At 36.5% G+C, this 576716-nt stretch overlaps 12 protein-coding genes and 3 long non-coding RNA genes across 34 annotated transcripts in view; 7 read left to right on the forward strand and 8 right to left on the reverse strand.

Annotated features, from left to right (window-relative positions):
- LOC131435278 (uncharacterized) overlaps positions 1-3407 on the forward strand; it is an 11064-nt gene extending 7657 nt beyond the window's left edge. The window contains exons 1-2 of one of the 2 annotated variants that reach the window (XM_058602974.1): positions 866-1148; positions 2109-3407. In XM_058602974.1, the coding sequence (XP_058458957.1) occupies positions 1093-1148; positions 2109-3369 (1317 nt within the window). In that variant the 5' untranslated portion in view covers positions 866-1092 and the 3' untranslated portion in view covers positions 3370-3407. Of the gene's footprint in view, positions 1-865; positions 1149-2108 lie in introns of those variants that run through there. The other variant, XM_058602975.1, reaches the window with a different exon arrangement.
- LOC131435283 (uncharacterized) lies at positions 3148-10303 on the reverse strand. The gene is made up of 4 exons (XR_009230476.1): positions 10228-10303; positions 9970-10140; positions 9762-9917; positions 3148-3283 (listed from the first exon to the last, which is right to left on the reverse strand). It is a non-coding gene; the product is annotated as an uncharacterized LOC131435283 (long non-coding RNA).
- Positions 10304-14259: 3956 nt separating this feature from the next.
- LOC131435274 (origin recognition complex subunit 3) lies at positions 14260-16934 on the reverse strand. 2 transcript variants are annotated; one of them, XM_058602970.1, is made up of 6 exons: positions 16793-16934; positions 16029-16633; positions 15696-15969; positions 14795-15640; positions 14547-14734; positions 14260-14488 (listed from the first exon to the last, which is right to left on the reverse strand). In XM_058602970.1, exons 1-6 carry the CDS (start codon positions 16817-16819, stop codon positions 14392-14394), a joined length of 2037 nt encoding a protein of 678 aa, XP_058458953.1. In that variant the 5' UTR covers positions 16820-16934; the 3' UTR covers positions 14260-14391. The 2 variants fall into 2 exon arrangements, with proteins under 2 accessions (XP_058458953.1, XP_058458952.1); XM_058602969.1 differs by having other exon boundaries at positions 14547-15640.
- Positions 16935-29377: 12443 nt separating this feature from the next.
- LOC131439369 (uncharacterized) lies at positions 29378-31242 on the reverse strand. Its single transcript, XM_058610293.1, has 6 exons — positions 31048-31242; positions 30747-30944; positions 30194-30535; positions 29971-30130; positions 29884-29908; positions 29378-29502 (listed from the first exon to the last, which is right to left on the reverse strand). Exons 1-6 carry the CDS (start codon positions 31240-31242, stop codon positions 29430-29432), a joined length of 993 nt encoding a protein of 330 aa, XP_058466276.1. The 3' UTR covers positions 29378-29429.
- Positions 31243-31312: 70 nt separating this feature from the next.
- On the forward strand, positions 31313-32277 carry LOC131435281 (uncharacterized). Its single transcript, XR_009230474.1, has 3 exons — positions 31313-31481; positions 31547-32046; positions 32099-32277. It is a non-coding gene; the product is annotated as an uncharacterized LOC131435281 (long non-coding RNA).
- Positions 32278-33043: 766 nt separating this feature from the next.
- On the reverse strand, positions 33044-33844 carry LOC131435280 (uncharacterized). Its single transcript, XR_009230473.1, has 3 exons — positions 33756-33844; positions 33386-33555; positions 33044-33326 (listed from the first exon to the last, which is right to left on the reverse strand). It is a non-coding gene; the product is annotated as an uncharacterized LOC131435280 (long non-coding RNA).
- Positions 33845-41658: 7814 nt separating this feature from the next.
- On the reverse strand, positions 41659-44830 carry LOC131435273 (uncharacterized). The gene is made up of 4 exons (XM_058602968.1): positions 44737-44830; positions 44549-44679; positions 43121-44490; positions 41659-43047 (listed from the first exon to the last, which is right to left on the reverse strand). Exons 2-4 carry the CDS (start codon positions 44612-44614, stop codon positions 41748-41750), a joined length of 2736 nt encoding a protein of 911 aa, XP_058458951.1. The 5' UTR covers positions 44615-44679; positions 44737-44830; the 3' UTR covers positions 41659-41747.
- A 2585-nt stretch (positions 44831-47415) lies between these two features.
- Positions 47416-103598, forward strand: LOC131435271 (WD repeat-containing protein 19). 3 transcript variants are annotated; one of them, XM_058602964.1, is made up of 13 exons: positions 47416-47851; positions 92481-92536; positions 96815-97441; positions 97517-97674; positions 97743-98465; positions 98518-98998; positions 99050-99184; positions 99244-99817; positions 99873-100155; positions 100296-101536; positions 101598-101884; positions 102009-102085; positions 103370-103598. In XM_058602964.1, the coding sequence occupies exons 3-13, from the start codon at positions 97427-97429 to the stop codon at positions 103476-103478; spliced, it is 4083 nt and encodes a 1360-aa protein (XP_058458947.1). In that variant the 5' UTR covers positions 47416-47851; positions 92481-92536; positions 96815-97426; the 3' UTR covers positions 103479-103598. The 3 variants fall into 3 exon arrangements, with proteins under 3 accessions (XP_058458947.1, XP_058458946.1, XP_058458948.1); XM_058602963.1 differs by lacking the exon at positions 92481-92536; XM_058602965.1 differs by lacking the exon at positions 92481-92536 and having other exon boundaries at positions 99056-99184.
- Positions 86994-89164, forward strand: LOC131435275 (rab proteins geranylgeranyltransferase component A). Its single transcript, XM_058602971.1, has 3 exons — positions 86994-87151; positions 87227-88411; positions 88476-89164. Exons 1-3 carry the CDS (start codon positions 87103-87105, stop codon positions 89057-89059), a joined length of 1818 nt encoding a protein of 605 aa, XP_058458954.1. The 5' UTR covers positions 86994-87102; the 3' UTR covers positions 89060-89164.
- LOC131435272 (valine--tRNA ligase) lies at positions 89101-92938 on the reverse strand. The gene is made up of 5 exons (XM_058602967.1): positions 92781-92938; positions 92554-92721; positions 92247-92414; positions 90241-92181; positions 89101-90140 (listed from the first exon to the last, which is right to left on the reverse strand). The coding sequence occupies exons 2-5, from the start codon at positions 92710-92712 to the stop codon at positions 89283-89285; spliced, it is 3126 nt and encodes a 1041-aa protein (XP_058458950.1). The 5' UTR covers positions 92713-92721; positions 92781-92938; the 3' UTR covers positions 89101-89282.
- A 2956-nt stretch (positions 103599-106554) lies between the features above and the next one.
- On the forward strand, positions 106555-141416 carry LOC131435276 (tetratricopeptide repeat protein 39B-like). Of its 2 annotated transcripts, none has more exons than XM_058602972.1 (9): positions 106555-107659; positions 133828-133859; positions 139133-139240; positions 139318-139659; positions 139716-139881; positions 139939-140267; positions 140337-140843; positions 140907-141047; positions 141103-141415. In XM_058602972.1, the coding sequence occupies exons 1-9, from the start codon at positions 107609-107611 to the stop codon at positions 141212-141214; spliced, it is 1788 nt and encodes a 595-aa protein (XP_058458955.1). In that variant the 5' UTR covers positions 106555-107608; the 3' UTR covers positions 141215-141415. The 2 variants fall into 2 exon arrangements, with proteins under 2 accessions (XP_058458955.1, XP_058458956.1); XM_058602973.1 differs by lacking the exon at positions 106555-107659 and adding an exon at positions 109806-109918 and having other exon boundaries at positions 141103-141416.
- A 5623-nt stretch (positions 141417-147039) lies between these two features.
- On the forward strand, positions 147040-162312 carry LOC131435270 (cholesterol transporter ABCA5-like). Its single transcript, XM_058602962.1, has 12 exons — positions 147040-148196; positions 148666-149052; positions 154056-154442; positions 154500-154729; positions 154789-154975; positions 155037-157997; positions 158065-158251; positions 160067-160341; positions 160400-160537; positions 160591-161267; positions 161326-161666; positions 161727-162312. The coding sequence occupies exons 2-12, from the start codon at positions 148768-148770 to the stop codon at positions 161831-161833; spliced, it is 5775 nt and encodes a 1924-aa protein (XP_058458945.1). The 5' UTR covers positions 147040-148196; positions 148666-148767; the 3' UTR covers positions 161834-162312.
- A 7442-nt stretch (positions 162313-169754) lies between these two features.
- Positions 169755-470238, reverse strand: LOC131435596 (SH3 and multiple ankyrin repeat domains protein 1). 6 transcript variants are annotated; one of them, XM_058603647.1, is made up of 15 exons: positions 470069-470238; positions 468232-468874; positions 370520-371012; positions 342998-343015; positions 221197-221322; positions 210876-211207; positions 201322-201490; positions 200626-200820; positions 194682-194748; positions 177884-178078; positions 174337-174769; positions 174074-174284; positions 172779-174014; positions 172294-172715; positions 169755-172228 (listed from the first exon to the last, which is right to left on the reverse strand). In XM_058603647.1, exons 3-15 carry the CDS (start codon positions 370685-370687, stop codon positions 171460-171462), a joined length of 4341 nt encoding a protein of 1446 aa, XP_058459630.1. In that variant the 5' UTR covers positions 370688-371012; positions 468232-468874; positions 470069-470238; the 3' UTR covers positions 169755-171459. The 6 variants fall into 6 exon arrangements, with proteins under 6 accessions (XP_058459630.1, XP_058459629.1, XP_058459631.1 ...); XM_058603646.1 differs by lacking the exon at positions 470069-470238 and adding an exon at positions 469298-469956; XM_058603648.1 differs by lacking the exon at positions 470069-470238 and having other exon boundaries at positions 174074-174275; positions 468232-469956.
- Positions 470239-477205: 6967 nt separating this feature from the next.
- On the forward strand, positions 477206-487288 carry LOC131439376 (uncharacterized). The gene is made up of 4 exons (XM_058610299.1): positions 477206-478046; positions 479540-480808; positions 480882-482839; positions 487208-487288. The coding sequence occupies exons 1-4, from the start codon at positions 477206-477208 to the stop codon at positions 487286-487288; spliced, it is 4149 nt and encodes a 1382-aa protein (XP_058466282.1).
- A 79690-nt stretch (positions 487289-566978) lies between these two features.
- LOC131437501 (neurogenic protein mastermind) overlaps positions 566979-576716 on the reverse strand; it is a 256373-nt gene continuing 246635 nt past the window's right edge. For all 10 annotated transcript variants that reach the window (XM_058606888.1, XM_058606889.1, XM_058606891.1 and 7 more), the window contains 2 exons: positions 571583-572542; positions 566979-571519 (listed from right to left, as the gene is read on the reverse strand). In XM_058606888.1, coding sequence (XP_058462871.1) covers positions 570873-571519; positions 571583-572542 — 1607 coding nt within the window. In that variant the 3' untranslated portion in view covers positions 566979-570872. The remainder of the gene's footprint in view (positions 571520-571582; positions 572543-576716) is intronic.

Consider the following 576716-nt stretch of genomic DNA (forward strand, 5'->3'; position numbering starts at 1 on the left):
ATAATCTAACTACCAATAGAATCGAAATTTTTCAACTTAAACTTGTATAGCAAAAGCATTGAAGTATTTCAATAGTACACTATTGAAAAACCTGTCTCATTTGACCCATGTTAACACCAGCCAATCAGAACGCGTTCTGAGGAAGAGAACAAAATATCTGCTGCAGTACAACAAATCGTTCGAGAAAATTGTTCTGAAAAGTGTTGAATATCGTAGTGAGTTCCTCAATTTGGTCCTCCTGAAATTCACAGTAATCTAGATCAAGTAAAGCCTTCTTTGTTTTTGCGAAAAATGTGGAAAAGGAGAATGCTTGCATAGTTCATACAATTGATCAACTAATTGATATTCGGAAGTGTTAAGGAACATGTCAGTTGTTTTCGTATTCACGACATCCAGTTATGTCTCTGACATTACCCACCCGCCTTTTTACCTGGCATCTCTGGTGATAGTAATCCAAACATTCTGGGGTGGAATCATGTAAGGTGATAATCACCAAGTTCTGTCACCACTGCTGAAAGGCTAACATCACTATCAAATGTTGGCATTACGTAAGGTGATAGTCACCACGATTTAATCACCTTCATGTCAAAATGGAGGTGATAGCAATTCAGTTATCACTTTTAGTAGTGATTTGATTTTTTAAGAAGCGGCTTTATAAATTATTGTCCGTTAGGCGAATTTTAAGCCACTGATGTAAACATAACCTGCCAAAATTGGTCGGAGAGCATAGTTTTTTAAGTAAATTCGTACTGATTTTGTTTCAAAATTAAATACTGTAGACATAAGAACTGATGGAATTAATAATGCAATTAAAACCGAATGATACATGAACAATCAAAAAAACAAAATAAAAGAAGAAACGGATCATAACTCAATCTAGGAAGGCATGAAAATTTGAAAATTTCTAACCATTCAATTGATTCAATCTAGGAAGGCACGAAAATTTGAAAATTTCTAACCATTCAATTGATTCAATCTAGGTAGGCATGGAAATTTTGAAATTTTCTGAACAACGGTTTTGCGAGTCAGTTTCTTAGTTAAAGTTGAAAGAAGTGGTTGTGTATTTGCAATTTGGTATTGCAATAAAAAAAAATGGAGGATTCCGACAATGGCGCAGTTCAGGAGTTGATAAGTCCTCGTATCAAAAAGTATGTATTGTAAAGGAGTTTTGATCATTTAAATCACATGTTTATAAGAGATTAAAAAAAAATATATATGTATATAAATAAATTTATAATGTAGTTAAAAAAAAAGGGAATTTGACCACGTGTTGATGAGAAATTTAAAAAAAAAATCACTATTATCACGCTAAATTCAACTCTCTCAAGAGTTAATGTGTTTTGTAAGAAACGAGGTTCGTGTGAACCAGGGTTACCTTTTAGATCCAACTTTCGCGCGAGTTGGTGTGTCATTGTATAACATTTGGTCCGGGTGGACCAGAGTTCTAACGGAATCCAATTCTTGAGCGAGTTGGTGTGTCTTTGTAAGACATTTGGTCCGGGTGGACCTGAGTTACATTCAAATCCAATTCTCGAGCGAGTTGGTGTGTCACTGCGTGACATCTGGTCCGGGTGGGCCTAAATTCTAATTTAAATCCAATTCTTGAGCGAGTTGGTGTGTCTTTGTAAGACATTTGGTCCGGGTGGACCTGAGTTACATTCAAATCCAATTCTCGAGCGAGTTGGTGTGTCACTGTGTGACATCTGGTCCGGGTGGGCCTAAATTCTAATTTAAATCCAATTCTTGAGTGAGTTGGTGTGTCTTTGTAAGACATTTGGTCCGGGTGGACATGAGTTACATTCAAATCCAATTCTTGAGCGAGTTGGTGTGTCACTGCGTGACATTCGGTCCGGGTGGGCCTGAATTACCATTTCAATCTAACTCTAATTCTTGAGCAAGTTGACATGTCTGTGACAATTGCAATTCTTATCAAATCCAATTCGCAAGCGAGTGTCCTTGTAAGACATTAGTTCGTGCAAAATTTTGTGCCAAAAATAAATAAATAATGAGATATTGTTGAGTGAGTTTAACGAGAGTATTTCTTTATTCTGAATGAATAATGCTTATTCATGGTAATGTGATGATTCGATTATTATATACTATTACAGGAAAATTACAAGATCAACCAACAAGGACTTAGTTTTGACAAAGGAATTGGAAGGGGAAAGGAAGCGAAATGCATCATTACTTACTAAATTAAAAAAAGCCAGAGCAGATAACAAACGCTTGGAAAAATCTATACGCGATGGGAGCGTTGTTCAAATGCATTCTACGATGAGGGAAGACAAAGACGACAACCAGCATAGTTCAGTTCTTATATCATCCATGAGCAATTTATCATTTGCATCCCTCAACGTTCCCGAGTGCAAGCCTGTAGACGGAGAAGAAGAAATTGATCGTAAATCTTACGATCAATGGAGACACATGTTAGAAGCCTCAATGCACTTGGCAGGAGTAATTGATGAGATAACAAAAATGAACATATTTACGATAAAAGCGGGTCCGAAACTGTTAGACGTTCTTGAAGGAACAGTTTCTCATTTAGAAGATCCAGATATTGAAAGATTTCCATACGCAAATGCCATTCAACGTTTGAACGCATTTTTTGGATCACGAGATTACATTTTCATGCAGAGACAGAAATTAAGATCGTTAACTCAAAATTCGACAGAAACAGACGTTAAATATCTCAAACGTGTTATTGCCGTAGCCAAATTGTGCGATTTTAAAGATGACAATTTGGTGGAACAAGTAGCCGATTCGATTCAATTGCATGCGCGCAATCGTAAAGTTCGAGAAACAGCTAGAAAAATTCTACGTAAAGGTGGATCCCTAGCGGATCTTCTGGACAAGGTACGTGTTCATGAAATGGAACAAATGAACGAAGATTTGTTCGCAAGAAATCACTCTCAAGCTTTGCAATTGGCCGCATCAATAGTCGCAGCAGGTGGACAAAGAAATCAGGGTGATAAGAATACTTGGTCTGGTCGTAGTTTTCCAAACATGAAACCAAGATTCATGAATAATGGGAAACCTGCAAGAGGAGGAAGAGTTTTGAACCGCGGAAGCTTTGTCAGAAATACAATTCCACGCATACCTTGTTGGAGATGTTCGAGCCGGCAACATCAGCCATCCGAATGTTATGCTATTGATCAGAATTGTCGAAATTGTGGTATTAAAGGGCATTTTGAACGCGCATGTCATCAGAAGGAATTTAAGGCGTCGTCATCTGAACCAGTTAAGCGTCGTTACAGCACTGACGAGCATGAATTACTAACAAGGTCTAAAAAGATTGCAACGGTTGAAACAGTGGAAAACAATTTAACAGATGAATCAGTAAGTGTACCTTCTCCATTACACACTGTATAATCGAATGAACAGAGATATATTAATTTCATACTACTCATAAACACGGAATGAATTCATTATAAAAGAATAAAAAAAAAATAATAATAAACATAAAAAAAAATTAATATTGATCTGTTTATGTATGTAATTTCAGAAATTTTCAAGTTCCATTATGATTGAAACAGAAAATACAGGAAAAATAACTCAGAGCATCACCTGATGTAATTATGTGTCATGAACTCAATAGATTTGAAAATCATTTTGAAACGGTCAATAATTCAGAAGTGATTTTCAAAGTTGATGGGATCCCGCACAATAACTTTAATCGTGGAGTTATTAAGGTATATGTGGCAAGAACAGAAATACTGTTTTTGATTGACTCTGGGGCAGAAGTTAATACTGTCGGAAGCGAAATATTTGAGTCGCTTATGCGTGACAAAAAACTAGTTGTGAATTATATTGCATAACTGAAGGTACTGATAAGCCACTAAAAGCTTATGCAATGACAGAAGAGATTCAGGTAGTAGCAACATTCATTGCTGAGTTGGTCATAAGCGATGACCGTCCTCGAGGAATGGAAAAATTTTATGCTGTAAAAAATGGACGAGCTTTATTAAGTAGAGATACTGCATTGCGATACAGTGTACTGCAGCTTGGACTTGATGTTCCGATTTGTTCGAAGTCTGATTTTTTTGATCGGGAAGTAATTCAAACGCTGACTGTAAAAAAGGAATTTCCCAAGTTTAATATGCCCCCTGTGATTATAAGCTATGACGAATGTATGCCACCATCCAGAAAAATATACACTAATATTCCTCCAGCATTCAAAGCAGATACTGAACGTCGAATCAATGATTTCTTAGAATTAGGAATCATTGAGCGTGTCACGGATGATATGAATAAAACCTATTGTTCTTCACTCTTAGTCGTACCAAAAGGGAAGAATGATGTGCGACTTGTAGTTGATCTTCGAGGTCCGAATAAAGCAATTATTCGCAGTCCTTTTAGGATGCCAACTTTGGAATCTATTCTGATTGATCTTCTTGATTGCAAGTGGTTCTCAAAAATTGATATGACTAGCGCTTTCTTTCACATAGAACTGGATTCAAAATGTAGACACCTGACGAATTTTTTTGCGGGTAATGGAATGTTTCGTTTCAAAAGACTTCCATTCGGCCTCACTAATGCACCCGACGTATTCCAAGAAACCTTACAAACAATAGTGTTGGCTGATTGTAATGGAGTACGCAACTACTTGGATGACATACTTGTGTTTGGAAAAACTAAAGAAGAGCATGATACAAATCTGAATGCGGTTTTAAAGAGGTTGCAAGAGCACAATGTGTGCATCAACGAAAAAAAAAGCGTTTTTGCTCAACAGTCGGTGAAATTTTTAGGTTTCGAGGTGTCAGGAGACGGTCTGAAGATAGAAGAGGATAAATTTAAATCCATTCGCGAATTTCGACATCCGGAAAATCAACAGGAAGTGAAGAGTTTTCTGGGACTAATGAACTTTGCAGAGCGTTTTATTATTTCTAGAGCAGAGAAGACCAAATATTTGCGAGAACTTGCCAAATCTGATTGTTTTTTCTGGAACGGCGAGCTGGAAAATGAATTTAAATATTTAAAAGATGAATCACTGAAAACTATATCAAAGTTAGGCTACTTCGATCCTAAAGCATATACCGAATTATATGTTGATGCTTCACCAGTTGGATTAGGAGCAGTCCTGGTACAATTTAACGAAGAAAGAATTCCTAGAATAATTTCCTGTGCATCAAAAGCTTTAACAGATACTGAGCGAAAGTATCCTCAAACACAAAAAGAGGCTCTCGCAATAGTTTGGGGGATTGAACGATTTACATTCTATCTAACTGGTACAAGGTTCGTAGTTCGTACAGATTCCTTATAGTTTCCTTATCCTTATATTACATTTTGGTGGGGAAAGGGTTCCAATCAGCTTTTTAAAGCCCTGTCCAAAATGTATTGCCCTCCCCGTTAATTTGTATCAGGCCGAATTAGCGCATGCGCGCCATATAAACGCCTCTTTCAATATGAGGAAATTATATTATTACCCAACAGTTTCTATTATTTATTCATGTTGGTTTTCTTACCTTTGGTCATAGTTTATGTTCTGTTTTACCTTAATTCCAGTGTTCTATTCAATTGACACTTACGAAAGTCTTTTGTTGTCCTTCTATTTTATTTCCATTCCGTACTTTTGCTGATGTTATTTTATTCCCTGAAATGTAAAAGTTAGTTGTATGCAATGGTCTTTTTATTCTTACCGATGTTCCATTTTGTATCTAAGATTTCCTAAGAGTATTAATTAAATTATTTTCCAATTTTTCAGCTCCACATTTATCACCTTTGTTCCTGCTTTTCTTGAGTATCTTATTCTTTATTCCGAATTTCTTGGTTATGCTCAGTCATCCATTTCCGAAAAAAAAACAAAAAGAGAGACAAAAAAGGATTAGTGTTTTTTTAATGACATCTTTGTACGACCGGTCATGATGGTTTGACGGGAAAAAAACTGAGAACATGCATTTTCATTTAAATTATATTGACCCTTGGGTCCCATAAGTATCCCATAAGTATTGCTACAGCATGTTCACATTTAGTTGTCTTCAGTTGATCCTTGACAATGGCAAGGCACAAATCTCCAAATATCAAGGGGAACGTGCCATTTGAGCCAATTTGTTCTGATTCCTGATTCCTGACCCACAATCGAAATGCATCACTACCAATTTGGTACAACGCACTCAAAGGCACGGTAAAATGTATATTGTATATACACACAAAAACACATACATACACACACAGTCACACACATACACGCATGCATACATACCCACATGTATTTCACACGCAAGCATTACAACATTGAGTTACTATTTCTACTCTGATAGATCCTAACTAAAACTAGTGTGCCAATAGTCATCTCATTAGTAGAGTCACCATGTTATTTTAGCGATCACTCGACTTTTAATAATTGATTTGTGATAAATACAAAGTCTTTGCATCGTCTCTAAGAAGCAATAACGCATAGCAGTAGTTCGGAAGTGGTTCAATACTGCTGTTTTAGCGAAGCAAAATTTCATGTTACTTCTGAAATTAATATATCAAACAGAGATAACAGAGCTCACTATAACTAATGGTTCTCGTATATGAAATGACTAATGGATTTGAGATGAATGGAGGTTACCGTTACCCAATTTCTATCTCTTCTAATGATCGATCGTTAGTCCTGAGCTGAAACGGTGGCCTTTATTACCATTCTTGCATGCACTTACTCTTACATTTCACTCACACATCATCTCACCCATCAGGTCCCAAACAATACATCCTCACAATACAAACTGGATGAACATCGTTTGACAGCTATCAGTGGTTTGCCCATTGGTTAAGTCATTATTATTCCGTTCTATTTTACAATATTCTATCTCATACCACAGTAATCCATTGTACACAAACCACCAATAAACGTCAAATATGGACTCGATTCACCGTTCACCTGTTGTCATCGTGTGAAACCCAATTGGGATACGTTCACTCCACTTAACTTCTACTTCTATAACACTGGTTATAGGAACCGGTAGTATGAAAATAAAACATAAAAAGAGCTCAGTTAAGCCCTACCGGCCTCTCCAACCCCGGATGTTGGAGCGTAATGCAATCAACATTTCACTCACAATCGAAAGGTATCATAATATACGGTTTGATACAACGCATACATACATACATGTATAAATATATACAGGCACCAAGGCATACTGACGTACACACATATATACATACATATACACACATGTGTACATACATATACATATTTACAAATATGTATTTCACACGCAAATATTGTAACATTGATTAAATAGTAAATTCTAATAGATAAATTCGAATAGATTTTAACTAAATTCATTGTGCCAATAGTCATTTCATTAATAGAGTCACCATATTATTCTACCGATTACTCGACTTTCAATAACTGAATTGGGATGAAATCAAATACAAAATCTTTGCTTCATCTCTGATAAGCAATACCGCATAAAAGTAGTTCAGAAAATGTACGATATCGCTGTTATAGCGACGCGAAATACTCCTAACCTCATCTCACTCTCGAAGTCAATCTATCGAACAGACACAACAGATCTCGCTCTAACCAATGGTTTTCATATATGAAATGACTAATGGATTTGAGATGAATAGGGGTGCCGTCACCCATTTTCTATCTCTTTTATTGGTCGATCGTTAGTCCTGAGCTGAAACGGTGGCCTTTATTACCGTTCTTGCATTCCACTTCACTTATACTTCACTCACATATCACCTCATCCATCAGATCCCACACGAGCACGACACAACCTCACAGAATAAACGTCAAAGATGAACTTAATTCATAATTCAACTATTCCGTTATCGTGTGAAAACTGAGTGGGGTACGTTCATTTCGCTTAATTTCCACTTCACATCGGTAATAAGGGCCGGTAGTATGAAAATGAAACATAAAAAAGAGCTCAGTTAAGCCCTACCGGCCTCTCCAACCCCGGATGTTGGAGCGTATTGCAATCAACATCTTATTCAAATCGTTTCATGCCTCACTCAATAATTAAACTAAAAGTTATAACACATATTTATATTAAATTGTAACAATAATTAATCGTATCTGATGATGTTTGCAATACCGTCAAGCCCATCAACCACGGAGGGGTTCGTAGTTCGTACAGATTCAGAAGCAAATGAATTCATTTTCGGAGATGGGCTCAAACTTGGTAAACGTTCTATTTCGAGGGCGGAATCGTGGGCTTTAAGATTACAAGCTTACGATTTCACAATGAAGCGAGTTCCAGGGAATTTGAATATAGCGGATGCTCTATCCCGACTTATTTCCAAATCTCAGGTAGATGAACCATTTGATGAAGACGACGGTAAAAATCTACTTTATGCATTGAATGTTAGTTCTATGAAAATAACTTGGGAAGAGATACAGTTTGAATCCGAGATCGATGAGGAATTACTCAATGTCAAAGCAGCAATTGAAACAAACGCATGGCCGAAAGGATATGTACACTTCGAGTCGCAATCCAGGCTTCTCCGAGTATTGGGATCGCTGGTGTTTAAAGAAGATAAAATTATACTTCCAATAAAGCTACGCAAAAAAGCATTACAAGAAGCTCATCTCGGACATATTGGTTGTCCAGCAATGAAAAGAATAATGAGAGATTATTTTTGGTGGCCAGGAATGAGTTCTGATGTCGCTAAATTTGTAAAATGCTGCGAAACTTGCTTAAAAATTTCAAAAAAAAATCCGCCTGTTCCATTATCTAGCCGTCAACTACCGGAAGGTCCACGGGAAATTTTACAAGTAGACTTTCTAAATGTTCAAGGATGCGGTTATAGTGAATTTATGGTACTTGTGGACACATACTCTCGTTTCATTTCGGTGATTGAAATGAAATCAATCGATGCTGTTAGCACAATAAGCGCTTTGCAGAAAGTATTCTTCATCTGGGGCCTTCCTTTAATTTTACAAAGTGACAATGGACCACCCTTTCAAAGTGCAGAATTTATCGAGTTTTGGGAAGCAAAAGGCGTTAAAGTGCGAAAATCAATACCACTGTGTCCACAAACCAATGGAGCAGTAGAACGTCAAAACCAGGGTATTTTGAAAGCGATGATGGCAGCCAAAATAGATGGAGTCAGTTGGCGAATAGCACTGCAAGATTATGTGCATTTTCACAACACAATGAAACCTCATGCTAGACTTGGCATTACACCATTTGAGCTGATGGTAGGACGAAAATACAGGGGAATGTTTCCAGCACTCTGGGAATCTACTCTCAAAACGGTGGATCGTGAAGATATTCAAGAAAGAGATGCAACAACGAAACTTCAAAGTAAGAAGTATGCAGACGTTCGAAGAGGAGCAAAGCCGTCAGATATAAAGTCGGGAGATGTTGTACTTATGGCGGTTCCTAAAAAAAATAAAATAGATCCTAACTTCTCCACTGAACGATTTACTGTTCTAGTGAGAGATGGAGCTAAAGTTGTCATTAGGAGCGAACGCGGTGTTCAATATGCTCGTAACGTGCAAGATATTAAACGAGCTCCGAAACTAAATGATTCCCTATACATTGCACAAGACAGTAAGAGTTTAACAAATAGCAATACAATAGAAGAAACAACTGAAACAAGACCTCATCGTAATATTAAGACACCAGAGAGATACAAAGATATGTTTATGTACAACATATTTCAATAGTGTAGTTTTGATGCTTCAAATATGACATAAAAATAAGTTACACCATGGGAAGATACACGGTAACTTATTGTAAAATATAAACAACTTTAGTTTACCAACAGTTTTTACCTAATGTCGATTCACTAATATCATTAATAATATGAATAATACTTACCAAACTTCCAGCAAAGAATATGTCAATTAAGTAATGAGTTTGCTTTGTACGGTGTTCGTGTTCTCTAGACGTGAATCTGTAACTGATTGTCCCATTTGGCAATTTGCCGTTTTAATTCCATCTATTCGTGAATAGAAAATAATTATCGGATTTCGCCTAGAAATAAATTTTTTTGAAATAAGGTAACAACAGATGTTTTTAACAATACTTGTGGCATGAAGTTATTATCGTATTACAAAACGTGCAAATTATAGCATCCAGCTTGAAGATTAGATTCTACAAACGACTTTAAAGCACTGTCGAATAATCTTCCAGTGCCCATTGTTGTGTAAACGAAATATGTTCCGTCCTAGGTTCTATAGTAAATAAAATCATCATACTATGATGAAATAAAAAAAAAAAAAAGATCATAAACAGACAAGAATGTTAAAACTTGAAATTAATTGTTTTTTTTTTTACTGCTAACCTTTATTTTTACCAATCCAGTTGTGCTGTGAAACTTCTTGGTTCCGTGGATGCCTGGTCATTTTTTTCAACAATCTGTTTCCACTGACAGTGGACCAGAGATGCCAGGTAAAAATTTCAAATATCTTCAGACAGGGTTGTAAAAGTCAGCAAGTATATGTCTTGCTGGCAGCAATTTCTCTATAAAGTATGGTACGCTAAAATGACTTGGCGAGCCAGCGAAAAAAAAAATGTCTGCAGCACTTTGTGCGAAATCTGCAGATTTACAGAAATATCTGCAGATCTGACATCTCTGCAGTGGACCACTGTGTTTTGTCTTGAAATTTAAAGACTAGTATTTTACAGACTCCTTCCAGCGTTGCCAGGTCATTTTTCCAAAAAATCTGTATTCGGTGCAAAAAGCTATATGTACCATATCGATATCAGAATCTCGTCAACATAAGTTCACGGAAATGTCACCAATGCTCATTTTGGTGAACAAAACTGTACAATCTGTACGATCCGTGAATTATCGGTATTTTGAAAGTACATATCTGTATTGCGGTATTGAGGTTAAATATCTGATAAATACCGATAAATCGATATACCTGGCAACGTTGCTCCTTACCTGTCAGTGACAGTGTTACCATATGCACAGATTTCTCTGTTAAACTACACATATTATTCAATAATTCTTGCTAAACAGATTCTGTGTCACAGATTTTCTTATACATTTAGGTTTTCACAGAATTTGATGTTCGTCCGTCACAAAGGGTGAGAAGATTTGTATTTCAGAAGACAGATTTTGTATGGCGGTTCTGGTCTGTAATCGCTTTCGAAAATCTGTATAATTTCAAAATATGTGCTACATTGAAAATCTGTGAACCTGACATCTCTGCTTGGCTTAACACAAGACTGACATCGTCCAATCCACTCGTGAATAGGTAAAGTGATTAATACTAGTGCAAATGTGTTGTAGCTACCCAGTGAATTTTTCCGAGCCGCATAGGGCCAATGATTTAAGGAATATTGAAACGAAAAATTATACATTAGCTAGAGAGCATTTGAAATGATTATAAAACTATTTAAACTGAGAAAAAATGTGATAGAAATGATTTTTGCTTGATTCATAAATTCTAAACTTTATGTTATTTATAATTTCAATAATAATGTTATAGGATAGGAGCAATGCATGTAAACATCAGAGCAAAACATGACTCGGAATATTTACCATATTTTATTTTCACACTGTGAATTGTTTTCTTTGAAATCGAACTAGTGGTCATTGTTTCTGGATATATAATTTCCTTTTGCAAAAAAAAAATCAAGAGTAGAGGTAGAGGCATATGTAGACATAAGAACTGATGGAATTAATAATGCAATTAAAACCGAATGATACATGAACAATCAAAAAAACAAAATAAAAGAAGAAACGGATCATAACTCAATCTAGGAAGGCCTAACCTAGGAATTTCTAACCATTCAATTGATTCAATCTAGGAAGGCACGAAAATTTGAAAATTTCTAACCATTCAATTGATTCAATCTAGGTAGGCATGGAAATTTTGAAATTTTCTGAACAACGGTTTTGCGAGTCAGTTTCTTAGTTAAAGTTGAAAGAAGTGGTTGTGTATTTGCAATTTGGTATTGCAATAAAAAAAAAAATGGAGGATTCCGACAAATACCAAAATGAAAAGTAACTTAGTTTGTATTGTTTGAAGAATTCATATAATGAATAGTAGTATTTATCAATTAAATCAATTCATTTATGTTGTAATTATTATTTGAAAGAATATCGATGGGGTATTCGTAGAGTCAAAGATAAATTACTTTCTGGAAAAGTGATAGGTTTATGAATGTAGACTTCTCCTGTTGCACATAACGTAACAACATGAAAAATCTATGCTAACATTTTCAGTAAAATTAGATGGTCGTTACTTAGTGAGCGACATATCAGTCTCGTTCAATTGAACGAGTAAAAAGAAAAAAACTGCGTTCTTAATTCTCTTCTTGTTAGTTGAACTAAATAAGGCAATATTTTTGGACAATTATTTGCTAATCATAGTGGATATTCGTAGTACCGGTGGGTAATATTTCCAAAATGGAACTAACATTCGAAAGCTCTGTGAAATGCCATAATCGTAAAGTGAATGAAAACTATACACAAAATTATTTAACGGATCTTTCTCTTTCGAGAGGAATGCCATCCGTTGTGAAACATCAAGAAGATCTAACAATTCGTGTTATTTCAAAGCTAGCAAATTTATCCCAAAGAACTGACTGTGACATTGATTGCCATTGAAAAATAAAAATCGACACTAAATTAAACCAACTAGTTCGCAGTTTGCCATACTCGCGAGGCAATTTTCATCAACGTTACTCTTCGATCCATACAAATCATCGTTGATAAACATGACTCGAATTAATGAAAGGGATTGAAAACCATAGAAATAAAAATTTAGATTTTTAAATATTATATGGGTATACGCCACTTTCATATGTCACTCCTCCTAATATCAACGGTATACGCCACATTCATATTTTACTCCTGAAAAATTGACGTTTCTTGACAGGTGATAAATGGAGTGAAGTTAGCTCAATCACCTGTGATGGTGATCAGGGATGTCAGGTTCACAGATTAATCTGTGTTTCACAGATTTTGAGTTTTCTGCACATATTTTCACTGAATTTTTAAAATGATCACAGATTTTCCCAGATTCTTGAATAAATCACAGATTTGCACAGATTTTGAAAATCGAGTACAGTTAAGCACCAAAAAAGTTACAGCGTGTTTATAGTGAGTCCTTTTTTTTTGTTGCTCACCTAATTTGATTTTGAACTGCTGTAGGGGTACGGAGAACGGTCACAGATTTTCACAGACAGATTTTGGGTTCGATCACAGATTTTTGAGAAAATGACCTGGCATATCTGATAGTAAAAGTGATCTTTATCACCAGGAGGTGGTAGTCACTAATCACCTAACATGATTCCACCCCTGACTTGGGTACGTTCATTTCGCTTAATTCCCACTTCATACTGGTAATAATGACCCACGATGTAAAATACCCTGGTGATCACGTTTTCCTATGTGTTAGTGCGGTTGTCATTTTATTTTGGAATAACAGAGAGACGTGAAGAAGAAAAAACATAAACAAATGACGTTCCGGGAGTTGCTTTTATGTAAATATTTAGTGTTGGTTCTGCTTGCGAAAATATTGACAGTGAAATGCGATGTTTTGTTCCGGGATGATTCAATCGTTTTCATCACCTGCATTTGAAATGCCACCCACAGCACAATCACTCCATTATCCATAATAACTGTAATAGATACCACAGTGCGATCCGCTAAATGCTTCCTCCAACGAAATGAACAGAATCGGATGTGTATACAATTTTCTATATTTCGACGTTACCTTGCAAGCCCTTGAAGAAAAAATGTCCAGATTTTCAATTAGTGCCAAAGATTCGCCAGGCTGCGCGAAAACTGGAGTAACTTAGAAGTGAAATCCCGATCTGAAATGGTCGTTTGTTTATGTTTACATGCTTGAATCCCGGCGCGCCATACTTATTTTCGTGAGAAAATTACCAACACAACCAAAACTGTCTTATCACGCCACCAGTGTATTTTACGTCGTGATAATGACCGGTAGCATAAAAACGAAACGAAAAAGAGCTCAGTTAAGCCCTACCGGCCTCTCCAACCCCGGATGTTGGAACGTAATGCAATCAACAACTTATCCAAGTCGTTTCATAATAAACTCAATAATAAAACTAAAAGTTTTAACACTTGTTTATATTTAATTGAAACGATAATTAATCGTATCTGATTATGTTTGCAATACCGTCAACCATGGAAGGGAAGTTTTTTACCAATTACGCTACAAATTTGATTGCTTTAAAATGGATACGAGTGAATGGGAATGGTGATTCCCAAAATGGTCCTATAACCCACCAGTGCGCCACAACACATGGTAAGGTGAAAGACGTTTCACTGCACTGCCGCACAGGCAAGGAGAGTTTCGGAAACATTGGGATAGACAAAAAGATTGCTTTTCAAAGAGAACATCTATCATTCACAATACCAAACGCAGCTCAATCAAAATTTCCACTCCGTCGGTTTTGAACTGCAAAATAGAGTCCATCACAAGGAAGCATAACAAGGACGGTTACGAAATCGATTTCCGATTCACCAGGTCAATCTTGTAACATGATCAGTCTTCTTCTTGGACGTTTTTATGAAACCTAGAAACTGCAACTCTGCAACAGCTCGTGTGAAGCGGGCCCTATAAAACATGCACCATGTTAAGCAATAGAAAAATACCACTTTATTTTAAATCTTACTGTATCTTGGGATCCACTTGGCGTTCTTGTTCGTCTATGTTACTGCCGTCTAGAACAGTTCGAAATGCCTGCAACCAGTCAAAAAGATTGATCATCCTACCGCACTCGAGGTGCAGTTTATATGCAACAGAAAGATCCGGAATAGTGGAGATAAGACTGCAGTCATCTGCAAGTTCGCAACAGTCGCACTGTAAATAGTAGTGAGGATTGTTGAGTGCTGTGTGGACAGCAGCGCGAGGGACACCTACAATATGCCTCCGAATAGCCGCCGCGTCGTTAAACACAAACAGTTCGATTAAAGCAGGTCCTCGACTGAAAGGACGAAGAAACTTGCGAAAAATATCATTTGTGATGTAAATCACCAGTTTGTTAACAGATTTAGTATAAGCAGATTCAAACTTGGGTTGGCGAGCTGCGGTTAAAAGCTTTTTCTGCAACTCATGGCGTCCCATTTTGGGAGATGTTAAACTAATATTTTTTTCACTGTCATCTTCGGTTATTAAATTCATACCTGCTTGAGCAATGTCGGTAGCAATTCCTTCTAAATCATTATTCATATGTTCCAACGGCTCAACTTCGAAAAAAGTTTGCCCTCGTATGCTGGCTTCATCGTTATATTCAATGTATTTATTGATAATTTCCAGCATTTTAAAAAGTTTCTCGAGGATCTCATCTTTAGACGTGAGCAGGACCAGTTGCATGCATTCTTTAAACTCATCCGTCTGAGTAACATCTGTTGAAATACAAAGAGCATACAATTCCCTCAATTGTTTGCCAAGTGGATCCTTTGGTAAATCCAAAATCAAAACCTGGAGCATTTCTAGAGAACAATTGAATGTAAACCAAAAGTTATGCACCTCAATTAACATTTGAGGTAATAATCGTCGCAAATAATCATCCTTTGTCAGGAAATCAATCACTTCTTGAGGATTATGCAATGACTCGATCAAAGCTCGGAATGATAGTAGTTGTCGGATATTTTCAAGATCGTTTGAATCCAACTGTGCCACTGCTTCTTCCAACTCATCACGATCATTCGTCACACTACATAGGGCATATATATTACCCTGAAAATAGTGCTCCATGAGAGCGTACTGGAAAAATGATCGTTATTATAAAATTCGATATATACAAATAAAGGAGTTATACTTTAAATCCTTCGATAAAACCCTTAACGGAAAAATCGTAGAACAGAAATATGTCAACCAGTAGTTTGAACGTTTTTCCGGAAAGATGGAATGGACAGTGGGTTGTCAGAAGAACATTATTTATAATTTTGTTTAAATTTACGACTGATGGTTCTGATTGAAAGATGCTCAATTTGATTTTACTTGTCACGTGATAAGGTAGCACCCCATGTACATTAGCAATTGATGTGGCCACGCCAAAAATTAGTACAAATGGTAGTTCTGACGAAAAGGAGCTAAAACATAAATAAGGTAAAAATTATCATGAATTATTAATATCATGAAATATACTAACTTTAAAACTAAAATCAAATCCTGCAGTACATCAGGGCTGAAAACCTCAAAATCAGGCATAATAATACTCAAGTTGGGCTTCCGATCCAGGTGTTGATGCTTTTCCAGGTACCAGGCTTTTAGCACTCCAAAGTTTAACTGATTTCGTCTTAGCTGCTTGCTCTCACTGTCATCGGTATCGCGATGTTCTTCCACATAACCGGAAACAATAGCCTCCACAGCTGCTTTTATACTTGGACATTCTCTGGATTGCAAAAGCACCACCAACGAAAAAGTGTTGTTCTTGATATTTCTGGCCAACGTTTCGAATTGAGACAAATGGTCGATCTGATTAATACCAGTCAGCAAAGCTGCCGTTGGCAGTATACCATTGTACTCCACAGATTGATAGCAACCTTCTACAAATGCTAATAGATCGTCAAGAATTTTTTCATAGCTGCTAGATTGCAGTTTGTCGATCTGCTCACTAACACGGAACCAAAGTCTCTGATAACTGCGATACCAAAATGACTCCATCGTAGTCTGATCTAGCAGGCTGCGACACTTCTGATGCTTGCGACGAGTTAGACTGGCTTTGGTGGCACCATTTTTAAAAACAAACACTCCCTAAAACGATTTTATATCTATTATTGATTTAAAATAGCGCGTTATGTTGTTCTCAATGCCGACATCTGCGATTTAAATTATTGGAAACAAAAATGGTTATAGCATGTCCGTATAAAAAAACGAAAGTAATATACTTTTTTTTTGAATCTCAGTCCGTACCTTTGAAACCGAAATAGTTGAATCCATTTAAGGTATTTTCTTTATTTTCAAATCGAAAAACTGAAACAAAAGCTATGAACGGTGAGCAGAATACTGCAATCGTAGCGAAAATGTAAATAAAACATTTCCCGCGCTTTCAACCGTTTTAGTCAGACACAGCGATGCCAGATAGTAGTAGTGTCATTTCCGTAGATTGGCATTTTCCTCGGAAGCTCTCACAGTGAAGTTTTTTTTTGCTCTCCAGACAAAACTAGTTTCCGTAGTTCTCCGTTGATAAATTGTAATTTCCGTAGATTTCCGTAGAAAAAATTCAATTTCCGTAGATTTTGTCTACGGATCCGTAGATCCGTAGAAAATGTTCGAATCCGTAGATCTACGGAGATTTCCGTAGATCTGACATCGCTGGTCAGACAGCAGGCAAGCAGCGTTGCCAGGTTTCCAGATTTATCTGACAAATGAAAGATTTTTCTCAACCTCCTGGCGAGCTGTCGTTTTGCTGTGACTATCTAAGACAAGACCTGACATCTGGGGGGGCTGCTTTTGTTCCAAAATGGACCAGTTTCTGATTGGCTGATTTTGATGTTGCCACCTGCACATTGTGAAAAGAAAAAATTTTTGCAGGGTACGTGAGCAATGATGCCAAGTATAAAGAAAATCAGAAAACAAATTTATTAAAATGTATAATTTTAGCTCACCAATGAAAATGAAAATTTTCAGAGAACGTTTCACTTTTTTTCAATCTCATTTGTAATAAATGTATATAGTGGCAGCACTGTGTAATTAAAATCAGCATCAAGCCGTTTTTCTTTTTAGTGAATTAAAGTGTAACCACAAAAGATTTGTTAAACTAGTGTAAACTCGAAAGTGTGTTTAGTTTTACGAGAAGAATGAACTGTTGTGTTCCACACTGTGGTCGCATTAAGCATTTCTATCCAAACCTGACTTTTTCCGGTTTCCAAAAGATCCGGTAATACGTCAACAATGGATTCGATTTTTCGTTCAACATGAGATGTTTCGTGTTTTGTCATCAAAGCTCAATTAATTGTTTTTAAGCATTAATATATAATAAAGAAATGCATTCACCAAAACATGTTTTATGTTTATTTCAAATCAAAAGCCTAAAGTCTAAAAATTTAAATGTAATATTTTTTCCTAGCATAGTTATTAGAAAAATCTGTCAATATGGCTACACTGTAGCCAGTACGTTGGTATTTATTCCACAGGGCGAAAATGACGAGAAGGATGATTCGGAAGGAAGAATAAGAAGCCAGTTGTCAGGTCTTGTCTTAGGTGACTATCATCTATTTTACTAAAGCTACACTCAAAAAAATATACAAGTTGTTGATATGTGTCAACATACATGAATTGCTGCAATAGAAGAAAGTAATTAATATTCATAAGCTCCACACATATTATCGATTTGGTCTACATAATACTTGTTGTATGATTTCAAAATTTACTTTCTATGCAAAGGTATATTCAAAATAATGTCACAAACCTTTATCTTTCAATTGTACCGTTATATAAAATTTATTATAATTAATAAATACATGATATTTACTGTCTCAATATCGTATTTGAGGTAAAATAGGTGAAATCGACAGCAATAAAAATACTGCGCATGTTGTTTTCATCATACATTTGAAATGGCGTTTTTTGAATTCTTTGGCTACATGCAATACTTTCAAAAGTTGAATCTGTTACAAGATAAGCACTGTTGAACATATAGGTTTTTACCTATGATTAATGGAAAATGTGTATGATACCGCAATGGAGCGTAATGGAAGATGTAAGTTTAGTTTGAACGGATGATTCAGTTGGATGACAATAAGTAAACAGTTGTTATGTATTTCATCAAGAATATATTGAAATCAATACAAAAACTACAGTTTCGTGTTCTTAAATATAAATAGTGATTTATAACAAGTGTCGATGTTTTACAGACAAGTTGAACTAAAATCTACATTTTTTCTAAAATAATAACTACCGTTCACAAAGCACAAATTTGTGGGAGGACCGTCAAATCGGTTAATATTAATAATCTTAAAATCTTCAATTTTAGTCAGTGCCTCGTATGCTAGTAAATGTTCCGAAAACCTACCTACTTTCCATATTTGACACGCTATAAATATCTCTTTCAGTACATCAATTATCTGTACATCAATTATCTGATACAAATGTATGGTACGAATTTCAGTAATTGTAAGGAAAAAGTTGGTTTTGTATAACGTGCCTCTATAATTTATCCAATCTGATACAAGAATATTGGCATTGACAAAAAATGGATATGGAATAGGTAAATTTTTGAAATACGGTTGTTGAATAAGATTGGAATGTTTGAAATTTTTATCAAGATCTGCGCGGAAAAATAGTTTGTTATTTATTTATTTATTTATTTATTTATTATTAAATTTATTCATCTGACAATAAAATGGTCTTAATGAATTTGTTTAGTCAAGTCATAAAATTGTAGATCGCTGTACTTTCTGCACGAATTTGTGTGATGGTTCATCAAATTCAAAAAGGTGTTCAACGGTGCCAAATGTCCTCAAGCATGATGTTATCAGTTCGTAATACCCGAACGTCGTTCGATGAAATCTCGGCTGAAATAAATTGGAAGAGCGCAGTGATCGTTGTGAAGCACGAAAATCGAGTTGAGACAAAATCTTCGGTGAGTCGATATCCCCGTTGATCAGTTTTGCCACGAAAGTAGTTTGCTGAATTTTCCTGCGTCGTTCCAATGAGTCGAGTCCGATTAGTCGACAGCGATCGTGGTATGGTGGAAGATCAAGCGGGTTCTGCCAGGGAAGGTTTCTTAGAGCAAGACGAACAAATCGTTTCTGAACGCGCTCAATCCGTAAGTTCCATGTAAGTTGATAAGGACTCCAAATTACGCTAGCATTTTCCAGTATTGGACGAACCAAAGAACAATATAACGCCTTCAAACAATACGGATCTTTGAAGTCCCGCCCGATCTTTGCAATAAAACCTAGTTGCCTGGTCGCTTTTGAAATTACAGATGAACGATGCAGATTGAAGGTAAGTTTGGCATCTAACAAAACACCAAGGTCATTAACATGGTCAACTCTCTGGAGCGTTTGTCCATCAATTGCATAGTCGAATCGAATTGGGTTCAGTATTCGGTGAAACGTTATGACCTGCCATTTTGAAATGCTGACAATCAACCAGTTTCTACGACACCAGGCGACAAATGTATCTAGAAGTTTTTGAAGCCGGATGCAGTCGTCAATAGAGCGAACTTCAAGATATAATTTCAAATCATCGGCATATACTAATCTGCAGCCAACTCCGAGCACCGAAACAGCATCGTTGAAGAACAGCAAAAACAAAAGTGGACCCATATTGCTGCCTTGAGGAACTCCTGATAAATTTGAGAACGAAGATGATACACAAGAGCCGAGCTTAATTCGCAGGACTCTACCACATAAGTAAGAGCGTAGCCAGTCAGTAAACTTTTGTGTGGCGCCCAGCCGCAACATCTTGCACAAGAGTATTCGGTGGTCAATTCGGTCGAAAGCTGCTTTCAGATCAGTGTATACTGCATCAATTTGTACTTTATTCTCCAAACTAGAAAAACAACTTGAAGTGAAATCTAAGAGATTCGTGCTGACTGAACGACCTGGCATAAATCCATGCTGATCAGTAGAGATGTAATTTTTAGTACGAAAAAGTACCTCAGTGCTCACAATTATTTCGAACAGTTTAGATGCAGCTGATAAATTGGTTATGCCTCGATAATTTCTAACATTTGTACGATCACCGCTCTTGTATACAGGAAACATGAAAGACTGCTTCCAAGTCATCGGAAAAATACCTTGCTCAAATGATTTGTTAAATATAGTGCACAAAGGATCGGCTAAAGCAGAAGCGCAATGACTGTACACCGCTGCAGGTATGCCATCTGGTCCGGCCGAGAACGATCGTTTCAACTTCTTCGCTGCGGCAACAATCATATCGGAAGTAACCAAAAATGTGTCAATGTGCACTAAATTCTCAGGAACATCCACCGCGGCGGTCTCCGCATCGATACCGGAGGCTGTTTTTTCTGCAAACACCGAAGCAAAGAACTTTGCAAACAGATCACATGACTCCAAGGATGACCTGGATTCAACACCATCGAGACAAACTTTTGAAGGAATTGATGAGCATTTACGTTTCGAGTTTACAAAAGTCCAGAAATGTTTGGGATTCCGACGAAGATCAGTTTGAACCCGCATAACGTAGGATTTGTACAACCCCGCGTTTAATTTGCGATAGTTATCACTGGAACTTTTGAACATTCGTTTTATTTCAAAGCTCTTCCAGCGACGATGTTTGCGCTGCCAAGCATTTCGAATTCGTTTCAATTTACGAAGCAAAGCTGTGCTCCAAGGGGGACTTATTGGCCGTTTTACAAAAGGCAAATTTGAACTTAACCACTGAGTTATTTTGTTACAGAAAAAATATGCCATTTCATTTGCGTTGTCGATATCTTGCAAAGCACTCCAGTTAACGTTTTGCAAGAATTCAAGTAAAGCACCAAAATCAATTTTTCTATAATTCAATGGCCTTGATTCATTCGTGAAGTCCATGTTCCGAAAATTGTTTTCGCAGTCAGCAGCCAACGAGAAAACTAAAGGCGGATGATGCGGGTCGACAGGTAGCAGTGGAATAACACTACAATCAACTATTAATTGATGCTCCGAAGAACAAAAGACCAAATCGAGCAATCGCCCAAGATGATTTCTGCACTGGTTTGCTTGATGTAGATTTAAAAAATCCATACCGTCGATCAGCGCTGTACCAGCAGCGGATGGCAACAAAGAACAAGCGGGTTGTGTTTCTTCATGCCGTTGATTCCACACAATGCGGGGCTGGTTGAAATCACCACACACCAGAACAATATCATTCACAGAACCTTTACTGCACAGCAGCGCTGCCAACTATACCGATTTATCGGTATTTATACCGATTTTTGTACTCGATACAGTAATACAGATATGCTCTCTCAAAATACCGATTTTTCATTTTTCGTACAGATAAATACCGATTTTCGGTTTAAGGTTTCATTTTGTCGTGAATACGACTTACTTTACTATGGGGCGCCTTTTCAAAATTTACCCTCTGAGAGAGTGATAAGTTTTTGATCGTGAATATCTCCTGTTATATCTAACGAATCAACATAATTCTTGCTACATGCCATCGGAAATATGATCACAATTTTATGATAAAACTTTCAGTTGTGTGACATATTCTTAAATAGTTCACAATTAAACTTTTCTGAAATGTTTGGTATAAACGAGTATCAAAGAGGATAATTCATATGGCGCGTTTGCCTTTCTCGTATTTTGAAAGCTCATAGCTCAGTGATCTGTAGAAGGATTTATATAATCTAACTACCAATAGAATCGAAAATATTCAACTTGAACGTGTATTACAACAATATTGAAGTTTTTCAATAGTACACTATTGAAAAACCTGTTTGATTTAACCCATGACAGCACCAGCCAATCAGAACGCGAGATGTCTGTATCTATACAAGAGCATCCATATAAAAGTTGAATGGTTCACTTTTCCTATCATTTGCTGAGCAACTCTCCCCGAAACAAGACACACGACAGCAACATCGAGGACCTGTCGTCTCATTGTTTCCCGATATGAATGCACGAGACACCGTCAGCACAATGAAACCGAAAAAGGCAGCCAAAAAGTCCAGCAAGGCCCATTACCGAAACAAGACACACACGAGAACCATCTCAGATCTCAATATTTCCTACCAAAAGATTCATCAAGATGGGAGTTAAAATAATTTGCACCGTCACTAACACATTCAATTACGAACGGCAATGCGAAAGCGAAAGTGATGATTTTGAACACATCTTTATACTAGTTTACAAATATGCCGTGCGAAAGAGTTGCCACAGATCAATATGTATTTTTGTCGCGAGTACTTTAGTATGCGGCCGAAAACAAAAATTGTTAGAACAAATGTTTCCACTTGATTTGCGCATTCTACTTTCCAGGCGTATCAGAACTGGCTAAACTTAAAGCAATTCTAAATATTTCTTTATCACAGTGATGTGGTCATCCTGAAAAGGACGGGGTTTTCAACGGATGGCCAGCTGCAGATGACGAGGGATGATTTTCGTTTTCGTTGTCATGGGCAGCGTTACCGGTCAACTCCAACACTTCGGCAACCAAGTACTCCATCACTGCCGCCAGATAGACCGATGCACCAGCACTGACTCGCTCGGCGTAGTTCCCCTTCCGAGGCAAACGATGGATTCTGCCGCCAACTGGGCACTTCAGACCAGCACGGTTTGAGCGGGACTTTGCCTTGCCCTTAATTGTTCCTCCACAGCTCGACGACCCATTCAGTATTACTGGCTGCCGCTCTGCTAACTCTCTCTTTTATATCGTTTCACTGTTTCCCGTTCTGCGTATAGGAAAGGAATTCTAACAAAGGGGACGTCCTACCGTGCTACCACTAGCACGTATAAAAGGAAATGTGATGTGAGAAATAGCGTCATTTAAGTTAAAGCAGCTACTCTGTACGTACGAGACACCGTCAGAACGATGGCTCCGAAGACAGGTAGAAAAGCAGATTTGTACCGTCACTAACACATTCAATAACGAACGGCAATGCGAAAGCGAAAATGATGATGTTGAACACATCTTTATACTAGTATGGGGTCGTGTGAAAATATGCCATGCGAAACAGGGTTGCCATATATACAGGTTAATCTGTATTATTATTATTACTATCATTATTATTATTAGAATCACTCTTGCATACCGAAGATCGTAGATACATTTCAGACCAGGCCATTGCAATTGTCTCGTACTGAAATTTCGAGAAGAATCAGATATCTTCGAACTTCATAGCTTCAATAAAAATAAACTACAAATTTGTCGTACCTAGCTTCCTATATTAGCAAATTAAAAAGGAATTGTTTCAAGTTTGGAATATATAGTTGTAGAATAGTAGCTGTTTAATGTAACTAAACTGTACTTTAATGTAGGTGTATCGCTTCAAATTCTATTAGTGAAAAAGAGGAAAGCTTGCACAATTCATACAATCAATCAACTAACTGATATTCGGAAAAGTGATGGGAGCGTGTCAGTTTTTTCGTATTCACGACATCCAGTTATGTCTCTGACATTACTCACCCGCCTTTTTTTTGTATTACATCACAAATGACACATTTGATTTAAGAGTGCACCTTTCTCACGTATGTTGTTCTATCCAGTCTATCGAGCGTGAAGGATGCGACAGCCCTGTTTACACTTCTGCTGGATGCCAGCATGCTGGTGCCAGTGTGCTGCTCTCTTAGGAAAAAACGTTCAACGGTGGTCCAATGATGCAACGTATTGGACCAACGAAGGACCACCGTTGAACGTTTTTTCCTAAGAAGGCAGCGCACTGGCACCAGCATGCTGGCAGCCAGCAGAAGTGTAAACGCTACATAACCACCAACATAATTTCAACTAGGATTCTTGCTCAATTCACTTGTTTTGTCAAGCTGGAGTCGGTGACTACACGAACGCCACAATTCTTTCAGTGTTTTTAGTACATTCTCGGAGAATTTCGTGTTGATTTTTTTTGCATTCCAGTCAAACAAAACCGGAAAGCTTTTCAAATTGTGTGCTATTTTCGAAAAAACAAGCCTGAAAATGATCCGAAATCGAAAAAACTTTGGCATTAAAAAGACGAGTGACCAAATCGAGCATTATTTTTACCGAGTTGGTAAGTGATAGCTCATAATAACAAGAATTTAATTATTAAAGCATATTGTTTATTCTAGGTAAACAAAGTCAGGAAACTCATCAGGAAAATGAATTGGAAAACACCTCAATTGTTGAGGAGAGCAGTCTTCTTCTTGAGTCCCCGCTGCAACCCTCAGATTTATGTAAGTTACGAAACTGTACAGTTCAACAAGTTTTCAAATAAATACTTTCAGGTTCAGTTAACGCTAATGTCCAAGAAATTGAACATTCTTTCGGGGAATCAGAACCTTCATCTTCGTTAGGTTTGTAAATTTTATAATTTTTAGTTTTCTGGCATGTAGTATTTCTTTTTCACAATCTCAGTGAAATAAGCTTGAATAGAGAAAAAGTAATTTATTATAAAAACGGTTATACAATGTTGTGATACAATGTTTATGGTTTCTTCAATTCAGTTTCGATAAAAATCAAACCAAAAAAGACAAAGAAGTCAACTCAACATTACGCGAAGGACTGGGAGAAAAAGCTTCAATGGATTACTGAAAGTTTGAAGGGAGACTTATATGCTTATTGCACGGTTTGTGAGCAAAATATAAAGGTGTCAGGTGGTTTTGTAGATTTGGAAAGACACGGAAGAACAACCAAACATATTTTTAATGGTAAAAAATCTAAAATTATCACCAGTAGTCATTCTATGAACAGCTTTTTGTCTCAACGTGATGCCTCTATCGAAGCTGAACTCAGACTTTGTGCTTGGGGAGTTCAATACAATACTTCAGCTAGCATGATTGAGAATTTTGCTAAAATAGCAAAGGATATATTTCATGATTCCAAAATAGCTCAGAATTTGAAACTTGGTCGTACGAAAATTACTTCTATACAAAATAATGTTTTTGGTAAATGTCAAACGGATGAGCTTGTTGACCTAATGAAAACCAATAAATGGAGCCTTTTGGTGGATGAATCGACTGATCTCCTAGGACAAAAATCTCTGGCAATGATAGTTCGCACATATAAGTGGAATGATGCACTAGTCATTCAGGATTACTTTTATAAAATTGTAACTGCTACGGATACTAGTGCCACTGCACTATTTGAACTCATTACTACACAGTTTGAAAAAGATGATGTACCCTACAAAACAAACTTGATAGGATTAGGTACAGATGGTGCCAACGTAATGATGGGTAAAAATCATTCAGTTGCGACGTTATTTCGTCGTGACTGTCCGGATATCTTTCTAATGAAATGCATCTGCCATTCGTTCGCATTATGTTCGTCGTATGCATGCAAGAACATTCCGAGTGAGGTTGAGCAAGTATGTCGAGATGTATATAATTTTTTGAAATATGGCGGTCAACGGCAAGCTAGATTCAGAGAATTGCAAAGTCTTTTAGAGATGCAACCATTAAAGATGCTTCATCCCTCAGCAACACGCTGGCTCTCATTAGAGGCAGTAGTTACGCGAATGTTAGATAGGTACGATGCTCTGATGATGTACTTTAACTTCATAGATGATAAGGCTGACAAATCTACTCGTGAGAAACAGACAGCTATTCGGAAAGAATTACAAAATCCGCTAACAAAAACGTACCTAATGTTTCTTTGTTACATTTTACCAGAAATCAATAAATTAAACAGGCTGTTTCAGTCCGAAACACCTGAGCTTTGTAGGCTTCATACAGAAGTTTCACAGCTTTATCGAACCATTTTGGATAATTTCTTGAATGCCGATTACATGTTAACTTGTGAAGACCTTGCAAAAGTCACTTTTATTCAACAAAACTACAAAGAATTGGAATTAATGTACATCGGAACATCGGCAAAAACACACCTTGTTGATCTATTGTCGAATAATGTAATTCAGCGCAAAGAAGCAGAACATTTTTTAACGAATATAATGAACTTCTACATCTCGCTTGCAAATCAAATCCAGATTCGTATACATCTCGAAGAACCTGTGCTCATCAATATGATTATAATTGACCCCAAAAATATAATTGGACGAGTTCATGAATCTATTTTACCGTTGATCAAGACGTTCCCTAATTTGGTTGCAAGTGAAAATATTCAGAAAATGGACTCGGAATTTCGTGAAATTCGGAATATTAACTTTCGAGCGTTTACTGAAGAGGAACGTGAAAATAGCTGTGCGTTTTGGTCAAGGGTCCTCTCTACAAAGCGAGCAAATGGAGAATTCTCTTTTCCCCACTTGAAAAAATTTATTGTGGAACTTTTGATACTTCCACATTCTTCTGCCAGCGTAGAACGTTTATTTTCACAATATAATTTGAATAAAACGAAATTGAGAAATTCCCTATCTGTTGATGCTATGCAAGGATTACTCGCAACCAAGGATTATGTCAAAACGCATTACGTGCATGGAAAGTTAGTGTTAACCAGTAGTGTTAAGCGAAACTTCAATCAAAATATGTACAGTTTCAAATGTAAGTATACACAACTATCATTGCAAGATAATATTTTAAACCATTAATATTCCAGAAGAATCAGTTGTCATGGAAAATCCGTTAAAAAAATCTCAATACCTAAGATAAAAAATATACATCAATTCCATCAATTTGATTACAATCGATTAATTTGACCATATGATTTGGAACGAACAAATACCAATCGAATATTGGATTTGACCTGGAATAACTTTTGAAAAGTGTGTTGATTTATCCATGTTAAATATAATTTTAAACATTACATTTTGCTTGCTAAATACACCAGATCTGAAGATTTGAAACGCACATCATTAAACTTCAAACGCAAGGTTGATTTATTTCCGAATATATATATATATATATATATATATATATATATATATATATATATATATATATATATATATATATATATATATATATATATATATATATATATATATATATATATATATATATATATGTGTGTGTGTGTGTGTAGACATACCGATAAATACCGATTTTTTATTAATAACTATACAGATATTGTACAAAATCAGTTGACAGCACTGCTGCACAGTTCCGAAACAGTTGAAATGTGCGCATCGATCACATCAACGTTTTGGCTTTTATCAGGGGGAATGTACACACCGCATAACAGTAACTTTCTACCCCGCACTGTAGCACTTGAACACACTTGTTCAAGACACTGACCATTCACCGTTTCAATGATAGAGCTGACGTGTTTTCGTGAAATGGCAATCAAAACTCCACCAAATGATGCTTTGTCACTATTAGCTGAGCTGCGGTCACAGCGAAAAACATTGAAGGAATTATTATGAAGATTGTACGCAAATTCTAAACAAGCTTTTAATCCAAGAGAGTAACAAATATTTTTCCTTGAAGTTATAACATGTGAATATTCCTTGAACTGCTTATGTTTCATTTTACATGGTGGGCCACTCTGCTCTATGACAGTTCCATAGTGTAACGTGAAATGATGCTTTGGTTTGAGTTTCTGATTGAAGTTATATGTAAAGAGTTTATTATGTTCTGCAGCTAAATATTTAATCTCTTCTACATCGTTTGCATTGAACGAAGAACTAAGTATTTTGTCTGTTAATTTAATGAGTATTTTGCAATAATTCCATATGGAATCATTTTCAGGAAAATAAGGTCCACAAATTAAAGTGAAATAATGTGCAAAACTTTTCATTTCACCAGCTGTTGCCTTGATATGAACAGATTTACATTTATTTTTGGTTAAATAAATCTCTCTAATATCTGGCATTCTGTTCAAACTTGCATCGTGTATTGATTTTGAAAATTCATATTTTCGCGTATTCAATTGTTTTAGAGTAATCCATTTGTTTTTGTAAATACAATAGTTTAGAATATTTGTTAGTCCGTAATTAGCTATCCTTCCACTGAAAATGTCATGCATAGCGTCGACTGAAACGTTTTTCACAACGTGAAATGTTGGAAGTTTATTGAAAACAGAATCGTTTTTTAATCCAGTTTGAGATGAATCATTTAGCTCTATATCTGACATATAGTTACGAACATTCCGAGAATAATTAATATATTCCTTGCAATCACATTGCATCGCATCTTTCGACCTTTTGCAGAAGCGGCAGTAATAGTTAGAGTAGAAGTATTGAAATTGTAACGTAGTGTGTATGCCTAAGTTGTCACCTTGGAACATGCAGAGCACGAATCGAACTTTTGTAATCTTCCCATTTACATGAAAAACCATAGGATTTTCTTCGATATTTTTAAATTTTTCTATCAAGTATTCGAAAAGAACATTCATACCAATAATTTATCACTGTATTTTTCCTTACCAATGCTGTCACAAAAATATTACAAAGCTTTGAAGCATACATGTCGGGTATACAAAGAAATGTATAATATATACCCAACACCGAATGTCTTTTGTTGTGAGAGCTTTGTGTGTCATTGATCTCATATTCATCACCATACATTGTTATTGGTATAACAGTTTCTTGGTTGTACTTTTGTTTCATCTCTTTATACAATTTACCGTTTATAAAACTTGTAGTTGAATCTGATTTTTTCAAAATACTTATATAATCGATGACTTTAACCAAAACATCATTGTCAGTGAAGAAACTCCTAATTTGAAACTCGACTGGCATTATTACAAGATAGTTTACGCTATCATTTAAGTTTGGCTGATGCAAACAATTATTCTCTAAGGCTTGATTTTTGTCGATGGTTACAACGGTAGGCTGACGAAAAATATTCATATTGTCATATTGTCGAAAGTATATACAACTGATTTGTAGCGTAACTCAAACTGCCCAAACAAAGATTTGTGATCGTATCCACGGAAGATTAATTTTGGGATAATAGTGAATCCTAAACTCTCGTACATTTCACGAATATTATTTAGTTTTGAAACATCATCATCATCCGTTGTTGCGAATATAATTATCTCTTCTTGTGCTACAAGTACCGAAGGTTTATAATGCAGCGTCACCTTGGTTGGTTTCAATAAACTGTTCAGCAGAATTAAAACAGACGTGATCTGAGAATCTGAAAAAGGAGATTTTTTACTGACATTAATTTTCATTCGACACGTCAGTTGACATTTCGGTACAAAATAAAGTGTTCTGCAAATAGCAGAACCTTTACGTCTGCTTAGCAATTTATGATGAACTGCTAGGCGGTATAGCAGTTCAAAATAAACTGGTAAGCACTGACAAGTAGAAGATGAAATGCAAGAAAAATTAAAATCAATGATTCGTTCAAGCATCTGTTTCGGAAACATTCTGATCCTTTAGGCGGGGTGAAAATCGAGCTAAGACAATATTTTATATAACATTTCGAAACTTTTTTTGGTGCGATTTGATAATTCAAATTTTGCTATATTTCAACCTATCACTTGAGAATGAAACAGTGACCATTTCTACTTACCTGGTGATAAAAATACCACAACTATCTAGACCAGAAGACAAAAGCTCAAAATTTTTAAATCATATACAAATATAAATATTTGCATACCTATATTGATGTTCGGTGTTTGTATGTATTCAAGCAACTCTTTTGAGTATTCATCAGTGTATGTCCTGTTCAAAACTTTTGTGATCTTCGGAAGATCGTATTGCAATTTTTTAAGACCATCAATGTTCCCTGCATGCAACAGTTGGAAATCGATATCTACCTGTGAAATAATATCATCGATCTTATGTATAAACTTCAATTCAATTAGGTTTTGTGAACTCACTAGTTGATATCCAAATGTTTCAGTATAATGTGGATATTTTTCAAATAAAAGAGCTTCTTGGTTAGGCTTCAATAACAATTTTTTCCGTGTGACATGTGTTCCTCGCCATTTCTCCAGAACAATATTCCACGGTTTGCTATTCAAACAAAGCCAGCTATTCGCATCATCTAGGTCTGGAGTTTCACAAAATGCATCAATCTGTATAACTTTGGAACGCTTATCGGGAAGTTCTCCTTCTGCTTTCTCTCGATTTCGTCTTTTTTGTTTGAGGTTAGTAATTTTATTATATAATTTTCTGCTGGGATTTTTCTTGTCTCCTTTACGTGGTATGAAATAATCTTCCTGAAAAATCAAAAATATTTGTGAAGTGGGCATCCATTGAATATAAAAATAAATCATCAGTTTTGTCTCTAAATTACATCATAACGCGCAGAAAGGACAAACAAAACATTTTTTTTCTATTTGCTGTATCTTTTTGACAGCTGAGACGGCTTATGGTCCATCTCGCTACAAACAAAACTTTAATTAAACTTCACATAACTAGTGTGCATACCTTAATTTCGTAATCCAAAAGACAAATTATTGCTTCAGCATATACATTAAGAAAATGCTCAGTCGTAACACGTCCCAAGTTCAGATGGTACTCAGCTACTATATTACATAGCTCATTTTGGCTTGTGTTTGATAGTGGTGTTAGTTTTGCTCTTTGAAGAATTTTTTGCCCTGTTAGCGTACGGTTTAACAATGTTGTCTGAATGTTGATTGAATTTTTTGGAACTTTCCAAAACCCGCGGGTATTGCGGTTTTCTCGAATTGCACGCTACTGTTCTCCAGGACTCAATATCATCACCAACTTTTTGTGATTCTAGCAGAGATCGATTAAGGTTAAGATTATCGCTTGGTTTACACAAATAGGAATAATCCAGATTAGTGTCAATATGGCTTGAGACTTGCGAAATTGAAATACTTTTCCGCGATGCTGGAAGATTTTCTTGTTCTATGTCTAGTAGCTGAGTTCTAACGGAAACGGAAGGTGATTCGTGTTCCATACTTGCACTTGCGGTTCTGCCAAATACAAATAATAATACCCCTAAGTCCCATACAAACGAACCACCAATGTTTGGTTCACAGCATGAACAAGTAAGCCTAGCAAATATCTCCCTTTCGTTGCGATAGTGTGAAAATGTGAAAGGAGATCGTTTCTGGCAACGCTTTATGCTAGTTGCTACGGTGCAAAACAAACTTGTTTGTTTATGTTTATCGTTGCTGTATTGCAACAAATTCAAAGGTATACTCCAGCTAATCGATGGATGAAGAATTGCGTTATAAGAAAATTTGTTTGCTCTGTCATAGCAAATTTGTGGACACCATGCTTAATGCACTGATAAAAGGACAAGTTACGAAAATTCAGTCCAAAACCGAAAAAAAACAACGCGCAACAGGATATTTCCGTCAATGTGGAAAGGCCAGAAGAATGAACGTATCGGGAAATAAACTAGTTCCCGTTAACGTGCAGAAAAATACTAAAATTACAAAACCTGACGATACGCAAATTGTTTTAAAGTAATCTAATGTGATTAAACCACATTGTATTATCCTGATCATACATACCGTTATAGAGATTTGAAGCATATACCAATAAAAGAAATTTTGCAAAAGTATTCTAGATACGAAACAGAGATGAAGAACATTTTCAACAAGTATAAAAAATTTAGCGAAAGGCAATGGCCAAATTACAAAACGAGAAATTTGTGCTCTGGTCAGATGTGGTCATGATTATGACTGACGACCAAATGTATGAAATGGCACGCTTCTTAGAGCAAAAATTATGTTCCCAAGAAGAGCTTGGAATGGTAATGATATTCATATTTTTATTCTACTTAAATTTAGTATTATGTATTTCAGTATACAGAATTTATAGATGCTGTTCTATTAGGGGAGTGGGCCCTTCGTATTTTCATGGACCAGTTCAAATTCCATCATAAGGACGATATTTACAACATATCAAACTGCAGGAACAGGAATTCAGTAAATAAAACTCAACTCCGTCTGCAAATATATAAGCCCATAAGCCACACACACATGTACACCAAATATATATATATATATATATATATATATATATATATATATATATATATATATATATATATATATATATATATATATATATATATATATATATATATATATATATATATATATATATATATATATATATATATATATATATATATATATATATATATATATATATTTATATGTATATATATATATATATATATATATATATATATATATATATATATATATATATATATATAATATATATATATATATATATATATATATATATATATATATATATATATATATATATATATATATATATATATATATAATATATATATATATATATATATATATATATATATATATATATATATATATATATATATATATATATATATATATATATATATATATATATGTGTGTGTGTGTGTGTGTGTACATATAGCTTCCAAGATAATCAGAAATAGATTTTTCGCTACTACTGATCTATGGATTTCGAGCTTGCTTTTTGAATTATTAAGGTAGATTATTATTAGAACTTAATTTATAATAATACATGCATGCATTTTAGAAAATCAAGTTAAACAACGCAAATTGTCGGATACTTGAAAAAGACCGCGAACAAACGAGATTTATCAGCCCGCATGTATGACTAATTTAAATAACATTCCAAAGTACTTATTTTTGTTTTATTAGTTGCTGTAAGCGTTAGAAATTATCTGAGGAAAGCTTTCGGTTAGCATTGTAAATAAATGGTAATTGCAGTTGATGGAATGTATTTTTATTCTGTAACCTCACTTTAATAATAAACTGTCTTATTAATGAACCGACCTTCGTACCATTTCTTTTACTTGTTTGACCATCGCCAGAAGAAACACCCAAATCAGTTGCAAACATCTTCCACTTTGTTGTTGTTGTTGTATTTTCTTGTTTTTGGCTTGAGGATCGTAGCCTCATATCTGCCACTGTCTTCTCTTCCACTTTGATATGCCATCGTGATCGTTGTCAATTTTTACAAAGGATTTTTGAAATTTGGTCTAACCGGGAATCATCTAGAATCTGCTGAAAAACATACGAGATTGTTTATCATAATTTAAAATGTTTTTTTTAAACCTTACTTTTCTTATAACCGACATCAGTTCATCGATTCGCACCAATTCCTCGCTAACAACGCCTGTTGGCCCATCATCATCAGTAGTACGTTTTTTGACGGCGATCACTCCAGTATTACAATATCTCGGTTAATATTATAGTTCTCCTGACTTCGCTTGTGTTTACATATTTTTCACTACAATAAACAGTAACTATGGTGAACTTGTTCTTACCCTTCAGTGTTGCTAGTTTTCTAGGAAATTCGTTAAAGTACATTGTCACTCTGACAGTGTATCATGACAATGTACCGCACGATGCCAAATGTGTCCTTGAAAATTTGTCGGAGTACTCCGTATTATAATTTGTATTTGGTTCTGCTTCTGCCGATATGGTTACCTTCAGTTTCGCAGGAATCGGTTTCCTCGATAATTACGTCTTCGAAGTCAATAATATCCAAATCCTCGTTAGACATGTTTACTTTTTTATCTCACATTAGAAAATACCAGAGAAGCCAGATCATATTCTCTAAATACATGTTAGAAAATACCTGCGAATGCAACAATGAAAATCCAAATTTTAATCCATATGCATGATATAAAGTAAGTCAAATGAAAGTTAGGTTACCTTTACTAAATAAATATCCTATATCTGCTTAACATCTACAGAAAACGGATATAAACACAGATTTTCCTAAAGGAATTCATCTGCAATATTAGAATCCTGTAAAACTGGCATCCCTGATCCTCACTTGTGTTTGTCATTAACCCAATGTAAAATATATTAGAATGCTTCATGGCTATATAAGTAAGGTGTGAAAAAACGATTTATAATTGCTTTACAACTATATTCAAAAAGCTGTACACATAAGTTGCATTTTCAATAGGGCAATAGGAGTAAATTATGGCTGCATGCACTTTATGACTATTTGTTTCAACTTGAATTATGCAGCGTATATTGTATAACAAAGATAAGTAAAATTTCTTGAAATATATTTATTCTGGGATACACGAGACAAGTTTTATAATATCAAATATCAATGGAATTTTCTTATATTCTCAATATATTTTCCAATTGCAAAGCATTTGACAACCAAACTTTTTAATGTTTGTTTGTGTTCACTATATTAAGCAGACTTTAATATATGGAAAATGTTCGAACACATATTAGATATACCTTGTAAGTATATACTTTGTTTTCGTGACATTCACTTTCATTTTATTTTTTTATATATGTCATGAGGTCTATTCATTGGAGTTATCTAATCGATGGAAACATAGCGTACATGAGGTGTTTCAGGGAATTGTATGTATGTTATAATTGTATTCGATTAGGAGAAGGAAATAGAAGATATTGTATATATTTTCATGGAGTATACTCGAGAAGTCATTTATAAAAAACGTATGATTTTTATTCAGTGTAGGTAGCGACTGGTAAGAACTACACTGAAATAATTTGCACGCTAGCATCATATGCAAAGCATTTGATCTATCACTGCTTGTAGAACTTAACTCATAGAATGGGTGTAAAACTGTTGATATTCAGTGGAAATTATGCTTCGTTTATATGAAATCAAAGACATTATATTAACAAGATATCCAGCTCTCACATTTCCCGAACAAATCATTGGCAACATCCTTTTTTGCGAGCATGTCGCCCTCTGGTGAGTCCGCATCGAATCTCATCCATAGAAGTAGGGGAGAGAAATGTCAAATTCGTGCGCGCCAAAATAGCAGGGCTGCGCACGCATACAATTGACATGATATGTTGAATGTGATGCCGTGCGATGGTGTTGTTGAACTGAAGATTGATTTCGCTCCAAGCTGACAGGGTCTGATGAAATGCACATAAAAATGATAAGATATATCGTTACCTCTAGATTCTATATGCATTACATGTGAGTGTCACATTGTGTTACACATAGATTTCAATTGAAACAGAGTTGACCGATTCAAGTGTTTTGCACATGCGTTTGTGCTGTACTCATTCCCACTAGAAAATGAAGTGTTTAACACTTGCAGTTCGATTCAATAGCAAAATACATCACATTCAAAGGAAAAACACATCAAAGCTAAGTGAAAAATAATCTAATCTTGATTGAATTTAGACATGAAATCTTGAAACAAATCGTTTCGGTTATATATTGAAAAGAAAAAGTAATACATTGAAACGAAAAAGCATATTATCTAATCTCACAATTGATGTTTACATATGAATCAATCGTGCAAAATTTTATCAGTGTAATTGATTAAATTTCAATCGATTTTCAGAGTTATTTATCGATTACTCAATCGATATTACGACCAACGTTGCCAGGTATACCGATTTCTCGGTATTTACACCAATATTTGACCTGTATAACTAAGACAAGACCTGACAAGTGGCGGCTGCTTTTGTTCCAAAATGGAACAGTTTCTGATTGGCTGATTTTGATGTTACTACTTGCACATTGTGAAAAGAAAAAAACATTTGCTGGGTACACGAGCAATGATGCCAAGTATAAAGAAAATCAGAAAACAAGTTTATTAAAATGTACAATTTTAACTCACCAAAAAAATTTCAGAGAATGTTTAACTTTTTTCAATCTTATTTGTAATAAATGTTTATAGAGGCAGCACTATGTAATTAAAATCAGCATCAAGCCGTTTTAATTTAAAGTGAATTAAATTGTAACCAAAAACGATTAGTTAGATTAGTGCAGACCCTGTCAGCTTGGAGCGAAGTCAATCTTCAGTTCAGCAACGCCATCGCACGGCATCACATTCAACAAATCATGTCAATTGTATAGGTGCGCAACCCTACTATTTTGGCGCGCACGAATTTGACATTTTTCTCCCCCACTTCTATGTATAGGATTCGATGCAGTCTCGTCTGGGGGCGACATGCTCGCAAAAAAGGATGTTGCCAATGATTCGTTCGGGAAATGTGAGAGCTGGATATCTTGTTAATATGATGTCTTTGATTAGTGTAAACTCGAAAGTGCGTTTAGTTTACCGAGAAGAATGAACTGTTGTGTTCCACACTGTGGTCACACTATCAGGGCTTGTATTGTGAATCCTCAAACGAACGAAGCAACAAAAAAGCATCTGCTGTGAACACTTTGCTTGACATAGCTGAATGAGAGACCTATATTAGAGAAAAACTGAATGCGTGAGAGTATATGCTACTGAGCAGATCAATTCCCTTGCCTATAGTAAATTGCCTGTGCTCTCAGTCTCAGTTAACACATGAACTAAGCAATCCATGGCAATGTAATGAAATGAAGGATTCGCTCTCGTTAGTATTGTATGAGAAAGAAGGCCTTGCTTCACGGCGTGCTACATGACGCGAAGCAAAATCAAATAGGCAATGTTTATGGTGTTTTCACAGTGTAGGTTTACAGAAATCATTTTTGAACATAATGTTCGCATTCTAAGACCAAATTTGATCACATTTCAAACATACTTTAAACATTTTGTAGCAGAAATTTTGCATTTGAGCCCATTTTCAGAACGATCAATTTGTTTCTTGGGAGTTTACATTGTGTACATATCCTAGATACATTAAAAGCAATGTTCTTTAAATTAATATTCATCGAAACTAAAGTTATGAATCGAGTTTCTTCATAGGCATCTTCAATATGAGAACCATTCATCAAATGCTAACCTCGTGAAGCATAGGTCTCAGATAGCGGGCATATTCATGAACTAATGAACGAACGAAGCAGCTTTCCTTGCTTGGGTTGCGCTGTGAATTCTACCTGACATACGAATGTGTGTGAATGGCACAGATGGTGAGACCCTTGTGTTAATATTCGTTGCTTCAATTTGCAAGCCCTGCACACTAAGCACTTCTATTTAAACTTGACTTCTTCCGGTTTCCAAAAGATCCGGTAATACGTCAACAATGGATTCGATTACGCGTTCAACATGAGATATTTCGTGTTTTGTCATCAAAGCTCAATTAATTGTTTTAAACATGAATATATAATAAAAAATGCATTCACCAAAACATTTTTCATGTTTATTTCAAATCAAAAATCGAGTCTAAAAATCTAAATTAAAGTTTTTTTTTCTTAGCACAAAGTTATCAAAAGATTTGTAAATATGGCTACACTGTAGCCGATACGTTGGTTTTATTCCACAGGGCGAAAATGACGAGAAGGATGATTCAGAAGGAAGAATAAGAAGCCAGTTGTCAGGTCTTGTCTTAGATGCCAGAGATGCCAGATCTGCAAATTTGCATCTGCAGATATCGGGTATAGTGCTGCAGACATTTTTTGTTGTGCAGACTTTTGAGAATCGAGTTTTTCGCAGACATTTACAGACTTTTGAAATTTCCGCGACTTTTTTTTTTTGCTCGACAATTTTTCGTGTATTGAGAAATTGCAGCCAGCTTGCTGACTGCAGATTTTTACAGACTTTTGAAACCCTGTCTGTAGATATTTGAAATTTTTACCTGGCATCTCTGGATGTAGCAGATATTCTAATACCGACATGGTACAGATCTACACTGCTAAAAATCCGCACTTTTTAAAAAAGTGTTTCTCTAAATAAATTTCATGTTTTAGTCGCACTGACATATTAAGTACGACCCATTTGTACTTTAAAAGCTTAGCACATAAATATAAAGTGAATCGTCATATAGCAAGTGCGAGAGTCATCACGTTTGATTCTTAAGTGTGGACATCTTGTTATCGAACGCTTTGAACATAAGACTAAAGTGTGTAACTTTATGCCATAAACCAATATCAAAACATGCCAGTTTAAAGTGTCACCCTTTTGATGTATATGTGTATTCTCAATAATCTTTATATTCTCTGACAATTGCGGTAATATTAAGTGTCAAGCATATGTATAAAATGTTTTGAATAAAATGGCTGCATGAATATTCGTGATCTGATTGCTACCGAATTGATCTGGATTTCAACTATAAATTTTTAGAGATTGTGAAGCGTATGTATATTCTAATAAATTCCCGGAATTTTTTAAAGCAGTATCAGCAAGTGATTGTTTCTTCCGTTTACTTATTTTTGTAGTTATTACGAAACATTTTCCACGATCACCTCTCAACTCTTTGTAAGTGAAATGAAACGTGGAATTATCGAAAACCGGTTATTACTTAGAAACAAATGATAAATATTTGTGATCGCATTAGAACGCAAAGGAAAATAAACTTGCTTGCTAATGCAGTTTTTTGATTTTTTTGTACGACTCATAAAATGTGTTTGTTGGTATTTTTCAGATAAAGGAAATGTGGCCAAACAACATCATTCAATTCGTGTATATGATAAGCACGACGCAAACGAAAAATAATATATTCACATTAAATGTACGAAATATGTATCTCATAGAATAGAACATATTTATTAAATTATTATTAGCTTATTATTCACCTGATGACATTTCAATGACAAAATCTCATTCATTCAATATAAAAATGTCATTAACATGAGAACTAAGTGTGGAATCTGTTCAAACCAAAGTATTTTTATAGGTATTTGTCCAACTTTTAATTTGTAAGTGACTGGTCAATTGAATATGAGGTTTAATACATTTGAAATATATCTACAGTTTCGTTGATAAAATTCAAGTTTTATAACTATAGATTTCAATATGATTTCATTTAAATTTAATTTGAAGTGATTTGCACTTGGAATTTAAGTGTCGAGTCATATGCGGCAAAATTAAGTGTAAAACACTTCTGTATAACGTGTAGATTTTTATCAGTGTAGAAACAAATGATAAATATTTGTGATCGCATTAGAACGCAAAGGAAAATAAACTTGCTTGCTAATGCAGTTTTTTGATTTTTTTGTACGACTCATAAAATGTGTTTGTTGGTATTTTTCAGATAAAGGAAATGTGGCCAAACAACATCATTCAATTCGTGTATATGATAAGCACGACGCAAACGAAAAATAATATATTCACATTAAATGTACGAAATATGTATCTCATAGAATAGAACATATTTATCAAATTATTATTAGCTTATTATTCACCTGATGACATTTCAATGACAAAATCTCATTCATTCAATATAAAAATGTCATTAACATGAGAACTAAGTGTGGAATCTGTTCAAACCAAAGTATTTTTATAGGTATTTGTCCAACTTTTAATTTGTAAGTGACTGGTCAATTGAATATGAGGTTTAATACATTTGAAATATATCTACAGTTTCGTTGATAAAATTCAAGTTTTATGACTATAGATTTCAATATGATTTCATTTAAATTTAATTTGAAGTGATTTGCACTTGGAATTTAAGTCACAGACTAACAGACAGGACACTCAAATTAGATTCTTCAATCATTTTAACGGTCATTTCGAATATTCCTTTATTTGGGACAGTACTCACATGTGTCATGATGGCGCCACGTTACCCTATCAAAAACATCCTGTCTGTCATCTAGACTGTGTTTATTTTTTTCATTTACCAACAGAGTTGCCATTTATACAGAATTACCTGTAATGTATTGGTTTGTGTACGTCCATGCGAATTTCATGCAGGATACAGATTTAATACATATTGCCAAAACTATATACATAATTGTGCCTACTTCTGCCTATCCTCCAACGCAATACAAAATCGAACCCGTTTTGTTACAATATTTACTTGATTCTGGTCTGCCGCCACTTAATTTCGGGTGAAAACTACCAACACAATAAAAAATAGTCTAGATGAACAACGTTGAGTCAAATAAATGGTTACCTTCCAACATCGCGAAAAAGTTGAATATATTATCAACGTAATTTATTGTGACGATTCATTTTCTAATATTTTGATGAAATCAGGCATCCCTGCAAGCAGCTGATCGATGTTGACAAACGAGGGAAAACCAACTAGTAGTAAAACTTGTACATAACACAAGGGGTGTACAGATAGTAAATAGTTCGCGCAGTGCAATATAGGTGGAACTAGTGCATCACGAAAAATTATTTTTATATGAATTTACTCATACTGTCATGTCTGTTAGTCTGTGTTTAAGTGTCGAGTCATATGCGGCAAAATTAAGTGTAAAACACTTCTGTATAACGTGTAGATTTTTATCAGTGTAAGGTACAGATAAGCGGCCCTTACACGAGAATTATTTTTTTCATTATTAATGACTAAGTAAAGATATTTCAAATTTGCATAGAAAACACGTCATTAGGGCATATTCAACACGTCATTAGGGCATATAGTAGTGTTCTAGTTCTAGATGCATAATTTATGCCAGTTACAAAATTTAAATCTGAATTTTATAACAAGAAAAACTGGCAGCCCCAGCAGTGTTTTACTCGTGTTTCAAATATACAAAAAATAGAACGGCATCGTAGACCAGTTTAAAATTTGACAGAAGAACTGGTCGAATAAATAAAACTAGAACGGCTTGCTGGGGATACGTTTGTTTCAGTTTCTGCTCTATTATAGATCTTCCATATAGAACTTCTAGCTGCTGAATTTGCTCTTACTGCACCATAAGCGGACCTTACACGGTCATTAAAAGTGTCATTACTGAAACATATCATTTTAATAAACGTGTATGGTGCAGTAATAACGAGTGTTCTATGCAAATTTGAAATCTCATTAGCGGCCCTTACACGAGCATTATTTTTGTCATTTTTAATGATGACTAAGTAATGATGTATTTCAAATTTGATAGAAATCTCGGCATTACTGCACCATTACACGTTCATTAAAATGATATTATTTTTTAGTAATGACATTTTTAATGACTCGTGTAAGGGCCGCTATTACTTAGTCATCATTAAAAATGACAAAAATAATTCCCGTGTAAGGGCCGCTATACACGTTCATTAAAATATTTTTTTAAATTATGACACTTTTAATGATCGTATAGATTTTCTGCACCAAATACAGATTTTGGGAAAAATTACCTGGTAACGCTGATTACGGCATCGCTACACGCTACTTTTTGTCACTTTAGTTCGATTTACTAAAAAAATAATGCAAAAAGGGCCAAAAGAGGTAAGTAGCATAAATAAACAGTAAATAAACTACTGATTTCATCAATCGATCAGAGCTCTACGAAAAACAGAACTAAAATTATTGCTCTCCGTAAAGAGCTTAATCAGCTTCGATCTGAATGGCTGAAACTAGAAGAGAAGCGCATCCAGATGGCGGTTCAGCAAACGGATTTAATGAGCTATTGGAACTCAGTTTCCGCTACTTTTAGAGCATCGATGCGTGAACGAGATGAAACAATCCAACAATTGTTGAAATCGTCAATATCACCGATTGATGTGAATCTGTCCAACGAGGAACAACTTCGAGCAGTTGCGTTACGAAGAAGGGAAAGATCGGTACAAACTGAGCTATGGTAAAAACCATCGGTACTTTATTTTCGTAACATTAAATAAATATAAAATATGTTGATTGTTCACAATATGCGTTGATTTCCTATCAATTTGTTCCATTCGCAATCCTCATTCCAGTCAGTGAGTATTTTTTCTTTTTCCTTTTCCTTGTTAGATAAACTGTCGTTTCGACCTCATTGTCGAATTCGATCCTGTATTCGCTATATCGACTTGAACAGATGAATGAATTCTCTTGTAACGGCCGTTGATGCTGTTCCTTAAGATTAGAATCAATACATTTTGGATTAGTATGTTTGTCCAAAGGATAATTCGTGTTGGCCATCGATTTTTCCAAATCGGTTATTTTCTCCTCATTTGTAGCTATTCCTTTGCAAGCCGTGTTTAATGATGGTAGTTTTGGTTGTTCTTGGGTTTCATCCTGCAAAACATTGGCACTCGCTTCTTTTACGTTCGCAATTGGAACTCGTTCAATTATACTTTCGCGTTCCATACACTGCACAGCAGTTTCCTGTTCTTCGGTAGATGACTTAGCTATTGCAATTATCGATTCATTCAAATCAGTTCTTGTCTTCTCATTCGTAGCAGTTTTTAAGCAAACTGTGGCAAGTGATAATTTTTGTTCTTGATTATCATCTTGTAAAATTTCGACACTTGTTTCCTGCACGATCGTAACTGAAACTCGTTCAATTATGCTTTTGCTAGTTTCCATAGACTGCACAGCAGTCTCGTGGTCGTCAGTAGATGACTGAGCTAATGCGACTAGCGATTCATTTGTGTCTGATGTATTTTTAGACAGGCTTTCGTTATTCGAAGTTTCTATTATCTCCGGTTCAATTGCAGTTTTGAATTCGTTCAAAATCGATTTATTTGACAGCCGCTCTAAAACTACAATTTCTCGATCATTAATTTCATTTGCATCCGATTTTTTTCGCTTTTTTGTATCGCAAGTACTTTCTTTTCGTTCTGGTTTAAACTTTCGTTTTCGCTCTATAATAGGCGAACCACAGACAGAGTTCTCCTCATCTGTTCCAAAAAGCTTCTTAAGAGATTTACTACTTTTATGATAATGTGATTTCTTCCGATTCTTTGAATGAGACAGCTCTGACTGTCTTTTAATCGATGTAAACAACTCCATTGGCGAAGGATCAGATTCTTTAACCGCACTGAGCAAGTTTCTTTTATGTTTAGTACCATTTTCTTGTTCGAGTTCTGGTTGTAGTAACGCTGGCAGTTTTATTGGATCTTTCCGGGGAGTCAAATCATACCGTCCAACAGTTTTTGACATGTCGATTATTTTAGAAACATGCGCTAACCTGACTTTCACATTATTAGTAAGTACATGAGGCTGGTCCGCATTAGTGTCATTCGTGACAGTTTTCGCCGATCTGCAGCAAATTAAAAAAAACGCAATTTGTCCCTGGTCATATGGGCCATGTTATTGAATTGCATTTTACTTACCGTTCTACTAGACCACAACCCTCATCGTCTGAGGAAGGCAATTCACCTTCTTCTAATTCTGCTATGAGTGGGATGAGATTTTGAATCACAGTCTCAGCTGTCGAGTTCTTCTCATCCTCATGCTCTTGGTCCATGGTCAACAGTTCGTCTGATTCAATTATTTTAAGCTCCCTGCTATCATTTAGTTTCGGATCGTCATCAATAGGAATTTCCGGCACCTGCTCAATTATAGGCGGTTCTGGGGGTGGTATAACTAATGTTGGAGGAGGTAACGCGCACAGATGGCTGGTGCTGTCTTCGTTGTTCAAATCCTGAAGTAGCTCAGTTGAGGTTTGAGCAAATTCATATTTGGCTGGTGTTTTGGGCATTGATTCTCCGTGTAGCATGGTCATTTTTTGTTCTAGATCTTCACTAGTGAACATAGTCGAATTTGCAGTGGGAGCAGTCGTTCCAATTTCATCAGATTGAATTATATCAAATTGTTTTTTCAACTTTGGAGACATTTCAATGCGTTTATAAGTTCGAGGCTTCAGAGCACGAGATTTGGTTCTATCAATATTTGAGTGTTTTTTATGTTCTTCTTGGAACGATTTTGAAGCATCTTTCTCACTAGGATTACTTTCACGAAAGAATGCTATTGGTGACACACTTTTATTTCGATCGATTTCCTTAACATATCGATCTAATTCTTTCTTATTCATTGGAATGAACGTACTGGAAATGTCCCCAGAAGCACAAATTTCAGATTTTACCCTAACAGGACTTTTAAATCGTACACTAGAATGTTTGATTTCCGTCTTGGGGGAGCGATTTTCTCTACGAGCTCTCCGTTCACGCTCCCGTCTTCGTTCTCTACTTCTATCACGTGGTTTGTGAATTTTCTTGCGTTCTTCGTGAAGTGCGACTCGCCTGTCAAGATTAAATTTCATTCTTTCCCTCGATTTTGCTCTCATTCGATCTCTGTTGCTTTTGCATAGCATCTCTCTACTGCCACGAATCATTTCTAACGATCTGCTACGCTCACGATAATCATTTTTCTTTGTGATCAGTTCCGAACGCATAGCTTCTCGTTCTGTTTGAATTCCCTGATCCAACAACTGAATCAACGTTGTTTGAGTCCCACAATCAAATTTGCGTACATGAACAGAACCTTTTCTTCTAAAAACCGTGTTGTCTTTCTCCCTTCGTATATCAGCTATCAGAACATCTTTCCGTTTCAATTCAGCTTTCGCAGTCAATAGCAGTGAAGAAATATTTTCCAGCAGCACGGCATTTTTATTTGCAATCTCTTGCTTCTCCTTATCTTTCTCTGCAATTTTGGCTTTGAGTTCTTCAATCTGCGTGTGTAATTCTTGAATAATTTTATTTTCCTATAAAGTTGAAAGCAAAACAATTGAGCACTTCTAACATATATTGATATTATCATACCTTCTTCGTTTCAGCCTCTAGACCATCTAAGTCGCCGTAAATGTCGTAATCATCATTAAAGTCCATGACGCCAGTTATATTCTATATACAAGTTTAAATAAACACGCATGGATACATCAGGAACAACAGAACTGCAAATATAACAATTTTATACGCATATTTGAGCATTAAATTTCAATCATCTCAACTAGTAAAATAAAGCGCGTTATATGCTGCAGAGTTGCCAGGTAATTTACCAAAAATCTATATCAGACGCGAAAGTTTATCTGTGTTAGGTTTTACGCGAACATGACATAACCTTACAAAATGAACAGAATGAACTTATTTTGACAGCCGCCGGGTTTGTTTACAGTTTAAAAGTTAATCAGAAATTTATCACTTGAATTTAAAAATTGTAAGTCGACTCACACTAAACAGATATATACAAATATCGCTCCTTGATGCTGGAAACGCATACAGGGCAATCTTTTTAGTTCTTTTCACTGTGTAACACGAGGGGGACGACACTTCAGAATTGCAGCGACTTTTCACAACAAATCTGCTTGAAAGCTTCTCATTCCGTCGAGTTTTTCGTCATTCTTGAGAGTTTTCCAAAAACCTAAGACAATCCTCAATAATTCCATCAAATCCAGATTTTTCAATCTATCTTTGTTCAAAGTCTTATAATTCCTATGCTAATTTCGAGCGATTTGGCAACCATTAACATAACAATCATTGTTAATTTCCATTTGGCAACAATGCTTGCGTGTTGTTTTGATTAGAGCAAAGATGCCAGATATTTTCATATGAAATCTGTATTACTCTCTATAAAAAATCTGTATTTATCTGTATTCACTAACAAAATAAAATTTCAACAATAAAATGATGTTAAAAGATGTTATTCCAACACATTACGGCTGTAGAATGGTAGATTCAATGAGACCAAGACTTTGCTTCTCGTCACTGCAATCAAATACTAATAGATTGCTCATACGAAAAAGTTTTTATTTTGCTTCTTGAGAGATTCGTATTAAATTTTGGAAATCTGTATCAAATCTGTATTCTGTAGAGTGCCTATAACCAGAGTGACGACATCTCATCCGTAATGTTGGCAACAATTCAAAACATTCCAATAGCTTTACATTGAATTGACAGGTCTTTTGCTCGTTTGGAACTGGTAGCTGTCGCCACTCTGATTATAGTCACTCTAGTATTATGTATGCGTATGTAAAAATCTGTATAATACATATAAATCTGTATAAATGGCATCTCTGGATTAGAGTGCCTCAAGAGCACGATGTAAAATACACTGGTGGTGTGATAAGACATTTTTGGTTGTGTTGGTAATTTTCTCACGAAATTAAGTATGGCGCGCCGGGATTCAAGCATGTAAACATAAACAAACAACCATTTCAGATCGGGATTTTACTTCAAAGTTACTCCGGTTGTCGAGCTGCCTGGCGAATCTTAGGCACTAATTGAAAATCTGGACATTTTTTCTTCAAGGGCTTGCAAGTTAACGTCGAAATATAGAAAATTGTACACACATCCGATTCTGTTCATTTCGTTGTAGGAAGGATTTGGCAGATGGCACTGTGGAATCTATTACAGCTATCATAGACAATGGAGTGATTGTGCTGTGACTGGCATTTCAAATGAAGGGGATGCTCTAGATGATTCCGAACTGGATGAGTATAGTGTTGCACTTATCAATAATTTTAATTGATGAACAATGGAGATCACACATTGATTGTCGATTAACCGATCGATCTTGGTTTCACAGTTTCTCATCGATCAAACAATATCTGCCTGTAGTTCTTCAGACTCTTAAGTATGGTTTCATTTGACATATATTTTTCTGACACAATTTATTGTCATCGTTTCAGTGTTCTCACTAAATAAGTATTTGGCGAAAATGATGGAGACATAAATCCATCTGTAACGACCGTGATCGTTACAGTTAATTAACGCACTTTAATTTCATTCATTACGCGCGCATTTCTTCAAACTTGTCTACAAAAACGCGCATGAGCATCTTTAGTTCAAAATTCAGAACTGTACAACATATAAAATAATACACAATAGACGAAGAGTAAACATAACTCCAAACATAATTTTTCCAAACATTGAAAAAGATGCCAGTTGTCAGGTCTGGTCCTACACGCTTAGAAAAAGTTACTCAAAGTTTGAGTACTAGTTACTCATTTTCAAATGATACATGGAAACGTCAAAAATTGAGTAGTTATCATCAATGATATTGAGTAACTCCTACTCTAAATTTGAGTTTAACGCAAAATCTCTTTTTATAGTTACTATTCGCATTCGCGATAAGTCTAAAAGTTGTAATAACCATTTGAAGCAACAGGTTGTATTTTTTGTTAGTGAGACGCGTATTTCGAAAGTGAGTCGATCAACACAAACGGTGTTGTGTCTGCAAAAACCGGAATGATCAGCTTCGTGTTGTGCTTTAGAAAGGAAACGAATATGCTCAAATGTCATTTATGAGGAATAAGTGTATGATTGGTGCCTGAGCATAACACACTACTACAAGCGACCACCACTTGATATAGTATTGAGTTCAATTATTTAACATTTTAATACAATACACTCAGAAAAGGAGCAACTTTTTTGCAAATTTGGTATATGTGAAATAAAATTTCACACAAAATTTGAGTGATAGTTACTCTATTTTTGGTACATGTACAAATAAAGTATTACTCAGTAAATGAGTAGATTTTACCCAAATATCGTTTCCAGTGGAAGAACTCAAGTTTGAGTAACTTCGGAGTTACTCTAAATTAGAGTTGTTCCACTTTTTCTGTAGATGAGTGAGATCTTACTCATTTTTGAGTAACTATTTTTAAGCGTGTAGGTTCTAGAATGTCAAAACCCTTTGAATCAAATTGTTTATTTTTCGGAAGAACTGTTTTGCAATAAAAAACTCTCGTCTACGTGTAAACATATTTATGTGAAATACAAATGGTCGGGTAATCGAACAGAAAAAAAATTACCCGTACCCGAGTGAGCAGTAAATTTTTTTTTGCTTGAGATGGTCGGATATAGAAGTTCTTATACCCGTACCCGAGTGATTAGCAAAAAAATTTACCCGTACCCGATTAAAAATTAGAAAAATTATCCGTACCCGATTTATTATTGATAAATAAAAAATACCCGTACCCGATAAAAAATAAAAAAATTTTATCCGTGCCCGACCCGTACCCGATTAAAAATTACCTGTACCCGAATGAGTAGTGAAAATTTAACCAAAATTCAGGATGGAAACATAAAATGTTTTAGATAGCGAGCCGTATCAGGCTCTAGTTGGTAAGTAAAATACATTAAAATGCTTGTTTACATTTAAACATATAAATACACTGTGAAACAGGAATAGATTTCCAATGTCTTTGGTACTCTATACTCATTTACAAATGTCAACAAAAGGGAGTATTATCTACTCAAATTTTTCGAGAAGCATATTTACCCAAAATGTAATACCCGTTGTATTCAATTTTGGGTAGGTATGGTTTTTACGAAACAGTGCGACTTTTGATCCAATTCTTTAGAACCACAAGTAAGTAAGCGTGCTCATTATCTTGACACACAAATAAAAATTCACATTCGAATCACTTGAAAATCACGTAAAATGGTTCCAAATACCGAATTGAATATTATACGTGACGAAAATGAATGTTATGCGAACATCCCCTAAAATGAATAGAGTATCATCAGTTTGTTTACGTAAATTGACCAAACATCAAATAATGTACGTGTATTCCCGGTGTGAAAAATTCAATTTTGAAAATGATTAACAGTGAGTCCTTCAAGTGTAAGTAGTTTGTATATGCGAGAGAATTTTTTTTTTTAGAATGGATGATTATGATTTTGATTAAAATTAATCTGTCAAATATGCCCGTTTTGTAAGCCTCACAAACCCACACCCACGATGTTAACGGTGGCTGGTGGTTTTTACAGCCATTGAACTTCTGTGCATCCTCCGGTGGAACCCTCAACGAGTAAACACGGTGGAAATTTGAGTATTTCGCTAGAAAAGATTTTCACCCGTACTTTTGCGACTCCACGTTGTCACGCATCGAGATTTTCACTTGTAGTCCAGTGGAAAGAAACGAAAATTAACTGGTAATATAGCCCAACTTGCTGTGCCATCAATCGGTGTCATTTCAAGTGCAACGCCCTTAGCAAATTTTCCTTTGAATTTACTAGTACTGTAAAAAAATGGAAGTTGTGAAGAAAACTCTCATATCAGCGTAGCCGCAACCTTCATGTATAAACTTTGTTATAGAAGCATGCACATTTTCGAGCATTAGTCATCGCCACGATGTTGAAGAAACTTTGTTATAAAACCATAGACCGTTCCGGGCATTAATTAGCGCAGTACTGTTGTAAAAAACAAAGTTATTTTCACGGACACTGGTCACTGCCTCTGGCATAGTGACAGTGATCTCGGCTTTCGGTAGAAAGTCGGATGAACTTTCTACTTAAAATCACAAGAAAATGTTAGGATCTTAATAACCCATAGTTGGGAAGAGTTAGAAGTTAGTCAGTCTCAGAGTGTTCGCGGAAAATATCCGTTAGCCTCGGGCCTACAGCTTCTGCTGTAGGTATAGATTAAGGTAAAAGCAGAACGAGAAGTTTAAAAGTTCCGGTATTAAATTGATCCAAAAATTTATTCAAGAGTGCAGCCAGTTAATTGAGAATAAATAGAAATAAATAACCGTTCTAAAGAAGAAAAAATGATTATTTTCAATTAATTGTGGAAAAGAAACACTCCTTTCACGCTTTCCTCCCGCCGCTGCTCGGACTTTCTACGTACAAGTGAGGTGACACCACCCAGAAGTGAAGAATAAGAAGAACTTTTATGCAGATTTTCTGAAATAAATGCTCATGTTTTTATGGTTAGAATCCTTATGATTTTGAAAAAAATTTAGAAAATCTCCAACCAATATTTAAAATAACAGTTTTCTGGTATCTGAATGAGATATGAGTACTACACTACAGTTTATATATGAATCAAATAATTTTTACTGGATTGTGCATTAAACAGCTTTAAAATGGCAGTCAATTAAAACCTACACTCAGAAAAATATTATGGTAACAGTTACTATATAGAGGGCCAACCTGACCATGCGAGTATAGTGGTTTTCAGCCGACTATTAAATCAGATGATTTCAACAATAGTCAAGTTCATGTTTACTATAAATGGTATCGGCTCTAGAATAGTAATATTGAACAGTATATTGTATGAATAACTAATACGATTGAGATTGTTAGGCTAACCATGACCGAATCTTTATTTACATTGTGGTTTTCGCTATAACCAGAGCCATGGTATTTTTGACATTTCACTTCTAGTTATTTCGAAACTAAAGGCAGTGGTTGATTCAACAATGCTGAAGATCAGCAAAACATGAGCTAATGTTAAAAAGTTTTATGAATTTGAATTCTAGAACAAGAACAACAAAATAGTTTCATTGAATTCTATTTTATTTTTGCAATTATTACAATTTTATTATGATGATGTGCCTGGTGAAATATTGATTATCAACGTAGACACGGAGCAGCATTGCTTGGTTGCAACTGTTGATCCCAGGCTCTGTTCGTTGAAGTTTTTCCTGAAGAAGAAATGGAAGAAATTAATAGCCAAGTCCAGAAACAAACCTCAATACCCACCTGCCATATATTGTTATTTTTCCGTCGGATTCGAGCGATTTGAATCCGGGAATCGGATGATGTTCGTCGTTTTTAATCAATCGCTTGATGTTGTTTCTACAGCGACCGATAACGAATAATAAAAATTATACAGGACGTCGATTTCACTAGAAAACAGCCATTACCGGCAAAATTGTTGAAAAATTTAATTTCAACGACGGAAACTAGTAAGGCTACAAAATTTACTCACCTGCAAGATCTTCCAAATTGCACAATATAAGTCACAATATACATTTTTTTTTTTCAAATCAATCACTGATGTGTTACGAAATTGTCTTCTGTATTGTAACTTTATGTGACAATAACAAAGTATATCCGTTTATTGACAATTTGTATAGTCAGCACAAATGAAAAACATAGTCGGTTAAAAAACACTATACGATAATGTGCTTACTACATAAATTCTGTTGATATGGACTACATGAATAGTGTTTTCAAACTTCATAATTTCATTTAAACCATGTATCTATTTATGGTAACATTATTATACTGTGTACATATTTACATGGTAGCGATAACTATTTAGCTCCTCATATATATCAAGGCTCGAGAGCAATTTCACCTTACTAGAAATTGTGATTTTAACTATTTGTTCTTATATTTGAGATGACTACCATTGTCAGGATAACCATGCCAGAAAAGTCATAAATACAAATAGTTTAGTTAAGTCGTAGTCTTTGTTGTCTAGTAATTTATACAATACAGATGGTGAATAGTCATATATCATGATTGTTGCTACTATTTAAGCGTATAGTTGAAACGACAATGGAAAACAGGCTACGGTTACTATGATATTTTGCTCAGTGTACGTGAAAAGTAGGATCTGACCGCAACATCTTAAAGCTAAGGCAGTGTCTTATTAAATATGTTATAAAAAAAAGTAGGGTGGAAAATATTTACATAACTTTTCACGTAACTATGATTGATGGAAAAAGATGCCAGTTGTTAGGTCTGATCCTAGGCGCGAATGTCAAAACCTCTTGAATCAAATTGTTTATTTTTCGGAAGAACTGTTTTGCAATAAAAAAATTCTCGTCAACGTGTAAACATATTTATGTGAAGTACAAATGGTCGGGTAATCGATCAGAAAAAAATTACCCGTACCCGAGTGAGCAGTAATTTTTTTTACCCGAACCCGATTGAAAATAAAAATTTCTACCCGTACCCGACCGAAAACCGGTCGGATACGGGTCGGGTTTCGGTTAAAATGCCCGAGACCCGACCATTTCTAGTGAGAATGTCGAAATAATCCAGTGAATTTTGTCGAGCCGCATCGTGCCAATTATTGAAGACATATATGCAATGAAAAATACTGCAATTCCAAGAGAACAGTTGATAAAGGCATTAAACCGTTTTTGAAACTCTATTACACGTAATGGAACTGTCTTTCACTTGGTTCATAAGTTCATAGATTACGAAACTCTATATGCATTTTCCGCAGTGTACACTGAAATGAAAATCTTTTTTCTATTCATTAAATGTGTCATATGAATCAATTTTTTTCATTTATTATAGAAGTCATATGGAAACATATAACTGTAATTGATAGTGTATATGAAATTTATATAATATACAATAACTTTCAAATATCCATAGTCATAGTGAAAATATTGGGAATATCATATATGAGCTGTATGAATGTTCGATGACATGTATATAACAAAATTTAACAGTGTAAGATTCAATTTTGGGCATGACGTCATGACGGGAAATACGGAAAAAATAATGATGGCTATCCGAGAACAACGCGTTTTATTCGAGTTGGGATTTCCGCAACATTTTCTAGACGTTTTGAGTGGTATGTATTTTACTTCGTATATATTTTGTACTCAATAATACTTTTTCACTTCAATCAGGTTGTGATATCGGTTTATTTGAGTTGGCGAACAACGGAAAGGATTATAATAAAAATGATATATGATTAGGTGATATGATAATAAAACGGTAATATATAATGTTTATATAAATAAATATTTTTATTTGTTATGAACAGAACGTTGACTTTGTTTTATTTTATATGGCATATAAAATGGACTACATTAACCTGTATAAATACGTTTCAATATAATACCAAATGCATTTCAAAAGGTTTTCCGATATTTCTTATATGATTTGCCTATTTGCAGGGTTGTTACGAAAAATTTCAAAATCAAAACGCGCGAAATCCGCGCGAAGTTGAAAACTAAAACGCGCGAAATCCGCGCGATGTTGAAAACTAAAACGCGCGATATTCGAGTGAAGCGTTAGACAACTATTTTTGGGCAGATGATACTTTACGCAGCACTTGAAAATTCACTTATATATAATTTAAAAATCTGCATAAGTTTGTCATATGAACACAATAAATAAGTCTGCATACAATACGTCACTTCGAGAAACCCCATGAAAACGGTTTCATTTTTATTCTCCATCATTTTCGACATCCTTAGTTAAGGAGCAAGACTCTTTGCAAGCGTATGAAAAATGTCAACAATATGTGCGTAAAAACAATTCCGGCGCTTCTTTTCTGATTTAAATCAATAAATCTTCCTTATGGTTGAAAAATAAACCAATCAGGTAATTCTGCTTAAAATTGCAATTCAAGAAAAGCGAAAATCTTGTCTAAAACTCTTCCGTTTTCCTTAAAACTGCTCGAGAAAAATTATTTCAGTTTCAGCTTACTTCCACTAACACATTTGATTAGCAACAAACACATTCTCATATGGAATTCCTCTTGCAGAAATTATTGCGATATAAAGATTTACGTACCTTCTATAAGTAAACCCGAAAAAAGGAACCTTTAATTTAACACGCGAAAGTCAATGGATATGGAATGTTGTCGTGAAACTATTTATTTTTCCGGAAAACTGCTTTTGTAACAAAAAATATTTAGTTCTGTTTATTTTGTGTAGCGCAATCTAATACAAATGCATTGAAGCAGTGTTGCTAACTTTTTTATCATGAAAAAATAAAATCTACATTCATAAAATGTAAGCGATTTTCCATCGAACGTTGTTGAAAAATTGTTCAAAACTGATATTTCATACAAAATGTCAGGCTAAACATTCATTTGAGAATAAATTATTGTCAAAAGAGATTGTTTGACACTCAATCCTGCAAGTCACTTTGATAAAGTCGTTGCACTGCATATATGAATACATAGATCTATGACATACGTACCAAACAAAATGTACGTAATACACAAATTACCAAAATCTAGTGCTTCCATAGTAACTAAATCTAATGAGACAGTAATATAAGAAACGAATTCTTAATAATATTACGTGATAAATGAAAGTCGAAAGAATTGAAACATTTGTTAAATATGCGGCACATGCTAGCAATGGGCTCGTTATATACATAATTAGTTCTAACATAGGAAATCCGAAGAAAAAAATAGAAAAACTACGACGTCGAATGTCAAATTCTAACAATTGCAAACTCTATGTGCTCTTTAAAATTCAACTTGATTTCCAGAACACCCAAGTCCTTAACAGACGATGCGCGTTGGAGAACAGTTTATGGAATATTATAGTCGAACTTGAATACAGACTTTTTGCTACTAAAAGAGATGACGGAGCATTTAGTGGCCATTTAAACCATTTTGAAATATGAAATATGAAAGTCATCGGCGAACGATAGTTTCATGCACTTGATCGAAAAATTTAGATCATTGAGATACAGTAAAATTATGAACGGTCCAAGGTGACTTCCTTGAGGAACTCCAGATGTAACAACACATGGTGAGGTTGTACAGGCTCCTATTTTCACTATCATTTCATTACCAGTTAGATATGATCGAAGCCAATTAAAAAATGATCCGTTTAATCCCAGTCTATTTACTTGGAGATCGTTATGTGATGATTGATTTCGTCGAACGCAACAGGGGAAGTTGAAAGCTTTGGCATGGATCCAAGCTGAGTTTCAGATATGTAGTCAGAGCAACTATGTGTTATAAAATCCAGAACTCTAATTTCAAACATCTTCGATACAGCATACAAAGCAGCAATTCCACGGTAGTTGGATACTATACCCTTGTTCACATTGGATTTATTCCATATTTCAGGAAAAATTCCAGAACGCAAAGAACAATTGAAAATGTTGGATAGTGGAACCAACAAACTAATAGAACACTTTCACCACGGATGGAATCCCAGAACTTCTTCGTTTCTTTTATTGTCAGACTTCGCTTCGTAAGCATGTCGTGCAAATTTTGCCATTTTTATCATACACAAAATTTGTTACCATATTATTGACGAATCGCATTCCATTTATTACGTTCTTTCCATTATTGAATGTATTTTCACTGAGAGGATATCTTCCATCAGACATCAATATCCTTGAATAAAAATCCTTGGAATAGGAAAACGCAATCACATATATCGAAAAGTTTTTGTAATTCCTGGTAACAGCTCTGTTGAAATAGTAACTTGTATCACTCGAGATCGAAAAGCATAAAATCGAAATTTTGTCCAGTGAAAAAAACATTTGCTAGAACCGCCTTCTAGTAAATTTTAGTTTTATTAAGGTGAAAATTCACCAATTCCGCCAGCTCAACCAATTGTTGAAACGTTCGCCCTTCTTCAATTTTTTACGGTTTCATAAGACTCACAAGCTTCAAAAATTTGTAAAAAAATTTTTTTATTCGAAAAAATGATTCACAAATGTGGAATGATGTTTTTTGAAATTCGCGCGAAATCCGCGCCATAGCATCAAAATCTTAACAGAAACCGCGCTAAATCCGCGGAAATCGCGAAATCCGCGAAAACCGCGAAATCCGCGCGACCGTAACAACCCTGTATTTGTGACTATAGAACACGCTAATAGATTCGATACAGACAAGAATTTTCATTTGTTATATTGAAATCATATGAGAATAACTTCCAGAAGAATGTTATGCTTCATAGCATTAACATATATACTTGACATGATGTTGAATACACCATATAGCTATCATTGAGAATTCCAATAGTGCAAAATCATTACAATATCATATAATGTGAAAGTGATAATTTGGCTCAGTGTATGATTATGAGTCAAAATTATTTTTACCTCAGTGTAAAATTGAACCCACAACAAACTTTGACTTCGGTTCGCACACATTCTAATTTCGTATATGAATAGATCTGTGCACTCTGCATCGGTGTGAGTAACAGAGACGTCAAATTGCTCAATAGCAAGAATCCTACAGAAACAGAACCGATAATAACCGCTAGGCGAAATTCTCTGCCGGAAACGGTTGTTGCTTTGTTGCCGGATTTTTGCCGGAATTCTGGACAATATGCCGCAAAAATGGGTGGCAGACATAGCCTGCCGTCTGGAGGAAAAGCTGCCCGCCGCGTACAAGTGGGGCCCGCCTTTTTTGTCATTTGAGAAATTGACCTGGCATCATTGGACATTCCCACTTGTACGCAACAACCGCTTCCGGCAGAGAATTTAGCCTAGCGGTTATTAACGGTTATTTTCTGTCGGATTCTTGCCATACAAGATTGGCAGAACCGTTTTGAATCGGTTCTACATTTTAAGCATCTTGGTTTTATTTTTTCAAAAGATACATATGAAAGGCAATAATTTATATATATATATATATATATATATATATATATATATATATATATATATATATATATATATATATATATATATATATATATATATATATATATATATATATATATATATATATATATATATATATATATATATATATATATATATATATACAGGGTGATTTTTTAAGAGCTTGAGAACTTTTTTAAACAATAAAACGCATAAAATTTGCAAAATCTCATCGGTTCTTTATTTTAAACGTTAGATTGATACATGACATTTACTTTTTGAAGATAATTTCATTTAAATGTTGACCGCGGCTGCGTCTTAGGTGGTCCATTCGGAAAGTCCAATTTTGGGCAACTTTTTCGAGCATTTCGGCCGGAATAGCCCGAATTTCTTCGGAAATGTTGTCTTCCAAAGCTGGAATAGTTACTGGCTTATTTCTGTAGACTTTAGACTTGACGTAGCCCCACAAAAAATAGTCTAAAGGCGTCAAATCGCATGATCTTGGTGGCCAACTTACCGGTCCATTTCTTGAGATGAATTGTTCTCCGAAGTTTTCCCTCAAAATGGCCATAGAATCGCGAGCTGTGTGGCATGTAGCGCCATCTTGTTGAAACCACATGTCAACCAAGTTCAGTTCTTCCATTTTTGGCAACAAAAAGTTTGTTAGCATCGAACGATAGCGATCGCCATTCACTGTAACGTTGCGTCCAACAGCATCTTTGAAAAAATACGGTCCAATGATTCCACCAGCGTACAAACCACACCAAACAGTGCATTTTTCGGGATGCATGGGCAGTTCTTGAACGGCTTCTGGTTGCTCTTCACTCCAAATGCGGCAATTTTGCTTATTTACGTAGCCATTCAACCAGAAATGAGCCTCATCGCTGAACAAAATTTGTCGATAAAAAAGCGGATTTTCTGCCAACTTTTCTAGGGCCCATTCACTGATTTGCAAGCGTTGCTCGTTAGTAAGTCTATTCATGATGAAATGTCAGAGCATACTGAGCAAATAATAATGCATGAAAATCATAACCTCAAAAAATCTGAGCAAATACTAATGCATGAAAATCCTAACCTCAAAAAAATCACTTTTTATATATATATATATATATATATATATATATATATATATATATATATATATATATATATATATATATATATATATATATATATATATATATATATATATATATATATATAAATGCAGAGATCATTCTTTGTAATCGCATCACGTAAGAACGGATGGACGGATTGAGATGATTTTTTTTTTGTTCGATCAGTTTTTACCCCCACCGGGTTCGTACATCAAAAAAATTAGGAAAACTTACCGGAAAAGTGGGAAAAACCAATAAAGTTATTTTGTATGGACAATGGAATTTTCCACTGAAAAAGTCGCCAATGATTGCTAGATTTACGATCGATGTTTGGCGCGCAACAAATTGCATAAGTGCTTGGTCGTGGAAGGAAAGAATACTAGATCGTTGAAAAAATTGTTTGGCGCGCAACGAGATATTTAGTGTCGAGATTTCACATGCATACTTGATGGATGTGATTCGTCATTTCGAACCACGTGCTCAAATGGATATCAAAATTATTGCTTACTAATGTCGTTTTCGCTTGAAAAATCTGAAACTGACCCAAGGTAGTTTCATCAAACAAACACTTTTCACGAAACTGTGTTGATTTCGCACTTAGCAATGGGGGTTTGAGAAAAACTGATTTAAAAACCAGGTTCGAAACTGACTCGATTTTCAGTTCAACAACGTTGAAACAAGGTTCGAAACTGACTTCAAACAAACGGTTTGACAGCGGTTAGAGTGGAATCTGGGTTAGGTTTGGCATCAAACGAAAACGACATGAATGACTCAATGACTGTTCTAGAAAACCGTTGTAGGCAGGAGAAGAAGTTTTGATATCATTTATCAGTTGATGAATTGTGTTCAATGGAGTCAGATGAATAGTATTGATCATTGCGGGGACAAGATTAACAAATCAGAAATTTTTTTCATGAATCAATGTAAAGATTACGCTTTAGAAGCGCTAAGGTCAAACTAAGAGATTTTCCTTGCATTTTTTTTTTCTAATGATTTAGATTAGACTAAGCGCACACACGAGACGAGACGAAGTTCGACGGGTCAGCATATATATATATATATATATATATATATATATATATATATATATATATATATATATATATATATATATATATATATATATATATATATATATATATATATATATATATATATAAAAGGTGATTTTTTTTTAGGTTAGGATTTTCATGCATTAGTATTTGCTCAGATTTTTTGAGGTTATGATTTTCATGCATTATTATTTGCTCAGTATGCTCTGACATTTCATCATGAATAGACTTACTAACGAGCAACGCTTGCAAATCATTGAATTTTATTACCAAAATCAGTGTTCGGTTCGAAATGTGTTTCGCGCTTTACGCCCGATTTATGGTCTACATAATTCTGGTTGAATGGCTACGTAAATAAGCAAAATTGCCGCATTTGGAGTGAAGAGCAACCAGAAGCCGTTCAAGAACTGCCCATGCATCCCGAAAAATGCACTGTTTGGTGTGGTTTGTACGCTGGTGGAATCATTGGACCGTATTTTTTCAAAGATGCTGTTGGACGCAACGTTACAGTGAATGGCGATCGCTATCGTTCGATGCTAACAAACTTTTTGTTGCCAAAAATGGAAGAACTGAACTTGGTTGACATGTGGTTTCAACAAGATGGCGCTACATGCCACACAGCTCGCGATTCTATGGCCATTTTGAGGGAAAACTTCGGAGAACAATTCATCTCAAGAAATGGACCGGTAAGTTGGCCACCAAGATCATGCGATTTGACGCCTTTAGACTATTTTTTGTGGGGCTACGTCAAGTCTAAAGTCTACAGAAATAAGCCAGTAACTATTCCAGCTTTGGAAGACAACATTTCCGAAGAAATTCGGGCTATTCCGGCCGAAATGCTCGAAAAAGTTGCCCAAAATTGGACTTTCCGAATGGACCATCTAAGACGCAGCCGCGGTCAACATTTAAATGAAATTATCTTCTAAAAGTAAATGTCATGTACCAATCTAACGTTTAAAATAAAGAACCGATGAGATTTTGCAAATTTTATGCGTTTTATTGTTTAAAAAAGTTCTCAAGCTCTTAAAAAATCACCCTGTATATATATATATATATATATATATATATATATATATATATATATATATATATATATATATATATATATATATATATATATATATATATATATATATATATATATATATATATTATATATATATATATTATATATATATATATATATATATATATATATATATATATATATATATATATATATATATATATATATATATATATATATATATATATATATATATATATATATATTGTACGTACATGCGGGATTAACGAATATCAAATGAAGTCGAATAAAAAAAAGAGGCGGGTGGGTAATGTCAGAGACATAACTGAATGTCGTGAATACGAAAACAACTGACATGTTCCTAAACACTTCCGAATATCAATTAGTTGATCAATTGTATGAATTATGCAAGCATACCCCTTTTCCACATTTTTCGCAAAAACAAAGAAGGCTTCACTTGGTCTAGATTACTGTGAATTTCACACAGCGAGAAGTGCAAAAATCAAATCAAACAGTTCTAGATTTGCACTAAACTGAGGATATTTCCCTTCGATTTGCGAGCAAGAAATCCTAATAGTGCTTTAGAAAACTTTTAGAGCCATTAGAACGGCTGATTTTGTGTAATGCTCTCCACCGTTGCTTTTTCACCAATGCAAATGACTGGCAGCTGTAACGTAATCGTTCTTGTCGGAAGCGAAACTAGCTTTGCAAACGACACAAAATAAATCTGCTCGCAGTGGCGATAGAATCCAAACTGATCCAATTTTTGTTGAGAGGTTTGTTTTTACCTGATTTCGTTTGAAGCTTTTTCACAAATGGGCGGTCCTAACGGCTATCAAAACAGCCGCATACAGAATTTTAATGTCGAATATTTCATTTCAGATTTGCATAATTTATTGAAAGAAACTATCAATATGCTGTAGGGATTCGTTTCTAGCATTCTGAAGGAGCAAATTGAGGAACTCACTACGATATTCAACACTTTTCGGAACATTTGTCTCGAACGATTTGTTGTTCAGCAGCAGATATTTTGTCTCTTCCTCAGAACGCGTTGACATTGGCTGGTGTTAACATGGGTCAAACGAGACAGGTTTTTCAATAGTGTACTATTAAAATACCTCAATGCTTTTGCTATACACGTTTATGTTGGAAAATTTCGATTCTATTGGTAGTTAAATTATATAAATCCTTTCACAGATCACTGAGCTATAAGCTTTAAAAATACGAGCAAGGCAAACGCGCCTTATGGCCCTTTGATACTCGTTTATACCAAACATTTCAGAAAAGTTTAATTTTGAATTATTTGAGATTATGTCACACAACTGATAATTTTATCATAAAATTGTGATCATATTTCCGATGGCGTGTAGCAAAAATTATGTTGATTCGTTAGATACAACAAAAGTAGAGTGCCTATAACCAGAGTGACGACATCTCATCCGTAATTTTGGCAACAATTCAAAACATTCTATTAGCTTTACATTGAATTGACAGGTCGTTTGCTCGTTTGGAACTGGGAGCTGTCATTCCAAACGAACAGCTGTCGCCACTCTGATTATAGTCACTCTAAACAAAAGATATTCACGATCAAAAACTTATCACTCTCTCAGAGGATAAATTTTGAAAAGGCATACAAGTTCACCATTGAGCAATTTGACGTCTCTGTTACTCACACCGATGCAGAGTGCGCAGATCTATTCATATACGAAATTGGAATGTGTGCGAGCCGAAGTCAAAGTTTGTTGTGGGTTCAATTTTACACTGAGGAAAAACATTTTTGACTCATAATCATACACTGCGAAAAATGCATATAGAATTTCGTAAGCTATGGACTAATGAACCAAGTAGAAGACAGTACCATTACGTGATATAGAGTTTCATGAACGATTTTATGTCTTTCTCAATTGTTCTCTTGGCATTGCAGTGTTTTTTATTGCATATATGTCTTCAATAATTGGCACCAATCCACGTGCGAATGTGTTGGTGTGGCTATTCTCAGCAGTTGAAAGGTTAATGCTAGTGTGAGTGTGTCGAAATAACCCAGTGAATTTTATCGAGCCGCATCGTGCCAATTATTGAAGACATATATGCAATAAAAAACACTGCAATGCCAAGAGAACAGTTGAGAAAGACATAAAATCGTTCGTGAAACTCTATACCACGTAATGGTACTGTCTTCTACTTGGTTCATTAGTCCATAGCTTACGAAATTCTATATGCATTTTTCGCAGTGTATGATTATGAGTCAAAAATGTTTTTCCTCAGTGTAAAATTGAACCCACAACAAACTTTGACTTCGACTCGCACACATTCCAATTTCGTATATGAATAGATCTGCGCACTCTGCATCGGTGTGAGTAACTGAGACGTCAAATTGCTCAATTGGCGGTTTGTTTGTATGGGACTTAGGGGTATTATTATTTGTATTTGGTTTTACCTCAGTGTAAAACCCACACTGAACTTAAAAAGCACATAGAAGCTATCTGAATAAACATATAATATTTTTCCATATACCTTTTCATATAACTTTTATGTGCGAATCACATAGATTTACGAAAGATGAATCTGATTAGATTCATTAAGAATATCATATACATGTTATGTGAAATACCAATAAGATTAATAGTTTCTCTCAATATTGTTTAAGTGAAATGTCAATGAGAGTTATCAAGATTAGTCATACATTTTATATATAATACCAATGAATATGATTAATGCTGACAATAAATTTTACGATACATTTTAATAATTTAACAATTAAGTTAGTATTTTATAAATTTGTTATTGAATTCGTTGGAATCAAACAAAAGCTTGAATTTTCTTTTGTCGTGAATACGACTTACTTTACTATGGGGTGCCTTTTCAAAATTAGCCATATGGAAGAATGGGCAGAACTTAATCGTGAATATCTCGACTTGTATTAATGGTAGCAACATAATTCTTTCACCATTTCATCAAAAATATGATCAGGAATTTAGGATAATATTTTGAACAGTGTGAGATAACCACAAACAACTCAAAAATTAGGTTTTCTCAAAATTTCAAAATAATGGGGAAAACTCTTTACTTTCGCTTGGGTTTTTCGCGCAAGGACGACGATTTTGAGGTAGTCAGGCACATATCTTCAACTGAATGCGTATAAAAGGGGAACCGTGGTGAAAATCGATCATTTCTTTTCGTGCGTTCGATGGAAGCAGACGTCGTGGGAGTTAAACCTTCAACCAGCAGCGACGGAGAGAGCGCCTTCTGCGTGGTTAAAACCTCAAACGCTCAGGTAGCAACTTTCATTCGCTTGCTGGCCTTCAAGGCGAGCAGACTGCCATCGCGAGAGTTAAACCATCAACCAGCAGCGACGGAGAGAGCGCCTTCTGCGTGGTTAAAACCTCAAACGCTCAGGTAGCAACTTTCATTCGCTTGCTGGCCTTCAAGGCGAGCAGGCTGCCATCGCGAGAGTTAAACCATCAACCAGCAGCGCCGAAGGGAGCGCCTTCTGCGTGGTTAAAATCTCAAACGCTCAGGTAGCAACTTTCATTCGCTTGCTGGCCTTCAAGGCGAGCAGACTGCCATCGCGAGAGTTAAACCATCAACCAGCAGCGACGAAGAAGCGCCTTCTGCGTGGTTAAAACCTCAAACGCTCAGGTAGCAACTTTCATTCGCTTGCTGGCCTTCAAGGCGAGCAGACTGCCATCGCGAGAGTTAAACCATCAAACATCAGCGACGGAGAGAGCGCCTTCTGCGTGGTTAAAACTTCAATCGCTCAGATAGCAACTTTCATTCGCTTGCTGGCCTTCAAGGCGAGCAGACTGCCATCGCGAGAGTTAAACCAAAGATAAACTCAAGATTACAATGTCCCATACGATCCATCGAAAAATATCGGATCAGTAATCGTGAACCAGTGAACTTAGTAATAGTGTAATTTTGTTGACCCTTCGTAAATAAGCGTCGATAAGCATTTGAAAGTGACGGTAAAATTCCATAGCAACAATAAAAGTTTGGAAAGAAGTAAACATATGTAAACATACCGCACAAAATATGTTGTAACATCCATTCACTTTAATGCATCGTAAGATAAGAATATTTCAAATTGAACAGCAATCTTAGCAATAATTCTTATTAATTTTTGTTTTCCTGTTTCAAAAACCACTCGATATGCAGCAAAAAACTACGATTTCTATCACATTGCAATTTAAGATTAATTCTACATAAACAAAAATTGTCATAGTTACGACGCATGTAGCGGTTCGACGCTTGTTGTTTTGTTTTAAATGAGAATTGTATACTGCAACTGACGGTGAACCGATTTCATCGAGGGGTCCTATTTGAATGGTATATGAAAAATCATAGAGTATTCCATCTTGAGTTTATCTTTGGTTAAACCATCAACCAGCAGCGACGGAGAGAGCGCCTTCTGCGTGGTTAAAACCTCAAACGCTCAGGTAGCAACTTTCATTCGCTTGCTGGCCTTTAAGGCGAGCAGACTGCCATCGCGAGAGTTAAACCATCAACCAGCAGCGACGGAGAGAGCGCCTTCTGCGTGGTTAAAACCTCAAACGCTTAGGTAGCAACTTTCATTCGCTTGCTGGCCTTTAAGGCGAGCAGACTGCCATCGCGAGAGTTAAACCATCAACCAGCAGCGACGGAGAGAGCGCCTTCTGCGTGGTTAAAACCTCAAACGCTTAGGTAGCAACTTTCATTCGCTTGCTGGTCTTCAAGGCGAGCAGACTGCCATCGCGAGAGTTAAACCATCAACCAGCAGCGACGGAGAGAGCGCCTTCTGCGTGGTTAAAACCTCAAACGCTCAGATAGCAACTTTCATTCGCTTGCTGGCCTTCAAGGCGAGCAGACTGCCATCGCGAGAGTTAAACCATCAACCAGCAGCGACGGAGAGAGCGCCTTCTGCGTGGTTAAAACTTCAATCGCTCAGATAGCAACTTTCATTCGCTTGCTGGCCTTCAAGGCGAGCAGACTGCCATCGCGAGAGTTAAACCATCAACCAGCAGCGACGGAGAGAGCGCCTTCTGCGTGGTTAAAACCTCAAACGCTCAGGTAGCAACTTTCATTCGCTTGCTGGCCTTCAAGGCGAGCAGACTGCCATCGCGAGAGTTAAACCATCAACCAGCAGCGACGAAGAGAGCGCCTTCTGCGTGGTTAAAACCTCAAACGCTCAGGTAGCAACTTTCATTCGCTTGCTGGCCTTCAAGGCGAGGTAGCAACTTTCATTCGCTTGCTGGCCATCAAGGCGAGAAGACTGCTATCGCGTGAGTCAAACCAGCAGCGACGGAGAGAGCACCTGCCATCATTTGGTTTTCGGTAGTCGTAACGAGAAGTTCAATTTTCAGATTTTAGTTCCGCAATATAGGTTTAGAATTCAGAGCCTGCGTGCTGAAACTGGATTCTGGAACTGTATTCCGGAACTAATTTGAGTTTCGAAATTGCAATTCTAGAATTGAAACTGGATTCTGAGTCTGTTATTGGTTTAAATTTAGTTCTTGAACTCAGGATCCAGTTCTTTATTCCAGACTTCTTCTATTCGGTTCTTTTTAGAACCATAATAATACTCCTAAAGAATTATGCGGAAATTTACTTTACTGTACTCTATAAAACCCATTCTGGTAGTCATGGCGAAAAATCGTCTTCATGTTTTAGAGCTTAGTTCTGGAATATGGGTTTAGAATTTAGTCTGCGTGCTGAACTAACTCAAATCGTCACTATTTTTTTATTATGAAGAACTATACTGCTTATTTCATCATAGGGTAAGGGCTCCCTATTTCATCTCATTTGTAAGGACGTCGCCTTCAAACCCCGATTTAGCCACTAAAATCACTATTTCATATTACTGCTTCAATCGCCTTGCTCCACGTTGAAAATTGATTCACATTTCTTCAAAATTCAACTAATATTTATAAAACAGCTAAAAACACTAATGATGTTTTCACTACTCTGCTCCTAATTTCATCTCAATGGATTTTTATCCATCCTATCGTTGATCTTTTATTCATCCTATAAATTAGCAATGGCGACTGCAATCAAAACAAAATATTCCTCTATTACACTCTCACCCGCATTCGCATGGCTGCCAGATGGCTGACTAAACGCTGCCAGCTGGAAAAATATGGCTTGCAGACATTCTGGTGACCGACTGCCTTACCGCTGCCAGATATACAACTCAAACGATACAACCGTACCCACCAGGATTTTTCCACATTATTATTATTGGTAAAAAATTTACTCGTTGAATTATCTAATTAATGGGGCAATGACTTACGGAGATCTAAAGAACTATCTTTTAACATCATTTTATTAGTGAAAACAGAACAGATATAGACTTTCTATGCAAAGTAATACATATTTTCTATGAAAATACCTGGCATCTCTGTGCACAGCCGATGAAACACACACACACTTCACAGCGTTATGTTGGCGTATAGCGGAATGAAACCAGTGCTACTAGATTTGCCAGAATGGTTATTTCATTAGTATTTAACATGCTCTTCCTGGTAATATTCGAAGCCAAAACAGTTTTATTGAAATCTTAATATCAATAATATAATTAAACTAATGTCACGGATACCAAAAAACATACTTTTTGATGAGATTTTAAAGAAGAAAAACAATTTTTGTTTTGTAACATTATGAGATAACTTGGCAACTTTGCGGAACCAAATAAGATGAAAACAAAGCGCAATTAAGTGAACGAAGTGAAAAACTTTCATCTCATATTTTTGAAGACTTTTATTGCTTGTCGGGTAAATTTTTAAGTTTTTAATCGTTAACTAAACAAGTGGCAAGTGAACATAACTAATTATGAAGTCATCCAGCATTCAATGGTAGTGTAATTGTGCGAAATACTGATCATGTTTTGAGACGAATCGATTAGTAAATGTTCAGAAACATGACGAACTGTAAATCTTGAGACGAAAGTGTGTCCAAAATTGAAAAGTGAGTTTATTTTATATGAAAAAAACGATCACCGAAGAATTTAAAACCATTTCTTTCAATAGGAAAGTGTGACAATAGCTTTTCAAATCATTTTAAAACATTTCACAGTTTGCTTCCGGTAGGTTGTAAAATATTATTCATGTTCAAAGTTATGAGGTGAAGGGATGAGATGGAAATAGGAGCTCAGATGAAATAGGGAGCCGTTGCCCTATTTAATTGCGTTTCAGAATGTTGAATGTAACTAATCCGTAATTTAGTCTAGGCGCATCGTTTAAATTTCTAGTAATGAAAGAGGGGAAAGTTGCACAATTCAAACAATCGATGAACTACCAATTCAAATTCGGAAGCATAAATAAAGCGTGTCATATTCGTATTCACGACATCCAGTTATGTCTCTGACATTACACACCCGTACTTTTCTTTTAATAAAGTTGGTTCTTATAGACTAATCATAATTTAATGAATTAAAACTAGGTTTTAAGCGAAAATATAAATTATTACCTATTCTATGTAACATTATCGGAGTGCTATTGAAAGCATTTATTGCAATAATTTCAATTTGGGCTGCTGTTTCGTGTGCAGTGAAGGCCATATAATGGTTATCAAAATTTCCTACATTCCGAATCTTTACCACTAAAAAAAAATTCATTTTCTTTAATGATGTCCAATATTTGGTACAAAAGCAATTGAGAATTTGCAAGCAGAGTTATGAAACTTCCATTTTTATAACAGGTACCTTTATATGTTAATTTAGGCGATATAACAGCATCAGATATGTTTTTTATTAAAATAGGTTTCATAATATTCTCGTAGTAGCAAAGCAAACGCATGTCGCTAGAAACAAACTCTCCGTATACTTCGTCTTTTAAAAACACATCATTCATTAAATTGTAAGCGAATTGTAAAGAAGCTTTTACGCATAAAGTATAACAAATATTTTTCCGTGATGTTATGATGTGCGCATACTGTTTGAAATTTTTGTGCATAGCTTCATTTCTGAAGCACATCATCTTTTCAATTGGCCCAGAAGTTCGTATTAGAGTTGGGTAGTGCACGACGAAATGATGCTTTGGTTTCAATTCCTTATTGAATAATGTTTTAAACAGTTCATGATGAACGGTTATAGCTTCCTTGAGACTATCGATTTCAGTTTCAGAGAAAGATCGTTTAAGGCACATGTCAACAAGCGTTATCAAAGCTTTACAATAATTCCATATTTCATATCCTCTTGGCACAAAGTTTCCAATGATGAACGGAAAATAATGAATCAATGCACGCATTTCACTGGACCTCAAATTCATCGCTGTATAACCAAATTGGAACAATTATATCTGAGGTATATTTTTGAGATATTGATTTCCATTAAGATCCATTTACAAAGCTCGAAATTTTCCCTGATCTTTGAAGACAGGCTGTGTTCTCTAAAATTTTATACAATGCGCCATTTGATTCCAAAAACGATTTTATCTGAAACTCAATAGGCATCATTATCATGTGTGTTTTAGTACTTTCAGTTTCTTTATTATTATCAATACGTATTTCTTCAGACAAAAAAGGCGGGTGGGTAATGTCAGAGACATAACTGGATGTCGTGAATACGAAAACAATTGACATGTTCCTTAACACTTCCGAATATCAATTGTATGAATTATGCACGCATTCCCCTTTTTCACATTTTTCGCAAAAACAAAGAAAGCTTCACTTGATCTCGATTACTGTGAATTTCACACAGCGAAAAGTGCACAAATCTAACCAAACTGTTATAGATTTGCACTAAACTGAGGATATTTACCTCCGATTTGCGAACAACAAATCCTAATAGTTCTTTAGAAAACTTTTAGAGCCATTACAACGGCTGATATTGTGCAATGCTCTTCACTGTTGTTTTTTCCCAATGCTAATGACTGGCAGCTGTGACGTAATCGCTCTTGTCGAAAGCTTGCAGACAACACAAAACACATCTGCTCGCAGTGGCGATAGAATCCAAACTGATTCAATTTTTGTTAAGAGATTTCCTTTTATGTGATTTCGTTTGTAGCTTTTTAACTAATGGGCGGTCCTAACGGCTATAAAAATAGCCGCATTCAGAATTTTAATGTTGATTATTTCATTTCGGATTTGCATAATTTATTGAAAGAAACTATCAATATGCTGAAGGGACTCGTTTCTAGCATTCAGAAAGGTCAAATTGCGTAATTCTCTACGACATTAAACTCTGGAACATTTTTCGCAAAAAATGGCTTCACTTGATCTCGATTACTGTGAATTTCACACAGCGTAAAGTGCACAAATCTAATAAAATTGTTCTTGATTTGCACTAAACTGAGGATAATTACCTGCGATATGCGAAAAACACATCCTAATAGTTCTTTAGAAAAATTTTAGAGCCATTAGAACGGCTGATATTGTGTAATGCTCTCCACCGTTGTTTTTTCCCCAATGCTAATGACTGGCAGCTGTGACGTAATCACTCTTGTCGAAAGCGAAACTAGTTGTGCAGACGACACAAAACACATCTGCTCGCAGTGGCGATACAATCCAAACTGATTCAAGTTTTGTTGAGAGGCTTGTTTCTACCTTATTTCGTTTGTAGCTTTTTCACTAATGGGCGGTCCTAACGGCTATAAAAATAGCCGCATACAGAATTTTAATGTCGATTATTTCATTTCGGATTTTCATATTTTATTGAAAGAAACAATCAATATGCTGTAGGGATTCGTTTCCAGCATTCAGAAGAGTCAAATTGCGTAATTCTCTACGACATTAAACTCTGGAACATTTTTTGCAAAAAAAGGCTTCACTTGAGCTCGATTGCTGTGAATTTCACAAACTATTCTTGATTTGCAGTAAACTGAGGATATTTCCCTACGATTTGCGAACAACAAATCCTAATAGTTCTTTAGAAAACTTTTAGAGCCATTAGAACGGCTGATATTGTGCAATGCTCTCCACTGTTGTTTTTTTCCCAATGCTAATGACTGGCAGCTGTGACGTAATCGCTCTTGTCGAAAGCTTGCAGACGACACAAAACACATCTGCTAGGGATGGGTATCGATACTGCGATACTTAAGCCTAAAGTATCGATTTTTTAGGATCGATACCGTGCAAAGTGGTATCGCGTGGTATCGATATTTTCATGGTCGATACCTGTCGATACTAGCTTAAAGTAAACATTATCTAGATCCCACTCTAATAGTCAATCAAAGAGCAACCAGCGACACCAAAAGCGCCCATTCTGTCTGGCAACCAAAGAAATGTCCAAAGAAAAGTATACAACTCTTAGTAAGATCATTCCCATTGTTCGAATGATTTCTGATGTAAGTATGTATCGAAGTTCTGTAAGAGCATATAATTCAAAATAATCGACCTAACTATTAAAACATATAATTTGAATGAAGGTTTTTTTTATCAGAAACCCGGTACCAAGAACTTGCAACACTCTGCATACATGGGAATTTCCTCATTAATATCAATTAGCAAAAAAAAAACTTCAGTATTGGGGACCTCAGTACCATCCGAACGCCTATTTTCATTAGCCAGTAGGATAATGTGCGACAAAAGTTGTCGTTTGACGTCTTTCACTTTCACTTTCAATGAGTGTTCTTATCCAGCTTGGATAACGAATTTTGATTTTCATAGAAGAAACAGACTGAATCAACTAAGAAATGAGATGATACAGTTTTTAATAACTCCGCAAGCGCGAACTTGTTTGATAAAACTCATCTATATCATGTTGGAAAGGTATTCTCGCGAGGTATTGAAATATAAAAAAAAGTTCTTGATCAATTGCAAAAGATATTCTCAAATAACTGAAATTATCTGTAACTCAAAAGGTGAACAAAGGATCTCAAAACCAATCAACAGCGTTTTGGTTCTTTGGAAAGGTCATTATTTGAAGACTAGTTTAATCAAAATCGGCCTAGCTTGCATTTTCGAACGATACCGATAATAAGTAACGATACTTTTTCCTATAGTATCGATACCGATACCTGAAATTACAGAACGGTATCGCGATACCAAGTATCGATACTTTACCTCTCGATACCCATCCCTAACATCTGCTCGCAGTGGCGATTGAATCCAAACTGATTGAATTTTTGTTAAGAGATTTCCTTTAATGTGATTTCGTTTGTAGCTTTTTCACTAATGGGCGGTCCTAACGGCTATAAAAATAGCCGCATATAGAATTTTAATGTCGATTATTTCATTTCGGATTTGCATAATTTATTGAAAGAAACTATCAATATGCTGTAGGGATTCGTTTCTAGCATTCAGAAGGACCAAATTGAGGAACTGCAATATTCACCACTTTTCGGAACATTTTTCCCGGACGATTTGTTGTACAGCAGCAGCTATTTTGTTCTCTTCCTCAGAACGCGTTCTGATTGGCTGGTGTTGACATGGGTCAAATGAAATAGGTTTTTCAATAGTGTACTATTGAAATACTTCAATGCTTTTGCTATACACGTTTAAGTTGAAAAATTTCGATTCTATTGGTAGTTAGATTATATAAATCCTTCCACAGATCACTGAGCTATGAGCTTTCAAAATACGAGAAAGGCAAACGCGCCATATGAATTATCCTCTTTGATAGTCGTTTATACCAAACATTTCAGAAAAGTTGAATTTTGAACTATTTGAGATTATGCCAAACAACTGAAAATTTTATCATGAAATTGTGATCATATTTCCGATGGCATGTAGCAAAAATTATGTTGATTCGTTAGATACAACAAGAGATATTGACGATCAAAAACTTATCACTCTCTCAGAGGGTAAATTTTGAAAAGGCACCCCATAGTAAAGTAAGTCGTATTCACGACAAAATCATCGTTTTCATCGATGATTATTAAAGATGGCAGTTTTAGTCCGGCATTTTTCATTAATTCATTGAACAGTTTATAATCAGAACTAATAAATGAGAAAACATTCTTCATTTTTATAATATAACTATCATAAAAGAACTGAGATTCAGCATTAGGTGCAACCATTTGGAGATCGTTGAGTTGATTAGCCATTTCAGTGAGCATTAAACTGACTCCTTCCTGAATAGTATATACATCTTTCCGAGAAACATTTGTTTTTACGTGTAAACTAAGTGTAAATGCTGTAGCTGATTTGTCCATTTGATTTAACATGTTTAAAGATTCTCTTTCTTCACTGTTAATTTCCTCATTGATTCTATGACGTTTAATATGATGATTTTCCTCAAACTCGACATGATAGATCAACTCTCGGGGTGAATCAAGTTCAATAATATTCATTTGATTGTTTGTGTGTGTATGACCAACAATATGTTTTGTCGTGAATACGACTTACTTTACTATGGGGCGCCTTTTCAAAATTTACCCTCTGAGAGAGTGATAAGTTTTTGATCGTGAATATCTCCTGTTATATCTAACGAATCAACATAATTATTGCTACATGCCATCGGAAATATGATCACAATTTTATGATAAAAGTTTCAGTTGTGTGACATATTCTTAAATAGTTCACAATTAAACTTTTCTGAAATGTTTGGTATAAACGAGTATCAAAGAGGATAATTCATATGGCGCGTTTGCCTTTCTCGTATTTTGAAAGCTCATAGCTCAGTGATCTGTAGAAGGATTTATATAATCTAACTACCAATAGAATCGAAAATATTCAACTTGAACGTGTATTACAACAATATTGAAGTTTTTCAATAGTACACTATTGAAAAACCTGTTTGATTTAACCCATGACAGCACCAGCCAATCAGAACGCGAGATGTCTGTATCTATACAAGAGCATCCATATAAAAGTTGAATGGTTCACTTTTCCTATCATTTGCTGAGCAACTCTTCCCGAAACAAGACACACGACAGCAACATCGAGGACCTGTCGTCTCATTGTTTCCCGATATGAATGCACGAGACACCGTCAGCACAATGCCACCGAAAAAGGCAGCCAAAAAGTCCAGCAAGGCCCATTACCGAAACAAGACACACACGAGAACCATCTCAGATCTCAATATTTCCTACCAAAAGATTCATCAAGATGGGAGTTAAAATAATTTGCACCGTCACTAACACATTCAATTACGAACGGCAATGCGAAAGCGAAAGTGATGATTTTGAACACATCGTTATACTAGTTTACAAATATGCCGTGCGAAACAGAGTTGCCACAGATCAATATGTATTTTTGTCGCGAGTACTTTAGTATGCGGCCGAAAACAAAAATTGTTAGAACAAATGTTTCCACTTGATTTGCGCATTCTACTTTCCAGGCGTATCAGAACTGGCTAAACTTAAAGCAATTCTAAATATTTCTTTATCACAGTGATGTGGTCATCCTGAAAAGGACGGGGTTTTCAACGGATGGCCAGCTGCAGATGGCGAGGGATGATTCTCGTTTTCGTTGTCATGGGCAGCGTTACCGGTCAACTCCAACACTTCGGCAACCAAGTACTCCATCACTGCCGCCAGATAGACCGATGCACCAGCACTGACACGCTCGGCGTAGTTCCCCTTCCGAGGCAAACGATGGATTCTGCCGCCAACTGGGCACTTCAGACCAGCACGGTTTGAGCGGGACTTTGCCTTGCCCTTAATTGTTCCTCCACAGCTCGACGACCCATTCAGTATTACTGGCTGCCGCTCTGCTAACTCTCTCTTTTATATCGTTTCACTGTTTCCCGTTCTGCGTATAGTAAAGGAATTCTAACAAAGGGGACGTCCTACCGTGCTACCACTAGCACGTATAAAAGGAAATGTGATGTGAGAAATAGCGTCATTTAAGTTAAAGCAGCTACTCTGTACGTACGAGACACCGTCAGAACGATGGCTCCGAAGACAGGTAGAAAAGCAGATTTGTACCGTCACTAACACATTCAATTACGAACGGCAATGCGAAAGCGAAAATGATGATGTTGAACACATCTTTATACTAGTATGGGGTCGTGTGAAAATATGCCTTGCGAAACAGGGTTGCCATATATACAGATTAATCTGTATTATCATTATTATTATTATTATAATTATTATTATTATCATTATTATTATTATTATTATTATCATTATTATTATTATCATTATTATTATTATTATTAGAATCACTCTTGCATACCGAAGATCGTAGATACATTTCAGACCAGGCCATTGCAATTGTCTCGTACTGAAATTTCGAGAAGAATCAGATATCTTCGAACTTCAAAGCTTCAATAAAAATAAACTACAAATTTGTCGTACCTAGCTTCCTATATTAGCAAATTAAAAAGGAATTGTTTCAAGTTTGGAATATATAGTTGTAGAATAGTAGCTGTTTAATGTAACTAAACTGTACTTTAATGTAGGTGTATCGCTTCAAATTCTATTAGTGAAAAAGAGGAAAGCTTGCACAATTCATACAATCAATCAACTAACTGATATTCGGAAAAGTGATGGGAGCGTGTCAGTTTTTTCGTATTCACGACATCCAGTTATGTCTCTGACATTACTCACCCGCCTTTTTTAAAAAGGGTAGAATTTGGAAAACACTTGCTTACAAGACGGAAAGGTGCAGACATAGCGATAGTTCACTGGGACTCTGTGATGACTTTTCAAATGTTCAAGATAATTAACAGCAGTTTGGAAATTTATGTTGCAATGCTGTAACATACAGCTAAACATTATGAACTGGCAAAATCTTGCGTTTGATTCAAGTAGCTTTGAAGGCGATTTACGCTTGCATACGACTCACGATGCTCAATTTTATATATACAGCAACCGATGAAGTGCCAAATTAGTTTTGATATCTTGGAGTAAGGCAATCCAAATGAATGAGTGGTTTTAATGAGTACGTCTATTGCTCTTGCAGATAATGTGAATGCGTATGAAAAATCCGGATAGTAGACGTGAAACTTTCCCGTCAAATTATCCAATCCTGTTCCAACGGCAACTAGCTTTGGAGAAATCGGGAGCTTCTTCTCAATAGAAGATGCGTAAATCGTCTGAACTTTCAGAGCCACTTGATCATCACTTTCAACAAATATTATCGTATCTTCTTGAGCCCCGAAAATGGTTGGTTTGAATCTGGAGCTTACAACGTTGGGAGGAAGAATAGTATTCAATCCAAGCAAAAGCGCACACAATTTAGTGTCTATAAAAAATAACATGTAAGGTACGATTTGTTGCATTATTTTTATCAATTCAAATACCTTGACTAACGTTTCAATAATTTCACAGCTGAAGGATCGTTGGCTTTCTTGGCGATGTATGAAGTTATAGCAGTAGCTGCGATTTCCAACTTCGCAAGTCCCTCGAAGGAACCAATTTTTAACAATTTATAGTCAATATCCACCTTTTAGGAATAAAATATTTATTAGGTATCGTACATATTTAACTGTATCAATCAAGATTTTTTTTGGTAACATGAATTGTCACATTCAATTCCGAAATCATTCAACCACCAAACAAGATTACACGCGGATAAAAAATCAGTGAAAATAATGAAAGAAATGAACACGAACATTTCAAAACGTCCTAGTTTTCTAATAATATATTTTGTTTATAATTTCTTTCGATTTTTGCGATACTATCGCAAATCATTCTCTCTAGCAACCATAGAATAATTACTAAACCCATTAACAATAGAATAATTACTAAAACCATTAACTTTCGAAACATTCAGTAATAGCCGTTCAACCGAGAAGGTTGTGTATAGAAGCGTACAGTTTAATAACGCTGGTTAGTTTACACGCGTTAAATACGACAATGGTTGAACTACAGGTAGAGACCTGTTGGCAGCAGCCGTTAAAACGTAAAATCGTGCTGCATAAGAGAGCCCTAGTGCTGGGCCAAGCTGGTGAAGGAAACAACAAAGGGCGTTTCCCAAGCTCTACCCAGGCCACAATATACAGCCACAAGTGCTGAGCAGGAGAGTGCAAAGGCACATTGAAGAAGAAGAGTGCAAAGGCACACAGAAGCAGGAGAGTGCAAAAGCACACCGGTGCGAAGGCACTTCAGTGCAGAAGCATATCGGTGCGGAGCACAAGGAAGAAGGAGACAAGACAACTCGGTCTTTCCACTGCCATACAACACGCAGGTATGCACCGGTGACCTGCGCTGGTTGCAGCTGGCGAAGACAAAAGTAAATCGGAAATCGAGTGGTGCTGGATGTCAGGTAGCAGTAGCATCACATCCAACAATCAGCATCCAACAAGAACATCTAGAGCAACGAGGATCTACACGGCAGTGCAACGGAGATAGACAACAATTTCAAGGTAGAATTTTTTTCTTTTCCTTTTGACTGAGTACTGTGTAGTGTTGGTTTCATTTTTTATTTTAAAGTTTGATTAAAAATTTTAATGTGATGGATGAATCCATGGACGTAAATCCTAGCATGAATCCTATACCCCCACGAACGAAAAAATATCAGGAGAGCTCTTCTGGGCCTTGGATACTCTTTTTTAGACGTATATCAAAGCCATTAAACATTTACCAAATTTCTAAAGGTTTGACATCACGATACTCTTCAATCAAAGAGATCATAAAAGTAAATAACGATAAAATTCGTGTTGTGGTAAATAATTTGAAACACGCGAATGATATTGTCTCTTCGGAACATTTCATTAAAGAGTATAAAGTTTACATACCCTCCAAAGATGTCGAAATTGACGGTGTTGTTACCGAAGCGAGTCTTTCGGTAGATGATTTACTCAAGCATGGTGTTGGTCGTTTCAAGAACTCTATGCTTGAGGGTGTGAAAATAGTGGAGTGCAAACAACTGTACTCAGTAGTTTATGAAGAGGGAAAAAAAGTTTATCGCCCATCAGACTCGTTTCGAGTGACATTTGCCGGATCTGCGTTGCCGTCCCATGTCTATGTCGATAAAATTCGCCTCCCTGTTCGGCTTTTTGTTCCAAATGTAATGAATTGTACGAACTGCAAAAAATTCGGACACACAGCTACTTACTGTAGCAATAAACCAAAATGTATTAAGTGTGAAGGACCTCATAAAGATAATGATTGCAACAAGGAAATTGAAAAATGTATTCATTGTGGGGAAAGTCCTCATGAGGATATTTCAGTATGCACTGCATTTAAAGTGCACAAAGACAAAATTAAGCTTTCTTTAAAAGCACGGTCTAAGCGCACATATGCAGAAATGCTTAAAACGGTCATTGATGTCCCCTCTTTGGAAACCGAAAACGGGTTTTCAAATCTAGAGGAAACAGAGGACTCTGACTCTGACGAAAATAGTGAAGGTAATTCGTTTATCACTACCCAAGGGTCAGTTAAGAGAAAGAAGTCTTCTTCCAAATTACCAAAAAAGACACCTAAAGTTTCATCTTCAAAAAAAGATCCCCGTGTTAAACAAAAAAAGTCAAAACCAAAGACTGTGCCTCCTGGTTTGTAAAATTCACAAACCAATCCAGGATCTAGCACAGAAAAAGGTAATAATCCTGTGGGCTCCATTTCACAGCCACCAACAGGAATACTGAAGTTTTCGGAAATTGTTGAATGGATTTTCTCAGCATTCAATATATCTGAACCCTTAAAGACCCTCATAATGGCATTCCTTCCAATAGCTAGAAATTTTTTGAAGCAGTTATCAGCTCAATGGCCAATTGTCTCAGGTTTTGTGTCTTTTGATGGATAATTTATCACCCGCCGCAAATGATACAATCACTGTCCTGCAGTGGAATTGTCGAAGCATCATGCCAAAACTTGATTCATTTAAAATTTTATTGCATAGTCAAAAATGTGATGTATTTGCTTTATGCGAAACATGGCTTACTTCAAACATAGCTTTAAATTTTAATGATTTTAACATTATACGTCTCGATAGAGACTCTCCGTATGGTGGAGTGCTTTTGGGAATTAAGAAATGCTGTTCCTTTTATAGATTAAACATCCCTTCAACTTCTAGTATAGAAGTTGTTGCTTGCCAAATAAACATTAAAGGCAAAGATATTTGCATAGCTTCGGTTTATATTCCTCCAAAAGCACAAGTTGGACAGCGACAGCTTAATGAAATGGTTGAAGCCCTTCCTGCTCCACGATTGATTCTGGGGGATTTAAATTCGCACGGAATGATGTGGGGTTCCGTTTACAATGATAGCAGATCATCTTTAATACAAAACATTTGTGACAATTTTAGCGTGACGGTATTAAATATGGGTAGCATGACACGGATCCCAAGACCTCCTGCACGCCCAAGTGCATTAGATCTATCTCTTTGCTCAACATCAATTCGACTAGATTGCACCTGGAAAATATTGCCTGATTTACACGGTAGCGATCATTTACCAATCATCATCTCAATTAGCTGTAACAAATGTATTGCTAATTCAGCTAGTATTCCATATGATTTGACAAAAAATATCGACTGGATTAAATACCAAAGTAGAATCTCTAGTATTTTGAATTCAATGGAAGAGCTCCCTCCACTTGAAGAATATGACTTCCTCGTTTGTTCGATTCTGGAGGCCGCAGAACAATCCCAAACTAAACGCTTTCCTGGGCCAACGACTAACAGAAGGCCTCCCAACCCCTGGTGGGACAAAGAGTGCTCAGAGGCTAAACTCGCAAAACAAAATGCTTGCAAGTCGTTTCTAAAACGGGGAGGAGGAACTCCTCAGAATTTTGAAAAACTTATGGTTTTAGAAACCAAGTACAAGAGCATACTTCGAGCCAAAAAATGTAGCTATTGGAGACATTTTGTCGAAGGTTTGTCAAGAGAAACCTCAATGAGCACTCTTTGGAATACGGCCAGACGAATGAGGAATCGTAACGTGGGCAATGAGAGTGATGAATACTCGAACCGATGGATATTTGACTTTGCTAGGAAAGTTTGCCCAGATTCTGTTCCTACGCAAAGCATTATACGGGAATCTCCTCCAAATAATGGTTTTATTAATAACCCATTTTCAATGATGGAATTTTCTATAGCACTCTTGTCTTGTAACAATAACGCCCCTGGGTTGGACAGAATTAAATTCAACTTGGTGAAGAATCTGCCCGACCTCGCAAAAAGACGTTTGTTGGAATTGTTCAACAAGTTTCTTGAGCAAAATATTGTTCCGCCTGACTGGAGACAAGTGAAAGTTATCGCCATTCAAAAGCCGGGGAAACCAGCTTCCAATCACAACTCATATAGACCCATTGCGATGTTGTCCTGCATCAGAAAATTGTTCGAAAAAATTATTCTACGACGTCTCGACACTTGGGTCGAGACGAACGGTTTGTTGTCAGATACTCAGTTTGGCTTCCGTAGAAATAAAGGGACGAATGATTGCCTTGCATTGCTTTCGTCTGACATCCAAATTGCCTTCGCTCAAAAGCAACAAATGGCATCTGTATTTTTAGACATAAAAGGAGCATTTGATTCAGTTTCCATTGATGTTCTTTCAGACAAGCTCCACCAACATGGACTTCCAGCGGTTATAAATAATTATTTGCACAACCTTTTGTCAGAGAAGTGCATGTATTTTTCACATGGCGATTTGGCAACATTCAGAATTAGCTACATGGGTCTCCCGCAAGGCTCATGCCTCAGTCCGCTCCTTTATAATTTTTACGTGAATGACATTGACAGCTGTCTAGTAACCCCATGTACACTAAGACAATTGGCAGATGATGGCGTGGTTTCAGTTACTGGGCCCAAAGCTATTGATCTGCATAAACCATTGCAAGATACCTTAGATAACTTGTCCGATTGGGCTGTTCATCTTGGTATCGAATTCTCTGCGGAGAAAACAGAGTTAGTCGTCTTTTCAAGAAAGCATGATCCCGCGCAGCTTCAGCTCCATATGATGGGGAGAATGATCCAACAGGTTTTAACTTTTAAATACCTCGGGGTGTGGTTCGATTCCAAATGCACGTGGGGAGGACACATTAGGTATCTGATAACGAAATGCCAACAAAGAGTAAATTTTCTTCGAACAATAACAGGATCTTGGTGGGGTTCTCATCCGCAAGATCTAATAAAATTGTATCAAACAACGATACTTTCAGTGATGGAATATGGATGCGTTTGTTTTCGTTCCGCTGCAAACTCTCATTTTATCAAACTTGAGCGAATTCAGTACCGTTGTTTGCGAATTGCCTTAGGCTGCATGCACTCGACACATACAATGAGTCTTGAAGTTCTGGCGGGAGTTCTTCCATTAAAAGATCGATTTTGGGAGCTTTCATCACGCCTGCTAATAAGATGTGAGGTGCTGAATCCCATGGTAATTAATAATTTCGAACGACTAGTCGAGCTTCGATCTCAAACAAAATTTATGACAGTATATTTTAACCATATGTCACAGGAAATCAACCCTTCAAGATATATTCCTATCCGTGTCAGCATCCTAAGTGCCCCTGACTCAACTTTATTTTTCGATACATCCATGCAGCGTGAAGTGCGTGGAATCCCGGATCATCTACGCTCGACGGAAATCCCAAAAATATTTTCAAGTAAGTTCAGGCATATTGACTCTGAGAAAATGTTTTACACGGACGGATCGCGAATTGAAGAAGCGACAGGATATTGATCATTATCGGGATATTGATCATGTCGTTTGGACATGCGTGGAGTATCGTGATGTCAGATCTCAACTAATAAATTCTTTGCGTACCCAAGGTAAACTATCCAATATCCCAGTTCGAGACATTCTTGCTTGTCGTGATCTTTCATACATGAAACTTATTTATCATTTCATAAAGAAAATTGGAGTTTCAATTTAATAAAGGCCCCTTTTAAGACTTAGTTCTGATCCCAGCTGCGTCCATGAGTTCAACCAATAGCTACATTAGAATAAAAATTATGTAATGATACAAACAAACTCGAAACAGTTTATGAAATTATCAACAAAATGTCTGAAAATAACAGCTTATTTTATAATTTATAGAAGTTAATCGTTTGGTTCAAATAATATTTTCGAGTAGATTTCATAATTAATGACGAGTTACCTAAGATGATATTTAAGCTATAAGAGAATATGTTTTAATAAATTCAAAACGTTGTGACTATGTTAGAATTAAATTAGGATAAGAATATTATGTAAAAGTGATGCTACGGCGAAGAAAAACTTATGTAAACTGCCTTAAGAAATAAACGTATTTATGGAAAAAAAAATTAACTTTCGAAATGAACTGAAAAAAACTGTCGTAACAGTTAAAAGACGAAGTAAACAAACAGCAATTTTTTGGGTGGATAGAATAATTTCTAATGTTAATCGAGACTTATGCTTAATCATCTGGCATATCTATAAATAGATTACTAAAGACACGTTGAGCAATTGGTTGGCGTGTACGTTAAATCTGCTCCAAATATTTTGAAATCGAATCTATTTTCAAGATATCACAGTTAGCAGTTAATGTAATTTAATAAATGATTTTCTATGGTATATGAAACCATAATGTAGAACGAGTATGTGATAACCGTGGAAAAAAGAAAAATCATTACCAGTTGATATCCATGATATAGTTTGTAATGCGAGAAAAAAGAAATGCTTCTATGCTATTTCTATGCTGTAGGGATTCGTTTCTAGCATTCACAAGGACCAAATTGAGGAACTCACTGCAATATTCACCACTTTTCGGAACATTTTTCCCGGACGATTTGTTGTACAGCAGCAGATATTTTGTTCTCTTCCTTAGAACACGTTCTGATTGGCTGGTGTTGACATGGAGCAAATGAGACAGGTTTTTCAATAGTGTACTATTGAAATACTTCAATGCTTTTGCTATACACGTTTAAGTTGCAAAATTTCGATTCTATTGGTAGTTAGATTATATAAATCCTTTCACAGATCACTGAGCTATGAGCTTTAAAAATACGAGAAAGGCAAACGCGCCTTATGAATTATCCTTTTTGATACTCGTTTATACCAAACATTTCAGAAAAGTTTAATTTTGAATTATTTGAGACTATGTCACAAAACTGAAAATTTTATCATAAAATTGTGATCATATTTCCATGTCGGCATGTCGCAAGAATTATGTTGATTCATTAGATACAACAATAGATATTCACGATCAAAAACTTATCACTCTCTCAGAGGGTAAATTTTGAAAAGGCACCCCTTAGTAAAGTAAGTCGTATTCACGACAAAAATTGGTTGTATAGAGGTACAGTAAAGTAAATTCCGCATAATTCTTTAGGAGTATAATTATGGTTTTAAGAAGAACCGAATAGAAGTCTGGAATAGAGAACTGGACCCTGAGTTCAAGACCTAAATTTAGATCTAATAACAGACTCAGAATCCAGTTTCAGTCGCTGCTGGTTCTCGCCTTGATGGCCAGCAAGCGAATGCGAGATGCGACCTGAGCGCCCTCTCAGCAGGCCGTTCAATTTTGTTGATTTTTGATCGCTTGTTGAACGATATATTGCACGAAATATTCGTTCAATTTGCTGGAACGGTTTGTTGTTGTTTTTTCTCTTGCAAAAATAGTGTGAAAATTAAGTTTTACCTTTACATAGAAAGAAAATTTGTTGTTATTCTACGTGAAGTAGAAGTATTGTGCAGGTATGTATTGTTAGTTTAAACAAATGAGTGGAGAAAACTTCAGAAATTCTGCAGTAAAACTAGTCCAACGGGGCTCCAACTCCTCATGTTAAAAATGGCTCAACAATGGACCTCTGTCTGCCGGGTTTGTTGAACGAAAAAAATGGCATTCGGTTCAACGGTCTGTTTCAAAATCGGCAAACGAAGGACCCGTGTTGGCCTCCCGTTGAACGATTGATTGGACTTTCATTGGACCAATGATACAACGTATTGGACCAATGAAGGACCACCGTTGAACGTTTTTTTCTAAGTGGGCGTTTGAGGTTTTTATTAACCACGCAGAAGATGCATTCTCTCTCGCTGCTGCTGCTGGCTGGTCCTCGCGCCTCGATGGCCAGCAAGCGAATGAGAGATGCGACCTGAGCGTTTGAGGTTTTTATTAACCACGCAGAAGGTGCATTCTCTCTCGCTGCTGCTGCTGGCTGGTCCTCGCGCCTCGATGGCCAGCAAGCGAATGAGAGATGCGACCTGAGCGTTTGAGGTTTTTATTAACCACGCAGAAGGTGCATTCTCTCTCGCTGCTGCTGCTGGCTGGTCCTCTCGCCTCGATGGCCAGCAAGCGAATGAGAGATGCGACCTGAGCGTTTGAGGTTTTTATTAACCACGCAGAAGATGCATTCTCTCTCGCTGCTGCTGCTGGCTGGTCCTCGCGCCTCGATGGCCAGCAAGCGAATGAGAGATGCGACCTGAGCGTTTGAGGTTTTTATTAACCACGCAGAAGATGCATTCTCTCTCGCTGCTGGTTAACTCTCGCTGCTGCTGCTGGCTGGTCCTGTCGCCTCGATGGCCAGCAAGCGAATGAGAGATGCGACCTGAACGTTTGAGGTTTTTATTAACCACGCAGAAGGTGCATTCTCTCTCGCTGCTGCTGCTGGCTGGTCCTCGCGCCTCGATGGCCAGCAAGCGAATGAGAGATGCGACCTGAGCGTTTGAGGTTTTTATTAACCACGCAGAAGGTGCATTCTCTCTCGCTGCTGCTGCTGGCTGGTCCTCGCGCCTCGATGGCCAGCAAGCGAATGAGAGATGCGACCTGAGCGTTTGAGGTTTTTATTAACCACGCAGAAGGTGCATTCTCTCTCGCTGCTGCTGCTGGCTGGTCCTCGCGCCTCGATGGCCAGCAAGCGAATGAGAGATGCGACCTGAGCGTTTGAGGTTTTTATTAACCACGCAGAAGATGCATTCTCTCTCGCTGCTGGTTAACTCCCGCTGCTGCTGCTGGCTGGTCCTCGCGCCTCGATGGCCAGCAAGCGAATGAGAGATGCGACCTGAGCGTTTGAGGTTTTTATTAACCACGCAGAAGGTGCATTCTCTCTCGCTGCTGGTTAACTCCCGCTGCTGCTGCTGGCTGGTCCTCGCGCCTCGATGGCCAGCAAGCGAATGAGAGATGCGACCTGAGCGTTTGAGGTTTTTATTAACCACGCAGAAGGTGCATTCTCTCTCGCTGCTGCTGCTGGCTGGTCCTCGCGCCTCGATGGCCAGCAAGCGAATGAGAGATGCGACCTGAGCGTTTGAGGTTTTTATTAACCACGCAGAAGATGCATTCTCTCTCGCTGCTGGTTAACTCCCGCTGCTGCTGCTGGCTGGTCCTCGCGCCTCGATGGCCAGCAAGCGAATGAGAGATGCGACCTGAGCGTTTGAGGTTTTTATTAACCCCGCAGAAGGTGCATTCTCTGTCGCTGCTGGTTGATGATTCCACTCCCAGTATGTGTATGTATTGGTCATATCAAATTAGTTGATAAATATTAGCGTCGTATTATGATGAGTATTATGTGTTTTGCACTTAACGTTTATCGGGTACACATAACTTGAATAGGTTTGTTACCACGTCGGGCTTATGTGATTTTTTCAATGATTTTAAAGGGATTTCTGTTTTCAGTGCACAACAAACTTTGATTTCGGTTCGCACACATTCTAATTTCGTATATGAATAGATCTGCGCACTCTGCATCGGTGTGAGTAACAGAGACGTCAAATTGCTCAATAGTCCAATCCACGACGTATAATACACTGGTGGCGTGATAAGACAGTTTTGGTTGTGTTGGTAACTTTCTCACGAAATTAAGTATGGCGCGCTGGGATTCAAGCATGTAAACACAACGACCAGTTTAGATCGGGATTCTAGTTGTCGCGCAGCCTGGCAGCCTTATTCTAGTTGTCGCGCAGCCTGGCGAATCTTTGGCACTATTTGAAAATTGAGCCAATTGAGCAATTTCACGTCTTTGTTACTCACACCGATGCAGAGTGCGCAGATCTATTCATATACGAAATTAGAATGTGTGCGAGCCGAAGTCATATGTTGTGGGTTCAATTTTACACTGAGGTAAAACATTTTTGACTCATAATCATACACTGCGAAAAATGCATACAGAATTTCGAAAGCTATGTACTCATGAGCCAAGTAGAAGACAGTTCCATTACGTGATATAGAGTTTCATGAACGATTTTGTGTTTTTCTCAACTGTTCTCTTGGCATTGCAGTGTTTTTTATTGCATATATGCCTTCAATAATTGGCACGATGCGGCTCGACAAAATTCACTGGATTATTTCGACATACACTGAGCAAAATACCATAGTAATCGTGGCCTGTTTTCCATTGTCATTTCAACTATACGCTTAAATAGTAGCAACAATCATGATATATGACTATTCACCATCTGTATTGTATAAATTACTAGACAACAAAGACAAATAGTTAAAATCACAATTTCTAGTAAGGTGAAATTGCTCTCGAGCCTTGATATATATGAGGAGCTAAATAGTTATCGCTACCATGTAAATATGTCCACAGTATAATAATGTTACCATAAATAGATACATGGTTTAAAAGAAATTATGAAATTTGAAAACACTATTCATGTGGTCCATATCAACAGAATTTATGTAGTAAGCACATTATCGTATAGTGTTTTTTAACCGACTATGTTTTTCATTTGTGCTGACTATACAAATTGTCAATAAAAGGATGTACTTTGTTATTGTCACATAAAGTTACAATACAGCAGACAATTTCGTAACACATCAGTGATTGATTTAAAAAAAAAATTATATTGTGCAGTTTGGAAGGTCTTGCAGGTGAGTAAATTTTGTAGCCTTACTGGAAATTAAATTTTTCAACAATTTTGCCGGTAACGGCTGTTTTCTAGTGAAATCGACGTCCTGTATAATTTTTATTATTCGTTATCGGTCGCTGTAGAAACAACATCAAGCGATTGATGAAAACGACGAACATCATCCGATTCCCGGATTCAAATCGCTCGAATCCGACAGAAAAAATAACAATATATGGCAGGTGGGTATTGAGGTTTGATTCTGGACTTGGCTATTAATTTCTTCCATGCTGCCCATTCCTGCTTCAGGAAAAACTTCACCGAACAGAGCCTGGGATCAACAGTTGCAACCAAGCAATACTGCTCCGTGTCTACGTTGATAATCAATATTTCCCCAGGCACATCATCATTTGATTTGATGCAAAAATAAAATAGAATTCAATGAAACTATTTTGTTGTTCTTGTTCTAGAATTCAAGTTCATAAAACTTTTTAACATTAGCTCATGTTCTGCTGATCTTCAGCATTGTTGAATCAACCACTGCCTTTAGTTTCGAAATAACTAGAAGTGAAATGTCAAAAATACCATGGCTCTGGTTATAGCGAAAACTACAATGTAAATAAAGATTCGGTCATGGTTAGCCTAACCGACGACACGACCTGCCACTCGTCTATCAAAACTGTATCGTAAATTTAACTACCCCTCAGTAACTGGAAATGTCAAATCGAAAACGCTAGTGAATTTTTTTAAACTGGCAGCACAAGTTTATATATTTATTGATTTTGAATAACAGTCACCATAACCTTGGTTACTGCATATCGAAGGCAAGATGAATGTAAACAAAATTTCAGATCGGTTATTATATTACGGAACATTTTAATGGATTTACCTGACTCGAGCGGAATATAAAAATTGAGGAGTATGAGTTATGTCTTTTATAAAGCCAAATTCAAAATTCAGGTCTTGACTTGGAACCGTTGTGTGAGAAGGAAGACATGGAAATGACCGACAACGAGCTGAGCGAAGCTAGTGCTCTGCGGTACCTGCATAACGTACGGTAAAATGATTTCTTCGTGGAATTCCACTAGTAATCCTCGAATAGTGGCCAACAAAGTGAAATACTGTTTCCACTGCTGCGCAATCAATCAACCGACACAAAACAATTTTGACACCGGCATATTACACCGAATCCTACTGCCCAGAAAAGCTAGCAGTTGAAGTGTACGGATGAATCGCTGGAAGCAGATCATTGTCCTCGTTCGTTGGTTTCATCCATAGTTTCGATTAACTTCCGAAAATCGAGTCCATTTAAATGCATTTCTGCTTAATTTGGACAAAGTTTAACACTAATAGAACTATTCCACCGCTTTCAAAACATGTTTATTTGTTTTGGGGTTCCTTGGTAACTAGTCCATAGCAACTTAAACAGTGTTGCTCGAGAAGATTATTCTTATCATTTACAGGGGGTCGCTAGATTTGTGGTAACTGACGGTGAATCGTTAGCGAACAGTTTTAATGCTGATTTTTCTTCGGAGTGCCTGGTCGTGTCGTCGGCCTAACCATCTCAATCGTATTAGTTATTCATACAATATACTGTTCAGTATTACTATTCTAGAGCCGATACCATTTATAGTAAACATGAACTTGACTATTGTTGAAATCATCTGATTTAATAGTCGGCTGAAAACCACTATACTCGCATGGTCAGGTTGGCCCTCTATATAGTAACTGTTACCATAATATTTTTCTGAGTGTACTCACACTAGCATCAACCTTTCAACTGCTGAGAATAGCCACACTAACACATTCGCACGTGGATTGGACTATTGAGGTTTCTATGCCCGGTGAAAAATGAACGGCGGCCCTGCTTAAAAATGGGTGGCCTACACGTTTCCTGATGAAAACAAAACAATATGTAAAAGCGATTCACACGCAGCATCAAGCGACTATCGCCTGCATGGAACGATTACGGAACAACAACATTAATTGTAAGCAATTCATATGAAAGGACACTACGTCAAGTTCACGGAAAATTTCAACGTCGGATACGTGAGCAATGTTCGGCTAAAAAAATTAATAAAAATAATCTGGACGTCGACGGCAGTTGATTGATCGTCTGAATAGTGTTTAATGCATGCGTTTCCTGATGAAAACAAACCAATCTCATTTGCATTTGTGGTTGTAAGTGAGCTGTCAGAGAGCCTAATGGCGAGATAATGACGCAATTTCGCCTGGACAGTTTTGACAGCAGCCGGAATGCAGCCACCCTTCTGACGGTTGCCAGAATTCCTCAAGAGCGGGTTATTGCAGCCTTGCAGAGTTGCCATGTTATTTTTTCAAAAATCTGTCTTACTCAAAAATTTATCTGGATTTGTCTGGGTCTAACTATATACGAGGAAATTTGGACCGGGCTACATTTCCAGTGAGCAAAATAAGGTCCCACAATCTATCGTATATAGGCCTAATCCGTAATGATCTGGTTACTTAGAGTTTCTTGCAAAGCGATAAAATCTGTCATTTGCCAGATAAATTTGGCAGCCTGGCAACGCTGCAGCCTTGTGAAAAAATTGCTCAACAACGATGTTTACAACTGAAACAGATGTGTAAATTTTTGGACAATCTTCAATTGTTATTGATACTATAGTATGGAGGAAGATATTCCGACAGAGTTTGACCTCATAGTACTCGGGACTGGTAAGTTAATATTCATTGCACACCACAACTCTCGTAAAAAGAACAAAGTTATTCGAATTGCGATGCACCTTTAAGGTCTCCCGGAATCGATCTTAGCTGCCGCCGCTAGTCGGATAGGAAAAAGCGTACTACATTTGGATTGTAACGAATATTACGGTGGCTTTTGGTCGTCGTTCAATTTTGAAAGTTTATTGAAGTATGCCGATATTTGCATGAATAGGAACTGTGCTAAAAGTGAAATACACGATAAAAGGCATAATTTTGTTCCACTGCAACAGTCCACCTATGTTGAAAATGTTAGCGAAGAATGGTTTAAATTTGAAGAATTCGGAGACGTCAGTGGCTGGAATAAGGATAACATTATGAAAGAATTTAGACGTTTTAATGTAGATTTAATACCTAAATTGTTGTATTCTCGAGGAGCTATGGTAGAGTTACTCATATCATCGAACATTTGTCGTTACGCAGAATTTCGCGCTGTGGATCGCGTGGCCACGATTTGGAACAATCGCATAATGACGGTACCGTGTTCCCGATCTGATGTGTTCACCAGCCGTGATGTGAATGTAGTCGAGAAACGACTATTGATGAAATTTTTACAAAGTTGTGCTAGCTACGAAAACGAAGGTGGTGATCATAAGGACGAAGATATTGAGGGTAAAACGTTCCTACAGTATTTAACGAGCCACAAGCTGACACCGAATTTAATCCATTATTTACTGTACACCATCGCTATGGGAAATGACACGATGAATTGCCGTTTAGGTTTAGAAGGCGTGAAAAAATTTTTACTTAGCTTAGGACGATACGGTAACAGTCCGTTTCTTTTTCCTATGTATGGATGTGGAGAGATTCCGCAATGTTTTTGCCGACTATGTGCGGTTTTTGGTGGAATTTACTGTCTTAATAAGAGAGTAGATGGTATCAATTTGACGCAAGCAACCGAAGGCAATTGTCTTCGGTTTCAATCACTTAACTGCAACCAGCAGAAGCTGAAAGCGCTGAATCTAGTCATTGGACAAGGATATGTAGAAGAAGGAACGTTCATCGTGGAAGGTCAGCTGAAATCAGACAACAAGAGGCATTGTGGGAAGATAGCTCGTGCAATTTTCCTTACCAATGTTCCTCTCGGTGGAGTACACGATAATACGGGCGGTGGTGGTGTATCTTTGCTCAAACTTCCCCCAGTGGAAGGCCACGAAGATGGGGCTACTATAATACAGTTGGCACATTACAGTGGTACGTGCCCAACAGATATATGTAAGTATTCTTGTAATTAAAATGAGTCGATTGCATTTAAAACTATGTTTGTATTTTACTTCAGATCTCATACATATTACTACCAGATCTGTTAGTGGTGACCCACGAGCAGATTTAGAGCCTTACGTGACGCAAATACTTCGAAAAGATTGTCCTAAACTGCTATCGAGGCAGAACAAGGAAAAAGAAATTTGTGAAAATAGCGAAGAAAACAACGTATCTACTATTCTCTACGAACTTTACTTTAACATTCCATCGTGTGCTGCTTGTCGGAAAGGGTTTTCAATTGATTCTGTTCCGAAAGGAATTTATTTAGCATGCGGTCCCTTTGTTGAGTTGGACTTTGACGAAAGTATAGCGCGTGCGAAAGCGTTGTTCAAAGAAATTTACCCAGAGGAAGAGTTTCTCCCTCGTGCTCCTGATTCTGAAGAAATAATTATAGGAGAAGAGACTGACGAAGGTCAGGAAATCACTTCCGGTGAAGAAGATCATCATGAACCAATGAAAATAGAAAGCGGTTTTGAGTGTCAGGAGGGTGATGCGGCTTCTGTTACACCAGGAGCACTTGTAGCAACCAGGATTTCAGATGCACAGGAAGCAAAAGAGGACGTTGTGGAGAACGCCGAAGAATGTGTCGAGCAAAAATAATAAAATTTCTTTCACATCATAAGCTTATTACATTAGTAGTGTCTTGCTTACTTCATATATATTTGTGATAGTCGTAAAAAAATAAACTCAGCGTTATCGTTTAAATGTATTGCAATAAATTATTACGTCAGCTTGAAATTACATTCACGTAAGGTGCCATTGATCGCCATTAGTTTAACAAAATGCTGGAATTGAAAAATGCTTCGTCAACAATACCTTATTGTTACATTGTTTTTAAAGTTTCAATTGCCGCGACAATTCGATCGATTTCGATTTTTGTTTGTTCCAGTTTATCTTGATTATTGGTTCGCACATCTTCTGGAACCTTCGTACAATAATCGGAAGCAGACATCGCTTGTTCCAATTTCCCCAATGTGGACGATAAGTTTTCCCGTTTCTTTGAGAGCTTCTCAATTTCCTTGTCAACCTCGATCAGTCCCTTTAGTAGGAGATGAACAATGCAAGCTCCAGAAACGGTAAGAATCGCACAGCCAGAAGGAAGTTCATCACCGGTAATATTGATCTGTGAGTAACTCATAGTAGCCAAATCAGCGGCAAAGTTCGTCAATACACCCTTTACAGTGTCTTCACTGCATACTATATATGCTTTGGTTTTTATTTTGTTAGGAAGATTGTAGTCACTTCGAGCAGATCGTATAACCTTGGCTGTACGTTGAACAAGTTCAAAATTTTTTTCTAGTGTCTCATTCTGCCAATTGGAAGTGTCCAGCTCTGGGTACGGTGCTACACAGATACTGGCAAACTGATCGGTATCAGCGCGAGGCAAACGCTGGTACAGTTCTTCCGTGATGAACGGCATAAATGGGGATAACAGCTTTAGACCTAGGTTCAGGCAGGTGTACAACGTTCTTCTAGCAGAAGATTTCAACTCTTCCGAACCAAACTGAAATACGGGTTTGAGACATTCCAGATAAACATCGCACAGATCGTATAGCCAGAAATTGTAGCATGCGTTGGTCACCTGAGCAAATTCATATTTTTCAAAGCTCTTATTCGCGGTGTCGATACAGTTGGAGAGCCGCGAAAGAATCCAGAGGTCGATGTTGCTCTCCGAACCAGTCTGCGGAAAAAACAGGAAAATTTATTGTTTATCTTCGCATAGTTCAATTTTTTTAAGCATGCAATACACCGAAATCAGTTCATGAAAGAGAATCACTCACCAACTGTTGTATAACATCATATTTCTCAGCACCGGTGAAGTAGAGTAGGGCAAACTTAGTCGCATTCCACAACTTATTGCAGAAGAACCTGTAGCCCTGCACACGCAAAATGTCCAAGTTGATGTCCCGCGTTTGGGTCATATAGGCACACAACGCAAAACGCATCGCATCCGTACCACATTCAGGAATCCCGTTAGGATAGTCCTGCTTCTGGCCAACTTTTGCCCTGTCGATCTCCCGCGGATCTAAATTAGAATCAAGTAGTTGCTGATGCAAACCTTCCAAACTAATACCCGTTATCACATCCATAGGATCGATGACATTTCCGAGAGATTTAGACATTTTTCGTCCATGAGCATCGCGAACCATTGGATGTAGGAAAACCTCTTTGAAGGGCAGTTTGCCAAGTAGGGTTTGTCCGAAAAACACCATTCGGGCCACCCAGAAAAACAAGATGTCATGACCAGTTTCAAGTAACGTTGTCGGATAGTACAGTTTCAAATCATCGGTATTATCCGGCCAACCGAAAACGGAGAAAGGGAACAACCCAGAACTGAACCATGTATCTAAAACATCCTCATCTTGCTTTAGGATTAACTCTGACGGATCCACATTCAGTTGTTTGGAAGCCTTTTGAGATGCTTCTTCTTCACTACGACCAACGAACCACGAGTTCGCCTCATCCAATTGAGTGCATACTTTGCTTGATTCCTTAATCGAAACGCGATAGGCTGGAATCCGATGTCCCCACCAAAGTTGACGGGACACACACCAATCTCGGATGCCCTCCATCCAATGATGCCATATTTTCGTATGCACCTCGGGTATGATTTTTAGTTCTCCCGAACGAACCGCTTCGGTTGCATTTCTGGCCATGTCGTCGCACTTGACATACCACTGGGGCTTGATCAATGGTTCAACAATGTCTTTAGATCGAGAACAGATTGGTACAACCATTGGATTTTCTACAGTAGTCTTATACAATCCCTTCGCTTGAAGGGCAGCTAAAACGGATTTCCTAGCATCAAATCGCTTCATTCCGGTGAATTCTCCGTAATCGTCAGAAATAAAACCGTCATCAGTGAAAATTGTTATGAACGGCAGATTGTGACGCTTGCCAACTTCGTAGTCGTTTGGATCATGTGCTGGTGTTATTTTTACGGCTCCTGTTCCAAATTCCATTTCCACAAACTCATCACAGATTATTGGTAACTTACGACTGCAAAATGGATGCTGTACAAACTTGCCGTGTAGATGTTTATATCTTTCGTCTTTGGGATGTACGGCAACAGCCGTATCCCCAAGCATTGTTTCAATACGAGTAGTTGCAACAACGATTTCTTCGCCAGTTTCCTCTACTTTGTAGGCAAACGATACCAGCACTCCGAATTCAACCTTTTCATTGTAGCCTGGAATCGAAAGCATTGTACGGCCAGGAATTTCTACCTTATCTACTTCAATGTCGGATATGGCTGATCGCAGTGTGCAAGACCAGTTCACTAATCGATTGCTTCGGTATATCAATCCTTGTTCGTGCATACGCACGAACGCTTCCGTGACAGCTTTGCAAAGTTTGGGATCCATCGTGAAGCAGGCTCGATCCCAATCATAAGACGAGCCTAGTTTCTTTAGCTGGTGGTAAATTCGGTCACCTTTCTCACTACGCCACTTCCAAATTTCTTCGATAAATTTCTCCCGTCCCAGATCGTGTCTAGTAAGCTTTCGCTCGCGCCAAATTTTCTTTTCGACAACCACCTGGGTAGCAATACCAGCGTGATCACAACCAGGAACCCACAATGTGACACGTCTCTTCATCCGATTCCAGCGAGTGATGGCATCTTCAATTGCATTTGTTAGTGCGTGACCTAGATGTAGGGAACCGGTAACATTGGGTGGTGGAATCACCATGACGAATCGGTCACCCAAGTTATTATGCTTGCGCTATGGATATATTATGTATTGTATAAACAAATATTGATTATTCTTTATTTTTCGATGAAACCTACCACATACTCTGGTTTGAAGAAACCTTCCTTTTCCCACCAGCTGTACCATGCGGCTTCCACATATTGAGGACTATATGAATCTGGAAACGGGCCAGTCAAATCCTTTTTCTCACCCTCTTCACTACTGCCTGTATAGACAATAATTTCTTTGCTATCTTTGGTCTTTTTCTGATCCGTTATTAATACAAAAATTATAGATTTAGTAATCTCAATATAACATAATTGATCTTCTAGCTCATGAATACATCAAACGATGAACAAATTCTGATGCAACTATTTATGAAACAAACGTAAGTAAATAACTCACCTCGACCTTCGGCTTGGCAGCGGCCTGCAGCTCCTGGGCCTGTTTTTTGTTTAATTTATCCTGAAGTTTTGCCAACTTGGCAGCTTTTTCCGCTTCTTTTTTGAGTTGCTTTTCAGTTTTCACTGGAGCTTCGGTACCGTTCTCGGCTGGATCAGGCATTTCACAAAGCTAGCTCAAAAAAATTCTATGTAAGCGAGTAACAATCGAATGCACTAGTTGGTACCTACCTATCGTTTCTAGCAGTAAGAATATTGAAAGTTGCTGTTAGGGCAAAATACACGAGACTAGCAAAAATGTGCTGCTTATATCAGATCCAGAGATGCCAGGTAAAAATTTCAAATATCTGCAGACAGGATTGGCACATTGTCGCAAAGTTGATTTACCGGTAGCGACACCTGCCAATGAAAAATTGAAACCAAGAAAAGGAGGATTCTTTCGGAAATTTTCGGTAAGGTTAGGTTTTTTCGGATAAATATTGTTTTAAGCAGAAACCAGTATAATGTTGATTTCTCGAGTACTAGAATATGTAGCGATCGAGTATTATTTATTTTGGATACTTTATTTGTTATTCCCAGGCATTTGAAAAATGCTATCATACCAAGTTTAATGCTCTATTATGAATAACCGGTAGATTTCGCACAATGAACTAAGATCAACATTACCACCTCAGAGTAAAAACTTTTTCTTCAACTTCTACTATGATTTTTCAAATGAATTTGGCAGTTTTCATAAGAAATCGTTGAAAAGGTGGAGTAATTAGAAATTTTCCTACCGATTTGACAGCTCTTGTTGAAAGTATCATCTTTAAACAAGCAGCGCCTCTACATTTCAGTTTTGCGACAATATGCCAATTGCAAAAGTAAATCCGAAAAAACTGCAGTCGACACGGTCAACACTAGAGTGCCAAACGATTCCAAACGAACAGCTGTCGCCACTCTGATTATAGTCACTCTAGTCAACACGAAATCTGCAGTTTTACAGACAAATCTGCAGATCTGGCATCTCTGATCAGACCATTGAGCAACGGTAGTAACATGTTATTAGGGCATATCGCACGATAGGCCCTTGCAAATGTTACAAAATATAATGCTCATTGTTCGGCTCTACAACCTTCATTTACACAATAATCGATATAATCTCGTAGATAGAAGCCCAATCTACGAAACTGTGCGCAATATGCTTCAATTCCATGTTTAAAGCTTGAGTAATGAGCATTATTTTTCGTAACTTTCAAAAGGGCATATCGCACGATATGCCCTAATCACATGTTAGTACCGAATTGAGCAATTTGACGTCTCTGTTACTCACACCGATGCAGAGTGCGCAGATCTATTCATATACGAAATTAGAATGTGTGCGAGCCGAAGTCAAAGTTTCCCACATTATCAGATCCGAATGGATTCCGAATCAATTCCGAATCGGCGAGAAATTTTCATTCGGAATTTCATGTGGAAATCATACCCACTTAGAAAAAAACGTTCAACGGTGGTCCTTCATTGGTCCAATACGTTGAATCATTGGTCCAATGAAAGTCCAATCAATCGTTCAACGGGAGGCCAACACGGGACCTTCGTTTGCCGATTTTGAAACAGACCGTTGAACCGAATGCCATTTTTTTCGTTCAACAAACCCGGCAGACAGAGGTCCATTGTTGAGCCATTTTAACATGAAGTTTTTTCCACTTATTTGTTTAAACTAACAATACATACCTGCACAATACTTCTACTTCACGTAGAATAACAACAAATTTTCTTTCTATGGAAAGCTAACACTTAATTTTCACGCTATTTTTGCAAGAGAAAAAACAACAACAAACCGTTCCAGCAAATTGAACGAATATTTCGTGCAATATATCGTTCAACAAGCGCTCAAAAATCAACAAAATTGAACGGCCTGCTGAGAGGGCGATCGAGCACTAAAAAATCATGCAGTCGAGTAAGAATTCATTGCTCATTCCCTCTCAGCAGGCCGTTCAATTTTGATGGTTTTTGAGCGCTTGTTGAACGATATATTGCACGAAATATTCGTTCAATTTGCTGGAACGGTTTGTTGTTGTTTTTTTTTCTTGCAAAAATAGTGTGAAAATTAAGTGTTACCTTTCCATAGAAAGAAAATTTCTTGTTATTCTACGTGAAGTAGAAGTATTGTGCAGGTATGTATTGTTAGTTTAAACAAATAAGTGGAAAAAACTCCAGAAATTCTGCAGTAAAACAAGTCCAACGGGGCTACAAATCCTCATGTTAAAAATGGCTCAACAATGGACCTCTGTCTGCCGGGTTTGTTGAACGAAAAATGTGGCATTCGGTTCAACGGTCTGTTTCAAAATCGGCAAACGAAGGTCCCGTGTTGGCCTCCCGTTGAACGATTGATTGGACTTTCATTGGACCAATGATCCAACGTATTGGACCAATGAAGGACCACCGTTGAACGTTTTTTTTAAGTGGGTTCCGTCATTTCGATAATGTGGGTTGTTGCGGGTTCAATTTTACACTGAGGTAAAACATTTTTGACTCATAATCATACACTGCGAAAAATGCATATAGCGACCCTTACACGAGACAATATTATTGTCAATACAAGAAGTATTGACAATACTTTTGATCGTGTAATGGAAACTTCATTGGATTGACGAAAATATTGTCAAAAAATCAAAACTGCCCATCAATCCGACAATACTTTCTCTCCAGAGAGAAACTGTTAAATATGTGCAATGGCCTCTTCTCTCAATATTTTAATATTCATTTGCAATATTTAAAGCACCAAACACTTGAATTTCTCGAAAAACTTGGACTCTAGTTATCAAACCAATTGGATTGATGGTATTGACAATACTTTGGATTGACAATAATATTGTTACGTGTAAGGGCAGCTTATAGAATTTCGTAAGCTATGAACTAATGAACCAAGTAGAAGACAGTTCCATTACGTGATATAGGGTTTATGAACGATTTTATGTCTTTCTCAACTGTTCTCTTGGCATTGCAGTGTTTTTTATTGCATATATGTATTCAATAATTGGCACGATGCGGCTCGACAAAATTCACTGGGTTATTTCGACATACTCACACTAGCATTAACCTTTCAACTGCTGAGAATAGTCACACCAACACATTCGCACGTGGATTGGACTAGAGTGACTATAATCAGAGTGGCGACAGCTGTTCGTTTGGAATGACAGCTACCAGTTCCAAACGAGCAAACGACCTGTTAATTCAATGTAAAGCTAATGGAATGTTTTGAATTGTTGCCAACATTACGGATGAGATGTCGTCACTCTGGTTATAGGCACTCTAGATTGGACTATTCCTCAATCTATCTAGCATCACTGCTGCTAGTGGTGGTAATCAGGGTTGCCACATATAAAGATTAATCTGCATTTTACAGATTTTTTCAGTTAAATTTGTGACCAAGATTCTGCATATGCAGATTACAGATTTTTCTGAAAAAAATACAGATTTGTAGCATGAATTAAAAAATTGAATAATGATCGAGTTAAAATCTATTAAATAATGATATTGATTGTTTTTTCTAAATGAAAATATTATCCTGATTGTGTGTTAATTCTAAAAAGAGGATAGAACTTATATAAAAGAGTATGTTAAGGACAGTAAGCACAGATGTTCTATCTGCTAATAAAGATTTGTTTATGCTTACTTTCATTTACAACTAGTGTAGCGAAATTGCTTATGCTTTCAAAAATTGCTTCTGATAAGGTGGAAAGATGATGGCCTCGGCCATAACGTAAGGTAGTAAAGAAGAAAGATTGCCAATTGCATTATACCTAATAAGTGAAAATAATCACATTAAGTTCTCACTTTCAGATTGGATTTTAAAAGTTTTTCGTCATCATTATTTCGAGAGGCTCAAACGCAAAAATAACTTCTAGCGTTTTTTCAACTACAACATCATAAAATTCAGACTAAGAAAAGTTTTGGTTTCTTCAAATTTGGATTCTAAAGACTTTTTCATTCCGTTGTGCTTCGATTTCTTATCACTTCTATATACAGATTTTCAATACAGGTTTTTGAGCTCCCGATACAGATTTACAGATATTTCTTCCGAAAAATGCAGATTTAAATGTGGCAACCCTGGTGGTAATATGATTTTACTTTCTTTTATTATGCTGTAACTGTTGATCAGAGTTGTTTGATGTCTTAACGATAGTTACTCAGCTTAGAATGAAGAGTCTTTTTAAGTGACAAACCATGCTCCAAACCTTACTGTAAAGACACAAATATTTATGTAAATTATGTTTTCAAAGGTCTTATGGAGAATTTCCCAGAGAAAATGTGATATACAAACAAGCAACTGAACGGAGAAGAAATAAGACTTCTAAATAGAGTTATGTTAGGACACGATTTCTCAAAATATTGGCTAGCTAAGTTACGAATCAATGAATCTGATGATTGTTACCTATGTGATGAGCCAGATACAACTGAGCATTCTCTTCTGTGGTGTATAAAATACACACATATATGAAACCATTTCGATTGGGAAACATACTGAAGTCTACAAGATGTAATAGAAAACTTTAAGGAAAACAATTTAACAAGCATACTGAAATTCATTAAAATGCAAAATTTAACACCATATTGAAGCTGCATACCGACAGCATGGGCGAAAATTACCAGAGGGAAGACAGTGGCGGATATGAGGCTACGATCCTCTAAGCAATGCAAGAAAATACAACAACAACAACAACAACAACAACAGTATCAAACGATTAAAACTTCGTTTCTATGGAAACGATGTTGTGTGTAAATCGGTAAACGAATCATTTTCACAATTCAGTAGAACAAATTTTTATCAAATTTTGTGAACAATGTTGGCCTTACAATAAATTACCAAATCCAAAATTACCGTTAATCGTGCGATGAGCAGTGAAAAGGTAACTGGATTTTCCGTTATTATGATAAACAAAAAGCATTAATGTGTAAATTTTGAAATGTTACGCAATTTCAAGGTTATTTATCGAAACGAAGATCCGCATGGACAGGGAGATGTATATTTCTTGTGGCAAACTGGTGGATCGGCTCAACTTATGGCCACTACCGGGAGCGATGGCACGGTAGCTATTTTCAACAGACGAGGTCAGCTGGTAGAGCGAATAGTACTGCAAGGGTAAATGATTGTTTAAAAACATGTTTGTGTTCCAAATGACGAATATATATTTTTTTGGTTATTTTTAGTTTATGTGCTGGTTTCGCATGGGACAAAGATGGAGATATACTGGGGATAGTCACGCAAAACTCTCAACAGCTGATCGTGTGGGACGCAAATTCGCGCAAGAAACAAAGTGTTGACATTGGCCTGCGAGATCCTCCAAGTTGTATCGTTTGGTCTAAACGAGCCAGTTTGTTAGCCGTGGCTACTTCTAGAGGAAATCTATCTATTTATAATCACCTAACAACAAAGCGAATTCCAATACTCGGCAAACATACGAAAAGAATAACGTGTGGAGCGTGGTCAACGGAGAACATTCTGGCACTGGGGAGCGAGGATAAGTTTCTGTCATTGAGTAATGAGGAGGGAGACACTTTGAGATCGGTTCAGCTTCGAGATATTCCAAGTGATATGCACTTTGCTGAAATGAAGACAGATGAACGGGTCCCGGGAGAGAATACAATAAGTATGATATTGGGTAAACGGACGCTTTTTCTGTACCACTTGCCCGAACCTGATTCACCGACAGAACTGGGCTTTCAGCAAAGATACGGATCACTAATTCAGCACAAATGGTTCGGTGATGGTTATGTGCTGCTTGGATTTAGTCAGGGCCATGTAGTATCCATTTCTACTCATCCGAAGGAAGTCGGCCAGGAATTGTGGCAAGTGAAAAATCATCGTGATTCACTTAATAGTATTGCAGTTTGTAAGGAACTGGAGCTAGTTGCGTCATGTGGCGATAATAAGTATGTAATGGCAGCAAGTAAAAGTATCTTATATTAATCTATCTATTTTTAGTATTAAAATTCATTCGATGGCTAATTTACAAGAAACTGTAAAAATCTTAACTCTTCACGATCAGGCGGCCATGAAAAACATCGAGTGGAGCCCTGACGGGCAACTTCTGGGTGTGTCTACTTCCCAGGGTGCCATTTGTGTATTTGTCACAAAACTCCACTCTTTATATGCGATTTCACCCCCGCGTATCGCACTTCTGTCTAGTTTGGCAGAAGTGACGATCCATTATTGCGCTCCGGAAAAGTTGAAGTCTGCTGCGATAACGATAGCATTGGAGATTGAGCCATCCTTTCTAGCGATTGGGCCGTATCACTTTGCCTGCGGGATGAATAATCATGTCTGGTTCTACGATTTAGGTCGATCATTAAATGACAGTCCACTGTTGCTCGGTGACCGTGAGTATATGTCGGAAATCAAAGAAGTTGTGCTTAGTTCGGAATATTGTGCGGTACTTTGTGGCGGCCAAATCATGTTGCATTTGGTAAACTGGTAAAGTGTGGGTTAGAATGAAAACAAAACTAAATATTTGTAGTTTCAGATTGAGTCTGCAAGTGAAACGGCAATGAATCGAGAACCAAAAGTATTTCCAGATGAGATTCGTGGTATGAGTGAATCGATCATTACATGCCTGATATTAACCAATGATTTTCTTTGTTTCGCAACTGATGTAAGTAATTATAAGTCATTGTTTTTCCTGTTTCCATTTTTTTTTCATGTTCCAAACAGCTTGGTGATATTGTCCATTTCTCACTGGAACGATGGTCTATAGTTATTCAATTTCGCCACCAAGTTGGAATCAAAGCGATATTTTCCGATCTGGATGGAACACGATTAGTGTTTCTAGACGATCACGGTCATGGTTATATTTATATTACCGCCATAAATGAGACTATCCGAATACCAGAAATGCCGAAGCACACAGTAGGTTTTATGTGGGACCACTCTTATTCGAATGCGTTCATTGCATTTGATCGGATCAGCTGTATTACATACGCTTTTGTACGAGCCTCGGTACAAGGGAGAAAAGTGGAAAAAGTTGGTGTAACCAATTTAATCAGTGAGCAGATTCCTCTCATGTTGTATGACGGAGATTTGTGTTTACACAGCAGTGGCAGGCTGACGACGATTGTGCTTGATACGCACGTGAACAAGCCTGGAAAAGATGCCAAAGAACAGCTGCAGGCGGTAATGACTATGCGAAAGTACAACGAAGCCTGGGAATTGTGCAATCTATTAAATGATACGGAAGAATGGATCCGATTGGGGCAGTCAGCATTGACGGACATGAATATATCTTTTGGTGCTACATCACTCAAGCTATGATCATTACGATTGATAACATTTCGATTTTACAGCTATCAAGGTGTATCGCAATATCGGAGACGTCGCTATGGTTCATGCACTAGAAGAATTAATACAAATAGAGGATCTCAACACGTTGGCTGGATTCTGTGCGTTATTACTGAACAAAATTGATGAGGCAAAAACGTTATTTGCGAAAAGTGGAAACCCTCTGGAAGCACTTGAATTGTGTCGTGATTTGTTACAGTGGGAACAAGCAATGGCGCTTGCAGAATCACTTGCTCCTGAGCAACTTCCATTTTTAGCACGAGAATATGCTCAACAGCTGGAATTTACGTAAGTTTGTTACTTGAGTGATCTATTTTGCAGAATAATTTATGTGGGACCTATAATTTGTTACATGACGCCTTTTGGAAATCGAACCGAGCTAGGTTGCGTGTACTTCTACAAGGCTGACAATTGTTTTGATTTTCTAGCGGCAACCAAACGGAAGCGTTAATGAACTACGAACGTGGCTTAAAAAATTACTTAGCCGATGGGTTAATAGCCCAGGAAGTATTCAAACAGCATATAAAACATTGCAAGTCAGGAATTTCTCGCACGAGCATAAAATGTGGTGATTACAGGCGCGGTGTTCAATTGGCTCTCGAGTTGGACGACAAGCAGTTGTTCAATGATTGTGGTAACGCGCTCATGGCTAGCGGCAATTTTAATGAAGCTGCTATATTACTTGAGCGAGGGGAAAGCTGGGACAAATGTTGTGAACTGTATATTCATCTTAAGTCATGGAAGAAGGTAGATAGTGTTTTACCTAACATTACGAGTCTTAAACTTCATGCGGCCTACGCCAAAGCAAAGGAAGCGGAAGGGCGTTATGCGGAAGCAATCAACAGTTATCAGGTGGCAGGTGACATGGATAGCGTGGTTAGGATTTATCTGGAATATCTCTCTGATCCACACAGTGCTTCTGAAATACTGATGGAAACGCGCTCGATAGACGGTTCCAAACTATTATCCAAATATTTCGAACGCCACGGAGATTTCGAATCGGCAATCCAATTTTTGGTACTTTGTGGTTCGATTGGCGACGCTTTCGCAATTGCTGAAAAACAAAACAAAATGCGACACTATGGTGAACAGTTGGAGCAAAGCTCTTGCGCTAAATCTTGTGATTTCCTAGTACTAGCTTCACATTTCGAAAACGAGAAATATACTCTTCTGGCGGGAAAGTACTATTTTCTCGGGAAAGAATACTACAAAGCTTTGAAGCATCTTCTTAAAGCAGCCTCATTTAGCAACGAGGAAGATATGGCTCTCTCATTAGCAATCGATTGTGTCGCTACAGCCAATGAGGAAAAATTATCCAATCAGCTAATTGAATACCTTCTCGGTGAAGTAGATGGAGTTCCGAAAGACCCCAAACTTTTGTTTCGATTATACATGGCTAAAATGCAGTTTAAAGAGGCAGCTAAGGCGGCTATGATTATAGCCAATCAAGAACAGATTGCTGGAAATTATCGCAGCGCTCATGATTTACTTTTGTCCATGTATCAAGAGCTCAACCGAAACAACCTTGTCATAGCATCCGATATGAAGTCATCTATCGTAGTGTTACATCGGTATACGTTAGTAAGGACACATGTAAAACGAGGGAATCATTTGTTGGCGGCTCGGCTGCTACTGGAAGTGGCGAAAAATATTTCCCAATTCCCAGCACGTAAAATATTTACTAACAGAAACTGGACCCTAAAATAAACAAATCTTGAACTATTTTGTAGATGTCGTGCCCATCCTAACGTCCACAGTAATTGAATGTCATCGAACTGGTTTGCGCAAGTCTGCCTTTGAGTATGCGGTGATGTTGATGCGATCAGAGTATCGTCATCAGATCGATGCGAAGTACGTCAAGAAGATTGAGTCGATTGTTCGCAAAGCACCCCGTGGTCAATTGGAGGATGCAGGAGGATATGATACAAGTCCCTGCCCGATATGCGATGCCTCCTTGCCCAGCATGGATTTTATTTGCGGTCAATGCAAGACAACGCTACCGTTCTGTATTGCTACGGTGAGTAAACATGAAGTTTAGTTATTAGTGCGTCAAAGGCTGTGGTTCGCTCCAATCGTTTCGAAAAAAAAAATGCGGAACAAATTTCCATAGACGACCTAATAAGTATACACACTTTTTATAGGGTCAACATATTGTGAAGGAAAACGTTGTGGCGTGTCCGGAATGTGATTTTCCAGCGATCAAGGAAGAATTGTTAAAGTAAGTAATATTTCAATGGGTTAAGAAATAAAATATTGTGTAACTGTATTCGAGGGTTGCTCGGAATGTTTTCAGTCTAAGCATAAATTATTTCTGTATATAAAATCTGGAATTTGTATCGGTTATTGCGTGATTTAAATGGTATACAAGCTCAGGACACTTTTTCATTCGGGTTTACTTATGCTATTTATAGTGAGTTGCGATATTCGGTTCGTCGGAAAATGAAATCTCGAGAAATGTTTAGTGCCATGATTTATTATGACTTCCATCGTGGTTCATCCTAACATCAGTGTTCCGATCCACTCAGACATTTGATGATGCACCATCGCGGGTTTCCAAATTCAATGGAGCTCGGTGAGTGCCCTATCACGAATATGTTGATGAACATCCAAAATCAGCTGTTGTACGTGACAATTTTGATGCTGTGCGTGACCCATGACTTACCGAGAGATTCGAGTATTCCTGGCTATTAAAACCTGACTAAAAGTAATTGGTATTGGACCCAAAAGCTTCAGCAGCGAAGCAAGATGTGAAAACTCAAACAGTACGTCAATCGATTTTAAGCAGCTTCCCGGTTGTGGTATCATGAGTTATGTGATAGTTAAGGTGTTTGATGAAGCGATAAGCGTGTAGGTTGTGTGGACACGTGATGAACAAAAGTGTAGTGAATGAGGGCCGCATACGGGTGTTTAGTTGGTAGAGGATATTTTCAAGTAGAATATCACCGTTGAAAAGCTTTACGTCGCGAGTGGACATTTCCGCCAGGAAGATCGACAAGTTCGAGAAGAAGGTCATGATTTTACAAGCGATTTTCTGTTATGGCTCGATAATGGAACTATTTGTCACATCCTCGACGATGACATCCCAAGTTTACATTGAAGAATGCATGAAAACCCGCAAGCATAGGAGCAAAGCAAATTTTTGGCCTGAAACTGCAAGTTTCTACTAACCCAAGGCGGTTCTGGAGTGGTATACTGCCAACAAGATTCGCTGATTTCGTGTTCATGGAGTATACTTTGAAAAACGAAAAAAACATTAATGTTATTAGTTGTTTATCTCAAAACTTCTCAAGCAGCCCTCGTAAAAATGTGTTCTATTTCGTCTTGATTTGTCTTAATTTCTTCAAAACAAATTTATTTTATTGTGTCGATTGGTAGTTTTTGTATGTTTGATTTATTTATTTTTTCGAATTGTTGTTTTTCGAGTAAAAATTTTGCTCATATATACAAGCAACATACGCAAACTTGTGTGTTTAGATCCTTTAGCTAACATTGTTCTTTAAAGAATTTTAGATTCAACCGAAAATAAATGCCCGATGTGTGGGGAGGAAATCGATACTTTGCGACTTGTTGATGTAACTGACATTCAACCGTATATCATTGCGGGAACGTGATCTCATGAATCTTCTGAACTTCAACGCAGTGATATTGGTAGCATTTCCTAAAAGTAATTCGATTTACTTTGATGTGAGTATCTCAGTTTTTCTACATATTATATATGTGCTCGAAATGAAGATTTTTTTACACTCGAAATATATCACAGTCATTGATTTCCCTGCTCTTTTGCTCAGAAAGTTGAAATGGGTGTGCTGTATCAATTTGGTCGGTATACAATTCGATTAGGAGTAATTGCGTAGTATAATATCACTAGACGCTATTGTCATGTTCACAATTTTTATCCGTTGAACCATTCTGAGTCGCAAGCTTCGCATGATTAGAAATTTGGTTCACTAATTCTTGACTATCATAACGCTTATTTTCGTAACACAACAATAATAATAGAAACAATTTACAACAAAGCAGAACCACGTTAGAGATCAAGAATAAAAGAAAGATAAATGTGAGAATCATTATTTGGAACAAAGTAGATGTAGCTTTATAAATCAAAAAAGAAAATCTTATTATCTTTATGATAACAGTGTGGGTAAGTTATACCTGAAATCAAGAAAAAGCTACAGAAGCCATCAGCCATATTTTGTAAGTATAAGTTATAATTAATATTTTCTTTAAAAATTTCAGCAACTCATTTGCACATAGTGAAAGTACAATATACAATTCTTGGTCAATGCCAGTGTTAGACTCGTTCGTCTGGTGAGGAAATTACAGTGTGAATTTCGGATTCAAATATCAGCCTGGCATAAAATTTGCGCTATTTAGCTGCCCGACCGGTAAACCCAGAACAAAAATATGGAACAGTTATTGATTTATACAGCTTTTTATGTAAAATCAAGATAAGATTAGGTGGAAGGGTATAGCGTGATGGGTAAATCGATGTCCTTCGCACATTTTTTGACATAAAGGTTCAATCTATAATAGAAACAAAAAAGATAATCTCGCTTACGTGTTGTGCAGAATCGTGCTTTAGTTTGTTTAATCTGCGGAAACAGACTACTATCTGTTGTTTTGTCTATTGTACTTGTAATTTAGAAGGGATATCGGATTTGCTGCAAAAACCAACTTTTAATCGTAATCCTTTCCATTCGACTCAGTTTTTACGATATTGAATATTTCTGTGTGTGTATGTGTATGCGCCATTCAACAACAATTTCAACAGTATGAAAGCAACTATTAGATCATTAATTAGGTTCGTAAGACAAATGACGAACATTCTCTGCTCCGAAGAAATAATCGTATAATCGTGTATCAAAATTTATTTCCATCCCCTCAATTTTCTCGGAGAACACTGAACCGATTTCGGAAATCTTAAACTCGTTTGAATTCTACTATTGGATCATTGATCAAGTTCGAATGATGAATGGTGGACATTTCCGATTTTAGAAACATGATAGCTTTAATAGTCTTTATGCGAAACGCAGTAGAAAGATGCTGCCGAAAGCGCGAGCTAGTTTTAAGCATTACAACAGCTGGCTAAATCTGGCTAGTGTAACGATTGAATTAGATGTTTCTTTCTGAAAAACAAAAAATAACTTTTTGATTCAATTTTGCCGATAAATATCATAAATATTGGTGGTACAAGCTTTAGCGAAAATCAGAGATTTCAACCTTAGTAAAACTTAGTTGCTCTGGTCAGATTAAGCAAGCTGACATGCAAAAATACGACTGCGTGGTATGAAATGACCTATATTGATTATGAACGCCCCCGAGAATTGCATTCCACCAAATTATTCATAAATCTGTTCACTTGAAATGGAGAAGTGTTAACGATTCAAGAGTTTTCCCTGTGGGTTATTACCATCAGTAGAGATGGTCGGGTGAGCAATTTCTTGAACCCGAACCCGATCGGAAATGTAAAAAAAATACCTGTACCCGACCCAAATCCGAGAAAAACATTTCTAACAAAACCGAACCCGACCCGTATCCGCTAACAAATAATAATCTTCACCCGCACTCGACCCGAACCCGTGAAAATATTCAAATACACTGAAGTCTTTTTTTTATGCGATTTACGTACCGCATAAAAAACCGGACAACTTTGAAAATTCGCATAAAAAAACCGCATAACTCTGAAAATTCGCATAAAAAACCGCATAACTCTGAAACTTCGCAAAAAAAACGCATAGAAAAAAAAACGCATAACTCTGAAAATTCACATTAAAAAAACGCATAACTCTGAAACTTCGCATAAAAAAAACGCATAACTCTGAAAGTTCGCATAAAAAAGTCGCATAAAAAGAACCGCATAAAAAAACCCATAAAAAACCTTAGTGTACTCGAAAACCGTTCAAATTTTTATACCCGACCATACCCGTTTAAAAAGAAAGAACCCGTACCCGAACCCGACAAACAATTTCTTTTGCTGTACCCGAACCCAACTACGGGTACGGGTCGAGTTTCGGGTAAAAATACCTCAGCGAATTTCTTCGGGTAAAAATACCACAGCGAAAAAAGTTAGGTTCGTTTCAAACCCAATAGAAAAAGTTATTATGAAGTTTTATAATTTTCATTGAATTTGTATAATTTGATACGAAATTGTGCTGAGTATTACAATAGAATAAATAAATAGCTTTAATCAAAAACATTGAAATGTTTTCCCAGAAGAACTTTTGTTTATCCTGACTATAGTGTGAGCGGCCTTTACAAACCAATCATGTGATTTCTAACACAGTCAACGAATTGCTTGCAACTTCACATCTTCATTGGCACCCACACACTTGTCGAAAGAAGCGTAAACAACATGTGTGATTCCGGGAGTAACTTTACTGAATGAGAGAGCAGAAATAAGGTAACACTTCCGGCTTGCAGTAGTCGGTAGGAAGTCATTCTGAATTGAAAAAGAAAGAAAATCTTAAAAACACTTCAAACAATCAAACAAGTGAGATGTACCTATGTATCGAATTGCTTTTTTGAAAACAGAACAACCGAGGATTATGTTCAAGTGCTCATGTACCTATCAGGAGCAGCTGTTCCTTATATATTATGTATGCTCCGATCATCATCGCTCTCAGTAACTTTTGTGTGTACAGGAGAGAACGCTCCCAGCAATATGAGTTGGCTTTGACCAGCATGACCATTTTTCCCTCAATCAGAAAGTGTCGGTTCCGCTTACCAGACAGACAACTTATTCATTCTGAGTTTTGTTATTCAAGTTCAAAATGTTTATAACTTTGTGCGTCCAATGATCGGTTAGACGAGTGATATTCATGTCGGTAGAACTGAAAACCTTGACGGAAATAGAAACGCGGAGGAGGAAAACTAATAATTCTCACTAAAATATTACAGTGAGTTACGGTAAACACGGTGTAAATTTTGTTTGACCACAAAGCGAAGAACAGAAAATGAACACTTAGATAACTATTTATCGATTTACTGGATCAATAATACAGTCTGACTGTATACTATCGTGCAATGTTTAGTGTACTTTTCAAACCTTTCTTCGGAATGAAGCGAATTGAAGCGGGATTTGCTTTTCTACGTTTGCTAAGAATGGAAATTGCACGCGATGCCTGATGTTGAAGAAAATTTGAAGGGAATTCAATAAAAAAAACTAATCAAATCTAAGGTGTCGCAATTAAATTCGATCTCATCTCTGAACACCTTAACCATGAAATACTTCTTCGAAGAGCACTTTTCGCCTAATAGAGAAGTTCAGGAATGAAAGTGCATAAAATCGATCGGTCGCGTTGCAAATGTGTCGTGGTAATAAGTAGACTAATATGCTATAAATAGTTTCGAACAGTGACATAATTTGGGTACATTTAAAACCATGGGGTATCCATGGGGCAATTGGATAACAGTAGAAAGCTGCTAAATATCACAGAATTGTTTCGAATGCGACAACGTTCCACAGTAAAGAAATGAAGCGAGCGAGGATTGCGATGCATCAGCAGAAAACGGCGCTCAATAATAACACCTGATTAAAGCAGAAAAACCAAACCCTACACCGCTTATCGTTCAAAACAAATTCGTGCATTTTGTCGGCTCTAAATCAGTTTGCATGAGTCGGCGAACGCGGAAATCGTTGATAATTGCAATCAATCTAGAGGCAAGGATTTGAAGTGACGGGATAGACGTCAATCCCAAGAGGCATTTCGAAGCACAGAAGAGCGGCAACTGTGATACACCCATGGCTCTCAGCAACTCACAGTTCCAAAATATTGAGGACGATGACGACGACGTAAGTGATGTACTTTTTCATACGCGATAAAAATCACACTCGTGCCAAGCGGCCGGGTTCATTGAGATAACCGGTTGTAAACGTATTTTAGGTGAAATTTCGAATGGTGATACAGAGTGATTCTCGCATTCTGATTCGTGATTTCGTTCAGTTAGTAGGGATGGTACTCGGAAGGCAAAGTATCGATACCAAAATTTGGGTATCGATACAAGGTATCAAAAGGCAATAAAGTATCGATACCTGTAAGTATCAATTGATACTTGCGCAGAAATCATTTCAAAATAAAATAAAATTGTCGACTGTGGCATTATTTTATGATGTACAGAAAGCAAAAAAGAATTGTAACAATCAAAATTTGATTATCAATCAATGTGAATAAAAATTAGACGTACTGAACATCAAATGCAATAATTTTCCGTTTTCAAGAAATATTGCAGATAAATCACACGATATCACATCAAAACAACGTAGTATGTAGTTTACATCAGCTAAACTAAAAGCCAATTCCTGTTGCTATTATTCCATCGTTATTAGACGCACTGAAAGAGAGTGGAATAAATGTGAAAAATTGAAATGATTGAATTCTCTGAGATTATGATTATTATGTGCGTGTTTATTTTACGGTTTTCTCTCATTGCCCTCTCTTCAAGCGCACCAGTGGGACGAAGCGAGATTGTCGAGAACGAATTTTAACGACAGCTAGTCCACGTCATACCAATACATTTCACGCAGCCCATCTGGGTTCGATTCCCAACGACGCACATAGGGTTATGTTTATTGGGCTCGAAGAGGAGAATGAAATGGTTAAAGCCTCTATAATTGAAACAAAAAAATGTTCCGTCGCAATAAGAATTGATTTCAACCTGTTGCGATACTGTAAGTATCGAGACGAAAAGTATCGATACTAACAGTATCGATCTGATGCGATATCGATACCAAAAATACCCGATACTTGAAAGAAAGTATCGATACCTTAAAGTATCGACTCGGTATCGGACATCCCTATCAGTTAGTTTATAACAATAGGTTGCACACTTTGGTTAGTTATAATTGTATCAATCACAAAATTGATTCATCACATTGTGTTGATGATTTTTCGGCCTACAGTCTCCAGATTCTTATGTAATCGGAGCCGTAATTTTCGTTTCGACACTTAGAAGCAACCTAATTAATGTAGAAACATGTTATATTTCATTTAGTGGTGTACTATTTTATCATAACTGCGAGAATCACAAAAAAACTATCTTCTACTTTTTACGTTTGAAATTTTAAACAATCACTCTATAACTCCGGAACCTGAAGCCGCATCAGGATATAATCCAATAGCAATCTATTAAAGCCCTTCAATTGAATCTTAGTTTGTGAAAATCAGTTCTATTATTTATGACAAACGGTATTAGTTTCATTTCACAGCTTCTGGATCCGGAAAGGTGTAATCAAAGTCAGTTTATTTAGTCATCAACTAATAAGACCTACAAATCGAAATAGTTTTGCACCCAGTTTGAAGATTCATTTTACGATTTTCGTATCGTAGTTGTCATATGATGGATTGAAATTTTCTTACGTATCACCGTGTAGTCTTGGAATCGGAAGTCAGGTCCAGATATCGTTCAATGACACCCAATGAGGTCATATGAATCCAAATCTAAATATAGGTTTGTGAAAATCGATGCAGCCATCGTTGCTAAATTTTAGAAACATCATTTTCCACATACCAAGGCCGCTTCCACATAGGGACAGTGGGGGCAAGTGCCCCGGGCCGACGATCTTAGAGGACCTCGGACAAGACCAACAGAGCAAAAAAAAAATTACATTCAGTCAGCTAGAGACACAAAACAAAATCTTGCCCACGGGCTTCGATTTTACAATAAACTTTGAACGCGTTTTTCCCGAAAGCAGATTTTGAAATTTTGCACACACTTCCTACATGTAAATTACTAGACCCCAACGTTTTCCTTTTCATTCAGTAAAAACCATTCAAGCGAAGAGGTTGTGTTTCGATTATACTGCTCGTGAGTTAACTGCTGCGGGTAGTTAAAACTGCTGGTGCTAATAGCCAAGGCATTATTCGGGTCGTACTGTACTGTAGCACTGTACCTGGGGACAGGTACAGGCAGCACACCAAGCTCAGTGGTGATCACAACGACGGTAGAGCAACTGAGATAGTAGTAAACGATACCAAAAGACTACCATTTGGAAATCGTTGGATGAGCTTCACGTCGTTCTTTACGATAGCGGAACAGAGACAACACCAACAAGGTAGCTTTAATTTATTTTAATTTTTTTATTTCTCTTATAACTGAAATTTTGCTATACATAAGTTTTCATTTTGATATTATTAATATACAAAAAAAAAACAGGTAATGTAATGGATGATCTCATGGAAGATCATCCAATTCCGGATACTAGTAAGATCTTAAATACTCCAAGGGCTAAACATTATCCAGAGGGTACCACTGGGCCATGGATAGTCTATTTTCGAAAAAAAGAAAAGGTATTAAATTTGAGGCATATTACAAAGGAATTGATATCACATTTTTCAAAAGTTGAAGACATCTCTAAAATTAATAGAGACGCGCGTTGCCTAGCCATGTCTATATCGATAAAATTCGTCTTCCTGTTCGGTTTTTCGTACGGCATGTTATGAATTGCACGAACTGTAAAAAATTCGGACATACATCTACTTATTGTTGTAATAAATCTAAATGTATAAAATGTCAAGGGCCTCATAAGGACAATCTTTGCGATAAAGATATTGAAATATGTGTTTATTGTGGGGAGAGTCCTCATGATCTTTCAGTATGCGCTGCATTTAAGTTACGTAAAGACAAAATGGAGCTTTATTTAAAGGCACGGCCTAAGCGCACATATGCAGAAAAATAAAACGATCATTGATGTCCCACCTTTGGAAACCGAAAACGGTTTTTCAAATCTTTCGGAGCCAGAGGAATCTGACTGTACGGAAATGGTGAAGATACCTCGTTTGTCACTCCTCAAGGGTCTGTTAACAGGAGATTACCAAACCACAAATTACCAAAAAGTTAGGTGCCTTACACACCTTCAAAAAAGATCCCCGTGTTAAATCTAAAAAGCCAAATTTAAAACCAAAAACTGTGCCTCCTGGTTTGTCAAATTCACAATCCAATCCAGGACCTAATACAAGAAAGGACAATAATCCAGTGGGCTCCGTTTCACAGCCACCATCAGCATTACTGAAGTTTTCGGAAATTGTAGAATGGATTTTCACAGCATTCAATATTTTATATTGGTAGCATGACATAGAGCCCAAGACCTCCTGCACGTCCAAGTGCATTAGATTTATCTCTTTGCTCGACTTCAATTCGACTAGTTTGCACCTGGAAAGTATTTCCTGATTTACACGGTAGCGATCATTTACCAATAATCATCTCAATTAGCAGTAACAAAGGCATTGCTAAGCAAAGCAAAGTCTTGACATTACATTCCTTTTGTGGAATTTGGCCTTTCTGTTTCAACAGACTTCGCAGCCGATTCTTAGTGTACAGAATCATTGCATGGCCAGTACTATGGATCCTACTGACACTAAGAATCCTTCCAGGTCGGGGCTAGAACATACGACAACTGGCTTGTAAGACCAGTGTCCTATGCATTGAACCACCAATCTGGGACGGGCAGGCATTGCTAGTTCAGTTAATATTCCATATGATTTGACAAAAAATGTTAACTGGATTAAATACCAAAGTAGTATCTCAAGTACTTTGAACTCAATAGAAGAGCTTCCCCCACTCGAATAATATGACTTCCTCGTTTGTTCGATTCTGGAGGCCGCAGAACAAGCCCAAACCAAACGATTTCTTGGTCCATCGTCTAACAGAAGGCCTCCAAACCCTTGGTGGGACAAAGAGTGTTAAGGAATTTTCCATAGCACTCATGTCTTGTAACAATAACGCTCCTGGGTTGGATAGAATTCAACTTGGTGAAGAATCTGCCCGACCTTGCAAAAAGACGTTTGTTGGAATTGTTCAACAAGTTTCTTGATCAAAATATTGTCCCACCTGACTGGAGGCAAGTGAAAGTTATCGTCATTCAAAAGCCGGGGAAACCAGTTTTCAATCTCAACTCATATAGACCCATTGCAATATTGTCCTGCATCAGAAAATTATTCGAAAAAATTATTCTTCGACGAACACGAACGGTTTGTTGTCAAATACTCAGTTTGGCTACCGTAGAAATAAAGGGACGAATGATTGCCTTGCATTACTTTCGTCTGACATCCAAATTGCCTTCGCTCAAAAACAACAAATGGCATCTGTATTTTTAGATATAAAAGGAGCATTCGATTCAGTTTCAATTGATGTTCTTTCAGACAAGTTCCACCATTTCAAGATACCTTAGATAACTTGTCCGTTTGGACTGTTCATCTGGGTATCGAATTGATGGGAAGAATGATCCAACAGGTTTTGACTTTCAAATACCTCGGTGTGGTTTGATTCCAAATGCACGTGGGGAGGACACATTAGGTATTTGATAACAAAATGCCAACAAAGAGTAAATTTTCTTCGAACAATAACAGGATTTTGGAGAGGCGCTCATCCGGAAGATCTAATAAAATTATATCAGACAACGATACTTTCAGTGATGGAATATGGATGCGTTTGCTGTCGTTCCGCTGCAAACTCTCATATTATCAAACTGGAGCGAATTCAGTATCGTTGTTTGCGAATTCCCAAGTAGCACGTTAAGTTGCTGTCCTGTATTTTTCTACTGATTGTGCAATTTATCAATTTAGTTTATATTACTATTCTGATGACTGTTCTTCCGTAGTTACGAACATTTATTCACAATTATTGTTAAACTAATACAAAAACTCATGCATCGATCCCATCACAAATGCAGCAATTAAATCAGCGAAAAAACAATTGTGAAACTCATGGAAACTACTTCGTAATGTAAACAAGAATTGAATTTATGTTTACAAAAACATAGCAAACATAATTTCTAATGAATATGTTTCACATTTGATTTTTTATACAACTGCTCGTAAAACAAACATGGAACTTTAAAAATATTCTGCACATAAATAATTGGTAATACTACATATTGTACAATTGATCTTTTATTTTTTAGTAAATATAAAATCGACAACGAACTGCATTTTTATGGTGAAACATGTCTTCGTACGCATGAAATTTTCAAGCGCCTTTGAATGTACGTGTTTTGATGATTGCACATCAATTTCTATGGGAATAACAGTCTATTCTTTTCAAAGAATATGATCGGAATAGTGCTCAAAATATGTATAAGAAAGCTATCAAACATTCATACACCTTTTCAGGAGATTTTAATCATATTGATGTTTCAATCATTTTGAAATATCTTGGAATAAATTTTTCTTCAATATTTTCCACTATGGCATCGAGGGTAACAGTGTGTTGAAAAGAAAATGGTTCACCCAACGTAATGATTTATTTTACCTAAATAAATGGAAATATAAACATGTAAATATTGAAAAGAGGAATTTTCGTTTTTATTTTTATCAAAATAGTTGTTTTTATTTTTATCAAACTAGTTGACTTAAACAACAATACAGTTTAGTCATTCATCTTAGTGAACCCGACATTTGTGCTACGCACTGTAGGTATTAGTTTGGTGAGCCCATGTGCTTTAGTTGCAAAAACAAGTTGCTCAAGCGGTAATATATAACTATGAGAGTAACTATGATGAACTTAACTTTTCGTTCAATATCTTTAAAAAGTGATGTCAGGTCTGTTCATTTTTTCGCGAGATGAAAACCGAATACAAATTATCTGATTTGATTTTTGTTTTCATTGCGTATGTAATGCTGTATTTCTGAAATTTTTATGATAATATTCTTATGTCGGCAAGTTTTGCGCTCATTTCAAGCAGATAAATCTGGTACAACTTATTTGCAAGTTTCGAATTGTTTTTCTCAAAATGAAGAAAACTGCACACACTTACCTAAAATTTCATGAGGCAGCCGAGACTATACGGACTCGGCAGCAAAATAGATTTTAGTGTGAGGTTTTCAATTCGGCCTATCATTTTTTGCCTTGCGGACAGCATACATTCACTATTTTTTTTCTTCACTCGAAATATAGAGGCATTTCGGCACATATTGTACCCAATGCCAATTATGACAGCCATTTGGAAAATGTTTGATAAGTTGAACAATTGTTTTAGTTACTTCGTATTTACATGACGAAGTACATCTTTACATATTTTTTTAGAGCTTCTATAACTGCTAGGCAAGTTGGTGATTTGCTGCACAATTGTTTTAGATGTACCTTAAATTGTTCTGTAGTGAATTTTTCGGTAGTATTGTAAAACTTAACAGTGATAAGTTGCACAACCGATTTTAATATATTTAAAAATCTTCCTGAATTTATCTAACATAAAAAACAGTTCTAAAACAATTGTAGAACATCTTGAAATTTCAATAAGTTACATTTGCTACTTGGGTTGCTTTATGCTGCATGCATTCGACACATACAATGAGTCTTGAAGTTCTGGCGGGAGTTCTTCCATTGAAAGATCGGTTTTGGAAGCTTTCATCGCGACTGCTAATAAGATGTGAGGTACTGAATCCCATGGTTATTAATAACTTTGAAAGGCTAGTTGAGCTTCAATCTCAAACAAGATTTTTGACAGCATATTTTAACCATATGTCACAGGAAATCGAACCTTCAGGATATATTCCTATCCGTGATACCCTCCTAAATGTCCCTGACACAACTTTATTTTTCGACACATCCATGCAGCGCGAAGTGCGTGGAAAATATTTTACACGGACGGATCACGAATTGAATATTTTACACGGACGGATCCCGAAATCGATTATTTCATTTCGGATTTGCATATTTCATTGGAAGAAACTATCAAGATGCTGCTGTACAGGATTCATTTCTGCCTTTTAGAAGGACCAAATTGTGGAATTCTCTACGATATTTAGCACAGTTCGGAACATTTTTCTCGAACGATTTTCCCACAGCGAAAAGTGTACGAAGCAAATCAAATTATTTTGGATTTTCACTAAACTGATGATTTTTACCTTCAATTTGCAAAGAAGTAATCTTAATAGTTCTTTAGATAACATTTAGAGCCATTAGAACGACTAATTTTATATAATGCTGTCCACTTTTCGTTTTCTTTCTCTCCAATGGAAACGACCAGAAGCTCTGTTGTATGATGCAATTGCTCTTGTTTGAGTTGAAACTAGCTTTGCGTACAAACCGCAACACATCCGCTCGCAGTGCCAAATGATGCGAAACTGGTTTAATGCGTCTTCTCGCCTTGACGACCGGAAGACAACCTTTTCGTACTTTGCAACTTGAATACAGTCCGCCTTGGTATTGCTTAGGGAGTAGGGTCTAAATGATGAAAAAAATCGTCATTTTTGCGAGTTTTTTTTCAGAATTGTCGTTCAACAAAATGAATTCAAATGTTTTGGAAAATAAAAAGCATCATTCGAACAACATTTTGTAATTTTTTCGGGGAAAAATATCGAGAAATAAGTCGGTAAAGAGGTATTTTTAAGGACGCTTATTAAAAATCATGATTGGCGGTGTCCTCTGTATCTCAGTGCAGACTAATCAGAAGTGAACAAATTAAAGTAGCATAGTTAAAGTAGATATTTTTCTAGACCCCAACGTTTCTGTTGTTTGTTTTTTTTAATTTCGTGAATTTTTGGTAGTTGTTCAAAGTGAAAACTACGATTTTTCACGAAAAAACGCCATTTTGTAGCTGTAAAACCTCCCCAAAATAACAAATAACGAAAAGGAAAACGTTGGGGTCTGGTTTTGTATATGTAGAAAGTATGCGCATAATTTAAAAAAAAATGGGGAAGTAGTTTTTGAATGACGATGGACACGGACTTTCAAAACCTGATTTGCAAGGTTTTTATCTATAAAATCGAAAGAAACAATTTATTACTCTGGGAGCCTGTAACGTCTAACATTTTCAAAAAATCTTAATTTTTCTTTTACAATCTGTTTTAATGAAACATTTCAAGAATGTTATGTCAAGTTTTTTTTTCATAAATACGTTTATTTCATAGGCAATATATATAAGTTTTTCTTCGCCGTGGCATCCGCAATGCATAGTACTTTAAATCTAATACAATTCGAATATCATATTAGTATGTTGGTATTTATTAGTTAATCTAAACACTGTTTTTATCAAGCGAGTTGCTATTATAAATTACATTAAATGAAATACATTTATTTTCTACATGATCTTATAACTATTTCAGATTTGTTTGTATCAGTTCATCACTTTCATTTAATATAAGATAGCTGGCTATTGGTTGAACTCATGGAAGAGAAAACAGTCTAACATAAAATAAAATTTAAATTGGAACTCCAATGGACTTAATGAAATAATTAAAGAAGTTTCATGTAAGGAACGTCACGACAAGCAAGAATGTCGCGAACTGGGACATTGGATAGTCTACCTTGGGTACGCAAGGAATTTATTAGTTGAGATCTGACATCACGATACTCCACGCATGTCCAAACGACATGGTCAATATCGCGGTAACCTTCGCCACAAGCACAATGATTAGTATCGGAAAGTCCAATTCGAAAGAGATGTGCATCTAACGTGTAGTGATTGGACATGAGTCTGGACGTCACACGAATGAAATCTCTACTCACATCCAATCCCCTGAACCATGCCTTTGTCGATATTTTAGGAATAATAGTGCATCCACCGACCCAGATCATCTTTATCTCAAGAAGCTTGCCAGCTGGCAAGTGTTCTTTGGCGGGACGCGCTATAGAATTCGTTGAACGCAATCGGTCTTTCAAACATTTCACTCACAATAGCACCACGTTTGGCTAAACTATCGGCTCTTTCATTCCCAGGAATGGAGCAATGAGCCGGGACCCAAACTATTGTGATTTGATAATTATTATTCAATATGACGTTCAGGCACTGTTTTATTTTGCCCAAGAAAAACGGTTCATTTTTGCCAGCAGCATTTGAGCGAATGGAAAAGAAGAAAAAATAATGGTTTGAAGATAATGTGACGATTACACTCAAACTATAATGAACTGCTGCTAACTCTGCTATATAATCAGATGCAAGTTCTTGAAGCCTAAATGAAGCCGAAACATTATTGTTGAATATACCGAACCCAGTAGCCTCTTCAATTCGTGATCCGTCCGTGTAAAATATTTTCCACGCACTTCGCGTTGCATGGATGTGTCGAAAAATAAAGTTGAGTCAGGGACATTTAGGAGGCTGACACGGATAGGAATATATCTTGAAGAGTTGATTTCCTGTGACATATGGTTAAAATATACTGTCTTGAATTTTGTTTGAGATCGAAGCTCGACTAGTCGTTCGAAATTATTAATTACCATGGTATTCAGCACCTCACATATTATTAGCAGGCGTGATGAAAGCTCCCAAAATCGATCTTTTAATGGAAGAACTCCCGCCAGAACTTCAAGACTCATTGTATGTGTCGAATGCATGCAGCCTAAAGCAATTCGCAAACAACGATATTGAATTCGCTCTAATTTGATAATATGAGATTTTGCAGCGGAACGAAAGCAAACGCATCCATATTCCATCACTGAAAGTATCGTTGTCTGATATAATTTTATTAGATCTTCCGGATGAGCACCCCTCCGAGATCCTGTTATTGTTCGAAGAAAATTTACTCTTTGTTGGCATTTTGTTATCAGATACCTGATGTGTCCTCCCCACGTGCATTTGGAATCAAACCACACCCCGAGGTATTTGAAAGTCAAAACCTGTTGGATCATTCTTCCCATCATATGAAGCTGAAGCTGCGCGGGAAAACCAAACTGAGTATCTGACAACAAACCGTTCGTCTCGACCCAAGTGTCGAGACGTTGTAGAATAATATTTTCGAACAATTTTCTGATGCAGGACAATATTGCAATGGGTCTATATGAGTTGTGATTGGAAGCTGGTTTCCCCGGCTTTTGAATGGCGATAACTTTCACTTGCCTCCAGTCAGGTGGAACAATATTTTGCTCAAGAAACTTGTTGAACAATTCCAACAAACGTTTTTTTGCGAGGTCGGGCAGATTCTTCATCAAGTTGAATTTAATATTGTCCAACCCAGGAGCGTTATTGTTACAAGACATTAGTGCTATGAAAAATTCCATCATTGAAAAGGGGCTATCAATGGAATCATCATTTGGAGAAGACTCCCTAAAAATGCTATGCGTAGGAACAGTATCTGGACAAACTTTCCTCGCAAAATCAAATATCCATCGATTCGAGTATTCCTCACTCTCATTTCCTACGTTACGATTCCTCATTCGTCTGGCCGTATTCCAAAGAGTGCTCATTGAGGTTTCTCTTGACAAACCTTAGACAAAATGTCTCCAATAGCTACATTTCTTGGCCCGAAGTATGCTCTTATACTTGGTTTCTAAAGTCAAGAATTTTTCAAAATTCTGAGGAGTTCCTCCTCCTCGTTTTAAAAACGTCTTGAAAGCATTTTGTTTCGCGTGCTTAGCATCTGAGCACTCTTTGTCCCACCAAGGGTTTGGAGGCCTTCTGTTAGACGATGGACCAAGAAATTCTTTGGTTTGGGCTTGTTCTGCGGCCTCCAGAATCGAACAAACGAGGAAGTCATATTCTTCAACTGGGGGGAGCTCTTCCATTGAAGTTAAGACACTTGAAATATTACTTTGGTATTGAATCCAGTCAATATTTTTTGTCAAATCATATGGAATATTAACTGAATTAGCAATGCCTTTGTTACTGTCAATTGAGATGATGATTGGTAAATGATCGCTACCGTGTAAATCAGGAAATACTTTCCAGGTGCAATCTAGTCGAATTGAAGTCGAGCAAAGAGATAAATCTAATGCACTTGGACGTGCAAGAGGTCTTGGAATCCGTGTCATGCTACCCATATTTAATACCGTCATGCTAAAATTGTCGCAAATATTATATATTAGAGATGATCTGCTATCATTGTAAACGGAACCCCACATCATTCCGTGCGCATTGAAATCTCCCAGAATCAATCGTGGAGCAGGAAGGGCTTCGACAATTTCATTAAGCTGTCGTTGTCCAACTTGAGCTCTTGGAGGAATATAAACCGAAGCAATGCAAATGTCCTTTCCTTTAATGTTTATTTGACAAGCAGCAACTTCTATACTAGAAGTCGAAGGAATGTTTAATCTATAAAAGGTATAACATTTCCTCATTCCTAAAAGCACTCCACCATACGGGGAGTCTCTATCGAGACGTATAATGTTAAAGTCATTAAAATTTAAGGCTATGTTTGATGTAAGCCATGTTTCGCACAAAGCAAATACATCACATTTTTGACTATGCAACAAAACTTTAAATGAATCAAGTTTTGGCATGATGCTTCGACAATTCCACTGCAGAACAGTGATTGGATCATTTTCGGCGGAAGAAAAACTATCCATCAAATGATACAAAACCTGAGAGAACTGGCGATTGAGCTGATAACTGTTTCAAAAAAGTTCTAGCTATTGAGAGGTTCAGATATATTAAATGCTGCGAAAATCCATTCTACAATTTCCGAAAACTTCAGTAATCCTGATGGTGGCTGTGGAACGGAGCCCACTGGATTATTGTCTTTTCTTGTGCTAGTTCCTGGATTGGTTTGTGAATTTGACAAACCAGGAGGCACAGTTTTTGGTTTTAAATTTGGCTTTTTAGCTTTAACACGGGTATCTTTTTTTGATGGTGTAATTTTAGGTGTCTTTTTTGGTATTTTGTGGTTTGTTAAACTCCTCTTAACAGACCCTTGAGGAGTGACAAACGAGGTATCTTCACTATTTCCGTCAGAGTCAGATTCCTCTGGCTCCGCAAGATTTGAAAACCTGTTTTCGGTTTCCAAAGGTGGGACATAAATGATCGTTTTGAGCATTTCTGCATATGTGCGCTTAGACCGCGCTTTTAAAGAAAGCTTCAATTTGTCCTTACGCAACTTAAATGCAGCGCATACTGAAAGATCACCATGAGGGCTCTCCCCACAATAAACACATTTTTCAATGTCTTTATCGCAAAGATTGTCCTTATGAGGCCCTTGACATTTTTTACATTTCGACTTATTACTACAGTAAGTAGCTGTGTGGCCAAAATTTTTGCAGTTCGTGCAATTCATAACATTTGGTATGAAAAGCCGAACAGGAAGGCGAACTCTATCGATGTGGACATGGCTAGGCAAGGCAGATCCAGCGAATGTTACTCGATACGAATCTGAAGGTCGATAAGTTTTGTTTCCTTCTTCGAAAGATGCTGAGTACAATTGCTTGCACTCGAGTATCCTTACTCCCTCAAGCATAGAGTTTTCAAAACGTCCAACTCCATGCTCAAGCAACTCTTTAACCGAAAGATCCGCTTCGGTGATAACACCGTCTATTTCAACGTCTTTCGAAGGAATATATACGCGATATTCGCGGGTAAATAATTCACAAACGACAATCTCGTTAGCCTGCTTTAAGGAATCGACTACAACGCGGATCTTGTATTTATGAACTCTTACGATCTCTTCGGTAGCGGGAAATCGTGATGTCAATTCTTTAGATATATTAAATAAATTTAATGCCTTCATTTTACGCCGAAAATAGACTATCCATGGGCCCGCAGAAGTTTCATTGTAAAACTTCGTTCTCTGCGAGTTAGGAACCGTTAAATTTTCGCCTGGTGGCAGTGATGGATCTCCTGAATTCTCATCCATTAGATCATCCATTACATGAATATGTTTAAATAATTGATCTCAACTGAATTATATAAACGAGAATATACTTTGAAGTGAAATAAAAGTAATACTATAGATCTACCTGTTAGTCGCTTTCTGCTTTCCGCAGGTACTCGGCATGAAGTTCGCTCCAACTATTTAAAATTTGCTGTCTTCTATCTCCGTTGCTCTGCCGTCGTGGTCTTCGCTGAGCTTGGTATGTACGCTGCCTGTACCTGGCCTTAGATACAGCGTTGTAGCTCTTGTTGACGATGAGTTGTAATGCTTCTTGTGTAGCACCACACGATAATGCTTCGTTTTGTCCACCGCAACCGGTACTGTACACCATAGGAACTGATACCTGGTGGTTGTCTCTGCGGCTTTACGCTGATGCGCCCTAGCACCTCTGTGCCTTAGCACCTCTGTGCCTTTACACCCCTTCGTCTCCGCACCTCTGTGTCTGAGCACTTCTATGCGTTCGCACCTCTGTGCAGATATGTCCAAACACTGCACTGCACTGCGTGCTTCATATAATCACCGCCACCGCGTGTATTGAGAATGCCATTGCGTGCCAGTGCACAAAGATAAACACGAAACGCAATATCCGAAGCCACGGTGCTCGTGGCGCTGTTTTATTTTCGGCACTGGTGTTTCAAGCTTCGGCATACACCGAAACCGCGTGTTTTCAGTTTCGTTAAACACCGGAGCCGAGTGTTTTCAATTTCGCGAAGGCACCGAAGAGCACCCATGCGTTGGTTATATTGTCGATCAATTGATTTCAATCAGACGCGTATTGATGAAAAAAGAATTAATCATTTAAATGCATTTTTCGTCATACCGTGGCGCTATAGGTGCTTATAGTACAAGCAACGTATATGGCAAAATCGGAAACACTCGGCTTCGGTGTTTGCCGAAGTCAGGAACACTCGACTTCAGTGCTGCCCGAAAATCCAAGCACCGGTGGTTGACAATTACACGACCACCGTTACGGGTGCTTTTTCTACTGCGTTCGGTGTATGTTTTTCAACACGGGCACGAAGCGTAGCATTCAATACTCCTGGTGGTGTGCTCACGAGTGAAGGTGAGTACCGTGCAGAACGGATCCGTGTTTTTGCCATGCCTGCCTCTGTGTCTCTTCACCTCTGTGCGTATGAATGGGATGTCCTTCGATTGCTTTCAAGTCAGGAACGCCCCGAATATTGGCTGTACACCAGCCTTTGCTGCGTTTGCAATTGGCGCAGGCGGGTTTGGTTAACCTGCAGCTGCCTTGACTCGGTGATAACCGATAATTCACAAGCCAGTAACACAACCTGTCTGCTTGAACGCTTTTTACTAAATGGTGTCAAGTTTATAAGTTTATATTTTGGGCCTGTGCACCGATCTCTTACTTTTTCGCAGTATGGGATAAGCAAAGATAAAGACCCATCACTTGCTGAGTTTTGTTCCGATAGGCTTGAAAATTTCACAGAATATTCTTGAAATATTTTACTATGAGAAAATACAAATAAAAAAATAAACGATTTTTCAAAAGTGTTAGACCCTAGCAAAGCCTTGGTATTACATTCCAGTAGTGGAATTTGACCTTCTGTTTCAACAGACTTCGCAGCCGATTCAGAGTATACAGAACTAGTGCATGGCTGGTGCTACGATTCTACGGACACTACGAATCCTTCCAGGTCGAGGCTCGAACATACGACAACTGGTATGTAAGACCAGCGCCCTATGCATTGAACCGCCAACCCGGGTCAAAAGGTGTTAGACCCTACCCACCCCTTAAAGACAATTATTTCCAGTGCTCCTCAACGCATCTACCTGGAAATAAGAAGACTTTTGTAAGTATATATGAACAGCAAAGTATTTTATTTCACTAATCCTTTAATATATATTATTTTCCCGCTCCACCAGCAATGGCTACATGGTGTTTTGCACATTCGTCAAGATACATTAAATGACAAGTTTTTCACCGAGTTTCAGTAAAAGCTAACACACTGTTCGAAATCTCGGCAAACAGATTTGCTGATTTTAGTATATTTGTTGTTTACTGACAAGCTCAGCATAATATTTTTCCAAACTTTGGCAAAAGAACGAGCTTGGCCGATGTATCAGAATATTGCATTAACGAATTTTGGGAAAAAGCATATGGATTACTGAACAATCAATAAAATGTCGTGTTACCGATCGAATTCGGTATTTCAATTTGCCAAGCTCAAGAATCTGTTTCAAGTGTGTAGTTCATCATATATCTAAAAAAACTGGATTTAGGAAGTACATTTACATTTATTCCTATAAAAACTTCGTTTTCGAAAATTGTTAAAAAGTTTTTCCTCGGAAACTTTTTTATTTATTATCTTTTTATAAAACATTCATTTGTTGCCATGGAACTTGACGATTTTGTGATATAAAATTTAATAAAATCGTACCGTAAAATAACTGAGAATTATGAGAAAAAAAAATATTTTTGATTTCACGAAAAATTGGAAGATTTATTTACGAATACGAATGAATACGAATAAAACTGACACGCTTCCGAAAATCAGCCAGTTGATCGATTGTGTGTTTTTTCACTACTAGAATTTGAAACGATGGATCTGCACTGAAATACGGATAAGTTACATCAAACATTCTGCCACACAATTAAATATTATGTAGTAATTTTCATAGTTATTTATAATAAATTATGGTGGTTCTAAAAAGAACCTTTTATGAAGGCGTTCGTGTTGGGAAGTGACGAGTTGAATTCGAATTCCGATGGATACCACTGACTGACGTCATCTATTTCCAAGCTGACCGGTTGCCCGTGGATGAGATACTGATATGGTTGGCGTAGGTATACAGTTCACAACCGATTATAATTTTCCAATGAAGAAAACATTAGTTCGCTGGGTTGATCAATGATAAAATAGGCCTGTGATATGAAAAGTATGAAATAGATCTACGGCTTGCTACATTGATATTTCTAGCCAATACGAGATCAATACATGTGCCTAGCTTAGTAGCTATTATCTTGTTTTGAAACATCTTTATTAAAATCTCTCACAACTATCATCGGCGTATTTTTACCAGAATATAAAATTGCCAGCAACAGCGAAATAATTTTTCAATGCAAAAAATAGCCGAGAATAAAATTCTAATTTTGTCAAATTAGAATACTATTAGACCTACACTAAACCGATTTTATTCACTTTCGATTTGCATATTTTAACATTTGGAGCCTTTCATCTTTGTTGTTATAGAACTACGACCTGAGCTATTGATCAATTTTTTGTCAACATTTATATACAGTGGCTACTATATTTTAGTTATAACAGGTTATAACTTTACATCTATGGTATTATCTGCTTAGTCTGTTTTAATTTGATTTCTTATTGTTTCAGTCCTACATTGTTAGTGACTTTTGTTTCATGTTTGGATTTATATCTTTGAAAAGGTATATTTTTATCTACCTAACCTAAACTAACCTAACCTAACTGTAGCTAACCTAAGCTAGCTAACCTAACCTAACTCTAGCTCTGCATTTTGTTTACTAATGAACGAATTATGTGGTCTATGTAGATGAGGGAGGTGTCAGCGGCAAACAGTAAGAGTACGCCATCACCCGGAGGTGCCGGAATATCTGACGTAAAAATGTTGAACAATATTAGACCAAGGATACTGCCTTGAGAAACACCAGCGGGAACATGAAATTTATCTGATGATAAGTTGTTAACAAAGACTTCGAAACTTTTATTTGACAGATAGTTTTTTACTATTATTATTATTTCTGTTTCTGCCAGATTCTTACCATACAAGATTGGCAGAACCGTTTTGAATCGGTTCTGCATATTTAGCGTCTTGGTTTCATTTTTTCATTAAAAAGTACATATGAAAGGGAATAAATCATGACCCTTCATACATACTAATTATGAAAATGTTATTGCCAATAACAGTGCTTTCTCACTACCAAACATACACATATTTCAATCTCATTTAACTCGTCTCAAGATGCGTTTTTTGTATGTACATGCGGGATTGACAAACATCAAATGAATTCGAATAAAAAAAAAGAAGAAAAGAGGAAGAGAGAAATAAACAAGACACATACGGCGAGATAATGACACAATTTCGCCTGAACAATTTTGACAGCAGCCGGAATGCAGCCAGTCTTCTGACGGTTGCCAGAATTCCTCATAAGCGGGTGATTGAACGATAGATCTTTGGACAGGTGGGATCCTTTCCAGGCTTCTTTATTGGGGTCACTTTTACCACTTTCCAACTAGAGGGGAAGTAGCTAAGGACCAAACATTGGTTGAAAATAGATGCAAGATGTTGGAAAAATCGAACGCTAAGGTGTTTGAGCTCTATGTTGAAAATAAAGTCAGCACTTCTGTGATTAGAAGCAAATATAGAAGACGAAGAGGTGGTATCGGTTTCGGCAGAAGGTGCGCTCTCCGATGCCGCTATTTGAATGCGTCTTCTCGCCACGACGTCTGCTTCAATCCAACGCACAAGAAGAAATGATCGATTTTCGACCACATTTATAACGTTCAGTTGAAGATATGTACCTGGCTGCCTCAAAATCGTCGTCCTTGCGTGGAAACCCCAAGCGAAAGTAAGCGTTGTTTGCAAAGTTTGAGAAAACTTAATATTTTAGTTGTTTGTGGTTATCTCACACTGTTCAAAACATTATCCTAAATTCCTGATCATATTTTTGATGAAATTTGATAGAATAATTTAGCTGCCGTTAATACAAGTCAAGATATTCACGATTAAGTTCTGCCAATTCTTCCATATGGCTAATTTTGAAAAGGCGCCCCAGAGTAAAGTAAGTCGTACAAAAAAAACTTTATACTGATTTTGTAAAGAATCTCGTTAGTAAATCAATCTGAAATACCATGTGGATATGTAAAAAATATGAAGTGTTTCCCATTCTATTGCTTAAAACTAAAGTACTGATAGTAAGTACCACTCTACAGAAAATTTTCGTGTGACGTACCTTTCCATATACACTGAAGTCTTTTTTATGCGAGTTTATGTACCGCATAAAAACACCGCATAACTCTAAAAATTCGCATAAAAACCGCATAACTCTGAAACTTCGCATAAAAAAAAACGCATAACTCTGAAAATTCGCATAAAAAAGTCGCATAAAAAACCGTATAAAAAGACCACATAAAAAAAGACCTCAGTGTACTTGATTCATCGGAAAATGCAAAGAACGTCTGTTGTTTCGTTCACGTCATTCAGACACTTCAATCAGAGTTACACATCCAGAATAATTCACAGCGTTTGGAAGTTCATTTCACATATCACAGAGGATGGCTAAAGGCTAGAGTTATTCATTTTCAGTTGAGTGTTTCTTTGAAAATAAGTAAGGTACAGTCTCAATAAACTAGATTTTCTGTTGCAACTAAACTTCTACCGATTAAAATTAAAAAATGGCTGCTGATACTAAGAATATTGAGTATACGACAACTGGCTTGCAAGACATTCGTCTTCAGCTGTAATCCATCAATCTAATCATCTTTAGGCACAATTCTCTGAATATTTAGAGAACGTGCCATTTGAGTCAATCTGTTCAAGAATCAAAAGAAAACAAAAGAGATCAAAACCTTACTCTATATAAAAATCGCATAATTGATCAGCTTAGTGACTTTACATATTACACTTTGTAGCCGACAATAAATATACGTCATTTGGGGGTTTGGTACCTCGTGGGTAGCCAGTTTGTGCAAAGTGCACATGACTTATTTCTAGTTTTTACGTTTCGTTCTTTCGTTTTCGCATTTTGCAAAATGCATTAACTTTACGTCTGCTCAGCGGATTATGTTGATCCGGGGGTTTTGCATCAGCAGTTCAACATAATCTGCTGATGCACTGATGAGTCGAAGACGAAACGTAAAAACTAGTAATAAATATACGTTTGATTGGCCTTACGCTCGACTAAACTTTGCACTCTTGAAAAAAATCGTGGTAATCACATTCATTGCAGTACATCCGCTGACAAACATTGCGTTTTAGTTGCTTAGGCTGGTCAGTTATCAGTGAAAGTTACATGATTCTCATAACTATTCTGTACTTTGATCGAATCGGAATATTTCGATCGAATTTACACATGTTCATTTTGTTATTCGATCGAGTGATGCTTTTGTATGGAAAATTCAAGAAAATGCGAAATTTCATATTCGATTGAAATAACCCGACTCCAACGCAATACAGAATCCGGGTGTCTATAATGTTTATGTTAATAACTTTTTCACACAATATTGCACGTAGCACAGAACGAATGTTGGAAAGCGTTATCAAGTGCATCGCACAAAAGAAACGAGCTTCAACTAGTGCAAAAAAAAACAAATGATATGCGTTCAATTGAGTGTACATTTTTCTACTATATATTCACGATCGTACCGAGAATATAATTTGTGCAACAACTGATCGGGTTAAATTCTCACACAATTGTGCATCGCACAGATTTTCCTGTGGATTTATAGCTGTATAAAATTATACACTTGTTGATTGACAATCATGATTGTTCTCCATTAAACGAGCCAATCTTGGAAACAATACGTCAATAACAACCGACAGAAAAATTGTCGGGTCTCCGGTTTCGGATTATATTTGTTGGCATATAACGAACTTTCCACTTTCCACTAAGGCGACAGTTTTGTTAACTTGCGACATCATAGCAATGAATCATGCGGTTAGTGAAACCATTTACTGTTGAATCTGCACGGCAATACAACGGAACTCGTGAGTGTGGGCAATTTAATCACGAATGTACGTTTGTTAGATCCGCTTCAAGTGAGTTTCTGTTATTGCTTGTTGATGCAATGAAAAATTCCCATGATACCTTGTGTCATGATTGCATTGTCAGATACTGACACGATGTGTAGCACGTGGTTTTGTTAAAATTAGGTGGATATCATAATGTTTACCCTTCTCATATAGGAAGATTGTGCAATAACAGTGAAACCATACTTTCGCACTAATGCTGAAGAGCCGAGTTTCATATATTATCCGAATCAGTTCGTCGTGATCAGAAATTGGGTGTGTGTTTTTATAGCAAAAATATTCACACTTCTCGGAGATGGATTTGCACAGAACTAAAAATTCTAATTACAGGCCTTATGGACCCATAGGCGGCATTAGGACTTGGAATCAGAATCAGAACAAATTGAGGCAGGTGGCATGTTCCCCTAAATATCTGGAGATTTGTGCCTAATTTTAAATTTTAAGTGTTTTTGTGAGCGACAATTGGTTAGTTTCTTATCAGTTATTGTTGTTGACCCGAGTTCCGCTGTCAAAAGTTACAGGGTGTTGAGTGTTAAAAATTTCAAATCGTCATGCAAGTGACGACACAACAAACGTTAAATATCTTCAAAACTTTATTTCAATTTAATTGTAGGTTTTTATCCAAGTTGTAATAATCGCAAAGTTTTGATAATATGAGTCAATCAATGTTATATATATATATATATATATATATATATATATATATATATATATATATATATATATATATATATATATATATATATATATATATATATATATATATATATATATATATATATATATATATATATATATATATATATATATATAATTTTTTTGTATGTCAACCTCCTTGATTTGCCCTATAATATAGCATATAAATAAAAAGGAAAATCCCTCGAGAATGTGGAGAAAATCTAGAAAAAATGTTGTATGGAATTAAAAATTTTACACTCAATGCATGCTAAATTTCAAATAGCCTGACAGATTTTTGAAAAATTATACATGCCGACTGCTATCATTGTGTTCAAGACTACAAAAACGTCAAATTCCCTCCGTTGACTAAAAATCTAGATGACTAGAACTAGAATTGGAACACGTTCTACAAAAAGTTATGACATTTCACTAATTTAACATACCGTAGGATGATTTGATGATCCATTATTTTTTTTGGTAATATATTAGTAAACTGAAATAAGAGAGTGCTTGAGCTTTATTAAATTAACTCAAACAAAGTACTGAGTGAGAGACGAAGTTCCACGGGACAGCTAGTTACCTATAAAAATAAATCAATAAATCAATAAAGGATGAAGATTACTGGAATTGGTGATTTGATTGGAAACCTGATATAAATTGAAATACTTAGTTTTTTTTTAATTTAAGATTTTGTATTTTAAATCATCTCAAAACTAAAACGAAATGTTTAGTTTTTGCCTTTCTCTATAGAAAGGTATTATAATTGTTGGAGAACCCGTCCTCCGAACGGAGCCTCGAGGACCCATAGTGTTATATACTTTTGCTAAGATTTCATTTTGTTACATCATGCAAAAGGAAAATGTCCTTCGAGCAAGTAATAACTTTCAAAGCAGTTGACGAATTTAAACTATCTGCACTATTGAAATCGTTCGAATTGTGTGATACCATATTGACTGCTTTCATATGTTAGGTAGGTTATGAATTATGTAAGTACAGCTAACTTATATTTGTATTCATTCCAGAGAACGGTTTCACAGTAGAGCATTTGAAAATTATTTAACGAAAGGAAATAGAAGAGTCAATACCGCAACCGGAATGCATTCAATAATAAATAAAAATTTAATTTACAATAATCAGTCAGAAAAGTTTCATTTAATAACAATTTATCGAATTTAGAAAAAAATCCTTAAGCCTGATTGAAGAAACAAAACTAATTTGCTTTGAATCAAATAACAATTGTATGTGATTCAAACTGAAATGATATTAGATCCAGGTGAAAATGAAATATATTTGAATTGAAAGCATAATATATTTGTATTTTATGTTCATTCTATTTAATTCTGTGCTCGTAGAAATAAAAATTATTTGCTTTGAAGTAAATATCAAATGTATTTGAATCAAAGTGAAATGAAAATAAGCGCTGATTCAAAATAAAATGTCTTTGAATTCAAAGTGTAATATTAAAATTTAAAACAAATTTTCCTGAGTGTACAATATCATACTCGAACCATTTTACAGATGACTTAAAATATACATTTGATAATTAGAAAATTAAAATAGGATTATTATTAAATTATTAACATAATTTGAGTGCCCTGTCCTGGGTTGGCGGTTTAATGCATAGGGCACTGGTCGTACAAACCAGTTGTCGTATGTTCGAGCCCCGACTTGGAAGGATTCGTAGTGTCAGTAGAATCATAGCACAAGCCATGCAATGGTTCTGTACACTCTGAATCGGCTGCGAAGTCTGTTGAAACAGATGGTCAAATTCCACTACAGGAATGTAATATCAAGGCTTTGAGTGCCAAAAATTAAATCAGAAAAAGTACACACCGAAACATTTCCAATGATTACATTGTTTTACATTGTTGACAAATCGCCATAGAAAATTGACGATAAGGGATGCTGACGAATTGAATTCAACACATCCTGAACTTTCAGAATTCGAACGGTTGAACGGTTCATTTCTTCAACCACACATTTTTCTTGCACTAGTTCGGCTGCCAAATGAAAATCAACGAAAAAAATGCCGTTGAGGATTGTTGAGGATCCACATAACTGTTAAAACTACTCACAAAATTGACAACGAGCAAAATAGACCCAAAGCAAACAAATGAAGCAGATGCTTGTGCAGTCATCATGATTTATCGTTCTGTCAGATCAAAATAGTTGCGTTTATGATCACACTTTTGCTTCAGTATACTTTAATTCGTATTGTGCAGTTCGATTTGGTGTGAACTGTGCTATATCGACCTACATTCCTGGAGTAGTACAAAATGTAAATATTTGTCTGAACTATTCTTATAATAAGAACCCCAAGTAGCACCTGTAACTTGTGCATAGAAAAATAAAATAAAACAGATGCTTCATAATGGTCACATGACAGACACGACGAAACAAGTCGTATTATGATGGTAATAATGAAGTCAAACTAATGTTACGAATTGACATCATACTAAGTTACAATAAGTTCCAATGTAACTTTTCGGAAACCTAATTCATACGACTATTTTTGGTTGCCTACTGGTTACCAAATGTGACAATAAAAAAGTGACACACTACAAGACAAAGTTAAGTAATGATTTCATATCGGTTACCGTATTCGTTGTGAGTCAAGAAAGAAATACAAATACAGCGTCGGTTGAAAGCTTCCGTACATATTTTTGAAGAATAATATTAAATCAATGAGTAAAATTAGTTGAAAATTGATTCAGTTTAAAGAAATTGGGTATAGTCAAGTCTGAGCTTACAGGCAATTTTTTTACCCGTATATGTGCGAAGCAAACTTGTTTCGTTTTGGAAAGTACATTCTCTCTGCCAGAGAGAATATTTGTCACGGCAGTGTATTCATGGAAAAACTTATGCAAATGCATTATGACCAGTGAATGAAGTATTCATTAAATTTCAAAAAATGCCTTTTTATTCATTGGGTTCGGTCAACTGTTTTCACTTTGGTTTATGAAAAACTAATATTGATCACAAAAAAATCTATTTGAGCACATTTAGATTTTTATGCTCTAAATTTCATATGACGGGACAAAATATGAATATTATTTTGTATGCCGATGTTCTAAAACCCAAAATATTGAAGGCTCGCACGTTTTCAATAAGTACAATGATCAACTCGACCATAAATATATAATAGTACGTCGGTTTTGAGAGAGTTAAAACAAGATAAAATTTTATATTTTAGTTCGATGAAAACAAATATTCAACTGCTATCTACTGGAATACTTGCATCTTTTGCAGCACCACATGGATGACGGCGAACGATTTACTTAATAACTTCGCTGTTACGAATGAAAGGCTGACGCTTCGCTTGTTGCGAATAGGAGGTTGACGCTTCGCTGTTGCGAACAGTTCTGATTATCGGATGCCAATCTTTGCTCATAAATGTTCAATGGGAAAAAATCAACAAATTGTAACTTGGCACAAACTTATATTTTCTGTTCCATTGTGACTGATGTGAGCGCTGGATCAAATCAAATATTCGTTACTGAGAACTTGTTTGGCAACTCTCGGTAAGTCGCACAAGCTCCGCCTCTTACGCTTTCAGGTTACATAATAGTTATAATGTACGTTGCAATGTCTTCAACTTGTTCCATGAAATTGTTTCATAAAAGTTACTGTCATCGAAGTGTAATAACGTGTGCTACTTGGGAACAGCATATAAAAGAAGATTACACCAGTTAAACAATGTTTCTCCAAAACCTCGACGGTTTCAGAATGCCTTTGTGATAGCGTTGTTATTTCTGAGAACAGCTAGAAATTGTTTTGTCGTGAATACGACTTACTTTACTTTACATAATTTTTGCTATATGCCATAGGAAATATGATCATAATTTTATGATAAAATTTTCAGTTGTAGGAGTATCGAAAAAAGACAGGCGCGGTACAGATTAAACTCGGTATCTCGTAGAAAAAAAGGTCAACAGGAAGATCGAGATCGCGTTAGCTGTTCCGTGCTAATGACACAAGGAAGTTCTACGAGAAGGTGAACCATTCGCGCAGAGGCCATGTGCCACAGAGCGATATGTGCAAGGACACCAACGGGAATCTTCTCACGAACGACTGTGAAGTGATCGAGAGGTGGAGGCGGTATTTCGACGTGCACCTTGATGGCGATGTGGCGGATTATAAAAGTGGCGGTGCGGTAACGAACTTGGGAACGCGTGCGAAAGACGATAGACTCTCGGTCCCAGGCCTCCAAAGCCGCTGGCGTTGACTAACTACCAAGCGAGCTACTAAAACACGGTGGTAATGCACTAGTGAAAGCACTGCACTGGGTCGTTACCAATATCTGGGAGGACGAGATTTTACCGGAGGAATGGATGGAAGGAATCGTGTGTCCCATCTACAAAAAGAGTGACAAGCTGGATTGTTTCAATTACCGCGGTGATGAATCCGAAATGGTCGACGATGGTTCGTGTACTTGAGCTCACTGGTACCTGCCGATAATGACACCAGCAGAGAAATTCAGAGACGCATATTATCAGGAAATCGTGCTTACTTTGGACTGCGCAGAACGCTTCGATCGAGCAAAATTCGTAGTTGTACAAAGTTTACTATCTACAAAACGCTGATTAGTCCGGGTATCCTCTGCGGGCACGAGTCCTGAAATATGATTGTGAAGGATCAACGCGCACTGGATTTTTTGACCAGAAGTTGTTGTGAACCATCTTTGGCGGAGTGCGGATGGAAGACGGTACGTGGAGAAGGCGAATGAAGCATGAACTGCACCAATTGCTGGGAGGACCAACCCTCGTCCAAACGGCCAAGGTTGGGCGGTTACGGTGGGCCGGGCATATTGTTAGAATATCGGAGAACAACCCGGTTAAAATAATCCTCGATAATGATCCGACCGGAATAAGAAGCTACCGAGGCTGGCGGCGACCAGCCATGAATCGAGTTGAATGGAGACACATCTTGTATATAGCAGAGACCCGCGTGGTCTACTACTGAAAGAGTAAGATTAAGATGGCTGAACCGATTTTCACAAGCTTAGATTCAAATGAAAGGTCTTGTGATTTCATACAAAATTCTTGAATTTAGTTTGGATAAGACTTCCGGTTACGAAGTTTTGCGGTAAAATGTGCTAAAAATGGAAATAAGCGTACTTATTCTTCTCAAAGATGGCGTGACCGATTTTTACAAACTATAATTTAAATGAATGATCTTATGATTCTATACAAAACTTCTGAATTTATATGGTAAAGTATGTTAAAAATGTTATACCATCATTTAAAGGAGCGAAACAAATTATCTAATTCTAAATCGACATCAAAACAACCAAACCAGTAGACAGCCAAACAAAGCGATTCCGGTTCTTCCTTCAAGAATCGAAGAAAATTAGAATACCACAGAATTATCACCCCTATTCTGTATTTTGATCGAGTCGAATTTTTTCGAACGAATTAAAAAATTTGCATTCTGTAATTCGATCGAATGATGCTTTTGTATAAAAAACTCGAACTCGATCGAGCAACAGAATGCAAAATTTCGTATTCGATCGAAACAATCCGATTCGAACGAAATACAAAATCGGGGTGTATATATGATAGAATGATTGATATGAGAAAGGCATCATTACACCACTAGGTGGATTAAAACAGGTTTTATTGTAGTTATTGATTATAACGGTTTGTCTGAACGCTGTCTATCACCGCGCGCCAACGCTACAAGCAACACCGAAGCAACAAGCACGCTGTAGTTTTTATTGTCAGAGAGACAATCCGCAATCGCTTCATAAAACGTACTTCTTTTGCTTTTGTGTCTCAACGATTGTTTCTGCTGATCTCTGCAGAAAAGTTTAGCTCACGCAAAACGAATTATATTGAATTTAAACAATAACCCTTTATAACATTATTCTTATAGTTTCTAAGCGCCACATGATAAGGCACTCTCTGAAGTTGTATAAGTACCCCCAGTTGTTAATAATAAATTTTAGTCTTAAACCAAAACAAAAATCACATTTGGTATATTAAATCTAATACATTTGTATTTTCTTGTTATTTTCCAGTTTCAAGATGCATGCGACACGGAAGGAGCTGCGTAAGTATTTAACGATGTAGCAATATTCAACTCGAGACCTTTTTTCTTGAAATCAAACAATCCAATTTCCGATACCTTGAAATGAAACACGTGTTTCTTCTTCGATATGAAACATATTATTGACATGTGCAATAGCTCTCCACTATTCTTACGAATGCTAGGACAGAACGTATTCCGAAGGTAACGAAGTCGGTCAAGGGAAATTAAAGTGAAATCCAATTAGACAAGTCGGAAAATTGATGGCTCGAATATATTAAAATCTTCTGTACATCGGTTGTCGATTGAAGATAGGGTACCATCGATTTCACCTTCGGTCTATCGAATTGTGTTTATCTGCTTTATCGTTTTTATCAGAAGCCCTAAAACGCGAAATTCGAAAATGTAGCACTTGTCAGCTAAGCGTTATGTGATGTATGCCCAATGTATTTTGATAATGTTCCAATTATCCCCAACTTATAGAACCCTTTTTTATCTTCTTCGAAAATATCGTTACGTCATGCATGTATGTAGGAAAGAAATCAAAGCCCTGGTATTACATTCTTTTTGTGGAATTTGACCACCTGTTACAACACACGCAGCCTACTACTGACAAGAATCCTTCCAGGTCGGGGCTAGGACATACAACAACTGGCTTGTAAAACCAGTGCCCTATGCATTTAACCGCAAACCGGGTACATGTCAAAATCTAACGCTAATATTGTTTTCTTAAAAAATTAAAATATTTCGCTTCATCAGCAGTTTTACCTTTCTCTATAGAAAGGAAAAACTGCTGATTAGAATTGCTGGAAAACCGACTTTAGAACGGAGCCTCGAGTTATATAGCAACCGACTCATCTCGACGAGATCGGAAAATGTCTGTGTGTATGTATGTGCACCTTTTAACGAATTTTATTACAGCGCAATTTTCTCAGAGATGGCTTAATCGGATTTACCAAGCTTAGACACGTTTGAAAGCTACTGTTGGGCTATTGATCAAGTTCAAAAATCAAACGGCTGTGACGTAACCGACAAAACGCATTGTTTTTTTTTAACCGCTCGATTTTCTCAGAGATGATTGAACCGATTTTAACAAGCTGTTGGGCCAATGATTAAGTTTGAAGATCATATGGCTGTGACTTCTGTTTCCGGAGATATGATGGTATAAGTGACGTAACCGACAAAACGCGTTGTTTTTTTATCGTGCAATTTCCTATACTATCTTTTAATCGATATCCGGTAGGATAATTCTTCTTGGATTTTTGCCTTTCGATCTTAGTTTCTCGTCAAAATAGCTTTCATCAGAATCAAACGTATTGCTCCAATTTATACTAACAATTTCATCCATCCATCCTTCCATTGCTATCTTTGACCAAAATCAGATGTAGGCATATGCGAATATTTCAAATTGGAGTTATCTCGAACGTACTGTGCTGAACGAGAGATTTCAAAATATTTCTCTCGAATGCCAGTGGCATTGAAACCTACGAAGTCACTATTTGAGCTGATTTCCGTAGAAGAGTCTCCACCATACAATTTAATTGCATCAAGACTTGACATGATATCACAAACTTAATTGTACCGAACGATTGAAAGTTTCACACGGATGGACAATCAAACATGAAATTTTGCCACCTGCGAGAGAAGCATAGCATGCTAAGATGGGACCGGTATGCGAGTACCTGTTCGTTTGTTAACAAAAGTACTCGCATATGGGTCCCATCTTGTTTCGTAACAGATTCCATATAAACGAATGACAAAAAATGCAATATTTCATTGCAGATGAAAAGTTTATAATGAAATCCATGTATGTGATTCAAAAGTATCACGGATCAATTATCACAGTAGCGGAAAAAGCGAATTATTACCGAAATATGTATTCATCTTTTTCAATACTTGTGCGACAATACTAGGACTTGTCGATTTTTAAATATGGGACTGATAAGTACGGGCAGACTTAAGACAAGACCTGACAACTGGGGGTGCTGCTTTTGTTCCAAATTGGAAAAGTATATTGGCTGTTTTTGATGTTGCTACCCGCACATTGTGAAAAGAAAAAAACTTTTGCAGGGTACGCGAGCAAGTATAAAGAAAATCAGAAAACAAGTTTATTAAAATGTATAATTTTGGATCACCTATGAAAATGAAAATGTTCAGAATATGTTTCGCTTTTTTTCAATCTCATATGTAATAGATGTATATAATGGCAGCACTGTGGAAAAACAGCGTTTCCAATTGTTCTATTTCAAAATTGGGGCACAGAGTGTCACACTTAGGCGTACGTGTTTTTTAGAGGCACAACATAGTTTGTGTTAAGCGACTCTCCCCTTGGTCCTACGTCTAAGCTTGTAGGTATATTTATATTCGTTGTACGTCTAAATTTGAATGGAACATGTTTCACTATTCAAACCTTCGTTTTGTGGAATGTCTTCATAATAACAAGTCGTTTACTTTTTAATTCCACTACTGTTGACATAATTTTCACTAAGAGGTAAACGTCACAAACACTTCCGGTGAATATTTCAACGGGTGAGCACGTCGTGTCGTGTTAGTGCGGTGAAAATTCGAGTATTTCGCGAGAAAGAAAGAATTTTTATCCGTACTTTGGGGACTCGACGAAGCCGCACAGTGAGATTTTCTCTTGAAGTCCAGTGAAAAGAAAATCCATTGGATTATAAACGAAAATTAACTAGCAATATAGCCTAAGTTGCTGTGCCATCAATCGGAATCATATCAAGAAGAAGAAATCAATAACACAAAGTCAGAAATAAATAGATGAGAGGGCTTGGTTATGAACCGGGTTGGGTAGTGAACCATCGGCACTTTTTATCGCCAATATCGCCAACACCGAAGTTTACTGTCAGATTACTTGTGACAGCTGCAGACATGGTATTGACAATTGATCTCGAATATTTTTTTTTTATTATTTCTTATGTTCTATCCAAGTGGCTCTAAATTTGTGCCGAAAAGGTATTTTTCGATTCAGTATTGGTTTATGGCGTATTGAGATTGTAAGAATGTTGTATTTGAAGTTACACAAAATTGCTTCATGGTTGAGTTGTGAACCATTTCGGTGGCTGGGTCATGAACCATCCGTATTTCATGCTAGAGTTATATCAGAACTGTCAAATATTGGGTATCTTGAATTCAAGAAATTTTGTTTAATTTTACTTTGTGTTACTATCTGTGTAGTATGAACTAGCCCACTGTGATTAAACGGTTGTGTGACATTAGTTTTTTTTACCAAGGCAAAAAAAAATAAATATTTTCAGAACCATCGGATGAAGATTCCTAAAATTGCTAAAAACATATCCCTTAAATAAATTTCCTTAATCGAGCCTCCTGTAAATGAATGAATCCAAACAATTATGAGTGTTTCACTACGATTTTTCCGAATTTCATCAGGAGTTAACCGGTGGTTCACAACCCAGCCACTTTTAAAAAACAGTAAAAAAACACGTCCTCCGAAAATCGGTCGCAGAAAATGACCGAACTATCAAATTTCAAATCTGTCTAAATAATAAAAGTTGCGCGTTATGTTCAGCTTTTCAATGGTATCTTGCATTCTTTAATATGTTTATTCAATGAAAAGTTACAGATCAAACCCGGTTCATAACCCAGCCCTCTCCCCTACTCATTTCGGTCGTTACAAACGATCATCATCAGTGTATCAAGTACAACTGTTGAACTCAATGTACTCCATTATCGAAAGAAACCAATTTAAGGAGTGTATCGATAAGTAGTTAGCAACACTCAAACAGTTATTACTCTGAAACGGCTTAATTTTTTGCAGCGTGTTTTGCGGTGACATGTTTGTTTACATGTCAATAACAGCTCCGCAATCGATTAGTTTCGGTACGGTTTATCGTTTCAATGATAAGTCGAATTAATCCGGAAACGCGAAAGAAAATTCTGCACACTTGGTGCTCAGAAAGTGGAGTCACGTACAACGAAATTGCAAAACGGGTGAAACTGCACAACACCAGTGTCAAAAATATTATCGAGAAGTTCGGTAAGACCCTTTCCATGAAGGATTTGCCCCGATCCGGTAGGAAAACGGGTCCCAGCCAGCCCGGCCGGGACTTAAAATTGGTCGAGTACATCAGGAAAAACTCATCGGCGCCGACGCGGGATTTGGCCAAGCAGTTCAACACCAGCATCGGAATGATTTAACGGATCAAAGTTCGGAACTCCCTTAAAACGTACAAGAAACAGAATGTGCCGAAAAAGTCCCTGGTACAGCAAGTTCAGGCCAAAACAAGAGCGCGAAAACTGTATAACCGGATTCTACAGAATGAAGACGGATGCATCCTGATCGACGACGAAACCAAGGCCAAGGAAGACTCTCGAGCGCTGCCCGGACCGCAATATTATACGAAATCGGTGTACCAGGACCTGGACGACGCTGACCCACGGTGGCGATGGAAAAGTTTAGGCAGAAGGTGTTGGACTGGCAAGCAATTTGTACCTGTGGTTTGCGGTCGTCGATTTTCTTCATGAAGGGCGCAATTAACGCCAAGGTGTACGAATGTTTGAAGAAGAGAATGCTGCCACTGTACAGAAAGCATAAGGCTCCTCCTCTCTTCTGGCCGGATTTGGCTTTAGCCCACTACGCCAACTCCGTTCTGCAGTGGTTGTCAAAAAATAATGTACAATTCGTGGAAAAGGACATCAACCCACCGAACTGCCCGGATCTTCGGCCAATTGAAAGGTATTGGGCAATTGTCAAGCGGCACTTTCGGAAGGAAGGTACAGTGTTCCAAAACATGCAGGAGTTCAAAAAAAAAAACGACAGCTTTTCTGGTGGCAGCTGTCCAGTTTTTTTTTGAACTCCTGCAGTCACAAAAGTAACTGTGCAGAATTTAATGAAGAATGTGAAGTCCAAAGTGCGAGCGTTTCAGAGAAACTAGGATTTTCTTCAATATAATCAATGAAATGCGTAAAAATGTAATTTTTCTACGATATATCGAAAACTGATGTCAAAATATGTTTTTTCGCCTTTTTATTCAGTAATCAATGTTGCTAACTACTTTCCGATACACTCCTTATTAATAAATAAAATTAGTAAAGAGATACAAAGGAATGACGATCATTTAAAATAAGGTTAATGCTCTAGGGTCGCCTAATCGAAAACTAGTTTTCACAGAAACCCTGTTTTCGGAAGAAATCACTTTGAAATTCATAATTTTGGTTTCACTAAATCGACATTTCCTGTTCTATCTGTTATGCATACAGATCAAGACAACCACAACTAATTTCCTCTTTCGTATCCTCATTTTATGTTTCCTTCGATTTAGTCCTACATGTTCTATGGATCTGGACGCGGCCTTGCGTGAAGCAAAACTGGGTGCTAATTTGTTCTTCAATAATAAATTTACCGAGGCGGAAGCCTTAATGAAACCATGGTTCGTTCAATTTGATTACGATGTGCCTGATGTTGGGAAGGTACACAACAGTTATAACACAAACATTTCCGTTCCAGGGCCAAGTCTAGCATGTATCACTCAGTGGGGTACTCGGTATTTGCCTTCCTGGAAGCAATGCTAACGTTTGAACAGCAACACATTTCTGCGGCATCCGATGCACTGAAGCAATGCCTGGGTGTCTGCAACCGGTACCGGAAGAAGAACACACTCACCGAAACGATTGGCAAAACGTTCAAGAAAATAAACTACGATCAATACACGGATATCGAGGCCCATGCCGAGCTATGTATGGCGGAAGCGATGCTGCTGAAAGCGATGCTTACCTTCATTGAGGATGAAACGCTTGCAAGTCTAATTAAGGGTGGAATGAAAATCAGAAACTGTTTTGCAATGTACAAGTAAGTGTTTTAGGATTTAAATTTTTCACTTAAAAAATCGTATTTTACTTTTACAGAGAATGTAATAACATATTAACACAACGAAACTGGAAATCAGAGAGCTCTAGGGTTCATTTTGAAAGTGGTGTTCGGATGGGATTGGGTACATTCAATCTTATGATCTCATTGCTCCCGGGTAGGGTTATCAAACTGCTAGAATTTATAGGATTTTCAGGAAATAAGGTAAGATTCTGGGAAGTAAAAGTGTATTATACTTTTTTAAAAATATCATCTTCTCAGCAATCTGGAATGCAAGATTTGGTAGCGGGATCTCAGAGCTTAGGGATACGTCAAGTGCTCTGTGTAATGACACTCTTAGGTTACAATCTTATTGTATGTTACGTACTCAGTCATAAGGAAGGTGATCTGGTCTACTGTGATGAGCTGCTTTCGAAGCAACTGAAAATTTATCCTGACGGTGTTTGGTTCCTATTCTTTAAGGGCCGCCTGGAGTTTATGAAAGGTAATCTTGATGAAGCACTAGCATGGTACAAAAAATCGTGGAAATCACAAAACGTCTGGCCGCAGTTTCATCATTTGTGCTTCTGGGAGCTGCTGTGGGTGAACTGGTAAAGCCATTCACGTTCTAAAAGCCAATGTTTATATGTACTTCAACCGTGTTGTAATTTCCTTTGCAGTTTGCGATTGGATTGGCGCGAGTCTCTTCTTTTCGCTACGTTTTTAGTTGAGCATAGCAAGTGGTCACGTACTATATATACATATCAAAAGGCATCGATAATGTGCATGATAAACAGGACCGATCTCACATCAACTGAGCTACGAACGTTAGACGGCCTGATGAAGGAGGTACCAAAGTATAAGCAACGAATCGCGGGCAAATCACTTCCGATGGAGAAGTTTGCCTGTAAAAAGACTGAACGGTTTTTCGCGCAGCAATCATTCCTTTATGTTCCAGCCCTGGAACTGATGTACGTATGGAACTTATTCAAAATTCTCGGTAAACATTTTCAACTTGCCGATGGAGTTTATCGAATAGTAGAGGAAAATTTAAACGAACTGGAGTTACGTCAGCAGAAGCGAATTCACAGCTCGTTGACTCCGTTTGATGTCGATAATAAGGCTCTGCTCTTGTTGCTGAAGGGAGTATGCCTGCGACAAATGGACAGTCCTCTACAAGCACTGAAGTAATATCTGTTTTCTTTTTTCCTAGTGGTAGTTGCGAATCTAGTCTATAATTGATTTTACAGATGCTTGGAAACGGTTGTGGCAATGTTCAAAGATCTCAAGGAAGATATGTACTTGGTACCGTACGCCATTGTGGAAATTGCTCTTATTTATGTTGATCAAGGAAAAAAGGAACAAGCTATCCTTGCCTTAGAAGATGCTAAGTATGTGGACCCAAAGCACTTTTATCAACAACTCATTACAGTTTCTTCATCGTAGGAAAAACTACAGTGGCTACTCTCTGGAATCTCGTCTTCATTTCCGCATCCACACGGCACTGGTTGAACTGAAAGGAAAAAGCTACGAAAACATTCCAGCTGGCAATGACTAATGATAAAGTAAACCAGAGTCTAGTCTACAACTAATTGTTAAAGAGCATACATAAGTTGAAATTTTATTTTCTGCTTGTTTGGTTTCTATAAAGGTTTTAGAACACAGTTATTTCAAAGAATCGTGCAGTCTCTGAATAATTCGTGACAGGGACGCACTAATCGTTTACACATTTGCTCTCTGGACTAACACCCACATCATCAAATAAAATTTTTTATTAGGCTCATTTGCTTTAGCTTAACGTGGCCGATTGTCTTGTTGTTAGGGGGAGAGAAAGGGATGCCGTATTACGGGGCGGCATACTCCCCAGTTAGTAAGGGGACATAGGGAGGGTGGGACCTACACAGTATTGAATTGAAATTTGAATACATCATTGGTTTGTGGCATACATCTTTTAGACACATTTTGCGTTCGATGAATCTTCATGTTTTTCAGCTTGTAGCAATGAAGAGATTATTCTGGATTGGGATGCTTCGTTGGTGTGTTCTGACGTTTTTGGGTAGCTTCCTGATGTGACGTTTTTGGGTAGCTAGTTGATGTGACGTTTTTGGGTAGCTTCCAGCAACTCAGTCAGTTCAAGGCAGGTGCATGCTCCGAAGCATCGTTTACACAGGCCATACTTCCAGCAACGTAAAGAAGAGTGCGGTAGAGCTGTAGACGAGAAAGAGATAGGGAGAGCACTAAATTTGAGCATTGATAGTTTTCAAGAAGTTATAGATGAGAGTCATATAAGGAAGATTTCGAGTTGCCAAGACGTCGCGGACTGGTACGAAGGGTGGTATACCTCGGGCCCGAAGGGAACCTATGAGTTGGGACCTGGCATCACAATACTCGACACATGTCCAAACAACATGTTCGATGTCATGATAACCCTCACCGCAAACGCAGACACCACTCTCAGCGAGCCCCACACGACGAAGATGCGCGCTGAACATATAATGATTAGACATGAGCCTTGACATTACACGAATAAAGTCTCGGCTCACGTCTAACCCCCGGAACCAAGCTTTCGTCGATACCTGTGGGACTATTGAGTGTAACCATCGTCCCAGAGTTCCACTATTCCATGTATTCTGCCAGCTGGCTAGAGTTTTCTGACGACAGCAACTGAAAAATTCATTGAAGCAGATTGGTCTTTCATAGATATCACCTTCTAGTGCGCCCACCTTGGCTAACGAGTCCGCCCTCTCATTGCCCCGTATGGAACAATGTGAGGGGACCCAAACCAAGGTAATCTGGTATGATTTTGCAGATAAAGCACTCAATTGTTCCCGTATTTTCCCCAGGAAATACGGTGAGTGCTTTCCAGGCTTCACTGAACGGAGAGCCTCAATGGAACTGAGACTGTCCGATACAATGAAGTAGTGATCTGTGGGCAGAGTGTCAATGATCTCAAGGGTATACTGAATTGCAGCTAGTTCTGCGACGTAAACTGAAGCTGGATCACTGAGTTTATAGGAAGCGGTGAAATTTACATTGAATATACCGAAGCCAGTGGACCCGTCTAGATATGATCCGTCAGTGTAAAACATTTTATTACAGTCGACTTCTTTAAATTTATTATTAAAAATTTTTGGGATCTCTTGAGGGCGTACAGGATCCGGGATTCCACGAATTTCCTCTTTCATGGATGTGTTGAAAAACACAGTAGAATTAGAAGTATCCACAAAATGAACACGATTGGGAACAAACGAAGAAGGATTTATATTCTGAGCCATGTAGTCAAAATACAAGGACATAAAACGGGTTTGTGAATTAAGCTCGACGAGCTTTTCAAAGTTTTCTATCACCATCGGATTCAAAATGTCGCATCGGATTAGCAGTCGATATGAGAGATCCCAGAACCTGTTTTTCAACGGTAAGACGCCCGCCAGCACTTCAAGACTCATCGTATGGGTTGATTGCATGCAACCCAAGGCAATACGTAAACAACGATACTGAATTCTTTCCAGTTTAATGAAATGAATATTCGTAGCGGAGCGGAAACAGAAACATCCATATTCCATTACTGACAATATCGTCGTTTTGTACAACCTGATCAGGTCTCCTGGGTGAGAGCCCCACCAAGTTCCGGTTATTGTACGAAGGAAATTGATTCTCTGTAGGCATTTTCGTTTCAAATACCTAATGTGACATCCCCAGGTACCTTTGGAATCGAACCAGACCCCGAGATATTTAAATGTGAAAACCTGAGCTATGGTTTCACCCCCTAGTTGAAGCTGTAATTGCGCAGGTTCTCGCTTCCTTGAAAATACAACCAGCTCAGTTTTCTCCGTAGAGAACTCGATACCCATTTGAAAAGCCCATGTCGACAAGTTGTCGAGGGTATCTTGCAATGGTCCTTGGAGATCGGCAGCTTTGGGTCCTATAATAGACACAACACTGTCGTCGGCAAGTTGTCTTAGCGTGCAAGATGTGTTGATACATTCATCAATGTTATTTACGTAAAAGTTGTATAAAAGGGGGCTTAAGCATGAGCCCTGAGGAAGACCCATGTAACTGAATCGCTTTGTCGTCAAATCACCATGCTCAAAATGCATGTGTTTCTCGGACAATAGATTATATAAAAAGTTGTTCAAAACTGGTGAAAGACCATGCTGATGCAACTTCTCAGATAGAACGTTAATGGAAACTGAATCGAATGCCCCCTTGATGTCGAGGAAAACTGATGCCATTTGTTCTTTACGAGCAAATGCCATTTGAATTTGTGTTGAGAGCAACGCTAGACAATCGTTCGTTCCTTTGCCCCTGCGGAACCCAAATTGTGTACCTGAAAGCAATCCATTTGTTTCGACCCAATTGTCTAGACGGAAGAGAATCATTTTCTCCAACAATTTCCGGATACAGGAAAGCATAGCAATCGGCCGATACGAATTGTGATCGGAGGCTGGTTTTCCAGGTTTTTGAATAGTAATAACTCTCACTTCTCTCCATTCGTGTGGGACAATATTACCCTCGAGGAACTTGTTGAATAAATTCAACAAGCGCCTTTTGGCAGAGTCGGGCAGATTTTTCAACAAGTTGAATTTAATTCTGTCTAACCCCGGGGCTCTATTGTTACACGACAAGAGCGCAAGTGAGAACTCTACCATCGAAAACGGTGTTTCGTTTGTATTCAATGTCGCGACGCGGGATATCTTCTGTTCCGGAACAGAATCAGGACATACTTTCTTAGCGAAATCAAATATCCAGCGGTTAGAATATTCCTCGCTTTCGTTCGCGTGATTTCGATTGCGCATGCGACGGGCCGTATTCCAAAGAGTGCTCATTGCTGTTTCTCTCGTTAATCCGTCAACAAACCTTCGCCAGTAACCGCGTTTCTTAGCTTTAATAAGACTTTTCATTTGAAATTCTAACGCCGCGTATTTCCGATAATTATCTGGAGTTCCGTTCTTTCTAAACGAGATGAAGGCTGAAGCTTTTTTCGTTTTCAGCTCTGAGCACTCTTTGTCCCACCATGGGTTGGGAGAACGCATACTAGTTTGCGCGCTAGGTACTCGTTTCGTCTGAGCTTGAATTGCGGTGTCAAGAATCAAGCCAGCCAAAAATGTATACTCTTCCTCCGGAGGAAGCTCCTGTGATGTTTCTAGTTTCTCAGATATCGAGCTCGCGTAACGTTTCCAATCAATGTTTCGTGTGAAATCGTACGAAACATTGATTGTTTCCGATGGTCTTCCACGGTTGGTGATAGAAACTATGATCGGCAAGTGATCGCTACCGTGAGGATCACAGATTACCTTCCACTTGCAATCTAACTGTAGCGAAGTCGAGCAAAGGGATAAATCCAGCGCACTTGGTTGTGCTGGCGGTCTAGGGTTCCGTGTCATTTCTCCCGTGTTTAGAATTGTCAAATTGAAGTTGTCACACAGATCTTGGATTAACGAAGAACGATTATCATCATATAAGCAGCCCCATCCTGTACCATGCGAGTTAAAGTCCCCTAAAACCAGCCGCGGTGAAGGAAGAAGTTCTATGATGTCTGCAAGCCGACGATGCCCTATCGAGACTCTGGGAGGAATGTAGATAGAAGCTATACATAGATCTTTGCCTTTAATATTAATTTGGCAAGCAACAACTTCAATTCCCGGTGTCGAGGGGAGGTTAATACGATAAAATGAATAGCACTTTTTAATCCCTAAAAGTACCCCTCCATAAGAGTCTTCTCGGTCCAGGCGGATTATGTTAAAATTATGGAAGTCGAGGTTGATGTTAGAAGTAAGCCAAGTTTCACTCAAGGAGAATACATCGCAATTATGAGTATGTATTAAGTGTTTGAAAGAATCAAGTTTTGGGATGATACTTCTGCAATTCCACTGAAGCACAATGATCATATCTTCGATTCTCAGTGGTAAATTATCCATCAAAAGATACGATCGCTGCAAGGAGGGGCCATTGTTCAGTCAACTGTTTTAAAAATGTCCTTACTGTTGGCAGTAGAGCAGTTAGGAAGCTTCTCAGAGGATCAGTAATATTGAAGGCTGTTAATATCCAGTCCACGATATCAGAAAATTTCAATAATCCAGCGTTTGTTGGATTTTCTGGTTGTGCTTTGGGGTCATTCGGGTTTTTTGATGCCCCAGGAAGTGCTGGGTACTCCTTATCATCCCTAAGTTTTTTGAACCCAGGAGGTGTTTGCTTCGGTTTTGAGTCAGCACTTTTTGTTTCCGTTTGGTTCTTTTGTGACGAAGAGGACAGTCTGAGGCCTTTACGAGGAAGCTTGGGAGAAGCCAGATTTTGTCTTTTCCTGCTTCCTTCAACCTGTGTGTAGGAAGGTCCTTCGCCTGGGTCGTCAGAGGTATCCTCTTCAACTGGCAAGATTGCAAACGGGTTCTCAGGGGTCGATGGAGTGGTTCTTTTTAAGATTTCCGCATAAGAACGTTTGGAACGTTCTTTCACGGATCGCTTCAATTTCTCCGCACGCTGTATGTACGTAGGGCACACCGAAAGATCATGAGGATTCTCCCCGCAGTAGCAACACTTTTCCACTGCTCTTCTGCAGAGATCGTCCTCATGGGCCTCTCCGCATTTGCCGCATCGCAGTTTGTTGCAACAATAGGTTGCCGTATGACCTAACTGTTTGCAGCTTGTGCAATGCATTACCCGCGGTACATACAGCCGAACAGGTAGACGAACTCCACTCACTACCAAATAATTTGGAAGTGCAGATCCGGCAAAAGTCACGCGAAATGAGTCCGATTGGTAAAATTTACCATCTATCGATTTTGAGTGCAATTGCTTGCACTCCAAAATTTTCACTGGTTGAAGGTCGGGGTTTTTGAAACGGCCTACCCCGTCCTTCATCAGATCTTCGATTGTCAGACTTTCGTCACGGACCACACCGTCGATCTCCACCACATGAGACGGGACGTACACGCGGTACTCCTTCGTGAACAACTCGCTGGTAGCAATCGCGTTTGCTTGCTTCAGGTCGGACACAACAACGCGTAACTTGTTTGGCGAAACCTTATCTATTGTTTTTATTGCCGAGTAATGTTTTTCCAGGTCCCGAGCAATATTTAAAACTCTGAGAGACTTTAATTTGGGCCGGAAGTATACCACCCACGGACCCCCCGAGCCATCGTCTTGGTAAACTTTTTGGCGGGCAGGCAATATCTTAGAGGGAGATGGAGGCATCGGAGAGGGAGATGGTATCGGAGAGGGAGATGGTATCGGAGGGGGAGATGGTATAGGAGGGGTAGATGGCATCTCGGAAGCAAACTCAGCCTCTAAATGTTCTTCGTTCATTCGTTCAGCTTCGCCCTCCTCCGAGACACCCCCACTGTCATCAATATTCATATTTAAAGTGCGGGAGTAAAGAAGTCTCCCGCACTTGAAATGAGAAAGAAAGAAATAAAATGAAAAGAAAATATATGAATAGTAAAAGTTGAAAGAAAAAGTTTGAGAAAATACTTAACAGTATGTCACGGTAAGCTGTTAGGTGAGTTGCTCCTTCACTCCTTCGTTGTGCTTCAGCGTGACCTTGACTCAGGATTTGGCTGCTGCGATGCGGGTAGCAAACAATAGAAATAACTGCTGCCCGATGATAGCACAATAGCGTCTACTGTTGATACCGGTGCACAGACAGAACTCACTTGCGGGGATGCTACTTTTTATCACTTTTATTTAATGCCTATACTACAGCCTCTGCTGTGATAGGCACCTTCGTCTTACCGATGTCGATTGTTAAAAAAACGCGTGTGCTCACTTCGAACATTCGGTTACGAATGACACCCACATCATGATATTAGTTAATGAAATAAAAAGCACTATCTGAATGTTGCAAACAGGTTGCAGTTAAATGATTGACAAAATCCATAAAGCTCTTTTCGAGTGCATCGGAAATAAGCTTTTATAGCATGGTAATAAACATGCGCAAAAAAGCTACTGTAAGACTACATGATGTGTCTAAACTGACTCAAATTTGTGGAATTTACAACAAACGCGTAGCTTGCATGGTTTTCTAGTTACTGATCGAAGGCGATATTCATATTGTCTTTCAATACTCCATTTTTTTCAATATGTTTGTTTGACAAGGCACAATACCTAATCTTGAAGGTGCAAATATTTAAGCACCTTAAATGTGAGATAAATTCGAGGACTTTTCATAAGTCATCACACGCGTCGCTTCACTCGCTTTACCAACTTTGCGTCGGGTATCGTCTTGACAACGGACGCCACGCCGCGTTTTCTGTGCATGTTGCAAAGCATTGGTATGACACAAGATTGGGGTGGAAAGTTCGCTAACAGTTTATGGCATTTAGCTGCTACAAGCGTTGCTTGATAGTTCATCAGTACTCCATGCGCAAGGGTCGGTGGTGGTGTGTGAAAAAGTTTGGAAGCGAAAATGTCCTGAACAGATTCGTCCGTTTGGATTTTTCAACTAATTCAGCAGCAAAAGAACCCAAGATCTGTTCACGAATGTGAAGTGCACCTGAGTTTAACCAGTAAACTGTAGGATTGTTATCCAGTTCTGTGACTTTGGTGTAAGTTACTAAAAGGTGTTATTTGGTAGCAGTGATCAACTGTTACGCCCGAGAACAGCTTGAAAAATATTACAGATTGCAAAACCGGATTGAAATTAATTTATTTTTGATAAAAGTTCTTATTGTGCATTTGTTCCTTACTATATTGATATTTTCGTCTCGATGATCCTACTTCAAACTAGAAAATCCGGAAAATTTTGACATTTTGCGAAAAATCGATAATTTTTTCCATCCCCTTTTCGAGTACTGGAGTGAGAATTTTCTGAATTGATATTGTATGCGTGAGTAAAATTTTATAGCACCAAATACTGCGTGTGTGAGTGGTTGTGGTAGTAGTAGTATGAAAAACATAAACAAGAGCACGTGGTTTTGTTATGATTTGAAAGCCGGTGGTTGCAATCTGTGGTAGTATTAGTGGTATATTTTCACGAATTTGTTTTGATTCTGTTAACTATGTTATTTTTTTCAGACTACAAAAAGTGACGGGGCTTTCATTACTTCTGACTACATAGCTGTTGAGCTTCTAGCGAATAAGCAACTTTTGATCTAATCAGGAGAATTCTCTTTAATCATGGGCAAGGAACTACTGAACAATAGTTCCTTTTATCAACAACTTAGAGCAACACTGGTACGCAATTTTAAGCTGAAAATCAGAGACTCTAGAAAAACGATTGCAGAAGTATTTTTGCCACTGTACACGCTCGGAACGTTGATAGTACTGAAGATACTGATTCCCAATCCTAACTTTCCCGCTATTACGGAACCACGTGGTGCAGCCTCGCTTTTCGAGCATTTTCAGCACCACAAAGCTCATACCATCGCGGTTTTACCGCAGCCAAATTCATCGACTACTCTGGTAAATATAATATTCGTTTATTATACATAAGATAAGAAAAATTAAACTCGCTATAATTTCTTAGATATTTTTGCCCTTGTATATTTCTATCAATAACGATGAGAAATATTAGTTACATTATTGAAGATTTCCAACAATAATACACATAATACTTCATTTTTTCGATACCTGTTCCTCCCCAAGCAGCAATTGCTACATGTCCAAATTTTCAAGTTACACACTGATTATTTTTGATAGATATGTAAATATCAATTCACGTATATTCTCATTGATCGTGCAACTCACTATTTCATGGTGACATATTAATGTTGGGAAAACCTAATTAATATTCGAATTCGAATAGTATATTTGACCTTAGTTAAAATTATTGTTCATGAAACATTTATCTGATAAGTTCTACAATCAGTTTTCAGTTAGGAATTGTTTGAATCACTTTTTATGTTTCGTCTTCGGCTCATCAGTGCATCAGCAGTTTATGTTGAACTGCTAACGCCAACAAACGTACAGGGTACGCAAGAAATGTGGCAACAGGACATGTAATATTCAACGTACCGTTAAATTTAAGAATTTATTTAGGATACATGAAGCAATTAAAGAGATATGGAAATTAGAAAAAACTGACTCACTGGTCGTCGCGTCGATGATAGCGTATTCCTCGTGGTGATGTCAAAGAGGCTCAATGACCAACTACCTCTGGTCGGACACCTCGTGGCTTTTCACGTAGCACTATCTCCGATGAAAATGATCCGGGTGGAGAGACTCACTTTAGCGCGGGTTTCACTATTAGCCCTGATTATAGATATCGCTTTTCCGCAGTAAGGAGTTAAGGTGTTCTTCTTGGCGTTAACAAAGGCACTTTTACCACGTGTTTCATCGGTTACCCGTCTCTGGGGTGACGCTTTTGTACGCCCACTCTTATCTCGCACTTAAGAGCTTTTTCACCGGACAGAAGAGTTTTTTTTATTTGAGATCACTAATGATCGACCTCCGCGAAGGATCACACACCTCTTTTTTCAAATTAACGACGCCTTTAGCAGTCGGACTTTTGGAGTTTCACTTAATTGGCTTACTTTTCAATTGGTATTCAGGAAAAAACAGGACGCGAATTAAGTAGAACAGGGCTTTTATAGCAAGTGAGTTTTCCTTCGGATGTAGGGCCGTCACAATAGTCCTCGCCCGGCTAACGATATTTTATTCTTCGACATATCATGCGATCATCCGATATCGGTCGTATATTTCGATCCGCATATCGTACAGGTTGGATGTTCTCAATACGCCTCAAACCAGAGAGTCCCCTACCGTCCCTAATCTTACAGCTTCGAAATTCGAAGTTAGTGACTCATCTAACTAGCTCCTGATTGGCTGTTGGTATTAACAAATGGTAACAATTGACGACACCCTGCTCCGGGTTGGCGGTTCAATGCATAGGACGCTGGTCTTACAAGCCAGTTGTCGTATGTTCGAGTCCCGACCTGGAAGGATTCTTAGTGTCAGTAGGATCCATAGTACTAGCCATGCAATGATTCTGTACACTAAGAATCGGCTGCGAAGTCTGTTGAAACAGAAAGGCCAAATTCCACAAAAGGAATGTAATGCCAAGACTTTGCTTGACGACACATGGAATATTTTCGACGCTCTGCTTGCATTCAAGATTGTTCTCTTTTTCTCGAACTAGCATGATAACGAAATACTAATAATGCTCTTGATCGTATGAATGGTCTTACTAGACGGTACAACAGTTCTTTTTACCGTTCTGTCTGCAATTTGGACCTATTGTTACTATTTTTTTTCAAATGCGACGCTACGACGATTTACACGTTCTCGAGCAGATATCAAAATTTAATTCAAAGTAGATTTATACTTTATCTTGAATTTTATCTTTATATAAACTATTTCCTGCGTGAAATTTACATTTACCAACAATAATTTTATTTAGCAAAACTGACACCCGGTCAATTGCTATAGGGTGGAACTTGTCAAAGGTAAACAGCACTTACCACAAAACCGGAGCCCATGCAGTACCAAAATCCAAATAACTAATGTTTGAATGTTTTTCAACACATGACTTGAGTGGTGTCATATTAGATTCTTGTCAAACGTATGTTACTATTGGGAAACTTGCCGATATGCTCGATAAGTTGCATATCAATTACTGACGATAGTTTCTGAAGGATAAACTTGTTGCGCAACATACAAGTAAAATTGTTAACACATATTTTAAGTTTAGACGACTGTTTCTAAAACTCGTCTTAAACTTTGTGTTTTTTATCAACAACTACGTTTTACTTCTTTAAGGTGAAATGTAGCGTCATAAAATGCGCGCAAAATTTTATCCGCTTCAGTTGAACGGACACATAGAAACAAGAACTTTTTTGAATGATTGAGCGCAGTGGGCTTACCTCTCGTTATATTGGCTTGTAAAAAAGACTGGACGTAATGGATTTTTGAATTCTTCACACTTTGAATATATGCTAATTCAATCGTTATTGTTAGTGATTACTCTTACACTAGAGCTACAAATCATGAGTAATTATGAATGATTAACATGAGGTTATATGTATATGTATTGGCTAACTTGCTAACCATGTATATGCCTGAGTTTAGTAGCAAGCATGGATTCTCCCTCAAAAGAACGATTGAAGACAAGAGAACATTCAAGTATTTTCAATATCTTTGCCAGTCGTTCACCAGGCCCTTCTCGCCGATGAGATAGAATTTACGTAAAAGTATTCACCATTAACTTTTTTTCGGAAGTGACTTTCGGAATTATATAGCGTGATGAGTCTAGAAATGTCTGTTTCAACGATAACGAACCGAAGACCAAACAGCCTCTGGCCTCCGGTCCAGAAATCATCAATAGTTTAATAATTTCTTAGATTACATTATTGGAATACATTCCAATTATAACTAATAGTTCATCATACCGTGCAGTTAAAATTATTTAATGAATCTTTTCTCAAGCCCATAATTGGGGCACGAAATTGAATATAAAGTTATTTCGTAGTTCCTTATTATTCAATCGATTTTGAAAGCAAATTCAAGCGTTGATTCATTGTATTCATAATATTTGAAAAACCAATGAATTCCAATAAGTTTTCCATGCTGACTGGCTCGAAGCTGACCCTCAATGTTTATCACTTTGTTTGTATATCAGGTTAATGAACGATAATACTTGGCTTGTATTCATTTCATTCAGTAGCAATGTTGAAGTTTTAGTTTTGCTATAAAAATTGCTACAACCTACAATAATACCTTTTTTACGATTTTACACAGCCAAGCATTATTGCTTCAGCAACATCAATGCATTGAACTCAACAGAATTGGACATTATTAGCATTATAAATGACAGTTACTTAGAAAATACACGATTTCTTACAATACCCATTTTATTGTATTCACCTCGTTTTTATTTCAACACAAAACCCAATGCTGCATAAATTCGCGTCATTATTTTATATGTAATTTTTGCTCACGATATAATGCCACCGTGTCCACCGTGCATTTTTCACATTACCTCAATATGAAACAGCAGCGCGCAAGCAATAAAAAAAAATGCGGAAAAGTTTATGTAAACTTTTTCAAATTTCGGTTGTTTTAGCTAAAATTTTATAATTTTGAGTTGCATTTTTAGATTCTTTGTGAAATTCTGTTACAAACACTACTTTTCAGTTTTAAAATCATCCCGTGGAACGGAAAAGTTACCGTTTATACATTTCAAAAGCCAATTACGGCTCGGCAAAGCAAAATTTTCAAAATTCTAAGAATACTTAGTTATGATAAATTTGATTTCGAAAACTTAAGTGTTTTTGGTTTTTCGAAAATCGGTCTAGTTTTTGTATAATTGATCAAAAACGCGATTTTCGCATTCCGCTACATTTCACCTTAATGGTTTGTTTTGTTTTCAATGTGGAAGATGTAGCTAAGTGTTTTTAGTTTACTTTGCTGTTCGTTTTTAGATTGATTACGTTTGCTGCAATCTGTAAATGAAATGAATATGAAATGCAAAGCATTGTTTGCAAACCGAAACAGTTCGAAAAATCCAGAACTTAAGGTCTAGATATAATACCTTTCATATGAATTGTAATTGAAATTACATTGTAAAATCATCATCTTTCCCTATACACGGCTGAAGGTAAAAATCGAATGTCAACTTTTTTATGTCGTTTTCGCTTGATAATCCTGGAACTGATATAAAACATGCAAATTTCACGAATCTGAGTTGGATATGCATTTAGCAACGGGAGTGAGCAAATTCGATATAAGAATCAGGTTCCAAACTGACACGCACCCCTTTTCCCTTATGGGAACGTGGGGCAAGACTGCCAGAAGGGCAAGTGTACCACTCCTGCTATTTTCACATAGAATGAGCATTTATCAAATACACATTTGGATTTGTTCATTGAATGTCCACGATATAATTTCATATTGCTTCTATTTTTCTCACTTATTCATTTGGTCGTGAAATCAAAACAAACCGCAGATCTTGAAATTAGCACACAGAAAACATAAGAACGAGATCTTACAAATTATGAGTATTTCAATTATTCTCCATTTGCTAGGGTTTCATTTTAATGTCAGATTTTAGTTGAATATTTGTTAAAAATTGAATATCGATAATTGATTTATTAGTAACATAGTACCATGATTTTGCAATCGGTTCATAACGGGACAAGTTCGCTATGTTGTTATGGGGCAGGTGTGCCATAAAGTGTCTGTTAAAAACACCCGTAAAAGGCACACCGAGAATTAGCTCCATAAGCAAGCTTCAGTAACATTATTTTTTATCTTTGGGCCCCTCCCGAAACGATATCCGAAAGTTTAATCCTCTAAATCCTCTACAAATTATAAAAAAGTAACTTCACTTATCCGATCAATTATTTTTGAAAGGAAATTATAATGAAAGTATTATGCAATTCTGAAGAGTATCCAAAAGAATTATTCCACGTTGAGATATTTCCCTTTGAACAAAAATTAAAAATTTACTATGTTTTCCTCATCATTAGCAATTCCTAAACGAAGTCAATGAGCTTTGGACAACCAATCGCCACCATATAGCTGGTGTACATCCGATAAAATGGATCGTCTACGATACGCAGGACGATCTGCTAGCCGCTTACTGGCGAGATCCAGACAAAATGCCACTGGCATTAATCTTTCATAGTGAAGATCCGATGTACGGTCAGCTCAGGTACGAGATCCGCACCAATCCGTCGTTTTTTGTCACACCCTCTACAACGGAACTATATTCGTCACTGGTGACCTGTCGACAATCAGACAGTTATTGGTCGGCTGTAATACCGATCGAAACCGGAGACTCCTGTCCGGTCAATCAGTATTACTACTCGGGGTTCATTGCATTGCAGACGCTGTTGGATTATACCAAGATAAAGGTACACGAATATCATTACATGAACAAGTAATTAGCTTTAACTATTTGTTTTCTGCAGATCGTAACGCAAAACGATGACATTCAGATACCTCACATAACACTAGAGATGTTTCCTAAGGAAGCCTACACGGGTAATTGGATGGTTGCGTTTAGACTAGTTATTCCAATTTATATGGTAATGGCGCTGTCCCAGTTCATCACATATCTCCTAATACTTATCGTTGGTGAGAAAGAAAATCACATCAAAGAAGGGTTGAAAATAATGGGGCTACGTGACTCAGTTTTCTGGTAAGAAAAATTCATATTCTCGTCACTGTGTCAAATTGTCATTTTACAAACAATTACAGGTGCGGATGGTTTATCATCTACGCAGTGTTTGTTACATTCTTGACGTTCGTTTCCGTGATACTGTTATTCTCGCTCGGCGTGTTCCAGAACACGAATTATCTACCAGTGTTCATTTTAATTTTACTGTACAGTTTTTCGGTTATTTTGATTGGCTTCATGATAACACCATTTTTCGACAATTCCAGGGTAATCTGATAAATGACTACTTGAATTCTTGTAACTCATAGGCTTACTAACTTTCAAACAGACTGCCGGCATTCTTGGTAACTTCGCTGTCAACATTATGTCGCTTTTGTACTTTTTGCAAGTATTCATAGACGATACGCACACTTCGGCTGCCTTATGGACTGTTTCCTTAATATCGCCGACCGGGTTTGCGCTTGCCATGGACAAAATACTGGTACTTGATATTTCCGGACAAGGTGTAACTCTCGATAATCTCTGGACTGGACCAGGAATACCGATCGGAGGCTCGATTCTCATGTTGGTTGTTGACATCTTGCTGTACGCTGCCCTCTCGTTCTATTTTGACAGTGTCATTCCATCAGATCACGGTACCAAACAGAAGCCATGTTTTTGTTTTAGTCGCCACTACTGGTGTAACAAGAAAGTACCAAAAGTACCCCTGTTAAATGGTGAGTCAGCAAACTCCTTCGCCAACGTGGACGATCAGAAGCGAGATATAGAGCCGGTTTCACGAGAAATGCGTGGCAAGGAAGCCATTCGAATTGTGGATCTACACAAGACGTTCCACTCTTGCAGAAAGCCGGCTGTAAATGCGGTGAATGGTATCAATTTGACCATTTATGAAGGCCAAATTACGGCCATTTTAGGTCATAATGGAGCTGGAAAAAGTACATTGTTCAATATCTTAACCGGCCTTACATCTCCAACATCGGGAACGGTGTACATCTTTGGTTACGACATTCGTGACCCCAATGATATGACTATGATTCGCCGGATGACCGGCGTTTGTCCGCAACATGACATTTTATTCGAAACATTAACTCCAAAGGAACACCTGTACTTTTTCGCTGCCGTCCGAGGAATCAGTTTAAATTTGATAGATAGTGAGGTGAAGAATACACTGAGAGATATAGATTTATTCGATTCGGCAGAAACTAGGGTGAAATATTTGAGCGGAGGCCAAAAGCGAAAGCTTTCAGTAGGGATCGCAATTATCGGTGATCCAAAGATCATAATTTTAGATGAACCCACTGCCGGTGTTGATCCATACTCTAGACGACACATGTGGTCTATTCTACAGAACCGTAAACATGGGAAGGTCATTCTATTGACTACTCATTTTATGGACGAAGCGGATATTCTTGCCGAACGCAAAGCGGTTGTGTCAAGAGGCCGTCTTCGCTGTTGTGGATCTTCACTGTTTCTGAAGAACAAGTTTGGTGTCGGTTATCATTTGACCTTGGTTTTGGATACATGTGCTTGTGAAACATCCATAACGAAGTTGGTTAATGAGCATGTGCCAAAGGCAGAAAAGGCTAGACGACATGGTCGAGAGTTAAGCTATATACTGCCACATGATGCAGTTAACTCTTTCGTTTCCCTGTTCGATGATATTGAAAATGAAATCAAGTGCAAGAAAATGAAGTTAGGAATTTGTTCGTACGGAGTGTCAATGACTACCTTAGAAGAAGTATTTCTTCATTTAGAAACACAGCGTGAAGAGGAACAGAAAGTCGAAACTGAAGAAGAAGAAGACGCTGCCTATGAAGATAGTTTAAGTCGAAAGGTAATGAAGAACAGAGCTTTGCCAAGAAGCTTGTCCCTCCAGGAAAAAAGTAATAGCTATCAATCGTTGAAGAACGATACAAAAAATCTACTCGAAGAGCAGAACATGGCTAACAAAGCATCGTTACCGGATAATGGATTGGATTTCGATACAATCATTCCGGTTAATGGACTAACGTCCGATGTTGAAATAGTTAGTAAAAGTGAGCGCAGCTCAGCTGTTGCATCACCCATTTCAAAATCCCAAAGAAGAAAGCAGCACAGCAGATCACGTAATGGGGTTAGCAAAAGCACTAAAAGTATTTACGAAGATCCGAACCATACCTCGTCATCGGTTGTGAAGTTGAACAGTCAAAACAAAACGAACTGGATGGATCTTGACGACATCGAACTAAAACCGTCTTGTTTCAACACTATTGTTGCTCTACTCAAGCTTAGAATTACAATACTCTTTCGTGACATTCAACGTCTATATCTGTTAATCATTCTACCGTTAGCATTCACTGCACTAGGATTATACCTGAACTCCATCCAGGTGATTTCGCCCGTTATGCGGTCAATCTTACTGGATAACACTACGTACGGAAGCAACATAACTAGGCTTGCGGTACACGATAGTACCAATAGACTGCTTTCACAACACACACAGTATCATTATCACCTGTTGCAGCAATCTTCACCTTCGCCGCCACTGCTGCTGCACCAGAAGCACCATCAACATCAGCACAACGCTCAACAACAGTCCAAAGAATCGTCATATCTTTATCATCGTTTCATTGTCGAACTGAAGCAATCGTCGAACGTCACGGAAGACTACAGTGGTAACTTTTCGTTACTGCTAGATATGGCGCCGCATATGGCCGCGTTCAATGTTAACAGTATATCATGGTCTAACGTGTCAATAACTACTCTGTATAATGATACTACTCAACACAGTCTCCCAGTAATATTAAATCTAATAAGTAATACCTTACTGCGTATGTTCGTTAAACTGGGTCCGCCAACTGGACAGCAAGCCACCTATCGTCATCAACGCGTTCTTAGCAGACAGTACGGTACCATTGACTATGGAGAAGATCTCCCACAAGCGGAAGAAGCGTTGGATTCAACATCTTCGATAACTCCATCAGTCGCCGCAACTGCTGCTGATTCGATTGTAAACATTGAAATACATTCGCATCCATTTCAACAAACGGCGCAGCCGCAGGAGTTCAATATAGGCACCTTTTCGTCAGCTTTATTTGTCGGAATGATCTTTGTGTTAATCCCGGTCTCACTGGCCGTTGATATGGTGTATGATCGTGAGATGAAAGCGAAGAACCAATTGCGTGTGAATGGACTGTCTTCGGCTTTGTATTTAACAGCTTACTTTATCGTTCTTTCGGGATTAATGCTACTGATATGCGCTGCTCTGCTTGGGTTGGTGTTTCTGTTTGATATTCCCTCTTTCAGACAGGTAATTCAGTATTTTAGTCAATCATTTTCCTATTTTTTTAAATGATTATATTTCTCCTCCATTTCAGCCACCCGCACTTATCACATTAGGTCTCCTGGTGTTCCTGTACTCACCGGCGGGGATTTTGTGTTCCACGTGCTTTTCCTACTTCTTCGATCGCACGGACTCGGCACAGTCTATTCTACCTAATATTTTAACTTTTGTAGGACTGATCCCCTTTATATTAGTAGTGTTTTTAGATATGCTAGGAATTGGTAAGTATAGTTCTCTCTTAGGGTAATTACCCGCACCTTGGACTTATCAAATTCTGTGCAAAACTTTGTCATCTTCAGTGTTGGAAAAATCTTGATCAGAAAAGTTCATTTCAGTATCACTCGTGAAAAAATCAGTCCAAAAGATTTTCTAGAAAAAAACTTAGTGACTGAAGAAATCACTTACAAGATTTCATGAAACAAGCATTCACAAAACTGAAACTTAATGATGAATTTTCACCCACAGATATATCGCTAAAAAAATAATCGGAAGGGAGAAAAATCTCCGATGATATTTCGATGCTGAATTTGATTCATAGAAGTAACAGGAGCACAGCATTGTCAGCATCGCACTCCTGTTACTTCTGCGTACGATATTTAAATTTAATTGGGTAATATTTTTAATCAGCAGTATAACATTAATTTCATAAAAATATTCTGTTCAAGAATCATATCAGATATATTTAATATATGCGAACTTTTTTTTAAATCATCGAGCAGAATGTTTCACAACTGATTTTTTGCCATGAGAAATCAGTTTCAGTGAGAACCGCGTTTGCAAATAATCAGTACTAAACTTTTCTGCAGTAAGTTTAATCAAAACAGAAGCCCCCTTGGCTGATATATTTTAGCAGCTGGATACCGCACAACCTCCGAATTATAGTTCTGTCCGAGAAAAATAGTAATCAATCTTCTTATTGACTCAAGCTATATTCAGTCGGCAGCATACTACTAAACCAAAACTAACAAATTATATAACCGTTTTTTCTGTATTGACATTAGGATTAGGGCTACCATTAGTCAATTCCACTGTTCATATAATATTTGTTTAGAGTGATATCCTTTTCCCCCATTTGATGCTTTGCTTCAAATGATAAGACGGATATTGACGCATTTGTTTCGAATTTTGTCGTCGCTATAGCAAAAAATATTGTACACTTTTCACACACATTTTGCTGTGATATTGCTTGTTAGAGCTGAAGCAATCATATTTTTGGTATGACTATAGCAAAAGTATTGTACACGAATCAAAATCCATTACCGGTACCATGATTAAGAAATTAACATATGAGAATCATGACACATGTCTTCTCATGAGTTCATACCTATTATCAATGATATTATAAACAAAATGATTGAAATCATGAAAATTTCTATGGGATTCGCTCACAAAATCATCAGTAATAGACATGATTTCATGAGAAGTAATGTTTCATGATTTCTTAATCATAGTACCGGAAATGGATTTGTTTCCGTGCACATTTTACAAACAAATTTTTCTATGATATTTCTTGTTAGAGTCGAAACAATAATATTGGCACCGATTATATCACAATCCGTCAATTGTGGAACGAATAATCTGTGAAATAACTTGCTTTCTCGACTGATGACAATTCTCGGGGAACATGAAAATGTAATTGGAGAGCGGATATGCATCCGTGTTAATTTTCCTAATTCATATCTTCCTTTTACCAAGGAATCGTTTGACTCTGTCGTAAAGGTAAAGTTACGAGAAGTAGTTCCATTCTTCTTGCGACGGCTTCAGACACACAACAAGTTTTGTTGTGTCATTTGAATCCTTTCTGCGCCGGTTCCGGTGGCAAGCGGTATCGACAGCCTTTTTTATTCATCGCTGCATTTATTTATTTAATTTAATTCATTGGGCTTGTTTATGTAATCCGTCTAAAAATAATTGTACATACTGGAAGATCCAGCTGTTGAATCGAGCACTGCATCCGTATTACCGATTTTTTTTAGCAAAATTTAAGAGATAAAAAACCAAACAACCTAAAATTAATGCCATACTCCTTTGTACAGAGGTCAAAGCTGCCATCGCTCTGCACTATGTATTTTCGCTGCTTAACCCGATGTACATCCCGTACGCGGCGGTATATTTTGTCGATCGAGTCTACATTGCATGCAGACTAAGCTCAGCCTGTGCGGAACTGTCGATGGCCCACTACATGACGGAGGAGATGATTGTGATGGCATGCGGATGTCTACTGCATATTCCCATCTGGGCGTTCTGTTTGCGAATATCGGATATCATGAAGAGCGGAGGTCGGATGAGAGATCTATTTCAAAGAACTCTGGTAAAACTACAAATAGTGACTCGAGTGAAACATATTTACTGTGTAATTTATCTTATAGAGTGAGGAAGACATTGTAACGGAGGAACAATGTATAGGGGAGTATGAGGATGAAGATGTGCGAAATGAGAGATCTAGAATATTTCGACTCTCTAATCAGGAGCAGATAAGCCAAACACAGCCGGTCGTTTTAGTAAAGGTACCTGTGAAGGGCGATGTTTTTTGAGTAACACACTAACAACTAAATTGCAGAGCCTGCGGAAAGAATTCTCTCAAGAATCACTTTGTGGTAGTTCATCTTGCTGCTGCTGTTCAGACGACGAACTGCCCAGAAAGAAGGTATCCGTTCGTAGTTTATCGTTTGCTGTGGATGCCGGCGAAGTACTCGGTCTATTGGGTCACAATGGGGCTGGAAAAACAACTACCATGAAGATAATGACAGGAGAAACGGTGCCAACAACGGGTATGGTTCGAGTTGCAGGTCACAGTATTACTATTAATCAGGATGATGCGTTTAAGACATTGGGTTATTGCCCACAGCATGACGCATTGTGGAAGAATATTACTGTGCGGGAGCACCTAGAGCTGTATGCTCGAATTCGAGGTGTGGCTAGGAAGGACTTGAATCGTCTGGTTACCACTTATCTTACCGGGCTGCATATACACGAACATGCAAACAAGCAAACGCAGCACTGCTCGGGTGGAACTCGTCGAAAGTTAAGTTATGCTATGGCGATGGTTGGGGCTCCGAAGGTGGTTCTGCTTGATGAGCCGTCTACAGGTATGGATCCTAAATCGAAGCGATTCCTATGGGATACGATATTGGCAAGCTTCCACGGTAAACGTTGCGCAATGCTGACAACTCACTCGATGGAGGAAGCGGATGCTTTATGCTCCCGTGTCGGTATTATGGTGAAGGGCGAACTGAGGTATTTGTGACATGTCGTACTTTCAGTGGTAGTTGATTCACTCTCAATTTGTTTGTAGGTGCCTTGGCTCGACGCAGCATTTGAAGAATTTATATGGCGCAGGTTATACGCTTGAAATAAAGCTAAAGCACGTCGAAAGTGTGTACAACGATACACCTATCGAGAGTCAACCTAGCAGTAGCCAGGAACAGTTGCAGTTGGATCAGAGTGTTGATCATATTGCGGCGAATCCGGTCATCAATAACTGCATCGACAATCGCTCGATGGCATTACGTAACTTTGTTACAGATCTCTTTCCTAGTGCCACATTGGAGGAAAGCTTTGCAGACCGGTTGGTGTACTCAGTGCCACAGCAAGTGGTTAGCTCGCTGGCGGAGTGTTTTTCGCGGCTTGAAAAAGGTTAGTAAGGATTCAGTTTCAATATAAAATCGTTTTATCATATGCTAACTTTCGAAATAGCCAAAACGGAACTAGACATCGAGGAATATTCATTCAGTCAAACTACGCTCGAACAGGTGTTCCTGAAATTTGCACACTATGACGAAGAAAACTCCAATGTACAGTAGGGGGCCTGCCCCGAGCTTCCGGCGCAAGGCGACTGTACGCTGGGCATGTGCGCTCTTGCTAGTTTGAGATACGTTGTTTCTGTATAAATATTAAACTAGTAACTAATGATAAGTAAATTTAACTGACAAATATTTAACTAAAAAAAGCATCTTATAAAGAAAATATAAAAAAGGAAAACACAAATCAGCTAAATAATCGTAAAATAACTCTAAATTTCAAAGATAATAAAAAGTGAAATTACAATAAAACAAACCAACAAAAAGACATGGAAAAGTGACAAAAGACCCACGGAAGTAATCATAATACGAAACTTAGACTAACTGTGTGGAGAGAAAAGTGATCCAAACGAAGATGGCTAAATCGTAGAATTTGATTTACGTCTGTGATTTATTACGTTCAGTCAACCAAAAAAAAAAAATGATACAAATCGAAACATGAGAACGAACGGTTCAATAAAATTGCAAGATAATGCGATGCACGAATGCGATTTAATTTAGAATAGTAAGAGTGCCTGGCGGGTCGGAACTAAACAATTCAGATGACATCCATTACATCTATATTTTATTAATCTATTGAATGTTTCATGTTACCCGGATAGTGTTTCAAAATTGTTTAATTTTAGTTCTACTTGCATTGAACGATTTATTGAATATATGACCATTTTCGAACACTTCTGTTAGAATTCTTACAGGGTTCTAGTAGATATGGTCGGATATGCCAGCGCAAACCCGATCTCTACCCGATAAGAAATACAAATCTTTACTCGTATCTTTTTGATAAAAACCTGATCCGAGCCTGTATGGATCGATTTCAGGGCGAGTATCGGGATCGAATCACCAAACCTAACCCGTACCCGTGTAAAAGGAAAAAATCGTCACCTGTACCCGACGAACATTTTTTTTTCTGAACCAGAACCCGACCTGTAAACATACCATCTCTTGCTTACAGGACTGCAATGATTCGATCTCAAACGACTCTTGCTTATTAATGAGCCCCTGAGTGCAGAAATTGGCTACGAGTAACTTAGTTTGTAAACCCCGTTCAAGGATTTTTGAATGCAAAAACCGAATAAATACATTTTATAAAAAATCACCATTACGCGACCATGAAACCATACATTGTATTACTAATTATTATTTAATGGCTCAGTTTTGACCAGTAGCTGTTTCATGGGGCACAGAGTGGCACCCTTAGACTCACAGTATATCACGTGTTTTTTAAGAAGCACAATATAGTAGGGGAAAGTGTTATGAAGCGCCCCGCCTCCTTTTTTAAGTATTCAAGTCTTTTCTGAACAAAAGTTTTATCTCTTTTGTTATCTTTTCGTAAGATCTTTCTGGTTTGCAAGTTTGGCAGTTGTGGTTTGCTGGAAAATATGAAAAAACTGGAAATATCATTAGATAGCTTTTCGATGTAAAGTTTTGCTTCGACTAAACAAGTATTTTAATCGTGTATAACGTTCAATGGTCGGTTGCAACTTAGTAATTAACTTTCAGCAGTACTAATGTCTTTATTTACAGTATAAATATCTAGAGAAACAAAGCCATTTCTTTGATATACGAATTTTCTCATAACAATCACTCTATGGATATTATGCACCACCTTCGATTCAACAGTATGATTCGAGTTAAAATATTGTTTTAAAGAATTATAACGGTTATTAAAACAAAAAGTAGCGTTGGGAGGATAAAAACTGTTGGTTTCCAATTGTAATTAATTGATTATGCATTTGATTTGTGATGCAAAGAATATCTTCTTTATCTGCTTTTCTTCTATACCGACATTTCAAGGGGCATATTGCATCATTGTTGTGGGGCATACCACTGATTTGTTGTGAGGCATATTATACGATTGCTGGGGCATTATGCCAACGGCAAGCGAAAAAACTGAGAATGTGGTCGTTTTGAAAAATGTGTTTGTATCATCACTTCTTCCGAAATCATTGAAATTTATGTTCCTCAGACGTATTGCAAAGAAATACATACATTCTCGAAGAAAATATATCAGTACATTTAGAAATACCTCAATGTTTTCTTAAGAGGGGCATATTATAACACTTTACCCTATGTGTTAAGCGACTCTCCCCTTGTACTGAATCCCTTTGTCGACTTTTACAGCCGTTAACAACACTACTGCGACCCATGTTTCGCCTTTTCCATTTTTAGTTAGTTTTATTTGTAAATAATAAAAAGGTTATCATGGATACCAGCATTATCATTGAACCTTACAGACTGAGGGGTCAATCAAAAGATATTCTGAAACAGTTCATCGGTTCACGAAAAATGCTTCATAGGCTTTTATGATAGTTCGTAATCTTGAGTTTATCTTTGATTCGGCCCTCCGGGCCTCGGTTCAAAAGTCGGTTTTTGCAGTGATTGTATACCCTTTCTATATGAGAAAGGCAAAACCTAATGAAACTGATATAAAAACTGAAAGAACAAAACGCAAAACTAAACTAACGCCTAACTGAAGCTGAGCTAATTCCGTCGTCGTTTGAACTGTCCGTAAAACTGAACGTGTATGGGGACCTTAAGATCCTTTTGTCGAATCGCAGCAAGCTTTGAAAGAAATGCATACTTGAAGCAAAAGTTTCGTTGCAAAGGTTCGTGAATGTTATGAGTGCTAAAATAATGTGACATAAAACTATGTGAAAGTGCATTAGACCAATTATTTTTACAAGTATGTAGAGAAGAATAAATAACATGTATGAACGAAGAACAAGGAAAATGTTGCAGGTTAGTAAAAACTGTATAAAAGTTCAATTTTCATGGCTGCAACGTTAAACGAACCAAAATTTTCCAGAACTTTCCTTTTTGTTGAATGAATTTTATGCACCGGATTTTTAGAATTGTTTAAGAAAATATCATTTTTAGTTGAAATAGAGATATATTATTGTAGTGCAGGTCAAAAATACAAAAAATACAGGCCTGTGCACATGCACTTCTTGAATAGAGCGCGCAATGCTGTCAGCGTTTACTTGAAAAATGTACAATGGTTTAATAATTATCAGCACGCGGTCAGTTTTTAATTACTCATAAGACGAAAAGTACGAACAATTCTTCGACTTTAAATTTCAACTTTTGGTTGCTTTTGGGTTATCGTTGAACACGCTAGCCAAGCTAATCATCGAGTTGATTTTGAAAGATATTTCGTTTTTTTCCGTATTCCGGGCGCGTGAAAAACTATGCGTATCAAGGATTTGCTTTGATGCGTGAGCATTCCAAATCTTGCTTTCGCTGGTTTCTGGCCCATACACCTTAAATTTTCCGGACAGTTTAAATGATCCTTGGACGGAATAAAAAACTGAACGATCATCTGAACTGAGCGTGTGTGGCGTCAGGTCAGTTTTGCGTTTTGTCTTCATGCCAGTTTCATCAATTTTTTTCATGGAGGCACATTATTCTGATCAAAAGGAAACTGACGGATTGAACGATTAACTGCAGAATTGATCCGTTGATCGGATGAAACTGGGCTCAAAAGCTTTAGTCAAAAAACCGGAGCGTTTGGCCGGAAGAACTTCAGTCATTTCAGTCATGACGTCACACACGAAAAACTGTCTGGAAAACTGAGCGTGTAATGGACGCTAAACTAATGTACATGAAGCTTACTAGCGTGAAGGTGCCTAAGGTAAATGTACCTATCATCGGACAGACCGGACGAACGAGGCAATTACATATTTGTATGTAATATCGTTTTCGTTTTTGAACCTAGACGCGGGCTGCTCTGACTCCGAGTAAATCGAACACGTGGTACGCGCCCTAAACAACAAGTCATGAAAAAAAGATAAAATAAACAAACTCGGCTGGATGCGTGGTGCGACCCGAGAAAATTTTCAGAGCGAAACTACGCGATTGGAGTCCGATCTAGAGCGACCTCAGGTTGCTAAAACAAACATATTAAACGTTGTTTGGGCGACTCTGGGTCAGCTTTCGGGCTGCTCTGATCAATAAACGAAAACGGTATAAGAAGCCACCACCCTAACTGCTGTCAAACAGTTTCGTGAAAAGTGTTTGTTTGGTGAAACTACCCTGGGTCAGTTTCAGTTTTCTCAAGCGAAAATGACAATAGTTTCGGCATTGTGGCTACGTCATATACTTACGGGGCACGTCCAGAAAGTAAAATACATGACTTATCTGTTCTCGATACGATCATTTTACCAGTCTAATGTCGTTTTCGTTTTTAAATTGCATTACACTGGTGTAACGAAAGCTGCACTGAAACCGTTCGTTTTTACCAATTGCACTACACCAGTGCTACACTTTTTCTGCACCGATACCACTGGTGTAGCACTAATCAAAAGTTTGGTGTAGCTCTGTGCAATGGAATCGTTTATTGTAGTCAATGGTTACTGTTTATGTTTTCGTAATTTTTGTTCGTATATTAATGCCTCGGTGTAGCACTGCACCGGTGTAGTGCAAATTAAAAACGAAAATGCCATAAGATGCTATTGATCTTAGTTGAAGAGAAGGCTATGGGGCTCGACATTTGTTTTGTTAAAAAAAAATCAGTTCAAAAAATAAGAGCGTCACTTATGAGCAGTATCTAAACCGGTTATTTTCAAACTTGGTATGCGCACTCCTTGTATAACTAGTATTAAGAGTAATTTTTAAAGGAGGGTAATGTAGTTTGTCCATCCAAGTTTAGGATTCAATGCAAATCAAATGAGATTTTGAACTTTTATTAAAATGGTATGATAAAAAGAACCTATATAACTCTAACTTGGAGCTGTTACATAAATGTATGTATGTTCAAATATTCGATATGATGCCACCGAAAGCTGTCTCTGTTCCAATATCATTTGTTTCTTTTTTTATATTGACAATAATATAGCATTACCCCTCCCGTGGTAGATTGGCTTGACGGTATTGCAAACATCATCAGATACAATCAATTACAGTAAGAATTTAATATAGATATATGTTACAGCTTTAGCTTAATAGCCTGTTCGCACTACACCGGGACGACCGGGACGGGACCGTCCGGGACTATCCGGGACGTTTTTTTCCTCATCGGCGATGACTGAGCTGTGTGTGTGTATGTATTGGAAATACACATTCTGTATGTATCTCACAACACTTTTAAAACATGTATAATAAACGTCACATTACAGATACGTATTTCAAACACAACTTGTATTCATCATCAGTGTATCAGGTTTCTAAGTAAATTGAAAGAAATACTGCAATGTTGTTCCTTTCATATGAAACGGATGTAGATAGATTCTTAACAACAGGTAGAAATTGTTAAGGGTAGAAAAAGGTTAAGTAGTAACTTGAAAAGCCAGGAAGACATATTTCCTTGGTCTCTGTTTAGTAAGGAAGTGGAATTATGTTTGAAAATTTCTAAACTTTCTGCTGTATCTAATTTCCATGGGTTAGAAATTTGTCTTAAGATTTTAATGTCATTAGTAGTGAACTCGTGTAAAAGGCATGCTCTGCTACTTTTGACTTGAAATGGTGGGATAATCCCCTTTCCGAATCCTTAGATGCTTTCCCTATTTCTGCTATGTGTTCCTTGAAACGGGTACCTAATGTTCTCTTTGTTTGTCCAATGTATAATTTATCACAATGAGAACATGAAATTTTTTCAATTTATCAGTAGGATCTTTTGTCGATCCTAGCAAAGTTTTCAACTGGTTGTTAGTACTACTGAATACTAAATCCAAGCCGAAGGGTTTTAATTTTGTTTTAAGTGGATATGCCATGTTTGAGTTGAAGTCCACCGATATTCTTTTCAAATTTTCTGATGAGGGCGTCAAAGTTGTGAGTGATAGTTTTTTCAACGATCTCACTTTTTTATCAAGGATTGTTTGGATTGAGCGCTCCGGATATCCTATTCAACTCACTAGATTTGGTAGCCTCGGAAATCTTTTTCTAATAATAATATCATGTGTAAAATACAGAGGGAAATTTGAAAAAAAAATTAAAAAAGTTATATAGCTTCCAAAACGTAAAAACCTTGGAATTTTATAATCTTCACTTAAAACTTGCAAAACAATACCCCCAAAGTTTTGAAAGTTTTTTAACCAAAGTGAAAATCGCTGAGCATTGTGAATCTGAACGAAAACGAACTCTCCTTCATAAGAAATTCGAAAATTTGTTTGCCCAAAACAAACTACAAATGAAAGAGAGCTAGTTAAACAATTGCGGGGAAAACCCGTTTTTATGTAAAGGCTGACAAGAGAAGTCGACAAACCGTTATTATAGAAAAAGATGATTATGACAATCTAATAACCCAAAAAATTAATGACCAACCTTATAGGAAACAGCGATCCGACCCCCTTCCAGAAATTATTAAAAGAGTAGATAATACTCTCCTTGAATGTAATCCTCACTTCGATATCAACCTCAGCCGCCTCAAAGTACCTAACCCTTCATTACCAAAAATCAAAGGATTACCTAAAATCTATAAACCGTCCAAGACATAAAATGTGCGTCTTATCCTTACCTTTCAAATTAGCTATTCTATAAAAAAACCTTTAAGTTTAAAATCATTAAATAAAAAAAATTAAACTTGGTCCTAATTTAAAAAAAAAAAAGAAGAATAGGTTTAACACAATCTTGGAGAAGTATCAGAGTGGAAAGATCAATACTTTAAGAGCAGTGAATTTTTCAATCACGACCTGGACGTGCGAAGTGTACCGCAGCGCAACTCGCTCGAATACGGGCTTAACTTATCGACACATATCGCGCCACTAATCGAATCCTTACTTTGACAGTTTGTTGTTGGCAACGCTTCAGTTAGGATCGCGGTGTAAAAAAAAATTGAAAAATCAAAAATTGTTGCTGCAATCCTGTTATATTTGGTGCCAAAGTAAAGAAGCGCACATCTACTCAGTAATCGGTTCTTTATTCAACTGACTTGCTTAAAACTACAAAGTGGTATAAATCCAGTGAGAGCAAGGTTAATCTAAACATGATGTTACCAATGTCTGAAAATTTTCATGATTTAAAGTAAAACAAATCCTTTTAACTTTAGGACTCATGTTAGAAAATATCAAGAACATTCGATACGTCGAGTTTTTTTCTTCCCTTTTGAGAAATTCGATTTTTTGCAAGTAAACGATGCTTTATGTGCACCGTGTAGGCAGAAAGCGAGTCAACTTGGGGCAAAAGATTTACGTGAGTATTAAAATAGTGATGACATACAGTTTTGGAAAAGCTGCGAAATTATGTAATTTTCTCTATTCAGATGTGAGGAAAAATTCATCTGATGCAATAGTGATCACAGATTCTCAATCCTCTGAGACTGATGACAATAATGACAATGTGTCTATATTCAGCGACTATGCAGAAGTAATTCTTACATTTACTTACATTGTAACGTTGCCTTTCTCAAATTTTAAAATATCGACTGTCTTTTTATAATGAACCATATTTACTTCAGGTTATCTTTGAAACAAAAATTTCATGCAAAAGATGCAACTAAATCCGAGATAATGGAAATACGATGAAAACATCAAGATATTTTGTTACGAAAGTAGGGAATCTCGTGGAAAAAAAAGGATTATTGCGATTCCGAGAACAAAAAGTAAAAAAGAATTTTTTAATCAAATTTTTGATGTTATTATATTAAAAATCATGATATTTATATTTCACAGCAAAACAATTTTGCCCAATTTTACACGGTACACACGACTGTACATCATTTGCTTGCAAAAAATCTAATTTCTCAAGAAGAAACTCGACGCAACGAATGTTTTTGATTGTTGAATTCTTTTTTACACCGCGATCTTAACTGAAACGTTGCTAACAATAAACAAAAAATAAACAAGCGATATGTGTCGACAAGTTAAACCCGTATTCGAGCGAGTTATATATATATATATGCCGCGCCTGCCATCGTCCATCAACACTTGCAAATTGAAAGAAGGGAAGTAGCGAATAAAGGAAAGTTTCTCTCAAAAATTTAACTATCTGATTTTGATTACTGTTTATATTATAGGTTCTATAGTATTATAGCAGTTATTTTAATATCATATCGATCATACTAAAGATACTTATCGGGATCAAGGTGTCTTGTTTTTGTTTTTTTTGCTTTATTAGCAATGCCTCTATCACCAATACAAAGAACACGGGGACGACAAGTACTACAATGATGTGTTTTGTGATAGCGTGATTTTGTGGTAGTATTTCTAAATCGATTAGATTAGGTGGCTTCAGTGCTTTCAATGAAAGGTTATGTACTGACAAAATGCGCTATTGTAATTGCGATACGATTACTACTTTTTGAGTATATTCGTTTCATTTAAATCGTTCGTTTCATTTATCTGTTTCAAGGCTATTACATAAAGTCGTTTCTTGAATATACGGATGTGGATGTGTTGTATATTGGTTCGTTTTTCCAAACTGCTAGATTTTAAATCGTCTAAATATTATTGTTTGCGGCAGATAGCGTTTAAAATTTTCCTTTAATTTATTCTGCATTAGTTGTTTCCGGACAGAGTTACGTTTAATTCGTTTTGTTTGTAGTACACATGTATGTAAGAATCATTTAAATTTACGAGTAAAATTTCGCATTTTTCCTTTCAAACCACGTTCAATGGCCAAGAGTTTGTATCATGTGACCTTTTCGTGTACACGATGAGATAATAATAGTGATTCCACAGTGGTCACAGTCGGCTTCATTTTAATTCCTACTCCAAGTTGTACGTGATGAGTTGTGCTTTTTATTATGCACTTAATAGGTGTGGTAGTTATGATACATTTGGGCAACAAAATGTGTCTTTCGATCATTGTTTGCATATATGCAACGCAGTATAAAAATCTTACAAACGAGTTTGCCATGTCAGTGCAGCGGAAAAAAATATACAACCGTAATATAACTAGCAAATTTAATTAAAATTCTATCTCCTTCATTCAGTGGCTTGTATTCCATACTCTTTGTGGAATCATATCTCAGTTACTATTCTGTTGACTTGTTAATTAATGTAATTAATTAAAGACAGAAAGTTATAAACGATTCATATGCACAGGTCTTTTTTTAAATATGTAGGTGGTTTATATTCAGAGACGTTTTTTGTGAATTAAATTCCACTAACGTGTTATAGTTATCGGGTGCTTCTCTAGCATACTTGTTAAACAAAATTCCAGACAAACTAGAAGAAAACTAAAAATAAGAATACCGCGTTGCACGTTTGCATATACGAAAACGAATTCTCAAATTGTTCATTTGATGCTTCTCTGAATAGCTTGAAAGAACGTTTTTCATGTTTTCAAAATATATTAAAAATGGAATACATACTAAACCTAGGGAAATGATTATTTTCTACTGATTGAATTATTTTTGGCTACTTATGGGGAGAGTCGCTTCACTTAAAAGATTTGAGCTTTCATCGACGTTTCGGGTGTGATATTGCACGATTAAGATGTTTAAACGAGTAGTGTGTTGACAACTACAACATAAATTCTTGTTTGAGCGTAATTTATCTAGTTAATGTTTGTTGCCAACTTTATTTGGTCGTATAAAGTTTAGTTTCCCGTACGGGGTTTCGAAGCTTTGAATATAGGCCAGAAAAGATTTATTCAACAGTTGAATTTTTATCTATATTATAAAATGCGCTGATGTGAACGAACCAGTTGCAACTGTATTTTTCGTGCCTATCTAGAGGACATGCTTTGTTTTCTTACTGACTATTCAATCGATTGACCTTAGGGACAGCACCAACTATTCGAACCCGCTTGCAATTAGGATTGTGACCACCGATCAATCCGGCCGGGTAGTGCTGATGTTGATGCTGGTGATGATGATGGTGATGTTGCTGTTGAGAATGTCCACCACTAATCGAATCACTGAACTCGGCGGGCGGTGGAAGTACCATCACCGACCCATCGCTCTCGGTTCCATCAACCGGTAGAGCACCGGAATCAGCTTCATCCGAGTCGGCTTCAATCGGTGGTGGAAGTGTGGCCAGAGTTACAGCATGTCTGTGCTGAATATTCTGCTGATTAGCCTTTGCCCGATTAGCAGCAATCGTTGCTGCCTGCTTCCGAGTTAGGGAGTTGTGACGCTGAAAACCGGTTGCAGGAGGACTGGGACTCTGATCGTCATCATCCTCGTCACTGCGTACTAGTGGTACAGTAGATGTAATCATCACGGCCATCTTCTTCTGTTCTAGTATTGACCCGACCTTTCTTGGATCTATAGCCGCCCCCGCAGGTTTAGGAGACGATACCTCATTACAAGTAACCGTAACCTCCTGATCACTACTAACTCCTGAAGAACTGTTGTCACCATTGTCTTCGTTGTTCGCTTGTTGATTCTGAGTGTTCTGGTTCTGTTGACGCAGAAAATCATTTGGGTATGATTTGGATGATTTGAGTTTGGTGCGAATCTTTTGGATCTCTTCCACCGAAAACGAGTGCGGTAGAGAGCTAGAACCAGAGCTGCTACCACTGTAAGAAAAATAGCACACAGATAATATTAATTGTAGTATCAGCAACTACACAATCCAACTTACCTTGTATTACTGTTTCCACTAGTTTCAGCAGCCATACCCGGATTAACAGCGCTTACACTATTGGTCGCCATTCCATTACCTATGACTTTGCCAGATCCGCCATTATGTTCCAACACAGTGTTACCGTTTATCTTATTTCGCACTAACCGAACCGAGTTATCTTCTTCGGTGTCAGATTCACTCAGGCTATAATCAGGTTCGGGCAAAGGAGGTGCGCTGTGAGGTGGGGATTTGTACTGCTGCTGATGTTGCTGTTGCTGCTGGGTTTGAGGTTGTGCCGTCTGCTGCATTACTGCTGGTCGACCAGGTTGGGCGTATGGATTATTGCCATCGCCAATAGTTACCGTAGTAACGTTGATTGCATTGGTCGATGAAGTAGTCACATTGCTGGAATTCGAACGGATCGAGGATACCTTGCGGACCTGTAAAAATATAATGGTACAATATACATTTCGATTTTTTCAGAATAACTAGAAATCTTCTACCTCGGTGCCTGTACTACTATTTCCACTGCTGCTGTTCCCACTATTGTTTGAGGTCACATTTGTTGTGCGGTAACCGACATTGCGGATGTCCTGCGGTGATGCGTACAGTTTTGCATTGGAGGCCGGCTTAAAACTCGACATAATCTCCGAATCCTGAATCTTTGATTGTTGTTTGGTTCTTTGCTGGATATGTTTCTGCAGAGCTGTGAGACACTCGTACTCGGATCCTCGCGAAATTTCCACCTTAACAACTTGTCCGATTGGGGGTGGTGGTGGCGGGTGGTTTGGCGGGGGGAGATTCAGTCTTTGCAGTGACATATGTAAGCTGTGGACATCGTCTTGCGATCGATGGCCCTTATGTCCAATGGTATTAAACCAGCCGGCAGAGGGTGTTAGTGTTCCAGCACTACCGGCCGCAGAAACAGTTCCGGCGGAAGCGAGATCCGGTGTGCTGTGAAAAGTGCGTTTCAAATCGGATCCGACCTGCGGAATTGGGATAGGGCGTCCCTTCATCGTGCCGTTCTTGGATGATTTTTTGCGTTTCATCTCCGCCACGCTGGCATACACGATTGGTCCTTTTTGGGGAGAAGTGGGAGGCGTTGCTGCACCACTATCGAAGCCAGACTGAAAACGAGAACTAGTCATTAACAATGAACAACGGTTCGCATCGGCACCCTGCTGTCTCTGAAATAATTCTTCCAACTCAGCTGCCGTGATTCGACTAGAAGTAGGACGTGACTTGATGCTCGCTGTTCTGGGTTGTACTGGAGTTCCCGGACCACCTTGGGTCGGTGTGTTCATAGCCGATTGCGATTGCTGGTGCAGCGATTCAGCTGAAGTGGATTTAGTTTGATTGGCAAGATCATCATCGTCTTTTTCGCCTCCTCCCTCCAGTCCGGCGACCATCGATTTGGCGCGGGCTCGTCCTACGCTAAGTGTTGTCTTTGGATCTCTTCGTGGTGGCATTGGCGCAGGAAGCTTGCAACCCGCCAAACTTGCCGGACCACCATTCATACGACGTGGCAGCGTGGAACATTGTCGGGAAGAAACAGGGGTACTCATACCGGAGCTTGAATGCTGACTACCATCACCACTGGCACTAATCGCACTTTCCATCATTGAATTGACCAAGTTTTGTGGCAGTGTGATGACCGTCATCGAAACCAACGAACCGGAGTTGCGAATAAGATCCACCACGTGCTCATGTGAAGCACACGTGACGTCTTCGTTGTTGATCTGCGTGAAAAGAAATTTTGTTAGGAGACGAATTGATTGCATTGCTTGATAGAACATACGGCAAGCAGAAAATCGCCCGGCTTAAGCCCGGCCATGTCAGCAACGCCACCCGGATCTACATCATCGAGATATTGAAGCGCTGGACAGCGTGCAGAGGGTTTAAGCTGCATGAGAGGAGACGACGCTTTAGCACCACGCAAGATGAATCCGAAACCTCGTTTTGCTCGGTGCAGAACCACGTTGCGAGCCTCGCCGATGACACTAGAAAAACTTGAGCAAATCAATTGATCATTTTCTGGATATAACGTCAAATTAGTCTTACGCCTTTTTTATCCTAGGAGCAGTTTGACTATTATACTGCTGTAGTTGTTGCTGCTGTTGCTGTTGTTGCTGTTGTTGCTCCAGAATCTCATTACTGCTCGTATTGATCACGTAAAGGTGGTGCGGAGTCGAAGTGGAAACATTGATAATGCTCTTCTGTCGGAATTGAACCTCCTGGACGCAATGCGCAGGGAAAAAGCCAGTTTTGTTGGTTCCTCGTACGAACCCTTCCAGCAGACCACAGTCAGTCGAACCGACAACCTCAATGACGTCTCCTGGCTGAATGTGAATATGACCGGAAAGCCCAGCATCGTAACCTTCCATGCAAACCACAGTCGTACTGGGATGACCGATCGAACAGGCTGCACTGTCCGAATTAGTACCGACACCAGACGAATCGCTGATGATGTCGCTGGTATCTCCAAGGCTTTTGTCTGCTCGTTGCCGGAAGCAATGAAAATAAAACGGGAAATGATAGCTTTGAGAACTTGTTTTCGATTGATAAGAAGAGTCGCCTTTTTGTAATGTGCTTGGTGAGGATAACAATGCCCACTTTGTTCAAACAGCATGTCGTAATGTGAGTTTAATTGTGAGGGTCGTGAATTTAGTCGGTGAATCAATACAGTTCGAAGGTAATATAATTGGTTGGTAGGAGTCAGTTCTTTTCATTTAAGCAGACCCTATCAGCTTGGAGCGATCCCAATCTTCAGTTCAGCAACTCCATGGCACGGCATCACATTCAACATATCATGTCAATTGTATGGGTGCGCAGTGCTGCTGTTTTGGCGCGCACGAATTTGACATTTCTCTCCCCTACTTCTATGTACGAGATACGATGCGAACTCGCCTGAGGGCACCATTCTCGCAAAAAAGGATGTTGCCAATGATTTGTTCGGGAAATGTGAGAGCTGGATATCTTGTTAATATGATGTCTTTGATTTAAGGCAAGATCAAAATTCGATTGAGAGCAAAACTAATCGATCAAGAATATTTTTAGAACTAATTGAATAGGTATTTCTTGTTTTTCTTGGGTTATCATCATTTTTTATGTTTTTTTTGCACGCTCTAGCGTGAATTTTCTCAAGAAGACTTAACTTTGGCTGCATTTTTGGAGACATTGAATATTCACAAGAAATTTTCATTGGGTGTACATGGTTGCCCTATCAAATGTAAAAAACGCAAAAAAACGTCAACGCGAAAGAAAAAAAAAAGGAAAGCTATTACATTAATTTTATACATACACTCAAGTCTATTTTTATTCGAAGGATATGCCTCGCATAAAAAATAGCATAATAAAACTGCTTAGAAATAGTATAGTAAAACATCGTATAATCCGTTTAAATACATTGAAACATTTGCGGGCCAGCCATTAATTTGAAACTGATGACAAAAATAGTGACATGCGACTTTGTCTCCGAAGATGTATAAAAAAAATGGAATAAAATAATATTAAAAGAATATTTTTCATCGTTTGTATACAATAAGTTTAACTTTATTGTATTATCTGGAATATGTCAAATATTTTTTTTAAAGAATGGTATCAATACAAAATCATTTTACAATAACTTTCAGACAAAATATTTGCTTCGATGTTTTTTTCTAAAATAAACCATATTATCAATATTTTACCAAAAAATAAAATAGTCTTTGTTTTGAGTGATTTTACGAATTCTGACCCATAAAAAACACAATACTTATCAAATCGCAAATTCGACTGAAATTTTTTTATGGATAACACCAGATCTCGACGCGTTGTACACAAGACAAGACAAAACATACAACTTCAATATATCAAAATATTTGTATTGCAGAGACCAATTCGATTCAAGATTGATTTTTGAAATCTACTGATTGACTACTACTTGATTGTATAAAAATTTAGTCTGAGAAAAAAATGCTAACAGTGGTATTTTCATAGCAGTAACCGTTCTCGAGATATTGAGACATGCAACTTGTAGTAATAGGGTTTTCGTACAAATTTCATCATTCTAAAAAGTCTGCCCATAAAACAACAGTTATTCTAAATGAAGCATAAAAATTATTTGAAACTTGTTAAAACTTCATGTCCAATTACCTCTAGAACAGCTTCTAAGAGAGAAGTTGCAATGAGCAAATTTGTTGACCATTCATATTCTAACATTTAAATGACTAGGTAGTGAAACAAAGTTTTTCAAATGTCTTCAAATTGTTTCAACTGTAACTGACGCAAGATTCTAAAAAAATCGTCTTTTTTCAGAGTATATTTTTTATATAGTAAATTTTTTTAGATCTTCTATAATTTCTTCAAATTCTACTAGTACTTCAGCATTTATGTGCAATTAATAGTTTAAGAGTAACAACATTTCGAAGGATTTTACAGAGTTTTTTGAATTGCATGTTGAAATATTTTAAGAACAGCCACGTCTAGGAGAATGATCACTATGACCAAATTTATTGCTTTTGATCTGTGGAATCGTTTCGTAAAAGACTATTTTTATTAAGAATTTGAAGATTTGGAAATGCCTTGAAATTGTTTTAGTTGTAATTCCTTCATTTTTGAAATTCATCAAATTGACGATAATTGTTGGTTTTGCAAAAAACGATTTTTTCAGTGAATATTTTGAAAATGCCCTACTGATTCTCTCAACTTCTTCTTGGACACCATTTTTGTAGAAGTTTTAAAATTACTTTTGTTTTGAAGCAAATACATGCAAAAATACATTCGCCGTTTTCAGTCTTGAGTCATATCGGTGAGTCACAACCAAGTAATGGTTTGCTATACTGAAGATATGTACAAAGCTCCACCCAAATTGGAGATGCTGCTCTATCATTAAACAATCTGTCGAAATTTTTAAACGTTCCAGTGTTCTCGTAAATAGGTGTTCCTCATTCCATTTAGAACAATGTCCTTCGGTCGGTTATTCTTTTCAACTCGCTGCACATTGTTGGGAAATTTCGCAGGAAGTCTGTTTTAGTATATATATATATATATATATATATATATATATATATATATATATATATATATATATATATATATATATATATATATATATATATATATATATATATATATATATATATATATATATATATATATATATATATTATATGTTTGGTTTCTCAGTGATTTAAGCTACATCTTGTTTTCCTTCATTAATAATTTGGTTGGATTGTTTGGTAATGTTTTCAATATGCTGTTATGGATGAATTATTTATATATTAGATCATGAAATGGAAATGATTTCGTGAGATCATACGGTTGAAAAAAAATTATGCAAGATATGACCTTGTTAAAAAAAACATTCACAGATTTGTTAATCAGTAACACTAAGATTGAACATACAACAATTCATGCACTAACATGTGTCCTAAAAATAAGAATAAATTAGAATGATCCATTTCAGTTGGCTAGTCGGTCACTTCCACCACGTTTCGGCACAAACTGTTCAAAAGAAATATCAAACGCCAACAAACCAGTTGGGCGAGACCGTAGTTGAATAACCAAACAACCTGCCGTGCCGAACTTGTTTATCGAACTAGCTTAAGCTAACTACAGTGTACATTACCAGTAACAATGCTGATGTCATCCTCGTGGCTCCGATGGCTGGACGATCCCTCGGAAAGGCTGGAGCTGGCCGAGCTGAAGGGATGTTCGGACGGACAAGGGGACGGTGGCCCTCCATAAATGCGTGATAGTGTCGAGCCCCAACCGAGCCCGGAGCGGCGACGCGGGTTGTACCGTGGCGGACCGCGGAACGGGACTGCGTAGAAGATTAGGAGGGGTTTTGTTTGATCGTTTTGTTGAGTATTGTAGAAAAGCGTTCGGTTCAATCATCATCTTTTTGATCGTCATCATCATTATCATATCATCATCAATTTATATGTAATTGGCAGGTTATCATTGAAAATCTTTGCATGTGAAAGAAATTGAAATGAGTGAACGAGAAGAAGCAGTTTTGCGAATCATCGCAAAACTACTTAAAAATGACAGTTTGATGGTATTCCTGGTGTGCACCTAGTAAACAGGACCATACATGATAAACAGCTAAAGCGTGACCTACCGAAACTCGATTGATTTTCATTGCATATTAAGCGTAATAAATCAGTTTTTTTCGTTTTCTACTCGACAATACATTACGTAAATTTATATGTTACATAGATATGATTATCGCCTGTGTTTTTGGTTACAATCACAATAGAAAATATGTGCAAAACAACAAACAGATGGCACTAGTTTCTTGCCATAGTGTCATCCGGTTTTGTAGTTGTATATGGCTTGGAGCCAATTAACAAATATTTATTTCATTTGATTCGACGAAATGAAACTATTGTACCAATAGTTAATCAACGAATTGGTAAAAGATCGGATACAACACCTTTACTTTAGTTTTTGCCTTTCTCATATAGAAAGGTTATGCAATCAGCCGGGCCGAGTGTCATATACCATTCGACTCAGTTCGTCGAGTACGCAAAATGTCTGTGTGTGTGTATGTGTGTGTGTATGTGCGTATGTGTGTATGTAACGATTTTTTGCACTAACTTTTCTCAGAGATGGCTGAACCGATTTTCACAAACTTAGATTCAAATGAATGGTCTTGTGGTCCCATACAAAATTCCTGAATATTATTTAGATCCGACTTCCGGTTCCGGAATTATGGGGTAAAATGTGCAAAAATTGTGAAAATAAATGCACTAACTTTTCTCAGAGATGGCTGAGTCGATTTTCACAAACTTAGATTCAAATGAAAGGTCGTGAGGTCCCCTAAAAAAAATCCTGAATATTATTTGGATCCGACTTCCGGTTCAGGAGTTATGGGGTAAAATGTGCAAAAAATAAGAAAATATGTGTTCTAACTTTTCTCATAGATGGCGCGACCGATTTTCACAAACTTAGGGAACTTAGGGAACTCAGGAATTTCATGCGGATCCCACTTCCGGATCCGGAAATATAGGGTAAAGTGTGTTAAAAATTGTATACCATCACTAAAAATGGGGAAAAATTTCTAAATCGACCTCAAATCTATTCCAATTGATAGTTTTTATCAGTAGACGGTCAAACAAACCGATTTCTGTTATTCTTTTAAGAATCGAAGAAAATTATTTTGAAGAATGCCACAGTATTATATATGATAGCATGATTGATATGAGAAAGGCATCATTACACCACTAGGTGGATTAAAACAGGTTTTTTTTACGTGGGCGTTAAAAAGATTTCAAAGTTTGCACATACTACCGTTGTAGCTATGCGAAAACACGAAGCGAATGTATCTATTTTCATCTTACCCTTAAAGTCAATCTATCGAACAGCAAGTGCAGATCTTACTCTATATGAGATGAGATGACTACTGGAGCTAAGATGTATTCGAGTAGAGTTACCCTACACAATGGCATTTAATTTTATTCATTGTTGCAATTCTTAAAACCTAGGACAAGCTCTACCATCTATGGGGGATGATTTTGTTCCAATTTTATGTTAGATTCATCCAGTTTCAGATTGGCTGCATTCGACAATTGAGCTCGCGCAACATAAAAAGCAAAAATTACTGCGTGATTACAATAATTCGTGGACAGTATTGCCAAAGTATTGAGTAAATCGAAAACGTAGCTAAGAAACCTTTTTCAATCCACCCCATATCAATTATATTATCATATGTAATACTGTGGTAGACTTCAAAATAATTTTCTTTAATTCTCGAAAGAATTACCGGAATCGGTTTGTTTGACCGTCTACTTATAATGACTGCCGATTGGAGTAGTTTTGAGGCTGGTTTAGATTTTTATACGCTTTTTGTTTCGCCCCTTTAAGTGATGGCATAAAATTTTTAACACACTGTACCTATACTCGGAAATCGGATCCGGATGAAATTCAAGAATTCCTCATGAGACCACAGGACCTTTCGTTTGAACCTAAGTTTGTGAAAATCGGTCAAACCATCATTAAGAAAGGTGAATAAGTCCCGTTTGGGAAAATATGACCACTGTTTCCAATTTAGAAACAAAATACGTTCTTTGTTTCGTCCCTTATAAAGTTTTGAACACACTTTACCCTATAATTCCGGAAGCGGAAGTTAGATTCGGACTAGAAGAACGGACGGATTTAGAAGTATGTATGGGACCATAAGACCATTCATTTGAATCTAAGTTTGTAAAAATTGGTTGCGACATCTATGCGATAAGTGGGTAAGTCATTTGAAATTGGATTTTTCACACTAATCACTATATACAGGGTGATTTTTTAAGAGCTTGAGAACTTTTTTAAACAATAAAACGCATAAAATTTGCAAAATCTCATCGGTTCTTTATTTTAAACGTTAGATTGGTACATGACATTTACTTTTTGAAGATAATTTCATTTAAATGTTGACCGCGGCTGCGTCTTAGGTGGTCCATTCGGAAAGTCCAATTTTGGGCAACTTTTTCGAGCATTTCGGCCGGAATAGCCCGAATTTCTTCGGAAATGTTGTCTTCCAAAGCTGGAATAGTTACTGGCTTATTTCTGTAGACTTTAGACTTGACGTAGCCCCACAAAAAATAGTCTAAAGGCGTCAAATCGCATGATCTTGGTGGCCAACTTACCGGTCCATTTCTTGAGATGAATTGTTCTCCGAAGTTTTCCCTCAAAATGGCCATAGAATCGCGAGCTGTGTGGCATGTAGCGCCATCTTGTTGAAACCACATGTCAACCAAGTTCAGTTCTTCCATTTTTGGCAACAAAAAGTTTGTTAGCATCGAACGATAGCGATCGCCATTCACTGTAACGTTGCGTCCAACAGCATCTTTGAAAAAATACGGTCCAATGATTCCACCAGCGTACAAACCACACCAAACAGTGCATTTTTCGGGATGCATGGGCAGTTCTTGAACGGCTTCTGGTTGCTCTTCACTCCAAATGCGGCAATTTTGCTTATTTACGTAGCCATTCAACCAGAAATGAGCCTCATCGCTGAACAAAATTTGTCGATAAAAAAGCGGACTTTCCGAATGGACCACCTAAGACGCAGCCGCGGTCAACATTTAAATGAAATTATCTTCAAAAAGTAAATGTCATGTACCAATCTAACGTTTAAAATAAAGAACCGATGAGATTTTGCAAATTTTATGCGTTTTATTGTTTAAAAAAGTTCTCAAGCTCTTAAAAAATCACCCTGTAGTTTTGGAACAGGAAGTCAAATCCAAATGAAATTCAGAAGTACCATTAACTCGAATTTAAGTTTGTAAAAAACGGTCACGCCATCTCTGAGAAAAGGTAATATATATATATTTTTTGCTCATTTTATCCCATAACACATACACACACTCCTACACACACACACACACTCGAAGATCTGAATCAAGTGGTATATGACACTCGGCCCTCAAAGCCTCGGTTCAAAAGTTGATTTTCACAGTGATTGCAGAACCTTTCTATATGAGAAAGGCAAAAAGCTTGAACTGGTCAGTAGACATCACTAAAACGATAGTTCGAATGCAAATATTAATTTTATTGAATAACTAATTCATTTATCTTCGCATAGAATGAGTTAGTTTACTATGAATTCAATCAATGTTTGCTGATGGGATTTTGATAAATTTAAGAAATATGGTGCCACGTTGATTAAAATAATAGATTTTGTTACTTCAATGCAATGAATAGTGTTTTGAGTGTAAAAAGTCTAAGTTATCTTTGACAAAGTGAGTGATTACATGTCGATTGAAAACATGAGTGGTCAAACTGCATAGCTGATCATATTCAGCGGTAGAGGTGTGATTTGTTTATTAGAATTTATACGTATAACTTTCAATATAAAAATCTGTTTTTATTCCCCTAGCGCAGGAGTTGGGAACTCTCAACTCAGAAAAGTAAAAATTACAATTTACAAAATATCAATGTTTCTAAAGAGTTACAAATATTTTCTTGTCTTTTAAAACCTAATAAGTTAAATTAGCATATGGAGCTTTCCCTTACTGTAACCTCATAACCAAAAAGTCGCATGTGGCTTGTAAGCAGTACATTCCCGACTCCTATCCTAGCGGTTTAGAGACGCGTATCTTATTACCGCATACATAACAATCGTCCGGAATCGGAAACCGGGTTTTGATATAAACGAATTCGATTGGTTTGGCCATCAACTAACAAAATCTACACATTTAAACATTTAAAAAAACAACGTTTTGAAGATTTCCTACGTCGTTTACATCGTCAATTCATATGACATTAAAAAATTGTAGACACTCATTACCATTTGATACCGTTACAGGAATTCGAATTTGGATGAAATTAAGGCATTTTGCAAGATCTTTCATATAATGCTGAGATAGTCTGAAAAATAGACAGGAGATCCATTATGAGATTTTAAGCTCTGATTAATTTCAAAAATAGATATCAGCCTAAACATACTCCGATAACCATGCATACACTCTAAAAAAAATTGAAAACTATTTGCTGTATTTCTTGGAGTGATTAGTCGATATCACATCAAATAACATTTGAATCTGAATTTTATGTCAGCAAGGTTGTCACATTCAGTTAAATTAGACATATTTTTACATATTTTGGCTTGTGAATTTAAATTGATGGCGGCAGTCCTTTTATGTGCAACTATAGACACGTACATTTACATAGATTTTTCGTGCTGTGACGTTTATAATTTCTCTATTCTTGAAAAGATATTTATCGCAATAACGTTAAGTGTTGGTTTTAATGTCTAATATAAAATAAAAATATTACACAAATAAGAGATGCGGTTTTTCAATTTAATTGTTTGGTTATGTTTTTATTCTGAAAATATTCATTTTTTTGATGATATTTGTTTTTAGATTACCCTATCGATTACCTTTTTTTCTTTTACAACTCAGTTCTGAGTCAAATTGGTTTCTTCATCCGGGCAGAACAAATGGTTTGCCATGATGAAGATGGGTGCAAAATTACATCTAAAGTAGAGCAAGCTGAATCTAAAAAAAACTGTTAAAATCGGTACTTGAATATTGATATAGAAATTAAGATCCTCATCTTAAAGTTTTTAATTATCCGGTTCATTGGTGATATCATGTGCCGTACAATGTACAATTCTCCCCATATTACATCAAATTTTTATCACAAACACAACAAAGCTATTCGAAACTCTTTGATTAATTGAAATGAAATCTCCAAGATAGTCCCAGTTTTTTACCTAGCGCCTGAAGGAATACAATTACTGATGCAAAAATCAGAATATGCAATTAGTAAACTACAAAACATTAATACTTAAAAAAAAGTTAAAATACATCAACTAAAACATATGTTTTTATGGCATATGTCAGTTTCCTATGTTAACCATAAAATCGAAGGGGAAATGTTGAAGAAATATTATTCCGGTCTCACGCTTCTTAAATCTCTTTTGATATTTACCTACTAATATTGCGTCTAGAAACTGCACGAACTGCACCGCTTGTCCATAAACTAGCTGATTTTATCAATGTCGGATAGTTACTGACTATCGGGGAGGTATTATTGAAAGTAAAGGACGAACGAAAACGAAAACAACAAATAAAGTGCGATAAGATATGAGCAAATATTTTCTTTTGAACCATTCTACGACTAGAGAGCGAGGTAGATTGGTCATGGTCAGATTCGATCTTTGTTGATACATTACATCTACTTGTTTACTAAATCGACGATTATTGAAATCTCGAATTGTTCATCAGCCGTAGATTATCAATTGGACGCTTTAAATTTATAAGAATCAACCACCAATTAGGTATTTCCAAAATTAAGTAATTAAATACTTCCTTATTGTGATCATTTCAAATAAGATTGTGTGATTCATTATTGCTGGTATGTTATCAAAGGTGTATAAGCACCAAAGCTCCACCAAAGGAAAGCCGTAACTCTTGAGTACTTCAACAAGCAATTAGGAGCAATTGGTCACCTGCAATGATAGGCTTCTATTTGTGAACTAAAATTTAGCGCCTTGAAGGAAAATACGGAGTTGGTTGAGATTATTGAAAGTTATTCTTCTTCGAACGTTGAACGTTCCGCTATGATAGAAAACAGTCCTTCATCACCACATACGGTTCATTTTCGAAAAGATGAAGTACACGGAACCACCCGCGATCCCATTTCAACCAAAATATTAGTTGATTTTCTGAATTCGATTGGTTAAAATTTGGTACAACTAATCGATTGTTGTTTTAACTAAACTGTCATTTTTGTTTTTCGATTAGCAGAAACGATGGTTGAAACAACTAATTTAACTGTTTGAAAAAAATGCTGTCAATTAGTGAGGACACATACCTTTCAATTTCAACAAATATTTTAGTTGAAATAACTGGTGTTGTTATTGAAACAAAATTCTGTTAGTTGAAAAATGAATCGGTTTTAGTTGATTGTTTGTTTTGAGATCAGTAAAGATCTACATTCTAAAAAAAATACTTCTGATTCGATCGGAAATGATTGATGTAGAAAATCGTTTTTAATCAGCAAAAGTGCCCGGAGGGGCGAGTAAATTAGCGAATTTATTAAATTTACCTAAAATGATGCCTGTTTGAAGGGTTGAACTAAAGTTATGCACTGATAATTTTAGTCAATTTATATGAGGTTGGGTGCATCAACCGCTGGGAATTGGAATTTTGCGACGGCAATTCAAACGCGCCATTCAATCGCAACGCGTTCTGTGCGTTTGAAACCCTTCGCTCCTGTTACTTTTATAAATTAAATTCATGTCAAAAAGCGTTTTATTGCTAATGCATGAACATCATCATCGGTAACAAACAGCTGGAAGTAAAAAAGTCTGCTGGAAGTAAATAATGATCGAATTTGAAGCATAAAATTTTTGCGCATACCTGAAAGATTACGAGATGATCATTCATTAACATTTTCTAATTTCTCACCAAATCTTTTTCATCTCAAACGAGGTTAACTTTATCACAACACCGCTGTTAGATAAACACTTGTTATCATAAAATTCTCAAATCGAATGAACACAATTTCACCAAACGCTTTAACCATCGATGTTGTTTTCATTGACATTTTGAAGCGACGCGAACAGATTTCAACTAAAAAAGTTGTTGATTTTGCATTGCGATTATTGTTTTGCTTTCAACTGTCTCCGGCATTTGACAGCATTCAAAACAACATATTTTTCAACTACTTGAATATATGCAAATCAAAAACCATTTTGGTTGAATCAAAAAGAAATTAGTTAAATCAACTAGCGCAAAAATCAAAAACTGCGATATCGCAATTTTATGATCGAAGGGTTCTCCGTGTACCAGCTTCCTGAGTGAAAGAGGAAGAAAGAGTAAGAGAGAGAGATAAAGAGAGGGGAGGAATCGAATGTGCTCAGTAGGCATTCATCACAGTTCTTACTTATCGGATATTGGTTCTCTCGATGAGTAAATGATCATTCTGGGTCCAGCCCGTTGGCAATATTCAAGATAGTGACTTCATCAAGATTTACAAATTTATTGCTACTATTCGGAACGTAAGCAATTATTTTTATAGCGCAATAATTGCCAAAATTTTTATAGCGAGTTTTCGTACAAAATAAATGATGCTAGTTTCACTAGATCTTGTTAATCTGCGCGTTTGGAATAGTGGTATAGACCCTGTTTTACCAAACGTAATGATGTCATATTTGTTAACACGTTTTTTCAATGAATGAAACTTTTAGAAGAATTTTCATGGTCTGATTGTGACAGAATCCATGAATTCAATTATTAACAATGTCATGCCCGACAAAAACTTTTAAAGTCTTATCACTCAGGAGTGCACTTTAGTTCGTTGTTCAATATTATTTCGTTGTTCAATACGGTGGCGATCAACATAGCATAGGATAAATCACGTCGAATGTCAAGAGTGTTGAGTCCAACCAATAATCCACGGCTTTCGTAGCTAGGCAGTTCGTAAGGGTTATTTTAAGGTAGCTGTCGAACAGCAAATTGAACGAATCTGCGCTGTACTGATTCTGTTCGGTTGGCGCCGATAAAGTAATATGGGTTCCATATCGTAAAGCTACTCGAGCATTGTACGAATGAGTGAGCAATATAGATGTCAAGGCAGTAGTTGTATCTTATAGGAACTTTTTTGTGTGTGAACGGTATAGTTGAGCATTTGTCAAAATTCAAAGCCATTCGATTTATCTTACACAACTTTGAAAAAAAAATCATGTTGGTGTTGAAGAAAAACAGCATCCTCGTTGCTTTGAACTATTTGGAATAGCATGAGATCATCAGCGAATTGATCAGTTTGAGATCAGTTTCAGGTTTCAAAGAAGGAAATTAAATACTCCCTGCAAACGGCGGATAAAGTCAAAGTCGACAACATTTTCAATTTTGTGAGTCCTGTTGAAATTAATATTTCACACGAATATGAGCAAAACACATGTATTGTCTCAGGATGACATTACTGAGACAAATTACGATGAAAATAGGATAATAATTAGAAATATTAAAGTAATGCTGTTATGCTTTCTGATTGATTTAAAACTGTTTTTAAACCCTTAAAAATCGTTGAATGAGATATGGGGTGTTGGCCCAATTTCCTATGGATTATTCGACATAGAACCTGTATGTGACAGTAAGTTGTTTCAACATTTTTGCTGAATTTTTTGCTCAAACGCAAAATTGGGCGTTGCTTCCAACTTTTCACTTGTTGAATAAAAATAAATCATGATGCTGAAAATTGTTACTCATATTTGAGCTAGTAATATTTTTCCCTGTTTTGCACTAAAATTCCCGGCTTTTTCCCGGTGACGTTTAGATTCAATGAGCACCAAGAAGAAAAGCTCATGAAATGTGCTTGTTTTTCTTGGACGAAAAGTTTGATGTAGCGAGTGTCATCCCAGTCCCACTGTTCAGCTGGACGAGTATGAAAGATAAATCGTAGACTCAATTAAATTATATTTTTTGTCGTGAATAAGACTTACTTTACTATGGGGTGCCTTTTCAAAATTTACCCTCTGAGTTTTTGATAGTGAATATCTCTTGTTGTATCTAACGAGTCAACACAATTTTTGCTACATGCCATCGGAAATATAATCACAATGTTATGATAAAATATTCAGTTGTGTGACATAATCTCCAATAATTCAAAATTAAACTTTTCTGAAATGTTTGATATGTACGAGTATCAAAGAGGATAATTCGTAAGGCGCGTTTGCCTTTCTCGTATTTTCAAAGCTCATAGCTCAGTGATCTGTGAAAGGATGTATATAATCTAGCTACCAATAGAATCGAAATTTTTCCTCTCAAACGTGTATAGCAACAGCATTGAAGTATTTCAATAGTACACTATTAAAAAACCTGTCTCATTTGACCCATGTCAACACCAGCCAATCAGAACGCGTTCTGAGGAAGAGAACAAAATATCTGCTGCTGTACAACAAATCGTTCGAGAAAAATGTTCTGAACAGTGTTTAATATCGTTGTGAGTTCCACAATTTGGTCCTTCTGAAAGGCAGGAATGAATCCCGTACAGTATCCTGACAGTTTCTTTCAATGAGATGCAAATCCGAAATGAAAAAATCGAAATTAAAATTCTATATGCTGCTATTTTTATAGCCGCTAGGACCGCCCATTTATGAAAAAGCTACAAACGAAATCACGTAAAAAGAAACCTCTTAACAAAAATTGGATCAGTTTGGATTCTATCATCACGGCGAGCAGATGAATTTTGTGTCGTTTGCAAAGCTAGTTTTGCTTCCGAAAAGAGCGATTACGTCACAGCTGCCAGTTGTTTGCATTGGTGAAAAAAACAATGGTGGAGAGCATTACACAAAATCAGCCGTTCTATTGGCTCTGTTAAGGAACATGTCAGTTGTTTTTGTAGTCACGACATCCTGTTATGTCTCTGACATTACCCACCCGCCTTTTTGTTCGTTGCACTACGGTGATTTTATGTAATAAGGTGCTAATTATAGTAGTAAAACCAATTCTTAATACACCTAGTGGTTTAATCGTGCCTTTCTCTTGCCATCGACACAGTCTGATGCCACTTGTACCATTATATTTCAATGACCAGAAATCACTGCCATTCGATCTTCAAGTTTCGGAGATATCGACTTGGTGGATGACACAATAATAGCTTTCAAACAAAGCTAAGATTGTTGAAATCGGTTCAGCCATCATCGAGAAAATTGAGTAATAAAATAATCGTTGAAAGGGACACACACACATTAAAACACATCGAATGGTATATAAAACTTTGATCTCCAAGCCTCGAAAATCGGTTTTTCAATAGCTCTGTTACCTTTCTATAAAAAAAGGCAAAAAGCGTTATCGTTACTGTGAGAAAGTCTTATGAATTTGCGATTCGACCTGTGATCATGACATCATATCTTGCATTATTCATGTGATAACTATATCCAGTATTATTCAAATTGTCCTTCGCATTCGTGAAAAAGGCCTTCAACTTCAATCCAATAGTTCTCACCCGTTGAAACAATAAAATTACTCGTAAAACAATGAATCAAGAATCGTCGTCAATTTGATGAAATTTTTTTCATCTATATTCTGCAAAAAATATTTAGTTGATCGGTTTTTAAGGCCCAGTTTATCGACCCTAAACTGATCACGATATTTTATATTTTCGCGAAAATACCCTGATAACAGTTGTAGGAAATTTTTATATAAATGCTTCAAAGCAAGAAAATACTGAACTACTCAACTTTATGCCAGTAGGGGAAAGTATTATAAAGCGCTTCTGATAGCCAAAATGCTTCCTTCCTTTTTTAAGCGTTCAAGATGTTCTAAAAAAATTATCACTAACACTATCTTTTCGTAGGATCTTTCTGCTATGCAAGTTAGGCAGGTGACGTGTTATATATGAAAAAAGCTGAAAATATCATAACGTGGCTTTTCGTTCGATGCAAGGTTTTGTTTCTATGTACTAAATAAGCATATTATCCGCCATTTATTTGATACACTAATTTTCTCAAAACAGTCACTTCACGGACATTTCGAGGGTATAATGAATCTTTGTTGTGGGGGATAATGCTGTGTGGCATACCACTGATTTGTTGTGAGCCATATTATACGACTGCTGGGGCATTATGTCTGAGGCAAGCGAAAAAACTGAGGATGTGGTCGTTTTAGAAAATGTTTTTTTATCACTCAATTTTCATCACTTCTACCAGAATCATTGAAAATTATGTTTCTCAATTGTATTTTAAAGAAATACTCACACTCTTGAAGAATACCTTTTATTAATACGTTTAGAAATATCTCAATGTTTTCTTAAGGATACTTTTCTCTATAGAAAGTTGTGTATCTGACTCTTCATAAGCTACTACTTTTAGGGGTACATGTATTTACTCAAAGTTAGAATGGGGGCACATGTACTTGCTAATAACAATGCAGTAGACATGTGTCATACTTATTACATCGCATGCCTACTATATCTGCATCGCACCCACAGACAATAGGTGAAAATAGATGAAAGACGTCAGCGGCACCAACCAAAAATGGATTTCAATTTGTCAACTTTCAGCACAATGAACGACATAAAAAGCTCTTTTTAGAACCATTGTTATCGTATGGAATTTTTCATTGAAAAATGGCGAGGATTGCTCTGATTTTGCACTTTCGAGAAGAAATGGCAATGAAACACCGTCAAAATATTGCATTTCTGCTGTGCGCCACCAGTGTTTTTCAATGAAAAACGGCATTTAATAATTATTTATATTGATTCTTGTGATGTCGTTGTGATATATTATTTTATTTCAGTCTTTATAAGGGTATGCTACTGTTTGAAATTCTGGCAAACGAAAATGTATATACTAATATACACAATCAATAAACAAATAAAATTATAACTTTTCGAAAGTGTGAAGGAATCGTGCCGCTCGGGTTAATCTTGTTATGACTCTGAAACTACTTATCCACCTTTAATTATTCAGTAAGCTGTTAGCTTGGTAGTTTGATTGATTCCGATATATCGTTCTGTGGTGTTTGAGAATTTAAGTATTTGACATTCCTTATGTTCTCACCATTAAATGCAGCAATCATCTAGGGATACTCGAGATGTGAACAATGAACAAAGAGAAATATCAGGTAGCTGCGTTTGTAACTTCGTCGAGCAAATAACTTTCAGTAAGGGTCAGTTTCATTAAGGCGTGGTTCTTCAGTTTGAGAAGATATTCTACTTCAAATGTACCATTAAAAAATAATGTCAACTCTAGACACGTTCCGAGAGTTAGGTTTGGCTACATTAAACATGCGCCCACCTGAGGTTTCATAGTCAGCGTCTCAAGCGATGCGAGGGGATGCGAGCACCGCGAACCCAGTTAATAGTAATTAGACGTGTCATGACTCACTCTAGGGTAGAACGGGGGTCATCCTTCTGTTCCCCGCTACCATACTTTTCTTCATTCGAGTTCTCGTGGGGCTTGCATTTGAATAGAACATTTTCAATTTGTGTAAATGGTATAGTGTTGTGAATAAATAATGTCTGATTCATAAACCAGAGATTGGGAAAATCTCAGGGGTGTTCGGGATTGGCCATTTAAAATAGATTTCGTACAAGAATACTGATAGAATCACAGGCTAAAATAGTTTTCTTGTCAAAAGCCTTCAATCATCTTTCCACTACCTCAAAACTAATCACATTGAAAATAATAAAACAAATACAAAGAAAGCTTTTCTTTAGATTGGATATTGTTCGAGTAAAAGTTCAATCAATTTCTATTTTCATTGTTATTTCCACTAAAAAAGATTCTGATAAATTTAGCAGCCACAGATAAAAATCAGCTTAACTCGTTTGCATTAACGTTTCAATTCAATTTAAAAATAAGTTCATTTTCTTTCTTTAATCAAACCCAAAGCGAGTACGTGAAATTCGAATGAAGGAACACTTCTTGAAACTAACAATGTCCATCACAAAGTCAATAGTTTATTCGAAAAAAATTCAAATGCTCTGAACGAAAAGCTAGCAGTAGTGAAAGTAGCGTTTTCCCCCATTTTATTTTAAACAGCAAGCTTATGCTTTTCTGACTTTCTGGCATACATTTTACTTTTCATTTTGGGGTTTTGGTACCTCAATGGTACGACTTGTTGCTAAGCGCACATGAATATTTTCATTTGCTTTACCTTTCTTTTCCGATTCATCAATGCACTATCAGTTTTGCGGAACTGTTAATGCCACCTCGAGGCTCAATTTGAACTGACATTTCAAACGAAAACAAATTTACGACTTCATGGCCGTAAATATATAGCAGTCGCATCAGTAATAATGCGTAAAAAACGTAAAACAAATTTTATTTTTGCTTCATATATTATGTGAACATTTACATCTACATCTACATTTACATTATATTCAAATGTGAACTTAAAGTGGAGTTGTATTCTACGTCCGCCTAGGGGTTCATGTTGTATTACTATGGAACACTTGCAATCACATATGAACTGCTTTGCTTTAAACAGTCGAAGGTGAAACACAAACATATAACAAATAAAAAAAAGCTTCGATGTGAAGTAAAAGAGTTTTCTGCTAGTAGCAGAACCATTATGTCAGCTTAGCGGTTTATGTTGAACAGCACAGTGGCATAAAAGTTAACAATAATCTGTTATACGCTGACGAGTCCAAGACGGTTTTCAGTTGCGCCACGATCACAAAGGCATGCAAATTTTACGTCCAGTAGGGCTATCTCTGGCGGATAACAAAGCTGCTACTTCTGTTAGCAACTAATTGTGTAAAACCACAGTTCCTTTTCCGTCTAACTCATAAGAAGAAATGATTCGACCCTGGTTTTTCTTTTACACTCACTAGTTGAACAACGGATCTATCTATTCCTCGGTTAATTTTCCGTTGGCAGTGACGGGAAGTTAAAAACTGGATTCATAGTAGCTGTAGTGTCTTAACACAAATCCAATATAAATCATTATATTTCATGGTTCCGAAACACTGCTTTCGTGATGGTTTGAGGAGTATTTGTAAGCGTGGCCATCTACCGTTTGGTTTTTGTCGAAAAAATGTGTTATGTTAGATTATAGCACGGAAGTGTTGTAGAATTTTAGAAAAGAAACCAAGCATTAACAGATTTTAGGGGATGATTATGCAGGACGAAATGCCTTTTTCATCCGGCGAATTTTTCGAAAACTCGTTTTGGTACACCATATTTAAACCCCTTGTAATAATTCAACTGGTAATACAGGTTGTCCAAAATAAACGAATACGAGGTGTCTATTTTGGTCCAGTTCAAAGCCATATTGTTTCGAATTTAGGAATCGATCAAAATCATGCAAACTGCTTTCTATAGGTTTCAAAAATGTTTGAAAAAAGACAAAAAGGTTAAAGCGGTGTTGTTCCAAAACATATGCAATAATTGATCTATATAATATTACCGAATAACTGCTATGAAATATTCGAAGCTTGAATTTGTATCAGAATATATTGAGAACTGTTAAAGCAATGCAATGAACAATTTAAATCCCTATCGCAGCGATCACGACGAATAAGTACATCTAGCAAATATTTACATGTACGAGTATCCACACTTATTACCTTTCTTGATCTGCAACTGTGACCTAGACTATAAGCATTCTGCGATCCAAGTTAGCACGCAATACTGTTTGCAATTTTCAACATTCAAAATACAGAATCGACTAAGTAGGTTATACTCTAATGACGATAGTAACTAAAAGATGCACACACAACTATGTAGCCCGAAAATGATTTAACATTTATTTTTATTAAATACAGACTGAGCAGATTTTCGAGTAGCAGACTGAGTAGATTTTTTGAATTAGAAAGAATGAAACATGGTATTAAAGTGTATGAAATTCAGCTATATAATACCACAGAAAACAGACATCCAAGTAGAGATTTCATTGTGTGTAAGAAAATTAACGATTGTTTGATGAAGTGATCACCAAGTAGCAATTCGCCTAAAGAGGCGCTTTGAGCAGCCCAGCAATCGCTTATGAGCTCTTGTGTTCGAGTTTGTATGCAATGGTAATAATTTTCAAAGAATCTTAACAGCTTTTTAAACACAAGTTTGTACTAGCTTGAAAGTATGTTCTTTGTGGTAATACCTCTAGTATATAAAAGAAAAACAGAAAACCGGTTCACTTTTGTTCATTAATTTCCTAGTAGTTGTACTAAATTCTCTGATCACACTCCCGTCTGCTTAGCCTGTGCGAATATAAGTGCTAGTAGTTACTTTGTTAACGACCAAACACATCTGTTATATGCCTTAAGCACGGTTCCGGTGAGCTCCACGTCGTTAGCCATTTTGGTAAACGGTGCGTAACAAACGCACCAGAGTGTGTAAACAATAATAAATTTATTTACGAAGACTAGACATCGGTGACTGCCGACACAAGTTTCAAAACGCGAGTAAATATTTGTGTTGAAGCTGGAAAAAAAAATCTGAAAACAAATTCCTCGAACTGCCCAGGAAACGCGGTACTGTCCTTTTAGTATTAACCACGAAAAAAATGAAAGGTTACGGAAGATTTTTAGAATTTAGTAGCAAACACACTAATCGAGTTTCGATTGCATTATACGTGCATAGTAAAATTCATCAATCAGGGAGAAGATATAATTTTCGGAAATTAAAAATATGTCTAAAACCAGAAGATATACTTAATTATGTTTCACAATTCAAAGAAATCTGGTAAACATTTGCATTTGCTCAGCACTCGGTGCTCCTGGAAACGTATTTTCAATCAGCAGAGTAGTGGTTCCAGAGAAATTTGCACAATTTTTGTTTTGTTTTCAAGTAATCTAAACTCTAGAAAAGCTAACTATTTTAATCATGCAACGTGTAGGCGTGTCGGATGAGTGATGTGATGAAGCGACGTCTGGCTGAAAATGTGACGTGATCCGAAAACGCACAAACGACAGAGAGCTGAGAACAGAACAATTACGTTGCCCTATTGCAGAAAACTGACAGACACAAAAAACGGCACATCTAAGGTTGCGAAAAATGTAACAAGTAACACATGTGTTTTGTGTGTGTATGTGTGTGTGGGAAAAACGTGAGTGATTAAATGCTATTCCTATCGCACGCCTCTTCCCACCTACAACCGGCTAAAGAAGCCGATTCCGTTCAATGGAAGAGGGAGTGTGTGAACAACTAAAAACCACAATCAAGATGATGAAAAATGGTGTTGCTATCATATGTACCTATCTAGAGCTTATGATGATGCGAACAGGAAGATGATGAGATTGAAATTAAACAGCGAGAAAAATGAGAGCAAAAAACCATTGGCTATTGAGACTGAAACATAAAACAAGAAAATCAACCCAACTGGTAGCGGTTGTTGACGAGCGAGAAAGAAATAGAGTGAGAAGGAAAAAAGTTTCGAACGTAGAAGAAAGTTAGCAAACTTTTCAGCAGCTCATTTTTCTGCGCCTACTTATTCATGAACAGAACTAAAGAGGTGTGACATCTCGGACCTACTTACCGATATCTTCACTCTTGTAGTTTTGAATCATCTCCGCCAGTTCCAAATTGCCAGCGATGACGGCGACCTGCGGACGAGTTTGAAAAAAAAGAAAGAAACAAACGTGCGACAACGCGGTCAATTAGTATCATGTTTGTGTGTGACGTGTATCTAGTGAATTATTTTGCCAGATTGTAATGTGACTGGAGAGCCAGGGGATAATTTAATAACACTCAACTGATGAAAATGATGGGCTGCAATAAATTATTTAACGGTGATACTTTAAAATGATACATGAACACTAATGTACACTACTATTCATAAGATTGATAGTTTCAATAAACCGAGACATACATTTGTGACAGCAAATTGGTTGGCTATTCCAAGGTTGCAATGATGCGTAATTATGTACAAAAGGCGGGCTATTTATATTAATGGAAGGCATATAATCAAAGCAACATGGCTTAGTGGCTTCAAATCAAATCTAATTGTAAGAATGTGAACGCAATGTCCAGGCTAGTCGCAGGAAGGGGAGAGGGGGTCAAGCTTTCATTTTTTTTCGTTTTTTTTTTTCAGAATTATCGTTTAACAAAATAAATTCAAATGTTTCGCATGTTAAAAAGCATCATTCGAATAACATGTTGTGATTTTTTCGTGGAAAAATATTGAGAAATAAGTCGGTGAAGAGGACACTTCTTAAAAATCATGATTGGCGGTGTCCAATGTATCTCAGCGCAGACTTATCATAAGTGAACAAATCAAAGCAGCATAGTTAGAGTAGAAGTTTTTCTAGACCCCAACGTTTCTGTTTAATTTTCTTTTATTTTTTTAAATTTTTGGTGGTTGTTCGAAGTGAAAACTACGATTTTTCACGACAAAATTTGCCATTTTGTAGCTGTAAAATCTCCCCAAAGTAACAAACAACGAAAAGGAAAACACTGGGGTCTGTTTTTTTATATGTAGAAAGTGTGCAAATTTTGAACAAAATTGGTGCAGTAGTATTTGAATGACGATGGACACGGACTTTCAAAACCTGCTTTCGAGAAAAACGCGTTTAAAGTTTTTTGTCTATAAAATCAATGGAAACAATTTACTACTCAAGGGAGGGTCTAATATTTTCCAAAAATCATACTTTTTTTATAATTTGTTATAATGAAACATTTCACGAATGTTTTGTCAAGTTTTCAAGTCAATTGAAACAGAAATCTTGGCCCTGTTCGCCGAGCTCTTTCTTACTTCAAAATATCAATAATAAAAGGTATGATCTCATGAGAAGGTATGTTTCATGATTTTTATGATTTCTTAATCATGGTATCGGCAGTGAATTATTATCCGTGTACATCTTTTTTCATGCTCATATCAGCAGCATGTCAAATCTTTTTGTATTCCTTTGTGTTCCCGAAAGTTCGTTGGAGAGTGAAAACAATACAGCAGACTGGAATATTGAAATTCTTTTTTCATTCATTCGCATCATTCATATTAAAAACGCGAGCACATGTACATTTTTCAACACTGGGGTTTCTATATAGGACCGAAAGTTTGAAATACACAAAAACAATACATTAAGAAATGTGACCAGGTTTTGAATACTTACAGCTCAGTCAAATTTATTTCAATCACTAGTATTATTTCACTAAATGATTGGAAATGTTTCTACACACTTAGAATAAATTACATCTCTATGGATGCACATAAAAGGAGCGTCGTGATTCACTTATATTCACAATTACAGTTAATGTAGCTGAAGCTTACATCGATACAGACGCCAAGTTTATTTTTACATGTTAGAAGATGTAATATTGTGTTATCACCGAAGAAATTACGGCACATTTGAATTTACGTCAAGCGTAAATTTCATTTTTTCTAAGAGTGTACGTATCGGTTCGAATAGATAAAGCCACATATTTTCAATTACATATATTCAAATAAATTGTCTTATTGTGCTCACCAAAAATCTAAGACGCTATGCTAACTTACTGGTTTTCCTTAACGGAGACGATGATTTTGAAAGAGTAAGTTGGAAAGCATCGCTCTGATTGGCAGGATAGTCACATATGCAGATAAAACTGTATTTTACAGATTTTTCAGATAAATTTCATTAGTTAATCTAAACACTGTTTCTATCAAGCGATTTGCTATTATAAATTTACATTAAATAAAATACATTTATTTTGTACATGATCTTATAACTTTTTAGGTTCGATTGTATAAGTTCATCACTTTTATTCATATAATAAAGCTATTGGTTGAACTTATGGAAGAGAAAGGGGTCTAACATAAAATAAAATTTAAATTGGAACTCCAATGGACTTAATGAAATGATAAAGAAGTTTCATGTATGTAAGATCACGACAAGCAAGAATGTCGCGAACTGGGACATTGGGTAGTCTACCTTGAGTGCGCAAGGAATTTATTAGTTGAGATCTGACATCACGATACTTCACGCATGTCCAAACGACATGATCAATATCGCGATAGCCTTCGCCACAATGGTTAGTCTCGGAAAGTCCAATTCGATGGAGATGTGCATCTAACGTGTAATTATTGGACATGAGTCTGGACATCACACGAATGAAATCACTACTCACATCCAGTCCCCTGAAGCATGCCTTTGTCGATATTTTAGGAATAATTGAGTGCATCCACCGACCCAGATCATTTTTATCCCAAAAAGCTTGCCAGCTGGCAAGTGTTCTTTGGTGAGACGCGCTATAGAATTCGTTGAAAGCAATCGGTTTCTCATAAATTTCACCCTCAATAGCACCACGTTTAGCTAAAGTATCGGCTCTTTCATTGCATGGAATTGAGGAATGAGCCAAGACATAAACTTTTGTGATTTGATAATTTTTATTCAATATGTCGTTCAGACACTGTTTTATTTTACCCAAGAAAACCGGTTCATTTTTACCAGCAGCGATTGAGCGAATGGCTTCAATTGCACTCAGACTATATGTGAAGAGAAAATAATGGTTTGGGGATAATATGACGATTACACTCAAACTATAATGAACTGCTGCTAACTCTGCTATATAAACAGATGCAGGTTAAACCAAACCCAGTAGCCTCTTCAATTCGTGATCCGTCCGTGTAAAATATTTTCTCAGAGTCAATATACCTGAACTTACTTATATATATTTTTGGAATTTCCATCGAGAGTAGGTGTTCCGGGATTCAACGCACTTCGCGCTGCATGGATGTGTCGAAAAATAAAGTTGAGTCAGGGACATTTAGGAGGGTGTCACGGATAGGAATATATCCTGAAGGTTCGATTTCCTGTGACATATGGTTAAAATATACTGTCATGAATCTTGTTTGAGATTGAAGCTCAACTAGCCTTTCAAAGTTATTAATAACCATGGGATTCAGTACCTCACATCTTATTAGCAGTCGCGATGAAAGCTTCCGATCTTTCAATGGAAGAACTCCCGCCAGAACTTCAAGACTCATTCTATGTGTCGAATGCATGCAGCATAAAGCAATTCGCAAACAACGATACTGAATTCGCTCAAGTTTGATAATATGAGAGTTTGCAGCGGAACGAAAGCAAACGCATCCATATCCATCACTGACAGTATCGTTGTCTGATACAATTTTATTAGATCTTCCGGATGAGCACCCCACCAAGATCCTGTTATTGCTCGAAAAAAATTTACTCTTTGTTGGCATTTTGTTATCAGAAACTTAATGTGTCCTTCCCACGTGCATTTGGAATCAAACTATACCCCGAGGTATTTGAAAGTCAAAACCTGCGCGATCATTCTTACCCTCATATGGAGCTGCGCGGGATCATGCTTTCTTGAAAAGACGACCAGCTCTGTTTTCTCCGCAGAGAATTCGATACCCAGATGAACAGTCCAAATGGACAAGTTATCTAAGGTATCTTGAAATGTTTTTTGCAGATCAATAGCTTTGGGTCCAGTAACTGAAATCAAGCCAACATCAGCCAATTGTCTTAATGTACATGGGGTTACTAGACAGTTGTCAATGTCATTCACATAAAAACTGACTGAGTTACCAAATCGCCATGTGAAAAATACATGCATTTCTCTGACAAGGGGTTGTGCAAATAATTATTTATAATCGCTGAAAGTCCATGTTGATGGAGCTTGTCTTAAAGAACATCAATGGAAACTGAATCAAATGCTCCTTTAATGTGTAAAAATACAGATGTCATTTGTTGTTTTTAAGCGAAGGCATTTTGGATGTCAGACGAAAGTAATGCAAGGCAATCATTCGTCGCTTTATTCCAACGGAAGAGAAACTTAGTATCTGACAACAAACCGTTCGTCTCGACCCAAGTGTCGAGACGTCGAAGAATAATTTTTTCGAACAATTTTCTGATGCAGGACAACATTGCAATGGGTCTATATGAGTTGTGATTGGAAGCTGGTTTCCCCGGATTTTTAATGGCGATAACTTTCACTTGCCTCCAGTCAGGTGGAACAATATTTTGCTCACGAAACAATTCCAACAAACGTCTTTTTGCGAGGTCGGGCAGATTATTCACCAAGTTGAATTCAATTCTGTCCAACCCAGGAGCGTTATTGTTACAAGACATGAGTGCTACGGAAAATTCCATCATTGAAAAGAGGCTATCAATGGAACCATTATTTGGAGAAGACTCCCTAATAATGCTATGCGTAGGAACAGAATGTGGGCAAACTTTCCTCGCAAAATCAAATATCCAGCTGAGCTCCCTGCGACTTTTTCCTATTCGGTCGGCTTAAGAAACCGCTTAAGAACACGTTTCAGAACCCGAGATGAGATTATGGAAAAAACGTAGATGGCTCTGATGGCCTTATCGAAAACTGTATATAAAAAATGTTTCGAGGGTTGGATCAAGCGCTGGCATAAGTGTGTTGCGATCGATTGGGGTACTTTGAAGGGGACAGTATTGACAATATTGATGAATAATCTTTCCTGAATAAATTCCGGGAACTTTTTGATCAAGGTACTATAAATGGAAGCAATATGTTTGATTCTGAAGGAGCTGAGATCGAAACGAAAAATATCCAAGAAGAAATATATCCAAGGATGGATTCAAATACAGTTTATTTACATTATTTAAATTTTTACATGTACTGCCATTTCTAAATATTGGTACATCTGCAAAAAAAAATTAATGCAATCTGTATATTTTTTAGTTACAAAGACAAAACAATTTTACAGAAAATTAGATGTAAAATCACAAGATTTTTTCGAACTGTGTACTAAATCGTTCTTTTTAATGCGTGGGATAGCTTTGCGAGTGTTTTCAATATGGAACAGACCCGAGTTGAATTTTTTTTTAAATTTCACTGAACTAACCCCAACTTATTTTTGCGATTACTGAAAGTAGGGTTAAAAAGACGTCAGAAAGTTCTCCTATCTCGAGAACCGAATGGCCACAAGGTTAAAACTGGAAATGAAAACAATGTTTTGCTGATTGTTTGCCTACAGGCAACGTATTACTACACGTTTTAATGAATGAACGCCAAAAATTTAATCTACCTCGAAACCATGTTCATGAAACAATAATGTAGAGCTCTCAAAAAGAAGGATATTCATTGCACTTTAAAGAGTAAATAGCAAAAAAATATTCCGATTTGTTTGAGCTAATGTATTGAACCGAGAAAACAGATCGTATTCTAACCACTGGTTTTATTTCATGAGATACGGTTTCAGTTACCCTATACATTATTTGCAAACTATTATTTTTCAGAACAGATAAGTACAATTTGTAGCATATAAAAAGAAACTAATATTTTAACCAAACTACATGAAATGTTGCTTATAATGCGGTGCAAAGTAATTCTTTTCTGAAACTAAAATTCAACAGATAACAGAATTGATGCAGAGGATAGATAGACCTTACAACTGTATTACACTATATGTCGTTTTAGTACATCGCACTGCTATCAATCATAAAGGTACATAGGTACATAGTTTATATAGACATAGGAAAATAACAAAACAATACTGGTACCTGGTACGGCGTTTGATTGGCATAGTTTAGTGCGCCCCGGTTGGAACCGCGAAAGAGAAGCATTCTAGCGCAAGCCTCCTGATTGTTAACAGCGCAAACATGCAGCGGCGTATTGCCGGAAGCGTTCTGCCCATCCATATCCGCACCGTAGAACAGCAGGTGCTCTAGGTGATGCACTAACCCGTTCCGACAAGCCTACATGTTTTTGTTTGTTTTGGTTGTGTGTGTGTTTGGGTTTTATGGTTTCAGATCAGGGTGTTGGTTAAGGTATTATTGTTGTTTTATTTTTATGTGGTTTCAGAAACGATTGAAGGTTGCAGTTAAAAAATGTTATTTTGGACCAGAAAGTTGGATACAGTCAGCGGAAGTTCGCATGTAGGATAATAAAGAAAGAAAAAGAGAAGAAAAAAGAGATTCATTAGAATACTTGTCACTTTCAAACATTATTTTTAGTTTGAACAAACGTCCCGGTGGCGTACATAACAGAATGTCTCTTTTTTCCTAGGAGAAGGTTTCAAGATTTAGAAGTCAAACTACCTCGACTACATTCTCTGAGTAATACTCCTTCTCCCATTCTAATCAGTCAGTCGGTTTATCTATACTCTAACTAAGTCCCAATCACCTTTCTACGGTCTACTCAAACAACTCTCGACATGTCAAAATCAAACAAACTAAATGTATTGGTCAATCTATTACCTGGTGTACTTCTTGCCAACCCTGGCTGTCCTGGATGCCGAGGGTTGCGTGATCATGCAGTAGGATTTCACAGATTTTCGGGTCGGTTTTACGCGTAACAGAGAGGTAGACCGGCGTTAAACCTTTCGTATCGCGGTAATTTGGTGAAGCACCCAATTCCAGCAGTGTGCTATTTATTAGAAAAATGAAACAAAAAAGATGAAATAGATTGAAACATACTTGATAAAACAATTCAGTTGTGCAAGGCTAAAATCAATGCCTAAGGTTACTTGTTAGGTTGACTTCGTTTAAATTTCTCGAGTAAGACAGAAAACGTTGCCGGATGAACTGCCAGTATGTCGTTCTTCAAACTATATTTGATATTTTATTTAATTACCAATGCCAGCGTAATATATATGGGGCATTCCACGCAAAATCAGCCACCCAAATTTTTTTTTCATCTAACTATTTTTTTTTCGGTGAAGAACTCGAAAATATTCGACACGTATTATTTTATTTCAATATGTTACGTTGAATTCTCGAAATATGATTTTTTGAAATTTCGCCGAGCCTTTTTTCAACAGCCTATACTGTAAAATCTAATAAAGATACAAAAATTCGTCCAAGACATGAAATGTGCGTCTTTTCCTTAGCTTTCAAATAAGCGATTCCATAAAACAACCTTTAAAATGAACCTTTAAAGTTAATATAATGAAAAAAGTAAAAAATAATAAACAAATAAAAAAATGTCAAACTTGGGTCTAATTTTTTTCTTTTTATTTGTTGAAAAAGAAACCTTAAGGGTTTAACTCAATCTTGGCAAAGTTTCAGAGTGAAAAGATCAATACTTTCAAAGCAGTGAATTTTTCAATTACGACCCGCGCGTGCGCTCCGTACCGCAGCGCAATTCGCTCGGGTACGGGTTTAAAAGGCTATCCGCATTATGCCGATACGACCGACCCGAGTTCTCCGGCGTTGACTTTTTTTCTACTTCGGCTATGGCTGAGCTGCACATGCACTCTTTCATTGCTCGAAAACAAACTTCATATTTTCAAAATGTGAAAAAAAATTTGAATAGTTACGAAAGTTTGATAATTTGCGATTTTGCGGAAAATTACGCCTTCGTTATTCAAAACGTCATAACTGGCTTTCATTGGAACAACGACGAAGCGATTATATTCCCCAATGTTTTCTATTATAAAATGAACAGCAAAATCGATCATAAAACATTAGTAATTATTTCTGATTGCAAGAAACATGACGCAATAGCTGTGTATGTTTTTCTCGAAGCTCTTTATCAATATTTTCCCCAATACTATCCACATATACGCAAGTGCATCTATTTTCTGACAGCGCTTCTCAGCAATTCAAAAATGTAAAACACTTTGCAAATATTTTTCATCACGAGCATGATTTTCATCGTTTTGCACAGTATTCACGCGACAGCTCATGGAAAAGCGCCATGCGACGATGCTGGAGGAATTATCAAAAGAATGGCACCCATGCAATGACAAACAACAAAGCGCGAGGCCAGCGTTTGAATATTTGCGAAATAAATTAAATTTAGGGTAATCGTACGCTTAATCATCTCAGGTCCAACTTTAATCTCATATGTCGAAAACATTATTTGAAAAGAGATCTGCTATCTTTGTTCAATACATTTGCTCAAAGGATAAGATGGCAATTGGTGTATTCGCTTCATTTTTGCGTAACAGAATTATTGCAGGTTTTCCTATAAATTTTTATGATGCGATTGTTCTTGCTCTGAATTCGGTAAAACCCGTTCATTGTAGGCCAAGTAGTCATGTAAGAAATAATGGAGAGAAACGTAACCGACATTAGTTGATTGACAATTCTGCTGTCCGAGAACATAAATAAAAATTAATCATTTTGGGCGAGACGAATTTCAACGAATCTGCTAGTAATATAATAATTTTTTTTTTTTCATAAAATATATTTATTAAGGCACAATGCGTTAGCTCTATGATGCCAAAGGCATTTTGTAATAATAAGAATTGTGTAGGTGCTGGACTCTCATGTTTTACTGGTGACGTTGCTACTCAATGGTAGTGGCCGTATGCTTGTCCGTATGGGTCCACGGAAGACACCCCCGAGTCAAAGACTCGGCCAGTGGCCCGCGTGCTAGTTATCGACAGGGTGGTCCTCCGTTCTTGGAATCAGCCAGGTGACGTGAAAATGTATCAAAAATTGCTGTATCCTTCAGTGGGTCCGCGGAAAACACCCCCAGGCTGCAAAGACCTGGCGGGTGGCCCGCATGTGAATCATCGACTGGAGCGGTGATGTTGCCGAATGGTATGAAGAAAAAAAAATAGAGAAGTAATTGTTGTGGAAAACGGATTGTTAAAGGGGGGTATGGGAACGAAATAACTAATAACTACAAATATTTAGTTAGTTGACATCGAGATGGTGAAGAGACTGGGGAAAGGGGAGCGAAAAGTTAGTAGCAGCAAAAAGATCTTGTTAGTATCGATAAAGATGGTAGACAGACGGGGGATTGGGAGAATCGGGCGGATGTTAGTGTCGAACCTATAGGTGAAGAGTATTCTTAGTCTCGAAAAGAGTAAGAAAAACTTTCTATGCCAAATACAACGGATCACACTTGTATATTAATGTGTTTAAGGTATTGGTAAATAAGAAGCATATAGGAACTATCCCGACTCGCCAACACATCCCGAACCGGAACCTCAGGCGGTCTACCTCGGGCCCTAAGGGATTCCAGAAGCTCCGACCTGGCGTCACGATACTCTACGCACGACCACACGACATGCTCGATGTCCTGATAACCGTCGCCACAGGTGCAGAGACTGCTCTCCACGAGCCCAATACGCCGGAGATGTGAGTTGAATGTATAGTGATTTGACATGAGCCGTGACATAACGCGAATGAAATCACGACTCACGTTCATCCCCTTGAACCAAGGTTTCGTCGATACCTTAGGGATAATGGAGTGTAGCCATCGTCCCAGTTCGTCATTCGTCCATGAAGTTTGCCAACTTTCGAGAGTTTTCTGACGAGAAATACTGAAAAATTCATTGAAGCAGATTGGTCTTTCATAAATATCACCTTCCAATGCGCCCACTTTAGCCAATGAGTCTGCCTTTTCATTGCCCGGAATGGAACAATGCGAAGGGACCCAGACTAACGATATTAAATAAGACCGTTCAGATAAAGTTCTCAAATGTTCCCGTATTTTCCCCAGGAAATATGGGGGATACTTTCCTGGCTTCATTGCCCGGAGAGCTTCTATTGAGCTTAGACTGTCCGTGACAATGAAGTAATGGTCTTTGGGCAAGGTTTCAATGATCTCGAGGGTGTACTGAATAGCAGCTAATTCTGCGACGTAAACTGAAGCCGGATCACTGAGTTTGTATGAAGCGGTGATGTTTTGATTGAAGATGCCGAAGCCTGTGGACTCGTTGATGTTTGATCCGTCAGTATAAAACATATTTTCGCAGTTGACTGTTCTAAATTTGTTATTAAAAATATTAGGGGCCACTTGAGGGCGTACGTGATCCGGAATTCCACAAATCTCTTCCTTCATGGATGTGTCGAAAAACACAGTAGAATCAGAAGTATCCAAGAAATGAGCACGGTTGGAAACAAACGAAGAAGGATTAATATTCTGAGCCATGTAATCAAAATACAAGGACATAAAACGGGTTTGAGAATTGAGCTCGACAAGCCTTTCGAAGTTTTCAATCACCATCGGATTCAGGATGTCGCATCGGATTAGCAATCGATATGAGAGATCCCAGAATCGATTTTTCAACGGTAAGACGCCCGCCAGTACTTCAAGACTCATCGTATGAGTCGACTGCATGCAACCTAAGGCAATACGTAAACAACGATACTGAATTCTTTCCAGTTTAATGAAATGGGTGTTCGCGGCGGATCGGAAGCAGAAGCATCCATATTCCATTACGGACAATATTGTTGTTTGATACAGCCTAATCAGGTCTCCTGGGTGGGCACCCCACCACGATCCGGTTATTGTACGAAGAAAGTTGATTCTCTGTTGGCATTTTCGTTTCAGATATCTAATGTGACATCCCCAGGTGCCTTTGGAGTCGAACCAGACCCCGAGATATTTAAATGTGAAGACCTGAGCTATGGTTTCACCCCCTAGTTGAAGCTGTAATTGTGCTGGTTCTCGCTTCCTTGAAAATACAACCAGTTCAGTTTTCTCCGTAGAGAACTCGATACCCATTTGAAGAGCCCATGTCGACAAGTTGTCGAGGGTATCTTGCAATGGTCCTTGGAGATCGGCAGCTTTGGGTCCTATAATAGACACAACGCTGTCGTCGGCAAGTTGTCTTAGCGTGCAAGATGTGTTGATACATTCATCAATGTTGTTTACGTAAAAATTGTATAAAAGGGGGCTTAAGCATGAGCCCTGAGGAAGACCCATGTAACTGAATCGTATTGTCGACAAATCACCATGCGTGAAATACATGTATTTCTCGGACAACAGATTATACAAAAAGTTATTCAAAATTGGTGAAAGACCATGCTGATGCAACTTCTCTGATAGGATGTTTATGGAAACTGAATCAAAAGCCCCCTTGATGTCTAGGAAAACTGACGCCATTTGTTCTTTACGAGCAAATGCCATTTGAATTTCGGTTGAGAGCAGCGCAAGACAATCGTTCGTTCCTTTGCCCCTGCGGAAGCCGAATTGTGTATCTGAAAGGAAGCCATTAGTCTCGACCCAATTGTCTAGACGAAACAGAATCATTTTTTCGAACAATTTCCGGATACAGGAAAGCATAGCAATCGGCCGATACGAGTTGTGATTGGAAGCTGGTTTTCCTGGTTTTTGAATGGCGATCACTCTCACTTGTCTCCAGTCATGTGGGACAATATTACCCTCAAGGAACTTGTTGAATAAATTCAACAAACGTCTTTTGGCAGGGTCAGGCAGGTTTTTCAGCAAATTGAATTTAATTCTGTCCAGCCCCGGGGCTTTATTGTTACACGACAAGAGTGCAAGTGAGAACTCTACCATCGAAAACGGTGTTTCGTTTGTATTCAATGTCGTGACGCGAGAGATCTTCTGTTCCGGAACAGAGTCTGGACAAACTTTTTTAGCGAAATCGAATATCCAGCGGTTTGAATATTCTTCGCTTTCGTTAGTGGTGTTTTTGTTGCGCATTCGTCGGGCTGTGTTCCAAAGAGTGCTCATCGATGTTTCTTTTGTTAATCCATCAACAAATTGGCGCCAGTAACCTCGTTTCTTTGCTTTAATTAAGTTCTTCATTTGCAAGTTTAACGCCGCGTAACTCCGATAATTATCAGGTGTTCCATTTTTTCTAAACTTTTTGAATGCTGAAGTTCTTTCCACGTTTAGTGATGAGCACTCTTTGTCCCACCACGGATTGGGGGGACGGATGTTAGTTTTTGCGCCGGGTACACGTTTCGTCTGAGCTTGACTCGCGGTGTCGAGAATCAAGCCAGCCAAAAACTTGTACTCTTCCTCCGGAGGAAGTTCTTGTGTTGTTTCTAGTTTCTCAGATATCGAATTTGCGTAGCATTTCCAATCAATGTTTCGTGTGAGGTCATACGAAACATTGATTGTTTCCGATGGTCTTAATCCGGTGACGATTGAAATTACGATAGGCAGATGATCGCTACCGTGAGGATCAGGGATTACCTTCCACGTGCAATCCAACCGTAGCGATGTCGAGCAAAGGGATAAGTCCAGCGCACTTGGTCTTGCTGGTGGTGCAGGAATTCGTGTCATTTCTCCCGTATTCAAGATTGTCATATTGAAGTTGTCGCAGATATCATGGATCATAGCTGATCTGTTATCGTCGTAAAGACAGCCCCATCCTGTACCGTGTGAGTTAAAGTCTCCTAAAACCAACGTCGGTGCGGGAAGAAGCTCTATGATATCATTGAGCCGCCGATGCCCAACCGAGGCTCTTGGGGGAATGTAGATGGAAGCAATGCAAAGGTCCTTACCTTTGATTGTAACATGACATGCGACAACTTCAATACCTGGTATCGAGGGGAGGTTAATGCGATAGAAAGAATAGCACTTTTTGATCCCCAAAAGTACTCCTCCATAGGGATCATCTCGATCCAGACGAATAATGTTAAAATCGTGGAAGTTTAAGGGTATTTCAGAATTTAGCCAAGTTTCGCACAATGCAAATGCGTCACATTTCAGATTATTTACTAGAAATTTGAAAGGATCTATTTTTGGGATGATACTTCTACAATTCCACTGTATGACAGTGATTGAATCCCTAACCTCCAAGGATGACTTAGCCATCGAAGGATACGATCGCTGAAAGAAGGGGCCAATTTGCAGTCATCTGCTTCAAATACGTTTTCACTGTAGGCATGAAAGCAAATAAAATGCTTTTAAGAGGGTCAGAAATATTAAAATTTTTAAAGATCCAGTCCACAATATCAGAGAACTTGATAAGTCCAGCAGTTCCAAGATGGTTCTCTTGTTGGTTTTCAGGGACGCTTGGGGGGTTCGGTGTCCCAGGAAGTGGTGGGAATTCCTTCTTAGAGTTTAGATTTCCTAGACCAGGAGCATTTTTCTTCGGTTTTGCTTTAGCATCACTTCCTATAGCTGTAATTTTTCGAGGCCCTTCCAAAGATATCTTCGAACCCTTACTAGGGAGCTTATGAGAGGATATATTTCTTCTTTTCCTAAAGCTATGAGGGACAGCCGAAGATGTACCTTCCAAAGGGTCGTCAGAATCGCTCTCGTCAGTTGACAAGCAGGCATATGGGTTCGTTGTCTGTTTAGGAGGTGTGGCACTTTTCAGCATATCTGCAAAAGAGCGTTTAGAATGTTCCTTCAGAGAACGCTTCATTCTATCACCGCGAAGTTTGTACGCGGGACATGCTGAGAGGTCATGCGGATTCTCCTTACAATAGAGGCACTTTTCAATATTCTTACCGCAAGAACCATCCGCATGGGCACCCCCACAGTTAGCACAACGAGGCTTATTGCAGCAATGGGAGGCTGTATGCCCCAATTGTTTGCAGTTCGTACAATTCATTACCCGTGGTACATAGAGACGAACAGGCAGACGAACCCGGTCCAAGAGGACGTAGTTAGGCAAAGCCGAGCCAGCAAAGGTTACTCGATAAGAATCCGATTGAGGATAAGATTTTGTTCCATCCCCGGTGATCGATACTGAATGCAATCGTTTGCAATCCAGTATCTTGACATTCTTAAGTAAGGGATCTTTGAAACAACCCGCCCCGTACTTAAGAATGTCCTCACAAGTCAGAGTCGAATCGGTAACCACGCCGTCTATTTCGACTTCACGAGCTGGTACGTAGACACGGTAGTCCCGCGTAAAGTGCTCGTTTCGAACAATCTCGTTTGCCTGCTGAGAGCTGGTTAACAAGACCCTAAGCTTGTCTGGGCGTACTTTATCAATTCTTTTAACAGTAGGGTATCGTGAGGTCAAGTCGTGAGAAATTTTCAAAAGGTTTAATTTTTTCTCATTTGATTTGGTCCGGAAATAGACCGCGTAAGGCCCGGGCGGGAGTGCAAGCCCATCGGGATAGTTCTTAATGCGAGACTTTTTATTGTCAGCGGAAGTCTCCATTTTATCATCTGGGGGAGGGGGATTAACAACAGAAGACACTATCATGGCACGGAATTGTCTCCGCGCAGATAACAGTAAAGGTATTTAAATTCAGTAGGAGAAAATTTAAAAAAAAAACAACTACACTTAGCTTGTAATCCTTATTCTAGGAGCGGCCGTCGGGACTGGTTCTCGTCGACCGATATATCAAAAACACGGCAGTGCAAAAAACCTCCGAGGAGGAAAAAGCAACAATTGCCTGTGTTATCTATGTCCAACGGCACTTTCTACTTGTAACGTACGATAACTACACACAGTTTGTTCAATATTATTACTAGGCACTGTTGAAGTCAACCAACTCAATACAAACGATAGAAAACGGAAATTTTCACTTATTTTTATATTGGACGAAAAAATGACGCGCAAAATTTTTTAAAATTAAAATTGTTCTGCAATCTATTTTCGGCTGTAGTTTTTGTGTGTCTCATTTCTCGAATGGACAGTGTATGGATCACTTGTAGAACTAATTTGATACTATTATTATGCTGAAGAAAGTATGTTGATACGTTAAAGCGTTTCAGAGTTATGCAATGTTTTTGAGTTTTTTGAAGGTATTTTTAAGACTAAAAGTTAGAGAGGTGCTTTTTTCAGCAAAGTTACTCAAAATAAAACTTCCTACTACTTTATTATTCAACGAAATCATTTTTGAGTTCAGTTAAGAAAGTTAGTTTTCTGATTTCAATCTAAATAAGGATCACCCTAGTAATTTCTTTTATCAAAAGAAGCGCCATTTGATTACAAACAACTTTTGTGAAGACGCCAACTACAAAAAACTAATATTTAATTGTGAAAATATTTTTGTCACGCTAATTTCTCGTTTCGGACTATAGTGCCATGGTAGCAAGCGACTTGTTACATAGTTGATTGTCTTGGTAAAACTTATAGTATATGTTCAGCCGAAGCGAGGATATCACTTGATAAAAAAGCACTTTTGTATTTTTTATTTGGAAGTGTTTCTCATCGATTTTGTTCTACAAACGCATAAATTGGCTAGTGCAACGTTCGCTTTTGATGGTCTTACTTTTTCCAAGGTAGCCAATGAACAAAATTCCATGAACATCTCAAGATACTGATACAATAACCTCGCCGGCCTACATTTGCGTTTTTGCCCTCTTTAGACCGTGAGCAAACGCGACGACACAATTGCATAGATAAATGCAAAATAGTGTACACACTGTCTTATGATATTTTAAGAAAGTCAGCTAATTTACGCAATATTGATTTACGGTTTTCAAAACCGATATGGTTATTCTACAGTCTCCAGTAGAACCTTATTTGGCAGACCGGATCGTTCAGCATTTTCAGTGTCAGTACGAGTACGTTCAAACTTAACATAGCATACCACCGATAGATAGTTGATTTGAGTCCTAGTTGAAACGTAATGCCATCTATGTATCAATACCGGGACATTTTGATCCACGTGTTTATAACACATAACCCTATACAATTTTCAAATATTCTCGGTGATGAAAAATTGGGAAAGATAGCCTAAGAAAAAAGACCAGGAAAAACGGATTGAATCAAAATAACTTGGAAAATTTTCGGTGTCAAAATCTCTTCAACGAATGATTCGTACTTAGCGAATCTTTCATCTTAAAACTAGCTACGATACATCCTAGAGTACTGAACCTTAACGATTGTGTACTCTAAAAGTTTATCTGTTTGATACGAGATTTTTTTCCAGTGAACAACATACTTCACATATAAATTCTAGCTGCCAGCTGTTAAACAAAGTACGGTCTTTAAATTAATGTGCATTTACCAACCCAATGAACATAATTAGTGGTGAGGTTAAGAATTACATACATACTATTTAATTTTTTACCACTGCTAAGTCGTTCAGTTCATTGGAACCAACCGCGAAGATTAGTCAAACTTTCCTTCAGTCAACACAAATTATGATCTGATTTGGACCTACAGGCAGAGAAGAAAACCTACCTAACCGCCTCGAGGCTATCCCGCTCGACGGCCCGGTGCAGTGCGGTCGCCCCGTCCCGTGTCCGGTAGTCGAGCAGGGCGCCTCCGTTGACCAGTGCGATCAGCAGCTTGTTCGGTTTCCTCGATCCGGTTGCGATCGTGAGCGGTGTTTCACCCGTCTCCTGACAGTGAAAGTTCGGATCGAGTCCTTTGGCACACATTTTGGCGATCTTTTCGACGTGTCCTCCGTTGATGCACTCCAGAAAGCGTCGCAGATTTGCTCGCGTGTGCAGTGCCTTCAACTGGCGTTCGTCCAGATTCAACATCTTGTAAACCCGCCGCTTGTATTTGAGCTGTGCATATGTGAGAACGAGAAAGAAAATAAGCAGATAATGAAAAACTCATTGAGATTGACGCTTAGTCTGTGATTAATTTCGTCAAACATGGCCTTGGCACAAAAAATGGAATGGTGGATCGATGAACCGTATGGAGGGGTAATGGGTCGTTTCGAACTGGGTATTGCCTTTGAAGTTGCGTTCTCCTCTTCGGTAGATCATGATAATTTAACACTTGAGCATACATCGCTCTATCATCAACGGTTCCTTTGTATCGATGTATGCCGAAACAAAAGGATACCAAACACTTTTTTGCTGAATGGACTGAATGAATTGTGGTAAATTCGCGTGCAAATCACTGAATTGCTACTTTTTCTTTTTGCTTCATCTGAGACGTTGATGTGACTTGAATCGTTGTATCTCAGATGGGGTGTCTCCGGCATTCGTTTTTTTTGTTTATTAAGTTTATTTTGAGCGAATTTATTTCGAATTTGGGAGACAAATTATTAGTTGAAGCAAGTCTTTATTTATGAGGAAAGATCCCTTATGATAACATTTTAAAATTTAGAACACCCTAACCAACCTCAATTGCCAACTATCGCGCCAGATTGTCGACGAACTGCCTACCTACCGCAGCATAATTAACACAAAACCGGTGGCGCGTCATTCAGTAGTAGATTGCGCGCTGTACGAACCGAGTTTATTATTTTATATATATGAAGCAGCACACGGTTGAATACCTGCTCAAAATGGGTATCGACCTCATTCAATTGGATGTGGAGATCTATTAGGGACTAGCACGCTGCGATTATATCTGTTCCATGCGGCTGCCGGACGGAAATAAAATCGGCACACCAAGTGTACATAGCTCTCTATGTATGCTGGCAGTTATTACTCATTTTTCTGGTCACGATGAAAGCTTTATCTGTGACTTTGGATTGCAGCTTGGAAAATCAGTTGGACAGTTTGAACGAAATGTGCCGTTTTTAAGTTAGTACATTTTACATTAAAACAAATCAGGATAAATAAAAAAACTTTCTTTTCCGCCAAAAAAAGCTCATTTAAACTACTTGTGGTTGATTTTGTCTCGTTTGCCGTTTGAGTACACCAGCTTGCTTATGATCCCCAGGTCGTCAAATAGTGAGATAACTAAGTCCTCACAAGTCTCTATCTCATGCCTCCCCGAGCGTCTATGATGACATTTGGTCAATAGAACGGCGTCGTCTGGGTGCTATCGCCTTCTGCGTTAGTAGCAGAATCCTAAAGTGCAGTGTTTATCATAGTATATTACAACATATAATTCTGTTGTTTATTACATCATGTATTATTATTATTATTTTTATTATTATTATTATTATTATTATTAGTATTATTAGAAGAGCGTAACTTACACTGCGACATTAACTGTTATATTGTATCATAGCATATTATTTCATGTATTATCGTCTTACACTATTTTATGTTATTATATACTATGTTGTATGGTATTATACTGCATTGCATTATATCATATTATATTGTATTATATTATATTATATTTTATTATATTATATTATATTTTATTATATTATATTATAGGGTTTATTATGAGTAGTACTATGTACCTCTGCGCAAAATATAAATTTGTTTTTCTTATAAGTTATCATTTTTAAAGTAACTTTTAACTAAATATCAAGGTCGTCACAAGGTGAGCTTGGTCCTCACTGGTTCCTGTTTCATGCCTACACGTGTGTCTGCGGTGACAATTGGTCGATGGAATGCGTTGATGGCAGAATGAGAGGATGAGAAATGACATAAATTCAAGTAATATAATATCATAGCATATCGCAACATATCATTTTATTCATTCTATTATTTATTATATAATTCATTTCACTATATCATATTGTTTTTTATTATTATTTTCATTATTATATTTATTGTTATTATTATTAATTTGTCATCAATAATAATAACATATATTATTTTTATAGATGTGGATAATAATTGTTATTAGAAGAGCAATATTCTACTTCCTGCAGTATTGCGAAGATAGAAGAGCGTAACTGACATTACATTAACTGTAATTTTATATATTGTTTTATAATATATTATATTATATTGTATAACATTGTATTATATTATATTAAATTAAAATATATTATATTATATTATATTATGTTATATTATATTATTTTGTAATCTATTATATCATTTTATGTTATATTAATTTTATTACACTATATTTCATTGTATTTATCAATATAAAACATTTTGCACGGGGGCGTAAAGGGTAGGGAGCATCAGGGCATCGGACGAATTGATGACTGGACGAGGGATTGTGGATAGCCATCCCAAGTCACTTGAAGGAAACTTGTTTCCTTCTGAAGGTTTGAAATGAGTCTGACGCGCCCTTCTCAAACAAACCATCAGGCGGGTTCAAGCATGTATAGCGATATGCTTCATCCATGCACTGGATATTATGGTTGGAAGAGCATCTTTTATTCCCGCGGAATGCGAGTAAGTGACTCTACTTACATATCCGCCCAACCCTTTTTGTTCGCTTTTCGGTAACAGCTATAGTAAGAAGGTGAATGGATGAGTCATATCGGGGCTACTGTAAGTCTACCCGCAACCACTGGCAAGTCCTTGAACTGATGGTGGCTTCACTTCACATCACATCACATCACCAGCTTGCTTATGAGTTCCATGAGCTAAGCTGATGTGAAATGATGACTTGAGACTTCTACGATTTCAATGCGACACAATGAAAACCAAGTCGTTCCCTAATGATTTATTTGATGTATTTCCTATATTACGTAAAGTCTTAACCAACTTCGCATTGAGAAGAATGAAAGTCTTAACCAACTTCGCAATGAGAAATAGATTGAAAAACAATTGATGCTTGAAATTCCATTGGTGAAACATGTGAAATAATAACTTCAATATGCAAGTAATATTTCTAAAATCAGATTGAGTAATTTTCATTGCTGAGCTTTGGAATGTGATTTTCTTTCGTGTCAACATTATTTTGGAATTAAAATTCAATAAATTGTTAGCTTGAATTTAAATTAAAAAGTATTTAGCTGGTCGTTGTAATGATGCCTTTCTTATTCATTTCATTTGATCGAGTGTTGTGATTCCGGTTTAAGGGTCGTTCAGTCTCCGAAAACATCTTCCACTGGCAACGGATAGATACTTTGTCGAAGTGATTTATTTATTTATTTGTCGTCAATCAAAAGTAGACCATAAGGATAATTACAATAATCGTCTTAAATTAGTAAACTATTCTAAATAGATCACTAAATAATGTATAATTTATTATGAGTTAAATAATTATAATTGGCTTACCGAATAGAACTGAAATATTGCTTTAGTTTGTTTTTTGACATAGTGAAATCGACTGCTTCTGAATGCTTGTTGTATACAGCCATCAATTGATTTATTGGTCCATTTTTTGCATAGTTTGTTCGCTGGTGGTTTGTAATAAAAATATTTCGATCTCTTAAAGGCCGAGATGGTATGTAAAAATTTAGTTCGGACAGGAGTTGACTGGAATCTACGCGATTCGAGACAATGTCATTTACAAATGAGACCATTGAAAATTCTCTGCGTTCTTTTAATGTTTGAATACTGATCAGCATACAGCGGGCTTTATAGGACGGAAGAGGAAGTCTTGTCCAACCTAATTTACGAAGTGCAAATAACAAAAATTGTTTTTGAACTTATTCAATTCGATCTTCCCAAGTGATTAAGTAAGGTGACCAAACTAAGCTACAGTATTCTAGTACTGACCGAACATAGGCAATGTATAATGTTTTAATTGTATACGGATCATGAAAACAGTAACAAAATCGTTTTATGAATCCTAGCATGTTATTGGCTCTGTTTATGATTGTATTATAATGGTCAACAAAAGTCATTTTAGAATCTAGTATTATTCCTAAGTCCCTAATTCTTTCGCATTTTTGAACTGTTTGACTTCCAAGAGTAAGTATCAAGTCAGGTGTATTTCGTTTTTTACTGAATGTTATTCTACTGCATTTTTTCACATTTAGTTGAAAAAGACTTTTGTTACACCATGTATAAAAAGAAAGAATTTCTTCTTGATAAACCTTGGCATCCTCACTTGTCTCTATTTCTAAAAATAGTTTTATATCGTCTGCGTATATTAGAATTTTTATTTTTTTTAAAAGAAAGGAAATGTCGTTAACAAACAAGATAAATAAAAGAGGACCTAAATGAGATCCCTGGGGGACCCCGGAACTGACGTGAATGGGGCTCGACTTTTTACCCTTAAATTTTACAATTTGTTGACGATTTGTTAGATAAGATTCCAACCATTTAAGAAGACCTGGTAAGATTCCCAATTTCTGTAATTTGAACATAAGCATGGGTATGTCAACACGATCGAATGCTTTGCTGAAATCTGTATAAAGAGCTTCAATGTAATTTCCCTTGTCCATAGTGGTCAGGGTATATTGGACGAATTCAAGCAAATTAGTAGTAGTGGAACGTCCTTTGAAAATCCATGTTGCATGTGAGTAATTCTATTTTTTTTTTGACTAAACAGTTTGTCATTAACGATCGCTTCAAAGAGCTTCGAAATGCAAGAAAGAATAGCAATCCCGCGATAGTTGCATATGTCTGCTTTTTTCCCATTTTTGAAAATTGGTATAAGGAAAGAGTTTTTCCACGTATCTGGAAAAACTCCAGACTGAAGCGAATTATTAAAAAGCCAGCACAAAGGGGTCGCAAGATCTAATGCTAATTTTTTCATAAATATGGGTGGAATCCCATCAGGTCCGGCACTTTTAGAGACATCCAATTTGTTTAGGGCATCTATTATGTCTAGCACTTCGATTTGATTTACATTAATATCTTCAGTAAACTCTGGAAAGAAATTAAAATATTCATTTATATTGCTGTATGAAAAGCTTCATTTTCATTTTTTTTGCGTTGGGTTCACAAGCAGTACTATCAATGATTTTCACAATTGTTACAAAAACGCGTGAAATCACTTGTCCAACAAATTCAACATGAATTGCTGTTCTGTAGTAATTGTGAAATATGCCAATTTTACCAAGTTTTAATTGCTACATGGGTTACGTATGCAACTATATAGAGTCCATCATTTCCAGTCGATATTCATAAATTATAGCAGATTCGAAATCAATGTTTTGTGCGTCACTCGTTTTCTATATATATCTAGACAGCAAACTTCTTAGAATTGTAAGCGAATTGCATCAGCATCACAAAAAATTGAAGATCTTTTAAATCATCAATTCATTCGATATGAATCAATCGTGGAAGCTTAGCTTAGTCGGCTTATCAGATTACTTAGCATGGGAAAATTGAGGGTTGGTTGGTTCACTGATCGCGTTTTCGTCATTTGATTTGTCGTAGTTGTTGTTTCTTTGTAGTCAGAAAAGTTATCTTTTTTTTGTTTTTATAACTTATCGAAGTTTTGTTCTCTCGGCACCTTAGAGCTGTGGCTTTTAACTCTTATAATAAAATAAAAAAACTTGTTAGTTCTAGCAAACATGTCTTGTACATTTGTGACAGTCGATTGTTAGTGGACGACAGGTTGTTATTGTTATTATGTGTATTATAAGTGTTGATTTCTGTTTTAGAAGGATGCGTCTTTGTTTCGATTATAGAGGTTTTAACCTTGACGACGAATGACTTTCTGCCACTATATGCAGGGTTGGGAATTGAACCCAGCAGGGCTGTATGAAAGCCATCGACTAACCCATCACGCTATACCCGACCTCTATTCAGAAGGACCTGGTTGTATAGAGCTGCCTTTTTGTCAGGTTTCACACTAGGCTTAGGTAGTGAGTAGATAGCAGATAGAATTGACAAGTAGTGAGCTCAATTAGACAGGTGAACAAGGAGTCCTGATCGAAGAAGGCTCCGAAAATCGGAAACCATTCCGAAAACCTAAAAAAAGGTAAACATTTCCTTCTGTTTCGAGTTTCGAAGCACAAACATCCACATACACTGGTATTTGGTATGTTACTTGGATATGAAACAGTAGCGTTCAAACAAAGTCTGTTTTAGATGAAAACATGATCCTAGCTATAACCAAATACAAATAATAATACCCCTAGGTCCCATACAAACAGTTCATAAATGTTTGGTTCATAGGTTGAGCAAGTTAACCTAGCGTAATTTACTGTTTGGAGTTAACAGGATAACCGTGAAGCAATATAAAGTATCTGGCAACGAAATCACGGAAGATCTTAGTTGCTATGACACGAATTTAGTTTGTTTGTCTTTATTTTGGGGAATAAGCTGTTTTTCGCCATGGTCGATTTCGATCTGATGTGTTCCAAATGCTTCGATTGAATACAGCGCCGGTGTTAATTCATTTTCCGGCGAAAAGAAACCCGAAACTGGCGGGCACAATGGATATTCAGAGAGTAGGTGTTTCAGCGGAAGTGATCGGCAAATGGATATAGGAGCGAACCGATATTCAAATATAAATATTCCGCCCTCCGAATTATTCAGCGATGATGGCTCTTCTGATGCTAACCGCATTCGTTGGAGGATACTTGTACTTGCGACGTACTTGGACTTTTTGTACAACAAACAAATGTGGGGATTTTTGGCGGTCATTTTCTGCCTGGCAATGGTTTCGGGTCAAATGTGGAATCATATCAGAAGTCCACCGTTTGTACACAAGGGCCAAAATGGCATAATTGTTTAGAGGTTTCTGTTTAGCGGTTGTTTATTATAACAAATTAAGGTTGTAACCAATAAACAAACGAATTGTTGAAAATGTATAACCACACAACTGTTAATTTTACCAGAAGATTTTTGGTTAAATTCATATTTAGGTCGTCGTCGCCTTCAACATTTTGAGCGGGGTTCTTGCATTTGCTTTAATGTATGAGCTACCGTCACAAAGAAATATTTTCTCACTACAAAAACTAATTGTTTTCCTTATTTTGAGCTTAAGGAACTTATGTCTAATGTTTTATGTATATGATCATTTATTAGATATTGTTTCTAATTGATGAAAACAAGGAGACAGAAAGCGCAAGATTTCTTCAAAGTTAAAAATATAGGCGGTCAGTCATGTCATTTACCCTTATTCTGAATAACGACGTACTGGTTTTTCGATCGAATACGGTTCGGTCGAATCCTAGCTACCTATGCGCCCTTATTCTGAATAACGTCGTATCGTTTTTTCACTCGTATTTCATTTGTATTCCCCATAACGCTAGCAAAATCAAAGGTAGCTATGATTCGATCGAACCACATTCGATCGAAAAATCAATACGTCGTTATTCAGAATAAGGGCGAATATTTCTTTGCCTAGTTGATGCTTACTTGTGAATGAAACAAGTAGCTCGTCCAGTGCGAGGTTGGGGATCAAACCCAGGTGGATTGCGTGAAAGGCATCGACTAACCCATCACGCTATACCCGTGCCTTGCCTCGTAATTAATCGCCCTAATTCTGAATAACGACGTATTGGTTTTTCGATCGAATATGGTTCGGTCGAATCATGGTCACCTTTGATTTTGCTAGCGTTATCAGGAATACGAATGAAATACGATCGAAAAAACGATACGTCGTTATTCAGAATAAGGGTGATTATCTTGGTATACGTTCCATCTTAAATTACTAAAAGGCACGATTTTTTACACTATTCATTATATTACATTATTTTGTTTACCCAACATAAAAAATATATTACGAATAAGCATTTTTCTGAGAAACCGCTGTTTATTAGAATAATAAATAGTATCTATGGTAATCTTGGTGTTTTGCATTCAGCATTGCCAGTTGTATAGAAAATTTGCAAAAGTACATTCTCAAACTGACAATGTTTCTTGACAATGTACCGCATCGCGAAAAATGTGTTCGAAATTTGTCGGAGTATTCCGTATTATAATTTGTATTTGCTATAACATCCAGATACTAGGAGGATAACTTTATTGTACGTGCTTAAATCTTGAAAAAGGAAAGTAAAATTCACATCAGTCCGATCACATTTATCTGAGAGTTTGAAATATCTACATCAATTCGTAAACCTTCACAATTTTGAATAGTGGTAACTGGTCAAATAGTTCGCAATTCCCCATAAACTTTGACTTTTGCTGAGTTTATGCAAATCGTACATATAGCATAATTGCATACTTTAGTCTGTCGAAGACTTCGTAACCGATTCTTAGTGCTTAGAACAATTGTTTGGCTGGTGCAACGATGCCACTAACTTTATCAACGATCTAACCTTTCTTGTTCAGGCTTCGAACATATGATATTTGATTATTGAGTCACATGTTACCTAGAATTGCAATGATCGGGAAAGCGTACCGTTCTATCAAGCTGTCGCAGGAAATATAAGCACTCGAAACATATACTTGGTTGGAGACCAGGCCGTGTATATATCTTAAAAAGATTGCGAGTATTGCATTGTCAGTATTCGAATGAGCAACATAGCCTACTTTGTATAATATGGAAGCTAGGAGATCAGATCTGCGACCACTGTTGTCCAAGAAGGGATAGAAAAACAATTTTTACAATTTTAGCTATCGTTACCAATAATTGAAAAAAATTATATTCTTATAAGTTGATTCGATTTTCCGCTAGTGTTCAACAATTCAAACATAAAGCTTGCTTCATTTAGAATTGGAAGCTCTTAGCGCCCACGTGTCGGGAATTTTGTCAGCTTCACGTATGATTTTTGACATTCCGAAAATCGACTGTACTTTGTAAACAATCAACATGGAAGTCGAAAGAAGGAAAAAAAATTGTGCACAGTTATTTGGAAAATCCATTGTGGTCTGCATCTAGGCTAGCTAAACAGCTGAAATTGCCCAGAAATACCGTATGGCGCGTTATCAAACGGTATAAGAAAACATTGACGACGATTCGGAAGCCTCAAACCGATCGTCGGAGTCGAACTGACGACCGGAAATTGCGTGGTAAGATTTTGAAGACGATTAAGAGGAATCCTAATCTGTCGGACCGTGATTTGGTCAGAAAATTCGGTGCTGCCCATAGTACCGGAGGAGAACTCGACTCCGGGAAGGAATCAAGTCGTATCGAGCTAGCAAACAGCCAAATCGGACCATGAAACAGAATAGTGTGGTCAAAATTCGTGCTCGGAAATTATATGACCAGGTGCTGACCAAGTTCAACGGGTGTCTTCTGATGGACGATGAAACCTGTGTCAAGGCTGACTTCGGTCAAATCCCAGGTTAAAAATTTTACTTGGCAACGGCTCGGGGGGATGTTCCAGCCAAATTTAAATTTGTTTTTGCCGACAAATTTGCAAGAAAATTTATGATTTGGCCGGGCATTTGCAGCTGCGGCAAAAAAACGAAAGTTTTCGTTACAAATAAGACAAATGACATCGGAACTATACCAAAAAGAGTGTCTCCAAAAACGAATTTTGCCGTTCATTCGATCCCACGACCATCCTGTAATGTTTTGGCCAGATTTGGCAAGCTGTCATTACAGCAAAGCCGTTTAAGAATGGTATGCAGAGAAAGTAGTCCAGTTTGTTCTGAAAAACCTTAACCCACTCAACTGCCCCCAGTTCCGCCCTATTGAGAAATACTGGGCAATCATGAAGAGGAGACTCAAGGCAAAGGGAAACGTTGTCAAAGACATCAATCAGATGACGACCTGGTGGAATAAGATAGCTAAAACGATGGACGAAGAAGGTGTGCGCCGCCTACTGAGCCGTGTTACAGGAAAAATTCGAGAATTCCTTCAAAACCGTGACGAATAATTTTATCCGTATTTTTTCTTAAAAGTATGAAGAAAACGCTACATTTGTATAAAAAAAGATCTTGAATACAATAATAAATAACTGAAATACATGCAATTGTCTTTGTTCCAATTCTATTTGAAGCAAGCTTTACTAACTAAATAAAATTTCACTAAACTTTGTACGTGTTGCAAAAACTCCAAAATGGTTAAAAAATGAGTTGTGGGACAAATACTCGAACGTCCCTAGATTATAAAACTCATCTTTTCATTAGCTTATTTAAATTGGCCTTCAACTTACCTCCAAATACCCGACGGGTCCATTGAATGGATAATCACCAAGTCGTCGCTCCTCGTCGAGAAATTTGCCTGCTTTTCCATTGGACGGGGGACAGAATAAGCCATAGTTGAAGCTTTCCTTCAATTCCTAGAAAGGGTAAAAGAAAAAGTTAAAATAGAGATATGATTAGCATAACGAGGTCCTATATGGTTAGATTGCTGAATATACTATTAAATGTCGATTTAAGGACCACTAATTTTCCCAACAAGCGATGAAAATCTGCCGTCAGCATACACAAAACATTTTTATGATTACGCCATTTCGTTCAAGGTCTTCAATCTCGGAATGGAAATGTTACGACATTGATGGGAGCGACATTGCAATAGTAAGAACTTGGTCAGGACGAACAGATCCGGTACTGAAGTCTGCGTGTAGCATTGCCTTCACAAATTTTCAATTTTATGGTGTTGGATTCAATAAAAAAAAACGTTGCGAATAAATCACGGTGATGTTCCCACCCACCATTACACTCTGGGTTGGTTTGCTGAATGGGTGTTCCTGGCGGCGGCGGTGGCGGCAGCTGTAACAACGACAACAAGCGTATTTTAGTCGAGGAAACCACCGGCTGAAATCGGATTTGTTCGGGAAAAAAGACGAAGTTCTGGAGTGGTTGGGCGTTTCCCCGACGGTTTGTATTTCAGTTGGTAATAATTCACCTCTTGACCTGTCATAAATTGATGACGTTTATAATCCGCGTCTTTCGTTTCACGTTTTGATCCCTAATGTACTGTTCCATATTTTTTCAAAAGAATGTTTTTTTGGTGAGCTTGCGATTGTTCAGTGTGTTTTGTGTAAAAATATTAGTTCAAAATTACAGTCAGTTTTCGTTAATGAAACAGGGCTTGATTGTATGCCCGGAACAACTTTTACTCATACTTATACCGTTTTCGTTTTTGAACCTACACGCGGGCGATTCTGACTCCGAGTAAAACGAACATGTGGTACGCGCCCTAAACAACAACTCATAGACAAAAGAAAACAATAAACGAACTCGCATGGATGTCGTGGTGCGACCCTAGAAACTACGCGGTTGGAGTCCGTTCTAGAGCGACTCCAGGGGTGGCATTATGTATCTCGATTCGACTGAAATTTTATCGAATCGACCACGTTTCGTATTACGGTTCTCGATTCGAAGTCGATCATCGAGCTTCGTTCGACTTCACTCGAAGAAGTATTAGATTATCGAGAAGTTTTGGCATTATGGAACCAAAACAATCGAGCTCGTAAACGACTGAACTCGATAAGAAATGGTCGAAAGCCTTATTACTATCGACTATGAATTTTCGAATACGTTTCTTTTTTATTTAGGTAGTTATCGATAACATCTTAGATTTTCATAAACATATTAGTATTGATAATCTTTATTTTAATGCATTGTTTTGTATATCGTTATATATATTTTGTGTGTTTGGCATATTATGTACAAGTCGAACTGTTTCGAAAGCATATTAATTGAAAGCTGCGTGGTGTTTACTTAAAATAACAAAAGTAAATCGAGACTAACCTATGCCCAGTAACTGTAGTTTGTAATAAAATTTCTGAATCCTGTGGAATGAAAACGTCGCTCAAACAGATTGTAGGAAAAAGCTTATTCGCTCGATAACAATGAGCAAATAATGTTTTTACCCATATATCTAACTCTTCAATAGTACCTAAATAGATTATGAAGACTACAAAGAATGGGTAACTCCTGGTATATTAACTAAAGCAATATCTCCTAATAAATATGATAAAATACTACAAATAAAGCTGCAAAACCTAAAAGCCTTTGATTAAAACTACACATATGGATGACGTAAATTGTATTAGACTTGAAACAATACATGAAAAATACAGAATTTTTTTTATTATAATTTCAAAAGTTCATCGATAAACTGTGTACAAGAACACGCTTGAAAAAATTCTTTACGTTTTCAAATGGAGTGGAAACGAATCTGCTTCTTGATTTAAATTTCAGAAATGTGTTCATGTTAATTTCGTGCGGCAACTTAAAACCGCAGTATTACAAACAGTTTGCTTCTTTTCAGTACTTGAACTGAATAAATGTAATCGAAAATACTCGAACAATAATTCAGTTTAATTTTTTTCATGATTGCAATGTATATGGGTTTGTTTACCTATGTATGTTACGACCAGAGATGCCAGATATTTTCATAGAAAATCTGTATTGATTTGTATAAAATATCTGTATTTATCTGTATTCGCTAATAAAATGAAATTTCTACAATACAATTATGTTAAAAGGTATTATTCCAATAGATTATGGTTATAGAGTGGTAGATTAAATTTCATATCTTATATTATATTCATCGACGAAATTTTATAGTTTTTTCCTATCAACAACAATTGAATTATGGTGCCATATACTTGTCTAATTTGAAAATGTTCACTTCATAAGTTGAGATGGATTTCCAAAACCCAATATGCAACGTCGAGTCAGGTAATACAACTGTCAGTCTGGCAATAATGTTTCATTAAGCCAACACTTGTCTAACTTTTAAGTTCAATTTCGTTACAAATTTTAATATAAATGGATTTCAGTGTTCTTCATTAAATATCTGCACAAAAAATATATATTTTAAAAAGTGATTTGTACGTTGATTCCTAAACGTTTATCTCGTCATTGCAATCAAATACTAATAGATAGCTCAAATACTAATAGATAGTTTAATTTTTTCCTTAATACTTTTGGTGAAATCTGTATTAAATTTAAGAAATCTGTAAAAAATTTGTACTCTGTATTAAATCTGTATGCGCATGTAAAAATCTGTATAATACAGATAAATCTGTATAAATGGCATCTCTGGTTATGACAGTTCGAGCAGCGTCAGTCGAAATCTAGTACCACATTGTTAGGATCTCGATCACGAGGTCGAAAGCGATACGTAATGCCTCAGTTCAGTCGAATCGACTTCAAAAATAATCGTTTCGAGCAACTCGATTCGAGATGCATAATGTCAGCCCAGGTTTCTAAAACAAACATCTCGAAAGTTGTTTTGGTGACTTTGGGTCAGCTCTCGGGCTGCTCTGATCAATAAACGAAAACGGTATTACTTTCACTTCCATTAATAGTTGCTACATCGATTTTGGAATTGCAATTTAAACGATTTTATATACACTTCTTTAGATTTTGCACTGTCGTTACTCAAACCGGCCGATCGTACTCATCACTGTAATATCGAAACTAGAAGTCAGATCAAAATAAAATTCAACGATAGTATGATGCAATCGTCCCGGGTTGGCGGTTCAATGCATAGGGCGCTGGTCTTGCAAGCCAGTTGTCGTATGTTCGAGCCCCGACTTGGAAGGATTCTTAGTGTCAGTAGGATCTATAGTACTAGCCATGCAATGATTCTGTACACTAAGAATCGGCTGCGAAGTCTGTTGAAACAGAAAGGCCAAATTCCACAAAAGGAATATAATGCCAGAACTTGGCCATGAGGCAAGCTGACCTTCCATTCGAACCTAAATTTGTGAAAATCTACGAGAAAATTTGATGCGCATTTTTATCGCATACTTCATACAAGTAATTGTAAAAATCACCATCAAACGAAATTACACAGGAGTATTACGAAAAACAACAAGCATTTTATACATTGCCCATTTTGTACATTATCAGTAATTATTATTTCGATTAGAAGCAAATTTACAGTACCGTCTTCAAAACCAAAACACAGCAAAAGTATAACAAATTGAGTTGGTTTTTCGGATATCGATAAGATCATTTCAGGGTCGAGTGTGTACGTTTGCCCCACCGCTTCGTCGAAGCAACTGCTTTGAAATTGTCTAGTATTTTTCGATTGATCGAAGCTCCGAACAATTCAGAGGATTCATTATCTTGAGTTCAAAATCAATCTGTGCCACTACAGAATGTGCCACTACAGAATCATCTGGGAGTAGTGGTAGCTGACCAAATCAAACCAAAAACAACTTTGCCCCTACGCTTACGGATGGTTCCGTTTTCAGACCATTACTGTAAAAAGCTTGCCAAATCATGGTGTTCTTCGTGAACTAGGTCTTGTTGGGATGTGAATTTTTGGTACATCTCCGTTATCCGGGCGTAAGAAAAAATAGGCCCAACACGGTTTGCTTTGATGCGTATGCTGTACAAATTTTGCATCCGCTGGTTTCTAACTAAAGTACATGTACCTTACTAGGGTGAATGTACCTAGCTAAGGAAATGTACCTAGATTTGAGTATAGCCGGCCAAGAAAGCGGTTACAGGCCTCCCGCAAGCAAACCTTGTAATCCAAGTCGTCCAATGGCCAGTCCTAAGCGGTGGCTTCTTGCATACAAATCTGTTACCGCCTTGTTGGACTGGTCTACCTAGTCTTGTTAGGTGCATTTATCTTAGGAACATTTGCCTAGTTAGGTACATTCACGCTAGTAAGGTATATTTACATTAGTTAGGAACCTGTGTAATCAAGATTTGTTAGCACACGTGTCAAAGCAAATAGTGTTTGGCATTTTTTTGCGTCTGGATATTGGAAAAATAACATTTTTTTTATCGGGAAGCTGTTTGAAATAAAATTTTTATAAGCCGTATGTTTCGTCTTCGATAAAAGTGCAGCACTTGTGTTTCGTTGAAACGTGGTCGTACAACAACCTAGCAAGCTTTTAGGCCACGGGATTCTGTGCCGGATGTTTATTGTTTTTATACGATTTGTATCCTTCCTTCGAAAGTTGGCGTTGAACTTTCTGACCACATCTCGGATCGAAAGACCAGGGTTAGCTTTAACGTATCCAAACCCCTTGCTGCGCAGCTGACAATCGCTGGTGTCAGTTTGCTTGAAGGTCAGCATATTTTTTGCCACACTTAGGGTTTCTTTATAGATTTTGAGTATTCGACAAACTGATGTTTTCGGCATCCTTAGCACTTTAGTTAGTTTGGAATGAACCGCTCCGGATTTTCTAGGTGTTTGTTTTTTTTATTTTATCAATATTGAATAGTCAATATTTTTCTTCTTTCGAGCTACATTCCATGTTATTTTTGAACGCGATGGACTACTTTGATCAAACTAGCACCAGTTATTCTCTATAGAAGTGTAAACACATCACTGTCAAAGGTTTTCGATTCCCAACACTAAAGGTGTGCTAACAGCGCACTAGGAACGTACTAATTTACTCTAAGTCAGCCTATAAACATTAATATTGGCTATAAAATATTCTCATATGATATATTCTTCTAACTATAAATCAGGTATCTAAAAAGTTTATTTATTGTAAATTGATCAGTAAGTGGTATTCTGAATGCACACTAGCTATAAATAATGATTAGCTACACGGAAAGAAATTCGTTACTGCTGTTATGATTAGAAAATCATGAAACCAATCATTTTAACTTATCATGAAATCATGAGCAATAACTCTTCTCCCATGAAAATTACTCATGGTTCGAAAATGCGTTATTTGAAGAATGCATTTCTTTCCAAGCTCGTAACTCTAATTTTCTACCCGGATATCACTTTGAACCCTATGCCTCAAGTGATGTGATAGATTAATAGATTAATGGTAAAGCAAAAAGCAGACATTGAAAAGCAAGACCTACTGAAAATGTTTACTTGATCCTGAAGCATGTTATTTAATAATCGTGTTGTTTTACCCTCCGGCTGATAGAGAATTAAACATAACATAAAAATAAAGATAATGAACCGAAAATTGACATCATAAGAGACTTAGCACGGCTACGCTTTTCATTTGACAAACATCAATGTTGCATTTTGCTTGAACGATTCTTACATATTTGATGTGATCGTTGTTGCTAGAATAATATTCCGAGAGCGTTTAATTCGATTGTGAATTTGGAACACAAAATCAAAACTGAAGTAATGAACGCAAGTTATCTCTTGCGTCGTCGTTTTTCAAAAACAGAATATTTTTATTTTAAAAGAAGTTCGCCGTGCTTTTCACTGAATTTATATTGCAAAAATGATCATCGTTGCAAAAATCACACATAACGCCTGAATTTATGTTGCAAAAATTACTATCGTAGCAGTAACACGCCTGAAGTTATATCCAACAACTTCAAGTGCGTTACGTTTAAATTTAATAGAAATTAGTCCGAATGGATCATGAACCGAGAAATTTTAATCATGGTGTATTATCATAACATGAAAATATATAATTTTCCCCAAATCATGACTCGTTTTGCTCATTTCTAGAATCGGAATTTTGCCCGTGTATATGTTTTGCAAAGTTGGCATTTAAGCATTCTTAAGAGCGACTAATTTAGAGACAATATGCTGTTGCAATGTGGTAATGGACCGTATTTAATCGTTACCTGTGTTATGATGACATTTTTCTTAGTTTTTTGATGACATGGTTTAACAGTAATTGGGTGTGAATTGATTTTTTTCAATTTTTAACAAACCGAGAGCCCTTTTTCCTATTTTCGAGGATTGACGAGAGGAATCCATTCATGCAATTTATGTTTTTTATTGAATAGTTTGTATGTGTGTGCGGATTAGCGAAGTGTATGTGTACATGTTCCAAAGAGGTATATGAAATTACCGACATCGATCAAATTTTTTTAATTAAATTTGGATATTGATATTATGGTTCCAGAGTCGATTTTTTCCAAAATATTTTTTCGGGATACCACGAAAATACGACGTTTCATCCATTTCTAAGACGTCTGGCATAAAAAATATTTTTGGAAATTTCATGTACGGAGGGGCTGTTTGGTGATTTTCCGATGTCGGATATCGGAAAACTTTGACCGTCGACCCAAATCTCCAACTCAGCGATATCTATGAACGATTCTTATAAGTCGTTCCATTCGCTTGGTCATGGTTTTGTGTAACCTTAGAATTCTTTGTGATTCTCTACTAAAAAGTAAGAACATCACGAGGAACATTATGCAAGCCGAATGGAACCAGCAAACCAATAAATGCCACAACCTGCCTCTGTCAAAAACCCGATAAGCTCTACGATGCATAAAATTGGATCGCATTCACTTGACCATTTCGATTACATTTGCACAAAGCTATCAGTTTACGCTTGATCGGTAAATTAAGATCATTATTCCATCGAAACGAGAGTGTACAAACTCGTTACGTAATTCTCAACGATTGACCCGCATTTTCGCTTGTCGTGGATTCGATTTCTACGTACCGAAAAGCGGTGAGCATTGAAGCAAAAATATGTATGCTCATAGCATAGATGCTAAACGCTGATGATGGATTCGACTGAATGAGTGATTAAAGCAAAAATGGAATGCAGACGCAAGCGCGATTTGATCGCGGACTTCACATTCCCACAAGAGTGATCCGATCTTCGTAGGCTGCTGATGCACGCAAACAAATAAACAAAAACACTTCTTGTGGTCTACTGATTTACTTTCCGCAGCTACACTCGAATAGCAATCTATGGTAATCCATCCCCGGTTGGCGATCACGAGATCAATTAAGCTTTAAATTAAGGGAAAAAATAATAAACCAAGAATCGTGCCATGCAAGCCGAAGCAGGTCGTCAAGTGTTCAGCAATGATCATATTAGGGGTACTCAACCAGGTTGAATTATGAGGGGAAAATTGGCAAATTCGCTTTTCAATGTGAAGTACTACGGCTTTGAGAAAATTGCTTTGATAATCTGATTTTGTGTGCATTATTATTGATTGGATTGATTCGAGTCGAATATGGCGGGTTTCGATGGTCTATTGTTCCACCAGCGAAAACGGGTGGCGTCTGTAGAGAGTATTGGTTACAAGGTGTAGCTTGTTTCGAGCAAGTGCCCTCCAAAATGTTGTTTCTTAAAATGAAGTATATATACGCATTCAATTTACTTGGTATAACAAAATGGTTGAAAGCTGCGCACATTAAAGGTCAACCGACAAGTTCTTTTGCCTCTTGGCACGATGCTGCCCATTCCAAGCGGACGGATTGTATGCTAATTGTGCTGGATGTTCGCATGCGTACAAGTGCCAACGGTTATTTCGAAACTGAAGCCTACAAAAAAAGCCGCAACCGCTGTCGAAGGTTATGGTCATCTTTTGTGTTTTCACCCATTATTATTGGCACTTCAAGTACTCTAAAGCACGAGAACACGCGGGATCTAGTATCAACGTTGCATGGAACTACTTCGAACTAGTGGTTATCCGAGGGAGGGTATGTTCCATGCGCGACTCTGCTGTTTTTAGTATGCTTTTTTGGTAGCTGATGGTAGCCGATCGATATGCCTTTGTGTCACATTGTCCCAAACTGGCAGTCGTTGACAATTTCATGCATCTTCTGTGGTTAGCAAAGGGTTTCACACGGCCCAACGGTGGGAGGATTGAATCCGAACGTCAAGACTATTCGATGAGGCCAAATTGCAATTGCAGATATCAAGTTGCAACCATACTGCATCCAATTAGCATGAACTCCTTCGCAGAGTTTTATTTTGTCATTCTTCTTCCGCAATCCAGAGACAAACTCAATAAAGAAGAATGAAATAGTTATGCGTGCCAATTAACGATGTTCATGTTTACAAGTTGTCATGTCGTATTTTTCCAGCCTGGTTACAAAGTAGATGAGTTTTTCAACTTCTGCATTGGATGCAATTATTAGATATCTCAATCGAATTTCCTTTTGAACGCTATGTCGTAATTCACTTAAATTTACTTAAAAAGCTTAATTTTCTGTTTTAAAATATATTAGTACAAATACATAAAGAAAGCAAAAAAAAGTTTTCTTGGCAAGAACTCGAAGATATGATAATTTCGTCAGTTTACTGATTAGGAATGAATTACACTATTTAACCATCCAACTTTTTTTTGCTGTGAATACCCTAGGCTTTGGATGATGAGCTACAAGGCGCGTACTCTGCTTAGAGATAAAAAAATCAATGAGTGAAAAAATAACTTCTGAGATTCTCATTCATGAAACTAGCATCCATTTTTTGTGTCAGAGAAATTTAATGACGAATTTTCACCCTCAGAAACATCACTAATCCAAATGCTGAATTTTTATTTTACGCTTCAGTTCGAAACTACAGTGATTCGTGCAAGATTTAATTATTATGCGCAGCATTGTCTTGTCAGCATGTCTGAAACACTCAGCCTGGCGCGTTTGAATTCAAGTTAAATTGGGTAATATTTTTAATCAGCAGCATAACATGCTTCGTGATTTTTATAAATGTTTTTCTAACATTATAACAACAGTGTGAAACCAGTTAACTTAACCAACAGGGCAGCGATTCAGCCAACAATTATCCCATTGTTAAGTATTTTCGCTGAAAACTGGATTTCAGATGATTACGGAGTCTGTAGAAAATTCAATTATCAGCCGCAACACGTCTTTTAACCGCACGGTTAACATCTCAAGTAGCACAAGTTGTATTTTCTCGAAAAAAAAAGTTTGATTCACACTAATATATATTTTACTTAATAAATCGACAAAACACATTCTGACAATTTTCGCTATCTATTTGTGACAGAAGTCTGTGTATGTATTACATTGAAATTGGAAAACCGATTACAACAATCGCGCGAATTCAGTTCGTGTTCACATCTCATCCGCAGTGATGTCAGATCTACGGAAATTTTCGTAGATTTCTACGGAAATTTTCGAAGATCTCTACGGATTAGAAGATTTTCTACGGATGTACGGATCCGTAGATAAAATCATCGGAAATAAGAATATTTCTACGGATACCTACGGAAATTCGTACTTTTTTTTGTACAGAAAAAAGGTCGTTATTTGCTTTTCACCACTGGATTTTCCGAGGAAAATGACAATCTATGGAAAAGTCACTGAAACTATCTGGCATCGTTGCTCATCCGACACAGTCGAACATTGCTTACGGTCGAAACAACAGAAACAAAGACAATACAGTTTAGTAAACAATAGAGTATACGAAATGGGCAAAAACAATTTAGCAATGTCGGCAACTAGACCTTCAAGACCAAATTCAATTTGTATTAATTTCAAGCGCTGCAAAGTTAGACCAACAGCAAAAGAAATTGAAATCTTGCTATAATTGTGAACGAGATGCAATTTCATTCGCTTCAGCTAACATCGACATACACAGTGTCGAGTATGACAACGTTAAATACAAAATTTATGTGTACTTGGTGGACGGTGCCCTAGAAGTGCGTGTACATGACCTTACCCCGCAGATCAGTGATCACTTCGTTCGAGAAAATATGTTGCAGTACAGAGAAAACTAAAACAAGAACAACCGTTCAGCAACGGTAACTAGTGAACCCAGTACTCTTGTTCCAAAAACGCTTTCACCTTCGACCTTACTAGCAACTACAGTCAATGTACAACAAGGCGCATCTACAGCAACTAGCAATGAGCACAAGACTGCGAGAAGAAAATGGAAATGACTCACAATAATACGTTTGACAACAACAAATGGAGCCGAAAACTGAAACAAATGTGTCCTCAGCAAGCCATTTTTTTCGAGCTGTCATATTTAAAACTGGTATACGCTACCGTTCACGAGTAAAAATACGAGTGAAACGCTGCCAGGGGTGCCAATTTATTTGTTATATTTTCCAGACTTTAATTTGAAAATTGACATAAATGTTGCATCTAGAACTCCTGAACATGTCCTTCTCTTCGTAAATTTTGGACTGCATTTAATGTACTCGTTCAAAAACTCAACTTTCCCAATTGTTAAGAATGAAGTAATTTCTCACAGTTCAGCCAAACGTGTGAAAAATTTTCATCGACACTGAGTTTGTTTTTCTAATACGATAACCGAAAGGAAACCATTGCTTAACTTTACATGTGTCACTTTTTCACTGTCACTCTATTTTGTCGTGACAAGTTTGTAACAAAAACGTGCTTAATCTACCTAGCAGTGATATGATACCTTTTTTTATAAATCCGCATGTGTTTTTGCATGAATATTCTCCGGTGTTTTAGTTTTCATGACATTATTTTAATGACCGTCGTTTTAAGTGGCAATTTGAGATTTAAATCACTCATTACCCTGTAATGTCGAAACAGCTAATCGGATCGAATTTGAATCTAAATAAACGTGTGACAATCATTGAACATTCCATGAGATGTCGAAGTAAGTTCCACTTCAGAGTTTACGGTTATTTACGGTACTTCTAGAGTCGGTATTCAGAAACCAGCATAACCAAAAGGATTTGTATGGGCGTGAATTAATATGACGAATAAATTGCAATAGTTTTGAGTCCTACTTTGAAGCTTTTTGAGATTGTCATCCTCTATATCGGTTTGATTTTGAAAACTCAACTCTGTAATTCCAGAATCGGAAGTCAGAGTTGGATAAAAGTCATTAATTTTGTATGGATAATCCTTTAATTTGAAATTTTGTTTTTGAAATTCGATTTGGCCTTTTTTGAGAGAAGGGTTGAGCTTTGAGAAACGATTCGATACTGCAATCGGAATTCTAAAATCGATGCAGCCGAAGTCAGTTAAATTCACCTGAGGAGCTCTATAGTTTACATTTGATTCAAAATGTTCAAAAATCAATATAAACAACTTTGAGAAATCGAAGTGCGAATTAAATTTTTGGGTACTTCCCGGATCGAAAACTGAATACTGCTAAAACTGAAATAAATTTATTTTGTGATCGACTATCCAAATCTACAAACCTGATAAATCTGATTAATTAATGAAAAATGGACATTTTTATACTAACAACCCTGTATATTCTAAACCGGAGGTCGGATCTAACTAAAAAGCAAGATTTTTTATTGGATCCTAAGACCTTTTATTTGAATCTTAGATTTCTTAGATTTGAATTTTAGATCGGTTTAGCCATCTACGAGAAAAATGAGTTACACGATTTTAATTTCCTTTCACATATCAACCTGTAGTTCAGGAACCAGAAGTACGATTCAAACGTAATTCGGAAGCCTTGTTTGGGAGCATACGACTTCTCATATGAATCTGAGTTTGTACAAAACGGTTGAGTCGTCTACGAGAAAATTGAGTAAAATTATTTGTCAAATATGTCAAATATACTGATCTCGACGAACTGATTTGAACGTAACACCCATATATCGGGTGTTACGTTCTTCCAGCATTTATTGCTGTAAGTAGTTCATATCAACATAATTATAGAATTGCTTTTAACTCAAAAATAATATGAGTGATATTAAACAGGCATTATCACACCACTAGGTGGACGTCGCGTCCTAGTTTGGTAGTGAAATATTCAAACGAAATCGTTTTGGAATATAATGTTAATTTAATTTACTTATTTGGAACCGGGAAACGCGATTTGTATCTGAAATTTTCTAATCTTATTCTTCGAATGACATTGAACCTCCACATCTTTTATACCAATATTATATGCCAGTTTGCAATATCCAATTGCCAATTGATACGAACTAACATTCCATATCACCATGCATAAATTCCTTTTGTTTGTTGTTTCAACAATAATGCTGTGCAGATTCCAACGTGATTTTTGAGTTCAAGTACTCCAGGTTGCCATTACTGATTTAAAGTGAACTATTAAACACAAAATGGTTGTAAAATAAATGTAAGGAAAGTAAAAAATTTCTTCTAAAATTGTTTGGCATATGTTTTGAATACTTTCATACAGCCAGTGGCTCCGCTCTTCCGTATTCATTAATGCTTTTGTTTCTTGTAACGAGGGAAAGCAACTCTTTACCGTTGAGGTGGGTTCAAAGATTGAAATGACCGGAAAAGCCCGCAACATGGCATAACTTAATTGTTTTCGTGAACTCGTAACTCATGACTTGAAAATGATCATAAAGATTGAACCCCATTATAGATTTGCACAGGATAATCAAAGGAGAAAAAACGACACGTAACACGAAAATACAAATAACAGCAGATTATCTGCGAAATTTTTCTGGTCAAAATATTGCGCCCGATGTTGTGCTGTATGTTCGCAAATGTGTCCAGCAAGGTGTGTCGACCGAGATTGTGTACCATGATTATTTTGTGTTATTTCAAAGGTAACTGGGACAACAGATGATCATAAGAAAGGTGGTAGAGATGTTTTATTTGTTTCCAAATAAATTTAATATTATTATCATTCATTCGTTATCGCCATTGCAGTGCATGAGCTCGTCGTGAGCAATCAAAATCCACTCTGAATCGGTTGAATAATATCTTCATTTTTTGACAGTATAGTGTTTTGAATATTATTGACTTTTTTCAACTTGCAACGAAATTATTCCATTTAATTGAATGGACAATGGATAAATTCGATTTCTCTATCATAATAAACGGGGGCTCCAACATATCTGTGCCATGTTTTTCATGGAATGTCAACTTTACCTCGATACTTGCAACAGTGCGAGTAACGAATCAACTTGTCGAAAGTTCAATCATGCGTGTAAACAGAACACAGTTACGATGTCTATTGTTTCGTGCAGGTTGTCATCGGTGCAAGTTTGCACTTTAATGGCGAATAAAGAAAAGTATGTAGAGTGCCGTGCTTTGGCATGGCTGTTTCACTAAACGATTATTGTCAATGGTTTCTTTTTTGTCGTCATGACAAATACCAGGTAGACCATGAACTGGAATGGCAAGTATGTCCGGGTATCCAGATGGGATGGGCTTTTCTGTCATACGAATATAGTGTTGACCAGCGACAAAAAAAAACAATGATTGTCGCGTTTTCGCAGCCCAATCAACCGGTCGGGACTGCGTGAAAATTGCTATACACATCGACTTTTTTCCCTTTCGGCATTATACTACTTCCAGGGGTAATAGCAACCGAGCTAAACCACGAATAGTCATCTATTCCAATGTTGAAAACATTTTTATTGCTTGTAGTGTCGTTCCAAGCGACGATGAAATTTCACTTGTAGAGTTATGTAATTTTCGTGTACAAGTGTCATCACTTTAGCGCACATATTCCCCACTATTTTACATGGATAGGCAAGCTACGATTGCTGGAATGTCGAAATGATACGACTTAACGATTACAGAAAAGTGTGAAAAATTAACCGAAATTGGACTTTCATGATTTGATTTATATCGTGATGGAATCGCTTAGTTTATGTTTCTTCTTTATGTAGGGTTCAGTTATACTTGAAACAATCACATGTGTCATTTAGTTTTCAACAACTGATCGAAAAATGTCTAATATGGACAATTTTAATGGAAAGTTTTGCATTTATGTACAAGAAGAAATTCATTCAAAATTTAGTTTACTCGATATAATTCCGTTCCATGTGACGGTTACATGCGTCCTACATTCTGAAACAAAAGTTAACAACCGCCCTTATTCTGAATAACGTCGTATCGTTTTTTAGCTCGTATTTCATTTGTATTCCCCATAACGTCAGCAAAATCAAAGCTAGCTATGATTCGATCGAACCACATTCGATCGAAAAATCAATACGTCGTTATTCAGAATAAGGGCGAACATGTCTCATAAATAATCGACTGTGAAGTAGTAAACAAATCGAGAGTCTGTGGGCTAACATATTATTTTAATTATCTTCGATTGTAATTAGGTGACTCTAGAGTTTATTTTAGGTCCCTGTCTGACAAATTCGTCGTCGCATGTGCAAGCTGCGACAATGGGTACAGTAGTACCGAACACTATCTGTGGAAATACGAGTATCCAAAGAGTAGTCCAATTTCCACAATAAGATATCGCACCAGAGTTTCATTTTACTGGGCATCATCACAATTATCACTGACATCTCATCTGTCAATATTTATCTCACCCAAGCACTGTACAGGAATCGAACAACTGGTAAACAAGCAGCACACGACTCGGTCAATTTCGCGTCGGATTCTCAGAAATGACTGCGACACAATACCCGAGTAAAGTCTAACATCAAAATTAGAACAAATTGATATTTGATTATGATAGTAACATCAGATTGAAATCCTAATATGATATCGACTCATAAAATTTTCAATTAATATCACATTGTGTTATCATTTTGCTGTTTAATGGCAAAAAAGGAATAAAGGCAAAAGTTTTGTGAAACTCAAAAAATGAAAATATTAAAATCAACAACTTAGTGAATCCATTGAAATTGAGCATATTTCAAATGGCAGCACAAAAATACAAAGTTAAGTTTCAATGGAAGAATTGTCTGGGAGGCATTAGATAAATTGGCGATCATCGGTACCACGTTTGTCTGAAGCAGGTCAATCTGAATAGTGGCTTTGCCATTTCCATCTCGCTGAACGTCTGCCGTAGAAGGAGCTTATTTCAGAATTTGATATGAGAAATATATTTGACGTCATCGACTTCCTTCTAGATACGTTAAGTATAATGTTTCGATATTTGTAATCATACGACGCCGCGAAGTTCATTCCAAAGTTTTTTGATCATTATTTTCAGTGTATTTAGAAATCGGGGACCTGGATGTCGAAAATAATCTACTCGCCAAACCCGGTCTGAAAATACCCATAACTTTATATCCAACAGTATGGAAAAATTCATTGTTTACGAAGTTCGAACATCGAACGTTGAATGTCTCAGATTTCAGAACCTAGAGCTAATTCTTAATAATACTTTAGTGGCTTAGAGAAGCCACCAAGAAAATATTTGTTTAATTTTCCAATATAAATCGAAAGCTTGTTGTTTTACCTTGAAAGTTTCGCGAAGACTAAAGCGTCGAAAATAAAATCGGTTTGGTAAATCGTGAAAGAAAAAGTAAACAAAGAGAAACGGTCATTTGCAGTTAGGCCCTTTTGTCGTGGGACGGTCGAAATGATCTGGAATACCTTATGGCCGGATTCCTAATTCACGTTTCCTGTGTTGTAGAAGACTTCACTGTAAAACGTTCGGTCTTCAGAGCCTCTAAATTCACATTTCAAAGTGATTAGATGTGCGAGTTGTGTGAGATCAAGTAGTTAACTCAATTTAATGTTATAATGTTTGAATGCTACAGCTTTGGATATGAGAAGGACAAAGAGAACATTTTCATACTGTGCTCAAATAGCCACACTGCTATTCACGGTGGATGCGGGATGGAAGCGACGCAACGAGTGTGCACTGACAGAAACTACCTTCATACAACTTTGTGAACCAACACTGCTTGTCATATAACCGAACATTTTCCGTCCCCTTATAGCAAGCACTTACAGTCCATAGCAATCGCAAAAAGTTCGCATTCCAAATCACCTAAGTTCGAAACCAATTCTCTCCGCGGTAGTGTTGGAAAATGGCATGAAAGCTTTTTTTCTTGCTTGCGACTAAAATGGAGATTGCATAAAATCTTTTTTCTTGCTTGCGAGTAATATCGCCTAAATGTATACTATCCCGGACCTTTTTTGGCAGTTCTATTTTTAGATTATGCTCGTGATGTGTCATTTCGAGAAAATCTACATCATATTAAGTTTTCAATGTGCTTTCACTGAGAGCAGAACTAGTTTCCAGTTTGATGTCACACAGCATTTTTTTTGCTTTCAATTTTGATCTTTTAACCGTTAAAACGACCAAAACGATAGCAAATTAAGTAATCGATATATACGAACAGCACAACATCAAATTGAGTTTTCTTTTTGACCTCACACTTTACTCGGGTAGCCGTCGAGTTGCAGGTTGTGCACCTGGTTTGTTGTTTTGGCAGCAATTCAATTGAAAAATTTTCTAACGGATACTAGTTATTCCCTCCCAGCGTAGATTTGTTTTTGTCGTTACTCATGGATGATTCGTTGTTTGTGTACTTTTGCGTAGATTAATCTATCTGTCTGGTTTCTATGCAAACCAACTCTTATGGGGATCTAATTACTTCTTCACGACTGTGAAAAATTTAGAACAGTAAAACTCCTCTCCATGCATCTTTAATACTCAAGAATCCTATCTGCATAATCCTCGGGATTTGCACGGTACTTTAGAAAGCATTTTTTGTGCTTCGTTTGATATTTCACGGAACGACCGAAATTAGCTCTGCGCCTAATTCGTATTACTGTTTTTGAATTAGTTGATTTTAACAACAAAATTTCCAAAATAACTATAAAATTAGTTAAAATTGAGAATTTACTTTGCTAAAAAAACTCCTATTTTTAGAGAATGTGTTTAGTTGGCGATTATTCTGGACACAAACCAGCAATATTTCAATCCAACACGAAATTCTCATTGACAACTAATTTCGTGATTAAAATCAGAAAATTTGTTTCTATTTATCTATCACCGTCATTACTGAAGGACAGCACAAAAAAAACAAAAATGAAATTGGTTTTATTAACAAGTTTATTAGTCAAAAACTCATGAGAAGTTTCAAAGCAAAACAATCCATTAAAAAGCTAAAAGGAACAGTCTTGTTGAAACTGCTTGCAAATTGTTTATACGTTTTTCGCATGTGTTACGATATATCCGTATATAAATTTCTAAACCGATATGTGAAAATGACGTAAACTGTTAGTGGAAAGTGTATTTATTCAGAATTTGTGCGCATTTGAAGCGATTGTGGGTAATAATGTTTTTACGCGGAACAGTGAAGGGAGTTTCGAATGTTGCACTCTAATTGTACACGTTAAATGATGTTTTCTGTATCTTCTAATATTCCGGGCTACGCCGTCCGGTGTATTACTTGTATTCGATTTTTGTTTTCCGAGTGCTCAAAGTTTTCAGTGAGAGAGTCGATTTCGCGAAGTCGAATGAAGAAAACAGCGATTTAGAAGTAAAATTTTCAAAAAGAAGTTTATGTTTCGCTTATGTCTTTTTCTCCAATACAACATCGTATTTATACCTGCCAATATAGAAAAGATAACCGCGACTGAAATTTTTTTCGGTAGAAGTGTGCCATCTAGTGGCTAGTAGTCATTATGGTGCTAACGTTTTTTCGGTGACAGAGCGCCATATAGCTGCGAATTGCAGAAACCAATTCAACCATTTATGTTGGTTGAAAACAACGTTTTATTTCTTTAATTCAACTATAAAATTAGTTGAATGGATATGAAGTGTGCCTTAACTAAGAAATGACAGCACGTTTAATTGGTGAATTCAACTAAAAAAATAGCCATATCAACAAATATTTTATTATTATTAAGGGAACTAGAATTAGAAAATCTAAATTAGCAAAAGTAAGATTTTTTTAGTTGTCTCAAAAAATAACTAACTAAATTCAGAAAATCAACTAATTTTTTCGCCAAAATGCTAATTTCGGTCTTTCCGTGTTCCATTTCATTAACACCATTTAATCCATTTGAACAGCTATGCTATAAAATTGCATGATAAGAATAATAAGAATGTTCACTTTTCGATTACATTCAAGTCTTTCGAAAGGATATTACACTTTGATACAATTGTCAAAAATAAGATCAGCTTTGTAGTTATGTAGCTTAAGCAGAATAAGTATAGTGGAATAAGTTGAACAGCTAAGTGGCAACCAGTCAAGTAATGATCCGTGGAAATGTACTTTTTTCAACGTCCGTCAGTGTTTATGTCGATTATGTGTCGAACTTGTGGAATTTATTTCATACCTGAATGAAATTGAACAAATTTTGCTCAGCTTTTTTTGTCGTTAATACGACTTAGCAACATAATTTGCTCTCCATACTATCGAAAATTTGTTCAGCAATTCGTGATAGAGTTTTCAGTAGTATGAGATATCCAAAAATAACTCAAAGTTGAAATTTTCCAAAATGTTTGGTATGAACGAGCATTAAGGTGGAATTCAGAGCCAAAATAAGGCGTGCAAAACTCCAAGCATTTGAATTGAACGAATCATAGCATACAGCGTATCGTACAAAACCGACACATAGAAATACGGAATATTTTCAGTGATTGAATGCAGTGGTCTTACATTTTTCATTCGCTAGTAAAATTGACACTAACTATGTATGGTTATAAACTTATCTTTTCAATTGACCAAATTGAATGTATAACCAAACTTCTCTTATAATTGATTTTCTTGCGTATAGCAAAATTGTTCTTCCTTTGTAACAGACCAAAATCTTTGGCATGCTGACAACTCTGCACCTAACTGATTCTTACTATGAATCATTTTAAATAAGAACTAAATAATATTCAAACAAGATCTTTCTATATGGAATTATAACCTGCTTGTAAGATGTCCACTAAAATTGTTTAGTTTTTGAAGTGCATATTATATCAGTATATAAGTGAATAATATGTTATCATTTCTCATGAATTTTTGAAGGAATTATAGATATCACCCAGGAATTATAAATACCAATAATTTGTAGTTTTAGAATTCGTAAAATCGAAGATTACGGAATCCTAAATGGCTAAAAACGATTTGTTGTGGATTTTTCAATTCATGAATGAATTTGAACATTGCATTTTTATTTAATCGGTCCTGTAGCCTACATAACCCCGTAATATTTTGCTCTCGTGTGTTCCAACCAGAGCTGCAAATTGTCAGTCATGTCAAATGACCTTGACAGACTGACTAAAATCATCGTCAACTGTAATCGGTACGATCAAAGTGTCTGTCAAATGAGATACTCGATAGTTCAATGACCAAGTAGAAGTATACTCAGTCAAAGACAGGTGACGCATTTTTTCTCTCTCTCATTCTCCTATTCCCTGTTGAAGTGAAAAAAATCCATGAGAGTACTAACATAAACATAAACTGATAAAGTTCATTGTTCTTTCCAAAAAGTCATCGAATTTCGGAGTTTATTGATGTAAATGAATTTAATTCAATGTTTATGCTGCTTGATTAATATTTAGTCGCATCGTAAACAAGCAGTGACAGGAGAAATGAAGATAATATCAATCGCATCGGCAATCAATGAGCGTCCTGGTGAGTATAATATCAAGAGAATTTAAGTTATGACAGATCGGCTCTAAGACACTCAATATATGATGATTGGTAGAGCCGGGTTGGCAGCAGTCCAGTGACATAAACTTTCCAATCTGCGTCGTGCAAAGTTGCTCGTTGATAGTGACATTTAGCAGCTCTGGTTCCAACTTGATATTGTACCGTAAAGCAAGTTAAGTATCGAAATTTTGCAAAATTCACACAATCAATTAACTAGTACGAGCGATATTTGGCTGTGTGGATGAAGCATGCCAGTTTTATTCCAGTTATGTCTCTGACTTTACACTCTCGTCTTTTTTAGAAAGTATTGTATCCTAGGAAAATTGCTGAATATACATCATTTGATTGTCACAATGGTTCTCCAAAGGTTTTCGGTAAAGGATGGCAGAGGTTCTTAATTAAGGAACTGGACGAAAACTCTAAACAGAGTTAAAAAATAGGAGAGTTCATTACAAGCGGATTCCGAACATTTCGTTGCAGAACTTTGCTATGGAACATAATTTTTTGCAGTGTCGTCTAGAGAAACAAAAAACGATCCAAATTCAAAATATCGAGATAGGATTTATTCAAACATATATTTACATGGAATGTGTTCTCAAGCCGAAGAAGCAGTCTACATTAGTTGCTCTGAATATTTGATTTGGCCAACCATTTGCACTAGTAGCAAACGGAGAAAACCATTAGCGATCAAAGGTATCACAAGCGGTTAAATTTACAAAAATGAGTGCCTCAAAAAGTGGCTTTTGCCAAAGCCGTTTATCTTGCTGGATTTGACTACATGCCACAATTCTAATACCGTGAAACAGTTCTATGCAGCTGATTCTATGAACATTGAAGCGAAAAGCTAGAACTAATCAAAGTGTCATTAACCCTATCTGACCACAAATAATTGGACGATGATAAAACTCGAACTGTGGAAGGTTAAATGACGAAGAAGTGTACAAGAAATAATTGAATTGAAACGTACCAGAACGTAAATTTTTTACCCAATTTCATCAATTCAATTTATTTGACAGTATTATGTAACACTACTATTCGGGTTATAAACAAGTTCGTGCCGTAGTTTCATATTTAATATTCAAAGTATTCCCTCCCGTGGTTGATGGGCTTGACGGTATTGCAAACATCATCAGATACAATCAATTTGCGTTACAATTTGATAAATATATGTGTTACAGTTTTTTGCTTCGTTATTGAATTAAATGAATAAGATATGGAATGACTTGAATAAGATGTTGATTGCATTACGCTCCAACATCCGGGGTTGGAGAGGCAGGTAGGGCTTAACTGAGCTCTGTTTCATGTTTCATTTTCATACTACTGGCCCTTATTACCAGTGTGAAGTGGAAATTAAGTGCAATGAACACACACACACACACATGTATAAATATATATATATATATATATATATATATATATATATATATATATATATATATATATATATATATATATATATATATATATATATATATATATATATATATATATATATATATATATATATATATATATATATATATATATATATATATACATATTTATTTTGTGAGGATGTCTAATGGGTGAGTTGATGTGTGAGTGAAATGTAAGAGGAAGTGTATGCAAGAAAAGTAATAAAGGCCACCGTTTCAGCTCAGGACTAACGATCGACCAATAGTAGATATAAAAGTAGGGTTACGGTACCCTCTTTATCTCACCTCCATTATTCATCTCATATACGAAAACCATTAGTTAGAGTGAGATCAGTTGTTCCTGTTTGATAGATTGACTTCTAGAGTGAGATAAAATTAGATCTGTTGTTCCTGTTTGATAGATTGACTTCTAGAGTGAGATGAAAATCGAGTAATCGGTAAAATAACATGGCGACTCTACTAATGAGATGGCTATTGGTACATTACCCCTAGTTAATATCTATTAGAATAGAAATAGTAGCTCACTGTTATGATGTTTATATGTGTGTATGTATGCATGTGTGTATGTATGTATGTATGTATGTATGTATGTATGTATGTATGTATGTATGTATGTATGTATGTATATATGTATGTATGTATGTATGTATGTATGTATGTATGTATGTATGTATGTATGTATGTATGTATGTATGTATGTATGTATGTATGTATGTATGTATGTATGTATGTATGTATGTATGTATGTATGTATGTATGTATGTATGTATGTATGTATGTATGTATGTATGTATGTATGTATGTATGTATGTATGTATGTATTTATATATGTATGTTTGCATGTATGTATGCATGTATCCAGGTTTTTTCACTTCGCTCTAAGGGACACACTCATGCCCAATTTTGTGTATATCCTCCATTATGTTTTAGAGAAAATATTGAAATCATTCATACCTTAAAACCCTTAATATTTTAGTAAAATAGAATAGCAGAACTTCTAATCAGTTTTTATTGTTATAAAATAGTAACTTTTGTTTACAACACACGTATCAAATTTTAAAGCAGCTTCCAAATTTGAATGTTAAAAATTTCAACTTGCGTATGGTTGATGGCGCAAAAACAGGGAGGAAATCATCAATATTGATATCAACATTATTCCGATTTGTTGGTCTGGCTAGTTGCCCGAATAAAAAATATTATTGAAAAACAATACGATTTGCTGTTACAAAACCTGCCACAATTTTGCTTTGACCATTGAAAAATATGTTAATGTATTGTTACACACTATTCAATTAATTGTGAATATGCTTTTCACAATAGAATGTATAGGTTGTTAAGTATCGTAACAATTCAAATCATAACATTTTCTCATACATGTTTGCTTGGAAAACCATCAAATGTACAGTTTGCATATTGTTTGAAACACTACGTGTACAATAAGTTCAATTGTAGAATCGTAGAAACAATATATTGAATCGTTGGAAATGAAAAAAATCTTGTCAAGATACAATAAAATATATTGTAACCCATATATCTAATTGTGAATCAATTGGTTATGCTGTAAAATCAATGGTTTATTTTTTTACGGGTGATGATCAAAGTCATTTACGAATTACTAAGTATGATAAGCTTAAATTGTCCTGATGAGTCAGGGTGATATTTTCGAAGTTCACGTGCTTCCACAAAAAGCCCTGTATGTATGTATGTATATATCTGTATATATATATATATATATATATATATATATATATATATATATATATATATATATATATATATATATATATATATATATATATATATATATATATATATATATATATATATATATATATATATATATATATATATATATATATATATATATATATATATATATATATATATATATATATATATATATATATATATATATATATATATATATATATATATATGTAGGTATGTACAATATACATATTAAAAAATAAAACAAACAAATACACGATGACGACGAAAACATCAACTAAATTCATAAGACATAAACATAACCACACTTATCAACAATTTTATAAGATCTGTTTGAATCAGCTAAAAAAAACAGTGACCAAGTGGGCACCATAGCCTAGGAACGTCTGTGTGTTGATTTAAAATAGGAGCTGATAGAAGCAAATCGTATCAAGTGTCCGGTGTAGAACTGAAGCAAGGGATTGCTGCCACTGAGACTACTTACAAAAAAAATTTATTTGACAGTATTATGTAACACTACTATTAGGGGTATAAACAAGTTCGTGCCGTAGTTTCATATTCAATATTCAAAGTGGTCGTCAAATGGTGAGATAACTAAGTCCTCACAAGTCCCTATCTCATGCCTCCCCGAGCGTCTATGATGACATTTGGTCAATAGAACGGCGTCGACTGGGTGCTATCGCCTTCTGCGTTAGTAGCAGAATGAGAGGGTGCGAAATGGCTTGTAGGTTGAAGCCCATCCTAAAGTGCAGTGTTTATCATAGTATATTACAACATATAATTCTGTTGTTTATTACATAATGTATTATTATTATTATTATTATTATTATTATTGTTATTATTATTATTATTATTATTATTATTATTATTATTATTAGAAGAGCGTAACTTACACTGCGACATTAACTGTTATATTGTATCATAGCATATAATTTCACATATTATCGGCTTACACTATTTTATGTTATTATATACTATGTTGTATGGTATTATACTGCATTGCATTATATCATATTATATGGTATTATATTATAATATATTATATTATATTGTATTCTATTATATTATGTTATATTGTATTGCATTATGTTGTATTATATTATATTATATTATATTATATTATATTATATTATATTATATTATATTATATTATATTATATTATATTATATTATATTATATTATATTATATTATATTATATTATATTATAGGGTTTATTATGAGTAGTACTACGTACCTCTGCGCAAAATATAAATTTGTTTTCCTTATAAGTTATCATTTTTAAAGTAAATTTTAACTAAAGATTAAGGTCATCACAAGGTGAGCTTGGTCCTCACTGGTTCCTGTTGTGTTTTATTCATTCTATTATTTATTATATAATTCATTGTACTACATTATGTTGTTTTTTTTTATTATTTTCATTATTATATTTATTGTTAGTATTATTAATTTTTCATCAATAATAATAACATATATTATTTTTATAGATGTGGATATTATTATTCTTATTAGAAAAGAAATATTCTACTTCCTGCAGTACTGTGAAGATAGAAGAGCATAACTGACACTCTACAGTAACTGTTATTTTATATATTGATTTATAATATATTATATTGTATGACATTGTATTATATTATATTAAATTAAAATATATTTTACTATATTATGTTATATTATATTATTTTGTAGTATATAAGTATTATTATTATTATTATTATTTTTATTACTATTATTATTATTATTACTATTGTTACCATTATTATAATCTTTATCATTATCAGCTACATTTTCATTTCCATACTAAACATTTCACTTTACACATATATTATTAAATTGTATCATATTATATTACGTCATATTTTGTGGTATTATATTATATTACATTGTACTATATTATACTATATTATGGTACAATGTTTGGTATTGTTTTATATAGTAATGTAATGCATTTTTTAATACACAATTATAAGTGTATTATATTGCATTGTGATGTATTACATTTTTATATTTTATGCATAATAATATTTTAATATATTCAGTGTCGTATAGTGACCAAACTATATTATAATATATTATGGTATATTTTACTATATTATGTCACATAACATTATGATACTATTATATTCATCATAAAATATTATAGTAGACTATAATACACTGTACCATACGATTTTGCACCGTTTTATACTATATTGTGTTTTATTGTATTATACTGCCGGAAATTATATTAAAGTGTATTATGTTACATTATATAATACTTTGCTCAAGTACATTGTAAGGGAAGAGGGATGGGAGTGCATCAGGGTATCTTACAAGTGAATGACTGGATGAAGGAGTGAAATGTCAACCCGATTCACAGGGGAAAGCTGTGTGTTTTCCCCAGAAGGTCTGAAATGAGTAAGACGCACCCTTCTAACAAACAAACCATCAGGCAGGTTTAAGCTGGTACAGCGAATTCTTTTATTATATGGCCGGATGTTATTGCTGGAAGGCGCCGGGTCCTCAAAGTCCATTTTGGCCTTCTTAACAGCAGTAATATGAAAGTTATCTGATAATCAAATTCGGATCTACTGTAAGTCTACCTGCATCCACTGGTAATGCCTTGAACTGATGGTGGCTTCACACATACATACATACATACATAGTTTCATATTCAATATTCAAAGTATTATCCATCGCTTTTTCGCACTACTTTTTTCCATCTTTCAGGCTACTTTTTACAATAATGTAAAATTCAATCGATTTGGTCGCAATATGCAAATCGATCTTGTTTTTTATTCTCCATAATCGGACAAATGCTCATCAGGCCATGATCCATCGGCCAGAACAAATAGTAATCGGAAGGAGCCATGTCTGGACTATATGGCGGATGTAGTACGACCTCCTCTATTTGAGCGTTTCTAGGTATGTTTTTACCGTTTTTTGTGCAAATGTGAGCGAGCATTATCATGTTGTAAAATTACTTTGTCGTATCTATCGATAAACACTGAAGTCTTTTTCTACGCGGGAGATACGTACCGCACAGAAAAAAACGCGTCTGCTTAGTGGTTCAAATTGAACTGCCGAGTTTAGTACTAAGCAGTTCAATTTGAACTGCTGTGCACTGATGAGTCAAAGACGAAACGTAAAAATAATAAAAAGAAAAATATCGTTTTGGGGATTTCCGAAATCAAAAATTTCTTTTCGATTACAAATATCTAAGAAATGCATGAATCGTCGAGAGCTTGTGTAATCTCGAAAAAAAAATTTTTTTTAAATCAACATCAAAATGTCAGCGAGGGATTTTGAAACAAAAAATCGGTATAACGCCAGCTTCGTGCAATTTTAGGACAAAACAAAAAAAAAACACGTAACTATAAAAATCCGCGAAGAAAATCGCGAAACTTCGCAAATCCGCTAAACTTCAAAAACCGCATAAAATGCTTATAAAAAACCTCGGTGTATTATAGCCATTTTTCTTGAAATGCTCCACTCAAACGCATCAATTGTCGTCGGTAGACCTACTACATGTAAAAATAGTTTTCCAACGGATGTTGAAAAAGCTAAATCACTGGAATAAAAATTAAGTAATCAAGTTACGCCATTTATTAGAAAATCGCACGAATTTATTTAAACACCCATTATTAATCGCAACTTAGGAAACAGTCCTGAAATATGTGTTTAGTATGACAAAAATGTGAGGCTTTAAATTTAAAATTTCAATGTTTTTCATTGTTTTGTTTTCAAACTTTAATTCAAATTTGAAAGTTTTGAAATATTCGTTTTGAAGGAAATCAATAGTAGTATCTGTGTCTGTTACTATTTAATTATATTAGTGGAGATATAGTAAAGAATTTGTTTTAACATAATGGAATTAAATGGAATTTTCCTAGGCTTTGGGTGATGTACTACATGGCGCGTACCCCCGCTTGGCGGATGAGGGCGAGAGTCAATTTACACTTCTTACAAGGTAAAGCAGTTGGACACAGTCAGACCATACCGAGATCTAGAGAAATTTTATGTTTTCTAGATCGATCACGGAGTGGATATGACTAATAGTGCTTGAAATGGACAGTAGGTCATTAGGTGGTTTCAAGCATTCTTATACCTGGAATTGGTCACCAATTTGGATTAACTTGGATTAGCTGGGGTGAATATTAATATATCACATTCGTCCTAAGCTGGTGAAAAAAGGAAAACTATTATTAGCAGGAATAAGAGTAAATTAGCATGATCCCACGCAGCTTCGGCTTCATATGATGGGAAGAATGATCCAACAGGTTTTGACTTTCAAATACCTTGGGGTGTGGTTTGATTCCAAATGCACGTGGGGAGGACACATTAGGTATCTGATAACAAAATGCCAACAAAGAGTAAGTTTTCTTCGAATAATAACAGGATCTTGATGGGGTGCTCATCCGGAAGATCTAATAAAATTGTATCAGACAACGATACTTTCAGTGATGGAATATGGATGCGTTTGCTTTCGTTCCGCTGCAAACTCGCATATTATCAAATTAGAGCGAATTTAATATCATTGTTTGCGAATTGCTTTAGGCTGCATGCGTACGACACATACAATGAGTCTTGAAGTTCTGGCGGGAGTGCTTCCATTGAAAGATCGTTTTTGGGAGCTTTGATCGCGACTGCTAATAAGATGTGAGGTACTGAATCCCCTAGTTATTAATAACTTCGAAAGGCTAGTTGAGCTTCAATCTCAAACAAGATTCATGACAGTATATTTAAACCATATGTCACAGGAAATCAACCCTTCAAGATATATTCCTATCCGTGTCAGCCTCTTAAATGCCCCTGACTCAACTTTATTTTTCGACACATCCATGCAGCGCGAAGTGCTTGGAATCCCGGAACACCTACGCTCGTTGGAAATCCCAAAAATATTTACAAATATTGACTCTGAGAAAATATTTTACACGGACGGATCACGAATTGAAGAGGCTACTGGGTTTGGTATATTCAACAGTAATGTTTCGGCTTCATTTAGGCTTCAAGAACCTGCATCTTTTTATATAGCAGAGTTAGCAGCAGTTTATTATAGTTTGAGTGTAATCGTCACATTATCTCCAAACCATTATTTTCTTTTCACAGATAGTCTGAGTGCAATTGAAGCCATTCGCCCAAACGCTGCTGGCAAAAATGATCCTTTTTTCTTGGGCAAAATAAAACAGTGCCTGAACGTCATATTGAATAATAATTATCAAATCACAATAGTTTGGGTCCCGGCTCATTGCTCCATTCCAGGCAATGAAAGAGGCGATATTTTAGCCAAACGAGGTGCTATTGAGGGTGAAATTTATGAGAGACCAATTGCTTTCAACGAATTCTATAGCGCGTCTCGCCAAAGAACACTTGCCAGCTGGCAAGCTTCTTGGGATAGAGATGATCTGGGTCGGTGGATGCACTCAATTATTCCGAAAATATCGACAAAGGCATGGTTCAGGGGACTGGATGTGAGTAGAGATTTCATTCGTGTGATGTCCAGACTCATGTCCAATCACTACACGTTAGATGCACATCTCTTTCGAATTGGACTTTCCGAGACTAATCATTGTGCTTATGGCGAAGGTTACCGCGATATTGACCATGTCGTTTGGACATGCGTGGAGTATCGTGATGTCAGATCTCAACTAATAAATTCCTTGCGTACCCAAGGTTAGACTATCCAATGTCCCAGTTCGCGACATTCTTGCTTATCGTGACGTTCCTTACATGAAACTTCTTTATTATTTCATTAAGTCCATTGGAGTTCCAATTTAAATTTCATTTTATGTTAGAAGAGAAAACCTCTTCCATGAGTTCAACCAATAGCCAGTTATCTTATATTAAATAAAAGTGATGAACTGACATAAACAAACCTGAAATAGTTATAAGATCATGTACAAAATAAATGTATTTTATTTAATGTAATTTATAATAACAACTCGCTTGATAAAAACAGTGTTTAGTTTAACTAATGAATACCAACATACTAATATGATATTCAAAATGTATTAGGTTTAAAGTACGATGTATTGTGGATGCCACGGCGAAAAAAAACTTGTAAAAAAGAGTAAATTGACATGTTATGAACCGTGAAGGAACTTACAAACCTTTTCCATCCGTTTCCGCTACTGATGTTATGACACATTGCAATGATAACGAAACTGATTCGGAGAGGTGTAAATACACTCTCAGATCGAGGAAGGTTTGAATTTCTCCAACTTTGACACAGATGTCACCATTTAACTGAAAGTGTGAGGTGTGTTTTTCTGGAATAGTACGGTTCACGTTGACCATTTCATACAATAACACCTAGTATTTATATACTAAAAGAGACCAGGTTAAGGGCGGGTAAGCTCTAACACTTTTGAAAAATCATTTATTTTCTTCTTTGTATTTTCTTACAGTAAAATATTTCAAGAATATTCTTTATCCTTGCTTCTCTCATACTACGAAGAAGTAAGAGCTAGGCGAACATGCCCAAAAATTTATGCTTTCATTGACTTAAAATTTTGGCAAAACAATTCTGAAATCTTTCATTATAACAAAATACTCGTTGATCCGTGTAAATACAAGTACACAGTGCATGGTCGGGGGAGTTCTGTTTATATTTTCAGAGGCTTTGTGCTATCAATGACTATAAGTTATGTTTTAATGACTCTTTTCATGACTTTGATAACGATTACAAAAAAAAAATTCTCGTTTCTAGGCCGAATGAAAAATGATATTGTGTAAAGCCGCAATTAACGGGAAAATTGTAGGATATAATCGCTTAATATGTTTGGTGTTACAATAAGAATACATATTTTAATGTTATTACTACATTCTTCTAATTACCTTTGAACTTACAACCACCCACTTGAAACATCATCATCATCAACGTACCTTCCAAGACCATAACTGCATCCCTCCACACAAATAAACAGTTTCTCAATTGTTGTTAGCAAAAACGCCACTTAGTAGTAACGATAATGAATAATTTAGTATGCTTGCTGTCTGTAAATATGTACGTGTGTACCCATAACGTATGTTACTCCCATGCATAGCTTGCAGATTTTATATTCAATGATCAAAACGCGGTAGCCTCCGTTTGCGGGAGTGGAAAACCCTCACTCAGTGGCATTCACAGGCGGGCACACAGTACTTGGTTGTAAGATATTTCGGAATGAAACAGCCTACAGTCTTCGTCAGCCAAAATAGCGCACGTTACGTCTGTCAATGTCTATGTTTATCTCGCAGCAGGCTAAGAAAGTCCAGGTGTGCAAAACCGAACCGTTTCACCCCCGCATATACTTGTAGGACCCAACCGTCCCACGTCACGATGAGTAGGGTAACAGAGGTATTTTGGCGCACTTTAGGATTGATTTTATTTTGGCCCGCTTTATAAAAATATCCATCAAATATTGTAATATCTTTAAAAAACCCTTCCGCAATAGGTAATTTAATGTGATTAGCTTCAAATTGATGCAAAATGAGTTACTTAACATCGATAAAATCCGATGAAATCGATAAAGTTTGTTAGGTGGGTCAAAATATATGAAGTGGCCAAAATACCTCTGTTACCCTATTCACTGGAGTAACGGAGAAGTTTTGCGCTAGCAACAACAGCGTGGTTAATATCCTTCGCTCGATTGTGTAATCTAAACAACCGTGCACCTCTGACAAGATCCAATCAGTGCGAATAAATGCAATCCGTTCGGTCAATCTCGGGGTAGCGTCAATATGTGCATGGCTGTATACCGATTTTTTGTTTTGCTTTCTTGATCTAAAATCAAAACATGATAGTTAAAAAAATATCGGCAGGGGTCAAAAACTGACTTTCACTTTCCTCACTCTTAGCCACCACTGGATCCGACGGTGAAGACACTGATCTTCTCGACAGGAGAGTGCAGAACCCATTTTCCATAGAAACCTTGTTTTAACACATTTGTTAGTAGAGCTGGTGTGGACGCCGAATACGCCTTCTCGAATTGCTCCTAAGCTTATTGGAGTAACATTGAACGAGTAGATGGTGAACATCGATAAGTAGTCTATTTGCCCGATTAGCGTGCCAAATCGACACTTTTCTGATTTTGTTAGCGCACCAAACACCGATTAGCGGAAATAAGAACGCCGGCTTCGATTGGACGCACGATTCCGAGGTGAATTAAGAAGCGTGACCCGATGATTTTCTTCTCAATCTTCCGCCACACGATTGCGGATCGATCTGGAAATTGATGCGGAGGCGTTGTCAGTGTATACAGTCCTAAATTGTGACCGCTGGGTTGATTTCGTTGTTCTATTTATTTTATTTTGCTGGCCACTTGGCCAAATGAATTTCTAAGACAAGCGCACGCGTGGGGGCGATATATTGGCGTGACGAATGATCCGAGTTGATTATGTCGATCGTTTGATTTGCGGAATAGCATTTAGCGATCGGCTATGCCATTTCGTAAGAGGGTCATATGCTATCCGGTCAGGTTTGGTATTTTTTTTTATTCTGCAGCATTGAAACATACGATGAGTTTATTAGTTAAATCAGTTCTATTTTTTTCAATCCATGTATGTAAATAATCCCGCAGTAAAATTTTCAAATCTAGAAATAACATACGGTTTTAAACTTTTATACAAATGTTTCATAACCACTTCTTTCTAAAAGTTCAATATCAGAACAAATCGCGATCAAGAAGTTCCCCAAATCGCGATCAAGAAGTTTCAGGTATGTCCACGCTTATAGCAAATTGCTATAAGCGTGGACATACCTGAAACGAAACATAGTATAACTGAAGCGTAGGAGCACTATTATGACTGAATCCGTAATTTTATGGACGACAAGACAAATACATGTATTCCAGAAAAATATTCCTGTACCTAAAATAAGTTAAATTAACGTTACTAAACTTATACCGTTTTCGTTTATTGATCAGAGCAGCCGGAAATCTGACCCAGATTCGCCCAAACAAAGTTTGATATGTTTGTTTTCGCAACCTGAGGTCGCTCTAGATCGGACTCCAATTGCGTAGTTTCGCTTTGAAAATTTTCTCGGGTCGCACCACGCATCCATGCGAGTTTGTTTATTTTTTCTTTTTTTCATGAGTCGTTGTTTAGGGCGCGTACCACGTGTTCGTTTTACTCGGAGTCAGAGTCGCTCGCGTCTAGGTTCAAAAACGAAAACGGTACTACATTACACAATCCAAGTAGGTTTACAATTTTCCCTACACAAAAAACACAGAATTGTGGAAGTAAATGATGTCTTAATGGTAATAACCAAATCATGTCTATAATAGGACTGAAACGTCACCACTTGTGGCTAAATACCCAATTTAAATCTTAATAATTTAAGTTTAACTCATATTTCAATAAATATTTATTAAAAAAAAACGTAACTAAACTTCAGAACTTATTTCTAATAATAAAAAAGCATCCCAAAAAATTAACTGCAGAAATTATCAACAGCAAAAGTGGCAAAATTTAGGATCGATCTATTCCGATTTAGATGGAACTTTCCATACACCCTAAGTATAGCAAGCCATTTGTTCCATTTGTTTGATAAATTCGACTAAAGACTGATTTTAAAAAAAGGGCGAATGTATTGTTTCCAAAAATACACTTGATTTAAATTGCTGTTATTCTGAAACTGTTGATTGCACGATTATGGCGTCCAAGAAGAAGTTATCGCTTGATCACACTGGGAAAAAATTCTGTATAAAATATTCAAAACGACGAATATAATAATAAGAGATTCTCTTCGTTTACTTTCTCTTTCGATTATTGCGAAACATTCCGGCTTTTTTCAGTAATTTCTTCAGTGCAGATTCAAAGATGATAGCTTTAGTTGAACGGCTGAAAGCAAGAATCGGATAAGTGCAACTTAGTTTGGAAAACCCGTTCAAGTGTTTTTGAATGCAAAAATCGAATAAAAACATTGAGAGCAAAAACCGGACATGGATTTCGCAATGCAAGAATCGTTCAAAACATATTTTCTGCAAGAACCGGACAAAATAACTTTGAAAGCAAAAACCGGACAAAAACTTAACCGGTTCTTCCAAAACAAATGTATTTATCCGGTTTTTGCATTGAAAGTTTTTACCGACTGTCGCTATAATAATATATAAATAAGGGTGATTTTATTTGTTTTGTCTTTGTTAGCGTGAACAATAATTTTTAAATCGATTTCTCCGTTTAAGTCTTGTCCCTCTAATTTTGTTTCGTTTTCATTTGTCTGTGGCTTTCCAATTGTTTTGTTTTTGATCATGAATGTCTTCCGTTTTTGTTTTTGCGTTATTAGTTTGTGACTATTTTCAATAATTGATTAGAGTTGAGTTTTCATTTCGTCGTTTTTATGTTGATTAGATTCTACTAGTTGTAATTTTTATTTCCTTCTGTCATGTGATAAATACAAAAGGAAATACCCCAAAAATTAATTCATATTGCCCAAGGTTTTACTAATATGCTGTAATTTGTGTTTCTATTCATATCTTATTTCGTTTTTGTTTGGTGTTGTTGACCTCGTAATTCTTGAAGACATTATTTGTTATCCACTCTTTTTCATGATGCCGAGGTTGCTTTTTGAAATTCATATAGTTGATCATGGCATTAGAAACTTCTGTTCTTATTAAATCTGCGTTTTCCTTGGATTTAATTGATTTCTCCAGTTCTGATGTCACCTCCACATAGGGAATGTTACGATCATGATCGTCCAATCGTCGGCAATGAGTGAGTGCGGAATAGAGTAAATGATGAGTGTGAATTTTTGTAAATTGTAACAAGTCCATTGTTCTAATTTGTGATTATGGAGTATGTAATATGTTTGATTGATTAGTGAAATTGTAAATTGTATGTTATTACTGACGAAAAATATATGTTGTAGGCGTCCGATGATGGCTGAAGTATAGTAAGTCGAAATGTTATGCAGTACAAAAAACGGCATTAGGGTGTATTTATTTCTCACCGAAAAGTATCAAAAAACAGCAAAATCTAATCCACTATTTTGCCGATGTATTTTTCGAAGTGTTTTACGTCTTATCCTACGTTGGGTGTCTTTCCTGTATTACCGAGATTTTGTATTGTTACACTCCGTATCAGTTAGAACATGGTAACGTTACAATTGGGAAAGAAATAAAAATTCAAATCAGAGAAGGGAATACATTAGTTGTTTGTTCCAATACAGCGATCGTTATTTCTATTTATATTTTATTGAAATGAAAATCAATAGTAATTGTTTCAAAGTTAACGATTCATTAGATGTCAATTTACTCTTATTCCTGATAATATTAGTCCTCTTTTTTGAAATTCACCAGTTCAGGACGAATGTGATGTATTAATATTCATCCCAATTGTATCAAGATAATTCAAATTGGTGGCCAATTCCAGGCATAAGAAAGCTTGAAACCACCTAATGACCTATTGTCTATTTCAAGCCGTATTAGTCATGTCCTCTCCTTGATCGATCCAGAGAACATAATAATTTTCATTTTTTACATCTATAAGCGAACGATCGATCTCGGTATGGCCCGACTTTGTTAATACGAAGTGTAAATTGACTACCACCCCCATCCACCAAGCGACGTATAACTCATCACCCAAAGCCTAGGGACGTTCAGGAGAAAAATTTTCAAGGACAAATTAATTTATCTTTATCATTAGAATAAAACTCTAGTATACATTTTGGGACTATGGCCGTTACCAACAGTTTTTTACTAAGGTGCACATAAAGTTAGTAGTAACCCCATAATGTATAGAAACTGTCTGCAACCAGTAAGTTGCAAACTTAATTCATTCGAGACATCAGGACTCGAATGGAAAAATTGTGGCAAATTGTGGTTCAGTTGTGACTTCTTCATTTTTAAAAGGCATTATCAAAATTAGTTTTGAATGTCAGCCTAATAGTATAAAATAAAACCATTCCAAAAAATTGAAGTTGCGCTTGTTTATGTTAGACTAAAAAGTCTAGATTCAAATTGGCTTTTCATTCGTGCAAAACAAATGGCTTGTCTTACTGAAGACATGTGAAAAGTTTCAACCAAATCGGAGCAAGATGATTCTAACACTTTTTTTGCTGTTTCAGGAAGATTCATCAGGAAATATCACATAGATTCAACATTGATCTTTTTTCGTAACTTTTCTGGCTTTTCCGAGATAAGAAAAATCTACGGTATTACCGACTGTGTAACAGGGATTCATCCACTTGCTTGCGAACTGCTTTGATTTCCCCATGCATTTCATAGAAGCTCCTTTCGTAAGTTTGATACATTCGTATTGAAATGAAACAATGTCTCGAAGCGCATGACATAAACAATAATACAAATTTCACTTAATTTTTTCCCTTTGATTTCTACCACACTACTGGTAAACAATGATCATTCCTTAAAACTATTCAAAAAGCTGCAGAGTTCGACCGAGCTATTATTTATTTAAGAAAAAGAATCAGATCGAAACGATTATGTTATAAAGTATAATAGAGCAGTTCTAAATAAGCTCCCACGATATTCGCAACAAGATATTTGGATTATTCGTGATAATTCTTAGATCGTTGTCGTTTCTTCTAGAACCCAATACTAGAAAAAAAACGCGTCAAATAATGTCTTAGAGGTCTGAATTACCTGGTAGAATCAACTCATAAATGATAACGTCCAAAAGAGCTCATCATATTTACAGAAGGATCGCTTTCACTATTCATCAGCAATAAATATTTATTAAAATGCGAAACTCACATCGGAAGTGGCTTCGTTTTGTGAATATGAACAGATTGTAAAATATTTTGTATACAATTTTATCATTCTTGGAGGAGGGATTAAAACAGTATTTGAATTCAATGGGAACTCCAGTAAATTTTGAAAGTGATGATTTAAGATCGATTAGTTAATTCAATGCATTTAATTCTATGAGGAGTGCAAAGCAATTGCATTTTAAAAATACAATGTACACTTTGTGAAGCATGGAAACGAAGTACAGCATAGCAGTATGTGTGCATGATCTTCCTATAGTCGCTTCCAATTTAATTTATCCGAAAAATCGTATCACAATACGCAGAGACTTTATCAATCGAAAAAAAAATTTGGACGAATTTCTGTATTGTGATATATTCTTTTTTTTCTGAGCAACGCAAGATTTAGATACATGAGAGCTAAAAACAAGAAAGAGGTTGTCCCAATTGCAAAAATCAATACCGAATCGCATCTACATAGCTATTCGGCGCCGATGATGATGATGCTAACTAGAGATACACTTTGAAATAAATAACGGTATATTAAACATTTCGCAACTCAATGGGTAACTCAAAGTTGTAATGCAACAAAAACCTTTCACCGGCCTGAATTAATCTTGACGACTACTCCAAAACGGAAAGGTCGAAGTTACGCAACGTTATGTTCCCAACACCCATCATATAGTGCGAATTTTGAGAGAGCGATGATTTCTCAAGCTCGGTTAATTCATTTACCTGTTTACAATTCACTCCATTCATGTGAATGGGATTTTTATTTGTAAGTACTGTTCTTCCGCTTACATAAAAAATCGGATTGGATCTGTGCGTTGTACTTCGTCATGTTCTACACGGAAAGGATATCGATTCCAACACCTCGTAATTCGAGTACTACAAATCGCTAATGTTTTTCAAGTACCTCCGACGCATCATTCGCCCGTGGTATGAAATGTTTACACTGCAATTAAACTAATGTGCCGAGATACCTAAGCAGCCAACTGCGAAGTAGTTGCCGTACATCATCACTCTAATGGCCGGATCGATTAATAGTGGAGATATGTATGAGGTAGAAGAGCATAAAACTTACCATAGCTCCGGTTGAAATTGAGAAGAGCCAACGCTCGAGAATATTCACCCATAATATGGAGCATTTGTGCACTGGTCGAGAGGGTCATTATGAGGCAGCAGATCTATCATCGAACACATAGTGAGAGATGAGTGGAATAGTTATCCTAGCCAGTGAGGTGTACTGCACCCTGTTGAAGTTTAAATGATCTTAAGACAGAAAATCGTTACTCTGCCGTGCCAAAGTTGAATGAAGATGAATGATTTGAGGTTCCTCCGCCAAGCTTCAGTTGAAGTAACTGAATATGGAAGTTCAGTGTTGGTGTGCTACGCAATATGCTCTCACTTGCATTTACACGGTTATGTTAGGAACTAGTTTGGCTTTTGTTTCGATTTGAATTTTCCAAATTGAACGAATTGGGATGTAATTCCACAAAAGACTCAGCAATTTTCGATGACGACCGTTGAGCTTTCTCATATAGAAAAACTATGCAATAACAATGAAAACCTACTTTTCAAACGAGGATCGGCAGGCCGAGATGACATGCCATTCGACTCCGTTCGTCGAGATCGCAAAAGTCTGTGGGTGTGCATGTATGTAACACACAATATGCACTCAATTTTCTCATCCAATTTGCTCAAACTTAAAATCAAATAAAAGATCTTATGGTCCTATAGCCAGCTGTTGAATTTCATTCGGATCCGAATTACGGAATCACAGAAGGATATGCACCAAAACATGTACTTAATTTTTACAGATATAGATTCAAATGAAAGGTTTTATAGCTAAGTTATTATTGCTTAGTTTAGCTTCTAAAGTATATTGAAAAATGAAAAACTGAGCATGAAACAAATTGTAAATTCACAATTTGAATCAGTGGCCTTTTTCGAATATGTCTGTTGATCGGTAAAGCGTCATTAGCATAGTTCTACTATGGCTGAATTATTCAATTGCGGAATCAATTTTGAAACTATACAAATAATTATGAGATGACTTTGGACAAACCCTCCTATTTCCTTCTTGTAGACCAGGGATTCCCAAACTATTTTGGGTCATGGACCCCTATACTAAGATTAACTTAGGCCTCAGACCCCCATCAACAAACTGCTTTAAAAAATTCAATTTCTTGCTTTTTTAATATTGATGTAAATACCAAATTACCAATTTCTGCGGATGGTCAAATAAACACAACTTTTTAGCGTAAATATTTCAAATAACAACTTATATCAAACAATAGGGGGTCGATTTCTAGACCTCGTCGACCCATAGTCAGTTTTCGTTTACGTCGACCCCTACAAAAAGGATATCGACCCCAAGGGGTCTATATCGATCACTTTGGGAACCCCTGTTGTAGACGTTCGACGCAGAATGTGACAGCAGACTTCGCAATTGTTTTATAAGAATGTAAGACAATTGGAAGGGTCTAGTGATACGATCTTGCAATTCTTCCAAGTGCGAAATTTCGAACCGAAAACACCAATTATCAACATCAAGGATGGTATCCAAAAACCCTAACTGTATAATGTATTGACATTATAGCATGTAATCATTTACCTTATTTGTTGGTTTCGTCTTCGACTTTTCAGTGAATAGCAGCCAAAATCGAACTGCTGTTACCACTAAGCCATTCAACTTGACTCGTTAACAAAAAGTTTACTATATAATTTCAATGGTTCGCATTTTGTAGTACGCATAACTTGGTAATTAAATTTCGTTTGTTTACTTGTTTGTGTGGTTGAAATTTTGCGTTTTCAAAATGTCGCGTATTGAAAAGGAAGTGAAAATTAAGGTTCTGGACACATGGCTAAGTGAGAAGGGTATTACTATGCGAAAATTGGAGAAGCGGTTTGGAGTTCATCATGCCAATGTTAAAAGCATCAATATTAAGTTTGGGTTTACTACTCTTTGGATTAGCTACCAGGAAGAGGCAGAGAACCCGAAACTGGACCAGAAAATGGTATCTCTAATCATGAAGAACAAATCAATGTCAATGTGTGATTTGGCCAAAAAAGTTGGAACGAGTGTCGAAATGATGCAGCGTACCAAGAGGCGAAATCACCTGAAGACTTACAAGAAGCATAAAATCTCGAAACAAAGTGTAGAACAGAAGAAGCGAGCAGCAACAAGGCCCGGAAATTGTATTAGCGTCTTTTGCAGTGTCCGGATTCATGCGTTTTGATGGACGATGAGACTTATGTGAAGGAGTATTTAAAAACCATTCCAGGTCCACAATACTTTACTGTCGTTGTTGGGTAGGATGTGAGCGATGCGGACAGGTCGTTTCAAATGGAGAAATTCGGTCGAAAGGAACTGGTATAGCAAGCAATATGTTCCTGTGATTTGAAGTCACTACTGATTACACTACCAGAACTATAAATGCAGAAATCTATCGATATGAGTGTCTCCAGAAGAGATTGCTGCCTTTATATAAGGAGCATAGTACACCTCCACTATTTTGGGCGGATTTAGTGTAGGCTCACTATGCCAAAACCACTCTCAATTGGCTTGCGGAAAAGGGTATAAATTTCGTTTAGAAAAATATCATTCCACCAAATTGCCCTCAGCTTCGACCCATCGAACGTTACTGGGCAATCGTGAAGAGGGTCTTTAAGAAGACTGGTAATGCAGCTGGGAACATGCAGGAGTCCGAAAAAATTGGGCTCAAGCGTCCAAAAAATGCGATGGAACACTTGTCCGGAACTCGATCAAAAGTTCGAAAATTCATGAAGGAGTAACTTAAATTTCATCCTGTTTTCATTATGCTCAAGTTTAACCTCGTACAATAAAGGATCAATTTTTAGTTTGAATAAAATTTGTGTATAGCTTATTTTCGATACACTCCTTAATCGTGCCCCATCGTGGCGGGAACAGCCAAACATCAGCGGCAAATAGTACCCCGTGTGATTAATCTACCAACTAACGGTCAAGTCGCCACCATCATTAGTGTACCTGACACGAAACGACCAACTAAGGAGTGATCGAAACAAGTCAATATCAAATAAAGCTTGCGCGCTAGCTTCTTCGACAAATGATCGCTAGCCCCTGCGGAGACTGTGCTGTCAATCATCGACCGCGAGTTGCTGGCAGATTCCTCACACGGACCATTGGTTTGATTGATTGAGTTCGAACATCATTTCACGTTTGACTAAGACTGACTTGGTTGAATATGCACACATTCTGCATCAATGTTGAGAAAGTCTTGCCACAGTCGGCTCGATAATTACACATTTGTGACGATAGTTTATGTATTGTATGTTTGATTAGGATTTGGTGGACTTCGAATGCGCAGTGGATTTTGGACACGATTATTACCGGTTAGTTTAGTGGGCAAAATAATTTTCATACAAATTACAGCGACCAAAATTTGTGACTATGTGATTGTTGGGCTGCTGAACTACCGACTCGATGCGCTGAAATGGACTCGACAAAAAGTGCAAGTTGTTCATAGTCGCTGATTCCGAAAATTGGCATTTAAAACATGTTTGCGTACGCGGGAACGATGACGGTTTTAACGATGCTTTAACTGTGTTTTCAGGGCATGAAAATGGTCGGAGTGGCCTTCATCACGAATAATTGGGAAGGTATGAATCATTTATCGAACTCGCACGAATACAATGACCTTTTCGAGACCAGTCACTGACTAATCGTCTGATTGATTTGGTATCCATCAGATCGAATCCTATCCTCTGTGAAACCGCCTCAATTTCTTAAGTCATCAACATTCAAAATCCATCGAACAGGTTTTCCTCTTTGATTCCATCGAGGCGAAAAGACTATAGTGAATATAAAAAATGTTCTCGACCAGGTGTTCCCTCATCCCAGTGGAATTAATGTGCGTCATTTGATAAACAAGCTCAACCGGGACCGGCTTTGGACTGAGCTCGGATCGTAGCCTTCTTTGGAGGTATCTCTGGTGGGCTCCAGAACGGCTGCGTTGTAGATTTGTGTAACTGTAACAGTGGCCCGCCATCATCACGTGGTGGTAAATTATTTAATCCTCTTTCGGAACAACTTGTAACATTGGTGTACATGGGGGAGCGGGAACACAATTTAGCAATCACGTACACCTAGAATTGTGTGAATATTGACATTAATCTCCCTGGCACAGCCGAGTCACAGAAACGCTGTCCGATTAATTCGAGTTATTGTTTCATTCGATCGGTAATCCGAGATGGTTGATGGTCAATTTATATCGCTTGTTTCAACTGTCAGAACGGTACGTTCAACTTTGAAACGTTAAGAAACTAGCAAGTACCTTTCTCATATAGAAAGCCTATGCAATTACTGTGAAAACCGACATTACAACCGTCATATACCATTCCATTCAGTTCGTCGAGATTAGCAAACGTGGGTGTGTGTGCATTTGTGACAAAAATTTGCGATCAATTTGATCTGAAATATTTCCACAATCTGAAATTCAAATGATACTGTAGCTTCAAAACTTACTTTTGAGTTTTATGCACATAAAAGGATAGAAAAATGGGCACTCACGTTCTTATAGCAGGCTGATCCGATTTATTTATTTTTTTTTGTAAGTAGTCACAGTGGCAGCAGTCCCTTGCTTCAGTTCTACACGTGATAAGATTTGCTTCTATTGCAGTTTTCGTCATCATCGTGTATATTGTACATACCTACATATATACATACACACATACATACATACATACACACATAAATATATACATACACATATACATAGCAGAGTGGCGTCTCGTCCTCATGTGCACCTCGTGCACTGCACAACCGGTCGAGTTGAATGAATGAACTCTGTCTCCAGCCCTATCCAAATTCAATGAAAGCAGGTTGGATCGCACCGAAATTGCGTTAATTTACACGCATCTCATATACATCAGACATAAAATTTCAAGTATCTGTTGTCGCTGTGTTAGTGTCTTTCTCGTGCACATGAGCTACTGCACAGATTCAAGAAGAGAAAGAATTACTCAGCTCAGCTGTGAGATTTGTTTGTTTAACAAAAAATCCCATCCGAAAGTATATCGTTATCTCTTTGTATTGAAAAACACAAGCGAATCTCCAAGTGTGCTCCTAAAGAAAATTTCGAAAATATCACCCTGACTCATCAGGGCATTTTTAAGATTATCATACTTATCAATTCGTAAATGACTTTGATCGTCAACTAGCCAGACCAACAAATCGGAATAATGTTGATATCAATATTGATGATTTCGTCCCTGTTTTTGCGTCATCAACCATACGGAAGTTGTGATTTTTAACATCCAAATTTGGAAGTGGCTTTACAATTTGATACGTGTGTTGTAAACAAAAGTTACTATTTTATAACAATAAAACGTGCTTAATCCACCTAGCGGTGAGATGATACCTTTTTTATCATCTGCATGTGTTTTTTTGCATGAATATTGTTCGGTGTTTTAGTTCTCATGACAATATTTTGATGACCGTCGTTTCCAGCGGAAATTTAAAATTATATTCACTCATTACCCTGTAATTTCGAAACTGCAAATCGAATCGAATTTGAATCTAAACGTGTAATAATCGATTGAACATTCCATGAGATGTCGAAATAAGTTCCACTTTAGAGTTTACGGTTATTTGTTTATTTGTTTGCTTGTTCCATCTGACAATAAAAGTCTTAATGAATATAAGGTCAAGTTATAAAATCGAGGATTGCGACACTTTCTGAACAAACTTATGCGATTATTCACCAAAATCGAATAAATTTTCAACTAGGGAGAAAGTTCGAACACACGCTGCAATAGGTTCGTTGACTCCAAACGATGTCCGATGGAAGTAGTAGCAAACCTGTTGATCGTAGAGTTCGTTGTGAAACCCGGAAGTCGAAGAGAGATAGGATCTTTGGAAAGTCGATTTCGCCGTTGATAATCTTCGCCACAAACGCAGCTTGTTAAATCTTTCTTCGTCGTTCCAGGGTGGCAAGACCTACCAGGCGACATCCATAAGGGTACGGTGGCAGATCCAAGGGATTTCGCCAGGGAAGATCTCTTAGCGCAAGCCGAATAAATCTTTTCTGAACACGCGCAAAGCGGCATTGTTGAAAAACAATGGGAACAGAAGGGGACTCATATTACTGCCTTGCGGAACTTCTGATTTATTCGTAAATGGGGATGAAACTGAGGTTCCCAATTGTACACGTAGACTCTACCACAGAAATATGAACTCAACCATTCAACGAACTTGTGTGATGCACCAAGTCGCATCAGTTTACATAATAGAATTCGGTGGTCTATACGATCAAATGCCGCTTTTAGATCGGTGTATACTGCATCAATTTGTACCCTTTCCTCCATCCGCGAAAAGCAGGTCGAGGTAAAATGGAGCAAGTTTGTACTAACGGATCGTCCTGACATAAATCCATGCTGATCGGTATAACTTTTTGTACGAGAAAGAACAACAGAGCTGACAACTATTTCGAATAGCTTGGAGGTAGCAGATAGGCTAGTAATATCACGATAATTTCTCACGTCCTTTCGATCACCGTTTTTGTAGATTGGAAACATGAACGACTGCTTCCATATCGTCGGAAATATACCATGCTCGAACGATTTGTTAAAAACGTAACATAATGGTTCGAGCAGAGCAGTTGCACAGCGAGTATAAACGACAGATGGAATTCCATCAGGTACGAGCCAGAAGTTTCTTTGCTGCAGCACTGATCATTTCGGGAGTTATTATAATTGTACGCAAATCCACCAAGTTTTCAGGGACATATGATGCGGCGACTTCAGCTTCTATGTTGGAGGCCACTTTTTCAGTAAACACGGAAGCGAAGAATTTAGCAAACAACTCACATGAGTCTGAGGTTGATGCAGACGTCACACCGTCAAAACAAACGTTCTGAGGAATGATTGAACATTGTTCCGATTTCACTGTGAAAACATCCAGTTCAAAATCAAAAGTGGTGAAAAAACTGGAACAAACTGTTATTTTTAAACCTGAGACATTCGAAGCAATTTAGATCCAACCACGTTTTCTGTAACCAACGTGAAGCTCAAAGATCATGGAGCGGTGGCCGTAAGGTGCATCTCCAGTGACCACGCCTCAAAACTTGCATCTACTTCTAGAGATATGTTATCAGAAAAGTATGACATCGAAATTCAAAAGCCACTGAAGCCTAGGATAAAAATTATCGGAATATCTGAAGACTTCGACCAAAATGAATTTACTGAAAAAAAAAAGCAAAACAATCTGCCTGAATCGTGTACTATAAAAATCATTAAATTTTATAAACGAGAGCATGTTCGGAATAATTCTGTTGCAGTAGTTTTTGAAACTGACGCCCGCACCTATAATTGCTTGCTGAAAATGCAATATGTGCTCATCGGTTGGGATCGTTGCCGAATTTACGAAGATGTCGATGTTTCCCGTTGTTACAATTGCTCCGAGTATGGTCATAAAGCGTCCACCTGCAATAAGCCTATTTGTTGTCCAAAATGTGCCGAAAACCACGTAGTTAAGGATTGCAACTCTAATTACGAGAAATGTGTTAATTGTATAAAATCTATCGAATCGTCACAATCTACCGTCGAAGCAACTGTAGCTTGCCACCCTGTATGGAACATGGAAGGCCCGCTTCTCCTGAAGCGCCTGAAAATGGCCAAGCTGAGAATTGACTATTCTTAGCAATTAGTCGATATTATGGACTCCTCATGTTCGTATACCAGTGAAAACCCTGGTTTGTCAGGTAAAACTCTTGCACGTATATGTCCCCCCGAAGTTAGGATTGATACTGCACCATCGCTGAAAGAGATGTCTCAATTACAGATGTTACCATAAAACTGTCCACTTCGTCCAGGAGTATTTGTCGATTTTCCTGAGAGTAATGAGGAAGCCAGTGCCAACCCTGGTTTGTCAGGTAAAAACCAAGAACGTATATCTTCCCGAAGCTAGCCTTGATACTGCACATAAGTTAAAAAGAATTAAACCGTTGCAGCCTGCATCTATATCACACGACAACCTAAACGGTATATGGCTGTATTATCAAAATGTTCGTGGTTTGCGCTCCAAAATTGATGCTGCTTTTGTAGCTATATGTGACATGACGTAAGCTCTATATAAACCGGCATTTAATTTGCGGTATTCATCCCTTGATTTTTTTAATTTTGTTTTGTTTTGAAGCTCCACCAACGACGGTGTCTTCCTGCACCACCAGCAAGACCAAGTGCGCTGGATTTATCCCTTTGCTCGACATCGCTACGGTTGGATTGCACGTGGGAGGTAATTCCTGATCCGCACGGTAGCGATCATCTACCGATCGTAATATCAATCACCAGCGGCTCAAAACCATCGAAGACAATCAATGTTTCGTATGACCTCACACGAAATATTGATTGGAATAGCTATGCGACCTCGATCTGAGAAACTTGAAAGAACTCAACAACTTCCTCCGGAGGAAGAGTACACGTTTTTGGCTGGCTTGATTCTCGATACTGCGATTCAAGCTCAGACGAAACGTGTACCCGGCGCAAAAACTAACATAAGTCCTCCCAACCCATGGTGGGACAAAGAGTGCACAAATTTAAACGCGGAGAGAGCCTCCGCGTATAAAATATTCAGAAAATATGGAACACCTGATAATTACCGGAATTACGCGGCGTTAGACGTTAAAACTAAGAACTTGATTAGAGCCAAGAAACGCGGTTACTGGCGTCGGTTTATAGACGGCTTAACGAAAGAAACATCTATGAGCACTCTTTGGAACACAGCCCGACGAATGCGCAATCATAACACCACCAATGAAAGCGAGGCATATTCCAACCGCTGGATATTCGATTTCACTAAAAAAAGTATACCCAGACTCTGTTCCGGAACAGAAGATCACCCACGCCGCGACACCAAATACAAACGAAACACCGTTTTCGATGGTAGAGCTCTCACTTGCACTCTTGTCATGTAACAATAAAGCCCCGGGATTAGACAGAATAAAATTCAACTTGTTGAAAAATCTGCCTGGCCCCGCCAAAAGGCGCTGCTAAATTTATTCAACAAGTTTCTCACGGGTAATATTGTCCCACACGACTGGAGACAAGTAAGAGTGATCGCCATTCAAAAACCAGGGAAACCAGCCTCCGATCACAATTCGTATCGGCCGACTGCTATGCTTTCCTGTATCCGCAAGTTGTTCGAAAAAATGGTTCTTTTCCGTCTAGACAATTGGGTCGAAACTAATGGCTTACTTTCAGATACAGCGCGCAACAGAAATTCAAATGGCATTTGCTCGTAAAGAACAAATGGCGTCAGTTTTCCTAGACATTAAGGGGGCTTTTGATTCAGTTTCTATAAATATCCTATCTGAGAAGCTGCATCAGCATGGTCTTTCGCCAGTTTTGAAAAACTTTTTACATAATCTATTATCTGAGAAACACATGTACTTCGCGCATGGTGATTTGTCGACAATACGATTCAGCTACATGGGTCTTCCTCAGGGCTCATGCTTAAGCCCCCTTTTATACAATTTTTACGTAAGTAATATCGATGAATGTATCAACACATCATGCACGCTAAGGCAACTTGCCGACGACAGCGTTGTGTCTATTATAGGACCCAAAGCTGCCGATCTCCAAGAACCATTACAAGATACTCTCGACAACTTGTCATCATGGGCTCTTCAGATGGGTATCGAGTTCTCTTGGGGATGTCACATTAGGTATCTGAAACAAAAATGCCAGCAAAGAATCAACTTTCTTCGTACAATAACCGGATCATGGTGGGGTGCCTGCCAGGAGACCTGATCAGGTTGTATCAAAAAACGATATTGTCCGTGATGGAATACGGACGCTTTTGCTTCCGATCCGCGGCGAACACTCATTTCATCAAGCTGGAAAGAATCCAGTATCTTTGTTTGCGGATTTCCTTGGGTTGCATGCAATCGACTCATACGATGAGCCTCGAAGTGCTGGCGGGCGTTCTTCCATTGAAAAACCGGTTCTGGGATCTCTCATATCGTTTGGTCATTCGATGCGACATTTTGAATCCTCTGGTGATTGAAAACTTCGAAAGGTTAGTTGAGCTTAACTCTCGAACCCGTTTTATGTCCTTGTATTTTGATTACATGGCTCAGAATATTAATCCTTCTTCGTTTGTTTCCAACCGTGCTCATTTCTTGGATACTTCTGATTCTGCTGTGTTTTTCGACACATCCATGAAGGAAGAGATTTGTGGAATTCCAGATCACGTACGCCCTCAAGTGGCCCCTAATATTTTTAATAACAAATTTAGAACAGTCAACTGTGAAAATATGTTTTATACTGACGGATCAAACATCAACAAGTCCACAGGCTTCGGTATCTTCAGTCAGAACATCACCGCTTCTTACAAACTCAGTGATCCGGCTTCACTGAGAATTAGCTGCTATTCAGTATACTCTCGAGATCATTGAAACCTTGCCCAAAGACCATTACTTCATTGTCACGGACAGTCTAAGCTCAATAGAAGCTCTCCGGGCAATGAAGCCAGGAAAGTATCCCCCATATTTCCTGGGGAAAATACGAGAACACTTGCGAACTTTATCTGAACGGTCTTATTCAATATCGTTAGTCTGGGTCCCTTCGCATTGTTCCATTCCGGGCAATGAAAAGGCTGACTCACTGGCTAAAGTGGGCGCATTAGAAGGTGATATTTATGAAAGACCAATCTGCTTCAATGAATTGTTCAGTATTTCTTGTCAGAAAACTCTCGAAAGTTGGCAAACTTCATGGACGAATGACGAACTGGGACGATGGCTACACTCCATTATCCCTAAGGTATCGACGAAACCTTGGTTCAAGGGGATGAACGTGAGTCGTGATTTCATTCGCGTTATGTCACGGCTCATGTCAAATCACTATACATTTAACGCACATCTCCGGCGTATCGGGATCGTGGAGAGCGGGCTCTGCACCTGTGGCGACGGTTATCAGGACATCGAGCATGTCGTGTGGTCGTGCGTAGAGTATCGCGACGCCAGGTCGAAGCTACTGGAATCCCTCAGGGCCCGAGGTAAACCGCCTGAGGTTCCGGTTCGGGATGTGTTGGCGAGTCGGGATAGTTGATATATGCTTCTGATATACCAGTTTTTCAAACACATTAATATACAAGTGTAATCTGTTACATCTGGCTCAGAAAGTTCCTCCTATTTATCGACGTTGTTTCAACTGTGGCTAAGAATAACTGCAGGTTCGACACTAACTTCCGCCGATTATCCCGATTCCTCATCTGTCCACCATCTTCATCGGAACTAACAAGATCTTTTTGCTGTCACTAACCTTTTCGCTTCCCCCCTCCCCGTCTCTTCTCCATGTCGATGTCAACTAATTAGATCTCTGTCGTTCTTAGTCATTTCGTTCCCATATCCCCATTTTACTTCGTTTTCCGCAATATTTACTTCTCTATATTTTTTCGTTCTCTTCTGTAACATCACCATCACCGCCCACGGAAGGCCGCTCTAGTCATGCGGGCCACCCGCCTGGTATTCGTAGCCTGGGGGTGTTTCCCGCGGACCCACACGGACCGAACGATGCGGCCAACGTCATCTGGAAGACTCATGACATATTCCATCCACTGGCCGGTGCCGATCGCCAGCTGAAGGCTGGATCTGCCAAAGTCGACCACTGCGACCCCAATACAACATTATCCATTTTTACTATCCTAGTTTTAAGTTAGTCGTTAATAAAAATAGAAAAAGCCCTTGGCACCTTAGAGCTTAAGCAGTGTGCCTTAAAAATTATATTATTGAATAAAAAAAAAACGACGGTGTCTGCGCTGCCAAGCATTGCGCTGGCGCTTTAAATCATGCAAACGTGATGTGGCCCACGGGGGAGAAATAGGTCGTTTAATAAATGGTAAATTTGTAATGAGCCGACTACAAAACGACGATGCCATCTCATCAACATTTACGGTACTATCAGAACCGGTAATCAGGAACCAGCATAACCAAAAAGGATTCGTATGGCCATAAATTAATATGACGAATAAATTGAAATAGTTTTGAGTCCTACTTTGAAGCTTTTTTGGATTGTCATCTTCTATATCGGTATGAATTTTAAAAACTCCTGTAACCATAAATCCTTAAATTTGAAGTTTTGTTTTTGAAATTCGATTTGGTCTTTTTTTGAGAAAACGGTTGAGCTTTGAGAAACGATTTGATACTGGAACCGGAATTCTAGAGCCGAAGTCAGTTAAATCCACCTCAGAAGCTGTATAGTTTACATTTGATTCAAACTGTTTGAAAATCAGTGCAGACATCTTTGAGAAATCGTAGTGCGAATTAAATTTTTGGGTACCTTCCGAATCGAATAATAAATACCACTAAAACTTAAATAAGTTAATTTGGCTATCGACTATCCAAATCTACAAACCCGATAATTCTGATAAATTTATGTGAAATTTCAACGCATTGAAATCGTAAACATGCTGAACTTCGAAAATGAGATGACATAACTGATGTCCCTTAGGTATACATCATCTAATGATTTTCAGACAAAAAAATTTAAATTGAATTTCATTACATAAAAATTTAGAATTTTTTGTCTGATAGGACATTGTTAATAATTTTTTTTATGGTTTCCATCACAATCGCAGCATGACATTTCATCTGAGGGTATCGTTCATTGAACAGATATACTTGCAAGCGAAATACCACAATTTAAACATCGTATGTCCATATGACAATTTGTTGTACCATGATCGAAGCCCTGGCAATGACGATATTCGCCCTTATTCTGAATAACGACGTATTGATTTTTCGATCGAATGTGGTTCGATCGAATCATAGCTACCTTTGATTTTGCTACCGTTATTGGGAATACAAATGAAATACGAGGGAAAAAATGATACGACGTTATTCAGAATAAGGGCGAATAACATGACATGACCGAATAACCAAAGCTTTCATTCTACCTAAAACACAGTTCTATCCTAACCAGTGGTGGTAAATTGCGAACCGAACGCCGATGCTTCTGCAAATTTACTCAAAAATGTTCACCGAGCGTAAGCATGCGATAGGTTCGAAAACTACGAGGTCTGTTCAAAAAGTACCCGGAATTCTCATTTTTCTAAAAAAATGTTTATTTATTCGTCTACATCTATATGGTCCCCTTCAAAGTAATCCTCCCTAGATATAATACACTTATGCCAGCGTTTTTTCCAGTCTTTGAAACACCCCTGATAGTCACTTTTTGTAATGCTCTGTAGCACTCTCAGCGATTCTGCCTTTATCTCTTCAATCAATGAAAAACGCTATCCTTTCATGGGTCTCTTCAACTTTGGGAACAGGAAAAAATCACACGGAGCGATATCTGGTGAATAAGGAGGTTGGGGCATGATTAAAGTCTTGTAATGCGTTTGTTTTTTTATCAAAATTCCGCAGTTTTGGAACGAATTTTGCTGCCACTCGTTTCATGCCCAAAACATTTGAAAAAATATGATGGCATGAGCCAACTGATATGCCAACTTAATCAGCAACTTCTCTAATAGTGATTCGGCGATCATCCATAATCATTTTTTCCACTTTTCCCACATTTTCATCGATTATTGACGTGCTAGGTCGACCGGAGCGTTCGTCGTCTTCAACGTCTTCGCGGCCATCTTGGAAACGCTTATACCCCTCGTAAACACTTGTTTTTTCATAGCCGACTCACCGTAGGCTCTCTGTAACATTTCGCACACTTAGTTACACTTTATTTCATTTTTCACGCAAAATTTAATACAAATTCTTTGACTCTTCAATTCTTCCATTGTTTAAACTAACAAAAATCGCCGAGCTCAAAAAAACACGTCTACACCAGCCGCTACAAGACAGAATGTAAACAATGAATACAGCTGAAAATTTCACCATACATTAGGGAGATAAGTACCAACACAATAAAAAAAAAATTTTTGACCACCGGACTCTCCAGATGCGCGCAATTAAAAAATTCCGGGAACTTTTTGAACAGACCTCGTATTCCCTCGGTTAAGGCGAAGGTGTTCTGTGCTCGGTGTTCGGCGAAGCAATCTGATTCGAACCGTTCGGTTGGCGGACCATCGGCGAGGGCCGAGAAAACTGCGTTCGATACGATGGTTTGTTGATTTCAGTTCTCGCATCTTGGTTCTAAATTATCAATGCACACGTGATCAGCACAAAAAAAATTGTTTTGTTCGATTGATAAATCGATCAATAGCAATTCAAATGGTATTATTTTGGACATTATCAGTGTGCGTAGGGTGGCTCGATATGGAAAATAGTAAGTTTTGGATCTTTTGCAAATTTTATGGTTTTGGTTATAGAATCTATAACAATAAGAATTGAATAGAACATTCCAGCAATCGTAGAGTGGCTCAATATGAAAAGGGATTTTTTTTACTTTTGAAAATTCAATGTTTAATAAACTGGTGAGTCAATAGCAAAGAAAATTAAGTAATTTCAGGTATTTTCAACGAGCGTATTTAAATTTGATGTTCTATTGATTGTTGAATCAATAGCAGTTCAACTTGGATAATTTTAGACATTTTTATAGAGAGCGTAGAGTGGCGAAATTTGAAAATTTGAATTTTTTTTACTAATTCGATGATTTATTAAATAGTAAAAAATCCTTGGAAATTAACTGCCACCGTAGGGTTTTTCTATTTGAAAAATTGTAAAATTTTTGACCTATTTTTGATACCAATTCGATGGTTTGTTGATTGTTTTAATAGTGAATTAATAACAATCAACAAACAAATGATTTAATTTAATAGTGAATTAATAACAATTACAAATTGCTCATTTTTGAGATTTTCAGGGACCATAGGATGGTTCTATCTGTATAATGGTAAAGTTTTTGACTAATGTCAATTCGATGCTCTATTGATTGATGAATTAATAGCAGTTCAAATAAGATGATTTTCAGCTGTTCATTCGGTTTATGGTAAAGTTCGCTTGCTGTTCGGCGGAGCAATATGTACCAAACCATTCAGTTGGCAGACCATCAGCAAAGGTCATTTGAGCTCTATTCGATGCGTAGTTTTATTATTTATGGTTCGATGAAATGCCTACCTACAGCATCAACACTAAATTCTATTTCAGTTGATAGCAAGCAATAGCGCGTTAAAAATTACAATCAAAATCACAGGCACTTCGATGATTTGCATGTTTAAATCCGATGGTTCATCACCACTACTATTTATATATTAATCAATACAGCATTCGATTCGGAAAAATAGTTAACAATTTCTCATATGAAGCTGCCTTACCACCGAACAAAATGCTTAAAATTCTAATATTCCAATTGCTATCTATTACACATTGAATTAGCAAAATGTAAAATATTCCCATATTTTATATTAAGCCACTCTACGCCCACTGAAACCAATCAATAAAGCATCGGATCTGCAAATTCAAATACTAACATTTTTCAAGTAGGACCACACTACGCTCGCTGTAAATTGGAAATCCTATTGGAACTGCTATTGATTCATCAATTAATAGGATATTGAATCGACATTAGTCAAAAATTTTAAAATTTTCCAAATAGCACCACCCTACGCTCGATAAAAATGTAAAAAATTATTTCCAGAATCAACAGACCATCGAATTCGTCTAAGATACAATTTTTGTCGATTTTTCAAATAGAACCGCCCTACGGTCGCTGAAAATGTCCTAAATTGTTAAATTTTAGTTGCTTTTGAATCAATATTTAATAAAACATCAAATGAGTAAAAATCAAAAAAATTGCAAATTTTCATATTTCGCCACCTCCGCTCGCTGAAAATGTAAAAAATTATCCAATTCGAACTGCTATTTATTCACTAATTAATAGAGCATCGAAATGAGATTAGTCAAAAAAATTTCTATTTTCCATATACAGGCACCCTACGCTCGTTGTAAATGCCCAAAATTACTCAATTTTAATTGCTATTGACTCACCAATTTATTCAATATCGAATTTGCAAATGTTAAAACATTTTCAATTTATCATATTGAGCCACCCTATGCTCGCTGGAAATGTACAAAATTACCATACTCTGCTAAGATACCCAAAAACTGAAACGTCCAGCCGCAGCTGACAAAGTTCGGTTCATCCGAAGCAACAGCCTATAGTACTCGAATCGGATGTTCATGAACATACCAGCAACGGTTGGCTCACAAACTAAAGCATCGGTTCTTTCACCATCAGCATCGCTTCTTGGTTCGGCGATGTTTGCTCGAACGGCAAATTTATACTCGCGATGGTGGTTCGCTTTTTGGTTCGAAACGAACACGTTTCGCGTGTTCGGAATCGATGCTTTACCACCACTGATCCTAACCCATGGCCATCATGTGGTCCGCATAGACTGATTTACCACTCCTACTAACGTCTCTGGACTGATTTGCGGTCTCAATGCCCCGCAATATCGCAAAATGAAAATGAAAATGGAATTTCTCCTGAACGTAGCCAAGGAATTTCATGTCTAAATTTCTCGATAATGTTTTATTATTATGAATGTCGTTCGCCGGGTGTTCTCGACAATAGTTACTTCTAGATGAAATGTAACTATGTGCAAATATATAGCATTCGATGCTCAAAAACCGATTCTAGTGTTGAATGATTAGTTTTCGTCACAAACTTAAAGTTTTGCAGATGCCTTCAAATTGTTTCAGCTTCAACTTCTTCATATTGAACACTTTTTTCAATTTCATTTTTTCGATTATTTTCTTATTCAAAAGAACATTAACATTTTTCTAGCCTATATGTTTTCAGACTAACCAATCGGTTTACAATTTACAGTTTTCTAATTTGTAACGTCTAGTCTTGAGTCGAATTGGGATCTCCCTTAATACAAAACAAATCGTTTGCCATACTGAAAACGTGGGTTTGCCATACTGAAGTTTCATCCAAATCAAAGTATGTGAAGTCTGATGACTTGCTAACCATTTCGGAATTTGCACGTTCGGTGAAGTGTTATTGATGTTTCGGTTCGAACTTATTTTCTGATTGAAACGGTGAAGCAGCTCAACTTGAACCACTAGTAGGTGTGAAAGTTTAACTCCAAATGAGCAGCAAATTCATGTTTTAGCGAATCTAGGACGATTATTCGAATGCAAAACACCAGCAATGCAATGTTAAATGTGCGCTTTGACGAAAAGCGAAAGTTATCGATTGCGCGGAGAAATTTGTTGTCTCAAAAATTTATTTTAATTCACGAAAAATAAATTAACGGTGATGCGTAATCATCACATGGAATTTAACTAGCAATAGATAGAGATGCACGGAGTACTCTGTGTTCAGTTGTGGAATTTCCTAACTGTTTGATAATTGAGTAGATCTTAGACTTTTACATATACGTACTATGTTTAACTGAAGCAAGCGCTGGAAGCTGTGTTGTAGATTACGTACCTGGAAAAGAATATAAATTGGTTTGTTAGCGAAACATAAAGTATGTTAACTATATAAATGGTGGTGATTCTGTTTCCTGAATTGCTTACTAAATTATATAAGAAAATGTTTAATGAGCGTGGCCACAAATATTGACATGTCAGACAGTTGTTTTATGAGTATTTTTATGTAAGATTTTCCATTGCTTGAGGATACCATCATTCAAAGTTCAACGGGCCGATTCAATTTTCTCCCTTATTATGCAAACGACTGACAGTAACAGAACTCAAAGTTACAAAAGCGAATGTAAACATCATTTTATCCAATGACTTATTTCCGGGTGACCACTTTCTAGATCCATCGGTAGACGACCAAGCTATCAACACTCACCCGAACAGTGTTCCAAAAAAGTGGCATCGTGGACATATTTCATTGGGTTATTTAGTTTTCTTTAATCGTACACTGAAGTCTTTTTTATGCGAGTTTATGTACCGCATAAAAAACCGCATAGCTCTGAAACTTCGCATAAAAAAACCGCACGTTACAAATTCGAAAACTGTAAATTGTAAACCGATTGGTTAGTCTGAAACCATATAGGCTAGAAAAATGTTAATGTTCTTTTAAATAAGAAAATTAATCGAAAAAATGAAATTGAAAAAAGTGTTCAATATGAAGAAGTTGAAGCTGAAACAATTTGAAGGCATCTGCAAAACTTTAAGTTTGTGACGAAAACTAATCATTCAACACTAGAATCGGTTTTTGAGCATCGAATGCTATATATTTGCACATAGTTACATTTCATCTAGATGTAACTATTGTCGAGAACACCCGGCGAACGACATTCATAATAATAAAACATTATCGAGAAATTTAAACATGAAATTCCTTGGCTACGTTCAGTAGAAAACTCTGAAAATTCGCATGAAAAAAACCGTATTACTCTGAAACTTTGCATGAAAAAACTGCATAGAAGAAAACCGCATTACTCTGATAATTCGCATAAAAAAAATCGCATAACTCTGAAACTTCGCATAAAAAAAACTGCACCGAAGAAAACCGCATAACTCTGAAAATTCGCATAAAATAAACCGCATAACTCTGAAACTTCGCATAAAAAACCGCATAAAAAAGACTGCATAAAAAAGACCTTAGTAAAATTGAAGTTACTCAAAATGAATTGATAAAATTTACACATATAAATAAGGGTAATATAAATTCCTTAAAAGGTCAGGCTATATAATTTGGAATTCAATTCTGCGTTCGAAATATGTGCAAGAAAATATATGAAAACTGTAAATTTTCTTTCACTGTACAGTTTAGACCTTATAAAACAATTTTCATCTTAATGCATACTAAACCTGATGATGTATTTAAAACGAAGCATAAATCAAGCAATTAAAAAAAACTTCAATTTGTCTTAAAATACACGGTAAAAATTACAGATATTACAAGCGACGTAATTCCAGATATGGCGCAATCTTACGAATTTACGAAATTTGCCAAATGACTGGAATAGACGAGAATGCCTTAGGTTTACCGCAAAAATGAACAGTGAAAATTTATATAAAAGTATGTCACAATACATGATTTATGGTTTAGTATGTCACAATACATGATATATGGTTTAGGATACAGCGGAAGACCATAAATTAACATGTTTTTTCTAAGCTTGTAGGTCGTCTTAACATAAACATTTGTTTTTGCCTTTATCATATAGAAAGGTTATGCAATCACTGTGAAAACCGACTTTTGAACCGAGGCCCGGAGTGTCATATACCATTCGACTCAGTTCGTCGAGTACGCAAAATGTCTGTGTGTGTATGTGTGTGTATGTGTGTATGTGCGTATGTGTGTATGTAACGTTTTTTTGCACTAACTTTGCTCGGAGGTGGATGAACCGATTTTCACAAATTTAGATTCAAATGAAAGATCTTGTGGTCCCATACAAAATTCCTGAATATTATTAGGATCCGACTTCCGGTTCCGGAATTATGGGGTGAAATGTGCAAAAAATTGTGAAAATATGTGCATTAACTTTTCTTAGAGATGACTGAACCGATTTTCACAAACTTAGATTCAAATGAAAGATTTTGAGGTCCCATAAAAAATTCCTGAATATTATTTGGATCCGACTTCCGGTTCGGGAGTTATGGGGTAAAATGAGCAAAAAAAAGAAAATATGTGTTCTAGTTTTTCTCATAGATGGCGCGATCGATTTTCACAAACTTAGGTTCAAATGAAAGGTCCAGTCCTGTGGTCCCATGCGTAATTCCTGAATTTCATGCGGATCCAACTTCCGGATCCGGAAATATAGGGTAAAAATGGGTTAAAAATTGTATACCATCACTGAAAATGGGGAAAAACCCTAACAAAATTTCTAAATCGACCTCAAATCTTTTTCAACTGATAGTTTTTATCAGTAGACGGTCAAACAAACCGATTTCGGTTATTCTTTTAAGAATCGAAGAAAATTATTTTGAAGAATGCCACAGTATTATATATGATAGTATGATTGATATGAGAAAGGCATCATTACACCACTAGGTGGATTAAAACAGGTTTTTTGAAAAGTTTTCGAAATGTTTTAGATAAAACGAAAAATTACTTTAGCTTCAGGATCATATTGATATTGATTGATCACATAAACGATTTTGGCTCAAAAAAAGTCTCATGACACGACTTCACTATGTTTTAAACTACTGTTCACCGGTGGGTGCTTCCGATCCGCGGCGAACACTCATTTCATCAAGCTGGAAAGAATCCAGTATCTTTGTTTGCGGATTTCCTTGGGTTGCATGCAATCGACTCATACGATGAGCCTCGAAGTGCTGGCGGGCGTTCTTCCATTGAAAAACCGGTTCTGGGATCTCTCATATCGTTTGGTCATTCGATGCGACATTTTGAATCCTCTGGTGATTGAAAACTTCGAAAGGTTAGTTGAGCTTAACTCTCGAACCCGTTTTATGTCCTTGTATTTTGATTACATGGCTCAGAATATTAATCCTTCTTCGTTTGTTTCCAACCGTGCTCATTTCTTGGATACTTCTGATTCTGCTGTGTTTTTCGACACATCCATGAAGGAAGAGATTTGTGGAATTCCAGATCACGTACGCCCTCAAGTGGCCCCTAATATTTTTAATAACAAATTTAGAACAGTCAACTGTGAAAATATGTTTTATACTGACGGATCAAACATCAACAAGTCCACAGGCTTCGGTATCTTCAGTCAGAACATCACCGCTTCTTACAAACTCAGTGATCCGGCTTCACTGAGAATTAGCTGCTATTCAGTATACTCTCGAGATCATTGAAACCTTGCCCAAAGACCATTACTTCATTGTCACGGACAGTCTAAGCTCAATAGAAGCTCTCCGGGCAATGAAGCCAGGAAAGTATCCCCCATATTTCCTGGGGAAAATACGAGAACACTTGCGAACTTTATCTGAACGGTCTTATTCAATATCGTTAGTCTGGGTCCCTTCGCATTGTTCCATTCCGGGCAATGAAAAGGCTGACTCACTGGCTAAAGTGGGCGCATTAGAAGGTGATATTTATGAAAGACCAATCTGCTTCAATGAATTGTTCAGTATTTCTTGTCAGAAAACTCTCGAAAGTTGGCAAACTTCATGGACGAATGACGAACTGGGACGATGGCTACACTCCATTATCCCTAAGGTATCGACGAAACCTTGGTTCAAGGGGATGAACGTGAGTCGTGATTTCATTCGCGTTATGTCACGGCTCATGTCAAATCACTATACATTTAACGCACATCTCCGGCGTATCGGGATCGTGGAGAGCGGGCTCTGCACCTGTGGCGACGGTTATCAGGACATCGAGCATGTCGTGTGGTCGTGCGTAGAGTATCGCGACGCCAGGTCGAAGCTACTGGAATCCCTCAGGGCCCGAGGTAAACCGCCTGAGGTTCCGGTTCGGGATGTGTTGGCGAGTCGGGATAGTTGATATATGCTTCTGATATACCAGTTTTTCAAACACATTAATATACAAGTGTAATCTGTTACATCTGGCTCAGAAAGTTCCTCCTATTTATCGACGTTGTTTCAACTGTGGCTAAGAATAACTGCAGGTTCGACACTAACTTCCGCCGATTATCCCGATTCCTCATCTGTCCACCATCTTCATCGGAACTAACAAGATCTTTTTGCTGTCACTAACCTTTTCGCTTCCCCCCTCCCCGTCTCTTCTCCATGTCGATGTCAACTAATTAGATCTCTGTCGTTCTTAGTCATTTCGTTCCCATATCCCCATTTTACTTCGTTTTCCGCAATATTTACTTCTCTATATTTTTTCGTTCTCTTCTGTAACATCACCATCACCGCCCACGGAAGGCCGCTCTAGTCATGCGGGCCACCCGCCTGGTATTCGTAGCCTGGGGGTGTTTCCCGCGGACCCACACGGACCGAACGATGCGGCCAACGTCATCTGGAAGACTCATGACATATTCCATCCACTGGCCGGTGCCGATCGCCAGCTGAAGGCTGGATCTGCCAAAGTCGACCACTGCGACCCCAATACAACATTATCCATTTTTACTATCCTAGTTTTAAGTTAGTCGTTAATAAAAATAGAAAAAGCCCTTGGCACCTTAGAGCTTAAGCAGTGTGCCTTAAAAATTATATTATTGAATAAAAAAAAAACGACGGTGTCTGCGCTGCCAAGCATTGCGCTGGCGCTTTAAATCATGCAAACGTGATGTGGCCCACGGGGGAGAAATAGGTCGTTTAATAAATGGTAAATTTGTAATGAGCCGACTACAAAACGACGATGCCATCTCATCAACATTTACGGTACTATCAGAACCGGTAATCAGGAACCAGCATAACCAAAAAGGATTCGTATGGCCATAAATTAATATGACGAATAAATTGAAATAGTTTTGAGTCCTACTTTGAAGCTTTTTTGGATTGTCATCTTCTATATCGGTATGAATTTTAAAAACTCCTGTAACCATAAATCCTTAAATTTGAAGTTTTGTTTTTGAAATTCGATTTGGTCTTTTTTTGAGAAAACGGTTGAGCTTTGAGAAACGATTTGATACTGGAACCGGAATTCTAGAGCCGAAGTCAGTTAAATCCACCTCAGAAGCTGTATAGTTTACATTTGATTCAAACTGTTTGAAAATCAGTGCAGACATCTTTGAGAAATCGTAGTGCGAATTAAATTTTTGGGTACCTTCCGAATCGAATAATAAATACCACTAAAACTTAAATAAGTTAATTTGGCTATCGACTATCCAAATCTACAAACCCGATAATTCTGATAAATTTATGTGAAATTTCAACGCATTGAAATCGTAAACATGCTGAACTTCGAAAATGAGATGACATAACTGATGTCCCTTAGGTATACATCATCTAATGATTTTCAGACAAAAAAATTTAAATTGAATTTCATTACATAAAAATTTAGAATTTTTTGTCTGATAGGACATTGTTAATAATTTTTTTTATGGTTTCCATCACAATCGCAGCATGACATTTCATCTGAGGGTATCGTTCATTGAACAGATATACTTGCAAGCGAAATACCACAATTTAAACATCGTATGTCCATATGACAATTTGTTGTACCATGATCGAAGCCCTGGCAATGACGATATTCGCCCTTATTCTGAATAACGACGTATTGATTTTTCGATCGAATGTGGTTCGATCGAATCATAGCTACCTTTGATTTTGCTACCGTTATTGGGAATACAAATGAAATACGAGGGAAAAAATGATACGACGTTATTCAGAATAAGGGCGAATAACATGACATGACCGAATAACCAAAGCTTTCATTCTACCTAAAACACAGTTCTATCCTAACCAGTGGTGGTAAATTGCGAACCGAACGCCGATGCTTCTGCAAATTTACTCAAAAATGTTCACCGAGCGTAAGCATGCGATAGGTTCGAAAACTACGAGGTCTGTTCAAAAAGTACCCGGAATTCTCATTTTTCTAAAAAAATGTTTATTTATTCGTCTACATCTATATGGTCCCCTTCAAAGTAATCCTCCCTAGATATAATACACTTATGCCAGCGTTTTTTCCAGTCTTTGAAACACCCCTGATAGTCACTTTTTGTAATGCTCTGTAGCACTCTCAGCGATTCTGCCTTTATCTCTTCAATCAATGAAAAACGCTATCCTTTCATGGGTCTCTTCAACTTTGGGAACAGGAAAAAATCACACGGAGCGATATCTGGTGAATAAGGAGGTTGGGGCATGATTAAAGTCTTGTAATGCGTTTGTTTTTTTATCAAAATTCCGCAGTTTTGGAACGAATTTTGCTGCCACTCGTTTCATGCCCAAAACATTTGAAAAAATATGATGGCATGAGCCAACTGATATGCCAACTTAATCAGCAACTTCTCTAATAGTGATTCGGCGATCATCCATAATCATTTTTTCCACTTTTCCCACATTTTCATCGATTATTGACGTGCTAGGTCGACCGGAGCGTTCGTCGTCTTCAACGTCTTCGCGGCCATCTTGGAAACGCTTATACCCCTCGTAAACACTTGTTTTTTCATAGCCGACTCACCGTAGGCTCTCTGTAACATTTCGCACACTTAGTTACACTTTATTTCATTTTTCACGCAAAATTTAATACAAATTCTTTGACTCTTCAATTCTTCCATTGTTTAAACTAACAAAAATCGCCGAGCTCAAAAAAACACGTCTACACCAGCCGCTACAAGACAGAATGTAAACAATGAATACAGCTGAAAATTTCACCATACATTAGGGAGATAAGTACCAACACAATAAAAAAAAAATTTTTGACCACCGGACTCTCCAGATGCGCGCAATTAAAAAATTCCGGGAACTTTTTGAACAGACCTCGTATTCCCTCGGTTAAGGCGAAGGTGTTCTGTGCTCGGTGTTCGGCGAAGCAATCTGATTCGAACCGTTCGGTTGGCGGACCATCGGCGAGGGCCGAGAAAACTGCGTTCGATACGATGGTTTGTTGATTTCAGTTCTCGCATCTTGGTTCTAAATTATCAATGCACACGTGATCAGCACAAAAAAAATTGTTTTGTTCGATTGATAAATCGATCAATAGCAATTCAAATGGTATTATTTTGGACATTATCAGTGTGCGTAGGGTGGCTCGATATGGAAAATAGTAAGTTTTGGATCTTTTGCAAATTTTATGGTTTTGGTTATAGAATCTATAACAATAAGAATTGAATAGAACATTCCAGCAATCGTAGAGTGGCTCAATATGAAAAGGGATTTTTTTTACTTTTGAAAATTCAATGTTTAATAAACTGGTGAGTCAATAGCAAAGAAAATTAAGTAATTTCAGGTATTTTCAACGAGCGTATTTAAATTTGATGTTCTATTGATTGTTGAATCAATAGCAGTTCAACTTGGATAATTTTAGACATTTTTATAGAGAGCGTAGAGTGGCGAAATTTGAAAATTTGAATTTTTTTTACTAATTCGATGATTTATTAAATAGTAAAAAATCCTTGGAAATTAACTGCCACCGTAGGGTTTTTCTATTTGAAAAATTGTAAAATTTTTGACCTATTTTTGATACCAATTCGATGGTTTGTTGATTGTTTTAATAGTGAATTAATAACAATCAACAAACAAATGATTTAATTTAATAGTGAATTAATAACAATTACAAATTGCTCATTTTTGAGATTTTCAGGGACCATAGGATGGTTCTATCTGTATAATGGTAAAGTTTTTGACTAATGTCAATTCGATGCTCTATTGATTGATGAATTAATAGCAGTTCAAATAAGATGATTTTCAGCTGTTCATTCGGTTTATGGTAAAGTTCGCTTGCTGTTCGGCGGAGCAATATGTACCAAACCATTCAGTTGGCAGACCATCAGCAAAGGTCATTTGAGCTCTATTCGATGCGTAGTTTTATTATTTATGGTTCGATGAAATGCCTACCTACAGCATCAACACTAAATTCTATTTCAGTTGATAGCAAGCAATAGCGCGTTAAAAATTACAATCAAAATCACAGGCACTTCGATGATTTGCATGTTTAAATCCGATGGTTCATCACCACTACTATTTATATATTAATCAATACAGCATTCGATTCGGAAAAATAGTTAACAATTTCTCATATGAAGCTGCCTTACCACCGAACAAAATGCTTAAAATTCTAATATTCCAATTGCTATCTATTACACATTGAATTAGCAAAATGTAAAATATTCCCATATTTTATATTAAGCCACTCTACGCCCACTGAAACCAATCAATAAAGCATCGGATCTGCAAATTCAAATACTAACATTTTTCAAGTAGGACCACACTACGCTCGCTGTAAATTGGAAATCCTATTGGAACTGCTATTGATTCATCAATTAATAGGATATTGAATCGACATTAGTCAAAAATTTTAAAATTTTCCAAATAGCACCACCCTACGCTCGATAAAAATGTAAAAAATTATTTCCAGAATCAACAGACCATCGAATTCGTCTAAGATACAATTTTTGTCGATTTTTCAAATAGAACCGCCCTACGGTCGCTGAAAATGTCCTAAATTGTTAAATTTTAGTTGCTTTTGAATCAATATTTAATAAAACATCAAATGAGTAAAAATCAAAAAAATTGCAAATTTTCATATTTCGCCACCTCCGCTCGCTGAAAATGTAAAAAATTATCCAATTCGAACTGCTATTTATTCACTAATTAATAGAGCATCGAAATGAGATTAGTCAAAAAAATTTCTATTTTCCATATACAGGCACCCTACGCTCGTTGTAAATGCCCAAAATTACTCAATTTTAATTGCTATTGACTCACCAATTTATTCAATATCGAATTTGCAAATGTTAAAACATTTTCAATTTATCATATTGAGCCACCCTATGCTCGCTGGAAATGTACAAAATTACCATACTCTGCTAAGATACCCAAAAACTGAAACGTCCAGCCGCAGCTGACAAAGTTCGGTTCATCCGAAGCAACAGCCTATAGTACTCGAATCGGATGTTCATGAACATACCAGCAACGGTTGGCTCACAAACTAAAGCATCGGTTCTTTCACCATCAGCATCGCTTCTTGGTTCGGCGATGTTTGCTCGAACGGCAAATTTATACTCGCGATGGTGGTTCGCTTTTTGGTTCGAAACGAACACGTTTCGCGTGTTCGGAATCGATGCTTTACCACCACTGATCCTAACCCATGGCCATCATGTGGTCCGCATAGACTGATTTACCACTCCTACTAACGTCTCTGGACTGATTTGCGGTCTCAATGCCCCGCAATATCGCAAAATGAAAATGAAAATGGAATTTCTCCTGAACGTAGCCAAGGAATTTCATGTCTAAATTTCTCGATAATGTTTTATTATTATGAATGTCGTTCGCCGGGTGTTCTCGACAATAGTTACTTCTAGATGAAATGTAACTATGTGCAAATATATAGCATTCGATGCTCAAAAACCGATTCTAGTGTTGAATGATTAGTTTTCGTCACAAACTTAAAGTTTTGCAGATGCCTTCAAATTGTTTCAGCTTCAACTTCTTCATATTGAACACTTTTTTCAATTTCATTTTTTCGATTATTTTCTTATTCAAAAGAACATTAACATTTTTCTAGCCTATATGTTTTCAGACTAACCAATCGGTTTACAATTTACAGTTTTCTAATTTGTAACGTCTAGTCTTGAGTCGAATTGGGATCTCCCTTAATACAAAACAAATCGTTTGCCATACTGAAAACGTGGGTTTGCCATACTGAAGTTTCATCCAAATCAAAGTATGTGAAGTCTGATGACTTGCTAACCATTTCGGAATTTGCACGTTCGGTGAAGTGTTATTGATGTTTCGGTTCGAACTTATTTTCTGATTGAAACGGTGAAGCAGCTCAACTTGAACCACTAGTAGGTGTGAAAGTTTAACTCCAAATGAGCAGCAAATTCATGTTTTAGCGAATCTAGGACGATTATTCGAATGCAAAACACCAGCAATGCAATGTTAAATGTGCGCTTTGACGAAAAGCGAAAGTTATCGATTGCGCGGAGAAATTTGTTGTCTCAAAAATTTATTTTAATTCACGAAAAATAAATTAACGGTGATGCGTAATCATCACATGGAATTTAACTAGCAATAGATAGAGATGCACGGAGTACTCTGTGTTCAGTTGTGGAATTTCCTAACTGTTTGATAATTGAGTAGATCTTAGACTTTTACATATACGTACTATGTTTAACTGAAGCAAGCGCTGGAAGCTGTGTTGTAGATTACGTACCTGGAAAAGAATATAAATTGGTTTGTTAGCGAAACATAAAGTATGTTAACTATATAAATGGTGGTGATTCTGTTTCCTGAATTGCTTACTAAATTATATAAGAAAATGTTTAATGAGCGTGGCCACAAATATTGACATGTCAGACAGTTGTTTTATGAGTATTTTTATGTAAGATTTTCCATTGCTTGAGGATACCATCATTCAAAGTTCAACGGGCCGATTCAATTTTCTCCCTTATTATGCAAACGACTGACAGTAACAGAACTCAAAGTTACAAAAGCGAATGTAAACATCATTTTATCCAATGACTTATTTCCGGGTGACCACTTTCTAGATCCATCGGTAGACGACCAAGCTATCAACACTCACCCGAACAGTGTTCCAAAAAAGTGGCATCGTGGACATATTTCATTGGGTTATTTAGTTTTCTTTAATCGTACACTGAAGTCTTTTTTATGCGAGTTTATGTACCGCATAAAAAACCGCATAGCTCTGAAACTTCGCATAAAAAAACCGCACGTTACAAATTCGAAAACTGTAAATTGTAAACCGATTGGTTAGTCTGAAACCATATAGGCTAGAAAAATGTTAATGTTCTTTTAAATAAGAAAATTAATCGAAAAAATGAAATTGAAAAAAGTGTTCAATATGAAGAAGTTGAAGCTGAAACAATTTGAAGGCATCTGCAAAACTTTAAGTTTGTGACGAAAACTAATCATTCAACACTAGAATCGGTTTTTGAGCATCGAATGCTATATATTTGCACATAGTTACATTTCATCTAGATGTAACTATTGTCGAGAACACCCGGCGAACGACATTCATAATAATAAAACATTATCGAGAAATTTAAACATGAAATTCCTTGGCTACGTTCAGTAGAAAACTCTGAAAATTCGCATGAAAAAAACCGTATTACTCTGAAACTTTGCATGAAAAAACTGCATAGAAGAAAACCGCATTACTCTGATAATTCGCATAAAAAAAATCGCATAACTCTGAAACTTCGCATAAAAAAAACTGCACCGAAGAAAACCGCATAACTCTGAAAATTCGCATAAAATAAACCGCATAACTCTGAAACTTCGCATAAAAAACCGCATAAAAAAGACTGCATAAAAAAGACCTTAGTAAAATTGAAGTTACTCAAAATGAATTGATAAAATTTACACATATAAATAAGGGTAATATAAATTCCTTAAAAGGTCAGGCTATATAATTTGGAATTCAATTCTGCGTTCGAAATATGTGCAAGAAAATATATGAAAACTGTAAATTTTCTTTCACTGTACAGTTTAGACCTTATAAAACAATTTTCATCTTAATGCATACTAAACCTGATGATGTATTTAAAACGAAGCATAAATCAAGCAATTAAAAAAAACTTCAATTTGTCTTAAAATACACGGTAAAAATTACAGATATTACAAGCGACGTAATTCCAGATATGGCGCAATCTTACGAATTTACGAAATTTGCCAAATGACTGGAATAGACGAGAATGCCTTAGGTTTACCGCAAAAATGAACAGTGAAAATTTATATAAAAGTATGTCACAATACATGATTTATGGTTTAGTATGTCACAATACATGATATATGGTTTAGGATACAGCGGAAGACCATAAATTAACATGTTTTTTCTAAGCTTGTAGGTCGTCTTAACATAAACATTTGTTTTTGCCTTTATCATATAGAAAGGTTATGCAATCACTGTGAAAACCGACTTTTGAACCGAGGCCCGGAGTGTCATATACCATTCGACTCAGTTCGTCGAGTACGCAAAATGTCTGTGTGTGTATGTGTGTGTATGTGTGTATGTGCGTATGTGTGTATGTAACGTTTTTTTGCACTAACTTTGCTCGGAGGTGGATGAACCGATTTTCACAAATTTAGATTCAAATGAAAGATCTTGTGGTCCCATACAAAATTCCTGAATATTATTAGGATCCGACTTCCGGTTCCGGAATTATGGGGTGAAATGTGCAAAAAATTGTGAAAATATGTGCATTAACTTTTCTTAGAGATGACTGAACCGATTTTCACAAACTTAGATTCAAATGAAAGATTTTGAGGTCCCATAAAAAATTCCTGAATATTATTTGGATCCGACTTCCGGTTCGGGAGTTATGGGGTAAAATGAGCAAAAAAAAGAAAATATGTGTTCTAGTTTTTCTCATAGATGGCGCGATCGATTTTCACAAACTTAGGTTCAAATGAAAGGTCCAGTCCTGTGGTCCCATGCGTAATTCCTGAATTTCATGCGGATCCAACTTCCGGATCCGGAAATATAGGGTAAAAATGGGTTAAAAATTGTATACCATCACTGAAAATGGGGAAAAACCCTAACAAAATTTCTAAATCGACCTCAAATCTTTTTCAACTGATAGTTTTTATCAGTAGACGGTCAAACAAACCGATTTCGGTTATTCTTTTAAGAATCGAAGAAAATTATTTTGAAGAATGCCACAGTATTATATATGATAGTATGATTGATATGAGAAAGGCATCATTACACCACTAGGTGGATTAAAACAGGTTTTTTGAAAAGTTTTCGAAATGTTTTAGATAAAACGAAAAATTACTTTAGCTTCAGGATCATATTGATATTGATTGATCACATAAACGATTTTGGCTCAAAAAAAGTCTCATGACACGACTTCACTATGTTTTAAACTACTGTTCACCGGTGGGTGGTTCCAAATTTCGATACCGTCTGTGCAATGAAAATGTCACAGTGGAACGTTTGCAGGAGAAACCGTAGGCGAGATCTGACATGGAATCCAGAAATAGCATTGAGATGCCTGGTCAACATTTGGAACTATGCCAACACGGTCTTATCGATCGATGTTTGCAAAGTTTTGTTAGTTCATTTGCGATGCCAAAACGGCTCGTGGGTGAGAGGATGTCGGAAAAACGAACGGACTGTTTATTAAAATACTATCGTATTCGTGGTTTATTTGTCGAGGAGTTTCGAAATTAACTCAAAGCACGCCTGATGCGCATTTGGTGGCATTAAAGAAGTTTGGTTCATTGTAGGAATTTTCATGCCACATTCGGGTCAGATTTCCAAATTCGCACATAGGATGTTCTTTTTACCCGATAGGCGAATGCCAATGAATAAGCGGGTGGATAAAGTGATAATGATAAATTTATTCACTTCAAACATATTCTAACATATTCGCCCTTATTCTGAATAACGTCATATCGATTTTACGATCGTATTTCATTTGTATTCCTAATAACGCTAGCAAAATCAAAGGTAGCTAGGATTCGATCCAGCCACATTCGTTCGAAAAATCAATACGTCGTTATTCAGAATAAGAGCGATTATTTATTAAGGTTGGACAGAATAGAGTAAAAATTGCCTCGTAATTTTTTTTGTTTCAATTAAAAAAAGTTTTAACCTTAAGGTCATTCGGCTCTTCGGGCCAGAAAAACTTTCTCAGCCTATGTGCGAGGTTGGGGATCAAACCCAGGTGGATTGCGTGAAAGGCATCGACTAACTCATCACGCTATACCCGTGCCTTGCCTCGTAATTAATCGCCCTAATTCTGAATAACGACGTATTGGTTTCTCGATCGAATATGGTTCGGTCGAATCCTAGCCACCTTTGATTTTGCTAGCGTTATTAGGAATACGAATGAAATACGATCGAAAAAACGATACGACGTTATTCAGAATAAGGGCGAATAAGACGGGACAGAGGAGAGTAATAAAATTGTTCGGTCGCAGAACTCCACCTGGTGCGAATTAAATTAACTACATTATACAGTTGCTCAATGCATAGGACACTGGTCTTGCAAGTCAGTTGTCTTATGTTCGAACCCCGATCTGGAAGGATTCTTAGTGTCAGTAGAATCGTATCACCAGCCATGCATTGGTTCTGTACACTATAAATCGGAAACAGAAGGTCAAATTTCACTAAATGAATGTAATACCAAGGCTCTTACACTATACAGACACTATAATTTTCTTAAGAGAATAAGTAAATAGTTCTCTGGGATAGATTTTTGATTCTTAGAAGAACCAAATTGTTGAATTTCTTCTATGATAAACAAGTTCAAATGCATTTTTCATGAATGCAAAGTTTCTGCTGCTGAATATTGCTTCTAGTTCGGTGCCAAAGGTAATCAAAATAAATCGGTCAATTACTCCAAATCACCATTGTATCGATTTGAAAACGCATTTATCTAAGTAGAACCAGTTGCTGGATATAGTTTTCCTCACCATCTTTCCAAATGTTTGAAACAACTTAATTTTTGTTTCATATATCATTATCTATCTTTGCTGAAAATTTGGCCATGAATTGTTGATCATATTCCCGATGGCATGGGAAGTCAAAATTTTTACGATCAAAAACTTATCACTCGTCTACATGGCAAATTTTTAAAATGCGCCCCGAAGTAAAGTTAGACGTATTCATGTCAAAATTAACCTATAGACGAACATTGTCTTTCAGATAACCTAGCTGGGTTCGATATTGAATTCCTCATCTAGTGTCAGAAAGTTTTAAAGATTAGGGATAAGCATATTTAAATTTACCTATTGCGTATATTTAGGGTAAAGTGGGTGAGATGCCCGTTTGGTTATAATTAGTCATATGAGTGCTCTAGAGTTGTGAGCGTCAATGTGAATTCACCTCGTGAGACGACAACAAAAAGGAGATTAAAAGTAGCGAATTATATTTTATTTGTAAATATTCTTTCAAAATAAATATATTTTTGTTTCAAAGAATTAATTATGATTTTTCTCCGAATAAATAAAAGACATAGCACTTCGGTGCAATGAGTGTATAAGCCAATAGCATTAATTTTGCTTCTGCTCAGCGGTTTATGTAGGCATTAGTAGTTCAACAAAAACTGCTGACGCACTGATGAGCCCATGGCGAAACGTAGAAATATAAAAAAATATTATTAGTTTGATATTTTGTAGAACTATGGTAATTTGTTAATTGTTCATTATTTTGTAGAAATAACTACCGCCATTATAGAAATATGCTCAGTGTAATACCCGATTATTGTTGCCTTGTTCTCCATTGTTTTTCAATAAACTTCAGATAATATAACTCAAGGAAAATTAATGTTTTATTAAAAACTCCATCATGTGATGCATGAAACTGTTTTCGAATTATATGTTTTTGAAAAATGTGAAATGAAGCATATTTAATAATTTTTTAGTCGACATGGTTCCATATCCTAACCAAGTAGCAATTAAAACATGTTAAAATTGGCATGTTTCACGATTGCTACAGAACGGTTATTTTTGTTGGATATGTTTGACAAATGATTTCACGTGTTTTGTGAAAATCATTCATATTACTGCCTGTGAAACCAACTCAAAAACCTGTAAGGATAATGTTCTACCTTGATTTTATTAACTGACTGTACACTATGTTCATTAGAACAGTTTCATTTCCATCTTTCTCATAACAAATAGTGAAACAAACCAAACTTGTTGCACATCATACAAACAAAGTGAGCTTTCCAAATTTCACAATCATTGCGAGAGGAGTTAAGAAATACAATACAAGAACAATGTTTGCTACTTGGGTAGAGCCAAGCAGTGACTAGTTAGTTTTTCGTCATATTTTAATCTTTCGGTATATTAATTTGATGTTTTTTTCTGGCAAAATTGATTTTAGTTTAGTTTCTCAGAAGTACTGAGATTACTAGGGGCCGGTATAGAAGTAGTTCCATTGTTTTCGATGTATAGTCTGTTAAGTGTGTTCAGCATAATTTTGAAATTGTTTATTTAATAATAGTTTTTGACTTATACACACATTAAATGCATTGTGAGGTAACGCGCTTTCAGTTTAATAGTGAGACCAATCACCACTAGCATCAATTACTGCTTGGCATCTCCGAGGCATACTTTCCATTCAATTTTCGGCGTATTCGAGAGAAAAACCTTCCAAATGAGTCGAATTTGTTGGGAGAGCTGCTTCTAAGTGTAAACCCGTTTTTCACGGAGCTTCTTATACGCTACAAATGCTAATCAAGTGCCACAATGCATTTTTCCCGTTTCCATTCTGTACAGAGCCGGCACCAGTATTTGGGATCATTATCATCTTGCAAGATTCCAGTCTTGTTTATTGCGATAAAATGTTTTTCCGCAGGCGGTAAAAAAGCTTTCTTAAAGATTTCAATCATTTCACTTGTCCTTGACGTAATGACAAGCCAGGATTACGCGAAAACAAAGTAACGATTCGTTTTTTATCCTTATCACTCCTTGACAAATGATACCGACTTGTATTTAGCCGTCACTGCATAGTTAAGTTTTGGTATTTTAGGGTGTGTGCAAAAAAAAAACACGGCCTCGAAGCGCTTTGCGTGAATAGCACTCGTCGCGATTTTTGTGTTTTTTAGACGGAAGATTGACTTTTACCGGATTTTCGTTCAAAGCGCCAAAAACAGAGGCTAAAAAATTTTCAAGTCGATATCACTTACCGATCGCGAGCTGTGATGAAAACGCTCTCACTTAACAGACTAAGTATATTCTTATTCAGCTCATCAAGCTTTCCTTAATGAACTGATTCCCTACAGCATTCTCGTGTGTTCAACAAATAATCGGGGGATTTACATGGATATATTGGGCCGTATGAATAAAATGTAATAAAATCTGTTGTTTGTAGTATCTTCTCAAAAACAAAGTCCACAGAGTATAACGCGGTTTGGTATGAATAAAAAACAAGTTCGAACGTGTAGTTTATGCTACTTCCGAATTTAGGCATTTACTACATACCGTATCGACACAGAGCCGGAAAAGCTGGCATAAGCATGCACAAAGCAAGAAACGTACTTACATCTGTAAAAATGCCACTTTTTTAATTTCCGTACTTCACTTTATCAACAAACACACGAGTAGCAATCTCTAGAGCTACCTACCGAAAACTTGTAGTACATACTACAGTTTGTAGCATGTTTTGACAGGAACGTGATCCACACGTAGCATTTACTACCGAAATTCAAGCATGCTACGTTTTATTCATACGGCCCATTGAGTTGTAACCGACATAAAAAAAACGGTTTAATAAGGTGCAACACATTCTGAATACCGGAGAAAACATGGCTCCATATCAGTCTAATAACCCAAAAAACTACAATCATTTACATTCATTTCTATGTTCAACATAGTATACATTATTGTTATCTGCTGTTTATTCCCTTGCCGTTTGAAGTGAATACACTTTCTCTAAATTGAGCTGAATTACTCTCTAAGCAAAAATTCTATTCGTTCTAGTCGAATATGATATCGCTTAAAATCAATAATGGTTGACCTTAGACGCGACATTGCCAATGTTGGTGTATTTTGTTCTTTAGACTTATTCATCTTGAAACTATCTTTCTGTTCACTATGCTCTATTTGCTTTGCATTTTTGTCGTCCCGTGTAAGCGGTTTACTATATCGACCGAATAAAACGTGAAGCAAAAGCGAACTGACAGTTTTCATGATGATTTTGTGTAACTGCTATGTTACCATCCTAAGTTGCCGCACTGAGTTAATTGTTTAGTAATTTTTCGTAACACGTATATGTCGTAAAAATATGTTTGTCGGGTTCGGGTCGGGTACAAATGTCGTTTTTTCATGTTCAACGGGTCGGGTTCGGGATAAAAAATTTGGTCGGTTTTGATTTTTTCCGTTATTTTGGTTTGAAATTTTTTTTTCGGGTTCGGGTATTTTGATTTTTTTTATCGGGTAAGGGTTGGGTTCGGGTTCGGAAGAATAATTATTCTCGCGTTCGGGTCTGGTACGAGTAAAAGGTTTTTATTTTCGATCGGGAGCGGGTCTTGAAAAAATGCTAACCCGACCATCTCTAGTAGTCATTTGCACCGATAGGTAAACAATACCCCTGCTTACTGAAACTACCCTTGTCACGCCTCACTTTTCCGCACTTACATTGGATGTGACATAATTTTTGTTCAAGCTTTGAGCTGTTTTCCACGGTTATTCCGAAACTTTTAGGATAACCGAAAACAAGACAATTGCACAAAACTTTAACAAAACATTCTCCGTGACAAACAATGCACTGAAAAGTTTGATAGACTAAAAACTGTGTGATCTGATCGTCGTTCGACTGTTAGTGTTCTGGCGGATATAATTCCTCTCCATTCCATTCCCATGTTGTGTCAGTATTTTACGCCGCGATACGTCCCTGAGCAAAACAAAGTAATCCCATTATAGCTTGTCAACTATTCTGCAAATCTACGCCTCAGTGCTAACATCAAATTTAAATCAGAAGTAGTAAGTGATAGATCAATTAGATTTAATTAGGTTTCTTTTATTGAGACGATGGGCAACGAGCACAACTTTTCAAGGACAATCTTGCCTGGTATTACTGTTTTGACAAATGGAGCTAATGAAACAGAAATCCCAAAATAAACTAAATTGACGAAGATATCTTTTCAATGAATAACTCGGAACTATGCAACATTGAATCTGTTAATTTATGCCACGATGGTTTTTAACAACTCACATCACCAAGATATCAGCCATCGATACAAAAATGAAAAGCAAACATGTTACCGTTGATTATCGACACCGTGATTGAAGAAAAGCTGGTCTCAAATATTCGGCGATTCGCGTGACTTGGGCTGCAAGAACTGAATGCGAATATTTTCCTTTCACCTTGCACTCACCACTCTCATTGACATCCCTGGCCCAGCTTTTGATACAGGTGCAATCGTAACTATCGTCTGATAAAGTAAAGGTTATGTAAAAAATTTATAAAAAGGCCACCAGATTGGATCCCGTTTGATTATTTCCTGCTTTTGTTGGTATGGGAACAGTACTATGTATATACATTTGCAGTGTTTCCTATTTCGGACCGAAAGACCTTGCTTTGGAATGAGATTGATCGCAGGTAGGAGCCCGTTCATACACACATACACACACCCAGCATGTGAGATAATGAATGCAATATCGAAACAAGAATTCGATGGAATTTTTTTTAAACAAAGTAATGAATCAACACTACCCCGAAATGCTCTTTCAAAATGTCCACTTCACTAAATGCATATGACTTTAACTTGAAATTGACAATTTTTTTTTTCATAAAAAGGACGCAGCAGTTTCGACGGCGAATTTATTCCTGTTTGAAGTGACATATCTAAAGAATTTTAAAGCCTGACCCTGACCGGTATCCGTTTGAAAATCAAAATCTATGCTCGTTTTCGAAATCTTTGCTCGTACGCAAATTTTTAAGCCCCAACCCGATTAAAAATAAAAATCTTAACTCGTACTCTACACGAACTTGATTTTTTTCGTAAACTCGAATCCAACTCGAACCCGAATAAATGAATAAATCTTTACTCAAACACAATTTTTTTTCTTATCCCGAACGCTCGATTTCGGGGTTGAATACTCGAACTTGACCCGATCACGAGGATTTTTTTTGGGTTCGAGTTTCGGATTGAAATTAAAATGCAAATTTTTACCCGTACCCGACCCGAAACCGATTGTTTTTTGAACCAGAAACCATCTATATAAGTCATCTCCAAGAAAGCTGCATGGAACTGAACTACATAGACTTCCTATATAAGAAAGGCAAACAAATGCATCAGGTTGAAGCTGACTATTCGTTGACAATCTGTGTAGATCGAATATAGTGTTCGATTAAACTGTAGATCGAATATAGTGTTCGATTAAAATTCTGGATTTAGAAGTGTTTAATTTAATTTAATTGTTCTTCTGCTGTCTATTTCCTTATCTCCTTATCTTACCCATGACACTATACGTTTTACTTCTTAGAGTGGCCACAGAGATGATTTGAGACCTAATAGCATTCCAGTAACATTAGAGGTAAAAATTTTTTTAGTTCTTGATTAACTATAAATAAAACAATGTGAATTCAGAAATAGGTGTTATGGAAAAAAGGCAATTTTCAACGTAAACATTCAATATCATAAGTTAATTCGAATCAAATCTATTTGGTTCCACCTAACCGACTGTTTGGATAGAAAGACAGTCATTTGAAAACAAATAAGGCAAACGGCCAATTGTTCTTGCCTGAAGTTAACGCTGACGAGCGATTATTGTTACTCAAACATTTGTTGCTCTCTGACACTTGCCGACTGATCAAACGCCATAACAGAACCATAAATGTAGTTTTATTGCTGCCAGATGGTGCGGTAATTTAAAGTTACCATATCGGAGCCTGATCGGTTGCCGGGTTGAACAATTATTGAAGCAATTAAATTTCTACATATGTGCATTGCATCCGATATGGTTGGTAATTCTGCTGTTGGCATTGAATTCCGTCTGGGACTAGATTGCCATCACGAACTAGTGCTTTTCACACTATGTTCGAACATTTTCCATGTGAGAGATCAGTTTGGGTCGCACAGAAAAAAAAATTCGAACGAGTCAGTTGTCATGTTCATTTGTAAGTTTTTATGGTTTGTTTCTCCCATTTCGTTATTCGGAGTGCTGACACCATAACCACTAATTTTTACAATTCCCAACTCCTCCCTTTTCAGTACTGGTTCAATAGCATGACACCACAAAACATTCAATCTAAATTTGCTACTTTGTTACATCAGAACGGCGAAATTGTTGTAGAACTTAATTATATCTGCGTTGTAAATTGATTCACTATTAATACTTTGCCTTTTGACAGAACCGTGGCATTTATCAAATGTTTTATATTTACCGTTCTCATGAAACGACAGCTGTCCCAAATATTGCAGGTTATTTTTAGTGGCTTGTGACAACTGCTTCGCCCGTCTTTGAGCTTGCTCATAAATCACTTGTGACTATGAGACATTTTTCATACAATCCAAGAAGCCGATAATTTTAAAGATAATATTTCTCTATTCTGAACATGTTTATATAGAAACGTTCTGTTTGAATGATTTTCAATAGCAGAACACGTGAACTGTTCCGAAATATGAACATACATTCAGATTGCAGTTTTCGTAGTTTTAATTTTCAACATTCGGTGAAATGGCTTTTTTATTGTAAAATTAATGAATTCCGACGCTCCATTTATGTGCACCGAGACACGAATGTACAACATTTTTTCATAGTGTATAGTTTAAAATATAGGTTACTATTTCAATTCTACATACTAAGAATTAATCGTTTGAATCTCCGTAAGCTCCGGAAATGCCAAGTTTCACAACTGATTTTGTACATTTCTGATACACGGCAAAAATTTGAAATTTTTGAGTAATGTAAATCAACATATGTTTCAATTCATAAGTACGTAATTCGTAAAATGATTGAATTTTAAAACGATAATTAAATTATGTGTCGAACAAATCAAATCTTCCAAGCAAGTGTATTGACTAAAGCTTGTTTCATTTAGAATTGGAACAAACTTTTGCTCATATTGTGGCGCTCCTGGTGGACGGATTTGGAGGTTCTTGGCGCCCACGTGTCGGGAATTTTGTCAGTTTCACGTATGATTTTTGACATTCCGCAAATCGACTGTACTTTGTAAACAATCAACATGGAAGCCGAAAGAAGGGACAAAATTGTGCACAGTTATTTAAAAAATCCATTGTGGTCTTCATCTAGGCTAGCTAAACAGCTGAAATTGCTCAGAAATACCGTATGTCGACCGGAAACTGCGTGGTAAGATTTTGAAGACGATTAAGAGGAATCCTAATCCAAATCTGTCGGACCGTGATTTGGCCAGAAAATTCGGTGCTGCCCATAGTACCGTGAAGAGAACTCAAGTCGTATCGAGCTAGCAAACAGCCAAATCGGACCATAAAACAGAATAGTGTGGTCAAAATTCGTGCTCGGAAACTATATGACCAGGTGCTCACCAAGTTCGACGGGTGTCTTCTGATGGACGATGAAACCTATGTCAAGGCTGACTTCGGGCAAATCCCAGGTCAAAAATTTTACTTGGCAACGGCTCGGGGGGATGTTACAGCCAAATTTAAACTTGTTTTTGCCGACAAATTTGCAAGAAAATTTATGATTTGGCAGGGTATTTGCAGCTGTGGCAAAAAAAAACGAAAATTTTCGTTACAAATAAGACAATGACATCGGAACTATACCAAAAAGAGTGTCTCCAAATACGAATTTTGCCGTTCATTCGATCCCACGACCATCCCGTAATGTTTTGGCCAGATTTGGCAAGCTGTCATTACAGCAAAGTCGTTCAAGAATGGTATGCAGAAAAAGGCGTCCAGTTTGTTCCGAAAAACCTCAACCCACCCAACTGCCCCCAGTTCCGCCCTATTGAGAAATACTGGGCAATCATGAAGAGGAGACTCAAGGAAAAGGGAAAGGTTGTCAAAGACATCAATCAGATGACGACCTGGTGGAATAAGATAGCGAAAACGATGGACGAAGAAGATGTGCGCCGCCTAATGTGCCGTGTTACAGGAAAAATTCGAGAATTCCTTCGAAACTGTAACGAATAATTTTATACGTATTTTTTCTTAAAAGTATGAAGAAAACGCTACATTTGTATAGAAAAAGATCTTGAATGCAATAATAAATAACTGAAATACAGGCAATTGTCTTTGTTCAATTCTATCTGAAGAAAGCTTTAGCATGTTTCAGGATTTACAAAAATGTCAAAATCCATTGTGTTAGATCAACAGCAAAAGTAAATCTTGTGTTAGATCAACTGTAAAAGTAAACCATTTTTGACGCTCTAATATGTCATACTCAGGCATAAATTTACACCATTTTTTTCTAGACGTGTGTATTTTAAAAGTAATCATTTTCCATTTTTAAATATTATGTATTTCATCACAGATTAGGACAATCTTCTTAAATCCAACAATCCGACAAGGATTGCGTTTTGATAAATTGCATCGTATTGTTGAACTTTTTCCTCAGCAAATCTTATAATTTTTTCACTGTGTCGAAACTAGATCACCGAATGAACTAATTTATGGATGTTGTAACAACAAGCGCAAACTTAAATTATTGATTTTTTTCGATTATATAGGTTTCAATCTTGTGGTTATTCGCCTTTCGGACCAGAAAAACTTTCTGACCCTATGTGTGGGGTTTGGAATTGAACGCGAGTATACTGCGGGAAAGTCATCAAGTAAGCCATCACACTGTATCCGTTCCCTGAATTATCCCCATTAAATCCATAAATCTGCAATGATAGAATTTTGGCCCAATCTGCCAACGAACTACTGCTGGTAGTTTCCTTTTGATGCAATTCCATTTCATGTCAACGCAACACACTCTCTGTCTTACAGCGGGCTGACACTACCAACTATTTATGGGTCTAATATTTTAATTAGACGACGAAAAAAATAAATTCAGAATTTCACAGCAGACAGTAGCTGCTGCACCATGGAAAACAATTCAATGGGTCATTCATTTACGAGGTTGAATGGATTAATAGATTTTCTAGCTGATTTCCCGCAGGCAATCAGCGTGCCAGTAGCTGCTTGCAAACTGGTCGTAGTAACACAACCGAGAGAGTGAGTGTTCACATAACGATGGCCTTCGAAAGGTTGGAATTGGTACGGAGAGCTGTCAACACTTTAAAGCCTCTTATAGGCAATTCAAACATACAACAGTAGAAGTGGAACGGGCAGTCAGTGCATTTTGTGGGGCTTAGCTGTAGTTTGATCAACGTTTGTCTTGAATTGGGAAATTACACGTGTCCATTGAAAATCGTGAGAAAATCGTGCGAATCGAAAATTGCTGATAGTTATATTTAGTTATTTCTAATACGTTAACGTTTTCATGCGATAGATATCATTTGTATTAACGTGAACAGATCATTACCGTAGAAGATTCTTATAAGCCTGCTGTCGTATGCTCGAGCCTCGACCTGGAAGGATTCTTAGTTGTCAGTAGGATCGTAGTATTAGCCATGCAATGATTCTATACGCTATGAATCGGCTGCGAAGTCTGATGAAAAATAAGGCCAAGAGTAATGTCAAGACTTTGACTAGATGATTCCACATAAGTCACATACCTTATGATCAAAAAAGAACCGGAATTTTCATTTTAAAATTCTCGCGCTTGTCCAATCGGTAAACTTTTATTCTCTCAACGTTGGCAACACTTTTATACACATTCTGTCAAATTTTGACGCATATCGCATTGTTTGGCGTCTACACAAAGAAGTTGAAAAATTTTCGTGTGGCGATTTTTATAATGGATGAAAATTTTGAACAACGTGCGTGCATCAAATTTTGTGTTGCAAATGGATTTAAGTGTTCCGAAACGTTTGAAAATGTTAGAAAAGGCCTTTGGTGAATCGTGTCTAAGAAAACCACAGGCATACGAGTGGTATAAACGCTTCAAAGGTGGTCGTACAAGCTTGGATCATGATGATATCCCTGGCCGCCCAACAACATCTGTTACTGAAGAAAACATTAAATCGGCGAAGCAAATCGTGTTGCAAAATCGTTCTGCACCGATTAGAGTGATTGCTGTGTTGTTGGGCATCTCTTATGGATCAGCCGAACACATTTTAACTGATGTTTTGGGTTTGAAACGCGTCGCTTCTCGGCTGGTGCCAAATAAGCTGAATTTCATTCAAAAACAGCGTGGTGTTGATGTGGCTAAAGAGATGATTTCCAACGCAGATAGTGATCCCACATTCATCGAATGCATCATAACTGGTGATGAGGTGTGAATCTATGAATATGATGTCGAAACCGCACAACAATCGACCGAATGGCGCTTCGAAGGCAAGCCGTTGTTCTAAATTTTCATCCATTATAAAAATCGCCACACGAAAATTTTTCAACTTCTTTGTATGGACACCAAACAATGCGATATGCGTCAAAAATTGACAGAATGTGTATAAAAGTGGTGCCAACGTTGAGAGGGTAAAAAGTTTACCGATTGGACAAGCGCGGGAATTTTAAAATGAAAATTCCGGTTGTTTTTTTATCATAATGTAATTGTGTATGTAATGTTTGTCTAAACCAAAACAGCAGACGCAACTAAGTGGTAAAAATTCTGTGCTGTACTTTGCAATTTGCCGAACTCCAATAGGGTGATTTCATATGGAGGGAAACGAAAAAATCAAAAATGCTATCATACACTTCGATCAATCAGCAATGTTTACTAAACGGCTCTTAACTATTTTTATTTTGCTAACGAACACATTTCGAACTCATCTTTTGTTCAAAACAATTCACAAAAATTGTATTATTATCCACACAACATGAATGAAAAGCACAAAAATGTTATAATATTATTCTTGTTCAAATAATAATAATGAGAGCTTACGATATGCACATCTATTCATTGATCCACTTCTGTGAATGTGGGATGGCAGAGATATAACCGAATTGACATGAATACGAATCAAACTGACACCCTTCTTCTCTTATTGTATATTTGTTAATTTAAAATTTAAACGGTGGAGAATATCGTTAAAAATCTTACTTACCTTTCCTTACCTTACCTAACAGCTATAGGCCTGGGGTGTCCTTTGTTGTATCAAGAATACGTCTCCACATAATTCGATCCATGGCTGCTCGTCGCCAGCCACTCAAAGCTCGGACACTTCTGAGATCACCCTCCACTTGATCGATCCACCTTGCTCGCTGCGCTCCTCTTCTTCTTGTACCAGTCGGATTAGATTCAAGAACCATTTTCACTGGGCTGTCGTCCGACATCCTTATGACATGCCCAGCCCATCGTAGACGTCCGATTTTAGCTGTCCGTACAATAGGTGGTTCTCCTAGCAGCTGTTGCAATTCGTGATTCATACGCCGTCTCCACGTTCCGTCTTCCATCTGCACTCCGCCATAGATGGTTCTCAGCACATTTCTTTCAAAAACACTGAGGGCGCGATGGTCCTCTGCTAACATAGTCCAGGTCTCGTGGCCATAGAGAAATACCGGTCTAATGAGCGTTTTGTAGATGGTCAATTTCCTGCGGTGGCGTACTTTTCTCGATTAAAGGGTTTTTCTGAGTCCAAAGTACGCACGATTCCCTGCAAAAATACGTCTCTGTATTTCTCTGCTGGTGTCATTGTCGGCGGTCACCAGTAAGCCCAAATACACGAGCTCGTCAACCACCTCGATATCGTCACCGTCTATCAATATTCGTGGTGGGAGGCGTAGTGTTTCTTTTCTAGAGCCTCTACCTCTCATGTATTTTGCTTGTGACGCATTTATGGCCAGTCCGATACGCCTAGCTTCAGCTTTCAGTCCGATGTAGGTTTCCGTCATCTTCTCAAGGTTACGTGTCACAACATCAATATCGTCAGCGAAGCCAAAAAGTTGTACGGACTTTTGTAAGATCGTGCCACTCGTGTCGATCCTCGCTCTTCGATGGCAATATTGAACAAAACCAAGACAATATTGAACAAAATACAAGAGAGTCCATCACCTTGCCGTAGCCCTCTCCGAGATTCGAAGGGACTCGAGAGCGTCCCAGATACTCGGACGTAGCACATCACTCTATCCATCGTTGCTTTGACCAATCGCGTTAGTTTATCCGGGAAACTGTATTCGTGCATGATCTGTCATAGCTGTTCTCGATCGATTGTGTCGTCGCTTTGAAGTCAACGAATAGGGGATGCGTGGGTATGTTGTATTCACGACACTTCTGGAGTACTTGTCTTATCGCGAAAATGTAGGCGGCGTTCAGTAATGTGATTGCACGGTAATTGCAACAATCCAGCTTATCGTCCTTTTTGTAGACGGGACATACTCCATCCATCCATTCCTGCGGTAGAATCTCCTCCTCCCAAATCTTAGAAATCATCCAGTGCAGCGCTCTAGCCAGTGTCTCTCCTCCATGTTTGAGCAGCTCGCCTGGTAACTGGTCGTTGCCCGCGACCCGTTTCTTTAGTTCAAAACGATTTACCCGGATAGGAATAGTTACGGGTTAGAGCCCTGTCACTGCGGTAACTTTCTCTTTCTCTCCTTTCGCATAATTTTTACTTCTGCTGTCTGTCGTTTTCCAATGTATTTTTCTTGTTGGATACTTTAAAAAAACCTTTAAAAATTAGTTCAAAGCGGCTCTTTGTAAACAAGACTAAAACAAATCATTAGAAGAAGATGTTCCTAATGATTATGTAGTTTTCACCTTCAATGTGGAGACTTCTTCCAAAACCATTCCTGTTCAAAACGTCTTGTCATTGATGAATCAATTAATATATTAGTAACCTGAAATCAAATTAAAATTGATCGACAAAAAAATCGCTTTTTCAGCCACAATTCATAATAAAAAATCTTTATTTTTCTTTTGGTAGTTCAATTCATATATTTAAAGGATTAAATGTTTGTTTATTCATTTGGTTTGTTAAATCCGAACTGCCGTGCCTTCCGTTTAATGCCTTCCTTTAAATTTTGTACAGTGGTGCCATCGACCTTATTCGCCGCCGAACGCCAGTTAGCTTTAAACTGCTGCTCGTTTTCCATGGATATACTAAAATGTCGAATGACAGAAGGTCGAATGACAAAACGTCGATGAACAAAAGGTCGAAAGAACAAAAAGCCGAATGCGTCAATTGGTCGAATACGACAAAAAGTACTAAAATGTCGAATGACAGAAGGTCGAATGACAAAACGTCGATGAACAAAAGGTCGAAAGAACAAAAAGCCGAATGCGTCAATTGGTCGAATACGACAAAAAGTCGAAATAACAAAACGTCGAAAATAACGAAAGGTCAAATGTAACAAATAGTCGAATAATCATAAGATCGAATGCACCATAAAGTCGAATATAACGGAAGATAGAATACAACAGTAAGTAAAAGTATTCCGTGCAAACAAACTATGTTTATGTAAACCGGACAAACGAGTGGATCACAGATTCGTATGCAAGAAGCCGCTGCTTCGGACCCGCGGCCGACTCGGGCTCCTTGCCCTCGTGTAGACGGCTCCGCCGCATAAGCATGTATCACCATTTCCTTTTTGTATTTCATGACAGTATTTCTACTACAGACTTTCTCACCATTCACCGTTTTATCGTATTCGACTTTTCTTCGTATTCAACCTTTAGTTGCATTCGACCTTCTGTTATATTCGACGTTTTGTTGTATTCGACTATTTTGTATCTCGACTATCTGGTACTTCGACTTTTTGTTATATTCGACCTTCTGTCGCAGTCGACTTTTGATACATTCGACGTTTTGTGACTTTCGATATTTTGTCATTCGACCTTTTGTCTTTCGACGTTCTAGTATAAAACCGTTGTGAGGGTTGTGGTTTTGGGGTACGATGCGAACAACCACGTTGTTCGCATCGTACCACTAGTTTGCCTTTTTCTCATAGTGGCAGCTCTCCAAGTCCGGCCAGAACAGCACAGGTCTATTATGTTCCTCCAGGAATGGTAGCAGCTGCTTTTTAAGCACTCCTGGACGTAGATCTCTTGGTTGATGGATCCCGCTGTTATGAGAATGCCGCTTTTTAGACAACACGTGCATATGGCCTGCCAGACGAGGTATTTTTCGGGAGCTTCGGTTTTGAAAATTTCGGATACCTTTCCTTTTCCTAATGCGGTATAGAACTTCTGTCCCGGCTTGGAATTCGCTTTCACATAAGTTTCGTCGTCCATGACACATTCGAATTTTGTGAGCATATTCGTATACAGTTTTCTTTACCGCTGCTTTGTCGACAGTTTGCCACTATTTTTGATATTTTAGCAATCGAATTCCATACGACCCAGTCTTCCTGGTTGTTAAACACTTCTATTTTGTTGGTGATAGTTGACTTGACCACATTCAACAATTTTGACAACTTAGCACGTCAGACATTGTACTTCTTTGCAAATAAAAAGCGTTCTGTAAATAATAAAAACTTTACGTCTGCTTAGCGGTTCAGATTGAACTACTGAGTTTTGCATTAGAGAGTTCAATGTGAACTGCTATGGATGGATGGGTCAAAGACGAAACGTAAATATATTGAAACTTTAACGTCTCATGACCTCGGCAAGGACAAATACACACTCAGCCTGCGCCGCACGGGATCTATAGCTAGTTTATACTGAGGCCAGTGCGGAAAGCTCACCAGAGCACAATGAAAAGGAAATGTTTCAGATGACTCCCTCGCAATAAAACAAATGAGAGGACACGATGCAAACAAAAACTTTTTACACCCCATCTCATCCCTTAGTGAAGATATCGCAACTCTCGTTTAGCTACTAGCGAAATAGAAATTGCCTTTACAGCTTATGGGCAGTAATAAATTGATATTCTTCTGTCATTGTCTGCCACTGCCGAAGGCATAAAAGAATGCCGAGACTGATGCTGTATAATAAACAACGCTGTATGTTCGGTGTATATATTCGCTTCCTCTGTATTCCGTACTGGAGCATCTAGAACTAATATTGAAGTTTCACGATATGAGCTAGTCGAAACGGCGGCTGGTTTCTGCGGACATCTTTGCTCTCCGAATAGAAGTTCAATGAAATATTTATCTGATTGCGAAAATAAATGCGCTCACACACGCATAGAAGATTCAAATTGATTATTAGGACGATTGTTTGTATTACTCAAATTTTCAGGGAATATATTGAGAAAATTAGAATCAGTTTTGGCATTATTCTTTTAATATGTTTGTTTTTTTTTTTATCTGAGTACGCAAACCTTGGTATTAACCTCATCCTTAAAGTTCTGCTCGACTTCCGAATCGACAATTTTTTTTATTTTAACCTATGCTTTCCTCATTTCTTCTACATTCTTCACTACTTTAGGATTTTTTAAAAGGTGCTACTTCTTCTAATGGCCCAGCATTTGTCTATAGGACGTAGTTCCGAAACATTTGGGGGGCTCAGATCTTTTGGAACGAAATTGATATCATTCGCTTTATACCACTCTAGAAAAAGTTCATTTCATTATAACTCGTGAGAAAATCAATTCAAAAAACTCGGTGACTGAAAAAAATCACTTCCGAGATTTTAATTCATGAAACAAGCATCCACTAAACTATGAACCTCGAAGTTCATAAGTGTTTTTGTGTCAGTGAAACTTGATGAATTTTCTTCTTCAGAAATACCCTTAAAGTAATAATCAAAAGGGAGAAAAGTCTCCAATGGTATTTCGATGCTGAATTCCCACTACGCCAGTTCTACACCGAAGTGATTCGTGGAAGATTTAATTATTATATTTTTAGCAATAATAAAATCTCTACTGAATAAATTAGCAACTCAACCGCAACTAAGAAATAATAACTGCGATATTTTCGATGTACGTAGGGTGGTCAGTATGAACAACAATATTTTTTCCACATTCAAACCAGTGATTATAGCGACGAAAAGCTGCTTTAATTTTTATTAATGTTTTTACTATCACTATAATCCACAACCACGGTAGTGCCACGGATACATCACCACTATTATTTTTTAATAACTATTTATTGGAATATGAGCTAAAATTAATTTATTAAGATTTAAATTGGATGTTCAGCCACAAGTGATGACTTTTCAGCCCTATTATATACATGATTTGGTTATTACCATGAAGACATCATTTGCTTCCGCAATTCTGGGATTTTTGTGTAGGGAAAATTATGAACCTTCTTATATTATGTAATGGGAAAACGGAACTTATATACTAACTTACTAACTAATATAGAGAGCTAATCGATTCAATTGACATTACATCTAATGGTTCTATATTTGTGAGTCTTTGTAACTCATTTGTACCAAACCAGGGAGGACGCTTCAAAATCATTTTCAGAATTTTATTCTGAATCCTTTGAAGCGTTTTCTTCCTGCTGGAACAACTACTTGACCAAATTGGTACTGCATAAAGCATAGCTGGCCTGAAAATTTGTTTATAAAATAATAATTTGTGTTTTAGACACAGCTTAGAATTTCTTTTTAAAAGAGGATATAAACATTGAATATATTTATTACACTTTGCCTGGATTCCTTCAATGTGATCCTTGAAAGTGAGTTTTTTGTCATACGTTAAACCTAAGTATTTTGCTTGATCAGACCATGTCAATTCCAAGTCATTCAATTTGAGAATGTGATTATTGTTTGGTTTAAGAAAAGAAGCTCTTGGCTTATGAGGAAAGATAATTAATTGCGTTTTTGCGTCACTGAAAATATTTAAGCCTCTTTGTAGGCGACTGCAGATCACTGGCTAACAGACTTGTGTCGTCACAGAATAGCGATTTCTGACAACCAACGGGTAGATTTGGAAGATCAGAAGTGAAAATATTATACAAGATTGGAGCTACGCTCGAACCCTGCGGAACACCGGCTCGTACGGGTAGCAATTCAAATTTACAATTCTGATAGCTAACCTGAAGAGTATGATCAATTAAATTATTTTGAATCATTTTGATCAAATAAATAGGAAACTGGAAATCAGGCATTTTTGCTATTAAACCTTTGTGCCAAACACTGTCGAATGCTTTTTCTATGTCTAGAAGAGCAACTCCAGTGGATAACCCAGAAGAATTATTCGCTTTTATCATGTTCGTTACTCTGACAAGTTGATGAGTAGTTGAATGTTCGTGACGAAATTCAAACTGCTATGGTAAAAAAATTGAATTCTCATTTATATGAGACATCATTCTCAACAAGATATTTTTTTCAAAAAGTTCACTAACAGAAGAAAGTAAACTAATTGGTCGATAACTTGATGCTTCTGCTGGCCTTTTATCAGGTTTGGGAATAAGAATTACTTTAGCGTTTTTCCATCTTTTTAGGAAGTAAGCTAAAGAAAAACACTTGTTGAAATTTTTTACCAAGAGTCTCAAGACAACATCGGGAAGATAATAGTAAGAATATTAAAAATTCCATCATTACCAGGAGCCTTCATGTTTTTAAGTTTCCTAATGATTGACATAATTTCATCAAAATTCGTCTCAATAATGTCATTTAGTAATAACACTTGAGTTGAAATATGATCATATTTCAGTGAGACTTCATTTTCAGTAGGACTCACAACGTTCAAATTAAAATTGTGGACACTTTCGAACTGCTGAGCAAGTTTTTCAGCTTTTTCGCCATTTGTAAGAAGTATTTGATTTCCTTCCTTGAGAGCAGGAATTGGTTTCTGAGGTTTCTTAGGAACCGTAGAAAGTTTCCATAAAGGTTTAGAATAAGGTTTAATTTGTTCAACTTCTATAGCGAAATTTTCATTTCGCAAAAGAGTGAATCTATGTTTAATTTCTTTTTGTAAATCCTTAACTATGTTTTTCATAGTAGGATCACGAGAACGTTGATATTGTCGTCGACGAACATTCTTCAACCGAATGAGCAGTTGAAGATTGTTATCGATGATAGCAGAATTTAATTCAGTTTGAGCTTTGGGAACTAAGAGATTTCTAGCTTCGATAATGTAATGATTCAAAATATCTATTGGTGTATCGATGTCCGCAGATCTTCTTAAAATAATTTCATGATCCACATGATTTTCAATGTGAGATCTGTATTCAAACCAGTTGGCTCTATGATAGTTGAATATAGAACTAATTGGATTAATTATAGCTTCGTTGGAAAGTCTGAATGTTACAGGAAGATGATCTGAGTCAAAGTCCGCATGTGTAATCGGTTCACTACAAATGTGACATTGATCTGTTAGAACCAGATCAATTGTAGACGGGGTTTTCACAGAAGAGAAACAAGTCGGATTACTGGGATGAAGAACTGTGAAGTAACCAGCTGAGAGTTGATTATGAAGTATTTTACCATTACTGTTATTTTGCCTACAATTCCACTGGACAAGCTTAGCATTTAAGTCCCCTATTACGAAAAATTTCGGTCGATATCTTGTGAGTTTTTGCAAATCGCCATTAAAGAAATTTCATTGTTCGCCGGTGCATTGGAATGGCAAATATGCTCCAGCGAGGAAAAAAATTCCATGAATGGTTTCATCTTCGATTCCCTAGCTTTCAATAACTTCAGTATTGAAAGAAGGTAAAATTCGATGCTTAATTTGCCGTTGGACAAAAATGGCAACTCCACCACCCATTCCAGTAAACCTGTCAAATCGATGAACAGTATAATGTGGATTGCTTTTCAATTTGACATTTGGTTTAAGAAAAGTTTCTGTCACAATGGCAATTTGAATTTTGTGAACTTTGAGAAAGTTATAAAATTCATCTTCACTCGATTTTAAAGATCGAGCATTCCAATTTAAAATATTCAAATAATTATTTAACATCACTGTTAAATTTTAAATTCACATCACCACTATTGATCCACTTATCAACCACCCTACGCGCACTGAACATTTTCAGAAAGGTTGTGTGTTTTGTTCATCAGCGAATTTATTCATCACGTATTCTGCAAAGGTTTGAGATATAACGGCTATGAAAATTCATTTCCCAAAAATCTTCTGCTCTAGAATCATATCAGGTATATACAATGTTCGCTTGTGAGCTTTTCACAGCTGATTTTTTGTCATGTGACTCGCGTTGTAAAAAACTCAGTACTAAACTTGTGAAAAGTTTCAGTCGTGATTTTCGAAATTTTGATTTTTTTTCCCAACACTGCTAACGCGTCCTTCGTGTAGGAGCATTTTAAATACACGTGTCCATTCATGGTGTTTGCGGTAAGGAAAGGTCTACTTCGCTTGGGAAATCAAGAACTTTCCAACGGATCAAAAGTTAGAGCAATTTCTGCGTGGGCGAATTATAAACGGTACAACGATTTGAATTTCTGGTTTTAAATTTTGATTTGCAGGTGGTTAAAGGGACTGCAAATCAGAATGCCACTGCCCTTATTGTTCTTTGGAACTCAAAAAAAGGAAGACAAATTTTATAAATTGCAGTTAATGGTTATGTTACTCAATTGCAGAAGCAACTTCACGTAATATATTTAAACTTTCACGTGAAAAAAATGTTTTAGAAAGAATTTTTTACTTACTTTACGTCAGGTAAGCAAAGTCAAAGTCTTGGCATTACATTCCTTTTGTGGAATTTGGCGGCTGTTTGGTGGCTGTTTCAACAGACTTCGCAGCCGATTCATAGTGTACAGAATCATTGCATGGCTAGTACTATGGATCCTACTGACACTAAGAATCCTTCTAGGTCGGGGCTCGAGCATACGATAACTGGCTTGTAAGACCAGCGTCCTATGCATTGAACCGTCAACCCGAGACACGTTTGCGTCAAGTACAAGACAAAATAACGGAAGGAGTAAACTGCCAATACCCGTATATCAGTCCCATATGGGTTTAAGACACTTTTGAGTTAGCCCCACGGATAACGTCTATTTTTACGTTATTTTCAGAAATCAGAAAATAACTTGGAGTTAGTTCAGTAAAATTTAAAAAAATATATAAAGTCGGGTCGGTCCCGGTCTTCTTGGACATTTTGTGTTTCGATCTCAGTTCCTCACTAAAATAGCATCCTTCAGAATCAATTTACTATTCCACGTGCGAGATCATATTAATTGATCAACAGAGCATAACAGAATTCTATCAAAATTATATGTGATCCTAATATTTATATCTCATTATGTTATAAATATAATTCCAAATCAGAAGCAAACATTCAGATTTTATCAAGATTATAGCAAGTCCAGATATTATATTAAGGTAAAACTATACTAGAGAATTGAAAAAAGAGTTCAAACACTTTTGTCGATCATGTTTTTGACTTTCAACCCGAAAAATGCTATGCTTCAACAAAGAGAAGTAACAAACATTTTTTTCCAATTTCACATACCTGAGGATGCTTTTAAAAACAATAATTTGATATTTGATGTCGAAATGACAGCTTAAATTTTAAATTTGAGAACGTTCCTAAGTAAATCCTACTTAAATTGTGTAAAGTTTTTATTCAAATATTAATTTTAAACTGAAAATAAATATTTTTCAAGATGATGCGCTTTTAAACTCGACTAATAAATATTGGAAATAGTGATATAGCATTCGACTCAGTTCATTGAATCCGCAATGTTTCTTAAGAAATGATTTTCACAAGCTTGGAGTTAAATAAATGCTTAAATTTTTCAATTTTATCGGTGGCCGATTTTTGTTTCCGGAAACACAGGGTGATTAGTGTTAAAATTTTCAAAACGTCTTCAAAAGTGACGCTGCAATAAACGGAAAACAAAATCTAAACTCAGCTCAAAACTTTCTCGATTTATAGGTCTTTTAGTTGCAGATTAAAAATAGCGACTTAAATTTAACGGACCCCGGATGTACTGAAAATAGAGAAATAAATTTTTAAAAATTTGTATCGATTTCTGTTTAGTTCTTGCTGTACTTTATACTATGTTGATCTGATAATTTTTTACGTAGTTTTAAATAAAAAACTTTGTTAATATTACATTGAAAAATGTTCACTAGTGGCTCTGATGAACTAGTGGCTCTCATGGCCTAACGCAAACTAAAGTAATATCGAATCACTTTCACAATTTTTGGATAAAAAATCAGTAAAATAGAAATGAGTTGGTTAGGTCATCAATTAATATGATCTACGAATTGCAGATATCGAATTTTGCCCGTTGTCATCTATATCATTGCATGAACATTTTTACATTCATGAATCAGACAAAAACGATTTGTTGCACCATAATACCTTCGATTTTAAAAGTTCAATTTATCCATATCTGATAAATTTATGATAGTCGCATTTTGTAGTATTTTGATTACTTCCAATCCGGAACCATCAGCTGGGATTCGAAATTTGCAATGTAGAGTTTAAAGCAACCGACCCGCATTATGAGACTTTCCATTTGAATCATTTTTCTGTAAGTCAATCTATTATCATTAGTTATATTCCTCAGATTCTATAAGGTAATTTTTTTCCACTGAATTTAATCATTTCCGTTCATTTACAACTATTCTTCAGTACCAAAAAGAATGCTTGCTCATAGTTCTAAAATAGCCCCATTGTCATTTCTATGCCGGTTGGAAGGAAACGACGAAAGAGGCGGAGAGCGATAGAATATTTTTGTAGCAATATGGCCTTACACTAGTTATTATATGATGCCAATATATCCTCCCAACCTCAGTTGGTTCTCCTGCCCCGATGCAATCGTAGCGTATGTTGGCAACTCAAAACTTCCCGGTTCGAAACCAGTCGCTTAACTGTTCATGTTTTTTTATCGCAAATCGTTTTTTTATCGCCTGAAGGTATGCAATTTCATCTTACTTCGCGAAATCTATTTTTAAATTTGCACGATAAAGCCTTTCCCCCCAAAAAATGGGTAATAACAGCTGAAAAGTCGTACTAAATTTGTAACAAAATTAGATATAATATTGATATTTACATATCAAGGTTTGTACCAATGTTGTTATCACCTAAGTTAAATTGGGTTATAATTTTTGTTATTTTAACTATTAACGAGGCCAAGATTATGACTAATTTAGATAGAAAAAACGAAACAACCCCAGATACAATTTTGTTATCCCTTGTTGATCGGGATAGCATGCTAAGATGGGACCGGTATGCGAGTATCTTTTCGTTCGTTAACAAAAGTACTCGCATATTAGTCCCATTTTGTTGCGTAACAGATTTTATATTAACGAATGACAAAAAATTCAATATTTCATTCCTGGTGAAAAGTTTATGATGTAATCCATGTATGTAATTCAATAGTATCACAGATCAATCATAACAGTAGCGGAAAAAGGCGAAGCATTACCGAAATATGTATTGATCTTTTTTTCAACTTCTCGATTTTCAATATGGGACTGATATGCAAGTATGGGCAGTAAAAGGGTCAAGCGGAATCTCAGTTGTAACTCATTTCCATCGTCATCTTAAAGAAGTCAAGACTACGTCAAGCAAAGAAGAAATCTAGACAACACTGAACACGTGGTACAACTGTTGTCAAATACTCATAACAATCAGATGGTAAAAAACCCTAACTCCAAATCATAGACTTTATTCTGTCTCTTGTACACCCGGTTTCCGACTAGCTTCGGCACATGCAATATCACGCATGTAAATCATTCCTTTTTGCCCCTCTCTATAGAAAGGTATTAGAATTGCAGGAAAAACCGACTTTCGAACGGAGCTTCGGAGACCCATAGTGTTATATACCATTCGACTCAGTTCGACGAGATCGGAAAATGTCTGTGTGTGTGCACTTTTCGAAAATATTTATACGCGCTCAATTTTCTCAGAGATGGCTGAACCGATTTTTACAAACTTATGCGATTTTAACAAACTGTTGGGCCATTGATCAAGTTCAAAGATCAAATGGCTGTGACTTTTGGTTCCGGAGATATGATGGTATAGGTGACGTAACTGACAAAACGCGTTGTTTTTTTACCGCACAAATTTCTCGGAGATGGCTCAACCGATTTTAACACGCTTAGACTCATTTGAATGCTACTATTGGGCCATTGATCAAGTTCGAATATCAAATGGCTGTGACTTTTGGCTCCGGAGATATAATGGTATAAGTGACGTAACCGACAAAACACGTTGTTTTTTATCGCTCTAATGTACATAAGGGTGCCAATATTTTGGGATCACCTCTAATTTAGTTAAGTGCTATTGCTCAAAAGTTCAAGTACCTCGAAAAAAGTCCTCATGCAAAATTTGAGCAAAATCGGACATATGAAAGGGGTGTTACCCAGCGGTTAAGATTTGAAAATTTTCGATATTGAAAAATTACCACCGGCGAACGACCAAAATTAGGTTAAAGCCGGGTATAAATAAACTATATAAAAAAATTACCATAGGGGGGAGTACATGAGATTACCGAAATTAAATTTTTTTTATGTCAAACGTCTTGAAATTGCATGAAACGTGGAGATTTAGTATCATCTAAAAAACATTTGTTTCGAAAAATCGACTTTCTGGGACTGTGAATTTTTTTTTCTTTCAAGATGACACTAAATCTCGACGTTTCATGCAATTCTAAGACTTTTGGAATCAAAAAATTTTTTCGGTTTCGGAAATTTCAAGTAAATTAAAATTTTTATGATTTTTTAAAGATCTAATGAAATTTCACTAAGTGGCCTAAAAGGGGTTTTTTAGATTGGCATCACTTTTCTCAAAGTTAAAAATCAAAATAAAAAATGAGCCCAAATTAGTGTCAGAAATTATTTCATAAAAAGATAAAAAAAAATCATCAGACTATTTTGAAGAAAAAGAAAGGCATTATCACACCGCTAGGTGGATGAGGAAGGGTTTTTTTTAGATTAGCATCACTCTTCTCATACAAATAGGAAACGCTAATGTCAAGCGCTTGGTTGGAAAATTGATGCCTACTATGTTATATAAACAGTGAAGAATGCTTTTGTGAACTACTCGATTCAATCTGAATCAATTGGTGTCAAAAAATGAGCCCAAATTAGTGTCACAAATTATTTAATAAAATGAAAAAAAAATGTTTCTATGAGACTGTTTTGAAGAAAGAGAAAGTGGCATTATCACACCACTAGGTGGATTAAGTAGGGTTTTCACAGTTTTTTTAACGACCGCTAGCTTACCATAAATCTTTTCTGTAGCAGACCCTCGGTAATGGTTACGGAACCTGTTCAGCAACGCTGGTTCATCTTCGGACAGTGTGATCTTCATCAAAGTGGTGTCGCTTGATGGTGTGGTTACCACTATTGCCTTGCTGTTATGCTACAGCACAGTAATCGTCGGTGCGACTCAAGGTCGTCCCTGTTGATGCCGGCCTGCAGCCCATCTCCAGATAATGAATCGGGACGAGTATACGATAGTTCACACACACCGGACGTCATCAGTGATAGCATCTTAGCTCTCGGGACTCCGAGAGTTGGTTGAACTTTCGCCGCACTATATCCAGATCCTGGGAGGGCATTAGCCTTGCGTCTGCCGTGAGTCGTGGTGTCATTTGTGCATCGATTCAAGAATTCTGCACACGTTGAAATACTTGGCATTATACCTACTGCATTCCTTGACGCTGCACACACCCGAGCCGGTTCGCACCATGGTTAATGATTTATCGGTACTCTGTTTCAATTTTTACGTCTACACGTTCTGCGTCTTGTCCCGTTTGGCACTGGAGGAGGGCGATAAATTTACCTTGCTACGGCTGCATAATCCCATGTGTTGCTGTACAATCTGCACATGTGTGGAATAGCACTGGCTGGCTCTAGGATTCTGAGAGTAGCAGGCTGTGATTTTGTGCTCACTTTTCTTTCTCGTGCTATTACGTCATTAGCCTTGTCTGGATATTGCCACTTCACGAGACGAAAAATGGCATCCCGGCGAGTAATATTTGTTTCCTGGCGTCATGTGAAGTCAAGTCAAGTACTAGTACTAGTTCTCACGTACTCCCGTGCTATGACAAATAATTTCGTTTAATAAAGGTAAATATAGTCAATGAAGTGAAGGTTTGCTGGATGAAGTGATAGTGAGAAAAGGACTGAACCTTTCATTGAGATTCTACAGATCAATTGCTGATTTATATTGAGATCAAAACTAAATCATATTACGATTCAATTCAATGTAAGCTCTAACAAAACAATGAAACCCCCCGAATAACTAAAATGCATACCTGGTTATTTCAACTAAAGTAGTATTCATTCAACTAACATTTCAGTAGATGTTTATATCACCATTTAAGTAAACAAAATTGCTGTTTTCAAATGCTGTCAGTTGACTTAGAACTTGCAAAACAAAAATTAGAAACTTAGAAAATGCAAAACAAAAATTCTCTTCATTTCACCAGAAACATTTCAAACAGAAAATTTTACATGGCAATTGGTCGTAGCTATTGTCAGTTATGTTCTTGCAATTTCATGTAAGTATACAAGTTTTCAAATCAAGACGCGAATATAGCTTTTAATTTTATTTGTGAGTAGTTTACTTTAGTTCATGGCAATGTGAATATTTGTATTTTCTTGAAGCGTCTCTAGCATCTCTTCCTCTGCTCTTCCTGCGAGCCATTTTGCAGGTGGAGTAAAATCTGCTTAATGTCTTGTGGGCATAATTTTTCTGATTAATTTCATTTTGGAAATTACAATCTATCGTTGCATTTCTATATCCTCAGTGAACTTACTGATAAAATTATATTCAGCTACATAGGCAAATTTATGTTTTTCAATCGGTATTTTGTCTTGATTCTTATGATATCTCAAAGGAAAATCGCATTCAATTTCATTACATCGCAAATCAAGCGATGTGCTATTATAAAAACCAAGAAACCAAGAAATTGTTTGTGTATAACATACAGAACAAAACAGTGCTTTGATTGCGTAGGTCATCCTTAAGAAAACGAAGTGGGTTCACTATTATATGCACTTCCGGCACCGGAACCCGAGAACCGGTATAATCAAAGTCGGTTTGTACGGCCACCAACTTACATGACACACGAACTCTACTAGTACGCACTCTAAATTACGATTTAAATGTTTGTTGCATCCGAAAATATGCAGTAATTTTTGGTAGGACCATAAGACCTTGCAATTGACCCTAAGATTGGGAATAACGGTTTAGAGTCCAGTTTATAACATTTTTTACGGTTTCTGTTCCGCCGGTTTAAGTGACGGTGTACAATATTGAACAGACTTTACCCTATAACTCCGAAACCGAAAGTCGGATCCGGATGAAATTCAGGATCCGTATGGGACCGGAAGACCTTTCATTTGAATCTAAGTTTGTGGAAATCGGTCAAACTATCACTGAGAAAAGTTAGTGAGATCTATTTTGGTATATATGACAACTATTTCCGGTACTTCCGGAACCGGATACCGGGAATCAGGATAGCCGGAATCGGTTTGTTTAGTTGCCTACTGATCATGACTATCGATTTGTGTTGTTTTGAGACCAGTTTATAAATTTTTTTACGTTTTTTGTTTCGCCGGTTTAAGTAGTGTGAACACACTTTACCCTATAACTCCGGAACCGGAAATCGGATCCGGATAAAATTCAGGAATTCCGTATGAGACCACGAGACCTTTCATTTGAATCTAAGTTTGTCAAAATCGCTTCAGCCATCTCCGAGAAAACCTAGTGAGATTATTTGACACATGCACACGCACACACACACACACACACACACACACACACACACACAGACATTGCTCAGCTCCATGAACTGAGTCGAATGGTATATGACACTTGGCCCTCCCGGCCAATTTTCACTAGTCGGTTTTTCAAGTGATTGCAGATTATTTGACACATGCACACACACACACACACACACACACACACACACACACACACACACACACACACACACCCACAGACATTGCTCAGCTCCATGAACTGAACTCCATGAATTGACCCTCCGGGCCAATTTTCACTAGTCGGTTTTTCAAGTGATTGCATAACCTTTCTATATGAGAAAGGCAATTACATTAAAAATAAACATTTATTTTACACATTTTATTATAACTGTTTCAGGTTTGCTTGTATCAGTTCTGATTCAATATAAGATAACTGTCTATTCTTTGAACTCATGGAAGAGAAAGGAGTCTAACATAAAATGAACAATAAATTAGAACTCCAAAGAACTTAATGAAATGATAAAGAAGTTCAATGTAAGGGAGGTCACTACAAGCAAGAATGTCACGAACAAGAAATTTATTAGTTGAGATCTGACATCACGATACTCCAAAACAAATATTTATTGCAATAGGTAGTTTAGTTAAAATAATTGAATATTTGGTTGAAACAACTGAGACATTTTCTTGCTTTCAACTGCTGGGAATTATTAGCAAATCATCAGGCTTCGCATACTCCGATTCCGGTAAAATTTTGCACACGATTTCACTTTGATTGTACAAAAATGATGTCCAAGAAGAAGTTGCAGGAAATTAATTGGGTACTTTAACAAATATATACACTGATAAAAAAGTTGAATACTTTTTCAAGAATTAGAAAATAAACCGAAAACAATGAATTGAAAAACTTGTTTAATTTTTTTCAATAATTTCATTTTAAATCTTAACTAAAAATCATCATTCGATGCAAATTTCATTAGTGCGAATTGAACAATGAAGAGGTTACAGCTAAAACATTTCATCAACAGTTTCAAAACATCAATTTTTACTGAAAAATATTCACTAAAACACTAGAATATACAGTTTAGCAATGAATGTTTAGCAATGAATGAGTGGACACATATATTAAAAAAGGCAAATCAATCTTTTTTCTCTTTGAGTTTATCATTCATTTGGCTTCTTTTCTTCTTTTCTCTTTGAGTTTTTCATTTATTTGGCTTTTTGCCTTTCTCATATAGAAAGGTTATGCAATCACTGTGAAAACCGACTTTTGAACTGAGACCCGAAGGGCCGAGTGTCATATACCATTCGACTCAGTTCGTCGAGTACGCAAAATGTCTCTGTGTGTGTGTATGTGCGTATGTGTGTATGTAACGTTTTTTTGCACTAACTTTTCTCGGAGATGGCCGAACCGATTTTCACAAACTTAGATTCAAATGAAAGGTCTTGTGGTCCCATACAAAATTCCTGAATATTATTTGGATCCGACTTCCGGTTCCGGAATTATGGGGTAAAATGTGCAAAAAATTGTGAAAATAAGTGCACTAACTTTTCTCAGAGTTGGCTGAGCCGATTTTCACAAACTTAGATTCAAATGAAAGGTCTTGAGGTCTCATAAAACAATCCTGAATATTATTTGGATCCGACTTCCGGTTCGGGAGTTATGGGGTAAAATGTACAAAAAAATGAAAATATGTGTTCTAACTTTTCTCATAGATGGCGCGACCGATTTTCACAAACTTAGGTTAAAATGAAAGGTCCTATGGTCCCATACGTAATTCCTGAATTTCATGCGGATCCGACTTCCGGATCCGGAAATATAGGGTAAAGTGTGTTAAAAATTTAAAAAAGATTTCTAAATCGACCTAAAATATTTTCCAATTGATAGTTTTTATCAGTAGACGGTCAAACAAACCGATTTTGGTTATTTTTTTAAGAATCGAAAAAAATTATTTTGAAGAATACCACAGTATTATATATGATAGTATGATTGATATGAGAAAGGCATCTTTACACCACTAGGTGGATTAAAACTGGTTTTTAATATATGTTTCCACTCAGTCATTGTAAAACTGAACTGAAGTTAGGACGACTTTTCATCTAACTATTTGGATTTTTACTAAACTAATGATTTGTATCTTCGATTTGCAAAGAAGCAATCTTTATAGTTCTTTAGATAACATTTGGAATAATCAAGAAGAGCTTATTTATAAAAATCAGTCTTGAGTCGTATTGGTCGTATCTCCATCTATCTCCATCTGTACAAAAAAATGGTTTCCTGATTTTGATTTTGCCACCTTTTCTTCTTTTAATTTCTGAAATTGCTCTATGGCTGTATGTCATTGCTCAACTATAATGTTTTTTAACCGTTTGCGGTGTTTGTCAATGTTCGATTGGTCACTACTAAGCATGCTGAATAAAAAATGACAGCTTAGAAAAAACAACAATCGATAAGTTGTTTTGCGATCGCGGGCTTTTCCGTGTACCAACTCAAATGGTGTTATTTTTGTCAAACGACGAAAAACACCTTCCGCAGTTGACTTTCTCAGTTTTTACAACTCGTAGTCCGAAACAAAGCATTTCTCACAACGGAAATGCACTTCCTGCTCGGACATTTTCAACCAAAGAGTAACCAGAATCGGTTTTGTTTCATACATCAGTGTGTCTAATAACAGGAAACCTCAAACTGGGGGTTGCTTTATTGGTTGAAATTGATTCTGGTAGTACTAAAGCCATCGTGATATCGTGTTTTGTTCGGTTTTTATTCATCTACTAGTGCCTCTAGTGCTATGGATCATAGTGGGGAACATTTTCTGCGGTTTCTCCAGTCTCACGAGTGCTGTTATAGTTATTGTGTAACGTTGTCACAGTGGGTCTAAGCGTACTTGAACAGAAATGGTTCAAATAAAAGCCATTAAGTTAGTGTACAAGCGTGAGTGTTATCCAATATGTTCCAACCAAAGAACATATTCGGTCAGAAGGAATGCTAACGCGAATCAGAATGATCAACTTTCACGGAATCTATCCAGGTTATATGATCAGAAAAAAATCCTGATCAACCTTCATAATTGAAGTGAACAAAACTAACAAACAGAAGTAACAATTGAAGGTTTAATAGAAGTAATCTGTTTTGTCGTTGCTTCTTATCATATTTTCTATGCTTCGATAATACTTAGCCTTTCTTTATGAAAACCGATTTTTTATCGATTGTTCGAAATAGTTTGTTCACTAAATTCACTCGAATCTCGTAACAATTTCGAGGTACATCATAACTCCATTGTGCACCCTTTACAAACCTTCAGCACCTCACCAAGGTAGTGAATGAAAATCAATTTGCGGTTTGTCTGTCAATCGAATGAAAAACAAAAACAACTGTAATCGACTGTCGTTAATTGTTTTACGATACCCGTTGTTCGACAATTTAGCATACTTATAGGTGGTTACGCATTTTCCGTTGAATGAGAGTGAGGGAAAAACAATCAAAATCAGTGTTTTTTAACTCGAAGGCATTAGCTCTGAAAATCGAAATGACTCGCAGCATTTAATTTTTTGTTCCGTTACTGTTGTTATTTTTCTTCTACTTTACTTTCGCTTTACAATGAACTTGGGTACTGGTCAGGGGTTGCACGGTGCGGTACCGACTTTTTGATGATGAGCCGAAGGCAAGAGGAATTGTGGCCTTGATTTTTCTATTTTTTACAGATTGCACTGCTTGGTTTTAGTCATGTAATAGATGCGGTGTTCAAATTATGGTGGAAGAAGACATTGACCGCGGATGCGGGCTGATTTATGGTGTTTCAGAGGTGAAAATTCGAATAGTCGATGAAATGAAATGGGCAACAATTCAAAACCGAATGGTTAGATAACATGTTTATTCACATTTTGGTCTACCATGAGTTTGGAAGTATTGAAAAGGTTGCTTAAAAGATGATTCAATGAAGCTTAACCTGGAATTTAATGATATCCAAAGAAAATTTAAATCTAGCACATTCATTTACATTTTCATTTGAATTATTTGAATACTTTTGACGATAAAGAAGAAAATTTCGAGAACTGCGTAACTATCTTGATATTATTTCGAAAATAAATATATTTTTATATTTCTGCTTTGTCAATCCAGCTAACCTGCATGTGAAACATCACACAACAATCAGCCTAATTGAATAGAATCTCACGTACATGTTTATCTGTGTACAGGCACTCTGTATTTCAATTAGCAGTAACGCTTGCAAGAAAACATTCCACACACCAAAATCGCCAATATTAAGATTATTCCAGAATTATGATCTACTCATGAATAAACTCCGAATCTCTGATCTTGATCGTTCTTCATATTATATCAACAATATAAAAAATTTCATAGGAATCACACAATAAGATTTCTTCTCAATGATTCCCGAATCCTGGTCGTACTTACTTTTCCCAATAAAATCTGTCTGTGATATGAAAACCATTCAGAATCTTAGATCCAAAACATCTCAGATTAAAAGTAAAACTAAGCGGATTCTTTTCTGAATAATTAATTCAGATTAATGATTAAAAATAAATTAGCATAACAAAAAATTTAAACATGGACAGAAAATATCACAAAAATCTTAGTGTGCATTTTTAACTTGACTAATAACTTTTATTACTAATGAGACTATAACACTATTAGTAACATTAGTACTCTTAGTAACTATAGTGCCATTGATAATAATATTTATATTATATACAAAGGAAAGTAAGTCCTGCTGTTTTCCCCTAAACTGATAATGTTTTACACAAAGTTTTTTTTGGATTCTTCATTTTTATTTAGTCAGTCGTTTCATACTAATTTAACATAGCTCAAAATTGATAACTTCTTCCAATTTTGTCATGTAAAGCTCAATCATGCTTTTCGGCGATCATAAATTCAAATATATGGGAAGGGTTCCCAGAGAATGACTCCAATAGACACCTGTGCTTCAGAGTACTTTTGATTGTGAAATTATTGTCAGACTACTGTTAAGCATTCGTATGCTAAATGCACGTGTGATAATAATAAGTAATACATGAAAAGTTAAAGCCACGTGATATAAAAGAACTGATGAAAACTGTTAAAATGATTGTGTGTTCCGCGGCGAACACCCATTTCAATAAACTGGAAAGAATTCAGTATCGTTATTTGCGTATTACCTTAGGTTGCATACAGTCACTTCATACGATGAGTCTCGAAGGAGGCGGGCATCTTACTTTTGAAAACCCAATTGTGGAATTTCTTATATCGATTGCTTATCCAATGCGACATCTTGAATTCAATGGTGATTGAAAACTTCGGAAGGCTTGTCGAACTCAATTCTCAGATCCGTTTTATGTACTTGTATTTTGATTACATGGTTCAGAATAAGGAAAGCATCCCCCATATTTTCTGGGGAAAATACGGGAGCATTTGAGAACTTTAGTATCTGAACGGTCTTGTGTGCAGTGTGCCTTATTGCATATATTTTGAAATAAAATAAAAATGATTTTGTTTACATATGTCATGGGATGATTATGAGACAATTGACATGTCTAATCAGTGAAAACCTTTGGCTATTACAAAACATAATAAAAGTAGTAAAATAGTAATGCCTCAAACTACATTCTAATGTGACCTGTCTTTATTGTCAACAGACTTTGCTGCCGATCCTTTGTCTACTGGAAAAATATTGAAACAAAATTTTAACACTGAGGGTAATACATCATGTAGTTTGCAATGAGTAAAACATTCTATTGGGTTTAGTATAGGTTATAAGCTGAGCTGAATTGAAGTACACCGTCCGTAGTTGATTGACCGAATGAGATAAAATGCACAGTAAACCGAAAAAATATGCTTGGGAGATGCAAATAATTTTCATGGTGCATAAACCACTTACTCAAAATTTTTCATTACATGGTCAGTAATGGCGCCAGACACGACCAAAGGCGCTGCAGAGCAAGACAAGAAATGTTAGTCCGATACTCGTTGTTCCTAGAGACCGCGGGTGCCACTGCATCTCCACGATGATAGAAGAGGTATTACTAGAGATGGGAAAAGATCTGGGATATGTCTTGGTAAACAATACGATCTCAATAGAAAATACGGTGTACGAAACGATAAACTTCCAGAATTCGAAAAACTACGGACGGGTGTTAGGATATCTGACACATCATTCATTTGTAAACTTTCCACTTTTGTCTTCACGATGAATTAGAAATTCATAATATATCGACTGATTGAACAATTATTGAACAGAAAGAATGAACATAAAGCGCAATGAAAAACGATTTCGAAACCTGCTTTCAAACCAATACATTCAAATAAGTTTATCAGGGAAGCTACCGGGTTATAGCTTGAAGTGTAACGTGTAATCTAACTAAAGATTCACAATCGGTTATCAAGAGTGAGATGGTAAATCATATCGAATATTTTTTGTTTTTCCTTAAAAGTACCCATCTTACAATATATGATCATATATATCACCTATTTTGGGACAAAATTCTATCGTAATCAAAATTGGTTTTTTGTAAATAAATTTTAAAAATTTTCAAAGTCATTTTTTATCAGTGTAGGATTCTTTCTGCATTTTTATACGATTGGATGAATCGAGTACACGTTTTGAGTAAATATGCACATTTTACCCATAAGTCCCGAACGGGAAGTCGGATCCAGATGAAATTCAGTATCAATATATAAGACTGCAAGGCCTTCAATTTAAATCTTAGTTGAAGAAAATCGGTTTGGTGGTCTCTGAGAAAATCGAGTGCACTTTTTCTTCATTTTTTTGTACATTTTACCCCGTTACTCCTGTACCAGAAGCCCGTCAGGATAAAATTCAATGGCACCCTATGGGACTAAGAGACCTTTCATTTGAATCTAAGTTTGTGAAAATCGGTCCAGCCATCTCCCAGAAAATCGAGTGCATATTTTTGTTACATACACACACACATTTGCTCTGTTCGTCGAGCTGAATCGAATGGTATATGACATTCGGCCCTCCAGGCCTCGGTTAAAAAATCGGTTTTCACAGTGATTGCATAACCTTTCTATATGAAAATGATTAAATAAGTTTGGCCCTTTTTAAAAGACTGTCTAGATCAATTTTGGAGAAACAAAGTATGCAAAGTGGGGTTTTGTGACGTGTCTAGTTTAATTCAAATCTGAGAGAGTGTTGCCAACTGCGAATATGATTTGACGTGAAATTCGTCTGTAGTAAAACAAATTGGTGAAATTTTGCGTTCTGTGCAAGACTGTCGAAAATTTATCTTAGTCGCTTTACTCCAATCACGTTTTTATCAACCATCCATCGGAACTGCTTGAATCCGAGTAGCTCCAAACTATAAGTGAAAATCAAATTTTCTATTTCCTAGAAAAGAAAATCGATGCATGATACGACGAGATTTGCTTAATTGGCGAAGATTGTATCTCTGTCACATACTGCCACATGCAAACCTACGAAGCCGATATACGCAACGCTTGACTTGGCAAAGATTGGCGCTATGATAGAGGCGGGGAAATAAGACCCACTTACGGAAAATACTAGGAACGGTTCCGGGGTTGGAGTAAAACGATTTGACTTTCCAGCTGCCAACCATCGCCATCATGGAGGCTGAAATCGTGATCCACTGTTCGAGTTCAACCGAGTTGCCGGCACTGAATTGTAGCTGAACGGAGATTTATGTTTAATTAGCAGTTGTTTTAATTTGAAATTTCAGGGCTTGACATGCCGACTGGTCACTTCGGTACAGTCACAGCAACAGTATAGGACTGTAAACTCCTAACAATCAACTAAGTTATGGTGTCCTAGTGGTCGCAAGAAAGTGGAAGACTAATTGCTAACTTGTACCAACTTCGTTACCTCGGATGGAACACGTGAGTTGCGGGATGGTCCACGGAAAGACCGAAATCAGCATTTTGGCGAAAAAATTAGTTGATTTTCTGATTTTAGTTAGTTATTTTTTGAGACAACTAAAAAAATCTTACTTTTGCTAATTTAGATTTTTTATTTCTGATTCCCTTAATAATAATAAAATATTTGTTGAAATGGCTATTTTTTTAGTTGAATTCACCAATTCAACGTGCTGTCATTTCTTAGCTAAGGCACACTTCATTTCCATTCAACTAATTTTTTAGTTGAATTAGAAAATTAAAACGTTGTTTTCAACCAACATAAATGGTTGAATTGGCTTCTGCAATTTGCAGCTATGTGGCGCACTGTCACCGAAAAAACGTTAACACCGTAATGACTACTAGCCACTAGATGGCACACTATTGCCGAAAAATATTTCAGTCGCGGTAGTCTTTTCTATATTGGCAGGTATAAATACGATGTTGTATTGGAGAAAAAGACATAAGCGAAACATAAACTTCTTTTGAAATTTTTTTCTTCTGAATCGCTGCTTTCTTCATTCGACTTCGCGAAATCGACTCTCTCACTGAAAACTTTGAGCATTCGGAAAACATAAACCGAATACATATACAATTAGAGTGCAACATTCGAAACTCACTTCACTGTTCCACGTAAAACATTATTACGCATAATCGCTTCAAATACGCACAAATTCTGAATAAATTCGCTTTCCTTTAAGAGTTTACTTCATTTTTACATATCGGTTTAGAAATTGATATATGGATATATCGTAACACATGCGAAAAACATCAAAACAATTTGCAAACAGTTTCAACATAACTGTCCTTTTTAGCTTTTCAATGGATTGTTCTGATTTGACACTTCTCATGAGTATTTGACTCATAAACTTGTTAATAAAATCAATTCAATTTTTGTTTTCTTTGTGCTGTACTTCAGCAATGATTGTGATAGATAAATAGAACCAAATTTTCTGACTTTAATAACAAAATTAGTTGTCAATGAGAATTTCGTACTGGATTGAAATATTGCTGGTTTGTGTCCATGATATTCGCCAACTAAACACATTCTCTAAAAATAAGAGTTTTTTTCAGCACACTAAATTCTCAATTTTAACTAATTTCGTAGTTAATTTGAAAATTTTGTTGTTAAAATCAACTAATTCAAAAGCAGTAATACGAATTAGGCGCAGAGCTAATTTTGGTCGTTCCGTGTCGGATTCGATTGACGCCGGGAGCAATTTACTGAGTGGGGTGGGGATAGGATAAATATCGGCTTAAAACCAGGCCTATCCGGGAGGCGAAGGTGTTCGCTGAGATTAATCCAGCGACCAAGAGACGGAGTCATTTTTTCAAAATTATTATAGAGAAGAAAAAAATTATCAGTAGCCCTGGTTGGTCCTTATTGTTAGGAAACAATGTGCTCAATGTGACTTGTTACACTGTTGAATTATAAACAAAGCAATTAAAATTTGTGAAAGTTACATGTTGAAATTATCACCTTAACATTTCACATTAAAACTGAGCAAAGCGACACAAACTGCATCAATGGCATCGCAATGACCATCATCCAAAGAGGGAAATCACAAACATAGCATCTATGTTTATGCCATACGCTACAGCTCCAGGCACTCAAACAAAAGTTTCGATCAAATCTTCCATTCCGGTGTTATAACTATAGAGATGAGAAAATATCAACAACATTGTGTGAGAGCCCGTCTTGGAAAGAATGTGACAACTACTCATAACTTTACTTTTGCCGTTTTGGATAGTAAATGGCGAACGACCTTTGCCTTTACTTTCTGACATATCAGAGACACGGATGATTCGTATCGCTAAGATGCCTAAGTTCAACTCCTCTGGTAGAAGGTAAAAGTTAAGATACGAGAAGCCTTCTGCTTACTTAAATAACCCTTGTCACGTCTCACTTTTCCGCACTATATCTTCACATCGTTGCTCTTCCTTGAGTACTATGGCGCTATAATTTCATATTATATCTCCTCTCATAATCTCTAGTTGGTTTGATATCGTTAAAAACCGAAAATATAGCATCTATGGATCATTTACCGACACTTTGTTTTTGCACTGTCCGTAGAACTTATTGGAACGCGAAGTGAGGAACTCAAAAAAAAATTCTCAATTAAAGGTATTGGGGCCATTGGCCGACACAACGCTTGTTCGGTGTTTTGGCGGATCGGCCCAATCGTAAATGCTACACGGAACGACCGAAATTAGCTCTGCGCCTAATTCGTATTACTGTTTTTGAATTAGTTGATTTTAACAACAAAATTTCCAAAATAACTATAAAATTAGTTAAAATTGAGAATTTACTTTGCTGAAAAAACTCTTATTTTTAGAGAATGTGTTTAGTTGGTGAATATCCTGGACACAAACCAGCAATATTTCAATCCAACACGAAATTCTCATTGACAACTAATTTTGTTATTAAAATCAGACAATTTATTTCTATTTATCTATCACCATCATTACTGAAGGACAGCACAAAGAAAACAATACTGAAATGGGTATTATTAACAAGTTTATTAGCCAAAAACTCATGAGAAGTGTCAAAGCAAAACAATCCATTAAAAAGCTAAAAAGGAGAGTCTTATTGAAACTGCTTGAAAATTGTTTTGATGTGTTCGATATATCTTTATTTAAATTTCTAAACCGATATGTAAAAATGTCGTAAACTGTTAGAGGAAATCGTATTTATTCAGAATTTGTGCGCACTTGAAGCGATTGTGCGTAATCATGTTTTTACGCGGAACAGAAAAGTGAATTTCGAATGTTTCACTCTAATTGTGATGAAGTTTTTTTGTATCTTCAAACCTTCCGAGCTGCGCCGTCCGGTGTACTACTTGTATTCGGTTTTTGTTTTCCGAGTGCTAAAAGTTTTCAGTGAGAATGAAGAAAACAGTGATTTAGAAGAAAAAAATTCAAAAAGATGTTTATGTTTCGTTTATGTCTTTTTCTTAAATACAACATCGTATTTATACCTGACAATATAGAAAAGACAACCGCGTCTGAATTTTTTTCGGCAGTAGTGTGCCATCTAGTGGCTAGTAGTCATTACGGTGTTACCGTTTCGGTGACAGGGCGCCATATAGCTGCAGATTGCAGAAGCCAATTCAACCATTCATATTGGTTGAAAACAACATTTTATTTCTTTAATTCAACTAAAACATTAATCGAATGGAAATGAAATGTGTCTTAGCTAAGAAATGACAGCACGTTTAATTTGTGAATTCAACTAAAAAAATAGTCATTTCAACAAATATTTTATTATTGTTAAGGGAATGAGAATAAAAAATCTAAATTAGCAAAAGTAAGATTTTTTTAGTTGTCTCAAAAAATAACTAACTAAAATCAGCAAATCAACTAAATTTTTCGCGAAAATGCTGATTTTGGTCGTTCCGTGTATTGTCGACTGCAAGATATTCGATGCAATGCCGCACTAGCAACCACAACAAGGAACGGATATCAACAGTGCCGTTCGGAGGCTGTGCCGCTACAAAACGAAGAGCAGCACAATGCGAAAATTAAATCCCGAAGCTGTGGGTATTGAGTGAGCTGGGTACTAGACACTACAATAGAACAGACAAAGCGGAATGAGACCCAAATTGGGGATCGTTGGTAAGATCCCCAATTTGGGTTCCTGAATGTTTGAAATTGGAACATTAGAAAATGTTTTCGATAAATTATCAATATTCTATTAACTTTATGTTGAACCGAATTGAAAAAAAATGAAATTCGAGATAAACAAGCATTTCTACTGAACGGTGTCAATGAAAGTTATTTCAAGTAATTAATTATCCGAGCTGACCACAACATTATTAGCCGATGTTGATCGTTTGAAGTTATGACTAGTTTCACAGACGTCCAGTTAAATGCGCATTTACCGTGGCACATGAGTCTACAACCGGATTAGCGAGGTAACGAAGTGCGATAATTAAATTCTAACTCGACTTGTGGCGGTATTACTTTGAAGTGCACTGTTTATGATATTTTATACAGCGCACCTGTGCGGTGATAGTATAAAACATCCTATCGCAATTGTTGAAACTGATCAAATTCTTCCATTATTTTACAACGGAGTCGTCGGCGAAGAGTACTCGTGGTTGGATGTTTGATGCACGCTGAACGAGTAAACACAAATAAAAATTATTATTCCATTTTATATACACCGCCCTGCAAAAGTTTGGACTGGCTTAGAAAAATCATTATCTTCAGACAGTTGTAACGGATTTGAGTATACCATTTATGAATTGAATTCAAATATGATATTTCTCGTTGCGTTACTTGTAGGTTTTATTCAAAATCACAAAATGTAGAATTATGAATAAAGTAACGAATAGAAAACTGAACGATTTTCTCAAGTGAGTCCAAACTTTTGCAGGGTAGTGTACGTGTGAGTTGACATCATCCGATGCTTTCGGAAACAACAACTCGCAAGAACAGACTAAAACTTGGATTCCACCAGTGAATTTGATATATCCGTTGCATCTGTATAAGAGTGGTCTTCAGGTGATGCTATACAAGTTTGAAGGAATGGTACCAATCGATCTCAGGCGAATTTGACTCACATTTCATTCGCCACACCCGAACACGGGTAGTGAGGCGTAAAAAACAACAGCCATCCAGTCGGTTAACTGTTGAACTGATTCGAGCTGGATGTTGTGAAATTGAATTGGTATGCCGGCGGACATTCACAATTTTCCGCTGGGTGATTTTCCGCAAAAATTAGTAATATCAATTTGCTGCACAATCAGTAAAAAGCATGGTGGACTACACAGACTAAAACACTGTTATCACACCTTTGGGTGTTTTTGTAGTAGTGGGCGAGGGCGGTGAAATCGAAGCCATATTGGATGCTCGTTGAATTTTGCGAGCAGATATTTTATTTTGTTTGGAAATGTTTGGTTTCAGAAATCAAATTCCTGGCTTGTTTTGTAATGACGCTACCAGTCGCATGTTTGTTTCCTTTCCTATGCGATACCTATGTCATATAAGACAAACATCCTATTATTGATGAAACAGTATCTATTTTTTTAGTTTATAATGACACACGAGACACTGTAGCTTCTAATTATCACAACCATCTACCTATATCTTCTAGCTTCAAATCGCATTCAAAGTGAAGTGATGCGAAAAACATAAAATATCAAACTGAGCTAAATACGTTTCCTGTTTAAGGGGGACGGGTATAGCGTGATGGGTAAGTCGATGTCGTTATTTTCAAATGAATTGAATTGCCGGTTTCCGATATTCGGTTCCAGTAGTAATGATTGAACCGATGAATTTTGACTAAAATGAAAGGATTTTAGATCACTAATGTCGGTATTCAATGTTATCTGGGTCAAACTTCTGATTCCGGAATGAATGGGATATGAACATTCAAAAATTTCAAACCGTTATTTGAAGTGTCGATGCAAAACACGTGAAAAAATCTTTAGTACTGGGTTTGAACCGTTTTATTTTGTAAGTCTTGTTAGTTTATGGCCAAACGAATTGACTTAGACTATTCCTGTCCTCAGTTTCCGTGTCCGCAAGTTTCGCAAAAAAAGATCAAAAGCTCAGTTAAGAGAAAGTCATCATTTGACGCAATAACCAGAGGTTTTTTAACGTTTCGTTTTTTTCCCATTCATCTTTAATTGTCATATCAATCACCAGATTATCCTTATGTCAACCTATAATGTCCTACATCATAGAAAAAGCTGTTACTCCTTATTTACGAAATAACCTAATTAGTGATTTCTAAGGCTCTACGATGGACATAATCTTGTACTTCCATGTTACATTTTTCATAAAATCAAAAGATTGTTTTGTTTCTTCCTCTTTGAACAAGTCAGTAATATATTATTTAACGATTTGTATTGACAAGAGTGTGCAACGCACGTGCACTAACAGTCAAAACGCATCACTCATGGGCTCGCAATCATTTATCTGTAGCCTGACTAAAAAGTAACAAACAGTTTACTTGATTTTACGCCATGAGTACTAAAATACTGACTGCAGCATACTTTTCAAAATTTCCACCCTGCAGATTTCACTGCATAATAGTCACTGAATCACTGCAGTGCTATTCGAAACACCGTACACCATGCTGACATCTACCACACCTCAGCAACACCGACATCCCGCTCCGTGCGAAGAAAAGCTCCACCGGTGAAACACAAAGCCGCAGGTGGAAAAGCACACAGGCCGGCCCAGTTTGCTCAACTTCACAACTTATATGAAAAAACTATTCCAACACCTTTCATCCAGATTAGTTCTGCAGGCAGGCACTTATTTTTTTCTCCGGCAGTAGCGTTCATTGACCACCCGAGAGGGAGCAAAAACTTGTCGGTGTTTCCCAGTAGTGGCAACAAAGCAACACAGCGAAAATGCACTCTGCTTTTCCCAAATAGATGTAAACCTTGCACGGAGATGCCTCCTCAAGTAGCAACGGTACCAACCGGTGCAACTCATCAACGGTCGAGCTTTTATGCTAAATTTACGGAATACAAAACCGGTGACTGTTTTTCGCTTTCGCTATTCGGTGCCACGGTTCGTTAGATCAGTGGCGTTGTTTGTACTACTAAGTGCAACTAGAGATCACAACAATAGGTTTACCGACACAACAGATTAGTACCATCTATCAATTACAATAATCGAAAGCATTCGAAGAGGAGCAAGGGGGCGTGATAGTTGGTACTTTAACATCGTTTCATCCGTCTGTCAGAAATCCTAACTGCGAAGCTGATAATAACAATCTCGTCTTTGGGCGGACTTGATAATGAAACTATTCCGACGGTTGTTTACCTTTTCGTGGTCGATTGTTTTGCTTGCTTTCGCATACTCGTAGCTAACAGACGGTATTGTTTGCGGAGTCCCCCGTTGCATAAATGCTACATGTATCTATGTACCGATCTACCTTGTATGAGCAAATGCTTCGAAACCGAAAGTTCCCGGAAAACCCATAACTCGTCACGTTTTTTTTCGTCGTTTGACGAGGTGTAATTTTGTTTTCTAGCTCTACTTTTTCATCACAAGCCGGTCGTCGGTAGGGCGAATTTTGTGACTTTTCTGTGTACACTTTGTTTCGTCAATGATTGATGGATCATTGTCTTATCACACATACCATCGTTCCTGAACGTGCGTTCATGCGTTCGAGAAACGAAAATTGATGCGTCACAATAAACACATCAGATGCGGAAGATGAGCGAGGATTTGATCGATGACAGCGAAGATTGGCTCCTGACGTCAAGTATGTGTCTTGGATGGCCTCGGTAAATTGTCAGGTTTGGCTACGATTTGTTATTTTATGTGATAGGATCAAGTTTCGGGAAGCGATTTTGGATTTTGTAGGTGCGTAGTAGATTTTAGTAGTCTTAAAATAATTGCAGTAATCCACATTTACTGTAATAAACTTATTTTAGCGTCAATTGGGCGATGGAATGACCGAATTGTGTGAAACTGGTTTTTGTCCATGTCAGATTTACAGTGGAACCAGCTTGTAAAAAACGAAAATTATATTTTCACAACATATTTTATTCCTTTGTTGAACAAATAAACTAGTAACAGAATCTCTAAAAAAATCTTGGATTTTTGAAGTCATGCGGTTTTTTTCTCGAAATTTTACAGTTGTCCACTTGTAAAGGAGGTATCAATATTTTAGTGTATGCGATTTTCCCCCTATCTCAGTGGAATCCAAACGCCTTTTTTGTTTGTGCTTCAGAGATTGATTTTGGAGTTTTAATGTTTTCATAAATATTTTGGTTTGGAATTGTGCTCTTCTTTCAATATAATCAAAGTTATTATTAAACAAACTAAAAATGATTAAGATAATTTAATTTGCATACATTGTGGGATTTCTTCGGCAAAGTTTCAGACAATTTTTTACAAGAAAATGTGCCGAAGATATGAACTCTTTAAAGTGGAATGGTGTTAAGGTATACAGCATTGTCCATTGGAGACCCCCAAAATGTAATTTTTTCTATCACAACATTTTTTAATGAGTGGTGTTCTGTGAATCAAGATCTTTTAAACTTTTGTTGGCATTTTAAAACAAGGAAACTTGATCATGATCTGGAATGTTTGATGTTTAAAATTATCAATATAATGGACCAAATTTAATATTGCTTACTACCTGTACTTACGGTTGAATGCACTTGTCTTACAAGTCAGTGGTCGTATGTTCGAGTCCCGACCTGGAAGGATTCTTTGTGTCAATAGGCTGGTAGTACTAGCCATGCAATGATCCTGTACGCTATAAATCGGCTGCGAAGCCTGTTGAAACAGACAGGCCAAATTCCACAAAAGGAATGTAATGCCAAGACTGCTTTTAAATGCTTCCAATTATGTTTTACAGTGGTATATGAATTCCGATTTAATACCAGAGATTTGCAACAGCAAATGCCAGTATTGCAAAGAAATAGCGTTTAATATTCGCACACAAAGTTACAGTGCTACGTATATTGGAGAATCTGAAGAAACTTTCTCCTAAATGTGTATATTCATGTATATGTGAGTACATAACAGTTTTTTATTCTAACTTTCAAACGCTATTAACATTTTTTCTCATATTCTATATTTTTGAGATATTGAGATTCGGATATGCAGTAATTTTTTTCAATATGATAATAAACTTCTATGTTATGGAACCTTTGATAAATATATTTAGGTATTTTGCAATTAAAGTATAATTGTAAAAGCAAAACCTTTTCATTACATTTCTTTTGTAGACCTTCCTGTTTCAACAGAATTCGCAGCCGATTTTTAGCGTACAGAATCATTGCATGGCTAGTACTACGATCCTACTGACACTAGGAATCCTTCCAGATCGGGACTCGAACATACGACCTCTGGCTTCAGTAGAATTGTAGAATATTTGAAAATTCTAAAAAAAATGTTGGAAAAGAAACTCGAAATAACACGGATTACATTCAAGGCTCATTTTAAATAAAATTGTTTTTAAATTTTATTTTATATCTTAACAAACTTAATTTCTTGATTTATAACGATGTTGTATTTGGTTCACATTGACGTATATTGATTACCGCAAATCTGGGAATCCAGTCTTCAGTTAATAGTCGGCATCTTACATGAGAATTGACTAGCTGACGTGGGTATTTCGATGGTGGTAAATAACATTTTAAATTCCCGTAGTGAAAACAGATATGGGTGTGTTACTAAATTTTTGATAATATGCTGTATTCACAAACAATCCGGAACCGGGAGTTGGGAACCGGTATAGCTGAAATCGTTTCGTATATTCAAATCAACGTATTTGATCATCAACTAATTATACCTGTCTAATTGAAGAATTATACGAATATTAATTATAATTTGAAAGTATTCGTCTCCATTTTCCACTGTCATGTATAAAAACACGCTCCTTAATCGTCATGTATAAAAATACGCCTCTTGAATCCTGAAATGTCGTGTATAAAACCACGCTTCTGAGTTATATGGGGTTGTGAGATCTTTCAATTGAACCTAATCTAGAAAGAGCGGTCTCTGAGAAAATCGTTTGCACTTTTTTAGTTCATTTTGCACATTTTACAATTGATCATTGATACAAGAATATTCAAATGCGACTAGACAAAAAATGGTATCATTATTTCAATTTCGTGCTCCAAATATGTGCATGAAAAACGATATAAGATCGTAAAATATTTTTATCTGTGCATGACTGTCAAAGTTATTTTGCAGTTCTTCATATTTCAATATACTTTAGATGCAAAACTAAACATAATTTAAATCTACAGTCTGTTTTCATTAGAAAATCAATGCAATCTAATTTAGTTTTACATTGCTGATAGTTTTCGAATTTTCAATTCAACTGAAGTCTATTTCTTAGAACTATTGATGTATATGTCGTGTAAATTTCTTTATTTTTTCTGTGAGTTTTTCAATGCGAATTTTCTAAGCTATACGTTTTTTCGAAATTTGTTTTTGGATGCGAATTTTTATATTGATGAGATTGAATTTTGAAATTGACACCGAAAACGAATTTTTCAATGTCAAATGTTTTAGAGATGTATAAAACGTCAAGTATCACGGCTATTGTACCAATAGTCATCTCATTAGTAGAACAGCAATATTATTTGACCGGTTACTCGACTTTCTATCAATGAATTGTGACATCGGACACATTTTTTTTGCTTCGGCTCCTGGTAGCAATACCGGAAAAAAACAGATCCCAACATGTTCAATTGTAGTTATGACGACGTGAAAACTCGAAGCGAATGCACCTATTTTCATCTTGTGATGTGATGTGATGTGTAGTGAAGCCACCATCAGTTCAAGGACTTGCTAGTGAATGCGGGTAGACTTACAGTAGCCCCGATATGACTCATCCATTCACCTTCTTACTATAGCTGTTACCGAAAAGCGAACAAAAAGGGTTGGGCGGATATGTGAGTAGAGTCACTTACTCGTATTCCGCGGGAATAAAAGATGCTCTTCCAACCATAATATCCAGTGCATGGATGAAGCATATCGCTATACATGCTTGAACTCGCCTGATGGTTTGTTTGAGAAGAACGCGTCAGACTCATTTCAAACCTTCAGAAGAAAACAAGTTTCCTTCAAGTGACTTGGGCTGGCTATCCACAATCCCTCGTCCAGTCATCAATTCGTCCGATGCCCTGATGCTCCCTCCCCTTTACGCCCCGTGCAAAATGTTTTATGTTGATAAATACAATGAAACATAGTGTAATGAAATTATATAACATAAAATGATATAATAGATTACAAAATAATATAATATAACATTATATAATATAATTATTTTAATTTAATATAACATAATACAATGTCATACAATATAATATAATACATTATAAAACAATATATAAAACAACAATTAATGTAGAGTGTCATTTATGCTCTTCTATCTTCGCAATACTGCAGGAAGTAGAATATTTCTCTTCTAATAACAATAATAATATCCACATCTATAAAAATAATATATGTTATTATTATTGATGACAAATTAATAATAATAACAATAAATATAATAATGAAAATAATGATAAAAGAACAATATAATATAGTACAATGAATTATATAATAAATAATAGAATGAATAAAATGATATGTTGCGATATGCTATGATATTATATTACTTCAATTTATATGTCATTTCTCATCCTCTGATTCTGCCATCAACGCATTACATCGACCAATTGTCACCACAGACACACGTGTAGGCATGAAACCGGAACCAGTGAGGACCAAGCTCACCTTGTGACGACGTTGATATTTAGTTAAAAGTTACTTTAAAATGATAACTTATAAGGAAAACAAATTTATATTTTGCGCAATAATGAATATTGATATTTGAAGCTTGACTAGTTTTTGATGAAAAAATAATCATAACTTTTTATTGGTAGCTCATATGAAAAAGCTTGGTTAAGCAAAATTATGCGCAATAATTAGTACAACAACTCTTCTGAAGAAAATTTTTCCGTATAACGTTCCACAAAAAAGTTAGAACAAAAAAAGTGCTTTTTCAGGAGCCACCCTACTTTTACTCGAGAAAATTTATGTAACTCGATCAAATGGTGCTTTTTTCAGCAAAGTTGCTCAAAATAAAATTTCCCACATTTTTATTGCACAACAAAATCATTTTTGAGTTCAATAAGCAAAGTTAGATTTCAGATTTAAATCTAAATGAGAACCACCCTAGTAACATTTTTCATCAAAAGGAGCGCTATTTGATTACAAACAACTTTTGTGAAGACACCAACTACAAAAAACTAATATTTCATAGTGAAAATATTTTTGTCACGCTAATTTCCCGTTTCGGATTATAGTGCAATCGTAGCTCACCGAGGGCCACCCTTGACGATGACCAACATGCGGGACACTCGCCGGGTATTCGCGGCCCGGGGATGTTTCCCGCGGACCCACACGGGCAGAAGGATGTGGCTATCATCGATTTGTGCCAGCGTTACCGGGACAAGCTCAAACTCACCAAACATAGCCAACTACCATCTGGAGGCAGGATTCCCCAGAGAAAATTAGCGACATCACCAAATTAGTTGAAATTATATTAGTTATAAGTGAATAGTTGTTTAAAATTATAAAATGCGCACGGCATCTTAGAGCTTAAGCAGTGTGCGATTACAAAAATTTCATATATATATTTAAATCCGCATTTGATGTTAGAAACAAAGTTTCCTCTGTTATCAGTCGGATAGAGACATTCGAGAAGAAGAAACTATTCGATGAATGTATATAATTTCAAAAGTTACTTGTAGTACGAGACCACACAGCAATTAGAATTGGAAAGTAGTCTAACCGGCCTGTGGTTCTGTTTTCGTAATAATTTCAAGAGTAACTTATACCGTTTTCGTTTTTGAAAAAATAAACAAACTCGCATGGATGCGTGGTGCGACCCGAGAACATTTTCAGAGCGAAACTACGCGATTGGAGTCCGATCTAGAGCGACCCCAGGTTGCTGAAACAAACATATCAAAAGTTGTTTGGGCGACTCTGGGACAGCTCTCGGGCTGCTCTGACCTTAAGATGTTATAACCTCTATAATTGAAACAAAAAAAGGTATATTTGTTAAAGCTCTAATTCATATTTTTAACAGATTATGGAGGTCCATCATTCTCCATTATCTATAAGCGTTATCAAGCTTTTCAGGATAATTTGGAAGCGGCACAAAAATCACATACTTCGAAACCTTTGTCAATGTGGGTATTCTCAAACAGTTTACACGTTTCCAGGAGGTACCCTCTATCGTATTCAAGGTCCCTAGTGGAGCTTTACTTTCTCCGCTTTTGGCCATGCGCGTGGTCTAGGATTTATACAATTACTCGGAGCGATATTTATAACAACTATACCACAGTCCGGCATGGTCACTACTTTCAACTAGATAGAATAAAAGTGTGCGATTTCTTTCGAACAAGTACCGTCGCTTTCCTACCGCTGCCAGACGAAACTCAATGATGACCTGCTAGACGGCTGAAACATGCAATAATCCTCTGCATCTCTCCTTCATTCGAGGTCACACAGAGATTTTCAATGGGAACAACCGCACGTCTGGTAACTAACAATTGGTCCAATTTAGTCTACTCTGTAATCAACTAAGCTTTGAACTAACCTAGAAAAAAATAGTGCTAGTGCAACCGAGGTGGTACCTTTTAGCAGCCCGATACGAGCTTGCTTGTCGTGGACATAAGACGTCAGCAATTCTTACATATTTAGATCACAACCAACCGTTGTTATGCTTGGCTATTATGATTTGACTGACAATCTTTGGTTCGACAGGCGACAGTCCTTGAGGCTAAACTATGCTAAATCACTTCCACCATAATCGCGAACGACGATCGAGTCTGACAACGGTTCAATGGTACGTTATCCTATACCAGTGCAGCAGGCCCGTACCCAGGATTTCATTTCGGGATGGGCCCACAGATAAAAAATAAACATCTAACGTATGATTCTTTATGCATGTAGTCCTTGATGCGCCTTTATCACTTTTTATTTCTTAGAAATGTGAATATATATCAATTAATAGGAATTTCCGAATTCGCGTTGCAATAAATTACCAATTTAATTAAGTAGTCCCATATTTTTGATGAATCTATGAGGGATTGAATAAAAAAGATCTGTGATTTTTGCCTCTCTCATATCATATAGTCCCATAGTCCGAATCCGACATCGGGTTCGAAATTACAGAGTAATGAGTGTTGAATATTTAAATTTGAAGAGTGTGTTTTTATAAGTGAAGTCTTAAGTAGGTGCAAATACTTTGACAGCTTTTTTTTGTCACACAAATTTACATTAAATGTAGCGGTTTAGAAAACACCTGGAAAAACGAACAAAAATTTTGAAATAGAACATCACATTGATTTCTTAGAGCTTCTATTCAAATGCTAAATCGATTTCAACGAACTTCTTTTCAAATGAAGTGTTTTACAATCCCATGCGATCCTATTCCATTTCATCGTGTTAAAAATTTCGATTTGTCATTAGAAGTGATTATGTAGCAACAGAATAATTTTCTTGGTAGCAGTCAAAAACTCCAAAACAAATCCCACAAGGGTTTTTCAGAGATGATTACGACGATTTGTAAGAGTTTCTGTACAGTATCATCCAGTTCCGGATTCTGAGCGATCCAAAATTTTAAGTGTCATATGTTTCGTTTTCTTCGATCAGAATTTGCCTTTTGCACAGCCAACAATTGCTGACATGAAAACTTAAACATATTTTGAATTTAAACGATGATGTAGAAGTTGAAATGGTAAAAACGACCATCCACGAGAATGTTACGGCCGCACTGTGTGCGGTGAATTGAGTTTCGAAGAAAGTCCGATATCCAAAATGATCTAGCAGAACATAAGAATTATTTTTATACAGAAGAATAAGGCAATAGAAAAGTCCCAAAACTGCATAGGCATTTGCAAATTATTTTTTTTTAATAGTATATGGTAATCGATGTTATTAGGTAGTGAACCAGAAAAATGATCCGCGAAATAAATACTCATCCATTTTTTAGAGTGTATTGGTTGATGAGGTTGATTGTAACTCCGAATTTCAGAATACTGCGTTATGTACATTATGGAGAAAACACGCATCGTTAAAGTCTTCAGTGTTGCGTATAATAAGTCCCAAAACTGCATCGGCATTCGCAGTAACAAAAACAAACTGATCAAGACTCTCTATTACCTTCTGTAGAGTCCAACAACCCACAAAGCTTGTGACGATGTGATATATTCTGAGATCAGCATGCATTACTTCAAATGACGATAGTTCAAGCATAAACTATTCTGAATAGAATGAGAAGGAGCGGTCCTAAGTGACTTCCTTGTTTCGACCGGAGAAGAACAAAAAGAGTCTCCTTAACGTAAATCAAAACCATTTCAATTTGTAGGTCATATTAGTTACTTTGACGCTCTTCAATTCTTTAAGCCTACCATGTATAAAAAATGGATGTGTAAATAATATGTATCAGAGCAAATCGATGAAAGTATCCGATTTCAGGAGGGTTCAGGGCCCCTTGGGCTCTTCTCTGGGTACGTGTCTGCCGTGCAGTGTTAAGATTGATATCACTCGAATTAGTATAAGTAGGCGGACTGTCAATGTATGACACTACAACTTTGCTTTTTGGGCATTTACTCGGTTTACGGTTTACTTTTTGGCCATTTACAGTCTTACCAGCCGCTACCAAATTTTGGGGTTGAAACCTACCCAAAATCAACTGAATTGCATTTCCGCAATTTTTGGGTAACTAGCTATGTAATAACCAGACTAAAGAGCGATGACCTCAATGTTTAGGTGAATGTAAGATTGCCTAAAGTGTTGTCATGGCATCTTTGACAATGCTTGCAACCTGTTTTTTTACTATGAAGTCAAAGTTTGGGTAGATAACCCACTATGAACTCAGAAAAAAGTAATCGGTTACTTTCCCAAAATTTGGGTGGAACCCAATTTTTTTAAATCTAATTTTGCGTTGCTCATAGAAGAGCTCGACAATGAGTGATTTCTTTTCAAAAAATAAATTAACTCAATTTTCAGGACAGGATCGACCTAACTAGACAATTTTCAACTGATATTTTGACCCGAAATGACAGATTATGTTAATGCTGGTTAAACTTTATTTATTTTCCTCGTTATAATGCTTACCAGTGATTGGTGAGTCAAGATTGAATACGTACCTGGAATGAGAGTAAAAATGGAGAAAGTTTAGAATTACGAAATTGTTAGTCCATTTGCCAATAGACAATTGCCACACAGTGACTGCAAGAGGACACATGCGATTCAAGTGAGCAGAGAATGTACACAATGAAAACGAAAAGTGGAGTAAATTCACGGGAAAATGACAGCTGTGTCGGCAAGCGAGCAGATTTGCCGCAATAATCCGCGCTCCGATTGTCGTCATCATTAACATGATTAGCTAGACGTCTCCGAAGATGTGAAGATCTTGTGCCGCGGTAGCGGAAAAAACGCATCAAGTGCAGCATTGGTGAATTGTTTCTGGGATATTACGAATGATAAGTACCGGAGTTTGCATCGGATGAATACTTTTTTATCATCAGTCGTGTTATATTTTTCTTTTTTAGCGCTTACGTCAGTCATTGTTCAATGCCAGATTATGGAATGCTCTAATAAGATCTGCGCTAAAATTTAGATCTATGTGTATTAGATGATTTGCGGCTTGCATGATATTCGACCTGGGAAATCCATTATCGTGTGAGAGAGACTATTTCGTTGGAAGCAAAGCAAAACAATGGCCTGAGATGCGATGAAATCGGTGGCTTATGATCGTAATCATGATGTATGCTGTAAGTGGTTGGGGAACTGAATTAGCTTCACAATGTAATATGCAGCGTATGACGGAATATTGCTCTATACAACCTAATAATTATATATTCGCAAATTCTGGTTTGCCTTGATGTGTGTTATAGATAAGAATTATCAGCTTGAAATCAAAATTACATCGCTTTTATAGAGAACGAATAAAAGGACACCAGATTATATGCTGTACTGTGGTACATTTTCTGGGACCATATATTATGAGCTAATTCCAAATGACGGAACACAAAATCTCTACTATCACGAATCTTTGTTGTCAAACAACTGGACTGTTTGAAGCTTTCGAATTACCAGAAACTTCCACTGCGTCGTTTTTGGAATCCTGCACCTTAGTATAGAACCCAAATACTGCCGTATACGAAGAACGCATCTAATTAGTCTAACAAAACCATGAAACATGTCTTCTCATGAAAACATGCCTTAATTATTCATGATTTCATGAGCATAATAATTTTATATAATGAAAAATAACTCGTCTCCCATGAACATTTTCATGATGTCGATCATTTTGCTCATAAAATTCATGAGAAGACATGTTTCATGATATCACGATTTTAAATCAGGCACCGGCAATGAATTGTTATCCGTGTATGCGCTTTTTGAGCGCTGTCGCCGGTGTTAAAAATATTGTAGATTTAATTATGGTTGGTTGTAAATGAATTGTAAATGCTGAAGCAAGTGAATCAATTTTGTAGATAGTTTACATTGCATAATCAACAAGTGTATTGCAAAACCTATATCTACTTCTTATATGCAGTCAAAATGTTTTGCGTGTGCTCGAATGTGAATGTCACTTCACTGTATGCCGTTTCACCGAAAATCATTTCGTTGGATTTGGATCATTTGAAAGAAAAATAGATTGATGGAATAGAATTTGAAAGAAAGTGCGTGATCCACAATATTGACTCTGTAAAACAAATTCTGAGAACGAATTATGAATTGTCTCTATTGTTCATGGAACTTGGAGTTGAAAAATCCTCCATGGAGGCGAGAGTTAAAAAACCCCAACCCACTAAACCACCTCCCCCTCTGCGCACGGGTATGGTTTATGAAAATGAAATTTAGGAACAACTTTAGCTCATGTTTCTGTTACATGCACATAACTACATCCACATATATATATATATATATATATATATATATATATATATATATATATATATATATATATATATATATATATATATATATATATATATATATATATATATATATATATATATATATATATATATATATATATATATATATATATATATATATATATATATATGCTTACGCACATTTTGTGATCACGACGAGCCGAGTCGAATGATTGCATAGCTTTTCTATGTGGGAAAGGAAAAAGTAGTAAAGGACCGCTTCAACTTCAGAAAAAAATTCTTGAGATCCGCAATTACAAATACCAATCGATTCGACTCAACGAATTGAGCAAATGTGTGTGTATGTGTGTTCGAAGCAAATAACTCGATTCGGACCGATTTGGTTCGAACCTTAGTGTCGCAAACTAACACATTCGTCCTGAACTAGTCAACTTTTTTTTAGAAAAGAAGAATCATCATTATCAGGAATAGGGTTGAATGGATATCCTATGAAATTCTCCTCCAACACAGACATACACTCAATTTACTGGTCTGAGATTTATTGCGAATCCCCCGCATCATAAAAAACCGCAATCTTTGTATTTTGAATGCATGATAAATTTAGGTAATTTTTTTATATTAATATGGAAAAATCCCAAATTGGATTTTATGAAGCCTCCAGTCATGATACCGAAATAAAGCTAGTTTAAAATTATTACTAGCATTGATTTAAAATAATAGATCTGTTCTGAAGGGTTCGTGTTTCATAGAAAAGAACATCATTCTACAAGTTGTTCGATCCTCAGCCCTCGCTTGTAAGGATTGAAACCCGTCCCCACTAAAATATTGGAAGCTTTGCATAAAAGTATCAACAAAATCTGGCTTGGCGAAAAATTACTCTATTTAACTGCAGCAACATTATCCATAATCAATGATAAATTTAATTTACTGTTCCTTTCAGTTCGGGGCAGTCTTAAGTCACGTGAATTTAGCAGCAGTCTCCCCTTATCGGTGAACTAACCGATGTACGTGGTTCTCGATTTCCCGCGCTTCCCCGACATCGTTAGTGCACATTCCCAGGTCAATTAATACTTAGTGACTAGAGCGGGTGATAGAGAAAGAGAAAAGTAAATGTGAACCTAACCTACAGCGTTGGCTTGTATATGAGCTCCTATCAGCCAGCTTTCGTCAGTCAGATACGGAAGGAATGTTGATGCGGTCGGTAATGGGGAGCAGTTGAATCGTTAGCTCCGCTGATTGAGTACATCCGCCACGGTGCGCTGGAGAGAATCATGGGAAACTATGGATCGACGGTGAATATGGTCGTTGTTGTCGGTATATTTTAAATATTTGCAGCGGAAAGTTGGTCTGATTTAAGCCGAGAATGTTACGTCTGGAATGCGACTAAATCATGCGAAATGGAATAGGTGAAATCAGAGCGCACTTCGTCTGTCGGTGAATGAGTGCATGGAAATTAGAAAATTTGTTGGATGGATGAAAAAATCCTGCGAGATCTAATCAACTATGAAGTTCCAAATCGATCTTTTTGAATTCATGCAAATTTAAACTTTTGAATATGATCCGAAGACTAATGAAATGAGTAGAAATCCATGCGTCGGTTTAGCATCTATCATCCAAGTGAACCATGAGACGTCAACACGCAACACGTGTTTCACGACTAAACTTGCAGAGTGACAGACAATTTGTGTGTAATCTCGCTTACCATGAACCAAAAGACAACCTGCAGTCGGCAACCAATTAGGAGGCCACACAGTAAGGGTCCACCAGGGTTGCAGTTGTACGTGAAGATCACGCACCAGCGTGTTTACGTGTGTGTATAAGAAATTTAATACCACATCATACGGTGCAATCCACATGTGCAAGGTCGAGGACAGCCGTCCGACCAACCGACCGTTGTTTTACGAGATGGTTTATGTTGTCGTTCCGAAATTCCGCGTACCCAGGCGGAGGGCATCCAGCGACGCACGGGATGACATTGCCCATGAACAGACCCAGTTATATGGATGATGGTTGTTTATTTGTTTGTTTTCGGTTGGCCGTTGTTTAAAGTTTCGAGAACAAAGAAGCAAAAATGAAAATAAAACAAAAAAAGCGTTAGTTCGATTTGTTTGTGATATGGATGCGATCGAAACACCTCGAGGCAGAGAAACCTCCTTTCTAACAATATGCATTGTGAAAGTGAGATGATCGTGAGGTTTCGCACTAATTATAAGCAGTAATAGAAGTTAGATATTACAGACAAATTTTTACGTTAACATTAAAAAAACCTTGCCATTTTTCTTCAAAACAGATCATAGAATGCCGTAGGTAAAGTAACGTTTCTTTATGCCTCATGACAGTATTCGTCTTCTCCACTATACCGCTAATTGTCATCGACTTTCTTCTCCACTCTGCTGTTAGTTTTTTCTTCTCAGTTCTGCTTTGGTCCCGCGTATAATCTTACCCAGGCGCAGCACCTGACTGGGTTAGAGGTGGCACCGTGTCACACATACGGGTAATAAATATGGTGAACGGTTTCCGTATGGTAAAAAGAGGTCACTTAGTGTGCTTTGTTTCACTACACGAGCTTAGACTTGATTTAGGGGAATTATGAGTGAGCGTGAGGTTTTTTTTTACTAGAGAGCATTCCAAGTGATTAGAAGCAAGCAAGCAAGGAGGAATTCTACAATAGCCCTCTGTTGTAGTTTTTTTTTCTGGCGATTAGTTGTTTCCGGCTGTTTGGGAGATGCCTGATTCAGAAGCAGACATAATTTATGAGTCTCCCCATATGAGCCGTTGCTTTTCAGTTTTGCCTTTTGTTGAACTGTTTCGTTTATGTTTTGTTCTTGAGAACTTAATTATGGCAGAAAATTGCAGTTTTTGAAGAAGAATTGAGGAAATAATTGAAAATGAAAATGTTTTTTCCGAACAGAGTCCATTGCTTTGTGAGGATAATTTTATTGTTTATTTAGACCATTGTGTGCATTAAAAAGTGATAGGGTCTTCTTCACAGAACAATAATTGATAATTTTTTTCTCGGTAGAGAAAGTCCTTCTCGTTACAATCTAGGAGATAATTTGGTTCACTGATTGCGACATTTTTGTCTTATTTCTCGTCTGTATATGTTTTACACGAGATGTGTTTTTACTTGACTGTTACCCAAAAAAATAAAGTGGGGTTTTGATAACAGAATTAAAATTTTCCAAATAAATATTCTATAATTTATAGGATGAGATGTGGTTTTCGTATTCAAAGAAAATGATTAAACAGACGAATAGTTCGATTAAGAAGTGGGTGAAAAAGTATAAAAAGCCATTATCACCTAGAAACGGCCGAAATAATAGAAGTCCTAATGGTAATAACCAAATCATGTATACAGTAGGGTTGGAAAGTCTCCACTTGTGACTGAACACCCAATTTACATTTCAACCAAAAAATAGCGAGAAAATTAAGCGGAGCGAAAAATAATCACGTTATATGATTGCACCACTTATACCATTACATGACAGCCAATTGATTTTCTAACATGATTTACTGTCCAAGAGTAGCTTTCAAATAAGCTTAAGCTCACGAGAATAGGTTTAGCCGTCTCCGAGAAAATTGAATGCGGAGAAAAAATTACGTTTTGTCGGTTACGTCACCTGTATCATTATATCTTCGGAACCGGACATGAGAGCCAATTAATCTTTGAACTTGATTCACAATCCAATAGAAGGTTTCAAACAAATCTAAACGTGATTCAGCATTCTTCGAGAAAATATGAGCGAGAAAAAAAGTTTTCTCGTTAACGTCATTTATACCACTATATCTACGGAATCGGAAGCGATAGCCACACACAGCTCAATCGTAGCTTTCAAGCAAACTTATGCTTGTGGAAATCGGTTTAGGCATCACCGAGAAAATTGTGCGGATAAAAAGTGCATTTTGTCCGTTACAGCACTTATAGCCTGTTCGCACTACACTGGGACGGGACCATCCGGGACTATCCGGGAGGTTTTTTTCTCATCGGCGATGACTGAGCTGCCGGCGAGTGCATGTATTGGAATCCCGGACCCGGGATAAAATCCATTTGGTTGCCACCGATATTCCTCGCCGAGTTTTTTCCAACGCCGACGGTGCAAAAAACTCGCGAGGAATATCGGCGGCAATCAAATCCCGGTCCGGGATTCCAATACATACACACGCTGGCAGCTCAGTCATCGCCGATGAGGAAAAAAACGTCCCGGATAGTCCCGGACGGTCCCGTCCCGGTCGTCCCGGTGTAGTGCCAACAGGCTATTATACTAGTATATCTTCGGAACCGGAAGTAACAGCCACTTGATCTTCCAATTTGATTCACAAAAAATAATAGATTTGAAATGGGCTTAAGTTTGTAAAAATCGGTTCAGCCTTCTCCCAAAAAATTTTGCGGATAAAAACGGTGCACTTGCACATTTTCATTTTCCGATCGCGTCGATCCGAGTCGAATGATATATAATACTAGGGGTCTCCGAAGCTTCGATCAAAAGTTGGTTGGTCCTGTAAAGCTATATCCTTTCTATAGAAAATGGCATAAGTTAGAAAGATAATTAATGTCACCCTCATCACGACCAGCTGACGTTTATAAATATACAAACTGCAATACAGTTCCACTAGCTCAAAACCTCTGCTTAGCACTTCTCATAGTAAAAAACCTGTTTTAATCCACCTAGTGGTGTAATGATGCCTTTCTCATATCAATCATACTATCATATAAAATACTGTGGTATTCTTCACAATAATTTTCTTCGATTCTTAAAAGAATAACCAAAATCGGTTTGTTCGACCGTCTACTGATAAAAACTATCAATTGGAGAAGATTTGAGATCGATTTAGAAAACTTTCTACGGTTTTTCGTCCTTTTCAGTGATGGTATGAATTTTTCAACACACTATACCCTATATTTCCGGACCAGGAAGTCAGATCCGGATGAAATTCAGGAATTTCGTATGGGATCACAGGGCCTTTCATTTGAACCTAAGTTAGTGAAAATCGGTCGCGCCATCTATGAGAAAAGTTAGAACACACATTTTAATTTTTTTGCACATTTGATTTTTTAACACACTATACCCTATATTTCCGGACCAGGAAGTCAGATCCGGATGAAATTCAGGAATTTCGTATGGGATCACAGGGCCTTTCATTTGAACCTAAGTTAGTGAAAATCGGTCGCGCCATCTATGAGAAAAGTTAGAACACACATTTTAATTTTTTTGCACATTTGACCCCATAACTCCGGAACCGGAAGTCGGATCCAAATAATATTCAGGAATTTTATATGGGACCACAAACCCTTTCATTTGAATCTAAGTTTGGGAAAATCGGTTCAGCCATCTCTAGGAAAAGTTAGTGCACTTATTTTCACAATTTTTTGCTCATTTTACCCCATAATTCCGGAACCGGAAGTCGGATCCAAATAATATTCAAGAATTTTGTATGGAACCACAAGACCTTTCATTTGAATCTAAGTTTGCGAAAATCGGTTCATCATCTCCGAGAAAAGTTAGTGCAAAAAAACGTTACATACACACATACGCACATACACACACATACTCACACAGACATTTTGCGTACTCGACGAACTGAGTCTAATGGTATATGATCGGCTTTCACAGTGATTGCATAACTTTTCTATATGAGAAAAGAAAAAAGCCTGATCTGGACAGAGAAAAATATGAAATACAACGAAAATCGACCGAGAACATATTTGAACTTGATAACAAAAGTTGGATCCTGTAAGAGAACAATGGCCCGAATCATCGGAGTCGCCTCTGTCGCACCTAGGAGGAAAAATGGCTTTGCCTTGGACTCCCCTCTCAATATATCGATACTAACCTTATCAATAATGGCTTAACCAATGACGTTATCCTGACTATTTGTGCGGAAACCATTAGAATCTTTCTCGGTAGTTCTTATTTTAATAAAACATGTAGAAACTATTTATTGGATTTTTAGTTATGATGTTGATAGGTCGCTAATGTAAAAATGAAGGACGGCAGGGTATAGGATATATTCTAATAGTCAATGAAATATAAATGTTAAAACCCATACAATATTTACTTCAAATTATACATTGCTTCTATGGTTACGACCACTATAAGACTATAGATAAATAAAGTGTTTGGTTTCTCATACAAATTACATAAAAAATAATATAATATTTCAAAGTTTGATAATAGAATCGAATATGATTAATAATTCATTTAAAAACCAACATGAACTGAATGCTGAAATTTCACGTATATTTATATTGGGTTAATATACTGACGCTTGGGGCATTAGATGAAGTAGCTGAAAAGTTTTGCCGTAAGTTAGATCCTATTTTTCAACACTAAAATAACAGACGACCTTGTTGGAACAGTGAGCTTCACAATCTTCGAAACCGCCTAAGGAAGCTTCTTTCGGAAAAAAATGTGAAAATGATAAATTGTTCGTGCGAGATTTGGAATGTCAGTTCGAATTACTCAATGCATCGTGTTTTCGGATTTATATTTATCGACTGGAAAGTTATTTCAAATCTGTCCCAAAACAGTGTTGGTCTTATCTTCGGAATAAAACGTCTTCGCGTGGAATTCTTGAAAATGTTTCCTATGGAAACCAATCGTCTACAACAGCTTTGGATTCAGCATACCCATTCGCGTTACTCTTTTAAAGTGTGCTAGGTAATAATTCACTGTCTTTGTCAGAATCGTATCTGAATAGCCTACCGATGAATAATCTGAACTTACCAGTGATTGTGTTCACTGCAAGTGTTAATGGATTAAAAGGACCAGGATCGGATGGGTTGCCAACTTGTTTTATAAAAGAATGCTCTCTGCTTTAGCTTCAACGGTTTCCTTGTTTTTCAATCGTTCTTTAGCTGAGTGTTATTTTTCGGCAAAGTGGAAAGAAGCTTTAATCGTTCATAAAACTGGCAATGTTCATGACGTCAATAACTACAGAGGCATTTCCATTCTTAGTTGCTAATCAAAAATTTTCGAGCGTATGCTGTTAGATTATCTCTATCCCGCAGTAGAGTACATTATCAATACTCAACAGCATAGCTTTGTAAGAAAACGTTTCTACACTGATTGACAAAATTTTCTTTAAATCTCCTACAATATCGGTATTTTTGCAACGGATTTGATGAGATGTCGGAAAACGATGTTTGAGTTGATTCTAAATTCCAAGATGGCGATTTCCTGTATATTAATATTTCTTGAAAACCCTTACAATATGAGTATTTTTGGAACGGGTTTAATGTATAGATGTCGGAAAACGATGTTGAGGTGGTTCTGAATTCCAAGATAGCGACTTCCGGTTTATTGATATTCCTTTGAACCCCTTATAATATGGGTATTTTTGGAACGGGTTTGATGAGTAGATGTCGGAAAACGATGTTTGAGGTGGTTCTAAATTCCAAAAAAACGACTTCTGGCATAATAATTTTCTTTGAAAACTCTTACAATATGGGTATTTTTGGAACGGGTTTCCGTAAATTTATACATAAGGAAAACTTTTTTTACGTTGAAAATTCTAAAAAACGTAAGCTTTTTTTACGTTGAATATTCCTTTAATCTTTAATAGTCCGAATTCCTTTTTACCTTTTTTTATATATATAAAAAATAGGTATAGAATTCGCTCAAACTTTCGAAAAATTTTCCGAGGCCCGGAGGGCCGAATGACATATACCAATCCATTCAGCTCGACGAACTGAGCAAATGTCTATGTGTGTGTGTGTATGTGTGTGTGTCTGTATGTGTGTTGTCAACTAAGAGGTCGAGATCTCAGAGATGGCTGGACCGATTTTGATCAAACTAGTCGCAAATGAAAGGTCTCCCCGTCACCCAAAACGCTATTGAATGGTTTTGAGATCGGATGTTTACTTTTTGAGTTATTCGAAGTTTTATGTCAAAATTTTCAGTTTTTTTACAGTATCTGTCACAATTGACCTTGAAAACAGAATATGTTTTCAGACTTAGATTCCGCACGATAATACCTATTCAACAAGCCATAGATTGTTAAAATCCGTCCATTTTTAACGGAGATATCGAAATTTTTGTGTAAACGACTTTTTCCCCTATTCCGGCAGTAGGAGTTTTGAGCGCTGTATGACAAAGCAATGCTTGGGAGCAACGGAAAACACGATTTTTTATTCTGTTACATACAATTGTTTCTAAGTACCAAAAGGGCTGTGTACAGCATCCTTTTTCATGACAATTTGCCTCGGACCGATTTTAGCATGGCTCGTTTTTGGCAACATAATCGTTCGAATATGTCATATATAAACCAGATGATCGCTGATTTTTTTTAATTATATTGTTTTAAACTACTTACAGCAATAAATGCTGGAAGAACATAACATCCATATACCATTCGAATCAGTTCGTCGAGATCAGCAAATGTGACAAATAATATCAATCAATTTTTCTATGAAAATTTCTTTTCTACAAATTCAGATTCATACGAAAATTCGTATGCTTCCAAACAAAGTTCCTGAATTATGTTTGGTTCCGACCTCTGGTTCCGGAACTACAGGATGATATATGAAACGAAATCAAAATTGTGTAACTCATTCTTCTCGTAGATGGCTGAACCGATCTAAGATTCAAATGAAATCTAAGAATCATCTAAGATGCAAATGAAAAGTTTCAAGATTCTTTAAAACATCTTGCTCTTCAGTCAGATCCAATTTCCGGTTTCGGGGATACAGGGTGATTAGTATAAAAATGTCTATTCTACATAAATTAATCAGGTTTATCGGGTTAGCAGATTTGGATAGTCGATAAAAAAAATTAACTTTTTTCAGTTTTAGTGGTATTCAGTTGTCGATTCAGAAGGCACCTAAAAATTTAATTCGTGCTATGATTTCTCAAAGACCTCTTCACTGATTTTCAAATATTTTGAAACAAATGTTAACTATACAGCTATTCAGGTGAATTTATCTGACTTCGGCCATACCGATTTTAGAATTCCGGTTCCAATATAAAATCGTTTCTCAAAGCTCAATCGTTTTCTCAAAAAAGCCTAATCAAATTTCAGAAACAAAAATTCAAATTGAATTAAACTTATATACAAAATTAATTAGTTTTATACAAACATACAAAAATTAATGAATTTTATCCAATTAAGCTTCAAAGTTGTACTCAAAACTGTAATTTATTCGTCATATGGCCATACGAATCGGTTTGGGTTATGCTGGTTCCTGAATACCGGCTCTGGAAGTACCTTAAATTACCGTAAACTCTAAAGTGGAACTTACATATCATGGCATGTTTAATCGATTATCACACTTCTAGATTTAAATTCGATTGTATTTGCAGTTTCGACATTACAGAGTAATGAGTGATTACAATCTCAAATTGTCGCTTAAAACGACGGTCATTAAAATAATGTAATGAAAACTTAAACACCGAAGAATATTCATGCAAAAAACACATGCGGATTGATAAAAAAAGGTATCATCTAACTGCTAGGTGGATTAATTACGTTTTTACGTCATAATTCGGTTTACGAACCCCCATTCGCAATCCCCGATCGTATTTTAATACTTTATGATGGCTGTTCCAGTTCAACGCGTTTCCGCTGTTAAAGATTTGGGTATCGTCCTTGATCGTAAGCTTCGTTTCACCGAATAATTCTATTTAGTTACGGCAGAGGCTGACACAGTTTTGGAATTTGTTAAACGCAACACCAGGGACTTTCATGATGTGTATTGCCTAAAGACAGTTTATATCGCTTTAGTACGCAGTATTTTGAAATATGGAGTAATAATCAGGACACCCTACTACAACGTCCACATTGGTCGAACCGAACGAGTGTAACAATGTTTCATTCGAGTTGCGCTACGACGACTTAAATGGCAAAACTGTCTTCAATAACCTAGCTACGATATTCGATTTAACTATGAACAAAGACGCATTAAAAAAAAATTTTTTGGTAGGTTAATGACTGTAGTTATATAGTAAGAAAATTTCAGTTATGTTTCCAAATATGTTAAGGGGCAAATATAGCATGATGGGTAAGTCGACGCCTTTCACGCAGCCCACGTGTATTCGATTCCATATCCGATCCGATACCCATATCCGATTTAGCTCAAATTTTGCATAGGGACTTTTTTGAGTTACTTAAACTTTTGAGCACTACCGCTTTACGAAATTAGAGATGACCCCAAAATATTGGCACCCTAATGCACACACATTTCTATGGCATGGTCGTTCACATTAGAGATGCTCGGGTAAGACAACCCCGAGCCCGAACCGTACCCGATCGAAAAAGAAAAATTTTACCGGTATAGTTTTTTTCTTTCAAACCCAGACGTATAGTAGTTTTTTTTAGTAGTTTTTTTTCGTATAGTAGTTTTTCTTTCAAACCCAGACCCGACCCGTACCCGTTAAAAAATAACAATCCTTATCCGCACCCGTTCAAAATTAAGAAATCGTCACCCGACAAACATATTTTTTTTTAACCCGAACCCGAACCCGACCAATACCCGTACCCGAATTCCGACCATCTCTAGTTCACATATACTCATAAATTAATCACATACTCTAAAATTGATTTCCATTCTGCACTAAAATTAAAAACATTGCTGCAGACTGAAATTGAATAAAAAATTTTGCTTATGACTTGGCGTTTAAAGTTATATTGATGTCAAATACTATAGTTATGACAATCATATATTTCTTTCTCGGTGGTCGACTATCTAGAGAGTAAAAGGTGTACTATGAACAAATACACATTACAGTTAAAAATAACTGTTCATCAAGTCTGTGCAATAGCTTAACTATAATTAAGGCTATTAAATAAACAAAAAACAATACAATACTAACTCGCGGGAGATTACGACAGTCTGTTTATTTTACATGTGTGTTCTTGACATATTTCAAGTGGAAAACCAGTTATTTTGCTAGACAAAGTACCAACCTTGTATTATCTTGCAATCAACCTTTTTCAAAGTGCTCGCAGCGAGTCTCGCATCGATTGCATAACTTGTCAACGTTTCTTCTTTAAATACTTCAAATCCACCCAAAAAAAAACCTGTTTTAATCCACCTTGTGGTGTAATGATGCCTTTCTCACATTACTCATAACATCATAAATATTACTGTGGAATTCGCAAAAACAACTGTTCATTGAATATAAATAGGAATTTTTTTCGGTCTTAATCTAACAAAATCTACAAATTCTGTTTACGCTGTAGTCCCCGAACCGGAAGTAGTATCCACAGTAGTATTAGGAATTCCGTATGAAACTGTAAGACTTTTCCTTTGAACCTATAAGTTTGTGAAAACTGGCCATCTTGAAGGAAATCGAATGAGATCCTTTTTGCAGTTTTAATCAACATTTCCAATTCTTCCGAAACCGGATTCAGATGAACGGAGTAGCCGAAGTTGGTTTGTTTGCCAGCAACAAATATGACCTACAAATTGGAACAGTTTTGATTGAACCAATTAGACGAAATCTAACAAACGAAGCGATTTTGCGTTTCTGTTCTTTTTGCATATGTAAGTCAAGCTAAATAGCATGAATCAGCAGCGTAAAACATGTAGGAGTATTATTATTATTATTATTATTATTATTATTATTATTATTATTATTATTATTATTATTATTATTATTATTATTATTATTATTATTATTATTATTGTTATTATTATTATTATTGACATCGCTACACAACTGTAACAATATTACTACACTACCAGTTGTGAAAATTGTATATTTTTTCAAATAAATTTGAATTCAATGACATTTATTTATTGTTTCGGTCGCACTTATCATACACTGATAAAAATTTGAACGATCGATTCGTATGTAAACAGCACTTCAATTGAATATGCTTTGTCATTTTAATACTAAACCAAAGCGATTTGTTTTAAAATTTCATGTGCAAATTCACTAAGATGCAAAAATAGATTATTTTTCACTTAGCTCCGATGTGTTTTTCCTTTGGATATGATGTGTTTTGCTATTGAATCGAACTACATGTGTTAAACACTTCATTTTCTAGTGGATATGAGTACAACAATTTGACATTCATATGAAATTCATATAGAATGTAAAGGCAACGATATATCTTATTATTTTGATGTGCATTTCAGATAAATTAGCATGTTTTTCACAAAATATCAACAGTTTTTAAACTCATTTTATGAGTTAAGTAAATATTTTCATGAATTTCATGTGTTCTACAAGTAGTGATAGTTCAAATGCTTTGCGCATGATACTAGCGTGAAAATTATTTTCAGTGTAGAATAGCTAAATTTTTTATCAACCGCAGAACCGTCTTTTACCAATATTACACACTAGTAGCAGACATCCGCAATCGTTTCGATTTCTTCATAGCGTGTACGAAATAGAACAAAGCACGCATCGTTTGTTTTGTGTTTTCTTCTACTTTTAATATTGTCAATCTATATGGCGATTTGAAAACTTTGATACTCGTCGCCCTGTAACTGAGGAACCGGAAGTCGGATCCGGATGAAATTTCACAGTAGCTTTAAAGATAATATGAGCTTCAATTCAAATCAAGATTTGAAAAAATCAGTTTAAGTATCGCTGAATCGAAGTGAGTTCTATTTTTGGAATTTGCCTTCACCACTTTTGGTGCTTCCGGAACAGGAAAAGGGACGATCAGAAGTGGCGAGTTAAGTTTTTATGCCCATAAACTAACAAGCTATGAAAAATAGAATAAATCTATCAGACAGGTTTATGGGATTTGTACCTGTTTTTGACTATCGTTCGTCAAAAAATACTCATGGAATCTGTAATTTTCCACTTACCACGCTTTAGTTCCGGAACCGGAAGTCGGATCCGGATAAAATGTTCTAGGAATTTTTAGGAAACTATAAGACCTTTCATTTAAATCTTAGTTTGTTAAAATTGGTTAAGCCGTTTTAGAGAAAACACTTTTTTTTCCAATTTTCACATATTACCATGTAACTCCGGAACCGAAAGTCGGATCAGGATAAAATTTAATAGCAGGCTATGGGACCATAAGACCTTTCATTTCAATCTTAGTTTGTTAAAATCGATTCAGCCATCTCCGAGAAAAGTGAGTGCATATTTTTATTACATACACACACACCCTGGACACGAGTAAAAAGTCGATTGTCACAGTGATTGCATAGCCTTTCTATATGAGAATGCAAAACGCCATGAAAGCTGATAGCAGCCTATCAGACAATAAACAGTTATGAGTCATTATGCGGGTCGCGAACTGTCAATTTCTGATGATTATTCGATCTCAAGCCGCACTTTCGGTAAGCGCTCTCGGGATGAAAAAGATAACTGGGAATGTGCTACAGCAATACAGCTCAACCGCATAATTAGCGGCTGTATTGCGTGGTCATGAGTGCTGGTTTATAATAAATTAATTGAATTGACCACTCACTGTGCGAAAACGCAATACCATGAAAATTTAATTTGGACGAAGTGTTAAATTGATAATGATATCGGACCTGATAACCAACCAATACCGTGTGTAAAATCATGGATGATGAGAAGATAATGACATGTATAGTAGGGTGGGACAAGGTTGTATGGGAAAAAGATGAAAATGTTTATTTTCTCGTTCCACCAAACTTTTCGTTTTCCTTTTGGGTCCCTAAAGCACCATGCAAAATTTTAGCCCGATCGGAGAAACTATATTTTCGCGCCCACGGTTTAAAGTTTGTATGGGATTTAGTATGGAGAAATTCACTTTTAACAAAAAAATCGGCTGGAGATCAACCTATGAACTCTAAAAATCAGCGCATATGACATTTTCGTAGAAAATTTCACGAGGAAGAAAACTTTAGAACACCGCACAACAATCCGACATTTGTAGAAAAAGTTATTAAAGAAAAACCGACACAAGGTCTGAACAATGACTCATTCCTTAATATATCTAGCACCACTGTTGCTAGTGAAAGTAACATGATGTGACTTCCCTATGTCTTCACGATAGTTACTCAGCAGAGTATAAATATTATTTTTAAGTGACAAACCATGCTCCAAGCCTTACAGTAAAGACACAAAAAGTCATGTAAATTGTGTTTTTGTTTGCATAAAATAGTACCATCTATATCTTCTAAACTATAAAATATAGAGAGTTTATATATTCCGCAAAGTTTTTGGATTTGAGTTTATCTAAAATATTGTAGAAGATTTCAAAAACCTATTTCTTCAATTTAAAAAGTTAGACTTTTTTGTGTCTTTACAGTGAGTTTTGGAACATGACTTGTCACTTAAAAATAATCCTCATACTTAGCTGAGAAACTTTTGTGAAGACATCAAACAACTAAAATCAACCGTTCTAGCATAATAAAAGAAAGCACAATCATATTACCACCACTAGCAGCAGTGGTGCTAGATATATTAAGGAGTGAGCCATTGTTCAGACCTTTAATCGGTTTTCCTTTAATAATTTTTTCTACAAATGTCGTATTGTTTTGCTGTCTTCTAAAGTTTTCTTCCTCGATAAATTTTCTACGTAAATAACATATGGACTGATTTTTAGAGTTCATAGATTTATCTCCAGCCGATTTTTTTGTTAAAAGTGAATTTCTCCATACTAAATCCCATACAAACTTTAAACCGTGGGCGCGAAAATATAGTTTCTCCGATCGAGCTAAAATTTTGCATGATGCTTCAAAAGGAACACGAAAAGTTTGGTGGAGCTGATATCAATTTTTTGTCCCACCCTAATGTATAGTCTTGATAGGAAGATTGCACAGCTCGTGAGGTTACTGTATTATTCTTATTAGTTTGGTTTTTGGAAGTTTATAATATAACATTGAAGTTTCATAAAAATGAGGAATTTTCTTTGGTAGAATGGATTAATTCCTACCATATAATTTCAATTATTAATATTATTATTATTAAAAAAAAGAAGTAGGATATAAGATATAAAAGTTTAATATCCTCCTAATAAGTTTCTGTATTTTTCAACATTTTCATAAAAATCACGTTTGTCAGTCTTCACGCAAGGCAAGGTGGTGAGCAGACTTTTGAAGAAATTTACATATGAAACAATGACCAAGTGGGCACCATAGCCTAGCAACATATGCGGGTTGCCGCGGACCCACACGGACCGAAGGATGCGGCCAACATAGATACTTACCATACATACATACATTCAATACGCCGGCCGGTGCCGATCGCCAACTGTAGGCTGGATCTGCCAAAGTCACCCACTGCGACCCTGAATACGACATCATCATGGTCTTGTGGCTTGCCATTTAATCGATCTGGATCTGACTTACGGTTCTGGTGTAATAGGGTGGCCAAACAATCGCAGACTGGTACCTAGATTCCGGAATCTTTGAAAGTGGTGTTCGGAAGCTCCAAAATTTTTATTCTAGGCTAAATTGATATTTCAGTTTTGTTTATTCTGATCCGAATCCAAGCTTCGGTTCCGGAGTTTGAGGATGATGAGTTTTAAAAATTTTAACCCATTTTATAAGTGGCGACGCAAAATACATATAAAATCAGAAAACTGTGCTCCAAACTACTTTTACACGTATTCTAATGACACTTTAATTTGTTGGTCGCTTTAGTCGATGGTCACAGACTTATTTTTGTCTTTCTCATATAAAAAGGCTATGTAAACACTGTGAAACCCGACTTTTCAACCGAGAGCCGAATGTCATATATTATTCACATCAGCTGGACGAACTAAGTAAAGCCTGTATGTGTATGCGTGTTCGACAAATATTGTCAATTTTCTCGGAGATGGTTGAGCCGATTTCCACAAACTTGGATTCAAATGAAGGGACTTGCACTTATACAAAGTTTCCAAATTTTAATTGAATCCTACTTCCGGTTCAGGAATTATAGGGTGATACGCAAAAAAATAGACGGATGGATAATGTCAGACATATAATCGGATGACGTGAATACGAAAAAAAAACTTTCATGCTTCATTCACACTTTTAAATATCTAATAAATATCGATAATCGTTTTTAGAGGTTGTTTGATTTTGGATCTGAAACCGAATTTTGAATCTGAATTTTTGAACTGAATGCTGCACTAATTCTAGAACTGAGTTTTGAATCTGGAACTGAGTACTGAGCCTGGATCAGAAAATGAATTTTGATCCTGGAGTTGAATTCTGATCCTGAATATGGATCTGGAATTAGACCGGTTGAAAAGATATGCTTTTGGTGCATTCGACTAAATGTCATGCTCAGTCAACTGCGCAGGCTAGAAAGAAAAGATCTAATTAAATTCTTACTTAGTAGATAACATGAAAATGTATTGTCGCTGAATATATCGAAACCGTTTTCCGACCACGAGAAAAGCAAACGTGCGTTATAAGATATGCTCAGTGATACTGGTTGATACCAAACATTTCAGAGCAATTAATTTTTAGTTATTTGTGGCTATCTCATACTACTAAAAATTTTATCCTAATTCCTGATCATATTTTCGATGACATGGAACAAAAATCATGTTGTCGTGTGAAGTATAACAAGAGATATTTTCGATTGAGTTCTACCTATTGTTGTAGTGCAACATTTTTTAAAAAGGCGCCCCATATTAAGGTAAGACGTATTCACGTCAACAAATGAAAATAATTTCAGTAGCTTTTTTCGAAGATGACTCAACCGATTTTTCCATTTTAGATTCAAGACAGAATATCCCGATTTTCATTCAGATCCAACTTCCGGTTCCGAAGAAAGGGTGCTTAGAGTAAAACTGTCAATTTCAAGATTTTTTTTTTCATTAGTAACCATGTGATAAGTAGCGAATTATTCAAAGTGGCTAATAAATTTCTCTAGTTTGCAAATCAGTCTTGGGCCTAATAAACTCATATGAAATTATCCTAAAATCAAACCTAAATTAACAGGTCTCATAGTCCCATAAAAAGACTTTGAAAATAGTACGACATCCAGCTCTAACATTATAAGGTGATAAGTTTTTCATATTTTAAATCGACATATACAATCTTAAAATACGTTGTAAGTTGTGCTCCAAATTGTTCCGATTTGTAATTTATAGCCATACGAACTGTTTTTAGTTATACTGGACCTGCCATTTACAGCGAAGGTTTAGAACATTTGGGAAATTATTTTAAATTGGACTAACAACTGTTTCAGTTTGTAGTTAATTTTACCTGATGGCCAAATGATCCGAATTTCACTATAACGATATCCAGTTTTCGGTTCCGCAAATTCGGAAAGTAGTCGAAATCTCTAAAATTGGGCTTACTTCATTCTCTCAAATATGGTTGAATCGATGTTTACTACCTTAAATTCAAATGTAGTATTTAAATGTAACAGTATTATGCAAAACAAATCTTCAAAACAGGGTTCTAAATGTTTTTATTTTAAGTATTTTGATGATACTAGATGTAATATTTTGGAGATAATGAATAATATGAGAAAGGCATCATTACACTCATATGAGGTATCAGGTTCCAAAAACTGATCGAACAAACTAGCTTCGATTATTTCAAATTATAGGCTAGCATGATTTCACGGAATGCCGAAAGGGTCAGTTAGCAGAATAGCTTTGGTTTATCAGAAAGGTAAATTTTCGCCATCAGATATGGATGCGCTCTCGCCCTGAATCAACTCAATCACCGATACTTGCTTTGGGTAAACCAGACAAAACTGATAAACCTAGGCAGAATTGACTTTTGAACGCTTTCGACGGTGAGTTACCGATGGACTCGCGTCTTGAGCGGAATTATCCATTCGTCAGTAAGCTCCTTCGATTCTCTAGACTGTTGGTGCAAGTAAGACCTTTACGGTGAAATGAACTATTCGGTGTAATGTTAGTGAAACTACAATCAAACGCAGGTAAGCTAAGGGTGAAGCCAGAGTGGGCACGACACGCGACGCAAAGCGATGCGATCATTAAAGTTTTGTATTTCGTTCATTTGTGTACAGCAAAAAATTAACATGTATTTCAGAGTAAACACGAGGCGTTGCGTAGTGACGAGTGATTTCCGTTGCGACAAACAATAAGCAGAACGTGCACAGATTTTCATGCGATTAACGAGCGAACAATGGTTTCCTGATCCATTTTTTGTTATGGTGTTATTGATATCGAAGCTCTATTGATATCGAAGGATCAGTTTTTCAATGAAATGCGGAATGTTGGGAAGATATCTCGAAAACATTAGAAATTACTGGCAAGTACAGTCAGTGAAAGTGTAATAAATGAGTTTAGAGAATATTTCGAATTATCTCGATAAAAAAGTCTATACATTTTCTATAAATATAAAGTCTCCTGTACATCACAACGAAAACCACATAATTGATACCGTCGAAAAAGAGCACTACTTCTGGGAATAGAGCTTCGAAAGTTGAAACTACTGGAGAACAAAAACATCGCCGCGTGAGAAACATTTGTATTCTGAAAAAAAAGCTACAACTTCGGTTAGAGCTGCGGCAATTGACATTACACCATGTAGACGGTTTAAGTCATAATGGATTCAGTCAAGATGATTTTGTTTGATTTTTGATCCACATTTTCTTTTAATTAGATATATTTTTGTTACTACTATCACTGTGACACACGCTAATATATCTCATTGGAAAACTCTCGCGTTACTCTGGCTTCACCCTAAGACATACTTCGCAGTTTTCAGACCTTGGGCTAGAGTATTCTACCAACTGGAGAGATAAGCACACTGTGGTACTTAAAAAAATCTGATTTTTTTCAGCAAAATTCACTTTAAGAACGCGAAATATTTTTTTCCTATAGCTCAGTTATTTTTGTGCAGAATTGTCGATCACAATCGTTTAAATTGAAATCAATGCAATGCAATCAGCGTCAGTGCGCTTTCACGTGCAAAAAAGCTCTTGCAATTGTAATTTTCCATCATCTATCGTTCTATTTATATTATGTACATACGAATAAGCATTTGATCCAGTTTGCGTCGTGCGGTGGAATGTGTACCATTTCCACCGACCGAGAACCGGTTCCGCTAAAGGCCGCTTCAGAAGCAGGCCTAAATAGGTTAACGCTGATGCTGCTGTTGCCGTCGCCATCGCCGTCGCAGCTCGGGGGTATGCTATCGGTAATCACATGCTGCACTGTACTACGGATCATTGCATTGTCCGAACTCGAAACCAAGCTCTAAGCTCACCTCAAGTCGCTAACTAAATCAAAAGCAAGTCAGTTGAAAGCTCACATGTGTTCGGTCGAAATATGCAATATATGTATGTAAAATACCGCGAAGCAGAAAATAGAAAGACACCTTCACGACGGAATTTAAAAGACCTTTTTCGAACCTATACCCTAACGGGTTTCGGAGAGGAGCTATCGGTGAACTGGAAAGCGTAAAAGGAGGATGAGAAGAAGCAAAAAGCACGTCACAACTGATGGAGAAAGGTTTTGTTCATTCTTCGGTTGGTACGTGAGCCCACAGTGGATGAGCTTTGGCCAAAATTTAAATACTTACTGAGATAATTCCCAAATTATCTAATTTTGTCCACCGATTCTAAGCCTGCGTTTAGTTCTGCTAACTAGGTGACACCACAGGTGATAAACCTCCATCCATGTTGGTGCATTTTCGTCTTTCGGGATCGCGCGGGATGATCTTTGCACTGGTCAAAAACAGTTTTAATATGGTATAACTGTTATATTATTGAACGTGCAAGAAAAAATAAAAACGGAAGGGAAGGAGGCAGCAAACTGGGAATCCAATCTAACACACATACAGACGTGATATGGAAGCATGAAGGTTTGAACACGCGGGTCTCAAACCATGTGATGATCACATCGTGGTCGTTCGTCGTCGCCGAACCCAGTGGAAGCTCAGCACGGCGAAGTCGATGGCCGTTTTGACCACGAATGGTTGGATGATTTCAATTTTCCGTGTCGGTATTTCATTCGCTGGATCGGGTTGCTGTAGTGAATATAGGTCACTCGATATTTCATTCGCTCGATAGCAGCACAACGGTGAATTATGCCCATCAGGAGGAAAATAGTTTCCTACCAAGATTGAACTGGCAGTAGGCAATCGAAATAATATACTGACAAATAGGTTATTGGGAGTTTTAAATGTGACGATAATGTTCGTTCCCACTCACGAACGGCTTTTGTTTATTCTACAAAGATAACCAATAAAATAACGCACAAAAATATACATTTCACAGTTGACGTAATTACACATAGAACGCAAATCATGAAATCTTTTAAGAAAAACGTTTCTGAGAATTTGTTGTACACATAATCCACAATACACCGCATATGGCCGGGATGACGGATTCGTGGACACATCGAAGAACAACATAGTGCTGTGAACAATAAGACGATCTCGAAATAAGTAGAACTAATGAACAAAAGGGACGGATACCAATATGAAAAACCCCTTCTTAATCCACCTAGTGGTGTGATAATGCCTTTCTCTTCTTTCATAACAGTCTCATGAAAATATATTTCTTTTATTAATTTTTATTACTATTTTTAATACTTTTATTATATTTTGTTACTATTACTATATTACTATATTTTATTACTTTTAATAAACATGTTCGGATACTAATTTTGACACCAATTGATTCAGATTGATTCGAGTAGTTCTCAAAAGCATGCTTCAGTGTTTATGTCACATAGTCAGCATCATTTTTCCAAACTAGTGCTTGACATTCGCGTTGCCTATTTGTATGAGAAGAGTGATGCTAATCTAAAAAACCCTTCTTAGTCCACTTAGTGGAATTTTCATATACAGGGTGATTTTTTAAGAGCTTGAGAACTTTTTTAAACAATAAAACGCATAAAATTTGCAAAATCTCATCGGTTCTTTATTTTAAACGTTAGATTGGTACATGACATTTACTTTTTGAAGATAATTTCATTTAAATGTTGACCGCGGCTGCGTCTTAGGTGGTCCATTCGGAAAATCCGCTTTTTTATCGACAAATTTTGTTCAGCGATGAGGCTCATTTCTGGTTGAATGGCTACGTAAATAAGCAAAATTGCCGCATTTGGAGTGAAGAGCAACCAGAAGCCGTTCAAGAACTGCCCATGCATCCCGAAAAATGCACTGTTTGGTGTGGTTTGTACGCTGGTGGAATCATTGGACCGTATTTTTTCAAAGATGCTGTTGGACGCAACGTTACAGTGAATGGCGATCGCTATCGTTCGATGCTAACAAACTTTTTGTTGCCAAAAATGGAAGAACTGAACTTGGTTGACATGTGGTTTCAACAAGATGGCGCTACATGCCACACAGCTCGCGATTCTATGGCCATTTTGAGGGAAAACTTCGGAGAACAATTCATCTCAAGAAATGGACCGGTAAGTTGGCCACCAAGATCATGCGATTTGACGCCTTTAGACTATTTTTTGTGGGGCTACGTCAAGTCTAAAGTCTACAGAAATAAGCCAGTAACTATTCCAGCTTTGGAAGACAACATTTCCGAAGAAATTCGGGCTATTCCGGCCGAAATGCTCTAAAAAGTTGCCCAAAATTGGACTTTCCGAATGGACCACCTAAGACGCAGCCGCGGTCAACATTTAAATGAAATTATCTTCAAAAAGTAAATGTCATGTACCAATCTAACGTTTAAAATAAAGAACCGATGAGATTTTGCAAATTTTATGCGTTTTATTGTTTAAAAAAGTTCTCAAGCTCTTAAAAAATCACCCTATATCTTGAAAAATCACCATTGGGGGAAGTGCATGAAATTTTCGAAATCGAAAAAAAATTTTCGATGCCGAAAGGCTTAGAATTGCATGAAACGTCGAGATTTAGTGTCATCTCGAAAAAAAATTTTGTTGAAAAAATCGACTTTTTGAGACTTACAAAAAATATCAAAATTTTTCAAGTCCCAGAAAGTTGATTTTTTCAAAAAATTTTTTTTTAGATGACGCTAAATTTCGATGTTTTATGCAGCTTTAAGAGTTTCGGCATTAAAAAAAAATTTCGATTTTGGAAATTTCATGTACTCCCCCTTATGGTGCTTCTTCAAGATCGAAAATTGTCAAACCTTTACCACCGGGCAGCACCCCTTACGCATGTCCGATTAACTCAAATTTAGCATGAAGGCTTTTTTTTCGAGGTGCTTAAACTTTTGAGTACTAGAGCTTAACAAAATTAGCGGTGATCCTAAAATTTTGGCACCCTTATATATATATATATATATATATATATATATATATATATATATATATATATATATATATATATATATTATATAAGATTCTTACAACATGTTTTGTCGGTTACATCACTTATACAATCAAATCTCCGGAACCAAAAGTCTCAGCATTTTGATCTTCGAACTTGATCAATGGCCCGACAGTAGCTTTCAAACGAGCCCAAGTTTGTTAAAATCGGTTCAGTCATCTCTGAGAAAATTGAGCGCGTTAAAATACAACGCTTTTTGTCGGTTACGTCACTTATACAATCATATCTCCGAAACCAAAAGTCACAGCCATTTGATCTTCGAATTTGATCAATGGTCCGACAGTAGCTTTCAAACGAGCCCAAGTTTGTTGAAATCAGTTCAGCCATCTCTGAGAAAATTGAGCGCGTTTAAATATCTTCTAAAAGTGTGTGTGTGTACACACATACACACAGACTTTTTCCGATCTCGTCGAACTGAATCGAATGGTATATAACACTATGGGTCTCCGAGGCTCCGTTCAAAGTCGGTTTTTCCAGCAATTCTAATACCTTTCTATAGAGAAAGGCAAAAATACAATGCTGAAATTGTTAAATTCAATGTTGCAAGATGTTGGCATTCGGTCTGGAGATGGTTGAATATTGTTAAACCCGATTTGTAGTCGACAAAAAATTAAAAATCCTGAACCTCATCCGACTCGAACCCGATGGTATATCATGGTCGGGTTTCTGGTTCTATCACGCAAACTTTTAAACTCAAACCCGATCAGTACCTTGCTCGCAGTCGATTTGAACCTATGCTTTGTTTTACTAAATCCAAACACCCCTCTCAACGGGTACGTTGTGCAATTCTCAGTACCGTCCGTGTGTCATAATTTCGCAAGAGAAAATAGGGAGACTCAATTCTCGTTTGTCAATCAACAAGAATTTGGAGCAAAAATATCATATCGGTTTATCGACATCATGGAGAAATCGCTCTTATCCAAGATTACGCTCTGTATTTGGTAGGACCAGTGTGGTGAGGCGCACTATGAGTTATTGAAAACCGGTAAAACGGTTAATTTGAATCGCTATTGATAAATAATTAACGGCTAAAGGAAACTGTAGCAAATTTATTTAGGCAATATTGTCGCCATGGTTTACGGCTCCGCAAACACCAGTAGGATTTAGCATTAGAGACCGCGCATGTGTTGCTACTTCGTTATTGATCAGGATCAACATTGTGCAAACTGCAATGATTCCTACATGCTGATCAATACCGACGCTGGCCAAGTCCTAATGAAGATTTGTGTGGGAAGGAAAGGATTTATAGTTCGATACATGTTACTACTACGAATCGAGAAATCCTCTGCATGAATCACATACACGTGAACCACAGAAAGGGATTATTAGTAAATATTCTGAAAATATTTTCATTTTGTCATTGCTCTGGGTACCTGGCAATTGACAATTCTACAAAATTGTATCGTGTTATATGTTTTGTAAATATGTAATTTGTACAGAAAATTCGGCCACGAAATGAAAAGTTTTCAAAAATAGCAATAGTCCGGATGTCGGAGGTGCTAACTCGCGTACTTAATTTTCAATGTACCGTTTTTACGAGAGATAAACGAAACAATTACAACGTTGACAGAAGAACTAAAATACGTCGTAATACTGGTAAAAGACGTCCAATTTCCCTGAACGATTCTCGGGAACGGAAAACGCTGCTCGAAACCCATTGGTGACACTCAATGAAAAAATATCACGATACACCCAAACCTTTTACGAACCTTATATATGTATGTATGTATGTATGCTTACACACTCACTCGTCTGCATATATGTGTAAATATTTATACATATAAATGATCGCTTTAACTTCACCAATATGTATATGTTTTAAAAAATACAAAAATTTGCACACATGTGCACGTATATTAATACATATATACTTATATAATTTACGTAAATGGAGGTATATATATATACGTGTATTGAAAAGAAACGAATGACAGTCAAAAACTATTCGAATAAATCGACACATAATTGAGCTATAATAATTTAAAAAACCTCTTTTAATCCATCTAGTGGTGTAATATTGTCTATCTCCTTAACATTTCCGAAACCGGAATCGGGAGACTGTACCAGTTGAAGTAAGTTTAAATTAAGACCATTAAATAGCCAGGCCTACAAGTTCAAATAGTTTCACAATTTACTTCGAAATTTTTTTTCAAATGAACTTGAATCTATTGAAATTCTTTCTTTCTTCGCACATCTCGTAAAATGGCTATGATTTGTCTATATTTCAGCACCGTGTTCGACAAAAATCACACATCAGTAACAGACATTCGTGCCTGTGTTCATGTGTGCTTGGTGCCGATGGACTTGATTGTGTTTTCAAAATCGAGCTTCGGTGTTGGTTTTCGTTTTCTTTACCGCGTGTAGGGAATTGTGCTTCATTCGTAGAGGTGGTATTATGTTTTCTTCCATACCAGCGCATGTGCTTAACGGGTCATTTTATAAGACGGTGTGAATTTTTTGACACCTTGTGTTGTCGGAACCGAAAGTCAGATCCAGATAAAATCCAGGAGTTATGTATGGAATCATAAGACTTTGCATTTAAAGTTAGTGAAAATCGGTCAAGCCATCGCTGAGAAAAGTAAGTTTGTCCCATTTTAGAGTTTGTGACTATTTTTTCCGGTGCTTCCGGAACCGGAATCCGAGGACTGGTACCAAAATGGATACGTTTGGCAGTAAACTGACAAGGACTATCGATTGGAACTGATTTGAGCCCCACCAACCCAATTTTGCCGTGTTTTTCCTTACTACTCTGTATAACTGCTTGAAATGTTCTACACCCTGATATTCCGGATGTCGGATCACAACCGATTCAGCCATCGCTGAGAAAATTTAGTACACATATTTTCATTTTTTTTTGTTCATTTCACCACATAATTCTGAACTCTTCGCTTGGTAACTCTCTCCGGAAACGCCGGAAGGATTGATGATAAATTCCAAATTGGAACTCACTCACGATTTCTTTCTCTCCGATGGCTAGCTAAATTGCACAGACTTCGATTAAAATGAAAGAGTTTGTGGTCTTATAGGCAATTTTGCTTTTTTTTAGAACTGACTTCCGATGTCGGAAGCAAAGGGTGCTGAGAGCTAGACAATTTCAAACCGGCATCTAAAATGACCCATGTAGAATTGAAAACTTGTTAAAATTGGCATGTTCCACAATTGCTACAGAACGATTATTCATGTCAGATTTTTTTGACAAATGATTTTACATGTTTTTGTAACAAATGTGAAAATCCTTCATATTACTGCTTGTGAAACCAAATCAAAAATCTGAAAGGGCTAAGCTCCACATCGGTTTATTTAACTGATTCTACAATAAGTTCATTTGAGCAGTTTACTTTTCGGTTTCTACTTAACAAATATTACTGCTATGAAACATATCTAACAAGAAACTTGATTGAGTTCAACTAATAGCCAGCTATCTTATATTAAATAAAAGTGTTGAGCTGATACAAACAAACCTGAAATAGTTATAAGATCATGTAGAAAATAAATGTATTTCATTTAATACAATTTATAATAGCAACTCGCTTGATAAAAACAGTGTTTAGATTAACTAATGAGTACCAACATACTAATATGATATTCGAAATGTATTAGGTTTAAAGTACTATGTATTGTGGATACCACGGCGAAGAAAAACTTATGTATATTGCATATGAAATAAACGTATTTATGAAAACAAAGAAACTTGATGCACATCATACAAGCAAACTGCGCTTTTTTAATCGCACAATTGTTGCGAGAAGAGTGTCGAAATACAATGCTAGAACAATGTTTGCTACTTGGGGACCTTGCCAAACACGTAAAAAATCTTTGAAATTGGGCCGAAAACTGCTACAATCTAGATGTCTTGTTGAATGATGGGCAAACGAGCCGATTTGGGTTAACTCGTTTCCAGAAATACTGGAAATAGTAGTGGAATAGTCGATTTCTCCAAGATGGCTAAACCGACTTACACAAGTAGCAATCCACAACTAGTTCTAAGGCGACTGAGTCCACACTTTGTTGCAACAAGAGCACGAGCATGTTTTTTTTATATTACACTGATTAAAACAAGGTGACAACCATATTTCACCATAACATAATTACCAAATAGTTATTTAAGCTTCCAATCACCACATATTTTTGTCATGTTGAACAATTTATCATATATAAGTTATCTACCGAATTCAAACATACTGATAAGAATTTAATGTACATGGATTAATTTTAAGCATTTGGAAAGTAGGATGATCGTTGTACAATATGTACGCAATCAAATGTGTAATTTAATATAATAGAAATATATGATAGAAAAGCATTTCATGTTCACAATGTCGTTGGTGACTAGTTTACTTGAAAACAAGTTATTTTCATGTTATGGAAAGATAAGTTTTTTTCAGCATAACACTGTAATGTAACGATAACCTATTTCAAGCCGATCTACAATATGTCGCTAGTTACTAGTCAAAACTGTGTCACGCATGTGGTTAGATGTTACAAATAAGCTATCGTAGCAAAAATTGTTACTCGGGTACCAAAATGTAGAATCAAATTGAAGGTTTCACGGTTTCATAGGTTATGGACATTTTTCTTAATCCGACTTTCGGTTCCGAAAATAGTCACCCCTATTCTGAACGTCGATCGATTCGAAATATTCTGATGAAATGTCCAATTTCCATTCTGCATTCTGTTCGAGTTGGGTATGAACATTCGTTCGAGTTGTTAAATTTTCAAACATTACTCGATCGACTTGCGTACGTATTACTTCTGTTCGGTTTAGAATCGTTCTAAATTGTTTATACAAGTGTGCCGGATTCGTTTACTAAAAAATGAATAATATAAATAATATGGAACGTACTTACACGTGTTGACAGCTTTGATGGTTAGTGTTCGAAATTTCAAGTGTTCCCGAACGAATCATACAAGTCGAACGGAATAAAGAATGCAAAATTCGAACTCTAACGAAGGTGTAGATTCGTTCGTATCACAAATCCGTCGGATTACAGAATAGAGGTGATTGTAGGGTGATGAGTATCAAAATTTACAAGCCGTTCGAAAGTGATGCAAAATACACAGAAAATTTACAAAACTGGCGTACCTTGACTAAACCTGGTCTTTGATTCCTGAAATTCCGAAAATAGCGTTCAAAAACACCTGAAACTTTTCGCTTTCCCATAAAATGGTATTGTGAAAGGCTTCATTTAACTACTAGGTGGATGAGGACTTTTTGCTGTGCAGCATTCGAAACAAAACACCCACGAAGTGATTTACTGTCAGTTTCCGTAAGCTATAAACTTGCCAAACCTTGATAAGTGACATGACATATTCAATGAGTAGTATAGTGATAATAATTGAAAATTATTGTCACCGTAAAACACCTGCCATAAATAAAATAATAAAAAAATAGACAAGCAGAATGATAATCATAGGTTTTATTAGTAGAGTGTCGGTCTCGCACGAAATATATCGAGAATCCGTTTGCGTAGCGGTTGCAATTCCTTGATCTCTGTTGAATGTTTGGATCACCGGCCTACAAACAATGTTGCAGTGTCCTCAAAGCACGCACAAGCTATAATCTTCACCCCATTGTCGGAAGCTGGGACGACCGTGTAGCTGAATTTTGATAAACTAGGAAGTTAATTCCCGCATGCACTTTAAGGCATCTAAGGAGATGGCTACTGTCTGTGTCAATTCATGAGGAAGCCGGGTAATCAAATTTAACGTCCAAACACTCAGGTCAGTTACCGACGACCGAACGCCTACTCAGACGACGACGACGATGACGACGATGACGATAGCGGCGGGGACGGCAGCCTTCACTCTACTTCCAACTAACGAATTAGATGATAGTCTGCAGATCAAAGCAGCTGTTGCCGCCGTTCCACTGTTTGTTGTCAGAAGCCGCTTCTTCTGGCTTGTAGTGTTTAATTACCCTCTCGGATGTGCAACATGCGACTTGAGAAGGGGAAACTTATCATTATGTAAATATTGCCTCACATCGCACAGAAGTTGCACTACTCGGATGTTTTGCAATGACAAACTTAACCAAACTTAACAATACTATCGACAACCGGGAATGGCTGAAGGCAGACTTCACTGTGCGGAAGTTCTCGCCCCCTATCTACTAGACTCTTGAAACATTTGTTGTTAACACCTTTTTAAGTGGGAGGCTGTCTTGTACGAAACTTATAAATAACACCAGTGCAACAATAATAACAAGCTTAACTCGAAAGACAATCGAAATGTGGGACGGGTATAGCGTGATGGGTAAATCGATGCCCTTCACGCAGCCCACCTGGGTGCGATTCCCAACCACGCACATAGGGTTTTAACCTTAAGGTTAAAACCTCTATAATCGGAACCAAAAAAAAAACAATCGAAATGATAAAATTCAATGACGTTTTCATCCTCCGCCTAGCGGTCTTCTTTCTTTCGTCGGTTCAGAAAGTCTCAAACTAACCGTGAAAATGGCCAACTAATTGGACAGCAATTCCACGCCAAGCATCACGATGTCGACTGTCAGCGCCCGACGAGTGCGCCTGTGGAAGCCCGGCTATTTGTGGTAGCCGGACTACTGCAATTAGGCCTGCTCCGATGAATTAATTATTTTTTCAAGGTCAACTCCAAATACAGAGAAGAACCAGAATCTCATTCACGGCGTTTCAATCTCTTAGGATAGATAGTGTGCCTATGTTGCCGAAAAGTATAAGCGATGGAGAGCATTCGCATATGAACCGCATGTGTGATCGTCTGTGATGATCACTCAGAGAAGTTAAATAGTTAAATAAGTTCAATACTCTTCTCTAAAACAAATTCTCTTATCACAGCACCCATCGAAGCGCCACGAAACAAGTGGCTTGGAATTTCCAAGGAAATCGATCAATGTCCTGAATCACTGGCAATCATGTGTTTTATTTTTTATGGCTTCAAGAGCTGTAATCAATCGTTGAGTGTTGTGATTTGTGGCTCGAATGTGGTAAAAGATGGCCGATATTGAATGTAGGCGATGTTTTTTGATGCGCAGAACCGATAAGATGGGAGGCGTACGAAACTGCTGAATAATGGCAATAAATTTCTGAAAAAAAGTGGAAAGAAAAAAAAACATTTCTCAAAGGCCGAGTGTTTGCTTACCTTGGGTAGCGAAGCCAGACACTGTTGTTTGACGTCCCACACGACCTTATCGGACGGAAACTGGAGACATTTGTAGACGTTCAGCTCCGGCACAAAAATCCGCACCAGCAGCCATCCGTCCCTCGGTTCGGGCGGAGGTTCATCGTCGAAGGTCAAACCGGTATCCATTCCGCTAACACTTCGGGCGGTCCCGAGTTGCAAATCCGAATGCGATTCAATTTTCACTAATCTTCTTAATTTTAATTCACCACAACAGCTCGCGACAGGCCGTCGTAAATTGAAACTCCCTCACTTCCTCTTTCGTTTGCGCACACATACAGACACTCTTCTTCTACGGCACTTTATGGCAGCATTGGCGAATACACTGTGGCGAGGCTGGTGGCCTCGAGTATGTGCTGGGTTCGCACTCCGGACACCCTGTTTTGGGCTTTTCCATGAACATCGAGCTGCGCAAGATAACCAAATTTAGTTGCCTTCGCCCAATGGAACAAGTCTGCGGAAAAAGGGGAAAACCGAAAAAATAGAATGAATTAATGAGCATATCGAATCGGTTAAATTAGCATAAAATTAGAGAATATTGTGCTTTTCCGTTTTCTAGCCAACATTTCGGGCAATCGGAAATGGTTTTCACATTCCTTCTGACCTGCGAGAAAGCACTAAAAGCATAAATAATTACCGCTGTACCGACGAGCAGAATGTATCCATTCACAACTAGGTATATAAGTTTCGAGATGCAGTTCCGCTGGAAAAAGTACTTTCAAATGCGATTCTTTATTTGTGATTTGGAATTATCTTAATTCTGATTTTTGTTAGTGGCATTTCGGTGAGTCGGACAAGCCTTCTTCGATTATTTATTGGCGGGAAAGACGACTAACATGAAGGTACGGAGTGACTTTCCGGGTTAAATACGACTTTTCCGAATCTCGTAATATTTTTTTTATTAAATAATATAAATTTAAAGGCACACCTCTTAAGCTCTAAGATGCTCGTAATTTTAGTTCCTGTCATACCCATATTAGAGTGATAATTTCTTTTTCAAACTAATTCAAAAATCGATTTGGTTTTCTCTTTAGGGTCAGAATTCATAATTGTTTAATACAATTTTTTTTATAAACGATTGATTTGTTGTCATGTTGTGAATATATATATATATATATATATATATATATATATATATATATATATATATATATATATATATATATATATATATATATATATATATATATATATATATATATATATATATATATATATATATATATATATATATATATATATATATATATATATATATGGGGAAAAATATCAAAGTACAACGAAACATCGTTTAATCTAACTGTGCTGAAAGATTAGCGGGTCAACAATAATTTAAAAACTTATGACGAAAAGAATTTCTCGTCACATGGTGCCACTGTTGCGGAGCGGGTACTTTTCTTGAATAAAGCTGGAAGAGCTCCCTCCGCTCATAGAAAATAAACGGGTGCCTCAATTCATAGGAAATGGCTGAACAGATTTCAGCAAGCTTAGGCTCGTAAAAAGCTACTTTTGGGCTGTGAAATCAAGTTCGAAGTTCGAATGGCTGTCTATTCCGGTTCCGGAGATATTATGGAATAAAAGACATGGAACGATAAAACGCTTGTTTTTCTCGCCGCTCAATTCTCTCAAACTGAAAACAGTTTTTCAACAAAGATATGTGTAGCATGTAACAAAAATATGCACTCGATTTTCTTAGAGATGGTTAGACCGATTGTCAAAAATTTAGATTCAAATAAAAGGTTTCTTGACCCCATAACCTACTGTTGAATTTTGTCCGGATTGAACTTCGGGCTCGGGAGTAACGGGATGAAATGTGCATAAATAAAATGAAAAATGAGCTCCTGATTTTTTCAAAGAATGTTCAACCGCTTAGATTCAAATTAAATGGCTTATAATCCCATAACTTGCTATCGAATATTTTGCGGATCTGGATGCTGGCTTACTTTCAGCTAGCCACTTAATTTCACAGGCCTAGTTAGTTGATGACCAAATACATTGATTCTTGGGGTATACCGGGTTTTAGTTGCCGGTTGCGGAAGTACCGAAAACAGAAGTCGTATATTTCTAAACGGAATTCGCTTAAATTTTTCAAGAACGATTGAACCGATTTTCACAAACTTAGATGAAAATCAAACTGAATTCGTTTTTATCGGTTCCCAGTTCCCGGTTCCTAGTGATCAACTATTCCAGAACGGAACTCACTTCATTTTTTAGGAGATGGTTGAACCGATTTTTACAGACTTACGATCATTGCATCCGGATCCGAATTTCGATTTCAGAATTACAGGGAGAAATGAGTAAAAAATTTCAAACAGTCATTTAGAGCAATGAAGTAGAATATATATATATATATATATATATATATATATATATATATATATATATATATATATATATATATATATATATATATATATATATATATATATATATATATATATATATATATATATATATATATATATATATATATATATATATATATATATATATATATATATATATATATATATATATATATATATATATATATATATATATATATATATATATATATATATATATATGTGATTTTTTGAAATTTCGCGCTTTCTTTCAACAGCCTATGCCGTAAAATCTAATAAAGATACAAAAATTCGCCCAAGACATGAAATGTGCGTCTTTTCCTTAGCTTTCAAATAAGTTGAAAAAAGTTAAAAATTATTAAACAAATAAAAAAAATTCAAACTTGGGCCTAATTTTTTCCTTTTTTTGTTGAAAAAGAAGCCTTAGGGGTTCAACTCAATCTTAGCAAAGTTTCAGAGTGGAAAGATCAATACTTTCGAATCAGTGAATTTTTCTATTATCCGCGTACCGCGCGAATACGGGGTTAAAAGGGGCTATCCGCATTATGCCGATCCGACCGATCCGAACTCTACAGCGTTGACTTTTTTTCTGCTTCGTCTATGGCTGAACTGCACATGCAGCTATGTCCATGAGGCTTATGTTAGAAAAATCAAAAACATCCGTTGCGTCGGGTTTCTTCTTCTCTTCTTGAGAAATTCGATTTTTTGTAGGCAAATGATGTTTTGATGTTTTGTGTGCACCGGTCGTCGAATGGTGAGATAACTTAGTCCTCACAAGTTCCTATCTCATGCCTCCCCGTGTGTCTATGATGACATTTGGTCAATAGAACGGCGTCGACTGGGTGCTATCGCCTTCTGCGTTAGTAGCAGAATGAGAGCGTGCGAAATGGTTTGTAGGTTGAAGCCCATCTTAAAGTGCAGTGTTTATCATAGTATATTACAACATATAATTCTGATGTTTATTACATCATGTGTTATTATTATTATTATTATTATTATTATTATTATTATTATTATCATTATTATTATTATTATTAGTGGACAGGGCTAATAATGTTTGAAATTGACATTAGGTCATTAGGTGGTTTCGAGCATTCTTATGCCTGGAATTGATCACCAATTTGAATTATCTTGATCCAGTTGGGATTAATGTTAATATATCATATTCGTCCTGAACTTGGTGAATTTATTTCTAAAAGGAGGACTATTGTTATCAGGAATAGGAGCAAATTGATATCTTATGAACCGTTTAGGGACTTTCAAACCTTTACGATCCGGCTCGGTATCGGTGATGTTTACAAATTGCAATGACGGCGAAACTGATTAATCAGGTGTGAATACACTCTAAAATCGGGAAAGGTTTGAATGTACTTAGATTTCTCCAACTTGGACACAGATGTCACCTTCTAACTAAGAGTATGAGATGTGTGTTTCTGGAAGAGAACGGTTCACGTGGACCATTTCATCCAATCACACCTAGTATTTCGTCACGAAATACATGTAGTTTTTGTTTCCTGGATGCGTGCTCAACACTAGAAGGCCCAAAACTTAGTTTAGACCTAAATTGCTCAAAAGCAGTCAAAATTAAAAGTCAATAATATAAACTGTGACAGAATAAATAAAAGCTAGTGCAGTGTGCCTAAGTGCATATATCGTTAAATAAAGAATTAGAAAAGTTTACAGAATTTCAAGCAATCCTTCCATTGTTTACATATTGTGACTTTCCTAGGCAATCTAGTGTTAAATGCGCATCCTTATATTATATAATTCAACAAGCTTACTAATACCTGATTTTATTTTATTTTTACCACGAGAAACAATCAAAATAAAAGATTATAGACAAAAACAATATAGTGCGTAAAAATCCTAGGGTGCCACAGGAATACCAAAAGGAAATTTAAAACAAATCAAGAGCCCCAGTAAAACGACGAAAAATTGGTACTTTCATGTAATAACTCATTTGATGACATATTAACTTTTGGTAAGTCACAATATTTCTATTTTTATTATTACTTTTATTATTATCATTATTATTATTGTTGTTGTTATTGTATTATTATAAATATTATTGTTATTATTATTGTTATAGCAATTATTATTATTTCTTTATTCTTGATAAATTATCACATTGAGATATTAACAGGTTTCTCCGGCATAGTCAAAAAAGCGATACAATGGGGAAAAGGAAATTTAACGTAACTTCGACAAAGATAGAAATAATCAGAGCAGATAAGAATGGATAGTGTTAGTAGACCAAACACATAAAAGACTATATAGGAAAGCAGGGCCAAGACCGAAGCGGATACAAAGCGAAATTTTCCAAAGTCGCATCGACGAGGACATTTGTATAGCGATATGTTTCATCCATGCACTGGATATTATGGTTGCAAGAGCATCTTTTATTCCCGCGGAATACGAGTAAGTGACTCTACTTACATATCCGCCCAACCCTTTTTGTTCGCTTTTCGGTAACAGCTATAGTAAGAAAGTGAATGGTCATATCGGAGCTACTGTAAGTCTACCCGCATCCACTGGCAAGTCCTTGAACTTATGGTGGCTTCACTTCACATCACATCACAAATGATGTTTTGTGTGCACCGTGTAGGCAGAAAGCGATTAAAATTGGGACAAAGGATTTACGTGAGTATTAAAATAATGATGACATACAATTTTGGAAAACTGCAAAAATGATGAAATTTTCACTATTCAGCTGTGAGGGAAAATGCTGCTGATGCAATAATGAGCACAGATTCTGTATCCGCTGAAACTGATGACAATGATGACAATGTGTCTATATTCAGCGGTTATACAGAAGTAATTCTTACATTTACTGACATTATAACATTGCATTTATCAAATTTTAAAATATTGATTGCATTTTTAGAATGAACCATATTTGCCTTCTGGGTATCTTACCGAATTGAAACAAAAACTTTATGCTAAAGATGCAACTAAATCGAAAAGAATGAGAATTTCAACTGTTTTGCCAAAAATGGAATTAAAAATAAAAGTTTTCTCTTCCCAGGACACGTTTGAAGTATTGAGTTTTTGTAAACCAGAAAAACCAAATCATAGAAAAATTGCAACTGAGCAAAAACTTTATCTCTATGTTTTTTACTCACCATTATATATATATATATATATATATATATATATATATATATATATATATATATATATATATATATATATATATATATATATATATATATATATATAAATAAATATATCGCCAACCTTGCAACTGTACACCAGTGGTGGTAAATTGCGAACCGAAAGCCGATGCTTCTGCAAATTTACTCAAAAATTTTCACCGAGCGTAAGCATGCGATAGGTTCGAAAACTATTCCCTCGTTTAATGCGAAGGTATTCTGTGCTTGGTGTTCGGCGAAGCAATCTGTTTCGAACCGGTCGGTTGGCGGACCATCGGCGAGGGGCGAGTAAACTGCGTTCGATACGATGCTTTGTTGATTTCAAGTCTCGCATCCTGGTTTTGAAATTATCAATGCACACGTGATCAGCACAAAAAAAAATCTTTTGCTCGATTGATAAAACGATCAAAAACAATTGAAATGGCATTATTTTGGACATTAGCAGTGTGCTTAGGGTGGCTCGATATGGAAAATAGTAAGTTTTTGATCTTTTGCAAATTTTATGGTTTTTGGTTGTAGAATCAATAACAATATGAATTGAATAATTTGGGACATTTTCAGCGAGTGTATGGTGGCTGAATATGCAAAATTTGTAAACTTTTTGACTATAATTTGGACATTTTCAGTAAACGTAGAGTGGCTCAATAGGAAAAAGGGATTTAATTTTACTTTTTCAAATTCGATGTTTAATAAATTGGTGAGTCAATAGCAAATAAAATTGAGTTACTTCAGGCATTTTCAACGAGCGTAAGGTAGCTGTATATGGAAAATATTTTGACTAATGTCAATTCGATGCTCTATTGATTGGTGAATCAATAGCAGTTCAAATAAGATAATGTTGAACATTTTCAGCGATCGTAGGGGCGTTTAATATGAAAATTTGAAAATATTTTGATTTATGCTGTTATAATGTTCAATTGATGAGCGAATTATTTGAAATTGATGAGCAGGTAGATTTTGGACGTTTCTAGCGAGCGGTAGTTCAATATGAACATTTTGACTTTTGTATGTTCGATGCTAAATTCCTTAGTGCATTAATTGCAATTAAAGTTAGTTAATTTTGAATATTCTCAGCGAGTGCTGGATGGCTTAATATAGAAAATAGTAATTTTTCTACTATTTCCAATTCCATACCAGTAGTGGTAAAAAACACCAAACACCAATGCTTTGTACATATTTGTTAAAAAACATTTTCCTAGCAAAAATATGCAAAAGCTGTTCATTCGGTTTACGGTAAAGTTCGCTTGCTGTTCAGCAAAGCAATATATTCCAAATTATCAGTTGACAGAACATCGGGGAAGGTCAATTGAGCTCCATTCGATGCGTAGTTTTATTATTTATGGTTCGATAACATGCCTAGCATCACAACTAATACTATATTTCAGTTGATAAGCAAAGAAATAGCGCGTCAAAATCACAGACACAGGAAGATTTGCATGTTTAAATCGTATGGTTCAGCACCACTAATATTGATATAATAAACAATACAGCATCCAATTTGCCAAAATAATTCGCAATTTCTCATATAAAGCTGCGTTACCACCGAAAAAAATGCTTAAAATTCTAATATTCCAGTTGCTATCAATTAAACATTGAATTAGCAAAGGTAAAATATTCCCATATTTTTATATAAAGCCACTCTACGCCCACTGAAAATGTCCAAAATTATCATATTCGAATTTAATTCAATCACCAATCATTAAAGCCTGGGATCTGCAAATTCAAATACTAACATTTTTCAAATAGGACCACACTATGCTCGCTGGAAATGTCCTATTGGAACTGCTATTGATTCACCAATTAATAGAACATTGAATCGACATTGAATAAATAAATAAATTAATTAATAAATTAGTCCAAAATTTTAAAATTTTCCAAATTGCACCACCCTACGGTCGTCGAAAATGTCAAAACTATCACTATTGAATGGAATATAAAATCAGCAAAAGTCAAAATATTTACAAATTTTCATATTGCGCCACCCCCCGCTCGCTGAAAATGTAAAAAATTATCCTAATCGAAATGCGATTGATTAATTAATCAATAGAGTATCAGGTTTGCAATAGTTTAAAAATTTGCAATTTTTCACATTGAGCCACTCTACCTACATTCACATAAAGTATGCAAAATTATTTAATACGAACTTTTATTGATTCATTAATCAATGGATCACCGACTTTGCAGTAGTCCAAAATTTCACAATTTTCAATATAAAATCACCCTACGCCCACCAAAAATGTCCAAAAAAATAAATTTTGTTTACTATTGATTCACCAATTAGTTAAACATAGAATTTCGAAAACCCTAATCTTGCTGGAAATGTTCAAAATAACCATACTTTACTAAACTATCCAAACACTCCCGTAGCTGACGAAGTTCGGTTCATCCGAAGCAACAGCCTATAGTTCTCAAATCGGATGTTCATGAACATACTAGTAACGATAGGCTCACAAACTAAAGCATCGGTTCTTGCACCATCAGCATCGCTTCTTGGTTCGGCGATGCTGACTCGAACGATGGTATCGACAAATTTATACTCGCGATGGTGGATCGCTTTTTGGTTCGAAACGAACACGTTTTGCGTGTTCGGAATCGATGCTTTACCACCACTGCTGTACACCGAGTCGTCAGCGAGGAGCCAACGTCACGTGGAACCTTCATGGGGCCATACGCTAAGGACAAGTAGCTTTGTCAGCAGTTAGTAAGAAGCTAGGGCGCTAGGCATAATAATTAATTGAATAAAAGTTAGTCTGGTTTGAGTTGTCAGCGGAGCAGGATAAAATTTAGATTTTTTTTAAAAAGCTCATGACCGAAAGGCATGAGATAATATATATATATATATATATATATATATATATATATATATATATATATATATATATATATATATATATATATATATATATATATATATATATATATATATATATATATATATATATATATATATATATATATATATATATATATATATATATATATATATATATATATATATATATATATAATTTTTCTTTTGATCGAAGAGGGGAATGACCTTTAGGTTTAAACCCATACATTCGAAAAAAATACTTTTTTGGTTGATTTATCTTTGATTATAATTCAATGGAATGTTTTCTGAAGTATAACACAGTAATGTTTATGAGAATATAAATAATACAAGAAAGACATCATCACACCACTATATTGATTAAAACAGGTAATATTTGTTGCTGATATTTCTGCTTTCGTAAGTGTTAGCGAAATTGTGTGTTGAGAATTATTTGAATAGATCTCGGAAATTATTAAATTGATCTTAATTTTTTCTCAAAACCCACCACACTTGGTGAATTAAGTAAAAAAACTCATTGATGATTGAGTTAATTTGTAACAGATCGGCTGAAAAGTTCGTATCGTTTCTATGAGAGGGCGCCACTAGAATTAAATCCATACCATTTTCAGTTAGTACCAACCTTCAAAAGATACGTGTATAAATTTGACAGCTGACAGTCTGATTATTAGTTTGTGAGATATTGCATTTTGAGTGAAGCTACTTTTGTTATTGTGAAAAAAATGGAAAAAAAGGAATTTCGTGTGTTGATGAAACACTACTTTTTGATGAAAAAAAGTGCCGCGATACCAAAAAATGGCTTGATGAGTGTTATCCAGACTCTGCACCGGGCGAAGCAACAATTCGTAAGTGGTTTGCAGAATTTCGTACTGGTCATATGAGCACCGAAGACGATGAACGCAGTGGACGTCCAAAAGAGGCTGTTTCCGATGAAAACGTGAAAAAAATCCACAAAATGATTTTCAATGACCGTAAAGTGAAGTTGATCGAGATAGACACCCTAAAGATATCAAAGAAACGTGTTGGACATATTATTCACGAATATTTGGATATGAGAAAGCTTTGTGCAAAATGAGTGCCGCGTGAGCTCACAATTGATCAAAAACAACAACGAAAAACCATGCTGAAATTGAACGAATTGGGCTTCGAATTGCTCCCTCATCCACCGTATTCTCCAGATTTGGCCCCCAGTGACTTTTTCCTGTTCTCAGACCTCAAGAGAATGCTCGCTGATAAAAAATTTAGAAGCAATGAAGAGGTAATCGCTGAAACTGAGGCCTATTTTGAGGCAAAGGACAAATCGTACTACAAAAATGGTATCGAAAAGTTGGAAGATCGCTATAATCGCTGTATCGCCTCTGATGGCAATTATGTTGAATAATAAAAACGAATTTTGGCAAAAAAATGTGTGTTTCTATTAAACGATACGAACTTTTCAGCCGAACTGTTATGTTGTAGCTCGTAACTAATAGTACTTATTGTACTGTGTAGCGTGTATCCTCCGCATGAAAAACTCCAATGTACGTCATCAAACAAATCAAGCGAATAAAACAAACAAGCCTCACATATAGACCCAAGAGAATCATTTCAAAATATTATGTTTGGATCTACTCATACTTAACCCTCAGGGTACAGACTATAAAAAAGTTACGTTCAGTACGGACAGGGTTAGCCTAACCCGGGGACTTTGATTGGGTGTATATCGAGCTGTACTTTGTCAATTTGAATAATTTTTTTTTAATTTGTGTGAAATTGTCTCAAAAATATAATAGAGTTGTCAGATTAATCATTTAACTGATTGAAAAAAAATTATAATGAAAAATGTGAACGGGTCTTGAATTTTTTTTGTAAAAAACGTTTTTTTTTTTCAAAATGCTGTAACTTTTTCAAAAAAAAAATATTAACATTGTATAACTCGCATTTGAAAGGTAAAAAGTAGTTCTTACAAATGTCCATAACGGTTTTTTGATTTATTCCCAAAACTATATTTTTTTTGAAAAATGAAAATACGCGTTTTTTCGAGTTAGCGAAAAAACGTTGTTTCGTTGATTTATGATGATAAAGGTTAAAATTAATTACTTTGAGCGTAAAAAAATTGTTTCTCAGATATTGTTGAGTAGTATCATATAAATAAATACCAAACATAATTCACTACGAGCAGCAAAGATTTCGATATAAGACGTACGTTCAAGTGATTGAGATCTACTACAATACTTCGCTTACACCATGTACAACGCGTTATTTTGAGGTTAGAATCTACAAAATTAAGTAAAGAGTACGTATTCTTACTTACCTTTTTATTCCTCAGCGGCAGACGAAAATTAAAACTTAATTTTTTTGAAAATTTTGGATTTTGTAACGTTCGATACGGACTGGGTGTACCACACCCGAGCACAATGTTTATATGTGTCTAGCTCGGACACAAAGCGGAGACTGACTCTGCCGCTTGGGCCTCTAATAGTGTGTAGTTTTCCCCCCCCCCCTGGTCCGGACCCCTCTTGCCGACTTCTCTTCGTATGGCGCTTCTTTCAAATTTCGCTCGGGTTACGGTAACCCAGTCCGTACCCTGAGGGTTAATGATGTGTGTTACTTCGCATCCGATACAAAGTTAAGGATACTTTAAGTGAGCAATAAAAATAAATAAAGTAAACTATACACATTATCTTAATGAAATATTTTCATTGATAGCATTGATACGCGAATAATTTGAGCTCACTACCGCCCTGCAGTATGCATTCATTTAAATTTGAAACGTTGCACTTTTCGGTAACTTTTCACTGTGCTGTTTGAAATTTATCGTAAGGGACCACAGAAAAGTTTTTTATAGCGAGAGTGAAAATGCGGTTCACTTTACGTGTAAATCTTTCAGCATTTCATAACGACGACTTTCTTTGCAACCAATTCATAAGATCTAATCACTACAAGAATGTTCTGTAATACTCCTATGAAAGGCATGGGTGAAATTGTTTTTTTTTCTGTGTCCTGGAATCTTTTAATTGCTCCTAGGTCTTGCAACGATGCAAAGCTTACACAGCATATTACAAAGACATCAGAAGTGAAGCTCGTTACTCAACATCAGTTATCCACAGATGTGCCGAAGAAGAGTAAAGAAACTAGAAATGTATATTCTCTGAGCAAGGTGAAGTGAAACTTTTCAATCTGTTTGCAGTCTAGGCAGACTTTTCGCAAAATATTAGTGAAAAATAAGCAACATTTCATATGTTAACAGTTATGAGTCATTAGTTTCAGGCGGTCTACGGTTGTCATAAAATATTCACTTTACTCACAAAGTGTGTCATCATCGAACACCGCGTGAAAGTGAACCCACTTATTAGCAGTACTGATTTTTTGTCTGGTATGACCAGTTGTCATATAATTAACATGGTCCTCTGTAATCATCGACGGTTCGATTTCCTTCGAGACTGACTGTCAGAGATTGAACATCTGATGCGAACAAATGAACCGGGTCTGCTTTTCGCTAATGACTGGTTTCACTGTGTAGAATACTTATGCTGAGTAGCCTCACACACTTGTAGAAAGAAAGGAATTTTTACTTTAAAAGCGAAACCCTCCGACGAACATTGAGCGTAGAAATGGTATGAAGGTTTTCAACGGATAAGTTAAAACCGTTTATCTCTTCTCATTTTTCAATTAACATAAAATTTAGGTTACTATTACTATCATCATTTTCTGCTGGTTTCCATTTTTCAAACATGATCCTGTAAAATTAATCGCAAGCGCCATCAAAAGTGTTCCCTCTCCGTGTTGGGCCCTCTTTAGGTCTGTCGGCAGCGCGTACATATGATGTTCATATTTTCGGCTTCTGAGTAGGCTAATTTACTTTCGCCTCGGGACGTGTTACGGTAAAGGTTGAGCAAGCCGAAACTTGTTTTACGTTGAATGCTATCCGGAGAAGCTTTTCGGCCGTTGAAAGTGAGTTTTATAACGACGGGTTTGATCTACCGAACAGGCAAGGCTGTCCGTGGACCATGAGTGATCGGCATTGTGTTGGTAATGCCGACATAATTAGGCCATTCTAACCCAACAAGGAATGTCTAGTTTTATAAAAAAAATTAATTGTCGAATAGGTATTTATTTCAATTCAATGACCCTTATTACCGTTCTCACTTCCACTTTTACATTCACTTCACTTACATGTCACTTCACTTGTTTTCACCTATTACCAGTATCACGCATAGTGAAGTGATCACTGCGGTGGAAAAAACTAATTTTTCAACAAAATGTTGGTGGCGTGATCTTCATAATGACATCAAGTTCATCCAAGTACTTACTTTTGTCTCTGAAGCGAATCCCGTAATGAGAACCTACATTCACTTCACTTGATTTTCACCGTTAAGTTGAAATATCAATTACCGACAAAAAGAGACATTGCTAAGTTATAACTCTATTGAACGTCATTTAGGTGTTCTTGAAATCTAATCGTAATCCTAAACTGACTTGGAATATGAAATTATTAATGAATTTATTACGTTTCATCTCAAACTTGTTGGTGCATATCAGTTGTTGTATATTGAACTGAGGACACAATGCCACTCCAAAGAAAAATTCGGCATGAAACGTGTTCGTGAACGATTCACCATCAGTATGTGTGTGTGAAGCCACCATCTATTCAAGGCATTGTCAGTGGATGCAAGTAAACTTACAGTAGATCCGATTTTTTTTGTTTCAATTATAGAGGTTTTAACACCTTAAGGTCATTCGCCTCTTCGGACCAGAAAATCTTTCTGACCCTATGTGCGAGGTAGGGAATCGAACCCAGGTGGGCTGAGTAATAGGCAACGACTATCCAATCACGCTATACCCGTCCCCAAATCCGAAATTGATTATCAGATAGCTTTCGTATTACTGCTGTTAAGAAGACCAGAATTGGTTATGAGGACCCGAAGTCTTCCAGCAAAAACATCCGGCCACGCACTTAAAAGAGATTCTCGAGCTCGGCATAATGAAATACCGAACTAGATCGACAACATGACAGTTTACTGATTGATCCACATGTCTTTTCCAAAATTCGTTAAAGTAATATTCTGATATCTCGATAACTATATACACAGTTCGAAATTTTTTTGTGATTTTACATCTTATCAGATGCACATAAATAGAGCGTCATATTTCACACAAATCTATATTCATTCAAGAACATTGTGTGATTTGAAAATTACATGGCTTCAAAAAGAAAGGAATAAAAATCAAAAGATCGACATCACCAATGCGAGTTGAACCGAAAAACATTAAATCACAAAGCACACCAGTTAGTCGACTGAGCCACAGAAGCACATATCTGCTTGGCTGGTAAATCGTGCATATAAATTCATACAGTCTGACTTGCTAGCCGAGTGCAAATTACACTCGGAGCCAGTAAATTTCTACACGAATGTAATAATGTGTCATTTGAGAAGTTCAGTAGTTATGAATTGTATCGTTTGAAGAATTATGTCACCTGTAAAATTCATAATTTCTTTCTGTGTATATATTGAATGTAGGAAATAGATTTTTATGTTTCGTGAAAAGTTTAGTGAAATAAAAAACTACTTTTCATGTATACTCAAAAAAGTCTCCTTATTTCCAGGTAGATGCGTTGAGGAGCACTGGAAATAATCGTCTTTAAAAGTGATGTTTTCTAGGTTTGTTTTATTTTTTATTTTTGTTTATGTTCCCTAACCTGCAAGGATTCTTAGGATCGTAGCACCAGCCATGCAATGGTGCTGTACACTCTGAATCGGCAGCGAAGTCTGTTCAAACAGAAGGTCAAATTCCACTACAGGAATGCTCGATTGCTGATGACTCGGCAATTCATTATTCGATCATAATCACTTTTGCCCAGCTAACAACAAAATTGCTGCTGACAAGTTCGGCAATTATTGACAGTTAACAAATTTGGTATTGCCGAGATTCTCAGTAATTATTATTTTACCGAGATTTCTTGGCTGTGCAAATCTCGGCATTTTTTTGCCGAGATTCAGCAATAAAATTTAAGTGTGCATATTAAAAAGAATTTCGCTGTACCAGCTGAAACCTGACCTGATGGTTTGTTTGTTAAAAGGGTTCGCCTTACTCATTTCAGACATTCAGGGTCAAAACACAAAACTTCACAAACTTGAATCGGGTTGACATTTCACTTCTTCATCAAGTCATTCATTTGTAAGATACCCTGATGGATGGAAGGAGTCGTTTGTCCCATCTACAAAAAGGGTGACAAGCTGGATTGCTGCAATTACCGCGCGATCACTCTGCTGAATGCCGCCTACAAGGTACTCTCCCAAATCCTATGCCGTCGATTTTCACCGACTGCAAACGAATTCGTGGTACAATATCGTAATCAGCCTACAACACAATCGATCGAGATCAGCTAAGGAAAAACATGCACGACTTCGGATTCCTGAACAAACTGATACGATTGGTCAAGGATACGATGGATCGAGTGATGTGTGTTGTTCGAGTATCAGGGAAATACTCGAGTCTTTTCGCAACTCGCCGAGGATTTTGGCAAGGTGATAGCCTTTCGTGTCTGCTATTCAACATTCCATTAGGGTGTGATAAGAAGAGCGAAGACACGAGTGGCACGATTTTCAGAAAGTCCGCCCAGCCACTAGGTTTCACTGATGATATTGACATTATAGCACGCAACTTTGAGAAGATGGAAGATACGTACATCGGATTAAAAGCTGAGGCCAAGAGGATCGGACTAGACATCAATGTGTCAAAGATAAAGTACATGAAAGACAGGGGCAGGGGTAGGGGCAAGGAGAAGATAATGTCAGCCACCCATTACGAGTTCTGATTGGCGGTGATGAAATCGAAATGGTCAACGAGTTCATGTACTTGGGCTCACTTGTGACTGCCGATAATGACACCAGCAGACAAATTCGTATATTGTCAGGAAACCGTGCTTACTTTGGACTGCACAGGACGCTTCGATAGAGCAAAATTCGCCGTTGTACGAAGTTTACTTTCTACAAAACGCTGGTTACACCGGTTATTCTCTACTAGCACGAGTCCTGGACAATGTACTGCACTGGGTTTGAACGGAAGGTGTTTCGAACCATCTTTGGCGGAGTGCGGATGGAAGACGGTACGTGGAGAAGGCGAATGAAGCATGAACTGCACAAGTTGCTGGGAGGACCAACACTCGTCCAAAGGGCCAAGCTCGTGCGGTTACGGTGGGCCGGGCATGTTGTTAGAATGTCGGAGAACAACCCGGTTAAAATTATCCTCGATAACGATCCGATATAAGAAGAAGAGGCGCACAGCGGATAGCATGGCTCGATCAAGAGGCGCACAGCGGATAGCATGGCCCGATCAAGTTGAGGAAGTTGATGGCGAACAGCCATTAATCGATTAATCGAGCCTCCTGTATACAGCAGAGACACGCGTGGTCCACGACTGAAAGAGTAAGTAAGATGGATCCCCAACCCTTCCCCGTTGTCGATATAATTGAGCATAATATTATATAATGTAACATAACACAATATAATATAATATAATATAATATAATATAATATAATATAATATAATATAATATAATATAATATAATATAATATAATATAATATAATATAATATAATATGACGTAATATAATATTATATGAAATAAAATGATTACTCAAGCTGACTTTGACTCAGAATATCTTTCTGTAACATTTCCAACGAAGCTATAATTAATCTAATTAGTTCTATATTCAACTATTAAAAGGCTAATTGGTTTGAATACAGATCGCACATGATGAAAAAAATTATCATTTCTGCGAATTTTTTTTCCAGAATTATCGTTCAACAATATAAATTCAAATGTTTTGCATGATACAAAGCATCATTCGAAAAACATATTGTAATTTTTTCGTGGAAAAATATTGAGAAATAAGTCGGTGAAGAGGTATTTTTGAGGACACTTCTTAAAAATCATGATTGGCGGTGTCCACTGTATCTCACCGCAGACTAATCAGAAGTGAACAAATAAAATCAGTATAGTTAGAATAGAAGTTTTTCGAGACCCCAAACGTTTCTTTTTGATTTTTTTTAAATTTTTGACCTGATTTCGAGGAAAACGCGTTTTTGTCCATAAAATCAATGGAAACAATTAATTACTCCAGGGAGTCCGTAGGGTTTAACATTTTCAAAAAATCATCTTTTTTCATTTATAATTTATTATAACGAAACATTTCAAGAATGTTTTGTCAAGTTTTGAAGTCAATCGAAGTAGAAATCTTGGACCTGTGCGCCGTGCTCTAGATTCTTCGTAAAATTAGATAGCTATACATAAAGGTCCATAACTTCCAGAGTTTCGTTCCAATAGGCTTGAAAATTTCACAGAAAATTCTTCAAATGTTTTACTATACGAGAGTGTTAAGAAAATAATAAATGATTTTTCAAAAGTGTTTGACCCTACCCGCCCCTTAAAATATGGAAAAACACTAAAGTAATTCCTATCCTCAAATCCGATAAAAACTTAGCTTAGTTTACTTTCTTCTATCAGTAAACTTTTTTAAAAAATTATATTGTTGAGAATGATGTCTCATATCAATGAGAATTCTATTTTGTTACCAGAGCAGTTTGGGTTTCGTCATGAACATTCAATTGCTCATCAACGATTTCCAGTTGCTTATTTGTTTGATAAAAATGATTCAAAATTATTCAACTGGTCGTACTCTCCCGGTTAGCTATCAGAACTGTAAATTTGAATTGCTATCCGTACGAGCAGGTGTTCCACAAGGTTCGAGCGTACACAGATAAACATATTTTGTGAATTTAGATCAATTTTCATGCACATATTTGGAACAGGCAATTGAATGGAAAGTTATTTTACAGTTCAAATCGTTTTTTTGAAATATACATACAGTCTTGCTCATTGGATAATCTATGTAATCCAATTTAATTTAAAATCTATCGTGGTTTTAAAATAAATTTTCGATTCAACTTATGTCTTTTTCATCATACATTCAAGTGACGTAACCGACTAAATGTGTTGTTTTTTACCACGCAAGTTTTCGGAGATGGCTGAACCGATTTTAACAAGCTTAGGCTCATTTGAATACGTTTATACTATTGTGCTATTGATCAAGTTCGAAGATCAAATGACTGCGACTTCTGTTTCCGGAGATATGATAATATAAAAGACACGTAACCGACAAAACACGTTGTTTTTCGCCACTCTTATATATATATATATATATATATATATATATATATATATATATATATATATATATATATATATATATAAATATATATATATATATATATATATATATATATATATATATATATATATATATATATATATATATATATATATATATATATATATATATATATATATATATATATAAAGGGTGATTTTTTTGAGGTTAGGATTTTCATGCATTAGTATTTGCTCAGATTTTTTGAGGTTATGATTTTCATGCATTATTATTTGCTCAGTATGCTCTGACATTTCATCATGAATAGACTTACTAACGAGCAACGCTTGCAAATCAGTGAATGGGCCCTAGAAAAGTTGGCAGAAAATCCGCTTTTTTATCGACAAATTTTGTTCAGCGATGAGGCTCATTTCTGGTTGAATGGCTACGTAAATAAGCAAAATTGCATTTGGAGTGAAGAGCAACCAGAAGCCGTTCAAGAACTGCCCATGCATCCCGAAAAATGCACTGTTTGGTGTGGTTTGTACGCTGGTGGAATCATTGGACCGTATTTTTTCAAAGATGCTGTTGGACGCAACGTTACAGTGAATGGCGATCGCTATCGTTCGATGCTAACAAACTTTTTGTTGCCAAAAATGGAAGAACTGAACTTGGTTGACATGTGGTTTCAACAAGATGGCGCTACATGCCACACAGCTCGCGATTCTATGGCCATTTTGAGGGAAAACTTCGGAGAACAATTCATCTCAAGAAATGGACCGGTAAGTTGGCCACCAAGATCATGCGATTTGACGCCTTTAGACTATTTTTTGTGGGGCTACGTCAAGTCTAAAGTCTACAGAAATAAGCCAGTAACTATTCCAGCTTTGGAAGACAACATTTCCGAAGAAATTCGGGCTATTCCGGCCGAAATGCTCGAAAAAGTTGCCCAAAATTGGACTTTCCGAATGGACCACCTAAGACGCAGCCGCGGTCAACATTTAAATGAAATTATCTTCAAAAAGTAAATGTCATGTACCAATCTAACGTTTAAAATAAAGAACCGATGAGATTTTGCAAATTTTATGCGTTTTATTGTTTAAAAAAGTTCTATATATATATATATATATATATATATATATATATATATATATATATATATATATATATATATATATATATATATATATATATATATATATATATATATATATATATATATATATATATATATATATATATATATATATATATATATATATATATATATATATTAACGAGTCGTGGCTCGTGGGTTTAAAAAAAATATATTTTTATTCACATTAACTCTTAACTAATTACAAACGTCTTACTTCTACGCGTACACGAACTGTACTGCTCAACTGAAATCAATTAACTTGCTCTGCTAAGCCCGATCATGGCTTTACCTGCGCTAACCTATTCTGCTGATGCACGCGTCTCATCGATATCCTGCTGATGTGGCGGTGGACTTCCGTTCTTCTTCCAGGGATCGTCGCTCGTCGTTGCTATGGTCGATCTGTCTAGTCAGCGTTTCTTGCTGTAGGCACCCGTGTGTTTCTGGTGTTGTTACTAATGAAGTTCTGTTGGGTCAGCAGTTATTATGGACGGGATCATATTGTAACTATATATATATATATATATATATATATATATATATATATATATATATATATATATATATATATATATATATATATATATATATATATATATATATATATATATATATATATATATATATATATATATATATATATATATATATATATATATATATATATATATATATATATATATATATATATATATATATATATATATATATATATATATATATATATATATAAGCACCTCAAAAAAGTCCTCATGCAAAATTTGAGCTAAATCGGACATGGGTAAGGGGTGTTGCCCAGTGGTTAAATTTTGAAAATTTTCGATCTTGAAAGAGCACTGCATGAAATTTCCGAGATCGAAAATCTTAAAATTGCATGTAACATCGAGATTTCTGTCCTAGAAAGTCGAATTTTGAATTTTGCAATTCTAAGACTTTTGGCATCAAAAAATTTTTTTTTCGATTTCGAAAATTTCATGTACCAAGCCCGATACAAGACGATACAAGTCATTTAGCCACAAGTAGAAATCGAAGAGTGATCTGCGGTCGCCTACAAAAAAAAGCTTAAATATGATCGGTAAATTGCAGCAAATACAGCAAGAACGCAATTATTTATCTTTCCTCATGAACCAAGAACTTTTTCTCTTAAACCAAACAATAATCACAATATCAAGTTGAATAGTTTGGAATTGACATGCTCTGATTAGGCAAAATACATAGGTTTAACGTATGCCGAAAAACTCACTCAGGATAACATTGAAGGATTCCGGGCAAAATGTAATAAATGTATAAAATGTTTAATTTAAATAATTTATAAACAAATTTTCAGACCAATCATGCTTTATGCAGTTCCACTTTGGTCAAGTTGTTGTTCTACCAGGAAGAAAACGATTCAAAGGATTCAGAAAAAAAATGAAAATGATTTTGAAGCGTTATTTCTGGTTCAGTACAAGTAAGATACACAGACTTACAAATATAGAAGCCGAAAGCTGCTTCGTTTCTTTACTTATAATTAAAAAAAGTGGGCTTTCTTAGAGTCTATTTTGGTCGATCGTCTATCGAAAATTTGATTGAAAACCATCTTCGATGTAAAACTAATTTGAACCGCATTGATTTTTCAACGAATATGATAATAGTATTTTGAAATAATGCTTAGTTTTGCTTTTAAATTATTTGGGAAAAAAGAACAAAAAAGAAATTTTATGTTCAATTTCCTACCCCGAATATGTGCTTGAGAATAGTTTCAAAAAAATAATTTTTTATTTGTGATGTCATTATGTCACGGATCTGGGTTGATGGCGTAACAGAAATACAATGTCATAAGCTATGGCCGGTGACACTTTTCAGACAAAACACGAATCGATCACCAGTTTCCTTCAGAGTGGTTTAAATATTGTGGAGACAAATAGCACTGAATCTGGAAATCAAAACAAAGAGACAGAAGAAATCCGTAGATATGCGTCATCGTTGGAAATTTTCACATCAGGCTTGTCTGGAACACCAATCTGTTATAGACTTCACGTACGACCAATACTCAATGTTACCCAACAACATGCAATAAACATAGCAAACAAATCACCGATGGCGCATTAGTAATTGAAGTTTCCCAAAATCCTAACATTAGCTTCGAAATTAAAATGATGAGAGAGAAATTGAAAATTGAATTTTTAATGTTATCATGATCATGATGTTTAATTTGTCTCGTACACAACCTTTCAAATGATTTTTTTCGTTAGCACAATTTTTAACACGAATTTGGACAGATTTTTTATACAAATTTATTTAGATTGGATTTCTATTTAATATATGTTTTTGTACGCACGGTTAGTATCGATTGGGATAAATTAATTATTTATTCAACTTGTAGGTATATTTTATATGCGACCTGTTCTCGAACGAAGCTTTCCTTTGCGTCAATTGTCTCCTGCTACTAATAGAAGCAGAAAGTTTATGCTTCAACAGCAATTTCGCTTCAATTTGTTCAACTAGGTAAGCTTTCGAATAAATTTCATACCTACCAAACATTTTCATCTGTTAGAAACTCAATCAAAAGAAACTTCGAGGCCAGAGTTGGTATACGAGAAGGTACATAAAATATCAACGTTTTTCCGATCGTTACGGGAGCGCTTCATAAACCAGGTGGAAACAACTTCAAATAAATTGTAAATTTATTCATGAATACTCAATACAGATAACCATAGACGTGCTTACATTTTCATCCTATTGAATCACGTTACTATGGTTGTGACTGGATTTTGGTCCGAAAACGAATGCCAAACAGATAAGTTTCTATTGAACCTGTCTAAAAATGTCTATTTGGGTCACACACTTATTTCGGGTTTTTAGGGAAAAATTAAATGAAGATAAAACTAAAATGATGGCAAATGTTAAAAAATAATCGGAAAATCGGAAATGTCATAAAGCCATAAAGTTATGCGATCAAAACGGAGTGATTAATCCCGTTTGGAAAGATTAATGTCGGCGATTGTGAAACCCGCTGCAACGTTCATCGAACTGTACTTGCCAATGCGAGATCATAATTCCCTCCGCTTTAAACGCTAATTACAGACCATGTTCATCGTCATCCAGAACCTACCGCAACCAATGGAAAATTCTTACGATCTACTAACTTTGTGTCGTTATACATTCATCCTCGCGAGGGCAATTTTCAGACATGGTTCTAAAAATAAACCGTTCCATGCCGTGCAAAACAACCATGGACATTACCAACATCATCATCTTCGTCTTCGTATCTTCATCATCATCTTTCCCCGGCAGCAGCCGACCCGAGAACATCAACCACAAGAATATAACGATGACTGCTGATGGCGGAATTGGTTACATATCTTACGCACCATCTTGCGCCAAATTACACCTCTCGAAAAGGATTACGGCGGTGTACATACCTTCCGTGGCAAAACAGCATCATATAATTTATGTTCTGCACCGAGCCCACACCCTGGAACTGCAATCCAGCTTTTAGAACGAAATGGGGATGCATTACACGTTTCTGGATTAACTTACGACATAGTGCATTTTAGAAAATTTCTTCATCGATGCAAAAAAGTTTTGGTCTGTCGGAGCCGGTCCTGCCAAGCGCATTTGAAGAAAAACATATAATTTTTTCTACTAATGCATTCAATTTAAGTAGAAATTCGCAGATCATGATTAACTTCAAACAATACGATCAGTTGATAGAATCATTCGTCTGTATCTCACAGTGTAATGCCAGAGAAAAAAATTACGAGAATTTAAGTCTAGTAATAAGTCTAGAGGATGTTCTAAATAAATAGTTGAAAATGTGAGACCTCTCATTGAAACGACAAACGGCATTGATCGTTATTTCGCTACTTACTTAAATTATTTACATTCATTTCATGGTGCGAAATTGACACTCACTCGGGTCTACCATATTTGCTTCAGATCTAACCGATAACTACTTCTACAATAACAATTAACACAATCGTGTCAAAACCCGCTCCATTTATTTTTTACCTGAATTGCAACGAATTGTTCCTATTCGTCGAATGATCATAAATTACGAGCCATGATCACTGTTCGGCAAAACAGTACTCGTAAGCAGTCTGTCCCTGAACGATGACAACTTTGAAAAATTGCTATTTTCTTTACTCGAAAATGTGTTGCAAATTAACAGACATCCTATTCTATGCTCCAATTTCAAATGTTAATTGATAAGCTTTCAGTTTCGCCCCAATCTTAATCCCGTGACATTTCGAGAGTGCCGCAGAATTCAACCCTGCACGGGTCCAGTTTCGCCATGCTTTGATCCTAGCACGTACGAAGTAAGATTAAAACATATGATTTATGAGTTGATCGGGTGCGTAATGCGAGTTGAGCGAAAAACAAGATCGGTTATCGCATCTCGTTTATATCGCTGTATGCACTCAAGACGATCGGATCTGCCGGCCTATGGCTACTTGTCGGAAGACCACTACCAACCCGTTCTGTCGATTGTGAATGGAGCACGGGCTCTTTGTCGAACGCCTTGGCTGAGGTGGTTAATTAGTCGTTCACGTTGTCTTTATTGTTTCCCTTGCATTCATTTGCATACATGTCAATTGCGTAGCTCACACTAGCGAATTGTGTTTTTACCCCGCGCGGCATGAATAGTCGAACAGTGCAATTAAACCCGTTTTATATGGTTTTTGATATTCGTTCGCTGATTCTAAAGGGGGAGGATTGTGTAGTGAAGTTTTTATTGTTGATCTAATTTAATTTAGTTTTTAGTCAAATGAAATATCTAGTTTTTTTTTGATTATTTATTTGATGTCCGTAAAAACCTTCATGTTCTAGTCATATTCCTATTTCGGATTTAATCCTTTTTTATATACCGGATGAGAACCAAATGACGAGCGAGTTACAGGACGGGCACGATTTTTTCTTAATTGGTATTCAGTTATCAAATAACGAATGGATCTTTTCATGGTTTTGGTATTGAATCTGACCTTAAGGTACGTCAACAATACGGAATCGTTTTGCATACCCGTACTTCAAACTATTCAATGATAAAAGGGGAACGGGTATAGCATGATGGATAAGTCGATGTCTTTCACGCAGCCGATTCAAATGAAAGGTCAAAACTGTGCTCAAAGCAATTCCAATCGTCAGACCTTATCAGTTGACGGTCAAACGGATCGATCTCGGCTATACCAGTCCCCAGGCGGTAAAGTCGAGCTCGAAATTACAGGGTTATGAGTGTCTAACATTTCAAACCTTCATATAAAGCGCACAGGTATGTACATGCGTCGGTACGGTAGAAGAAAACACAACACACGAACGAAGCACACTGCGTGCGCTGATCCATTCCGCACACGTGGCAAAGAAATCGAAAACCAACACCGAAGCTCGGTTTGGAAAAACAAGCAAGTCCATCGACACCAAGCACTTATGAGCACGAGTTTTCAACCGTTATGAAGAAATCAGAATCACGCTGCAGGCACGAATGCCTGTAACCGGTGTGTGATTTTTGTTGAACAGCGTGCTGACGTAGAGATAAATCATAACCACTTTACGAGATATGTGCCCCAAGGGAAGAACGAATTTCAATTTATTCAAGTTTATTCGCGTCGGAATTGCATGCTTCGCAATACATATGAAATTTTTACAGCCGATAGTACAGTAACATCGTATCGGTGGTGTAGTGATGTTAGTGAAAACTGCAAATAATGTACATGCTATGACCAAAATTGTTTAAAAATTCAATCACAAAATATGTTTTATGCAGCTGATTAACAAATAATACCCTGTTTTGCTAGAATTTCATATACAAAAGTAACAGTAGTAAGAATATTTCTCTATAATCAGTATTTAGAATTGAAAAATTATTTTTATTGATTTTATTGTTAGTGGTAATCGAAAATGGAACAAATTCCATAAAACTAGTCAGTTAATTCCTCTAGTATGTATTATAACCTTATAAACAAACAATTTGATAAACAATCGATTTAAACTAATATTTTATTATCTCTATTGAATGCGGATGAATTTTATCCGGATCCTCTTTACAGGGTGTTGAAAGTTAAAAATGTCTAATGATTTTCAAAAGATTGTAAAACTTTTTCAATTGTTAGGCCTCGTCAACAGTTATTCGAAAAGTCCAATATGAAACTTGGATCTAATTCTCGTGGTAATGAGGAAGGCACTATTTTATCACTAGGTGAATTAAAACGTTTTTTTGTAAGCAGACTCTAAACTTTTGAATTCGTTTTTTTGCCTTTCTCATATAGAAAGCCTATATAATGACTTTGGAACCGATGCCCGGAGGGCCGAGTATCATATTCGACTCGAATCAGTTCGTCGAGATTACAGAATGTTTGTGTGTTTGTCTGTGTGTGTATGTGAAAAAAAGGTAAAAAATCTGTTTTAATCCACCTAGTGCTTTAATTATGCCTTTCTCATATCTCTCAAATTATCATATATAAATGAGAGGATTTTCGCAAAATTATTTTGTTTGGTTCTTGAAAAACAAAAAGGTATGTTCATCAAGTAGTATAACCTACAGAGTGAAACAGTTCTCAGATTCGTAAGATCATCTTTGAGAAAACGAAGTGAGTTCCACTATTGCAGATACTTACGAAACCGGAATCTGTGAACCAGTATAATTGAATTCGGTCCGAGGAAAGTGACAGGGATCGATTCTTGAGTCTATGGTCACAATATCCGGTCGGTAATCGAATACCGAGAATCAGAAAAGCTGACATCAATTTGTATGGACGCAAGCTTAGACATTATTTTATGTGCTTTACTCGCCGTTTTTTTGACGGTATAAATATTTTAATAGTCTTCTGCCTGTAATTCCGCAACCGAATGCCGGATACGGATGAAACGCAGGAATTCAATATGGGACCACAAGATCTTTCATTTGAACCTAAGTATATGAACATATGGAATCAAGATAGCCAGAATCGGTTTGTTTTATTTGTCTACTGATAATTGCTACCGATTGGAATAGTCAAGAGGTCAGTTTTGAAATCTTTTTTTATGTTTTTTGTTTCGCCACTTTAAATTTTCAACATACTTCATCCTATAAATCCGAAATCGGACGTCGCGTCCGGATGAAACTTTGGAGTTTTGTATAGGACTATGAGACCGTTTATTTGAAGTTAATTTTGGTAAAATCGGCCCCGCCATCTCTGAGCAAAGTAAGAAAATAATTTGAAATTGTAATTCTTATGCTAATCAATTCCGGATCGGATTAAAATGAAATACAGAAACTTTGTATAAAAATTTATACTTTTTATTTGAATCTAAGTTTGTGAGAATCGGTACAACCGTCTCTAAGAAAAGTAAGTGCATTTATTCTCAGTTTTTGCATATATCATCCTGTAATTTCTGAATCGGAAGTCGGATTCGAAAGAAATTCAGAAACATTGTGTGGAGCTACAAGTCAGTTGGCTTCCGATTCTGAAACTACAAGGTGATATATGCGAGAAATTGCAAAAATATGCACTCCATTTTCTCAGAGATGGCTGAACCGATTTTTACAAACTTGGATTCAATTAAAAAGATTTACTATCGTCATTATTACTGAATTTTTTCCTGATTGAAATTCCGGTTCCGGAATTATGAAAATCGAACGAACGAAGTCCTGTGAAACAACCATATATTGTGCGTGTTTTGTTAGATGATGGCCAAAAAGTTCGATTTTCGATACATCGTTTCTCTATTCCGGGAGTACCGAAAAAGGAGAATTTTTTTTAGAGCGGTTAGTGAAATGAGCTTAATCACTTTTGAAGAAATTAAATTTTGTTCAATTTCACTATATTTACACAGTCTCTGAAAATGAGATCAGTGCTAAAAACTTATATCCACGGAATCGGAAATGTCCACTGGAAAGAATAATGAAATTTACACCATATTCAAATCAAAAACCAATTCGAAATAAACATGCATCTTCAAAATAGATAGAGAATCATATCGTAATAGTGATCTTTGAGAAAATTGAACGGGCAGAAGAAATTGTAGTTTGTCGTTAATATCACTTATACCACTAGTGCCCGCCATATGTCCAATAGTTGCTTCCAAACGAGTCTAAATTGTTTAAATGTACTAAACGTCACTTCGACGATTATATCTTCGGAGCAAACACACTTAGACAAAATCGTGTAAATTTATGTATCTATAGATGCACAGAAAAGAAGCGTCGCAATTCACTTAAATTTACATCTCAAAGCAAGTAAAAATGAATCATATCCTAATTTTCACAGTTAGTTTAGCTGAAGTAGACATAGAAACAGACACAAAATGTGAGTTTAATTTTTTCTAAGAGTGTAATATTTGCCCTTCGAACGCGATTTTTGACCCAATCGTAGTTTGTGAACAGCTTGAGATGTAGAAGTCCAATTTCGTCAAGCTGAGTCGAATGGTACATTATCAGGGGTACCAAAATTTGACTTGACTTGACAACGATACGCGCAGCTGCTACGTTCAACAGTAGCAACACTCATATGGCACGAGAGCAAGGTGTAATCACGAGAGCCATGACACACGACTGCAATATTGAGAGCAGTTCATTCTATCACACTCTCTCGCAGCCGCCAAAGGTATGCCATTCGCTTTGTGGTAGTGTACATGCTGGATAGGTTGCTGCTGTAATCATTTTCGGTCACAAGTTTCAAGAATGTCACGGACTGGACTGTCATATCCGCTGTGACGACCCTGTAGCGAGAACTTGAGTGTGTTTGTGTTTTCATTGCATTGCTTCAAACCACATCGGTTCAATTTCAGTTTTTAGCAGCACTAAGTAATTCTCATGCGTAAATATGTGTTCTATTTGATTGCGATAATTTCTGACACTAATTTCGACCGATTTCGACATAAATTCATTCAGATTGATTCGATTAGTTCACAGAAGCATATTCGATAACATTCCCAAAATCAAAAGTATTAGCAATAATAAAAATAAACTTTACACTTGGTCACTTTATCATAACATGTGTGAATAGAAAATACGATTTTTGAAATCGGTGCAGACATATCTGAGAATATTAGAAATTGGAATGTTGCGTTTTATCAGTTACGTCACTTATGAAATGTAATCTCTGAAACCAAAGAGGATAGTCATATGATCGAAATTAATTCACATCTTAGAGTAGCTTTTAAATGGTATTAAGCTTGTAAAATTGTAAATGATTTTCGTGTATGAGATGACTACTGAAGTCTACTTAGCCTATCCGGGAAAAAGCGTATCTTCGGAAACCTGCGTAAAAAAACGCGTAACTTCGGAAATCCGGAGTGTAAAAAACACATAAAAAATAACGTAAAAACGATCTCAGTGTAGTGTGTTTATGATAAATTTATTTACTGTGGAATTCATTCAATCAACCATCGTTGCACACAGTCAGTTGAATTAAGCTTACCTGAATACCTTCAAATTCTGCCTGTATGACGGTCCCCACTTTCTAAATTGTCTGATCGTCGAAAGTCATTTCTTTCGATTGGACCAATGCTCAACACCTAGGGGAATCGAACACCGGAGAGTTAACAATGCACTGAACAGAAAATTCCAATTAATAGTACTATCGTTTAAGGAGAAAAAATGCGGAAAATTAGCTTACATTGGAAAGCGTAATGCCTTGATCGAACCCGGCGGCCACCCAGTGGATAATATAGCCGTTGAGCTTTTATGAACAAAAGAGAGAAAAAGCATTCAGGAAGGAAACTGGAACAAATAACCCGGCAAACGGGCGTCACTATGCAGTTCCTCCCGCACCTCAATCCAATCTTCCGATGGAAGAGCACTAATCTTTTCCATTCGAAAATGACTCCGTTCAGTCGGTGCAACTGTCAATGCTATCGCATTGTTTTTGTTTTTTTTTGTGTCTGGCGGGACCAGCATTTCATGATTCAGCATCGATTTGGCCAATTTTGAAAAAAATATGTGTTATATCAAGGATCGCTCGGATCGATGGGTGTTCTCAAATGTTGCAAATTGTGTTGATTTTTAGTTCTATTATCTGATCTCCAACTCTAATGTTTAATTCAGTATAAGATAAGATTTTAATTCAGTATAAGACCTCAAAATTTACTACCCTAATCATGGGATATTTCAAACCGTACACCTGAAAATTTCGCCAGGGACGAGTATTTCAAATGGGCTGAAAAGAAAGCTATGCCACAGTGATTTTTGTTTTGCGGTTCACCTCGTTCCGTCTGATTTTCCGAAGGATACGGTCGCATTTTTCATAGCTACACCGACTGACAAACCAAGCCGGATCAAAGGTCTGCGGGCATGTTCTGCCGCTGTAGGTCCTCTCAACAGTACTCATAGAGCAGCACATTTTTAATGCTTCGCCATTTGTGTGGTTTTGTTTCGTTTTATCGATTGGTTGGAACTGGAACTCGACCTGATTAGTTGGCCCAAGGCAAGTTGAATGTAGGTGAGAAACTAATTGGGTACTTTTGGTTTGTTTTCTTTTACTTCATCCTAGAGTAATGATCGTTCCCAGATTTAGGGCTTCCGTGTCCACTCAATCGGATTAGCGCCATGTAATAGCGGACAAAGGTTGTCGTTGATTGTGTGAAACTAAACCTCTGAAATTTTTCTATATTTCTCATGTTACTTTTTATGCACTTTTATAATAAATGAAACTTACGCTTGACGTAAAATAAAACATGCCATAATTTCTTGGACGATGAAGGAATCGCCCTTATTCTGAATAACGTCGTATCGTTTTTTCGCTCGTATTTCATTCGTATTCTTAATAACGCCAGCGAAGAACCACATTCGATCGAAAAATCAATACGTCGTTATTCAGAATAAGGGCGAATATTACATCTATCAACATGCAAAGCAATGTATACGATGTCAATTTCAACTAAATTAGCTGTGAAGTTGATATCGCATATTGCATATTGATAAAAAACGTAATTAAAAAAACGGCTTTTTTCAAAAATTAGAACAAAATTTACAATGAATAACTACATAAAGTTTAAGGAATAGAGGCACAATTTTTTTTTGGGAGAGGGAGAGAAAAACTCGGTTTACAAGAAAAGCCTCCTGCAAAATCAAGTTGTTTCTCAAATAATGTTTACTTGAACTAACTCTGCAAGGGCGTTCATGTTGACCTGCTAAGTTGCACTAGCATTCAAATGTAAACTGCTAATGCATTGATAAGTCGAATACAAAATGTTAAAAAAAATCCTCATTCCATGCTGATCTAACATGCAATATAATCAAATCAAAAGCTTGATGCTTTGAAAATAGCTTTGAAAATATTCGTTTGTGTACAGTTCTTTTGCATAGCTACGATCCTACAGACACAACGAAGCCTTCCACGTCTAGTATTGAACACGTAGTAATTGACTTGCGAGATCACCCAGTTAATGTTGTTATGTTCGAAACTATGTGCTTCATGGTCCTTATAAATAAAACCTACTCTAGCTCTTAGAATTTCAAGTAAAATGTAAAGAATATAAGCCTTTGTGCAAGGTCAAGGACTTAGTATAATAAAATTATGGGAAAACATGAAGGAGGCATTATAGTACAAATTGGTGTATTCTCTTCACAGTAAAAACGAATTCGTTGAGAACCTCTCGCATCTAGGAAATAATTATATACTTCAAATGACCAAGGAAGTGGCCTGATCTCCAAAAATGTATTACCTGCAGGAAAAAAAAGAAAAAAAACTATATTAGTTATGATAGTTATATTAGAAAGAAAAAAACTATATTAGTTATGATATTTATATTAGAAAATAATAATAAATAATTACAAAGCAAACATACAAAACCTGCATTAGGAGAACCCAATTTTTCAACATCAAATGCATTCATCACTCTTACTTCAACACAAGCAACATCCATTACTGCCATCGCATTTGAGAGTAATTAATAAGTTTTCATAACATTCAAAGCGCATCGCGAACCGGTCCTGACAATGTAACTCTCGGAAAAATACGATACGAATGTGCAACCGAAAAGAAGCGGGCTAAATAACTTAATTTTTGAGAAGGTCGATCCCGATGCAGAAAAGGGTGTGCGACCACAGTGAAGTGGAAGCGGTAGCGTAGGTGCACTCTCTCTCTCGCTTACTTTCTTGTTACTGTACTCCCACAGCGGGTCAGTCCGTAGCGGGCCAATGGAGGGATACACGCATAACCGGACCATTTCAACTGAAAATCAAGCCAAACGCCAGTACATACACTTAATGCTTATGTTACGACCCAATTTGGAAGCGGCAAGATTTATGCAAGTGAGCGGGATTGACAGAGTCACCGCAGGGTTTCTTTTTGGGTAGTTTAAAGCGTTGGCGTGGTGGCGCGGTGCTGGTTCGGTTACGAACAGTTGTGCAACGATTTGAGTAAGCTAAACGAAGTCGAAACTCTCGATCCGAGAGGGCCATTTAGAGGAGTAATTTATCATTGTAATGATCAATTGCTATAGTAATTATATCTGGGCGAGGTGGTAGCGGTGAAGTCGCAGCAACCAATATCATGCTGCTTTTTTCCGGACAGTCATTAGTGGCGTTCAAAACATGTTTCCATGATTTTTAATCAATCCAAGGCAACTCATCAATGCAAGTGCTGATGAGTGTGTAATATTTCTAACATTTCAGTTTTCTTATTGATGCATCTTCGCCGGAAAATTTTCATTCCTAATAATATGCCGTCCCATGCCTGAAGGTTATGATGATCGTCACTCACTGCAATTAATTAACATTTAGCTGCCTAATAAAATTTACGACTGTTTACAACTTCCATCAATTATACGCACCTTTAAAAATGTAACGATGGTTGAGTGCACACGCGGCATTCGCATCAGGTCAAGCGGCGGACCATTACTTTTTCAAGTGGCGGACCATTACCCTTTTGTACCTATGAGTAACTGGAAGCGAGGGCCATTTTGACCGCGCCTTCGGTTTGGGTTGACCATTGATGGGCAGAAGTCACTAATTTTTTTTTAAATTAATGTAAAACTGTGTCGTGTGGAGAACGCCAAGCGTGGGCAGTAGCCGAAACAAGAGCATCTCGTTTATAACTGCAGGTACCGGTGGAATGCAAGAGTTGTTTTCAACAGAGTATTTTAAGATCTTCGAACCTCCTTCGATCTCCAACGAATGCATGCGCAAATCGTCCGAAATATGCACGGTCATTTTGGAAACAAACAAAACAATTTCGCGACTATTTAAACAACATTATTGTTTCGGACCTCGTTGCCGCCGCCACGCCTACTGTGACGCAATCCGATAAACGTGGATCGCATTTGATGTGAGCTATGCGCTTTGCCGTCCGATGGAAGGTAGCTCAATTCCATCGCAGACAGCGTCGTCGTAGTCGCCGTCGTGAGGTTGTTGGACTAAATTCACAGCCGGTACGCCGGAGACGGCCGATGAAAACAATTGCGTGAGAGCGATTAAAACCTCATGGATTTTGTAATCGTGGCACTCGAAATCGAGAGCGGGAAGGTCTAGTAAATGAGGAGGTTATTAACTCGTTTACGAAGTTTATACTCGTCTTGTTAGGTGTTTTGTAAGTTTGATCCAAGAGACACTTTCAGGAAATTCGTTTTCCCCGCACAATGACTAAGGAAAAATAAATATTAGCACTGCTATTAACAAAGCATTATGAACCAAAACGATGATTATGATGATGAATAGATCATTCTATCTAACATCGCGAACAAATTCAATCTAACGAATCACTTACAGTTTTCCTCGTTTGATTGACCTTTTGGTATTGAAAAGTACTCAGTAAATCAAGGATCCAAACTGGGACGACAATATTGTGCAAATCTTACACATTTGTTCTTGTCCTCTTACAAGCGAGCAGATACTCCAGATACTAACAGAAGAAAAGGTGGTAAAATTCGGTTCAATTTGTTCCGATTTGGATTTAGCTCTGCACACATCTTCAGTATGACAAACTATTTATTCTGCACGGATGGAGAAACCAATGTGAGTCAAGAGTGAATTTTATAAAGGGGTATTATCGTATGAAATTTTCAAATCATTGTAACTGAAAAATTATTATTGATAGAATAATGGATTCGAAAAACAAGTGGTAGAAAATCGAATAGGCATCTAAAAAATCCACACATTAAAAAAAACAATACACTTTGCCATACTAAGGAAAAAAAAGTGCATTCGAAATTGATTTAAACCGGTTATTGGAACCAATACATTGTCGTTAAGGCGATTTGTGTCTTTTGAGAAGTTGAGTAGTTACAGCTGATTTTTTTCAATTATTTTCAAGAACTCTAGTTCTGGATAAAAAATAGTCAACTAAACTCTAGAAAATGATTTTACAACTCAAGAGCAATAAACTTCCTCATAACAGCCTTTTTCCTAGGGGTAGCCGTTCCCAAAATATTTAGACATGAAATTAAAAACTCGGAGTCTCGTTGAATCGCCCCCTTCGTCTAATTGTTGTAGCTGAAAAAATATTAATTGTACAAAAATGATGTCGAAAAAGAAGTTCTTGAAATCGATTTGAGCACTCTAAAAAAATAAAACACTACAAAAAATTTAAATCACTTTTTCAATCCACTTAGTGGTGTAATGATGCTTTTATAATATAACTAATGTTTTCATAAATATTCCTAAGGGATCCTTCAAAAAACTCTTATTTCAACGAGAGATTTGAGCATACATAAGCAATACCCTTTCAATTGATAAAACGTTTTGAGCCAAGTTTATAGCATTTTCGCTTTACATGACGGTATAAATTTAAAACACACTTCACCCTGCTGTTCTGGAACCGGAAGTCTCATCCAAACAAAAGTCAATAGCAGTCTATGAGACTACAAAACCATTCATTGTAGTATAAATTTGTGAAAATTAACTCAGCCGTGCCGGCGAACGACCGCAACTTGGTAAAAGTCGGGTATAAATAAACGATATAAAAAAAAACTCAGCCGTTTCTGAGAAATTGAATACAGTTCCGTTTTAGAATTTTCAACTACTAGCTATGTAGGTTACCAGTTCCCGATTCTAGTTGGCAATTGGCGTAGCTGAAATCGGTTCGTTTGAACAACAACTAACACAACCTACAATTTGAAACAATTTTAAACCAAATTTAGAAGATATTGTCCTTTTTTGTATTATCGCTCTAAATAACGGATAGCAGTTTCATACATACCTAACCCTATAATTCCGGAACCGGACATAATTCTTCACTTACTCATGAGAACAAAATACCTTCCATTTGAATCTAATTTTGTAAAAATCAGTCTAGTCGTTTCTAAGAAATTGAAATGAACTTTTTATACATTAGCCTGTAATTCTGGAACCGGAAGTCGTAGTCGTATACTTGATTGTAAGACCTTTCATTAGAACCTAAGCTCGTGAAAATTGGTTAAACGGTCTTTGAGAAAGCAGTATTGTTTTTTTTCATTTTTGCACATTTTACCCCGTTACTCCGAAACCGGAAGTCGCATTAGAATGAAATTCAATAGCAGACTGTGGGGCTACAGGGCCTTTCATTTAAATTTGAGATGAAGAAAATCGGTTATGCAGTCTCTAAGAAAAATCGAGTGGATAGAATTCAATAGCAGGCTTCGGGACTGAGAGAACTTTCATTTGAATCTAAGTTTGTGGTAATCGGTCCAGCTATCTAAGAGAAATTGATTGCATCTTCACAAACTTCAATACACCCACACAAATTTTGTGATCTCGACAAACTGAATCTGAATTTGATGAGAAAGGAAAAAAGGTACCGTGGTTACCACTGGAAAAGTTATATTAATGGAATGAATGAACGATGAAAAAAATAGAAAACAACCATTTGTTGTATGATATTGGAAATTATTTAAGAATAATTGCGGCCGAGTGTTGTCATGTTGCAACATTATCGGTTCATTCCTGGTCTTTTTTTATATCATTTATGTTACCCCGGCTTTAACCATGTTGGTCGTTCACCAGGGATGTACCTGGTCTTACATACGGACTATAATTACTTCAATACCGGTTACAAGCGAATTGGTAGAGTGCGATATAAAGGCTGTTTGTTGATTTGACCGTTATACATTTTGTGGTTTGAATTCGTATGTCACCCGATTTCCAACATTAGCACACTTCACACGTCACACGATATACGATATACAATAGCGCATTATTGTCACCAATTCACATGATTTTAATATGACACACAAAACCTAACAATTATTTCCGAAGTCTTTTTTTTTGTAAAACACTGGAAATGTATTTCTAAACCAAAAAACGTGCTTAATGCACCTAGCAGTGAGATGATACTGTTTTTATCACCGCCGTTTTAAGCGGCAATTTGAGGTGTGACAATCGATCGAACATTCCATGAGATGTTGAAGTAAGTTCCACTGTAGAGTTTTTCGCCATTATTTACGGTACTTCCGGAGCCGGTATTCAGCAACCAGCATAACTCACAAAGATTCGTATGACGATAAATTAATATGACGAATGAATTGCAATAGTTTTAAGTCCAACTATCATCTTCTTAATCGGTTTGAATTTTAAAAACTCATCACCTGTAAATCCAGAATCAGAATTGGATAAAATTCATTAATTTTGTATGGGATCTTTTAATTTGAATTTTTGTTTTCGAAATTCTATTTGGCCTGATTTGAGAAAACGATTAAGTTGTGAGAAACGATTCAATATTGTAACCGGAATTCGAAAATCGGTGTAGCCGAAGTCAGTTAAATTCACCTGAGGAGCTGTACAGTTTACATTTGATTCAAAATGTTTGAAAATTAGTGTATACATCTTTGAGAAATCGTAGTGCGAATAAAATTTTTGGGCACTTTCCGAATCGAAAGTTAAATCTGACTAAAAAGCAAGATGTGTTATAGGATCTTAAGACCTTTCATTTGAATCTTAGATGATTCATCTACGAGAAAAATAAGTTACATTATTTTAATTTCGTTTCACATATCATCTTGTAGTTCTGGAACCAGAAGTTGGATCCAAATGTAATTCAGGAACCTTGTTTGGAAGCATACGACTTTTAATATGAATCTGAGTTTGTAGAACACGGTTGAGTCATCTCCGAGAAAATTGAGTGAAATTATTTGTCACACACGCATTTGCTGATCTCGACGAACTGATTCGAGTGGTATATGGGTGTTATATTCTTCCAGCATTTATTACTTTAAGTAGTTTAAATAAATATCATTATGAAATTACTTTTAACTTGAAAATGCTGCCATCATCTGGTTTACATGTCATATTCGAATGATTATGTTGCCAAAAATGAATCATGCCAGAATCGGACCGAGGCAAAAAGTCATGAAAAAAGATGCTGTACACAGTCTTTTTGGTACTTAGAAACAATTGTATGTTACAGTATGAAAAATCGTGTTTCACGTTGCTCCCAAGCATTGCTTTTTCATACAGCGTTCGAAACTTCTACTACTGGAATACGGCTTACACAAAAATATCGATATCTTCGTTAAAAAATTACGGATTTTTACAATCTATGACTTGTTGGATAGCTATTACCGTGCGAAATCTAAGTCTGAAAACATATTCTGGTTTCCAGGTCAATTGTGACAGATATTGTCGAAAACTGAAAATTTCTACATAAAACTTCGTATAACTCAAAAAGTAAACATCTGATCTCAAAACCATTCAATAGCGTTCAGGGAGACTTTTCATTTGCGACTAGTTTGATCAAAATCGGCCCTGCCATCTCTGAGATCTCGACCTCTTTGTTGACAACACACATACAGGCATCTCAGTTGTGCTAAGTGTTCGCATCGCATCTTAGGTAGAGGTGAAGCTAGAGTGGACGCGACACGCGACGCGAAGCGATGCGAACATTAAAGGATCGAAATTTCGTTTATTTGTATTCTAGAGTGAACACGAGGCGTTGCATAGTGACAAGCGATTTTCGATGCGACAAACAACGAAGCAGTGCGTGCTCAGTTTTTTATGCGACTAACGAGCGAACAAAGGTTTCCTTATTTTTCGTCATGGTGGAAGAAGATAAGATGATTGATATCGAAGCTCTAATCGAAACACTTTTTCAACGGAATGCGCTTTGGGATCAACAATCTCGCAACTATGGAACTGAGTTCTTGTAAACAAGTGTTGGAAAGAGGTTAGAAATGGCTGGTAATTACAATCAATAAAAGTGCATTAAATTAGTTTTGAGAATATTTCGAGTTATCTCGATGAAAAAAGGCTATGACTTCTGTACATTACAACGGTAACGACATGATTGATACCGTCGAAAAAGGGTAATTTGAAATGGCACCTAGCCGGATTGAAACATTCGAGCTAGCGAAGACATCCAGTGCACAATCAGTTGCTATTTAATTTCGCCTTGAAGAAATAAAGTGGAAAAGAATTCCGAAAAAAATAACCAATCGGCACTACTTCTAGGAATAGAATTTCGAAAGTTAGAACTACTGAAGAAAAAAAAACATCGCATCGTGAGAAAGATTCGGTAAAGCTGCAGTAGTTGACACTACAGCATGTAGATGGATTAAATAAGAGTGGATCCAATCAAGATGATTTGACCATCTCGATGGCAACTAATTAGATATCTGTCGTTTTCAGACATTTTGTTCCCACATCCCCTTTTTTACCACGTTTTCCACAATATTTACTTCTCTTTCATTTTCTTTCGCTATATCATCATCACCGCCCACGGAAGACCGCTCTAGTCGAAAACCAGCATGCGGGCCACCCCCCGGGCCTTCGTAGCCTGGGGGTGTTTCCCACGGACCCACACGGACCAACGCCATCTGGAAGACTCATGCAACACTCAATTCATCGACCACTGCCGATCGCCATTACGATTTACGAGAACCCGAGATGACATAGTCTAATGATACTACTATAGTTTTAAGTTAGTCGTTAATTAAGATTAGAAAATACCCTTGGCATCTTAGAGCTTAAGTAGTGTGCCTAAAATTATATTACATTATTGAATTAAAAAAAAAGATGATTTGACTGTGATCAGAATTTTCTTTTCAATAAATATGAACATAAATATATTATATTGTTTTGTTACTACTGTACAAATTCTGGCTTCATCCTAACTGTCAGAGAGAACGCGATTTACGAAACGATACGAAGAGTTTTGATGCGGTGCACTTTTACCGCATCGCGATCTCCGTGCCAGGTTTGATTTTATCAATTGTTGAAAGCATAGCAACTTTAGGTTGCTGTCAGAATGAAAGTGTCACGCGAAGTGTCGAGGCGCACGTGCGAGCTAGTTACATTTGATCAAAGCAAACCTGTCAGAGTGAATGCAATGCGAAAACAGTACATCGCATTGAATCGCTTCGCTCGCGTTCTGCGCTCTCTCTGACATCAACCTTACTCAAACAAAACGATGCATGTTCCCTCCGCATTTTAGATCTTTTTTGACAGAAAAAGGGAGTTTTTGTTAACAGTTCAGACAGCTTAAGGTTTCGGTATCCGTGCCTTTCGACCGACCTAAATCGGTGGCTTAGAGTATACACTACTGTATACGGAAGCCAGCAACTATATGATCGGAAGGATGTTTAGTGATGGTAGCATCGGAGCACTTAAGCAATTGTCCTGTACACTAGCGAATCGGAGTACCTAGTATTGTTTCACTTACGATTCGTACTGAACGATTATGATGATGATTATCATTATGGTTATATGAAAATCGTTCAAACACCTTTGAAACTGCTCAAAAAGATTAAACCATTCATCATTTTCTGAGAGTTCGAATGAATACATTATAATTTTGCAATAAATTCAATTGTATCCTCCTGTTTGTTCGGTAATCTACCAATAAAAAATTAAGTCACTTTTATCACCAAATCGATTATGCAAACATTGAAAGAAAAGTCCTAATATTCATTCCGCAATTTGCCAAGTGGCATATTTATTTGTGTCAGCCGTCAGCCTTCTGACACTCTAGCCTCGGGAGTACATACAGCGAAATAAATCCTCAGGTGGTTTGGTGGGCAGCTTCTAACCTGTGCATGTTAGCAACCAGGCGACAGACAGCGTATGGTAAAAAAGGAATTGGATTAGAACCCATCCACACATACCGGCCGGCATTCATGCCTACCTTGGCAGAGGGATGCTATGGCCAATAAAAAGCGATAATTTATGCGGTGAAAAATGCTCAGACAGAACTCGAAATGTGCAACGGTACTGAATCTACAGTTCAATGCAGGTCCGCTGTCGCGGTCCTTGTTGCACGAGACCCCCTGCGAAAAGTGTAGGAACTACATCGCGAAAGGTACTGGTTCTCGATTCTAAATCTTGGGCTTTTTGGGCACAGTTGCTGGAGACTTAATCAAGGTGCCTGTGTATGTTTGAACGGATAGCAGATTTATCGCCTGCCTAGGGCCCGAAGAAATGAGCTCACTTTACGACTTTTGTTTAACGTTATATCTGGAATTTCAGACAGTTTGTTTTTCGAAAGGGGATTTCTCTGAATTGCGGTTCTGTCGAGTAAGACGACTGAATGTATATGGCCGTTATTGGTACGTCAACCAGAAAGAACGAACGGAGTAAAACTAACGAAACTAAAAGGTAGTATAAACTTTATTACACCCTCGTCACTTCCGTTCTTCTGCAGTTCAGTCCCACATGTGAGATTTCACGGGGCCTACCAAAGCGAAATAAATGCGCTTCCCATAGTCGTAGGCAATTTACTTACTGGAAAATTGCCTGGCACGCCTTTTCCGTTTGAGAAGTTGTCTATCGGACCCAAAAGAAAAATAACCCACGTTTTGGAATTCATTAATCGAAAATAAGGCAGCAATATTCGGAACTCTAACCATTTTCCATTGCTAAAGATTGATATAGAGAAAGCAGAGAGATTCTACCCTTTACCAGAGAGAAACAATCAGCCTGACAGATGCTAGTGATTTGGGTTGGTGTGCATCAGTTAATTGAATATTCATGAGATGTACCAGCGAATCTTGAATGTATATCTTCTAGTAAGCCATTAGAACGGTAAGTGAGTTGAGATGAAGTGGAAGATACTAAGGTGGAATAACGTTAGGCATAACCTATATGAACACCAAATGCGAAATTTGCTTCTCGGCATTAAAATAATCTTCCGTCCTATTTTCGATTCGTTGATAAACTGCTTCATCAATTATTAAAACCAGGTTGTCCTGACTTCGATTAAAACCACAAAGCAGTAATAATTAAAACCATATCTATATGACTGGATGTTTTGTGAACGCTTCATATATTTCCAAATAACTGCAAATCTAATTAATGAATATAAAACAATCGTAGAGAACTAAGTTTCCAGTTTTGGTAAGAAATCGTGTTTTCAAATCTATAGATAACTGTTTCTTAAGATTGAGCTGGGCTGAAAAAGACCGGCCATCGTTGCACTTTGTGGTTGTCCGAGTAAGTGAAAATGCCATATTAACCGTGGAAACTATGCTTGGTAGAAGCAAACTTAGCATACCCAATGGTTCAAAAGTTTTCATACAATATTCATTATTGACGTCGGCTTTGACCAGAGGCTAATGAGGAAGTGAAGGAATGTTAATCCGAATCAGAGCTAAAAAAATCATTTTCATTCACTCAAAATAAACGGAAATCAGGAAAAATTAATGTCACTCTCAGCTCCGCTTGCAAATTTTGAGAATGAGATTCATATTAAGTCAACAACATAAGCGGAGCAGTAATTTCGTATAATGTGCAATGTAGATATTCAACCGAAACTTTAAGAATCGTAGTGCCCGAACACGATTCACAACGATTTTTATCTATTGCTGCTCGTGTCTATAAAAGTTTTGCTCCAAATAGGGATGTAATTACTTCGAATCATCATATTTTTGTCACTATTTATAGTAAAACATAACAAATTTTCATTTTATCCATGAAAGAATCAGAATTGAAATTCGACTATTTCTCCATACAGACGATATTTTCGTTTCGTCTATTCGTTGGGGAACGAGTGACGTTGACATTGATACTTTATTTTGTTGAAGCGAAATACAAAAATTCAAATTTCATTGAAAATACGCGACAATTTTAAGTTTTGATCCCAATACTACCACCGAACAATTATCCTAGGCTTTGGATGATGAACTGCAGGGCGCGTACCCCCGCTTGGCTTCGTATTGACAAGGTCGTTCCATACCGAGATCGATCGTTCAATTATAAATGTAAAAAATGAACATTATTATGTTATCTGGATCAATCACGGAGTGGCAAGGACTAATAATGCTTGAAATTGACAATAGATCATTAGGTGGTTTCGAACATTCTTATGCCTGGATTTTTTCACCAATTTGAATTATCTTGATCCAGTGTGGATAAATATTTATATATCATAATCGTCCTGAACTGGTTAATTTAATTAAAAAAGAGGACTATTACTATCAGGAATAAGAGTAAATTGACATCTTATGAACGTTTAAGGAACTTTCAAACCTTTCCGATCCGGTTCGGTATCGGTACTAGTGTTTACAAGTTGCAATGACGGCAAAACTGATTGATCAGGTGTGGATAAACATATTTGGAGCAGGTAATTAAACATAAAATTACTTTACAATTCTGTACGTTTCAATACAATTTAATCGCAAAATAAGCGTTAATTGAAAGATACAGTTATATTCATTGAAAATTCAATGCAATCCAATTTAGTTTAGCATCGATGGAGGTTTTCAATCAAAATTTCGATTCAACTCGTCTATTCCATGTTACTATTGATTTACATCTCGTGTAAATTTCATTATTTCTTTCTGTGTAGAGAGCCCAAAACTTAATAGAGACCTAAATTGCTCAAAAGCAGTCAAAATGATTGGATTCTCTTCAAAAAAATAAGTGACAGAATAACTAAAAGCTAGTGCAGTATCCCTTATCGTGTGCATGTATCGTTAAATAAAGAATAAAAAAATATCACATAATTTTAAGCAATCCTTCCATTGTGTACATATCGTGACTTTCCTGGGCAACCTAGTGTTAAATGCGCATCCTTACATTATATAATTTAACAAGCTCACCTGATTTTATTCTATTTTCTTGACGAGAAACGAGACTGTTGAAATAAAAGATTATCATCATAGATTGAAGACCAAGGAAAAAACCCTAGAATGTCGAAGGAAAATGAAGAAAAATAGGTATTTTATGTAATAGCCTAACTTTTGGTAAGTTACGATATGGTGAAAGAAAAAAGGTAAATACACTACTATTTTTACTATCACTTTTAATAATATTTTTGTTATTATTATTATTATTATCATTATTATTATTATTATTATTATTATTATTATTATTATTATTATTATTATTATTATTATTATTATTATTATTATTATTATTATTATTATTATTATTATTATTATTATTATTATTATTATTATTATTATTATTATTATTATTATTATTATTATTATTATTATTATTATTATTATTATTATTATTATTATAATCATTATTACAATGATTATTATTATTCCTTTATTCTTGATAATCTATCAGCTTGAGATATTAACAGGTTTCTCCTGCATAATCCAAAAAGGAATGTAAGGGGGGAAAAGGAAACGTAACGTAACATCGACAAAGATAGAAACAATCAGAGTAGATTAGAATGAATAGTGTTAGTAGACCAAACATATCTACATTGATTTAGGAACTTTAAAGTAATAATCGTAAGTACCGCTTCAGACATAAAAGACTATATAGGAAAGTAGGGCAAAGACCGAAGCAGATACAACGCGAAATTTTCCAAAGTTTCATCGACGAGGACATTTAAGACACAGGATATAGCAATACGATACTGACGCACGACTCAATGATTGACTGGTTACCGGGAGAATCTGTTGCTTGGGTTAACAGTTCGGCTGAAAAGTTCGTATCGTTTAATAGAAACACACATTTTTTTGCAAAATTCGTTTTTATTATTCAACATAATTGCCATCAGAGGCGATACAGCGATTATAGCGATCTTCCAACTTTTCGATACCATTTTTGTAGCACGATTTGTCATTTGCCTCAAAATAGGCCTCAGTTTCAGCGATTACCTCTTCATTGCTTCTAAATTTTTTACCAGCGAGCATTCTCTTGAGGTCTGAGAACAGGAAAAAGTCACTGGGGGCCAAATCTGGAGAATACGGTGGATGAGACAGCAATTCGAAGCCCAATTCGTTCAATTTCAGCATGGTTTTTCGTTGCTGTTTTTGATCGATTGTGAGCTCACGCGGCACCCATTTTGCACAAAGCTTTCTCATATCCAAATATTCGTGAATAATATGTCAAACACGTTCCTTTGATATATTTAGGGTGTTAGCTATCTCGATCAACTTCACTTTACGGTCATTGAAAATCATTTTGTGGATTTTTTTCACGTTTTCATCGGTAACAACCTCTTTTGGACGTCCACTGCGTTCATCGTCTTCGGTGCTTATATGACCAGTACGAAATTTTGCAAACCACTTACGAATTGTTGCTTCGCCCGGTGCAGAGTCTGGATAACACTCATCAAGCCATTTTTTGGTATCGGCGGCACTTTTTTTCATCAAAAAGTAGTGTTTCATCAACACACGAAATTCCTTTTTTCCATTTTTCACAATAACAAAAGTAGCTTCACTCAAAATGCAATATCTCACAAACTAATAATCAGACAGCTGTTAAATTTATACACGTATCTTTTGAAGGTTGGTACTAACTGAAAATGGTATGGATTTAATTCTAGTAGCGCCCTCTCATAGAAACGAAACGAACTTTTCAGCCGATCTGTTACATGCTGGAGAGAACCTATCAATGATAGGCCGGTTTCCTCCTTCGTTACTAGTGTTCATTTGGGCACCATAGCCTAGTTCGTCCGGTATATAAAGTGCGGAGCGCTTAGAGTAACCCATAGAGGGAAAAACCCATAGAGGGAAAAAATACTACCACCGTGCAATTTCAGAAATCAATTGGTTCTTTTCGGTAAGCATTAACTGGAAGAAGTGAAGTTAAAAAATGTATAAATATTCTAGATTGAATGTTGTTATATATTTAGAACGCAGGATCTAGCGAAGGATATTTATCTAGGCAGGATCTAGCAAGATCAGAAGAAAGAATTAAATTCTACTTTTACCTTCTACTTAAGGGGGAACGTTAAATTCGAGTCCCCAACTATGGTCGTGTAACAAGTGTAGTTCTTCACTAAGCTATGCTACTGAGACCGAAAAGAACCAATACTAGTGCTTACCGAAAAGAACCAATTAAAAATCGATATAGTAAAAATTCTGCGACAATTAAAACCAAATAACATATACATAAGTTGGTAAAGAATTTCGATCTCTACTGAGAGTACACAAGTAGTTCAAACATAATAGGTATGGGATTGTCATTTATAACTTGGTGTCTAACGCATGGGACACGGCTGCGGTGTCAGTAGTAAGAGAATAATAATCGCGTGATCGGACCTAGGCGGGAAGAATTGAATTCTATTTTTGCCTTTCTCATATAGAAAGGCTATCCATCCACTGTGAAAACCGAGTACGCAAAATGTCTATGTGTGTATGTACGTATGTGTGTATGTAACGTTTTTTTACACTAAGTTTTCTCGGAGACGGCTAAACCGATTTTCACGAATTTAGATTCAAATGAAATCTCTTTAGATCCCATACTAAATTCCTGAATTTCATATGGATCTGACTTCCGGAGTTATGGGGTAAAATGTGCAAAAAAATTAAACTGTGTGTTCTAACTTTTCTCATAGATGGCGCGACCGATTTTCACAAACTTAGGTTCAAATGAAAGGTTCTGTGGTCCCATACGGAATTCCTGAATTTCATCGGGGTCCGACTTCCGGATCCGGAAATATAGAGTAAAGTGTAATAAAAATTTTATACCATCACTGAAAAGGGCGAAAAAACGTAAAAACTTTTCGAAATTGACCTCAAATTTTCTTCAATTGATAGTTTTTATTAATAGACGGTCATACAAACCGATTTCAAAAATCGAAGGGAATTATTTTGAATAATACCACAGTATTATAGTATATGATAATATAATTGATATGAGAGAGGCAGAGGTTTTTTTAGGTGACATTTAATTACTTCTTCTGATCATGCTTGTAAAAGCCTACTTAGACTAGCTTTTCCGTTCTAAATTTATAACTGATTCAATCTAGATAACCTATTCGTTTTTTCATTTCATCTCTTTTACTTCTACCAGTTAATGCTTACCGAAAAGAACCAATTAAAAATCGATGTATTAGAAAGTATGCGTCAATTAAAACCAGATAACAATTCCAGAAATTAACTTCAGCAAAGCTTGCAAAATCAGAATCGGCTTCTTCCGAATTGAAAGCAATTTTTGCATGCCCTTTTTCCAAATCATGTAAATTGAAAATCGCTTATTAGTGTGAAAATGGTATCCAGGAAGAAGTCATCGGAAATTAATAGGATAATCTGAAATGATAATGCACTAAAAAGAAAAGTAGAATGTTTCTTCAATAAATAGAGAATTATTCGAAAGAATAAAAGTTAAAGCAAGCACTATGTATTTGTCGTAAATGTGATTAGGGTATCTCTAAATATGAAGAAGTTTCAGCTAAAACAGTTAAAAGGTATCTGCGAACAGAATATGTTTTCATAGCTTAAGAGCAGTAAATTTTCTCATTTTCTTCTAGGGGTAGCCGTTTCCGAGATATGAAAACATGATAATCAAAGGACTAAGATGTTTATTGATTCGCTCAATTTTATCAAATAATAGACAATTAGATAATTAAGTAAAATATCTGTTTTTGTTTGTGCAGACGTGTTAAAACACCGCAAAAAATATTGCAAACAAAATAGAGATGCAATTTTTTTCGGTTTATTTCCAAAACATTTTTTTCAGTATAAAATTGTATATAATGGGCAATTGATTTCCTACTACTTTTTCTTGAACATCATTTCTGTGCAGGTAACATTTTAAGAGTTACAAAAATTTGAAGAACATGCATGCAAAACTACAACCGTCTTTTTGAAAATTCTTTCTCGTCTGGTCGAACTGCAATGGTTACGGTTAACTAAGCATTATCAATAGCAGTCTTGGCATTACATTCCTTCTGTGGAATTTAACCTTTCTGTTTCAACAGACTTCACAACCGATTCATAGCGTACAGAATCATGCATGGCTAGTACTACGATCCTACTGACACTAAGAATCCTTCCAGGTCAGGGCTCGAACACACGACCACCGACCAGCATCTTATGCATTTTTCCGCCAACCTGGGCAATTCAGCATTATCAATAACAAGCTGAATTACCCGCCGTTGCTCAGAAATATTCTGCGAAGGCAAGACTGTAATAAACCCTGGAAATAGTCCTACCAATTGGAACAGTGAAATAGAATGTGAATATGTTTTCAATACAACTTGAAAAGTAATCCGATTGAACAATACTCCTTTCATATTCAGACTGCACACGCCCAGTGTTACATCTTTGATCTTTAATATTCTTAATTTCTATGGTATACCGCTAAATCAAGTTAGTTTCATCTTAAACCCCCTTTTTCCTACCTTCCCTGAGATGAAAAAAGTAATAGTTCTTGAAAAGAATGTATGAATTCCCCGTCACATGCGATCAAAAATGCCTCAGGCTCCCGTGGTTTTAAAAACTTGCTGCTCTGCTCCATAATGTAAATATTCTTATGACAGCACGCCACGTAATCGTTCAAGATTTTCCATTGCATAATGTGTACTTGATAACGGAAGGTTTTTTATCATCAACTGACAATTTCGGTGGAACTTGATATTTTGTAGCTATTTTCTCATGCAGACTTTGAGATATTTGGTTTTCCATAATAAAATTTGTAATTAATTTGATAATCACTGCTACCCAAGAGAGCAGTAGTTGAATCTCAAGCTATTTATTATTCAGATATTCTTCGACAAATATGTCAAGAGTCGTTCGGAATAAAAATGGTACTTCTCGTCGTTCGGAATAAAAATAGTACACACGTGTAGACTCAAATTCGATTCGGTTTGCAGCTTCGATTAAAATCACAAAGTACCGCTTAAAACGATGGCCATTAAAATAATGTCATGAGAACTAAAACACCGGAGAATATTCATGCGGATTGATAAAAAAAAAGGTATCATCTCACTGCTAGGTGGTTTAAGCACGTTTTTTTCTATATTTCACTTCACTGTTGCCTATTTCAAACCACTAACGGAATTTGTTCCATTCATAGTAATTTTTTTTATCCACGATTCACGGACCCACTTCCTGGTTACCGAACGGTTTTTTTTTTAATTCTTCACCTGATAGCCAGTCGGTACAGTTCAAATATGAACAAAAAATTGTTCAGTATTATTAGAACAAACGCAAGTCCATTAGAACCTCCCCAAATACAAGAGGCTTTAATATTTATGAACTCACGTTAAGGAGCCTATGCTGGTTTCAATAAACTTAGAACCATTTAGCTCTCATGTGTTGCCTCTTAAGTCCATCGAATGAAGGGGTAGCAGCTTCACAATATTTTCGCGTTTCGCAGAATTAATCGACGACGACCTCAAACTGAGTGAAATTTGACCACCCCGCGGTAGCGGAATCAAAACCAGCTTTTTCAATTAACTTATATTCTGACCGAACCGAATTGTAGAACCATCCTCGATGCCGATGGTGACAATTTTCCGGCACCGCTGTTTGTTTAGCTTTAATTAGGAGTGGTTTTACGTGTTCCACCTATGAAGAGATCAACAAGTGCCATTAAATTTTTTTCTCATGGTTGGTCGCGGGGCCATTGAACTTCATTTGCATGTGGGAGATTTGAAGACGACCGAAACAGTGAAAAGGTGCGGACTTGGTGGCTACAAGGGGGGCGGATCCATTCATGTTGTTCCTGGAGCAGAAACGAAGAAGAATAATTATCATTTTGCTTCCGATCGTGTGAAACGAGGCCCACGTCGGAGAATCGGGAGATTTGAAATGTTGCATAGCAAAACGAATTAAATGCATATTCACATGTTATAAAATATTATTCCGTAATGATATCAAGCAGCTTTAGTAAGTCCCGAAGAATAATTTAAAATTAAAACATACTATAGATATGATACAAATTGACATTGGAAGAATTTCGAAAGTGTATTTGCTTATTTGAAATTTTCACATGAGATTGCATGAAACTAGACATTTGTTCTTCGGTGTAAAAGAACAATTTCGCTTGCTTGCTTGCTCGTCGGTGCTCACGGTTCGTCGCAGCAAAGAAGTCTTAAACTATTAAAACGGATTATTTTTGTAGAAATTTCCTGCGCTTCAAAACGATCTTCCCATCGTGCCATTCTAATCAAGAATGTTGTATGTTTCATAATGTACGTCGAACTAGAACAGTGCATTTCAATAAGCGTTGAATATTTTGAAATAGCGACAACTTTCAATGCAAAACTCTGTTTGTTATCTAAAAGATAAAAAGCTAATCCAAAAAAGGTAAATAAAAAAAATCAGGGTTTTATTATTTTTGATGATTTTTATTTTAAAGCTGTTATTAAAACCTACAGATTGATGGCTATCCTTTCCGTGCCTTTTGAAAAATGAAGAAGTTACAGCTAATACAGTTTACGGGTGCAAGCAAATGATCAAGTTCTTCTCGTTGTAATTCGGAAACCATTCATCGTACAAAAATGGCGTCCAGGAAGAAGTTGTAGAGAATCAATAGGGCGCACTAAAAAAATATACTTTGAAAAAATAATTTAATTTTTTTTCTCAATAATTTCAAAATGAACCAAAAAAAAAATATATATTAGAAATATCAGGGTTTCGATTTTTATTTTAAAGCTCTTATCAAAACCTACAGATTGATGGCTATCCCATCCGTGCCTTGTGAAAAATGAAGAAACTACAGCTAAAACAATTTACAGATGCATTCGAAATTTCAAGTTCTCGTTGAAAGATAATCATTTAAACAGTAGAACTAACGTAACTACGTCAAAACGAATAAACACATGTAGAATCAAAGAGGTGTGCCAGTCGACTACCTACTGTTTACAACCAACGTACGTACCGGCGAATTGCTTACCTAAATTCTACCTGTTTCACATATAAATAGCTATGCATCGTAGAACAGATATCAGTTTATAACAAATCTCTTTCGAAACAGTTACAACACTACAATATGGTTTTCCCAAAGTGTTGTAAACCTTTACTGGTTTTATGTGTTCCGGAAAATTTTTCCAATTAACAGAAACCATAATTGTAAAATTAGAAGCTCAAAAGTGCAAGGTTAAATTGAATACCCTGTTAAGCATTTGTGATCGCTGTCGTAGGTGGGCTTATAAGGAAAGTCATACGATCGTAATGTAATAATTGTAGATATAGCAAGCAAATAAACAATTCAAGGAAATATAAAAAATGGTGTTATAATTAAATATCCAAGTATCTCAAGAACAGCTACTTTTAGAAGAAAGGATATCATGAACAAATTTATTGCCTTTAACCTGTAGAATAATATTCTACTGTTTAAATGATTATCTTTCAACGAGAACTTGAAATTTCGAATATATCTGTAAATTTTTTTAGCTGTCACTTCTTCATTTTTCAAAAGGCACGGATGGGATAACCATCAATCTGTAGGTATAAATAAAAATTATCAAAAAAAATCGAAACCTTGTTTTTTTTTTAATTTAATTTTTTTGGTTCATTTTGAAATCATTGAGAAAAAAACTCTGATTTTTTTATTTAACTTTTTCGGATTATTTTGTAATTTTTTTGAGCGTATATTTTTTTAGAGTGCCCAATCGATTCCCTACAACTTCTTCCTGAACGCCATTTTTGTACAATTAACGGTTTCCGAGTTACAACGATTTGAAAAAGGCAATTTTTGTGAAATGCAAAAATACATACGCCTTTTTTAAAAATCAGTCGTGAGTGATTGACGTCTCCATCGGCTCAAAACTTATGGTTTGCCATACTGAAGCCATGTGCAAAGTTTCATCCAAATCGGAGAAGGTCGATTCTGATTTTGTCACTTTTTCGTCTACTCATTCCTGGAATTGCTCAGTATACTCCCAAACAAGGTTCCCGAATTACGTTTGGATCCGACTTCTGATTGCGGAATCACAGGATGATATGTGAAACGAAATTAAAATAATGCAACTCATTATTCTCGTAGATGGCTGAACCGATCTAAGATTCTAATGAAATCTAAGAATCATCTATGATTCAAATGAGAGGTCTTAAAATCCTATAAAACATCTTACTTTTTAATCAGATCCGACTTCCGGTTTAGGAGATACAGGGTGATTAGTATAAAAATGTCGATTTCACATAATTAAATCAGGTTTATCGAGTTGGCAGATTTGGATAGTCGATTACCAAATAAATTTATTTCAGTTTAAGTGGTATTCAGTTTTCGATCGAAGGTACCAAAATATTTAATTCGCACTACAATTTCTAAAAGATGTCTACACACTTCTCAGGTGAATTTAAATGATTTCGGCTACACCGATTCTAGAATTCTGGTTCCAGTATCGAATCGTTTTTCAAAGCTCAATCATTTTCTCAAAAAAGCCAAATCGAACTTGAAAAACAAAAATTATAATTAAAGGACTTATGGTCCCATACAAAAATGGTGAATTTTATCCGATTCTGGAGTTACAGGATGATGAGTTTTTAAAACTCATACTGATATAGAAGATGTACAGGGTCCGGCACTCGAAGTGTAACCAATTAAAAAGGCCATAAATTCAGTTTGGAAAATTACTTTGACTTAATTCAAAGTACAAAATGTGTAAAAATAATACAAATTTCAGAATCAATTCACTTTTGCTCGATATGACCACCTTTTGCCTTGACTATGGCCTTGAGACGGTCAAAAAACGAATCGCAAGCTGCCCGAATGTGACTTGCAGGTATTTTGGCCCACTCGCGGACAATAACTTTTTTCAGCGCCTCGAGACTGGTGTATCTTTTAGTTCGGACTTTGCTCTCCAAAATGGCCCAAAGAGAATAATCCATTGGATTCGCATCTGGTGAATTCGAGAGCCATTGTGTGGACGTGATGAAGTTCGAAACGTTGTTTTTCAGCCATTCTTGGTTCACTCGAGCTTTGTGAGACGGTGCCGAGTCCTGCTGAAACGTCCATGGTCAGCCACCGAAATGTTTGTCTGCCCACGGCTTCAAAGCAACCTCCAGAATACTTTCCCGATAATATGTCGCATTTACCTTGACGCCAGGCTCGAAGGTCTGAAGTTGGTTACACTTTGAGTGCCGGACTCTGTAAATTGTTTAGCGTATTAATTTATGTCCATACGAATCATTTTGGGTTATGCTAGTTCCTGAATACCGGCTCTGGAAGTACCATAAATAACGACGAAAAACTCTAAAGTGGAACTTACTTCGACATCTCATGGAATGTTCAATCGATTGTCACACGTTAAGATAGAAATTCGATACGATTTGCAGTTTAGACATTGCAGGGTAATGAATGATTGAAATCTCAATTTGCCGTTTAAAACGATGATAATTAAAATAATGTCATGAGAACTAAAACACCGAAGAATATCCATGCAAAAAAACACATGCGGGTTGATAAAAAAGGTATCATCTCACTGAATTAATCACGTTTTTAAGTGTGCAATATTGAAGTAATGCGAATCACCAGAAATTCCTTTTTGAAAGCAATCTTTAATATGACAATATATTGAAATGTGTTCCTATGGTCAATGTAAATTTGTGAATGGCTCTATAACAATTAATCATATTGTTTTGCTACAATATTTCTTATTCGGTTATGAATTCTTCCATGACATCGTCAAGCAAGCTTGAGCAAAGTATTGACGTAGATGAAATAAGATATGCTTAGCATATGGTGGGATCAGATGAGTGTCGAGAACAATCAGAGAAGCATAAAAACGAAATTAACTAATTAGGTTAATGCGGATATCGATCAAAAATGGGTCTTAAGGCCAGTCACGAGTTCGTAATTTTTCATAATGCGACGCTCAGCTTCGATTACTATTTGAATAATAAACGAATTTCACCTCAACTACTTTATAAAACTCATCCGAGCTATCAGACTATCAATTGTTTTTATCGAGGCAGTACGCTTTTTCCGAAATTTGAACTGATCCAAGAAAAAACTGGCTCAATTCGTTCTTGTACTCAAAGGACGAAACCCTAAAGATAACATAAAATGTCTGATGGACAATACTTTTTTTTCTTTTTTTAGCGGGAAAGTGGTTGACATTTCAATACAATAAATTACAATAAATGTCCCTACAATTTATCTACAATCCTATTTAAACTTGGAAATGAAAACAAAACCAAATATTACGTAACTTGTTCAACTGGAATATGATTTCAAAATGTATAGTTTCTGACGTTAGATTCAGCATGAATTGCGCCAATTTTACAAAAAAAAACACACTTTTATCTGCGATCTACATCTACAGTTAGTCACTTGCAGTCACAAAATCTTTGCATCTCTTTTCTTATGCTATCACGTCGGTAGTCAACAACACTAAAAACGTAACCCATTGTGGGAACATCCATGGATCACGTAACTATTTGCAAATTTCGAGAACCGAATGCCGATGTTCGTGAATACTGGTGAATCATCGACAAATTTTAAACATGCAACGAAAAGTAGAAACGGGTTGTCGTTGCAGTAGGCACACAGCAAACAGCAGTGGGGGTGTAGCAGGCACTATTTGGATCCATCTCTATGACAACACGACTAAAAGTGCCGAAGTAAACATAATTAATCGCAAGTAAATTTTGTTTGTTTGCTCTGTCTGCTAACCGGTCCTAGTCTGTTGCCTGGCCTATATTGTTAATATACACACAAGAAAAAAATTGGGCTATGAATGGTTTATATTAAAACTCTTTGAAACACACGACAAACTCAAACGACAATACATGTCCAACTTTTTGCTTCATAGTTGAGGAAAAGTTTACTGGTACATCTGAGCTGGCGTTCATGCATTTCACCCCAGACAACTTCAGAAAACACGCCTAATGGATCCCCATTGATTACGACACTCTTTTGTTTCAACCGGATTGCACAGAACTGGCGAAAAAATGTTGTTCCAAAACACTTCGGGTATTACCCGCGACTCCGAGCTAACCGTGGCAAGTGTTGATGAGCCATATTTCAACCTGATGCATGGTTGAAGATTATTAGCCTAACGAGTGCGGAATTGTCACCCCACACCACGGCTGCGGGTTCGTGCACATTCCGACCAAAAGCAGACAGACGATATTTGATCGCTTCAAGAATGGAGTTCCATTTTCTACTGAGGATTTCTCCAACACGAGCAGGTCTCGTCACGAAAATGTCGCTGGTGAGGGGGTTTGAAGTGATGATGGAAAATGCTGAGATCACGATCGCTCGAGGTACTCATCCGCCGCGGTGGATGCGTTCCATTCTTCCATACGGCGTCGGCTGCGAGGTTTAAAATTCATGTTTGTTCTTTCGTGGTTCTTCGTCCAGTTAGATAGCTTAGCAGAAGGCGCGCGACGACGTGAAGAACGTCGTCCTAGAACTTGAACCTTGCAGACTTCAGACTTCGATACGTGTGTTCGACATAAGTTTAGCCGCACAGTCGAGCGGAACGAGTGTTTGCACCTTTTGCTTCGTGTTTTTTGCCTGATTCCGGCCTCCAACAATGGCAGAGAACTAACAGGAGAATTTTAATTAGGAATCACGGTGCGGTCATTGATTAAAATGACAAATGAAGATCTGCGGTTTGATTGATTGTGTGCTTTCGCAGTTGCACTTTGCAATTGGTTTGGAAGGAATTTCTGATTCAATTTGTACGATGAACTGTGATATCGTTGGTTAATTGGCACTAGGTTCAAGTTCTTTGAACCTAAAGGATAACGAAGACGGAAACTGAACAATGAGTGTACATTATTTTTTATTGAGGATGAGAAAACATTTTTCGCTCGTCGTAACGGGGCATTTAATCAATTTCCTGATAAGGAAGAATAGCAGCAAATATACGGCTTTGTACTATATTCTCTCGTAAAGTTGGGCTTTTCATAACGTGAAAAATCGAAGCCTCTTGGCGTACATGACAAATACCTGACAATGTTAACAATTCTATTCGAAAAGTTAATAAATCATCTAGCATATGAACATTTTGTCACATGAATGACCGATCCAGACAAAAATAGAAATAATTGAATGAGTAATGAAATGCGACATGAAAACAAACTTATAGGTCTATGACTAGAGCGAGTTTCGCCCAGGGTTTCACACAAGCAAAGAGTAAAATTGTGGGCTTTTATTGATTTTTGTTAATATTTACATCAAACAACACAATGAGTGTTTGATTTTTGAATATGGAATAATTTTAAATAGGGTTTTGGTTAAAAGTAACCGATTTGTACTGTACGCACATGACTGTTTTTATTTTTTTTTAATTTACGTTTCGTCTGTGACTCATCGATGCCTAGCAGTTCTGCTTGATATAGGCACATACTGCAAAAAATCCGTCCTTTTTAAAAATCAATCTCGAGTCTAATTGGATTCTCCATTCATGCAATAATAAATAGTTTTCTATTATGAAGACATGTAGGAAGTTTCAGTTCACGACTACTCCCTTGCCTACTTCGATCTACCTACACAGAAAGAAAAGATGAAACTTACACGCCATGTAAACCGATAGTACTATGAAATAGACATCAGTTGAAACGAAAATCTTATTTAAAACCATGATTGATGTAAAATTACATTAAAATTCATTTAAATTTTCATTGAACAAGACTGTATATTTACAAACCGTTTCGTTTTGTAATGTAAATTTCCATTCAATTAACTGCTCCAAATATGTGCATGAAAATAAATGTAAAATTACAAAATATTTTTATCTGTGTACCTATCAAGTTTTTATCACACGAGACTCAGTTGTATTTGCAATACTTAGCTTTTTTGCGATCCATTGGTGAGACGCCTGTAGATTTAAAATTCAAGCGTACAAAACTTTTCACTGACAATATCTTGTTTCGACGGCATGACTGAAACTACTGTTATAAATCTTTACAGATTTAAAACAATACACCATGTACTCCCATATAGCCAACATTACCTCATATGTCATTATCAAACATTTTTGTTATATTCCCCTTAATCTGATTATATTGTTTTATCTGCTCTTGATAAGGTTTAGATGTTTTCCCCATTTTCTCTGAACGCGTGATTTGACTAACAAATTTCAGTATTTTGGTTTTAGAAAGAAAAGTGCCTAAAACCCTCCCATGGTTGGTGGGCTTGACGGTATTGCAAACATCATCAGATACAATCAATTAGCCTGCCTAATAATTATTTTGTAATCCTCGTCGATGAAACTTTGCAAAATTTCGCATTGTATCCGCTTCGGTCTTGGCCCTGCTTTCCTAACATATAGTCTTTTATGTCTGAAGCGGTACTTACGATTATTACTTTAAAGTTCCTAAATAGGTGTAGATAAGTTTGGTCTACTAACACTATCCATTCTAATCTACTCTAACTGTTTCTCTCTTTGTTGGTGTTACGTTACGCTTCCTTTTCCCCATTACATTGTTTTATTACTATGCCGGAGAGACCTGTTAGTATCTCAAGCTGATAGATTATAAAGAATAAAGGAATAATAACAATAACAATAATAATAATAATAATAATAAAAATAACAGCAATAATAATAATAATAATAATAATAATAATAACAACAACAATAATAAAATTGATAGTAAAAATAGTAGTGCATTTACCTCTTTCCCCTACCATAACGAAACTTACCAAAAGTTAGGTAATCACAAAAAATACCTATTTTGCTTCATTTTCTTGGGACATTCTAGGGCCTTTTTCCTTGGTCTTAAATCTTCGATGATAATCTTTTATTTCAGCAGGCTCGTTTCTCGTCAGGAAAATAAAATATAATCAGGTGTTAGTGAGCTTGTTAAATTATATAATGTAAAGATGCGCATTTAACACTAGGAAAGTTACAATATATACACAATGGAAGGGTTGCTTAGAATTGCTTATAACTCTGTGATCTATTTTATTCTTTATTTAACGACATATGCACTAAGGCACACTGCACTAGCTTTTAGTTACTCTGTCAGTTTTTTTGAAGAGAGAATCTAATCATTTTGACTGTTTTTGAGCAATTTAGGTTTTGGGCTCTCTAGTGTTGAGCACGCATCCAGGGAACAAGAACTACATGTATTTCGTAAAGAAACACTAGGTGTGATTGTATGAAATGGTCCACGTGAACCGCTCTCCTCCAGAAACACACATCTCACACTTTCAGTTTGAAGTCAAAGTTAGAGAAATTTAGGTACAGGGGCTGGGGTCCACTAGGAGATTGATAGTACCTATTAGCTCTCTCCGGACTGAACCAGCCTAGATGCCGTGTGGAATCCGGCGGAAAAAAATGAACCAAGAATAGATCCACTGGGTTCCTGCTTCCATGTCGTAAAAGGCGACAATTGCAGGAGTTTCTTTTTCCTTTCAGTTATCAGATATTTTCAATGTTTTACTTCTGATTACTCTATTTTACTAAATCATCTCTTTATTCAACCTATCAATTTCCGTCTAGCTTCGTAGAAAAGTTTTATTAGGAATGATTTCTTCTTCCATGTTATTGATTGTCTTTCAGGATTATAAAATAAATGATAAAAATCAACCATTGCGCAAATCCGTTTATATTACAAAGTTAATAACAGAGATGACTTGTATCGGTATATTGAATACATAGTAAAAAACACTTGATATTAATATTTCAAACAGTAAATTAATATTTTTCTCGGTAGCCGGCTGCCCAGATGAACTAATATAACCAATTAATAATTTCAATAAATAATTAAAATAATAAAGCGGAAATAATAAAGAATCAAGACGCGTGTGAAATCTGTTGACCTTTTTTTGGTGATTTAAAATGATTTTATAATAACTGTTTAGAATATTTCAATGCAATGAATCAACTTTTTTGTCTAAATCCTATTCGCTCGTTTATTTTGTATCACGTAGTTTCATTTATAAAAGCGTGCCTAATCCACATAGCAGTGAGATGATACCTTTTTTTTTATCAATCCGGATGTGTTTTTTTTTGCATGACTAAAAAAAACGCGAAAGGTAGATGCATAAACGAGTGACTCGACAGCCGGCTGTCCGGAGTTTTGTCAATTTCGGAGATTGACTGTTTCGTGCATTATATTGCCAGCACAAAGTAACACATAAAACCATAATACTTTAAAACATTCTTGGTAGCCGGCTACCCAGAGCAATAAACACATGATAACATTATTAAAACATTTACTAACAAAGTATCCTCTCCTGTGATGCATGTGGGAATGCAGAGGATTCCTCGGTTCTTAGTAGCAACATGCATCGAACTAACAATCCTTTTCCTCCCAAGTAGATCTGCATTCGGACGTGGCCGGCGTCGGTATTGATCAGCATGCATGGTTCAATACAGTTTGCACAGTGTGAAACAATGTGTTATTCCCAAACATGTTACTTCAAAAAATCATTTTGCAATCTCAATTGGTCCAGATCAATAACGGAGTAGCAACACACGGGCGGTCTCTAATGCTAATGCTAATGCTAAAGTTAGAGAAATTTAGGTACATTTAAACCTTTCCTGATTTGAGAGTTTATCCACATCTGATCAATCAGTTTCGCCGTCATTGCAACTTGTAAACACTAATACCGATACCGAACCGGATCGGAAAGGTTTGAAAGCTCCTCGAAGGTTTATAAGAGTTCAATTTACTCTTATTCCTGATAACAACAGTCCTCTTTTTTGAATTAAATTCACCAGCTCAGGACGAATGTTATATATTAACATTAATCCCAACTGGATCAAGATAATTCAAATTGGTGACCAATTCCAGGCATAAGAATGCTCGAAACCACCTAATGACCTGTTGTCAATTTCAAGCAGTATTAGTCCTGTCCACTCCGTGATCGATCCAGACAACATAATAATTTTCATCTTTTTACATTAATAAGCGAACGATCGATCTCGGTATGGTCCGACTTTGTCAATACGCGAAGTATAAATTGACTGTCACCCCCATCCGCCAAGCGGAGGTACGCACCCTGTAGCTCATCATACAAAGCCTAGGGGATAAATATATGTGTTACAGCGTTTAGCTTCATTATTGAATTAAATGAATAAGATATGGAATGACTTGAATGTGATCTAAATTTCTGTTTGAGCTGTTAGTAGAATATTCTCACTAATAGTACTGTTGTTGTACCGTTGAATTCCACTATGTCACATCATTACACTCTCACAAAGTTACTATTTTCACAGTCAGTATTTTTTCTAAAGTGTATCAAACGTTATAATACAGATACGTATTTCGGAATGTTATTTACATCCTTTTTCAGTGTATCGGTTTTATAAACTTATGTGAAAATAGTGACTTTGTGAAAGTGTAATGAAGTTACTTAGTGGAATTCAACGGTACAACAACAGTACTATTATTGAATAAGATATTGATTGCATTACGCTTCAACATCCGGGGTTGGAGAAGCCGGTAGGGCTTAACTGAGCTCTGTTTTATGTCTCATTTTCATACTACCGGGCCTTATTACCAGTGTGAAGTGGACAATAAGTGTAGTGAACGTCCAGTCGGTGTTGAACAGTCGTTCGCACCGCGTTGAGACTCCTGGTAAAAATGTTCAACAAGTGTTTTTCATTAGCTTACTTCCCAAAAAGATGGAAAAACGCTAAAGTAATTCTAAAGTATGTATGTATGTATGTATGAATGTGTGTGAGTATGTTTCATGCATATATATATATATATATATATATATATATATATATATATATATATATATATATATATATATATATATATATATATATATATATATATATATATATATATATATATATATATATATATATATGTGTAAATTACATGTGTAAATAATTACGAACTCAACATTGCTATTCTATATGAAATTAATTCACACAGAGAAAACTGGAAAATCGAACTAAGAGAAGCTCTTAAACTTGGAAAATAAGAATGATGCAGAATATCAGAAATATAAAAAAACGAATAAATATTGCAGGAGTATAGCACATAACATAAGTATGTAAAAAACATCAAGTGCCCACCAGGTAAGCCCGTTTAAAAATAATCTTTTATTCTTATTACTATTACCATTATAACATTATTACATTACTATTACAATTATTAACATAACATTCCGAACAGACCATTACAAGAAGTGCTAAGAAACTCGATTTACATTATTACAAAACCAAATCTACGACCATTATCATGAACTTGAGCGATCACCCCTGGTTGCTACTCCGTTACTGATCGGAATTAGCTGAAATTGTACAGGGAGTTTCTAGATGATCCGACTTTGAACTGGTTAATCATCCTTCAATGTACATCTTCTGGTAACCCCAGAATTCATTGATCAGTAGCGGCGCCAGCCAGGCCCGAACGTAGATCGTATAAGGAATGAGAAGGGATGTTAGTGCAACTCTTGTTGTTACTAGAGGCCGTATATACTACTGCGCACTCCACAAGTGTCACGGGAGAAGGATGTTTGATAGTAAAAATTTCAGTATTGGTATTATTCGCGCGCGACTCAGTATGTTCCGGTTTCAAGTTGATAGTTGATTCATCGCATTGACATATTCTAAACAGTTGTTATAAAATCATTTTAAATCACCGAATCAAAGTCAACAGATTTCACGCGCGTCTTGATTCTTTGTTGTTTCCGCTTTATTTTTTTATTATTTACTAAAATTATTAATTGGTTATATTGGTTGATCTGTGCAGCCGGCTACCGAGAAAAATATAAATTTAATGTTTGAAATATTAATATCAAGTGTTTTTTTTTTACTATGTATTCAATATACCGATATATGTTATCTCTATTATTAACTTTGTAATATCAACGGATTTGCGCAATAGTTGATTTTTATCATTCAGTTTATAATCCTGAAAGACAATCAATAACATGGAAGAAAACATTCCAAATAAAACTTTTCTCCGAAGCTAGACGGAAATTGATAGGTTGAATGAAGAGATAATTTAGTAAAATAGAGTAATCAGAAGTGAAACATTGAAAATATCTGATAACTGAAAGGAAAAAGAAACTCCAGCAATTGTCGCCTTTTACGACATGGAAGCAGGAACGCAGTGGATCTATTCTTGGTTCATTTTTTTCCACCGGATTCCACATGGCATCTAGGCTGGTACGGTCCGGGGCGAGCTAATAGGTACTATCAATCTCCTAGTGGACCCCAGCCTCTTCCAAATCTACGACCATTGTCATTACAAAAACAACAACTAAACTATAAAACACAACCACACATTATAATAGAAATATTATATAATCTATTTGAATCAGCACAAACAAAACAGTAACCAAGTGGGCACCATAGCCTAGGAACGTCTGTGTGTTGATTTAAAATAGAAGCTCATAGAAGCAAATCTAATCAAGGGTCCAGTGTAGAACTGAAGCAAGAGACTGCTGCAACTGTGACTACTTACAAAAAAAAACCTATTTTAATCCACCTAGTGGTGTAATGATGCCTTTCTCATATTACTCATTACATCATAAATATAACCGTGAAATTCGCAAAACAACTGTTTATTGAATAGAAATAGGAAAGTTTGTTCGAACCTAATCTAACAAACTCTATAAAACCTGTTTACCCTGTAGTTCCGGAACCGAAAGTAGTATCCACAACAAATTAAAGAATTCTGTATGAAACTGTAAGACGTTTCTTTTGAACCTATAAGTTTGTGAAAATCGATTTGGCCATCTCCAAGAAAAGTAAGTGAGATCCTTTTTGCAGTTTTTGATCACTACCGGATTCAGATAAACGGAATAGCCGAAGTTGGTTCGTTTACTACCAACAAATATGACCTACAAATAGGAACAGTTTTGAACGTAGTTAAACCTATACTTACTATCTCATACTCTATTTCGATTAAACCAATTAAACGAAATCTAACAAATGAAACGAACCTGAGTTTCTGTTACTTCTGCATATGTAAGTCAAGCTAAACAGCTTGAATCAGCAACATAAAACATGTAGTAGAATTATTATTATTATTATTATTATTATTATTATTATTATTATTATTATTATTATTATTATTATTATCATTATTATTATTATTATTATTATTATTATTATTATTATTGACATCACTACACAACGTGTACGAAATAGAACAAAGCACGCTTTGTTCTTTTTGTGTTTTCTTCTTCTTTCGGTGTTGTACATATTGTCACTATATGGCAATTTGAAAACTTTGACACTCATCGCCCTGCAACTGCGGAACCGGAAGTCGGATCCGGATGAAATTTCACAGTAGGTTTAAAACAGTATAAACTTTAATTCAAATCAAGATTTGCAAAAATCGGTTGAGTTGTTCCAGAGATAATCGAGTGTAAACTTTTTCTCAAATTTTCACATATTACCATATAACTCCGGAACCGGAAGTCACATTCAAATGAAATTCAATAGCAAGCTATGGGACCATAATACCTTTTATTTGAATCTTAGTTTGTGAAAATCGGTTCAGCCATCTCTGAAAAAAGTGAGTGCATATTTTTTTCACTTTTTTGGTACATATCATCCTATATCTCCGGAACCGGAAGTCGGATCGGAATGAAATTCAATAGCAGGCTATGGGACTATGAGACCTTTCATTTGAATCATCGTTTGTGAAAATCGATTCAGCCATCTCTGAGAAAAGTGAGTGCATATTTTTGTTACACACACACACACACACACACACACACACACACACACACACACACACACAGACATTTGCTCAGTTCGTCGAGCTGAGTCGAATGGTATATAACATTTGGCCTCGGTTAAAAAGTCGATTTTCACAGTGATTGCATAGCCTTTCTATATGAGAAAGGCAAAAAAGAAAGAAAAGTGCCTAAAATCAATTGCCCATCTTTCGCACCTAATCGGCGGCGGCAGTTGTTGGGTAAGTGTGAGGAAAATCTTGGAATGAATCTCCATCACCCTTCAACCAATAGGCAGTTCGTCACCCCTGGGGACAGTTTACCTTATGGGTATTATGCCACATATGTATGCGCACCTAAACTTTAACTGACGACTCTACATTCATCGGAGTGGAAGTCGAAGCGATTTACCCTTCGAAGTGCGAGGAGGTCAGCGGCGTATTCTGTGTCTGTTTTCCTTGCATTGCAAATAGGCGGTGTAGCGTGTTATGCAAGGAAATGTGTAGTTTTTCTTCTTGTGCTTGAAAAAAATCCACAATGGGGGTATCACACCACTCCGTGCGAACCCTACAGGGCAGAGACGTGTGTTGAACTAAGGCAGATTTTTCACGTTTCGGTTGTTGACCTGAGATGAATGGGAAAATATGTCAGACCGCGTTGGTTCTGTTTGTGGAACAACTCGGATGAATGAAATTTTAGTTAGAAGTACGAAATTGATATTCAGAATGCATCAGAAGAGAAGTTGCTTGGGTGATTTTTCTTAAAAAAGTTTTCTATTCTATATATTCTTTCTTTATTGATGAAATTTCCAACGCGCACATAATACTCTACCACCGAAGTTCCTTGCGGTCAGTTTACAGTTATGAATTCTAATTCACAGAAATCTTCGAACAATTCTACGATTACTTGTACAGTCATTGACTCTAAATTTGTAATTATATTACTTGTCTAAACCAACTGAATGGTTCCCAATCGTTCAAGCATTGTTAGAACAGAGAAGGAATTTAACCCTTCTATGTACCATCGGATAATTCCAGAACAAATAACCTCTCTGGATGATAAAGACTATAAAGCATCCGAACTACAATCAAAGCCTAACGAATCACAACACGATTCCGCTCTCCACCACGTCTGACGCTACTACTTATGTCTGAACCTGAACGGGAACCGTCTATGCTTTCCCCCACCGACAAGCCGTGCTAAACAAGCAAAACCCGACCTACATGAGTAGGACGTTCGTTTCCTACAGGAGAGACTCCTTCAAAGACCTTCGCAAACAAGACCACCGCCACTTCATCATCGCGAGGGGTCTTCCAATGAGGCGAAACGTGCCCGAACATGAATATGCATAGTGCAAAAGAAAGAAAAATCGCGCCCGTTCCCCGGAGCAAGACATAATGGCACACGAAACGAAGGCCACTTCTGGAAGAACTGGTTATGACCGCCTCGCCCGAGCAGCAGCAGTACGAAGCCTTGCTGATCTAATGCGATATGATCTCCCGTGCTCTTTCATCTCATTATGACCAGTGCGATGATGGTAATGGTGGTACTTTCAAGGCCCGTGAATCGTAACGCACGCACCCAAACCCCTAACAACCCGGCACAGATGCTGCATCGGTCGCGCGAAATGTCCGTTAGTGCTGGGAGAGTGGCGCAAAGCTAAGGATTTATTGACCCCGGTGCTGTTTTGCTTTGCTAAGCAATTTTATAATAATTCTGACATTACCTTGCTCCATATTGATTCACATGAACGGGAAACAAGGTATTCCAAAATGTAAATGTTTCCACATTTACAGTCAACTCGTGTTTGAAAGCGGTTTGGAAAATCAAATTTTAGAAAATATGGATATATTTTTATTATTTGTTTCGCAACAGTAATTTTTTTACATAGAAAAATGTTATTCAATTGATACAAGGTATTGATATTTAGTACGTTTTGCTAAGAACGAATGCCAAATCTTATACACGTTACAACCACGAGATAAGTCCTCCGTTCTGTCCGACTTTTCGTTGAGTAGGTGCAGTGTCAATATTACATATTCTAGAAACGTGTTTTAAGATAGTAGCAAGGATTAGGATGAACACATCACGCATTATTACTGTAAGGGCTGTAAGAATCGTTTGTAGTGGTAGCAGACGTGTCCCGATCAACATATCGTATCTAAACTATTTCTCTTTTTGATACTTGTTAGGAAATTTTGATATTTTTAATACTAACGAAACCAGTCTTATATCAGCATTTGCACCGAAAATAAGTTTTTGTTATAAAGTTGTTAGGGTTTTGATGATCGGGGATTACCATATATACAAAGTTGATGGGAAAAACTGAACTAAGTTTGATCAATTGTAAGGGGTTTTTGGCAATTTAATTTTTAAATCGTAAAGTTTGTTGGTAGTACCATCAAAGAAAAATATATAAAAGAAATATGAAATATGCTGAAAATTCTTTTTCGTAGCGCTTTTTTCTGATTCGGCTTACGGTGAATGCTCTCCAAGCCGAACCACTTAACTTAAATCAAAACAGTGAAAGAAATATCCAATATTTTAGTGTACTTGAACGATTTGGTTTCCAAAAAAAAAATGTTTCAAATAAGAAAACCATCATAACAAAATAAATTATATATGAGGGCATCGCAACAACCTTGAGACAGATTGAATGATGCTGTCACGGTCCCAAAGCTGGTATGTATCTTTACTCAATGGAGAAGGATGAACACTAATGCACAGTGGTCTGGATCTACAATTTGGGGGGACAAGAACATTTGTGCCTTAGCCTTATACTTTAGAGCTACGATGTCTTTAGAACAAATAATCAGTGAAAGATAAGCCATATTATGATGCATATAGTATTAGGGTGGTTCTTATTATTAGGGTGATGCAAAAATTATTTTCCGTATGTGTGAGATAGAGGACTGCACCCTTCGATAAAATTGTAGGAAAACTTATATCAAGCAACTTTGCCGAAAACACTATTGTAGTATCTCTAACTGTTCCACCCTAATACTATATGCATCAAAATATGGTTTATCTTTCACTGATTATTTGTTCTGAAGACATCATAGCTCTAAAGTATAAGGCTAAGCCACAAATGTTTTTGTCCCCCTGAATTGTGGATCCGGACCACTGTGCAATGGTGCCATGAGTGATGTCTGACAAAAAGAGCCAACAATACACAGAAGGGGAACAATAAAATGGATATGTTCCTTATTTTGAGTATGCTAAATGTGTCAGACATTATCCATGCTAGAGCAAATACTACGCTTTTTTATATTTTTTTTATACAGGCCAATTCGTGTACAAGCTTCACGTGGCCGAATGAGCAATGCTTTTATTAGATAAAATAATATTTTTACTATTGGATCTCGTTGTCACTCTCTTTCTAGGGGGAGAGGAGCTTCCATTTCTATCTTGCAATGATTGAGAGGCACTTTGTTCGTGGCTCGTTTCGTCATCCATTGCCGCATCGGTGGTATTGTTGTTGGTTTCCGTTTTTTCTTCGTTTTCCTTGTAATTCGCAGTCTTGGGCTCGTTGTTAGTTGCTGTAGATGCGCCTTGTTGTACATTTATTGCAGTTGCTAGTGAAACAGGAGTACTGCGCTCACTAGTTTCCGTTGTTGAGCGACTGACATGTAACCAGCTGATTTTCATAGGTAATCAGCGTTTTACAAGGATGTATCCCGTCTTGATCACAAATTATGTAAGATGGAATTGCTTTACGTAGTTGCATTCGTACCACTCGCACGCCATTCTGGATACCCAGAAAAAAATTCCGCCATACTTCCCTTTCGATGGAAAGAACTTCATCGTACTGCGAATTCCCAATCGAACTGATCGATTTAATTAAAAAAAGAGGAGTACTATTATCAGGAGTAAATTGACATCTTATGAACCGTTAAGGAACTTTCAAACCTTTCCGATCCGGTTCGGTATCGGTACTAATTTTTGATTGATCAGGTGTGTGAGATGTGTGTTTCTAGAAGAGAACGGTTCACGTTCATACAATCACAACTAGTATTGCTTTACGAAATAAATGTAGTTCTTGTTCCCTGGAGGCGTACTCAACACTAGAGAGCCCAAAACATAATAGAGACCTAAATTGCTCAAAAGCAGTCAAAATGATTGGATTCTCTCTTCAAAAAAAACTGTAAAAGAATAACTAAAAGCGAGTGCAATGTGCCTTAGTGCATATATCGTTAAATAAAGATTAAAAAAAGAACACAGAATGGTAAGCAATCCTTCCATTGTGTACATATTGTGACTTTCCTGGGCAATCTAGTGTTAAATACGCATCCTTACATTATATAATTTAACAGGCTCACTACAACCTGATATTATTTTATTTTCTTGGAGAGAAACAAGACTGTTAAAATAAAAGATTATCATCGAAGATTTCAGACCAAAGAAAAAATCCTAGAATGTCCCAGAAAAATGAAGAAAAATAGGTATTTTATGTAATAACCCGCCCGGGTTGGCGGTTCAATGCATAGGACGCTGGTCTTACAAACCAGTTGTCGTATGTTCGAGCCCCGACCTGGAAGGATTTATAGTGTCAGTAGAATCGTAGCACCAGCCATGCACTGGTTCTGTACACTCTGAATCGGCTGCGAAGTCTGTTGAAACAGAAGTTCAAATTCCAATACAGGAATGTAATACCAAGGCTTTGCTATGTAATAACCTAACTTTTGGTAAGTTATGGTATGGTAAAAGAAAAAGGTAAAAGCACTAATATTTTTACTATCACTTTTATTATTATTATTGTTATTTTTGTTATTTTTTTTACTATTATTATTATTGTTATTATTATTATTATTATTATTATTATTATTATTATTATTATTATTATTATTATTATTATTATTATTATTATTATTATTATTATTATTATTATTATTATTATTATTATTATTATTATTATTATTATTATTATTATTATTATTATTATTATTATTATTATTATTATTATTATTATTATTATTATTATTATTATTATTATTATTATTATTATTATTATTATTATTATTAATAATATTATTATTATTATTATTCCTTTATTCTTGATAATCTATCAGCTTGAGATATTAACAGGTTTCTCCGACATACAAAAGCGATGCAATGGGGGAAAACGACACGTAACGTAACATCGACAAAGATAGAGTAGATTAGAATGGATAGTGTTAGAAGACCAAACATATCTACATTGATTTTGTGAACTTTAAAGTAATAATCGTAAGTACCGCTTCAGACATTAAAAACTATATAGGAAAGCAGGGCCAAGACCGAAGCGAATATAATACGAAATTTTCCAAAGTTTCATCGACGAGGACATTTAAGACACAGAAGCAGTTGGTAGGATGACAAAATACCAATACGATACAGAAGCACGACTCACTGATTGACTGGTTACCGGGTGAAGCACACACTTCCTGCCTAAGTGACAAACTCTGGCGAACTTTCAATAGAAGAAATTCGTATCTTTCGTTGCAAATTGATAACCGAGGTTGGTGGTTCAATGCATAGGACGCTGGTCTTACAAGTCAGTTGTGGTATGTTCGAATGATAAGAAGAATATTGATACAATCACTTCTAATGTTCAGTCCGCTGATATCAAACTAACTAGAGATTGTCAGAGAAGAAAGAATATGAAAATTGTAGAGCCATAGTACTCAAGGAAGAGCAAGGACGTGAAGATAAAGTGCGAAATAGTGAGACGTATCAAGGGAAATGACAACCTTTTACCAGAAGAGTCGAACTTGGGCATCTCAACGATGCGAATCCTCCAAGTCTCTGATATGTCAGAAATTTATAAAATTTATGACCAGTCATTAATAAAAAAGTAAAAGCTCATTTTATCGCTAAATCGTTTATCGAAAATTTCTCCTGCAATTGTTACGCTACGAACATTCATCAAACATGACTAAATAATATCACCAGACTAACGGTGAAGCAGTTTATGTACAATCGCCCAAAGCAATTTTATTCCGTTTGGGAATCACTAAGGTCGTCATTCAGTTTTAAACGTTTACAGTCTACAATTAAGCCTTAACATGCAATGACGAAGTACAAGTCGCGAGAGCATCTTCTGTAAATTTGCGAAATCAATTTAAAGTAGCCATCTTAGTTATTTCTGCTCCACCATTTATCCCATATGTCGAAACCATTAGTTTGAGAGAGATCTACAATCTTTGATCAATGCACTGACCTAAAATATGAGATGGGGATCGGTGCATTCGCATAATTTTTGCATAACAAAAGCTTTCAATATGTTCGCAATAATTTTTTAAAAATTCGTCGCAATTCGTTTATGATAAGCCAAGTAATCAGTAAAATAATGAAAGGCAACATTACCAGCATGAGACGTTTCTGCTTCCCCAAAACATAAATTTAAAAAAATAATTTCGGGCAAGACGAGACGTTCGACGGGTCAGCAGCTAGTTCTAAATAAAAATTGAAGCTTATTTTCTAATGACAAATTTCATAATTGCATCTGTCGTATTGATATAAAATTAACAGGTTAAATGTAGTTGAATGAAGTTAATAGGGCTAAATCTCAATGATTATTGCAAGTAAATAGTGGTAAACATTAACAATGAGATGCGCACTAATATGTATCGCGCACTATCACCCACTTTTCTCCTGCACGTGTCTTTGAATACGAGCAATTTTTTGTTTGTTTCGATTATAGTGCTTTTACTGTTGAGCTCATTTGCCTCTTCTAGCCAGAAAAACCTACATGACCCTAAGTGCGAAGCTGGCAATTGAACCCAGCTGGGCTGCATGAAAGGCATCGACTAACCCAATTTGAAAAAAAAACGAGTTCTATCCACCTAGCAGTGAGATGATACCAAGGGGTGGGTCGCTTAGAGCAGTGTGCCTATCACACATTAACACAATGCATTGATGCATTTTTAAAAATTGGCACTTTCGTTTTAATTTAGTTGCACAGGTTGCGGCACACACAGGTTCACTTTTGACAAGTAGCTGTTTCCATCGCATTGCCTGCATTGCTAATCATTGTTATGCCTACGATAAAATAAACACAAGTGAATTTGAAAATTTTATCTCTTCTTGCTGTTAATGCTTTATACCATATCTATTATTTACATTTGGGCTCACAGTATATCACTTATTTCTTAGAGGCACAACATAGCTTGTGTTAAGCGACTCTCCCCTCAGATGATACCTTTTTTTAGATTCGCATGCATTCTGAATCAATATTCGTTGTCACTCGAAAATTCTGACTAGAACGAATGGTTGCAGTATTGAAATAAATAGGACAAAAAATCTAAATATATTTTTAAATGTATTAAAATCATATTAAATAAAGATGTTTTTTCAAATGTATTAGAGTCAGGCGCGTACACAGGGGGGGGTTTTAGGGGTTCATCGCAACAACCTTGAGACAGATTGAATGATGCTGTCACGGTCCCAAAGCTGGTATGTATCTTTACTCAATGGAGAAGGATGAACACTAATGCACAGTGGTCTGGATCTACAATTTGGGGGGACAAGAACATTTGTGCCTTAGCCTTATACTTTAGAGCTACGATGTCTTTAGAACAAATAATCAGTGAAAGATAAGCCATATTATGATGCATATAGTATTAGGGTGGTTCTTATTATTAGGGTGATGCAAAAATTATTTTCCGTATGTGTGAGATAGAGGACTGCACCCTTCGATAAAATTGTAGGAAAACTTATATCAAGCAACTTTGCCGAAAACACTATTGTAGTATCTCTAACTGTTCCACCCTAATACTATATGCATCAAAATATGGTTTATCTTTCACTGATTATTTGTTCTGAAGACATCATAGCTCTAAAGTATAAGGCTAAGCCACAAATGTTTTTGTCCCCCTGAATTGTGGATCCGGACCACTGTGCAATGGTGCCATGAGTGATGTCTGACAAAAAGAGCCAACAATACACAGAAGGGGAACAATAAAATGGATATGTTCCTTATTTTGAGTATGCTAAATGTGTCAGACATTATCCATGCTAGAGCAAATACTACGCTTTTTTATATTTTTTTTATACAGGCCAATTCGTGTACAAGCTTCACGTGGCCGAATGAGCAATGCTTTTATTAGATAAAATAATATTTTTACTATTGGATCTCGTTGTCACTCTCTTTCTAGGGGGAGAGGAGCTTCCATTTCTATCTTGCAATGATTGAGAGGCACTTTGTTCGTGGCTCGTCTCGTCATCCATTGCCGCATCGGTGGTATTGTTGTTGGTTTCCGTTTTTTCTTCGTTTTCCTTGTAATTCGCAGTCTTGGGCTCGTTGTTAGTTGCTGTAGATGCGCCTTGTTGTACATTTATTGCAGTTGCTAGTGAAACAGGAGTACTGCGCTCACTAGTTTCCGTTGTTGAGCGACTGACATGTAACCAGCTGATTTTCATAGGTAATCAGCGTTTTACAAGGATGTATCCCGTCTTGATCACAAATTATGTAAGATGGAATTGCTTTACGTAGTTGCATTCGTACCACTCGCACGCCATTCTGGATACCCAGAAAAAAATTCCGCCATACTTCCCTTTCGATGGAAAGAACTTCATCGTACTGCGAATTCCCAATCGAACTGATCGATTTAATTAAAAAAAGAGGAGTACTATTATCAGGAGTAAATTGACATCTTATGAACCGTTAAGGAACTTTCAAACCTTTCCGATCCGGTTCGGTATCGGTACTAATTTTTGATTGATCAGGTGTGTGAGATGTGTGTTTCTAGAAGAGAACGGTTCACGTTCATACAATCACAACTAGTATTGCTTTACGAAATAAATGTAGTTCTTGTTCCCTGGAGGCGTACTCAACACTAGAGAGCCCAAAACATAATAGAGACCTAAATTGCTCAAAAGCAGTCAAAATGATTGGATTCTCTCTTCAAAAAAAACTGTAAAAGAATAACTAAAAGCGAGTGCAATGTGCCTTAGTGCATATATCGTTAAATAAAGATTAAAAAAAGAACACAGAATGGTAAGCAATCCTTCCATTGTGTACATATTGTGACTTTCCTGGGCAATCTAGTGTTAAATACGCATCCTTACATTATATAATTTAACAGGCTCACTACAACCTGATATTATTTTATTTTCTTGGAGAGAAACAAGACTGTTAAAATAAAAGATTATCATCGAAGATTTCAGACCAAAGAAAAAATCCTAGAATGTCCCAGAAAAATGAAGAAAAATAGGTATTTTATGTAATAACCCGCCCGGGTTGGCGGTTCAATGCATAGGACGCTGGTCTTACAAACCAGTTGTCGTATGTTCGAGCCCCGACCTGGAAGGATTTATAGTGTCAGTAGAATCGTAGCACCAGCCATGCACTGGTTCTGTACACTCTGAATCGGCTGCGAAGTCTGTTGAAACAGAAGTTCAAATTCCAATACAGGAATGTAATACCAAGGCTTTGCTATGTAATAACCTAACTTTTGGTAAGTTATGGTATGGTAAAAGAAAAAGGTAAAAGCACTAATATTTTTACTATCACTTTTATTATTATTATTGTTATTTTTGTTATTTTTTTTACTATTATTATTATTGTTATTATTATTATTATTATTATTATTATTATTATTATTATTATTATTATTATTATTATTATTATTATTATTATTATTATTATTATTATTATTATTATTATTATTATTATTATTATTATTATTATTATTATTATTATTATTATTATTATTATTATTATTATTATTATTATTATTATTATTATTAATAATATTATTATTATTATTATTCCTTTATTCTTGATAATCTATCAGCTTGAGATATTAACAGGTTTCTCCGACATACAAAAGCGATGCAATGGGGGAAAACGACACGTAACGTAACATCGACAAAGATAGAGTAGATTAGAATGGATAGTGTTAGAAGACCAAACATATCTACATTGATTTTGTGAACTTTAAAGTAATAATCGTAAGTACCGCTTCAGACATTAAAAACTATATAGGAAAGCAGGGCCAAGACCGAAGCGAATATAATACGAAATTTTCCAAAGTTTCATCGACGAGGACATTTAAGACACAGAAGCAGTTGGTAGGATGACAAAATACCAATACGATACAGAAGCACGACTCACTGATTGACTGGTTACCGGGTGAAGCACACACTTCCTGCCTAAGTGACAAACTCTGGCGAACTTTCAATAGAAGAAATTCGTATCTTTCGTTGCAAATTGATAACCGAGGTTGGTGGTTCAATGCATAGGACGCTGGTCTTACAAGTCAGTTGTGGTATGTTCGAATGATAAGAAGAATATTGATACAATCACTTCTAATGTTCAGTCCGCTGATATCAAACTAACTAGAGATTGTCAGAGAAGAAAGAATATGAAAATTGTAGAGCCATAGTACTCAAGGAAGAGCAAGGACGTGAAGATAAAGTGCGAAATAGTGAGACGTATCAAGGGAAATGACAACCTTTTACCAGAAGATTCGAACTTGGGCATCTCAACGATGCGAATCCTCCAAGTCTCTGATATGTCAGAAATTTACAAAATTTATGACCAGTCATTAATAAAAAAGTAAAAGCTCATTTTATCGCTAAATCGTTTATCGAAAATTTCTCCTGCAATTGTTACGCTACGAACATTCATCAAACATGACTAAATAATATCACCAGACTAACGGTGAAGCAGTTTATGTACAATCGCCCAAAGCAATTTTATTCCGTTTGGGAATCACTAAGGTCGTCATTCAGTTTTAAACGTTTACAGTCTACAATTAAGCCTTAACATGCAATGACGAAGTACAAGTCGCGAGAGCATCTTCTGTAAATTTGCGAAATCAATTTAAAGTAGCCATCTTAGTTATTTCTGCTCCACCATTTATCCCATATGTCGAAACCATTAGTTTGAGAGAGATCTACAATCTTTGATCAATGCACTGACCTAAAATATGAGATGGGGATCGGTGCATTCGCATAATTTTTGCATAACAAAAGCTTTCAATATGTTCGCAATAATTTTTTAAAAATTCGTCGCAATTCGTTTATGATAAGCCAAGTAATCAGTAAAATAATGAAAGGCAACATTACCAGCATGAGACGTTTCTGCTTCCCCAAAACATAAATTTAAAAAAATAATTTCGGGCAAGACGAGACGTTCGACGGGTCAGCAGCTAGTTCTAAATAAAAATTGAAGCTTATTTTCTAATGACAAATTTCATAATTGCATCTGTCGTATTGATATAAAATTAACAGGTTAAATGTAGTTGAATGAAGTTAATAGGGCTAAATCTCAATGATTATTGCAAGTAAATAGTGGTAAACATTAACAATGAGATGCGCACTAATATGTATCGCGCACTATCACCCACTTTTCTCCTGCACGTGTCTTTGAATACGAGCAATTTTTTGTTTGTTTCGATTATAGTGCTTTTACTGTTGAGCTCATTTGCCTCTTCTAGCCAGAAAAACCTACATGACCCTAAGTGCGAAGCTGGCAATTGAACCCAGCTGGGCTGCATGAAAGGCATCGACTAACCCAATTTGAAAAAAAAACGAGTTCTATCCACCTAGCAGTGAGATGATACCAAGGGGTGGGTCGCTTAGAGCAGTGTGCCTATCACACATTAACACAATGCATTGATGCATTTTTAAAAATTGGCACTTTCGTTTTAATTTAGTTGCACAGGTTGCGGCACACACAGGTTCACTTTTGACAAGTAGCTGTTTCCATCGCATTGCCTGCATTGCTAATCATTGTTATGCCTACGATAAAATAAACACAAGTGAATTTGAAAATTTTATCTCTTCTTGCTGTTAATGCTTTATACCATATCTATTATTTACATTTGGGCTCACAGTATATCACTTATTTCTTAGAGGCACAACATAGCTTGTGTTAAGCGACTCTCCCCTCAGATGATACCTTTTTTTAGATTCGCATGCATTCTGAATCAATATTCGTTGTCACTCGAAAATTCTGACTAGAACGAATGGTTGCAGTATTGAAATAAATAGGACAAAAAATCTAAATATATTTTTAAATGTATTAAAATCATATTAAATAAAGATGTTTTTTCAAATGTATTAGAGTCAGGCGCGTACACAGGGGGGGGTTTTAGGGGTTCAAACCCCCCCCCCCCCCCCCCCCCCCCCCCCGAAACAAAAAATTATAACCCATGGGAAACATTGTGATATAAATTGTACATGTGTTGATTTATCACCAAGTTCTAAAACCCCCCCCGAAAATTTTCTCTGGCTACGCGCCTGATTAGAGTAATATGATATTGAGATCTTACGATGTTTATAACTGAAGGCAGTTATAATCGATTTAGTTATAAAATGTATGGGTAATCACTTTAAATTCAACGATTTTCCTAAATTTCCGAACAATTATGTTGCCAAAACGGAACCGTGCTAAAAACTAACAAAATTCTAGCTGAAGAGTATTGTATTCAATTTTTCTATTACTCGGGAACGATTGTATTGGACATTCTGTCTAGTTTTGATACCAAGGGTCATTTTATTGTGCTTCGTCTAATACCCCTACTATAGATCGCCTACACCAACATATCAAAGCTCCATTAATAATTTACGTATTCTTACATTCTATAGCTTGTTTGATTAGTACTACGATAAGATGTCTAAGTTTTAATACATATTTAATATTCCAGGTCGATTGTGACAGATATTAACAAAAACTGCACTTTTTGACATAAAGGTTTGTATAACTCAAAGAGTAAACATCACATCTGAAACGAAAACATTAACGTACATACTTCTAGGAAGACCTTTCATTTGCAACTAGTTTGGAAACCTTCTAAGAAAAACACGCCTCTAAATTTTACACACACAGACATTTGCTCAGTTCGTTGAGCTGAATCGTTTGATATATGACACTCAGGACCACGGAAAAGTTTTTAAAAGTTTGAGCGAATGCTATGTGTGTCTGGGCGTGTGTGTGTGGGTGTGTATGTATGTGTGTACAAAACAAATAGGCGTAGCTCTTAGAGATGGCTGGGTCGATTTTGATCGAACATACGACAACTGGCTTGTGAGACTAATGCCAAACACTCGTATATTTTTAACGAGAAACGCTTGAAAAACAAGAAAATACAGTACATCGACTTCGAAAAAGCAGTAAATTTTGCAGTACGCATTTTATCTAACAATAGTGCAGAAAAAACATACGAAAATAATTTCAGATAATTGAATTTCATATCAGAAGTTTATTTTTTGTTTCCCTTTTTTAGGCAATTAGTTTAAGTTTAATGAAAACTAAAACTACAAATCTTATATCGAATATGAACTTATCGCGTCATTTCTTTCCATTAACTTAGGATCACTCGTTTCTCAATTGACTTAAATAATTCCGTTCTTGCTCAGTTTTTCCCTTTTCTTGGAGACTCTAAACGTGATTCAAACCAGTTTCACTAATGCTGCGCCTTTTGTCATTGCGAAATGGAATAGACAGAACCAATGAAATAAAATGATAATTCAATCCAGACCAGATGAAAGAATCACTAGAACAGGACAAACTCAATTGCACATGGTCACTAGAACCATATGTTCAAGACCATCCTGAAAGTGTCACTTCACAGCGCATTCACCAATCAGCCGCACTTTGCCTGGAAACTTTCCCTTCGCAAGAATATCTCGATGGTGCTACTGTTCAACTCACTGCCGGTCAAGCATCGCTTTTATTGCATTAAAATCAGTGTGTAAGCTAAACATTTCCCTCCGGTTGAAAGAGTAGAAAGTAATTGATTTCGCCTTCACTTTCACACACTATTTTTTTCCGGCACGTTGGGCTGACAATTGATACCGAAATCAAACATAAGTTTGATAATAAATTGCAAACACGGAGTGTTCGCAAATGGAGGGTCCCTCTTCCTGGAACGCCTCACTCTCACAATCCGAGCGATGAAATCGTGCTCTCCTCCACGGTCGATTCGTTAAGCACAACCGTCGCACTTACATTTGCACACTCTGCGTGGGTTGAAGTGAAGCTGGGTCCAACCCAACTGCTACATCAAGCCCGACACCAACAAACAAACATTTGAATAAATCATAATTATTCAATTAAAACTGTTTTCAACGACGACGACAATTTTGCTTTGGGGGAGGCAGCACGTACAGCGATGCAATCGCCCCTATATTTGTACCGTCAGAATCTATTGCATCATTTCTACAAATCTACAACAAAAAGCGGTGTTAAACAGTTCTTTCAAGCAGACTAATGAGGAAATGAATGGTTCTGGTAATGGAAGGAGGTTATTTTGTTGAATTTTCACTGATTTTTCGATACGTTCTTTTGGTTGTACCCAGTGGCGTCTCGTCCTCATGTGCACCTCCCAACCCCATCCAAATTCAATGGAATCTATATTTATTCGATGAAAGTAGGTTGGATCGCACCGAAATTGCGTGTATTTACACGCATCTTATATACATCAGACAAAAATTTCAAGTATTTGTTGTCGCTGTGTTAGTGTCTTTTCCGTGCACATGAGTTACTGTACAGATTCAAGAAGAGAAATAATTACTCAGCTCAGCTCTGAGATTTGTTTGTTTAATAAAAAAAATCCCATCCAAAAGTATATCGTTACCTCATTGTATTGAAAAACTCTAGCAAATCTCCATTCCTCAATCTTTAGTTTTCACTTACAACGAACTGTTACATCTGCTATCGTACCACATAAGCAATACACAACTAGTCACGAAACGCCACCCTTTGTACCACATTGAAGTACTAGTCGTGGAATAGATCATTTCCGAAACCGATTTCCAAAGTTTATTCACTTTAGAAAGGTGGACATAAAATGAATACCAAATGTATTATTTCTACTTCATCAGAAATCAAATTAAATTAAACGGTCAACTAATGTCCTAAACATAATTGCTTCCTAAAAAATCACACCTTCTGAACCTACTAAAAATCGCAATCGATGAGTCGGTTCAACGATGATCAATCTATCCAGATCATTGGATAAACGCAGTTGAATTGAAAGTATGATATGGATCGGATATGCGAACGGAATTGAAATGTGGAAAACATAGATGGCGTTAACTTTTTTGTTTAAACAAACGCCACATAACATGCCGCCGAATGGCTTCAAAATAAAACGAAAAGCAAACTCTGGAAAGAATCAGTAACGAAGATAGGATACCGATAACCGCTAGACCGAACTGAAAAGGCCAGTAAATCATAAAGCAAACATGTTTTGTGTAGCAATGCCTCCAAAGATGAGAATGATGCTGATAAAAGCTGTGAGATAAAGCAATCAGAAGGAAAATAACAATTACTTCATCTAGCTGTAGAAAGCACATATCATGATCAACACTATTTCTACCGCGGTGTGGGAGGCCCATCTGTATAACCAACCGACCGAGTGGTCAACAGTACGGACTTTTCTCTCTCAATTAGGTTTCCTGAATTGATATACACAATCAAGCAAGCGATTGAAAAGGGTGTATCGTTTTTCAACCAAGAATCCACTCGTCTGGGAAAGGTCTGAAACAACCCACTCCCACTGGAGCAAGCTACCTATATTCTTATTTGCATAGTCGCATTTGGCCCGAGTTGGTTTCTTTTACTGCGAACGAGACTGACACCACTGCGGTGAAGCAGCAGACCTTCGGTCAATTCTTGGTCCAACATATGTATGTGGCTGTTTTTTTTTTTTTCATTTTTTGAGGAACAGACATGAAAAGTTTAGCTTGCTGAGGATTGTCTTGAACAGAGAAAACACAAATCATTTTCTTCAAAGCAGTGCGAATTATTTTACAAACATAGTTTCTGCTTGTTCACTCATCAGGTCAGACTCGCAAGTCAGTTTTTTTCTCGTTATAGCTTCGGATTGACCTCGTCTACTCAGTTTCATGTAACTCTAGAGTTGTTTTATTTTTAATACGTCTACCCAGTTCTCTTTTTTCGGTGGTCTCTCGGAACGCAGAGCGAACACCCTTTCACGATGATTGGGCATTTTTTCGCTGGTCGGCATACAGGAAAAAGCAACATGCTTATCTTCCGTCCTGGCGAGTATGTACTATTTGTTCTCCTATATGCCGACGCAGTCGGAATGGGCCAAACTATTGATTAATTCATTTTTCATCAAGTTAAAAACTTTTGGCGCCGACAAATCGGTACCAAGAAAATGTTCAGAATGAAACAGTTGGCAACGGAACCAACAGCGGGTAAGAATTTAGAAAAATAGGAAAATCTATGTTCTGAGTAGTTTGGGAAGATTCATAGCTACCGAAAAAGAAATTATTTCTATTAGAGTGAAAATGCTGATTTCTAAGAGTGAAAATTTTTCAAAATCCCTCAAAACCAATTTTTACAAAAAAAAAATAAAATAATACACAGAAGATCGGTAATGATGAAAGTGCTTCACGAGCCAGTTTATATGAATTCATCACGAGACGAATGACCTTAAGGTTAAAATCTCTATAAAAAATTGTGTTGTTTGCCACATTTTTAGGGCATGATGATACAGATATTTCTCTAGTAGGGTGTAAACTTCCAAATAATTGGTACGGAATAATTGGAATCGATTGATTGGAATATGTATACCGTGTACAAAACGGTTAATATTAAGTGAACTCTTGAAACTCTTGAATGAGATAATATGTGCGTTTTCCAGATAATTCCTGGATAGTAATTTTTTTTATTTCACGAATGGTTGCCGGTACTCGAACGACTATTAAGGGGCGGGTCGGGTCTAACACTTTTGAAAAATCATTTATTTTTTCTTCGTATTTTCTTATAGCAAAAATTTCAAAAATATTCTGTGAAATTTTCAGTCCTATCGGATCAAAACTCAGCAAGTTATGGGCCTTTATCTTTGCTTATATCATACTGCGAAGAAGTAAGAGCTGCGTGCAGAGGCCCAAGACTTCTTCTTCGATTGACTTAAAAACTTAACAAAACAATCTTGAAATGTGTCATTATAACATATTATAAAATAATAAATATGATTTGTTGAAAATATTAGACCCTACGGGCTCCCTTGAGTAACAAATTGTTTCCATTGATTTTATAAACAAAAAACTTTGCACGCGTTTTTCTCAACAGCAGGTTTTGAAAGTCCGTGTCCATCATCATTCAAAAACTACTGCACCAATTTTGTTCAAATTTCGCACACACTGTCTACATATAAAAAACCAGACCCTAACGTTTTCCTTTTCGTACTTTGGGAAGGTTTTACAGCTACAAAATGACGTGTTTTTTCGTGAAAAATTGTAGTTTTCATTTTGAACAACCACCAAAAATTCAAAAAAATATTTAAAAAATCAAACAGAAACGTTGGGGTCTACAAAAAGTTCTACTTTTACAGATACAGTGGACACCGCCAATCATGATTTTTAAGAAGCGTCCTCAAAAATACCTCTTTACGGACTCATTTCTTAATATTGTTCCACGAAAAAATTACAAAATATTTTTCGAATGATGCTTTTTATCATGTATAACATTTGAATTTAATTTGTTGAACGATAATTCTGAAAAAAAAATCGCAAAATGATGATGTTCATCATTTAGATCCTACCCCCTTAATGATTGTAGCCTGGTAAAATAAAGGTATAATATTAAATATAGTTGCCGAATCTTAGAGCAAAGGTGAAAGTAAAGAATTGACCTAACGGAATACTGCGTATATTCTTTAAAAAATCTTGCAGATGAACTTCCACAGCGTCGACAACAACTTTTCAACTTATCGTTAACACAATGTACTTTTCCCGAAACTTTGAAATCTTCATTCCTAGAACCAATTTTCAAATCAGACGCTAAACCTGACGTTCGGTACCACCGTGGAATTGCCAATATATCAAAATTTTTCGAAAAAAATGTGAATGAAAAGCTCTTTCAAAAATCAAACAACATTCTCTGGTATCCGGACAGTCCGGACGTGATCCGGAGGTTTTATTTTGGTCACAGAACCTGTTTGCACACCATTTTTTTACAACATTTTCGACTTTATATTTAAATTTTTTTAATAATCTCACGAATAGTTGTAACGTACGACTGGTTCGAGTTATAAATAAATACGACACTTCAATGCTTCATGATGGAAACTACTAGATGAAAATAAACCTTCATTCTTCTACTTCTCGATGCCGTGTTCGGTGTCTCTCTCCCTTGTTTGGTTCCAGTGTAACCGGAGAACAAAATGTATCAGGTTCCTTTGACAACCGTGTGCATAAATAGAATCTTAAATACGCTTGAAAGATTTTATAGTTTAAGGGAATCATGAAGATACCTTATAAGAAGTCCAAATGCGCTGAGTGGCATGATTTTTGAAAAGAAGAGAAAAAGATTTCAAAACTAATTGCTAGTGAAAAGTTGCAGCCTTTTTGCCTTTCTCATATAGAAAGGCTATACAATCACTGTGAAAACCGTGTTTTGAACCATATGTCATATACCATTCGACTCAGTTCGTCGAGCAACTGACCTGACAACTGGCTTGTGAGACCAGTGCCCTACACATTGAACCAACAACCCGAATCTAGGGCAATAAGCGCCAAAACTTTCAAACAAATTCATACAAAATTATGAAAAACTGGTACGCATCGGTACGTGCTGGTACGGAAGAAGAAAACACCATTGCCTAGTTCACAGGTGCTTTGTTCAATTTTGTATAGCGAAATCTATATTAACTTGACATAACTGTTTAAAATGTGAAAAGGTTATGGTAGTTTATACACAAAGAAATTTTTTGACTTTATTCAAGTTTGAAAATAAATTTCTTGACTAAATCTTCTAGTGATGTTTTTGAAAAGGCTTCATTATACCACTAGGTGGGTCATTGGGTATTGAAGCAAACTAAAAACCATCTGTAGAGTGATTAAAAAGATTTCATCTCATGCTAGGTGGATTAAGTTCCTTTTTATATTTAAATAAAACTAAACAATTTAAACAGAGTAAAAACAAATTTATTAAATGTAATAGTTCTAGAGGTTAGAAGTAACAAATGAGAAATTTATTTTTCGAAATTCAGTTTGCAAATTCGTATTTGTGTAAATTTGCGTCTTCTACATAGGACAGCGTCACACCTACATATGACACTCACATATTTCTCACATAGAAAGGTTATGCAATACTTGAAAAATAGACTAGTAAAATATCACGTATCATGTACCATTCGACTCAGTTTGTCGAGCTGAACAATGTCTCTCTTTCACTCTCACTCTCTCTCTCTCACTGAATGTGTGTATGTGAGAGTAAGTGTATGTGTCAAACTGGCTGAACCGATTTTGACAAACTTATGCCGTTTTCCATTGAAAACCACTGGTGGCGTGGATTGCTCTGGTTTTGCACTTTCGAGCAGAAATGCAATATTCTGACGGTGTTTCATTGCCATTTCTGCTCGAAAGTGCAAAACCTGAGCAATCCAGAGGTCTCGTGGTCTTACACGGAATTACTGAATTATCTGGATCCGACCTCCGATTCCGGAGTTATAGTGTAAAGTGTGTTAATATTTTAATAAATTTCTAAACTAGACTCAAAGCTACACAAATCGATACCCATTATCAGTAGGCAACCAATAGATAATGATAATGAGATAATAGTCATATACTCAAAAATGTACTATACTCACTTTTCTCAAAGTTTGCAGAACCGATATTCTCAATCTCAGGGTCAAATAAAAGGTCTTATGATCTTACCCAAAATTACTGCATATTTTCAGATTCAACAAAAATTTATACCGGCGTTTATACGATGTAAAAATCGTATAAAATCTTCAAAATTTTAATAAAAACTAGTTTGTACGCCATGTTAGTTGATGGCCATACGAACTGACATTATACCGTTCTCGGTTTCCGGTGCCGGAAGTACCTACAATAGTAGAACTCACTTCGTTTTCTCCTGGATGGCCTAACCGATCAGAATTCATTCTGTAGGTTATACTAGTTCATGCACAAACAATCTCTTTGGTTTCTTTCAAGAAATGAAGAGAAACATGTTGAATAGAATACCACAGTATTATATATGAGAATATGATTGACATGAGAAAGACATCATTAGACCACTAGATGGATTAAAACATGTAATTTCACGCGTCTGTTTGGAAGACTGGGTATCCTTGACACAGTTTCAAGTCATTCCTGTAAAATTAAGCTATTTGACGACTTACGTTCTTTTGAATTATGTCATATATGCATTTGCGTCATCTGAATGTTTAATAATTTTTTTCGCTGCGTTCGATTCTACTGACGCTATCAATCTTTCTAGGTCAAGATTCGGACAAAAGCAAAGCCTTGGAATTACATTCCTTTCGTGAATATTAACGTTCTGTTTCAACAGACTTCGCAATCGATTCTGAGCCTACACATCCATTGCATGGCTGAGACTATGATCCTACTGACACTAGGAATCCTTCGGGGACGGGGCTCGCACATACGATAGATGGCTTGTACCAGCTGCCAACCCGGGCTTGAGGATACGCACAAAAGACATCTGAATTATGAGACGTGAAACAACGATTCGGATTGGTATTTGTACCATATTTCAAACTGAGATTGTGATTTTGATGTACATTTCATGATCACTATTAAGTACTTAGTTCAAACGCACCGCAACTGACGATGTTGTTTTGAATATCTCGGTAACAAATATCTACAACTAAGCACCATACTTAGAATTCCAAAAAGTTTGAAAGCGTATTGCTGATCGAGAATGCAATCGATTCGTCTATTTTTCGACAAAGCTACAATCTGCACAATAAACCGCACCCACAGAATATACCAACACATAGTGACCGAATCAATACAACACCGCTAGTGCGGCAGCGGCCGGTTGCAAAATTCCTCGAGTCAGACTTTCAGTCGTCATTTCCAACCTTTATCATTGAGAACATATCCTTCTCCAATCCCACTTCCTCATTTTTTCCACACAGCAATGTTATCCCACCCAGCTGAGCAAAGCGAGTTATATTTTCCGACATGAGCTACTCATTCCATGTGTTCTGTTTTTTTTTGCACGATCTCTCACAAAACCATTTGACAACCATAAATTTCAGCATCGAAAAGCAACCGTGTTTATAAGTTTTATGGAAGATTTATTAAGCATCATACCTCCCTTTTTACATCCAAAAAACGGTAAAAATATTTCTACACTACCAGCACATGAACTGCATTAAAATAATAATAGAATTTTGCCCGTCACTCCCGAGTCAGCTTGCGACTCCCCGGTTCCCGTAATAGCAATTCCGGCAGGATGTGCCTGATAAAAATGATAATGAAAACCGGGATGTGCTACTACTACTACCACTACTAGGACTACTACTACCACTATAGCACCCACTTGCTTTCTATGAAACCTGGTTCGCGTGTTGGGAGTTCACGAGAGTGCTATCCCGCCTTCAGTTTTCACTCGTCGTCTGCAGTAATATCCGCTCGAGACAAAATCTAATTACAAGTATCCCGTGTCTCCTACGGAAACTTGCCACCTTCGGCGATGGAGCGGTTTGGAAAGCTCTGACAGAAGTTTAATGTGGAAAGCAGCAGATAAGGGTTGTGTTCTACCGAAACTGTGCAGTAATGTTAGTGTCAGATTTGAGGATTTTTGCAACAGCATTTGTGCTGAGGAGCCTTCAACTTAATAAAATGTTTAGAGTCAAAGAAAATTTCTCTAGCTCTTTTTAAAAGCTGAATTTACATGACAAACCTGCGACTGTAGATATAACAGCTGACATCTTCGTTACGATGCGGTATCGGCGTGTAACGACCACAATCGGGATATTCGAGACGTCAAGCTCTGCACAACATAAGAGGTTGACTTCTGTTTTGGGGAAAAACTGCGCAAACTCCAAGTTTGCCAAATGTCTGCTATAACTAACCACAAAACACGCAGGGCACTATATTTAATGGGATTGTTTGGGTGAGAGCAAGATTCGGAGGTTTCTACACAGGCACTGTTTCAATGTGTTGGTTTGTTTATCTACCGATTCCAGATCGTCTAAAGGCGAGGTACAAGGGTGTAACCCGTTTATTTTTATCAGTGTCCTTTTTTACGTCCGGTCGCCCGTTCTCTATTATTGATCAAATATTTGCAAAGTTGACAAACAAAAAAAACGGCATCCCTCGCGTCGGCCGAGTACGTTTCATTTATCCTGTCTCGTTACGTTCTAATAATCGGCAAACTTTTTTGTAATGGCATTAAAACTTCGCTTTTTTCAATAATTAGAGATCTTAGAGCGTAGAAGTAGGTCAACCAGATCGACTAAATTCTGCTTCAGTCGGACATGGTGAATGTTGATCAAAAGCATACACAGCCTCAAACACAGAGTGAATGAGTTTTCATTTTATACAGACCAATAACGAAAATCGTCGCCAATATACTAGTCACTTTCTTATTCGTTTATATACCTACAGAATCTGTAGAGTAGCAGACGACAGTATTGAAAAATATCGAATGAACAGAATCATCCAGAGTATTGATGGATGAGCGAATTATTTGTTGATAGGGTGGCATTTTCTTGGTGTGGTTTAAGATTCGTTACGGAACCAACAGCAAACGGTCACATAGGTAAGCATCAAAGTAACGGGAACTAGGTCTCAGGAACTAGCCGAAGATACCGACTATCATCATCAGTAATCTTAGCATCTGCATCATCATCATCATTTTTCCAGTTACTCGTAACCAAACTCGAACGAAAGATCGCACCTAAGTGGGAAGTGCAGCCCGGTGGCAAGGATAAAGCGCTCTAGCAAGTGCTATCGTAGCCAACATCTCGGGCATTCGGTGAACAATCAGTGCGCTCAAAATGTGGTAAGCAAACAATCGAGCATTATAGATTGAGTAAAATCTTAATTTATTTATCGTAGTGATGAGATTCAGATCGATAATTTACGGGAAAGTATGGTACTGCATAAATATGTAGTTAGCTTGTGACTATCGAATCAAACCACATGCAGGGCACTGTGATAAAAGAAACAACAATAATTCTGGGTGATTCCGCAGTTGTCTGGTACGCAAGATTACGCAGATGTCTGCCGATCTAGTCATTATGGACTACTATTAAGAGTTCCAGATTGAGTAGACTCCTCTATCTGGTAGCAAATATGAAACATGTTTAAACCTCAAATGAATCAAATATGCATAATAAAGAATCGATAATAAACTTATCTATTTCTTTAACAGAAAATGACAATTCTCACTTCTTGGGAAAAACATTAAGAATTGTATCGAATGTTAAATTCCTTTTGGCTTATAGAATATTATCAAATATATGCTTTAATATATGTATCAGACGCGGAAATGTCATTACTTGATGAAATATTTGTCTATACTATAGGTTTGTTCCAAAAGTAATGCGAATTTTCGTAGCTTTTTTTTATCTCCTCGGTGGCGTTATGTTGGTACTTATGACCCTCACTTATGTTCCGGCCATTTTAAATGTCGAACGTGAAAAATGTTCGAGTCCCGACCTGGAAGGATTCTTACTGTCAATAGGATCGTAGTACTAGCCATGCAATGAATCTGTACGCTAAGAATCAGCTGCGAAGTCTCTTGAAACAGAAAGGCCAAATTCCACGAAAGGGATGTAATGCCAGGACTCAACTTTTTACGTGAAAAATCTTCTTGAATCGATTTTCCAATGCACCCCATAGGCTTAAGTCTCACTTTCCTATATATTTTCTGCTATTGAGTTTTATTCGGATACGATTTTCGGTTCCGAAATTACAGTGATATTGAACTAACCCTTCAAATCCTACGTTGTGTATGCATTATTGGTTGACGGCCAAAAAAATTGATTTCGTATACACTGGTTGCCAGTTCCTGGTTCCGATTGTGCCTTGAGCAGTTGTCAAAAACTCTAAAAAGTAACCCACATCATTTAACTACTTTTTATGAATAAAAGGTCTTTTGATCCCATAGACTTCTATTGAATTTCATCCGGGTCCGGTATCCAGTTAAGGAAATATGTGGTGAAATCATGCTTAAACTATCCAACTGTCATTTAGAACGACGACGCTAAAAAGGGGATAATTCTACTAAATATGGCTCAAAACGATTTCAATTTGTTGATTATGTTAGTTGTTGCCAGACAAACTGACCTCGGTTTTACTCATTTCCAGTTCCCGTTTCCGGAAGTAGGAGAAATACTGATCAAAAGCTCCAAAAAGGAACTCACTTCATTTTCTCAGAATAACCCCAACTGATTTCCACAAACATAGATGAAAGGTCATACAGTCTTCTAGTAGGCTATTGAATCTCATCCGAATCCGACTCCTGATTTCGGGTAAAGTGTGCCTAAAATTTTAAATCATCACTAAGAGCAACGATGCAAAATAAAGAAAAGTTTCAATTAATTTGGCTTAACACTGTTTAAACTTATTGTTTATGCTTGTTTACGCCCTAACAAGATTCAATGGAATGGTTTCCGAAAAATACCACAGTAATATACATGAGAATGTCAGTAATATTTTTTATTTTTATTTATTTATTTATTTATTTTGGGGAGCAGGGAAAAGCCCGATGGAGATGAAATATAGCAATCTCGCTCTCCAGCAGGCATAAAACCTCCTCATCTTTTGTATCAACAGATTACAATGATCCAACAGATACATTTACGTTTAAAACTAACAATTAAAACTAACAATTAAAGCTAAATCGCTAACTCTATAACTAGTTGATGACACAATATTACAGCATTACAGAGCAGCTTCCTTGAAAGGCGGGATAGAAGAGCAAAGTGGATATAAAGATGGAAAAAGAATGTTAGTTGAGGGAGTAGTGAGTGAGCGTGGACGAACGACGGGGTTAGAACCGGCATGTAGATCTAATTAGTGGACGAAAAGATGGTGGAAGACGGAGAAAATGAAAGGGAGGACGAACAGGTTAGTTTCGGCGAATCTGATTAGTTTCCAATGAAGATGGTGAACATTTATTTACTGGATAGTTAAGGAATCGTTGAATAAGTGTTTTATCGCATTACGCGAGAGATTTACCCTTCCCCACAGCTGTGTGAGAAAGGTATTGTATTGAACACGACGCTGTTTCTGAATTAAATACGACTTTAATTCGAGTGTGATTTTTCTTTTCTGCACGCGCTGCTGATTAACAATAGAATGCCGGTCTGGCTTCTTAGTACTTTTACCCGATCGTGCTACACTTGTTTCCAAGCTGTAATGGCGTTACGTTGGCAGGTTCAGTGCGGACAGATCTATCTGCTTTGTTATTTAAAGTTCAATAAAAAGACTACTACAAATGTATCATTTATCGACCTTTTTCTATTATGTTAATCGTGTATCGGATTCTATTCAATCTCATAAATCTAAGTATAAAAATCGGATTCAAAAAAAGACTAATACCAACTTAGTACATCACAGAAGATACTGGAGACCAAAAGCTCAATAGTTTACAATAGAGAGATTTTACTTGATTTTCTGTAAGTTCTGTTGAAACTGACTTTTCAAAGAAATGAGCAATCCTACATACAAATAGCAGAAAAAATGCAGACGCTGGATGGACTTGTTCTGATTTGGAAAGAACATAGCACACATTTTCAGTATAGCAAACTTTATGCTTCGTATGGATCGAGAGACTAATTTGGTTGAAAACTTATTTTCAAAGAAGGTGTATGAATTTTTTTGGTCTCTCCATCCGAGCAAAACAAACGGTGAGTCATAATGGAAACGTGTGCATCTAATGAATTCTTTTACGAATCAATTCAGGCTTGTCTTGAAATCAGTTCAATCAATTATCGTTAAACTTTTATCAGTACCAAACAGTATTGTCTCTGAACAGAAATAGGATTGTGTGCAAAAAATCCTCTGGGATGGGATATTAGATTAAGTGTTAAATCCATCAGAAATTTCAAGGTTTTGTTTTCACATGCTTTTTATACACTGGCGATTATCTACTAAAATAAACACAATATTCTGGTGATTTTTAATATTATACTGTTCACAAATATACAGTTGACTGCCTTTTATTCGCGAATTGATTTCTGAATCATTACAACCATTGTCCCAGGTTAGCGGTTCAATGCATAGGTTTTTCAAGCAAGTTGTTTTAGCTCCAACCTGGAAGAATTCTTACTGTCAATTGAACAAAAATATTAGGGGAGACCGGGGTTAGACCGGACACGGAGCCAAGCCGAACAGCTTCAATACCTTATAAACCAGCAATTATTTTGACATTTTTGTCTTTCGAATTTCTGATTTTCTAAACTGATGGTTTCATGAGAAACCAAACATATTTTTTGTTCATTTTTTTATCTGTGAAATTTAGATTTATTGTCTTCGATTAGAGTAAAAACTATCGCATAGACTTATTAATATCTACCTAGACTAATAAAATTAACATAAAATTATTTTAGATTTAAATGTGTCTTTGTTCATAGTAAAATCAGACAGATGATAAGGTCAATTGAATTGATTGCAGCAAACATCTATTAGATTATTTTGTCGTTACTGTGTGGGATGAGTTGATCGTCGTATGAAGTCCGTTCTTCGCAAAGATCTTCCGGGAACATTGACGTGAATCCTGGCTAGAAGCATGGGGCAGTCGATGTTTTTATTCAGCAAATCAAAAACGATTAGTCGTTGATGAAATATCCGCCTGTTTTGCAACGTGGGTAAATTGATGAGAGCACAGCGATCTTCGTAACGTGGTAGCTGAAGCCGATTTAGCCAGAAAGTCTTCGAAGCGCGAATCGGATAAAACATTTCTGCACTCGTTCGATCCGATCGATGTGAACGTTGTGGCTTTGAGTTCAACTAAAAAAATTTTTTAACCCTAGGCTTTGTTTGATGAGCTACAGGGCGCGTACCCCCGCTTGGCGGATGGGGGTGGGAGTCAATTCATGCTTCGTATTGACAAAGTCAGACCATACCGAGATCGATCGTTCGCTCATAAATGTAAAAAATGAAAATTATTATGTTATCTGGATCAATCACGGAGTGAACAGGACTGATACTGCTTGAAATTGACAATCACCAATTTGAATTATCTTGATCCAATTGAGATGAATACTAATATATCATATTCGTCCTGAACTGGTGAATTTAATTCAAAAAGGAGGACTATTATTATCAGGAATAAGAGTAAATTGACATCTTATGAATCGTTAAGGAACTTTCAAACCTTTCCGATCTGGTTCGGTATCGGTACTAATGTTTACAAATTGCAATGACGGCGAAACTGATTGGTCAGGGTTTGTCGGGAAAGGTTTGAATGTACTTAAATTTCTCCAACTTTGACACAGATGTCACCTTCTAACTGAAAGTGTGAGATATGTGGTTCTGGAAGAGAACGGGTCACGTGGACTATTTCATACAATAACACCTAGTATTTCTTTCCGAAATACATATAGTTCTTGTTTCCTGGATGCATGCTCAACACTAGAAAACCCAAAACTTAGTATAGAGTTAAATTGCTCAAAAGCAGTCAAAATGATTGGAAGAGACAAAGTAAAAAAACTGTGACAGAATAACTAAAAGCTAGTGCAGTGTGCCTTAGTGTATATATCGTTAAATAAAGAATAAAAAAAAACATCACAGAATTTTAAGCAATCCTTCCATTGTGTACATATTGTGACTTTCCTGGGTAATCTAGTGGTAAATGCGCATCCTTACATTATATAATTTAACAAGCTCACTTACACCTAACTTTATTTTATTTTCATGACGAGAAACTCAATGAAATGAGGCTGTTGAAATAAAAGATTATCATCGAAGGTTTAAGACCAAGGAGGTTTGAGGAGGAAAAACCCTAGGGTGTCCCAGGGAAATAATGAATAATAGGTATTTTATGTAATAACTTAACTTCTGGTAAGTTACGATATGGCAAAAGAAACAGGTAAATGCACTTTTATTTTTAGCCTAGCTCGTCCGGTATGGAAAGTGTGGAGCTTTGTAACCCCCACCCTCGGCCAGAGTAGCCCATAAAGGAAAAAAAAACTATAAAGAAAACAATATTTCAGACAACCTCAGAGAGATCATAGAAATGGTTCATTCGCAAAACATTCACGAACTAGACTGATGAGGTTTTTCTTACGTAAAAATGAAAACACTGCTACGCTATCGGCAAAACATTTTCCTCCATTTGACATTACCGACTGTCTGTCCGCATTGTCTCTAATCTTCCAGTAGGTATGGAAATAATGCTAAACAACAAGCCCTTATCGGCAAACTTTAGTTTTCTATCAAATCTAAATATTTAACTTTCACAACTCTTGGTAGCCATAACACCGCAAACTTCATCGACCGGTTCGGTGAAAATTGCACAACCTCCCGCGCTTTGCTGGCCATCGTCACCACGGCAATGCCACAATCAGTAGTAGTCTGACTGGTAGAAAGAACCGTTGCTGATAAAAGCTACAGACGCGGCTAGAAATGGTTTCACGTTTTGTGCACTTCCATGCTTTCAACCTCTAATGGGCCAATTCTATTTGCTTGAACATTATTGTTGTCCGTGTGGGGGTGAGTAGACGGGGGCTCGACAGAGGGCACGAGAACCAGAGCACGTTTTTATGAGCTCATGTTCGATGCAAGCACTTCACACGAGGCCACGTATATATCGCCGGAGTGGAATGATGTCATTGCGATTGACACCTGTGCTTACAAAAGGAGGTAAGAGAATTCAGCATATGATGAATTAATTTCACGTAGCAATATTCGACGTATGTTTTTTTCATTTTTTTTTGCTCGAGAAATAATTAACTTTATTGCCACCTTGGAATGAGAATGGATTTAGCTTCTCATCAAGCCTCAAGAATCTTTGGCTTGACGATCGATGAGCTTTCTGTCTCCGTGACATTTGCCGTACGCACTCACGGCTGGAACCATATTTGGTCCGGAATCAATCTCTTCCACTGCCACCGGTACTGCAGTCATATCTTCGACTGACCGTCAAGTACTTCGGATAGACTTGGAACGTGAATCGCGACTCGGCCGTCATCGGGCTCGAAATCTCTTTTTGTTGGCGAGAGAAGTGGATCGTGATCAAATTTTTCAGTGTTTCAAAAACAGGTTTACTGCTGCCGCGGACACGTATACTGCCTTGCACATCACCTTCTTTTCCAAGGCAGCACACTCACACTCAGTCGACTCGATATAAACAATCGAGGTGCATATGAATTGCCTTGCAGAATTTTATATTCCATTGCAGTTTCTGGTGCAGTGGCGATTTTCATGCCACTTGCAACTTATTCACCCCGTAAGTGATTAAGAATGACTACTAGATGGTGAATGACTGTTGACGGTTTTTATATTAGGGTGGGACAAAATATTGATTTCAGCTCCACTAAAGTTTTCGTGTTCCTTTTGGGTCCCATAAGTACCATGCAAAATTTTAGCTCGATAGGAGAAACTATATTTTCGCGCCCGCGGTTCAAAGTTTGTATGGGATTTAGTATGGGAAAACTAACTTTTAACAAAAAAATCATCTGGAGGTCACCCTATATACTCAAAAAATCAGCGGGCATGTAATTTTTCTAGGAAATTTAATGAGGAAGAAAACCTTCGAAGATTGTAACATAATCCGACATCTGTAAAAAATGTTATTAAAGAAAAACCGACACAAGGTCCGAACGATGGCTCATTCCTTAATATATCTAGCACCACTGCTGCTATTGGTGGTAATATGAGTTTGCTTTCTTTTATTATGCTACAACGGCTGATCTGAGTTGTTTGATGTCTTCAAAATAGTTGCTCGGTGTAGTCGGATGTCGATTATGTCGGATTATGTTACAGATGTCGGATTATGTTACAATCTTCGAAGGCTTTCTTCCTCATTAAATTTCCTAGAAAAATTACATGCCCGCTGATTTTTTGAGTATATAGGGTGACCTCCAGATGATTTTTTTGTTAAAAGTTAGTTTTCCCATACTAAATCCCATACAAACTTTGAACCGCGGGCGCGAAAATATAGTTTCTCCTATCGAGCTAAAATTTTGCATGGTACTTATGGGACCCAAAAGGAACACGAAAAGTTTGGTGGAGCGAGAATTTAATTTTTCCCATACAACCTTGTCCCACCCTATTTTATATTCATAGACTACCGAACGGTTCTTCGATGTAGGAGATTGAACCGTATCCGGTTATCACTTGGTGAAAATTTTAGTAGATGATCAGGATTTCGAATTTTATCATCTCCAGCTTGTCAAGGGACCAGACCTTGGTTTGTATTAAAGATGTTTTTTTGCATGGTAAGCTCAATCGAAAGTGAAGGGCGATCACGAGGCTTTTGTAATACTGTAACTTTTTTCCATAGAACACCAAACCAAAAGCGATATTTTCTTCTCCCTTCTTCAAAACGTCATATTAAATTCGAACCAAAAATATTTAATTCATATTTAACATGTCGAATTTCGAAACAAATAAATAGTATTTGCGGCAGGTAATTGTTTTCATTTTCAATCGAATGAAATCGAATTCTTGTTGAAACCTATGCCGATCTTTCTTCAATCGTCAAGCTGTGAACGCTGGGTTCAACGTTTTGAAACTGGCTAATTTAATGTTATTGAAAAAAAACACTAAACTAACGACATATGAAAATTCGAAAAACTCACTGTGTTTTGTAACTGGCCACGAGAAATAAATATATTTTGAGAATCCGAAACGCAAAATACTGTCAATATATGAACTCAATTTGAACAACGCAGAAGGTCGAGAAGCGACCTGCACAATCAGTCAATGAAAGGCCAAGATTTCTCTTGGGATGGTATCCATCAATTGCTCAAGATATGGACAAAATGTGCGAAAAGCGAACTCAAATACTATAATGAAAAATGTTTCACCATATTACCAAAACCTTTACTGGGAAGCAATTTACTTAATTAAATTACAAGTGGATGTTAGTTTGAAAAAAATCGAAAATTGAACCGAAATATCATATTTGGCAGGTGACCCAAAGAAAAGTGAAATTTGAACTTCACAAGACTCTCCCTCCTCCGTCTTTTCGGATGATAGTGGAGAATAAACTCGGAAAGATCGAGGGGAAAGTGTATAAAATATGAGGAAAAGGTTATAGATACTTCTGTACAAGCTCTTATGGATGACCCGAAGCGAAAGTGTCGAAACTGCTACTCTAATTAGTGAAATTTATGTATGTTGTTTATTCCGATGAAGCCACATGTATGTAAACTGAGTTACCAATCAACAACCGTTGTTTGCCGAATACTTAATTCCACGCTGTCAGTGCGACCCTCCGGTTCGATCAAAGAATTATTATGCAACAATTACAACTCACGACGGCACACTTTGACACGGCACATGACTTCAACTTGCTGATTTTTATTCAAGACTCTTCTCACGATCGACCAAAAGTCGCTATAAAACCTGAAGATGATGCACTGCACCGGCTACATATCCATAACCATGCAGTATGAATCTGTCTTTGGCTCATGGAAACCAGTAACATCCTAAAGCTAAAATACTTGGGATCTTGGGAAAGTCCAACTTTACGTGTTGTTTTTTTTCGAAGAATCTACAACACCTCATTCACGGACCAGACGACGCACGGTCGCTTTCATCGGTTGGTAATTTATGACACGCCTCGTGAAATATGCCATAGGCTTTGGTCACTTTTTGACGATGATCACCCTTCGTCGTTCAAGTCGGTTCGGTTCGGCCCGATCCAATACTCGAAGGTCGAACATGAACGTATTTTATGGCTTCTAGGCCGGACTATCGGGCTGCGTTATGACATTTTCGAAAATTGGTGCTTCCGTTGATCATTCGGTTTCCATCCCCATGAATAGAAAAAGAACCGGAGCTCACATCGGCTTTTTGCACTGTTTGCCATTTTGAACGTTCAACAGAAGGCCGAAAATATTTCCTGGTTTTCAAAGCAAATTATTGGCTACCATTTTCAAAGTTCTTCTCAGCCCTGAGCTCTAGAGCAAACAATAGGATCAACTTTCTGTCCACTTTGCGGACACAATGGGCCCGATCATCCGCAGGTCAACAACTAAAACTCCCACACGTTCCGGACCGAGCCATTCGATCATCAAGGTTTCGTCGTTTGAGTTCTTCAGTAACACTAACAAAATATCTGGACTGTCCGGCAGTATCCTGAGCCAATCCACTAGTCAGTCCTACATGAACACGACGACGACAAACTCCTACTCGAAGCTACCGTGATTTGCATAAACAAGCACATTTTGCCTCCGCTTCCTCACTTGCTAGGGGTGTCGGACAATCGACGGGCCCGGTCGCACCACTGGCTCTTTTTTTGCCTTTCTCATATAGAAAGGTTATGTAATCACTGTGAAAACCGACTTTTGAACCGAGGCCCGGAGGCTCGAGTGTCATGTACCATTCAACTCAGTTCGTCGAGTACGCAAAATGTCTGTGTGTATGAGTGTGTAAATGTGGGTATGTGTGTATGTAACGTTTTTTTGCACTAACATTTCTCGGATATGGCTGAACCGATTTTCACAAACTTAGACTCAAATGAAAGGTCTTGTGGTCCCATATAAAATACCTGAATATTGTTTGGATCCGACTTCCGGTTATGGAGTTATGGGGTAAAATGTGCAAAAAAAAATCTAAATGTGCAAAAAAAATCTAAATATGTATATTTTGCACAAATAACTTCTCTCATAGATGGCGCGCCCGATTTTCACAAACTTAAGTTCTTAAGTTGAAAGGTCCTGAAGTCCCATACGTAATTCTTGAATTTCATCCGGATTCGACCTCGGGAGCGGGTCATATCGCCGAAAGCCATTTCGCCGAAAGCCATTTCGCCGAAAGTCGTTTCGCCGAATGCCATTTCGCCGAGAGTCGTTTCGCCGAATAGGTCATTTCGCCGAAAGTCGTTTCGCCGAATAGGTCATTTCGCCGAAAGGGTCATTTCGCCGAAAGGGTCATATCTAATGCATGTTATGTCTTCTGTATAACTGATGTGGCGCAGCCACATAACCGAAGCCAAGATGGCTTGGCGGCACAAAGCCGCCGAGCCGACGCCAGCTGAGTCGGCCGCCGACCCGCCGTCGGAAGCGGCGGCCTCTTGCATACAAACCTGTAACCGCCTCGTTTGCCCGGTCTACTCAAAGCTAGGTTTCTTTGCTTTAGTTAGGTCCGAACGAGCGGTAGCGAGGTCGGACAGCACATGAACCAAAACGATGTGGCGTAGCCGCATTAGATATTTTTTCATTTTCACTTAACAAACGGAAAATACCACCTACATTTGCCTGGTTGATACACCTATGCAATTGCTTTGATGTTTAGTAGCTAATAGTCAACAAGTTTTCTTTTAACGCTATCATCTTTCGTTTGTCTTCAATTTAAATCAATTATAATTACGATTTCAAGACGTTTTCAGGATTCGGCGAAATGACCCTTTCGGCGAAATGGCATTCGGCGAAGTGACCCATTCGGCGAAATGTCATTCGGCGAAATAACCCTTTCGGCGAAATGGCTTTCGACGAAACGGCTTTCGGCGAAATGGCTTTCGGCGAAATGACCCTGATCCTTCGACCTCCGGGTTCGGAAATTTTAGACCATCACTGAAAAGGACGCAAAGCCGTAAAAAAAATTCTAAATCGACATCAAATCTTCTCCAATTGATAGTTTTCATCAGTAGAAGGTCAAACAAACCGATTTCGGTTATTGTGTTAAGAATCGAAGAAAATTATTTTGAAGAATACCACAGTATTATATATGATAGTATGATTGATATGAGAAATCATTGCACCACTAGGTGGATTGAAACAAGTTTTGCTATAGTTTTCGCTTAGAGAACGATTGGTAAACAATAGTTGGTGCAACGGTTGCTGATGAATTTTGGCGTAAATGCCATTTGAACTAGTTTTTCATGTCATTAGACGATTAGTGATCATACTTTTCAAGGATTCATATTCGCTGCGATACTATGATAAATACCGAAGAGAATCTCTTGGGAGTTATTCGACAATTGAAGTTTAAGTTCAATGAAAACACTTTTTAAAATTAACACAACATAGTTTATGTTAAGCGACTCTTCCCTTGTATCAAATAATATAATTGTAATACAGGGAATGTTAGAAAAACTTCATGAAAAACTTACTTCGATATTTTCTGCACGCTAAGAATCGGCGGCGAATTCTAAAAATGGAATGTAATACCAAGATGTTGCTTTTGAATGAATCTTTAGGTGGATGCATTCATTTTTGGTGTGAGACACATATTTGGTTAATGATATCAATGCTCTTACTGCTTCGAAATATTTCTACACATCGATATGAATAAATGAATCCATGTATTTTCAACAATAAAATACTGCGGAAGTGGGCGACATTATCAGTTGGAAATCATAGCTATGATTAGTTGTTCTAACAAAAGCGAAACACTAAAAGTATTTGAAAAGTAATGTTAATATTTAACACCGTTTCAACAAGTCAACACATGAAAGATTTGTACTCCAAAATGAAACATACACATATTTGCAACTTGTTGAATTGACGTAGCTTATTAGGAATCTGAGTTCTTTGCATTTGCATTTGCATTTAATACTTCGAAAACAGTTGCTTTTAGGAGGAAGTTCACTATGAGTAAGTTTATTGATTTTTATGTGCAGAATTATGTTCTATTGTTCAAGTGACTACTTTGATCAGAAAATTCAAAGTGAGAAAATGCCTAAAAGTTGTGTCATTTAATTTAGGAATTTTAAAATTTATTCGGTTAATTGTTCAGTTTTTGAAAAAGTGTTAGATTTTTTAAAGTGCATCTTTATTTAGAGTGCTCAATCGATTTCTTAGAACTACTTCTTCGACCGTTTTTCTGCCAATAACCGTTTCCGAGTAACCATTTGACGGTATTTTCATCAAAAATATATCCCTATTATGTATAATCTTCAATCTTAGTCTCTCCATCCTTGCAATACAAATGGTAAGTCATGCTGAAGATGTATGCAAATGTTCATCCAAATTAGAACAAATCGATCCTGATCCCGATAAAATTCGAAGTCATGGAACAATAAGATCTTTCATTTTGATTCAAGTTTGATAATATTTGGTTCTTCAAGAAAATTAAGTACATGCACACTCAAACACGCATACATGTTGCAATCTCGACGAACAGAGTTGAATGGTATACAACACTCGATCCTCCGTGTGTTGGCTTAAAAGTTGGTTTTTACAGTTGGTACATATTCTTGGCACATGATAAAGGTAAAACATGTCGTAGTTTTATTCATAAAAAGTTGTGGATTTATTTTGAACCTTTCTCATATGGAACGGTTAGGCAATCACTTGAAAAACCGACTAGTGAAAATTGTGTGTGTCATAAACCATTCGACTCAGTTCATCGAGCTGAGTAATATCTCTCTCTCTCTCTCTCTGTGTGTGTCAAATAATCTCACTAAGTTTTCTCGGAGATGGCTGAACCGATTTTGACAAACTTAGATTCAAATGAAAAGTCTTGTGGTCCCATACGGAATTCCTGAATTTTATAAGGATCCGACTTCCAGTTCCGGAGTTATAAGGTAAATTGTATTGTACACCGTCACTTAAACTGGCAGAATTATGGTCTTACCAAAAATTACTGCATATTTTCGGATGCAACAAACATTTAAATCGTCATTTAGATTGCGATGGCAAATCTGTACAAAGTCTTCAAATAATAATTTGAATAAAAACTAGTAGAGTTTGTACGTCATGTTAGTTGGTGGACGTACGAATCGACTTTGATTATACCGGTTTCCGGGTTACGGTGCCGGGAGTGCATATAATAGTGCACCCACTTCGTTTTCTTAAGGATGACCTACGCGAGCAAAGCACTGTTTTATTCTGTATGTTATGCACAAAAAATATCTTGGTTTCTTTCAAAAATCGAAGAGAAAAAATTTGAATAGAATACCACAATGTTATACATGAGAAAGGCATCATTACACCACTAGGTGGATTAAAACAGGTTTTTATTAGTCCATTTATATGCTACTATTACTAGGACGGGGGCTAGCGGGTTATATAAATTCTATACCAAACAAACTAGACCACGACGCTCTATAGAGCACTGGCAAACGAAGAATCAACGGCACCATTGAAATGATAGATTCTTTGTTGAAAATGAATTTTATGCATTCATCAGTGACAAACAAATTACCAATTTATAAACAAATATTTCTACTGAACGTGTTTTAAACACACTATAGAAATTTAAGAGTAAACTTCAGAATCTGAATCCCTAAGTATTCTTCTTGGTGTGGAAGTAAACGAGTTAACCAGACTAATAAAGCCATTAAAAATAAAAGCAATTTTTAATTACTAAAATTGAATGTTAATAGATAGATTTTTAAGGGTTTTTTCTTCCCGTGTACAAGAAAAGTAATTTATAATTTACTATACAAACAAAAATCACTAAACTGTTGCATTCAAATGATATCAGGACTGTAATGTCACCTGTAACCTGTAAGTCGTGAGACTAAAAGACAAGTTTATATCTTCCAAATGAGAACTTGGATCATAATCTAATATTCCAAAAATTGAGATTTGCTCGCAGATGCAGTGGGGCAAATTTGGAATATATTTTACATACAACTTTCAAGAGAAACACACGTCATTAAGCAAATAATAATGTTAAAACCAATACTTCAACGTTTCGGGTACTGCGGAACAGCGTTAATCCGAGCTACAATTTACCTGTTTATATTTTCCGAAGTTGCCGAACCCGTTTAATAGACTCCACTTGCAGTTCGTTCAGATATGATCGCGACAACTGGCGTAATCCTTTTAACTGTCCAATCTGTCAAAGTGTACCCGTTGGTATCTTCCCAAGGTCCACATAGGCAGCAACTTGTCACACGACTTGGGAATTTCAGCCGCACAAGCCCGTGGTGCCTGACATGACAGCTTGATTAATTCGAACTTCACACGAAAATTATCCAAATATCATAAACAGCACGGTTCGCAGATGCACAACACTTAGGAGAAAAAAAACACGCATGCAATTTCGCTTTAATTGCAGGCACTTTTCGGTAACTGGAGTGACGCAAATATAAACTATTTGAACGTCGTTTTGATGATCAACTACGGTTTTTGCTCAGACCCACCGATTGCTGAGCCGGCTCTCTATTAGACCATTTGCAACTTTTTCAATCATCATCGGGACAAATGACCCATCAATGTCACTGATTTCACATCTTTCTACTTCTTCTTTTTCACAATGTACATGCACTGTTAATATTTTCTAGCAACTATTCTCCTTCGACTGGTGCTTTGTAGAAACAGCAAACAAATCCCCTTCACATTTTCGACCAAAACATCCGAACTATCGATTATTTTCCTGTTTCGTAAAAAAATGAAGATAGCTAGTGTTGGTGCCTGTTTTGAACCAGACCGATGTTATTTCTTGCTCACAGTAATTGGCTTATTGACCGAAAAACCAGTTCCCCATCAAACTACCACCAAGCACAAGGGAATTGCAATTCCCAAATCAAAACTGAAAATCACTTTGTTTTAGGTAATTGCTTCTCTCTTTTTCGATTCCGAGCGAATGATTGAAAGAACCTTTCACACCCACATTGGAATACGCACTCCGATTCGAGTAGCAGTGCCTGCGAAGAACTTAGACAAAGCACAATAGAGCTATTGTGCACGCATGTGCAGTACAGTGTTGTTCTCCAGCATTCACTCGCATACCGGCGGGTGGAAAATCTGTCAAACTGTTGGAGACCCGTGTTAGAGATCAGCACTAATATTCATAAACCTCGCAACGGCGACGAAGATTCTATCCCTGAAAAGGGTACACGATGCCGTTGCACAGCATCCTCTACGGCACCCACTCACGCGCCCCGTTCTGCATGTTCGCCACTAAAGATATCGTCGTCACAAGGACGCCTTGTTGTCAAACAAGTGCGCATACACACGCACTAACACTCTTAAGCTCTGAGTATGGGGCACAGTAAAAAAAAGGCTACCGAACAAAACGCGCGTGGCCAAGCCCTATAACGAGTTATCCGAATGGAGCACTAACTAGAACTGACCCGAGTGTTCGGCTACTGGTGAGATCTGTTCAAGTTGAATCAACGCCACGAATTCATCGATGGTAAGAGAAAGATAATACAAATCTACTCCCGGGAGAGGGAGACGGCAAATCAGTTTTCGACACGCAAGTGAAAAGTAAAGTGAGAGTGCGAGAGCCTCGAAGAGAGAGTTTCTTTTACAAGTCCTACGTTAAGCAGAGAAGTGATCAAACTTTTTTCTCCCTTTCTGGCAACAGTACGGTGTGTACGGTGTTTTCTTTCACCCTTGCGCTGACTTCTGCGGTTTGCAGGACAACACAGGTGAGCTTAATTACTGTCATAAATTTAATGCAGAGTGAGATAGAGCAAACCAGTGAGTTTGCGTGCTCACTCGCAAGATTCTTTTCATTCTGCAAATAAAATTATTCAAATCACGAATCCCACTAATAATATTCCACAAAAAAAAATATATTCCGCAATTCAAAACATGATATTTATTTCAAAATAAACTGTACTGTATGTTTAATCAACATAATGTTGAAGAAATTTTGCAAGCTCCCTTTCACAATCCAGAAACAGGTTTTCGGACCCGAACATCACTAATACACTTGATTGCATATCGATGAAGCATAAGGAGAGAAGTTGCGCGAGTCCCGTAACGCTCAAATCATTCATTCAAACTTTTCTCTTCTTCGACACAATGAAACGGAAGTAAAATTCCAACCACTACTCGCTTCTAGTGTACAGACTAAGCGAGCATTACCAAAAGTTCGTTCGGTATGGCACGAAGTAGAGATCGAGTTGGCGAATGGCTCAAAGTTACAGGTTGGTATCAACACTGTTGGTGTTATTGGGAGCGAGTGAGATCGCAAAGGTGCTTTTTATTCCTTATGCATGGTAAGAGAACACGAGAGAATGTTGCATTCATTTCTTGTTCATTCTCGCATCGATTGAATTTTGCAGTTAGAGTAAGAGAGATGATAGAGATGGAAGGCAATTGAGGTGGAAGTGTTGGAAGATTTCCATTTTTGAATTGTAAAAGACAAATTGGCAGATGGAGTTGGATTCTATTTTGTTGAATGTTGATTATAATGCCAAACACTTTTTATCAGAATTACGATGGATCGCTTAAAAACAGATTTTTATTTTATGGTATATTCGCAAAAATAAATTATTTCAATTTTCGCGTTACCTTTTACTGAGTTTGTAATAAAATTTATTAAAATAAGATTAGCATAATCAAATTCTTTCATAATAAATCGAAAATTACGATTTAGGAAAACAATATTACGATTACGATTTTATATTTGACGCTTTACTCTTTGCAAAACTTTCAAGATAAAACTACAAGCTTTCGATTTATATTGGAAACTTTAGAGAATTTCCAATAATGGCTCCGTAATAATCAAAAGAGAAAGTAACCAAAGAGAGGCTCTCATTTGCAGTTAGGCCCTTTTGTCGTGGGACAATCGCATTCTCAATAGAAAGGATATAGATTTGTTCGTAAAACTAACTTTTGATCGGATCCCTGGTATTATATTCCATACGATTTAGCTCGACGAGATAGATAAATGTTTATGCGTGTGTACATTTTCCTACTTTTAATTTATTCAGAGGATACCAAAAATCGTAGGTTCTTTTGAAAGCTACTATTGGGTTATTGATCAAGTTCAAACGGTCAATTATCACATATCCAATTCCGGAGATGTGATGGTATAAGTAACGTAGCTGGAAAATCGCACTTTTCTATCCGCATTATTTTCTCAGATACGGCTGAACCGAAATCACAAAGTGTCGGTGTGTGCATGTATGAAACATTGTTGTACACCCACTTTCCTTTAACCTTTAGCTTAGGATCACACCAGAGAGCTAAAAAAAAGCTCTCAAATTCTGCGGTAGACACAGATGTTTCACCGAGGTGTACCACTCTGATATACTACTACTTACTCTGGTGCACTCTGCATTACTACTACTTCTCGTTGAATTTTCGCTGTTCTCTATTGCGAAAAATAATCAGAGCAAAGCCTACTCTTTTCGCTATAAATCATCAAGAATCACTGAGCTATCTGCGCACGCCGGTGTAGACAGGGGTATATTTAGGCGAGAGCGATTCGTGTGACGAAAATATGATTTTCTCGCACCGACATTTTCAGCCACAAGCACACATCCAAGAACCTTTCTCATTGTGTGGTATTCAACGGCTCCATCCCATCCAAAATATGAGACTATTAAATTAAATTGCTAATTAATAATTAATAACCAATGCAAATTCGGGAACTCTTTTCAATTGATATGTATTTACGCTTCCAAGAAAAAAAAGGTGAGGAACACCTAGGACTAGATACCTAAAGAATCATCAGATAGATCCTTATTTTTTTTTATCTCCCGGTCTTTCCCGAAACGAAATCCTGGGTTCGGGGCTGTGTGTGGGATCAGCAGAAAGTCAATATAAGTACACAGTTTGCTGAAATTCCACTGTTAAAAGATGGAACAGTGTTATATTACTTTTGTTAAGAACTATTCATGGAGCTATTTTCTTCATGAAGCTATCACTGTCGAACAAATTCCAACAATAACAACCGTACTTGAACTTCACAGAAGTTTTGTGACACACGTTACACGATTGTCCTAAATAGAAATTATAAAAAAACGTCTCATCAACCTCCATATCTCTCTATAAACCATGCCAAAAAATCCAGACATCACACCAAAGCATTCCAAGGAAGAAGCAAATTTGTCCAAAATCCCACCGTTGGCAATAAAATCTAAATGCAAATACGGGGCAATTAATCAAATTATTCCACAAATTTGTCATATAAGTAGTTTCGTTCTCTTTTCTTTGACTTCCTCATGGTTTAGCTTCTGACAGCTCCGAACGATATTCACTCGGCTTCTCGTGTACTACCCACCCACCACCATCACGTAGTTATATATGTTATAGACTTAGAAGTAGGCCGAATGGACAGGCAAGCCGGCAGGCAGGTAGCCCGTTGATTGAAGGAAACCGATCAGGTTGGTAAGGGACGAGAGGGATACCTACGATAAAGCCCAACAAATATTTATTTTTATTAAACCGCATTTCTGTTTTTCTATATTCGTTTGCAATTTTTCTCTTTTTGTCCGTTTCCCGTATCTTTCTCGCGAGGCTGTTGTTGAAGTAAGAAAGGCACCGTCGAATGATTACATGCACAAGCGGTGCGGCGGCGGTGAGATGAGTGCAAAATTTTATGTTATGATCCGATTTACACTCATTTCATTTCGCCATTTGCACAAAATGGACCGCCAACCACAGGCGACATTCGATGGCACATTATACTGGCTTGTTATTGCGTAGCTAGGCACCCGAAGTGTTCTAATGTTTCAATAAGCCGAACTAAACAAATGTAGGTCTATTATTGTTTTGTTTTTAGTATTCTTGGCCGTTCAGCAAGAAGGTGGTCGGAAGCTAATGGAATGTATCAGTTAGGAAAGTTGAGCTCGCCTTCAGAATGAATGCCGAAGGATTACAAGCCCGTACCCACGATTTCGTTTTGGAAGGGGCCAGTTGACTTCACCAATTCCATTTTGTTCAAAACTGTTTTAATTTCAAAATCTTGTTAGTTGGTTTTTATACTAATTTGGTTTTACCGGTTTCTGGCTTTTGGTTCTGGAAGTAGCGGCCAACAAGTCCATTTCCTAACAATTTCTGTCACACATGCCAAAAGTATACCAAGAGAATCCCAGAAAACCAACATCATTATCTTTCCGACCCATTGAGCTTCTTTTGAGGTATTTGTGTCGTTTAAAAGAACTCGTGCTGACTTCAGTCTATTTTTGGGTAATCATTATGCTTTGACGTATAACAGTGTATTAAGCCAAACAAGTATTTGAAGTGCGCTTGCATTCATATTTTTAGTCCTAAATAAGTATGTGCAGGATCCTGCCTCAGGATACTTTTCGCATCTGCAGAATCTATGGCATGCTAGCGCACTTTCTATTTTCGGTCATCCAGTGCAATTTAATGTATTATTATTATCATTATTATTATTATTATTATTATTATTATTATTATTAATATTATTATTATTATTATTATTATTATTAATATTATTATTATTATTATTATTATTATTATTATTATTATTATTATTATTATTATTAATATTATTATTATTATTATTATTATTATTATTAATATTATTATTATTATTATTATTATTATTATTATTATTATTATTATTATTATTATTATTATTATTATTATTATTATTATTATTATTATTGTTATTATTATGACCAAAAGGGATTTCCCGTATATGTATATGTATGTATGTATGTATGTATGTATGTATGTATGTATGTATGTATGTATGTATGTATGTATGTAGGTCGTCAAATGGTGAGATAACTAAGTCCTCACAAGCTCCTATTTCATGCCTCCCCGAGCGTCTACGATGACATTTGGTCAATAGAACGGCGTCGACGGGGTGCTATCGCCTTCTGCGTTAGTAGCAGATCGAGAGGGTGCGAAATGGCTTGTAGGTTGAAGCCCATCCTAAAGTGCAGTGTTTATCATAGTATATTACAACATATAATTCTGTTGTTTATTACATCATGTATTATTATTATTATTTTCATTATTATTATCATTATTATTATTATTATTATTATTGTTATTATTATTATTATTATTATTATTATTATTATTATTATTATTATTATTATTATTATTATTATCATTATTATTATTATTATTATTATTATTATTATTATTATTATTATTATTATTATTATTATTATTATTATTATTATTATTATTATTATTTGAAGAACGTAACTTACACTGCGACATTAACTGTTATATTGTAACATAGCATATTATTTCATATATTATCGTCTTACACTATTTTATGTTATTATATACTATGTTGTATGGTATTATACTGCATTGCATTATATCATATTATATTGTATTATATTATATTATATTATATTATATTTTATTATATTATATTATATTATATTATATTATATTATATTATATTATATTATATCATATTATATTATATTATATTATATTATATTATATTATATTATATTATATTATATTATATTATATTATATTATATTATATTATATTATATTATATTATATTATATTATATTATATTATATTATATTATATTATATTATATTATATTATATTATATTATATTATATTATATTATATTATATTATATTATATTATATTATATTATATTATATTATATTATATTATATTATATTATATTATATTATAGTATATTATATTATATTATATTATATTGTATTCTATTATATTATAGGGTTTATTATGAGTAGTACTATGTACCTCTGCGCAAAATATAAATTTGTTTTCCTTTTAAGTTATCATTTTTAAAGTAACTTTTTACTTAATATCAAGGTCGTCACAAGGTGAGCTTGGTCCTCACTGGTTCCTGTTTCATGCCTACACGTGTGTCTGTGGTGACAATTGGTCGATGGAATGCGTTGATGGCACAATGAGAGGATGAGAAATGACATATAAATTGAGGTAATATAATATCATAGCATATCGTAACATATCATTTTATTCATTCTATTATTTATTATATAATTCATTGTACTATATTGTATTGTTTTTTATTATTATTTTCATTATTATATTTATTGTTATTATTATTAATTTGTCATCAATAATAAGAACATGTATTATTTTTATAGTTGTGGATATTAATATTGTTATTAGAAGAGAAATATTTTACTTCCTGCAGTATTGCGAAGATAGAAGAGCATAACTGACACTCTACATTAACTGTTATTTTATATATTGTTTCATAATATATTATATTATATTGTATGACATTGTATTATATTATATTAAATTAAAATATATTATATTATATTATGTTATATTATATTATTTTGTAATCTATTATATCATTTTATGTTATATTATTTCATTACACTATGTTTCATTGTATTTATCAATATAAAACATTTTGCACGGGTCCGTAAAGGGAAGGGAGCATCAGGGCATCGGACGAATTGATGGCTGGACGAGGGATTGTGGATAGCCAGCCCAAGTCACTTGAAGGAAACTTGTTTCCTTCTGAAGGTTTGAAATGAGTCTGACGCGCCCTTCTCAAACAAACCATCAGGCGGGTTCAAGCATGTATAGCGATATGCTTCATCCATGCACTGGATATTATGGTTGGAAGAGCATCTTTTATTCCCGCGGAATACGAGTAAGTGACTCTACTCACATATCCGCCCAACCCTTTTTGTTCGCTTTTCGGTAACAGCTATAGTAAGAAGGTGAATGGATGAGTCATATCGGGGCTACTGTAAGTCTACCCGCATCCACTGGCAAGTCCTTGAACTGATGGTGGCTTCACTTCACATCACATCACATCACATGTATGTATGTATGTATGTATGTATGTATGTATGTATGTATGTATGTATGTATGTATGTATGTATGTATGAATGTATGTATGCATGTATGTGTGTATATGTGTGTATATGTATGTGTAAATCATGTATAACAAATTTACTAACTTTTTTATTTTTCATATGATAATAATGTTTACCGAGAAAATGGAAATCGAAGCAAGGAAGAAAACGAAGAAAAAAAAAATACCGAAGGAAAAGAAGTAAAAGTAGCATCTTTGATAAAAAAAAAGAAAAAGTAGAACAAGAATATAAGAAAAAGGCAGGATTATGGATTCCTACAATAAGAACAATGATGAGAGGAACAATTTGGAATAAAGCAGAAGCGCTTTATAAATCCAAAAAGAAAGGAAGTGCATGAAATCAAGAATGGTTTTTAAATGTAATTATCTTTATGATAATTTCAACAATTTTGTTGGTTGGTTATACTGAAATCGAGTCAAAAGTCATACGAATCATAAGTCATATATATATATATATATATATATATATATATATATATATATATATATATATATATATATATATATATATATATATATATATATATATATATATATATATATATATATATATATATTCTGAATTGTCCTGCTAGTTCCCGTAGAATCAACTCAGGCGAACACGGTGTGCAGCAGATGGAAACAAAATGGAAGCATCCAGCGAGCGACAAGCGCCTGTTTCGTTGGCAGCTGGCTGCGAATCGAAGTTAAAATTGTAATATGGTATATATTTATAGATTTCCTTTTTTGTGAACGTTCATGCAATGCAGAAGGGAACGATCAAAACCGTCGGCCGTGCTACAAAAAATCAATAGAATGACTTCATTTGCCTTTCTGTGATTGGTTCATGAAAATATAGGTCGATTCTAACCAATTTTTCAATAGTATTGAAATGACGTTACTATACATGTTTAAGTTAAATTTTTCCGAATCGATTGGTTTACATTAAACTTAGCGTAAAAAACGATTTCAATGATGCAAATGTTAGAAGAGTGTTTCGGCAACGATACTCTAAAGATTATCAGTGACACGAGCGTTTCAGATGTGACCATCGTTTTTAGCAGGTATTTAGTTTTTCGAAGCGATGCTCGCAGTTTTCATTGATTACTAAGGTATTGTGTATCATGAATTCCTTCCACAAGGCCAGACCGTAAACAAGGAATATTATTTGGGCGTTATGAGTATTTGGGCGTGGATAGTATGGACTTTTTCAACTTACGACAAACGAACTATATTCGCAACTATTTAGATCGCACACTGGATCTTATTTTCTGCTCCCACGATATGGTTGTCAACACTGCTGCGTCAGTCTCACCGCTCTTGTCAATTGATCGTCACCATCCGCCGTTGATGATTAGCACTTCGTTTGCCGTTTCAGAATTGCCTTTGGATTACTATACCGTTGATGATGAGTTGTCGTTGGATTACAATAAAATCGACTTTGACATGTTTTTCACCGCTTTATCTGAAATCAACTGGACGATTTTATTTGATGAACTAACCACAGATGAAACAGTTGATACGTTTTGTTCCGTGCTTAACAATTGGATGGATACTAATGTATCGATTCGTCGCTCAAGTGTTTCTCCTGTATGGAGTACACCACATTTGCGTAAATTAAAGAAAAAACGTAATACTTCACAGCGACGATTACGAAACTATCGTTCAACTGAGCATAAACGCAGCTTTCATTTAGCATCCAATGAGTATCGAAACCTGAACTCGTCGCTCTACAAATCATACATGTTACGTGTGCAAACTAGTTTAAGACGACAACCCAAGAGGTTTTGGAGCTGTGTAAATTCCAAGAGAAAGAACTCTTCAATTCCTGCTAATATCTTCTTAGATGGTACTGAATCATCTGCCGATAGGACAAAATGTGAATTGTTTGCCACTCATTTCGCGTCAGTGTTTGCTGCGCATTCCGTTGCAACGTCTGAAATTGATTTGGCCATTAGGGATGTTCCTGATAATCTGGTCGATTTTGATATGCCACATGTTACACCTGATATGGTTATGAGAGCTACTCGCAAACTTAAAAGTACGTTCACACCAGGTCCGGACGGCTTACCTTCGGTAGTGTTTTGCCAAAACATTAGAGTTCTTGCTGAGCCATTTACGCAATTACCGTGCAAAAACATTCAATATTGTGTCTAAAATATTGGAATACCGATAGCAACCGCCGCGACTAGAACCTAGAATCATTGGATCACAAAGTACGTCCGTTAACCGACTGAGTCACAGAAGCACATATTTGCTTGGCTGATAGAAGGTGTATTTAAATTCATACAGTCGCATCTATTAGCCGAATGCAAGTTACAGTCGAAACCAGTAAAATTCATACTAATCTAACATTATGTCATTTCAAATAATATTCTCTTTCATAAATTAGGTCTTTATGAATTACATCATATGAGGGATTAGGTCATCTGTAAAATTAAATTTTTTTAGTGTGTATGATATCTCTTTGTTGCATTATAAAAATAAGTGCGTAATGAAGATACGAGTTATTGTATCACTTTAGTGGAGTGGAGGACTCATTATTTCTCCTATCAAATATTCTGTTCGAAGAAATCGACATCTTCTTATGGTAGCGTAACTTAACAGCCTATTCAGTGAATGGTGAAAACTGCTCAAACAATCTGTATAATAGTGAACCTGATTTGTAGTGGAATTAGTTTATTGTTTCGTAAACGATGTAAACGATAAGAGATACATTCTCGGAATGCTTTTTTTGTTTCAATTATAGAGTTTTTACCCTTAGAGTTTGTGAGGTTTTGTATTAATTATTATCCCTTGTAAAGTAACTTTTACCCCATCAAATATATATCTGATATTTGCACTTATATTACGCGTTTACATTTGAGCCAGTTCGCTTGCGTGGACCCCTCTTGCTTGTATTAAATAGATTCGCTCACTTTTTCTGCTGCTGTCAACCACATCACACTCAAGTAAATCTAGTGCTGGATAAGCGGAGCGATTAACAACAAACATAAGTGGTCCTTCGAGCCGGATTGGGGTTCGGCCTCAGGTAATTTCAATTTCATTTCTACGCATTACAGAGAGGAGTTAATACATGTTGATGGCTAATATGAGTGTTAGCAGAACTCGGGATAGCGAGATTGCAGGTTTAAACAAAAAAAAAAAATGAAGTTGACGCTTGGGTCGATTTGATGTTATTGCTGACGCGTGGGTTAGCAGAGAGAATTACGACGCTCGGGTCGAATTAATAATAATTGCAAATGCGAGACATAAACATGAACTAAAATCTCGACACTTGGGTCGATTCTATATTTTTTGCTGACGGGCGAGAAAATTTTAACGTTTGGGTTGGTCAAACAAAATGGCTGATTAACAGATCGGCAAATAATCACTCACATTAGCCAACAAAAATTTTATACGGCAGTGCTGCTGGAAAATTGGATGAAAACAAAACGGTTGTGATTAAAAGAAAAAATTGTCTCCAACCTCGTCTAATTCTAAAGAAAATTAAAATCACGATTCTAACAAGTTATGTTTCTATACGGTTCACAGATGCTAAAATGTCCAATATTGAAACAAACAGTGAACAGATAAGTCCAACTAGCCCACTTACGGACATTGTGCAGACGGACTACGATCGCATCACAGTGCAAAGGGATCATGGCGTGTCCAGAATGACCGGTATCATCAACACTATGGAAATTTTCCAAGCTGATAGGATGGCACTTCAAACTCGACGTGACATGCTTAAGGAGTGCTACAAATCTTACGATCAAGCGCAAAGTACGTTAGAGCAATGGAATCCCGACGAGAGTTTGAGTCGAGTAGAAGTGGAAATCAACTATATCAATGGCTTAACTGCATTCGAGAGAAAAATTGCATCCAAGGATTCAGAAGATACTAACTGCAATATAGCTAGCAAGGATTCTGTGAGACTTCCAACTGTTGATCTCCCAATATTTTCTGGCCATGGAGAAAACTGGCTGGAATGGTTCGATAAATTCAATGCGTTAATTCATCGACGAAATTCACTAGCTGTAATACAAAAATTCGAGTACTTAAAACTGTCACTCCGTGGCGCAGCATTGGGACTAATTGACTCTTTACCTATTACCGAGGATAACTATAAAATCGCTTATGAAATGATTGAACAAAGATATAACAACCCGAAATTGCTAATTCAAAAACACACACGAGAGTTATTTGAGTTAAAATCATTAGAGTTCGAATCAGCCACCGGATTGAGAAACCTGTTTGATGCTGCCAGAAAGCATCTTCGGTGCCTTGAAAATTTGAGTCAGCCAGTATCATCGTGGGATGCGCTACTAATCCACCTAATGTCCAATAAATTAGATCACGAATCCCGCAGAAACTGGGAGACAGTTGTATCTGGATCCATTCCGCCGCAATATAAGCAATTGGAAAAGTTCGTGTCGGAGAGATGTCAAGTGTTGGATGCTATGCCTCTCAAACGAAAATCTACCACTGATTCCAATAACAATTTACCAAAAAAGTACAAATCAGAAGTAAAAACTTTCACTATAACTAAACCTTTTGGATCTCAGAGATGTCAAGTTTGCTTCAAATCTTCGCATTTCATCGGTAGTTGTAATCAGTACAGGGCTAAATCCTTGGATGAGAAAATTAAAGTGATTAAAAGAGCCTCTTTGTGCTATAATTGTTTGAGACCAGGACACAATGCAGAATTTTGTAGGAGTAGAGGGTGCCTTAAATGCGATCACAAACATCATACGTCGATACATCGAGAAAAACAGTCAACATCGATCAAGAATTTTCACCCATCCAACAGAGTTGAAAATAGTGAGTAATAAAGAGAAAATGCAATTATCGATATAACTTGTTGAATTAATATGTATAATAAACCTTGTTACAGTAATAGATGGAGTGAACGATCATTTAAATAACACGATTATTCCTACCGCATCCATAGTAGTAATGACAAACAACGGTTCTGTTGTGTGTCGCGCGCTGATTGATTCCGGATCCCAATCAAATTTTGTTACCAGCTCCTTCATACGTCGAGCGGGAATTAGTACAAGTCAGGCCTATTGTCAAGTAGCAGGGTTTGGCCAACATTCGCAAACTATCCGAGAGAAGGCAATTATATCATTCAAATCACGTTTGAGCAACTATCGTAAAACGATACCAGCATTGGTTACAGACAAAATCACCGGATTTTTACCATCAACTGATTTGAACACAGACGGATGGGATATGCTGGGTGTGAACCTTGCGGACCCCGGGTTCCATCTCAGCAGTGCAGTTGATATACTGCTTGGCTCAGCTGTAATGTTCGACATCTTGCGCGACGGAAATAAGGAAGTTGGCAAATCCTTACCATATATGCAAAATACTACTTTGGGATGGATAATTGGTGGAACGATAGCACATATTAATGCTAATGTTGCTGTAACCCGATTCATGAACGGCAACACAAACAACGACGTGCGTGCGGATAACTCAGATGAACATAGTTTATGCGAAAAACTGTTCGTGGAAACAACATGTCGAACCAAAGATGGCAAATTCAGTGTTAGGCTACCGCTAAAATCAAAAGTAGCTCAACTCGGTGACTCCAAAAGTTTGGCTCTTGACAAATACCTGCAATTAGAAAAAAGATTCGAGAAAGACTTTTTACTGAAGAACGAATATACACAATTCATGAGCGACTATTTGAAATTAGGTCATATGGAGAGATTAGATGATTCATGTATTTTAATGAATGGACCTATCTTTTATTTTCCACATCATGCCGTGCTTAGACCTGAAAGCAGTACCACCAAATTGAGAACTGTCTTTAATGGATCAGCGACGACATCCAGTGGAATGTCGTTAAACGATGTTATGATGACGGGGCCATCCTTACAACCAGATATTTTCAACATCCTAGTAAGATTTAGATGTCATCGGTATGTTCTGACAGTTGATATAAAGAAAATGTTTAGACAAATCGAAGTGCAAGAAAAAGATCGACAACTACAACTCATACTATGGCGTTTTTCTCCTGAAGATAAAGTGGACACGTATCGCCTTAAGACCGTGACATACGGTACCTGTTCGGCCCCTTTCATTGCAGCTCGATGTCTTAAACAGCTGGCTATAGACTTCGAACATAAGTATCCAGAAGCTTGTCGGATTATTCAGAAGGATTTTTATATGGACGATGCATTGACTGGTCACAATCAGCTGGAAAAGCTTATCGAAATAAAGGACCAACTCATTGAGATTATGAGCAGTGCGAAATTCGAACTTCATAAATGGAGATCAAACGAACAGAGTTTAGCGGATAACGAAAATGAATCGGAAATAGGGAAAATTTTGGGATTGCGTTGGGACACATTACTAGACAGGTTCAGTTTTAGCAATGAAGTCAACGTGCAAGTTGGAATGACTAAACGTAACATTTTATCTGAAATCCAAAAAATCTACGACCCTCTAGGAATTTTAAGTCCCATAATTGTACACGGGAAACTTGTGATGCAGAGCATATGGTCGAAGAAACTGCAATGGGATGAGCCATTACCTGATCAAGTTTCTCAGGAATGGAAATGGTTTTGCAACCAAATAGAGGAGCTCCACAGCATAAGTTTTCCACGGCACGTTACCAACAACGGTAGTCCAATCGAGCTTCACGGGTTTTCCGATGCATCAAGCCGGGCCTACGGTGCTGTAATATATACCCGAAGTATCGTTCATGAGAACGTCCACGTGAGCTTACTTTGCGCTAAATCACGCATAGCTCCATGTGCCGAAAAGAGCGAAAACGAAGATAGGACGATTCCTAGACTGGAGCTTCGGGCTGCCACATTACTGGCAGAGTTGATGGCAAAAGTAAGAAAATCTGTTTCCTTGGATATACAAGGAGTTTACTATTGGACTGATTCAATGGTTACTTTAGATTGGATCGCTAGGCCTACCAAGTCTTGGCCTACATTTATAAGCAATCGCGTAGCGAAAATCAATTCTTTGTCGTCATTCCTAAATTGGAATCATGTACGATCGAAGGAAAATCCAGCCGATTTGATCTCAAGGGGTGTTTCAGCAAGAAAATTAACAGAAACTACGATGTGGTGGACAGGTCCAAACATTTTGCGTACAAAAAACCGTACCTGGGCAAAAATACCAATAAGTACATTAACAACAATTACAAACCAACAGACACAAATTGCAAAACATGAGCCAGATTACAGTTTCATTGATCGGCATTCTACTTTTTTAAAACTGCAAAAAATCATTGCATATTGTTTACGATTCAAACGAAACTGTTTGAAAGGTAAGGCGAACCGCATATTCGGACATCTTACCTTAAAGGAGATGAAACAGTCGCACAACCAAATTATAAAGATAGTTCAAAGGAAACATTTTGCCGGTGAGCTAAAGAACTTAACTACAGGAAAAGCAATAAGCAGATCTAGTAAATTATTAACAATGAACCCGTTTTTGGATAGCGATGGAATAATTCGACTTGGAGGGCGATTACAGGCATCTGGACTGGATTTCAACCAACAGCATCCAATAATCTTACCCACTCAATGCCACGTGACATGGTTGATTGCTGTTCAATACCATGAACTAAATTTACATATCGGGCCTCAAAGTCTTTTGTATGCACTAAGATTGAAATATTGGCCGATACACGGTAAAAGTTTAGTTCGCAAAATTGTGCACCAATGTATGACCTGTTTTAGAAACAATCCTATAACTATAAAACAAAGGATGGGACAGATGCCTGAAGCTCGACTAACTCCTGGCAGACCGTTTCACACCTGTGGAGTTGATTTTGGCGGACCATTCATCATCAAGGAAAATTTTGTTCGCACGCAAAAAACGCTAAAAGCATATGTAGCGTTATTCATCTGCTTGCGAACTCGAGCAGTTCATTTAGAGCTCGTTACCAGCCTGTCTAGTGCCGCGTTTATTGCTGCCTTAAGAAGATTCACCAGCCAGCGGGGACGATGTAATACTATTTATTGTGACAATGCTACAAATTTTCTTGGCTCAAGAAATGAGATTAAAGCCTTAACTACTATTTTTGAAAGACAAATAGGACCAGAAATTCACAAATTCTGCACTATTGAAGAGATGGAATGGAAGTTCATCCCTCCTCGTTCTCCCAACTTCGGAGGAATTTGGGAGGCAGGAATCAAAAGTGTAAAACAACATATGAAGAAAATACTTGGCGCTTCGATCCCTACGTACGAAGAAATGCTTACAATGTTAAAACAAATCGAAGGGTGTCTGAATTCAAGGCCTATCTCTCCATTATCAGCAGATCCATCTGATCCCTTGCCATTGACACCAGGACATTTCATAGTTGGAGGACCGATAAATGCTCTTCCTGACATTGATGTCACGGAAACATCTTTTAACAAGTTGACAAGGTGGGAACAGGTCCAAAGAAATGTACAGGTATTTTGGAAGAGATGGAGTCGCGAATATTTAAACAACCTACAGCAAAGAAACAAAATGACATCTTCGACGCATCCTAATTTACTTGTCGGACAATTATGTTTGATTAAGGATGACTATCTTCCTCCGTGTTCGTGGATTACAGGCCGTGTTGTTAAGATTCACCCGGGCCCGGACGGTCTTGTACGTGTGGCCACCTTGCGTACTGCTAAAGGCGAAATCAAGAGGTCTATTAGTAAGCTATGTCTTTTACCATTTGAAGGAAATTTCGGTGTGGGGAGTATGTGAGGTTTTGTATTAATTATTATCCCTTGTAAAGTAACTTTTACCCCATCAAATATATATCTGATATTTGCACTTATATTACGCGTTTACATTTGAGCCAGTTCGCTTGCGTGGACCCCTCTTGCTTGTATTAAATAGATTCGCTCACTTTTTCTGCTGCTGTCAACCACATCACACTCAAGTAAATCTAGTGCTGGATAAGCGGAGCGATTAACAACAAACAGAGTTATTTGCCTCTTCGGGCCAGAAAAGCTTTCTGACCCTATGTGTGGGGGTTGAGGATCAATCGCGAGTGGGCTGCGTGAAAGGCATCGATTAACCCATCACACTATACCCGTTTCCAATGCTTTTTGATAATACGAAAACCATTACAGTGATCGTATATTTATGTTTGCGAGCTGTTTAATACGTGCACTATTTCAATTTTTTTTCCTGAAAACCGTTTTATAATCCACTTAGTGGTATAATGATGCCTGTCTCATATTACTTATATTTTCAAAAATATCACTAGATCTGTCAAGATTCTTTTTTCAAACCTAAAACAAATCAAAAACTTTCTTTGGTATAAACTAACATAAACTTTCAATTTGTAAGCAGTTATGTCAAGTTAATATACATTTAAGTGTGACACCCCTGCACGCTATACAAAATTGAACAAAGCACGCTGTGTGCTAGGCGGTGACGTTTTCTTCTTCCGTACCGATTCGTACCGATTTTGCATAATTTTGTATGACAGTTTGAAAATTTTGATGCTCATTGCCCTACAATTTCGGAGCCGGAAGCCAGCGATTGGCACAATAGAGTAGGCAGCAAGTGATTATAAATATACTCTCCTACCCAGTGCTTGAGCGGAAGGATAGGTATAGAGCTAATGTTTGATGCCTGATGAACAGAGAAGATATTTGGATATATGATACCGGTCGTGAGGTGGCTAAAATTTAGACCATGTTCGATCTACGTCTTACCAGACCCGTGTGGTAGAGCCGTGTCCATCACAGGCTTAGGGTGGCAAAATGGTAACGCGAATGCAAAGATTGCATAGGAACGCAGGTTGAAGTCCTGAATCTGAGATTATCTTTTTACAAAAAAAACATCTTTTCTGTGAGTTTTTCATTCATTTGACTTTTCCATTATATATTGCAAAAACTGATCATGATTTGTGAAAATCGTTTAACAGTTGCTGAGAAATCGAAGTGATTTCCGTTTTGGAACTTTTCTTTACTATTACCGGTGCGTTCGGAAGCGGCAACCGGGGACTAGTAGTCTCAAAGAAGATTTAAATATCCACTTTCTAACAAGGTGAAAAACAAAATGAATTTACAACTAAATTTTGTAAAAAAATGCACCTCGTTTCGCCATCAATTTTGAAAAAATCCTCATGAAATTGAATTTTTTTCTCTTATCGCGCTGTAATGCCGGAACCAAATTTGCATCTTAGTTTATAAAAATCGGTTAAGAAATTTCCGAGAAAATTGAGTGCGCATTTTCTCATAGATTTGCACATATTGCCTTGTAATTCCGGAACTGACAGTCGGATAAAAATAAAATTCAATTGCGAGCTATGGAACCATAAGACCTTTCGTTTAAATCTAAATTGGTTAAAATTGATTCAGCCATCTCTGAGAAAACTGAGTGACAATTTTGACCATCTTTTTGGTGCATATCACCATGTAATTTCGGAACCGGAAATCGGATCGGGATAATATTTAATAGCGATCTATGGGACCATAAGATCTTTCATTTAACAAACACACATACAAACATGCATACACATACATACATTTGCTCAGTTCGTCGAGCTGAGTTGAATAATATATGACAACGGTTTTCACAGTGATTGTAAAGCTTTTCTATATGAGAAAGTCAACAAATTTTTTTTGTCTTCAAATTCACATCTACAGGTACTCAAAAAAAATTCGGCTTTTCCAGTTTATGCATAATGAAACTTTTTTATAGTGTTACAGTGAGTGACCTCCTTAAACAATACTCTCGATTTGGTCACTTCTTATAGTTAAAGAGCAGGGACTCAATGCACTTTTTTCCCGGCTAAAATTTTTAACCACCGGTTGTTATTATATCCGGAGAACAATAATTATGCTATTAACCTTTTCATTGGCTGCTTTGTGAAACATTTCCAATAAATTCAAATCAAAGGTATATTCACTAATACTATCGGAGTTAAGCCAGTTTCCTAAAAAGTTCTTGACAATTAATGATTTGTTATTCCTATTTTGATTCTATTATTTTCCAACATAACAACCATTTCGAAGAGTTAGAAGCATCCCGCGAATATTTCAAACAACCTATACCAGCTATATCAATCGACCCACCGACCGAGAGTCAGCACCATTCCGAGTGGATTGTGTACCTTCACCTGAAACCTGTACGGGTCGGCTTTGTTGGTTGGCTGGTACAAAACCTTAATGCTGCACAGCTGTCTGCTTGAGCCTCTCGGCTGACTAAGTTGAAAATCTAACGGTGTCTGGATAATCTACATAATTGCAGTACAACATAGAACAGAACATTCCCTCGGCTCGTGGCATGCCGATCGGTTTCGTGTTCACAATCCTCCAGTACCTGAACTGACAACCGATCCAAAGACTATGATTATGATTCAGAAAATGTTGTTAGAACCGTGTGCTCTGTGTGTATGGCGAATTGCCGCAATAGGTACTTACACATCAGTACACTCCGGTTGGGTCATAATGATACATACGACGAACGATCGTTGGGTTCTGTGAGAGGGAACCACATCACTCTAATCTTCGGAACGTAGGGCAAAAAAGGTTCAACGAACGGATGTCAAGAAGCGTTTATTTAATTTGCGGTTCGGTGGTTGCAATATCGCTGAGATTGTTTATCGCCTCATCTAACTCGGGTGAAGGTTCCGTTTGGCAGACCGCGAATGACGGGTGTTAGAAACTGGTGCCTAATTGAAGACTGCACTCTTGGAAGGTCGTTGGATAGATCATCAATTTACCTATCTGACGGAAGGCTAAAATGAAAACAGGAAAACGATGTTTATTCATTGCTGTTATCCCAGTTATGAGTGGGCTCTCACACACGCGATGTAAGTTCGGTCGAAACGGCGATGCAGCTTTCGTGGGATAATACCGAACCGGGTGATAGAATTATGATTTTTTGATTATGTTGAAATGGCCAAGGGAAGGTACCACTACGTCACATCACATGGAATGTTGAAATGGGATACCAAGTGAAAGCGAGGTAGCGGCGTTCCCCCATGACCGATCGGTTGTTTACTATTTCCTATCGATGCTCTAATGAGTGGCTGATGGGGCTGAAAATAACAAAAGACAAATGTTATATAAATTAAGTTCTATGAAACAACATGAATAACCAGGATATACAAGGTACTATCATTAAAAAACGGTAAGATTCAATTCAAATATTTATGTGAAAGACTTGTATAGAATATAATAATATAACTTCATAGAGTTGTTTTTGCTCATCGTAATAAGTTATCAAGAATAAAGAACTTGGCTTAACGAAACCCAAAAAAATAGTTTACAATTAAGATATTGTAAACAGTACATAAGCACAAACGAATCGTTACACAAACCAACGAAGAAGATTGAATTTTTCGGAACCATGGTTGACCCGGAACAATATTCTTAGCAAAAGCATAATTAGAATTAGAAAAATTTACTCAGACTAAATTTATGGTGCCAATTTTGTAAATGTATATTTAAATTCAGATCACTTTATATTTCTAATCAAATAAATAACTATGATAAACAGTAAGCTTTCCGAGTCATCCGTTAACGGTTTTAGCGTTTACAGAATCGTTCGATAGTTTTTGACAGACTGCCAAAAATCTCGATATTGATAGCTTTGTAATAAATTTATTTGCCAAACTGATTACCGAACCTGGAATGTTGATCCGCTGATTAAATTTGAGAAAAAATAAAATATTCATTCACACTTAGCTTTAATTTATTAACTTACAATTATATTTAAAATTTTCTGAAACGTTTGCAAATTGCACAATAATGGCTGCCAACCCTAATAGTACGAGAATACTTAAAATCTGTATGCACAAAACTTGTGTATTCCGCCGGCGAACGACAATAACTAGGCTAAAATACCGGGTATGAATAAACGATATAAAAAAATTAATTCCAAATTACTCTAAACATCATTTGTTTTCGAAATTTCGAATACAAATTTTTTGCCTTTCTTTATAGAAACAATATGAAATTGCTAAAAAATCGGAATATTCTATACTTTGGGTTCAGCCCGACGGGATCGAAACCGATCCCGGTAATCTTAGGCTTATAAAATATTAAACCATTTATCAAGTTTGACGAGCACCTTGGGTTTCGGAAAAGTAATCTCATAAGAGACAAGATTACATTTAAATATATGTCAAACAATGTGTCATTCATATGAATGTATCAGTATACATTTCAAACGAATGTAGCATCACTTCCGGTGAAACTCTCAACGGGTGAGCACGTTGCATCGTGTTAGTCCGAAGAAAATTCGAGTATTTCGCCAGAAAGAAAGAATTTTCAGCCGTACTTTGACGATTCGACGCAGCCACACAGCGAGATTTTTGCTTGTAGTCAAGTGAAAATAAAGTCCATTGGACTATAAACGAAAATTAACTGGCAATATAGCCTTAGTTGCTGTTCCATCAATTCGGCGTCATCTCAAGTGAGGTGACGTCAACCAGAAAGAAGAAGAAGAAGAAGAAGAATGTAGCATGACTTCAAGAAAATTTCTCGGTTTCGGAACTCATTATATGTAGTTTTTTTAATTCCATATTTTTTCCATATTGTGATCGATTTTCTACTTTGCACAAAAATTATTATCAGCGTACAAGTGAAAATTCGTTGAAAATTTCAATCTGAAACGCAAGAACCCTCAAGCGATTGCTGGGCTATAGGCGAATCACTACTTGGTGAACCGGCCGTTAAATTTTTTTATGACGGTGAAGTTCTTATTTGATAAGAACTCTATTACAGTTTAAATCGATGACTGTACAGCTTGACTTCGAACTTGATCCACAATCCAATAAGAGCTTTCAAAAAAGCCTAAGCCAAAAGCCTAGTTAAAATCAGCTCAGCAATTTCCGAGAAATTTGAGCGTAAAGAATAAATATTCGAAAGGTACACACACATACAAACATACACACATACACACAGGTATTTCTCGATTTCGTCGAGCTGAGTCGAATGTGGTCTTCGAAACTCCGATCGAATGTTGGGGTTTTCAGCAAACATATAATACTTTTCCATGTAGCTTTACATATAACGAATCACTTAGACTCATGAAAGATGAATTTGATTGCATTCATTGGAACAATCGCATACATTTGATTTGAAATACTAATAAGACTTACTGTTTTGCCTTTCTCTAGAGGTATTACAATTGCTGTAAAACGGTCTATCGAACGGAGCCTCGGAGACCCATAGTGTAAAAGCAAAGTTATGGCATTACATTCCTTTTGTGGAATTTGGCCTTTCTGTTTCAACAGACTTCGCAGCCGATTTATAGCGTACAGGATCATTGCATCTACGATCCTACTGAAACTGAGAATGCTTCCTTGTACACCCATAGTTTATGTACCAATCGACTTAGCTCGACGAGATAGAAAATTGTATGTGTGTATGTTTGTGCATGTATGTGCACCTATTAACGAACTTTTGAAACGTGCTATTTTCTCAGAGGTGGATTAACCGATTTCAACAAGCTTAGGCTTGTTTGAAAGCTAGTATAAGGCCATTGATCAAGTTCGAAGATAAAATGACAGCAACGTGTGGTTTCGGAGATATGATGGTATAAGTGACGTAACCGACAGAACGCCTGTTTTTTTACCGCGCAAGTTTCTCGAAAATGCCTGAACCGATCCTAACGAACCTAGACTTGTTTGAAAGCTATTGTTAGTTCATTGATCAAGTTCGAATATGAAAAGGCTGTGACTTTTGGTTCCGGAGCCAATATTTTGGGATCACCTCTAATTTCGTAAAACGGTAGTGTTCAAGCACCCCGAAAAAATTCCCCATGCATAATTTGAGCTAAATCGGATATGGGTAAGGGGTGCTGCTCGGCGGTTAAGTTTTGAAAATTCTCGATCTTGAAAAATCATCATAGGGGCGTAACGTACCTGAAATTTCCGAAATCGAATTTTTTTTTTTGTAGATGACATTAAATCTTGACTTTTTTTTTGACATTCGGCATAAAAAAAAATCGATTTGTTAAAAATAAGCCTAAATTAGTATATATATATATATATATATATATATATATATATATATATATATATATATATATATATATATATATATATATATATATATATATATATATATATATATATATATATAATAGGGGAAAAAGTGTGTGTAGCTAATGTTATGCGTGGACCGATCTACAAACGATTTTTTTTTGTTTAAAATGTGACGTTTATGCGAAGGTTTTAGGCTTTTTTACATAAGGAAAATCCATCGGTAAGTGGAGAAAATCTAGGAAATAATTTTATATGGAATGTGAAATTTTCCACTCAATGCATGCTAGATCTTCGATGATTGTTTGGCGCGTATCGAGTTGTGTAATGCTTGCCAACTGGAGAGCAAACTATGAATACTCGAAAAATACTAGAACTATGAATACTAGAAATATTTAAAAAAACGTTTGGCGCTAAACGAGCTGATTTGTGTTTCTTTATTTCGAACCACATGTTCAATTATGTATGGGCGCCAAATGAACAGCATACAGGGTTACATTTTTCTGTATGTAAATTATATTCAATGTCGTAAAGTCAAGTTATAGAACGACTATAAGAAAAGAAAATTATTAACGAGATTTTTATGATTCGGAGTTTTTTTAAAATTTTAGAAATGTAAATATCTATCTTCACGATGTATTTATTGCTGTCTCAATGTGCTGGAACTTCATTCAGAGGCAACAGGATTGATGTTTGCAAGGGGCAAAACCAAATTGTCAAAAACCAAAACTATTCAGCTCTCAACCTTATGAGCAATTCCATTTTCTGTCGGTTTAAATTGTACATAAGCATTACCAATGCCCAAAAAGCACGATTTGCAATACCAGTAGGGGTCAGTTGTAGTTATACTTCTTGAATTTCATTACATTAACCCAAACAAAACTGTGCTACAAAAAGTACTTTCAATCGATAAATAAATTAAATTTGGAGTGAAATGCGAATATAATTTGCTAGGGTAACGGCACCACCCTTCATCTTAACTCCAGTAGTCATCTCATATGCGAAAACTAATTGTGAGATCTGCTATCTCTACTCGATAGATTGAGTTTCAGGGTAAGTTGAAAATAGGTGCATTCGCTTCGAGTTTTCGCGTCGCTCTAGCAGTAGTAGTAGTAATTTTCTCACTGTTTCTGTCTGTGGTATTGCTTCTTAGAGTCGAATCAAAGACATTATATCCGATTTTATCACAATTCGTTGATTCAATGGAAGTTGAGTATTCGGCAAAAAATATGACGACTCTGCTAATGAGACGACTATCGGTACAATAACTCTACATAAGATCATAATCGCTGTTATGAGAAAGCGAAACTTATTTTAAATATTGCTAATTTCAGGCAAATACATTAATAGCAAATCCATTCATCTTAAGCATGAATAATGTCTTGAAACCTTGAAGGATCTTTGTGCTTTTTTTGAAGTTTTTGTGCGTATTTTTCTCGAAATGACCTCTAAATTTTGTGAAATCTTTGAAAATACAAGTACGATTCATTTGAACCCAAACGTTTTCAATTGCCAGAGACACGTCCCAAATTATATCAACCCATTTGAAATGTTCTGGGCATATTTTTCTCTCAACGCTGCTTCAGAGTGTAAAGTGTACATGGTACCCATTTCGAAAAATTGCTGAGATCGAATTAAACACAATTGTTGATTCATTTTGACAGAACATGAAAACTGTGCACGATGAAACAACCTTTAGCATTTTGCTTCAATGATCGTGAGTAATCATGACCACGCTCTTCTGAAACCTACTACTACACAGGTCGTTTGTTCATTCTGAATTTGTGAGTGTTCGAAATAATCTCCATCTAGAGATAATTTCTGAGTGGTACGAAGCTCCTTGGGACAGCTGCAGGAACAGAAAAATGGGAGCAAGAACAGAAAGTACAGGAACAAGTGCAGAAACTACTAGAATACATGCAGAAAATACAGAAGCAAATGCAGAAAAAATCTAAGTTTGAAAGTTAATAGCAATATTATTCAAGGAACAATTCATTCCAATGATACCCACTGATACGTCATTTAAATTCAAACGTCGTTTATATTTACCGAAAATGGAGATGTTGTTTATAATAGAGCAACTAAAAAATGTTGTTTATCACAGAGCAACTATTCCCAACCTATGGTTCGCGATATAAAAAGGTTGGGAATTACTGTCTTTTTTTCAATAACCATTAAAATTCATTGGAAGTAGTTTTGATATATTTACATTCAATCTAATATTATTGCGCTACGAAGTCTAATATTATTACGCTATTTATTTAATAAAAAGTTAAACAAATTTCATGAGACTGTTTCGAAGAAAGAGAAAAGCATTGTCACACTTCTACTTATATTAAGAAGAGTTTTTTTTTTCAATATTTATTGTGTGAAATTGCATTAAAAGCTATTGAGAATCGGCATACATTTTAACCCTTTCACGTCTGTTGTATCAGCGTCCTGTTTTGGTTCAGTGCAGAACTATCAAAATAAGTTTAGATTAAATTTAGTGTGTAATACTATAACAATAACAAAAAGTGAAATGAATACAGAACACAGAGAGCAGGTTTCTTTCTGTGCTTGAACTTTGAACCTACCAGACGTTTATTTTTGAAAGTAAAATTTCCGAATACTCCTTAAAGTTAACTCATTTATATCAGACACATTAACTGGCGACGAGGAAAATTGTGAACGCGTGTGACTTCGGTGTGCAAATTGGCAGAACAACTATCCAACAACAGTGGTGGTATTCATCGCAGATAGAGGATTTTTTTCAACGTCGGTGGCAGAAATCTGTACGGACTAAGAGTCAAGGAAGTAGCTAGATTGCAGGATTTTATTATCTACATCCGGACTATTTTCGGATTGGTTAAGATTTAGCGTTAAAACCATACAAGAATTTCCTTGGAGGTGTCACGAGTGATAAATTACATAAATTCAATAAATAGCTAAATTGGCACTGGCTACGACCGCTGGAGTTTAAAGTTTTAGACGGAGATATTTAAGGAATCTTGTTTTCGTTTAAGGTGCCAGTATAGAATTTTAGGTGACGCTTAAGGTAAGCCATTTTGGTTTTATTTTCTCTTGTTACTGGTTTTAATTGTTTCTATTGTGACTGACCTTTTTACACGATGGCGCAGATGAGTGTATCCGCCATGATTGAGCCTTACCGTAAAGGATCATCCTTTTCGGATTGGTCTGAAAGATTGGGCTACTTTTTTGTTATGAACAATGTTCCTGATGAAGCTAAGAAAGCGCATTTTATAACCCTTAGTGGTCCTTCCGTATTTTCTCAGCTTAAATTACTATTTCCGAATACGGATTTAGCTCAAATATCTCTTGACACAATGATTAGCAAGCTGAAATCGCGTTTTGATAAAACAGAGTCGGATATTATACAGCGTTTTAAATTCAATAACAGGATACAAAATCCAGATGAATCCGTTGAAGATTTTGTGCTTTCGATCAAGCTTCAAGCGGAATTTTGTAATTTCGGGAATTTTAAAGAATCAGCAATACGGGAACGCATTGTTGCCGGATTGAGGGATAAAGTACTTCCGCAACGGTTGCTAAATGAAGAAAATTTAACGCTGGATTCAGCAGAAAAACTAATCGCGACCTGGGAGATGGCAGGGGCCAACGCGCGAACATTGGGTATTGCCTCTAATGAGGAACAAATCGCTTCTATGAGACAGAATGAACCAAATAAAGGCGTTTACGCTTATAAAAAGTTAGCAAAGATATATAACAGAGCTCAAGCTGAATTAAACCAGTCTCAAAGATTTGAGAATAGAGGCTCGGTGAAGGATCGATTGGGTTTTAAACCGTATAAACAGTCTAATGCAATGGCGAAGGAAGAGAGGACAATGCATAAAACAACATTCAAGCCAGCTGGTTGGAGAAACAATCAGGATACGTACCGTCCGGAAAGCAGGATTTGCGATTACTGTGGAATTCGAGGACATCTAAAGCGGAAGTGCTTTAAGCTAAAAAATTCAAGGAAGGAGACAGTGAAGTTCGTGGACTCTGCAGAACCTGGGCCAAGTACATTGAGCGAGCTGTTCAGCCGTTTCAGACCACATGATTCGGAAAGTGAGGATGAAAAAAATTCAGGTGATTTTGAATGTATGCTTGTTTCCTCTATAAATCATATAAATAATCCTTGTTTAATTGACATTGAAATAGAGGGCAAATCCCTCAGAATGGAGATTGATTGTGGCTCTTCAGTGTCTGTTATGGGGAAATCTCAATATTTAGCTCACTTTAGTAAACCTTTGGTGAAAACTCTGAAACAATTGATTGTGGTGAATGGGGCGAGACTTAATGTCGTTGGCGAAGCAAATGTTTCGGTCAAATGTAAAGGAAAATCATCAAATTTAAAGCTGTTAGTACTGAATTCTGATAACAAGTTTATTCCTTTATTGGGACGCCCATGGTTAGACGAGTTTTTCTCTGACTGGAGGAATTATTTTGCTGGTGATCTATCAGTTAATAATATTTTGTTGGACGATAATCGTTGCGACATGGTTTTAAAAGATATTAAACAAAAGTTTTACAATGTATTTGAAAAAGATTTTTCCACTCCTATTGACGGTTTCGAAGCAGACTTGGTTTTGAATGACGATAAGCCAATTTTCAAAAAGGCATACGACGTTCCCTACAGGTTAAGGGAGAAAGTTTTAGATTATTTGACAAAACTAGAAAGTGAAAAAGTAATTACTCCTATTAAAACGAGCAAATGGGCTTCTCCGGTAGTAGTGGTTATTAAAAAAAACAATGAGATACGGCTTGTTATTGATTGCAAGGTATCGATTAACAAATGCATTATTCCAAATACTTACCCTCTACCGGTGGCACAGGATTTGTTTGCCGGGTTGGCAGGTTGCAAAGTATTTTGTGCTTTGGATTTGGAAGGGGCTTATACCCAGTTATCTCTGTCTGAACGTTCACGAAAATTTATGGTAATCAATACGATTAAAGGACTGTATGTTTACAATAGATTACCGCAGGGAGCTTCTTCCAGCGCATCTATTTTTCAACAAGTAATGGATCAAGTATTAAAGGGAATTGACAACGTATTCTGCTATTTGGACGATGTCTTGGTTGCAGGTGCTGATTTGGCAGACTGTATAAAAAAAATGTACTTGGTTTTAGAACGACTGGCTAAAGCAAACATTAAAGTTAATTTGAATAAATGTAAATTTTTTGTGACGCAATTGGGATATCTGGGACACATTATAAGTGAAAAGGGGTTATTGCCTTGCCCAGAAAAAGTTTTAACAATAAACAATGCTAAAATACCGAAAAATGTAACAGAACTCAAATCATTTTTGGGGTTAATAAACTATTATAACAAATTTATTCCACATTTATCCTCAAAATTGCACTATCTGTACAATCTTTTGAGAGATAATGTTAAATTTGAGTGGAATGAGAATTGTAGCAAAGCTTTCGAAGGCAGTAAGAAATCTTTATTGGATACTAAATTTCTAGAGCTTTATGATCCAAAAAAGCCCTTGGTGGTCGTGTCCGATGCTTCAGGCTACGGTCTAGGGGGAGTAATCGCTCACATAGTTGATGGTATAGAAAAACCTATATGTTTTACATCGTTTTCGTTAAATAACGCACAAAAATCTTATCCTATTCTTCATCTAGAAGCCTTAGCTCTAGTGTGTACCATTAAAAAATTTCATAAATATTTGTACGGAAAAAAGTTTATGGTATATACAGATCATAAACCTCTGGTTGGAATTTTTGGAAAGGAAGGGAAAAATACAATATTTGTTACAAGACTACAGCGATATATATTGGAGCTGTCCATTTATGAATTTGAAATTTGCTATAGACCTTCTAAGAAGATGGGTAACGCGGATTTTTGTTCGCGTTTTCCTCTAGAACAACAAGTTCCAAGAAATTTGGACGCTGAGTTGATTAAAAGTATTAATTTCAGTAAAAATTTTCCGATTGATAGTGCTAAAATTGCTTTTGAGACAAAGAATGATAAATTTCTGCAAAATATTATTGAATTCATGAGGGATGGTTGGCCAAAACGTATTGACAAACGCTTTGTTGATGTTTTTTCAAATCAACACGAATTAGAAATTGTTGACGAGTGTTTGTTATATAGAGACAGGGTAATAATACCGCAGAATGTACAAGGCGAAATATTGAAACTTTTACATGCCAACCATGCAGGTATGGTAAAGATGAAGCAGTTGGCTAGACGATCGGTTTATTGGTTCGGAATTAATTCTGATATAGAAAACTTTGTAACTCGTTGTAGCACTTGTAATAGTATGATGATTGTCCCTAAGGTTAAAACTACATCTAAATGGATGCCAACTACGAGACCGTTCGGTAGAGTACACATCGATTTTTTCCATTTTTCACATCACACATTTTTGTTGATTGTGGACAGTTTTTCCAAATGGATAGAAGTTGAATGGATGAGTAAGGGTACTGATTGTAATAGAGTATTGAAGAAATTAGTAGCATTTTTTGCTCGGTTCGGATTGCCCGATGTCTTGGTATCCGACGGAGGTCCACCATTTAATTCATTTTCCTTCTCAAATTTCTTAGAGAGGCAAGGAATCAAGGTATTCAAAAGTCCACCATACAACCCAGCTAGTAATGGCCAGGCAGAGAGATTAGTTAGAACAACCAAAGAGGTGTTAAAAAAGTTCTTATTGGAACAGGACTTGAATGAGTTAGATTTGGAGGACCAGATAAACTTATTTTTAATTAATTATAGAAATTATTGTTCAAAATCAGATGGTCATTTTCCTTCTGAAAGAATTTTTTCATACACTCCAAAGACACTGCTTGATTTATTGAATCCCAAGAAACAATATAAAAAACAAATAATATTTCCAGATACTAAAGACACAGGTGAAACTAATGATGATAAAAACAAACAGCGTTTGTTTTCCGAAGGTGTTTATTGACCCTTTGGATGGTCTGATTGAGGGGGAAGAAGTATGGTATAAAAACCATAACCCTCACAATCACGCCAAATGGATAAAAGCCATGTTTACTAAAAAGTACTCTCAAAATATTTTCCAGATACATGTTGGAAGCGTGGAAATCATGGCTCATCGAGGCCAACTTCGAGTCGCTAACCCAAGGAACGCCAGTGTTCGGCCAAACGTGGTCATTTCTACGTTTGCTCAGGATTTGAAAACAAGGAAGAGTAGAGAAGAAAGTGATGAGGAGTTTCGTGGATTCACGATTGATGAGCAGCGGCGAGGAAGAAAGCGGAAGCACTATGAAGCAGGGAATAATTCTCAGATGCCGCCTATCAGGCGTTCGAAACGTATAAAGAAGAATTTGATTTTTGAAGACTTTGTATATTCAAAGTGATCGATTGGTTCCAAAGGGAACAAATTTCATATGGTTATTTTTGTTAAACATAATAGTAAGGCTAGAAAATAGCAAGAATTATATAAAAAAATATAAATTGATTATTGCCAATTCGATTGGTTATGTAAAAAGTTAAGAAGGAAGAGCTGTTGTATCAGCGTCCTGTTTTGGTTCAGTGCAGAACTATCAAAATAAGTTTAGATTAAATTTAGTGTGTAACACTATAACAATAACAAAAAGTGAAATGAATACAGAACACAGAGAGCAGGTTTCTTTCTGTGCTTGAACTTTGAACCTACCAGACGTTTATTTTTGAAAGTAAAATTTCCGAATACTCCTTAAAGTTAACTCATTTATATCAGACACATTAACGTCCAGAAGATGTCCAGGATGAAATATGTTAGTACAACACAATATTTTAGCTATTGTGGGTGTAAAGTAAGAGAATATCACCAGAAAAACATAGCAGGGTGCATAAGTTTCCTATAATTTCATGGAAAATATTTTCCCCTATGATCCTCAGAAATAAATAAACGTCGAGTTGGGTTTAAATTATCGTAATTCAATATATTGCTTTGATTGCTTTAATTATCAGAATAGTAAAATAAATAGTTAGTTATGGTATTCTACGAAACGCTTTCGTGTACATACTTGTTTAGCACAATTGGACGTTGCCCATAACACATTTATTATATGTTCTATTTTCTATACGTCGTATTGCACAATTTTTTTAGTGCAATAAAGATTGACAGTTTTTTTTCGTTCAAAAAGCTTTGGAAATAAGTTTTTTTTAAATTCAGTAAAAAAAACATCGTTTTAATAATAATTAAAGAATCGATAACGATTTTTACAGAAGGGTAACATGTTAAGGGGTTAAGGGGAACTGTTACAAACAAACCTGAAATAGTTATAAGATCATGTACAAAATAAAAGAATTTTATTTCATGTAATTTATAATAGCAACTCGCTTGATAAAAACAGTGTTTAGATTAACTAATGAATACCAACATACTAATACGATATTCGAAATGTATTAGAATTAGAGTACTATGTATTGTGGATGCCACAGCGAAGAAAAACTTATGTATATTGCCTATGAAATAAACGTATTTATGGGAAAAAATTGCATAAATGGTAAAATGCATTTTCTCCATACATCACCATATTTAAAAATCGCCTTAAACTCGTTAATGACTTAAATTGTCGAAATGACTGTGTTACATACTCGAGTTATCATCAGTTATCGAGAGATTCAGCTATATATTTTATCTTATGGCGTTTTCGTATTTAATTTGCACTACACCGGTGCAGTGCTACACGGAGGCATGAATAAACGAACAAAAATGACGAAAACATAAACAGTTACCATTGACTACCATAAACGATTCCATTGCACAGAGCTACACCAAACATTTGATGAGTGCTACACCAGTGGTATTGGTGCAGAAAAAGTGTAGCACTGGTGTAGTGCAATTGGCAAAAACGAACGGTTTCAGTGCAACCTTACCTACACCGGTGTAGTGCAATTTAAAAACGAAAACGACATTACATTTCTATTAATTACACTCTTTACTGTTCGCAGAGATTCAAATCGGTCTCATACGATCTTAATGATTTTAATGGGATTTCTTGTTTCAGTGTACGCTTTTCAACTGACAAAATATCTTCTATGTGAAGCGAAGTCAATCATAGCAACCCAGCCAGAATATAAGTGAAAATTTTCAGCACGTGGCTCGAGCTTTCCTGCAAGCACATTTGCAATTCTGGAATCATCCATTGGAAATATATCAAGAGTACCGGCATGTATCAGCATGTGAATATTAAAGTTAAGAGAAAAAGGACAATGAAATCAAAATTATGAAAAACGCTTTATAAAGGGTAAGTACTCAGATATTCATATCTCAACACACACTCTGTAACAGTAATGAAATTCCAGCAAGCATATTGGAGGTGTCGACATATTAAATAATAAAATGATTGTGGTGTTTAATTAAAATGCCATGTAAATCAAACATACTTTAGATTCGTGTCTACTTGGTGAATAAAACTTCAGTGTGAAAATGACGAAATAATAGAAAAGGTAAGTGGAAATATCATTATGCATGCATTTTGTGAACTATTTGCTTGATTGACTGGGAATGGCGGCGACAGTGTCTAATTCGTCCTATTACCGACAAACGTAATGAGCAGTTTTCTAGGCACGCTATCTGAGAAGGAATGTACTCGTCTTTGGTTTGATATTTTGTCGCCATTCGTTATGAACAGCGAGTAATACTGCAAATATACCGATGCCAGGAGAGTTTATCAGGCAAGATTTTTTTACACCTATGTGGTACTAATTTTCATACGAATTGAAACCTTGCCGAACTCACCAATTGTATCCTGTTCCTTCACTTTCAAAAGCATAATCAAAATAGGCAAAAACACACAAATAGTTGAAAATAGCAAAAATGTTCTCACTGTAGATGGCTGCTTTAATTAATTAATGAATTCTCAATTGAATTGATTTTTCATTTTACTAATGTATTCGTCTTTTTAGGGGGTCAAAGGTGCACGACATCCTGGAAGGAGCGACAAATATCATATCTTACTGTTTGTATCGGCAGTTTGATTGACTTAGCTCTGGTCGTCACAAGCCCCGACCTCATGCCTACACGGTGTCAAATGATGACTGGTGACTCCTGTTTTTAGCAGAATGAGGAGGTGCGGAGTATTAGCAAGCGGTGGGACAGAGTGCAACTGTTGATAAGGAACTAACATCTTACTATAGATGTCTCGATTATCAACCCACTTTGTGACTGTTGCTAATATTCTTAACGTGGGAAGTGTGCAACATGTAAACTTTTATTAACAAAATTATAAATTTTATATTATTAATAGTAACTATCCTATTGCCCTGAGCTTAGGATGATAAACTACAGGGCGCGTACCCTGCTTGGCGGATGAGGGTGGGAGTCAATTTACACTTCGTGTTGACCAAGTCGGATCATACCGAGATCGATCGTTCGCTTAAAACGGTAAAACGAATTTATTATATCATCTGTATTTATCACAGAGTTGACATGACTGATACTGCTTGAAATTGACAATGGGCCATTGGGTTGTTTGAGGCATTACTGATGCAATTGGGATGCTTATTCACCCCGGCTCTGTGTTCTGTTCGAGTCGGATTGTTTCGATCGGGTGTGAAGTTTTGCGTTCTGTAGCTCGATCGAGTTCAGGTTTTTACATTCGTTTGACGGGGTCCGACTCGATCGGGATGCAGAATGGGGGTGATTAATATATCACATTCGTCCGGAACAGGTGAATTAAATTCAAAAAGTGGACTTATTATTATCAGAGATGCCAGAAAAAAATTTCAAATATCTTCAGACAGCGTTGCAAAAGTCTGTATATCTGAAAACAAATCTGCTGTTAGCAAATATTGCAGAAATTTCTCTATGATGTATTACTAAACGAACTTAGAAAAAAGGTCGCGACAATTTCAAAAGTCTGTAAAATTTGCAGATTTACAGACATATCTGCGGTTCTGGCATCTCTGATCAGGAATAGGAGCGGATTGACATCTTATGAACCGTTGGGGAAGTTTCAAACCTTCCGATCCGGTTCGATATCGGTACTGATGTTATACAGGTTGCATTGACGGCGAAACTGATCAGGGCAGGTGTGAAGACATTTTAAGCAATCGTGCCATTGTGTACATACTGTGGCTTCCCTGGACAATCTGGTGTTGAATGCGCATCCTTACCTTGCATCATATGATCCAACAGACTTACTAACACCTGACTTTATTTTATCTTATTTCATTTCATGGTGGGGGCGCAATGAAACGAGAATGTTGAAATAAGGAACTGTCATCGAAGGCCTAAGAGCAAGGAAATTTTAGGAAGAAGAACCCTGGGGCGTCTCCAGAGAACGACGAAAAGATGACAACGGTCAGGCTTTAGTAGGCTCACAGCCAGCTTGAAGTGAACCTCACTCAAGCAGATGGGCGGACACGGTCTGCCAGGTTGTGGGCTGATAAATTACAATTACAATTACAATTACTAATGTATTCGTCTTTTTTGTAGTCGAACAAACTTATGTCGTTTTCGCTTGATGCCTAACCTAACCCAGTTTCCACCTTACCTGCTGTCAAACTGTTTGTTTGAAGCTAGTTTTGAACCTAGTTTCAACGTTGTTGAACTGACAATCGAGTCAGCTTCGAACATGGTTTTTATATCAGGTGTGCTCGAATCCCCGTTGCTAAGTGCGAAACTAACATCCTAACACTAACAAAACTAACAGTTTTGTGAAAAATGTTTGTTTGATGAAACTACCCTGGGTCAGTTTCAGTTTTCTCAAGCGAAAACGACATTATAATGTTCATACTCGGAATAATGTCATATATAACATTATCTTGCATAATACTAATTTCTATAAGTTTGAACACGTTACTATTAGAAGTAGAAGGCTCTTCACAGTCTGAGCCAGAAATCAGTTTAAAAAAATTATTATTAAAACATTACTCTCGAATAGCATAAATTGTAAATTGCATTTTCTCCATACATCACCATATTTAAAAATCGCCTTAGACTCGTTAATGACTTAAATTGTCGAAATGACTGTGTTACATACTCTGCAATTATCGAGAGATTCAGCTATATGTTTTATCTTACATTTCTATTAATTACACTCTTTACTATCAGCAGAGATTTAAATCGGTCTCATACGATCTTAATGATTTTAATGAGATTTCTTGTTTCAGTGTACGCTTTTCAACTGACAAAATATCTTCTACACTCAGGCAAAACGGTCTTCGAAAGTCATAAGAACGAATTATGACTTTCAGACATAAGGATTATAAACGTATTTCACAATTTTGTCTTATGATATAGAGGGGAAATTATTCATGACTTCTGTTCCAGATATCCATAAGCTAGTCTTATGAAATTCACAAAAATGTTTGAATGAATTTCGTTGGTCACGTTTTATGATAATCATTTTATAAGTATCGTAAATTTTGCCATGCAATTTAATTGAAAACTTGTTTTTATTTATACTTCATGTACCAACTGTTGAAAAAATACTTTGAAGATATTTTCATTCTGCAAACTATTCGCAACACATATATTTGTGATTTCGATGACTCGTGATTCACGTGACTAGGGTATCAACTTGTATACTGTCGTACTATCTATGTATCGTTTCGCCTTCATCAAAAGAACATTTATTCCCTTTTCGTTATGACATGGTGCATTGCAGTTCTTCGAAATATCCTCTCCAAAGTAAATTTTAACAGTTGGATTCAATGCTGGAATGATAAAATATATGAGAACTTCCTTCCTCGGTCGCATTTTTGTCAACTATGAAATCAAAAGTCGAAATTATGACATTTTCACATAAGGGATTATTGATTAAATATATAGAGCGAATAATTATATCATGCATAGATAAAAAATTAAGAAAATCATAAGACTGTTTATGAAAATCTTCAGCTCCTAATGAAATTGATTTATAGTTGAATCATATGTCATAGTCTTATGAAACTCTTAATTTCTCTTTCCTCAGTGTACGTGAAGCGATGTCAATCATAGCAATCCAGCCAGAATATAAGTGAAAATTTTTAGCACGTGGCTGGGGTTTTCCTGCAAGCACATTTGCAATTCAGGAATCATCCATTGGAAATATATCAAGAGTACCGGCATGTATCAGCATGTGAATATTAAAGTTAATAGTAATAGGAAATAGGAAATCAAAATTATGAAGAACGCTTTATAAAGGGTGAGTACTCAGATATTTATATCTCAACACACACTCTGTAACAGTAGTGAAATTCCAGCAAGCATATTGGAGGTGTCGACATATTAAATAATAAAATGATTATGGTGTTTAATTAAAATGCCATGTAATTCAAACATACTTTAGATTCGTGTCTACTTGGTGAATAAAACTTCAGTGTGAAAATGACGAAATAATAGAAAAGGTAAGTGGAAATATCATTATGCATGCATTTTGTGAACTATTTGCTTGATTGACTGGGAATGGCGGCGACAGTGTCTAATTCGTCCTGTTACCGACAAACGTAATGAGCAGTTTTCTATGCACGCTATCGGAGAAGGAATGTACTCGTCTTTGGTTTGATATTTTGTCGCCATTCGTTATGAACAGCGAGTAATACTGCAAATATACCGAGGCCAGGAGAGTTTATCAGGCAAGATTTTTTTACACCTATGTGGTACTAGTTTTCATGCGAATTGAAACCTTGCCGAACTCACCAATTGTATCCTGTTCACTTTCACTTTCAAAAGCATAATCAAAATAGCAAGAACACACAAATAGTTGAAAATAGCAAAAATGTTCTCACTGTAGATGGCTGCTGTGTCAAATAATTAACGTTTTAAGAATGGTCGAAAATTAGAGCTGGAGCCGTTGTAAAAGGTAGGTCCCTTTGGTAGGTGCTACGATTACAACTAAGGCGCAACATTTTGTTCCGATGACTAATACTAGCCGTTAATTTATGTCGTGATTTGGTTAGATATTCAGTTTAAGAAAGCTAATTTAAAGCGAAATAGTCAGCTGCGGATTGTATTCATTATGTATCAGAATGAACAGCACATGGGGTACGAAACTTATTACGTCGTGCAGACTATACTCGGGATTTTATCAAAAATATCCTTACTTTTCTACTTTAACCTAAGCTGATAGTAACATATCCGTACAGTTGCATTCTAACTTTAACGGGGTTGAAAATGTCACAATTTTCGAATTGATATTTTCATCGTAGTACTTATTCAAAAGAAAAAAATGTTACATGCGACTCAATGAGTTAAAATCTACAACTTTTTTTAACGCCGTCATCTCTCAAGGGCACCTGTGTCTGTATCTTGGTTTGCTCAGTCATTGATCGCCCGGGCCAACACTCACCGAAAGCCCAAATTGATACTCGACCGTCACCTTCAGCATCCGCTCTGGCGATCTCCACCAGACTTCGACTCAGAGAACGGTTCGAGTGACTAACAACACTTCAACCATTTTTCGCACTTCAATACTTAAGCCATTAAATTCCATCATCGCCATACAACATAGTTCAAATACCTCTCGATCTTTGCCAACCACCGCCCGGATCGCGATCGTGATCTCGTGGCACTGGAAAAAAAATATGCGCGATCTCAAATAATCACCTTCATTGTTCGTTGCCTATCAGTTTGAGACTATGCGCGCGATCAGTACGAAAAAAGAAGATCGAAATCGTTCGAAGCTCCCATCATCATCATCATCACCATCACCATCGTCGCCTTCGTCTTCGTCGTGAAAAAGCCGTCAATCAGCCGAAAAACGATCGACACCTTCTTATGAAGCTTTTGTGTGGAGCGTAATATACGAAGAGAACAGGTTGAGAAGACTGCATAAAATTAAGAAGCAAAATTCATTAACCTACCATTACCATAATGAGATCTTCATCGCGACGATCATCGCATTTTTACAGACTTTGTATTACTTTGAATTGATTCAGCGCCAAAGTCTGTGCTAAGCCCTAATTAAACATTTTTCAATTCAAATCGGGCAGCTTTGATCAGTGTTCGTTTCTTCCGATGGCATCTATGTGCTAATGGTGGTTTTATTTCCCAGCCAGCCTAGGCACCAAAAACTGTTATTATGAAATGTCTGGCTCTACTGTTCAGAAAGCATAAGTATTTCAACTTACGGCAAAGGAAGTAGAGGAAACTCACTCGGGAAATTATTTTCCCGTGCATAATTGTTTCTCGACAAAGACGCGTTTAGTACTGCCATTCGCTTAAATCAATTATAGTCGTTTTTCCTACTGTCTACGTTGTCATAATTGACTACAATAGATATCACACGTGTCTGATGGGCAATTTCCACAGGTGTTTGCGAAAAGTTGGTCGCTATTATCCAAAGCAAGGAAATTTCATAATGTGTGTTCTGCCCATACTCGCATATGAGTTCTGTTCACTTTTCAGTTAGCTCGACGAACAACGTCTATTGTTACGTTACTTTCAGAAATTGCAAACATAATTTGGAAAAAATTGGGTTCAGCAAAAATTTGAAAAAGATATCAAGTCGGATCTATCCCATATGAAAAGTACTTACATATCCGTCCCACGCATTAAAAATCACGTTTTAGTAACTTAAAATTGTGCAGGTTGCATGATTTTTTTCCGAGCCACTGTACCAATATTTAGTACTGGCAGTGCTTGCAAGAATATAGATAATGTTAGAAAAAATATCTTTGAATCGATCTTTGGGTACAGCTGGTACAATAATTCTTCTAGGCCATTTTGCGTTTCGATCGCAGTTCCTGGTCAAAATAGCTTCCTTCAGAATCAAACGTATTATTTTTATTTATACTCACAATTTCAACCTCCGAAGCAACAGCTTTAAGGAAAGACTCAACTCTTTTGCCATAACTCTTACCAAAATCAGATGTAGGCATATGCGAATATTTCAAAACGAAATTATCTCGAACGTACTGTGCTTAACGAATATTTCGGAATATTTCTCTCGGGCCACCAACTGCACTTAAATCTACAAAGTCACTGTTTGACCTGACATGTTATCACAAACTTAATTATATCGAACAATTCAAAGTTTCACACGAATGGGAAATCAAACATGAAAAAGTTCTTGAATTTTCTTATGGGTCTTGACTATGACGTTGACACCACTGTCTAGCTTTCCCGGGTAAAAGTGGTTAGCAAACCAATAACAAATTTTATTATTAAAACCGAACATCTCAATGGAAGAAATTAACATTATTTAGTTTGAAATAAGTGTTGAAATGTCAAAATTCATAACAAAGTCTGCCTGAGAAAACAGTAACAAAATATAAAATTCTGTCATTGTAATAACAAAGCAGGAACAAAATATTTTTAGAAGACGAAATTTTCGATTATTTGGTATTCTAGCACTCAGAATAGAATAATATCCTAATTATTCATCTTATCTGCTTCTGATGTAGTTTATTCAATAGTATTTTTTTTTATTTATTCACTAGTATCTGATTCTGATGTAGTTTATTCAATAGTATAGACAGGCAAATAACTACTGAAGCATAACAACAACTGAAACAGCGGAACGAGTAGATCACGCACAGATATACACACGTCGATTTTGAAATTTGCACGAACTGCCACTTTTCGAATATGTGTTGCATTGTACACGACATTGTCACTAAGATTCTAAGATTTTTGATCACTATTTCCGGAGCTTCAGGAACCGGAAATATTGAAGCGGTTTTTCCAATGTCGTTTCGTGTGGACATCAACTAACAAGATCTATAATTGGAAAAGTTTTTAGTTCATTGCGAAAAGTCGGTTTGAAATTTTGAACACTTATCACCCCGTAATTCTGAAATCGAATCACCGGATTATCTGGATCAATCACGGAGTTGATAGGACTAGTACTGCTTGAAATTGACAATAGGTCATTATGCCTGGAATTGGTCACCAATTTGAATTATCTTGATCCAGTTGGGATGAATATTAATATATCATATTCGTCCTGAGCTGGTGAATTTAATTCAAAAAGGAGGACTATTATTATCAGGAATAGGAGTCAATTGACATCTTATGAACCGTTAAGGAACTTTCAAACTCTTCCGATCCGGTTCGGTATCGGTACTAATGTTTACAAATTGCAATGACGGCGAAACTGATTGATCAGGTGTGGATACACTCTCAAATCAGGAAAGGTTCAAATGTACCTAAATACTCCAACTTTGACACAGATGTCACCTTCAAACTGAAAGTGTGAGATGTGTGTTTCTGGAAGAGAACGGTTCACGTGGACCATTTCATACAATCACACCTAGTATTTCTTTACGAAATACATGTAGTTCTTGTTGCCTGGATGCGTGCTCAACACTATAGAGCCCAAAACATAATAGAGACCTGAATTGCTCAAAAGCAGTCAAAATGATTGCATATAGTGCATATATTGTTAAATAAAGAATATAAAAAGATCGCAGAATGTTAAGCAGTCCTTCCATTGTGTACATATTGTGACTTTCCTGGGCAATCTAGTGTTGAATGCGCATCCTTACATTATATAATTTAACAGGCTCACTACAACCTGATATTACTTTATTCTCGTGGAGAGAAACGAGACTGTTGAAATAAAAGATTTACATCGAAGATTTAATGTCGTTTTCATTTTTAAATTGCACTACACCGGTGTAGCGAAAGCTGCACTGAAACCGTTCGTTTTTACCAATTGCACTACACCAGTGCTATACTTTTTCTGCACCGATACCACTGGTGTAGCACTCATCAAAAGCTCGGTGTAGCTCTGTGCAATGGAATCGTTTATTGTAGTCAAGGATTACTGTTTTTGTTTTCATCATTTTTGTTCGTTTATTCATTCGTAAACGACATAAGACCAAGGACTATATAGGAAAGCAGGGCCAAGACCGAAGCGGATACAATGCGAAATTTTCCAAAGTTTCATTAAGGAGGACATTTAAGACACAGAAGCAGTAGGTAGTATGACAAAATACCAACACGATATAGATGCACGACGCAATGATTGACTGGTTACCGGGTGAAGCACACTTCTTGCCCAAGTGACAAGCGCTCTTGCGAACTTGCAATAGAAGATATTCGTATCTTTCGTTGCAAACTGATAACCGTAAAGAAATCTGTCGCTTGGGTTACATGCTGGAGGGAACCTATCAATGATAGGCCGGTTTCCTCCTTCGTTACTTGTGTTCATTTGGGCACCATAGCCTAGTTCGTCCGGTATAGAAAGTGCGGAACGTTGTAACCACCCCCCTTTGGCCAGAGTAGTCAATAAAGGGAAAAAAATTCTTCGGTATGTCTGTTCTCATGCCATTATTATGACCGTCGTTTTAAGCGGCAATTAGGAATTTTAATCACTCATTACTCTCTAATGTCGAAACTGCAAATCGGATCGAATTTGAATCCAAAAGTGTGACTATCGATTGAACATTCCATGGTACACCAAAACCTCCTTTTACGAACCTTATATATGTAGGTATGTATGCTTACACACTCACCCGTCAGCATATATGTGTATATATTTATACCTATAAATAAATGCTTTTAATTCTCCTATATTTATATGTTTTAAGAAAAACAAATATTTGTACACATGCGTACGTATATTGATACATATATACATATATTAGTTATGTAAATAGAGGTTTGGGCATATTTCGAAGTAAGTTCCACTTTAGAGTTTACGGTTATTTCAAGTACTTATAAATTGCAAAAGTTTTGAGTCCAGATTTAAAGCTTTTCGGGATTGTCATATTCTATATCGGCATGAATTTTAAAAATTCATCATCCTGTAATTCCAGAATCGGAAGCCAGATAAAATTAATGAATTTGGTCTTTGTCGATGTGTTTTTACCTTTTTTTATATACATAAAAAATAGGTATAGAATTCGCTCTAACTTTCGAAAAATTTTCCGAGGCCCGGAGTACCGAATGACATATAGCAATCGATTCAGCTCGACGAACTGAACAAATGTCCGTGTGTGTGTGTGTGTGTGTGTGTGTGTGTGTGTGTGTGTGTGTGTGTGTGTGTGTGTGTGTGTGTGTGTGTGTGTGTGTGTGTGTGTGTGTGTGTGTGTGTGTGTGTGTGTGTGTGTGTGTGTGTGTGTGTGTGTGTGTGTGTGTGTGTGTGTGTGTGTGTGTGTGTGTGTGTGTGTGTGTGTGTGTGTGTGTGTGTGTGTGTGTGTGTGTGTGTGTGTGTGTGTGTGTGTGTTGTCAACTAAGAGGTCGAGATCTCAGAGATGGCTGGACCGATTTGGATCAAACAAGTCGCAAATAAAAGGTCTCCCCGTCACCCAGAACGCTATTGAATGGTTTTGAGATAGTATGTTTACTCTTTGAGTTATACGAAGTTTTATGTCAAAGTTTTAAGTTTTTTGACAGTATCTGTCACACTTGACCTTGAAAACAGAATATGTATCCAGACATAGATTCCGCACGGTAATAGCTATCCAACAAGCCATAGATTGTTAAAATCCGTCCATTTTTAAGGGAGATATCGGCACCAGAAGATGGCAGAATTTTCGAGTTGAAAGTAATTCCATAATTATATTGTTTCAAACTAATTACAGCAATAAATGCTAGAAAACCATAACACTCATATACCTTTCGAATCAGTTCGTCGAGATCAGCAAATGCGTGTGTGACAAATAATTTCACTCAATTTTCTCGGAGATGGCTAAACTACAAATTCTACGAATTCAGATTCATATGAAAAGTCATATACTCCCAAACAAGGTTCCTGAATTACATTTCAATCCGACTTCTGATTGCGGAACCACAGGATGATATGTGAAACGAAATTGAATTATGCAATTCATTTTTCTCGTAGATGGCTGAACCGATTTAAAATTCAAATGAAATCTAAGAATCAACTATGATTCAAAAGAGATGTCTTAAAATCCTATAAAACATCTTACTTTTTAGTCAGATCCGACTTCTGGTTTAGGAGATACAGGGTGATTAGTATAAAAATGTCCATTTCACATAAAGTAACCAGGTTTATCGGGTTGGCAAATTTGAATAGTCGATTGCCAAATAAATTTATTTCAGTTTAAGCGGTATTCGTTTTTGGATTCGGAATGTACCTCCAAATTTTAATTCGCACTAAAATTTCTCAAAGATGTCTACACACTCCTCAGGTGAATTTAACTGATTTTGGCTACACCGATTCTAGAATTCCAGTTCCAGTATCGAATCGTTTCTCAAAGCTCAATCATTTTCCCAAAATTTCTCTATCATTTTCGCCAAATTGAACTTCAGTAAAAAGTCGATTGTCCAATACTAAACTAAATATAGTTTCACCGATCGAGCTAAAATTTGTCATAGTTCTTATGGGACCCTAAAGGAATACGGAATGTTTGGTGGAACTGGAATCAAAATTTTGTCCCACCCTAATGTACAGCCAGCTATTGGATAGTAAGACCGTAAGCGGATGTGTCCATTCTTAAGAAATCAGAGTGAGTTCTATTTTGGTGGTTTAGTTTCCTATTTCCGGTACTTCCGGATCTGGAAGCGGAAGACCGTTTTAACTGAAGTGACTTTATTTCGTCATCAACTAACAAAAGTCTGTGAACTAAAATAATTTGTTAACCAGTATTAAGGAAGTAGCTCTCTAAACATGATCTCTTTTTTAAAAATACCATCTTGAAATTTTAATTTTCACAATAACAACTACTACGACTTATGAATATGATAGTAACAAATTTTCGGATAACCGCTAGAATTTGTTTAAAGCTTGTTACGAGCAAGTTACTGCAACAAAATTACCAAAACTTATTACATGCAAAATAACCTGATTTTCCTATACTAGAATTGTTGCACGTTTAACATCATTTGCAAATTTTAATTCTTTAATTTTACATTTCTGCTTTGACTCAGTTCAAATTCAAATTCTAGCAAAACTGCAAGTTTCCCATTTTTCAATATATCTATATTGGTCTAATAATTTCAATCTAAGCTAAGCTAAGAATCGTTTCCAAACATACTCATTTAAATAGAAATTTCATTTTTGTTTCACACCTCACATTCGATAATTTTATAGCAAAGTGGTTCTCAAATATGTCAATCCCTCTACGACTATACCATCAAACTAGCACTGCAACCATATTTCATGCTATCAAATCTTTTGTGGCGATGTATCTGAATTACTTGGCTCTTGAAGAAGACGTTAAGAGTTTACGTTACCATTTCGCTTCTCACCTACATGGAGCATATTGGTTGCCATAGTTTCATGCACCAATACTCTAATGTTGTACTAATGTATACAAATTGCAATGACGGCGAAACTGATTGATCAGGTGTGGATACACTCTCAAATCAGGAATGGTTTGAATGTACCTAAATACTCCAACTATGACACAGATGTCACCTTCAAACTGAAAGTGTGAGATGTGTGTGTTCCTGGAAGAGTACGGTTCACGTGGATCATTTCATACAATCACACCTAGTATTTCTTTACGAAATACATGTAGTTCTTGTTGCCTGGATGCGTACTCAATACTATAGAGCCCAAAACATAAAAGAGACCTAAATTGCTCAAAAGCATAGTTCTTATGGAACCCTAAAGGAATACGGAATGTTTGGTGGAACTGGAATCAAAATTTTGTCCCACCCTAATGTACAGCCAGCTATTGGATAGTAAGACCGTTAGCGGATGTGTCCATTCTTAAGAAATCAGAGTGAGTTCTATTTTGGCGGTTTAGTTTCCTATTTCCAGTACTTCCGGATCTGGAAGCGGAAGACCGTTTCAACTGAAGTGACTTTATTTCGTCATCAACTAAAAAAATTCTGTGAACTAAAATAATTTGTTAATCAGTATTAAGGAATACGCTCTCTAAACATGATCTCTTATTAAATAACACCATCTTGAAATTTTCATTTTCACAATAAGCTCCCTGTACCTCGGTATCGATAAACTATGAGATCTGAATAAAATTGAGGATTTTCAATTGGCATCCTACGACTACTACTACTTATGAATATCATTATCAATATCATCGGATAACCGCTAGAATTTGTTTAAAGCTTGTTACGAGCAAGTTACTGCAACAAAATTACCAACACTTATTACATGCAAAATAACCTGATTTTCCTATACTGGAATTGTTGCACGTTTAACATCATTTGCAAATTTTAATTCTTTAATTTTACATTTCTGCTTTGACTCAGTTCAAATTCAAATTCTAGCAAAACTGCAAGTTTCCCATTTTTCAATATATCTATATTGGTCTAATAATTTCAATCTAAGCTAAGCTAAGAATCGTTTCCAAACATACTCATTTAAATAGAAATTTCATTTTTATTTCACACCTCACATTCGATAATTTTATAGCAAAGTGGTTCTCAAATATGTCAATCCCTCTACGACTATACCATCAAACTAGCAATGCAACAATATTTCATGCTATCAAATCTTTTGTTGCGATGTATCTGAATTACTTGGCTCTTGAAGAAGACGTTAAGAATTTACGTTGCCATTTCGCTTCTCACCTACATGGAGCATATTGGTTGCCATAGTTTCATGCACCAATACTCGGGCATTGGGATTTTGGCAAACTTCCAGAAATAAATAAATAGCTACCAGCCCGATAAACTGGAAGACAAAAATAGAAAAGCCTGCTGGACTGGAATCAGAATTCGGCTGCTAGCGGAAAATATTTGCTATGCATGCCATGTTGAACTATTGCCACAGATAATAAATAAATATGTTTCCGCCAGTGTGGTAGCATAAAGTGTTATATATTTCGCTAGCACAAAAACACGGTGGAATTACTGGCAGGCAATAAACAGAGGAGCTTTTATTGCCTTCATTTTCGCCTTTTCAGGATGCCTTTTCTCAATGCGGCGTGATCCCTTGTTGGGGTTGATTTGACGCAATTTATTGAGATAAGGATTTATCGAATCGCTAATAATAATGTTTGGTAGCTAAATTGGCTGCTAAGTTCGATGTTTGTGTTTACTTTTCGTTACAAGTCGTTATGATTATAATTTATCGGAGTTTTGTAATTGATTTTTCAATCACTACCTGTTTTATGACAACTACAATAAGTGTATCTTTTGAAAAATTATATTATAGTTCTAATAGCTTCTATAAAACCCTTTACTCAGACTAACAATTGGGCAAAAAATAAAACAACTTGTACTAGAATAAAACCATGCATACAATCTTAATATTGCTTCCAATATTAATTATTGTCAGTTCAATTCATTCATGAAACTAGATTTGTGTGTTCATGCGCGTGTTCATTGAATAGTAGTTTCGCTCAGAGCAAATTTGATGGTTCTAAAGCACATTTACGACACAGTTGTGGTCTATTTGTTTTATCACTTCTTAGCTTAAGTATAATTTGCAATAAGGAAAATTTCATGGCAGCCATTTTTATGTTCTATACTGTAGCATTTATTGACATCAAATAAACTTCGAAATGCGAAAACGAGGAAATATGATGGACTTTTATGATGCACAAGTTTTGACCCCACGAAATAGATTGATACACAAATGACGATGAATTGCAAAACATAATTTTCAAAAATCATTATTTCAAGGCGATTAGTTATAATACTTATTTTTATCCATACATTCACGGTAAAAATAAAAGCGCATGAAGTTACGTTTGGAAAAAGCCTCAAAGTCGTAATTAAAATCTAATATATTCTTACTGATTGCATTCAAAGCCGACATGACACACACATATTCAAGAAAAATATTATCAAAATGACAGTTTATTCATTCCATCCCAATAAATTTAGTGTTGATCGTAAAGCTGGTTTCAAAAATTTCCTGAATTGTGAGATTAAACGCAAGTTTAAGCTGATTCTTCACTTTCCTTATAAACCTTATTAAGAATAGATAGACTTTTTTACATTAAGACGGATTTTCAGACGCTAATTTAGGCTCATTTTTGATGAAAAGTGATTCAGATTGATTAGATGAGTTCTTAAAACATGCTTCAACGTTTACGTACATACTATATTTGCACTTGATCATTGATTTGTTGTTTACGTCATTAGTGACCACCATATGATCTCCGAATTCGATCCTTAACCCAATATAGGTCTTGAACGAGCCTAAAGTTATTCAAATCGGTGCTTACATATCCGAGAATATCAAGCAGGATTGAGTTTTGTAGCTTACGTCTCTTATACCATTATTTTTTTCATTGAATAATTTAATTTTGAAGGCACACTGTTTAAGCTCTTATACTACTATATCTCCGTAACCAGAATTGACAACCATTTGATTTTGAAAACTATTCAATGACCCAATAGTAGCTTTCAAACGAGCCTAAGCTTGTTAATTTTTTTGTTTTATTTTCTTATTCTGTATGTACTTCTTCTCGTCATGTTCATCAACGGTTTCTAATGAGAGATCACTAGGATAACTTCATGCATTGCTTTGGGATTATTTAATAAAATACGATCAAGTATTTTCTAACGCGAATTTTTAAATTTTTGTGTTTCTTTTGTGTGCTAATTTTCAAAATTATGCAGTTTTATTGTCTTGTCTTGGGAACGCATGGAACATCGAGATCTATTGTTATCACACAAAAAAATCAAGACGACTCTCTGGGATTAGGAAATATTCTGAGATTTCCGAACTCGTAGTTCCAGAATTGATTTATTTTTTCAAAATGTTTTTTCGGAATCATATCAGATCTCGATTCATGCAATTTCCGGAGTGGATTCTCTTAGTGTTGGAATGTTCTAATACGGATTATCAAAGATCAGCGGTTTTTAATGCGAATTTAAAAAGTTCTGCGTTTTTATGCACACTTGGAAGACTTATACAGTTTCATTAATGCGATTTTTATACCTAAAAAAGGTCCATGTAAAGAATACTCGTTTACTTTTCGAGTTATACAAAGTTTTATGTTCAAAATTTTCAGTTTTTTTAATATCTGTCACAATTATCCTTGTTAAAAATATATGTTTTGAGACTTAGATTCCACACGGTGATAATTTTCCAAAAAGCCAAAGATAGTTGAAATCCGTTAATTTTCAACGGAGATATCGATAGTTTTCTGTAAGCGACTATTCCCCCTATTCCAGCAGTAGTAGTTTTGAGCGCTGTATGATAACGCGGTGCTTGGGAGCAAAGTAAAACACGATTTTTAATACTGTTGTATGCAATCGTTTCAAAGCACCATTTAGACTGTGTATAGCATCTTTTTTCATGACTTTTTGGCTCGTTTCGATTATAGCACGGTTCGTTTTTGGCAACATAATCATTCAAATATGATATACGGCTTAGAAAGATTTTCGAATTCAGAACAATTTCATACTTATATTGATTTAAGCTGCTTACAGTAATAATTGCTGGAAGAGCATAATACTCATATACCATTCAAATCAGTTCGTTGAGATTAGCAAATGTGTGTGATAAATAATTTCACTCAATTTCCTCGGAGATTGCATAACTGTTTTCTGCAAACTTAGGTTCATATGAAAAGTCTTATGGTCCCATACAAGCTTCCTGTATTCCATTTGGATCCAACTTCAGGTTTCGGAACTACTGGGATTCCACCCAATGTTAAAATAATGTCACTCATTTTGCTCGTAGTTGGCTGAACAGATTTCCTGCATCTAAGATGCAGTTGAAAGGTCTTAGGATCCCATAAAAACTTCTTTTTTTTAGGCAGATCCGACTTTCGTTTGAGGAGATACATAATGATTAGTGTAAAGATGTTAATTTTTTTCTTCGAACAATAACAGGATCTTGGTGGGGTGCTCATCCGGAAGATCTAATAAAATTGTATCAGACAACGATACTTTCAGTGATGGAATATGGATGCGTTTGCTTTCGTTCCGCTGCAAACTCTCATATTATCAAACTGGAGCGAATTCAGTATCGTTGTTTGCGAATTGCTTTAGGGTGCATGCATTCGACACATACAATGAGTCTTGAAGTTCTGGCGGGAGTTCTTCCATTAAAAGATCGATTTTGGGAGCTTTCATCACGCCTGCTAATAAGATGTGAGGTGCTGAATCCCATGGTAATTAATAATTTCGAACGACTAGTCGAGCTTCGATCTCAAACAAAATTCATGACAGTATATTTTAACCATATGTCACAGGAAATCAACCCTTCAAGATATATTCCTATCCGTGTCAGCCTCCTAAATGTCCCTGACTCAACTTTATTTTTCGATACATCCATGCAGCGCGAAGTGCGTGGAATCCCGGATCATCTACGTTCGACGGAAATCCCAAAAATATTTTCAAGTAAGTTCAGGCATATTGACTCTGAGAAAATGTTTTACACGGACGGATCGCGAATTGAAGAAGCGACAGGGTTTGGTATGTTCAACAATAATGTTTCGGCCTCATTTAGGCTTCAAGAACCTGCATCTGTTTATATAGCAGAGCTAGCAGCAGTTCAATATAGTTTGAGTGTAATCGTCACATTAATTCCAAACCATTATTTCCTCTTCACAGATAGTCTGAGTGCAATTGAAGCCATTCGCTCAAACATGACTGGCAAGACTGAACCGTTTTTCCTGGGCAAAATAAAACAGTGCCTGAACGACATATTGAACAATAATTATCTAATCACTATAGTCTGGGTCCCGGCTCATTGCTCCATTCCTGGCAATGAAAGAGCCGATATTTTAGCCAAACGTGGTGCTATTGAGGGTGAAATTTATGAGAGACCAATTGCTTTCAACGAATTCTATAGCTCGTCTCGCCAAAGAACACTTGCCAGCTGGCAAGCTTCTTGGGATAAAGATGATCTGGGTCGGTGGATGCACTCAATTATTCCGAAAATATCGACAAAGGCATGGTTCAGGGGACTGGATGTGAGTAGAGATTTCATTCGTGTGATGTCTAGACTCATGTCCAATCACTACACGTTAGATGCACATCTCCTTCGAATTGGGCTCTCCGAGACTAATCATTGTGCTTGTGGCGAAGGTTATCGAGATATTGATCATGTCGTTTGGACATGCGTGGAGTATCGTGATGTCAGATCTCAACTAATAAATTCTTTGCGTACCCAAGGTAGACTATCCAATATCCCAGTTCGAGACATTCTTGCTTGTCGTGACCTTTCATACATGAAACTTATTTATCATTTCATAAAGAAAACTGGAGTTTCAATTTAATAAAGGCCCCTTTCAAGACTTAGTTCTGATCCCAGCTGCGTCCATGAGTTCAACCAATAGCTAAATTAGAATAAAAATAATGTAATGATACAAACAAACTCGAAACAGTTTATGAAATTATTAACAAAATGTCTGAAAATAACAGCTTATTTTATAATTTATAGAAGTTAATCGTTTGGTTCAAATAATATTTCCGAGTAGATTTCATAATTAATGACGAGTTACCTAAGATGATATTCAAGTAATAAGAGAATATGTTTTAATAAATGCAAAACGTTGTGACTATGTTAGAATTAAATTAGGATAAGAATATTATGTAAAAGTGATGCTACGGCGAAGAAAAACTTATGTAAACTGCCTTAAGAAATAAACGTATTTATGAAAAAAAAAAAAATGTTAATTTCATATAAATTATTCGGGTTTGTGTGGTTTGCAGATTTTGATATTCGATGACCAAATAAACTTAATTCCGGTTTACCGGTATTCGGATATCGATCCCGGAAGGTACCCGAAAATTTTCTTTGGAACTCACTACGATTTCTCAGAGATGGCTATACTGATTTTCAAAAACTTCGAATCAAATGAAATGGTATACAATCTCTTAGGTGAATTTAACTGACTTCATCTATACTGATTTTTAAATTTCGGTTCCGAAAGTATCGAAAATAGAGTAGCTCAACCGTTTTCTCAGAAAAGACAATAACGAATTTTACAAACAAAAATTCAAATTTAAAGAATGTGGTCCCATACAAAATTGCTAAATTTTATTCCGATTCCGACTTCTGATTCCTGAATTACATGGTGAAAATTAAAACCGTCATAGAAGATGACGATACAAAAAAATCTTCAAAGTTGGACTCAAAACTATTTCATTTATTTTGTCATGTTAATTCATGCTGATTATGCTAGTTATGCTGGTCCCTGAATACTGGTTTTGGAAGTTCCGTAAATAATGACCAACAACTCTAAAGTTGAACTCACTACGGCATCTAATAGAATGCTTAATCGATTGTCACACGTTTTGATTCAAAGAAATAATTTTATGGTTCATACAATTTTTCTTTTCGATCCGACTTACAATACCGGACTTACAGGGTAATGAGTGATTGAAATTTCAAACTGTTATTTTAAACGACGGTTATTAACATAACTTCATAAAACCTAAAAACACCGAGGAATATTCAAGCAAAAACGAATTGATAATAAAAAGTATCATCTCACTGCTAGCTGCATTAGGCGCGTTTTTGTACCAACATCGCTGTGGTTCATTCGTTACATTTTTTTACATTTTTTCAATTTTACCACGGATGAGGCATGGCGGTTATTGAATTGTATCATAACATTGTTATCATGACATTATCGATAGAAAGTCGTTAAGCAGACATAAAGTTAACGCTGCTTGCGAAACACTTTTTTATATTGCGCCGACGCGCAATGTCTTTACTGACGTCCCGAAGGAAACGAAGAGGCGACTGAACTGGACGACCACAGATTTTGGTAACATAGGTGTTTAGCTAAAAGCCGTTTTTATGTTATTGACACATAACCGTTTTCACTATTTTTTACTTACTAGTCGATGCTTTTGAATCCATAAAAACAATATTCCTTCATAGATTGGGCTTCTTTTCTCAAACCGGAAGAAAGGTAACTCCTTAATTTAATTGTACTAGAAATATTACTAAACACTACTAATACTAGAAATGTTGAAATATTTCGTGCAATAAAACAAATATTTTTCGTTTTGTAGCACAAAAAACCTGATTTAATCCACCTAGTGACGAATGATGCCTTTCTCATATGTAATACAGTTGTATTCTATTCAAAATGTTTCTCTTCGATTTATTAAGAAAATTAAGGGATTGTTTGTGCATCCCTAGGCTTTGGATGATGAGCTACAGGGCGTGTACCCCCCTTTGGAATTAGGGTGGGAGTCAATTTATACTTCGTATTGACAAAGTCGGATCATACCGAGATCGATCGATCGTTCGCTTATAAAAGTAAAATGATGAAAATTATTATGTTATCTGGATCAATCACGGAGTAGACAGGACTAATACTGCTTGAAATTGACAATAGGTCATTAGGTGGTTTCGAGCATTCTTATGCCTGGAATTGGTCACCAATTTTAATTATCTTGATCTAGTTGGGATGAATAAATATATTTAATAGTCGTCCTGGACTGGTGAATTTAATTCAAAAAGGAGGACTATTGTTATCAGGAATAGGAGTAAATTGATATCTCATGAACCGTCTAGGAACTTTCAACCCTTTCCGATCCGGTTCGGTGTCGGTAATGTTTACAAGTTGCAATGACAGCGAGGCTGATTGATCGGGTGTAAATACACTCTCAAATCGAGAAGGGTTTGAATGTTCTTAGATTTATCCAACTTTGACACAGATGTCACCTTCTAACTAAGAGTGTGAGATGTGTGTTTCTGGAAGAGAACAGTTCACGTGGACCATTTCATCCAATCACACCTAGTATTTCTTCACGAAATACATGTAGTTCTTGTTTCCTGGATGTGTGCTCAACACTAAAAGGCGAGAGGAGGAAGAGAGAAAGTCAATAATAAAAACTGTGACAAAATAAATAAAATCTAGTGCAGTGTGTCTAAGTGCATATACCGTTAAATAAAGAATTAAAAAAGTTCACAGAATTTTAAGCAATCCTTCCATTGTTTACATATTGTGACTTTCCTGGGCAATCTAGTGTTAAATGCGCATCCTTATGTTATATAATTTAACAAGCTTACTAACACCGGATTTTGTTTTATTTTATTTTATGTTCTTAACGAAAACCGAGCCTGCTGAAACGAAGGATTATCATCGAAGATTTAAGACCACGAAACAGACCCTAGAATGTTCTCAAGAAAATGAAGAATAATGGGTATTTTATAAAATTACCTAGCTTTTGGTAAGTAAAATGCCTTACGATTTTTACTATCACTTGTATTATGATTAAAATTATTATTATTATTGTAATTATTATTATTATCAACCTTATTCCCTAGGCTTTGGATGATGAGCTACAGGGTGCGTACCCCCGCTTGGTGGATGGGGGTGGGAGTCAATTTACACTTCGCGTATTTACAAAGTCTGACCATACCGAGATCGATCGTTAGCTTATAAATTTAAAAGATGAAAATTATTGTGTTGTCTGAATCGATCACGGAGTGGACAGGACTAATAATGCTTGAAATTGACAATAGGTCATTAGGTGGTTTCGAGCATTCTTATGCCTGGAATTGGTCACCAATTTGAATTATTTTGATCCAGTTGGGATGAATATTAATATATCATATTCGTCCTGAGCTTGGTGAATTTAATTCTAAAAGGAGGACTATTGTTATCAGGAATAGGAGTAAATTGATATCCTATGAACCGTTTAAGAACTTTCAAACCTTTCCGATCCGGCTCGGTATCGGTAATGTTTACAAATTGCAATGATGACGAAACTGATTAATCAAGTGTGAATACACTCTCATATCGGGAAAGGTTTGAATGTACTTAGATTTCTCAAACTTGGACACAGATGTCACCTTCTAACTAAGAGTGTGAGATGTGTGTTTCTGGAAGAGAGCGGTTCACGTGGACCATTTCATCCAATCACACCTAGTATTTCTTCACGAAATACATGTAGTTCTTGTTTCCTAGATGCGTGCTCAACACTAGAAGGCCCAACACTTAGTTTAGACCTAGACTGCTCAAAGGCAGTCAGAATGATGGAAAGAGAGAAAGTCAATAATATAAACTGTGACAGAATAAATAAAAGCTAGTGCAGTATTCCTAAGTGCATATATCGGTAAATAAAGAATTAAAAAAGTTCACAGAATTTCACGCGGTCCTTCCATTGTTTACATATTGTGACTTTCCTGGGCAATCTAGTGTTAAATGCGCATCCTTACATTATATAATTTAACAAGCTTACTAACACCTAATTTTCTTTTATTCTTATCACGAGAAAATTTCAAAATAAAAGATTATAGACAAAAACGATATGGATATACTAGGATGCTACAGGAATACCAAAAGGAAATTGAAAACAAATCAAGAGCCCCAGTGAAACGACGAAACATTGGTATGTTATTGTAATAAATCTTTTGATGACATATTAACTTTTGGTAAGTCACAATATTTCTATTTTTATTATTACTTTTATTATTATCATTATTATTATTGTTGTTGTTATTGTAATATTATAAATATTTATTTCTTTATTCTTGATAAATTATCACATTGAGATATTAACAGGTTTCTCCGGCATAATAAAAAAGCGATGCAATGGGGAAAAGGAAATGTAACGTAACTTCGACAAAGATAGAATTAATCAGAGCAGATTAGAATGGATAGTGTTAGTAGATCAAACATATCTACATCTGTTTAGGAACTTTAAAGTAATAATCGTTTGTACCGCTTCAGACATATAAGGCTATTTAGGAAAGCAGGGACAAGACCGAAGCGGATACAATGCGAAATTTGCAAAGTTTCATCGACGAGGACATTTAAGACACAGAAGCAGCTGGTAGGATGACAAAATACGAATACGACAGAGACGCACGACTCAATGATTGACTGGTTACAGGGTGAAGCACACACTTCCTGCTCAAGTGACAAATTCTCTGGCGAACTTGCAATAGAAGATATTCGTATCTTTCGTTGCAAATTGATAGCCGCAAAGGAATCTGTCGCTTGGGTTACATGCTGGAGGATTTCCTCCTTCGTTACTAGTGTTCATTTGGGCACCATAGCCTAGTTCGTCTGGTATGGAAAGTGTGGATCGTTGTAACCACCCCCCTCGGCCAGAGCAGCCCATAAAGGGGAAAAAAAAAAAAAAAAAAAAATTATTATTATTATCAACCTTATTATTATTCCTTTATTCTTGATAATCTACTAGCTTGTGATATTAACAGGTGTCTCCGGTATAGTAAAAAGATAGAATCAATTAGAATAGATTAGATTGAATAGTGTAAGTAGACCAAACATATCTACATTGATTAGGGAGCTTCAAAGTAATAATCGTAAGAACCGCTTCAGACATAAAAGACTATATAGGAAAGCAGGGCCAAGACCGAAGCGGATACAATGCGAAATTTTCCAAAGTTTCATCGACGAGGACATTCAAGATACAGGAGCAGCTGGTAGGATGACAAAATACCAATACGATACAGACGCACGACTCAATGATTGACTGGTTACAGGGTGAAGCACACACTTCCTGCCCAAGTGACAAACTCTCTGGTGAACTTGCAATAGAAGATATTCGTATCTTTAGTTGCAAATTGATAACCGTAAAGGAATATGTCGCTTGGGTTACATGCTGGAGGGTTTCCTCCTTTGTTACTAGTGTTCATTTGGGCACCATAGCCTAGTTCGTCTGGTATGGAAAGTGCAGATCGTTGTAACCACCCCCCTCGGCCAGAGCAGCCCATAAAGGAAAAAAAATAAATATTTGATTTACTATTCATTTTTTGTCAACATTCATATACAGTGGCTATCCTATTTTAGTGATACAGTTCGTAACTTTACATCTAGGGTATAATCTGCTTAGTCTATTTTATTTCTTATTGTTTCAGTCCTACATTGTTAGTGACTTTTATTTCATGTTTGGATTTATATCCTTGAAATTGCATATTTTTATCTACCTAACCTAAACTAACCTAACCTAACTCTAGCTGTAAAACGCTCTAATAAGAATCATCTTTAAAAATTTGTTTTGGATGACTTGGAGCTTGTTTTTATGACATTTAGCGCAATTTTTCCAGACTGAAACTACATACTGAATGACTGGATAAACTATTTGCCTATAAACAGCTAATTTGTTTTGAGTTACAATTTAGATTTTCTGTTTATCAATGGGTAGAGAGATCTCAGTGAAATGTTGCATTTTAATACTATTTTGTCCACATGTGACTTAAAGAGAAACTTACTATCCATGGTCAGTCTTACATAAACTGCCTCATTCCACCAATCTATTTCAGAGCCATTTATTTTAATTTTGTTTTTCTTAGGTGGAAAAAGTCTGGAGATTTAGAGTAAGGGAATATGACAGCTAGAATTAACCGTTAATATGAAATTTTTACAAAGTAAATTTATTTCATGGATATATCGGACTTGTGATGTACAATCTCCATGACGGTAAAAAATTGCTTACGCCATTCAATCGACGAATGACAGCTCCGTGGAAAATCGAATCAATATGCCAACAGGGAGGCAACGTTTTTCACATCAAAACGAACAGGAAAATCTTAACTTGCACCTTGCACTGATGAAGATAATGGCAATCACGACGTTAATGGAACTAATAACGTCATAGTCATACTGCCGTTGATTAATGGGTGTTGCTGTTAATGAGAATGTAAGTGTCGAGTAATGGAGCGAACGTATCCTCAAACTAATAGCTTCGATGATACGGATCCATGGTTCTGCTTTCATTTTGTTAATTTGAAACTCAAAACTAACTAATGAATCCGGACTTGCTGACAGTCTCAATTTCACCAAAAGCGCATTTATGTCCAGAGCTGTCACTGCGTTGGTTTTTATATTCCTTTCATCTCAGACAAGTTGTTCTACATAGCATTCGGGCCCGCACTGCAGCTTGCAGTCGGATGCAATTTGCACAGTTCCTGTTATGTATCCAACCGACCAATTCTTCCTTGTCTAGCAGCCCATCAGTTGACCTACTGTGTAGATCTATTACTTGGTGAGTTGGAAATCGGAGACATAGTCGAGATGGTTGGTTTAAATAATATACCCCATTTCCACTGGTTCCAACATCGAAACGGAAGTATTGCCGTACTCGTATTAGGGTAGTTTTGAGAAAAGTCGAATTTATATTGTCGTCACGTTTTTCCGTTTCCCATGGGGGATCTAGTTACCAGAGGTGGATGTTAGTTACCGGATTATGTGAATGCTTCAAACTTTCTTCTAATATTATTAGCCTATCTTCCGATAGGCAACGGAAAGTTTGGAAATGTGCTGTCCAATCGCAAGTTGAACTGAGTTTCAGTTCAGAACAAGTTTTCCTGTAAATACGTTCTTGGGTTTAAAAGTTTTTCAGAACTGATAGTTTTCTCCGTCGAGTAAAGTAGTATAAAATATTCCACAAATGTAAAGCTGTTTTTTTAACTTAAACCATATTTCTTGTTTACGAAATCCAGTATTTTTCAAAACACAAATTTAATCAAAAATTATTTGCTTTTGCAGCACCTCTCTGCAATTCAAGTTCGACAGTTCTCTGTCGTCTGTGGTAAAATATCAAGAAACTGAAGGAAAAAATTAACATGTTTTTCGATGTTAAATTTAAGAAACTTTGTAATTTTCTTTTATCAATGCTAACGTTCTTAGCCTAATTTCGAAAGTAATGGAAACAAATCCAGATTGTCGAGTTAGATTAGTTTTTTTAATGATTTATTCTGCGAACAAAAAGCCTGACTCGCATTTCGATAATACGCACTATTTTGTAATACAATTTCATGGTCTTTGAGAAATTGATTGATACGTGGAATATTGAGTGATGTGAGTTATATTGCAAGTCAATCATAGCTTAACGCTGCCGCAACACTAGACCGCCTCTGCACGGATGAAAATAATTTATTAGACAAGACTTGGAAAGCATCCGATAATTATTTATTTGAAAATCACTGTATTTCGAGAACGGTAACATTTAGCTAAATTTCAATTTGAACTTTTTTATCGAAAATTTTAGCATTCTTTTTCGTCAAATCAGATCAAAAACAATTTAATGATGTTTGAATATTTTTTCAAAACAATCATTCGAATTTAAAAATTTTCAACCATCTTTTTCCATTTTGATCTATGACGCGAAGTACTTCAACAATTATCAGTTACAATATATAAAACAATTACAGATATATAACAAACCTTCTATTAGGAAATATATTTTGAAGTGTAATTTCCCAAATGAAATGAAAATAGATATTTTTTTACAGTGTATACATATTCCACATAGCCTCAATAATTTCCTAAAAACATTAATCGGAGAAACTATTATTACAGCTTTATTACGCTCAAAGAAAAATTCCTAAATAAAATTTAAAAAAAAATTTAAGATATTGGAATTATTATTAGTTATTATTTGAAGCTGTTAGGATTACTATTAGTATCGATATAACGTCGTGATCTGGTGTTATTTCAAAAAAAAAAAATTTTTAAGTTTGTATATAATTGGATACAATATCTTTGCTCCAGCTGTAAGAAGTAATACCATAGAAAAACTATTTTGAAAATTGTTCAATACCTCTGTTATAGCGACGCGAAAAATCGAAGCGAAAGCTCCTATGTCCATGTTACCTTTATGGTAAATCTATCGAACAGAGACAGCAGATCTTACTCTACTAAATATTTCACGCATATGAGATGACTACTGGAGTCGTTATCGTAGACAAGTTTTGCATTGAGATGGTAATAAAATATAGTTTTAAATAAAGCATCACATACCGAATTTGACTCATGATTCGATATTTTCTTAGCGATGTTTGAATACTATTGAAACAACTAGAAAGCAATTTCAATTAAAGCTGCGATTTCTCCAGTCTGCAGATTCCAGTCTTATCCCAATTTTATAGATTCTCCAAGTCATAATGTTTTTCATTTCAAAAATAGGATAACACCAGATCTAGACGTTTCATGCCTTTCTAGAAAGCAAAGTTTTGGCATAACATTTCTTTTGTGGAATTTGACCATCCTGTTTCAACAAACTTCGCAGCCGACTCTTAGCCGATACTATTGACACTAATACCCTTTTCGATTTTGAATCGCAAAACAACAACTCATAAAAAACAGAAAACATAAACAAACTCGTATGGCTGTCGTGGTGCGACCCGAGAAAATTTTCAGAGCAAAACTACGCGATAGGAGTCCGATCTAGAGCGACCCCGGGATGCTAAAACGAGCATCTCAAAAGTTATTTGAGCGACTCTGGGCCAGCTCTCGGGCTGCTCTGATCAATAAACGAAAACGGTATAACAGTCCTTCCAGGCCGAGGCTCGAACATACGACTTGTAAGACCAGATTTTTAAGCCTGTATGAATTCGAAAATCTTCGCGAAAATAGTTGGTTATGAATAGTCACGTGAAAAAAATTCAAGCTTTTGTGAAGTGATTTCTTTAAAATAATGCAACCGAATCTTAAAACAATATTCTTAGACAAATAATTTAATATCTTCATAAAGTAAACATTGCAGTAAACTTTCAATTAGATTTATACACGTTTCCAACAATAATTTTATCGCACACCGTACGAAAAGTTGAGTGAGAGAATCTCAAGTATTGCTAGTGCAAAAACTTGGGTAAACTTCAAAAACAAAACTTTTTGGGGTAAAATCTGGATAAAAAAAATATTGAATGAAGACAAACCATTCGATTTCAGTGTTTTCCATAGCAAAAGTATTAGTGAAAACCCGGATAAAAACTCTCAAAAACTCGATTGTGTTTTTATTAACTTTTTTCGTACTATGTTGTTATCCGGCTCTTGCACTGCACTGTAATGTTCACGCCGAAAAACAAAGTTCTAAGAATCTTTGTATTGAAAAATTCTTTCGCGGGATTTTATACGTTTGTTTCATTTAATCAATCATTATTTTTGTTCTAACAGAAGAGTTTCACAATACATTTTCAATATCTTATTTTAAAACATCGTTCCACAAATTGGGGAAACTGTGGAATAGAATTATTATTCGATAGTAATAGGTGGACATTATTTTAATTATTATTTCGTTATCATATATCTTCCGTATCAGTAAAACTAACAGACCCCATTCGTTACATTAAGGTGAAATGTAGCGGAATGCGAAAATCGCGTTTTTGATCAATTATTCAAAAACTAGACCGATTTTCGAAAAACCAAAAACACTTAAGTTTTCGAAATCAAATTTATCATAACTAAGTATTCTTAGAATTTTGAAATTTGCCGAGCCGTAATTGGTTTTTGAAATGTATAAACGGTCACTGTTACTTCCCACGGGGATGATTTTAGAACTGAAAAGTAGTATTTGTAGCAGAATTTCACAAAGAATCTGAAAATGCAACTCAAAATTATAAAATTTTAGCGAAAACAACCGAAAATTGAAAAAGTTTTCATAAACTTCTCTGCATTTTTTTTTTATTGCTTGTGCGCTGCTGTTTCGTATTGAGGTGGTGTGAAAAATGCACGGTGGGCACGGTGGCATTATATCGTGAGCAAAAAATTGATATAAAATAATGACGCGAATTTATGCAGCATTGGGTTTTGTGTTGAAATAAAAACGACTTGAATACAATAAAATGAGTGAGAAATCGTTTATTTTCTAAGTAGCTGTCATTTATACAAACAATGTGATAAACATTGAGGGCCAGCTTCGAGCCAATCAGCATGGAAAACTTATTGGAATTCATTGGTTTTTCAATTATTATGAATACAATGAATCAACGCTTGATTTTGCTTTCAAAATCGATTGAATAATAAGGAACTACGAAATAACTTTATATTCAATTTCGTGCCCCAAATATGTGCTTGAGAAAAGATTCACTAAATAATTTTAACTGCATGGTATGATGAACTATTAGTTATAATTGAAATGTATTCCAATAATGTAATCTAAGAAATTATTAAACTATTGATGATTTCTGGCACCGAAGGCCAGAGGCTGTTTGGTCTTCGGTTCGTTATCGTTGAAACAGACATTTCTAGACTGATCATGCTATACAATTCCGAAAGTCGTTTCCTAACAAGAGTTAATGGTGAATACTTTCAAGTAAATTCTATCTCATCGGCGGGAAGGGCCTGGTGAACGACTGGCAAAGATATCGCAAATACTTGAATTTTCTCTTGTCTTCCACCGTTCTTTTGAAGGAGAATCGATGCTTGCTATTAAAATCAAGCATATACATGGTTAGAAAGTTAGTCAATACATATACATATAACCTCATGTTAATCATTCATAATTACTCATGATTTATAGCTCTAGTGTAAGAGTAATCACTAACAATGATGATTGAATCAGCATATATTCAAAGTGTGAAGAATTCTAAAATCCATTACGTCCCGTCTTTTTTACAAGCCAATATAACGAGAGGTAAACCCACTGCGCTCAATCATTGAAAAAAGTTCTTGTTTCTATGTGGCCGTTTTTCTTGGTACGCTTTGTGCGACGGTTCGTTCAACTGAAGCGGATAAAATTTTGCGCGCATTTTATGACGCTACATTTATACCTTATTCCCTTTAAAGAATACACGATGAATAAATTCGCCGATGAAAAACACTGAACCTATCTGAAAATGTTCAGTACTCGTAAGGTGGTTGAAAAGTGATTCAATAGTGGTGATGTATTCGAAATTTATTCAGCAATACCGTCATGGTTGAGTACTATCATCAATAAAAGCAGCTAGTGTTGTGATTGGTAATAGTTATAATAATAAACATTGAAAAAACAATCACATAGGTAACGGGAGCGCAGACTATCGCTACACTAATGTCGTTTTCGTTTTTAAATTGCACTACACCGGTGTAGCGAAAGCTGCACTGAAACCGTTCGTTTTTACCAATTGCACTACACCAGTGCTACACTTTTTCTGCACCGATACCACTGGTGTAGCACTCATCAAAAGTTTGGTGTAGCTCTGCGCAATGGAATCGTTTATTGTAGTCAATGGTTACTGTTTATGTTTTCGTCATTTTTGTTCGTTTATTCATGCCTCATGCCGAAAACGCCATAAGTCAAACACGCCATTGTTGCGCCTGCTGTGTGTTCGACACATGCAAAATGCAGCACTGCGTTACTTCTATAAATCAAATTCATGCTAAATAGCATTTTATTGGGTTTAATATAAATAATACAGCGTAAGCAACTGGAATTGAAAAGGGCTTTCGTCGCTATAATCGTTATTGGGAATGTAAGAAAAATATATTATTGTTCATATTGACCACACTACGTTCATGTCATTATTTCTCAGTTGCAATTCAGTTGCGAATTTATTCAGTAGTGTCGAACTGAAGCGTAGTGTAAATTCAACATGGACATATCACCGGAAACTCTTATCACTTTCGATTATCTTTTTATCGATATTACTGTGAGTAAAAATTCGTCATCAAGTTTTGCTGACACAAAAAGTCACTTCTGAACTTCGAGGTTCAGAGTTTCGTGTATGTTTGTTTCATGAAGTTCTTTTTTAGAAAATTTCTTGAACTGATTTTTTCACGAGTGGTAATGAAATAAGCTTTTCCTGATCATGATTTTCCAAGACACTGATATGCATTCTATATGTCATTCTGCGCATACCCAGTAAGAATCGAGAATCGTTTGGAATTATACTATTTGCCTCTTTCTTAGGATTTGGCTTCTAATCTGTTGCTTTGTGATATAATGAAAATGATTACAAAAGAAAAGAAGAAAGGTTTTATTTTAAGAAAAATTCAATTCTGTTTAATTTCTGACCTTCAGAAAGCCTTATAATATAGTGAATTTGAATTTTTGAAAAATATAATCAAGAAAAATTTTCTATCGTGAAGATTTAAGCCTTTTGATAAAAAAAAAGTAAAAATAAGGAACAGAGTTTCCAACACTGGATAGGAGCAGCTTAATATATGACTGATTAATTATGGATGAAAATTTTTTAAAATGGGTTGTAGACAACATTCTACTTTCTGTCTCATCACATATAAGTGATTTGACACTAAGGGTAAACGTCACCATATTAAACTAACCTATTTAATTACTATCTTTACGTTTCGTCTTAGACTCGTCAGTGCAGAGCAGTTCAAATTGAACTACTTACTGCAAACTTAAACAGTTCAATTTGAACCGCTAAGCAGAAGTAAAGGCGAGTCTAAGACGAAACGTAAAGATAGTGAAATTGGTCATGTGCCCTAACGCAAAATAAGGTAACTATTTAATTAGTCCTGTTACACTTGATCAACGATGTTGTTTTCGCTGCCCCAATATACAAGCACTTTTCGTTTTTCGCACAAATTTCGTTAAAAAATAACCATAGCGCACTGGTGATGGCACAGTTATCCGCACAATAACCTGTAGCTGGAATAACCGACAAAACATTGTAGTGCCTTGGCCAAGCCCAGTAGCTCGGTTGTATGTGACCTTCACTGGACAGTATAGTTTTGTAGTAATCATGACGCACCTTTCAATAGTTAATATGTTCACCGGAAATGTCTGCAATCTTCATTCTCTACATTCATTTCCATCATCGTATCCCACCATATTTACACTTCAATCTAGATGCAGTTCAAATATTAATCGAATATAGTTCACTTACTACTTATCAACGGAAATGAGAAAAGACAATTACCGCGTAGGAATATTCAATATCCGCTGCATAATTACTAGCAGGAAAAAGCAGCAAGGTGTATCAATTGTCGATTTGTGATTTTTTTTATCTAATTATCTCACTACAATTGATGATTCTCATAAATGAAGTTTATGGCGTTTCCCATTGAAAAACACTGGTGACGTGGATTGCTCTGATTTTGCACTTTCGAATGAAACACCGTAAAAAGTGCACTTCTGACCGAAAGTGCAAAACCAGAGCAATCCACGCCACCGGTGTTTTTCAGTGAAAAACGGCACTAAATTACTATAATAAGCCCTTGAATTTTTTTTCATAAATTTTCAGTCCACAATTTCAACAAAAATTATCAATCACCATCATACTTTTGAAAATATAAAGAGACTTACCATTCGCATTGTAATGAGGAGAACATTTTCGCTCCACTCTTATACTTGGGTTATTGTCATTTCACCACTGTCACTTGTCCATTATCGCTCGCGCTGGACATTGTAGACACACTTCAACTACCGATGTCCATCCGACTGCACTTTCCAATTATCGGTACGACTTCCGAACGTCAAATGAAGTGACATTGTTTCGTGATGCCCTGTGAGGTCCCAAACAATACTGCCGCAGTTCTCGGCGAAGCGCCTACTTGATGTAATCGAATCTCTCGTCTCGAATTCCATCTAGAAACCGTCTCCCCTACGTCCCATCATAGAGTTGACGTCGAGGTCGAAAACGTTTCCTGCAAGTGTCACCACGTCGGGTGGACAAAATTTGCTGAGCCAAGCTTTGTGCTGTTTGGTGCCGCGATCGTGATCGGATTGGAGCAGAACAGAATATTTGCTTGTAGGGTAAAGTGTTATAATATGCCCCCTTAAGAAAACAATGAGATATTTATAAATATACTGCTATATTTTCTTCGAGAATGTAGGTATTTCTTTGCAATACACCCGAGGAACACCATTTTCAATGATTTCGATTTGATTGGTACAAACACATTTTCCAAAACGTCCACATGCTTCGTTTTTCCCCTGGCCAAATCAGTGGTATGCTCCACAACCGGAGCTAATAAAAGTCATTTTAAATGACACAAAATAGACTGAAATGACGAGAAATTATTGTCACTCTCAGCTTCGCTTGCAATCTATGAGAACGAAATTCATGTCCAATCAATGAAATGAGCGGAACAGTGGTTTCAAAATTGTGTTCTTTCTTTCATTTGCCATTGATCCTCCCAACGCTACATTTTGTTTTAATAACCGTTATAAATCTTTAAAACAATATTTTAACTAGAGGCATACTGTTGAATGGTGGGACATAATGTCCGTCGAGGGACTGTTATGAAAAAAATCGTATATCTAAGAAATGGCTTTGGTTCTTTGCATTTTTTTACTGTAAATAGAGACATTAGCACTGTTAAAAGTTAATTACTAACTAGCAACCGACCATTAGACTTTTTACACAGATAAAATGCTTGTTTAGTCGAAGCAAAACCTTACATCGAAAAGCTGCCTAATGATATTTTCAGGTCATTATTATTTTCCAGCAAACAACAACTGAAAAACTTGCATAGCAGAGAGATCTTACGAAAAGATAGTGTTAGTGATAAGACTTTTGTTTAAAGGAAGGGGAGCGTTTTGGCCAGTAGGGACGCTTTATAATACTTTCCCCTATACCACTATAGCACATTCCGTCCTACCTAGGGAATGGGCGACGATGCCGATGACGCTGCACAGACGAAGGATTGCGGGAGAAATTCTGCTTGGAGTAGCATTAACTTACGGTCGGACTGCCATTGCTCTGATCGATATTGTGCGACCTCGGAATTCGAAACACTGGCGTGGCATGAATGATTTTTTTTAATGGTACAGAACTCTGAAGTCATGAACAAATTACTGATATGATTCCATTTATTCTGTTCTATTTCAGTAGAGCATATCAGATTGATTAGGATAAATTATTGGTACAAAATTTTGTCGAGTTATTGAGCTGAGCTGAGCTGAGCTTAAGTACGCTGCCCATCGTACATTGTTCAACGTGATTGACGGAATGAGTAAAAATGCATGATGAAACAACAACAACTAAAATGCATTGGAGTTGTAAATCTTTCTTACTGTACATGATTCTTCGATTAGAAACTAACAGGAAAAAAGATCAATTTTACAGAAAACCTAATTCTACATACGAAGCTAGTCACAGAAGCCTAACTTGAAAATTTCCACTCATTTTTCATATATTCGTGGCACAACATAGTAGAGGTTGTATATCATCGAGTAATACACAAATATTTTTTTTTTTATTAATGTCACTTTACCATCTTTGTGGCATTCGTGTCAGACACAATTAAAGTTTTTTTTTAATATTTATTGGTACAGTTTAAATTTCAAAATTAATGCGTTATTATTTGGATACCTTGGTAAATTCCTCCACGATTTTCGATATCTAATACGTTTTGAAAGGGCGATGTTAGGCCTACAAAATGATATATTTCAATTTAATGTTTAAACTATCTAGATGTGAGTTCTCGGCCATTATAACCGTTCTCACTTTTATTTTCACTTACACTCACATATCAGTTCACTTGATTCTATCTATTTCCAGTAATACGCACATTGAACTGATCATACATTAAGCTCATCCCAGTAAATACTTTATTTACGTGAATTCCGTGAAGTAAAACTGATAATGACGGTCTTTATCGAGTAACACTGGAAAATAATCTATTGCTCTTTCTTTAACTTTAAATATTGTTTATTGCAAAATAGAAAAATACTTGATTAATTTTTTAGCTGTGACTCGAATTTAATCAATGGCGAAGATATGATTGTATAAGCGACGTAACCGAAAAAGGTGTTGGTTTTTTCTCGAACCTGACTGAACCAATTTTAATAAGTTTAGTCTCGCTACTATTAGGCCATTGATCAAGTTTGACGATCAAATGGTTGTGACTTCTGGTTCCGGAGATACAATGGTATAAGTGGTGTAACCGACAAAACGTTTTGTTTTTTACCGCTGAATTGCGTAAATCCGAAGATATGATAGTACAAGCGACGTAACCGACAAAACGCACTTTCCTTTCTATCGCTCAATTTTCTCGAAAATTGCAAAACCGATTTCAACAAACTTAGGCTCGTTTTAATGCTACTATGTGATGACATTGAACAATATTTATATACCGGTAAATGACATAGGAAACCTGCTGTTCATTTGGCACCCATACTTAATTGAGTAAATGGTTCGAAATAGTGAAGTACATGAATCAAGTAGGAAGAGTAGAATTTCGAAAAACAGCTCGTTGCGCGCCAAACGGTTTTATTAATCATCGAGTATTCATATTTGACTCTCCAGCGGGAGGCATTGCACAACTCGATACGCATCAAAGAATCATCGAAGATATAACATGCATTGAGTGGGAAATTTCCAATTCCATACAAAACAATTTTCTATATTGTTCCACTTTCCCGATGGATTTTCCTTGTGTAATATAGCCTTCGCATAAACGTAACCTTTCAAACAAAAAGAATCATTTGTGAATCCATTCACGCATACCCGGGAACATTGGAAAAAACGCTGGGCATGAATTTGGCCCAGTGATCCTTGATCCAACCCCGTACCAAGGATTTCATTTCGGGAGGGACCAACAGAAGAAAAATAATACATCTAACTGATGATTCTTTATGTATCTAATTCTAGGAGTGACTTTAATACCTTTTGATTCCTGGAAGCTGGAGTGCAGCGTCAAAATTACAAAACAAATAGAAAGAATTCTCGAATTCGCATATATTGTAACTTGCAAATTAAGTAAATTTTCAATGGAAATATGGGGGATTCCAGCAGGAAGTTCTGTGTGTTGAGGGGAACAGATTTTTACATTTCTCTTATCATATTGACACTCAAATTGATGTCAAATACTGTTAATCTTTTTAGTAAACTTACAAATTTGGTTGATTATAGCAGTTTCGGAGGCACCAGAAAAAATGTTCAAAATATAATTCAAATCGATTTCTCAGAGATGGCTGAATCAATTTTGATAAGGTTTTATTCGAATAAAGAGTCCTAGTCCTAGCCCCATATGATCATATTTAATTTCATCTAGATTCAACTTCCTAGGTCTGGAAATACAGGGAGACGAGTATTGAAAATTTCAATTTATCATCAGAAGCTACGATGAAAATTTTCCTTAGTAGCGGCCTAATACTCCAAAATTTTGCTTACATAGATTTCCCAGAGATGACTACGACGATTTTCATAAATGAAAGAATAAATTCAAAGGAAAGTCTCTAGGTTTCATAGACTTCTATGCTGTTTCAATAGAATCCGACTTCCAGTTCCGGAACAGGATAATGAGTGCTCCAATTTTTATAGTATAATATATGTTTATGTTTCCTCATTTTCTTCGATTAGAGTTAGCATGCTTGTGCTTAATATTATTTTCGATTCAAACGATGATGTTCACTAATGAGACGGTGATAACAAATATCCATAACAAGTATCCATTAATAATCAGTAAATCGAAAACAAAGAGATATTAAAGAAATACTCATATATTTTGCGAAACATGTTGGTTTATAAGAGCAATTGTAACTATGTATACAGGAACGCCAGAATACTGAATATAAACATTATAGAGATAATACACATCGTTGAAGTCATAAAACTTCATAGGCTTTCGCAGTGACAAAAGCAAAGAGGATACCATTCTGATCACATATTTAGAAGACCCTTTCAATGCCCATTTGAAGGGCGCAACCCAACCCCCCAACCCACAAGGCTTACGATGATACGATATTTTTTGAGATCATCTGCATACCCTGCTTCAAATGATTTACTATATAGATCATTAACGAATTGCATTAGAAGGAGTGGTTGGAAGTGACTCCCTTTTTTCGACTTGCAAAGAACAGAAAGGCTTATTAACGCACATCAAAATTATTCCAATTTGTAGGTCATAACAATTGATGACCATATATACTTGCTTTGGTGGATTCTGCTTTCCGGTTCCGTAAGTAACGGTCAGAACTAAGGCGATCCATTTTTATTCGGTTTTCAATCGCTCCAATATTGCACACTTATATTTTCTTTCAATGGTATTTTTCCTTTTCGAGGTACTCCTCAAAATTTTCACCATGACATTCCCAAAGAATCGACTTCGTAAACTTTCCGCTCTATTCAGTCTCCCTAGACCGCGTCGGAGCACTCATACCGACGTCAGACCATTGTTGGGTAATCTTTCTGTTCTCTGTCGTATAATAATGGATCCTGGATTCGTGAACAATTTCCAACCGACAAAAAATGTTCAACCGAATCTAATCACCATAACCGAAAATGCATCCGAAATGTGCTCGCGTTCATCTTTTTAGTCCTGAGTATACATGTTCAGCACACAGCAGTAGGATATCTTTTCGACCTGCAGAATCGAAACCACTACTTCACGGAAAAATCTGAAGGAGCACCAACACCAAAATATTCATCCATCTTTTGCCTCGCAAAAATGTTAAAAAAAATGAAAATCAGTTTGTATTTCTCATTAAGATAGATTTGCCATCACTGCGAAAACCGATTTTAGAACCGTAGTTAGGTGGGCTTAGTATCATATGAATTTCGAACTATCATTTGTGGTGACGATGTGAAAACTGTGACGATGTGGTGTAGATTGCTCCAAAATATGGGTCTTGTTAGATTGTTTCTGCAATACAACTTGCATAAATTGCTTAGAGGACTACTATCACAGACTAACAGACATGACAGTATGAGTAAATTCTTATAAAAATAATTTTTCGTGATGCACTAGTTCCATCTATATTGTACTGCGCGAACTATTTACTATCTGTACACCCCTTGTGTTATGTAAAAGTTTTTTTACTAGTTGATTTCCCCTCGTTTGTCAACACCGATCAGCTGCTTGCAGGGATGCCTGATTTCATCAAAATATTTGAAAATCAATCGTTACAATAAATTATTGGGTTACGTTGATAATATATTTAACTTTTTCGCGATGTTGGAAGGTAACCATTTATTTGACTCAACGTTGTTCTAGAGTGACTATAATCAGAGTGGCGACAGCTGTTCGTTTGGAATGACAGCTCCCAGTTCCAAACGAGCAAACGACCTGTCAATTCAATGTAAAGCTAATGGAATGTTTTGAATTTTTGCCAAAATTACGGATGAGATGTCGTCACTCTGGTTATAGGCACTCTACGTTGTTCATCTAGACTATTTTTTATTGTGTTGGTAGTTTTCACCCGAAATTAAGTGGCGGCAGACTAGAAGCAAGTAAATATTGCAACAAAACGGGTTCGATGTTGTATTTCGTTGGAGGATGAGAAGTAGGCACAATCATGTATATAGTTTTGGCAATATGTATTAAATCTGTATCCTGCATGAAATTCGCATGGGCGTATACAAATCAATACATAACAGGTAATTCTGTATGAATGACAACTCTGTTGGTAAATGAAAAAAATAAACAAAGTCTAGATGACAGACAGGATGTTTTTGATAGGGTAACGTGGCGCCATCATGACACATGTAAGTACTGTCCCAAATAAAGGAATATTCGAAATTACCGTTAAAATGATTGAAGAATCTAATGTCCTGTCTGTTAGTCTGTGCTACTATTATCGAGAATAAGAGTAAATTGACATCTTATGAACCGTTAAGGAACTTTTAAACTCTTCCGATCCGGTTCGGTATACAAATTGCAATGACGGCGGTTCGGTTTACAAATTGCAATGACGGCGAAACTGATTGATCAGGTGTGGATACACTCTCAAATCAGGAAAGGTTTGAATGTACCGAAATTTCTCCAACTTTGACACAGATGTCACCTTCAACTGAAAGTGTAAGATGTGTGTTTCTGGAAGAGAACGGTTCACGCTATTACCGCCCCCTGGTAATGGTTTGGTAAGCAATGCTTTCGTATCAATTTGTGACTACAGATACGATAACAGCGAATGTCCATCGAAATTTTCATGATGTATTGCAAAAGTTGAACAGTACAAAAAATTGAACATGCTGCTATTCAAATTGTGAGTAATATTCGAGTAGGAATCACACATTCATCGCTTGAGAAAGAAGCCCCAATTTACAAGTACCCCTAGAAAAACATCACTGTTTCAAATTTTACTTATTACAAACTAAAAATCTAAAAGCTCTCATATGGCGAAAGTCTGTTTGAGTGTATCTGTGTAGGCTCGGTCATACAATCCTCTCTGTTCAATCACATGCAGCATGAAACGAAGTATTCATTGCAGCTCAGTGCAATACTAATAATGGAAAATAATTGGTGCCATTTCTCATTATTAGTATTGCACAGAACTGCATGTTTCATCGAACACCGATTAGGGGAAAGTCTTATAAAGCGTCCCTGCTAGCCAAAATGCCCCCTTTCCTTTCTTAAGCATTGAAGACTTTTCTTAACCAAAGTTTTATCACTAACACTATCTTTTCGTAGGATCTTCCTGCTATGCAAGTTTGGTGGTTATCGTTTGCAGGAAAGTATGAAAAAACTAAAAATTTCATTTGGCAGCTTTTCGATGTAAAGTTTTGCTTCGACTAAATAGATGTTTTATCCGCCATTTCTTTGACATACTGATTATCTCAAAACAGTAACTTTATGGACATTTCAAGAAGCACAATGCATCATTGTTGTGGGATAAAATGTCTTTTGTTGTGTGTCATGCCACTGGTTTGTTGTGAGCCACATTTTACGGCTGCTGGGGCATTATGTCTGAGGCGAGCGAAAAAAACTAAAAATGTGGCCGTTTTGGAAAATGTGTTTATATCAATCAATTCTCATCTTTTCTATTGGAGTCATTGAAAATTATGTTCCTCATCCGTATTGCAGTGAAATACTTACATTCTCGAGGAAAATATATCAATACACTTGGAAATATCTCAATGTTTTCTTAAGGGGGGCATATTATAAAACTTTACCCTATGTGTTTTACAACGCTAATCAGCTTGACTTAGGATTAAAAACTCAGATCATGACATCTAGCTTCTATTGCTTCACTTTCAACAACCTAGCTACACATCGAATGGACACCGAAATCTTGCATCCCTTCGCAAATTCGGTGTGCTAGGCTGTCAAGTTTGTCCTCCAGCACTTCCACAGTCTGCTGATATGAGCAGACGGATGGTTCCACACCGTCAATGCATATGTCAGCACATGCACATATGCAAGAATTATGGAAAGGAATGCTTAATAAGAAATGGAAACCCCGTGTGCCTGGTTTGGTCCGACCCGGAGGCGGATGCACCATAGCAACAAAGTTACGCGTCAAATTTCTCCACTGCACAGGGTGGAGTGATCACAATTACGACGACTGAATATGTGAGTGTGGAGCGCAGGTTCACTACCGATTAATGTGCCTGCAGCAACAGCGCTACACAGAAAGAAATTATGAAATTTACACGACATGTAAATAAGTAGTAACATGGAATAGGTGTGGGTTGAATCGAAAGTTTGATTAAAAAACCTTCATCGATGCAAATTGGAATGCATTGATTTTTCATTGAATATAATTGTATCTTTCAATTAACGCTTAGTTTTGTGATTAAAGTATATTGAAACGTACAGAATTGTCAAGTAACTTTATGTTTAATTGCCTGCTTCAAGTATGTGCATGAAAATAGATGTAAATTCACAACATATTTTTATCTGTGTAGCAACTTCCTGCCGTGTGCTAGGACCAGTGATCGACTAGGCTAGAAACGTGTGCAGGCTTCGTATTTCAAAACTGAAACTAATTATTATTCCCTGTTACTTAGTTCAGTTCACCAAACCATACGAGGACATGTTCATTGAAGGGCACGTTCGAAGTTGAGATTTTATGGCACATATAAGCATTAAATTAGGCTGTCAAGAATTCTAAACGTGCAATTGGAGATATAGAAATTAAGGAATGCTTTGTCAGATTTTCTTTTGTAGTCACACAAGCGCTGACAAATCATACAAATTTTTCAAGAAGATTTCCCAAGAATTGTGGGTAGACTTCCTTCACAGATAAAAATATTTTGTGAATTTACATCTATTTTCATGCACATATTTGGAGCAGGTAATTAAACATAAAATTACTTTACAATTCTGTACGTTTCAATACAATTTAATTGTAAAATAAACGGTAATTGAAAGATACAGTTATATTCATTGAAAATTCAATGCAATTCAATTTAATTTTGCATCGATGAAGGTTTTCAATAAAAATTCCGATTCAACCCATGTCTATTCCATGTTACTATTGATTTACATCTCGTGTAAATTTCATTATTTCTTTCTGTGTTCTACTGAAAGAAAGCTAGACAAAAGATAGACAAAATGGCTTCGTAAGAGCTTATGTGGATTCCACGGGAATGTAACGATCCTTTTCCAACAATTAAATTCATACACTGTCGAGTCTAAGACGAAATGTAAAGAAATATAAAATCGGTTATCTCAGTCACAAATCACTAGGCAAATGATTTAATTCTTGAATTGCCCGACGTTTCGATCGTTTTTGATGGCCTTTTTCAAGGGTCAATTCGTTTTTGTCGAGTACGTTCACACGAATTGACTAAATTTTCCTTGGAAAAGGCCATCAAAAACGATCGAAACGTCGACAATTCAAAAATTATATCGTTTGCTAGTGATTTGTGACTGAGAAAGTCGTCAATACTTATAAAAACTCATCTTCCAGTCGTGCCTCAAGCACAAAAAAGGGTAACCAAGGGTAAATGAATAGGGCTACCACGTTTGACATAAAGACGTTTGGCATAATACCGTTTGGCATAATGCCGTTTGGCATAATAGTTGTTTGGCATAATGGTTATTTGGCATAATGGTCGTTTGGAATAATGGTCATTTGGCATAACAGTCATTTGGCATAACAAATGAACATGCTGCTTAATGGAAATTGTTTTTATTTACTGAAATTTTGTAAGGTCTAATGCAGCTACGCCTCATCGTTTTTAATGACCTGCTATCCGACCTCGCTGCCGCTCGCTCGGACCTAACTGAGGAATAGCTCCTAGCTTTGGATAATCCGGGCAAACGCCAGCAACTGGACAGTGGTGATTTCCGTGGGGACGCTGTCCCCCCGCAGTGGGCGGCGCATCCGACGGCGGGTCACCGGCGCACTCGCGGCCTTCGGCCATCTCGTCCTGAATCATCTATGACGAACAGAAGATTGTGCTAGCACTAAGTGAGTTGCTTATATAAAATGCCAGTGTGCTATTTACTACAGAATTTTAAAAATTTACATTAGATTAAAATATTACGAATCCGATTATTATTATGACAAATGTCATTATGCAAATGACCATTATGCCAAATGGTCATTATGAATAACTGTTATGCCAAATAACCATTAGGTTTTTCGATCGAATATGGTTCGGTCGAATCCTAGCTACCTTTGATTTTGCTAGCGTTATTAGGAATACGAATGAAATACGATCGAAAAAACGATACGTCGTTATTCAGAATAAGAGCGAGTATCTGTCCCATTTGACCTTGAAAACAGAATGTTTCCAGACTTAGATTTCGCACGGTAATACCCATCCAACAAGTCATAGATTGTTAAAATCCGTCCATTTGCAACGGAGATATCGATATATTTGTGTAAGCGTCTTTTCCCCAGCAAGAGGAGTTTTGTGCATTGTATGACAAAGCAACGTGGGAGCAACGTGAAACATGATTTTTTATACTGTTACATACAATTGTATTGGCAGCATTTTCCAGTTGAATGCAATTCCATAATTATACTGATTTAAACTACTTACAGCAATAAATGTTGGAAGAACATAACACCCATATACCATTCGCATCAGTTCGTCGAGATCAACAAATGCGTGTGTGGCAAATAATTTCACTCAATTTCCTCGAAGATGACTCAACCGCTTTCTACAAACTCAGATTCATATGAAAAGTAGTCTTAAACAAGGTTCCTGAATTATGTTTGGATCCGATTTCTGGTTCCGGAACTACAGGATGAAATGTGAAACGAAATTAAAATTGTGTAACCCATTTTTCTCGATGGCTGAACCGATCTAAGATTCAGATGAAATCTTATAATAATCTAAGATTCAAATGAAAAGTTTTAGGATCCTATAAAACATTTTATATTTTTTAAACAGATCCAACTTCAAGTTTAGGGGATACATTCTGATTAATATAAAAATGTCTATTTCATATAAATTAATCAGGCTTATCGATAGTCGATAGCTTAGATAGTCGATAACCAAATAAACTTATTTCAGTTGTAGTGGTATTCAGTTTTTGATTCTGAAGGTACCCAAAAATTTAATTCGCGCTACGATTTCTCAAAGATGATTATACTGATTTTCAAACAGTTCGAATCAAATGTAAACTCTTCAGCTCGTGAGGTGGATTTAACTGACTTCGGCTACACCGATTTTCGAATTCCGGTTCCTTATGATACCATACAAAATTGGTGAGTTTTATTCGATTCCAGCTTCCGATTCTGGAATTACAGGGAGATGAGTTTTTAAAATTCAAACCGATATAGAAGATGACAATACCAAAAAGCTCCAAAGTTGAATTTAAAGCTATTGCAATTTATTCGTCATATTAATTTATGGCCATACGAATCGTTTTCGTTTATGCTGGTTCCTAAATACCTGTTTTGGAAGTACCGTAAATAATAGCGAAAAACTCTAAAGTGGAACTTACTTCGATATATCATGGATTGTTCAATCCATTATTACACTTAAAGATTCAAATTCGATTCGATTTGCAGTTTCGACATTATAGGATAATGAGTGAATAGAACCTTAAATTGCCGTTTGAAACGACAGCCGTAGTTAGCAATCATTCTATCTTGATTCTGTCCTGACAACCGTAAACTAACCAAACACCATTAATTATCGTTCTGTATAAGCCCAAACACCAATTATAGAATCGAATTGAATGGTTTAATATTGGCATGGTCTGATCGATCAAAATATATAGGTTTAAAGGTTGACCAACCCGGTACTGATTTTTTAGCTTCGCCTATGGCTAAGATGCACATGCGCACAGCTACATGTGCAGCTCAGCCATAGTCGAAGCAGAAAAAAGTCTGTCCCGGAAAGGTAGGATCTAGCTAGTGCGAATATACCTTAACTATGTTGTTCCTCTAAAAAACACGTGATATACTGTGAGTCTAAGTGTGCCACGCTGTTCCCCATGAAACAGCTACTTGTCAAAACTGAGCCCTTTGTGTGCCACAACTGTGCAACTGTATGAAAACGAAAGTGCCAATATTGATGAATGCGCCAACGCATTGTGTTAATGTGTGATTGGCACATTGTTCTAAGCGTCCTCCCCTTGTAATAATCTCACTTTCCAGGATCATCAAGAAGGAATTCAAACGAAGTGTGTTGGTGATAATGACCAAATCATGTAAATCGAACAACCTAAAACTCTTTCTATTTGTGTTCAGTTTATTATTATGTATCTAGTCGCTTCTGTTGCTCGTTAGGGAATATAAGATATCCATACTTTTACTGTTAGCAAGGTAACACTAAACACAAGTCGTCAATGATTCCACCACCGTTTACTGGGTCATCGAATCAGGTTACCATCCGTTTATCCGGCACTGTTATGTGTGTGAATTCTAGTACAACAAACCTGACCCATTCACCAAGTTCAGTTTCTATCACGGGGAGAAACAGTTTGACCTCCTAAATAACTTTATTCTTTTCCCCCACCCGTTCGTTCACAATCTGATCAACAAGCAATCAAGTGTCGAGGCACAATCAACACGATGTTCGCCACCGATTACCGCAATCACTGTGGCCTCTTCGTGAATCTCCAACGTCACCCCAGTCCTTGTTCACACAGACAGTGCAGCATATAATGAGACTAACCAACTCCCTTCGTCGGACGAAGATGTTGACTCCCAGCAACGGTGTGTCATAATCGCGCGTTGTATTGTTCTTCCTCTCTTTTTGTTATTGCTTTCTTTGATGCTATGACTATGAGAAGCAGACAGCAGGCTCTCCAATCCCCGACATCGATAGAAGAAAAAAATCGGTAATAACAACAATTACAAAACTAGAGGTATCTACAACCGTTGCATCACAGGGCTTGACCTACATTCACTTACCTAGTTTCTACCGTTGGGTATGTTAAAATAGCAACAGAAATTGTTTTGACGTGTTCGACAGAAGCCTGTAAAAGGATAGTTTGATTCGGAAATATAGAATTTGGATCAGTTAATTTGATATTGGTAACACTAATGCTACAATTATCCTGTAAATTATGAATACTTCTGAGGGTACATTCAGAGTGAGCGCGGAACGCGGAGCGCAGGAAATGCGGGGTACTGCTGTGAGTTCTTCCATTAATGTTCGATTCCATTGAATTATTTGGGTTTGATGCAATGGTCCATTGATGGCTCGACACTTGCTCTTGCTCTTGCTCTTATTTCCACGAACATCTCGCTATAGTATCGATTTGGTTGGCCCTCCGTGTTTGGTGAATGTTCTTTAGCGTTTAGGATCGTCATAAATTGTTAGTGAGTTTTTTAAAACTGTCTAAGTGTTTGCACTAAGCAGTTCAATTTGAACTGCTCCGCACTGACGAGTCGAAGACGAAACGTAATGAATAGTGTAAGTTTTACTGTTGTGTGTGTTTTTGAGTCCAACATAGGTTGTTTGGTGTTTAAAACACCCTGCGTTAAAATGCCACACTTCAACGAAAATCTGAGCTATTTGAATTTCATGTCTTAAGGTGAAATATACGGACATCAATACAACAATAGATAATTTGAATCATTACACAATCGAAGCTAGAAATCTCTCAGTTCCCAAAGCTCAAACTAAATTAAATTCTCCTATTATCGATGACAATCTTCAACTGCTCATTCGGTTGAAGAATGTTCGTCGACGACAATATCAACGTTCTCGTGATCCTACTATGAAAAACATAATGAGGGTTTTACAAAAGAAATTAAACATAGATTTACTCTTTTGCGAAATGAAAATTTCGCTACAGAAGTTGAACAAATTAAACCTTATTCTAAACCTTTCTGGAAACTTTCTATGGTTCTTAAGAAAACTAAGAAACCAATTTCTGCTCTCAAGGAAGGAAATCAAATACTCCTTACAAATGCAGAAGCATCAAGTTATCGACCAATTAGTTTACTTTCTTCTATCAGTAAACTTTTTGAAAAAAATATCTTGTTGAGAATGATGTCTCATATAAATGAGAATTTAATTTTTTTACCAGAGCTGGATTTCGTCATGCACATTCAACTACTCATCAACTTCTAAGAGTAACGAACATGATAAAAGCAAATAAATCTTCTGGGTTATCCACTGGAGTTGCTCTTCTAGACATAGAAAAAGCATTCGACAGTGTTTGGCACAAAGGTTTAATAGCAAATGTCTGATTTCCAGTTTCCTATTTGATCAAAATGATTCAAAATTATGTAACTGATCGCACTCTTCAGGGGAGCTATCAAAATTTTAAATCTGAATTGCTACCCGTACGTCACAAGTAGAAATCTAAGAGTGAACTGCAGTCGCCTACAAAGAAGCTTAAATATTTTCAGTAAATATCTGGCAAAATTGAAAATTAAACCAAATGCTACATAAACGCAATTAATTATCTTTCCTCATAAGCCAAGAGCTTATTTTCTTAAACCAAACAATAATCGCATTCTCAAATTGAATGGCTTGGAATTGACATAGTCTGATCAAGCTAAATACTTAGGTTTAGCATATGACAAAAAACTCACTTTCAAGGATCATATTGAAGGAATCCAGGCAAAGTGTAATAAATATATTCAATGCTTATATCCTTTTATAAACAGAAATTCTAAGCTATGTCTAAAAAACTAATCATTAATTTATAAACAAATTTTCAGACCAGTCATGCATTGTGCAGTACCAATTTGGTCAAGTTGTTGTTCCACCAGGAAGAAAACGCTTCATTTAGAATAAAATTCTGAAAATGATTTTGTAGCGTCCTCTCTGGTTTAGTACAAATGAGTTATATAGACGCACAAATATAGAACCACTAGATGTAATGTCACATAATATTATAAGCAAATTCCGACAAAAATCTATGCAATCTTCAATTGAATCGATTCGCTCTCTGTATTAGTTAGTAAGTTAGTATATAAGTTCCTTTTCCCCATTACACAATACAAGTAGGTTTACATTTTTCCTACATAAAAATCACAGAATTGCGGAAGCAAATGATTTCTTCATGGTAATAATCAAATCATGTATATAGTCACCACTTGAGATTGAACACCCAATTTAAAACGTAATAATTTCATTTTAACTCATATTCCAATAAACAGTTATTAAAAAAAGGTAAAATGTAGCGTCATAAAATGCGCGCAAAATTTTATCCGCTTCAGTTAAACGAACCATCGCACAAAGCATAACAAGAAAAACCGACACATCGAAAACAGAACTGTGATTGAGCGCAGTGTGCTTACCAGTGCTGTCAACTGTTTTTTTCAAAAATCTGTATTTGGCGGAAAAATCTATCTGTACAATATCTTTCTGGAAAAATCAAACATCCATTTAGAGCGGAAACTGATTTTGTGACCAAAAAAAAAATCGGTATTTATCTGTATGAAAATTGAAATATCGGTATTTTGAGAGCGCATATCTGTATTCCTGTATCGAGTCCAAAAATCGATATAAATACCGAGAAATCGGTATAGTTGGCAGCGCTGGGGCTTACCTCTCGTTATGTTGGCTTGTAAAAAAGACTACGTAATAATTTTTTGAATCCTTCATACTTTGAATATAGGCTAATTCAATCGTTATTGTTAGTGATTATTCCTACACTAGAGCTATGAATCATGAGTAATTATGAATGACTAACATGAGGTTATATGTATATGTATGACTAACTTGCTAATCATGTATATGCCTGAGTTTAGTAGCAAGCATGGATTCTTTTTCAAAAGAGCGATTGAAGACAAGAGAACATTCAAGTATTTTTTGAATCTTTGCCAGTTGTTCACCAGGCCACATTGTTTATACCCAAGGTTATATAAAAGTTATGTTTTCAAATATTCTACATGTACGATAATACTTCGCTTGAATTCATTTCATTCAGTAGCCTTTCAAGGTTGAAGTTTTAATTTGCTATTAAAATTGCTACAATCTAAAATAATACCTATTATATGATATTACACAGCCAAGCATTATTGCTTCAGCAACATCAATGTATTGAGCTCAACAGAGTTGGACATTTTTAGCATTATAAATGACAGTTACTTAGAAAATAAACGATTTCTTACAATACCCAGTGTACTGCATTCAACTCGTTTTCATTTCAACACAAAACCCAATGCTGCATAAGTTCGCGTCATTATTTGATATGTGATTTTTGAACACGATATAATGCCACCGAGTCCACCGTGCATTTCACACACCACCTCAATACCGAAACAGCAGCGTGCAATCAATAAAACAAATGCTGAAAAGTTTATGTAAACTTTTCCAAATTTCGGTTGTTTTGGCCAAAATTTTATAATTTTGAGTTGTATTTTCAGATTCTTTGTGAAATTCTACTACAAACACTACTTTTTAGTTCTAAAACCGAAACCGATTTCGAAAACTTAAGTGTTTTTGGTTTTTCGAACATCAGTCTAATTTTTGAATAATTGGTCTAGTTTTTGAATAATAGAATCGGCAATGAAAGAGCCGATATTTTAGCCAAACGTCGTGCTAAGACAATTGAGGGTGAAATTTATGAGAGATCGATTGCTTTCAACGAATTCTATAGTGCGTCTCGTCAAAGAACTTTCCGAGACTAATCATTGTGCTTGTGGCGAAGGTTATCGCGATTTTGGTCATGTCGTTTGGACATGGATTATCGTGATGTCAGATCTTAACTAATAGTTTCCTTGCGTACCCAAGGTAGACTATCCAATGTCCCAATTCGCGACATTCTTTCTTGTCGTGACCTTCCTCACATGAAACTTCTTTATCATTTCATTGGAGTTCAATTTCAAATTTTATTTTATGTTACAAACACAAACACACAGATGTCACCTTCTAAATAAGAGTGTGAGATGTGTGTTTCTGGAAGAGAACGGTTCACGTGGACCATTTCATATAATCACACCTAGTATTTCTTCACGAAATACATGTAGTTTCCTGGATGCGTGCTCAACACTAGAAGGCCCAAAACTTAGTATTAGACCTAAATTGCTCAAAAGCAATCAAAATTATTGGAAGAGAGAAAGTCAATAATAAAAACTGTGACAGAATAAATAAAAGCTAGTGCAATGTGCCTTAGTGCATATATCGTTAAATAAAGAATTAAAAAAGTTCACAGAATTTTAACCCTAGGCTTTGGAAGATGAGCTACAGGGCGCGTACCCCCCTTTGGCGGATGGAGGTGGGAGTCAATTTATACTTCGTATTGACAAAGTCGGACCATACCGAGATCGATCGTTCGCTTATAAATGTAAAAGTTGGAAATTATTATGTTGTCTGGATCGATCACAGAGTGGACAGGACTAATAATGCTTGAAATTGACAATAGGTCATTAGGTGGTTTCGAGCATTCTTATGCCTGGAATTGGTTACCAATTTGAATTATCTTGATCCAGTTGGGATTAATGTTAATATATCATATTCATCCTGAACCTGGTGAATTTAATTAAAAAAGGAGGACTAGTGTTATCAGGAATAGGAGTAAATTGACATCTTATGAACCGTTAAGGAACTATCAAACCTTGCCGATCCGGCTCGGTATCGGTACTAATGTTTACAAGTTGCAATGACGGCGAAACTGTTTGATCAGGTGTAAATACATGCTCAAATCGGGAAAGGTTTGAATGTACCTAAATTTCTCCAACTTTGACACAGATATCTCCTTTTAACTGAAAGTGTGAGATGTGTGTTTCTGGAAGAGAGCGGTTCACGTGGACCATTTCATACAACAACACCTAGTATTTCTTAATGAAATACATGTAGTTCTTGTTTCCTGGATGCGTGATCAACATCAGAAGGTCCTAAACTTAGTATAGACCTAAATTGCTCAAAAGCAGTCAAAATGATTGGAAGAAAAAAAAACTGACAAAATAACTAAAAGCTAGTGCAGTGTGCCTTAGTGCAAATAAAGAATAAAATAAGAGGTCAGAATTTTACGCATTCCTTCCTTTGTGTACATATAGTGTCTTTGATGGGCAATCTAGTGTTAAATGCGCATCCTTGCATTATATAACATATCAAACTTACTAACACATGACTTTATTTTATTTTCATCACGAGAAATTATCGAAATAAAAGATTATAGACAAAAGGATATGAAGCGGAAAAATCCTAGGGTGCCACAGGAATACCAAAGTTAAATGGAAAAAACCAGACCCCCAGTAAAACGACAAAAAAATTGGTATTTTCATGTAATAACTCATTTGATGACATATTAACTTTTGGTAAGTCACAATATTTTTATTTTTATTATTACTTTTATTATAATCACTAGCTGAATTACCCGGCGTTGCTCGGAAATGTTTCGTGAAGGGAAGGCCTAAAGAATTCTCGAAGTTGTACTGCTTAGTGAAATACTCCGATTGTAGTGAAACATAACTTAGACGGAAACCCGGTCGAACAATACTCCGTTGATGTTCAGATTGCGAATGATCAGTGTCCCATCTCAGACCTCAAGATAATCATAATTTTCATGGCATTCTCGACAAATTGGGTCAGTTTTATATTTGAACCCTTTTGTTAGGAACATTTAAAACACCTTTCTCTCTATAAATATCTTTTTAGTAACCTCCGAGTTCCATATGTATTACAATTTTCGTCACAATCGATCTACAATACCTTTGGCTTCCATGGATATAATCACTTGCTACTCCCTCCTCTTTATAAAAATTTTATGACATCATGAATTGTTCAAAATTTTCCATCTGATAATGATTATTTTATAACGAAAGGTTGTTTAACATTATAGCTACATTCGTACTATAGAATAACATTTTATATAATTTTTTTTACCAAGGTTTTAACCATTTTGGCCGTTCATCGGGAAGGAAAACCTATAGAATAATGATTCAGTTAATACAAATGTTGTTGTGAACTTATTTCCATCTCCTTTAGTCGACAGTTTTCTCAATTTAGATAATAAAATGCACAATTTACATAAATGATTATATGATTTCGTCAATTCAGATCAATGTTGAGAATACTTATTCCCCCTCCCTCTTGTGAATATTTTTGTGAACATCACTTAGTTGCTAGAAATATACTGTACTCGAAAAGAAATACCAATATTTCGTAAAACCCGATCAATTTTCCCTTACACTTTCCATGTTCGGGGCACTTACTCCACTCTCTCACCCGCAAAATAACCTTATAATCTATTTTGATTTAACTTCCTTTTTGTCAGTGAACTTACTACAGATCTCCTCCATGATTACCCTAAGTAGTGTAGTGTATCTGTGCACACACTTCCTGCCTAAGTGACAAACTCTCTGGCGAACTTTCAATAGAAGATATTCGTATCTTTCGTTGCAAATTGATAACCGTAAAGGAATATGTCGCTTGGGTTACATGCTGGAGGGTTTCCTCCTTCGTTACCAGTGTTCATTTGAGCACCATAGCCTAGTTCGTCCGGTATGGAAAGTGCGGATCGTTGTAACCACCCCCCTCGGCCAGAGTAGTCCATAAAGGAAAAAAAAACACATACCTGAAATAGTTATGAAATCACGTACAAAATAAATGTATTTTATTTAATGTAATTTATAATAGCAACTCGCTTGATAAAAAAACAGTGTTTAGATTAACTAACGAATACCAACATACTAATATGATATTCGAAATGTATTAGGTTTAATGTTTAAACCTAAACTTTAAAGTTGGATGCCACGGCGAAGAAAAACTTTCTTGAAAAGACGACCAGCTCTGTTTTCTCCGCAGATAATTCGATACCCAGATCAACAGCCCAAACTGACAAGGAACAGCCCAAACTCTAAGGTATTTTGCAATGGTTTTTGCAGGTTAACAGCTTTGGGTCCAGTAACAGAAACCACGCCATCATCTGCCAATACGGACAGTCTAAGCTCAATAGAAGCTCTCTGGGCAATGAAGCCAGAAAAGTATCCCCCATATTTTCTAGGGAAAATACGGGAACACTTGCGAACTTTATCTGAACGGTCTTATTCAATATCGTTAGTCTGGGTCCCTTCGCATTGTTCCATTTCGGGCAATGAAAAGGCAGACTCATTGGCTAAGGTGGGCGCATTAGAAGGTGATATTTATGAAAGACCAATTTGCTTCAATGAATTTTTCAGTATCTCTCGTCAGAAAACTCTCGAAAGTTGGCAAACTTCATGGAGCAATGGCGAACTGGGACGATGGCTACATTCCATTATCCCTAGGGTATCGACGAAACCTTGGATCATGGGGATGAACGTGAGTCGCGATTTCATTCGTGTTATGTCGCAGCTCATGTCAAATCACTACACTTTCAATTCACATCTCCGGTGTGTTGGGCTCGCGGAGAGCGGTCTCTGCAATTGTGGCGACGAATATCAGGACATCGAGCATTTCGTGTGGTCGTGCGTAGAGTATCGCGACGCCAGGTCGAAGCTACTGGAATCCCTTAGGGCCCGAGGTAAACCGCCTGAGGTTCCGGTTCGGGATGTGTTGGCTAGTCTAGATAGTGTAATATGTTACATATCGGTCAGAAAGTATAATCTTCACCTACAGGTTCGACACTAACATCCGCCCGATTCTCTCGATCCCCGTCCCTGTCCACCATCTTCATTGGAACTAACAAGATCTTTTTTTTGTCACTAACTTTTCGTTCCCTCTTCCCTGTCTCTCCACCAACTCGATGGCACCTAATTAGATCTCGGTCGTTTTCAGACATTTTGTTCCCACATCCCCTTTTTACCCCGTTTCCATAATATTTACTTTTTTTCATGAATAAACTTTCAAAATCATTAAGCAGTTTTTCGATGCAAGATTTTGCGTCGAAGAAATAAGTTTTTTGTTCGTAGGTTGCTATTTAGTAACTGACTTTGATAAGTTTATTATGTCGATTGAGTGACTAACTTTTAGCATTGCTAAAACATGCAAACTAACAAAGCCATATTTTTGATTGATTAGTGTTTTCATAACAGTCACACAACAGACATTATACTTATTCGGTTCTTGAACAGATTTACACATTTGCTCAAATTATTCATTGACTATTTTTACGTAAATAAAGGGGAATGGTAGCATTATTTTACTTTCTTCTCTTTACGTAGAACTATTCAATGCCCTGATTTCGAATAAGCGTCTGCTAAGAAAAATAAACCCTGTTTTTTAAACCATTCATGTGTGTGTTTTCTTTCACGTAATGGGGTTCTCGTCACAAAAAAAAGCATCACCACAACCAAGTGATAAGTAGGTCAAACAACAAGGTGGGAAGTTTTCCATAATTATGTTCCATAATTTATTATCTCCTTCCGCATAAGCGCTAAGCTTTTGTGTCAAGGTTTTAATGAGATCGGAATATATTAGATAAAAGCATAAAAAGTGTAGAACGTCTTCTCGCAATTCTTATATTGTGCGACAAAGCTACCATCGTTATCATTTTATGACAAAAAATGTACTGCAGCATCGTCGATCCATAGTGTACAAAACCGGTGGGACTAAAAGAAGATTTGATAAAGTTTACAATAAAGTCAAAGTCATACTTTGGGCCGTATGAATAAAATGTTGTAAAGTCTGTTGTTTGTAGTATCTTCTCAAAAACAAAGTCCACAGAGTATAACGCGGTTTGGTATGAATAAAAAACAAGTTCGAGCATGTAGTTAATGCTACTTCCGAATTTAAGCACTTACTGCATACCGTATCGACACAGAGCCGGAAAAGCTGGCATAAGCATGTACAAAGCAAGAAGTCACTTTTTTAATTTCTGTACTTCACTTTATCAGCAAACCCATGAGTAGCAACCTCTAGAGCTACCTACCAAAAACTTGTAGTAAATAACCTACAGTTTGTAGCATGTTTTGACAGGAACGTGATCCACACGTAGCATTTACTACCGAAATTCAAGCATGCTACGTTTTATTCATACTGCCCTTTGATGCAGGGCCGGCGGAGAAAATTCGGGCCTGGGGGGACTGCAATGTTACGGGCCCCTAAACATGAGAATTAAAAAAACACATTGTGATCATGGGAATATCATCGAATGTTACGTTTTCGAATCTTCGGGCCCCTTGAAAAAGACCGGGCCTGGGGGGATGCTCCCTTTCCTCCTTCCTTCTTGACGGTCCTGCTTCCATGCCGAGTTTGACCTTCTGTTTGAACGGATTTGGTGACCGATTCATGGCAATTACTTGAATATAGCTTGATATACTTGACCAAGTATATTTTAAATTAACGAAAAAACATATATCATCAACATTATTGATAGATCATGTTCACAAGCCGCCTTCCACAAGTTTAGCATGGCTCTCCCAAACTATTGTAAAATCAGCACTTGAATTCCTGGCTGGGGCACTGAAACCTTACTCCCTTCGATGCAAGTGGTGACTTTGGTAGGGCAGTATCTATTGCGCGGTGCCTTATACAATGAACCGACCAACGGCTGTGACTGCAGTTCGATGCAGAATTACATTTTGTTGCGGTTAAATGAACCCATTTATCAAATCCGATTTTTCTTTTCTGCAAAAAAGCAGATTTATGTCGCCGCCCTTTTGTCAAACTTAAATAGTCACGAACGTTTGTAGTCGAAAAAAAGTGGATTCGTGTACTTTCGCCCTGTTTGCGGGAAACTTTCAATGAAGTACTGATGAGAATGGCAAAATAAATTATAGGATTAGGCAACGTGACAATCTGTGAGCACTTGAAGTTTTTGTTGCGGGATCTTGTGCAAAAAAAAAACCGAGACCAAACAGGAAATGGGAACGAACGTCAACTTCTCTATCGTCGCACACCGTAAATATTTGCACTAGCGAGCACCCGCAAATAGTCAATTCCGAAGTGATGGCCTCTCCGCTACTCACTCGACTCGAACAAGGCAAGCTCAGAAGTGCGTAGGTGGCACAAAACCACTTCGTCACCTCGCCTTAACACCATCAATCACAGGCACCATCGGTGCAGAAGCAGAGCCGTCACAAATAGAAACTGCAGGGGTGAGGGACGGCAGCGCCTAATGGTTTACTTCCCGTCTGGACCAGTACAGCTTCTTGCAAGTAGGCAACTTCCCTTTAGTGAAATTGTCTATTTTCGAATATGTCTCGATAAGCAAATCCTTGGTATTACATTCCTTTTGTGGAATTTGAGCTTCTGTTTCAACAGACTTCGCAGCCGATTCATAGAGTACAAAACCATAAAATCCTTCCAGGTCGGAGCTCGAACATATGACAATTGACTTGTCGTATGTTCGAGTGCACAGTTTAATATCTTCCAATCGGTATCCAGTGAATCGGATTTTTTTAAATTGATCGGACGTGTATATATATTTTGTTCCCTCCTGTTTTTGAACCTTGACAATGCAAAAATAATTTAGGTAGTTTTTATCATTATAAAGGTCTTCGATTAGAGTTTACCTATCCAACAGGTTTCAACTATGATGCTAAACACCTATGTTAACATAATAATATTTTTGATTTAATTTGCTAATATGGATTCTACTGTAAAAAATGCAACAGATAAAATTTATCACAAAAATCATGGAGTAAGTAATGTCAGAAACATAATCGCAAGATTGACATAGGACAGCTGTCGAGTAAAATAAAATTAAATAAATTTAATTTCTACGGTATACACTGTTCACTGTAACACATGGATCAATAAGTCCCGAGACTAAAGCAGAGATGTCGCTCGTAGTAAACCAGTAACCACGTCTTTCTAGAGTACTAACCTTTGCTTGAAACGGGTCAAAATTTTAAGTCGATCCGACCAGAAACAGCTGAGTTATCGAGGTTGGAGTAAAGTTGTTTTGTAGTTTGTTTAAAAAATGGAAAAAAACCGAGTTTCGTGTTTTGATAAAACATTGTTTTTTAATGGGTAAAAACACCGTGCAAGCGAAACAATGGATTGAAAAATGTTATCCGGACTCTTGTCCATCAAAAGCAACGAATTGTCGGTGGTTCGCCGAGTTTAAACGTGGTCGTACCGACACAAATGACGCGGAACGCTCGGGTAGACCTGTGGAAGCCGTTACACCGGAAAATGTGAGTGAAGTGACAAAAATTATAATGAAAGATCGTAAAGTGAAGCTCCGTGAGATTGCTGAGATGACACAGATATCATATGGAAGTGTATTTACTATCCTTCATGAAAAATTGAGCATGAAAAAGGTTTTTCCCAAGTGGGTGCCGCGATTGCTTTCGACAATGACAATGCACCCTGCCACAAGTCGATGAAAAAAATGGCGAAATTGAACGAACTGGGCTTTAATCTGCTTCCCCACCCCCCATACTCTCAAGATTTAGCCTCCAGTGACTACTGGCTCTTTGTTGATCTTAAAAAATGCTCCAGGGAAAAAGATTTGGCTCAAATGAGGAGGTCATCGCTGAAACTGAAGCTTATTTTGAAGCGAAAGATAAATTTTTTTATAAACATGGTATTGAAAAATTGGAAAAACGTTGGAACCATTGTATCACCCTAAAAGGTGATTATGTTGATGAATAAAAAAAAAATTGCAAATAAAATGTTGTTTCCATTGTTAGTCTCGGGACTTATTGCTCCATGTGTTATTAACTAAGAATGAATGAGAAACTAAACTATGTATGAAAATTGAATTTCAAACGCTTTCACAAATATAGTTAATCGAATTTATTTGCATTTAGTGGTCTTTTTCTGGTGTTTCGTGGAGTACTTTTGTCACGTATCAGCTCAAGTCCGTTTATTATGTATCTAGAAGTCGTCTCCATACAGCTCGGACTATGACCACTCTTTGCCTCCATCTGATCGATTCACCTTGCTCGCTATGATTCTCTTTTTCTTGAGCCTTCCGAATCACATTTAAGAACCATTTTCAAATGTTTGCGACCATTATCCTGATGACATGCCCAGCCAATCGTAGCTGTCCAATTTCAGCTGTACGTATAATAGGTGGATCTCCATGCAGTTGTTGAAAACCTTGGTTTATACGCCGTTGATTACTTTCTTGTGGTAACGTATTAGTTTTCTTGTATCCTTATCCGCGGTCATAAATGAATGAATACACGAATTCATGAACCACCAGGATATCGTCACCACGCACCATTATTCGAGTAGGAAGGTGTTATATTCTAAAGCCTTTTCTTCTCATACATTTTGTTTCGACAGATTTACTGTCAGTCCGATCCCAGTTTGATTATTCCGTCTTTATAAGCAGTTTGACTTTATCTGTCTTATTGAGCAATTCCAGGCAACTTAGCTATTTATACCATGTGATACAGAACATCGATGATCATTTTACCTTAAAATTGATAGTTTTGCCTTTCTCATATAGGAAGGCTATACAATCACTGCAAAAACCGACTTTTGAACCGAGGCCCGGAGGGCCGAATGTCATACCATTCGACTCAGCTCGACGAGCTGAGCAAATATCTGTGTGTGTATGTGTGTGTGTGTGTGTGTATGTGTGTGTGTATGTGTGTGTGTGTGTGTGTGTGTGTGTGTGTGTGTGTGTGTGTGTGTGTGTGTGTGTGTGTGTGTGTGACAAATATTGTCTCTCACTTTTCTCGGAGATGGCTTCACCGATTTTCACTAACTAAGATTCAAATAAAAGGTCCCATACAAAGTTCTTGAATTTCATGTGGATCCGACTTCCGGTTCCGGAATTACGGAGACATATGCATAAAAAATGTGAAAATAATGTCACTCACTTTTCTCGGAGATGGCCAAACCTATTTTCACAACCTAAGATTCAAATGAAAGGTGTCATGGTCCTAAATTTCATTTGTATCCGATTTCCGGTTCCGGAATTACAGTGTGATATGCACCAAAAATGTGAAAATAATGTCACTCACTTTTCTCGGAGATGGCCAAACCTATTTTCACAACCTAAGATTCAAATAAAAGGTGTCATGGTCCTGAATTTCATTTGTATCCGATTTCCGGTTCCGGAATTACAGTGTGATATGCACCAAAAATGTGAAAATAATGTCACTATTTTTTCTCGGAGATGGCTACACCGATTTACACAAACTTAAGTTCAAATGAAAGGTGCCACGGTCCCATACAAATTTCCTGAATTTCATTTGGATCGGACTTTCGGTTCCGGAATTAAAGGGTGATATGAACCAAAAATGTGAAAATAATTTCACTTTTTTTTTCTCGGCTAAACCGATTTTCACAAACTTAGATTCAAATGAAAGGTCTCACGGTCCCATACGTAATTCCTGAATTTCATTTGGATCCGACTTCCGGTTCCGGAATTACAGGGTGATATGCACCAAAAATGTGAAAATAATGTCACTCTTTTTTCTCGGAGATGACTAAACCAATTTTCACAAACTTATATTCAAATGAAAGGTCTCACGGTCCCATACGAAATTCCGCAATTACAGGATCATATGCACCAAAAATGTGAAATTACAATCACTTAATTTCCTCGAAGATAGTTGAACCAAGTTTCACAAACATAGATTCGAATTAAAAGTCTCATGGTTCCAAACAAAGTTCCGGAATTTCATATGTATCCAACTTCCGGTTCCCTCCCGTGGTTGATGGGCTTGACGGTATTGCAAACATCATCAGATACGATTAATTATTGTTACAATTTAATATAAATATGTGTTATACCCTAGGCTTTGGATGATGAGCTACAGGGTGCGTACCCCCGCTTGGTGGATGGGGGTGGGAGTCAATTTACACTTCGCGTATTTACAAAGTCTGACCATACCGAGATCGATCGTTAGCTTATAAATTTAAAAGATGAAAATTATTGTGTTGTCTGAATCGATCACGGAGTGGACAGGACTAATAATGCTTGAAATTGACAATAGGTCATTAGGTGGTTTCGAGCATTCTTATGCCTGGAATTGGTCACCAATTTGAATTATTTTGATCCAGTTGGGATGAATATTAATATATCATATTCGTCCTGAGCTTGGTGAATTTAATTCTAAAAGGAGGACTATTGTTATCAGGAATAGGAGTAAATTGATATCCTATGAACCGTTTAAGAACTTTCAAACCTTTCCGATCCGGCTCGGTATCGGTAATGTTTACAAATTGCAATGATGACGAAACTGATTAATCAAGTGTGAATACACTCTCATATCGGGAAAGGTTTGAATGTACTTAGATTTCTCAAACTTGGACACAGATGTCACCTTCTAACTAAGAGTGTGAGATGTGTGTTTCTGGAAGAGAGCGGTTCACGTGGACCATTTCATCCAATCACACCTAGTATTTCTTCACGAAATACATGTAGTTCTTGTTTCCTGGATGCGTGCTCAACACTAGAAGGCCCAACACTTAGTTTAGACCTAGACTGCTCAAAGGCAGTCAGAATGATGGAAAGAGAGAAAGTCAATAATATAAACTGTGACAGAATAAATAAAAGCTAGTGCAGTATTCCTAAGTGCATATATCGGTAAATAAAGAATTAAAAAAGTTCACAGAATTTCACGCGGTCCTTCCATTGTTTACATATTGTGACTTTCCTGGGTAATCTAGTGTTAAATGCGCATCCTTACATTATATAATTTAACAAGCTTACTAACACCTAATTTTCTTTTATTCTTATCACGAGAAAATATCAAAATAAAAGATTATAGACAAAAACGATATGGATATACTAGGATGCTACAGGAATACCAAAAGGAAATTGAAAACAAATCAAGAGCCCCAGTGAAACGACGAAACATTGGTATGTTATTGTAATAAATCTTTTGATGACATATTAACTTTTGGTAAGTCACAATATTTCTATTTTTATTATTACTTTTATTATTATCATTATTATTATTGTTGTTGTTATTGTAATATTATAAATATTTATTTCTTTATTCTTGATAAATTATCACATTGAGATATTAACAGGTTTCTCCGGCATAATAAAAAAGCGATGCAATGGGGAAAAGGAAATGTAACGTAACTTCGACAAAGATAGAATTAATCAGAGCAGATTAGAATGGATAGTGTTAGTAGATCAAACATATCTACATCTGTTTAGGAACTTTAAAGTAATAATCGTTTGTACCGCTTCAGACATATAAGACTATTTAGGAAAGCAGGGACAAGACCGAAGCGGATACAATGCGAAATTTGCAAAGTTTCATCGACGAGGGCATTTAAGACACAGAAGCAGCTGGTAGGATGACAAAATACGAATACGACAGAGACGCACGACTCAATGATTGACTGGTTACAGGGTGAAGCACACACTTCCTGCTCAAGTGACAAATTCTCTGGCGAACTTGCAATAGAAGATACTCGTATCTTTCGTTGCAAATTGATAGCCGCAAAGGAATCTGTCGCTTGGGTTACATGCTGGAGGATTTCCTCCTTCGTTACTAGTGTTCATTTGGGCACCATAGCCTAGTTCGTCTGGTATGGAAAGTGTGGATCGTTGTAACCACCCCCCTCGGCCAGAGCAGCCCATAAAGGGAAAAAAAAAAAAAAAAAATTTAATATAAATATGTGTTATAACTTTTAGTTTAATTATTGAGTTTATTGAGTGAGGCATGAAACGATTTGAATAAGATGTTGATTGCAATACGCTCCAACATCCGGGGTTGGAGAGGCCGGTAGGGCTTAACTGAGCTCTTTTTAATTTTTCATTTTCATACTACCGGCCCTTATTACCGGTGTGAAGGGGAAATTAAGCGAAATGAACGTACCCCAGTCAGATATTACACGATAACGGAATAGTTGAATGGTGAATTAAGTTCATCTTTGACGTTTATTCTGTGAGGTTTGTTGTGCTCGTGTGGGATCTGATGGATGAGGTGATACGTGAGTGAAGTATAAGTGAAGTGGAATGCAAGAACGGTAATAAAGGCCACCGTTTCAGCTCAGGACTAACGATCGACCAATAAAAGAGATATAAAATGGGTGACGGCACTCCCATTCATCTCAAATCCATTAGTCATTTCATATATGAAAACCATTGGTTAGAGCGAGATCTGTTGTGTCTGTTCGATAGATTGACTTCGAGAGTGAGATGAGGTTAGGAGTATTTCGCGTCGCTATAACAGCGATATCGTACATTTTCTGAACTACTTTTATGCGGTATTGCTTATCAGAGATGAAGCAAAGATTTTGTATTTGATTTCATCACAATTCATTTATTGAAAGTCGAGTAATCGGTAGAATAATATGGTGACTCTATTAATGAAATGACTATTGGCACAATGAATTTAGTTAAAATCAATTAGAATAGAAATAGTAAATCAATGTTACAATATTTGCGTGTGAAATACATATTTGTATATATGTATATGTATGTACACATGTGTGTGTATGTATGTATATATGTGTGTACCCTTGGTGCCTGTATATATTTATACATGTATGTATGTCTGCGTTGTATCAAACCGTACATGGTGATACCTTTCGATTGTGAGTGAATAAGATGTTGATTGCATTACGTTCCAACATCCGGGGTTGGAGAGGCCGGTAGGGCTTAACTGAGCTCTTTTTATGTTCTATTTTCATACTACCGGTCCCTATTACCAGTGTGAAGTGGAAGTTAAGTGGAGTGAACATATCCCAATTGGGTTTCACACGATGACAACAGGTGAACGGTGAATCGAGTCCATATTTGACGTTTATTGGTGGTTTGTGTACAATGGATTACTGTGGAATGAGATAGAATATTGTAGAATAGAACGGAATAATAATGACTTAACCAATGGACAAACCACTGATAGCTGTCAAACGCTGTTCATCCAGTTTGTATTGTGAGGATGTATCGTTTGGGACCTGAAGGGTGAGATGATGTGTGAGTGAAATGTAAGAGTAAGTGCATGCAAGAATGGTAATAAAGGCCACCGTTTCAGCTCAGGACTAACGATCGACCATTAGAAGAGATAGAAATTGGGTAACGGTACCTCCATTCATCTCAAATCCATTAGTCATTTCATATGCGAGAACTATTAGTTATAGTGAGATCTGTGATCTCTGTTTGATAGATTAATTTCAGAAGTAACATGAATTTTGGAGCATTTTGCTTCGCTAAAACAGCAGTATTGAACCACTTCCGAACTACTGCTATGCGTTATTGCTTCTTAGAGACAAGGCAAAGACTTTGTATTTATCACAATTCATTTATTAAAAGTCGAGTGATCGCTAAAATAACATGGTGACTCTACTAATGAGATGACTATTGGCACACTAGTTTTAGTTAGGATCTATCAGAGTAGAAATAGTAACTCAATGTTGTAATGCTTGCGTGTGGAATACATGTGGGTATGTATGCAGGTGTGTATGTGTGTGACTCTGTGTGTATGTATGTATTTTTGTGTGTATACACAATATACATTTTACCGTGTTTTCGAGTGCGTTGTACCAAATTGGTAGTGATGCATTTCGATTGTGGTTCAGTGTACACCAGATGCTCAAAAGTGCCTGAGCGGATGGTAACACTGTCAAGGATCAACCGATGACAACTAAATGTGAACATGCTGAAGCAATACTTATAAGACTCAAGTGTCAATATAATTTAAATAAAAATGCATGTTCTCAGTTTTTTTCCGTCGAACCATCATGACCGGCCGTACAAAGATGTCATTAAAAACCCTTCTTAATCCACCTAGTGGTGTGATAATGCCTTTCTCTTCTTTCATAACAGTCTCATGAAAATTTATTTCATACTTTTATTAAATAATTTCGGATACTAATTTTGACACCAATTGATTCAGATTGATTCGAGTAGTTCACAAAAGCATGCTTCAGTGTTTATGTCACACAGTCAGCATCATTTTTCCAAACTAGTGTTTGACATTAACGTTGCCTATTTGTATGAGAAGAGTGATGCTAATCTAAAAACCCTTCTTAATCCACCTACTGGTGTGATAATGCCTTTCTCTTCTTTCATAACAGTCTCATGAAAATATATTTCATACTTTTATTAAAAAATTTCGGATACTAATTTTGACACCAATTGATTCAGATTGATTTGAGTAGTTCACAAAAGCATGCTGCAGTGTTTTATGGCACACAGTCAGCATCATTTTTCCAAACTAGTGCTTGACATTTGCGTTGCCTATTCGTAATCAGTGATGCTAATCTAAAAAACCCTTCTTAATCCACCTAGTGGTGTGATAATGCCTTTCTCTTCTTTCATAAAAGTCTCATGAAAATGTATTTCATAATTTTATTAGATAATTTCGGATACTAATTTCGAAACTAATTGATTCAGATTGATTCGAGTAGTTCACAAAAGCATGCTTCAGTGTTTATGTCACACAGTCAGCATCATTTTTCCAAATTAGTGCTTGACATTAGCGTTGCCTATTTGTAATCAGTGATGCTAATCTAAACAAAATTTTTGATGCCAAAAGGCTTAGAATTGCATGAAACGTCGAGATTTAGTATCATCTCGAAAATTTTTTTTTTGAAAAAATTTTTTTTTGAGATGACACTAAATTTCGATGTTTTATGCAGTTTTAAGAGTATTGGCATCAAAAAAAATTTTCGATTTTGGAAATTTCATGTACTCCCCCCTATGGTGCTTTTTCAAGATCGAAAATTGTCAAACCTTTACCACCGGGCAACACCCCTTAAGCATGTCCGATTTAGGTCCAATTTTGCATGAAGGCTTTTTTCGAGGTGCTTGAACTTTTGAGCACTAGAACTTAACGAAAATAGAGGTGATCCCAAAATTTTGGCACCCTTATATATATAAGAGCGGTAAAAATCAACGTGTTTTGTCGGTTACGTCACTTATACAATCATATTTCTGGAACCAAAAGTCACAACCATTTGATCTTTGAACTTGATCAATGGCACGACAGTAGCTTTCAAACGAGCCCAAGTTTGTTGCAATCGGATCAGCCATCTCTGAGAAAATTGAGCGCGTTCAAATACAACGCTTTTTGTCGGTTACGTCACTTATACAATCATATCTCCGGAACCAAAAGTCACAGCCATTTGATCTTCGAACTTGAACAATGATCCGATAGTAGCTTTCAAACGAGCCCAAGTTTGTTGAAATCGGATCAGCCATCTCTGAGAAAATTGAGCGCGTTCAAATACAACGCTTTTTGTCGGTTGCGTCACTTATACAATCCTATCTCCGGAACCAAAAGTCACAGCCATTTGATCTTCGAACTTGATCAATGGCCCGACAGTAGCCTTCAAACGAGCCCAAGTTTGTTCAAATCGGTTCAGCCATCTCTGAGAAAATTGAGCGCGTTCAAATACAACACTTTTTGTCGGTTACGTCACTTATAGAATCATATCTCCGGAACCAAAAATTACAGCCATTTGATCTTCGAACTTGATCAATGACCCGACAGTAGCTTTCAAACGAGCCCAAGTTTGTTCAAATCGGTTCAGCCATCTCTGAGAAAATTGAGCGCGTTCAAATATCTTCGAAAAGTGCACACACATACACACACACATACACACACACACACAGACATTTTCCGATCTCGACGAACTGAGTCGAATGGTATATAACACTATGGGTCTCCGAGGCTCCGTTCGAAAGTCGGTTTTTCCAGCAATTCTAATACCTTTCTATAGAGAAAGGCAAAACCCTTCTTAGTCCACTTAGTGGAATTTTCATATATCTTTAAAAATCACCATGAAATTTTCGAAATCGAAAAAAAATTTTTGATGCCAAACTTTACGAAAATAGAGTTGATCCCAAAATTTTGGCACCCTTATATATACAAGAGCGGTAAAAATCAACGTGTTTTGTCGGTTACGTCACTTATACCATCATATATCTGGAACCAAAAGTCACAACCATTTGATCTTCGAACTTGATCAACGGCCCGACAGTAGCTTTCAAACGAGCCCAAGTTTGTTAAAATCGGATCAGCCATCTCTGAGAAAATTGAGCGCGTTCAAATACAACGCTTTTTGTCGGTTACGTCACTTATACAATCATATCTCCGGAACCAAAAGTCACAGCCATTTGATCTTCGAACTTGATCAATGGCCCGCCAGTAGCTTTCAAACGAGTCCAAGTTTGTTCAAATCGGTTCAGCCATCTCTGAGAAAATTGAGCGCGTTCAAATACAACGCTTTTTGTCGCTACGTCACTTATACAATCATATCTCCGGAACCAAAAGTCACAGCCATTTTATCTTCGAACTTAATCAATGCCCCGATAGTAGCTTTCAAACGAGCCCAAGTTTGTTAAAATCGGTTGAGCCATCTCTGAGAAAATTGAGCGCGTTCAAATATCTTCGAAAAGTGCACACACATACACACATGCACACACACACACAGACATTTTCCGATCTCGTCGAGCTGAGTCGAATGGTATATAACACTATGGGTCTCCAAGGCTTCGTTCGAAAGTCGGTTTTTCCAGCAATTCTAATACCTAATCTAATTTAATTAACATTCTTAGGAAATCTTAGATACAAAATGGAACATCGGTAAGAATAAAAACACCACTGCATACAACTAACTTTTACATTTCAGGGAATAAAATAACATCAGCAATAGTACGGAATGGAAATAAAATAGAAGGACAACAAAAGACACTTACGGAACACAATTGAATAGAACACTGGAATTAAGGTAAAACAGAATATAAACTATGACCAAAGGTAAGAAAACCAACATGAATAAATAATAGAAACTGTTGGGTAATAATATAATTTTCTCATATTGAAAGAGGCGTTTATATGGCGCGCATGCGCTAATTCGGCCTGATACAAATTAACGGGGAGGGCAATACGTTTTGGACAGGGCTGTAAAAAGCTGATTGGAACCCTTTCGCAACCAAAATGTAATATAAGGAATAAGGAAAACTTCCGGTTCCGGAATTACAGGGTGATATGCATCAAAAATATGGAAATAGTGCATTAAAAATGTGAAAATAATGTCACTCACTTTTCTCGGAGATTGTCCTGGGTTGGCGGTTCAATGCATAGGGCACTGGTCTTACAAACCAGTTGTCGTATGTTCGTGCCCCGACCTGGAAGGATTCGTTGTGTCAATAGGCTTGTAGCACCAACCATGCAATGGAGCTGTATACTCTGAATCGGCTGCGAAGTCTGTTGAAACAGAAAGTCAAATTCCACTACAGGAATGTTATACCAAGGTTTTGCTTTTCTCGGAGATGGGAGTTCTTAAGATGCCATAAGAATATCCAGATTTTCATTCGGATCAAACCCTTTGTTCCGGAGGTGCTCAGTATGAAAACGTCAATTTCAGGAATACTTTGTTCATAAGTTTCCTTGGCTAGTGATTTTCTCTAGTTTGCAGACCATGAGACTTTGTAACCAAATAAACCATTAGTCCCATAAATGATTAGCTGAATTTTATCCAAGTCCGACTATCGGTACATTTTTTCCAAAATTCAAATCATCATAGAGAATTGTAAAAAAACGTGTAGGTCATATTAGTACATGGTTGAATGTACCGAATGTCACTATGCCGATATCCAGCTTTCGGTTCCGGAAGTACCGATAATAATAATCAAATATGATAAAATGGAGCTCACTTCATTTTCTCACATATGATTGAATAGATTTTCACTAACTTAAATTCAAATGTAGTATATTAATGTCTACTACAGAAATCTACATGCAACAGAAATGAAATCATGAAATCTAGTCTATGCAACAGAAATCTGCAAAAAAATTTTTGTGAACTTTTTTAAATTGTAGTATTTCGGGAAATTTCTGCTGTAATATACAGGAGAAAATGAAAATGAGAAAGACATCATACACGATACAAGTTCAGAGCATTTACTGCACTTCATGAGAAAAATTATAAAATTAGGGCCGAATGAAATTCTTTGGCAGCCTCACATAGGATTTGGCAGCCTCACATGGTTTGGAAGAACCGTGAAAGGACACGTGTAAAGTTAGTTTGCATCAAACCAATACCATTCGAATTTCAACTGCGCATAATCTATTCAATTGAGTAAAGGATTCATTCAAAAATATAAACTTTGATTTTTGAATGATAGACGAACCAGATAGTCAGGATATACAACAGCAACATCGATTTTAAAACATAATGACGATAAAAACTACACGCGAATATAAGATTTTTTCCGACAACGAGGAATTTGTTGCAAATGTTCTGTTCAAACCACCAGAAAAGATATACGTCGTTATTCAGAATAAGGGCGATAGTAATCTAGAGTCGAACTTGTATAATAATATGGGATTGAAATATTTTCCTGACGTACATATAATATAAAAACCTATTTTAATCTACCTAGTGGTGTAATGATGCCCTTCTCATATTATTTATTTTCTCTTATATATTACACCAAAAATTCGTCGAAATACTACTATTGAAAAAAGTTGATATAAGAAAGGCAAAAAATCATCTTCTTTGCCTATTTGTCCAAACCTGTCACAGATCGCTTCAGTCGCACCGACGACATCGCACCCTGCCGAATCCTACCGTACTATGCAGGTTCGCTCTCACACTTACACGTACACAAAAAACCAAATATTTCAAAAACGTACACAAAAAATCAAAATTTTCGAAAATTTCATGTACTCTCCCCTAAGGTGATTTTTCAAGGGTTTTTATTATTTTGGTTGCAGTATCTAAACTACATTAAACGCAGGAACTCGATATTTACAGTTGCATTTTTTCTAAGAAAGCAAAAACACGTAAATCGAAATGTGTATCAAAAAATGACAATTCCTTGAAATTATCCAATGTAGAAACAATCAGAGAACTGTGGAATGCGTTCGGAAACTGTTTTAGTTCAATAGAAGTCTGTACACCTTCAATTAAATTATCTATTTTTATTCTCTTTTATTCCTTGTGCCAATGAACTTGTTTTCCATGTTTTCATGATTTTTTGTTGTTATATTTGTCGTAAGTAAATGATTTTCAATGCTGTTGCTTTGTTTACATTTCACCGTATGCGGAGAAATAAAAAATATAGTAAAAATATGTACATCTCAAATGAAAAATATAAAAATATTCTTTTTATAATCATAAGGAAAATATCTGTTTGTAAAAAAATCTCCCCCTTGCACCTCGTTCGGAACTGTACACGCGTATCTAGAATAGTAGATCGCTAAACATATCTGGCATTCAAATTTTCTTCAAAAAGTAAAAAAAATATACATTTAAAATTCCACTTATCGCAGTACGAAAACTATGCCGTGAAACATGCACAGCAAAAATAATTAACTGAATATGCGTTTCATGGGAAAAAACAACTTGCAACTGTACAAAACTAAAGGTTAAACTGAATCTGAATCCGTACTCAGTATACCTGTGTGTATGTGAGTAAATCCTTAAAACTTTCTGTATACATTTTTTTCGTATATGTGAATAAGTAAACCGTTTCAACCAACGGGTTGTAGAATGATGTTCACTATATCTACTCAGAGCCACTAATGACTGACTGGTCTTGTTCATTAACTATATATCTGTGACTGTTGCTGTCGTCAACAAATGAAAATTTTGATCAACTATTTTCATCTGTTTTTCGCCTTGGTTTAGTACTAATGTCAATTATGTAACTATTTCTACTAGTACTAACAGACTACTGTTGTTGTTGACTACTGTTTAGTTTGTCGTTTGTCATTTAAGATTATGTTATTTAACATCGGTTTTGTTTAATAAATAGTCGCACGGTGACCAGGGTTTGTTTAATTCTGCGTTTTAATTTAAATACTTATAAATTACAGTTACAGTACGAAGAAGTTGAATTTAACTGACGACGACCTTTGATTGACTATACTCGAGACTTTTGTAGTTGAAAGTAGACCAATCCCGGTAGAATAGTAAGTAACTGTTCCTGTATGTATGCGCTTGTGCCCCAGTCTCATAGTAAAGGTTCCAATGAAATGTAGCCATAGTTGTAAAATACCGACCAGCTTTGATAAAATTAAACTAAACTGTACTCAGCTTCACGTTACTCAAGCGAAGTGTCCCTGAGACTGATTCAAAACTCATGTTCTAGTAAAATGTTCTAGTAAAATATTTTGCACAAATACCTGGAAAATACGGAGTGATCCGGTTTCAAGCTGACTAAAGTGCTGAAGATGCCGAAATAATAGTTTGTCGTGTGCTCCAAACCTACAAGAAACCCTGAGTGTGAGGTAGAATCAGCGGACATATGATAACACTGGAACCAGGGATCTTCAGCTGCCCAACAATGTGTTGAAGTGCGTTAAGGGGCAATTACGTTGTCTTTGAGTGGAAATTCAAAAAAAAATATTAGTTTGATTCGTTTTTCCTAATAAAATGATGTTTTTTCACAAAGATTTATCTAGCAAACATCTAGAGGAGAGAGCTGCTATTGTGTTTTTCAACAATGGCTAGTTACCTTAGATTGTAAGTAAAATTTTAAAGCCAACCCCGATCTTTCGGTCCGAGATGTGGTCAGAAGTTATAACACCAACTTTCAAACGGTGCGGAACAACATCTTTGTCGAGAAGGATACAAGTTGTACTAAGCTTGTAAACATGCGAACCGGCATATGCAACAAAATTCCTCGGCCAAAAATCGTGCAATATTCTTGAACGACTCTCGTGTGCATGAGCCGGAAAGATTCAAGTTCGGGTTTGCCTAAAAGTTCGCGAAGAAGGTCACGATTTGGCAAGCGATTTGCAGTCGTGGCCTTAAAACTGTAAACATTCATTACATCTTCGACGATGACATCCCAAGTTTACATAAAAATGTACGTGATAAAGAGACTTTTTAGAGCTAAGGCTGGAGCTAAATAAACGATATAAAAGTGTGTTTTGCTGTTCATCCTCAAGCGTAGAGGCAAAGTCATCTTTTTGCTAGTTTTGGCCAACTGCCATTACTCCAAGGTGGATCTGGTGCGGTATGCTACCAACAGGATCGATATCATCCCCAAGCTAATGAATAAATGCTCCGAATTATCCAGAATTTCAACCAATCGAAAAATATTGGACAGTTTCAGTTTCACTTTATTTTTAGTCAGCCTTTCAGTTGACTACCCGCAGAAAAAATGTACTTTATTTGTAAAAGATGCCTACGTGCATCACGAGCGTACCTTAAAAAAATATATCTTCATATCTGAAAAAGTATTTTGCTGTTTAACCATATCAAATTTGACAAGTTTAATTTTGTTGCCATTACCAATAAGTCTATAAAGTAATATAAATAGAGAATTTTAGCAAATGAACCATAGATGCCCAAAAGCATGTTTTTATAGTAACATCAAAGGAAATGTTTATATATCGATTAAGGATGTTTTGGTCTGGTCTCTGTCGAGTATAATCAGAAGCTTTTTTTAACCCTTATGCATTAATGAAGAGCGAAACAAATAAATGATCATATTTCTAAATTTGTTCAATAGAAAACACTTATTATCCTAACTGTATACAACAATCGAAATACGATATACACAAAATCTTCAATAAACTTAAGAAGTTCTTGCCCGCTTCGTTACTACAAATTATTTCATTTCGGAAACATACATTTACATGTCACGGGACTGGGGCAGCACAATTGCAATAGAACTTCACCCAAAGTAATCCGCCTCGCGCTAAATTGATGCTAGTTTTGAGTTGAGACTAGTGAGGAAGCAGCACGTTTCGGAAAAGTCTGTGTCGAAATGCAGATAAGTTAGTTATTCAATATTTCTATGTTAGCGAATAATGTTTGATTTGATGCTATTAGTGTTTTTTGTTGTTGTTCTGTTTAAATTTTATTACATAAGTTCCATTTAAATTGTTCTATGCATACTGATGTCGTTGTGACATTTTGTTTACTTATCTAGTTCCTATTTAAATGTTAGTTGAAAATTTTGCTTTGAATACAAAATTTTCTACTATCCCCGAACCCCAGTGTGCTACCATCAAATATTCCCTTCAAAAATAAGCTACTTTCTATGATGATCTTTATTTTCCTTCTTTAGAATTGTTACTGTTACTGTCACTTTTATCATCTAGTGTGTTTCATTGTCCGCGTATAAGATGCGAAAAGGTATATGCGTAAACTTCAAATCACAGGAACAACGCCGGTAAACGAAAAGGGTAGTACTTTTTGTCACTCTTCTCGCGGTTCAGGCAGTATGTAACTAACAGATAATGGTCAACAAATCAAAACCACTTCGAAGAAGTCCGTAATATGCTGGCGTGTTTTCATCTAATCCAAACAGTGTCATAAAAGTAAAGGAATGTTTATCCTGATGCTATTATCTTCAGCTATTTACAAACGACTAATTAGTTAAGAGAGTTATTATTTATTTTTTCGACAACACGTCTTTCTGTGTATATTATTCTCGTAATTTTTAATTGTTTTCAATGCAATAAATTAATAGTAACGTACAACGAAAAAAGTGTTGCTCTTACATACTACAGTTTTGTTATGTATATAGAAAAGTAAACCTATTCGTTATGCTTCAACGAGTAGCAAATGCTATGTACAGCAAGAAATACTTCGCTATGTACAGAATTTTTGCCGAACGGTATTCGCTAGCCGACGGCCGTCCTTTGTTTTGATTCATCTTATTTTCGCTAGATGTTTGATTCACTTGTAATTAATAAATATCTGTTATTCCGTGTCGAACATTTTATCGTTCCAATCATCATTGGAAACGAGCCTTACAGGCAATTTTCTTATACTTGAACTATTTCGTTAGTGCTAAATGCAATCAATCTAGCCATCCAACTACTGGATGAACCATTTTTACAGAATATCTTGTATGTTGAAATTATCGTTATCCAGTGAACTGAGAAGATCCTGTGCATTGAACTGACTAGGATCACCCACTGGTAAATTTTCGAGGAACTCTAAACTAAAGTCCGTGTTGGGCATTACGGATGAGTTGTTGTTGGGTCCATTAGGACCTCCGTTGTTACTGCTGCTATTGTTCGCATTGCTATTACCATTGTTGCTATTGTTGTTACCGTTTCCGTTACCTCCTCCGGGTCCTGGTCCTCCTCCTGGACCTGGGCCTGGGCCAATACCAGGATTGTTAAATGAATTCATCACAGATTGTTGCTGGTTCGCCTGCTGCATGGCCATAGTTTGAGTTTGGCTCATGTGCATTTGGCTCATTTGCATCTGACTCATCATACTCTGCTGCTGCATCATGGTCATCTGCTGCATTGGGTTTTGACCCATGCCTCCACCGCCTCCCATCTGCCCTTGTGCCTGGTACATCCCCATACTTTGCTGCTGTTGTTGTTGTTGTTGCTGCTGGCGCAATAGTACCTGTTGTTGCATCTGAAGCTGTGTCATACCACCAGCAGGACCACCACCAGCCGCGGGATCCATTCGACCAACGGGGCCCCCATTAGGCATAACCATTGAGTTACTTGCACCACCTGGACCTGAAACATTGAAGCACTCTTTATGTTATCTCGAGTCACCAAAATTATATTCGAAAAACCTACCCCCTCCAAATCCTCCTCTCATATTGCCACCGTTTCCGGCAAAACTCATACTTTGTTGCTGAGACATAATCATGTGTCTCCACTCAGCTTGCTGCGAACCCATCGGCATTCCTTCGGGACCAACTTGTACATTTGGAGGTCTTTGCACAGAACCACCTCCCATCGGTCCACCGGTGCCTCCTGGTCCGAACCCTCCAAGTCCTCGAGGTCCGGCATGCCCATGCTGCTGCATATAAGCTGCATGTTGTACCCTCATCATTGGTCCGGAGGGCGGAATTGGCTGTTGCGTGATTCGACGCATGGCAGGAAATCGACCACCGGATGCATGTAGCATCTGTTGTTGTTGTGCGGCTAACATTGCCGCATTCGGATTTCCACTCTGCTGTGTTGCTTTGTAGTCAGGTGGTGGAGGCCTGCCTCCCACAGCCATGTGCTGCTGCATCGCCTGTGCTCGGATCATCTGCTGTTGCTGCTGCATGTACCGCATACCCATCGGCCCGGTCGGACCACCCGAAACTCCTCCAGGGCCCATACTGTTATGCATCATTTGTCCTCCCGGACCGCCCATTGAATTTGAAACCATCGAATTAAGTCCACTTAGGCCCCCGTTAGGACCCATGCCCATACCACCCATTCCTAGAGGAACATTTGGATTCTGAACCATTGGTCCACTTCCCATTGGCCCACCGTGGGTCATCGGTCCGGTTGAAATGCCAGAGTTCGGACCACCCGGTTGTGGACCTTGCTGTTGTTGTTGTTGTGCTTGGGGATTCGGTACTCCTGGACCACCGGGTTGCTGTTGAGAACCAGACTGCGGCTGGGCTTGGTTCGACATCCCACCGGGAACATTTCCTTGTTGCTGTTGTTGTTGCTGCTGCTGTTGTCGCTGTCGAAGCGCTTGCTGAGTGAAGTTGATTGTTTGCGACTGCGATACAGTGTACTGGGACTCCATGGAAGAACCTACGGAAAATAAATGGAAAAGTGATTAAGCTGAACTAAAACAAGATTTGAAATGGAAATTAATAAAGGACAAATAAACATTAAGGAGAGACTTATCTTTAAAACAAACGGAGGCGACTAAATTCTATAGAATTACTACCTGAAGTCTTCCAATACTCCGTGAAATAAACGTTGTCATGATAATAGTCAAAAAATTGGGTTGGCGTCGGGCGACTGAGACGGCCGACCCTAACCCATGAGACGAAATCCGCGGCATGACAAACAAATGTTGGCAACACCCTCTTAAATAACAATGAAACTTTCTGGACATGTAGACTATGCCATAAAAATCCACTTGTACGCAGCGGGCAGATTTCCCCCCAGACGGCTGGCTATATCTGCCAGCCATTTTTACCGGACTTTTGCCTGAATTCCGGCAAAAGTCTGGCAACAAAGCAACAACCGTTTCTGACAGAGAATTTCGCCTAGCGGTTATTAACGGTTCTGTTTCTGTCGGATTGTTGCCATACAAGATTGGCAGAACCGTTTTGAATGGCTCTACATTTTTAGCGTAAAGCTTGTTTCATTTATGATTTTTGACATTCCGCAAATCGGCTGTACTTTGCAAACAATGAACATGGAAGCCGAAGGAAGGGAACAAATTGTGCACAGTTATTTGGAAGATCCATTGTGGTCTGCATCTAGGCTAGCTAAACAGCTGAAATTGCCCAGAAATACCGTATGGCGCGTTATTAAACGGTATAAGGAAACATTGACGACAATTCGGAAGCCTCAAGCCAATCGTCGGAGTGAAACTGTCGACCGGAAACTGCGTGATACGATTTTGAAGACGATTAAGAGGAATCCTAATCTGTCGGACCGTGATTTGGTCAGAAAATTTGGTGCTGCCCATAGTACCGTGAAGAGAACTCGACTCCGGGAAGGAATCAAGTCGTATCGAGCTAGCAAACAGCCAAATAAGACCATAAAACAAAATAGTGTGCTGACCAAGTTTGACGGGTGTCTTCTGATGGACGATGAAACCTATGTCAAGGCTGACTTCGGGCAAATCCCAGGTCAAAAATTTTACTTGGCAACGGCGCGAGGGATGTTCCAGCCAAATTTAAATTTGTTTTTGCCGAAAAATTTGCAAGAAAATTTATGATTTGGCAGGGCATTTGCATCTGTGGCAAAAAACGAAAATTTTCGTTACAAATAAGACAATGACATCGGAACTATACCAAAAAGAGTGTCTCCAAAATCGAATTTCACCGTTTTTTCGATCCCACAACCATCGCGTAATGTTTTGGCCAGATTTGGCAAGCTGTCATTACAGCAAAGTCGTTCAAGAACGGTATGCAGAGAAAGGGGTCCAGTTTGTTCAGAAAAACCTTAACCCACCCAATTGCCCCCAATTCCGCCCTTTAGAAAAATACTGGGCAATCATGAAGAGAAGTCTCAAGGCAAAGGGAAAGGTTGTCAAAGACATCAATCAGATGCCCAAGTAACAATTTTTGTTACGCTAGCTTGTTTGTGACTAGTTTGCAACCAGATATTTGAGTGATTGTTACTAACATCTAACCACTTGCATGACTCAAAAAGCGCAGTTTCTACTAAATCGGCTAAAAATATGTTGTCGTTACGTTGTAATGCCATACTGAAATAACTTATTTTTTCATAACTTGAAAATAGCTTATTTCCAAGTAAACTAGTTGAAACTTAGTTACCATCGACATTATAAACATTGAATGAATCCGGAATGCTTTTCTATCATCAATAAAAAAGCAGAAGAGTACTTTAAGTCACAAACTTGATACAAGGTACAAATTTCACAACGATCCAAAAATTGTCGAGCGGAATTCAATTTTACTTAACTGTTTTTTATGCGCCTTTAATCAAAATCTGTTTATAAAGATATAAAAAATAAACAACAAAATAACCCTATGTTCAGAATGCTCAAAATCATTCCAAGTAGAGTGATTTCTCATCATTTTAAATTCATATATCATGAGAACTATAATATTACTACAATCGATGTTCAATCCCTGTATTATTTTCTTCGTGTTTATGACAGTGCATAGAACAAAAATGACTATTCTGCCATTCACTATTTTCGGCAAAAAGTAGTTTTGAAAAAAGTAATATCCTGGTTTAATTTACGTTTCATACACTTCTTGAGACTCCATATTGTGTTCGTCATATTCAAGCCAACAAAGGTTGTTTTGTTTGCATTTTAGTTATCATAACGTTGGGAAAACTTACCGATAACTATCTGAATTAATGAGGAAATTATATGTTATAATCTTATAATATCTAAGTTATTGCTATATCAATTCACAGTAACGATTCACATATACGTTAATGTATTTAGAATGGTTTCTCAACGGAAAATAAACCTTTTTTCAACTAGTAGCTAAAAACATAGCTATGATCAAAGATATGTTAGAATCAAGTAACGATAACTTACAAATGATAGTGAGTTTAATGTTTACGTTATAAAGAAACACTGCGGTCACATTGTTTTAACCAGTATTACATAAAAAACATATTCATGCTCTTGTTGCAACATAGTTTGGACATTGTCGCATCAGAACTAGTTGCGGATTGCTACTTGGGTGACGACCTGATGGAATAAGATAGCTAAAACGATGGACGAAGAAGGTGTGCGCCGCCTAATGAGCCGTGTTACAGGAAAAATTCGAGAATTCCTTCGAAACCGTGACGAATAATTTTATCCGTATTTTTTCATAAAAGTATGAAGAAAACGTTACATTTGTATAAAAAAAGATCTTGAATTCAATAATAAATAACTTAAAAACAGGCAATTGTCTTTGTTCCAATTCTATCTGAAGCAAGATTTATATATGAAAGGCAATAAGTTATTGCCCTTCATATATACTAATTATGGGAAATGTCAACATTGCTTTCTCATTACCAAACATACCCATATTTCAATCTTATTACCTCACCTTTTTTTGTATGTACATGCGGGATTGACGAATATCAAATGAAGTCGAATAAAAAAAAACGAAAAAAGAAGGAAGAGAGAAATAAACAAGACACGTACGGCGAGATAAAGACGCAATTTTTCCTGGACAATTTTGACAGCAGCCGGAATGCATCCAGCCTTCAGACGGTTGCCAGAATTCCTCACAAGCGGGAAGTACCTTCGCTTACTTTGTTTTTCCTAAATTTATCTAGACTAACTTTTGAAAAGGTACAAATTTCTTTTCCATTTTACCAATCAAATAATTATAGTCAAAAAATAAAACATTCTACAAAAATGTTTGACACTAGTAATTTTTCCAATGTCAGTCGAATTTCTTAATAAAAATACTAAAAAAATCTAAATCGAATCTTACACTGAAAAAAATCGATTTAGAAAACTTAAAGTCCATTCACATAAAAATACCATTTTTGATTTTAATAAAATTTTGTCCCATGATAGGTTTATGTTGCATACCAACCGTTCATATGTTGGAAGATATGCAAGGAAAGAAGATACTCTAACAAAAACCGTTTTTTTTGTTAAAACCGATTTTTCATGTTTTCTTTTTATGAAAAATATCCACTTTCACATCACTCACATATCACTTCACTTGATTTTACCAGTATCACGCATAGTGAAATGATCATTGTAGTGGAAAAAACTCATTTTTTACTCTTGTCTCTAAAGCGACTTCCTTAGTAAGGTCCTAAATTCACTTCACTCGATTTTCACTGTGAAGTGATACCGATAATAAGAGTCACAATCACTTCACTTGGTTTTCATCGTGTAGTGATACCGGTAATAAGGGCCATTATCATTCAATGAAACTCAATGGATGAGGAGATTTCACATAATACTCTATCGCTAGTTGCCAATAGTTGTAAAAATTATCAGTGCGGAGCGAGAAAATTATTTAGTTGGAAACTTTAACTTTTTTTCTTAAAAGGAATTTAATTTTCTATATTGGGTCTCACTCAAACCAAAAACGGTGTCATTTGTAAATCGATTTTCTTCAGTGAAGGATTCGATTGAACGAAACTCGTACCAAATCGTATACGAAGTTAGCTGCACCATCTCAGATTTTAACAAATCTTTCTGGGCATGTAGACTTTGTCAAAAAAAAAAGCCACTTTGGGTATCTTTTGAAAAGGGCCAAATTTTTTTATTATTTTTTTCATATGCTTTTAGTCGAAGAATTAAGTTATG

The sequence above is a fragment of the Malaya genurostris genome, chromosome 3, assembly GCF_030247185.1.
Source record: "Malaya genurostris strain Urasoe2022 chromosome 3, Malgen_1.1, whole genome shotgun sequence".
NCBI classification, from domain to species: domain Eukaryota; kingdom Metazoa; phylum Arthropoda; class Insecta; order Diptera; family Culicidae; genus Malaya; species Malaya genurostris.

Coding starts and splice junctions, on each gene's coding strand:
- LOC131435596 (XM_058603647.1), bottom strand. CDS start 370,687: ATGGATACCGGTTTGACCTTCGACGATGAACCTCCGCCCGAACCGAGG. Junction 211,208..221,196: donor GACCCGTCGGGTATTTGGAG/GTAAGTTGAAGG, acceptor ACATATGCACAG/CTCAAATACAAGCGGCGGGT. Junction 174,770..177,883: donor TGACATCAGCATTGTTACTG/GTAATGTACACT, acceptor GGCAACGAGCAG/ACAAAAGCCTTGGAGATACC.
- LOC131435275 (XM_058602971.1), top strand. CDS start 87,103: ATGGAGGAAGATATTCCGACAGAGTTTGACCTCATAGTACTCGGGACT. Junction 87,152..87,226: donor CCTCATAGTACTCGGGACTG/GTAAGTTAATAT, acceptor TGCACCTTTAAG/GTCTCCCGGAATCGATCTTA. Junction 88,412..88,475: donor TACGTGCCCAACAGATATAT/GTAAGTATTCTT, acceptor ATTTTACTTCAG/ATCTCATACATATTACTACC.
- LOC131439369 (XM_058610293.1), bottom strand. CDS start 31,242: ATGGAACACGAATCACCTTCCGTTTCCGTTAGAACTCAGCTACTAGAC. Junction 30,131..30,193: donor AAACATTTGGATATCAACTA/GTGAGTTCACAA, acceptor ATTATTTCACAG/GTAGATATCGATTTCCAACT. Junction 29,503..29,883: donor TGTGGTATTTTTATCACCAG/GTAAGTAGAAAT, acceptor CTCCTTTTTCAG/ATTCTCAGATCACGTCTGTT.
- LOC131435272 (XM_058602967.1), bottom strand. CDS start 92,712: ATGCCTGATCCAGCCGAGAACGGTACCGAAGCTCCAGTGAAAACTGAA. Junction 92,182..92,246: donor TCTTCAAACCAGAGTATGTG/GTAGGTTTCATC, acceptor ATATATCCATAG/CGCAAGCATAATAACTTGGG. Junction 90,141..90,240: donor ATGATGTTATACAACAGTTG/GTGAGTGATTCT, acceptor TTTTTTCCGCAG/ACTGGTTCGGAGAGCAACAT.
- LOC131435271 (XM_058602964.1), top strand. Junction 98,466..98,517: donor GCGTCATGTGGCGATAATAA/GTATGTAATGGC, acceptor ATCTATTTTTAG/TATTAAAATTCATTCGATGG. Junction 100,156..100,295: donor GCTCAACAGCTGGAATTTAC/GTAAGTTTGTTA, acceptor TTGATTTTCTAG/CGGCAACCAAACGGAAGCGT.
- LOC131439376 (XM_058610299.1), top strand. CDS start 477,206: ATGGACTTTTTCAACTTACGACAAACGAACTATATTCGCAACTATTTA. Junction 478,047..479,539: donor AGCTACTCGCAAACTTAAAA/GTACGTTCACAC, acceptor TACGGTTCACAG/ATGCTAAAATGTCCAATATT. Junction 480,809..480,881: donor ATCCAACAGAGTTGAAAATA/GTGAGTAATAAA, acceptor ACCTTGTTACAG/TAATAGATGGAGTGAACGAT.
- LOC131435276 (XM_058602972.1), top strand. CDS start 107,609: ATGGCTCTCAGCAACTCACAGTTCCAAAATATTGAGGACGATGACGAC. Junction 139,660..139,715: donor AACTGTTTTGCAATGTACAA/GTAAGTGTTTTA, acceptor TTACTTTTACAG/AGAATGTAATAACATATTAA. Junction 139,882..139,938: donor TAGGATTTTCAGGAAATAAG/GTAAGATTCTGG, acceptor TCATCTTCTCAG/CAATCTGGAATGCAAGATTT.
- LOC131435274 (XM_058602969.1), bottom strand. CDS start 16,819: ATGGATTCAACTATTTCGGTTTCAAAG. Junction 15,970..16,028: donor GATTTGATTTTAGTTTTAAA/GTTAGTATATTT, acceptor TTTATGTTTTAG/CTCCTTTTCGTCAGAACTAC. Junction 14,489..14,546: donor CAAGTGGATCCCAAGATACA/GTAAGATTTAAA, acceptor CATGTTTTATAG/GGCCCGCTTCACACGAGCTG.
- LOC131435270 (XM_058602962.1), top strand. CDS start 148,768: ATGGGCAAGGAACTACTGAACAATAGTTCCTTTTATCAACAACTTAGA. Junction 161,268..161,325: donor ATGGTGAAGGGCGAACTGAG/GTATTTGTGACA, acceptor ATTTGTTTGTAG/GTGCCTTGGCTCGACGCAGC. Junction 161,667..161,726: donor TTTTTCGCGGCTTGAAAAAG/GTTAGTAAGGAT, acceptor CTTTCGAAATAG/CCAAAACGGAACTAGACATC.
- LOC131435273 (XM_058602968.1), bottom strand. CDS start 44,614: ATGGACTTTAATGATGATTACGACATTTACGGCGACTTAGATGGTCTA. Junction 44,491..44,548: donor TAGAGGCTGAAACGAAGAAG/GTATGATAATAT, acceptor TCAACTTTATAG/GAAAATAAAATTATTCAAGA. Junction 43,048..43,120: donor GGTTGTGGTCTAGTAGAACG/GTAAGTAAAATG, acceptor AATTTGCTGCAG/ATCGGCGAAAACTGTCACGA.